General features: G+C 42.4%; 57 protein-coding genes, 3 long non-coding RNA genes and 1 pseudogene across 83 annotated transcripts; 42 read left to right on the top strand and 19 right to left on the bottom strand.

Moving 5' to 3' along the window:
• The first annotated feature begins 5,721 nt into the window (after positions 1 to 5,721).
• LOC129592337 (uncharacterized) lies at positions 5,722 to 6,942 on the top strand. Its single transcript, XM_055488347.1, has 2 exons — positions 5,722 to 5,928; positions 6,502 to 6,942. Exons 1-2 carry the CDS (start codon positions 5,762 to 5,764, stop codon positions 6,821 to 6,823), a joined length of 489 nt encoding a protein of 162 aa, XP_055344322.1. The 5' UTR covers positions 5,722 to 5,761; the 3' UTR covers positions 6,824 to 6,942.
• A 26,017-nt stretch (positions 6,943 to 32,959) lies between these two features.
• LOC129592267 (uncharacterized) lies at positions 32,960 to 36,345 on the top strand. The gene is made up of 7 exons (XM_055488258.1): positions 32,960 to 33,160; positions 33,390 to 33,575; positions 34,019 to 34,137; positions 34,198 to 34,459; positions 34,955 to 35,068; positions 35,134 to 35,489; positions 35,961 to 36,345. The coding sequence occupies exons 1-7, from the start codon at positions 32,960 to 32,962 to the stop codon at positions 36,343 to 36,345; spliced, it is 1,623 nt and encodes a 540-aa protein (XP_055344233.1).
• Positions 36,346 to 37,166: 821 nt separating this feature from the next.
• Positions 37,167 to 40,558, top strand: LOC129592306 (N-lysine methyltransferase SMYD2-B-like). 3 transcript variants are annotated; one of them, XM_055488317.1, is made up of 8 exons: positions 37,167 to 37,276; positions 37,410 to 37,658; positions 38,078 to 38,266; positions 38,522 to 38,634; positions 38,694 to 38,937; positions 39,182 to 39,295; positions 39,361 to 39,716; positions 40,002 to 40,558. In XM_055488317.1, exons 2-8 carry the CDS (start codon positions 37,458 to 37,460, stop codon positions 40,324 to 40,326), a joined length of 1,542 nt encoding a protein of 513 aa, XP_055344292.1. In that variant the 5' UTR covers positions 37,167 to 37,276; positions 37,410 to 37,457; the 3' UTR covers positions 40,327 to 40,558. The 3 variants fall into 3 exon arrangements, with proteins under 3 accessions (XP_055344292.1, XP_055344291.1, XP_055344290.1); XM_055488316.1 differs by having other exon boundaries at positions 37,190 to 37,276; positions 37,415 to 37,658; XM_055488315.1 differs by lacking the exon at positions 37,167 to 37,276 and having other exon boundaries at positions 37,289 to 37,658.
• Positions 40,559 to 41,057: 499 nt separating this feature from the next.
• Positions 41,058 to 44,164, top strand: LOC129592314 (uncharacterized). The gene is made up of 8 exons (XM_055488328.1): positions 41,058 to 41,160; positions 41,511 to 41,735; positions 41,931 to 42,095; positions 42,351 to 42,463; positions 42,566 to 42,809; positions 42,904 to 43,017; positions 43,101 to 43,450; positions 43,547 to 44,164. The coding sequence occupies exons 2-8, from the start codon at positions 41,547 to 41,549 to the stop codon at positions 43,899 to 43,901; spliced, it is 1,530 nt and encodes a 509-aa protein (XP_055344303.1). The 5' UTR covers positions 41,058 to 41,160; positions 41,511 to 41,546; the 3' UTR covers positions 43,902 to 44,164.
• Positions 44,165 to 44,894: 730 nt separating this feature from the next.
• On the top strand, positions 44,895 to 48,512 carry LOC129592316 (uncharacterized). The gene is made up of 7 exons (XM_055488330.1): positions 44,895 to 45,255; positions 45,576 to 45,737; positions 45,987 to 46,096; positions 46,268 to 46,532; positions 46,630 to 46,743; positions 47,220 to 47,569; positions 48,004 to 48,512. Exons 1-7 carry the CDS (start codon positions 45,061 to 45,063, stop codon positions 48,311 to 48,313), a joined length of 1,506 nt encoding a protein of 501 aa, XP_055344305.1. The 5' UTR covers positions 44,895 to 45,060; the 3' UTR covers positions 48,314 to 48,512.
• Positions 48,513 to 51,457: 2,945 nt separating this feature from the next.
• On the top strand, positions 51,458 to 54,735 carry LOC129592329 (uncharacterized). Its single transcript, XM_055488340.1, has 7 exons — positions 51,458 to 51,795; positions 52,143 to 52,316; positions 52,711 to 52,820; positions 53,060 to 53,323; positions 53,459 to 53,572; positions 53,817 to 54,166; positions 54,380 to 54,735. Exons 4-7 carry the CDS (start codon positions 53,108 to 53,110, stop codon positions 54,687 to 54,689), a joined length of 990 nt encoding a protein of 329 aa, XP_055344315.1. The 5' UTR covers positions 51,458 to 51,795; positions 52,143 to 52,316; positions 52,711 to 52,820; positions 53,060 to 53,107; the 3' UTR covers positions 54,690 to 54,735.
• A 3,251-nt stretch (positions 54,736 to 57,986) lies between these two features.
• Positions 57,987 to 62,647, top strand: LOC129592290 (uncharacterized). 3 transcript variants are annotated; one of them, XM_055488290.1, is made up of 7 exons: positions 57,987 to 58,081; positions 58,240 to 58,454; positions 59,095 to 59,777; positions 60,559 to 60,692; positions 61,270 to 61,324; positions 61,567 to 61,820; positions 61,966 to 62,647. In XM_055488290.1, exons 1-5 carry the CDS (start codon positions 58,000 to 58,002, stop codon positions 61,290 to 61,292), a joined length of 1,137 nt encoding a protein of 378 aa, XP_055344265.1. In that variant the 5' UTR covers positions 57,987 to 57,999; the 3' UTR covers positions 61,293 to 61,324; positions 61,567 to 61,820; positions 61,966 to 62,647. The 3 variants fall into 3 exon arrangements, with proteins under 3 accessions (XP_055344265.1, XP_055344264.1, XP_055344263.1); XM_055488289.1 differs by having other exon boundaries at positions 61,254 to 61,324; XM_055488288.1 differs by having other exon boundaries at positions 60,559 to 60,755; positions 61,205 to 61,324.
• A 2,076-nt stretch (positions 62,648 to 64,723) lies between these two features.
• LOC129592254 (cytochrome P450 3A24-like) lies at positions 64,724 to 67,810 on the bottom strand. The gene is made up of 14 exons (XM_055488246.1): positions 67,473 to 67,810; positions 67,307 to 67,400; positions 67,195 to 67,250; positions 67,079 to 67,122; positions 66,890 to 67,011; positions 66,749 to 66,799; positions 66,601 to 66,689; positions 66,395 to 66,543; positions 66,209 to 66,330; positions 65,945 to 66,139; positions 65,447 to 65,820; positions 65,273 to 65,355; positions 65,125 to 65,204; positions 64,724 to 65,058 (listed from the first exon to the last, which is right to left on the bottom strand). Exons 1-14 carry the CDS (start codon positions 67,523 to 67,525, stop codon positions 64,984 to 64,986), a joined length of 1,587 nt encoding a protein of 528 aa, XP_055344221.1. The 5' UTR covers positions 67,526 to 67,810; the 3' UTR covers positions 64,724 to 64,983.
• Positions 67,811 to 69,629: 1,819 nt separating this feature from the next.
• Positions 69,630 to 73,901, top strand: LOC129592301 (uncharacterized). Its single transcript, XM_055488308.1, has 5 exons — positions 69,630 to 70,026; positions 70,359 to 71,040; positions 71,609 to 71,867; positions 72,272 to 72,528; positions 73,311 to 73,901. The coding sequence occupies exons 2-5, from the start codon at positions 70,907 to 70,909 to the stop codon at positions 73,654 to 73,656; spliced, it is 996 nt and encodes a 331-aa protein (XP_055344283.1). The 5' UTR covers positions 69,630 to 70,026; positions 70,359 to 70,906; the 3' UTR covers positions 73,657 to 73,901.
• A 1,376-nt stretch (positions 73,902 to 75,277) lies between these two features.
• Positions 75,278 to 80,426, bottom strand: LOC129592298 (probable serine/threonine-protein kinase DDB_G0277449). 5 transcript variants are annotated; one of them, XM_055488302.1, is made up of 9 exons: positions 80,104 to 80,426; positions 79,160 to 79,394; positions 78,812 to 78,906; positions 78,477 to 78,738; positions 77,875 to 77,999; positions 77,635 to 77,809; positions 77,299 to 77,533; positions 76,839 to 77,196; positions 75,278 to 76,285 (listed from the first exon to the last, which is right to left on the bottom strand). In XM_055488302.1, the coding sequence occupies exons 4-9, from the start codon at positions 78,608 to 78,610 to the stop codon at positions 75,564 to 75,566; spliced, it is 1,749 nt and encodes a 582-aa protein (XP_055344277.1). In that variant the 5' UTR covers positions 78,611 to 78,738; positions 78,812 to 78,906; positions 79,160 to 79,394; positions 80,104 to 80,426; the 3' UTR covers positions 75,278 to 75,563. The 5 variants fall into 5 exon arrangements, with proteins under 5 accessions (XP_055344277.1, XP_055344276.1, XP_055344273.1 ...); XM_055488301.1 differs by having other exon boundaries at positions 78,477 to 78,906; positions 79,160 to 79,200; positions 79,265 to 79,394; XM_055488298.1 differs by having other exon boundaries at positions 78,477 to 78,906.
• A 9,190-nt stretch (positions 80,427 to 89,616) lies between these two features.
• On the bottom strand, positions 89,617 to 95,531 carry LOC129592250 (uncharacterized). Its single transcript, XM_055488241.1, has 8 exons — positions 95,125 to 95,531; positions 94,453 to 94,882; positions 94,082 to 94,206; positions 93,645 to 93,819; positions 93,305 to 93,419; positions 91,303 to 91,374; positions 90,702 to 91,029; positions 89,617 to 90,627 (listed from the first exon to the last, which is right to left on the bottom strand). The coding sequence occupies exons 1-8, from the start codon at positions 95,222 to 95,224 to the stop codon at positions 89,885 to 89,887; spliced, it is 2,088 nt and encodes a 695-aa protein (XP_055344216.1). The 5' UTR covers positions 95,225 to 95,531; the 3' UTR covers positions 89,617 to 89,884.
• A 2,021-nt stretch (positions 95,532 to 97,552) lies between these two features.
• LOC129592266 (uncharacterized) lies at positions 97,553 to 100,597 on the top strand. The gene has a single exon (XM_055488257.1). The coding sequence runs from the start codon at positions 97,553 to 97,555 to the stop codon at positions 100,595 to 100,597; it is 3,045 nt and encodes a 1,014-aa protein (XP_055344232.1).
• A 15,215-nt stretch (positions 100,598 to 115,812) lies between these two features.
• LOC129592251 (uncharacterized) lies at positions 115,813 to 120,470 on the top strand. The gene is made up of 4 exons (XM_055488242.1): positions 115,813 to 116,126; positions 116,342 to 116,452; positions 117,750 to 117,897; positions 118,667 to 120,470. The coding sequence occupies exons 1-4, from the start codon at positions 116,021 to 116,023 to the stop codon at positions 120,039 to 120,041; spliced, it is 1,740 nt and encodes a 579-aa protein (XP_055344217.1). The 5' UTR covers positions 115,813 to 116,020; the 3' UTR covers positions 120,042 to 120,470.
• A 2,842-nt stretch (positions 120,471 to 123,312) lies between these two features.
• On the bottom strand, positions 123,313 to 132,445 carry LOC129592265 (uncharacterized). Its single transcript, XM_055488256.1, has 15 exons — positions 132,287 to 132,445; positions 131,739 to 132,096; positions 131,274 to 131,398; positions 130,888 to 131,062; positions 130,634 to 130,769; positions 130,019 to 130,117; positions 129,559 to 129,886; positions 128,765 to 129,502; positions 126,158 to 126,503; positions 125,618 to 125,742; positions 125,323 to 125,497; positions 125,071 to 125,206; positions 124,781 to 124,879; positions 123,995 to 124,322; positions 123,313 to 123,930 (listed from the first exon to the last, which is right to left on the bottom strand). The coding sequence occupies exons 1-15, from the start codon at positions 132,354 to 132,356 to the stop codon at positions 123,554 to 123,556; spliced, it is 3,615 nt and encodes a 1,204-aa protein (XP_055344231.1). The 5' UTR covers positions 132,357 to 132,445; the 3' UTR covers positions 123,313 to 123,553.
• Positions 132,446 to 133,872: 1,427 nt separating this feature from the next.
• LOC129592244 (integumentary mucin C.1-like) lies at positions 133,873 to 136,744 on the top strand. The gene is made up of 3 exons (XM_055488225.1): positions 133,873 to 134,249; positions 135,440 to 136,309; positions 136,386 to 136,744. Exons 1-3 carry the CDS (start codon positions 134,180 to 134,182, stop codon positions 136,409 to 136,411), a joined length of 966 nt encoding a protein of 321 aa, XP_055344200.1. The 5' UTR covers positions 133,873 to 134,179; the 3' UTR covers positions 136,412 to 136,744.
• LOC129592243 (uncharacterized) lies at positions 136,461 to 140,130 on the bottom strand. Of its 2 annotated transcripts, none has more exons than XM_055488223.1 (13): positions 139,931 to 140,130; positions 139,693 to 139,836; positions 139,434 to 139,612; positions 139,237 to 139,341; positions 138,993 to 139,119; positions 138,751 to 138,917; positions 138,556 to 138,675; positions 138,269 to 138,434; positions 138,015 to 138,190; positions 137,705 to 137,863; positions 137,305 to 137,404; positions 137,052 to 137,230; positions 136,461 to 136,978 (listed from the first exon to the last, which is right to left on the bottom strand). In XM_055488223.1, the coding sequence occupies exons 1-13, from the start codon at positions 140,010 to 140,012 to the stop codon at positions 136,805 to 136,807; spliced, it is 1,878 nt and encodes a 625-aa protein (XP_055344198.1). In that variant the 5' UTR covers positions 140,013 to 140,130; the 3' UTR covers positions 136,461 to 136,804. The 2 variants fall into 2 exon arrangements, with proteins under 2 accessions (XP_055344198.1, XP_055344199.1); XM_055488224.1 differs by having other exon boundaries at positions 136,503 to 136,978; positions 137,052 to 137,212.
• Positions 140,131 to 141,819: 1,689 nt separating this feature from the next.
• LOC129592245 (uncharacterized) lies at positions 141,820 to 145,108 on the top strand. Of its 2 annotated transcripts, none has more exons than XM_055488227.1 (4): positions 141,820 to 141,965; positions 142,060 to 142,294; positions 144,040 to 144,132; positions 144,567 to 145,108. In XM_055488227.1, exons 2-4 carry the CDS (start codon positions 142,076 to 142,078, stop codon positions 144,618 to 144,620), a joined length of 366 nt encoding a protein of 121 aa, XP_055344202.1. In that variant the 5' UTR covers positions 141,820 to 141,965; positions 142,060 to 142,075; the 3' UTR covers positions 144,621 to 145,108. The 2 variants fall into 2 exon arrangements, with proteins under 2 accessions (XP_055344202.1, XP_055344203.1); XM_055488228.1 differs by having other exon boundaries at positions 141,852 to 141,992.
• A 260-nt stretch (positions 145,109 to 145,368) lies between these two features.
• LOC129592264 (mitochondrial 2-oxoglutarate/malate carrier protein-like) lies at positions 145,369 to 148,104 on the top strand (annotated as a pseudogene).
• A 1,169-nt stretch (positions 148,105 to 149,273) lies between these two features.
• LOC129592242 (sodium/potassium-transporting ATPase subunit alpha-2-like) lies at positions 149,274 to 162,036 on the top strand. The gene is made up of 14 exons (XM_055488222.1): positions 149,274 to 149,651; positions 149,719 to 149,778; positions 151,047 to 151,247; positions 152,167 to 152,415; positions 154,206 to 154,320; positions 154,921 to 155,189; positions 155,739 to 155,940; positions 156,790 to 157,334; positions 157,851 to 158,265; positions 159,162 to 159,418; positions 160,257 to 160,523; positions 160,826 to 160,956; positions 161,207 to 161,308; positions 161,673 to 162,036. Exons 1-14 carry the CDS (start codon positions 149,451 to 149,453, stop codon positions 161,791 to 161,793), a joined length of 3,135 nt encoding a protein of 1,044 aa, XP_055344197.1. The 5' UTR covers positions 149,274 to 149,450; the 3' UTR covers positions 161,794 to 162,036.
• Positions 162,037 to 164,447: 2,411 nt separating this feature from the next.
• Positions 164,448 to 167,363, top strand: LOC129592241 (red-sensitive opsin-like). Its single transcript, XM_055488221.1, has 2 exons — positions 164,448 to 165,421; positions 166,940 to 167,363. Exons 1-2 carry the CDS (start codon positions 164,548 to 164,550, stop codon positions 167,134 to 167,136), a joined length of 1,071 nt encoding a protein of 356 aa, XP_055344196.1. The 5' UTR covers positions 164,448 to 164,547; the 3' UTR covers positions 167,137 to 167,363.
• A 440-nt stretch (positions 167,364 to 167,803) lies between these two features.
• LOC129592240 (acetylcholine receptor subunit alpha-like 1) lies at positions 167,804 to 174,186 on the bottom strand. Its single transcript, XM_055488220.1, has 13 exons — positions 174,098 to 174,186; positions 173,171 to 173,839; positions 173,033 to 173,077; positions 172,260 to 172,369; positions 171,595 to 171,721; positions 171,245 to 171,268; positions 170,918 to 171,018; positions 170,699 to 170,829; positions 170,189 to 170,328; positions 169,700 to 169,723; positions 169,532 to 169,618; positions 169,069 to 169,377; positions 167,804 to 168,324 (listed from the first exon to the last, which is right to left on the bottom strand). Exons 2-13 carry the CDS (start codon positions 173,366 to 173,368, stop codon positions 168,103 to 168,105), a joined length of 1,518 nt encoding a protein of 505 aa, XP_055344195.1. The 5' UTR covers positions 173,369 to 173,839; positions 174,098 to 174,186; the 3' UTR covers positions 167,804 to 168,102.
• Positions 174,187 to 176,216: 2,030 nt separating this feature from the next.
• LOC129592234 (NAD(P)H azoreductase-like) lies at positions 176,217 to 179,073 on the top strand. The gene is made up of 2 exons (XM_055488213.1): positions 176,217 to 176,934; positions 178,425 to 179,073. The coding sequence occupies exons 1-2, from the start codon at positions 176,339 to 176,341 to the stop codon at positions 178,723 to 178,725; spliced, it is 897 nt and encodes a 298-aa protein (XP_055344188.1). The 5' UTR covers positions 176,217 to 176,338; the 3' UTR covers positions 178,726 to 179,073.
• A 3,828-nt stretch (positions 179,074 to 182,901) lies between these two features.
• Positions 182,902 to 187,090, top strand: LOC129592276 (slit homolog 2 protein-like). Its single transcript, XM_055488269.1, has 3 exons — positions 182,902 to 183,585; positions 184,454 to 185,535; positions 186,188 to 187,090. The coding sequence occupies exons 1-3, from the start codon at positions 183,174 to 183,176 to the stop codon at positions 186,959 to 186,961; spliced, it is 2,268 nt and encodes a 755-aa protein (XP_055344244.1). The 5' UTR covers positions 182,902 to 183,173; the 3' UTR covers positions 186,962 to 187,090.
• An 857-nt stretch (positions 187,091 to 187,947) lies between these two features.
• On the top strand, positions 187,948 to 190,966 carry LOC129592253 (protein artichoke-like). The gene is made up of 3 exons (XM_055488245.1): positions 187,948 to 188,446; positions 188,749 to 189,830; positions 190,086 to 190,966. Exons 1-3 carry the CDS (start codon positions 188,041 to 188,043, stop codon positions 190,854 to 190,856), a joined length of 2,259 nt encoding a protein of 752 aa, XP_055344220.1. The 5' UTR covers positions 187,948 to 188,040; the 3' UTR covers positions 190,857 to 190,966.
• A 5,943-nt stretch (positions 190,967 to 196,909) lies between these two features.
• LOC129592289 (uncharacterized) lies at positions 196,910 to 198,439 on the top strand. The gene has a single exon (XM_055488287.1). It carries the CDS (start codon positions 197,101 to 197,103, stop codon positions 197,941 to 197,943), a length of 843 nt encoding a protein of 280 aa, XP_055344262.1. The 5' UTR covers positions 196,910 to 197,100; the 3' UTR covers positions 197,944 to 198,439.
• A 1,128-nt stretch (positions 198,440 to 199,567) lies between these two features.
• LOC129592291 (NAD(P)H azoreductase-like) lies at positions 199,568 to 201,254 on the top strand. Its single transcript, XM_055488292.1, has 2 exons — positions 199,568 to 200,329; positions 200,732 to 201,254. Exons 1-2 carry the CDS (start codon positions 199,728 to 199,730, stop codon positions 201,039 to 201,041), a joined length of 912 nt encoding a protein of 303 aa, XP_055344267.1. The 5' UTR covers positions 199,568 to 199,727; the 3' UTR covers positions 201,042 to 201,254.
• A 19,113-nt stretch (positions 201,255 to 220,367) lies between these two features.
• Positions 220,368 to 224,478, bottom strand: LOC129592277 (uncharacterized). The gene is made up of 5 exons (XM_055488270.1): positions 224,144 to 224,478; positions 222,717 to 223,277; positions 221,834 to 222,131; positions 221,310 to 221,590; positions 220,368 to 221,104 (listed from the first exon to the last, which is right to left on the bottom strand). Exons 2-5 carry the CDS (start codon positions 223,001 to 223,003, stop codon positions 220,795 to 220,797), a joined length of 1,176 nt encoding a protein of 391 aa, XP_055344245.1. The 5' UTR covers positions 223,004 to 223,277; positions 224,144 to 224,478; the 3' UTR covers positions 220,368 to 220,794.
• Positions 224,479 to 226,031: 1,553 nt separating this feature from the next.
• LOC129592322 (uncharacterized) lies at positions 226,032 to 227,169 on the bottom strand. Of its 4 annotated transcripts, none has more exons than XR_008690960.1 (4): positions 226,921 to 227,169; positions 226,683 to 226,855; positions 226,410 to 226,552; positions 226,032 to 226,311 (listed from the first exon to the last, which is right to left on the bottom strand). XR_008690960.1 is itself a non-coding variant. In XM_055488334.1 (4 exons), the coding sequence occupies exons 1-4, from the start codon at positions 227,026 to 227,028 to the stop codon at positions 226,277 to 226,279; spliced, it is 366 nt and encodes a 121-aa protein (XP_055344309.1). In that variant the 5' UTR covers positions 227,029 to 227,169; the 3' UTR covers positions 226,032 to 226,276. The 4 variants fall into 4 exon arrangements, 2 of the variants coding, with proteins under 2 accessions (XP_055344309.1, XP_055344308.1); XR_008690961.1 differs by having other exon boundaries at positions 226,683 to 226,852; XM_055488334.1 differs by having other exon boundaries at positions 226,503 to 226,552.
• Positions 227,170 to 232,759: 5,590 nt separating this feature from the next.
• LOC129592278 (uncharacterized) lies at positions 232,760 to 234,445 on the top strand. The gene is made up of 2 exons (XM_055488271.1): positions 232,760 to 233,174; positions 234,093 to 234,445. The coding sequence occupies exons 1-2, from the start codon at positions 232,985 to 232,987 to the stop codon at positions 234,245 to 234,247; spliced, it is 345 nt and encodes a 114-aa protein (XP_055344246.1). The 5' UTR covers positions 232,760 to 232,984; the 3' UTR covers positions 234,248 to 234,445.
• A 2,009-nt stretch (positions 234,446 to 236,454) lies between these two features.
• On the top strand, positions 236,455 to 238,410 carry LOC129592286 (NADPH dehydrogenase-like). The gene is made up of 2 exons (XM_055488285.1): positions 236,455 to 236,664; positions 237,034 to 238,410. The coding sequence occupies exons 1-2, from the start codon at positions 236,653 to 236,655 to the stop codon at positions 238,153 to 238,155; spliced, it is 1,134 nt and encodes a 377-aa protein (XP_055344260.1). The 5' UTR covers positions 236,455 to 236,652; the 3' UTR covers positions 238,156 to 238,410.
• Positions 238,411 to 239,905: 1,495 nt separating this feature from the next.
• On the top strand, positions 239,906 to 244,418 carry LOC129592246 (NADPH dehydrogenase-like). Its single transcript, XM_055488229.1, has 2 exons — positions 239,906 to 240,144; positions 243,000 to 244,418. Exons 1-2 carry the CDS (start codon positions 240,133 to 240,135, stop codon positions 244,137 to 244,139), a joined length of 1,152 nt encoding a protein of 383 aa, XP_055344204.1. The 5' UTR covers positions 239,906 to 240,132; the 3' UTR covers positions 244,140 to 244,418.
• Positions 244,419 to 248,005: 3,587 nt separating this feature from the next.
• Positions 248,006 to 256,576, top strand: LOC129592341 (uncharacterized). 2 transcript variants are annotated; one of them, XM_055488351.1, is made up of 5 exons: positions 248,006 to 248,881; positions 248,983 to 249,730; positions 250,127 to 251,567; positions 255,578 to 255,916; positions 255,993 to 256,576. In XM_055488351.1, exons 1-3 carry the CDS (start codon positions 248,204 to 248,206, stop codon positions 250,213 to 250,215), a joined length of 1,515 nt encoding a protein of 504 aa, XP_055344326.1. In that variant the 5' UTR covers positions 248,006 to 248,203; the 3' UTR covers positions 250,216 to 251,567; positions 255,578 to 255,916; positions 255,993 to 256,576. The 2 variants fall into 2 exon arrangements, with proteins under 2 accessions (XP_055344326.1, XP_055344325.1); XM_055488350.1 differs by having other exon boundaries at positions 248,983 to 249,789.
• Positions 250,447 to 251,806, bottom strand: LOC129592344 (uncharacterized). The gene is made up of 2 exons (XM_055488355.1): positions 251,649 to 251,806; positions 250,447 to 251,561 (listed from the first exon to the last, which is right to left on the bottom strand). Exons 1-2 carry the CDS (start codon positions 251,713 to 251,715, stop codon positions 250,573 to 250,575), a joined length of 1,056 nt encoding a protein of 351 aa, XP_055344330.1. The 5' UTR covers positions 251,716 to 251,806; the 3' UTR covers positions 250,447 to 250,572.
• On the bottom strand, positions 252,557 to 254,214 carry LOC129592343 (uncharacterized). Its single transcript, XM_055488354.1, has 2 exons — positions 253,926 to 254,214; positions 252,557 to 253,703 (listed from the first exon to the last, which is right to left on the bottom strand). Exons 1-2 carry the CDS (start codon positions 253,996 to 253,998, stop codon positions 252,718 to 252,720), a joined length of 1,059 nt encoding a protein of 352 aa, XP_055344329.1. The 5' UTR covers positions 253,999 to 254,214; the 3' UTR covers positions 252,557 to 252,717.
• Positions 255,189 to 258,633, bottom strand: LOC129592339 (chaoptin-like). The gene is made up of 3 exons (XM_055488348.1): positions 258,056 to 258,633; positions 256,736 to 257,817; positions 255,189 to 256,241 (listed from the first exon to the last, which is right to left on the bottom strand). Exons 1-3 carry the CDS (start codon positions 258,549 to 258,551, stop codon positions 255,474 to 255,476), a joined length of 2,346 nt encoding a protein of 781 aa, XP_055344323.1. The 5' UTR covers positions 258,552 to 258,633; the 3' UTR covers positions 255,189 to 255,473.
• A 4,079-nt stretch (positions 258,634 to 262,712) lies between these two features.
• Positions 262,713 to 266,555, bottom strand: LOC129592340 (protein artichoke-like). The gene is made up of 3 exons (XM_055488349.1): positions 266,083 to 266,555; positions 264,168 to 265,252; positions 262,713 to 263,640 (listed from the first exon to the last, which is right to left on the bottom strand). The coding sequence occupies exons 1-3, from the start codon at positions 266,489 to 266,491 to the stop codon at positions 262,876 to 262,878; spliced, it is 2,259 nt and encodes a 752-aa protein (XP_055344324.1). The 5' UTR covers positions 266,492 to 266,555; the 3' UTR covers positions 262,713 to 262,875.
• A 15-nt stretch (positions 266,556 to 266,570) lies between these two features.
• LOC129592342 (uncharacterized) lies at positions 266,571 to 270,107 on the bottom strand. The gene is made up of 9 exons (XM_055488353.1): positions 269,951 to 270,107; positions 269,657 to 269,867; positions 269,178 to 269,302; positions 268,821 to 269,005; positions 268,582 to 268,734; positions 267,783 to 268,255; positions 267,357 to 267,492; positions 267,077 to 267,285; positions 266,571 to 266,923 (listed from the first exon to the last, which is right to left on the bottom strand). The coding sequence occupies exons 1-9, from the start codon at positions 269,998 to 270,000 to the stop codon at positions 266,879 to 266,881; spliced, it is 1,587 nt and encodes a 528-aa protein (XP_055344328.1). The 5' UTR covers positions 270,001 to 270,107; the 3' UTR covers positions 266,571 to 266,878.
• A 1,907-nt stretch (positions 270,108 to 272,014) lies between these two features.
• Positions 272,015 to 275,041, bottom strand: LOC129592295 (cathepsin B-like). The gene is made up of 9 exons (XM_055488297.1): positions 274,896 to 275,041; positions 274,582 to 274,792; positions 274,220 to 274,344; positions 273,893 to 274,077; positions 273,681 to 273,833; positions 273,105 to 273,574; positions 272,860 to 272,995; positions 272,563 to 272,771; positions 272,015 to 272,348 (listed from the first exon to the last, which is right to left on the bottom strand). Exons 1-9 carry the CDS (start codon positions 274,937 to 274,939, stop codon positions 272,304 to 272,306), a joined length of 1,578 nt encoding a protein of 525 aa, XP_055344272.1. The 5' UTR covers positions 274,940 to 275,041; the 3' UTR covers positions 272,015 to 272,303.
• A 4,877-nt stretch (positions 275,042 to 279,918) lies between these two features.
• On the top strand, positions 279,919 to 280,890 carry LOC129592336 (uncharacterized). The gene is made up of 3 exons (XM_055488346.1): positions 279,919 to 280,036; positions 280,332 to 280,589; positions 280,671 to 280,890. The coding sequence occupies exons 1-3, from the start codon at positions 279,947 to 279,949 to the stop codon at positions 280,683 to 280,685; spliced, it is 363 nt and encodes a 120-aa protein (XP_055344321.1). The 5' UTR covers positions 279,919 to 279,946; the 3' UTR covers positions 280,686 to 280,890.
• Positions 280,891 to 283,953: 3,063 nt separating this feature from the next.
• On the top strand, positions 283,954 to 285,595 carry LOC129592296 (uncharacterized). Its single transcript, XR_008690956.1, has 3 exons — positions 283,954 to 284,714; positions 284,927 to 285,124; positions 285,263 to 285,595. It is a non-coding gene; the product is annotated as an uncharacterized LOC129592296 (long non-coding RNA).
• Positions 285,596 to 285,981: 386 nt separating this feature from the next.
• On the top strand, positions 285,982 to 287,576 carry LOC129592302 (uncharacterized). The gene has a single exon (XM_055488309.1). The coding sequence runs from the start codon at positions 286,471 to 286,473 to the stop codon at positions 287,410 to 287,412; it is 942 nt and encodes a 313-aa protein (XP_055344284.1). The 5' UTR covers positions 285,982 to 286,470; the 3' UTR covers positions 287,413 to 287,576.
• A 459-nt stretch (positions 287,577 to 288,035) lies between these two features.
• On the top strand, positions 288,036 to 298,459 carry LOC129592292 (atrial natriuretic peptide receptor 1-like). Its single transcript, XM_055488293.1, has 23 exons — positions 288,036 to 288,235; positions 288,556 to 288,676; positions 290,246 to 290,724; positions 291,197 to 291,241; positions 291,447 to 291,785; positions 291,859 to 291,902; positions 291,979 to 292,017; positions 292,110 to 292,193; positions 292,310 to 292,447; positions 292,543 to 292,593; positions 292,918 to 293,094; positions 293,166 to 293,304; positions 293,389 to 293,467; positions 293,532 to 293,766; positions 293,820 to 294,002; positions 294,086 to 294,302; positions 294,364 to 294,628; positions 294,690 to 294,909; positions 294,988 to 295,132; positions 297,874 to 297,922; positions 298,001 to 298,050; positions 298,127 to 298,218; positions 298,294 to 298,459. The coding sequence occupies exons 3-23, from the start codon at positions 290,361 to 290,363 to the stop codon at positions 298,351 to 298,353; spliced, it is 3,015 nt and encodes a 1,004-aa protein (XP_055344268.1). The 5' UTR covers positions 288,036 to 288,235; positions 288,556 to 288,676; positions 290,246 to 290,360; the 3' UTR covers positions 298,354 to 298,459.
• A 286-nt stretch (positions 298,460 to 298,745) lies between these two features.
• On the top strand, positions 298,746 to 300,106 carry LOC129592294 (uncharacterized). The gene has a single exon (XM_055488296.1). It carries the CDS (start codon positions 298,899 to 298,901, stop codon positions 299,829 to 299,831), a length of 933 nt encoding a protein of 310 aa, XP_055344271.1. The 5' UTR covers positions 298,746 to 298,898; the 3' UTR covers positions 299,832 to 300,106.
• A 5,961-nt stretch (positions 300,107 to 306,067) lies between these two features.
• Positions 306,068 to 306,562, top strand: LOC129592338 (uncharacterized). Its single transcript, XR_008690965.1, has 3 exons — positions 306,068 to 306,129; positions 306,287 to 306,378; positions 306,500 to 306,562. It is a non-coding gene; the product is annotated as an uncharacterized LOC129592338 (long non-coding RNA).
• A 1,031-nt stretch (positions 306,563 to 307,593) lies between these two features.
• Positions 307,594 to 310,387, top strand: LOC129592313 (uncharacterized). The gene is made up of 3 exons (XM_055488326.1): positions 307,594 to 308,252; positions 308,608 to 309,790; positions 309,849 to 310,387. Exons 1-2 carry the CDS (start codon positions 307,886 to 307,888, stop codon positions 309,009 to 309,011), a joined length of 771 nt encoding a protein of 256 aa, XP_055344301.1. The 5' UTR covers positions 307,594 to 307,885; the 3' UTR covers positions 309,012 to 309,790; positions 309,849 to 310,387.
• Positions 310,388 to 311,246: 859 nt separating this feature from the next.
• LOC129592287 (atrial natriuretic peptide receptor 1-like) lies at positions 311,247 to 317,679 on the top strand. Its single transcript, XM_055488286.1, has 21 exons — positions 311,247 to 311,836; positions 311,982 to 312,026; positions 312,358 to 312,809; positions 312,872 to 312,910; positions 312,998 to 313,078; positions 313,145 to 313,285; positions 313,373 to 313,423; positions 313,497 to 313,670; positions 313,759 to 313,897; positions 313,968 to 314,046; positions 314,215 to 314,434; positions 314,543 to 314,725; positions 314,818 to 315,034; positions 315,120 to 315,393; positions 315,456 to 315,675; positions 315,752 to 315,890; positions 316,032 to 316,080; positions 316,148 to 316,197; positions 316,269 to 316,360; positions 316,554 to 316,654; positions 317,253 to 317,679. Exons 1-20 carry the CDS (start codon positions 311,560 to 311,562, stop codon positions 316,614 to 316,616), a joined length of 2,985 nt encoding a protein of 994 aa, XP_055344261.1. The 5' UTR covers positions 311,247 to 311,559; the 3' UTR covers positions 316,617 to 316,654; positions 317,253 to 317,679.
• A 1,433-nt stretch (positions 317,680 to 319,112) lies between these two features.
• Positions 319,113 to 320,135, bottom strand: LOC129592263 (N-arachidonyl glycine receptor-like). The gene has a single exon (XM_055488255.1). It carries the CDS (start codon positions 320,133 to 320,135, stop codon positions 319,113 to 319,115), a length of 1,023 nt encoding a protein of 340 aa, XP_055344230.1.
• Positions 320,136 to 321,200: 1,065 nt separating this feature from the next.
• On the bottom strand, positions 321,201 to 322,426 carry LOC129592326 (acanthoscurrin-2-like). Its single transcript, XM_055488338.1, has 2 exons — positions 322,289 to 322,426; positions 321,201 to 321,761 (listed from the first exon to the last, which is right to left on the bottom strand). Exons 1-2 carry the CDS (start codon positions 322,298 to 322,300, stop codon positions 321,312 to 321,314), a joined length of 462 nt encoding a protein of 153 aa, XP_055344313.1. The 5' UTR covers positions 322,301 to 322,426; the 3' UTR covers positions 321,201 to 321,311.
• Positions 322,427 to 323,050: 624 nt separating this feature from the next.
• LOC129592262 (uncharacterized) lies at positions 323,051 to 324,050 on the top strand. Its single transcript, XM_055488253.1, has 2 exons — positions 323,051 to 323,183; positions 323,505 to 324,050. The coding sequence occupies exons 1-2, from the start codon at positions 323,169 to 323,171 to the stop codon at positions 324,048 to 324,050; spliced, it is 561 nt and encodes a 186-aa protein (XP_055344228.1). The 5' UTR covers positions 323,051 to 323,168.
• Positions 324,051 to 333,396: 9,346 nt separating this feature from the next.
• LOC129592312 (uncharacterized) lies at positions 333,397 to 336,488 on the top strand. Of its 3 annotated transcripts, XM_055488324.1 has the most exons (4): positions 333,397 to 333,916; positions 333,977 to 334,153; positions 334,582 to 335,589; positions 335,916 to 336,488. In XM_055488324.1, exons 3-4 carry the CDS (start codon positions 334,713 to 334,715, stop codon positions 336,356 to 336,358), a joined length of 1,320 nt encoding a protein of 439 aa, XP_055344299.1. In that variant the 5' UTR covers positions 333,397 to 333,916; positions 333,977 to 334,153; positions 334,582 to 334,712; the 3' UTR covers positions 336,359 to 336,488. The 3 variants fall into 3 exon arrangements, with proteins under 3 accessions (XP_055344299.1, XP_055344300.1, XP_055344298.1); XM_055488325.1 differs by having other exon boundaries at positions 333,397 to 334,153; positions 334,603 to 335,589; XM_055488323.1 differs by having other exon boundaries at positions 333,397 to 334,153.
• A 346-nt stretch (positions 336,489 to 336,834) lies between these two features.
• Positions 336,835 to 340,302, bottom strand: LOC129592320 (uncharacterized). Its single transcript, XR_008690959.1, has 3 exons — positions 339,588 to 340,302; positions 338,918 to 339,127; positions 336,835 to 337,939 (listed from the first exon to the last, which is right to left on the bottom strand). It is a non-coding gene; the product is annotated as an uncharacterized LOC129592320 (long non-coding RNA).
• A 350-nt stretch (positions 340,303 to 340,652) lies between these two features.
• Positions 340,653 to 346,654, top strand: LOC129592303 (uncharacterized). Of its 2 annotated transcripts, XM_055488312.1 has the most exons (5): positions 340,653 to 340,854; positions 341,429 to 342,082; positions 343,858 to 344,725; positions 344,844 to 345,025; positions 345,924 to 346,654. In XM_055488312.1, exons 3-5 carry the CDS (start codon positions 343,861 to 343,863, stop codon positions 346,056 to 346,058), a joined length of 1,182 nt encoding a protein of 393 aa, XP_055344287.1. In that variant the 5' UTR covers positions 340,653 to 340,854; positions 341,429 to 342,082; positions 343,858 to 343,860; the 3' UTR covers positions 346,059 to 346,654. The 2 variants fall into 2 exon arrangements, with proteins under 2 accessions (XP_055344287.1, XP_055344285.1); XM_055488310.1 differs by lacking the exon at positions 341,429 to 342,082.
• Positions 346,655 to 361,969: 15,315 nt separating this feature from the next.
• On the top strand, positions 361,970 to 371,805 carry LOC129592299 (uncharacterized). Of its 2 annotated transcripts, XM_055488305.1 has the most exons (4): positions 361,970 to 362,410; positions 368,921 to 368,950; positions 369,121 to 370,153; positions 371,223 to 371,805. In XM_055488305.1, the coding sequence occupies exons 3-4, from the start codon at positions 369,241 to 369,243 to the stop codon at positions 371,663 to 371,665; spliced, it is 1,356 nt and encodes a 451-aa protein (XP_055344280.1). In that variant the 5' UTR covers positions 361,970 to 362,410; positions 368,921 to 368,950; positions 369,121 to 369,240; the 3' UTR covers positions 371,666 to 371,805. The 2 variants fall into 2 exon arrangements, with proteins under 2 accessions (XP_055344280.1, XP_055344279.1); XM_055488304.1 differs by lacking the exon at positions 368,921 to 368,950.
• Positions 371,806 to 380,210: 8,405 nt separating this feature from the next.
• Positions 380,211 to 381,942, top strand: LOC129592283 (uncharacterized). Of its 2 annotated transcripts, none has more exons than XM_055488279.1 (3): positions 380,211 to 380,254; positions 380,477 to 381,114; positions 381,326 to 381,942. In XM_055488279.1, exons 2-3 carry the CDS (start codon positions 380,601 to 380,603, stop codon positions 381,733 to 381,735), a joined length of 924 nt encoding a protein of 307 aa, XP_055344254.1. In that variant the 5' UTR covers positions 380,211 to 380,254; positions 380,477 to 380,600; the 3' UTR covers positions 381,736 to 381,942. The 2 variants fall into 2 exon arrangements, with proteins under 2 accessions (XP_055344254.1, XP_055344252.1); XM_055488277.1 differs by having other exon boundaries at positions 380,211 to 380,310.
• A 2,360-nt stretch (positions 381,943 to 384,302) lies between these two features.
• LOC129592282 (uncharacterized) lies at positions 384,303 to 389,209 on the top strand. 2 transcript variants are annotated; one of them, XM_055488276.1, is made up of 3 exons: positions 384,303 to 384,603; positions 386,635 to 388,094; positions 388,772 to 389,209. In XM_055488276.1, the coding sequence occupies exons 2-3, from the start codon at positions 387,147 to 387,149 to the stop codon at positions 388,820 to 388,822; spliced, it is 999 nt and encodes a 332-aa protein (XP_055344251.1). In that variant the 5' UTR covers positions 384,303 to 384,603; positions 386,635 to 387,146; the 3' UTR covers positions 388,823 to 389,209. The 2 variants fall into 2 exon arrangements, with proteins under 2 accessions (XP_055344251.1, XP_055344250.1); XM_055488275.1 differs by having other exon boundaries at positions 384,303 to 384,607.
• Positions 389,210 to 394,348: 5,139 nt separating this feature from the next.
• Positions 394,349 to 397,155, top strand: LOC129592323 (uncharacterized). Its single transcript, XM_055488335.1, has 3 exons — positions 394,349 to 394,535; positions 394,873 to 395,849; positions 396,654 to 397,155. The coding sequence occupies exons 2-3, from the start codon at positions 395,216 to 395,218 to the stop codon at positions 397,070 to 397,072; spliced, it is 1,053 nt and encodes a 350-aa protein (XP_055344310.1). The 5' UTR covers positions 394,349 to 394,535; positions 394,873 to 395,215; the 3' UTR covers positions 397,073 to 397,155.
• Positions 397,156 to 397,416: 261 nt separating this feature from the next.
• LOC129592319 (uncharacterized) lies at positions 397,417 to 399,236 on the bottom strand. The gene is made up of 4 exons (XM_055488332.1): positions 399,009 to 399,236; positions 398,137 to 398,394; positions 397,864 to 398,070; positions 397,417 to 397,722 (listed from the first exon to the last, which is right to left on the bottom strand). Exons 1-4 carry the CDS (start codon positions 399,046 to 399,048, stop codon positions 397,697 to 397,699), a joined length of 531 nt encoding a protein of 176 aa, XP_055344307.1. The 5' UTR covers positions 399,049 to 399,236; the 3' UTR covers positions 397,417 to 397,696.
• A 14,189-nt stretch (positions 399,237 to 413,425) lies between these two features.
• On the top strand, positions 413,426 to 416,374 carry LOC129592238 (uncharacterized). Its single transcript, XM_055488216.1, has 3 exons — positions 413,426 to 413,795; positions 414,184 to 415,093; positions 415,859 to 416,374. Exons 2-3 carry the CDS (start codon positions 414,307 to 414,309, stop codon positions 416,287 to 416,289), a joined length of 1,218 nt encoding a protein of 405 aa, XP_055344191.1. The 5' UTR covers positions 413,426 to 413,795; positions 414,184 to 414,306; the 3' UTR covers positions 416,290 to 416,374.
• A 2,078-nt stretch (positions 416,375 to 418,452) lies between these two features.
• On the top strand, positions 418,453 to 453,576 carry LOC129592239 (uncharacterized). Of its 2 annotated transcripts, XM_055488218.1 has the most exons (6): positions 418,456 to 418,525; positions 418,639 to 418,835; positions 422,358 to 422,424; positions 422,634 to 423,326; positions 423,424 to 423,785; positions 452,897 to 453,576. In XM_055488218.1, exons 4-6 carry the CDS (start codon positions 422,971 to 422,973, stop codon positions 453,334 to 453,336), a joined length of 1,158 nt encoding a protein of 385 aa, XP_055344193.1. In that variant the 5' UTR covers positions 418,456 to 418,525; positions 418,639 to 418,835; positions 422,358 to 422,424; positions 422,634 to 422,970; the 3' UTR covers positions 453,337 to 453,576. The 2 variants fall into 2 exon arrangements, with proteins under 2 accessions (XP_055344194.1, XP_055344193.1); XM_055488219.1 differs by lacking the exon at positions 422,358 to 422,424 and having other exon boundaries at positions 418,453 to 418,835.
• LOC129592235 (uncharacterized) lies at positions 437,330 to 442,567 on the bottom strand. 3 transcript variants are annotated; one of them, XR_008690952.1, is made up of 4 exons: positions 442,090 to 442,567; positions 437,997 to 442,029; positions 437,789 to 437,932; positions 437,330 to 437,683 (listed from the first exon to the last, which is right to left on the bottom strand). XR_008690952.1 is itself a non-coding variant. In XM_055488214.1 (3 exons), the coding sequence occupies exons 1-3, from the start codon at positions 439,470 to 439,472 to the stop codon at positions 437,666 to 437,668; spliced, it is 1,638 nt and encodes a 545-aa protein (XP_055344189.1). In that variant the 5' UTR covers positions 439,473 to 439,674; the 3' UTR covers positions 437,330 to 437,665. The 3 variants fall into 3 exon arrangements, 1 of the variants encoding a protein (XP_055344189.1); XR_008690951.1 differs by having other exon boundaries at positions 437,789 to 442,029; XM_055488214.1 differs by lacking the exon at positions 442,090 to 442,567 and having other exon boundaries at positions 437,997 to 439,674.
• A 1,375-nt stretch (positions 453,577 to 454,951) lies between the features above and the next one.
• On the top strand, positions 454,952 to 458,369 carry LOC129592237 (uncharacterized). The gene is made up of 3 exons (XM_055488215.1): positions 454,952 to 455,265; positions 456,305 to 457,626; positions 457,878 to 458,369. Exons 2-3 carry the CDS (start codon positions 456,357 to 456,359, stop codon positions 458,279 to 458,281), a joined length of 1,674 nt encoding a protein of 557 aa, XP_055344190.1. The 5' UTR covers positions 454,952 to 455,265; positions 456,305 to 456,356; the 3' UTR covers positions 458,282 to 458,369.
• Positions 458,370 to 471,643: the final 13,274 nt, after the last annotated feature.

Below are 471,643 nucleotides of genomic sequence, written 5' to 3'. Positions count from 1 at the left end.
TTAATCGGCTTGATTTTTGTTCATACAGATACTGTAAAGTGCATAGAGTATGCTACACGGTGCATAGTATGTAAATAAAAAGGAGTGAACTATGTAAATACGGCATACGCCTTGTGTAACTAACGTGAAAATTAATAACACGATACAGTTGTTGTGAAAAATGATCGTGATTATGACCGTCATCCTTGGGAGGTTGCACCGCCGTAAAAACGAGCTGTTAGGGAGTTTCTTTACCTTTTTTGTCACTCGTATTATTTCCCATGTTTTTCCAGTTGCGCTCCGCCGGCATTGACAACCCATTCTGCATGACCAGAGCGGAACGTCGGGCTCAGTTCGTCAAGCGTCACGGTACTCCATGTACTTGCCGCAAATGCTCGGAAGTCTATGTACGTTATCACCATCCCTGAAAAGATGGTCAATTCATGATGGTCAATTTATGGTCAATTTATAAAGCGCAACTCCATCTGTGTGTGTTTGTAGGATGCCGATATCAACCCATTGAAATGTGTGACGGCCGGATGCAGTAATCGCATCCCCAGCGACAGCCGTGCACTGGAATGTTGCGCTGAATGCGGCGCTCTGAACGGCGCACGTTTGACGCAGTTCCGTCGGTTCATGCAGCAGTACGCGGCCATGAAGAGCAGCGCGCCGCGGGAGTCGCACTCGGCCATGATCCTGCAGCTGTTCCAGCAGATGGAGACTGCCGACATCCTGCAGCCCGATGCGCATTTCCGTTATATCTGCGGCTGGGACTTGGCGAAGATGTATTACATTGATGACCGCTTTGATGATGGCTGGAAGATGATGCAGGAATTTGTCAGCTGTGCGCGGTAAATTAGAAATGTCACACTTCATCCAATTTATCATAAACTACACAGTTATAAAATAATTTAATCGATTAAACTCAGAAAAATATATTTAAGGTGTTGTAATCGTCTTCAGGAAGGCTTGTCCAAAGTACACGATTTTTCGTGCCAACCTGCTGACGTCCGCTGCGTGGTGCACCGCACAAGCGCTGGAAAAGCGCGTCCTGAATGATGGCAGAAAGCTGTCGCGCCTGGCGAAATCGGAGCTGAAAATCCTGGCGGATCACGTGTGCTCTCTCGTGCTGGATTACCGTAACGAAGTGAGAGATATTTTTGCTTTATTGTACGGTAGAATGACAGAATGACAGTCAAATGAAGCCAAGTGTTGCGATATTGAGATGGAGGAGATCACTTCCTCAGTATGCCGCATTAAGCAGGCTTTTCGCGGCAGCAATTGATGAAGCCATGGTACTGTTTTGCTAAAGTCCTGTTGTTGTTTTGCTGCAGACTGCTGAGTCGTCCAGTCTGGCAGCGGCGTTTTTTTTCACTTTTTGCGAAGCTGTTGAATAATTTTTTAATAACCCTTTAATTGTCCTCAATTTTCATTATAAGGAAAGCTCAAATTTCATTATAATGTAGTGCAGTTTGTAAAACTTTCCGCGTGTCTTTGTGAGGATTGGATGGGATTTTGTTGCAGTCGTTATTGTACCCAGTATCTGTTTTTTTACGGGAATAATTATAAATGTTGTTATTGTTATATTGGTTGAAGAAAAACGAGCAATTCCTTATGTTCGTTACAAGTTACTCGAATGTAGCGAGTGCACAGCACTGAACATTCAACGTTAAGTTCGTTAATCAGCGACGATTCATTTTCGTACAGACATTTTGCGGCGTAGTAAACAGATACTTGAAACGAATCAAGAGAAATAACGACGAATCGTCGACGATTATGTCCATACATCGAAAGTGCCGTAAATGATAATCTGCCTGGCCAAAGCGGATGCAATGGTCCGTGACACGCAAACACATATAATCATGTTGCACTTTCAGCAGTTATATGTATGGGAACTGATGTGTTGTCCTCAATTGTATGTTTACTTCATAAGGTCATTTGTTAATATGTTGGATTGTTGTTGCTCGTCAAGCAGTACCGGAGTATCGTCAAACTTTCACCAGAATTCTCAAGTAAGCCGAATGCAGCATTTTTTTAGCAGAAGGTGCTAAACGAATATGGCCGACTTCACAAGTGATTCAGCGACAAAAGGTCAAAGCAGCGGTCACCCGCATCAGGCGTTTCTGTTGCAGTCACGATACAACGAACTGCTACAGCCATCGCACCACACCAAAACGGAAGGTCGCCGGCAGTTCCAGAATAGACGTGGTTATCCGTGTACCTGCCGTAAATGCACGGAAGAATCTGTGTGTACCTTTAATCCTAATACAGTATTTACCGACAAACCGTATTTCCAAATCTGTGGTCTTCTTGGGATGCCGACGTTAATCCGTTGCGATGTGAGAGCAATACGAGAGCATTAAATGGCTTTACTCGGGGCTCTTTCTATTGCGGTGAACATGGTCACGAATCTCGGCCAGCAACTGTAAACTGCCGCCATTCGGCAGTCCGATGCACATTTCCGTTTTATTTGCTGCTGAGTGTTACCGATAAAGTATTTCGATGAGAACCAACTCCGTGCATTCACGGCAAAGTAACAAAGCTGTATTTCAAGCACTGCCTGAAAAATCGTTTCCGTACTATTAATGTGGGAAATAAAAATAATTGTCAATACGTCTGTGATCACATATGTCCGCTATAAATGTTTGCAGGATCGTAGTCGGCATACTCGGTATTAATTGCAATGTAATGTCGCCTTTTGGCACTCTGTTTTCTTCCGCTAGATAACGCATGTTCTTTTCGCAAATTTCCCCTGTGCCTGCTTGTACATGCTGCTGGAGATATTCAGCAGTTTATAGGACTGGAAGAAGTAAACCGCATTCACCAGCATGAAGTGCGCTTCTGCATAATTACTCAGAAGGGAACTTCGTGGAAGAGTTTGCGTCAGTTTACTCTGTATGTACAGATAGTGCGCCCCATGGAAAGGCCCAAATCAACGTAAAGTGCAACTGACGAACGGAATCGAAGACTCGACGTGGCACCTATTTGTAAGCACACCACAAACCAAACGAAAAACTAATACCAGCTGCTAACTGATTCCAGATTGCTTTAGATTTGTCTAACTACTGCACAAAACTGCTTGCTGTCTGATGAAAAATGTACAAAATCAGTTGCGATCTTTCTACTTATTTTCTTTGTGATATCTTACGTTTCACTTGAGTGGCGCTACGCACACAGCGACAAGGAAAAACGACTTCACAGGCCGGCATGCTGAATTTCAGAGGCGTTACCGGCATCCGTGTACTTGTCGCATTTGTTGTTCGTTTGCAGCCAATGCAGCGTATGGCGGAAAAGACGGATTAAGTTCTCATCTCTTTCTTTTTGTAATTTTGCCAGATCATGAAAATTGAAGCTTCTACCGAAAAATTTAGCGGACATCGAAAAATAAACGCAGTAACTTGAAACATTACTGACTAGTGACTACTGAAACTGTTCTGCTCAATGGTGTAATTCCCGTCTTATGGCGTCCGCCCGCTGCTGTCAGCTACTTGGACTGATCCATAATACAGTATTACTAGTACTTGATATTATGTACTGGGATTGATCGTATGACGGGACAGTTTTGAGTTTGGCATTTTGGGAACTATTTGCTTGTGCAGTAATTTGAACGTTGCTTCTCCCCAATAATTGCTTTTGGTGAAACCTTTAGACCTAGGGTAGAATGGAGACCCAAGACGCTGTGCCGAGCGTTAATAGACGTTTCTTCGTTCCCGGTGATATTGTAATGTCGTGTAGTCCTCTGGTGTGGGTCCTTGAGCGCAGTGCCTATAAAACCCACTGTGCCTATTGCTTTCGCGATAGCAAGCATTTACGCAAATGCTCGGGATGTTTGCTGCATTACTACTGTAACACCAGGTGCCAGGTAAGAAAAGATGAGAAAACCTAGTCCTTCACAATACATTTGGTTCACATCACAGACTCAAAGTCATCACTCTTCCACAACAGTCAGTAAAACCGCACTTGTGGGTTGGAAGAGTCTGTACTGGGTGTACTCGTTACCTTTTCCCTTTTTGTCACCTTATTGTGCACCCTAAGCTAGCGTTGGGGACCGGGACTAGCTATCTAGACTAGGACTGAAGACTTCTTTGCCCTCATATAGGTGTGGGCTTAAAACTTCTTTAAAGGGCCTTACTAACTGCATTAATTTGTGTGGCTGGTTTGATGCAGGCCGCTGACTGGAAAATGGAGCACAAGATGGAATGCGCCCTGCTGAAGGAGATTGGCAAAATGGAGAGCACGGGTACGAGCCGCATCATCTCTGCGGTGGCAGAAGGACTTACGGGTGAAACTTCGAACGGTTTTCCCGTGTCTAGTGGTACTCTCACTGATATGATCATCAAATTGGACTTCAAAATTAGGGTAAGACGAAACGGAAGTAAACTTTGCGCAAAAACTAAATCTCGCGCAGATTAACTGGTCCAATATAATCATATGATAGTGCCAGAACGTTAAGCATTTCTTTGGATTTTATCGCTGTGCTTATAATAATTATTCTGTTCTTAATTTTGTCAAATCGAAAATGTTCTGAAAATTTTTCCCAGCTAATTCTGTTTCTCCCTATACTTGGTCTGACACTCTCACTGAGCGGTGTAAAGTTACACTAACATTAAATAAATAAATTTTGTTTCTTTATTATTATTAAACTTTTAGTAAGGTACTAGAGGCAGGTATTGCAAATGCCTGCCTCTAGCACTTTACTAAAACCGTATTTCTACTGTAACTATTATCCCTATTAGGATATTAATTTTCAGCTCCGATCGTGCTGTACTTTGCTCAGTTTGCTGTACTGTTACTGCTTTCTGGAATAGGGTTTCGTAATTTTTCCAGATGAACGCATTGGCGAATAATCCAGAAATGGCTCCGAAATCTCTCCGCGATCTTCTGCTCATGTTGCCGGCAAATCCCGTGTCAGCGGAAGCTGAACGCGCGATCCAACTGAAGTATGCCACTTTTTTCCCGATGCCTGTGTCTGTGTGCAAATTTCCTCCCCGTTGTTTGTGTTCATAGATTCTCCGCCATGGAACCGGGAAGTTCCGTGCCGGTCATCGACTGCCTGAAGTACTATACTATCTTCAGCTGTAATGCATGGCCCCTGTACGCTGCGCTGACCGGTAACGGAAATCCCCCGATCGGTTTCGCGCTGTACCCATTAAGCGCCACGGCGACAAATGACGCCGGTGTGTTGGGATGTCAATGTTGTGGTTAACCGTCGCGGACGACGATTATTCATACATGCGGTGGAAGATATTCCACAGTACACGGAACTTAAGGAGGTAAGTCGCATATTTTCGCTGGACGTAACGCTGCAGAGTAGATACACAGAAGATCTGTCGGACAGAAAGAGCAAGAGGTCACGTGACCAAAAATTAATCGTGAAGCCGATGCAGTTATGTTCACTACTGATGTTTGCAGTTGCGATACAGTGACGTACTGGAGCCATCTCGCCAAACAAAAGGAGAACGACGCGAGCAGTTCCAGATGCGTCACGGTTATCCGTGTACTTGCCGTCGATGCAAAGATGAATATGTATGAGTAGTGTGATTACTGTCAATTGATCCTGATGTCTGCTTCGACATGATCGGTCTATCCTTAGGATGCTAACATTAACTCGTTGCGATGTGTGACCAGTGGATGCACCAATCGGATTCCCAGCGATAGCCGTGCACTGGCGCCCTGCGCGCAATGCGGTGCCACTAACCGTGACCGTTTGGCGCAATTCCGTCATTTTGTGCAGGAGTTTGAAAGCATTAAATGGCGTCACGTGGAGTCCCTTGCCATAGCGATGAGCATGGTCACGAAGCTGGGACAGGATGTGGAGCTGGCCGGCATTTTGCAGCCGGATGCGCATTTCCGTTTTGTCTGCGGCTGGATGTTGCCGACCAAGTACTTCAATGAGGACCGCTTGGGTGATGGCTGGAAGATGATCCAGCAACTGACTGCCTGCATGCGGTAAATTTCCGACTTCACCCCTATATGGACTTTTCATTTATTACTTACAATAGAGTAAATTTAACTTCTAACTGTTTACGTAGTGATTCTAATAACTGAAAGTTATTAGTATTTAGCCATGCTCCAGTTTGTTAATGTTGTTGATAATTAATATCATTAATTGAATATTATTTAGCTATACTCAAGTTTGATAATGTGTTGATAATTATTATGAATGTCATTAATTGTTACTAGTTATTATTATTAACATGTATCATCATTAATTTTCATCAATAATTGTTATCATTGTTTTAATTATTTGGTTAATTACAGATTTCCGTTGTCAGTTAACTATCGGATTATTTGCTAATAAATCAAACTACTTACATACTGTAACTGCTGAATTATTCGGATACTCTCAGTAAACCGAAATAACTGGTGAAGTGCCTTGGGGCTGGAAGTACTGAATTTCTGTGTTGTGTGCTGCCTCTAGAGTTTTTAAAAATTATTTCATTAAAAACAAATGCATATCTCTGTACCAAGTGTACAGTAACAACCGCGATCGTCGAAAGATAAAACTAGAGTTGTCTCTAGAAAGATGTATCCAAAGTATGATGTTTTCCGCGGTCTGCAACTGATGGGATACGCAATGGCTGCCACTACTGCGCTGTACGAGCGAGTGGTGAATGGGACAGGTCGGTTGTCGGGACCGGCGGCAAATGAAATGGTCACATTGGCTCCTGAAATATGTCGTGTTGTAATCGAATACTGCGAGGAGGCCAAAGAAATCTTTACTGTTTTGTTTGGGACGGAGTCCAAGGAGGTGCAGGAGGCCGATTCTACACTGGAGCGTATGACTGTGATTATAGGCCCCATCGAGCGAGGTTTTCGCGGTAGTGAACCCAAAGCAATGTGAAATCTGATTTTTGGCTTCGAGTATTTGTTTAGTCTTTACTGTTATGAGCTTCGGTTTTTATATGCTTACATAACGGTCCTTATTTTACCTAATTGTCTCTTTCGGGATATGAAATTTATTTATTTTTTCATGCATAGTAGTGAATCAGATCGATAAACGATAATTGGTCGTACCTTTTGCAATGGGTTGCTAAACAAAATGTCGGTCTGTTGATCAAGTTGCGGTGTATCCGTTGAACACTTGGTTGACTTCACGTTAGCTTCATTCGAAAGTGTTGTTTATAGACTTTACAGTAAAATTAAGTTGCAGTAACAGTAAACAGAGGTTTGACCTTTCCTGGATTTGTTTTGAAAACCCGGGATATGTTACATCATGTCCTGAAACAAAAACTTGAATTTCTTCCTTTTTAAATAAAAATTTGCAGTTGTTCAACTGAGTGGGTCGCTGCATTTCAGTTCGCTATTTGGAGTAGGGAGATTCTTGTTCGTTCCTTATAAAAAAACTGTGACATTTAACCGAACCATCTAGAACACTGCACATCTGCGCCGTGGAGGACATGCCGCAATTTACTGGACTTGGAGATGTAAGTTGCGCACTCCGGTTTACAGCGCCGTTCTAACAGCTGTAACATTATACTGGGACCAACGTCAGGAATTTCGGCGGGGCAGCTGCTAGTTGCCGGCTGTCTGGCGCATCAAACTAGCCGGTTGGCTATGATACCGTATAATCCGTTTAGAAGGATGTATCATGTATCCAGAATATGATCTTTTCCGCTGTCTTCGACTAATGACCAGGGATCGTCTGCCTCTGTAGCGCTGCACAGACGAGTGCTGATTTGGGATGATCAGCTACCGGAAGCAAAAAATGGGACCGGGAGAATCGCGCGAGTCCATTCGCAGAAGGCGATACACGATACACTTCACTGAAATGCCATTAGCTGTAATACAATGCAAGTCTGCAGCTAACGCTTCAAAACAAACAAATGAGGTCACGATGTCTTTTGTTACTGCATGTATTCGCCGAGAATCCGAAAATGAAGACCTAGCAATTTCATAATCCGTACATGCATTTTATTCACAGCCTTCACATCATGATATGCTAGAGCCTAGCTGCACTTGTCGTCCCGCCGACTCCCGATTGTGGACTGTTCTGACAAGTCACCGGGTTATTAAACCACGGCGACGGCATCAAGTTTCAGTTTCTGTCATTTTGTGAGGCATTTTTTATTCTTTGTTGCATCCAGCTTCATCCAACTGATTTTGGTTAGTCTTTATTCTTTAACACTGTGAGGCTCACCGTGTGAGCGTGTACTACGTACACCTGTATCCGGTTGCATGTACGGATTCCTCTGTCTGTGCTTGTGTCTCGCTGGCCTTTGTTCTTGGCTTTAGAGCCGTTCATGTCTGTTCTCTTCATCTCGCCACATGCGAGCATGCGGATAATAAGTGGGCAGCAGAATGCAGCTCGCCGAACGCATCGTCATTCAATAAAGTTTGCAGTTGCTGGTCGGGCATTAGAATTTTCCTTCTTCGCTCGCAATACTTACAGCATTGCTCACTCAGCAGGATCACTTCCGTTGTAGTCTCTGCATCTGGATCTGCTTTAGATCTAGCGTCATAACACTAAGGCAGAATGGAAACCCATGAGGAGGTGGCGAACCCCGGCAGCCGCTGCTTTGTTCCCAGCGACGTTATAATGTCCTATGATCCTTTGGTGTGGGCCCTGGAGCGCGACGCCTACAAAACCCACTGTGCTTTCTGCTTTCATGACAGCGAGGAATTGCGCAAGTGTTCGGGGTGTCGGTTGCACCGCTACTGTGACACTACTTGCCAGGTGAGAAAAGAAACGGAACGATGTAAAAATTAAACTGGGTTTACAAAATGTAATTCGGGTCGTATGCCTAACAATCACGAAGATGAAAAAATAAGGGTCGGAGCTGTGAACGCGGAAATGGGATTTTTGGCAAGTAGAATTATTCTGAATAACTTTAGTGCCAACTATAGCCAACTAGCCAAGTGAGATCCTCGCCCTCTAAGTCATCCTTGATCGTTTGGGAAATTAAATCTGTTATGAACTGCCACACACGGTGCAGAAACGAGTAACATTCGGATGCAGAAGAATCTCAGCCACCAAAAAAAAGTTTTTTACAGTATTCTTAGCTCTGGTGTTTTCACCTTCCGATCACCGGATGTGTATGGAAGTATAATTATTGTGCTGGGTGATTTAATGCAGGCCGCTGACTGGAAACTGGAGCATAAACAGAATGCGCCGTGCTGAAGCAGATTAGTGGTATAAAAACCGATATGGACCATACGGTTAGCAAGTTGATAGGCGGCCTTCTAACTGACTTATCATCGCTCGGCCTCCCCGCGTCTATCGTGGTCATCAGTGACATGATCGTCAAGCTGGACTGTAAAATTAAGGTGAGTCCAGTACAAATTAGGAATGCGCAATCTGCAAACGTCACACTAGGATTTGTTTACTGTTTTACAAGTATGTTATTGATCACACACGCATTTTGCAGATAAAAGCATATTAGGGTTGTTTTGTACGAAGTACCTAAATTTAATACGCTTAAGATAGAAGTGAGCGCAAGCCCGCCCGAAAACAAGAGCTAAAAAGTTTTAAACGGGGAGAATTTTACGAGACTTCTACAGATACAATACGTACTCTGTACATGCATAGCACTGTATTTAACTGAGACGTGCAGATGTCCCTGCTTATACAGATATTCCACGTACACGCTTTGGCTCTTGTTTCCGGACGGGGTGTACTTAATTGTAGGAATGCAACTGGTAAGTATACCGTACTGAGTTTTCTGCACTCCCATAAATTTGCTCATTTCCCATTACAAGTATACCAAATTTATGGATCAACTTGCAAGTGTCGCTACAGTGCGGTCGCCCTGAATCCGCTCCTGACCTGTGGTGAACTTCAGTACGTACTGTTGCTACCTTTAGCCACAGGTCATGAAGTCATAATGCATATATTTGGGAAATCTGGCAGTCCCTTAAGTTGTTAACGTTCTTATTAAACTTCCTCCTACAGATATAGGAAGGAAATCCATTCGCTATTGTTGTGATGCTTACTCGGTTCCTCGCAGTAATTGCAATTTGTGTTTTTCAGTTGAACACGATGATTGACATGCCCGGAATGGGTTCCCAGTCGGCCAAAGATCTTCTGCTCATGCTGCCGGCAAATCCCGAGCAATCGGAACTCAATCGCATGATGCAGTCGCAGTAAGCCAGTTGCCGTGATTTGTCTGCAAATTCCTGCTGAGTTGTGTGCAAATCTTGTTCAATCTGTCCACAGAAAATCAACCATGCAAGCTGAAAATTCCTCCTACTACGGAATCCTGAGTTATAATGCATGGCCCATTTACGGTGCGCTGGACGGCGCCGCCGAACCTCCGATCGGTTTGGCGTTGTATCCTCAAGTGCCGCGGCATAGCATGAAGAATGTGTGCTGGGATGCCAGTGTGGTGCTTAACCCGCGGCGGACGACCATTGTTCATACATGCCGTGGAATCCATCCCGCAATATACCGGAATAAAGGATGTAAGTTTTAACACCCTACACCCACTACTACTATCTAATTTGTACAAATGTATTCCATTTATTTTACATACTGTAACGTTTCTACAAAGTAGCGCCGAATTACGGTCAGAGTAGAAATTTGTACTGTTTGCAGTTGCGGCACAGTGAACTCCTGGAACCATCCCGCCAAACAAGAGCGGAACGCCGCAGTGCATTTGAGAAGCTTCACGGATATAAGTGTACTTGCCGCAAATGCACGGAAGAATATGTGCGTACGAATTGTTAACCCCTCGAGCAGTAATAATTAACTGCACGGTATTCCGCATCTGTGATCTTTTAGGATGCTGACAGTAATCCACTACGATGTGTCACAGTGGGATGCACCAACCGCATTCCAAGCGACCGCCGTGCACTGGCACCCTGCTCCGAATGCGGCGCACTAAACAGTGGTCGCCTGACGCAGTACCACCGATTTGTGGAGCAGTACGAAAGCTTCAAGTTTCGTCATCCGGAGGATCTTGACAAGATGATGGGCTTGGTCACGAATCTCGGCCTAGAACTGGAGAGTGCCGGCATCCTGCAGCCGGATGCGCATTTCCGATATCTCTGCTGCTGGCGGGTGCCGCAACAGTACTTTGATGAAAACCGCGTAGAAGATGGCTGGAAGATGATGGAAGAGCAGACGGTCTGTGTGCGGTAGGTTTTTCGACTCTAGTTCTCCAGTAATTTATACGACCGTAATTGCAAACAACCTACTAGTTAGTACATGATTTAAATTACCTTTAGAAAGGTGTATCCGGAATATGAGCTTTTCCGCGCTCTTCAGCTGATGGGCCAGGCAGTATCTCTCAGTTTGGTGTTGCATCAGCAAATGTTGAACGGTACTGCACATCTGTCCCAAACAAAAAAGGAATCTGAATCATCGGCTGCTCAGATGATTAACAGTGTGTTTAAATACAGCGAGGAAGCCAAGAATATCTTAATTGTCCTGTTTGGTAAAGCGTCTAAAGAAGCTGAGAAAGCCAATGATGTGCTGGCGCGATTGGATGGGAAATTTGGTTCCAATCGAGCAGGCTGTTCGGGGCACTGAATCAGCAGCCAAGGAATGATTATTTTCGGGAGTTCGAATGGTTTTGATGTTGTAATGGTTTACCTTGTTGAGTTCAACGTAAACCTGATTTTCTGTTTTATATGACAACTGGGAAGAAATTCATTTATTTCCAAACTGGTAATTAACACGAGTGTTTTTCACTTCTCCGTCACGGAGATTTAATCACCAACGTGACTCCGTTAGTCAGTTAATTCAGTTTTTGTTAGGAAATGACCAGAAAGATATGACGTGGCGGTAAGTGCTGAAAGCAAAAAAATGAAATGGCTTCAACCGACACGTTTCGAAAAGCCGAACTAACGTTCTTACTGTATGAAATATTTCATAATCGACCGAAGCGAAGCGAAGGTCCTCTATGTTCAAGAAAACAGGAATTCTGTCGGTCACGTTGGTCATGTCGGTCACGCCTCAATTTTAAATACAGCCCTGCTCAGCCAAGTTGGGGCATTTGCGTTAAATAAATCATAAAATAATTTAACACGTAGCATTGCTTTTCCTTTTGCACTTTTCCAGCATACTCTGTAACTTTTTATTGCGAATCTGGAAATACTGAACCGCAGTCTTTCGAAGCACCAGTAGGGAGCCAAGCACTGGATGAGGTAGTAGTCATTTTTCATATGCTTATGACTGATTCTATAAAATATTCACCAACCGATATTTTTTCGTGAACTTTTCTGGGAACCGTTGAGAGCCAGAAAATGTGTGGCTGTCGGTTAGCAAAAACATCTTGAGCAATCAGGGTTTGAGCTGACGCCCAAAGAAGCTGCATCTCCCGTAGACTTACATGTTAAAAATGACCCGTCGTAGAATATGGTTGCCTAAATGATGGATGTATGTCCCTTGAACTAATATTTTCACAGACAAGACATGAGTCTTGTTAGTCAGTTTTCATGTGCCGACAAATACCCAGCCGTTATTCCAGGGCACCGGTGGGGAACGGAAGTGGCGGAACGATTGCACATAACTCCACCAAAGCAGATCGGAAACAAAGGTTATGGGCGCTGTTTTATAACGTTGCAATGGACCCATTGCAACGATATAAAACAGCCCCCATTAATGGACTGTTTTAAGGAAAGTGGGCCGGTACATGGTACCAAATTCGTATACATGCACGAAAAATTTTCGCTTTCGCGCACTCCAAACACATTTTTGTTTCGGTTTATGACGTTTTGTAGCCAGAAGATTTGTGTACACTGGCGTGAAAACCGTTTGTGCGCGCAACATCCGATTCAAAAGTTATGACTGCTAGAAAATTCCTATAAGTTTATATGCATTCAGGTGTACCGAAAATTTCGTTAAGGACCGATCTTTTTCAGATTTTGCACGTAAACGCACATAATCACGAAGAACGTTTTTCCACCGATCCACTGTTCTGGCATGTTTTTGAAATTTTAATTGAATTTTAAAAGTTTTAAATTTATTTTTGTAAGAGGAGAATCCTCTGTACACACAGCAGTCGCCCATCCGCCGCCTACCTGGTTGGCTCAAGCTCAAGCACAAATATCTTGATCTTCGCCAACAGCGGCGATGGCACAGTGGCTGTGCTACGTGGATCGCACACTCGGTAGCCAGCGGTTCGATTCCGCTCCATCCCCATTTTTCGGAATTTCCTCAACAGACAGGACTTCATCTGACCGCCCTCCCTCGCTGAGATCACCCCGGACAGCCGACTTATGTGCTGCCTCTGTGATATTTCAAAATTTGAAAAAAACGATGGAAGTCTGAATCGGTGTAAAAACGATCTTCATGGTCATGTGCATTTACGTGCAAAATCTGAAGGAGATCGGTCCATAATGAGACTTTTAGTACGCCTGAATGCATTTAAACTTTTTGGAATTTTATTACAGCCATAACATTTGAACCGGATGTTGCGCGCACAAACGGTTTTCACGCCAGTGTATACAAATTATCTGGCTACAGAATGTCATAAAACAAGAGAAAAATGGGTTTAGATTGCGAATAACATTTAATTACGAATAATACGTAATTTGAACAGGGAGTCCGCGACGGAATGTTTTCGCTGACTGCGAAGCAGACATGAAAACGCCACCTTGGCGTATTTTATGAACGAAACATTTAAAATTGACGATTAATACCTAGCAAAAAAGATCTTATTACATATATAGTTGCCTGCGGCATTCCGCGATTTTACAATGAGCCAAGAACTTACTCGTGCTATAGGTAAGTACTTGAATGAGGGAAGAATTGAATGAGGGAAGAACTGCAAGAGGGAAGTAGGAACACTGTGCAGCATTTACAGATATATGAAGTTATGAACACTGTGCACCAGCAGCACTGGGCATTAAACTTGTTTTCCCGCTTCGCTTCGGTCTTTTAGTGCAAGCCAACAGCGGTGCACTTTCCTAGTTATCCATATTGAGAAACGTTGTTTCGGAAATTTGATTTTTATCGTACGCATGTCGCCGGTGCGTGTTTAAACACTCCCGGTTGTGCAAAATTCTCTAGTTTTTTTTATTCTGAAAGATTCTTAATTGGTGGGAGATTGCGCTGTGGTATTTTTAATAACAGCTACGAGAACAGCTGACCTACGGTTAGTCAACCGGAAGACGGGACGCCTTTTCCGGGGCTAGCTATACAACACATAAAAATAAGGCTTTTTCGCATAAATATATAAACAGAGCTTCGCTGCATAGTTGTGTCGTTACATAAAAAGCCGCTGCTGCATAGTTTTGTGTTTATGTGTTGTATACCTAATCCGGAAAAAAATGGAATCGGGATCGATGAAACCTATTAAAACCAGTCCGGTATACGTAGCAGTGATAGTTTTCTACAGCTGCTGTCACTATGGCCGATCTCCACGACTCTATTAAACTGTCTGCGAACGTTGCCGGAAGCCGATAATCAAAATGTTTCCCGGCATCCGGTTGAAATTTTTTGTACTCGTATAGTTAGCGCGTGTTAAAATTGACCTGCAGCAAATGTCCCGAAAGCAACCCGGAAGCATACAGAGTAGAGTTGTACAGTTCCATCACTTCCATGTACGTAATTACTCTTACGTACGAGTACATAGAACTTGTGATTTTGCTAGTCTGCTGTGTGAATGTGAAGCGTCCCTCTCAATTGTTTGAATCGTCTTTATTTACTTCGGCAGGATGCAACTGCAGTACGCGTACGCGCTGCCCACGGTTAAATTCTGCAATCGTCGTTACGGTCAACCTAATCGCCTTCATCCATTAATTTTGTTCAGCGAATGTACTTTATACCATACTTAGGACAATATCTGGTCCTTCCCAACTCATCCAGTAAGCTATTGAAAACTAAAATTTTGAAATTTTGCGAACCACTTTGAATATCATCAGTGTTTTCCCCACTACTTGCATAGAGTATCATATTTGTTTTGACCATTCCGCTGAAAATAGAGACAATGGAGGTTGTGCCGAGCGCTGGTGGGCGTTGTTTATCAGCTGGCGAGCTTGTGATGTCCTGTGATCCGATGGTTTGGGCACTGGAGAGGAGCGCCTACAAAACGTACTGTGCCTACTGTTTCCAGCCGAGCACATGGTTAAATTCTGCAATCGTCGTTACGGTCAACCTAATCGCCTTCGTCCATTAATTTTGTTCAGCGAATGTACTTTATACCATACTTAGGACAATATCTGGTCCTTCCCAACTCATCCACGGGGTTACGCACATGTTCGGGATGCCAGTTGCATCGCTATTGCAGTTTTGTTTGCCAGGTACGGTGGCTACGTGTCTGAACTGTTATCCTGCAAAGCTCAGTGAAAGGCAGCGATACAGATCTGTAGGTGCAAGACCATAAAATTTAGGAGCATCCCCATTGCCGTTTCCAAGCCGCGTTAAACGCGCTGTTTATCGCATGTTTCATTGGTGTCAGGTCGCTGACTGGAAAATGGAACACAAACTAGAATGCGCGACGCTTAAGAAGACGGAAAGCATGGAAACAGTTGCGGCAGCGGCGGGCATAACGGCGGGTTCCGGAACAGCGGACAGCTTCCCCACACGCGTTAAGGCCGCCTTCGTCGTCCATGATCTCACTAAAAAGTTGATCAATAAACTTGAGGTAAGCAACCGGTTTTATCAGAAGACGGATCCGGGTCAGGATGTGAAGTCGCCTCGCACCCTTCACTAACATTCATACCATGAGGCCCTGCGAGATGACCCATTTGGCACCATGCCACCAGCACCCGGTTTAGTTTTCTCTATGATGTTTCGTATCTTTACCCGATTCGATAGACAAGTCGTTTTCCTTGTAACGGAAGTCTTATTGTTTCGAAGGTGATTGTCATGACAGAGAGAAAGACCTAATGAAATGTAGCTTTTCGCGACACTGCGATAATGATTAGCAAAATTAGTTTTGCCGGAAGTAAAACTAACTGCGCAATAGTGTGTTTTTACTTGCCCCTATTAAAAAAATACAGGCTGTCAGACTTGCGGCTTGGTTAATTGCTGTTATTGTTGTGACCTGGCAGCAACCGGACATGTTAAGCCTCGGTTACAACGTTGAATGTATTTCAGTTGACTCTTTGCACTATTACAAAACGGTAATACTTCTAATAAAATACTAGACCTAAGATATTACACTTGTGTTATTTGCTTTGTTTTTCAAAAAGTTTATTTGATGTTTGAGTGTAAGATTTAATGATAGAAATCGTTTTTATGAAAACTAATCATTTCCATGAATTTTGTTTTGCTAGGAAATTTTGTTTTCTCGTGACTGAAATATGCAACTGTATAATGAAAGTGACCGAAATATGAGGAAAACCGAAGTACAATCTTAACAAAATTTCCTTCAGTCGACAGTCGTATTACCAGTGTCATCTCACCGATTGTAATCTTCTCATGGTACTCTAGAAGAAAGCGGTGATGGACATCCCGGAAATGGGTTCGAAATCTGTTAAAGACCTTCTGTTCATGTTGCCGAAAAATCCCAAAATGACGCAAGAAGAGTAAGTTACGGGCATACAGCAAATAACAACAGAGCATGTAGCTCAATCTTCGGCAAGGGCGGTAAATCTGCATGTGGGTTGTGAACCCGACCGGACATTATCAAGTAATGGTTCCGTTTCAACTTCTTATTGGTTGCTGTTTCGCAGACAGTCCTCCATGGAGTCGGGAAATCGCAGGGCAGCCAATATGACTTCTGTGGAATTCATTGCTTACTGTAAATGTCTCTCTTATAACGCTGTGGAAATCTACGATATACGCAAGCCCAGTACACCAATCGGCGTAGCCGTATATCCACAAGCACCGTTGGGAGGGATGACGCCGGTGTGCTGGGATATCAATGTGGTGCTGTTGCGCCGCGGACGGAGGCTGTTTATACGTACCGTGGAGGGTATTCCGCAGTTTACCGGCATTGCAGATGTAAGTTGCCCACGCCTACACGAAGTGCCGAATACGTAATAATATTATGAGTCTAGTAAAACTAATCTTGGCTAAGCGGTTGGGAGTTGATTGCACTTGTGATGTAGGTGAATATGCGCAAAATTAACATTTCAAAGTTTTCTGACTGCCTGGCATTTTCGGCCAAGTTACGCGAGTGATAATGTGTGAATCGCTGTATGCTGGATGGCTATTTATGTAAATCTTCCAACTCCTACAAATATTTATTCAAATCTCAATACGGCAAAAAAGTAAAAGCAGCTGACATCTCCGTTTTTAATTCTATCTCAGTTTTTCTGTTCATAATGCAGATTGTACTGTACAATGGTCGGCATTTTTTTAAAGTAGTAGTTTTTTTACCAGTTTTTTAAAGTAGTAGCCTGCAAGAGCAGCTGTTAATTTGGCCGAGTTATTTTGATCCCCACAGTGCAATTGTACAAAATGATGGCCATATCGAAGTATCTCTTTCAGCTGCGCTACAGCCATATGGTGGAACCGTTCGGTCTGACAAGAGTTGAACGGCGCGCTGAATTCGAGGAGCGTCATTGGCGTCCTTGCACTTGTCGGAAATGCTCGGAAGCATATGTATGTTATCAAAATAATCGTGCTAGAAGCTACCGCTAAACCTTGATTTATATTGCAAGGATGCGGACGTCAATCCACTACAGTGTGTGACGGTAGGATGCTCCAATCGAATTCCGAGCGATAGCCGCGCACTTGCAGCCTGCTCGGAATGCGGTGCCATCAACAGTGCAAGGTTGACGCAGTTGCGCCGATTCATGCAGCAGCACGAGATGATAAAGAAAAGCTGTCCCAGCGAGTTGCACACGGACATGATTATGCAGCTTTGCAAGGAGTTGGACGCTGCCGGTATCCTGCAGCCGGATGCGCATTTCCGATCTGTCTGTGGCTGGAAATTAGCTCAAAAGTATTACAATGAAGGTCGCTTCAAAGACGGCTGGACTATGATGAAGGAGTTTGTCACCTGTGCCCGGTAAATTCGGTAGTTACTCGTATCGGCTTTATAACGTTTATCGTAGTTACTCATGTCTGCTTTATAACGTTTATCTTTTACTTGCAATGGTTATCGTAGTGAGTACGGTATAAATTGTGTAATTACTTATGGCCTTCAGGAACATTTGTCCGATGTTTGCAACGTCTCGTGCTACTGTACTGATGTACGCTGGGAGGTCTACCGCCCAGGCGGTGGAACAGCACGTCCTGAATGCAACTGGTAAGCTGACGAGACCGGCGAAGCAAGAGCTGCAGACACTAGTTGCTCAAGTGTCCAGTCTCATTTTGGGATATGTCCACGAATCCAACAATATTATTGGGGCATTGTACGATCAGCGGTCCAAGGAAGCCCAGATAAATGATACGGCGGTGAAGGCTGTGGTCTCCATGATATTCTGCATTGAACAGGCTTTTCGCGACAACAAGTAATGCAAGCATTTTTTTTTCTTTTACTGTGTTCCGTTTTTTTTTAATTCAGTCAGCCAATGTTTTTTTGGGTTTAAAAAAATACTCGTATATGATGTTGTCTGCGGTGGATTTGCAAAACTATTGATAATTTTTAAACTTTTACTAATTTTCCCCGGAACATTTTAACCCATTTAGCGTTAATCTTGTCACCATAATAAGATGGAGTTTATGAAGTATGTTTAATTCGTGCGTGGATGGAATGGGATTTCAACAAATATTCGTTTTTAAGTGCAATAAACACTACCCAAGGTAGTGTTTATTGCACACCCAGCTACCGCAGTAGTCTTCCTTGTACCGTATTGTGCAGTGTGTATCTGTACACAGTACACCGATTTCAAACAAATGATTTCTTAAGTACAGGTTATAATAAGGGTCCGCAAAGTTCCCCTTTGTCTTTCTGTTTTACCTTTTACCTTTTTAGACTTTACCTTTGCCGCCGCAAAAACGTCACCATCCCAATCTACAATCTTCCCAAATAGCCGTTTGAAAATTTTCTATAAAACCGATCACCAGAACTGAAACGCAGAACTGGTCAGCGAGCTTTTACTCATTAGAATCTTGTACAGTTAGAAAAAATTAGCGGAACGGAAATGCTAGAACAATCACGGAAGTGCATTAGAAAGCACGTGTAGAACAATTCCCTTCACACAATCGCAGGCCGTCATGAGCGCAGTGCGAAGATGAGGAAGGGTCAATCTCCAGAAACTGGTGGGCTGTCTCGTTACGCAAATTTTTCTCTGTGTTTTCATTACGGAAGAGGTCATACAACTGCATATTAATTCAATCCAGGGCGTTTGAGCGGCATGCTACTTATTCTGTTTGTTTAAATTTTTTTATTGGAAAGTAGTGCGTGGCGAGATTTCTTCTTCAAATTCGTATTCAAAGTATACTGTAGCCGCGCGGTGAGATTGCACCACCGATTCTGGTACACGGAAATGTGAGGAATATTTATTGGTTTAGTTAGCAGCTACAGCAGATTTTTTAAACATTAAATCGAGAAATATTACATAACAAAATAAGTTTGGTCGTATTATAATACGATGGTTTTTGTCTTACCTTTATGACTTCAGTAATTAAGTAGAATGTGGGTTTTTATGCAGACGAAATGGGAGTTTGGTGCAGCGGTAAGCTTACACAGTCTCCGTTTTTGCGGTTCGAAATTACTGATGTTACCAGTGATGCTATTGCGTGTTATAGGCTACGAGAAATAATTCGTACGTTAGACGAATTTGTTTAACACAGATTATTTAATGTACCTACTTGCAGATATGCGGCATTCCCTCGTTGAGTTATCAATGCACGTTAAATTTTTCGAGACATTTTTTTGCTAGTGCTTACTGTGCTGGCAGTGTCCCGCCGTATCCCTTGAGTATTCCTCATGCATCCTCACAATTTTTTGACTTCATTTTATTCATTGTCGTATCATTGTTACTTAAATACTTGCTAATACCAAGGCATAAGATTCGGGCATTCTGTAAGAATGTTTGAAGAAAACGAGGTACAGTAAAAGCCTGCAATTTGGGATAATCAAAGTCCTGTTTCAAATAAGTAATCAAATGGAACCTGTTCTGGTAGGCTCACGGATGCTCATTCAGACCGCTCGGTTGCCGGTGGATTAACAAAAGGTAGCAAAGAACACTCAACAATCTTGCAGGTGAGCTATTTTTGCGGTTTCTAAAACTACAAGCGCAACGTCGGATTCAACAGGCAATATCAGCAAACACATAATTAAACAAACCCAAAACTTCCTTATTTTCTGGCGTGAAACTTCTGCTTAATACGGTTTAATTAGGAAGCCACCCGCAGCGGTTTAATTATGATACAGTTTAATACGGTTTAATTATGAAGTGACCCGCTCCATCATAGCATCGTTTATCTAGGCTTCTAGCGTCTCCTTACCAAACAATACAATGAAAGTGCTCTTCGCTTCTTCAGCACAATCCAAAATGAGGCAGCACAATTCTGTTGCCAATGCTTCCAGCTTTTGCTTCGGGTGCTGTCAGCTCACTGACGTCATCGGAATTCGCTTTTCCAGAGCTTCCGCGGTAGACAACGCAGTGGTTACCAGCAGGTGGGCGCGCAGGTGTTGGTCGGTTGGTTGGGTTGGTCAGTTCTCACTTCTCAGATCTCAGGTGCATACGTAGAACCGATGCGGCCACTGCAACCAGGTGAAGAGAAAATGTTCAGATAGTACGGATTCCGGGCGTGTTCTATATCCACCCCAGAGACTAACCGCTACTGGAGGAAATACTGGTTGCCCATGTCCATCCAGTACTCTCTGTCAACGAACTGGGAGAATCCAACAGCTGCGGTACTCGAGAATGGTATTGATTTCCATAAAGGCCAGACAAGATTCGCCACGTCTTTTTTGGAACGCACTGGCGCGTGCAGTAATAGGGAAACAGAGGATAAGGGATGAGCATACATCATAGTCATACAGACTACAGCATTAGTTACAGTGAGGTACTTTCTTACAGTCTGTACAATTTCGTCAAGCGTGATTCATCAAGCAGCGACCTAGCAGCGTCTTTTATTTAGCGACCAATACGCTAAAAATAATAATTATTTTATTACATAATTATTGTGTAATGCGACTGCAGTATGTACGTACTAAATTTTATGTAGTACAGTATGACATTGTAGTACTAGTGTGTACTATGTGCAGTACAGTGTACGTAGTACGTACCAGAGCATGCAGCATGAGCATTTCGCACGCTGCGCAAGTGCGCATTTCTGATCCGGATGCTAACGGCTCAGTGCAATGGATATGATTCAACGCCTGATCGCAGTTCTGTCGATGCTGTTGTAGCCAGTATAATTTCGCAAATCTTCCTTGAAATCATCGCACCTAGATTCTGATTTTCAAACACTGAGTATTTATTTCCTACAGTTTTCGTTCGTGCGGGCGATCCCAGTGAAAATGGAGGCAAAGGGCACTTTGCCCAACGGTGGTCGCCGTTGTGTACTTGCTGGCGAGCTGGTGATGTCCTGTGAACCGATGGTATGGATGCTGGAGAGGACTGCCTACAAAACACATTGCGCTTACTGTCTGCAGGAAAGCCCCGGATTACGCACATGTTCGGGATGCCAGTTGCATCGCTACTGCACTGCTGCTTGTCAGGTACCCTAACTTTATTTATTAAACCAATATGGAACAGTAGTAAAACCCAAGGTAAAACACTTCGAAGCATCGGCATAGTGGCTGGAGATGACTGCAGTTTGCGTATAAAGCGTGCTTTTGATTTAAATTAAATAGGCGGCTGACTGGAAAGTGGAGCATAAACTGGAGTGCGCGCTCCTCAAAGAGATCGGCAGCAAAGACCCGATTGAAGAAATGGCGGCCCGCCCAACGGATTCCCAAACTTCCGGCAGCAGTCCCTCGCCGAAAAATATCATCGCCGCCGCTGTCGATTACGATTTGACCAAAAAGTTGATCAACAAAATGACGGTAAAAACCTGATTTTATTAGAGACCCGAACATCTTAGGGTGTGGTGTACAGCCATGTAGCATTTCTTTTTAAATTTGAAGATGACCTGCTTCGTGTTAGCATACGGAGCAAGCAGCTCTTTTTACGCATAAGGTATCTTTATTACTTTTACGTCGCGACATAACTGTCATGAGTCAAATCACTACGGCCATCATTACCCACTCAAGAATTAAAAGCTTTTTATAAAATTAGCAGCTTTTTATAGAAACGTGCTGTGGTTATTGAACAAAACACCCCCTTCGCAATTTATGATCCCGGATAAGTTATATCTTTCTATTCTGGTCTCCAGCATAAGAGTTTGAAAATATACTGTAAGCTCATCCGAATTGAATCTTCAACCGATTGAAGACGCACGACAAAACAATTCCGTTAATCTATGAATACTTCGATCTTCGTCATAGCCCATGTAGTTTGCTAACTCGTTATCACGAACCAGTCGAAGGGAGCCGCCTTCCTCTCTTTCCTCATAAGGACCCGTCGCCTGTTCCAGTTGCTGCTGATCACATTAAGCTTCTGCACGTTGCAACGGATTTGGAGTTTTAAGTTTCATAATTTTTTAAAACAGAAACATATTAAATGTTCGTGAGCAGAATTTCATTACGATATTGCAGTAGGATCGATAGCGTAAATTACAAAAGGGCGTTTTCTGTACTAACGGGGTACTGTAAACGGTTGGTTTGCAAGCATGTTCTTTGGTTTTCAGAAGAACGCGATGATGGATATCCCGGGAATGGGTCGCAAATCTGTCATAGATCTTCTGTTATCGATGCCCAAGAATCCCCTACAACCGGAAGTGCAGCAGATAAAGCAACCAAGGTAGATAATTCATTTCGCAACACTGATGCTTTAACTCCCTAATGGCTGAGGCTTCGCAGACAATACGTTGCGGAGTCGGAGAATCCCATGCCATCCGAAGATACCTACTGGAAGTTCATGGTCTGCAGTAGAATTCTCAAGTATAATGGCATGCCAATATACGAAGTGTTCTCCCCCGGCGCACCGATTGGCAGAGCGGTGTATCCGGAAGCACCAAGAGGACGTATGACGCCGGTGTGTTGGGATATCAATGTAGTGCTGAACTGCCGCGGACGACGATTGCTAATACATGCCGTGGAAGATATTCAGCAATTTAGTGGACTTAAAGATGTAAGTACCGAAAATGTGTTGGCGACATCATCCCAGCCGCAAACAAACGATTTTGGTTTTGGAGACTTTCCCTTGTCTCTTTCCATTTTCCAGTACATATATATCAGACACTGACACCAGTAGTTCGGTAAAAAGCTTTTCCTTATAGATTATGGATATTTAACATCAGTAATTATATATTGCGTCGTTTTTCAGTTGCGTTACAACGACACGGATGAGCCATTCTGTTTGACAAGACTGGAGCGGCGGATACAATTCGAAAGACGTCACGGTTTCCCGTGTACTTGTCGCAAGTGCACAGAAGCATATGTACGTTATTGAAATCTTTAAGCCGATCACCAAAACTTGTAACTGAAACATAAACGATATAATTTAGGATGCAGACATCAATCCATTGCAATGTGTGACGGTCGGATGCACGAATCGTATTCCGAGCGACAGCCGTGCTCTGCCAGCTTGCTCAGAATGCGGAGCCCTCAATGGCGAACGATTGAGGCTATTGCGCTGTTTCATGCAGCAGCATCAGGCCATTAAAAACAACTACCCACAGGAGTTGCGCTCGCCGATGCTGATACAGCTCTACAAGGAGTTGGACGCTGCCGGCACCCTGCAACCCGATGCGCACTTTCGGTATATCTGCGGCTGGGAATTAGCGAGGATGTATTACAGTGATGGCCGCTTCGAAGATGGCTGGAAAATTACGCAGGAGTTTGTAGCTTGTGCACGGTAAATCAAGTAGTCGCAGACTAAGCGTTACCGATCTCGAGTAATAATTAAAACTTTTAAAATTACTTGATGATTAAATACAGAATATTACTGTTGTGATCCTTAAAACTTAAATTGTTTACAGGAAGATTAGCCCTAAGTATGCGGATTTCCGTGCTGTTGTGCTGATCTCCACTGGGTTGTCTACCGCGAGAGCGCTGGAGAAACGCGTCACGAATGCTATTGGGAAACTGTCCGGACCGGCCAGGCAAGAACTGGCAACATTGGCAGATCAAGTTAGCTGTTGCATTTTGGATTATAGTAACGAAGCGAAGGATATATTTGTTATGTTGTTCGGTGAGCAATCGAAGGAATCCCAGATAAACGATAACGCGATGAAGCAGATTGCTTTGATCGTATGCCGCGTTGGACAGGCTTTGCAGGGCAGCAAATAACTGAGTCATGGATTACTTTTGTCAGGGATTACGTTTGTTTTCTTACTATCCGGCTTACAATTATTACTACTGGTATTCTTTACGACGTGCATAAAAAACAGGACTTGTAAAACTCTTAACCGTTATTTTAAACTGTTCCCCATTGGCCATTGTTAGTTAAGCCTTCATTTGAACAAACGCAACACTTTCTGGTTTCTGCCAAAGAAGATCGGTGCGATCTTAGAAGGCTCGCGTTCTCGTGGCGGTCCGATATGAGCATCTGCATTAAAACGCAGCCTTACCAATCGTGTCAATAATTGTTGTAAAGATTTTTAGTAGACGACAGCCACACAGATAACAAGAGCGTAAGCACGACCAGTGACCACACTACGTAAAAGTAAAAATTTCAAAGTGCCTTTTTTGTTGCAGCATTTATTGCACTATGGCCGGTAATATAGCCTTTGACATTTTTGCCACATACGGCGTTACAATAATGGTTATTTTGACGCAGTATGAAAAACTGCAAAAAAGCCTTACGGTTAGCCCTGAAAACGCTCAGGAAGGCTATTTTGCCACACTGCGACAACAGAAAAGCGGCAGAAGTTTTTATCGAATCCCCGATCAAAGACTGAGTACCCAACGCGACCGTATATTTCCTTTAACAACAAAAAAAAATACTTAAACTGAACGCTGTAATGTGGTACAGTTGTTTCTTGTGCACTATTCTTATGCAATGCAGCTTTTGTGTATTTCTTGATTATCCTACAAACTAATAGCGCATCAGTTTTGGTTACAAACTTACAATGGTTTGCTGTCAAATTATTCGCAAATAACACGGAATGATAACAACAACAACTTTAACGATAACCGTAACAACGGAGACGAGGTAAAATTACCCTGCAGCAAAATCCCATTCCATCTGCACAAAAACCCAACAATCCACGAACTACTGCATTTATTAAAAATTTAAAATTTCTGTAATTTATGATTTCATTGCCATTGAATATCATTGCCATCTCTACTGTTCTATTCATTAACAGAAAAACGGCTTAAGAGGATGCACTAGTACATTACCAATCGGAAGCGATGGCACTGAATGAAGCCAGAATGTGATACCGTGACAATTAAATAAAGTCGGGACCCGGTGTGATACGCAGGTTGGGGTGACTGTGCTTTTATGGCGTTTCTTTCCCACACCCACTCGCGCCACACAATTGCGCACATTGCCACTTACGGTATAATAAAATGCAGCAGGGTAGAAAAATAAAAACAATGAAATATGTCAGTGCCTATAGTTTATGCCTGGGACATCAATATTATATCGCCATAAAGTTTTGCCACCAAAAGACCGAAAACCAAATCTCGACGTTTAGCGTATTTCTGAGTTCCTCCAGGAAATCCTTTTCAACCGATTATTACGTGTTGCTGACTGGCTTGTGCCAATAAAAGGAGAATAACTGACTAGATTATCATTATCATTTAATATACTGCAACAGTGCAACTAACGACGGCTTTTGTTTAGAAAAGGTTTCTTACAGCGCAATACAGGTTGTAGTAAAGATACATCGCAAACCACTCTTTAATAAAATCAAAACACCATTCCAGTAGATGTACTATCGAATCCCTTATGGAAACTAGGCTACCGGCAATTAATCGAGACTGTTTCATGGCCGGTTGATTAACAAAAGGAAGTATACTTGTAAACAAGTACTTACGCAAATGAGCCATTTCTGCAGTTTGTAAAACTACCAACGCGAATTCGCATTTAAGAACAAAATCCGCAAACACTTAATTAAACCAATCCAAAACGTTCTCAACTTTCTCCTATGAAATGACTGCTCAGTGCTCACACGGTTTAATGCTGAAGCCACCCGCTCCATCGCAGCATCGTTTATCCGGACTTCTTGTGATTCCTCACCAAACAGTACAAGAAATGTGTTCTTCGTTTCTTGAGCACATTCCAGAATCAGGCAGCGTACTTCAGTAACCAGGGATTTCAGCTGTTGCTTCGCCGGTTCCGGAAGCTCACTAATATCATTCGGTACACGCTTTTCCAGTGCCTCTGTGGTAGACCACGCAATGGTTACCAACAGATGGGCGCGAAAATGTGCATAGATAGGGCAAACTTTCCTAAAAACGTGTACAATCAATGACTGTCAATCATTTGAACGGCGACTGCAAAATATCCGGTAACTGTTATTAAATTCAATCATTTTCAACTAGCGATAGGTAAAAAACCACATCCTTTGCATCGAGCTTGTGTTCAATACCACTGGGAAAAAGCATTGCATTTGGAAACTGGTACTATGTTACACTACACGTTTAGTGTCTACAGGTGAATATTTGCCCATCAATATCATCGTACAGCAATCTTGCTGTAAATCTCGCAGCGCTCGGTGCAATAAATGAAATCATATTCCTAGATCTGCAGCTGTCTGATTTACCGGACACAGGCTACAAACTCCTTCATCATTTTCCAGCCATCTTTGAAACGGCCCTCCCTGTAGTATCGCACCGATAACTCCCTCCCGCAGATGTATCTAAAATGTGCATCCGGCTGCATAATGCCGGCAGCGTCTAAGCCTCTGGAGAGCTGCAGGATCTCGACTGAGTGATATCCTTCCGGGCAGCTACTCTTAATGGCCTGGTACAGGTGGAGGAAACGATGGAACTGTATCATATCCAGGTTGAAGCTCTATACTAAATTATTCTCCTTGCCGAAGATTTTCTTACTGCTTTGATTTCCAGCTAAGCTAAATTAGAAAACTTACTCTTCTTGTGTCATTTGTTCCAATTCCGGTTGCAAAGGATTTGCCGGCAGCGTGTGCAGTAGATCTTTGACAAATCTCTGCCCCATCCCAGGGATGCCCCTCACTGCATTCTTCTGAAGAGCAATAGCAATAGCAATCAAAGTCCTAATCAAAGACCGGTGTATTACCTCAATTTTATTGGTCAGTTTTGTTATCAGACCAGAGACGACAAAGAGAGAGCTGCCTGATGTCTGCGTCAGCTCCCCCACCACCGTATTCTCCAAATTATTCTCACTTGTGCTATTCACCTTCTTCAGCACCGAGCATTCCATTTTGTGCTCCATCTTCCAGTCAGCCGCCTGTCTCCAGCCAAACGAAACAATCAAGTAATCACCAACACTAACACAGAAGGCCTGAGTACTGCAATCATTTAGAGCTGTTCCCGACAACTATCATCATTCACGTACTATGCCTAGATTCCGCATTTTACAAGATTCATGAAGAAAATCGAAGGGTACCCAAAGGTCACTTGATGACCTAATGACCACGGGTTACCCGGTTACAAAAACTTCAAATGTCTTCAACTACATAAGGCGGTCGAGCGAAGCGAGCCCGCTTGATAAAATGTAAACTCTGAATTCTTGTTTGACCACGCCCAGTTGACCACGGCGGACAAAAATATTTTTATAAACATACTATGACAGTATACAACCTTTCCGGTTTCTATGTATAACACAATTTTTTACGTAATGCTAATTACGATAAGCATCGCGCAGCGACAGTAAGATAAATGGATAACCGGTTCCCGTAAATTCGTAACGCATCCAGCAACTGCTACCAGAATCTTGCCTGAAACCATTAAGCGTCAACTGTATGCTAAGCATACACCTAGAGGGCGCTAGGCATCTGCTGAACCGACACAGGATCCAGTAATTTTCTCGAAAAGGCTTTTTAATCGCTTGCACTTTTATCGGACATTTAATCGGTTTATGGAAGCGCCAAAGCGATTTCAGATGTCAAGCGATCTGAAATTTCACGGTGTTAAATGGAAATAAGGCGATATGGCACCGGAAAAGCCGTTCCGGTCCACCAATTCGGCATCAGCTGTTAGCAAATACCACAAATTAAGCAATCGCTCTCTAATAAAGATACTTTCCGATAAAAAACATTAGCAAATGTTTGTACCGGGCGTGTTTCAAATTTTCCAGGAGCCTTCGGGAGATTCGGCAGCATGAGTTTCGATAAAAAAGCAGTAAGTACGGATATCATCAATAGGGGAAACCTGTTCAAATTACACGGATGCGACCAATTTCCTTGCAATGACATATAGACACGTCGCTAAGCAAACCAAATAAATTCGTATATCTGTACAGACACTTTCTATATTATAACTTTCGCCCTTTCGCGGTTTGCAGGCCCTTTCTTGACATGTCATCACAAACAGAATTGTTAGAATAAATGAGTGTAACCGTTACTAATGTCTGTTACTCATGTTGGCACCCAGCCCCTTTGTCATACACCGGCCTTAAAGGCGAAGTTGTTACTCAGAAGTTTAGTCAATCTGACTGTTTTACTGAGTATATAAGAAGCTACAATTACAATGTTAACGACACTTGGAATTACTCTTCATTAAAGCAAACTACCAAAACCACCTTAATTGTATCAGATTATGAGACCTGCTTGTCTCTAAGCAGTGTTTGTGTGAAGTTTGTTTTATCATTGTGTTGTGGATAATACAATGGCGCAGTTGAAGAGTATTAAGGTCACCGAGTTAAACGACTCCAATTACTCGCGATGGAGGGTACAGGTGGAGGATGTGTTGACTGGTGAGTCCTTGTGGTCTGTTGTGAATGGGACACTGACGATGCCCTTAGATTCGGCAACGGATAAAGCGGCGCATGAGCACCACCTGAAGTGGATAGCTGCCGATGGAAAAGCCAGAAGTATTTTGCGCGCAACAGTGGATGATACCACCTTCAGTCAGTGTCGGGACTGCAAGACGTCCGCTGAGATTCTGAAGAGGATCCAGGAGCTGAAAGAGCCGAAGACTGACAACGACTTGATGTCGGCGATGACCGAATTTTTTCGAAGTCAAGTGGAAGGAGGTAGACGACGCAAATACATTCATGGCATCATTGTATGTTCTAGCGGCGAAGATAGACGCGTGCGGGAAGCCGGAAAAGGTTACCGACACCTGGTTGATCGGTAAGACGCTGGCCAGCTTGCCCAAACAGTACGCGTCATTTGTGTCGTCGTGGAACATGATGGCCGGTCCTAATCCTGAGATGTCCAAGTTCCGGGAGAAGCTGCTCTAGCGGAAAAGATGATGAAGGGACAGGAGAAGGAAGTGGTCCAGTCCAGCCGGTGAGTCGCTGTACGCAAAAGGTAAGCGACTACCAACTGGAGCGAAGAAGAAGTTCACCGGAAGCTGCCACAACTGCGGCAAAGCGGGCCATAAAGAGGCCGATTGCTGGTCAAAGCCAAAAGGGGAAACAGTCACCAACAAGCGACAGGACAAGTCCGGTCACGGTTACAAGAAGGAATCGATGATGGTATCAGCCATGCATGCGACCGGAAGTGAGGATGTGATCATCGCCGATAGTGGGGCAAGTGACCATATCACGAATAAATACAACTGGTTTAAAACTCTAGTTAAGCTAGATGTTCCCAAATCGTTCGTGGTTGGCAACAATCAGAGCATCAAGGCTACCCATATTGGCACGATTGACGTCGAAGTGTCCGTCGATGGAAACAGTGGCGGGAAGTGGATTGGAAGAATGTCTTCTACGCACCCGATGCATGTGACACTACGCTGCTGTCCACGGTGACCTTGGAGCGAGAAGGATTCGCATTTTCCCACGCTAAAGGCAAGATGACAATCAGCAGAGATGGCAAGCCGTTCCTGGGTGGAGTGCGAGGTGACGGTACAACGTACCAACCTTTCATACGCGTGGTGCCGCCAAGCGGAGGTGCGCTGAAGGCGCAGCCTGTGGGAATTTGGCACCAACGACTTGGACACGTCAGCGACGCATTGGTTGACTCCATGGTCCGCAACAAGGTGGTGGACGGCCTGGAGGTGGTGACCTCGAAGCGCGGTGACTGTGAAGCGTGTCATATGGGAAAGCAAACGGCTAACACCCATGACAGCAGTGCTGGAAGGGAATGTCTATCAGGTGAGAGGTTCCATAGTGATGTGTGTCATATGGGCGCAGACTCCTGGGAAGGACATCGATATCTCTTGACGTTCAAAGATGAAAGCAGCGGATACAGAATGGTTCGAACACTACCAAGTAAGCACTCTGTGGGTAATGCATTCAAAGAGTTGATTATCACAGCAGAAAGGGAAACTGGTAGAAAGGTGTTGTCGATTCGCACGGACAACGGGACTGAATACATCAACCAGGAGGTTGAAACGCTGTTTCAGAACAGAGGGATAAAGCACGAAAGAAGTCCGGCGTACGTGAAGCAAGCAAACGGCATGGCAGAACGGGAAAACCGCACGCTCTGTGACAGTGCGCGAACGCTGCTCTACGATGCGGACATCACAAAAAGTGAGAAAAATCTTCTGTGGAATGAAGCCATCTCAACCGCTGCCTACCTACGGAACATTGTGCCAAATCGGGGAAAGCTGGAAATTACCCCGTATGAATTGTGGCACCGCCGAAAGCCAACAGTTGACCACCTGCGGGTGTTCGGATCAACTGCCTACGTGAAAGTTCCGGAGGATCAGAGACGGAAGCTGGATCCCAAGTCGGTAAAAACACTGTTTGTAGGTTACGATTGGGATACCACGAAAGTGTTCCGGGTGTTCAACCGGGAAACGAAAAAGGTGGAACGGGTTGGAGATGTGGTTGTCGCGGATGGTGGCGACGAGATTCCCGAAGTTGCTCTACGGTATCCTGCCTCAAAGGGGATGAGAGCGAGCGGGATGATGACGAAGAGTGGGAAGATGCGGAGGATGAGCTGGGAAGCGAGACTGCTGTAGAAAATGCAGCAGTTGAGAAGCGACGGCCAGGGCGACCACCGGGATCAAAGAATCTGGTGAAGGATCCGCCTCTTCCGCATCCCATGGAAACCAGAGCCAAGGGAGCTGCGTTGAGCGCAATGGCCACGGCCGCAGATCCAGTTGATGTTCAGGATGCGCTGTCGAGAGCAGACGGGCACCTGTGGAAGGAAGCAATGGATGCTGAAATTGAAGCGCTGTATAAAACGGGCACTTGGACTTTGGAACAGCTACCAGCAGACCGGCGCACTGTGAAGTGTAAGTGGGTTTTTAAATCGAAACTACTTCCAGATGGCGAGCTGGATAAGCGGAAAGCGCGGCTTGTGGCATGCGGCTACTCACAAGCGCAAGGCATCGACTATGGCGAAACCTTTGCCCCCGTCGTACGACACGAATCGGTGCGCTGTGTGTTAGCGGTGGCTGCTGCACGCAACCTGGAAATGGTGCAGTTTGACGTGAAGACTGCATTTCTGAATGGTGACTTGGATAAAGTCATATATATGGACCAGCCGGCAACGTACGACGACGGTAGTGGACGTGTATGCCGGTTGAAGCGTTCAATATATGGCTTGAAGCAAAGTCCAAGATTGTGGAACGAGCGAGTGAACGCAGTACTAACTGGACATGGATTTGTTGCATGCAGTGAAGATCCGTGCGTCTACGTGAAGAAAGGTACGAGTAAGGAGTACATGGTACTGTGTCTGTATGTTGATGATGGGCTGGTATGTGGTGCGACGCGAAAAGTGGTGGATGATTTCCTGAAGAAACTTAAAGAAGATTTCGAACTGACGGTTCATGAGCCAGACTGTTATGTGGGCATGGAGATCGGTCGGAACAGGAAGATCGGCACCATCAGCATCAACCAGCAGGGATACATCAATCGCATGCTGCAGCGATTTGGACTACAGGAGAGTAAAACCTATACGTCTCCTCTGGATCCGAATGTCAAGCTGATGAAATCTGAGGATGGAGAAGAGCCATATAGCTGTCCATACATGGAAGCGATTGGCTGCCTCATCTACATCTCTTCCATATCACGACCGGATATCACTTACGCAGTGAACCGCCTGGCGTCGTTTGGGAAGAAACCGGGATTCAACCACTGGACAGCTGTTAAACGGGTAATGCGCTATTTAAAAGGCACATTAACTATGGCTTTGACGTTTGGTACAGCAAGTATGGAGTTGACCGGATATTGTGACTCGGATTGGGGAGGTGATCCGGATGAGCGGAAATCAACCTCCGGATATGTATTCACCCTGGGAGGCGGACCTGTTGCCTGGAGTTCCCAGCTGCAAAAGTGACAGCGTTCTCTGCGACGGAAGCCGAATACATGGCACTGGCCGAGGCAGTTAAGCAGAACGAGTGGAGCAGACCGTTTCTGGATGCGCTCGGAGTGGACATGACAAAGGCCACCCAGATGTATGTGGATAATCAAGGCGCGATTGCCTTGTCGAAGGATCCCGAATTCCATAAGCGGACCAAGCATGTCGGAATTCGCTACCACCGAATCCGCCAGGAAACGAAAGCCGGATCGATCGAGGTGAGCTATATTCCAACGGATCAAAATCCATCGGACATGCTGACGAAGGCGCTCGGAGGGATCAAGGTCAAATCCATCACCGGACTGCTCGGGATGCATGGACTGAATGACCGCGGACTGGGTGAAGGGGGGTGTTAGAATAAATGAGTGTAACCGTTACTAATGTCTGTTACTCATGTTGGCACCCAGCCCCTTTGTCATACACCGGCCTTAAAGGCGAAGTTGTTACTCAGAAGTTTAGTCAATCTGACTGTTTTACTGAGTATATAAGAAGCTACAATTACAATGTTAACGACACTTGGAATTACTCTTCATTAAAGCAAACTACCAAAACCACCTTAATTGTATCAAGAATACTTGTACCGGATTTAGTGGCACTGGCGTACCGGATTTACGTTATGCCAGCGTAATGTAGCTTTGTTAAATAGTTCTTCTTACAAGCTTTCTATCTGTAAGCACTGCGTAAATTTTTTCTAGTCTCATTTTGTAAACAATTCACACATTGCTCTTTTCACAACTACTGTCGACTATCGTTAATGCCTGAATAACCCTTAAATTTTTTGACGACTAAGATTGAATGGAGATCCAGGAGCCCGTTTTAAGCGTCGGCAGCCGTTTGTTTTCTCCTGGCGACATCATAATGTCATGTAGTCCGCTGGTGTGGGTCCTCGAGCGCGCCGCATACAAAACACACTGCGCTTATTGCTTCCATGATAACCAGGCACTGCGCAAATGCTCGGGATGTCAGGTGCATCACTACTGTAACGCCACTTGTCAGGTATGATAAGAAAAACGTTATAAACGATAAGCAATCGTTTATTATTTGGTAATATTTCGGTTCATAATGATTGACTGGTTATGGAGAACCCACCAGAGAGCTTAGCGCCAGTTTTACTACTGTAAGAAGCCGCTATCACCACCTCTTAATATCGATATTTCACGTAGAATCTATGCTTTCACATTAGAACTTCCGTTGAAGCACTTGTTGAGTGACTGGTATGATGCAGGTCGCCGACTGGAAGATGGAGCATAAGCTGGAATGCGCAGCGTTGAGAGAGATTATCGGTAGGGACGAAGACGTCGCCCCCATGACGATGGTTAGCGGACCTTTGGGTAGAATTAAATCGAACACCTTTACCATGACTAAAGGCGCCTTTACCGATATGATGTGCAAGTTGGATTTCAAACTTCAGGTAAGCGTAGTACCAATGAAAAGAAAGCGCAATCAATAATTTAATTACCGCATAATACGGTACAGTCTGTAGATACCAGACTTCCAGTACTAATCGTGATTCCTGAATGCACAACAATGAACCTTTAGCATCGTTCTATGCTTGTCATTCTTCGATCGTATCATTAATTTTGTATTTTACTTTATTGTGTTATTATTAGCAGTTAATGCGGTGTTGAAAGTTTTTTATACGAAAGTAAGGACTTACATCATACTGTACAGTTACTCGTACTCCGCTACAGGATTCACATTAGTGCTGTAACAGCATACTAAAGAGTTCCGTGGCGCAGCAACTATAATAGATATTCCATCTGTAAACGTTTGACGTTATTAAAACTTTGCTAAATTTCTTTATTGCAAAGAAAGATGTTGGACTTTTTCTTATTGAAAATATACTTTTTCCAGAGGAACGTGGTAATAGATATCCCCGGGATAGGTCCGAAATGTGCCAGAGAACTTCTGCTCATGCTGCCCACAAATCCCGCGCAACGGGAAATCGAGAGCATTATGCAGTTAAACTCAGAGTAAGCACAAAAAAGGTATTTTTGTGCGGATTCTTAATAAATTTTTCGCTCTTTTCAAAGTACGTCTATCTGGCCGGAAAATATGATACCCCGCAAAGACACGCTGCTCTACTACGGTATTATCAGTTACAACGCGTGGCCTGTGTACAATGCGATGACCGGCAGCACCAAAGCCCCGATCGGTTTCGCTTTGTATCCACAAGCGTCGCGGCGCAAAATGACGCCAGTATGCTGGGATGTCAATGTTGTGGCCAACTGCCGCAGCCGACAGTTAGTGCTACATGCCGTGCAAGATATTCCGCGTTTTACCGGACTGCAGGATGTAAGTACTGTAAAGTGTAAACCACTGCATCTTGTTGAACTCTCGCACAAATCGCCGCTGATTGTTCGACGTGGTGCTGCTTGCCTAATACTGCACTTAATATGGAAAGCCATCTAGAAACGACCGACCCGAGAAACCTAGAAAGTCAAACGTGTGTGCTGATGGAAAACCACGCGAGACTATTAGTTAACCGTAACTTTGCCGCTAGGAAGAAATTATTTACTGTATTCTGCACTGTGCAGTTTAAGCGACATAGTATTTATCAGTCATAAAAATGTTTTTGCCGCCGCAGATATGGATCGGGTCGCCCGTTTCTAGGTGGGCTTTTTACAAAAAGCACAGTACATGTATCATGAATGTACTTGCCTTTTTCGTTAGTTCGCCATTATTTCTTCATGGTTTCCTGCCGATAACGGTCGCGAATATTCGTTTCCATCGCAAATTTCACGAATTGTGTAAGCGACGATCGTTTCAAAATTGTCACATTGCTTGCAGTTCCGATATTGCGAACTCCTGGAGCCATCTCGCCAAACAAGAACGGAACGTAGCGATGAATTTCAGAAGCGTTACGGTTACCCGTGTCCTTGCCGCAGCTGCACGGAAGAATATGTACTAACCTTTAATCCCTGGTTTGAAAACGTTAAACGATATTTTGCATTTCCGAACGTTTTTAGGATGCTGACATCAATCCGTTACAATGTGTGACCAGCGGATGCACCAATCGGATTCCGAGCGACAGCCGAGCACTGACAGCCTGCTCGGAATGCGGTGCCCTCAACGGTGAACGATTGGCTCAATTCCGGGGTTTGGTGCAGAAGTACGAGGGTTTGAAGTGGTGCTGCAATAGGAATCCCAATACGTGGATAGACTGCGTCACGAATCTCGTCCAGGAACTGGATATGGCGGGCATCCTGCAGACAGATGCGCATTTCCGCTTCGTCTGCGGCTGGATTTTACCGCGCAAGTATTTCAAGGAAAACCGTTTAGAAGATGGCTGGAAGATGATGGAGAAGTTGACTATCTCTGTTCGGTAAACGGTTCAAATCGATTCTGCTGGTTTTCAGTAACAATAGCAAAAACAACATCGTTTATCGGTGATTTACCCATTTACAGCGCAGGTTTTACGCACATATTGTAGCCGTTTCATACACTATAGACGAAGGGGTTTATGTACGGGAAAGAGTCACTTGTAGCGTTTGTAGTAACTTTTTACTGCTTGCAAGCACAAAACGCACTGGATGCACCACACTGCAAGCGGCCTCCCGTTTACAATCTATAGTCTAACATAAGATGACTGCAACATTCATACTAGAAATTATACAAGATTTTGTTAGAGAGTTACATAGTTTATTATCAGTTACTCTAGCGGCGCTTAGAAGGTGGGTTACAGAGTGGAAATTTACGGTGTGGTGGTGTACGGAAATTTGCATACACACTGCGCGATATGCAGGGCAGCGTGTGTATGCTAGTGTCAGTAATAATAACAAGAAAATTCATTTAGGAGGATGTATCCAAAATATGATCTTTTTCGCTATCTTCAACTAACGGACCAGGCAACGTCTTCCTCTATAGCGCTGCACAGACGAGTGATGAATTGGGTTGATCAGCTATTGGAAGCAGAACTGGGATTGGGAGGACCGCGACCGGGGAAAATAGAAACGGAGGGACAGCGACCGACGAAAAAGGAACTGGAAGCATTAACTGCTCACATAAGTTGTCCGGTCCTCCGTTACTGTCAAGGGGCCAAAGAAATCGTTGTTGTTTTGTTTGGTGACAAGTCGAAGGAGGTTCAGAAAGCCGATACTGTACTGGAAGGAGTGGCTGCACTTTTTGGTCAAATCGAGCAGATTTTCGCGAGAGTTGGTCAAAATAAATTTGAATTATGAATGTGTTATTACGTTTGACTACACTTTAAATTTAAGATTTCATTTCTTTTTCCCGAATTCCAATCAGTCGCTGTTAATTGTATCATATCGGGAGGTGATGGATTTCCGAACTGGTATCTAATACTAGTACGTAATAACTCTCTTCACAGTGCATTCACTGACAGTGGCCGGTTATCCATTTACTGTACTACTTACTGTACCTGATTTCCTTAACGGGCGGAGCAAAATTGTGTTTACTGAATTCTACAGCCCTGATTTAACCGAATTACTGTCTTGGTGTCTTTACCGTATAAAATTCTGCTCTATACTTGACGGGAACGAACCGAAAACAGGTCACTAATTCAAAAAAATGTCTGTGTTACGGAAGTGGAAAATAGTAATATGTTCTTATATATTCTATACGCGTTTTGCTTCTTTATTGCGTCACTTCCTTACTGTATCATCACGCTAGTGCATTGGATTTCTCGCAACGTGGATGTGAACATAATGCATCAGTCGTACCTGGAAAGAACAAGGACGATTTTATACCCACAAAAATGGAAACCGATAAAATTGTAATCGGCGGTACTGAAAAACAATCTACTTACTGAAAAATCAAAGCAGTTAGGAACGAAGTGATTTTTATTTCATAAAATACTGAAGGTGCAATACACTGAACATAGAGCAAAGACAGAGTAACAGTTAATCACAGTTACGAACAGCCAACAGCTGAACTCACCGTTAGCCTGATTGGATTCCGGAGTAACGCCTACCGTACGTGACACGCAGATTGGTGCAATCTTCACGGCGTACACTAACAGTACACACACTCACTTCATGCACATTACGTGTTTTTAAATTCATTTTAAAATCCAAGTCTTGCAGCAAGAAGTTGCGTCTTCTATCGTTCTTAATTTTGTCATTGATACGTAGAAAGCGCATTTCGTAGAAGGTAACCGTTTAGTCGAAACAGTACTTGTTGCACTTTTCGTCATGACTGCAGCACCTGCACACTCACAGCAGTCACTAGTACTCTCAGCCTCCTGACTGTATTAAGTTTATGATTTTGATATTTTTTTAACTAGCACAGCTTTTACCCAATCGCTTCGGATTAATTTTTGGACTGTGGTGGAATGGAGACCCAGGAATCTGTACCGATCACTGAGAAGCGTTCCTTCGCTCCTGGCGATGTTGTCATGGCCTGTGATCCTTTGGTGTGGGTCTTGGAGCGCAGTGCGTACAAAACCCACTGTGCGTTTTGCTTGAAGGATGGCCAGGGATTGCGTAAATGTGCGGGATGTCAACTGCATCACTACTGTAATACCACGTGCCAGGTAAGAGGAAACGATAAAGTTTATGAAATAATAAATTTTGGTGCGTCGCGGTATGGTCGTAGAGACCTCACCAGTCCCTAAGCCAGAACCGAACTTTTTTCTTCCACAAGAAACGAATGTTAGTGAGGCCGTTGTAAAGGGATGGGGGAGAGTGGCAGTGAGAGATTTGGCAGCCCCCAGGTTCTCGCAAATTTAGACAGGTTCTCTGTGAGGGTTGGATGGAGTCATCTGAGGAAAATTTTGGCAGCGTACTTTCGATTCGTTTTTTTGCCTCCGGTTGGCGAACGTGGGGTCGCTCGCCTAAATTTGCCACTGGCTATGCTCTCGGCCTTTTTCCTATAGGTGTATGCTCATTATCACTGTCGTTGAAGATGCCAATAAAATATTGTTGACTTGTGCTGTAAGACTTTCTGCGACAGACCGCGGACTGGAAAATGGAGCATAAAGCGGAATGCGCCATGCTGAAGCAGATGGGTTTAGTGAACGGGGAGACGGAGCCCACGGTTATCCTGTTGGCCGGGCTTCGAGGTGGCCGAACATCGCAGCCGTTTCCCATGTCTACTGATATCTTCCGGGATATGACGACCAAGTTGGACTTCAAAGTTAAGGTAAAAAATGCGAGGGGAAGCAACTTTCGAAGCAGATACATATTAAACAGCGTATTACAACGACTCGTTGCTCTTGTTACTGATCTCATATTTGCTCATACCGGAATGCAGTAATGTGAATCTTCACGTTTTATACCGTCTAATACCTTTACTAATACCGTCTTGGCGTCTTCTACAAAGCATTGGTGTGGTAACAGGTTTTCCGTAAATATTGAAAATGCTTGTTCACTGGAAGCGAAATGAATGATTTTTTAGAGAAACGCGATGATGGACGTCTCTGGAATGGGCTCGAAATCTGTTGCAGAGGTTCTGCGCATGATGCCAGCCAATCACGCGGACCCGGAATCCCATCCCGTACTGCCTTTCGAGTAAGCTAATTTACGTTATTTAGATCGAGCGAATTCCTCATTATTTTTCCTTTTCACAGAAAGTCCTCCATGCTCCCGGATAAATCCATCTATTATGAAATTCTAAGCTACAACACATGGCCCCTGTACGATGTACTGACCGGCTATGGCAAGGATCCCATCGGTTTCGCCCTGTATTCACAAACCGTGCGACACCAAATGACGCCGGTGTGCTGGGATATCAATGTGGTGTTGAACCGCCGCGGACGACAATTATTCATCCATGCCGCAGAAGATATTCCGCAGTATACCGGACTGAAAGATGTGAGTTATCGATGTTGAATATTCGAAACATTCGACGAAATGCTACTTTATTAGTAATAAAATTACTTAATTAATAATGTATCCTACCTCTTACGTAACAGATAATAATAAATAATATTTGTGTAAGCGGTATAACTGCGCTTCGTATTCGCGTCACAATACAGTTTTTCGCTGCTTTGGATACTTGATTTTCCGATAGAAAACTGAAGCGATGTTTACGCTTTCTTTCGTTTTTTATTCACAGTTGCGATACAGCGAACTAATGGAACCGTCGCGCCAAACTTGCGAGGAACGTCGCGGTGAATTCCGAAAGCGTCACGGTTATCCGTGTCCTTGCCGCAGATGCACGGACGAATACGTACGTACTGCGCTTTTCAGATCAAATATTTAAATCACATTTAATACTTCTGTTGTCTTCTGTAGGACGCGGACATTAATCGCCTACGATGTGTGACGGTTGGATGCACGAATCGCATTCCAAGCGACCGTCGTGCACAGGCGGCGTGCTCAGAATGCGGTGCCATCAATCGCAGCCGGCTGGTGCAATTCCGTCGTTTTGTGCAAGAGTACGAGGGACTGAAATGGCGTCACAACGGAACTGCTTCCATGGCGATGAACATGATGATGAATCTCGGCCACGAGGTAGAAAATGCCGATATCCTGCAGCCGGACGCGCATTTTCGTCACGTCTGCGCCTGGATGATCCCGAACAAATACTTCAATGAGAACCGCTTGGAGGAGGGCTGGAAGATGACGGTGGGATTAACTCTCTGTGTCCGGTACGTTTCTCGGTAGCTTTCTTTAACTGCATAATACTAACGGTAGCCGAAAGGAATAAAATTCGTTTAATTTCCATTTATGTAGCTTATGTAAAGTTTTTATAAATATTATTGAAAACATCGATTTATAATTACTGAGCCTGTACATATAATTAAATTAATATTTGAATGTTTTTTCACTATTTTTAATGACTTTCTAATGTACGTACTACGGTGAAATGGTAATACCTACAGATAGTAATACGAGTACTCGGTAGCGGTAGTATGACGAACAGGTCTGTGTAGGAAAATCTATCCAAAGTATGATGTTTGTCGCGGCCTCCAGCTAATGGGACAGGGAATTACCGCCTCCACAGCGCTGTACCAACGAGCGGTGAATCGGACAGGTCGGCTGCCGGGACCGGGGAAAAATGAGTTGGGAATCTTAGCCCCTCAAATCAGTCATCTTGCCATCAAGTACTGCGAGGAGGCCAAAGAAATCTTTACGGTTTTGTTTGGTGAAGAGTCCCAGGAGGTCCAGCAAGCCGAAGCTGCGCTGGAGCGAGTGACTACCAATATACGCCCCATCGAGCGCGCTTTTCGCGGCAGCGGATGGAAAGCCAAGAAATAGTGATTTTGTTATTTCAGTGGCTGTTCTGTTCATTTCGGTAACTGCTGTGTTTTCTAATGTCAGTTTTTCTGTTTTTCCATTAGGTCAACCAAACGATGTTTTGTAACTGGAAACTTTATGTTCTGTTAACTGTGGAAAATGGTAATATTTATTTCACCAACAGCGGAAAGAAGTTCTACAGACATTGTCAATTTAATTTCTGGCATGGAAAACTGAAAAGTCAGCCTGTTGATTGGGCATTGAAAGCAGACATGTTTACATTGAATAACTGTTGTTACAGTATTAACATCTTTGCCATGAGTAGTAATCTTATTGATAATTTAGCAGAAGGCATTAACAATACTTTGTACAAGAAACAGCTTTGCTGGCTACAAGGCGAAATATAAAATTAACGTTTTGATTTCTAATATTACGACTGTGGACGGATGTGCGGTATAGAAGTAGTGCTCTTCCAGGGTGCACATCTTTTGTCATAATTATGTGGCAAAATTTCGGCAATCACCACTGTGACCTGTTGCCAATGTGATCTACCGGAGTCCAGTTGATTTGTTCCTGGTTGTTGTGTGGCTGGCAGCTGGCTGCAAATACGGCGATCGCCAACTGCCAAGTATGAACGGACGCTGTGGTGGCCCGTTTAGTCATTGGGTGGAATGGTCTCGGACCGTGGCAAAGGTAGTTTCTGTGTTATTCTCGCGAGTTCTCGGCCTGTTGATGAGCAGCTGATTCTGCGTTCTTTGCAACCTGCAAGGTGGTGGGCTGGATGCCTTGAATACACTTGCAACCTGCAGCGCACCGGATGTTTTTAATCTGAAACCTGCTGCTTTGCTTCATTCGGTTAGTTTTTATCGAAACGGTTCATTTTACAGGATAATCATCGGTTCGTATCTCTGAGCTCAAATTTGGTGAAGCTTTGAGTCTGATTCAGTGACTCTGAAGTCTGAACGCTCAGCATGTCTCTGGAATCGGCATGCAAAATCCAAATATGAGTCACTACTTGATCGCCAGTTACGTATACAGTATGTAGTCGGCGCAAGTTCTACCATAGAGGGAACAAACAAACGCCGCGTCACTTTGCTCCGCTGTCAGCGCTCTGTATGAGAGGAGCAATCAGTTTAAATCACCGTATCGAATTTCCGAATTCGCGAACCATTTTAATACTGTTTCTGAATTGTTTTCCTCTACAGATTAATAGGTTCTCCTGTTTGAAGTTCTCCGTGAAAATGGCATCAAAAGTGGCTGGTAAGCGTTCTTTTTTTGCTGGCGAGCTGGTGATGTCCTGTGATCCGATGGTATGGATGCTGGAGATCAGCGCCTACAAAACGCACTGTGCCTACTGCTGGAATAAAAGCCCGGGATTACGAACATGTTCGGGATGTCGACTGCACCGCTACTGCGATTCGGATTGCCAGGTACGTTGGTTCTTTTTTCTACCAAACTGCGGTAGAAGTGTAGATGAAAGCATCAATAAATGCAAAACAAGACGGAGGACTGCCTAGTCCGTGCACACTGGTATGGGAGTAATGGGACGACTTTGGGCCGTTGCAGTTTTCAGACAGCGTTAAAATTTTAATATGTTGCTGATTATGTCGTTTGGTTGAGAATAGGCCGCTGATTGGAAAGTGGAGCACAAACTGGAATGTGCCATGCTGAAGGAACTCGGCAATGAAGACGCACGGGATGCAGCGGCAAACAACCCTCCGTTACCCATTTATCTCCGTTCTTTGCCTGTGGCCTCTCACTTGACCACAAAATTGATCAACAAAATCAGGGTACAGTAAAACCAATTTTATTGCAAATAAAGTGCCATGATAGGGTGTAAGTGTAACATACGGGAATGCGACGGTAGAGTCGCTCTCCGTATGGCCGTTTTAAGTAATCTGCCTCCGACTATTAATTACCTGCAGTCAAACCTAATGTACAGTACAGTACTTGAATAAAATTATTAGACTCGTGGTGTAAGCTCCATTATGATGGCCATTGTACGTAATACGGCTGCTTATTGTAGTCCTTTTACGGTTCTTTAGATGAACGCGACGATGGACATCCCGGGGATGGGTCTGCAATCAGTCGAAGATCTTCTGCTCATGCTGCCCGCTAATCCCCTGAAATCGGAAGTTGAACGCATGGTGCAAGAGAAGTAAGTTATTGTTTTCTCTGACGCGTCCGTAAAGTGCTCCATAGTTTAGTCTTACGTACGAGTTATGATGCGAATACTGCTCACGGATTTGGGCAATTCCAGGGGAGCCGAACCGCTTCTCCAGGACCTCACAACTTGTATGGGGATTCTCAGTTATAATGGTGTGAACATTTACGATGTACTCAACCCCTTCTCCGCACCGATCGGCAGAGCGGTGTATCCACAAGCACCGCGAGGAGAAATGACGCCGGTGTGCTGGGATATCAATGTAGTGATGAACCGCCACGGACGGCGCTTGTTTATCCATGTTGTGGAGGACATTCCGCAGTTTACTGGTCTTGGAGACGTAAGTGTCGTACTCTTGTGCAAGATCTCGTCTTACGTAGAAATGCTCAGCAACGTCCGTTTTGTTACTCTGTTACCATTTATGTTCTTTTAAGTTGCGCTATAACGACATGGAGGATCTATGGTACATGACCAGAGCGGAACGACGCGCTCATTTTGAGCTGCGTCACGGGCGTCCATGTACTTGCCGCAAATGCACGGAAGCATATGTACGTTTTTAATCAACTTTGAGGCTGAACGTCGGAGTCCGTTGCATGGCAGTCTATCTGAAGCTTTAACCCTTGTATTTTAGGATGCCGACATCAATCCACTGCAATGTGTGACGGTCGGATGCAGCAATCAAATTCCAAGCGACAATCGTGCACTGGAAGCTTGTTCGGAATGTGGTGCCCTGAACGGAGAGCGACTGACGCAGTTTCGTCGCTTTGCACAGCAATACGCGACGATTAAGAGTAACTGCCCGGAGGAGTACCAGATGGCCATGATACTGCAACTTTGTAAGAAACTGGAGACTGCTGGCATCCTGCAGCCGGATGCGCATTTCCGTTATGTCTGCGGCCAGCCATTAGCACAAAACTATTATAATCAGAATCGCTTCGACGAAGGCTGGAAAATGATGAAAGATTTTGGAACTGTTGTGCGGTACTTTCACATCTGGGAATAAAATTGACATTACAGTAAATCAGGCGTAAAATCCAGAAACTGTAGGCGTAACACTATTGCATGTCCACTCTACAGGAAGATTTGTCCAAAGTATACGATTATTCGCGCTGCTTGGCTGCTTGCCATTGGGCGGGATACTACCGAAGCGTTGGAAACACGAATACTGAGTGGCATTGCCCAGCTGCCGGAGCCGGCGAAGCAAAAGCTGCAGACGTTGGCTGGGGATGTGTGCCGTCTCATGTTGGAGTATGCTGATGAGGCGAAGGATATTTTTTCTGTTTTGTTTGGTAATGAGTCACTGGAAGCGCAGATGAACGATGCTTGGGTTGAGAAGATAACGTCGACGGTATGCCGCATTGAGGAGGCTTTCACGACATCTGACAGTGATAACTCCAAGGGTCCTTTTAAGTCGATGTGTTCGTTGATGTGACGTTTTGCTCAATTTACTCTGCGGCGAATCTGCGCTGATGCTTTTATGTATGTTTTGAAAACTGGTAGATGTCCAAAACTGTAATTCAGTTTGACGTGCATTTCAGAGTTCTTGTGCCATGTGGGCGCATTGCCCTTGTTGACGGGCTGCGAAATTCCTTGCGATCTGGATACTGTACAGTCTCACGCCGCGATGTCTACGGCGGCTGGCATTGAGCCATTTCAGTGCAATTCATTTGTGAAGTAACGAAGTTATGTAAAGTCATTCTCCGATCCGATTCTTAAATCAACATTCTCCGATCAGTAAACCAACATTCTCCGATCTTGGCTTTCTGGCTGAAAAGGGTGTGAAAGTTATACAGAGAACTGAGAAGAAGTGCCCCTATCTTATAGTCGGGAGACTCGGGACGGTTAGGTTCTCAGCGTCATGCATGCAGTAAAAGGTTAAAAATTTGAAGCAAATCGATCCATAATCAGACTTTTGGTAGACCTAAAGTATACCTAAAGGCTAAAGGCGCTTAAACTTTTTGGAATTTTCTTGCAGCCATAACTTCTCAACCGGATGTGGAGCGCATAAGCGGTTTTCTCATGCAAACAACACAAATTTCGTCGATTTAAAATGTCACAATGATAAGGCTCTGAAAAAAGTATTTGGGAGGGAAAGGGAAAGTTTTCGTGCATGTGCTGGAATTTGGTACTGTGTATCTTCCCTTAAGAGGAGGCTCACTGTAATGTGTAACAAACAGCAGCGCCTTGCTTCATTCATTCCAATTTCCAGTTACACACATTTCCAGTTGTTTGTCAGTGAAGTTGCCAACTATTTGTAGTCTCGTACTCGTAGCAGTCCGGGCAGTCCGGAAGTAAGCGACATAACGTAGCTGCCTGCCATTAGCGTACGCATGGCGGCAGCCACATAATGCTTCAAGATCCAAAAAGCCAAATTCATAATACTTTGTATTATTTTACAAATAAATTCTTCATTACGAGTTACGAGTTATGACTTTACGAGTCTTCCTTTGTTGTCGATTTAGCAACGTTATTACTTATTACCACCTACTCCGATAAAAATTCGACTTTTGAGTTTTGTTCCATACGACCTATCGCGGTCTGTTGTCTGTACTTTGTCAAAATTTTCGATAGTTATCAGTGCGATAACAGCGATGGAGCCTGTGCAGGCCACAGCTGGCAGTCGTTCTTTTACAGCTGGGGAGCTTGTGGTAAGCTGTGATCCCCTGGTGTGGGTCCTGGAGAGTAATGCGTACAAGACGCGGTGTGCCTATTGTCTGAAGGAAAATCGACAGCTACGAACCTGTTCGGGATGCAAGCTGCACCGCTATTGTAGCGTGTCTTGCCAGGTATGCCATGCTCGAGTTTTCTAATCGGTAGGTTTTTTTCCACTCTCTCGCTCAGTTTGAGACATCTCGTGAATGCAGACACCTCAGTCTTCCACAATTAAAATATTACATTTGCCAAACAAATTTGCAAAAGGTACTGTAGCATAATTTTTTAAGGCTTACCAGAGGCCGAAGTCAATAAATGAAATTACTGAACCCGTTGCTGTTTATTCTGGGGTACTTGAAGTACTGCAGCCACAGTACAGCGCTGCTCACGGCTTTCAGTGACAATTTACGTAAATAGTTAAGAAGATTCAGGAGCTGTGACAGCTGCTTGTTAGACTGCCGACTGGAAAGTGGAGCATAAACTGGAATGCAGCCTGCTGAAGCAGAGCGGGACGGGCAGCTCCATGGAGACGGACCGCGGACCCTCGGGCAGCAGCACCCAGTACAGCCTGGACGTGCCGCGCGAGCTCATCCTCAAGTTGATCAACAAACTCAAGGTGCTCATACTGATCGTTCACTTTATTATTGGTGCTTTATTTGTGACTGCGATCCGGGAGTATGCGATAACGGTTTACTACTGTAGGGGATTCGTCGGCTGTTTAGTATCGCCGGCCCCCATGGTGGTTGCTTGTAGAACGCCCCTCTCGATCAGTTTTGTGGGACGCTGGCTCCCTTAAGGCTTAACTGCATGTTATTAATAACATTAATGACGTAATGTCGATCCGTTTTGTTGTTTTATTTTCCAGTTGAACACCATGATTGAGACTTCTGAACTAGGGCCGAAATCGGCCAAGGAACTGTGGAACATGCTGCCGTCTAACCCGAAGTTATCCAACATTAACCCGACGGAACAACTGTACGTTTGTCCGTCCATTGTAATTTCGTATTATCCTGATTCTCCGATTGTTATTAGCTTGTTGGTGTTGTCAAACTCACTTGATCAGTGAATACCGTTCGCTTTTCCCTCTTCACACCTATTTTAGTGCATTTTGTGTGCCGTAAAATAATTCGGCGTGTCTGTCCCTAGGTGTTTGTCGGTGGTGACGGATCCGCAGCTGGGTTGTTCCGTGGCCGACATGGTGAAGTATTACGCCAATATCGCGCACAACGCCATGCCCATCGTAGACGCGGTGATCGGGACGGCGCCCATTGGGATGGCCGTGTATCCGCTGGCCTCGCCGCGTCTCATGACGCCGGTGTGCTGGGATATGAATGTGGTGATGACCTTCCGGGGACGCCGCTTATTCGTCCGTGCTGCGGAGGATATCAACAACTACACCGGACTGAAAGACGTTAGCGAATTCTCTTACATACGATTTAATTATCATCGTGTGACAGTGAAGTTGCTAACCGTTGGTGTCCCCACAAATGACATGTACTCCCTTGCAGCTGCGCTACAATGAGATGCAGGAACCGTTCTACCTGTCACGGGCCGGGCGTCGTGCGGAATTCGAGAAACTCCACGGATACCCGTGCACGTGCCGCAAATGCACCCCACAATACGTATGTAACGCTCATCTTAATTAATTTAAATATATATTTAAATATCGATTTATTGTGTATAAAATAGGCAAATTTATAACTCGGTTAATAACTTAACAAAAATAAATTAGAAACAAAAATATATATGCACTACCACGTTCAAAAACTTTCTGATATGGTTAATATAAATTAAATTATATACGTAAACTGATATTCTAAATACGTAAGCAATAAGTCAATAAACTGATAAGTATAATTTGATTAATTTTAAGTACTGTAAACTAGTTATTTTTTGTACATATCGTAGATGTACGAGTATATTGATGACTAATACGAGTAGTTTCATAAGAAATTAATTTATAATAAATAAATACCCGGTTCGTGATAAATTCGTACTTTACGCTACTGGCAGTATTTCGTGCTACATTCATAATACATAATAAAGCAAATTACAGTAACTAGCATTAAAGCTTGAAAAATTCGCGGGTTTGTGGCAGGAAGCCGAGATCAATCCCTTTAAATGCGCTACGGTGGGCTGCACGAACCGGATTCCCAGCGATGTCCGCGCTCTGCAGCCCTGTACGGAATGCGGTGCGGTGAACAAGGAGCGGTTGAAGCGCTATCACCACTACATGCAGCAGCACGAAGCGATTAAGACACGCTTTCCCAACCAGATCCACAATCCCTTGGTAGCCGATCTCTGCAAGGAGCTGGACGCCGCCGACATCCTCCACCCGGATGCGCACATCCGCTATGTACTGGGCTGGGAAGTGCCGCGAAAACTGTACGATGCAAATCGTTTTGAGGAGGGCTGGAAGATGATGCAGGAGCTGATCGTTTGCGCGCGGTAAATCCGGATGTACTGTATTGATTTATTTTATCCAGCGAAAGAATATTTACTTTTTTAAGTAAAATGATGTTTACTTTATAAAATAATATTATTCGTATTTTTTTGGAATTCTTGCGCTATTTATAGCGTATCAGCCGTGTCTTACTAATTGTGAGTGTGCAGTCGATTGAAACGGAAGTCGCGATCCACACGTCGGAAATTCGCCAGCCTAATTTTCGTTGTAAAAATTGTTTCGTTGTAAAAATTGGTTAGAAAAAAATTTAAATTTTCAAGTTATCGGAATAAATAGTTTGTTAAATAGTTTGTTTATTTTGTGAATAATTTGCTCAGTTAGAATAAAAACTAAAATACCTGAGAGCTGAGACCTTTTGTCTAAATTTCCGAAATCAACCATTGAAAAAAGATAAAGTTAATTGTTCTAACGTTTGCAGAAATATTTATCCGAAATACGAAACTTTCCGCGCACTTGTCATGTCGATAGCCGGAGCTTCGTCGATTGACGCTCTCAAAAAACGCGTGGTCGGCCGGGTTGGTCAGCTGTCGGCAGCGGAGAAGAAGCAACTGCAGATAATGTCGGAGACAGCGTGCCCCGTTATCCTTGATTACTGCCGCGAATCTGCCAACATTTTTGAGACGCTGTATGGGGAGAACTCCAAGGAGGCCCTGGAAGGCCTTGCCCTGGTAGCGCGCACTACCCGCTACGTGCACGAGATTGAGAGGGCTTTTCGTGGTCGGAAATAGCGTGAAAGCGTGCAATTTAATTTGTTGTCGGTTAGATGGTTTGTTCTTGTCTTTTGACGTCTGCATATTTTGCTGGGTGCTTGCTTGTGCATGAAATAATACAAAAGTTTCTGAGCGGGAATCTTCATTATTTTATTCGATTAGGCTTTAATTGAACTGCTATATTTTATGGGATGAACAATTCGTCATCTACGGCAGAAGTTGGGAAGCGGATTAATCGACTGCTTATCTTCAGCAACGTTTTAGCTTACCGGTTGTTAAGGAAGGTAGTCCTGTTTTTTATATACGCTTAACTGTTACCTAATAAAAATTTTCATGGTCAAACAACAAGCAAAATGCGAATATCGGTTTATTACTGCATTTACTCCGTGAATTCCTCCAGCAAATAAGTACGATACAATTACTCGTACTACCACTTCCTTGATACCATGAAATATTGGTGATTACGTTCTTGGCGACTATAACTGTGGTCGTGGCTGAACAGTGACGATCAGTATTACAATATTCCGTTCTTAGTAGACAACGCTGAATTATTTTGATAAGATTAGCCGTATGCCCCGGAGGTGTACGAATACACACCGCTAACATCAAAATCCGGGCGGCCATTTTTGTACATCACAGCACCTCCGAACGGTGTAGCGTCGAATCCCAACTTTTCCGCTAACACTCCAGCCTGTACGTTAGCAGTTATACGTTCGTATTGTACCAGCTCGATTCCGTCCGGCAGTCCATACAACAGCGCTCTTCCCAACCGTTCCGCCACGTCAAAGCTGTCAGCAAGTAAGGGTCCAACTTTGCAAACCTTATCGCCGACGCATTTCCGGATCGCTCCATAACCCAGGATTTTACCGTCTTCGACATAAGCCAAAGCAGACGTGATTTTCGGATGATTAAGCCAAGCTTTTAAGAAGGCTCGGCGCTCCGCCGGGAAATACTTGCGGTCGAAGTGGCAAAGGTCATCAAAATCAACCTCCGAAACCGCAGCAATATGGGCATCGTCCTGATGACCGAGCACTGCCGGCTTCTTTCCAGGATACAGACGATATGTGTTAGTGGTGGTCGTCTGCTCGAATCCGTAGGCTTTATACCAGTCCACCATGTGTTCTACGGAATACATCCCGATTACTCGATCACCGGCGTGTTCCAGGCATGCTTCGAATATTTTCCGTCCACACCCTTGTCGTTGGTATGCTTTAAGGGTTAAGAAGCTGCCAATAAAAGAAAACCGGTCGTCGTAATTGCATGCCGATATCGTTGTGACAATTTCATCGTTGATCAGTCCGGCAAAGTTAGAATCGGGATCGATTAAACCGGTGAATGTGACATGATCATACGTAGCGGCGATGTTGTTCTCCTCGGCCATCTTCTCCAGCGCTGCATTGAGCCGGCTGCGAAGGTTGTCCGTATTGCAGCACTGCACATTCAGTAGATCAGACTGCGTCGATTTCGTCGTTTCCGACATTGCGTTTCTGTATTCTAACGGCTTCAAATTATAACCAAAATATTCAAAAAATGCACATTAATTTTTATTTAGACATTTCTTGGATTCCCAGCGTACAACACATTATTATGAGCTGCGCTCACTTGCTTATCGTACCGTTAACATAGCCACGCATAAATAATACTAGTATCACACTATCACGTATCATTTCAAATTCCGCTAGATCCGCACAATAGGGGTATCGTTCTACATACTAAAAATCAACCAACTTGTCACAGTTTATCAGTCTAGGTTGGCCGCAGATAAAGATATCTACATACTAATACTTCACGAATTCTTCTTGGCATTATTGGCTTTCATGCAGTCTTTAATACTCTTTATAACCGGCGTTTACGCACCACTGCTACTATTAAGACGGCTTTCTTAGCAATGCAGTGCAATGCAATGCTAACAAAATCGATAAAAGCCGTTTTTGCTAGCACAGGGCATTTGCCAAAATCGAAAAACCAATTATCACCAATTAATAACAAAACACATCGCTACTGTGGGACTACAAAGCAGCACTTAACTGCAATGGCCACACCCACCCCCTTTTGCATCCCGTTAATTACAGGCACCTTTTTCACAATTAGTTAAATAAGAACGAAGTATTTGCGATTATTAGGTACAGACACCCATTTCATTTCCCATTTTCAGGGATCTGAGGTTTATGTAAATTTTATACGTCACCGATGGCAGCGAAATTCATAAGCGTCTGTTATTTATGACCTTCCCAGCGGGGAAAACGTCAACGGTGTCCTGCCATGGCCACTTAAGACTCAAAACGTTCGATAAGATCATAAGAACAAGAAAAGCGTTGTGATGATATCTGATAATTTCGACCAGGTTGACTTAAAAAAGTAGTGGTTGTTCTATCCTTATTGTTGTTACGAAGCGAACAAAACTGTTTGATTTGCTTTGATACTCGTACGTTAGGATAAATTTAGTTTGTAATTTTACCATTTATTTATGCAGCCATAATTAGCGATGCAGTCGTCACAGCGTAATCGGAAATCGTCCGCCATTGTGTTTGCGGGAAGCATTGACTAATGACTACCAGTGTCACGAATTACTTAATTCCATCATTTTTCCATGTAATGCACTCTCCGACGTACCTACGGAATGCAACCGACTGGCCAATATGAAAAAACGGGGGTGAAAAGGGGTGGCTATAGTGATTTCCTAAAAAATTTATCTGTTAAAGGAATAACTTTTCATCGACGTGGCCTTGGGACGAAATGTCTCGCGGCGTGATGTCCTGCCAACTAAGTCTCCCGCGACGAAGCGCGACGCTGCGAAATGACCTTGCGGTGAAATTTCTGCGGCCAAAAGTCCTGCGTCGGGTTGTCCTCGGCGAAATGCCGCTTTGCCCACTGTCGCACACTGTCACTACTGGGCTTTAAAATGGGTCTCGTATTCCAACCGTATACCGTATCGACATGGTTTCGATGCAGAAACTCCTTCGCGAGAGAGTTTTTGGGTTAATTAACCTAAACATACCCAAAATGGCAAAATCACACCTCCTTCGCTTACCGGCCATTGCATACAGCCAGCCATCTCCGTGCGGTTTGGCAACCATAAAGAAGTCGAGATTTGCGGCCTGTGATGCCGACTGATGCGTGACTGATCACCGTGGAAAACATTAATTTTGAATCGGTCGAAATTTGAAATGCCTGCAACTCAAATTTCAAAGTTCATGGCACGACTGTTGCTTTTCGCTGCCTCGTTTAGCTTGTAATCAAATTTTATATTTAAGTTCGAGTTAAGTATACGCAAGTCACCGAAATTGTAAACTGGGATGGCAACTATTGAGACTTCGCAGGCTGCTTCTGGCAGGCGTTCTTTTAAGTCAGGCGATCTTGTGGCATGCTACGATCCTTTGATCTGGGTACTGACGAGTAGTGCCTACAAAACGCGTTGTGCCTCCTGCCTGCGGGAAAGTCAGGAACTGCGAACATGTTCGGGATGCAAGCTGCACCGCTACTGTAACGTGACTTGCCAGGTATGACTCTCTAAAATTTGGAAGGTTTTCTAGTTTACGATCCAGTCACGGGCAAACACCAGTTTTGCGGAATGACATACTCCGTCATTCCGCAAAACTATCGTAAAAGAAAAACACTCTAGTAACTGTCTTAATTCTCAAAGAATAACTGATAGAAAATAGTTTTGACGATTGTACGAATGTTTTGGGACAAGTGCAGACACTGAACTGCATCATTCATCATGCTGTATAGTACTTAGTTGTCTGAAAAGGCAAGTACTGCGCATTGCTGCAGTAAAAGCACTAACAGAAGACCAATTAAATCATAGTAGGTGACATTACGACTTGACAGCCTTTTGACTGACTAGTCTGACGACTGGAAGTGGGAGCATAAGCTGGAATGCAGCCTGCTGAAGCAAACCAATCAGTCGGATGGCTCCTTGGAGACCGATCGCGGACCATCGGCCTCGAGCAGCAGCACAAAGTACAGCAGCCTGGACGTTCCTCGTGATCTCATCGCCAAGTTGATCAATAAATTCAAGGTGCCTTATGATCATATGGTTTCTGTTTTACACGTTGGTTTGAAAACCTCTGTGCGCGCAATATCCGGTTGTTGAGAGATTAAAAGCCTGAACACTTTATGAGAGCAAATTTCAGATTATGGTTCAATCCTCTTGAAACTCGCACTAAAAACTGTATGACAGTAGTGCGTGGCCAGATGTGCACCACAACCGTGGTTATAACGTTTTCCAGAAATCTTAAAATAAATATTTAAAGTTATTTGCCGGTATCAAAACGTTCCTTGATTCTCCTCCATCTTCTCGATTTTCGACTGTAGCTTTGAAAGTACGGGGCCTATTTCCCCAAAGGCAGACTTCGGCTTTGTGGCGCTTAACACATGTTTTTGCCATGCTTGACGAGCTCTGTTTCTTCCAGCTGGGCGTTATGGTGGATATTCCGGGGTTCGGTCTCAAAACCGCCAAGGAACTGTGGAACATGCTGCCGTCCAATCCAAAATTAGCGCGACTTAATAAGAAAGAACAGCTGTAAGTTTGTTATGAATACGTTATTCTAGTTACTGGGATGTTCCTCATTCTTGCTGACCGCGGCGCGCGATTGTATCTGTAGTACTCCAACAACGTGTTGCAAAATTGTTAGAACATCTACTGCACCGGCAGGCAACACCGGACATCTTCGTTTGCTCGAAATACAGTGCCATCTGTTTTGTCCCATGAATTCTAATAAACTGAATAATTAATATTTATACATGTATGTCTGTTCTCAGTTCCTTGTCGAAGATCACGGATCCCAAGCTGGGGTTTTCCTTGCCGACATGGTCACCTTTTCTGCGAATATCGCCTACAACGCTATGCCCATCGAGGATACGCTGAACGGTGTGGCACGCATTGGTACAGCGGTTTATCCACTCGCGTCACCTCGTCTTATGACACCGGTGTGCTGGGATACAAATGTCGTGCTGACTTTTCGAGGACGACGTTTGACCATACACGCTGTGGAGGATATCAGCAACTACACCGGACAGAAAGATGTCGGTGAAATTTCTCGCAACATCAAACCTTCAACTAACTGTCCACCGTCTGTAGCCTTTTCACTGGCTAGGCTTGACGTTAACACAGAAGTGGCTCAGTTCTTTTGCAGTTATGGAAAGTGCATTCTTTTGCAGCTGAGATACAATATCATGCCGGAACCGTTCTATATGACACGAGCCGAGCGTCGTGCGGAGTTCGAAAAACTGCACGGATATCCCTGCACATGCCGCAAATGCTCTCCGCAATACGTACGTGAAGTTCGTCTCAGCGCGTCAGTAATTCAAAAAATTTTTATTAAACTGAAATGAGTAAACGAATGCAAAAATAAATAAATAACCTACATAACATGTACACATTCTAAAATTAGTAATGCACGTTGAAGCAAATAAACTACCAATTTTAGATGACCAGTATAAGCTAAATGATGTAAAAAGGTGTACTGAATTTGTTCTAAGTTGACATCATTGTTTGAAGATTTCGTTTTTGTTGCAGGATGCCGACATCAATCCACTGAAATGCGTGAACATGGGCTGTCCGAATCGAATTCCCAGCGACGACCGTGCTCTGCAGCCCTGTTCGGAGTGCGGTGCGCTGAACAAGGAACGGTTGGTGCGCTTCCGTCGTTTCTTGCAGCAGCATGAGAACGTGAAGATTCGCTTTCGGAAAGAACTCCACGTGCCCATGATGATGGATCTATGCAAGGAGATGGACGCGGTCGACATTCTGCAGCCGGATGCGCATATCCGTTACGTGTGCGGCTGGGGATTACCAAGGACGCTGTACGATGACAATCGCTTTGAAGAGGGCTGGAAAATGATGCAGGAGTTCATCGTTTGTGCACGGTAATTCGGCATGTGTTCATTCTGTTTAATAAAATTTGGCGTGTTGCCGTTAGTACTCCCGAATAATTAGAACGCTGTATTTATCGGAATTTACGAAAATAGGCCATTAAAGCACGTATGAATGTGTTTCGATGTGTGTCAATGTGGTTTCGCAAATCTCTTGTACTTTGAACAAACCTTGTTAAAGGATTTAATCAAAAAGTTTTTTTGCAGAAATATTTACCCGAAATACGAAGTCTCTCGCGCTATTGTTCTGTCGCTGGCCGGAATGTCGGCGGCTATTGCTCTCAAGAAACTTGTGGTCCAGCGGGCTGGTCAGGTGCCGGCAGCGGAAAAGGAGCAACTGCAGGCGATGTTGGACACGGCTTGTCCGGTTATTCTCAATTACTCCCACGAATCCGCCGATATCTTCGTGACTCTGTATGGGGAGTTTTCTAAGCAGGCCATGGAAAGACGGGACATGCTCACACGTACCATTGCCTTGGTGCACGACATCAAGAAAGTTTTTCGTAACAGTAAATAGCGTGGGATATGCGACATTGGGCATTTTGTTTTCTGAAGTAATCATGCAAGGGTAATGATACATTGAGTGAAATCAAAAGCTGTACTGTACACTTTACTGGTTTGACTTGAGGGGTTTACACAGCTTACACTCATAGTTTTCTTCTACTTACCTTTAATAAGTACATAATAAACCTTTTGAAAGACCGGCGACCATTATAATTGCTGTCCATACAACCAATTTTTGTAGGATTCGATGTGGAAACAGTTTCTTATAAGAATCTCACTTTTACTGTGCGGTATATCTGTGGCCAGGCGGGGTACGCCAGTACGGCAGTTTGTGTGAACTCGCATGACAGTTAAAGTTTTTTACAGCTAGGAATATTCAGGTTTACTCATCGATCGCATAATTTGACATAACTTTTATGTTACCAACACACATTTCTGGAAAGAAAGGGAACACGCGATACAATTTACAACAGCAAAACTTCATTCAAACTATCCACTTCATCCATCGTACCAAGGATGGATGCAGCATTTCCGCGCTGAATCTCCAGTGATAGTCGTTGGCGCAGGAGTTACTACATAAGCCGTCAATATCATACCGATTTTAATACCGAAACGATTAAAACATTTCATGAAAACAGAAATAATGTAATTATACACACACAGTGTGCGCGTACATGTTACTGTCCATTTGACTCGGTAACCTTTCTTGCAGTTGACAGAGGGATTGGTTAGATTGTCATTTCCGAACATGATTTCGGGTGCGCTCTTTATAGCATCATTTCTTCCAAGGTGCAAAAGCGGTTATTTACGTGGTGGAATCTAACGATCGACAGCGAATGAGCAAAGCCCAAGAAGAACCACACACTGGTGTTGGTATGTCTTAAACGCAAATATCTGATAATTCTCATCCAAAATTATTGTAATATGACGGAGATAAATCTATTTGATATCGATGAAACGTCTAGCTCAATTACCGTTCTTTACATACACCTGTACTCGTATTAGTCGTATACAATCTCACCACACTTATAGTATTTAGTAAACGGGGCAAATGCCGATGCGGCCATATTTGTTGAACGGTAAAGATCTTGCAACATATTAGGTCACTGCAGACGAACTTTAGAATTCTCCATTTTTAATTCTGTCAAATAAGCAGGATCGTCTTCATGCGTTATCGGCTGGGGAAATCGGTGAGGGTCTCGGGTTGAATGATCTTCCAAGCCACCTGGAATTTTTCGTCTCTTTGATATTTCAATACTTCGGTGGCACATAACTTAAAAATACCGTGAGCAGCGGCATGTACAATCATGCTCTGCACTACTGGAGATGAACTTTATGAAGCTCTCAACTGGCGTGCGCGGCATTTAACAATCATACACCAATAACAAACAACCATTTCCGCCTTTATGGAAAAAATTAATAAACCTATAGGCATTATCTTCTGCGCATGGAAGTCGAATACAATTTCGAATTGCTAACGTTTGTTCTTGATATTTGTACCGTAACTGTGATGTTATGCAGCCGATTTGGCTATGTAATGTAATGCAGCCGATGCAACCATCTAGAGGTGCAATGCTTGAACAAGATTCCAGTCTAGCAGTCCTCTGTTGTTAAGAGGATGTTGTACCGTATGTATTTACCCCGGTTTTTGTTTATATAAATGGACTACCGTAGAGATGCAATCAGTAGCCTTTCTAACCTTGTAAGAATAGTCAGTCTTTCAATGTTACGCTTTGGCAGTTACATCGTGACTAAAAAAAACGGCACGTAAATGCTGTACGAGATCTGCCAGGGTATTGATTTTAGTTTTTTTCAGATTTAAGTTTTACATTTAAGGGAATTGACCGGGTACATGGCTTCATACTCAGGCCTAGCTGTGAACTCCAGATCTAAATTTTTAATGCGTAAACGAACGTTTTTTATTCATCGAACAATACGGGAAAGATGTTGACACTCTACATCCATTATGTAGTTACTCGTTATTTATAACATGCAGTACAATTTTATCGTATTAGATATTTCATAAATTTCGTTTACCGGTATTAGCGAATTTATTATCTGCATTGATATCCTTGCCATACGTAGGGTTGCGCGTATCCGCCTCTTAGGCTGCTGGAATTACCACGGACATAGTGAAATTTATCGAAATGGGCGACTTCAAGCCGTATTAATTTCACCACCCGCCAGAGTTAGTTCTTTCTTCCACAAGAAATTTCGCCGGCCTTCCGGCGAGAATTTTTATGGAAGAAAGAACTTCGTTGTGATCATACGAAATTCCACCGGCGTTTGACTGTGGCCTTTACTGGCTGCTGGCTTTTCCGGCCGTCTTAGGTAAATCTGTTGCTTACTCCATGGCGACTGTAGTCCTTCACAGCATTCTGCGGATTTGTAAACGCTGCGTAAATAAAGTGATGCGGGCTTTGTAGACATCAAATGCATCGATGAACCGTTTCAAGATAATTACCGCATTGGCAAGAACCCTGTATATTGTATACTTCTTTACCAGCGGTAGTTACACACAATAAAATTGCCGATTCCGCCGTGGTTGAACCGTCGCCGACAAACAGGACCAGTTGAGTGAAACATGCCCACATTATCAGTTTCTCTACAACCAGAAAGATAGAAAGAAGGTTAGTCCAGCCCGGTTGTAGGATGACACCAAATCATTGACGCGTGTCATTGGTTGTCAACTAACCACAATAATTGTTTCATAATCATAGTGAAAAGATATACTTACTGCTTTTCAGTGATTCTACTTTTCATAGCAGCCGAATAACTTGAATTCTTATGTAAACAATCACCACGACCAAATCTAGTTTTATGGGGGTAACAAAAATTATACGCATAAACAAATTTCAACCTGTAAGCGACGCGCATACCGCTAGCGCTAATGAGTGCCGGTGCCCACAGTTCGCTTATTCATTGATAGGTAGCTTATTAGACAAACACAGTAGTAAATAAGCATTATAATCATCCGCAATTACGTAACCATGCAAACCTAAACACATGCTTAACTCATCAAAATAAACGAATATACAAAATATTCTCGATTTAAGTATTCAGAAACAATGCAACAATGCACAGCACAACAAACAATGCACACTGTCTGCAATCAGAAGTAAGAGCGCTGTTCTATTGACTGACAGAGAATCAATCCGTACGTCTGACAGGTCCGCTCGTACGGGAGTCAGCCGCTAAAACGCATTTTCAATCGTTCTGCAGATCGATATATAAGTACAAAGTAAAGCTGATAGTTAAAGCAACGTTACACTGCGAACGGCAGCGAGATGAATATCCCACCTCGGTTCCGGTCTTAGGAGCACATGGGAAGAGAGCGGATCTTGAGGCTGCAAGATCGATCGGGCCTGGCGGAACTTTTCCACGTGGACAACATACAGCAGTCGAGTAATTTATTCACTTAACCTAACTCATATTCTTTATATAATATTATATGTACTACATTATGAAAGTGCATTATGAAAGCTGCCATTTTTTGTTCCCACAGTCGGGAGCTATCAGACTGATAAAAGTTTGTCTTAGAATCATTCCTTAAAAATTTGCAGAAATGAGAAAATCCCGTGTGAATTTGATATCTCTACTCCAGAGAGACCTAACCTGGGCATACCAAGAGATCGTTGTCGAGGCTTTTGTGGTACTTTGGGTAGCTTGCCAACTGTCCGTGACTTTTGCTACGCGCATTCTACCTAATTGGAGACCAACCAGAGCCGATCCACGGAAAAGAACGGATTTCGACAGCGTTCTCAATTATCTAGAATACGTGAGTACTGGAATGTTACTGGACATACAAGGCTTGCGTGATATTTAAGTTAACCAAGCACTGCGGTGTATGATAACACAGCTTTTATATGCCATTACATTGTAGTCATTTTACAGTCAGGTAATTTGTAACTATGACCAGAAAAACCGCTTGTGGGCGCAACATAAAGCTGTTGCAATATGGACAATTGAAATGGACAAACATTTGAAATTTTTTGAAATCTAACATGAATAAAAAGAAAATTTTTGAATTTTTTTTGCTGTTTTAGGAAAAGTTTTAGTTGGAACTAAATCAGTCCACCTTTTTATAGCACAGTTTCAGAAAAACTGAAAATAAATCCCTATGCAAGAAAATACATTTAAAAATTTTGTCTACAGTATTTTAATTTGTCATCCTCGTATTTCAGCAAGAGATTGTTGCGGGCAAGAACGTTACCCGTTAAATGTGTACAAATGTGAAACGACTGGATAAAGTGTACGTAAAATGACATAAACAATGCGAAACCGTGTTTCATAGTGAACAAAAAGTGAATGTTTTAGTGGATGTAAACAAAACTGATACCTTGAACCGGGTAAATTACCCTAACGCTGCTTATTCATTGCAGTACTGTTAAATATCATTATTCGATGTCTTACAATAGAATGTGAATGGATGTTTCTGGGACCGCGTGGCCTCTTACTGGCAAGAAGTTTACGAAGATACGCAAAATCCCAGCATCCTGAATATACGCTTCGGTTTCGTCGGTACATGCCTGATCCTCTGCAGCACCGCAACGCTCTGCCTGTGGTTCTGTTGCTACCTTTTTGCCAACCGCCACTGGTGTTTAGCCCTGTATGAATCGTACCACTTACCATTTTGTCCAGCAATCAGCCGGTTCTTCGACTTTGCCTACAACGATTCCCCGTGCGTTATCAATGAAGTATCCGAGTCGGAGGGTCGCTGTGTTGCAGACGCCTGGGTTGCCACCGTGAAAGTTGTCCTTCCAAGTGAAAGTCCTTCGGTACCACAAATCGAACAGCGCCCGGCGTTGTTCACCATCAAAAGTATCCCACACCGATTGCAAGGACCGCTGAAACTTGTATGCATGCTAATTGCTGCGGGACCGTTATTCTATCTGGCCATCATCATTTGGCTGTTTTTTTCGACGATATTGTTATGGTTGGTCGGATTAGTCGCACGAACTATCGCAATGCATTACGGCGAAGTAGCAATTTTCCCCTGCTGTGTGATCTTTATAACCGTGTGCTCCATGTACTGCTGCGGAAGAATATCGGGATTGTGGATGTGTGAAAGTTATCTGTGGGCTCTGTGGAACAAAATCAGGTAAAACGCTCAACTTTTTTAGCGTCGAAATGCACAATCGTTATCGTCTCGTTGTTCACGAATACGATATCGTTATCGTATGGTTATTCACGGTCGGCTTTGTTGATAGTCTACGTAGGATTTCTGCGTGCAAATGACACTTTACTTGTAATAAAGATACCTAGCTGCAAGAAAAATTGGGAGGGGCAACTTCTCTGTCTCTGTGCAGCCTTTATGCGGCGCGCATGAAGCAGTCGCCTAAACCACGTGACGTAACCGAGCGTAAACAAGTAAACGATTTGATGCGTTAACAAGAACCTTCGATAAGTTTTCAGCTTACTTTTATAGCGTTTAACACTGTGCTTCGACGTTGAATCGCTCCAGTTACCCGTTAGACATTTGCAAAAGTCAACAAAAATTTTATGTATTTCGAACGAGAACGCAAACATTCGAAGAATCGCCTAACACTGATTTTTTGACCTTTACCGTACCAAGAATTAAGCATTCATTCATTAAACGTGAATGTCTCAGCTCCTGTTTCAATTGCTTTAGTTTAGTGTTGAATTCAGTTTAATCACTCTGCTTTGGCATTTAAACTACCTTGTCTTGTAATTAATTGTTTAATGTTTTTTTCGTTAACGCATCAAGAGTTTACGTGTTTCGTGCGTTGCCCGGAGCGCACCGGTTCACAGGGCAACTGCACATTTCCATTGACCACTGTAAGCTAAAGCAGTAGAAATTGCTGTAACAATAGCCTACAACCAGTACAAAAAATTATATTAAACTTGAGTTGATTGCACAGGTGGTTATACGGATGCCAACCACATCCAACTGATCCAGAAAAGTCCGATGCAACTTCTTGCGAAAGTGACAGCGATGAATCCGGGACAGATCTTTTACGAACCTTGGAAGTTTGGCTTGGACTACTTTCGTACTGTACGGGTGTCTTCTTCAACGTGGATTCGTTGTACAAGCCCATCCAACAATTCTTTGACCGCTGTAAGCGCAGCGCATATAAATCGCGCACAGTAATGCAATTACGCATCGTAGTGTAGTGGCAGATATATTTATAAATATTCAACCAACAATAATATATCAGATCACAATTAATCACCGATAAAGCATCATCACAGTTAAAATTATCAGGTTAATCAACAAAACCAAACAGATCGCAGTTAGAACTATCATAGTTAAATTACCAGTAGCTACAAAAGAAACAGATCAGTTTATGAACTACCATTCATGAAACGAAATATGGAACAAAATATCAGTACTCAATTCGAGCGCCACCTGCGTGGAAGACCTTCTCATATCGCACTGGAATAGATTTGTAAAGATCCTGGCAGATTTGTTGCTTATTTACGTTGAATACGCAGACTCATGTGGCGTGATGTGTCGAAGCACAGTAAATGGCTCAAGCCCACGTTTCTTTAAATTCCCGCTTACAGCGGTCAAAGAATTGTTGGATGGGCTTGTACATTCAACCCTTTCCACAAGTGTCTGGTTATGTCAGCCATCCTGTTTCTGCTGTTATAAGCTGCGCTGCCAATTCCTCACTTGACATCCAGGTAAGTACGTAATTTACTGAAGTTCTTCCATGCGAGTGCTGCGCATAAATTTTCTCAAGATGGATAAATTTGATTCCAGCTACCTGTACTACGAGTAGCAGTTTTACAACAACATTCTAATACCCAGTAAATTCACATTAGTTGATTCTTTCTATTCATTAATGGTACGTCAAAATATACGTACGCACAACGAGAATAATAATGACTATGATGGCCTCCGGTCATACTGTATACGTACGTAGGTGCTGAAGCCGGCTGTGGCTATGGTTTCGTATTAGGCGGATGTGGGTAGTATCCTGGGAAATACGACTAATGTCACCATTTTATCTGACCTATCGGTTATTATGCCGACAATGGAAATCGCTTTTCTTGTCTGGAGTGGAACGCTTTTCTATCTGGCGGCGTTCCCGTTCTTGCTTTTAGTAGTGGGCGAAGTCGGGTTTTTCGTTGTTCTCTTCTCTGGCGCTCTGGATTGTTTAATGCCGTCACGAGGGAGGTATGATACCAAAAACCGCAAAACCCAACTTTGAATACTATCTATTAATAACTAGGCTATACTAGTCCCCTATGAAAATACCATATTGCAACGCTGAACATACAGAAATCCTTGAACATAACGTAAGCGGTTTGTCAACTTACAGATTACTTTGCATACCATGTGCCTGCGCTAACCCGATGGGAGCTGGTCGTGTTATTATTCTGCTCTTGGCCAGACCGCTGATGTGGTACCTGCTCCCGTGGCCTATCACGCGGTTTTTCCTTCCAGAATACCTGCAGCTGCCCGGCATTTTGCTGATATCGACGGTCATTGTTTCACGGATGTATTACGAATGGATTCTCCATGTGAGGCTACAATGGAAAAATGGAGATTTCAGACCGCTTTTACGCCGATTCTATCAACCGAAAGGAAGAGATGCACAAGTTTGCCAGAGGCCACACCACAGAGAAGCCCTGGTGCCTCGCAGTTGATTGGGTGGAAGCAGGGGGCTGGTCAATATTTCTCCATATTTTGGTCGTGTTAGTGATGTTCATTTCATCATTAATAACACGGAAATGCCACCAAATCAGTATTACCGTAAGTATTAACGGACAATTACAGCTAGTACAGCAATCTTTAACACGCTTGATTTCTATTAGCTTTATGGAATAACATCCGTGCATGCCCAAAAATATATGTATGAGGTTCTCCCATTCCAAACTACAATAATTTCGATGTACTGAGTGATTTTTTGCCGAGGCATGTTTTAATTTGTGGATGCTAACATTCTACTCGCATTATACGAAGGTTTACCACATAATTTATACGAGCCGTATGTAATCGTACCGAGGGCATTAAAAATATTTAGAAAGTTCAACTTCTCGAATATATGTATACTTTCCTTTGAAGCATGACAATACGTTCAACTTTTTTTCCAATTTAATTCGTTTTTATCTCAGCAGCCGGATTACGTGCGCGCTAGCGGCTTTTCAACCAATGTACGTTTCCGTCTATAACATAGTGGCCTACCTCATACAAATTACTGTAGCCGCTAAACGAACTTGCACCACAGAGTACAGATACACGGAAAATGACGCATATTCTTGCGCGATATTCTCGTAACGTGTGCGACGTCCGGCCAGGGGCAGGCACTTGCTACAGTACATAAAGCATGTTGCACAAATCTGGGAATACACGTAACCAAAATGCCGACAAATGCAAATAACCCAGGTCCCACGGCATATCCAAACAGTACCAATTCATTTTTCTTGCGCTTTGGAAGCTAAGTTTGACGCGTCGAACGGTATAGGTATATCGAAAATTAACTACGAACACCGAAAAAAAACATTGTTTCTTGCGATTTGGATTTGAAACTGTCAAGGATAAAAGGAAACACCTCGACCTTAGAAAGGACGCGCTCACTGTGCTGTCCGCGACATATTGCCGATAACTCTGCAATCAGCAAATAATACACGAAGATCCGAAGCTAGGGAATATACTTTTTAAAAATTCACCCTAGGCGCCGTTACACAGTATTAATCGGGTGCCAAGATAATTTTATTCAGCTGTTGCACGACACCACCCGTACCGCCAAGCGCCGATGGGATGAGTTTGCGGGGCACCGTCTTCAGCATGTTACCCAAAACGATGAGGCGCTTCGGTGAGCTGGAAACGTCAGCGCCGGAACGGGCCACCGATATCTGGAATTTTGGCTCTTTTATGCACGATCATAATATTACTAAATACTGAGGTATTTAATCGAGCTTGCACTTTGTACGATGACGTCACGGTGGAGGAGACGCACTGTGTGACGCGTGGGCAGCCCGTGCGGGTTTTGTGTTTATCAAAACTTTCAGATTCCGCTCGTACTATGGCTCAAAAAATGCGGGAGAAAATTTGAAGTATGTAAAGTGAAATTTGGTAAGCAAAATGTTGTCAGGAATATGAAACTTTATCGATTTACGTAATTCTTGATTGCCAAGGTCTACGAGGCAGCTTGCCATAGACCTCTATGCTTAGTATGCTAAGCAAAAATCACTTGTTTTGAGTCGAAATCAAAAGTTCTGATGCCTTTGGTCGATCGATAAAATTTAATCTGTTCTATTTTGATTGACTGATCAGGTTTTGGCCGTTTCGTTTGATCGAAAACCAAAAATCTAAGACTTTCGTAGATTTTTGCTTAGCATGGAGGTCTTTGGCAAAAGATCACTTACGAACTTTTATTTTTCCCACTCAGAATTTTTTGCTGCATTTGTTGAGCCCTACTACAAACGAATTAAATGAATTTGAAAGTTTTGATAAACACAAAACCCGCAGGGGTTACCCATGCGTCGCACAGTGCGTCTCTCCATCGTGACGTCATCGTAGTCGATTAGATACCTTTTAGTTTAGTAATATTACGGCACGATATTCGACTGAAGAGTACTCGTATTTTGACCCTGCGAGTATTCCGCAAAAATGCGAAACCAGTTAAGGCTAATTTCGATTTTCAGGAGCCTCATCATGCAGGAAATGCGCTCTTTTCCAGTAAAATCAGGAATGGTTACGCGCCGGTGGTTAGCGAAAAGGTGTCTCTTCAATACGCAAAATCCATTCAGGCGTGTTCAGCCGTACCCGAGCGCTTCATCATTTCTTGTAACGGCAGAGATTGCGATTAAAATTTGTGACTACCGCCAAAAAATTTGGAAATTTGCTTCAGATGTTCTATCCTCTCCGATAGGAGGGAAGCTGTAACAGGCAGCGACTACAAAACGGATGTGTCGAACAGTTAAATTTATGGTGATGAGCCCACAGCCTGTGACAGGCATGGTTTGAAATAACGTACTTAGGTACTTACATAATTATAATACTACCGCTACCGTAATACCATAACATTCAGTACGCTAAACATGACAGTCTAATAATTTTAGTACTAGTATACGTATTTACTTTAGTATTAATTATGGTACTGCGTTAGTTTTCAATGCACCGTTACCCATCAAACCCTCAACACAGAGAAAAAATTCCTGCAACTTCAGAAAATGCCACCACATACCGAAATATATGTGCACTGATTAGTAATTCCGCGGTTAGCAAATTTACTGCAACTAATTTATCTTGCAAAACATGCAAGTTTTGATAAACACTGTGCAGCAACTTCTTCCGCAAATTCCGAAAACATTTTGAACTCAATACAGTATTTTTAGATTTTCTCCAGTTTGACCCAGATGCCGTTTTTAGCGCGTAAGAAGCTCATAGCTGTGAGTTGCAGAGGAATCTGAAACAATGTAGCCAAATTAGTTTTGATTTGCGAACACGGGAAGGAATTCCGTGTTGTTCGTACCTCGGTTTTCGAGCTGGGAAGAAATCGGTATTTCCTTAGAACCGAAACCATCACCAGTTTAATTTCATAATACGCGAAACCTGTGGAATGCACAAAAAGTGGCTTCTAAACGCTCTTCGGATGTTATAACGACTCTCGCGTTACTCACGCATTCCAACGCAATTCCTAGGTCCTTGACCAAACGCTTGAAATGTGTAAGGAATAACCTTGTGCTTGTTTTCACGGGAAAACCTATGAAACGTTTATGTAAGATACCGCCCGACTCAACAAATCGACTTCTGTAGCGAGCGATCTACAAAAAGCTATCATAGTTTTTAGCTACCGTTCCGGATCAAATTTTTCGGGATCCGGCCAGTAATCCGCATCATGATGGATAGCATAGACCGGAATCACCACCAGCGTGTCCTTGTCGATGGTCATCCCTTCATACGTCCACTGCTCGTTGCACATGCGCTCGGCCCGCACCAAGGGCGGATACATTCGCAGCGTTTCGTTGATGCAACAGTCGAGGTATTCCATTCCGGCCAGCACTTCATACGTAGCCACCTCCCGGTCGCCCATTACTGTGTCGATTTCCTCGCGCAGCCGCTCTTGAATGTCGGGATGGATGGCCAGACAGTAGGTTAAGAAGGCCAGTGTGCCGGCTGTTGTGTCGTAGCCGCCGAGGAAAAAGGTTACCGACTGAGCTACCAGCTCCTAAAGAGCGTGCTTTTTTTGTGTAGACACTACCGCAGTAGTAATGACATAATACTTTAGTAGCGGTTTGAGAAAAAAACCATAAGCAAAACGGCGAAATAAACGTTTAGTAATGGAGAAATACCTCGGTAGTCATTTTGTAATTAGAACTATATGTCGATTCAGCCGCGTTGGAGACCACATCGGACAAGATATCTGTTTGATCGTTTGTTTCATCTCGAACAACGGTTTCGGTGTCATCTTTTGCAGCTTTGACAGAGCCGTTATAACTTTTGAGCGAGTTGAGCATTAACTGCAGGAAATCTTTCCGCGATTGATTCTACATTACACAAAACCTGCTAAATTAAGCGCTGTTTTATGGAATGAGGAGTGTTCTTTGCCTAGGTACCTGGTCTGTACGCAGTTTAATGATTTCCTCCGTGTTACGCACGAAGAAGGCGATGACTTTCCTGTCCACCAGGAAATCGATGCCCATCTTGACCATGTATGGCACGAGTTTGGGAAAAAGCACTGTTAAAATACTGAGGTCAAAATTTATCGCTGTAACCTGCAATTGTCCGCACTCCGTACTCACACACGACCAGGAAGATCGGATTGGCGAAATTGAAGTCGAAGGCATTTTTGGCATGCTGAACGAACTCGTTGTTGACGTCGTTTTGGGAGTCGATCTTTGTGCCAAAAAACGTGGAGGCGATGACATCCATGGAGACACGGCCGAACAACCTAAAAGACTATGAAATGCCGCAATGGTAGTGGTTGTTGGTGTTGAGGCGAACTTACTCCTTAGCTTCGAAATCAGCGCTGGTCTCCGCTAAGGATTCCATGTTTTTTACCAGTGTTTGGCAAGATTCGTTGATTAAAGGATTCATCTGTTTACACAACCATGTGTGCTTTATACCAAGCTGTGTGTTCGAGTAATCTTCTGTACCTGTCGCAATTTGCCGGATGTAAATGTGGGCACCAACACGCTCCTGACGTCCTAAATAACAACAAGGCATAAGTATGGTGTAGTATTTGATGTGTGGAAAATTAATTTGTTATGATACATATATGTAAATGTTGAAATTACCTTCCAGCGTTGATCTTTAAGGCTGGTAACAGACTGATCCAGTAGCGGACCCTGGATGCCTTCGATTTCGCGACGGTTAACAAAGTGGGAGAAGTCCTTCACTTGCACAACTTTCATAATATCTGCAAGGCAACGCAATGAATAATCAGCGCATCATGTCGGAAACAGTAGTCAGCAACAGCGTCGTACCTGGATCGGATACAACGAGTACCGGTTGGGCGCCTTCGAATACGCTGAGAATAATAAGCAGAAACGTAAGACGAATCAGTTCACCAGTGATTCAGTCGCTTTCATTTGACATTTACCCAAAAACTTTGCCCAGCTTTGCAGTCCATTTTTGGTCGAATTTGGCTTGTCCTATCTGTCAAATAAATAACTTCCGTTTCAGCTTTCAAAACAAGAGTTCCCTTGATATACCAGAGCAAACTCCACGAATCGTCCAACCAGGGGATAATACAAGGGACTGGGGATTCCTTTTCGACGCCAAAACTCGTTTTTCCATATAGCGTCACTTCAAACAAGCAGTTTTACTCACAACAGTGGCTTCTTCGTAAGTGTGATTGATAACGCTTGTATGACTTACTATACGAAATACGCCAGAGCTGCGCTCAAAATTCCCAGAATCCACGCAAGCATTTTCGTTAAAACTGTAAGCCGCTTCTACAGTCGCAATCCAAGTAAACTGTTCAGCATTATATACACCGTCATTGCAAAATGGCACAATAATTTGTTTGCAAGATAAAGCAGCCACAGCTGCCTTGAAACCAGTACAAATACGAGCACTTATGCAATGTACAATATTAGCGATATAATGCTGCAAACATTGCATCGACAGCGCTGCTCATGATCAGCTGTTTGAATTTAAAGTTGCTTAAGTGCTGCCGTAGCGATCGATAGCAAGAAAACTGGTTTTGCGATTGTGATAGAGTATGTATGAGCAATTCAATGGAGCCTACTTTGGACTGAATACCAAGCCGTCGTTATGCCGTCTGGCGTCGCAGACTTTCCTTGTTGTAAGAAGTACAGTATCAGGAATGCACTTTGATCGACTACGTTGTCTGCCTATAATACTATTCGTATTTTTGGCTATACTTATTACTGTGCATGTGCATTTAACAAGCTTTCCTGTTCGTGCAAGATTATCGCCGTTCGTAATACAATGCGAGTATAATTGTTTTACATATCTGTACGAGCGTATTTAGCGTATGCACTGCAATCGAGGCGGTGTTTGGTGTATGTTGCAAGGTTCCGCCCAGTAGTCACACGACTCACAGCGCGTGACATTATGAATTTCCTACATCATTTTAAAAAAAATTCGAGTTATAGTGACCGTAATAAGGAACTAAAATACATGATGGTTGTAAGCCAGCTTTTCAAACTCAACTCATATTAGGCTTTAGGACGAAGGAAACCCATTTAATTTTGTAAATTAGTGGAATGAAATTTACAGCAAAAATATCCTGCAAGTTAATAATGGTTAGGCAAGTACAGACTGTAGATTCACTGTCGCCGGTTATCTCGATTTTCGAGCAGGCAACGAACAGGCACTAATACGACCCTACAGAGTAATACGTTAAAAATTACTGTCATCTGCAAAGGTTAGAAGTCTTGATTAAACAAAGATGATATGAGCACGTAGCTTTATATACCATTTAAATGCAGTGCACTGTAGGCTTTTGCTGTAATTTTTTCAGTTTTGCGAGCATTGCGATAGTCATAGCTTTTCATTGCTGGTCCAGCACTAGCGTGGCCAGTGAGCCACGCGTACTGTACCTTGTCCTGAAGCCATCGCAACCCAATTAAGTTTTTACAAACTTGTTAGTGGCGAACCAGTAGCATGTTCGCACATGGAAATCTTTGTGTGTGCACGAATCTAAAAATATTTAGCGAAAATATTAAATTTTAGCGAATTTCTGAAGATGTAAAATTTGGCAGCGCTGACTTGCGTCGGCTTGCTCGGTTTTATGTCGGTTTTGGATAACCTGAAACCTAAGACCTCCAAGCAATTTAAAAAATACCCGGGAAATTTATCCTAAGTCTAAAAGAAAACCATTTAACGTTTCCGTCAAATGTTTCGTAAAATAGTCATAGTCAGTTGTGCACGACCAAATTATTCTGAATATGCGTTGAACAACCGCAGGTCCGCAGGTACAGGTCCATCATTTAGGCGGTGTGTTTATCAATAAAATACAGTTTACTGCACATGAGACTTCAGAAGAAAAGTGCCATTTATTCTGTTCAACAATATCTATGGGAGTATTTACAAATTACAAAAACGCACTCGAGCTTATGCACAAAAATAGCTTTACATGTGTTATTTATTATTATGCATGATTGTTGTATTATAGGCGGCAGGAGTAATCGAGCAGGCTAACACATCTTCCGTACGTTCCGCAATAATCCTAGTCGGCAGTAAGGCGGATCATCTGCAGCAGTACACAGTCAAAATCAATACAGTACTTAATCCTCTCGGTTTGTGTCAAACTGTCAGTCGTCGTACACCCTTGTACGAGTTTTATGGAGAAAACGAACGTACGGGAGTGAGCGGCTAGTTACACAGAATTTCCCATAGAGCGTTATTGAGGTACATGACAAATGGACGAACTTATGGTACATGGTAACGTACATAGCACTGGAAACGAGAGAGATGTACAAACCAGTCCGGTCGGAGGAGCACATAGTGGAGAGCGGATTTCTGAGCTGAAAATCGATCGTATACCGTGCAATTTTTCAACTTGAATCCAACATCAAGAAACTCATGGTGCGTTATCCACTGTGCGGCTAATCTTGTGCCAGACCGCATTTTTTGAACACATTAACCGAGCTTCTGCTCGGTTTGCACTTCCGCAAATTTGAATTAATTTTTTTATAGCAACAAACTCTTTTAATTGCATACATACTGTACGTAGCTTCTAAAAGCGGAAATTAAGAAATTCCGTGCGAATTTAATATCGTTTCTCCAAAGAGATCTGTCCTGGGCTTATCAAGAGATCGTAGTTGAAGCCTTTGTGGTGCTTTGGGTAGCTTGCCAACTGTCGGTGACTTTTGCTTCTCGCATCCTGCCTAACTGGAGAACAACGAGAATCGATCCCAAGAATGCAACGGGTTTCGATAGCGTCCTGAATTATTTGGATTACGTGAGTGATTGGTGTATTACTGGGTATACGATGCTCCTACTCGTATCATTTACTCGGAAACAAAATTTAACCCAGTTTAGAAATGTACCTAGAAGTCGAAAAAATTGTTACCACTTTTTTCCGTTTTCTAGTGCTATTTTTCTAACCTATGTATATAAACACAAGAATTAAAACAGTATACGGAGCTGCTGTATTAGGTACATGGCAACAATAATATGGAATTTACTGTATTAAATTAATTGTGGAGAATTGTATGAGGTTGTGGTATGTTAGTAACGAAATCAAGCTAATTTTATTGCAACCGTTAAATATGACCCTTTTTCATACGATAGGATATCGACGGATGCTTCTGGACCGCGTGATCTCTTATTGACAAGAGTCTTACGATGATGCACCAAATCTTAACATCCAGAAATTAGGCTTTGCTTACGTTGGTACATATTTGATCCTGTGTACAACGGCGACCCTCTTCCTGTGGTTTTGCTGTCACCTTTTTGCCAATCTTCACTGGCGTTTCCCCCATTACGAATCGTACCACCTTCCATTATGCCCAACAATCAGCCGGTTTTTTGGCTTTGCTCACAGTGATTCACCATACGTTATCAATGAAGCACCCGATGCGGAAGATCGCTACGAAGCACAACCCAAAGTTAACACTGAGGAGATCGTCGTCTTCAGTGAAAATTATTCGGCTTCTCAACGTGAACAGCGGCCAGCTTATTATAACATTGACAACATCCCGTACCGATTGCGTGGACCGCTGAAATTTGTATGCGTCCTACTTGTTACGGGGCCGTTAACCTATCTGGTCACATTTATTTGGTGGATTTTCTCGACGATAATATTATGGGTGGCTGGATTTCTCGCACAAACCATCGTCATGTATTGCGGCGAAGTAGCTGTTTTCCCATGCTGCGTGACTTTTGTAACGGCGCTCACTATATACTGCTGCGGAAGAATGTCGGGACTGTGGCTGCGTGAAAGTTATTTGTGGTCATTTTGGAACAGACTCAGGTTACTACAGTCAACTTTTATAACGCTTAAATCCACGATTTACGCTACATACATGCTAATTGATCCTGGTTAATACTTCGATTTTGTTCGTAAATTGCTCAAGCACACTGTACGGGTCAGCTGTGCGGGCTAAAAAACAAAGATCATCATTTATTTCCTGTACGCACTTTCTTCGGTGAACTGTTGCTGATATCGGTTAACGCTAGCTTTTGTGAAGTTCTTTCTTTTGCTCTAACACTTAATCTTGATCAGATTACTACAGCCGAGCTTTCGAAATAAAAATAAAATAACTCGACAGTCACAGCGCAAAATGCAAGTTCAACACACGAAATTGAATACGGTAGCAGTATGTGACGCACCAAATAAAGGGGTTGGTGAGTAGACAGCTGAACCGTACAGTGGGCGTGAGTAATATTATATAAAAACGTTGAGCGAAATCGTAGTCATTGTTACGGTAAAAATGATCTTCGTGAAAATGACAAATTAATACTAATATGATAACTTATAATAGGCAGAAAAATTGTTATTTGAAGCGACTGATTTTACCGTAATATATTTGATTGCGCAGGTTGTTATGCGGTTGCCACCCGCCTCCATTAAAGCTCCATGCAAACCCATGCGGGCTGGTCATTAAGGAATCCTCGGCACATGTTTTCCGAACGGTACAAGTGTGGTTTGGACTACTCTTGTACGGAACCGGCGTTTTCTTCAACGTCGATCCGCTGTACCAACCTTTTCCGCAAGTTTCTGGTTATGTGCGACACCCGATATCTGCTGCTATCAGCTGTCCAGTCAATTCCACAGTCGATATACAGACCTCTGTACAGGTAAAAACCAAGTCACCGGGTTGTATAGGAGCCCAAGAAATGATTGTATTTATTGATGCAATACAGAATTTCCTGATTCAGCAGCATTAAACCGTTGTCACATCCTGGCTAAAAAGTGTTTATCAGTCTATGTCCATAACGCAGAAAACTTGCTGTCTTTGATTTTCTTTTCAGTAAAGATGAAAAGGTCCAATAAAAATTTAGGTCCAATAAAAATTTCCAATATAAATTTTAGGCTCTAGGTCCAATAAAAATTTTACCGTCAGTTGGCTGACAGACATTTAGACCACCGATGTGAGCGCTGTCGTAATATTTTCCGCATTATGACTGTTTTACAAACTCACTAAGTACAACGAGAATTCTAATAACGAATGACGATGATGATGATTTCACTTTGTGTATAGATGCTGAAACCCGGAGTGGCTATGGTTTCGTATTGGGCGGATGTGAGCAATGTCTTGGGAAATACGACCAACGTAACTATTCCGGATATGTCCCCTTTTTTTCCCACATTTGGATTCGCTTTTCTGGTCTGGGGTGGAACGCTTTTCTACCTGGCGCTGTTCCCCTGGATAATCTTGGTGGTATGCGTCGTTGTGGGTTACATCTTTATGTTTTTTGACCTTTTCGTTTGGGAAACCCCACAACCATCGCGGGCGAGGTACGAAATCGGAAATTGCAAGATCTGAATCACATTTTGCCGATAACTTTACATGGCAAAGCTCGTTTACCCATGTAAAGTAGTGTAGCAAAAATACTCTGATATCGAGTGGATTGGCATAGTGTATGTGTGCCTAAAGTCGATCGAACTCAGCCAAATTAATAATGGTGGGTAAAACAAGCTATTCGCTACAGATTTAAAGTTAGCGCACTTATCTGATGTCAGACCCGAATTTTCTTTTGACACTTTGGCGATTTAAAGTTAGAAAAACTAAAATAAGAACAGCTTGAAAAAATAATAACAGTCGACCGGCAGTAGGGAACAGAAAAAAATATAAACGTTAAATTTTGTTCAAGTTCGGTGTGCTCGGCAGCAGGAAATTTAGTTGTCTACTGTATATTGTATATTCTGTTTAAATAATTTTACCAAGATTTAGTTTTTTCGCAACATCAGAACTTCTCTCCGTATTCGAGCCATATGCCATGCCACGCAACTTCCTAGGTTCGGCCAAACTTGCCAACCAATCAAAGGAAAGTTATCTAGCGCAGTTATCAGCGCAGCAACATTATGTTGCAGCGATTTGTTCACTCCCGTTTTTAATAAAGCTTTGACGAGTTCGATCGATCTTCAGCCCAACTTCCAATCCATGCGGACTACACAGACTCACGGATGTAATAAGAAAACGCAGAAATTGTATACGTATACCTAAAAAGATATAAAAGCAATGACTGCTGTATTGACATCCCTCAAGAAAATCGGATTTACAGCTCCTCTATTTACAGCCCAGCAATTACATTCTGTGCCTGTGCACCGTGGATCGCAGCCTTGCGTGTTTTGATCCATTACATGATCGGACCGCTCATGTGGTATCTGCTACCGTGGCCTTTGACGCAGTTTCTCCTCCCGGAACACCTGCAGTTACCCGGCATTTTTTTAATATTGACGATCATTATTGCGAAGATGTATTACCAGTGGATACGACATGTTCGGGTACAGTGGAAGAACGGCGAGTTTACAGCGATTGTACGACTATTTAATCAACTCAGAACAGCAGCTGCGCAAGTTAACAATGAATCAGGTGAAAAAGATTCCCTTGTGGGTATAGCGGCTTCGGTGCCTCGCAGTTGATTGTCGACAGCAGTCAGTATTTCGAATGTAAATTTCATATTAACCGACTAACACGGTATTCTCAGTTTCCCCCGACCCAAGTATCGAACAGCTACGGTTTCGTTCGAGCTTCGTGCGTTTCTCGAATACCTACCGGTACGGGTGTAATGGAATAACGTTATCGTGCGACCCAGGAAGTCTATAATCGATGTCCTTAACTACAAACTGTTTTCGTGTATTTGATGTTTTAACGGTTGGAACAACGTATCTCGTGTATTTTATATTGTACTCGTTTAACGTTTAACTATAAAGGTATCGGTGGCGCTGCATATCACAACACAGTTTTATGAACCTGCCTAATATTGTAAGTGCACCGCGCACGGCAATGAGTTCAAACTTCATGATCTTTGCACAGCAATTCGTACCGCAACAACTTGATGGTAGGCACACCGCACACGCGATTTTCAGGCCAATTAAAACACATACCGTTTTTGTTGAACGACATTGTATATTGTTTGAAAATCTAGCATTGCATGAAACCATTGTTTCTGCAAATGTATTATTTTGGTACCACGAACCCGGTAATTTCACGTGAAACTTCAAAGGCTGAAAACTTAAAGGTTGTCCACGTAGAGAGGTCATATTAAAACCAGGGGAATATAAGACGAAATAACACGGTAAGTTGTAAATACCGTTAATTTTATCAGATAGCATGCATCCAATTTATGTACAAATGTAGCGCGCAATTCACTGTACGTAGTTATAGTGATGCTGCTGACGCTCATTAACAGCTTGGGACGAAGTCCATCTCGGCTAACTGCTGTCCACAAACGCATTGCTGAATAACTTCCGAATACCGAATACGCATTGCCGAATAACTTCCTTCTGGCTGATGAACACAAAATACAGTATACGAGGTGCGTATTGCATCAGACAACCTATCGCATTTCCAAAGTATTGCATCAGGCATTAAAAGCATAATGGTTGCAAAAAACAATTTCGCAATGCATACATACTCCCGCAAGCAAACACTGTGATTGCACATTACCAGTACAGAGCCAAAGAGCACTGCCAGTGCACAGTAATCCTCTGCAGAAGCATGATAGAGCTTTTACGAAAGTTTCTGTTTCAGATCTTTTTTACTCGCCACTAAGCTTTTCCGTCGCCAATGTCATTGCGGAAATCGGGCAAAAACTATGGCCAAACCCTGCCGGCATCCTTTATGACATCAGCTACAACTATAGTGAGTGAGAGTTACTAACCTACTGTAGCCAGTGAAGTGGCCGAAGTGATGCGTTCACTCAGCCCGTGGAACACAATGAACGCAGAGGTAGTTTGTTCGAAGCAAAGCTTTTCCTTGTTCAAATTTACCATGCCCATGGGCCATGGCAACAGACCAGCCCATGTTAGACCTATCGCATCCATGGTAGCAAATGTTACTATGCACGAGTATCATTGGAAGGTACTCTTAACCTGGCATCTGATTTCATCCGGGGACCGTTTATCGAAGTACATTTAAAGAGATTATCATAAGTATGCAAAAATGCTTAACACTAAGGATGCCTAATATACATTGAACAACGCGTGTAATAGAAAAGAATAATCAAACAAAATTTTAAATCAATTCTTTTGCAGTGAAAAAGTCTGGTTTAAAAGCGCTGAAAAACAGAACAGTAAGTTTCCTTCAGAAAATCTATAGTAAACTTTCTTAGTTAAATCCACTTAATTGTTATTTAGTTACATACTCTTGCTTGAACCGACAGTCGGTACAAGGATTTTGTACGAGGTAAATTGAAGCAATGAACATGTACGAGAATGTTTAGCACACTACAGTAATACCTTGTGCTCATTATCTACAGACAAAGATATATGAATCCAGACTGACTAATCCTTTGTAGAAGCACTTTGAAAAATGTTAGAAAACATAACTACATCGGAACTTCTACTGGCAAATGCCTGCCACAAACGCACTGGCGAACAGTGTCCATCTCAGCGACGGTGTCAGTATCGCTCGCAGCTGCCAGCCCAGCGATCACGTCGAGAAGCGTACACTTGAGGCAGTCAGCCGAAGGTCTGCCCTTGCTATCCAAAACCAAGCAGTTTTTAATGACGTCAGCGAATTCTGTTCGAATATTTTCGTCGACGACAGGACTGTAGCCCTCCATGATTTTCATAGCAAATGTCGCGGGGATCGTGGCATCCTGTACGACGAAATCGTTGCAATCAATTTTACGCAAGACTCTCACAAGGATGCCAGCCGAGCAGTCGAACAGATCGTGGATAATGCAGCCCACGCTCCAGATGTCCGTCGCCCGTCCCGGCGCTGGTGTGTCTAGTTCACCAAAACGTTTCAGCATTTCCGGTGACATGTAGCGAACTGTTCCGTGAAGATGGGACATATCGGTGGCACTTGTCGTGTTGTGATGCATCTGCACGAGACTGTCCAGATCGCCAATTAGTAGTGTGTCGTGGCGGCCGTTGTGACCTTTTAACAGAACATTGCCCGGTTTCAGGTCTCCGTGAATCAGCTTATGCCGGTGGAGAAATTCCAAGCCATCGGCGATTTGCAGCGCGTAGCAGAGCGCCCGGGTCCAGTCTAAGCAGACATTGCTCTTTTTAATTTTGTGGAGTTCCGAAGCCAAATCACCTCCTAATAAAAAAAACAGTTCAATACTCTACCTCCAAGACCAACCACTTGGAGTATCAGATTAAACGTTTTATATTAACGGTTGTTGCATATTTAGTTCTGTTTTTGTGTACTTGCCGCACAGTTATGTCAACTACAGGAGCTAATCACAGACTAAAACAAAATCCGTTAAAAAAACTTTGAACCAGGGCCAGTGATCGAAATTTCGATGTGTATATTCAAGGTGATCGGGCTTTTTTACGCGTCCAGTTAGCGGTACGTTACTTCGGCTTTAAGGTATTCTAAATATTGTTTTAATGCTCCATGGTTTTACTGAGATTTTTTACATTTTGAGTAGTAACTAGTACTCTGTAAGTGCACTTAAAACCTCTTTCAACACCGATATAAGAAAATGAACTGCAAGTTTTCACCTCGTAATTATATGGTAACCAACATAGAGCCTCCTGGGAACGACTTGAATATATCCCAATTACTTAATTAGAGATCTAATTCATTGGAGAATAAACATGGATAAAATCTGATTTTCTAGATAATTCGACTTTCATAAAAATCATACCGCGGCAGTAGTCCATCAGAAACTCCACTGAGAGGCCGCCTCGTGGTCGAATAATGGACACCTTATGATACGTTACGAGGTGATCGTAGGTCAAAGTAGTCAGCATCCTCCACCTTGTCAGTAACTTGATCCAGTGTTCAGAATTGACTTCCATTTGTTCTTGGACGTCGAAATGTGTAACTTTGACTGCCATGGTGGCATCACCATTAAAGGGGCGGAGTTTTGTTACGGTCGCAATGTACACTCGTCCAAACGCTCCTTTGGCGATGTAATCGTTGGCTTCATATCTGTATGCACAATCGCTTCCAAACCACTCAGTCACATTGACCTGATTCTCGGAACTAGTGGCTGTTAGTGCCTACGTAAAAAGTTGACTGTCAGCAGTGTCTCGTATGAAGGAATTTTATGGTTACGTATTAGAATTTTCAAAATAGACCCTGGAAAAAGAGTAACTTCGTACCTGTCCATCCTGTTGCATTCCTAATCCCACTACGGGCTTTTGTGATCTTTTAACTCGTCGTCGGCAATATAATATTGCCACAACGATCGAAATCACCAACAGAGCACTACATCCAACGGAAATGGCGATTATCGCTTCCTTCGTCAGTACCGAATATACCGGTTCTTTTATCGGTAAAGATAGTGCGGACGTTGTGGTTACTGCATCGTTTGTTTGCATCGTTGAAGTGGGTGAGCTATAGTAGGAGCAGCTGTTCAGTGCGTTATATGCAAAAGTAAACGAGAAGAGAATCAGATCGCCATGTTATTGACGAACTCAGTAAGTAACACCACTTACGACTGCATTTGTGGGAAGCTTTTGGGGTTTCGAACGTAATTCCCAACCACCGTACTTATTCTCGACGCGACCACAGTGTAGCCGGTGGCCACTAGAAATCCCTTGAAAAGAGCACAGCGTAATAATCGGTTTCCGGATACCAAGGCGGCGTATGTTAAAGGCCCTGTATGGTTTCCTAAAAATCATACCATAGACACAAACAATACTATTTCTTAAGTTAGCATCGAATGAATGCTGTACCGGTGGCCGGGAAAGTGCCAATAAAAGCCACGCCGAAACCTTGTGAATTGTACGGTCGATTGTAGGCGGCTTTAACAAACCATCCACGGCCTTCAAACACTGACCCGTCCATGCCAATCAAAAAGCTGTAATAAAATGGAAAAAAGTCTTAAGAAAATAAAAGAATGATAAACTTTTTGAGTGCTTAGTTTTGGCTGGTCAGTTAAGCATTCCGTTGTATTGAAATGCGTTTGTGGTGGTAAAGTGCTGTACACCGATGTAGTAAACTCGACCACGATTCGTCGACCGGCACTTGGTCGAAAAGACGCGATGTCGAATCGTCACGACTTCGAGCTAGTGTTTAGCTAAACAGTCTTAGTTTTCTATGTTTCATATGTTTTCTTATCTTTTCTGTCGAGATCATGTCGGGCGACGAATTGTTAGTGGACGAAATTTCAGTGAGCCGTAATACTGTACTACGGCGTCTTTTTATGAAATAATGTTTAAGAGCTTCTAGGATAGATTAAACTGCCCTAACTGTGTTCAGCAACCAAAATTAGTAAAGTAAATCATTTGTAAGAAGAGCAGATGTCGAATGTGTCGAGGCAAGTGCAGTTGCTTACTGATAGCCGATGTCGGAGAATTTATTATTAGTTGCTCCAAATCCCATATGGTCGTCTTGTATGACTTTGACGGTGATCTTGCAGTCTTCACGGGTCATACACGGCCATCCCGAATATGTCTGTGTATACACCATGTTCTTCAGTGGTAGTTGCAGCTTCGCTGGCTCTTCCGTTTCAGGTCCATAGATGGGTTCTCTGGCGTTCCATTCAGAACGCTCTACTATCTCGGGACATACGTCAGCAGATGTTGCGGAAACATTAGCTGCTGAACGCGTCGCATCCATATCAAGTGAAACCGACCGGTGTGCTCTATTAGTAATAGCCAATGGACTGACCATAAGCTCGTAGAGTGTCATCGGTGACCGCATTTTTGACGCGATTACAGGCTTATCTCCATAATTTTCAGCGCAGTTTTTCGAGATCTGATGGTCTGTAAAATTTGGACGGACGGTTGTAATTTTTTTGCGATTGAATACTGAGTTTGGGATACAAGAGACTTTCCATTATTAACATGATCACATTAATAAGGAATTACCCTGAGAAAACTGGATAGCGTTTCGCCAAATATGTACAAACATATTGAGTGTGCTCAAACATTGAATGAAACACAAGCACAAAAACAAACACAAACACAGCGAACAATTTGGTTATTGTCAATGAAAGAATTCCAGTGTCACACTAACCAGATGGCAACGGCATGCGGAGAGAGCAGGCTGTATAACAGCTGGCCAATAGGGTAAAGGTCACTATGGAAAAATAGGTAGTATCTCCGTGGTAATTCAACATACTGTATTCTCGTTTTAAATTGAAACCCGTCAAGCTAATCTTCAAGAAGATGCACGGGCGGTGACTAGTCCTCGTCTCGACTCCATCGCTTGCGAATGTCACGAAGGATGTGTCACATCAAAATCTTTAACGCTGCAAAACTGCAGTTATTCGCAATGCTTTGAAAAGCCGTAATCCGTATAAGGGGTTTAAATTAAATTGTTAATACGGGTTATTAATTTTAAATTAATTCCTGAACTAGAAGTATCTAAGACGTTTCCGAAAAACAAAATCCGCGCTTCGACACTTTTTTTAGTTTGACCTTTCGATATGCAGAATATCGTCAAATAAAACTGTACTTATCTGCTTTGCGTATGAGATGGAGGTGTAAGAACGCTTTTGCAGTCAGACCTTTGAATTAATCATACTACTGTACATATAACCATCTTGTTAGTGTTGGTTTTAATGCCGTTTAGTCGTTTACCAACGTCAACAAGTACAAAACGAGGCCGCACAATATCTGATAGCTGCTCCCATTTTGCGACGTTCCGTTTATAACATTTCGCCATTTTGCAGAAAATTATCGGACGTAGCATCATGTTCTCACGGATGTAATTTAATCGTGATTAAATACTGCTTATGGGAAAGAAGGCATTCATTCCAGTCATATTTTAAACGTTACGAAAGCAGAAGTTTAGACGGCAAAACTTCACGAAAGCAGTTCAGTTGTCTAACAAAGGGTAGTTCACTGGTAATCGTAAGTAAAATTGCCCGCTACATAATGCAAGCCAGGTTGCTTATGGATAAATAATAATGAATTTACTTCAGTGGAGTTCAGCCTTCGTTTTCATGTGTTACTAACCGTTCATCCGTATCGCTTCTGTGTCGTTACGAAGCTGAAGAAAATACTGGACCATTAGGCACTGATCGATTACCGACGCCACCAAATTGTTTTTAATAGGCGCCAGCCAGGTGACAACACAGAGTATTTCGTGCTCGTATAACAAATAAATGAAAATATTCAAACGCCGACCGAATCGAATATCACTGTCTGAGCGTCAAAGCGAAAGAAGTTTTTTGGGGCATGAGCGTCAGCGACGGCATGATATACAGAATATTCAGACTGGGACCAGCCTCGTATACTCGTAATGTTCTTATGGGCGATAACAACTGGATCGCGCCGATTTAATAATAAGAAAAGAAAGGGATATTTTATTCGGCTTATTGAGACAAGATTGTTTTGCGCGGTATATGGATTATTTCCGGGGGGCAAACGGTACCGGGTTCAGACTATCATGAGAACTGTCGTCAGTTCCGGTGGATAAAAAAATGTGTGCTGATCAATGCCTGAGGTCATTTACATTTTTACAACATTCTCTACATATTGCATTGTACATTGTACATTCAAAATGTCGCAACTGCAAAGTCGATTTTTCACTGTGTCAAACTTTTCTTACTAAGCGCTAAAAACACGCTGTTCTTTATTTTTATTCCAAAAAACCACATAACGCACTAGCACAGGCGGCTGGTGTTGAATGATTTCTAGCTACATACAGATATTAAAAAATTAATTCTTTTCGTGTTTGCAGCGCTTCAAATGCTCTGCAGCTCTTCGATGAGCATAAATCGATACTTTACCTATTATCTTCTAGCTGCTGCAGTGTGTTTTAGTTCAGTTGCACCATTGCAAACGATAATGGAGACGTTGAAATAACAGATGGGAAGCTCAGTCAACACTGATTTAATAATTACAATTCAGTGAAGTAAAATACACGTACATACATATAATAATATATACTTTACTATAATGCTTATATCAATGTTTAATCAACACTATGCCGTTATACACTACGTAATTTCGATAGATACATAGATACATACACTAATTTAAATAGATAGATTGTTTGTTGATCCCAGGGCTGTTCGCATCACTTCACACGTGCATGTATTATGTACATCAGACACTCAAACCGTGATCGTTGCAAAGATACGTTATGTAGTATACGTAATGTAGTATAGATTATGTATAATGTAATATACGTCTCTTGATCTACTCGTACCTTACTAGGCAACTGTCTCCTACAAAATATGTTTTTATGCCAGCATTCAAACAAACACTGGCAGACATTTTAACGTGCCATGCACAGGTACTGTAGTTGCCGTATTTTGGGATGATTGTTTTCATAGCTTACTTTTCGGATGCAATTGCCGTTGCGAAAACCGGGCCAAGACTGTGGCCAAACCCTGCTGCCATCCCGTACTAGATCAGCGACAGCTTTAGTGAGTACATAAATGCACGTTACTGTACTGCAGCATTTCTACAGAAACAAGATAATTATAAATACTCGTAATTATGTACAAGTATCGGTCGCGCTAGCGCGCGACCAGTTGTGTTCGAGGTATGGAAGAGTGATAGAAACACAAAATATACTTCGTACAGCAATAAAAAAGATTTTGAGGAATATTTCTCAAATATAAAACCCCAGCGAGGCCAGCTACGAAAATATTTTAAACATGTAGAAATGCGGACAGTTATCAACCTTTCCGGTTAAATTGGACCAGTTTTATAAAATCGGTGAAAGCCTCCGTAATTTTTCTTTTTGTTTGCCTTTTTCACGGTTCGTGTTCACGTTTTTTTAATGTAAATTTTTATTGCCGATCTAACGAATTGAAAACTTGAATTTTTTGGTACGACAGATAATATTTAAACGGTGATAAAATGGATGGAGTGGGATCATTTACACGATGCCCATAAAAAATTTTTCAGCCGATATTTCAGCGCACAATTAATGGAAACTTGTGGGAAACAATTAGCGGTTGCCCAAGGTGACCTCGCAGGCTGCATCTTTAGCTACTAATTGTAAGATTTTCAGCCATTCAGTCAAGCTATTCAGTATTTAATAAAATAAAATAAATAGATATTTAATAGATTTTGAGGTTAGTGAATACTCAAGCTACCACCAGAATTTCAGAGCAACGTAGGTTAGTGATGCCCAAACTACCACCAGTATCACAGAGCCGCTACGTGAGTGAATACGGTATACGGGCCGCCGCCCGGCTTTTAGATATTTAGAAATTACATATAAATTAGACAATTTAGACCGTGAGATATTGAGATACTCAGGTTTCTAGATATTTTTAAAATTTCGAAACTCAGGAGGCTAAAAAAATCAGAGGTAACGGCCCCGCGCAGCGGGGCCGAGTCGAAATAGTTTAAAATATTTAGAAATTCTGGAAATGTTAAAGCTTTGGAACCGACTTTGGAAAAATTTGTAGTTATTTTGAGGTATTCGAACAGATTTAAAAACATGTTAAAGGTTTCAAGAATTTAAAACAAAATTATGCTCAAGGCTCGGGGCAACTGTTTTCGTTTTTAATGGAATTTTGTTTAATGGAATTGGATATTTTATAAAAGAAAATATAATTAATTTGCAATTAAAAATACTTATTCCTTTTTTACACACCTGATTCCTTTTTTACCAGAAACTAAAACGTTTTCCGTTATCATCGTCCAAGCCGGCTGACCTTTCTTTGCACTTCTTTTTACAGTCGTTTACGGAGAAAAGTATAAACGTACGAGTAAAGAGTAAGTGTTCAATACGACTTACACGAGTACGGTGGAGTACTGTACACTGCCTGTCATTCTGTCAAGTGAAAATTAATAATTACCGTATTCGTACTACGGTAATCCGCTGTAGACTGTACTCAATTAGCATTAAATATGTCATGCGCGAATGCAAATAATAAAAATTCTGTTTTCACCCACCGATGAAAATAATATAAAAAATTGCTGTAAGAAGTACAGTACAGCATTTAAACTTAAATACAATTATCATTTAAATATTTAGTATTTAGTGTATTTAGTACAATTATTGATTTAGTAATTAATTATTTAGTATTTATTATTAATTTTAGTATATTTATTTATTTAGTATTTAATTATTCAGTATTTAATATATTCGACCGGATCGGAGCGAAGGTCCTCTAATTCAGCAAAACTAGAAAAATGTCTGCCTGTCCCGGAAGTGGAACATAAGTTCCGTATTACGCAGTCACTTCCTTTACTGTAACTTCCTTATTACGTCGTCGTTTTTTTATCCTGTAGCTTCATACTTCGTCAAAACTTATTTAATTGTCTAAGTTTTTTTATTGCACCGGCTTGGGGACAGAAAGCCAGTATATGGACATATTCCCAACAGGAAACAGACGTCGACGAGTGGTTATACAGATAGCTAGAGTAGGAAACCAGGAGACCAGCGCAAGCAGGAAACTGTAAAGGGACAGGCTATGACGCGCACTTTTCGGGCAGCAAAAGCCGGAAAAATGTGTGCTTCTCGCGCAAAATGCGCGGATCAGGTCAGCGACCTAAGATTCAACACAAAATTTTTAAGCTTATACTTATGAAAACGAAGCGTAATGATTGATTTAACTTCACTAAAAAATAGTCGTATCGATTTTATTAACAATTTATGTAAATTTCTGATTTCTACCCAAAATCATGCTCTTTGGCACTTAAACCGTCTGACATTTGGGCAACAAAAGAAAACTAAGAACCTTAAGCAGCCAAAATAACTCAAGCTTCACCGTTGTGTTCCCCTAGCTAGACTTCAGCATGGGCATGGCTTTTTACATAAATGCTGCAATTTGCAACCAATGAATATACTATAAAATTTCCGATTTTTACGCTTATGAAAATTTAAACAACTCACGTCCTCTTTCCTGGAAAAAATATTTCAAGAAAACCGAAAATTAGCCCATTAGAACTCGAAGCTAAAAGGTTGCCTAAATCAGCTGTCAGGCATCCAGCAACGAATGGCCATATCATGCATTTCGCATTAGCCGCTGAAGCCGAAGCGCTGCTGCATTATAACTTGTCAACCACGGAGAGATATTTGAACAATTAGGTTTTGATAGTTGAGCCTTCTCTTAGACTTTGCTATCATTTTCGCCAAAATCTTGTTCTCTGTAGGAAAAAACATTTGTTCTCGCTGAAATATGGCAACCATTAATTACTGTAAATGTTTCTGCCCAGCTTCCCTAGCTTGTATCCTCATGGTCAACGATAAGCGAAAAAAAGTACGGGAAGAAGATCTAAAAAAATTGATTTCTTGACGGCCATAATCTAAGGCACGGGCTCAGCCGAACTCGAATTAAATTCAACAAAATAAATTGTTAAGGCAAGGGCGTGACAGGCGCAGTTTTATCGCTCCGGCAAGGGGTGCAATAAAACTTCGTCTAGTGTTAACGTTTTTCAGGAACTACTCTCATTATTCCGCAACCTTGCTTCTGGGCACATGTCGGTTGCCTTCTATCGGAATAAGCGAAAAACAGCATTTTCTTGAATCAACGTACATAGTATCTCGTAATGGCCGTTAAACGTATATACACTGGTGCGCTGATAAAAATTCATCAACTCGCCAAATATACTTTAAAAAACTAATAATAAACTACTGTATAGTAGTTATTAAACCCTTCACACCCTTCACGCCGCGCTCCGGTCTTTCAGTGCACGCAAAAGTTCGTTTTCCTAGTTTTTCCTTTTCCTAGTTTTTCCTTTTCCTAGTTGGTGGTCTAGAAATTCGATAGTAGCTAAAGAACTGGTCATTAACATCACATTAAAGCGCTGCTCCAAAAAGGCTGACCTTTAGGTTCATTCTTCTGACGGTCCAAGTTTAACGCGAACCTACCATTGTTTGCAATAAAATCAGTGTGCTATCCGAGCGATACTGTCACTGCCCGGCAAGCACCTAACGCATTTGTGCGCGAAATTAGTGATGTTGTAAGCGACCCTAGACCACAAGAAACGCGGAGGCGAAGCCGAAACTATTTCGTGTACCATCCGCTACAGTACTAGATATACTTATTATAAGTACAGTATATTCCTAAATACTGTTACTCACTGCACTTTACTGAGGCGATTCTGCAATATTTTTCACTGTTGTTACTAAATACTGGCACTGATTGCAATTACAACAGTACTGAACCGCCGTACAAGATGCCCTTAATCTAACAAAGTATAAAACTAAAGCCACATGAGCTTAAATTTAAGAATACGAGCCTGTTTCACCATTAATTAACAAGTCGTGAAGGCATCAAAAATGGATCTGGACGTGTTTAGCTAGTTTTTCGTGTCCAAACATTTCTAGAACATTCGACCCCATATCGAAATAATCAGGCTTCATGACAAACTCAGGAACGTGGCGTTCTCTTTACGATAAAGCATTTGAGAAAAACATATGGCTGTTAAATAAAATGGAATTTGTCATATCTCAGACTGTGTTCTGAGTCCCAGATTTGCTTTACTATTAGTAAAAAATTTGCCACGAAGGTCACAGCTGCGCCCAAGCTTAGGCGAAATGCCCGTTTGCAGCAATTTACACTCATGCAAGCATCCGATTTGCATGAAAAAACTGACGCGATTCTAATTGTGATAAAATTTTGTAAATTTAGTAAAGCGGTTATGAAGAAACCCCCGGCCCCCAAGGGGCCATTCATATTTCAGGAAGGGTAAAAAAAAACATTTATTTTTTTAAAATTCTGCGATATTTTGTTTTTATTCGCGTAATTCCATTTCCAGGCAACAATACCACTATAAAGTATTGCAATTCCAACAAAAACCGTTGCCCCGAGACACTTCGCAAAATTATAAGTTTGATGGAATTGACAATTTTAAATAACTGCAGTTTAGGTTGCTAGGTTGCGAAACTTGTATTTGCTCATCCGAGACGTTTCCAAAATTCACGAGAAATTTCTATGAACTTTAAACGTTAAGTGCTGAAAGTTTGAAAGGGTTTTGAAAACGTTCCGGAAACCAAAATTTGTTTTCCAAGCTGCAGGTAGGAGGCTTTGGAAGATGCTGAATTTTATAAAACTATCAAAAGCTAACAAATGGAATCTCGAATTAGGAGATATTTTCCAAAAAATAAGGACGCAGGGATATATGAATCTGTTGATACATCTAATTACTGCAACTTAAGTAAGGTACTACTACACTGCTCCATTTAGTACTACTACCTTCAAGTACCAACAACCTTTAAGTACTAACAACCTTTAAGTACCTTTACTACAACTTCTAAAAATTTTTTTAGACCTTCTCCAAAACTTGAGATTTTCTCAAAGATAAAGGTAGGAACGTTTATGCGATGTTCTGTTTTATAAAATTAACAACTTGATGAAAAAATCAATGTCGATTTAAGAGATAATTTCCAAAACTAACAACCTTTAAGTACTACAGCCTCTAAAAATTATTTTAGACCTTCTCCAAAACTTAACATTTTCTTGAAGATAAAGGTAGGAACGTTTGTGCGATGCTCTATTTTATAAAATTATCAACTTATTGAAAAAATTAATCTTGATTTAGGAGATAATTTCCAAAAAATAAGGACGTAAGGATATATGAATCTATTGATATAACAGCGTAATTCTGTGTGCGTACATAAAGTATTTTCGTGCACTATAATGGCAATCATCCAGTCATCCGACTGGGGTGTTATCACACGGTTGCATAGGCGCTGTATGCACTATGCACCCATGACAAGAATCTCCAGGCGGATGACTGGAGAAAGAGCATGGAGTGTCTCAGTGGACTGTGCTATCTATTCCCCTTGTATGGTTTTCTAAATCGTGTGCGTGCATTGCTATAAGTCGTAGTGTTTCCTTGCGTTTTAGTGATTTGCTTTACTTGCACTGCTGAACAGGTCCATCACAGCGGCAAGCGATTTTCAAAGGTCTTCGCACAATGGAAAAAACCACCAGAGGCTGCATTTTGTTCAAACCCAGAACGGACGAACTTTACTCTCTTTACTTTTCGCTAAGCAGCTACCGCTACAGTCCGTCTGTAATCTTGGAGCAAGTCAGAAAAGTCACAAATACATACGTTTAATAAAGTCATAAATACATACATTTAAGCATCTGTAGACTTACTATTAGATCGTTTTCTGTCTTACTTAAGTGTTTTCTGTTTTAAAAGCTTGAAAGAATTACTCGCTCGACATACAGTTCAGAGGGCTATTCAGCCAAGTGTGTTCACTGTTTAAAAAATTCTGTCTGTATAGTTTATACCGGCAGAAGTAACTACAGTACATTTATACAGTAATAGTAACCTGAACACGGGGTTTTTTCGTTTAGTTGCCATTCAGACCTTGGGCAAACTGGTAACTATCAACGGATTTACCTGGGTGACCCATCAGAATGCTTAAAGCCAGGAATCATTCAGGCCGTGGTTATGCATGCATTGGGCTTTGATTACGAACAAAAACGTCCCGACCGGGACCAGTATGTTGAAGTGCGTAATGCCAGCGTCGACAGCCAAATCTACAGAGAATTCTATTCAATCAATCCGGCAATGTACACATTCGGAACAAAGTACGACTACTCTTCCATCCAACATCATTTTGTGTTTGGGGGATCACTAGATCGCAGTCCTGTGATGATATCCAAAAACGCTGTGACAATGCGCCTGGGACGAATGGAAACCCAAGTGCGACAGACTTGGCTAAAATTCTGATTGCCTACAAGTGTCCACTGAATGTCCCCCGCGGCAGTAAACAACCGTACTCGGACGATAACGATTTCCCGATGTTCTCCCTCGAACTAGTGACGGATGACGAGTGTGGGGCACAGTTTAATCGCTACTGCAAATCTGACGTCGCTACAATCCATAACTGCACCGAACAAACCGATTTCCGGGTTGGCTGCCAGTCCATAGCAATTGTTACCGTGCTGCAGTGGATGGCGGAGGCTATGGCTGGAGAACCGTTGCGACCGCTTTCCATGGACGTCGAAGAAGAACTTATCGCAAAGTACCAATTTGCGCCCATACAAACCCAAGTCGTGAGACTACAACTACGCAACTGTACCACCGAGCGCGCGACTTCGAGGTTGAACGCCTTGAATTTTACTAATCTTCTGGATTTCCAGCTGCACGACTGTCGCAGCTTGATTATTGAGAAGCAGGATTTTACTACCACGAAGCGGCTGCGGGTTGTTATATTTTACAATACCACAATAAAATCAATGCAGGTCGGTTGCTGCGGGAGGAGCAAAACTACTCCAATTTTGATCCGCCTTTCCGCAACTTCCTCCGCAATCTCCATTGCAGTTGCGAGTTTGCTTGGTACCGCACGTGGTGGCGATCCAATAAAAACCTGCGACTCTGCGCACAAGTTGGCGAACTGTATTCGTTCGATATGCGATACTCTGAGGAACATTTCCAAAGCGCTGGATATGGCAAAGAGGATCTTTATCTTCCGATTAACTGTACCGCCAAACCGTTTCCTTTCGGTGCGGAATGGATCAATTACTACACCAATACTCACTTAATGAACCAACTTGCTATATGTCCAAAGTACACTAAAGCAACACATCCAGTTCGACCTAAGCTGGATCATTATTTTACGGATTATCCGATTCGCCATGAGCTGCAAATGCTGGTGTATCAACCGTTCTTACTTCCGGTGAGCTGAATGAAGTACTCGATTTTCCACCGACGAGAGAAGCGGTCCTAATCTAACAAAATCAGAAAAATAACGGTTGATCTGTAAGTTCTGGTTAAAACGAGCTTTCACCGTAATTTTCGAATCTGATTTCTTTCTGTATTTGTTGTATGCTACAATGTCATCTGAAGAGAAAAACGAACTACCGCGAAAAAATACGTCACATCGTATGCTGCAATATCCCTATATTATATTCATTTGCCTATTTTGAATGCATAAGTTACGGTATATGCATAAGTTACCTATTACTATATTAGGATGGAATTCGCATTCCACTGCCTTGATTTTTTGTCAGAGATATTACAGCTTCGATCCACCGTTTCCCAGCTTCCTTCGCCATCTCCATTGCAGCTGCGAATTTGCTTGATATCGCGCGTGATGGCGAGCAAACAAAAACCTGCAAATTCAAGCTGAAGTGAGCGAAGGTATTCGTTCGAGGGACATTACACTGAAGAAATTTTTAACAGCCCTGATTTTGTCAAAGAGGATCTTTATTATCCACTGTCGACTGTAGTGCAGATCCGTTTCCTTTGCGCACCGGCTACCGAGTGGATTAATTAATATTCACAAATTGATTACTACGTTAACGAGCCGACATGGGTGCATCGAAAGTTCACGGGAATTCTGAATAGTGCAAATAGTACAGCCGAAACTGCAGCGAAAAAGCTGCCGACCTGTCATCAACAGCAGAAACTTGTTCACAAGCCATCCTTCTTTCTACTCGTATCTATGTAATCTCAGCGGAATAATAGCGAGTAATGTGAAACTACTAATTAACAAATGATGGCCACTCCTGTTTTCAGTTCTGGATACTTTGCGCCACAAATTGAGATTCGACATTATCACAATCATGTCATAAATTCGAGATTTCGAATTATAAGACATTTTATTCGCAGAGACTGTTTTAAAGCGCACGGTAAGTTTCGTTGGCGGTAGAGCATGAAATTCAGGCAAATGCCTGGTATTCCGCGAAATCCACAATTTTCGGCAAAAACAATAGACGGAAACCGAATCAACGTCATTATTTGCGAGTACCAGTTTTTTATTGTTTAAAAGTTGTCTACACTCGCCCAGCAACTATTGTTCGGAATTCCCTTTCAAAGCTTGCCTACTTATTAAAGATTTGCAACGTCCCAAACGACCATCGAATTAAGAGTTAATATTAAAGCTATTTTCTGCCAAGTGGCTTCCGCAAACGCACTGCCGTGTAACCTCCATCTGGCTGATAAAAGTTCTATCTTGATGTGTTGCTATGTGGACCAACAACGAAACGAGGTTGCAGTGTATTTCCCCCGCGGAAGGCCTCTTGGTGCTGTCCACAATTAAACACTGGCTGATGATGTTAGATAACCGCGGGTCCAACCTGTCGCTAACGAACGGAACATAACCGTTCATGATTCTCATAATGAGGACTTGGGCTTCCATATTCTCTACAAGAATTGTATCGGGCTCTTCAGGCGGAGAGCCGGCTTTTTGAAATTTTCGCGTATAAATTCCAGAGGAGTAATCAAATAAATCCAGCATAATACATCCGACACTCCATATGTCAGCTTTCTTGCTAGGAACCTGAAGCTCTCCATGACAGTTTCGGCGCACGCGCTCAGGTGACATGTATTTTGCGGTACCCAAAATATTGGTCCCTTGGGTGGCGGTAATAGTATTATGCGGCATGTGCACAAGGCAATCCAAATCGCCAAGGACTAGAGTAAAATGCCGAAGCTTACTGTACTTGACAAAAACATTGCCAGGTTTTAAGTCGCCGTGCATCAGCTGTCGTTCATGTAAGAATTCCACCCCATTGACAATCTGCAGTGCGTAACACAAGGCGGTTCCTCGATCCAACAGCGCACGATCGGTTTTGATTCTGGATAGCAGCTGCTCCAAATCACGACCTGTTAATTGTTATTATACAACAAAATTGCGAAAAGACTTTGTTTTAAGTAATTTATGCACCTGACACATTTACCATTGCAATAATCCATCAGGATCTCCACAGAAAATCCGGTTTCCGTTTGATAAATGGAAATTTTATGGCATGCCACCAGATGCGTACAGTTCAGGCTAATCAATTTCTTCCATTTGTCACTGAATTTTCTAAGTTGTTCGGCTTCTGTTTCCCGTTCATCCGTGTTTTTCATGTGTATAACTTTGACTGCCAATTCCCCGTCGCCGGTATATGTCCCACGATCTGTGATCCGTGCCTTGTACACCGTCCCTGCCGATCCGCTTCCTATAACCTCGTTCGGTAAATACTGGTATCGACAGTCGCTGCCCAATATTTTATAAGCGTCAGCCTGTAAAAACAGACGTTCTGCTGATTATCTCATTTGGCCTTTCTAAATTCTGCAACCCAAAGTGTGTGCAGTACAAAAATGCGATCCCTGCTGTAATTTCAAAAAGGGAAAAGCTCCGCGTTCGAACCAGCTTCGAAGTTTCAACCACAAATGTATGTAGTTTGTGCCTTTTGCTAAATACGTAATGGACAATGCTTATGAACGGAAATAATTCAAAACCATATTTAAGCGGTGCAATGTCAGCATATTTTTTCCGGGACTTAAGTCACGCACTTGCGGAAGAAACGCTCCTTGATTTGCCGACTGGTAGTTCGTATAAAGCTGGGCTTCTGGCATCAGCGGTTCCTAAAAACAAAAAAAGCTATCACTGTGTTTTATCGCAGGTGAACTTTACGTGTAGGCTTTATAAACCAGAAACCATAATACAGCTTAACCATCCAATTTTGTTACGAGGGTCACTCGGAAAGTAATGATAACTATCGCACGATTTTTTATTGCATCAGCGCTTTCCTCGTATTTTCTCAAAACAATGTCCCTTAATCTCTATACAACGTAAACAGCTAAACAGCCACTCATCAAACGCTTTCGAAAAGAAATTAGGCGGTATCTTAGAGATCGGTGTACTGATATTTTCTTCCAGTTCTTCATCATTTTCAAACTTTTTGCCACGCAACAATTTTTTCAAGCCAGGAAATATTTCGAACAGATAAAGGACTAAGGTAACCTAAGAAAAATAATGTGGAACGATACTTTTACTCCAGGCCGAGAAAAAAAATAAAGCAATGACGGAGTGCTTATCTGTGGATTTTCGCGATATTGCACCACACGGGTGATACCGTGTCAAAAACCATTTTCTTCTGCTTTATCAGTAAGAAGCTGCAGCACACCCTCGACACCTTTCCTTCCATAATGCTTAGACCCTCTGCTATTGCTTCGGGGTCGGAAATGAATACTTCCCGATCAGGGTTTCGACTATGAGGACTTTTCGAAAGTGAAAACGCAAAAAACATTCCAAAATTTGAGCACCGTTGTCAAAACGGATTTCGGTGCGAGTTCGCTGGAACCAGCTGGCAACATCAGCAAAGAATGGTCCTTATTAAGGCAACAGAACAGGCAATGCAGCATGAAAAATTCTACACTTCTCTCTGCAAATCAATTTTTCAAAATAATATCATGAAAACTGGCCAGTAATTAAGGCAACGTTTTCAGTGATCAGTGAAAAATCAGCGCTACCCAGCCATGTTCAGAGTCTTGCAAACCGCCAACCTTAGGCGGTATGGCCACGGCCATTGCCCTATGATCTAGTTATGAATGCTACAGTTTTTAAAAAATTAGTGCATAATTTTATGATTACTAACTGATACTGATTATCATTACTTTCCGAGTAGCCCTCGTATTTAATTGTTATATTGTTCAATATTATGTTATTATAATTGTGTTATATATTACATATTTAACAACATTAAAATGGCTTAACTGTAACGTACAGTTGAATCCATACAAGCATGCATATGCTTTACCAGTTTTTTTCAAATCCGTTGTATGTGCAATACCTCGCACGTTGCAAGTTGCAACGGTTCTTGTCTGTGCAGTTAAGTTTTTGCGAAGTATGTAAAGTTGTAAAATGAATTCTAAAAATCTGAGAATTATTTTGTTCTTTTTTAAATCTAGAAAAGGGACGCAAAAAAGTGACTTCGATACAGCCCCGTTCTCGTTGAATAAACACTCAACATGCTGATGTGCTTTTTTATGCAAATTCTCGTGGAGGATGATAACGCATGGTTAACGGCTACCAAAAGCTTTAGTATCATCTGATCTTGTTCAAATTTTTATTGCCACCACAAAATGGAAAAGGAAGAAATGCCGTAGTTATTCAGAGGGTTATTCAGTCAACTGTGGACAGCTGCTAAAATACTTCTTATACTAGAAAACTGCACGTTCGCGTGCATTGGTAGACCGGAGCGTGACTTAAAGGAAATGAACCGGTACGTGGTATAAAATTGGCGTACATACACCAAAACTTTCGCTTTCGCGCACTCCCGAACAAGTTCTTGAATGGCACTCTGGAGCCAACTATACACTGGCGTGAAAACCTTTTGCGCTTAGAACATCAACTTCCAGTGGAGGAATTGTGGGTGAAGCGAAGTTTTTAATGTTTAAACGCACGGAGGTATCGGCTTAAATTTTAGGGTCTGAATTCCGGAATTAATCGGTGCCTTTTTAAGGTCACCCCTTTTGCAAATTCTAAAGGTCATTAAATTCTTCCTACCCGTACCTGTTCAATCGATGCCCGCGACTTTCTCCAACTCGAGATGCCGAAAACGATAATAAAAACTAAAGCGACAGTACAGCCAATGGATACCACAACAATCATGGCTGGTGTTAGTAACCTGCAATGCGAATCGACATACAGGGATTGCGTACTAATTGATGGTTATTAACTAACTACAGCTTCTCCATCGCGCATTTTCAGTACCGCTGAATAATGGTGTGTGCGCTATGCAGCTGAAAACGTTAACGGTGCAATCATTAAGGGAGCAAATTAGCTTAAATTTGCCAGACCTCGCTTTGCTTAACGCAATCAGTATAACTACGTATGACAAAATTAGTCTTACGGAGAATCGCGCGGGAACGTGTCGGGATTGTCAATGTATTGACTGACTATCGGGCTTAAATGCAATGCCATCACCGAGTAGTTTACCGAGACGAGGTAATCTTCGGAAAGGGCACACCGTAGCAGCCGGTGTGCTGAGAGAACAGCTTCATAAGTCAGAGGTGCGACACTTGTTCCTGTAAATAAATACTGCCATAATTTGATTGTTGGTTACGTTTTTGAAAAAAAATGTCTCTTCTTTTGAATAACTGCATTTTACAAAAAAATTCGTCACTTCGGTCACATTTGCACGAGGATGTTACACACGCGTATAAGCAAAGTATAGACAAAATGAACAAACAGACAAACATACCTACAGAGTATTTCCCTTTTATCACAGATGGAGCAGTAAAGTACAATATCAGAAAAACACTTATTTCTGTGAGCAAGCGCGCGTACCAGCCTCAGGAAATGTCCCAATAAAGGCGACCCCAAATCCTTGCGTGTTTAACGGTTTGTAATAAGAGCCTTTAACCAGCCATCCCCTGCCTTCAAAAACCGATCCGTCCATTGCAATTAGAAAGCTACAATGTCACAATATTCAAACCTACGGTTCTTTGATTGAGTTATTTTCTGGTACTCGTATAACTATATATCGCATGCGGTTATTGAATTTTTGGCGGGACTAACTATGTACAGATATCTGCACACTAACTTAACTAGAAGTTTCTTTCGGCCATTTTAACACGGTCGCAATAACCGGTCAATCAGTCAACTCGAAAAGGTAACGGGTGATCCGTAACAGATTAATAATGCGGGCTGGCACTTACTGATAGCCGATATCGGCAAATTTCGTAGTGGATGCCGGCGTGAAGCCCATATGATCGTCCTGTATGGCCCTGACGGTCTTTTTGCAGGATTCTCGATCGGTGCACGTTCCGTGCACCGTGGTGCCAGTTACAGTTTGTGTGTACACCATGTAACGCAACGGGAATTGTAAAAATATTTTGACCTCGGTTTGGTTATTATAGATCGGATCACGGGCGTTCCATTCGGCACGGGATACCATAGGTGGGCACGATGCATTGGTGGGCAATGTTCCGTTGCCCGAATCCCCGGAAGTCAGTGCGCCTTGCTGGAGGTTTCTGACATCAGCGGATGCCGGTTCATCGTGCTGCGTATTAGCAGCGATAAAATTATCGGCGGTGGCGAAGGTAACATTCCTTTGTGGTTCGTTAGCTTCGGTGACATTTTGCCACTCTTAAACAACAATTAAGTTGTAATGTTCTTAGATGCAGTAAAACTAAACACGAGTGGTTGAAATGTTGGGACTGTTGAATAACGAGCAAACAAAATTCGTATGTTCTGATTTTGAGAGTGAGATTTTGTATTAATAAGCTGAAGAAGATACCGGTATATCCTAAATATACTTATTTATCTATTAGCAGAAGTTAAATGGCCTTCTAAACACCCCCCCCCCGTTTCCAGCAATAGCGGATTACCTGCAGGAGTTATAAGCGCGAAACTACATATCGCAAAATAGCCGGCAAATGCAATCCCAAAAGCCCCACACATAATTCCATTTCCATAGGTCTGCGGCATCTTTTTCGGAGTAGACGTGAACCGAAACGGCCTCGAATTACAAACGCGTTGGTAAATGGTGCCGCGAGAGAAGACTGACCGATCGCCTAGGCGGGACTTTGTTGTGTTTTCATTATTAGACTTCTTGACAAAGGCTATGCGGTACCCGTAAGAAATGTGCCTACAGAGTATACGAAAGTGCGCAAACCCAATTACCAAGCTGAAATAAGCCTTATAGGCTCGTATTCTAAAAACATTGAACAGTAAAATTTGCTATGAGCATGTTACATTGACTCCCAGCTACAGAGTAAACCTAAAACAACGTCTACGCGGCTGGAGAAATAAAGCTTAACAAATGGCTGGTTAATGGGTAAAATCAGTTTTGTTGTCCGTGAGTAAACAGCGTTCTTGTGTTTCACTATGTACTCCTATCGTCCTCCGTACGAAGCGATAAGACAATCAACCGTGTGGTAGTACAGTTTGTAAACAGGGGTAGGTTTGGTCAATAAAACTTTAAGATTAACCGTAAGGCCGAATTCAGACACGCCGTGCTAGCGTGAGGTTCTGTTTCAACAAGAGGCGAAAGTGTGAACTTGTGGCAGTTTAAAGCATTTATTTCAGTTCTTCGTACGTATAATCTTTCTATATTATGACTCATATCAGCCTGATACACAGATAGCTCAATTTTGTTCGTGGTCAGCGTCTGCGATTTTCACAGCAATAAGGACACTGAACGATCGCTAATCCTACTGATTCGTACCGAATACTACTGAATTAAACTTATTAACCATAGCGGACACCGCCATCAATCGTGTTTACTGGTCACAGTAAAAGTGCCTCAATTTCTGGCCGTGTCGGCAGGGTGGTTTTGGCGTTTTGCTGTGATTTTAAAAGTTTTTGAAAATTGTGCTTTTCGATTCTGCATTCCAAAATTCACACTATCTGATAGCCTTTGTTATGAGAAATTAAGGCAATTACGCCAACTACGACTGAATTAGATAACGTACTATTTGAACCTGGATTTTCTGCAAGTCGACCAACAGTGGTCGACTGTAACTACCAGACCTGTGCAGTTATGGAAAACTGACCCAGAGTTAGAGTTAGGAGTTATAGGGAGCGTGCGAGTTACGCTACGAGTTACGCTATTAATGCAAGTAAACCGAGTTTCGAGTTATTCAGCGAGTTACGCTACCATAGACAATACATACAATTTTTGAGCGAGTTACGCTAGAGTTAAGTTTTCGGGGAGACGAGTTACGCTTCAGAGTTACGTTATAACTCGATAACTCGAAAATAACTCGCGTTACGTTAAATAGTTAAAAATAACTGCACAGGTCTGGTAACTACAGTAATTTATTTCAGTGGAACGTAATCGAACAAGTTGGTTTCTCGGTGTAAAAAAGCACTGTTATGCACAGGCACGTATGCAACGACTACGTATACGTAGCGACACGTATGTATATATAAAGGATAGATAAGTATACTTAAACACTAACACAGTTTCTTGGCAAGCCAGTGGAAGCATAATTAATGGCGCTTCCGGTGGAAAATCACAGGCTAGTTTATCAAAACTAATAAATACATCCTGTTACTGAAGCGCTTGCATGATCTTGGAAGAACGATCTAAGAAACGGCAGCTTCATCGAAACCGCTAAAACTGAAACGTTCAATGTCATCTATCTACTTTACGTACATGCACGTGTTGTGTTAGAACATCCTTCTAGTTCTGAGTGATAAAAGATGGGTCGTGCTGTGCGTGGTTCCGCTAGACGTACTTTCTTAACGCACTGCTTTGTAAGCGGTAGACAGCTTGCTACCGGAAGTTACAAAATCCTTGGTTCAGACGGTTATGAGAACGGTTGTCAGTTCCGGTACACATAAAATTATACGGGGTACCTTGGTGTCTGTGCTTGTTTACTACGTTTCCAACGTACTGTATCAAACATGTAATGCAAGATCGCTGAAAAAACATTTTGCAATGCCCAAGTATTACAACATTACACATTACCAGAGTGTTTTACAGTATTAAAACCAGACAGACGTCGTTACAGCCGAAAAACCATTGGTTTTGTACTAATTCGTGTAAACAATAACCTATGCTTACCCGCCGCTCTGTTTCTGGGAAAATTTCGCCTGACGCATGATTTACAAGTGCCGCAGCATAAAAATAAATGGAACAACTATATACGCTCTGACCGCACAGCCAATCTGGAAGACCAAGCTGTGAAGATAATGGAAGAGTGTCTTCTACCCCCTGGCCGTTACTGTGACCTTGATGACCTGGAAGTGTTGCAGAAGTAAGCCTTCCCAGAGTACCAAACCAAAGTCATTTCAGCCAACCAGGGTGATATGATAATTGCACGGGTACCAGAGCGTAAAACCCATGATATGCAGGAAATCTTTCTGTTGCTGGACAATGAGCATTTTAACCTTGTCACCACGGCTACTGGGTTCTACTGCTCCCCCTACTTCTGCAATGATTGCGATCGACCGTACCATCATAAAGAACGTCACCGCTGCGGAGGCAAGTGTAGATTGTGCTACCGTGCCAAGAGCAATTGTCTGGTGGATAATCCCGTCAACTGCACTGACTGTCACCGCCGCTTTCTCAACCAACAGTGTTTCGACATACATAAAAGAACAAGGAAAAACGGGAAAACCTACTGCCAGACCATGTTCATCTTCCAGAAATGCGGAGTGTTTGTGAATCTTTCCACTCGGGGTAAGGATGCAAAGCATCCGTGTGGTGAAATTTACTGCAACACATGCTACGGCTATTTCCTCCAAGCCAACCATTTTTGCTATATAAAGCCTCTGAAGGCGCCAACAACACCCTGGCTTGGCGATGAAGATATGAAATATATTTTCTTCGACTACGAAACCTACAATGATCCTGTGAACGGACACGTACCCTCGTGTATTGTGGCGCAGTACGCTGACGGTTCCGAAGTCCGCTTTCCAGAAGACGGTCAGCCGATGAATACGGAAGTTGGTGATGCTTTTGGTCGTTGGTTGCTTCAAGAGAAGCATCGTGGGTTTACCGTTATCGCGCATAATTTTCGGGGCTACGATGGGCATTTTGTCCTGAAGTATATGTTGGATAATGGATTGGAAGGGGTGGAGGTCATCAAACGGGGTACGCAACTGCTGGAACTGAAGTACCGCAAACTGGGCATCCAATCCCGAGATACACTCAACTTCCGGGCACTGCGGTTGAGTCAACTACCGAAGGCGGTTGGTTTGCAGCTTGAAGTGCAGAAAGGTGATTTCCCTCATCGGTTTAATAAGCCTGAGAATTGGGATAAAGTCGATTTGCCTTGGCCCGATCCGGATCAGTATATGATTGATGGGATGCGGAAGCAGCAGAAAGCTGGATTCCTCAAGTGGCACGCTGAAGCAAAAGCCGCCGCTAATCGAGTATTCAACTTTCGCGAGCAGATGATGACGTATTGCTCGAACGATGTTACGGTCTTGCGGCTCTGTGCGTTGAAGTTTATCAACGACTACCGTATACTCACTTCGTTGAATCCCATGGAGAGCATAACCATGCCCGCCGCCTGCTATCGCTACTGGAAAACCTTTCACCTTCCTGAAAACAAAGTCGCTGCCTTAGCCAGCCATGGTCCTCACAGAAACCGACGCACCAGTATCCAGGCCGCGCAATTGCTAGAATGGGAGAATATGAGTGCTAATGGGCGCATACGCCATGGTCGAAACGGAAAAGAAGTCAAAATTGGTCGATACTTTGTAGACGGCCTCGACGAGGAAACCGAAACCGTTTACGAGTACAATGGCTGTGTTTTCCATGGGCATCCCGCTTGCACCGACGAAAACGATGTGGTCCCGTACTTCAAGAAGAAAATGCGAGAAGTCTACGAAGAATACCTAGAACGTGAGCGTTTTCTCGAAAGCCAGGGGTACACTGTGGAAGTGAAATCGGGTTGTGAGTGGCTCAGAGAGCGGGAGGATCCATTTATTGCCGGATTTTTGCAGCACACGAACATTCGAGAGCCAATGAATCCACGTGATGCCTTCAAAGGCGGGAGGACAAACGCCAGTCGTCTGTTTTACGAAGTAAAGCAGGGGGAAGAAATTAGACACTTTGACGTTGTCGGCCTCTATCCCTTTGTGAACAAAACGAGGGCGTATCCAGTTGGTCAACCTGAAATAATCATATCCAATTTCAAGGATGTCAAAGATTATTTCGGGCTTGTTTACTGTAAAGTCGCTGCACCGGATGAATGCCTGTATCCAGTCTTACCGTTGACGATCAATGACAAACTGATGTTTGTTCTATGCAAAAAATGCGCAATGGAGAAAGTGACCAGCCGCTGTGTCCATCCCGATGAAGAACGGTCTTTCGGAGGGATCTGGTGCACACCAGAGCTACATCATGCGGTGGATGTGGGGTACCGGGTTGTCGAAATGTACGAAGCCTGGCACTGGGCGCAGACAGACACCAAATTTCTTGCGGCGTATATGAATACTTTTCTGAAAGTGAAAATGGAAGCAAGCGGTTGGCCTGCGTGGTGCGATACGGATGAGAAGAAGGCAAATTTCATTCAGATGGTCAAAGACCGTGAAGGTATCATCCTGGACCCTGACGCCATGGTTTTTGATGCCGGAAGGAAGAGCACCTCCAAAGTCGCGCTGAATAGTCTTTGGGGTAAGACTGCCCAGAGCTGCGATATGAATTCCACGGAATTCGTGTACGATCCCAAACGATATTCTGATCTGTGTCGTTCAAAAGCTATTGAGATTCATGATATGTATGGTGTGAGTCCAACGTGTCTGATGGTAACACATTCGAAAGTGGATGACTTCAACGAAGGTGGCAATGGATCGAATGTTGTTGTTGCCGCTTTCACCACAAGCCACGCACGTCTCATCCTGTTGGACCTCATGGAAAAGTTAGGTGAGCGACTTCTCTACTACGATACGGACTCTGTGATTTTCGTTCACCGCCCTAACGACTGGCTCCCTGAAACTGGTAGTATCCTTGGTGACTGGGATAACCAGCTAGAAGCTGGCGAAAACCATATTGTCAAATTCGTCTCCTGCGGTCCGAAAGTCTACAGCTACGAAACAGATACGGGACGCATTGAAATAAAAGTGAAGGGAATGACGCAGAACGGGTTTACGGAAGATATTCTGGATTGGGACTCGGTTACGAAGGAGCTGACAAGGACCGGCAAGGCGTTGGATTTTAACCAGCTGAAGCGACTGCTGGAGGGTGTGGATGAACATGTGCAGGTCGTGTATCCGGAATACATCAAGCGGAATGGAAAAACGCAAGAAATTAATACTGTTCAATTGGCTAAAAAGTTGAAACTTGTGTACGATAAACGCATCATGTTAGATGATTTCACAACGCTGCCCTTTGGCACGCGATAGAAAAAAGAGGTGGTGGGGAAAAATGAATAAAAGAAAGGGGAAAAATCACTCGGTTTGTGTCGCTTCGTTACTCCCATCACATCCAACACTTCTTTCGTAATTTTTTTAGATTCCTCCAACTGTGTACGGTTGGAGGACTTTACAAAATAGGAAACAATTTCTAAAGTATTGAAAACTAACAGCAGCATGGTCACCAGTACTGCAAAGAATACTGATGCTGCTTTTTAGCTATCGGCTTAACCATTTCTTATAAGGTCGCGTATAAATGTTGCGTCGCGGACTACCGTCCTTAGTCGGAAGAACTTGTTGATGAATTTGCATACAAATTTATCGTTCACCCCTTTATGCTTAGTGAGGGCTGACATGACATCTTTATATGAAAACCCGTAGCAACGAAGTAAAACAAAAAACATGCAATATTGACCGCATACAGTACTGTCAGTGTTTTGGCGTTCAGTGTTTGACATTATGACAAAGTCATCATTTATCCATTTTTTAATGTCATCTGAATAGTCTCCGGGATTTTTCCCGTATGAATCAAAAACTTCTATCGTACCGGGTTTTGTACAATAAAATGCTACCCAGTGTTCACCCGCCGCGCCTGACGGTTGAGTATTTGATATGTATGCACCTGGAAATTCTTTTACTGTTAATGTATCGCTGGCAAATACCCCAACAAAAATATCGCGAACGTTGGGATCTTGCTTCAGCGCTGTTTTTATTTGTAGGCTGTTCATGGTGCGAAGTCAAAAAGTACTTGGCGATTGTTGTTATTTTCGATAATATTATCGAAGACCATCATAGCTACACAGACTATACCTTCTGGTAGTGGTTTTGCAAATTTAACATTGATGTTTAAATTACCCTGCCTTATCAACGACAATGCTCCCCTACCCGTGTGGCCGCGAGTGAAGTCAAACCCGAAGATATTAAAACCACGCTTGTTAAATACCGTCCTATTAAAAGGTAGCTCCCCATGGCCTTCATGCAGCCGCTCCAGAGTATCTAACAATCCTTCGTATCCCTCAATTGACGCGCCGTTCTGGAAATCTAGGTTATAGCCGCGCGTAGGAAAAAGCTGTCCATCAATTTCCGCACTTAAATAAGATATGTTGAAATGATGGAAATTGAATGGTGTCGATTTAAATTCGCCAACGAATGAGCGATTGGGCGACATCGCGAAGAACATAACTTTGGGTAACTGTCCAATAACAATATTTGCCCAGGATAATTGCTGCTGTCCAGACTGCATTGTTGTCTGTCTCAAAGCGACCCGTTCAATATGATATTTTGCATTGGTTGTGACTAGTTGTTTCCTCATGGCTGCTAAAAAGTCTGGAGAAGGCTCATACTTTCGAACATTATCTTGGGGTTTCGAATTGCAAAATTTTTTGGAGCTGATAGATCACTATCAGCAAGAAAACAAAGATTAGCTCTGTTTCGTATCAGTTTAATGCTCAACTCTACACCAGGAATCAGCGGTCGGTCTTGCTGGAACAAATCGCAATGTAGTTTACCAGACAACTGCAACGGCCGAAAAGTCTGCAACCATGTTCTGCGCGTTTCAGCTCCCTCACTATGAAACGTTGCTGACCCATTTACTTCATTTGTGTATAGCGGGTCTTTGTCAAGGTCAGTATCTAACGCAAATCCACACAGGGTCAACTGACTGTTCTGAGCCTGAACAGTGAAACCCAAGAGCGATTCAATGTACGCTCGAATGTGGTACAACGGACTGTTATCGGTTATATTGCGACCACCCAGTGAAACCGTAACTGACTGGAATAAACTATGTAAAATATTGTTAATCGGGGCAAGACATTTTTTTTCTGTTGGAACAGCACCAGAAGAGTTAGCAACGTGTAAATCACATGAAACCTAATGTCAGCTAAACTGATAAGCTCGGTTTGACAAAGTGAAATTGTAAATACAATATCGTTTGAATCGTCGGTCACGGCTTGAGACGGCCCCAAGTCATAGTCATGTGTATTCCACCTTTCCGTAAGAGTCGCTGGAAGATAGAACAAATGACTTTCCAACAGCATGGAGGGTTCTGAGCCAGCTTCAATAAGAGCCATCGTTACAGTTTGTCTTTTATAGCGTCTATCGCGCGTTGACGTTTCGTGGTTTTGATCATTCTCTTTCGACGACGACCCTTAATACCCGACCCCTGTTGTTGAGTTGTGTTGCGTAATTTCTCGCTAACACGCTCAACAGCTTTATCGATTACAGATTCCACAGCCTTGCTGGCCATTGTTTTCATGTGAGGTTGTGCAGTGGCAATTAAATTGTTTATATGCGGTGCAGCTTTGCTGAACAAACCCTTTGCAAAGCCAATTACACGACCCCAGAAACTACCACTTTTCATGGGTGCGCCACGATAATATGGCATACCGTACCCATGCTGCTTGGTAAAGATCTGGGTGTAGCGGTGCTCGTCAAATTTTAACTCTTGTAGAACCATTTTTAATGCTTCTTTGGTCGAAAGTGAAGTTTAATTACTGATGTACCGGGATGAAAGAGTACTTCTTTCCCTAAATCATCGCGCAACGCTATTTCTATGGTTTGAAATGTACGGTAGGCTAACGGCATATAATGCGGATTCTCGAAACGAATTACTGTCTCTCGAAATGAATTCGCTTGAGTTGATAAGGTGCGTAGTAAAGGTACCATTGAATCACCTACCAACCCATGTGTAATCACGTCACATTACACGTGAACGAGACGATTATGTTGTCCCGGATATAACATATTAGTCAGAGCATCTCTGCTGTTATATGTGTACTGGTGCAGTATGCCTAGCGCGCGCGCGTATTCGGAGCCCGTAAAAGTTAAAGCGAGGCCTGGTGCAATGTTTAACTGAGCTGCTTGACCATTGACCATTATCTGACCAAAGGTTTTCGAGTCCCTATCCTCTACGTCTTCCCTCAACAGTTTGTTAACTGTATGAAGTAAATGATTTTTCATCCTCAAAAGCATGTACATCGAGAAATCTATTAAATCTAGTTGGTAGGCCGTCAGGCGAAACAGTAATGGCTAACCCAGTATTAAACTTTATCCGCATAGGGGGAAGAATAACTTCTGAAAGACCAACTTCCTACGCACCGTCTAAATCTATAGGTCTAGCGAGAAGCGTTGTAAATTTACCAGAGCAGTTTTCAGAGTATAAGCCCTCTGACGCCGAAGACGGCAAAGTCATGTAAAAACTCATTTCAAATCTTCTTTGTTTTCCCAAGAGTCATAAGCTGGACCGTATCCATACCAACGTACTAAGTATTGTACTTTTCCTTTATGTCTCCTTTCCCTTAATATCCTGGAGAACCTATAATATGGCTTTTCTTCCATTGTGACTTTAGATAACTCTTCCGGATAAAACGTACCATCCACGGGCTCGCCAGCTAAATCTTCGACAGTGTAAAGGTAATGGCTTCCACTCCGTGTAGTATGAGTTATTTTAAAGATTTCTTCTGTGAAACAAGTCTCGTACCCTTTCTCAAAAGTCTGTTTCTTTTTTGCCAAACGTACATGATCGCCAACAGCAAATGTTGGTTTTGAATTTTTCCTATCTTTCTGTTGATCAATCATCTTCTGGAGAATTTGCTCAGCTTGCTCAGGCCCTACATCTTTAGGGGCTATACCTGTAGCAGAGTGTTTTGTAGAGTTGTAAGCGGATAAAATCTTAGAAAGGACATCCATGAACCGATACGTGTTGTTTTCGGTCATGAACACATATAACCGCTCTTCGATTGTGCGATTTAGACGTTCAACCATCGCACATTTTACGTCATCGTTTTTCGTTGTAAAAAATGTAACGTTACACTCTTCAAAAAACATACGCATGTCTTTACTAACAAATTCCTTACCATTTTCGCTTTGAACACGTAATGGAGGACAGTCACTCTTGTATATTTTTAAAAGCGCTTTGCGAATATCAGCTGGTCGTTTTGATTTAACCGGCTCAGCCCATGCATAACGAGAAAAGCAGTCGATGCGCATAAGAATATACTTAAAGCCATCGTTATAACTTGCAAATTTCTGAAAGTCCACAAGATCAATTTGATGTTGGTCGCCCACATTAACAGAAATAATCTTTCGACGCTTAAACTTAGAGCGAAAGGGTTTGTGTTGTGTATATGCATCTTTGGTTTCTAAGTAAGCATTAACTTGCTTTCGTGTATATCCATGTTTTCTAGCTTCTTTGTACAAGCGATCTATACCACCTAAACTGCCTTGAGAAGCAGGATTCAAATACAAATCATCTAAAGTGGGCTTCATCATGTGTAGGAGAGCCACCCGCCTCTTTGTATACCCCCCTTGTGTCTTTTAGTGGGAGATTCTGAAGTTTTATTACGTTTCCTTAATTGGGTTTTGGCCTGACTTGAACATTCAGGTTTATATGTTAGAGCTTTTAACGCCACTGCATCGGTAATAGCTGTCTGCTCTTTCCCACTGGCTTCGATTGCTAACCTGTAAGACTCAGTGGCAATTGCTGCCCTTTGCTTAGGTTTTGGTGTGACTTTTTGGAGCTTGTTGGACGTTTTCGGCTTGATTGCCACGGTTTTCGAACCTTCAATAGCAAGTTGCTGATCTTTTTCCTTTCGACGGAGCTTGTTTACAGTTGTCGGTTTGACGGCCACCGCTTTGACCTTTCAATAGCTAGCTGGTTATTTTCTAAAGCCGGAACAGCTCCACTGTCAGGTATTTGATATTCTAACACACTATCAACTGGAAATTCAACTATCGGAACACTAGGTGGAGTAGGAGCGTATTCTATAGCAGCTTTTAAAGTGGTATCGGATTTTGGAATGCCTCTTACATAGACTTTTTTAACCAAAGGTAGTTTTTTCGGCTTTCGATAAACGTGTTTAACCACAGCTTTGCTTGGAACAAACTGTATTTGCGGCTCACCGGGCACTTGTACAAATTGTACAGCTGGTTGGGATGGCACCTCAACAACCTTAACTACTGGATCGGACTGGATGTACTCAACTAAAGGTGGAGCTGTTGCTTGATTACCCTATTCATGAAATGTCGGAACACTCTGGACCGATTGATGGGTTATGTTTGGACCTGCTTGAGTATATTGATCTTTAAGAACACCCGGTGGAATGAGCTTGTACACTTTTATCAATCATTGTGGGTAATAGGTTGGGAACCGCTGTTGGTTCAACTTGCACTGCTTCCAATATTGGAGCCGCGACTGGAGCGCTACCCGTATTGTTTAAACGCTGGTACTCAAAAGCGGCCTTGGCCATGAGCTGTTGTGTAATTTCATGACCAATCTCTTGAGCTTTTTTCCAGGCAGTCGGCGCGGGAACACCTTCCCGAGCATGCTTTTGTTTCAAAAATTCGGTTTCGGGGACTAAAACGTACGTCTTCATTTTGCTAGAAAAGTGGAAACTAAAGTACCTAAAACAGGTAGCAAAACGTTGAGAAATCCACCTTTTTGTTGTAATATTTTACGTTTCTTTGATCGGTCTGTACTGCGGTCAGCTAGACGCTTGATTGTTGAAGAATGTTTTCGAGCCCGAGCTAAATCAACTTTGCTAAGGCCGGTGGGTTGCTTAACTAGATTTAAGCAGGCTTCTTCGATTGCGCTTATTTGTTGCTTAGTTGCCAGCTGGAAAAAGCTTCTTCTCTGACGTGGTGTCAGCAGCTTTAACGCTTCAATAAGTCGAAAAATTTCTTCTGGTTTAATTTTTCTACATATATTCGTCTATACTCAAACACGTGCGACTGAAGGCGAACATCGTCTGGAGCTTCGGGTCTAAGATTTATCAGTAAATATCCAAAAGGTTCCTTTATAGCCTTTTGGTAGGCCTCCAGCATATGTGGCATACCTAACTGACGTGCAAGTGTTTTAACTTGCTGAACGTCACGAACTGATTTAAAAATTACCAAGTACTGAGAATTCAAAGCAATGTCACGCATGCTCCTTCCTTGTTTGTATAAATTTTGAGAAATGAAAATTACAGAAACATTTTTGTGATGAACGTCACGAGTAAAAATCGTCGAACACTTTGGCGTTCCAGCAGTTTCTTCCATTAAATCATCTAACACTAGCAGACTCGGAACGTCTTTGTCAAAAAAATTTTCATCTTCTAAGATGGGTCTAAGCCCCTGGATAAGTTTAATATTTTTATCAAAACCCTGGAAGGCATTTCGCCACGTACCGTAAGCATATACTATTCTTACTGGTGGTGGATTAAAGCTTTCCGTAAGACTTTGCAAGAGTTTCATTGTAAAAGTCGATTTTCCCGACATCGTTGGCCCAAAAACGTAAATGCTGCACGGAGTTTTAAAGCGAAAATTAAAACTCAGTTTTTCCATTTTAAATTTCTCCTGACTTAGTCTGCTAACTATCGAACACTTCACAGTATATTCGATCTCAAGAACTCTCAAATGGTGTTTCTGAAATGATTAGATTTCTCGTTTCTTCGACACCGAAGTGGTGTAATTTTCAAGGAGGTTTTTAGTTTGTTCAATTGTGCGTTGAACCTGCAACAGTGATCTCGCTCCCAGAATTACACACTTTCCAGTATGGAAAACGTTAACGGTAGTTTTCAATAAAGGAAACCGTAGTTTGATGGCTACAAAAAGCTCAGGTTCATAGAAGAATGCGATACCCGTTGGCTTTTGTTTTAAAATTTGGCTATACAGCTTGTTCAAATTTATTATTTCACTGTAAGCGTACGTACAGACTATATTTGCCACAAAGCGCTCCTTAATAGTAACGTCGATACAATTTACAATCAACATTCGCAAATACTGTTCTAACAGCCCATTCGATTCTTCAACGGACTTACCACCTATTACGATTGCCTTGCCATTTTCATGGAAAATCTGGCAGAATGTATGTGACTGCCCTATTAGTCTGATGTTGACTGCGTTAAAATTTTTCACCTTCGTAGCATGTTTCCCGAAAACTTCTAGAACTTGTTGGAGATCAACTTCCTCGTTGAACTGCACCGCCAGAATAACGTTGTGGATTTCCATGACTGAACGCATTACTTGCAACGGTGTCAGCAAGAAGGCTTTATATACTTCACTGCTGAGACTGTCGCAAATAACGGCGTTTTCAGCCTTTTCTGCGCATAACAAGGAGTTAACACGTAAATAAAACAAGAATACCAACAACAACAACAATTTTAAAATGTTAAAAACAAAAAGCGCAGTTAAACAATAAGGGCTTGCGCTTTAAAACTATCGTCCAGGATTCGGGCCACATCAATGAATCCCATGTATGGCAGTTGAACAGAGCGCCCTGGTTGAGAAAACCTGATCGTACGCCCGTACTTCTCGTGCACCTTCAGAGTCAACTCCAGGCAGGCGGGGCCATCGATTTTCATTTTCTCCTGTTTGCCTTCGGATGCTGCGTGATCCAGCGTGTCTTTCAGATGTCCATTCTTCAAGACCTTTAGTAGTTCGGTGATTTCATTGTATCCGAATCGGATCCCTTTATTCCATGCTTTACGCAAGCCCTCAGCATCCGCATTCGCTTCGAACACAAGAAATGCCCGTACTTCTTTAGCATTCCAGAACAGACTTACCACACTATTGACTTTGTATACAATGTAGCCGTCATGATCGCCAACAACATCCAAAATACGTGCGAAATCCATTTTTGCTCTCGTGATATTATGATAATAGAACTTGCTCTCAACTTTTTGCAGAATGATTTGGAAAAGCCAAGCCGCGTCGGTTTTATACTCGCGGATTGTTCCCAAAGAAGCCAAAGTCTCACCCCATTGGGTGTAAATTCTCGCATATCCCCGCCTTTTTCACACATACGTCACTGGCAAACTGGAAAAAGTTTACTATGTCGATGATTGGTCGGAAAATCGAAAAAACCTACACCCTCATACACTGCGTAACCATACTGATTGGTCAAACAGCCCGTGACGTACCTCGGAAAATAAAAAAAATATTTGGAAATGAGCGTTGTGATTGGTCCAAAATTAAACTGGGGGCTAACTGTTTTTTTTCTGACCATATTTAAGAGCTGGAGTTGCGTTACACAATTATCATTTGCAAAGAAAATGGAGAAAGATCAATTTCGCGGTTGCTTAGTCGGCGGCCTACTCGGGGAATGCTTGTGCGCTCCTTTGAAGGCATACTATGGTATTGTCCATAAGGTAGCGCAAATGTTTGTTGATACTCGAGATTACCGCTCTCATCGCGAAAAGACTGTATTAACAAACGCGCTTGGTAACGCATTGTTAAATGACGGTGGTTATGATTCAGCGAGTGCCGCTCGTGCATGCGTTGACGCATATTACAATGCACACCCCGTCATACGTTCGGCTTTTGGAGAGCTAAAAGATCTAATACATCACTGGAAGTGGAGCAATTATGAATCCATGGACACATTGCCGAATAAAATCGTACCACGTGTATACCAAAAAGGATATAGTCCTGCTGCGTGGATTTCAGCGTATCCACTGTACGTCAAACATCAGAGCCCCAGAGATAGATTCTATACTGCGCGTTGAATTGATTTTCTGCAAGGCCGCGTACCGTCGAGCCCCTCTTATGTTGACTAGTGGTTACTGGTGGTTTTGCATTTAATGTTACTTAGCAAAGCCGAACTTCTTTGATTCAGCCATCAATCCTGAGTCTACAATCATGACAGATTTTGGTTCGCTTACCACGATATTTAGTGGAAGCAGCAGAACAGAACAGGGTTTTGTGAATAGAGTGTGAGACCAAGAGCCACAGAGCACTCCGAGGAATGTTTATGTTGGTGCGCCTCGCAGCAATCAATATATTTACAAAAGTCTTTTCTGTCGTGAAATAACTATCAACCGTATGCAGTAATCTGCAAATACATTGAAAACTTTCTTTGAGAAAACGCGGTATAATGGAGGCGAGAGTTGGTCGACTGGTGTAATTGGCACCACGACGGACCCAAACCAAAAGCCTCTAAATATTAAAAAAATTGTTTTGCTTAATCCCTAGTTCGGATATTCCTGTAACCTAAATATTCGATAAGCTTGATCCTGCACAGATTCAAAATTTTCCCGAATCGGAAAGACTCGTTGCAGAGAAATGAGATAACAAAAAATAAGAAAATTAAACGAAATTTCCAAGGTGCCATCATTTAAAAATTTTGTAACTTTTTGTATCATATTTACAAATCAGGCAACAGATGAAAACGATGCCTTAGGAGATTAATAATAGTAATATGAAAATAGTATAATAATTGCATGAATCCAAAAATAAATAAAAGTAATACGACAGAACATAACTAACAACCCTCGTATCCTGAATAAATCTGCTATCATGTTCATTCATGTTCATACAAAAAAAAGTGGGTGGGGAAAAATAAACAAAAGAAAGGGGAATTCAGTTCGGCTCCAAACCGGTTCAAATCGGCTCCGAACCGGTTCGACTGAAAACCAAACCGAAACCGAGCCGAACCGGACCGAAACCGAGTTGACGGTAGACTAACGGCATATCTTCTTTTGTAGCTTGAGTCTTGTCCGTCATGTGGCTAGGCAAAGTATGAGTACATTTTTTATTTCTTTTTGCATTGTATAAAGCTGTAACGTGTGTGCATTGCGCGGCATCATATAGGTTTATGGAAGGCAAACGGTAGAGTATCTGGTTCAGCCTAGGTACCATGAAACGTGCTGTCAGTCCTTGTGGATACAAAATCTTCGCTTCTGCCTGAAAATGCAACTGTTCCAACGTATTGCATCAGACACACAATGCGTGATCGTGTAGAAAAACAATAAAATTATTACAGTATGTTAGATGCTTCTTAACATCTCATCGCTAACGACTCACTGGCAGTCGCTCACGCTTTTTTAAACACTCAGAAAGAATCCGTTACGCCATTACACTGCTGAGATCGCATAATCCTAGGAATGTATTAGATTGTCTTCGACATCGTTTTATGTTTGTGCAGAGCTCCTAGAGCTGAACAGCCTTTCCATGTGTAACTGTATCTGTACACCCTTGCGTGCGTATTTCCTATTAGCTGCTGCAGTATTTTTCAGTTCTGCGACAGCAATTGCAGATACCGATGAAGACAAACATGCTGCCTTTGGCAAACAACCTTTGGCAAACATGCTGCCAGTTCGGAACATTCTTTGGGATTTTGGTCTCTAGAGATCGGATGACTCCAGTCTCCACTGAACGAAGGTTTTGTTTTTTTAGACCTTTCTACTTACCACTCAACTTCTACTTAACACTCAACTTTTCGGACGCAAATGCCATTGCGAAAACGGGGCCTAGACTATGGCCAAACCCTGCCGCTATCCCGTATTACATTAGCTACAGCTTTAGTGAGTGCAAATGTAGTAACTTTTTGTGTCGACCAGTGTGCAAATTTCTTATCGATGACTAAAATGGGCCACATGGTAACAGCGATAATCGGGGATAACCGTACTTTACAGACAATGGGTCCCGATACTGTAATTGTACGTCGTTTATATCTGCCAATTGCAGTTGAGCGATCTGAAATACTTCTACAGATCAATCAGAGCGGCAGGAGATTTTAAAAGCTCTTCGCACAATGGAAAGACGGACCAGAGGATGTATATTTTTCAAATCCAGAGCCTACGAACTTGACTACCTTCACTTTCGGCCAAGCAGCGACGACTCGTGAGTCAGCAACATCGTCGACACTACTAATCGCAGCTCAAAAAGGCACACCGACAACTCGCTGACGGTCATCTTGCTGACCGACAACTTGCTGACGACTATTTGCTGACCGACAAAATGTTGACCCGACAGTTTGTTGATACAACAAATCGCTGAACGACAGCTCGCTGACACCGACAATTTGCTGACGACATTTTGTTGACTGACAGAATGTTTACCGACAACTTGCTTACCTACTAAATCGTTGACCGACATTCTACTGACCGACCTTTCATTTAATTACCGACAACTCGCTGACCACAGGTCCACAAATTTAGTCTGTTACTAATCAAATCCTTGAAAAACTCAGTTTGGGCGATTATGATCGGATACCACACCAACTTCTCCTGCTATTAACAGCTGACGGCTTATACAGCAATCTGGCAGTTCCAGTCGTTCATTTCTCCATTTTTCTGCTCGAGCGCGTACGTGTAAATTTCATAAAAACTGAAAATTTTCATTTCATAAATCTATGAAACAGCAAAAAACTATGAAACCTATGAAACCTATGAAACCTAAGAAACCTAACAAACCTAAGAAACCTAAGAAACCAGTGTAATTAGAAATCATTTTAACAGTTATTAATAAATAATTAATATTGGCAGAGACAATAACATACTCGTGAACTTAACACGCCGTAATAAATGGCAAAAAGTTATATTTCAGTTATAACTGTCATAGTAGTCCTTTCTTTTTATGAAACCAACGAAGATTCGCGTTTTCGCGTAAATATCACTGATGTGCGTTGAACTGGTCAGCAAATTGCCGGTCAGCAAGTTTTCATCTTCTACAAGTTGTCGGTCAGCGAGTTGTCGAGTACCGACATTTCGCTGACCGACAAGTAAGCTGTCGTTCAGCAAGTTAGTTTCTGCAAGATGTCGGTCAGCCAGTTTGCAGAAAAGCGAACTGTCGGTCAGCGATTTGTCGGTCAGCAAGTTGTGGTAGTCAGCAACAAGTCGGTCATCAAATTGTCGGTCATCAAAATGAAGGTCATATAGTTGTCGTGCTACCGCTCAAAAAGTCCATTGGACGCATTAGTTATCGCATAAAGTATACAGAGCACATCGTATTGATATCTATAGATTGTGCATATCTTCTGCGAAAATGTCTTGGTTTATTATTAAATTATTAAGGAATTCGGAGACGTTGTGTGTGACAAGACTGAGGCAGCGATCTTAACAACTGAACACTAGAAAGTCCTTAGATGGTAAAGTTTGATGTTGTAATGTATTAAGTGTATTAAGCTACGCTTATAGCCTATACGTACTAGAGAGCAGTTCGCTCGGTACAATACGTGAAATGCCTTTGTATCTTTGAGGCCTCTATTCGGACGTTGGACGAACCGGCGGTTCCCGAGGTATTTACCTGAAAGTCCCATCCGATCCAATTGTCATCCAGTTTGCAGTAATGCGAACCTTGGGCTTCGATTACGAGCAAAAACGTCCCGATCGGGATCAGTATGTTGAAATACGCCAAGTCAGCATCGAAAGCGAAACCTACAGTTACTGCTATGAGATTAATCCGTCCATGGACACGTTCGGAACAAAGTACGACTACTACTCCATCCAACATTTATATACATTTTCCGGCTCTATAGATGGAACTCCTGCCATGATACCCAAAAAGCTACTATCGGCACGTTTAGGAGGATGGAGAAAGCTAAGTCCGGCAGACGTGGCTAAAATTATGATTGCTTACCAATGCCCACTGAACGTCACACGGGGCAGTAAACAGCCCCACGTGATTGATGACGATTTTCCATTATTCTCACGAGAAAATATGACCGAAGAAGAGTGCGGCGCACAGTTCAACCACTATTGCCAGTCCGACGTTACCGCACTCGACAACTGCACCATGCGAACTGATTTCCGAATTGTGTGCCAATCAGTGGCACCCGTTCCGTTCCGTTGTTTCCGTTCTACGGAGGATGGCGTTGGATATGGCGGAGAAACCACTGAGACCGGTGTCCATATATGCCGGAGAAGAACTTATTGCCAAATACCCATTTGTGCCTGTACGAATCCAAGTAGTACAACTGCAAATCCGTAACTGCACCACAGAGCGGATGACCTCAAAGCTGAAGGATCTAAATTTTACCAGTCTGTTGGACTTTCAGATTTACGACTGCCGCAATCTAGCCATCGAAAAGCAGGATTTTTCGGCATCCAAACGACTGCGAGAAATTTTCTTCTTCAACACCACTATAAAAGCCATGCAGTTAGGATCGCTTGCTGACTTGCCAGACCTGCAGATATTATCGCTGGAAACGCTGCTGGGAGATCAGTGGTATTATAATTTTGATCAATCGTTCCGCAACTTCCTGCGCAGACTACACTGCGCCTGTGAGTTTGGTTGGTACCGTGCTTGGTGGCGTGCCAATAAAAATCTGCGATTCAGCGCTGAAGCTGGCGATGTGTACTTGTTCGAGGGACATCCCGGTAGCAGAGTTGTCTTGAGCCCAGAAGTTGCGGAAGGCGAACTTTACCATCCAATTAACTGTAATAGTGATCCATTCCCTTTCAGTACATCATGGATAAATTACCACACGCAAACCGAATACTCAGTTAACGAGCCAAAATGCGATGGGACAAACGAGCATGGAATCAAAACATTCTCTACAATCAAAACTGCAACCAGCAACGGGTAAAGTGGTGCCAGTTACCTTTCCGTCTACGAACAAAGCGATTCCTTGTCCTAAAGCAGCGGAAGAGTTACTGATAATCTCAACTAGCCACTCAGTAATTGTAATGTTTCATCAGCGGTTTTATATTTTTTTCCTTGGGTCACGAGTTTTGAATCGGTCCCAACGCCAAAACTTGATTTGAAAACCGATGGTGCTGACCATCGTTAGACGGTATTCTACCGTATTGCAATAGTAGTTTAACACTGCTTTGTGCGACTGTGGTCCGAAAACAGCAGTAAAACGACTAATGGAAAATTTACGACTGTAGAACGATCGTTAAGCCTTCATCGTTTGTTACCACGGTAGCAAATTACGAGACCGGTAAAGCACCGGACTTCTGAACCGTAGTGCTTCATACCTCATGCTTCATACTTCATACCAATAACGTTTGTGTTACTCATAAGTCACCTGCATTCTGCAATTGTACTGTTTTATGTATGGAACGCTCCGTAGTAATAACAATTCGGATGTCCCTCATTTTTGCTCACTTACAGTATTTTCTCTATTTTTGTCGTATTTAATTAATTCTGAGCTCTGTACGATTTTCTAATGCATTAAAGTAGTCGTATTCTTTGTATGCTTAAAAGGATAGCGTATACCGAACAATCGGAATTCAGTTCTGAGGAATTTTGTTGTGGATACATTCGAAAAGTATACACCTAAAAAAATTAAAAGTTAACAAGAAGTGCACTTAATAAAAGCCTGTACGTTTACTTGCAAGTTACAAACACAGAACGTGAAGTTGCCAAACCAAAAAACAAACTATATATCCTGACGGGATTACCTTTTACTCGTATGCTATAAAATGTGACGGAAGTAGTGTGTGTAACTTATTCCAAATCACATTCACACGGTTCGACAATCACTTCCTTGCGTGCCAAACTTATTTTCCGTTTGGGAAGAATCGCTTATTGGACAGTGAAAAACATGGAGGTATGAACTCCACGAATGAAATGACATTACCCATAGATCTACCGGAGCGTATTATTCGTTACCTATAGTTATGTCGTTACGAAGGTTACGAAGGCCTCTTATATGGAAGTGGATTGTCATAACGCTGTAACGCCACGTCGCACAGGTGATGTATTCGTCTTGATTATGTAAAAAACCTTTGCTACGCAGCCTATGCGCTCCGCGCCGGTCAATTATGCGACTGAATTTTCCCGCGAAGATTCTTTGTCGGTGTCCAGTCTACAGAACACAGGTTTACACAACGCTCTAAGAAATGAATGCGTGTACAATGTAGGACTAAATGGTCGCATGGCCCCATACCCAGCATTCTGTACGCAAGCGGTGCAGTGCACTTGTACGAAACGGATATTTTGAACTCAGTCGTACAGTGCACTGCGCTGCATTCGTACTGAATGTGGAGATGTTTTGGGTATGCGACCATTTTTTCCTAAGCTGTAGGAACTGCTAACTTGCGCGGTCGTTTTCAAATGTTTCAACCAAAATTTTGCATTGCATTATTTTTTCTCTTCTTCTCTTCAACACAAACATTCAATTCCGCACTCTCGTGCAGAAGTTAAATAATGAAACCTTTCAAGCACAATTTTAAATTAAAATTATTCATGCTGTAATACACATTGCAAAGAAACTGCTTCAGTAGATGACGAAAACGGAGGCGCATTTACGTTCAGCGCGCTGTCACAAAGTTTTTCCGGATGGGCATATGTGCCCTTATTCGGACACGTTCAGAAAGTTTAATGTGGCATACAGGTTGTTTCCGGAAGACAAAATTAATGGCACCTGGTTCATTTTCATGAGAAATGTCGTCAGTTCCGGTTATTAAAAATTTGTTCGCATATGCCCGGGGTAATTTGCAACAGTTTTATCGTGTTGCATCAGGCAATAATGGCAATAACAGCGTTATTATTGAAAAAAACGTTTTTATGTGTCAGATAACCAACCCTTTACTTCGCATTCACAACGCTTTACCGGTTTTTACTATCAACGCTTGTTTTTAAGCAGACAGAATCGCTTCAACAGATCGCTGCTGTTTTATTACTGTTAGCTTTAGCATATTGTTTCTGACAATATTTTTAGTTTCTTCCTTAATGCACACAGTTTAAGACCTTTACAACGCTTTTAGGATGCAGAATACAATATTTTATACGTACGGCATTTTAGCTGCTACAGCCTTTTTGAATCCAGCATTCGCAGTTGCTAATGACGATGAAGACATGGAAATAACAGAAGGTATATTCAGTTGTATTTACTCATTAATAAGCAATTTATAGTGAAACTTGAAATTACTGGGCCACTGCTTATGGATAGCACTAATATTTCTGATGTTCGAGCTCCAGTGACCTTTTGCAGATACTTTGAGCTGCTTCTATCCGTTGGCAGCGTTATATTTTTGAGATTACCGGTGACTGGATTTCTTGGCTGTAACAAAAGTATTCTTTTTTCAGATATTTTCTACTCACCGCTAAACTTTTCGGACGCAAATGCTATTGCGAAAAGCAGACCTAAACTATGGCCAAACCCTGCCGCCATCCCTTATGAGATGAGCGGCTCCTTCAGTGAGTACAAGAAAGTGTCGCGACTTGCGGCAAACAAGGTTACTGTCATAGGAGCAACGTACCGGTACGTTTGCGCCTATATTATTAAAGTGATTATTACAATAGGTATTTCGTACTTTTTGTGGGAATATTGTACTTTGTATACGCACGGTACACCATTAAGTAAACAAGGCACCCATGCGCACGATAATGCCGTCGATTAACAGAAAATAGGGTATCGTTATAGTTACGGGCATCCTTCCCCACGACCACCCCCAGTATTATAGGCACCCTGAATAATTTCAAGTGATAATTATTCAGCTGCAGTTGATGGTTTTCTCGTGAATCACATTTTCTCGTAGACGATTTTGCATGTCGGGCAATTTAGAGTGAGTTGTTAATCAAGACAGGGCGAGAAGGTTCAAGCGTATGCGATTTCGTTTGCCGAATACATGTACATACTTTCAACTTTCTTGATCATTTGAGACATCGTGCGATTCTCTTGGCCTACGGAAAGTCTGCCAACCGGCTTCTCTCAGTCGTATCTTTGGTGAATACAGAGTTAGCAGTTCATTGTACATAATTATACTAAGTGCGGCACCGGAACCGAAGAAATGCGTGATGATATACCTAACTTGTCTCGAAGTTGAACTGATTGTGAGTATCGGACTTGCGTTGCCCTTTCTTTTCTGATAAAGTGAAGGTGTTTTACTAGCTTTTTCTCACCAAGTCTTTGTCATCGCTTTTATAAACTTGCGCTACACCTGGTGCCGGCTGGTGGTCTTACTAATGATTTAGATGGAATAGCTTTTACGATCCCAGCTAGCACCTATTAAAATTATTATGGCAAATTATCAGTAATAAAATATCAAAATGATGACAGTACCGAAATACCGAAGTAATGCTGCGCTCACGCGTATTTCATTTCATTGAAATGAGTGCCCATAATAAACCGGATGCGGCAAAGGGTGCCTGAAATAAACATGGAAACAAGACGGGATGGGGGCGTGCCTATGACGGTTTCCACACAAAATAAGCAAGTGATATGGCATAAATTAAAGACAGCAGTTCTCTATTGTTATTGTTATTATTATTACATCAAGAACAGACAACCCGCTAAACGGGGCTTTAACTTCTGGTCGGTTTACCTGTGCGGTTCAGTTATTCTTTTGGCAAACACAGTTTCACTCGAATAGATACTTGGTACGAGAATTTCTGTAATAATGTACTGCACTTGTACATCTGTATTAATGTGACTTATGTAAGGTGTCATAAATTTCTGCCAGATCGATTTCAACGACTTAATTTACTTGTACAGATCAAACAAAGCGGCAAATTGTTCTGAAAGCTCTTCGCACAATGGAAAAAGCGACCAAAAGATGCATTTTGTTCGAACCCAGAACGGACGAACTTGATTATCTTTACTTTTCCTCAAGCAGCTATGCTCATGCAGAAACAATCCAATCGTATGTCAGTAACGGCATCTATCTATAGATTCATATACGTGCACTTGCTCTTAGGTCTTTTTTTGGAATTTATTTTCTATTACGCAAATCATTAGTTATATTTTCAAACCGCTGGCATATTTAAAAAATCCAGCATCCCAGGTTCCTTCCTAAGCTGTGATTTTAAAAACAAAATCTTTTCTCTTCTGTAAAGTTTTCAAAAGTTTCAAAACTTCCAGTAGTTTGCGAAGTGCGGCTGCCAGTACTTCCATTGCGAAGCGTCTTTAAAAACTTCTACGGGTAGAAAATTCTAGAGCCCTTTTAAATAAAAACTTCACAACTTGGCAGCTTTCAGCACATAAAATATTACAGTAATGTTACGCTTTTCTTTGACGTTCTTACCTTAATACGTATGTTAATAGTTAACTTAATATTATACGGTTCTTCTTACCTAACTTAGTAACAGATACTAATATCATGCTTTTCTACATTTCTTTGCATTTCTGCATATTCAAACTTTTTCCGTAATTAATCTCCCCTTCCCAGTCTTAAATTTCTGAAATATGCCTAAAATCTCATTTGTAAATTGTTTTCTCCTTCATTCTTCCATATCCAAAACACAACTGGCTGCGTGCTAGTGGGACCAATAGTAATATAATTATGTTAACAAACAACCGCCTCCATTCGATGCTATCATATTTTTATATTCTGAAAATTGTTGCTGGAACTACGGTAGTTATAAGAAATACAGTGTACCGGCATAAGAATGGCAAACGAGCGCTCATTTTAGATGCTATTCAGACCTTGGACGAATCGGCGGCTATCAAGAAATTTACCTGAGTCAGCCATCATGCTTCGATTTGGGCGTCATCCAGTTCCATGTTATGCATGCACTGGGCTTTGATTACGAACACAAACGCTTTGATCGGGACCAGTATGTCGAAGTGCGCAATATCAGCGAGTCGGAAAGCGAGTATAAGGACTTCTACGACGATTTGTACAGCATAAATCCGTCCATGTACACTTTCGGAGCGAAGTACGACTACCATTCCATCCGAGAGTATTCTACCTTCGCTGGCACCACAGGTCGAAGTCCTGGCATGATATCCAAAAAAGCGCTAACGGTACATATGGGACGGATGAAAAGCCTGAGCCCGACAGACGTGGCTAAAATTATGATTGCCTATAAGTGCCCACTGAACATCATCCGCGACAGTAAGCAACTTTACGCTCACGATGAGGATTTTCCGTTGTTCTCATTCGAACAAATGACGGACGAAGAATGCGGTGCGCAATTCAATCGCCACTGTCAATCCGACATCACCACAGTGCACAACTGCACCACCCGAACCGATTTCCGAATTGTCTGCCGGTCAAACGCACCGGTTTCCGTCCTGCAGCGGATGGCGGTGGATATGGCGGAGAAACCATTGCGGTTAGTTTCCATTGACGTAGAAGAGCAACTTATTGCAAGATACACTTTTGCACCCTTACAAATCCAAGTCGTCAAGCTGCAACTGCGTAACTGCAACACAGAACGCGTGACTTGGAGGTTAAGTGACTTGAACTTTACCAGCCTATTGGATTTTCAGCTCTACGGCTGTCGCAATTTGATCATTGAGAAACGAGATTTTTTGGCTTCCAAGCGGCTGCGGATAATTTTATTTTACAACAGTACAATTGAAACTATGCAGCTGGACTCATTAGCTAGCTTGCCCGATCTTCGAATTGTGTCACTGGAAGCGCTGCTAGACGAACAACGATACTATAATTTCGACCAATCTTTCCGAAACTTCATGCGTGCTCTCCACTGCAGCTGCGAATTTGCTTGGTATCGTGCCTGGTGGCGAACCAATACAAATTTGCGTCTCCGCGCTCAGGTCGGTGAAGTGTATTCGTTTGACGGACGTGAGAGTAGCGGCAGGCTGGAAAGCGCTGAATTTGGCAAAGAGGAACTTTATCACCCAGTCAACTGTCACGCGGACCAGTTTCCACTCGGCCCAGAGTGGATTAATTATTACACGCAAACTGAATACTCTGTCAATGAACCGACCTGCGATGCGCCAAATGTCCAAGGACGCAGAGCGAACACTGCGACCGAAGTTGCACCTGTCACTAAGTCAGCGACTCATCATCCATTGCAGAGGATCCAACAGTCCTCTTAGCATTTGGCGAGCTGATTGGTGATTGCGGCGCCTGTCAATTTTTTCATCGACAGTTTTGGAAAAGCGGCTGTTTAGATAATTGATCGAGTGCTTTGGAGTTGCTGATTATGACGTACATACTTCAACCATAACTTTTCATCTGCTTTCATTCTGTCGCTGGCTGCGATTCAACATTATTATAAAAGGTCTATTATAAACCTGATCTTAACGATATTGTGGCAACCTAATGGTATTCAATATTTTTGCTGTCTTACTTACTATTATCAATAATTGAAACAATACGTATGTTCGTGATACAATAATGTCCGTGACCCTACTTTCCCAATGTTTCATTGCTTTTTGTTCAGTGTTTTTCACGCATTAACATGTACCGACCCGTACGTACGTACCGGAGACGAAAGGCAGTAAATATTTGTTAAATTCCGATTAGCATTCCGACGCTGCTATAAAAGTGTTTAAACATTTGCATAATACCTGACCATGAAACAGTTACATAATTATATGAAAGCGCCCATTCTGTTGGGCAGAATGCTAAACGTGAGCAAACATCCGGTTAATTTTTAAACCACCAAAAACACCTGTATTTGAGGTTGACTTGCATAGGTCATCAAAGCGGCGAGTGATTATGAAAGCTATTCGCACAATGGAAAGAGCGACCAAGGGGTGCATTTTGCTCCAATCCAGAACGGACGAACTTGATTACCTTTTCTTCTCGTCAAGCACACACTTTAGCAGTAAGAAGCAAATACAGCTACGCTAATCCAAGGGTAAGTCAGGAACTCCCTAGGCAGTATCAAGCACTCGTCGTTATCAGACGTTCCCATTGATATTTTAGGAACTACTGAAAGGATAAGTTAGGTAAATGCAGTACACGTGCACGTTTATAGTAACTATCTGCCGAAAGCACTATTTTTCCGTTAGATTCTGTTCCAGATTGGCCGACTCGGCGGCTTTCGAGTAATTAACTTGGGCGCCCCGGCATGCTTCCAGCCGTCTATCAAACAAGGCCTAAAAATGCGTGCCCTGGGCATTGAATACGAACAAAAACGTTTGGCACAAGGTACGTTGAAGTGCGCAAGGGCAGCATTCACGGTGAACAATATTTCGACCTAATCTAATCTCAGCAATTAATAAGAGATAAATTCATCGATGTACACGTTTGTCACGAGGTACGACTATCACTCCGTTCAACACTCCATTCGTTTGGTGGCTCCACTGATCAGACTCCAGTCATGCTACCCAGAAAATCCTTCACTATAAGTATCGGACAAACCACAGGCCTGAGTCCGACCGATGTGGCTAAAATTCTGATTGCCTACCAGTGTCCACTAAACGTTACCCGCGCTGCTGAAGAAACCAAAGATAGCGACAACGATTTACCCATCTTCACCACCGAAAAAATGACGGAAGAAGAGTGCGGCGCTAAGTTCAATCGCTACTGCCGGTCCGGCAACTACAACTGCACCAAGCGAACCAGCTTCCGGATTGCCTGCCAGTCCAACGCATCGGTTCCCGTGCTGCAGCGGATGGCACTGGATATGGCTGAAAAACAATTGCGATTCGTTTCCATGGATTTAGAAGAGCATCTTATCGCTAAATATCCATTTGCGTCTATACAAACCGAAGTCGTAAAACTACTTTTACGTAGCTGCATCACAGAGCGCGTGACCTCGAGGTTGAACAATTTGAATTTTACCAGTATGCTAGATTTTCAGCTGTACAACTGTCCCAGTTTGGTTATTGAGAAGCAGGACTTTGCGACTTCGAAGCGGCTACGGGTTATTGTATTTTACAACAACACTATAAAAACAATGGAGGTGGGCTCGTTAACTGACTAAGTCTGACTTACTCGACCTTCGGATATTGTCACTGAAAGCCCTGCTGGACAATCTAAGATATAATTTCGATCCATCTTTCCGCACTTTTCTGCGCAATATCCACTGCAGCTGCGAGTTTGCTTGGTATCGTTCCAGGTGGCGAAGCAATAAAAATTTGCGTCTCCAAGTGCAAGCTGGCCAGGTGTATCGTTAGATGGATTTCCTTGGAGGATTTATTCAAAAGCGGTGAATTTGGCAAAGCGGATCTTTACCATCCAGTTTAAACAACTGTCATGCGGATCCGTTTCCTTTCAGCACATAACGGATTAATTACTATGCACACAGCGAATACTCTGTTAACGAGCCAACATGTGGGGCATCGGAAATGAAAGCAAACCGCGTATCCAGTTGGACCACATTTACAACGACTACAAAATCGCCGACTCTCCATCAGCTGGAGTAAACCATGCCTCAACAATTTTTACTTCTAAGATATTCGAATGGATTGCGGCGAAACCGCTGCGCTACTTACGTCTTCATCGAGAAGCCAAGTGGTTTCCTGTTCTACTTCTACTACAGCGGAACAATAACGGCTAATTCGAAATTTCTAATTACATACCTAGTGTGCATCCATCATTGTTTTCATATCTGTCTTTGTCTTCACAGGCGTTTACCACTGTCATCATGTTTCATAATTACAGGCTTCCGATACAGCTAACGCAGATCTCTTCCCGTCAACTGCACCAGCAGGCCACTATTCGCACGAAACCTTTGACTCAGAAAAAAGATTGCTTGAGCACGTACAATTTGTGACCTACTTTGTCGGTTTTCAAGATTTCAAGTGCAACAAACTATGTACATACACAAATACAAGCGTGCGAATTATTAACGAAATCCGTTTTTATCAGAAGCACTGTATAGCGTCTGTAGAGACGAATTATTTAAAAAACTGCCACCTCGCGCAATTTGGCCATGGTCTATTTTCTGAGTTTTGCATTGCATGTGTCGAGTTAGAAATCAAAAATTTAATAATAAGCTATGAAATCACAAGCCTCTTTCAAACAACTCCTTTCACATTGACAGAAAAGTTGCTTCGGTGGATTAACCGTTAAAGTAAAGAAGAAGTAAAAGGTAAAAAGTGCTGCAATCTTGAGACAATTACCGTACTCCCCATAGTGGCTATATGCCACGGGTCAGAAAATTTTCACCGGAAGCAAAAATAAAGTAAAAGTTTCCGATGGATAATTAACAGTAAAACGATTGATTTCTGGCTATAGATACCTACATGTATATATATAGATGCTCAATCTGGCAGAATAAAGAAAAATAAACTGCGGAGCTTGACCGCGTGCACGACTTTTTAGGACTGCTACTGTACAACAATGATTGTAGTACGATCAGCCATTAACAATTAAGAATTAAGATCAAAACCGTTTTCCGATAACTGTCTGCCGCATACACAAGGACGCATAACTTCCTTCTGACTAATGAACGCTGGATCTAGGTGCGTCATTATGTGTCCCAACAGCATCAGTAGACTTTCCCTTAACTCGGAAGCCGAAGGCCTTTCGTTACTGGCGACAACCAGACACCGACTGATCACACTACATAATTCCGGTGGCAGCGTTTGACTGACGAACGGAATATAGCCGTTCATAATCCTCATGATGATGACCTGGGTTTCAGTATTCTTCTCTACGACAAATGTCTCCGGTTCTTCGCGCCTCGAGCCGGCTTTATGAAACATTCGCGTATAAATTCCACATGAGTGATCGAATAGATCGTGCATGAAACAACCGACACTCCAAATATCGGCTTTCCGGCTGGGAACCTGCAGCTCGCCATGACAATCCCAGTGCACGCGTTCTGGTGACATGTATTTCGCGGTTCCCAAAATATTGGTCCGATGGGTGGCGCTAATGGTGTTATGCGGCATCGCCGTGCATCAGTTGTCGTTCGTGTAAGAATTCCACACCCGTAACAATCTGCAGTCCGCATCGCAGCACGGTTCCTCGGTTCGATGAGCGTATGATTGATTTTTATTCTGGATAGCAGCTGCTCCAAATCGCGACCTGTTACACAGCCAAATTGTAACAAGACTGTCCTATGAAAATTATACAAACTGCCACAACCTACCACTGCAGTAATCCATTAGAATCTCTACGAAAGACCCGGTTTCCGTTCCGCTAATCGAAATTTTGTGGTACGCTACCAAATGTTCAGAGTTGAAGTCAAGCAACATCTTCCATTTGTCTCTAAATTTCCTGAATTCTTCGGTGGGGATGTTCACGTCATCCGTATTGTGGATATGCAGAACTTTGACGGCTGCTTCCTCGTCGCCAGTATAGGTTCCACGGTGCGTGATGCGTGCCTTGTACACAGTACCAAACGATCCGCCGCCAATCTTTTCGCTCAATGAGTACTGGTACAGACAGTCACTGCCCAGTGATTCATAAACGTTTATCTGTAAGACATTTAATATTTATCTGTAGCTGTTTGCTAAATTTGAATTCTTAACGTCAGTGTACTGAGTTTACCGTAGCCGCTGGATGAAACGGCACCGCTTTTAGATCCGGGCCATCATCCGGCCACTGCCTGTCCCCTGCCCGGCATCGCACACTTTACGTAGAATACCGAGTAGCGTGTGCGTCGTTTTCCGTACACCAGACGCTGAACTTGAAGTGCCATTTCATCCAGCGGCTACAGCACTAAAATCGCGCACCACTTGTTTGTTTGCTGTGGGAGCTTTCAGGTTGCTCTGATAGCAGTTGCCTAGTCGTAGGTAGTACCGCAATTCTCACAATTGTCAGACACACATTTTTAGACACACACCCAGCCTCATTTGATCGTCTTAAGACTTTCGATTAAAAATGAGTTGACAGCTGCAAAAAAAGAATCAATCGTTGTACTTTTATTACGTACGGCATTGCCGGTTAAATTCCCCATGGTACGCGGATGTAACGGTCCATGGTCAAGTGAGTGATAGTTCATGGCGCGTTCGAGGGCGGGTGCCAGTGGTTCCTGCAAATTAAGTTTCACCAATCAGCCGATGCAGAGTGAAAGATACGTGTTTGGACGCTCTTAATGGAGCCGTTGGTGTTCAAAGTGCACAGGTTTTACTGTACTCATAACGCCGCCCGCGTAAAGATACTTCGTAGTGATGAACTTATCAAAATTATATAGCTTTGAATTTTTCAAGAACTCAGTCGCACCTCGTCAGGCTGCAGCCTGAACATGCGAGCTTTCCTCCAACCGCATACCGCCAGGGTAATGCCCAATGCCAGCGCTACACTACAGCCAAAAGATATAATAATTGTCTCTTCCGGTTTAAGAGCTGGAGCGTCGGTCCTGCAAATCAACGATATTTTAGATATTAATATTAGAAAACACTATAAAACTGTGCATAGTAATTTATTATGCAGTACACAAGTAAGTGTACGAGAAAACCGTGGAAAACACCGTACGGTGAATCGTGCGGGAACGTATCCGGATTGTCAATATATCGGCCAACGGTTGGGGTTATACGCAACGACAGTAGCGTATAGTTTGGCGAGATCAGATGTCCCAGGGAAATGGCACAGCGCAACAGCTGATGCGCTGCTAGGATCGCTTCGTAAGTCAAGGGTGCGACGCTGGTACCTGAAATGCAATACCTCAAATTGTTCTTACTGCTCTGTAATTACCAAAAGAATTTTAAATTACTGAAATTTGACATTGGAGCATTTGCTGAAACGTGTACAACTGAAGCAATGAGAGTACCGGCTGGTGGAAAGGTTCCAAGGAAGGCGACGCCAAACCCCTGGTCATTGAACGGTTTGTAGTAAGCGCCTCCGACGAACCATCCTCTGCCCTCGAATATTGAACCGTTTATTCCAATTAGAAAACTAAAAAAAATGATATAAATTTCGATAAACACAGTATCAGGTTTAAGCCAAATATCATACGTGGAAACCAGACCCCGGGCTAGCATCAAGATCAACTGCGACTGGCCTGGGATTCTGATACACTCATTCTGACTCTGAGCGACAAGACTCTGAATCTAATTAAACTGCAAATGTGAGCCTGAGCGCTAAGACTTTGAGTTTAAGTACGGTACGTTGAGCATTCACACTTTTTAGGATTCAGATTTAAACTTAACTACACTTTAAGCACTCAGACTTTTAGGATTCAGACTTAAACTTTAAGCATTCAGAGTCAGACTTAGAGTTTCAGCTTTCGCCGCACCGACTTTACTAATGCCACACGGTTTGCAAAAAACAGTTTGGTAAATAATTTATGCTCCCGTTGCTGTATGCTTACTGGTAGGAGATGTCGGCGAGTTTATTAGTGGATGCCGGCGCGAAGCCCATATGATCGTTCTGTATGGTTTTGACGATAAACTTGCAGGATTCAACATCGGCACAGGTCCCATGCAGCGAGGTGCCGGTGTACGTCTGCGTGTACACCATGTTTGGCAGCGGAAATTTCAGGTATACCTTGGTTTCCGTTTCGTTGCTATATATCGGATCCCTGGCGTTCCACTCAGCACGCGTAACAATCGCTGGGCATGATGCGTTGGACGGCACCGTTCCATTATTCGCTCCTGTCATAGCTAGCGTAGCATATGGAATGACCGAAACATTACCGACAGTTTTGTTGGGCCAACCTAACAATAAAGGAAATTAATAAAAAAGACAAAATAATGACAATGCATTTCAGTACTTTCTTAAATAAATAATTAACGTATAGCAAAATTAAGACTTGATAAATGAAATAATTATAGCGTTAAAACGCTTAATTGGTTGATCATAAAAATGCCGAAATATTTATAATGAACTGCATTACATGGCGGATGGCATCGCTATGGCAGATGTATGCGAGAGATAAAACACCTTTTGCAGAGTAGCCGCTATAAGCAAAAGCGAACGTCAATGAAATAATTCTTATGCAATTAGCCAGCATGGCTGCATGCGGAACCACAAAAGTAGTAAAACCAGAACAAGAGCTTAGAGTACATGTAAACTTATCACAGCATATTAGGTGACTGCTAAATTTACCCTTGACTGTCGTGACAATTCTGCGAAAACGGAAATTAAGTAAACCTTATCATGTTTGCTAATGAAACAAGGAGGAAAAAGACCGGCTGCTAGTACGTTGTATAACCATCAGACATGAGACACCGGATGCTAACTGGGGAGCGGTCATTTATAATTTTGTTGCCATCTGTTAACGGTTTTGAGTGAGTCATACGTAGTGCCTTCGTGTTGGCTGTTTCCAGTTAGGCTGTAAAAAAGCCAGCCTGCGACTTCTGGACCGGCAGCAAAATGTGAATGATTATGCCGGACCAAGACAGAGCAAAGCTTATCTGAAATGTAAACATTCAGCTGACCTCCAATCTTTCTGATGCACGTCTTTTTTATTTGTGCCGGACTGGAAGGGAGAATATGAATAATAAAGTATGGATGTGCCTTGAAATATAGAGTGCGGGCGTGTTTTTATTGTTACGTTTTATCTCATCAATGTAAAATACTCGTACATCCACTACTAAACTGATCTGACATCTGTGTGAGTGTGTGAGCTTTCTGCCGCAGGATGGTGAAACAATTACGTAGCATACATATATGTACCTTCCTCTAGCTTCCTGCTTACATGATTTTACACCGAACTAGAAACTGCTGCATAACTCATTCAAGTATACAGTTAAAATTTATGTGGTTGTGTGACGTTTCACTTCGGGTAGGTTGTGGTCAGTGAGACATTGCCCGCAGCCCAGTCAAGTAACGGTTCCATAATATGACAGCAGCTCTTGACGGTTCACGGTTTTCACCAAAATTAGAGTTCAAATCTCTCTCCAAATCCTGTGATAAAATGTTTTCGTTTTTATCACACATTTTTAAAGTATGTTTGTCTGTACAAGTACTTATATTGTTTTGCAGCTAATTTAACCTACCACGCACTATAAAATTTTTTCCATTCGACAAGCAGAAAGATTCTCGGCTGCAGAAACTGTTTAAATGTTATACAACTGGTCTTTTTAAGCATTCTTCTAATTATAATTTATACATAATATGGTAGTGCAGTCCGAAATATTTTATAATATTTATTTTTTAAATTACCATACCTAAAATTGTTAAATGTTTTATCTTTACCGCACTGGAAAGCACCAAATCTTTAGCGAAATAACCATTGCTTGGTCTTCGTGCTTATAATGACCTTAAAAAAAAATAAAATTATACGATCACGCTTCCAGTGCACCGCAAATCACACATTCCGTGCACCGCAAACCACAACGGTTACCAAGCCGCCGATTTGCCATTAAGTTCGTTGGTGATTGTCGTCGTCTCGCCATTAGGTTTGCTTGCGGTACCATCGAGCTGATTGAGAAAGCAACCGTAAAGTCAAGCGGTTCTTGGTCCTGAATAAGCCTGAGAATAGCGGCTTGTACTGAATTTCCAGTGTTAACATATTTCCGCTTAGTTTTCGAACCTGCTTTATTGGCGTCCGATGCTTCGATTCATCATTCCTTTAAACAATACATGATATCGGGAAATGCGTTCAGATGATGTTGTTTTAAAAGAGGTGTACCTTTTATTTGTACCCTTTTACTTATCGATAAAATACGAACTGCAATCTGTGTTAACGTTTGTCAGTTACTTATTGTCTTGGCTCCAACAGTTTTGCGCCACATGCCACAAATTCTGGAAGAGGGAGCAAGAGCAGCAAAATTTTTAAAAAATTAAAATTGACTTCACAATGCCAAATCCATGCAACGAGAACCCATACAGTTACTTTAATACAGATGCAAATGGAGAATAACAAAAGGACAAAAATTGCATTTTGATAGGACTGTGGCGCCGGGTTGAGTGCTTAAACTTTTTAAGTGCTGCATTAAGCAACCCAGCTTCATTACCTAAACCCGTTAATGACTAGTTCCATATTCGGATTGGTATAACTGCTTTCCACATACGCAGTGCCGTATAACGTCCTTTTGGGTGACAAAAGCTGGATCGCGATGAGTTGTTATATGACCCAGCAGTGCCAGAAGACTGTTCTGCAGTTCCGCGGCAGAAGGCCTCTCGTTACTGGCCACAATCAAGCAGCGACTGATCACACTGGACAATTCCGGTGGCAGCATTTTGCTGACGAACGGAACATACCCGTTCATAATCCTCATAATGATGACCTGGGCTTCCGTGTTCTTCTCCACTAGGAATGTCTCGGATTCTTCCGGCCGTGAGCCGGCTTTGTGAAACATTCGCATGAAAATTCCGCAGGAATAATCAAACAAATCATGCATAATACAACCAACACTCCAGATATCCGCTTTGCGGCTGGGAATCTGCAGCTCGTCATGACAATCCCAGTGCACGCGCTCGGGTGACATGTATTTCGCTGTCCCCAGAATATTAGTCCGATGAGTGGCGCTAATGGTATTATGCGACATATGCACAAGACAGTCCAGATCGCCGATAATTACCGCATAATGCCGGTCTGTATGGTACCTGACGAAGATGTTGCCAGGTTTCAAGTCGCCGTGCATCAGTTGTCGCTGGTGTAAGTAATCCACGCCATTAACAATCTGCAGTGCGTAACACAGTGCGGTTGCTCGATCTAACAGTGTATGACTGGATTTTATTCTGGATAACAACTGCTCCATATCGCGACCTGTAATAGTACAAAATTGCACTACAACATTATCATCTAAGTTTACAAAAATGTACCATTGCAGTAATCCATTAGAATCTCCACGAAAGATCCGGTCTCTGTTTGACTAATGGTAATTTTGTGGTACGCTACCAGATTTTCACAGTTGAATTCGATCAGCATCTTCCATTTGTCCTTGAATTTTCCGAACTGTCCGGTGGGATTTTCCATTTCATCTAAATTCTGAATGTGTAGAACTTTCACTGCCGCTTCCTCTTGGCCACTATAGGTTCCACGGTGCGTAATCCGTGCCTTGTACACGGTACCAAATGATCCGCCTCCAATCTTTTCGCTTAGTGAGTATCGGTACAGACAGTCGCTGCCAAGGGTTTCATAAGCGTCCACCTGCAAGAGCATCTGTTAGTGTTCTGTTAGTGTCTCATTCAATCGTGGTACAATCCTTAGCGTAAAATTGTCCACTACGCACTGCCCAGGATCACGCAAGCGGCACTTAACGACGCTTCTTTAAATACGTACGCTTCCGTCGGTCGAAGTCCCCAAAGATCGGGGATGTATAGGTCCGTGATCAAGCGACTGATATTCTGGAGTGTCGCCTGTAGTGGGCACCAGTGGCTCCTGGAAAGAAGTTGAAAGATTTTTAGGGTACAACTACCGTTGCGCTACATGGTTTACACCCAGACAGTACGGTAAGTGGCACCACGGTTCACGGAACACTGCAGAGCTTGCCCACCGGTCGGTGCAGGCTGCCACAGGCACAGCTTCCAATGCGTCTAATTTGCACCACGTGCGTTACGCGAAACAATAACATTCAACTATTCGAGCCACATTCCCCATACTTAGTATTCGCGACACATTCGCTATATGATATCATACATCACCGGTACATCAAAAGTAGCGGGATCGCCAGAAGAAAACGCGGAAGAACGAAACAGGCGCAACTACGAGGAACTAACTGATCGTTATTTTTCCCATCCTCTGGCCTTGGAGACTATGGGAATTATTGCAAAAGTGGCTTCCGCTACTTTTCCCGGAAAAAGGTAGGCAGCACCGATAAAGTAGCGTGGAATGGTGAATAGTTGTGAACAAACTGGCTACCCTTTCATATGATTTTCTAACTGTACTAAAACGTACTTCATCAGGGAGCAGTGTGGAAATCCGGGCTTTCCTCCAGCTGGAGATCGCTAGAGCGATACCAAAAGCCAAAGCGATACTACAGCCAATGGATATAGCAGCAACTTCGGCTGGCTTAAGTGCTGGAGCGTCCGTCCTGTAAAGCGGCATATGTAACGGTAGTACAACACAACAACCGCAGACGGATACGATATTTGCATTAGTCTAATTCTAAGGCTAGTTGAAAGTGTGGATAGGGAGTGTGCGACTCGTACGGTGAATCATGCGGGAAACTATCTGGGTTGTCAATGTATTGACCAACTGTTGGGCTTAACCGCAACGACACTAGCGTGTAGTTTGGTGAGATCAGATATGCCTGGGAAATGGCGCAGCGCAACAACTGGTGCGCTGATAGGATCGCTTCGTAAGTTAAGGGTGCGACGCTGGTACCTACAAGGTAACACTTTTGTACTTACACAACTAGAAATCAAAAAAATTTCGACGAGGCCAATGAAACAGAGAATCACGTTTTAATTTACAGTAATCAGGAAAATGTTTAAAAAGTGATTGGTTAAGTTGGTTTAGCTCTACAAGCATAATCTACATGTAATGATATCGGACAATTTAATAGCATTCGACGGGTAAAGCAGCGATCACGCACCAGTTAACGGAAAGGTTCCAAGAAAGGCGACGCCGAATCCCTGGTCGTTGTACTGTTTATAGTAGGCGGCTCTGACGAGCCATCCTCGGCCCTCGAATATCGAACCGTCTACTCCAATTAGGAAGCTAAAAGGAAGAAAGATTCTTCAAGATACTAATGCTTACGAAGCTACAATAATGATGTTTACAATGATGTAGTAATACGTACAATTTACATTAAAAAGTTTGAACTGTAAAAGTTAAATTGTAATTAACTGAACTGTTTAAAGTTAAATTATAATACTTTGCAATACGAACACGAAAGCAGTATACTAATACGGCGAACACTTAGCAGTGGCATCGCCTGACATGGAGACAATAAGGACGTTTAACAATTGTTTCTGTTAGACAACAGCGATTCTACCAGTACAACTTGCCGCAGGAAGAGATTTTGAGTAATCGACACTTTCTTTGTTGTGGTACTTACTGGTAGCCAATATCGGCGAATTTATCCGTGGATGTGCCGAAGCCCATATGATCATTCTGTATGGCTTTGACGATTAACTTGCAGGATTCCCGATCGGTACAAGTCCCGTGTGCCGTGGTACCGGTGTAGGTTTGCGTGTACACCATATTGTGCAGTGGGAGTTTGAGAAAGACTTTACTCTCCGTTTCGTTATTATACACCGGATCCCTGGCGTTCCACTCGGCACGCGAAACAATTTCTGGACATGATGCATTAATCGGTGCGGTTCCATTACCGACATCCGCGGTAATTAACGCGGGATGTTGAACAACGGAAACGTTACCAAATATTCGTTCTTCGCCAATTCTGATGGGCCATTCTAAATGGGACAGTGTCTGAGCTAATGTGCAAATGTACTGTATAAGCTGCTACTGGTAGAAATTCAGTATTAATTAAATAATATTATGCCACATTAAACTGACATATCCATATTTATGAAAAATACGCCAAATCTGCTGTAATTAACGACACAAGTCGATTGGTAACTGCAATTGCAAATATACCAGTACCTTTTGCGAAGTAGGCGCTATATGCAAAACTGAACATCAGCAAAATAATCCTTATACGGTTGTACAGCATATCTGCGGAAACTAACACAATCGCTACGATTGCGAGTGCCTAGCAGTGGGTGGAAATGACAACCCATGCAAATCTATACGAACAGTGTGCACTTGATTATCGTGCAATTTCCGAGAAAATTACGAGTAATTGCAAGCTTATCGCACTCGCTAATGAATAAAGCAAGGAAAAACCCGACTACGTTGTACTACCGTCAAACGAGACACGACACCGGATGTCGAATTAGGAGCGGTCCTTTGCTACCATCTGTTAACGGGGTATATAGTGTGAGTCATACGTATTGCCTTCGTGTTCGCTGCCAACTTGCGGCTTCTGGGCCGGTGACGAAATTTGAAGGACTGCGATAAACAGATAAAGTCAAAACGTGTCTAAATGAAAACGTACAATGTTAACTGATAAGACACTTAATTTGAGCCGGGTTCAGGGATCCTGCGCTGCCCCTGTGAATAGCTTGTTGAAAACACTTTACATTCCACAAACAGCTGCTGCACAAACAATGCTCATCTGCAAAGTGTGAGTCATTAAAAAATACGTTGTGGGACGCGTAACGTCGGGATGGTCGTCGTCAGACGGACTTTGGCCAGTCAACTATTGATTACCCAGATTATTACTGCGAATGAGCCCGAAACGAATTCCCGCACACCCGCTACACGGGCATTCGGGGCTGTCATGCTGAGCGGTACAGCGCACCGGATGTGCCTGCTACAGCCCGTTCTCAAACAACCGACATCCTGAAAACGCATAACTTCAATACCGTCCCGCCATTTGAAAGCGGATGCAAATTAATCTAGAATTTACAAGTATGTCTGAGCCGTTGGGAGAATAATACATATGTAAAAAACATGATTATCTGGTGAATTTATTCTTATTTCTGGAAACAGGCAAATTCACAAAACTGTTTCAGTTACTCATGCAGTCGAAACTGTTGATTAATACAAAACAGAAGCAAGAAAAAATTGGCGTAGCTTTTTTAATATTTTTACAAATACCGAGTTACAATATAAAATGTAATAAAAGTGCGTTTGTAAACGTAAACAAAAGCATGCAAACATTTTGATTACACGGGAACAAGGACCACAGAAATCGGAGAAAAAATTTGAATAATTTGTCGATATGTACAGATCGATAAACTTTTGATTTAGTACATGCAGTGTACATGCAGTGTACATTTAGTACATGCATCTTCCGGCATCGGATTAGTTCCTGTATGTCATAACTGTGCACCGGCAAAATTACGACAAAGATTACCGGCAAAATTACGGCTCGTATCAGAACCGTCGAACGCACACGAATCCACCACTTGAGAAATTGAGCGCAATCGGCCTAATTGCCAGCGTTTTCAATAGGCAATTAACGCCGACTGTTCATCGGGGTACATATGTACTCATCGGAATGACACCGTCGATTATGAATATAACCGCTGCAACAGCCGCCCCAACGGACGCACTGGACCGTCCCTCGTACACAATGCCACCGCCGATCGTTGTTACACTTTACAATGTAGCCGGTCCGCGATTGCTTGTCGTCGTAGCGCTGATTGTCTTCAATCAATGTCATCCGTGCATTCTTCAAATTGTAATGAGAAAACATTGCTGATTGAACGGATTTTAGCAGATTAATGAGATTGTTTAACGAGAAGAAGACGGTTGTTTTTTATATGCCTTGTTTATTCAGCCGCGACGGATGCGTTAAAGGTTTTTTATAGATTTTGATGCGGTTGTCGTTAATGTATTCTGGCGTATATATTAGCGAGTTCAAGGTCGTATTATCATAAACCGCTGGTCACTGCCGTCTTCTGGTTGTCTATAATCACATCGGGGAAAATGTATGGATTTGTGGCTTTCATTGTCTTATTTTGTGGATGCCGGTTCAGGGAAATCTCCGCGCTTTCTGGTGAGTGGTACCTGTTCAATTATTTTCTGCTTTCCGTTCCAATCAACAAAAGCGTATTTTCCCATTGTTGCTTTTGGCACACTCCCATAATCTTCTAACGTAGAATCGCGCCCACACACAGTTTATGAAGTAACAATATAAATTAATTTTTTTTTAAATTCTTTAAAGCAGTGCAATATTTCTGCACTCGCTTTTCCGGCTTTTTCATTACTGATGCCTTATTACCTGTTACAGGTTTATCGGAATAACCTCTAGTTTAATTTGCTGTGTTTTTCGGAATTGAACGAAAATCGAGCCTGGTTGCCCCTTACTTGTTTGTATGAATCTTTTGAATTTTTTTTAGAAATTTAAATCAGTTGCCGGTGTGTCTTATCAGTATGATGCGACTGTTTTGAAAAAAAATACGTTTTAGTATGCATTACACAGAAAGAAGGTCAAAAGATATAGGAATGTTTTCTACCAATTGTTGCGGTATTTAGAGAATAAATGGCACCTAATAACATTTTCATGGAAATAATAGAAAAGCGTGAAAATGTGAACGCTTTCGAAATCTTAAGATAAATCAAAGCTGTCTATGACGCGTACGTCTAATTACACGCGATAAGCTGACGGACATAATAGCTATTTTAACAACATTGTTTATGAACCCGGCAATTGTAACGATGTACGCGTGCTTTGACTTGCCTTCATCAACCGTAGGCACTTATTACTGTAATTCTGCCTTCTACGCATGTATCGTTTTTTTCTGAAAGCGAAAGCAGAACCGTAGAAGTTAAATATACGTAGTATTTTCTTCAACGTGTGCTATATACTGCAAAACTGGATGAAAGGAAAAACGCGTTATATCGCTGAAGGCTTTAAATTCGGTTTCGTTTTTCTAACTTAAAAATAAAAATTTAATTATTATAAAAATAAATTAATTTGTTTATAATTAAAACATAAATTTTAATCGTGTACAGTACTTGCGCTTTTTAGTAATATGTTTAATTCTTTGATAATTTTTCAGAAGCTATACCAAAATTTTATTCTTAAAAAAATAAAAATTGACACGCACTGATGAGTTCTTGCATGGTCACTTCAGACAACGCACGATGTTAAGAAGAATCATTCATTTCACTTTTATGAGCCTAAAAGACGGAGGCAGCCAACCGATTCATGTCAAGCTCACACATGCGTCTCATCTGTTGCAGTCGATGACTACTTATTCGCCGGTGACAACTTCTTTGCGCGCTCCGACTTTCCCCGCATGATGCGGCATCCGCGTCCGTTCCGCTTCATCACCACCCTGGAGCAGGCCAATGAAATCCCCAACCCGCGATTCCGTCCCATCGGATCGCCGTTCTCGGCGTTCAAGGATCTACCGCCGGTGATGCTGGAGACGACAACTACGCCCCGACCGACCACCACAACGTCCGCATTCCCGCCGGTGGGATTCCCCATCGGGTTCAACAAGTTGAATAAACCGTTTAAGAAGATCAAGGCGCCGTTCAATTCCATGAAAGGGCTCCCGCCAAGTTTCTTCGACCTGCTGGTTGCGCAGACGACGACAACTACCACGACAACGACGACACCAACGACAACGACTTCCACAACCACGCCCACAACGACAACTACCTCGACGACAACCACGACGTCCACAACCACGCCTACTACGACTACAACAACGACAACCACAACTCCGACGACAACCACTTCCACAACGACGCCAACAACTACAACAACGACCACGCCCACTACTACCACCACGACGACGACACCAACAACTACCACGACAACGACCACCACAACAACGACACCGACAACTACCACAACGACAACTACGACCACACCTACCACTACATCCTCCACCACAACGCCAACCGCCCGGACCGAAGGGAATAAGGTCGCCACAGCGAGGTCGTGTTCACCGGATGTCTTAGCGGCCAACTGGCACGGTATCGTGCCAGTGGGACAATGCGTGACCCTGGAGGAAATCGATGCCGTTTGTCAAACGCTTTTCTCCAGCATGTTCGAAGCCGCCGCGTCCAGCGGCTGTCCGGCAACGAGCTGGTGTTGTTACCGTAAGTAATTCACGACACCCAGTTTCATTCACATGTGAATACTTTAACGGAAGATATAATTTTCGAAATTTTCTAGGCGCTCCTGTGAACGCTGTGCAGTGAAAATCTCTGCTGTGGAAACAGCAGTGAGCTATTAATTATTGTGATACCGGTGCCAAATGACGGATGATACTGGGAAGATCGCAGGAGAAAGAAAATTGTTTGGTGCTTATGCGGGAGTTTGTTGCTTAAAATTTTAATGTCCACATTCGGCTTTTATTGCAAATGCTGGCTAATCCACATATTATTATGAAAAACGTTATGATTTGCTTTATGCACAGTTTTATGTTGTATCAATCACAACCTTCATGTAACTTACTAACTATTACGAAGTTTTGAAAACAGGATTTTCACAGACTAAATTCTCACCATAGCTTAGCCATCTGCTGGCAGTTGTGCAGTGTTAAGTATGTTAAAACGCCACCGAGCGGCGGTCTCGAGGATGCATACATCCATTTATTTAACACGTAAAATTGTCCCACTGGCTTTACAAAAGAAGGTCGCGCACGAATATAATGTTATGCCTTCCGGTGAGAAGATATACGAATCAATGTCCAGCTGTCCACCGGTGTCCACACGGTGTGCTTTGACGACGACGTTCCCGTTCATCTCCATATAGTGCCAAATCACCTGCAAAACGAGCAGGTTTTCGACATGCTGATGCAGGTTATATGGTTTAAACAACAGTTCTTGTCCAACTCACAGTGACATTAGTCGATTTTTGATCGTAGTCACTGATACGAAAGGGTCGGTTAAAGGTGAAGATCTGCGTCTGCACGGTGCTCTGGTTGCGACTGGTCACGCGACGAAAGACATTGTCGCCAATCTGTGAGATCTCTACTTGTGTGTCATTCGACGCGGAATCTGAAAGCAGGATAGAACCTAAGCAAGTAATACAAATCGTAAGGAAATATAGGCAGCCAGGTAGTCGACAGTTGCGGCTATATGTGACTTACCGTTCGAATACCGAAATCTCCCCATAACGAGCGGTGACACAACCCGGCGAAACCGACCAATTGCTCGTGAAATGCTGTACTCGTCGGCGAGATAAAACATCTATAACCATTTCGTAGTTAATAGCCGCACACACACTCTCTTGGTTAAAGTTCAGTTTGATATTTTTGATATTCGATCGGTTTAACTTACGAGCGTTATATTTTGTACTTGGCTGTTTTAAAAAACAACAGTTTACAGTAGCTTACTCAATTAACGCAACACCGAGCAGAAGCAAAAATATATTTCGATGTTTTTCGTAGCAGGAAGGTTTTATACAGAGTGTTTTATATAAAAAATCGGATCTGGTTTTAATGCAAAAACTTCAGGGTATATGATTCGTTCAGAATTTATTCAACCTACCACGCGCAGGCCCAAAAGTGGATCAGTGGATACCGGAACCAGTTGCAGTGACATATGCCGACTGGGTGCCGTCTGATTGGTGCTAGAATTCGAAGTATTGCTTCCATAAAAATTTAGATCAAGGATGCGATCGCCACTTGGCACGCTTCTGGCGGTTACCTAATAAACCAGGAAAGTATCAAAGTTTTCCCCGTGTGGACCTTAAATAGTTCGATAATAGCAATACCTAGGTAATACATGGTACTGCATGCCAATTGTAATATAATAAACTGTTAACATCTTGCAGACATGCACAGATTATTGCACTCACAGTGGCGTTGGCATAGCTGCTATTAGTAACATCCAGTGGTGTCGCCCTCCCAAGTTGAAACTGGATATTGTACATTCCCCCTTTGCACGAACCATCCTGATAAACGTAATTCCGGCTGATGCTATCTTGGAAGATCTTGACTCTTCTATTGACGGGAACGTCGTCGCACGATGTGTCTAGATGAAGGCGTTGGAAGCGTCAGGCAAGCTGCAAGCATCGCATGGTGCAAAACACAACAAAATAAAAAAAAATACCGTTTGTAGTATTTACGAGTACTACTGGTGAGGGTTTCCAGTCGAAGTAGCTTAACGATGGGGATTTGCTTGCGCCGTTATTAGCTTCTTCGTACGTTCCAAAATAAAACCACGGTACCGAGCGCTTGTAGATCAGATGAACCTCGTCGTTTTCCGATCCTATTGTCTGTTAACAATTTTGTGAATAGAATGTCATCATAAATACGAATCAGGTCAGCAGCGCAAAAAGAGAAATTCAACATCAGAAATAAATTCAAATTAAACCCAGCGCCGTCATGCGTATTCACCTGGATTAAATCATCCGGGCTGAAGACGAAGTCAAAGGTCAGACTACGCTTCCCACCATCTACGCGAGGTACGTATAGCAGAGTGGATGATAAGCGCGATGTCGTCATCGTAAAGTAATGCTGTTCAAAGTGCTTGGTCAGATATGTGCTTAAAATGTAGCAGCTTTTCCATTTAACGGAAAATCCGTAATGTACCTGGCCGTTCAAAAATAGTGTGTAGTTGGGATATAACACCAGCTCCATATCCTGATACGGCACCGGTGATGCTATTTGTCGGATGGAAAATTCATTCTCCTTATGAAATGATCCCTGGATCAGAGAAAGAGAAGCGTTCAGTGTCCATTTATCCGTAATATTGATCGCTGCAGAAAGAAGAACAAAAACTGCTAACGCGAATCTGAACGCATTTAATTCCCACTAGGTACTTTAATTGTTACCTTGAAATAACGCGTTAGCTTTTTCCAGGGTCTTCGCATCTGTGCGATCCATATCGAGTTGGAATGTTCCAAACATGTAAGGGTAGATGCTGCGTTTATACAAAATGTCCGCACGTCCGTTAAAACTCTAAATCAAATCGAAGAACACGTGGGCCGTTTTATAAATCAAATTTGCTGTTATGCTAGCATATGCATTTTAACGAAATAACTGTGACGACAAAAGCTTTTGTTATTACCGACGTACCACAAGAACTCCTTGCTCGTGAGATGCGAAGGTCATGATTAACTCTGATTTGGCTTCTTTGCGTATTACAACCGATATCACTCCGTTCATTAGAATAAACATGACCTAGAATATTAGAAAAAACGAGGCATTTATTTTTTATGCAGTTATTCCGGATGCGGGAGAAATGCATAAGAACAGGAACTTGTAGTACCTACGTCCAAAGTATCCTGATTAATTTTGAAAGTCCCTTTAGCATTCAAGCGGAACGGAATGCAAATGTTGAACCGATTGGTTTGAAATTCATTCTGGAACCACACGCAGTACTGGTACATTTCGCCAAGCGGGTCAAAACTGAATGCATTCCCAACAGAGAGACTCATATCCGCTGGAAGCTCTACAATGACCATGAGCACACAGATTAATTTGTGTTGAAGGCGAAGGCGCGTAAGCGGTACGCAAATAAGCATGTACTACCAAAAATGTTCCACAAAGCTCGAATATGGTTGGTTTTGTCCAGCTTGTTTGAAAACAGCCCAATTAGGCTGCTGGGAATTTCGTTACTCAGCTGCATCTCCTGTGCAGATGATACACGAGGACCCATCGGCAACACATTGCTCCCTAAAACGTTACTCAGGATTAACATCAAGGTTTGTTACTCGTAAGTCGTGAGTCGTGATCCAGCCATTCAGGTGTATCGGACGTTCAGACGTACCTGATATCAGGATAAGAAGAAGAGAAAAGAAGACAGCTTTGATGATCATTTCAGCCAGAGCAAATCGGGCTAAATCTATCATAGCTTGTAATCACAAAACAGAAAGACGCTCCTTATTGTAGATCGGAAAATGGCAATACAGCGTCAATGTGTTGCGATCATGGCAATTATGCTGGAAAATACCTGGTGCAGAAAGTTCGAGCAGCCGTATTATGGCTTTTGAGCAGAAAAACGTTGCGTACGACAATATCAGCAGGCATGCAGTGCCCTTAGGAAATTACCGGTTATGTCAACTAATTAGTCTCTTTTGAAATCAGTGCACATACCCAGTTGCATTTCCGCTGCCGCGTTGATAACGACTGCATTATAAACTGCTTTTCCACTAACCGGTCCGTTTTTAAGTTGAATGTTTATCGGTACAGCTAGACTGCGTACTAAGCGAACTCTTGCAAGCTCTTTTTGTCGCCAGGTTTGATACAGCAGCTCTGGAAACCGCCGTTTTCATGATCTACAGTTTTTAATGCTTAACCCAACGTGACATCACATCAGTTATAACCATCTGTCGTTTAGTTCCTGTATCCCGCAGTATCTTTATACTTCTTTTTTTGAGTCTGTCCGAATTTTCTATTCTTAAAGATAATTCAGCGAACCAGAAAGAGGTTCGAAAACCTTAGACGGTCTGAAACTTACGGAAGGCTGCCATGAGAGAAAAGCATCACTAAAACATTTAAGAAATATTAATTTGAATGAAGTAAGCTGAACGAAGTTTTTCTGTTATAGTTTTGTCGCATCCCTAATGGCATACGACAAAACAGTTATTGTCGCAAAAGCACTCTTTCGACATTTCCGAAAAACACTTTATCATAAGATATATTGGGCTTCGGGAACACACTACATCAGTTCATGTGAAAGAAATCGGGTAACAACATTACGGTGGTTAAGATTTTGCGACAAAACGATGCATAGTACATACATATCGATGTTGATGAGCGGAGCATGCATTGTAAACCGATCCTAAAAGAACTATGCCGCATTCATAAATTTCTGTGATTCATTTCTGGCTGCATCCATTCCGCAGCTCAACTTTACTTTTACTGCGTGAGTAAATAGCGAAACGAAAGCGGATCCATATATGGTTAACTACAATTTGGGATCATTTTGCTTCGCGTTTTGATGAAATGCGTTCTGACATCGATCCCCTGCAAAATTTAAGTAATCCTCTTACAGTTTTTCATTTTCCTGATCACGACATGAGGCGTATGTCCATTGTGTTAGCGTCAGATAGAAATTAAATGAAAGTGCCCTTTCAGTTTGTTCTAATGGCACCGCGTTTGATGAGATGCCTTTCTGTTTGATGGTTAAAGTTGGCGGTACCAAAATGTTTAGGGCATCTTCTGCCTGTCGGAAGGCGTACGCGATACCTGCCCTTATTACACCGATAGTTCCCTTATTTGCTAACTTTGCAAACCGGTTAACAGCTTTAGCTACATGTACAGATACTGTACGTTTGTTCCCGGCATATAGCCGGCTTTTTATAACTCCCGCTCTTTTACTTGACGTTTTAGCGTAGGTGGCAAACAGGTCTTTTTCCAGCTGACATTTCAACCGAGTCAAACAAACAAACATTCAAGTGCTCGGCATTTAAGTCCCGTGGAGAGCCGCGATGACTCACGCCGATGCTGCTATCACAGTTATATTTTAACGCCTGACTTTTCCCTTTCCGGTTCTGATCAGCAATTCAATCAGCAGTCAACCACGCGTGCAGATGTTTTCATAATTAAAGAGATTATTATTGACATTGCACTCTAAAATAGCGTTATGGCAATATTCAACACCCGGTGAATCATCGGTATTAAATTTATAGCTGCGAACTGGTTAGCGCTCATTGAAAATGCTATGCATAATAATTATTTTAAGCGGACCAATGCCGATGATTTGTTTGGCTGCGGCAGTCAGCTGCTTGAGCGCAGCTGCAACCGGCACTTGGAGACTGGAGTAAACCGAGCGGAAAGGAAACCTTTACCAGATCAATTGGGTAGTGCACAGTTTTCACAGCACCTTAGTAATCCGATCTGCTTATAGAATAACGTCTGATTTTTCTGGCTTTCCTGATTATTTACCTTTTACAGTTAATTCGGTAGAAAAATGAGCTGGGCTGCTAACCAGAGCTTTACGAGTCAGACGACCATCACGACCAGTTCATCCAGCAGTCAGCAGCGCATGCAGCAGGAGGGATCTCAGGAGAATGCATACTTCCATTACAACATTCCTGTGCAGTATAACCAGGAAATGCCGGCCATTATGCTGTCGTCCAAATCACAGGAATTCCGTGCTGATGCCAAAGTCCAGCGTTTAGCTAATGCGGTAAGCAAAGCATTTGGCTAATTAATTAATGTGCTTGTGTCTTAATTCAGTGCACTCATACAGTTGAACCCTGTTCGTACTGTTACAAAGTTTTACCGACATGCTGTGCTTGGAGTTTCTGTACATCGATGCTAATATTATCCAGATATAACGATATTATTAAATCGTTAAACCGTTTAGTTAATGTTGCTAGACTCTCTGCTTTATCCTTGCACATTATACGAAGATATCAAGGTAAAGATCTATATTACAACGGAAAACCCCGTACGATCTGGTCACAACAAACCAAAAAATTAATCGAAAAACTGCTAACGCCATTCGATTCAGCATGTCTGGAAACTGTGTCACATGCATTTTGTTTTGGTAATATCTGCTCCGGCTCCCGTGCACAGACGCCGGTGCCGGTAGGGAAGAAAGCTCAAGGTGACCTTGAAAACAATTTCAAAGTCCTGTTGCATGGAGCAAAAAATCCGTAAATTTAAACTGGTACCCTTTTTAGATCAACAAACCAAAAAGGTTTGAACTTTTACTTCTACAAAACTAGAAAAGCCAATTAGCAGTAGCACAAACGATACTGCCAGTGGATGGCTTTGTTTACATTTAAAGCGCTTAAAAACAGAACTTAAGAATAAGAACTATCGTTGAAAGCCATTTGAAGGCAGCTATAAAAGATACTGACCATAGTAATCGTTCAAACGGGCTGACCTTTCATTTCAGTCCGAGCAAAACTAAAGACAGTGATTGATAAAATTTAATGATAATCAGCATCTACAGTCCGTAAATTATTCCGTATAATACGGAATAATATTACGGTACGTACTGTACATTCTAGATCTTTATTACCACAAAAAATAAAAAGGGATTCACGAACCCAGCTTTCCCGTATAGAATCAGCAGAAACCATTTCCATATTCTGAATGCCCATATTCCAAAACCCGGCCAGACGGTTTTAGTTTCACAGAGCCAAGCTGTGACCGAACTATCGCTACCATCCAGAGCACACAGCCCGCTAGCTAACCGAGTGACCGAACTACCGCTGCTGTCCAGAGCACACAGCCCACTAGGTGAACGAGTGACCGAACTACCAGTACTATCCAGAGCACACAGCCCGCTAGCTAACCGAGTGACCGAACTACCGCTGCTGTCCAGAGCACACAGCCCGCTAGGTGAAAGAGTGACCGAACTACCACTACTATCCAGAGCACACAGCCCGCTAGCTAACCGAGTGACCGAACTACCGCTGCTGTCCAGAGCACACAGCCCACTAGGTGAACGAGTGACCGAACTACCAGTACTATCCAGAGCACACAGCCCGCTAGCTAACCTAGTGACCGAACTACCGCTGCTGTCCAGAGCACACAGCCCGCTAGGTGAAAGAGTGACCGAACTACCACTACTATCCAGAGCACACAGCCCGCTAGCTAACCGCTAGCTAGTGAAAGTGAATGCGTCTGAGTGCACAAAAGCCATAAATTCACTTTTTATTCTGTCTGCGTTTTAGCGTATTTTCGGATCATTTTATTTCGTTGAAGGAATAAGATGTTAACTAAATAGCTGATTGAAATCATTTGAATAAACCGGCCGTAGACTAGAGACCACAAGAAAAGCGGAGGCGAAGCCGAGGCTGTTTCTTGTACATATAATATTATGAAACTTGTACTCTGTTTGCACTTCTCACCGAGTCGGTGTATGTGGTGTATGTCACCTTATGAACAATAAGTTAACCGAGTTTTTCCGATCCGCAGATGCGAAGAGAAGTGGAAATGTTCCAAGGACCATTTAGGGAATACGTTGCCGAATCGTACCGATTGACACCCGATCAAACGTACCACATTAAGGTAAACGTTATTCTAAACAGGCGCAGTACACAAAGTTTGTGCTATAATTCAACATTCATTACACTCTGGTTAATCAATGAAAATATACTTTAAGTACAGTAGTTGAATACATAGATACTTACCTAAAAAAGCTTGAGGAATTTCCGTTGGTTATGGCTTAATGGGTAACGCTAACACAAAACTTATAACAAAATACTCTGTACATAAAAAAATACAATCGTTGTAATCATTATTATCATTAATTTTGTGATAACTAAAATAGGTGTTTAATATGACAGATGTGTAATTAAATAATAGGCTCTATTGTAAATGTAAGGTAAAGTTAACTATGATATATTAGTTATTGCATGATAACAGCTGTTGCAACGGCTCAGGTGTTTTCTCAATTTTTGACGCTTATGGACTCTGCATTGTAATCTGTGTCACACTTTTAGGTACGAGTTGCTCCCGGGAAAACGATCGAACTAGCCGTTTACTCATCCGAGTGATTGTCCCCCATATCTACAGAACAAGTCTGTCTGGAATACGGGCCCGCATTTTTGTCAGTCTAGCAGCAGCTTTTATACGTGTTTGTCATAAAGCAAATTAGTAGTGCATCAAACCAGCACAAAACAATAACCAACGATGTCCACGTTTTGTGTTCGGTATTGTAGAGAATGAAGATCGGTTGAAGAGCATTGTATAAAATAGAAAATTCATTGATTGATTCTTTGTTGGTCCGGTGCGCAGCTCTTGCCGCAATTTCAGCATGTCATCACTGAACTGTATCATTTCCATGACGAGACCTTTCGACAGGTACATGAGATGATGCTGATACTGTGAACAACTACATACGGAACATGGTCGTTCAGAAATATACTGAAACCTGGGAATATACTGAAAACCTATGTAAAGTGATGATATAAATACATTGAAACTGCAAGTACGCAAGTACTTACATATTGGTCCGTATCGCAATAAAAATACTACCGTACAATGCCAGTGCGCGGTACAAGAAAGAGCGAAATATGTACTGGAACTGCATGTGCAGATATGTACCGGAACATGCATGTACACATATACTTATTTGTTTTGCCATTCCGAGCTGAAAAAACAGTCAGTACCTACCTTGCGGCTTAAATTACACTGTTTCCACCGGAGTTGTGTATGATCCAGCAGTCCTACTAATCCACTGTGCATGAAAATATCAACATAGTCATAGAGTTATGGTTGCTATTAGTCGACACCGAGGATACGATGAGAACGATCCTGACATACACTTCGCATCCTCCTGGAGCACATCAATCGGAGCAGGCTTTCGTGGCATCGTCTCCGCAAATGAATGGCCACTCTAATCCAGTTCCCCCTCCTGTCAAGTTTCTGCTGGGTGGATTGTCCGGGTAAATGCGGAAAGGTTTTGAAACTATAAAGCGTGGATATTTATTTTTTTGGCAATCGCTTTCTTAATTACTGGCAAAACATTTTCGTTTGATTAAAGTTGACTTCTTGTTTTGATGCATTGTTCATAATAGTTAATCGGAGAAATTAGAAGCCATGCTGGGTTTAAATACCAGTTATGTTGTTTCAGGTGTATGGCTACTCTGGTACGTTTATGCGATCGTTGATTTCACGGTTTCGCACTCATTTATGTCGTTTCCGCTGTTCGCTTTAAGGTTGTCCATCCGTGGGACACGGTAAGAACCGAATGCGATTGAGCGGTAACTGGGAATCAGAACTGGTGACCGGAGTTGGCAGAAACTGCTGGCAAACTGGCGTTCCGCACAATTTAGAAAAAACGCGCCGAGACGAGTGGCTTTGACAAAGTCGCTTCTTTATGGTTACTAATATTTTAGTTTACTCTGAAACGGAAACACCTGGCGCGACGCCGTATGTTCTCTGCTTTAGGAGCTAACGTCGGCCTAGGTGGTGCGTTAACTACCCGAAAATCGCTGCTGATTACTGTAAGTAATACTAATAACTATTTGACGGAATTTATCTTGTTATTGCAGGGGGAGTGGTGTAGCACGGGAGCACAGGATCACAAATTTTCAAGGTTTGTGTCAACTCATTTCGCCGTTTGCCGATTACTGTTGGGCTCGGTTTCAATGAGTCTCTTTCAATTAGTAACTGGAAATATTGCTCGCGACGAAGGGGTTTCGGGATTTTATGCCGGGTAACTGCATAGTTAGTTGAAGATTTTCAACGCTTACAGGTTCGGTAATCGGTATTGTATCATGTAGCAAATTGAATGTATTTATCGCAGAACAAATTGATCATGTTGGGTATGCATGACGTTAATTTCCTTTAAAATTCGTTATCTTTTTCACTTTCTAAGTTCGTGGACATCAATGATACGTCCCACAATCCAATGAAATGCAAATAAAGCTGGTACATAATTTTCATTAGAAAGATTCATAACCTTGTGCTGGTTTTGCACAGCTTCCGCAGTCCCAGACTTCCAGTGTATAAGTTGCTGCATACGTTTAACATCAGATGGTCGGTGATATGCGACTGACGTGCCTTGGTCGCATTAATCGTGGCCTGTCTTGTTATATCAAAGCCTTTCGCCCGGTCTACTCCGACAAGCCGTCTACTCCACGATCCGAATGGGCGTATACACATACTTATATGTTGGAAATGTATTCCGTGTAAGTGGTGACGTTGGTGTATACCGCATGCGCGATGCGCCGCGCATGCGTATGAAACAAACATTGATGAAACGAATCTTGGTGGTTCGAAATTTCGTAACTGTTATATTTCGACATGAAGGCCAGAAGGACAGCCCCCTGGTGTTTTCATCAAAACAGGAATCGCTCTCACCGCAGGCATTATAGCTGCCACCATAGGAGCACCCACCGATTCAGCAATGATTCAAATTATGGCTGATCAAAGGTGACGGTCACAGTCACATTTCAGAAAGTGAATGGTCTGCAGAATAATTTGAATGCTGGTTGTAATGAGAGCTAGAATATGGTCATGGAAGAATGTCGCATATTATTCGAAGTAGGCAATGCTTCGGATTTTCAGCTTGCCACTCGCACAGCGATGTGGATACAGAAAGGTCGTTGACGCTTTAATCAGAATCGCGCGTGAAGAAGGTTTCATTAAACTGTGGGGTGTAAGTATGAATTTTTATTTCTCAAGTTTGGCTTGTCAAATATGGGCGAGATAGTGCTTGTGCATACCATTAAGCTAGTTACATATATTTGGTGTTCGTTTTAGGGATATATCCCTGCCCTTGGCAGAGCAATGGTGGCTGACCTGGCACAACTGGTTTCATATTCACAGTCTAAAGAAATCTTTATTGAATCGGGTAAGACTCGAATTAACTGGACCGAGCACATAAAGTCGAAGTCAGAACAGGAGGAATTAACAACTGCGTATTAAAGCGTTGAACTATTTTGATATAGATTCTTGTTTAGGATACTTCCAGGATGGATTCCCTTACCACTTTACAGCTAGCATGATCAGTGGTCTCGTCACTACTGCTGAACTTATGCCGGTAAATTTACCTTTGCCGGTAAATTTTTTTACCTTTTTGTCACATTCTCACGTTCTGACAAGCGCTTTCCCCTCTGTAATTCTCATTTTTATTCCTCATTTTTTCTCACTTTTCCTATGTTTCTGGTTGCATTTTTAGGTGGATGTCGCTCAGGTAAGGTTTTAGAAGCGTTAACGTTTTTGACTGTGTGCTGTGTATACCAGCATCTGTAGGTAATCATGAGTTGCAGGATTCTGAATGCAAAGACAATAAATGGAAAACCGGAATATGCTGGTGTTTTGGAAGCAACGGGACAAGTAGTGAGAAACAAAGGACTTCTAGGGCTCTGGAGAGGATTTGTCCCTTACTATATGCGAATTGGTATGAAGATCTGCTTGCATGTTTTTTAAGATGCTGCCTAATAACAACGTTGCGTTTCAGGGTCACATACCGTGTTAACTTTTATTTTCCTGAAGCAGATGGCGCGATTATTCAAATAACACATGCTGTGAAGTGATCGAGTCATAGTTGTCATACCGTATCACTGAACTGTTCATACGTTTTCCATCAAGGTTGTTGTTTTTCTATTGCGAGCCATTAAACTTGAACCTATTGCTACGACATGGCGCTGCCATTTTTTTATTATTGTTACGTACACTACATATTTATATTAAATCATGTACATCATGTACAGTACATACACTACAGTACAGTACATCATGTACAGTACAGTACAGTACATGGATGTGTCGTAAAGAAAGGTACTTGCTCGTAATAAAGGAACATGAAATGGAAGATGAAATGGAAGATGAAAGATGAAATGGAACATGAAATTGGAACATGAAATGGAAGATATGATGCGTGGTGGCTGGGATACAATCAGGACGCCAACATCAACAGAGGTCTGCCGGTCTGGATCGAAGGCCGTTCGAACATAAAGCAGGCATGCAAATCATAGCAGCAGGACGTTACTCAAATCAGATTCTGTGCTTGTAGGTCAGAAAACCGGTTTCCGTATAAGTACGCTGTGCACTACAGCATGTGGAAAAATCGTGAATTTTGTTTTGTCTGAAATCTTTGCCGACATTTTCTTTGACCGTTTCGATACGATCATACAGACACGGTGCAAAAAGGTATAGAAGAGCAAGTATCATAATTATTGCGGTAGAAGTAGTAGTAAATAGCAATGACCTATTGTTCTCGTATCAGTATTATTATAATATAATAAATTATTATTAGTATTGTACTCGTACAATGTGAATGAACTGCAAAAGTGGCTGAACGTAGGACAGTTGCGCAAGCGGCTTTGGCGGCTATGTATTCTGTACGAGTACAGTACCTATGTACGTGCAATGCTACAGTACGTACAATTTTCAAATTTTGCAGGCTGTCTAGCCACTGTCCACACTCACTGGTCAGGCAAGGCACTGACCATGAGTGCAGCAATGAGCAAGCAGAATCTGCATGCACCCTTTCTCTGCCTTTCTGTCTCTTTAGTGGCTCCAACTGTATAACTGCAACCATTTTGCAGGCGCAGAGAATCACAAACATGCTTTTCACTTTTGAGTTTTGAGAATGCACGTTACCATGAAACCACAAAAATCGGCGCTGCTGGCACCGTGCTTATTATCAGTGCATCGGCGACACTAGCCGAGTGCATGGCTGCATTTTCTCCGAAATATACAATCAGTTTGTTTGGGGCAAATTATGTGTAACCGAAAACTGTACCTATATAATAATAATGTTGTTTTGGTTTGCTGGTTTGCAACAAGCCGGCTAAAATTTCTGTGCTGAGATTGTTTGGTTGAGTATATTATTTTTCTTCTTTAATGCATCGCTGTTGAACGATCAGTGCAATATGTCTGATGCCCAGTTGAACGGTGTTAACGCGGAGCAGCCGCGGAATCACGGGAAATCCTCCCATCCCCCGCAGGCCTCCAAGGAGCGCCACTCCACCATCAAGGGATTGTGGAATAAAGTGGCCAAGCAGCGGCCCAGGGAGGGCGCGCGTGATGCTCGTCAGCGGAGTATCGTGCATCTCACCGCGGAGATGAACATGGTACGAGTGATGAGTTCGTTTGGCCAGTGGTCTGAGTGTATTTTGCTGACTTTTCCCGTGTATACAGGACGAGCATCTTATCCCTGTGGACGATCTGTTCCGCAGGCTGGAAGTCGACCCTGAAAAGGTACGCTTAACGCGAACCATCTTCATTTTGCTGAAATGATTTGCGTGCAATATCCTGCAGTATTGTGGGCAGTGTTATTACTTGTACTTGTTTAACCATGCGGTCCACGCGTAGTATTTTTTTCGTTCGATTTTACATCGCGTTTTTGTATGCCTCGTGGACTTTGCAGCTGTCTGGTTCCAAGGGCGCATTAACGCCTTGAAATGGTTCTTCTTTTTTCTTCGTGTTTTTTTTACAAATTCTACAATATGCTAGTAGAGTAAACATGGTGAGTGTTTGCGACGAAAATCAAAAAGGAAAGGAATGGGCATTTTTAAATCTTCCAAGGCGAAAATCGTATTACGCTGCCACACTGAGCGGTTGCAACTGCTAAAGCGCCGGAAGTCTCCACGCTTCCTGACTTTGAGAATTTTAGTTGAGATGCTTTCGGGAAACATGAATTTTGTTTGACAGAAAATTAATTTCCACAGAAATAGAGGTTTCTCTGAAAGAAAACACTTATGCGGTATACGAAATAATTATGCGTCTTCCAGGCAGTCAAAAGAGTGCGAGCGTTAATGTATTGACTATTGAATGTGTTTTCACTAACGTTAATACAGTACTGTACTCGTTTGATATGTTTTTACTTTGTTCTTAACCGTTCGCTGATGTGAATTTAAAAAAGTGATACCGTCACTAATACGTACGGCGTAAATCCAGATCGTGGAAAACCTACAATTGTTACGGTGGCAAGATTCTTAAAACTTCCTGTTAACTTTTTATTACAGTGCCAGCTAATTCTTCACAACCAAATTTTAATTATAATAATATGTATGAATTGTTGTCAGCTAATTTCATATTATTTAAAGTTGCATTCGCATCAAAAATGAAGTTGTTTAATGACTGTTTTGTTTGTGGTAGACTACAGTATGCTGTTATCTTTGTTTTACTGAATAAAATTTGTCTCTATCGGTAAATTATAAAATAGATTTAATTTTGTAAATTATCACTTATGTGCCGTTGTGTGCGCCTACTCGTATAGTGGTCAATGGTTAGTGTGTTAGTACTTGCAGCACGTACATACATTTTTATTATCGTTTTTATTCTGGATTGTGTATTATGGAAATTTATTATAGAGCACGTATTGTCTGGAAATGTGGTTTATTTGAATGGTGAGAAGGGAACAGAAATCAATGAATGAAATAAAGATACGGCACTTGATATACATCAGATAGGCAGAAAACTCAGTAGATATGAATAACTGAAAAGAATGTATGGGTTTTATTTAGGGTCTCAGCAGCATGGAGGCTGCCAGTCGTCTGACGAAGAACGGCCCGAATGCCCTGTCGCCACCAAAGAAGGATCCGGAAGTGCTCAAGTGGTTCAAGGCCACCTTTTCCGGATTTGGCCCACTAATGCTGGCCGCTGCGCTGGCCTCCCTCATCGCCTACCTGATGCAGTTTCGCGACGGTGTCCCGGCTATGGATAATGTAAGTCCACAGCTGATTGTGCAGTATGTAGTTCTGATTGCAAAGTAAGGAGTACGAGTATGTACTCTGAATAAACCAAAGCGGATTGTGCAAGACACAGTTGTAAACGGCGGCATACACACGGCTGCCGCAAAACAAAGAAAACACCACTCGATATATAATTTTAAATTAAATTTTACAGCTGTGCTTCCCGCTAGCTGGAAAGTGAATGAGAATTTTATTGGTTGAGATTGCATTAAATTTAATTATTACTGGTATTTTGGAACAAACATTATGAGAGCTTTTTTACTGTAGCAAAAATTTATTATTTCACATATTTTACAAAAAGGAGTATCATTATGAAACTTCGAAAAAGAACATTTAAGTTTTTTTCGGTTCTGAGATTTTTTACTTAATTTACGATAATAACCAGGATACGTCAATTTGTTAGCAGTCGCAAAAATTAGCAGCTGAATAATTATTAATGACAGCAGCTTCAGTGTGCAAGAAGTCGACCTTGTTTACAATTGTCAGAATTCACCCATTCAGATTTTCCCGCGTACAGACAATATTTATTTCTGACTGGAAGTTTTCGCAGAAATCTCCAGCAAAAAATGGTCAACAAGCTGTCACGCTTTGTCATAACAATCTAATATGCAAAAACAAGCGAGACGCTGCCAGTGAATAATGACCGCGAAACTTCTGCAAATAATCGGAAAAATGTAATCACATTTGACCATCGTTTAGCGCTGCATAATACAGCCAGCGGGTTTTTACGTCTGAACCGCAGCAGAATTTACGTCAGTTTCCCCGCCAGCCAAAACATTTCCCTCGCTTATTGATGAAGTAATAAGCACACAAAAGATGTGGTAATACTACAGTACTCGTACAGAAAAATGATTCAGCAAGCGTGATAATCATGTGGACCGTGTGCCGGCAGATGTACGTCTTCATCGTGCTGACCTTCATCCTGCTCCTGACCGGGACGTTCTCCTACTGGCAGACGCACCGCTCGGAGAAGATCATGGAGAGCTTCACGAAGATGACGCCGAAAGCGGCCAAGGTACTGCGCGACGGGAAATGGCAGGACATCGCCGCCGACCAGCTGGTCCTGGGGGACATCGTCGAGGTCATGAGCGGACACGCCACGCCGGCCGATCTGCGGATTATCAAGTATTCTGGATTGAAGGTAAGATCTGTTATTGAGTGGTACAGTACCGGGTGGCTAAACAAAATGGCCGTCTCCTGTTTTCGTTTGTTTTTCGCAGACCCTTTGTCGCACCGTAAACTGTTTAGGCTCATTCGATAGAGAAGTTTATTAGCCACAAAACCTACAAAAAAGTTTTTGAACAAATTAAGCCGTCTTCGTTTGCAATGATGCAGAATGAAACTGTCTGCAGATTTTTCGTGTCCCAGCTCGCACAACATAAAATCTTGTGCCATTTCTTCCTCTTACAGACGTTTTGAATATTTTCAACTGTTTCATGTAGCAAAATACGTTTTCTTTTAATAGAAAAAAAAAGTTGTGGTCATGCTGCGTACACTGAACGAGTTATGCAGTCATGACATATTGTAACTTTTTCGAAAAATGCCGGTTTTTTATTTGGTATTTTCGAGTAATTTCGGTTGCAATGGCCAAGCACGGTTGCTAGAATACTGCAGTTCCTTACAGTTGAAAAATGAGAAACAGTCCCTCTACCAGAAGTAGTAAAATAAGCTACATCAATGTCGTTAGTTGAATAGCAAGTATTTTTAATTTAGAAACGGGTAATTTCAGATTTTCGCTTCTAGGACATCATCCAAACCCGGCCAGTTTTACAAAACAATTCATAAAAAATTTCAGCCTTATTGAAATTTTGACTTAACTCAACTTTTTTATGTTAAAAGCATTGCTTTATCGAATGAAACTAGGATAACGTCAATTCAGTGTTGGACGGATCCAGCGCACCATGACAAAACAGACGGCCATTTTGTTCAGCCACCCGGTACTTCAACTTTTCTTAAGATCTAACCACTTTCGCGCTAATCGCACACAAAGCAAATAGCTTGTCAGATAATTATTTGTCATTGTGGTTAACGTAGTGTAGCGGCAGTCGATCACAGTGGCCCACGTAATTAAAAGGGAAGTGACCCGGTACCTGGTACCAAATTCATACGCGTGCACAAACACTTCCGCTTTTGCGCACTCCGAAACATCTTTTTGCTTGTAAAATTTATTTTGAAAGCAAAAGATTTGTGAAAACCGTTGTGCGCGTAAACATCCGGTTGGGAAGTTCTGGCTGTAAGAAAATACCAAGTTTGTATGCATTCAGATGTACCAAAGGTCTGATTATGGACAGATCTTCTTTAGATTGTGCATGTGCACATAAATGGACGTAAATATGAAGATCGCTTTTACACCGAACCAGGGGTGCAATTTTTTTTTTAAACTTCAAAATGAAATTTGAAAAAATGCTGTGCTAGCCGTGGTTCGGTGTGCCTAAAACCGGTCTTCATGCAAATGTGCGTTCACATGAAATTTACAGCAGGTCAGTCCATAATGAGACTCTTCGTACACCGGAGTGCATTTAAACTTTTTGGAATTTTCTTAAAGCCAAAACTCTAGAACTGGATATTTCGGGGACGAACTGCTTTCGCCCCTGTTTATACAAATCATCTGGCTACAAAATGTCATGAACCAAAGCGACCTTCAGATAAGTTCACAAAGACCTGAAAAAGTACTGTATTTTCCCATTTAAGCAAATTAATATTATGCGGTGCATTTATCGTATTAGCGCCAGAAACATCAGTGCACGCTTTGCATCTGCGTTAAACAATTGCAGGTGTTTTCCTTATTGTAAGTAATTTACTGTGCTATATATATATATAATAAAATTCGATTTTTAACAATTATTTTAGACTGTACGACTTTATACCGATACATATGGCTGCATTTTTGACTGACACTCTGACAGTATTAACGACAGTAATCGAATTCAGGTGGATAATTCCGCTCTAACCGGCGAGAATGACCCCTTGTCACGGACAACGCAGTCCGATGAAAATCCACTGGAATCGCACAATCTCATGTTCTACACTACACATGCTGTGGAAGGTAAGCTTAAGTAAAAAAATAATGAGTACTAGCAGTTATTTTTAAAGATAGTAAATGCTTCGCCTTGGTGCATCCCTTCGGGCTGTGTTGACTTCCTTACTGCCACATAAATAAATATAAATGATTAATTGGTGTCTATGTAGTGTGTAACATGCATTTGCCTTAAAACTGCCGGCCTGCCTCGAAACTGCCTGTAGAAAGTTTTGATTAGTAATACTTATTTTGTTTTGTTATTAACGGAGATTTTCGCGGCAGATGTTATGAATCAGCCAGCCAACTTTCGACGAATATATTTTTCATATTTAAATGATCTACGATCGTTTTAGCGCTATAAATTAAATTTTCCCTTTCGTTAGACTTGAAAAATGTTTGACATAGAAATCATTTAATTACTAGGTCCTTCGTTTTAAGTTCTGATTTATTGGTATTTGGTGATTTAGTCACTTCTATGCAACATCTACAATGCCGCAGTCCGTCAGGCTGTCACAGTGAAATTAATTTTCTTTCCCTGCAACCATAACATTATTTTGATATATTTTTTATCAGACGGCAAGAAGTGATTGTTATGGGATAGCAAATAAATTCCCCTTTTTCTCTTAGGTTCCGGCACGGCGATTGTGATTAAAACCGGCGACCAGACCTTTATGGGACGCATTGCCAAGTTAACCGCCAATGTGGGACCGCAGCAGACGCCGATCGCCGTGGAAATTCAGCACTGTGTGAATATTATCTGGTTTATTGCGCTGACGATGGGGGCCCTGTACGTGATTGCGGCATTTTCCATGGGCGTCGACTGGCTGATGGTCATCACGCTGTCCATCGGCCTGATGGCTGGAAATCTGCCCGGCGGCCTGTTGATCATGGTCACGGTAAGCAATATTGACATTATTTATACGATGGCAAATTTCCTGTTTCTTAGAATAAAATACAGCAGAAACTGGGAAGGCGGAAACACAGAACTGGTCAATAATAAACCGGTTTAAGAGTCGGTTTAAATGCTGACGAAAATAGAAATTATACGTAAATGGCGAATATTTTTTGCTGGATGTGGAGTTGGACTTGAAGGATATTTCTGTTGGATTCAAAATAAGTATTTCAGAATTATGGAGCATATGCCTATGAGCGATATATTTTTAATAATTATTATTGGTAGGATTTGGAGTAGTTAGTTTGAAAGCGTTTATTATTATTTTTATATTTTATTCTTATTCAATTTAGTAAAGACATGGTTCTCGTGTGGTGATCTTATTACATTTAAGTTTTTAACTTAGTAAAATTTCTTATTAGTCCTATGAGAAAAACAAGGCAACATTGGTTGGAAAACTGAGACCGGCAAAGTATCTGGTCAAGTTCGAAATTTCATAGAAAAATTATTGATGTAACACTAATTATGTTATCTCATGGCATTTAAATTGTAGGCTATGCTGAGTTTGGCAGCCAAACATTTAGCCAAAAAGAATTGTTTGATTAAGAAGCTAGAAGCCGTAGAAACCCTGGGCTCGTGCTCCATCATCTGCTCGGATAAAACCGGGACGCTGACGCAGAATCGCATGACCATCTCGCACGTGTGGGTGGACGATGCCGTGTTCTTGAATGAAACGGCCACCGAGCCCGATACCGGTTAGTGGGATTTTGTAGAATTTAATTTCTGGTATGTAAAACGTTTTATAAACTAGGCTGGTACAGGAAGTACTCTACCGTGCAGAAAAAAAGCTAATACGAATTAAGAACCATACTGCGCACACAATACTCTTGTAATTACCGAGCAATAAGTACAGTATATAATAGGAATTCGTAGTGTGCTGGCTCAGACATTATGAGCTTCAACCAATTACAGTAAATATGCGCTTTAAGCTTATTCTACACACCGTCAGAAAATTAAAATATGTATGGGAAAAATCAATTACTTTTTAAAAATTATAAAGTATAACAATTGTTATTTTAACAAAAATTAAACTTAACACACTAAACGTCCAGTTTTCGATTAGAGTTAATCGTTTGTAAAACATTTAACAAGTTGTAACGCGGCCAGTCTCCTGAAATCGAGTATTTAAAAAGGAGTAATCGCTGTGGCACTTTAAGAGTAAACGTTCCAACGAATAAAACTTTTTTTCTGCAACTTTATCTCTGAACTTAAACATCTTGCAAATTACAATCTCTGTATTAATCCGAAGAGTCAAACCTTTTCTAAGGTTTCAAACTGTTTTGCTGTACCGGCATTGAACTTTCAAATATTGCGTTTTAATTTTTATTGTACCAGCATTGCACAGTTTTTTTGTACTTTGGTTTGATTGAAATCGTCAATTTATTTCTTGTTTTTTTGGCGTTGATTACTTGCTTATTATTTTATTAAATGATTTTTTGTCATTAATTTATCAAGCAGTATATTTTTAACTGAGTGCATTATTTCTCAGATTTGTATGGTAATTATTTGGTCACTTGTAATTCCAAATGGTCTGAATTTTTTAGTTGACGGGTTTCGCAAGCAAAGCCCCAGCATGCCCATCCTCATCCAGGCCGCCTCGCTCTGTCTCCGCGCCAAATTCAAGGAGTACAAACCGGACGCGGCGATCAACAGCCGGGAGGTGGAGGGTGACGCCTCCGAGACGGCCATCCTCAAATTCCTCTCCATCATCACCGGCGACCGCGTCCCGGAAGCGCGGAAGGACAGCCCCCCGCTGGCGGAGATCCCCTTCAACTCCACCGTCAAGTACCAGGCTTCGGTGCACCGGCGGGATGGGCTCCACCTCGTGGTGATGAAGGGCGCGCCGGAGGTCGTTGTCGGGCGCTGCGAGACGATTCTGGTCAACGGGAAGACGGAGAAGTTGGGGAAAAAGTGGGAGGAGAAATTTCAGGAGATGTACGATGAGCTGGGCGAGTTGGGGGAGCGCGTCATTGGGTTTTGTGACTGCGAGCTGGATGAGACGGAGTTTCCGGAGGGGTACGAGTTTAATGTGGAGGAAAAGAATTTCCCGCTGGATGGGATGCGCTTCCTTGGGCTCATGTCCATGCTGGTCAGTGTCCGTCATTACCGCGTACTGCAATCGTATAGACACTTATTTAAAGCCTAGTTTTATTATTTTATTTACTAAACCTAAATTTATTTACTGTACATACTAGTTTTATTTGCTTGTATTTGTTTACTAATGAATTGACTTGTTTTTTTCTGCTGAAATATCTATTCGTTTTTAACTTTTTGGCTTTTACCTATGCGTTGTTGGCTTTTTACAAATAAAAAACCACATTATAAGGAATTCAGCGCATTTTTAAAATGGACAACAGCTGCTCGTGCGTTTTTATTATTTATTTTAACGTAGTTATTTCTTATAATTTTTTTAATGAAACTGATTGCGTTTTATCTGAAAATTTGTTAGAATTAATTTTGGGAACACTGGCGATATCTTCGTTCAGTTGAAGGGAGAATTTGTCATCTCACAGTTCAGCACAGTTTAGCGGTTTCCTCCGTTATTTTGATGACTGAAAATAATTATTACAAAAATTGTTAATTTTATTTGATTGAATGTTTGTAGGATCCGCCACGCGCCGCAGTCCCGGACGCGGTGTCGAAGTGCCGCAGCGCCGGCGTCCGTGTCATCATGGTGACGGGCGACCACCCGGTGACGGCGGCGGCCATCGCGCGCAGTGTCGGCATCATTTCGGCCGAATCCTACACCGTGGAGGAGCTGGCGCGGCAGCGCGACGTGGACTACGAGGACATCCTGCCCGGGGAGGCCACGGCGGCTGTCATCCACGGCACCGACCTGAAGGAGCTGTCGCAGGCGGAACTGGTGCAGATCCTGACCACCTACCCGGAGATTGTCTTCGCCCGCACCTCCCCGCAGCAGAAACTGCAGATCGTCGAGGCCTGCCAGAGCACCGGCGCTATTGTCGCCGTGACGGGCGACGGGGTCAATGATGCGCCCGCCCTCAAGAAGGCCGACATCGGTAAGCTGACAAACAGGATGTATTCACCCTTTGATGTACATATTTATTCATGCGTAAAAAGGCAACGTTTGGTGCTGCATCCTATGTTCCAACATTTATAAAATAATCATAAAATATTAAAACGATCACCGATTATAAAATATGCATATCTGAAGAATAATAAATATTATCAATCTTTTTCTCGTTAATATTCTATATGAAAAATGTAAAGTATTTCATATATTTTTATTAAAAATGTTTTAAATTTACCTTTAGAATCACGTGAAAGATTTGAAAAACATTTGACCAGTTATCAATTTTGCGCCAAATATTAGCATTTCTTTAGTACTTACATAGTATGCTGCTTTTCCCTAGAATTTAGGCCAGATAAATTTTTCTCCAATTTGTTACAAATTATTAGAAACTATTAAATTGATGGGTTTTTGTTGTGAGAAATCATGTCTCACATAGCCATTTGATAGACTGGAATTGCAACTCGTGTGTTACTTCTGCCTGTGCTGCGTCGAAAGATAAAGTAATTGCGAGAAATATTTCAACAGTCCTTGTGAAGAAATATATATGCCAATTCTCCACACTTTGCAAATTGCCATAAAAAAATCAAAAATGATCGAGAGTGGTGTATTGCGTTAATTTGTACTGCGTACGCAACGACGTAGTAGCCCCTACACTACACCACCCACGGTCTGATGGTATACGTTACCGTAACCCGCCTCTGGTCCAGCTGATTTTCCGTTTGTCTTACCGCTGCCTAAACGCCGCATTTGCGTGATTATCTGTACAAAATTTTTTGAATGAGTTTTTCCATGATTGGGGTGTTTTTCTGCGGTTGAGTCAGCATTCGGGCGGCTAATGTGTAGGGCTGTTCTGAATTAACATACGTTGTCTGTGCGCTGCAGGCGTGTCGATGGGGATCACCGGGAACGACGTCAGTGTGGAGTCGGCGGATCTCGTCCTGATGGACGACAATTTCGCCTCCATCATCAACGGCATCGAGGAGGGCCGCATGATCTTCGACAACATCAAGAAGACCTGCTGCTACGCCATGACGACGGATATTCCCGAGGCGGCGCCGGTCATCCTGTATCTGGTGCTGAACTGCCCGCTGGGACTGTACACCATCTCCATGATCCTCCTCAACTGCGCCACCGATTTGGTAAGCCTTTTTTACTAGTAAGTACTTATAGTTTTTATAAATAAGAGATTACAATTAACCGAACCGGTGTGTTCGAATGCATAATACGGGTAATCGGGCAAAACCGTCAAATAGCCATTACAATAAAATAAACTACCTAATGCATTACTACTCTTTAATCTTGCATAAGCCAGGACACGTAACAATAAGCCTGCGTAAATTTACACTAGTAAGACGATGAAAGCGTGAGCCATCGAGTCGTACAAAACGTAAAACATCGTAGTGAAATGGTCGGGGATAAGGATGTTTGAGTTCCGTTTAACGTATTGAGCGCGTAGAAAATAGTTGGAACGAGTTAATACTTAGATTGGAGCATAATTTTTAAATCTTTTAAATAAATTTAAAAAATTGTAATAAATTAATAAATTTTCGAGAAAACAAAATGGTTGAGAAAATATTCGGCAGTACACGTACTCGGGAATTTCATGGTAAAAAATGGCCGACAAAATGTTCACTGCAGTGTTGCCGATTCGTTATCAAATGATCGTAGTGAAGTGGTTCAAGGAAGGTGATTGTCCGAAATCTAACCTAAGTTAAGCTTGAAACAGTCCAAAGAGAATTTTGCGACATTTGTAACTATTTATACATGTTTCAGTTTTTTCCAGTGGAATAAGTTATGTACGAATAAATACGGGTTTAATTTAATGCTTAATGTGCTTAGATTCCTTTTGAATCTTAAAATGTTAATGTCATTGAATGATTTTGAACGTTAGAATGTTAAAATTTTGAGGGTTAATATTACCAGTAATATTTTTGGTTGATTGAAAGTACGGATGGCTGATGTGTATATTTTCTGCAGTATCCGGCCGTGTCGCTGGCGTACGAACCGGCGGAAAGCGACACCATGAAGTTGCCGCCGCGGAAGCGCTCGGAACGGCTGATCACCAGCAACCTGGTGCAGGCGGTGTACCTGCAGATCGGCATCATCGAGAGCGTCGGGGCCTTCTTCGTGTACTTCGTCATTTATACGACGCAGGGTTTTTATCCGCGCCGTCTCCTCGGCTTGCGCGAGGAGTGGGAAGACAGCACTATTACTGATCTCAAAGATTCCTTTGGACAGGAATGGGTACGCATCAAACTACAGAATTATTTATTACTTACAAAATGCCTAATGTATCGTAAATAAACAAAACGTAATTTTTTAACTAATATGTGGTAATAATATAAATTATTCTTTAGCTGTAGTCGTTAACGTAGTAATCCTTCTAATTTATTATCGAATTTAGTGAAGTATTATTTTGTGTTGAATGTTTGTTGCAGTTACTTTTGTCGGTTATTTAATTAAACTGGACACTGTTTTTTTGCATTGAATTTTGCCGAAAAAATGCAGTTGTCGTGGATTAATTATTTGTTCCCTGTGTTGAACAGAATTTTGCTCAACGGAAACAGTTGGAACACGTGGTACAGTCGGCGTTCTTCATTTCGGTGGTACTGCAGAATATTGTGCATTTATGCCTGCGACGCTGTCGTCGTGTGTCGGTCTTCCAGAAACCTCTCAGGTACATTTTCTGTATAAATGACAGAATAATATTTTTTTAACACAGATCATTTGTTGGGAGTTCTTTATTAATTTTAAGAATAATTACTTAGACAGGATTACAATGTTTAACGTTAGTGTTCTTCGACTGTTTTTATTGTAATGTGGTACCTCTCCGGCAAATGCAAAAAATGTGAAAATTATGGTTGTATATCAAATGTGCGATGTGCAGAACAGCGACAATGTGTTTATTCGCGGTTGGTGTTTTACAGCAATCACCACGTTCCCTGCGCATGGCTGTTTGAACTGGCGCTGGCGTGTTTCTGCGTCTATACGCCGTATTTACAGGATGCCCTGGGATACGGAACAATGTGGTAGGTGTTTGCGCTGACTGCTATAACACGTGTTGCATGCGAAAACGAAAAATAATGGTAGATTCTAATAACTGTTTTTTATACTGCAGTTTCTGCGAAGATGTGTGTCGTCAGAATACGGTCTATTTTGGCAAATTTTATTTTATTTGTTTGAAAAATTAATCTTTTAATTATTTTGCCAATCGGTCAGTGCTTCCTGTCCCGAAAATGCGCATCCTTGAAGTAAACAATTTTGATTATTTATTTGTAAGATGACTGCCTTCAGTAAAAAATTGAAATTATATAAATAAAGATTTTTAAACCATAATTTTTATTATTATCATTTATTTATAAAGTTGCTGACATTTTTATGTTTATTTAACAGGTTCCCCTGGGTGTTTGCTGTGTTGCCGTTCGCCATGTACCTGTTCGTCTACGATGAACTGCGCCGTCTGCTGATCCGCCATTTTCCCGGCTCGTGGGCCGACCGCAATCTCTACGTTTAAATCTATTTATTTTTTTAAATTTGAATTATGCGTATAATATCTATACTACGAGATCAGTCCTTCCATGTTTTCATTCGTGTTGACCGTCCGGTTTTTGTGGAAACTCGGCAAATATTTTTATGAGTTTAGATGATTTTGATCCGAATTTTACAGTTTTTATCAGCATTATGCAATCAGCAATCATAAACAGGGGCGCAACGTCGCAGAAACCTGTACCAAAATTAATGAAAAAATATTTGTAGAACTGGGTTTGCTCAAATAAAAAAACAACAGAATATCTGTTCTGTATATAACGGTAAATTGTTGTTTGGATTTTGACGCTGACAAACTGACGCGTGTGTTCCGTGTCATCATTCGGCCAAGTTTTCTCCGTGCCATGTGTTACGCTGGCACGGCGATTCCGGAACAAGGAAGTTGCCATTCTCCATGCCGTTTCTGTGCAGAGAACGTTAGTTATAGAACGTTCCCAACAGTGATATAAGCAGTCTTTACACATCTGCCAATCGCTCGAACAGGTTTACTTATAAAAGGCAAAACAGCAGCATATTCTCGCATGGTGCAGACTTGCAGTACAGATAAAATATTCATAAAAATATTTACTACACGACACTGTGCAAGAACCGTAGATATTCATGATGCCGCGCTATCTGCCCACATTTTTATTTTTTCCCGAATATCTTCCCTTTAACAACGCCGCGCCGCCAGTTAACTGTCCACCGGGGTGGGAAGATGGGGATATTCATTGCGGCTCGTCGAAATGCCGGTGCTGACGGTGTGGAGTGGGAAATTTCTCAGGAATGACAATGGTGAGAATTTCTTGTTTATATGTAATGTTTGTCGCATTAAAACGCTCTGGGTAAAATGTTCACTTACTGCCTGATCACTGTCAACAGTCCCTTTAGGGCGCGGCTATTTTAAAAACGACAGCTGGTGTGACGGAGTCACCGCCAAAAGCTAGCGCTTGTATTTCCATCATTTTTTGCGAATATTCTTTTACAGCATTATTGTTTCTGCAATCTTGTGCATAGTTGTTGTGATACAAATTTTCGAAGACTTATAATCAGCTGTATATGTACTTGCATGCAGAGAAGAAAATTATTGTTTACCTAGAGTAAACTACCATAGGGAAACGTTTTTAGTCGCTTATTTTGCACAGCCATAATAGCTTTTCCGATCCGAAAAACAAGGAAGTGTTAATTTTTTTTATAGTTTTTGGGTTTCTTATTTATTAAGTATGGATGTTTGTATCTACGTCTCTATAATTTTAAGACTGCATTTATGGGCCCAAGTCAGCCTTCTGTAAAAGGGATGACGAAGTTATCATGGACATGGAGTGCACTGATTACTCCCTTTCCTTTTCATGCCGACATAGGATACCGGATACACCTCATCAAACCCTCACCCCCAAAATCACAAATGCCACAAATCTCAACCAAAGATAGCACGTGCAGTCTGTACAGTTGACACGCCATGTTCATAACCAAAAACTTTTTTATTTGTTGCGCACCTTTTTGTATACTCTGAAGTCTGTGCATGGTCAGCTAAGGGATACGAGCCTCCCCAACTTGAAATTACCAAATTGAAGATCTTTTTATCTACCGGTCTGCATAGAAGCCAATTCTGTAGCACACCCGGCATACGCAAGCATGAAAAAATAAAGCGTTGTTGTTATTAATTCGTGTCGTTTTCCACCTGCATATGAGGGACGTTTAAAGCAATATGTTTCTGTTGTAGTCCGACTGGTCATGGATATTAGGATACTATGCGTGTATATAACTTTATATGATGAGTACCAGGAATAACCTCCTAAATGAGGCCGTAAACAAATTCCCCGCCCAAAAACAATTAAGGGACACGCGACAAACCTCTAATCGGACAACAGCGTGCACTGTTTTAATAACACCACATGTCTCCGATGAGCAGATTATGACGTCGACGCGCTAAACCGGCATGTTGCCGCTGGGCCTCCGTACTGGGATACAGCGTGTACATCCTCCTCATTACGACCGTTATACGCGCCGCTAAACGCACTCTTTCAGGGAGCACGCGACCGTTATTCGATCAGTTAATTCTAGCTTATACCGGCGTCTTGTTTATGCGAACCTATCATCACATGAACCTGTATATAAAGGTTTCTTGCTTCGACTGACAATCTAGTGATTTCCGATTGCCTGATGCTCATTTGCATCCTGACTCTGCAGCAGGAGATTACAATCAAACAAACGCACCACTGCATTATTTACTCGGTTCGACATGTTTTATTGACATCGCCACTCCGTACGTCATTTTTTCTTTTGATCTGTCAACAGGAAGAATTTGTTCGCACCGGCATGGATCACCAGCTCATCAATGTGCGGAACACACATAATACAACGCGTGCCGGGATTAGCTAAGCGTCCCTTTGTTGACACAAGACGACCTGAACTGTGCCACTTCTGTGTAGCAGCGTGTGACGTCGCGTTTCCCTCCTAGACAAACGGTTTTTGTTACGCTGTACAGAATACCGTATAGTAACAACGCCTAAAGAAATTCCCGCACGCATCGGCGCCGGGATTTTTCTGTATTATCTTATTGGTTTCGATTTATTCGTCCTAATGTCACCGCTTATATTTCTGGCTAACTAATCCCGCCCCGATGCGTGGATATCCCGGATGTTGACTGGATATAAACCGCCTTTAAAACGCAAAACGGGAAACTGCGTTCGCGTTTATTTTGTTTGTTTTTCCTAGCGCGAATAGTTTTAACCGCTTTAACATGAATTCATCAAATGTACTTAACGCATCAATTAAATCCATTAATTCGCTGGCTGGATTTGGATATGCCATGATCCCAGTTGCAATTACAGGGACGCTCGGGAGTGTTTTCAGCACGGTGTACATTCTTCACAAGCTGCTCTTCACGCGGAAAAAATTATTACTGAATTTACGATCGTATGACCTCATGTTCTGCAACATGTCCCTGGCTTCGTTATTCTTCTCCGCGTTTTATCTACCCGTTGCGGCGTTCTCCACCATCGTCGGACCGCAGAGTATCATAGCTAGTAGAGAGTACCACAGTTTCTGCGTCTTCACCGCATTCTCCTATTTTTCCTTAACCACCACCTGCGCGTTTACCCACAGCGCCATCGCCGCCAACCGTCTCTTCGTCGTGGTGTTTCCCCATCAACGGAACCTCCAATCTCCCGTGTGCGCTGCAATGCTGATCCTGATCTCCTGGATAATCCCGGCCGTGACCTTTATCTTCCCGTTTTTTAAGGTCTTCGGCGAGTACGGCTTTGCGCCGTCCAGCCGTTGCGGCTTTGTCAACGTTAATTATACGTACCAGGCAATCTATAAAGCGATTAGCGGCTTTGTGCCGTTGGCCATTATGGTTATATGCTACGGATTGGTGGCGTATTTTGAGATCTCCTCACGGAAGCGTCTGGCTCCCGGCAACAACAAGCGGAAATCGGTGGGATCGGGACGGGATGTCCGGTTGCGGCGGGAAGCGCGTGCTACCCGTACGGCGCTGCTCACGTGCGCGGCCTTTGCGCTGGGTTACCTACCGAATGCCATTGTCGGGGTGGCGGCCAGTATTAAGATGATCCAGTCGTCCAACGGACAGCTGGCGTCGCTGTGGATGTGGATTGGTGAGTGTTTTTTCCCAATTCATAAATAATGCACTGCAATGATTTTTGCGATGGTTTTGTTTAAAAAATGGGTATCAGCCACTCTAGCCGTCGGCTACCTAAACAGTGACAGCTGACGGAAGTTAACATTTTCCTTTTCAAAAAACATTTGGAATTTGTCGTTATTGTTTTTATTGTATTTCGATGTACTCTGTAGCCTATACTTCGTTACGGAGTCCACCTTCTTAACAGTAATATGGTTTAGATTATGCAATTACTGTACCGCTATAAAGAATCATTTTGTGTGCACTGAAGCGAAGTACAGTAGTTTGAGTAGCACCTATTTCTTTGAAAAATTGTAAGCAAATGCTTTCCAATTAATATTAATGTGAAAAACGCCGAAGTGTATATCTACTACTCAAGCATTGGTTAATTTTGGCTTATTTTCTTACAATAAGTAAGTAAAGTATCTCTCACAGTTATCCATTTTAGTCAATTTTCTCGAAAATTAACAACGATCAAGATCACGATTGAGGCGTATCTGTAGCTGTAACCGCATGCCGGCCTGTAAGAACATTTTTTATCAATACGCTTTACAATCTTGGTCTGAATTTTTTTTTGCATTTTTTTTGCTGCGGCTGCTGCAAAGTAATAATTTTAAGTCAGTTAGCAAAATATCTCAACCGCGGTAAAAGCGTAGTTACTCTCGAAATTAATGCATGTTTTGCGGGGAAGATTCCTCATGATACAGCTTATTACGGCTAATAATGCTGACGTTTCTAGCTTTTCATAATGTTGCACGCAATTTCTCGTGTTTACATAACAATGCGTCACGACTCATCGATAGTGTTGATGTAATAATCTGTTTAATTTTTCACTTGTTTCTTGATTGTATGCTAAATTACGTTAGAGATGTATCTGCTGTAGAACAAGTGTCGACGCGTTTAATTAAGTGAAAATGCCAGGTAAACAAATATATTGCGCATGTGGCTGTTTACTTTCCCCGCATTAAGGATCGGTGACCCGAGCGTAATGTAATACCGTACCGCCCATTCAACGGATGTACAAGTACTCACCTTAATAATGCTCCTGTCGATTATGAAACGGCGCATGCTTTGACGAGTTGACGTTGATTAAAATTTTTAGAAAACGCAGATGTGCTCTGCGAATTAGAGCATGCACACTACCCTGGTGACAGATTGCAAACTGGCCCATTTTTTGGCCAAAATGAAAGATTAAACCAAGATTATAATTATCAATCTTTGCCTACGCTTTGAGGAGCGTTTCTCGTGGTATAATCTGCTATGCAGCGCGAATTAGCACTGGTAGTAAATTTCACTGGATGTCAACAGGATAAAATGATATAAGGAAAACGCTAGTTGACCTTTTCACCAGTTAAGCATGCATGGTTATCATGCGCGCGTAGATGTAGATTTAGTGGAGTGTACATAAAATTTACGAGATTGAAGGTTGCCTGTATTGTGGAGATATTGTAGCAGCTGCAAGTGTTCAAAACTTCAAATGCTTGAAATTTTGCAGGATGCAGCATCAATCCGGGCATTTATATTTTTCTGAATTCGGAGTTACGGCGGAAAATTTTGAGCGTTTTCGGATGGAAGAGCCAGACCGTATCCAGTTCGCAAGAGCAAGACGGATCCATCTTAGCGCGCTCTTCTATGCGGCGGGTGACCTTTCCTCATGTATCCGCAGTCAGCAGCAAAGAAGTAGAACGATAAAAGCTGTTCTTGAATGCGACGGATGAATCATGTTGCATTTTACGCCGAAATACGGTGCAATACAGGAAAACTTTCTTTTGACAGTATTAAGTACAGAATTGTCTATATTGCGGGTATTATCTTTTTCCTGTATTTAATTCTCGTCGCTAAAATTAACATGTTTCATCATTCACATAATTTTCTGCCTAAGAGCGAAAACCGCCATCGGCTTGTGGTTACTCACGTGAGCACGCATGCAAACTGGCACGTGGGTTTAAGATTTTATCGCGTGACCTTTTGCTTCCGTCACCTGTTGCGGTTGTAGAAATTGATAATATCTACTTAAACTGCGACCGCGAACTCCTGGAAGCATAATACATTCTGCTCGTTAGTTAAAGCACACAGTATTCGGAAAATACGATACATACTTCATAAAATTAATGCTGTACTAAATAAATGAAACATTAAGTGTTAGATAGAATACTATGGTATAGGTCACTAAAAATAATAACTAGTATACTAAAATACGACGTGGTCTGTTATCTGTAAGGGAATCCAGTGCAGTTCGGATTTCGTAATGATCTAAGCACGTGCCAAAAGCCGGCCGAGGGATGTAAATCGCCCATACACATCTCTCTAATTTTACGGCAGTGTTACTTCGAATGCGGTTGTTTAATTACATTTTTAATCCAAAATATTTCGCGCAAAATCCTAACCAAACATCTACAGTACACGTTTCATCAGCCGTGCCATGAAAACAAATTATATCACAACATTATTGTTGACTGCTACTGTAGTTATTTTCCATGAGCCTTATCACACATCATATTTCTTTAATGAAATTCCAAGGGAGGAAATTCGCTTCTACGGTTTAGTACTTTGGTCAGGATCCAGCACGACCTTTGCACAGCAATTTGTAGTTAATGATAAATCCCCTGGTCACTGTCAAATCTTGAGAAAACAAGACGAGCACCAGCCACAATGTCATCAGTACGTAATGTCATCTTCCTCGGGAACAAAACAGATCCACTTATCGTATTTAATGGGACCGGGTATATCACACCGCTTCGGTATGGGCTCGCTGGAATAATCGTAGAGTTCGGGGGAATCTAGTATTAACGTTCCTGTACCGATTAAGCATGCCGCGGCGAACATCCAGAGAAACAGCCGATCCAATACCATGGCAATGTATTTCCAGTCTTTGACAATCTACATGAAAGGTCGTCAGTATATAATGCGCAATGACTAGCGCGCCGCAGACGAATGCTGTACTGTATGAACTATGAAGTAATCTAGAAAAGTTTAAGCGTGATGATCTAAACGAAAGGTCATCAGCATTTCTTGAGTATTACTAAACCGCGAGCTTTTTATAAAATAAGAGGGGATGTCAGTAGCACACCTAGATAATCCCCTGTATTGCTGCCGTCAGCCACCTGGAGTGTGACGTTACGGCAATACATATGGCTAAATCTGGCGCGGTACAAAAGCACCATGTATAGCCACAACGTCATCCTCCAGCCGGCTGACGGCAGCAAGTACAGGGGTTATCTAGGTGCGCTACTGATATCCCCTCGTATATAAAAGTTAACGGCCTAAGGGAAAAGTCACCAGTAGGCTGCACGAATTACTCAGCTGCCAAATTTGTTTCGAGATTTATTAAAGAATGAATAAGCATAATCATCTTATCGACACGTCGTTTGAATTTATCGCGTATTGCAAACTTCTACATCATTCATTTCCTGACCTAATAAAAAAACTATATAAAAGGAAGGCATTAAACAAAACGTTATCAGTTCTACGAAGCATCATAAATATTTTGCAAATTAATCTAAAGTTTTTTGCACATATGTAGCTGAAACGAAAGTGTTTTCTAGTCGAAATTGTGTGTGATTCAGTTTTTAGAAGACATCACACGTATTCACCGTACATATCTGTACATGTACATATACTTACGTTGGCAAAATTATGCGTTTCGCGGACATGTTCCACGAGGAAATTAATTCCGTCGATGGCTTTCCGTGCATCCCGATTCAGTTCGATATTATCTTTGCGCCGGGGACTGGCGAATCCCAGCAGACCCGGCTGTTGCAGGAGAAACCGGCGCTGTCGTTCCCGCTCGTAATCGCGTTCCGCCGCCGTCTCGTGCTCGGTGTCCTCTCCGTCTTTCATCGTCGGCCGTTCAATTAATAAGAGTTTCGGAAGGTAGTCAATGAAGATGGCCCTTATCACCGGGTTGATATTGTGCGTGGCCGGATTGCGAAACTGGAAAGTGCCGAAGATGATTGTAGTAGCTTAACAATCTGGCTACTACGAGTACATTCCACATACATTAAGCGCTTTATTTCGTTACAATCGCAACAGCTTAATCTGCTTCGTTAGATGCGCAGTATAATTTGGTAGCACCATGTGCACCTACGTGTATATTGATGACAATGATGGTGAAAACAATACTGCATGTCACCATAACCATGGTAAACAGGAGATACCGTCCCATTAATGGCACCTGTATCAACAAATTTTTATATAAAAATCCTGCCCTTAATTTTACTGGAAATGAGAAGAGCCAGTTAGACATTACACATACCGCTAGAGATGTCGGCGGAATGATCTGCAAAGCACAAATAAAAACAATTACTATGGTTTAAACCAAGACCAGCACAGGCCAAATAAGTTATTTTATCTGCGCAAATAAATTAAATATATCAAGAAGCGGAAATACTATTAACAAATGCTACTGTTAAGCACAGCGTAAACTTTTTAATGAACAGCGCCCTTTTCTGAAATGCCGCCTGCATGTACTATGTACCTATGTACATTTATACGCAGTTAGCAATATTTATTTATCAAATTTCATGTATCGTTTTTATCACAAGAATTTTAAGGCCGCCTTGAGTCGATACTCGATAGGCACGTAATCAAAATATAGTCGTACAGTTTGATCTAAAATATTACACTAAAATTCAAAAAAGTATAGATTAAAAGTGAAAAGTTTTATACGGATGTCGTTTCCTAGCGTATGAATCGAATGTTATGTGATAATATTATTTGAAACGCATAACAAAAGTTTTTTTACCTCGGCTAGTAGGAGCACGAACACCGTCAGCGACAGAAGAATGGAAATGCACAGCGTCACTTTTTCGCCGCTATCACACGGCAGATAAAAGACGAACACCGTCAGAAAAGAAATCAACACGCACGGAATCATCAGGTTCACTGCAATAATATAGGAGTGATAACTTTATTTTATATCGAATTTTTATCTCATCTACATTTACCGATATCTTAAATTTTTTATTTGAACGTATTTTGTGAGCAATGCTCGCCTTTAAATTATTGCGAATAAAGTAAGTCTTAAATTATGCTGTATCATAGCATTATTGTATTACTTATATTTAATTACAGTAATACAGGATGCGGATACGTACACTTTTTACGTACACTTGTCACTTATTAATTCCGTAATTTGCTCCGCTTTTGCATTTCGTGTTCATTATTTATATCTTTTTTGTGCGTATCATGGCAAAAACAATTACATATCGTACAAACTTCGTATAAATTTATTAATTTTTAATTCACTACATACCGGTGTAAAATAAAGGCTTTCGTCGGATGATAAACTCAAACTTGATGTCGACGTAAGGTCCATAGGAATAAACGACCCGGTCGCGCCATGCCTGGGTCTGCATAACATCCCATTCGATACTCCGCTTAAATCTGCTCACAAAAAGAGTGGACATCACTCAGGATCCTTCAGCTTTATGCAGTATCAACATTAATAGAAAATAAATGCATAGAAATATACTCGGATAAATCCATGCCGTATTGAATTCTTAGCGCATCACCAACATAATCCCGTTCCGGTTCCAAATCCACCAGCGTCTGATCGTACGTCCACGAACCAAACTGCCGAAAGATGCAGGAGAAAGGTCATCATGTATGCACGCGTATAACTACTTCAGTTTACTTATTTATTATTTTTATTGTTTTAAATATTTATTCAAATGTCAGTATTATGGCATCTAGCGATTATCTACATATTTATTTAATATTAATTTATATTACTTGTGTATATTATTTATAGAAGTATGTATAAAGTACTTTTATAAATGGTTTACAGTTATAAGCGTACCTTTAAAGTACAGTTCTGTTTATCCTGCAAAAGATAAACACACCAATCAGCTTTGATTTTTAAAGAGCTGCGCAAGTCGGGTAAACCGCCGTACACTCGTTCAGCGCTTTACGTAGTATCAAGAAGTGGCTGCACATTTACCACTACAGCACGAGGGAAGAGCGCCTTTTAAGACAATTCCCCGAGTGGCTCCCATGGGACTCTTTAAGTTCACGATTGATTAGGTTTACTGATGACATTAAGGGGGAGAAATCAATGGTAATCTGGTCAAAGTAATAGCTCCCGTTTGTACACACCACACAGTTATGTACGGGGATGTGGACTCGTTTACCAAACATAACATAACTCACATAAGGAAAATAGCGGACGTCAATCTGACAGTAGCTCTTGTAGATGACAGGCGGTTCCCATTCGATATGCCCGGTATAGTTCACCTTCACTTTGCTGACCAGAGTGATTTGGTAATTTCCATCCGCACTATAACATTAATGTCGATATCATTATTTCAAAATACACAGGTAAATAAAATAAATAACAAGTCTATATGTATTGTACTCTGTACTTTTCAGCAAAAGCTACATAATATACAGATAGAACTAAATAAAACTAAATAAATAAAAGTTTAAATACACTGGCGAGAAGCACTTAGCAGCATGTTTTTAATAACAACAAAATCATTTTACATCATTTATTGCGTAAAAGAATATTTCCACTTAATAAGAAGTTTACTGCCGAAAATATTTGCAGTATTCGCACATTTGTGATTGTGAATTTGTGGCTACATCACATGTACAGGCATTTATAGGCATCGTTGCACCGCAGGCCAATATATGAAATTTTAATGATAGTAGTTTTAATCATTAATAATTATATTGTAAATGCCAAAATTGTACGGAGTTTACGGTATGAAACTGACCGCGGTTCACGTAATATAATTAACCCTGTACTATCCTGTTGTGCCACGGCTTGCATAATAGTATATCCCTCCGGATATAAGCTGCTTACAACAACGTACTTGTTATACAACACCAGATCCGGTAACCAAATCTGATCCCCCGGGATGTCCAGTCGGGTGATGCCGCCGAATTCCTCCGGATTCCACATCAGCTTGTAGTCTTGCCATGTCTGCGGCACATGTTAATGACTTAATACACTGCATACTCGTATACGAAGTATGTCATGACACTGACACATCCCGCCAACTGCGCCCTGTATAATAATTATAGAAGATTCTAATTTTGGAAACTGGAGCTATCAAATTATTGTCAGTTTGTACGGCGCCGGTGTCACATTTTTTTGCGAAACGCTTTGTAATATGAATGATAAAACTGTACTGTATGACAAATCTCATAATAGATCACGTACTCAAATGCGGCGTTGCTATTGAAAAAAAGATAAACTGTTCATACAACTTCGAGCTTGTTGCAAAGGGAAAAGCATTTGGCAGAAACAAACAAGCAAGTACATTACTTCTGCAGAACACTTAAGCTTGTACGTACTTCCTGGTTTCCAGAAACACCATGAAAGTGAATATTTAGAAGAATACGTTATAAGTTACAGATAAGGAAATTCAAACAATTTACGTTATTTATGTTAAGTGACAAACAGTGCTGCTTATAAATTAACATCAACTGTTTTTGTTTTCACTCTAGGGTAGAGCTCAAAAACAAGTTGTCATGCACTGTCCACATACAATACACTGCGTGTTACCTTAAGTGTTCGCAAAAAGCGATAAACAAAATTTAAGTACAATAAGTCATGTATAGATATTAACTGCAGTGCCAGTACCTGTCTTGCGATGACGCTCGTGGTAATAACTTGGTTAACCTCATCCTGATAAAAAGCACAACATCCATTTTATACGCGCGTAACACAATTACCTCGCCAACCCGCTTTACAAGAGTACAGATACAACAGAATCCCTACCACGCCGATCAACTGCATCAGTTTCAAACTCAATCGCAGCTTCAATGGGTTCCTCGTCTCGTTGACCGGGCGGACAAACTTATTATAATCCCGCATTAAAAACGTAAATAACCGCTCCGCATCGGGACTGGCCTCCACCGTATAACCGGCAAAGATCGGCAGCAACCACAAGATAACGGCCACCACACCCAACTCCATAATTACTGCACGCTGATCAACGTAATAAAATTCCCAACCATAAATCAGTAATAGTATTATATAAATAACATCTGCGAAATAGAAATACGCGTACAGTCGTACTATTGTAATTATGTACTAATATATCCAGCACATTAATAATGATCAATATACCAGGATTTCTAGATACATAAAGTATTCTGTTGGGAATTAAAGGGGGCAATAGCACAGCACGCGCTACACGACCGTATTAACGCAAATTAAGCCACATCAGCGACCGGCTCGCAATATATGGGTCGCAGTTTCGAGGGCTTCCCATTCTCCTGGGCGCGCGCGGCCACCGGAAGCTAAACAGCGCCCGTCGTTATAATAGCCGGCAGCGCCAGCTGCGCAGTTCAAGAGAGAGGCCGGAGAGTGATGCGGCTGCGGTGGGCGGTTGCGCCAGATCAATCATTTCCCATCGCGCAATTACTGTGCACGGCAAACACACGCCTATACAATGTAGGACTAAATGGTCGCATAGCCCCATACCCAGCATTCTGTACGCAAGCGGTGCAGTGCACTTGTACGAAACGGATATTTTGAACTCAGTCGTACAGTGCACTGCGCTGCGTTCGTACTGAATGTGGAGATGTTGGGTATGCGACCATTTTGTCCTAAGCTGTACACACAAATGTATACATGTACTGCATAAAATGTTTTTGGACACGGGATGTCCGCGCGGGTACAATACACGCTGAAATCTCGTACAAACGGTGGTGGAGTTAATCGTGCTGGAATGGCGGATGTCTTCCGGGGGTGGATGAACGATTGCTAAGTGGGAGATTATGTTGCCGGGGAATTACGGGCTGCACTACATCTCTACATTGGGCTAATATATTAAAGTTTCATATATGCAGTGTGCGTGCTTTCTGCGGTTGACGGATGCCAAATCTCCGGCAAGTCTCCGGCCGCGCCACTTTGACCTATTTTTATCCGTAATGGCCGTGTTTCATCCGCTGCATTCTTTTAACCGATTGCCCGGGTATTTTTAACTGACCCATAATGAATATCTTGCGGATGGCAGCGTACTGATTGTGATCGTAACGAAAATTAATACTTATCCGCATCGCTGTACTGTGGTCACCTTTATATCTATATACCGGCAAATTGCACGATGTACGGCATCGTAGAGGATGTTAATTAAAAGATTTTATTACGATTTTATTTATTTGAAAACGCTATTTAATTTTGATTTTTATTACAGTATTTGTTATTGTGCAGAGTATCGTGTAAAATTTCATGTACAGTACGTGCTATACATGAACTTGTACACGATATGAAAAGAAGCCTAAAAAATCTAACTGTAAGAATAACCGAAAAAGTACGCAAGCACAATTACGATAAGATTTAATATTCATCTACAATACAATAACACACAGCATGCACAATGAAGTACAGTAAATATTTAACTGTTCATTCAGCAGACATCGTTTGCCCGGAGCAGTTTAGAGCAAGGAAAAACAGTAAATACCACGTCTGAATCGATACAAAGTACAAACCATAACTAGCTGCGAAATACATAATATCTATATTAATTTTTATTGAATCTTACGTCGTACTGTACATACAATATGTAACTTACATTATTAATATTGCTATAAATGCGATACGTATACCAGCCCAAAATATTTGACGCAATATACTGCTGAAGCCTACTGAGTTGTGATTAAATATAAGTATAAGTAGACGTTTGTCGTCTTGTTTCCATTTTTGTATCAAATAATGGATGGTGTTTTCCAAGAGAAGGAATACGTTGTGACCAGAAGTGCGCAGATTTGTTGTGTGGTACTGACTGCGCTTTGTTGCGCAGCTTGATTAATGTACACTTTACGGTACCGCCGAAATGCCAGAATTATGTACATAATTGTTTTTACGTTACTAATTATCGTTCGAAATTTTTAGACATAGTTATACGGAAATTATTTGACACGTTTACATACACGAAATGGTTGTCGAGATGATACTGTAATATTACAGTATATTATTTCCACGAGTAATTTTAAAACTAGGATATTCCACATATTTGGTAACGTATTTGTATAACGCTTCGAACCGCATGCGAAATTACCATGTAACGGCGGATTACGGGAATACAGTAAGTAGATCAGTTACGTGTAGGGATTACATGGTATTAATGGAATGAAAAGCATCCCTTTCAAAAAGGATCTTGTCATGGGAAATCAACTAATAACGGTGGATTACATTGATTTCTTTTATACCGACCCCATACATATCGTGCTGGAAATGTTGTTTAAGTAGGCAGGATGACTGGCGCGGCAACAAAACACAGTTCGTAAAACTTGAATGAAAAACGCGGAGGCCGGAGGAGTGCCGGAGCGATCGCGACGGCCGGGTAAATTGTTTGCGCTGTTTTTGCTGTTAGTGCTTTATGAATGGGAAGTGCATTTCTGCGCTGCGCAAACCGCCACAGTGTATTCGACTGACATAATCAGGCCCTGGATCGAACACAACGGAAACAGCTGGAAAGATTTCAGCGCTGTGCAACACTGCAGTCCGGACAAACAAAGCAAAAACCGGTCGTGAATCGGCACTTTTCGCGGTAGCACGTACGTACACGACCGCGCATGTGCATCGACCGATTTTAAACATGTACGTCTGCGCTTCTGCTGATGGTGAGTTCTTCACCGGTGCAATAAACTTGTACGTACACGCCGGCTCTGCTGCACCGGCGCGAACCGGTTTACCCTCCTTCCCAGCCAATCGCGCCAACCAGCCCCGCCTTTTCAGCGCACAGCCGGCTGTTATCGATCGCGTGCCTAGGCAACTGCGCCGCACAGCACACACACACATACCGAACTGGTTTCAATAAAGCATGCAGACAGCAGCCATCATTCAGCGCATTTCTTCGTTCTCCTTCCTTCTCTCTTTCTCCTCCATTTGCCCTTGAACTTTTTCTCCGCTCTACTCTCCGTGGAACCCTACCCAACCATGCCGTGCGGACACAACAAGAAACCCGTCATCCTGGTGCTGGGCTGCACCGGCACCAACGGCAGCCAGATCGTGGCGAATCTCGAGAAATTCGCCGACGACGTGACGGTGCGTTACTCCTCCCGCCGTCAGGATCAAGTGGACAAATGGAAGAAGGAGAAGAAGGACGCCGTCCTCCTGGATCTGGATGAGCCCCGCACGTTCGGGCTGGCGTTGAACGGGGTGGATCGCGTCATGCTGATCACCGGCTACACCGTGGCGATGTTGCAGCAGTCAAAGACACTGATCGACGCAGCGTACAAGGCCGGTGTGCAGCATGTCGTGCATCTGGGCATCTTCGCCGACTGGGACACCACGGATCCGCATTACTGCTGGCATCAGCTGATCGAGGCCTACCTCAAGGCCAGCGGCATGAAGTGGACCAACCTGCACAACAACGTCTTCATGGAGAACATGTTCACCTTCATCCACAAGGGCACCGTCAACGACTTCTTCGACGGGGAACGCGTGGGATGGATCTCCGCCGAGGACATCGCCAAGACGGCCGCCACCGTCCTGCGTGAGGGACCGTGCAAGCACCATGGAAAGGACTACTGGTAGGAATATTTTCACATTTATTTTTAATTTTTTTTCCCGGAATTTTATTGCGAGTTTTAGTTATTTTGTAGTATTTTTGAAATTTTCCATGAATTTTCGCTAATTGTTTTTATTTCTTCCTTGAACTTTTTCGCGAGATATTTTCTTGCCGATTATAAATTATTTTGAACTTGTCCCTTGTATTTTTTGAAGTTATTATTTTTTCCTTAAATTTTCGTAGTTAATTTATTGCATTTTTTTCGAGTTCGCCTGAAGCGTTTTAGTATATTTTTTAATTTTTGTGGAAATATTAAATCCATTTATCATATTTATGAATGATACTTATCAGGAATTACAGCGAGTATGGCGCGATTTATTCAATGTTTTTCTGTGATTTAAATTTGAATTATGCACATGCAAGTCAGGAAGTGAAAATTTATTCGTATTATCCAAAGATAAATTTTACCACGTAATGTGATGGCGATGACCGCGTGCGATAAGCGTTTCCCGGTAGACCGAGCTGAGAGCGTCGTCCTTCTGTTTTCAAGGGCAACCACATACAGTAAAAGCCGGTAGAGAGAAAATTTGTTTTGACTGTGGCATTCGGGGAATTCTTTGCAGTATTAAATTATCAATGTTATTCTTAATAAAACCGGCTTTCCGTTTGCCGGAAGCACGCAACATAGCGTGACCAGATCATCGGGGAATTTAATAGAGCTTCGACGAGATCATAAAATCCGCTATCGTGAGCGCCGAGTCGCAGACTACCTTTTGATATTGATTAATTTGATAGCATTGAAAGCTAATTCAAATAATATGGAGAATATCAATTGTTCAAATCGGTAAAATGATGATGAAATAAATTATCAGAATAATGAATGTAAGGAAAGAGTTTTTAATGAAATTATTTCACTGCGAAGATGAATGCATTTGGGTTTTCTGTACGAACAAATGATTTCAAAAATTTGTTGGTACATTGTAAACAATTGCTGGAAGTCACGTGAATGTGATCTTATTTCGTATTTATTTTTTTTTAATTTGGCTTTTAGCGTGCCAGAGTTCAGATTTCAGCTTGTTAATTTCTAATCTTTAATCCCCGAGTTTTTTTTTGTAGTTTTAATTCATTGACAGCTTTTCTGATTCATTAATTCATTCCTCGATTTTCATTCGTTTCCGCATGACTATTTATTGCCAGTCTAAATCAGTGATTGCTTTTTAACTTGTTGGTTTTCATCGCTTTGATTGGCCATTTTTTGATAATTTTCAGTCATTAATTTAATCTTGTGATTTTCAGTCTTTTTTCGGCTTCTTATTTACATGCAGTCTAATTTAATTATGGTTCCTAGTTCGTTGATCCCCAGTATTTTTCCTGATTTTTTATTTCCATATTTTAATTCAGTTCTATTTAATTTTTATTTTGTACAATTTTATTTCTGGTAAATTTAGTTTTAATTTTATTTAAATTTTTTACAGTGACTATTTATTGATTAATTGTATTTTTCCTGAACAGGCTGAGCGAGGAGACGATGAACCTGAAGCAGGTGACGGAGATCATCTCGCAGGTGACCGGCAAGCAGGTGCAGTACGCGCAGAAGACCGCGGCCGATTTCAACGAGATGATGAAGTACTCGCAGATGGAGCAGTGGTACGCCAAGGGATTGTACGAGTTCTTCATCCAGGTGAAGGACGGCCGTATGGGCTTGTGCTCGGCGGTGCGCAACGACGTGCCCGTCGTCACCGGGGAGAACGCGCTGACCATCAAGGAGTGGGCCACCAAGAACAAGGAGGCCCTGCTGAAGACCCTCCAGTAAACGGAATAAAGCGCACGGTCAGGCGGCAATTTGGGCGGAATATTTCTCGCGTTAATGATTTCATGGTGTTGCTAATATAACGCTGCTATGTATCGTGATGGGTAGTTTTTATTTTGATAATCCGATGGTTGTGGCTTGGGGCTTGTTCGCTGCGGGAGAGAAATCACTGTGAATTGTGTAGTGGGCTTTGCGTTTATACGGTTAATCCGTGCCATGGATTTTTGCGGATGTTTATCACAGCTTAATTTTGTTTGCTGATGTTTTTTCTTTCGTCTTCTTTAACCGGCGTCACGGATTCTCGGTGTGCAAGAGGAACGGTTAATTAATAAAATGTTATAGGCTAATAAATTTGTTACGTTTTACGAAATTTGCTGGAGAAGAAAATAATTATTGCCATTTAATTAAGCCTAATCCAAGGAAATAAATATTGCGAAAAATATTATAGGGTAGTAAAATTGCTTAGTCATTTTTTACGAAATTTGTTGGTGAAGAAAATAATTAAGTCTGTTTCCAGTTGAATTTAACTTAGTGAGTTTTAAGGTTGTCGCATCGGATCGTTAAAAGAATGCAAAAATTGCCGGTAATTTACCCATAAAATAAATAGGAAAATAAACAATATCGCTCACAACAGTCTGCACATTTATACCGGGGATTTTTCAAGCAAATCTCCGTTGTAATGTTTTCAACTAATTTCTGCTTTTTCTATGCAAGGTATTAGTAAGAAAAATTAACACAATGTACGGGAAGTATTGCAAGGCAGTTCTCTACCGTTGTTCTGCAAAACTTCCTTTTGCGCCGTACGCACAAGAAATATCCCGTTCATTTTATTAATTTACCACACAGAGATTCTGTATAATTTATTACGATTTCCGGTCCATTTTCTCGTCCGCGTTAAGTATTCTCATGTCGTTTCTGTAGTACAGTCTAGTACGTCTGACTGCTTCTTGGCACCATATATGATTGTTGAAGTCCAGTATATTTATTTAAATTAATTTTTAAAATTCAAGTGTGTTCTTTATTTATGCATATTAATCTTAACAAACGATTTCAAAGTTTTGAATCCTGTACACTGTATTATAGAAGTATGTTTTTATCTCAAGTTTTTAAGCGGCACTGCACTCGCGGCTTGCAGTTGGAAAACGCGCTGCAGTAATAAGACAGACGCGACAGCTGCAGTATTAACGAAATTTAAAACGAAGGAAACTAGAACTACGGAAAAAAAGAAAGATTTTAGCGTGTTTTATTCACGTTGAATTTAACTGAAATTCATTTTATTTACCTGACTAGAAAATTAAATGAAATTCCATAATAATTACATTCATTGCGTTCCGAAAATGTAGACTGAATGGCGCACAGGTACAGACACAGAAATACCCTTTGGATTACGCATAATGTGGCGATACTGCATAGTTTCCTGCAAAGCGATGCGACCGGTACAGATATCGCAACAGATTTGACTGCCTTTATCAAGCCGACGAAGAATTTTTAGTTGACTTTATCCAGTGTCGCGCAGAATAATGCCGTATCAGCAGACGAAAGGGAAGCCGCTTATCGGCTGGAAGAGTAGAAAATTGCTGATTATGTCCGCCTGTGTGTTTATTGGAATAACTTGGCAAATTAAACAAATTCACCTGATTGCCTATCCGATTTTGCATAGTAAACTGCCCCGTCATTTCCGCTTAATTAAGTAATCCATCATAGGATTTTAAGCGCAAATGCAGAGTCTATACATACGTAAACTTACGTAAATACGTACATATGTGTGGTACACATTGAGCATTGCTGGTGTCTCCGTAATAATACATAATAATTGCACAGTCGTCAATTTTAAACTGACCATCGAACTGGGCAGTCTGACGAAGAATATTCCCGGAGATTCATGGGAAGTATATTCCCGGAGAGCGTTATTTCAAAGCGTTAAATTATGACATCAGAATCCTGACTCGCTACGGGCGACATAAGCAGTACATGTGTATTTAAGTCTGTTACGTTAATAACAATTAAAAATGCAATACATAATTATGTGAAATGATTATGTAATAGTACTATTACAATTTACATATTCATTTTTTCTGCATAAATTACCGACTTTATCCCTGATGCTACAGTTCTCCTTGTTTGATCAATATCTTCCTAAATAAAAGTAGAAGTATCGGAAAAAAAACCTGTACCCTAGAAATAGTTTTAGCTTACCTACAAAGCATTAACTTTTAAGTAGTACGAGTACATATAAAAATTAATTACTTTTAATTACCGACAAATTTTCATGTATGCTATACACATTGCACAATACGTATTATATAATTGTATGTACGTTCACCATTAACTACAAGCCAATGCAGCAAATGTGAAGCTACGTAGACTGTCCAGAAATACACAAAATAGCAACAATACATTATACAAAATTAACTGAAGTACTACGTAGTGCATTGTAAAACATAATCAGTACGAGTACTAGTGCTTGCTCTACAAACTGGCATTATTTGTTTCTACATTAGGTTCCTAAGAACATTATACGTGAAGGTTGTTAGACGAAATATACTATATACAGCGCATGCCAGCATTGCCATGTACAATAGTGCAATGTACATTGTACAGGTAAAATACAGCTTTATACAAGTCTAAAACACGACGTTAATAATTGTTGTATATAATAAGCACGAAAATGTACCGACAGAATTCCGAGCGGGAAAAATTTGATCACGTTAACTTCAAACAAAGCGCATAAATGTGTGACAAAATACCGCATACAGTAGGAATAAGCAAGCCGCATTTCTTAAATAAACTGTAAACTATATTATAGTTTACCTAAAGAGTCCACCACAAATTTGAACTAACTATGACGAGGACTTTGCCACGGTCGCTTTTCGAGTATATAAGATCGCGTATGTAATTTAAGAAAAGGTTCTACCATGTCGTGGTTACCAAAATATTGATTTTAGAAACTTTGTAACTGTAATCAACATAGTCTGGTCCACCTTCAGACCAAAGTTCGGTTAAATCAAATTGCAACTTAAAAAGTTATAAATTTTTTTGTGATAGTTGCTGCTATTGTTTTGGCGGACTGACGATCTTTCTGCTCTGCTGCCGCCTGTGGTCAAAGCGCACAGCCCACAGGCGAATGAATGACCATAACTGGCAATAGAAGAAAAAGGGAAAAGGCGTCTAGAATAACAATTGAATGGCAGCTGTAATAGGAAGCAGACCAAAAGCATGTATACACAGTGAGGACTGAGGACACCAAGCGATAACAAGTGCCGCGAGACAAAGTGATAGTGGCATAACACTGTTATGTGAGCGCCAGTGGTCATTCTCCGCTCATATAACTGTGGCGGCACTGCAGGCGCAAAAGTGAAGCATTCCGCAAAAGTGTAGAACAAAGAAAGTTCTTCGCTGAATACTGAGCAATTTGACAAATTTAATCCGCAAAATCTATAACTAATTTAGAAAACCTAAGAAAATTATCAACTTTGATCAGTATGTAAAAAAAACATTTGTTAAAAACTTTGTGGAGGGTTTTTCTAGATTATTGTTTCCCAGATCCGTAAATAAAAGCAAAGGTGTCATCGGGTGTCAAAAAATGTAAATTTTAAACGCATTTTAAACTTTATTAGAAAAAACTCTTCACAAAGTTTTTCATATTCCAGCGTATACTAGTATACGCTGCATCTGCGTTAAAAATAATTTTTTTGAAATCAATGAAATTTTTTATAACGGTTCAAAAAATTATTTCACTGGAATGTGTAGTATAATCATTTTGCTTGTTATTAATTGCATCGGGTTTGCTACTAGCGCTTCGCGCATTGCGCGCAAGCGATTCCGCGGCTCCGATAGCGAACACGATTGAACAGCTCGTTAAATATGGTTTTTGATATGAAAATACCGTACAGGTAACTACAGAATATTAAGGTAACTTTATAACGTACGTGATTACTTAATAAAATCAATAACCACTTTATGCACATTTTTAATAAAGGCTTTGATAGTAACATTTGAAATCTTTTTATATTGGTTAGTCCGTAATAATTCCACCAGGGAAAGTGGCAATACTGTTTAACGGCGCGCCTACAGCAAATTACAATTATATTATGCCCCAAGGTCAACAAACATTTTTTGCTGGTCTCGCAACACAGCGGCATCAGAATGCAGCACTTACTTGACTATTTTGATGGGCTGATAAAAAGTGGAGAACCGCGTAGTCTGAAAGAGAAAATCTCGGGTGTGGCATGCAAAAGCTAAGTTTATAAACCAAGTACATGTTTTACTAAATTATACCGTTGCTACCAGCATCATTCATTACTCATGCAGTCAACATCTGTACACCGCGCTACGGCCTGATGAGTTTAATGGAAGCACGAGTTTCACAACAACCACATGTTCTTATGGAGCATTTGTTTATCATCATTAACCGGGCGCTGATTATCCTGTATAATTTTTTATGATTTAATATGACCGTTTTTACCCTCCTCCTGTTATTACTGCGGCTGGATTATTGGGTGGACGCCGGGTGTAGTCATCTGCCGTCGGGAGCGTGTTTCGTGGATTGTACACGCACCGACACCAATGTGTATATTGTCGTTTGTGAGGCGGTGGACGGGAACCAGTTGCAGACGGATTTGGATCTCTTTGCCGGGCTGAATGTCTCCTTTCATCTGCATCTGTGGAATGCGCCGGGGATCGAAAGGCTGGGTGGAACGAGTTTCCTGACCGTGGAACGGCTGATGATTGAAATGCAGATGCAGAATGTGGAGAATCTGCAAATGTTCCCGGAAGTGAAGGCGCTCAAGGCATTGAAGCAAATCACCATACAAAATGCACCGAAACTGCTGCATTTCGCGCTGGAGCTCGTCCCACCGAGTGGTAATAAAAAACATGGTGTCTGTGCTGTCAACATTAGCCGACCGCTTAGCTCCCTTTTTAAGTTAACATTCATTACTTTATTATAGTAGTAAACGCTTTTAGAAATTTATCAAAGGTTTTTAGGTTTAACGAAAGCAAAAGGTTTAGAAATTATAATAAGCAAAATGTTTCACGCATAAAAATCTACCCGCAACGAATTTCTAAAACCTAAGAACCGCAAGATAAATAATTTCGTTCCAGAAATAAACAAATCGACAGAGAAATCCTGAAGTCTGAAATTGACAAGATTTTTCCCGGCATTCAAAATAAGACAAGCCAGAATAAGAACAAAAGTTGAGCCTTTAAAGGCGAAAGTTCATCGAGTCCTAGCGATTTTTTTGAAAGAAATTATCCATTATTGTTATTAGGATATAAAAAACACCAACAGCCTGTAATAAGGATCGTCATTGAAAGTACAAACTGAGTACTAAAAAAGACGAGAATTATAACAAAAACACTTCTTCAATAATGCTATCCTGCTCAGGGATTGTACTCATAACACATATCGCGTTTCCCCGTTGCATTTGGATAGATAACCGCTGTCTAAGAAACTCTTTCGCTCGTTTCTGGCCTGTGGCTGTGGCGATACCGTTCCCGACCTTGTATAAAAAACAAACTACGTGAAATTTAGAAAATTTTTTCTTGAGCCCAAAACAAGGCGCAGGACTTTAAACGCCCCAAAATCTTAAGATTTGTTGAAATGAAAGGAGCGCGAGGACAGTACCAGTACCTCTCCGTACGGCTGTAAGAGGACGGTTAAGCACCCAGTGCTAAAACTTTAACTCGTAGTGCATTAATTTTGTTACAAAAACATATTTCTTGTTTGTAGTGGAACGCATCGATCTGCATCAGACCGGTATCGCAGAGTTCTACGCCGATTACTGTCTGGCGAACCAGTTCCCCAACATGAAGCGTTTCCGTCTTTCTGGCCAGACATTTCGGCTGTTAGACCGCTACTTTACCGCCTTCCCCAATCTTGAGATCATCGAAGTGCTCGACTGTCACATTGACGTCGGGCACCTGACCACTAATCCAATGCCGTTTCTTACGATCAAACCGCTAAAACGGCTGCTCATCTCCAACAACACCTTCCACTCACCCGACCTCAATTTCTATAATGCCATCTTCCACCACATTGTCAGCGGTCTGATAGTGGACGAAAACAGCGACATTGAGATCTCGGGCAACGCGTTTCCTATTGGGAAACAGGGCCTGAAGAACTTTGACCGGCTGGCCAAGGTCCGCCGTCTGTCGTTGCGCGGCAGCCATTTTGAGAACTACAATACTCTGGAGAACCTGTTTGTTAACTTCCGGAATTTGGTGGACCTGGATCTCGGCTTTACGAATCTGCCGGTGTTTAAATCCGGGATCTTCCGCGGACTACCGAAATTGGAGACCCTGAAGATCGACGGGAATAACATCCGAGACACCGAGGACCGGGAGCTGTTCGAGGGTTTAGCCGCCAACAATTTCTCCAACCTGGATGTCTCCGACAATCAGTTGGATGGGCAGATTAAAGGGTATGAGAACTGGGCGAAGAACCTACTGTCGTTTGATTTAGCCGGGAACGGAATCTCCAAGTCCTTGTTTGTGAATCGCGGCAAGTACTTTGCGAAACTGCGCCGCGTTAGCCAGGCGCGGAATCGACGGACCCAGGTTGCTTCAGCGGATTATCAAGTTATGAAAGAGCTGGAGGTTCTGGATTTCGGCTGTAATGAGTTTCGGAACATTACCAAGGGCTTCTTCAATAAGTTACCGGCGTCGCTCAAGACATACAACTTGTCCTTTTGCCAGCGGCAGGAATCCAATCGCGTGATTGTAGCGGAGGATGCGTTTACAGAGTTCCCACCAATTCAGGAGCTGTACATTGATGGAGCGTTCCTCCGGGCCAATATCTTCAAAAAGCTTCAGGTTGGCTAATAAACTAGCACCTGGAATTCTCATTGCGAGTGCCCTGTGGCCCTTAAAGTTCGAAGGCAGTATTTACATGTTTGAGACAAAAGCAGGACATTTATATTAGAGGCATAATAATTAGACAAATATTTGTTACAAATGTAAAAGAAACGATCCTGCTAGAGCATTTCATCTGGGATCTGTTATTATTCAATATTCAGCGCTTCGAGGGAACTTGTAACTGTGTATATCGCAAAAGGTTATAAGGTCACCAGTGCCGCTGTTACTGCGCTCATCAGAGTCGAGATAACTCCGATCACCGTTTTTTACACATTCGAATCGCATCGTGCGTGGGAACGAAGAAATAGTAGCCTGGGCCCTGGTGCACCGTCAGCGGTCCAACCCGAAAGCATCGAATTTATGGGCGATGCTGTCACAAAACCACAAAACACCCAACTGAAATCGACCGATTCTGCGGTTGTGCCATGCAGGCCCATGCTCATAGCAACGCTGAAAATAATCATAACAGATAGTCGCCAAAAAACTTCGGCAATTATGTATACGTCTGTTGAAGAGAACCCAATTAAAGTGTTTGCATAGGCTGGGCGGTTGCACTACCCGCAACAGGAATTTAATTAGCAGCAACTTTTGATGTTAACTTCAATTACAGAAAATGTCAGCCAAGAGCGCGCAGGCTCTGAAGACCCTCCACTTAGCGCGCAACAAAATCGCCTACCTTCACGGCCGCGGCAAGTACTTCACCCCTTTCACCGAACTGGAGTATCTGGATCTCCACGACAACCGTCTCCAGTCCACCGGCGCAGAGGCCTTCTCTCCTTTGAAACGCCTGCGACAGTTGAATCTGGCCAATAACGGCTTGTTCTCCATTGGTACCAAGGACTTCATCGGACTGGACAGCCTGGAAGACCTGAACCTCTCCGGCAACCGTCTGCTCTTAATTTCGCCGGGTTCCTTCGATATGCTACCCCACCTGCACGCTCTCTTCCTGCACGACAACAATCTCCCGGAGACGGTTGTGCCCAGCGATGTCTTTGGCGATGGAAAAGGTCGTAATCTGACGCACTTAAGCATTGGTAATCTGGCACTGCGCTGTCTTGATCCGTCGTTGTTCACCTTTTTCCGCAATCTGAAATGGATCTACCTGAACGATTCGATTCCGCTCTTCGTCGACATGGATCCGCAACTGAATGTCGCTCAGCAACTGCAAAACATCCGCCTGCATCCCTGGGCGGGACTGCAGATGTGTGATGACGCTGATGATTACGATGAACCGACGGATTTGGAGGAATCGTTTGTGCGGGTGTCGGTTAGTGATCCCAAGCAGGCGGTCTATCAGGATTTATACCTCCATTTTAACGATTGCTTCTATCCGCAATCGCGGAATATAAAAGAGAAAGTACGAGACACACTTTGTGTCAACTGAGCTCAAGAATTTGAGTACTACGTAACCAGTTATATTTAAAACATTTCTGGAATACAGCAGTGTATGTATAAGTGAATTCTTGGCAGTTGTGATATGGCAATCTCGGAAAAGAAATTATTTATTAAACGCCGGCGCATAAAGTGTGCGTATGTATTTTGTAGTGAGCGAAAGAAGGTCCAATTCACATTTTCTTCAAACATCTTTGCAAACCTCCCTTTGCCCGCATTTCGAATCGATTGAGTTTATAATTTATTATTCTCCATTTTAAATACTTGCCATTTTATGAAACTGCCATGTCTAGAGATTGAGTGAAATATAATGTATTACATAATATATACTCGTATCTTCGGCCTCCATAATTTGTACTGTCATATTGGTTGGTTCAAGATCTTGGGCAGTTCCCAGTTGCACGCAGATGACCAAAGCAATTAATAATTGTTAATGAGGCAACATTTTGGCGTCGGAAAAAGTTTTGCAGCCTGTCTGCACATCACAAATTTAGCATGGCAAAGTAGCAGTTTATGAACAGCATATTACACAGCAGTCGAGCTAATGACATGAATTAGCAATTATCTGTTACTTGATTGCATGTAGGTACAGACACGGAGTGCATGATATTCGTACAACACAGTTCACAGCTTTCTCGGCACAACAAAAGTTAGTCACATGTCGACAAAATGCTTGAAAGTGAAATATGCCCCAAGATCAGGTGTTGTCCCTGGAATACATGTACTCGTACTGAGAAACCAGATACACTGGCGATAATTTTCCTGTCAGTTAAATTTTCTGTTTCGACGTTCAAATTTATGCGCTGTGGAGAGGAGAACAAAGCATAACACACTGTGCATTTAGTAACTTAATTAAAAATTGCCTTAACGGCCCGGCTGCCGATTCAGTCGCAACATTGCTCCAAGGCACACCATATGGCATTGTGCAATACTCGAGCGACCACGCTTTCCACGCTACCATTAACCATATTAAAAAAAAGCAATGCAATTCTGTCTGTAAAACGGTAATTTATAGCGCTTGTACTCACTTTGTATTCCTTATAAACGCTTAAGTGAACGATTAACGGTTTCATGATTCATTTACTACCCATTCTGTGCGTTTTTTCATTTATCATTCAGTGCGTTTACGGTGTCTGTACACATCTGCCGTCAGGACTATGCTTCGTCGACTGTACACAGGATACCTACATCGTCGTCTGCGAAGGCGTCGACGGCAACCAACTGCAGGCGGATCTGCAGATCTTCGCCGGCCTGAACCGTACCTTCACCCTGCACATCTGGAATGCTCCGGCCATCCAGCGTCTGGGTGGGATCACCTTCCTGGATGTACGGACACTACTGGTCGAACTGCAGATGCAGAATCTGGAGAATTTGGAAATGTTCCCGGAAGTGTTGATGGTGACGGTACTAAAGAGGATCACCATCCAGAATACACCGAAGATGAAGAATTTCCCGTTGGAACTTCTACCTGTCAGCGGTATGTCAAGCGCAATTAATGTTAATGTCAAGAGCAAAGTACACTGTGCTCCAGACGCTTCGTTTCTAAACGCATATTACGCAGACAAGCGGTTCTTTGTTCATACCTATTGCTGGCGATTTGTGTGCATTGGATATTTTCCTGTTGCACACTGTTTGCTGAATTTATTTTTAAATTTTTAACAGCGGACCGACTGGTTTGCACCTTTTCTCGGTCCTACGTTGTACAGTACATGTATACTGTATAGCAGTCCACTGTAGAAAAAACTGCAGCGAGCCCAGTTTTTGTTGGTCCTTTTGCAGTTGAAAGAATCGATTTGCACCGAACCGGCATTGAAGATTTTCAATCGGATTACAATTTGCAAGGAACCTTCCCGAACATGAAGCATTTCCGTGTCCGGGACCAAAACGTCGGTCTCCTGGATCAGTATTTCCTAGCCTTTCCCAACATCGAATCAATTGAAATCTTCAATAATGAGGTGCACATTGGACGGTTGGACCATCGACCATTGCCGTTTGTGACAGTCAAACCGCTGAAACGCCTTCTGGTCCGTAACAACACCTTCATCACAGCCAATCCCAACTTCTACTATACCGTCTTTCATGACATCATCACCAGTCTGACCGTAGACGAGGGAAGCGATGTCGAAATCTCACATAACGGATTCCCGATTGGAAAACAAGCATTGACGAATTTCAACCGGTTGTCACCGGTGAAACGATTATCACTGCGCGGCAGCCACTTTGAGAGCTACAGTGCACTGGAGAACTTGTTTATTAACTTCACCAATCTTCAGTACTTGGATTTTGGGTTGACGAATCTACCCATATTTCGCTTGGGAATTTTCCGCGGTTTACCAAACCTGGAGATCTTGAAGCTGGACGGGAATAACATCCGGGATATTGAGTATAAGGATTTCTTTCAGAATTTAACCGCTAAAAATTTATCTTGGCTGGATTTGTCGGATAATCAATTAACGACCAACCCGTTTGGCTACCAAAGCTGGGCCCGAAATTTGGTACGTTATGAACTGTCTGGTAACGAGATCTCCAAACCACTTTTTGCCGGACGCACGCAGTACTTTTCTAAGCTGCGCATCGAAGTTCAGTCGCACAACCGGCGTACCACCCTGAATTCGACCGTCTACAAGGAGATGCCAAACCTGCAGGTCATCGATTTAAGCTGCAATAACTACATGAATATTACCAAGATTTTCTTCAGTGGAATATCGCCAAACTTGAAGATGTTAAATATGTCGTTCTGCCCGCGTAAGGAAAGCCAACGCGTACAAATTGCCAAGGATGCTTTCAGCGAGTGGCCTACCATCCGCGAGCTGTATCTGAACCGAGCGTTTCTGCGGTCGAATTTCTTCCAAAAACTCCAGGTAAAGCAGTAGGCAATGTAAAGCATGTTTGTTGCGAAACCAGTCTCGGAAAGTGGGCGAGGTTTGATACGAGGGTTAAAAAAAAACCCTCGTATCAAACTTTGTCGTATAAAACTTTGGCCATTTCGGATTTTTTATTGTTGTACAGAAACCGAATAGATTTACTTAATTTTTAACAGCGCTTGACCTCTTCCAGTGACATTTTAGATATTTCTACAGTGCTCATGAAATAAAAGAAGGTTCCACGCGTTGCAGAAAATGCCGGCTGCAAGTGCAAAGGCCTTGCGAGTTCTGCATCTGGCCCACAACAAAATCGCCTACCTTCATGGAACCAACCATTTCATTCCGTTTACAGAGCTGGAATACCTGGACCTCGAATACAACCGCCTACAATCCACCGGCCCAAAAGCTTTCTCTCCTTTAAAAGGCCTTCGCAGGTTGAACCTCGCTAACAACGGTCTGTTTTCCATTGGCTCGCTAGACTTTGCCGGCCTGGAGAACCTAGAAGATCTCGACCTTTCCGCGAATAAGCTCCTTTTACTGCAGACCGGTGCATTCGATATGCTGCCGAAACTGCGAGCGCTATTTCTCCATGACAATAGCCTCCCGGAAGTCCACATTCCCATGACTATCTTCGGGCCGGGAAAAGGCGGCAATCTGACTCATGTCAGTGTCCGGGAGCTGTCGTTGCGATGCCTGAATCCGATGATTTTCACCAAATTCTCCCAGCTGAAATGGGTGTACTTGAACGATTCGATTCCACTGTTTGCCAGTATGGACCCGGTGCTGGATGTGCAGGAGCAGTTGCAGCGAATGGCACTGCACCCCTGGGCGGATCTGCGATTATGTGAAGAAAGCCCCAATCCGGAAGAACTCAGTGATTTACAGACTTCCTTTATCCGGGTGCAAGTGGCGGATAATGATCAAGCGGTGTATCAAGATTTGTTTCTTCATTTTAGTAATTGCTACCAAAGGTCACCGAGGAATATCAAACAGAAAGTCGAAGATACGTTGTGCCATAAATAATCACATGCTGATGTTTTCGTGTACAGATAAGGGTTACAAATTCGAGCAAGTCCAGTAAAATAAGTAATTAAAGGTTTAATCTAAGAATCAGGTTGACACACAAACTGCAAAATAAAGAGAAGGATCAGATTGCGCTGGCGTTATCAGCAAAGGTTCATCCGGTTTAATTGCGCGTTCGGTCTCCAGCAGAATATTAAAGTTTCAAGCATTTGCTAGGCATACAAGCGCGAAAACGTATCGAAAAGTACTTTAAATCTGCTTGCAATAATGATTGTTGGTGCCGTGTATATACTGATTTATATGTATTCCACACTGAATTAGTTGATAATATTCTGAGCAGAGTAAGGATAAACTGAAACTCCGCCTTTTTCTATGTATAATATTGCTGGTTGTGGCACCGTGTGGCAGCGATGTTCTCCAGTGTTCGAGAACAATCCATTACGCATTTTTGACACATCGAAATCGGAAACTTCGATAAGGCAAAGATGCGAAATCGATACAGGTTCCAGGTCAGAATAACACTTTCGAAGGATCAGGCAATCCGGATTTGGTTCAATCCGAAACTACTGTGTTACCGTTTCGTGAGAAGGACACTTATACCAATTTTGATTACTGCAGTAAGCTGACACTTAAAGTGTCGACGTAGTCATTACTGCCGGCATTCGGGATGCTCTGGATGTTGGTGCCATAGTGCAGGACCGTTGAGAAAGGTCAACCTGTTTTTCATCGGACCATACTGAAGTGCTCCGTTTGCTATCGAAAAAGTGGAAAAACAAAGAGTGATATTTAAAATTGCCTAAATTTTGTAGCGATATATGCTGCTAGATAAATTATTGTAATATGCACTAGACTTACCTTGCTGACCACTCCTTACTTCTTCCCGATAGATCATACATGGCAAAGGTTATCTATGGGCATAATCATGAACAGCATTAAATAAAAGAACTGCCCATATCATACGACGGTGTTTGTTAACATTTTAGGTCGATCGGGCAAAATTTCTGGAACATCGGCTGGTGCTTAGAGTTTTCTAAACTTGTTGTACTTAATGCAGATTTTAGGAGAGTCTTTGACGTAAATTATAAATTATAAAAGGAAGATGTAACCGGAAATTGATGGACAGTTTCCTTTATCGATCCGCGCAGTGTTTCCGCCCTTATAAATCACCGATTAACTGTGCAATAATCACCATGTCAACAGAACATTATACTATTGGCTGTAGTACTTATGCATTTCGCCACTTAACAACTGCCACCAAAAATGAAATAATAAGCTTCCGTGAATGCAAAATTGCTTATTGCGCAGTCACTGCGTGGTGGCTCTGCCGGGAAGCTTGACTGCCTGATCATAACATGATCAACATTCTGTGAACACCACGTGTTTCAAGTGTTTTCCTGCTTACACTACCGCTTATTCATGTTAGCTTGGCTTCCGGTTTGGGAATTACACACACTGCAATCTGCAAGTTCAGCTTCTGGAAACTCTGCATTCGTCTAAAAAATCGTGTAGTGCTTTCCTGTTTTCCCTGTATTGAAGAGAAGTGATTCCTCGTATTGCCGTTAGTGGCAGCAACAACATTTGCGCCGCAGTAAGCGACTTATTTGAATATTTTAGGTTTTACAGGTGCAACCACGAAGTACCTCATACCGGAAACCGAGCCAGTTTGTGCTTTTCTACCGTTCTCAATCTACATTAACTCGATCGGAATTATCGTATCAAGTTTCTTCCTCGATATATTCTGAATGTTCTGAAATCAAATGCCGCGCCATGTCTCATGCGGAAGGTAGGTGGTTCGCATGCTGGTTGTCGTTGCTGGATCGCTGTCCACCTATTTCACTGTTGACCACATTCGGAAAGTATCCAAGTCTCTCACTGCACGGCTTTGCCCCGTGCAGTGAACAGTTGGATTATTTCACGAATTTCACCAATATCAGTCCTCATCAACACGGTTCCTTACGATAGAAGTACGCGTAATCACTGAACCCTTTGTTGATTTGTTTGCAGGCCGTATTTCTTCTTCGTCATGAGCACGTCAGATCGGACTGCGAGTCTCTCTCGGGTCTGAGATGTTCGTGGCGGAGATTAAATACGGTTGAGTTCGGGACTAGCAAACTAGAACGATAGTGGAAACCGAGATGCATCGTATCCGTTATGTTTCAGCTGTAAGCATTAAGAAGAGGCCCACGCTCAAGCTCTGACTCTGACCGCTCAAACTCTGACTCTGACCGCTCAAACTCTGACTCTGACCACTTAAGGTCTGACTCTGACAGTCCAAACCTAAGAAAACCTAAGAAACCTAAGAGACATAAGGAAAACCTAAGAAACCTAAGAAAAACCTAAGAAACCCATGAAACTTCAGAAAAACCTAAGAAAAACCAAAGAAAACCTAAGAAAAACCTAAGAAACCTAAGAAAACCTAAGAAACCTAAGAGACATAACAAAAACCTAAGAAACCTAAGAAAAACCTAAGAAACCTAAAAAACCTAAGAAGCCTAAAAAAACCTAAGAAACCTAAGAAAAACCCTAAGAAACCTAAGAAAACCTAAGAAACCTTCAGAATCAGGGTCAGACTTTTAGTAGTCAGAGTCAGACTTTGAGCGGTCAGAGTCAGACTTTGAGTAGTCAGAATCAGAGTCAGAGTTTGAGTCTGGGCTTTAAGAAGACGTATGTACTCTAGAGACCGTTAATGTACTGCGATGGATCATACGAGGTAACCAGTGTCAAGATAAAGCCTGAGTCAAGCTAAGGGCTATATTAATAATGGACAGAAACATCTCCTACCGGTACCGGTATGATGACACCGGCGATTCCGCCGGAGTCAGCAACATTTCGGTTTCGAAATTCCTTTAATAGGCTTTATAAGTGCAAAAGTAGCACCAAGCGGCACATACCGGAACCTTCTAGAGTAAGGAAAAATAATTAACTGGACCGAAATTATCGCACCAACGGTTTTCTTCGATTTCGACCTTTTCGGCTGCCCTCCACGACCTTTACGTACATCAAGTGACTTGACAAACGTCATCGTTGCCGAGGGCAGCCGATGCGACAGACTTACCCCAAGTCATCACGGACTCGCGGCAAGATTGTCAACACAACGTGCGACTGGAGTCTTTTACCTATACTGCTGAAGGACAGACCAACGAAGCATATACAGTATCTGCCTGCGTTTGGCGTGGGGCGGTTTGTGGATGACATTGATCCTTGTGCCGCAACGCGTTCGCGAGGGCGGCAAATTGAGATGTCCGTCCTGCCACTGGTTAAGATGCGAAGGACACAAGCCAGGCCAGGCCAGTTGCAGCACTGAGCGCCTACCGATCTGTTGTGATGATCAACGAAACCATAACATGATGTTTGTTGATGGAAGAGGGGTTCGTGAACAGGTCCCCGGTACTTACGGTTAACACTTTTTCGCCAAGGAGGCATTTGTCGTAAAAATGTTTACGGTAAATGCCCGCAAATTCTTGCAGCTGGAGGGTCAGTGTCTTTCAGGTTGATTAGGGATTCTGAAATGACACCCCTTTAAAACCACTAGTGGACGCGAACTCTCTGCTGATGGTCGTTTTATTCAGATACGGTTTGTGCAAAGCTAGTATTTGTACACGTACTGTAAAGGATTATGAGCAGATTCGATGTGCGATATCATCTGATTTAATATGCTCATGGCGCAGGTCTGAATATTCGACCTTCGCCATGAGCACATATCAAATCGGATTGTGACTCCCAAAGTGGATATGACGTTTTATTGTCAAACCTAAGGCACCGTTTACTACAACCGGCACCGGAAAACGAAATACTGTCCCAGCTGCGGTATTAGAACCAACGGCCCAATGCATAGTGCACACCATGGCAACTCGCAGTAATTAGGCAAAAAAGTCAATCTAATACGATTTTATTTTGGCGAATAAATTCTTGCGAAATGAGCTTTCCGGTCGACATAATTGCATTTTCGGTACCGTAAAGTTGTACATAAGATGTGGTAGCTAATTTCAGGAAATTCTGTTACAGTATAACGTCCGAAAATGGATTGTGTGTTCTCGAAACATACCCGTAGGAAAAGTTTTATTGGGCAACAAGGTACCTGCTGCGCGATATTTTTCCAACCGGCTTTACGTGCACACTGTACAATATCTACATACAGTACGCTACTGGTTGTATTAAATAGCAGAAATTTTCTGTTACGTACAATAATCATTTCGCAACTAGTTAGCTTGCGCTTTGCTAGACGACGCAATGTTCCACGAGAAGGTCAACAGACCTGGACGCCGAGATACCATACGATAATCATTGCCTTTACATATCAGATCAGATTCAAAGTACCAATCTGATCGAAAGTGTTCCTGTCGGAGGCATGAGAACGTCGTACTAAGCTGGTACCGGAAACGAAATATGCAATAACTGTTTTAAAGTAACATTTTATTTCTCAATATGTACAAGGCGAGCTTCGCTCAACAAATATAATCAAATGAAGAATTTGTCCCAATTAACGTGGGAAGGGACTGTGTAATAATGGCATGTACACTCCATGCTGACTTGGAATACGCAATAAGTAAGACAATTTCCTGAAATTAAGTAATAACTAGGACATACGCACCACTTACAACTACCGGCGTTGTGATTAAGCCGACTTAAGTGATCATTACCAGATACGCAAAGTTTTGTTCGCTCAAATGAATTCTTTGAACTTTCGAAATGGACCGTGCCTCAAAAATGGGGATTGTTAATTTTCTAGCCCAACACGTACTACGAGCTATTTAAACAGTCTTACGTATACGTACACATATACAATAATATTATTCTTGTTTATTGAATGTACTCGTATGATGTATGTTTTACAAACACTAAAAATTTTATATTACTGCACATACAGATATATAGGTGTAGTATAGGTACTTTGTGAAATACCAAAATAATAAGAGTAGTATACAGGTACATTTGGCGTCTCATAGATAATCACAATACCTTCGCCGGTATCCTTTTAGTAGAGCTTGTGATTTGATATAAAGACATGACTACATTTAACCACATGATAATTCTTTTGGAACAAATTTCGATTGCATGTTAAAGCCAAATGCGTATACTACTGTATGACATATCTGGCTTTAACACCGCCAGGTCCGCTTTATACTGGATGAGCACTGCAGTTGTTACAATTAATTACAAATATCGATGTTATTAATTTTAACATAGAGACTTCTACTGCACATTGCTTGTACAGTACTTACTTTTTACTCGGCGTATTGTACACACGGCATGGCACACAAGCGCGATCTGCACATGCTGGACTCGTGGGAACGCGTACAAATGGTCCCTGGACATAGTAAGAATGGCTGGGCTTGCTATCTGTGCCTATTCCGATTATGTCAATACTACAGTCATGCAGAATTAACACACTGTGTCAATACCGGCATGTTATCCACAAGATTAAAGTTATTTTAGTCTGTCTCGTTATCGTACATACTCGAATCACAATATGTATTGAAGTAACTTAATACAGGTTTTCCATCAAACCGTATGTACGGGGTTCTAGCGTATAATTATGGTGAAATCTGTTTGTTGTGATTAAAGCCAATGGTACATAAGTACTTAGGCACTAATCGTAACATGTAATGATCCGCCAAATGATGTATTAAAGTATCTGTAAGACATGTGCACGTATAATAAATATTATATTATATCTATATTCTACGGTATCACGCATAATAAAAATTTTATTTAATTATTACGGTTTACGCATGTACGAGCGCACTACATACAATCATAAGCATTTATTGTATTCATTGTATATTATTACAGTACTTATTTTCGTAAGACAGGCCCAAACAACCGCATGCTTTGTGCTTGTGATTGTAGTTACTTTGTACTGTCACTATTGCATAATAATGCTGCTTTAAAATTATTTTTAATACTTAATATTATTTTGCACATCCAGTACGTACGAGAAGTATTGTACGTACGTACAATTTTACTGGATGCGAGTGCTACTGGCTCGTACGGTACGAGCCAGTTAAGCACTGACAGCCCACACACAGAGCCAAGTGCTACGTATGTGCTGATCGATTGATTAATAACAAGCCAGCATTTCCTTTGCGCTTCAGTTTTTCGCTTTTGCTGATTTTTCCTTCACAGTCAGATAATTATTCTACTGCACCCGTGCATCGTCAAGCCATTTTCCTTTTCAAAGACACATTATCCAGCGGCAAGTTTCAAGGAAAGAGTTCTTCCAATCACATTTCCATCATCCACCATGTCGACCAGCCCAACGCCATCTACTTCTATCGTTTTCTACGACATTGCCATGCGTCCTCCCGTGGAGACCAGCTGCCTCGCACCCAACCCCTGGAAATCCCGACTGGCACTCAACTTCAAAGCTGTCCCCTACACCACCTCCTGGGTGCCTATGCCCGACATTCCCAACGTCCGTAAGAGCCTCAACGTGCCAGCCTGTCGCAAATTCGCCAATGGCGCCGATTACTATACCCTGCCGATCATCCATGATCGCGCCACTAATACTTTGGTCGGGGACTCCTTCGACATCGCGGTCTACCTGCAGAAGACGTATCCCAACGCGGGCGCCGGGGATCTGTTCCCCCCGCAGACGCTGGACTACGCCTACTCGCCGGCTCATGCACCTCTGGTCCCGTTAACCGAGTGTCGCGACGGATTCCCGGAATACGCTAAATTCAATGTGAACGTGGACGCGGCCTTCACCGCGCACATCCAATTGGCGATGCATGGTATGAGTGAACTATTCGATCCAGCGACGGCTGAGATCAGTAAGGCGGAATTCGTCCGCCGTGCGGGTTTGTCGAAGTTTGAGGATTTTGCCTTGGTGGGGGAGAAGCGCGAAAAGACGAAGGAGTCGCTGAAGAATATGTTGGGTGGTCTGGGCAAGCTGTTCGAGAAGGACACTAGTGGGCCGTTTCTACTCGGGACCAAGGCTAACTACGCGGATTTGATCGTCGGTGGGTGGCTGCGGACATTTTCTGTAACGCTGCCGAAGAGTGAATGGGAGGAGCTGCGAAGTTGGAATGGAGGTGTTTTTGGACGACTGCATGATGCACTGGAGGTGTATGCGCAGGTGAAATAGGAAGTTGCGGCTGGGTTGCAAGATACTGAACAACGAACTGTTCGTGCTCGCTCAAATGGTTCCTACATAAATATTGTCTGTTAAACCGATTGGTGGCGGGACAAAATTAATATAAGGCTAAAAATATTATGTAATGTTTCTGACTGTTTTGTATGTTCCTTATCGTTCATGTTTCCGTACGTACATCCCGATCAGATTTGTGATTGCTATGGTTGTCTGGTCAGCCTCAGACTGGCCCTCAGTAAACGTGACTAGAGAACTTTATCGAATTATGGGTGAAATAAGATCGCTAAATGGAGGTAATCGTCGCTCCGTACTTGCAAAAACGACTGTCTTTATTTTGTGGTCTACACGTAGCCATTTCGAAGACTTTCTATTGCTTGCATCATCAGTTGTATAACTTGAATGTAATTCGGAAATCGTACAGTAATATGTGCTATCATAAATTTATGAACTGCAGCTCTCTCCGAGATAAAAATTTAGATTATGATAAGAGCTCGCATACTCCATTGGATTCTGGATGAACCCCTTCAGTACATTACCTGTAATGTTTTTATGTACTTGCTGTGTGCATGATTTGATGTACGAAGCTGGCAATTAATTTCAAGCATTAAAAATCATTGACGGGCGCAAAGCAAAATTAAATGCGCCCGAAAATCGGGGCGTTGCCATTTCAGATAAGTACGTCGAAGATTTTAAATTGATTATTTATGCAATCTTTGTTTGATTGGGCAACTCTTGGTAAAGTTAAAATTTATAAAAATTCCAGAACACGATTGTACACTCGTAACGTCCGTGTTTCATGAAAGTACAACAGAGTACGTAGCATTAATTTTACAAGCATCGTCCCGTTGGAAATTCGCATTTTCGTAATTTTTGTGAACGTTTTTTTCCCGGCAAACTCACTCACTCCTGCAGTGCAATGCTAACCCGGTGTTACAGGTGTTGTGTTTCTAGTTGTTTTTTCATAATGGCATTCATGTGCGTAGTACGTACAGTACTTCTGCTTCGTAATGCTCGTAATAATGTTATCGTGTTTTCACTACAAGAAGTCAGTGATATACATAATATGTACGCCACCAAAATTGCTAACTTTCACGCAGCTTATCGCTAGTGCTCTCCTTCGTTTAAGTTAATTGCATGTGGATGCTATTATTATCATATTTGTTCTTTAATAATAACTTATGATTATGCTATTTATGATTAGATTATGATTTGATTAGATTATGATTTGATTTCTAGAAATAGTAAAGTTTTATTTGCTATTATTACCATACTCCAGTATTTATCATCATAATAACATCAAAATTCGACACTTATTTATCAACAGTTTTACATGTCAGGTGCAAACGTATGGTACACTCACTATACTGCAACCTGACGCACAATGTACGAGTATACGCCGGTGCAGAAATGCGGTTTGCACGAGCTTGACGCGTGGCCCTGGCGGCGAGATGAACATCTGGTCCCTGGATTTATAAAATATATTGTACAGACCTGTTATCACTACACTTGTGGATTTTGTTAAGTGAATCGAACAAACGAAGCTTTGTCAATACCGGCGTGCTATCATTCTGCTGAGCAGCCTTAAGCAGCTATAGTTAGTTAGTTAGTTAGTCAACAGCGTCTTTGACTATCCAACTCGTACAGAGAGTGATAAGCGTACGGAAATGCACTACATTAGTCGTATTTAATCGCGTGCCACTGCAACAGCGTAAATGCAAGTTCCGCTGCTCCCTTAACATTTTCTTCCAGTTGAAGACTTCTTGATCCTACGCAAAAAAATGTCGCACCACCCGTGCAAAAAGCCCGTCATCCTGGTCATTGGCTCAACCGGAACCAACGGCCGACTGATCGTGGAGAAACTGGAAAAACATTCCGCAGACGTCACCGTGCGCTATTCATCACGTCGACAAGAACAAGTCGATCAATGGAAGAAGGAGAAGAAAGATGCTGTGATCTTGGACTTAGACAATCCATTGACCTTTGGATTGGCGCTGCACGGCGTGGATAGATTGATCTTAATTACGGGTTATACGGTAGCCATGTTGACGCAGAGCAAGACACTGATCGATGCGGCATATAAAGCCGGCGTCCAGCATGTGGTGCACCTGGGCATCTTCGCCGATTGGGACACCACGGACCCGCATTTTGTTTGGCATTTCATGATCGAGACCTACCTGAAGGCCAGCGGGTTGAAGTGGACCAATTTGCATCCGAATATGTTTATGGAGAACGTCTTTGCACCGAATTTCCTCGATAAAGGCGCGATGAACGACTTTTTCGACGGGAGAAAGGTGGGATGGGTGGCAGCGGAGGATATCGCTAAGGTGGCGGCGACCGTTTTGCGGGAGGGACCGTGCAAACACCACGGAAAGGATTACTGGTAAATGCTTAACTCGATATTAAATAAACTTTTATTAAACAAATTTATAAATGAATTAAAAACAAATTCATCAATAGAAGTACAACTATGCTGCTCGTGAATTTGTAAACATAAGACTTATTATCAGTGAAATAAAAAACTGTATGAGTTAGAGAACGTAGTATGTTATAAAACAAAATATTTCGTCAATAAGATCAATAAATAGGTATTTCAAAATCAAATACAAATTATACAATTATAAATAAATAATCCACGAACGTATTGTTTACGTGGATTGTATATTGCTTAAATACTGCAAGTAAATATGTATTACAAATTAAACAGCTAAATATGTTTAATTTTGAAAATGTTTATTTTAACAAAACTTTTATATGCGGAATTTACTTACGAACATTTTTGTAGGATGAGCACGGATTCGTTGACCATGGCGGAAGCCGGTAAAATCATTTCGGAAGTCACCGGGAAGCCGATCGGCGTGGCCAAGAAAACGGAGCAGGACTTTGTGAACTATGTAGCCACGTCGCCGGTGTGGAATGAAAAGTGGTACGCTGAAGGCGTCCGTCATTTTATCATCCAGATTAAGGACGGCCGTCTGGGAGTAACCTCGGCTGTCCGGGATGACGTCCCGTTTGTGACCGGCGAACCGTCCTTGCACTTCCGTGAATGGGCCACTGGATACAAAGACGCGCTTACCAAGGCTGTCAGTCAGTGATTCAGTTTGGGTGCAAAAAGTGCTACTGTGGGAGTAAAATGATGAACAAAAAAGAAAATGCTTATTAATTTTTCTTGCGAAGAAACGTATCGCGCAATGGTATCAAAACATTGATATCTGCTGCGGCAGCTAATTTGTAACAAACTATTGCTGTGTAAACTGCTGTCGTTTGTTTCTGTCGGGCACACAGTCATTAAACAGTTTGTTGTCGAATACTACCGTATTACGAGCGAGTTATTTGACAACGTACAAATAATTGTAAAAAAGGTTTTGCTAATTAAACCGTAGCCATCGCTTCTTGTAGCTTGCTGTACTTATGTACATTATAAAGCTGCAAAAATCAGAAACTAAATTAGTCGCATACTTAACCGGTATGCAGAAGTTCAAGCTGAAAGCAATATCAGCATTTTATCCCAAAAAAGAAAATAATAATGATTTTTTTAGCACAAGCCAGTCAAAACAGAGTAATTAATGTAGTGAAAAAAATCACATTACAAGAAATAATTACTTTCTCGAGTTGTAACATGATGACGATTTCTCTAATGACCAGAATCTCCATGCACTTAATTCCGGTTGAACTCGATAACGTACTGCGTCGCTGCCTGATCATCTTTACAGGAAATGATTGAAGCGCGTTAGACCTGCTTGTTTTAATCGCTTTCTCGCTTTCTGAAGAAGTTGCACCTGAGTTCTGTTTACTAAAGTACAGACTCTGTCGTTCGCTTGCGTATGAACGAGAATAAGTTCATCAACGCCAGGAAATAAGCCGAATCAATGAGTCCCAAAAGGCGATGTGTATTATCCAGGTCGGAGAGGTCGTGTACCGTATATATCTGTATAGCTATTATAGGGGGAAAAAGTAAACGGGTTCCACCGTTCGCCTGTACTGCTGCCGTCACCCGCCTGGAATGTGACGTTACGGCAATACATATGGCTAAATCTGGCGCGGTACATAAGCGCCATGTTCAGCCACAACGTCGCACTCCAATCGGGTGACGGCCGCAATACAGGGGAACGGTGGAACACGTTTACTTTTTCCCCCTATATTATCTCCAGCTTCCTGCTACTGATAGGCAGCAGAATGATGAATGGTACGAATATCGCCCCATCTGATCTTCTAAGTATACTGTGCAGATTCTTTGGAAACCATCTGTAACTGCTGTAACTCGTTACCACCAGAAAAGACTCTCGAGTGGTGAGCCGCAAGACTTCCGGTAGCGACTGATACATGATGGGAAGTAAAAAAAGGAGACTAATTTGATTTACCTTTACAAGATGGCGTTTCTATGACAAGCTAACTTCGAAGTTGGGCTGCGTTTCTAAACAGCAGAATGTGCTGCTTTGGTGTTATTACGGACAACAACAAAAAAACATACCATACAGCAGTGCTTTCTTTGTAGCGCTAAAATAAACATGTCTAGTTATACTTGTTTATGTTACGGAGCGTGCGTAAGCAGGACATCCAGGATTTATGAAAAATCCGTCAAAAAATCAGTTTCAGCCTCCGATCAATGATCTCTGGAGTGCGTGTCGATGAAAAAATGCTTGCCCAGTCTAGTTCAGTCAAAGATCATGCCTTTGACTAAATATTAACGCCATCAGAGCCTGCATTTTCTTGCGGTACCATACAACACATTGGTAGAGGATATGGAAACTCAGACAGAAATACACCGGGTCAAGGACGGCTTGCAGCGCAAACAACACCGCCACTGCATTCCGGAATTGCTGTAATTTCGACAATGGAATATAAAAAATCAACTGGTTATAAATCAGACTAGGAACCCAGCAGACAGTAATACTAATGCTAAACAACGTCAGCACCACGAATGAGCGCGATCTCATGGGGATTCGGCGTCGCTCAGCGGTATCCGTGACTTTTGCTGTTGGCTGCATAGGAATAATTTCATTGGAACTTCTCTCCGTCTGTGTAGAAAGCTTTCTACTGTAAATTCTTTTCCACAGTATAAACGGATAGCAGAGAGGAATAAACGCCTTCGGTACATCCGCCACCAGGATGCGAGTTACAGTTAACATCACGGCACTCCCGTGGTTTGGCTGATTCAGCCAGCATCCTTCGCGCATTTTAGATGAGTAATGCACGGCGTTGATGATTACTCCGGGGAGGATTAGGGCGTTAGACATAAGCCACCATTCCCATACACAACATCCAGGCAGTTTTGTTAGTATGCCGTTCCTTGTATGATACCGGGAAGAACAGCGCCCACGCCCGGGTCAGCGTAATCAGCAGGTGTGTGTTGATAACGATACTGGCAATGATGAAGAGACAGTAGATGTGCAAAACACAGCTGCGGACCCACCAGGATGGGTGCGAGGTGGAGATCAGGAGAGTTGCCCAGTCCAGTGCGGCGAACAAGACATTTGCTACAAATAGCACGAGAATGTATACGTTGAACGCGGTGTGTAGGCTTTTCTCTTTGAGGAGGATTATAAGAACAGCCGTATTAGTAAGAATCGTGACAATGGTTGGTGCGATTACAGAAGTGGACAGGGAGCTGTAAGTATTTGCTTGGCTGGATGAATTATGGTGATGCAGAAACGATGAATTGTGCAAAAGAACGTGGTGATGGGATTCGTTGTGGACGGCCATTAAAGGCAGATAATTTGCAGAAAGCGTATGAATCGTGATGTACCCTGTGCGAATAAAGAGTAGGCCGATATACCAAATCCTTTTGCGCAAACTAGAGCGTTTGTGACTTAGGAATTAGGATATATGGGAATGAAATATTCACTGCTTTGTGACGCGTTCAGCTTATTAAACTTATCACGCATGCTCTCATACGGGTTAATGTGGTTCTCTACGAAGGCGGATTGTGTAATTCATGGATAAATCGATCAGGGGAAGCAAATCCGCCAATTACCGAAGGTGACAGATAGGCAACTTTCCAAAGTATGATCGACCGAGTCCTGGTTATTCAACTTGAGTACATCAGGTGGTTAGTGACCGTTATGCTACCGACTGGCACGGGGTCCTACTGAGTAGGATCCACGTCACCCACCTATAAATCACCTCTGCGGGGAAACCAACGACGCCAGTTTATTTAAGTACCTCTTTTCTGCTTCATGGTGCATGAAACGATTTGCCGCAAATTCGCTGCCAACGAGATAGTAGCCTGTCGTCGTCGTATTTGCTGCTCGGGCATCACATGTCTGAATAACTGCAGTAGTTTCACATTTGCAATCGCCTTATAGAGGAGAAAAAAGGATTCATAACTGCCGAAAAATTTCGAATGAATACAAACATGAAGTACTCTAACAGGAAGTAAACGATTCAGTTGTGGCCAACGTGTCTTTAAAAATGTTAGAAAATATGGCTACGATTCGAATGTTTTTTCAAATCAATCTTAACGGCATTACTGTAATGCTGGCTGCAACAAATTAGTTTTATGTATTTTACGACCGCCACAGCGAAGCGATGTACGGGTTCCTGTTTGTGACTTTGGGATAAGCAAAAAATCTATTTTGCGTGCTGCGGCTTGCGAAAGTCGAAGACAAACCGTTAGTAGACAGGAACGGATCGGTCTGCGATTTTTTGTTGCTTATTATTGTTTGTACTTTGTAGTGTTCATCTGAAGTCTGAACTATAACCAAAGATAATGGCTAAGTGGCTATTAAAAATTTGAAAGTCCAGTTGCATTTTGTCGACTGTTGACTTGAACTACCGAATGGTACTACAACCCGGAATCGACGCGATTCTGGCTACCGCTGCTACCTGTCCCGGCTGGAGCAAAGAGTACTTCGAAGTTTCGTTCGCTATTCCCAACTGTGACATCGTGCATTTTTTCGCTTATTAGAGAACGTAAAGCCGTATGGAAACGTTAAAAACGCGAAAACAGTCGGCTTCTGTTGAACCACATCAAATGCCCTGCATTTGGCAGGCTAGCCTCTTCCGGCGTCAGATCCGGCTCTTCCGGCGTGAGGTTAATTACAACTGTATATAACAAGGACAAGAATGTAAGCCGAGGGGCCATGGCGGTGTTAGCGGTCTTTTCGCAATATTTTGTAATGGTACTTTTGGTGTGATAATCAATGTGTAGCGGAAAAGGTTTCTCTAATGTTGGTTTCTATATGCTGACAGTGCAGCTGACTTGCGTGATGCAGAGATATAAATAAAAGGAAGGAAAAATGTGCCATGGTGTGATGAACCCCTTCGCACTAGCTGGACAACACCAGCATCGCAGACTGGATGCAATAGCAATAAAGGCTCACGATTATGGTTTCCAGCTTCTGTTGTACACGGAACATCCACCTGGTTTCGTGATTGGCTCGAAATGGGGACTGCATGACGCAAGTTAAACAGCCCGCCTGTTTATGTATTATTGTGCTCGCTTAAATTAGAAGGTGTGCCGTTGTGGAAGTGACAAGCAGTGTGCCAGTGACTAAAATGTTTTTATTTACATGGTACAGTATATCGTGGCAGAAATTTTGTATACGAGATAGGCCTCGTGAATGTGCTTTGAGAGAAGAAACTAACCAATTTTCATCAGTTATTTATGTGCTTGATACGAGTATACTTGGTAGGATTTTTAATGCCACTACATCTTTCTTCATGAGTGGTGCATTTTCCAAATTAAATGTAGTTTAAAATATTTGTAGCGAGCTTGTAGTTTAACAAAAAAATCATGCCCTTGCCAGTTTGCGAAATCTGCCTTCCCCTTTACAGATACAAAGGAAGGAAACGCAGCGCCGGAAATTGTAAGCTGCCACCAGCTGGTGCTGGTATCGGCATGTGGTCTAGAGGTAAGTACCGATCAAGACCGGAGGCACGTGATTCGTATTCTTAAAATAATCTTTGTGTGTGTCGGTTTAGGCGTAGTGCACGCAGTGTACAGTAGTACTCGTAATTTGTACATCACTACATCATCGTTACATGTAAGAATATTAACAGTTATTTATAGAAGCACGTATTAATTTTACTGTAGAAACAATTTTCCATGCAAAAATTTTTCGCTGCGTTATTCGGTATAGTCAGTGCCACTGTATGCATGAATGCTTACTGCATGTTTTATTGGTTGCCAGCAGGCCCAGCACTAAATTACAGCAAAACGAGGGAAAGATCCGAATATATACTACATACAGACAGATGGCGGTTTAGTGAGTAATTCCAAGAGCAGTAAAATAAAATTACACTGAATGATTAATGCTAAAGGGTATCTGGTCCAGTTATTATTATTTTTCGGATTGTCTTAACCAGGGCGAGTAACTTGAAAACATTTTCTTTGCAGCTTTGTAACGATTCGAGATGGGCTTGCATAATACAGAATTAATGAATATGTGGCTTGCACTTGACAAGGTCTGCGAAATTACACGGCTTTAAGTTAACACTTATTTTTCAATATGCACATGAACGAGCACCACTCAGTATTCACAATTAGATAAAGAATCTGCGAAACTACACGGCTGAGTTAGATGCAGTATCTCGATAAAGCGAAGAACTCTTCAGGCATCACAGAAAAATTTGAAAACCTGAAGAAAAGCTTAATCACAATTGTTTGCGTTGGACTAGTTGGATAGTCACAGCAGGAGCGCTTGGGCTATGTACATAGTCCTTTAGCATTAAAGGTCACGCAGGCAGTTATGCAGCTGGTGCGGCGGAAGGTCTACAGTTGTCAACCATCATCCCGTCAAGCCTTGCATCGTTCGGCGGATGGTCGCTGACAGACACGGTGGACCTGAAAAAGGCCGTGCTTGTTGAAATCTCCTTGAAAATATACTTGCACTTTTAAAGTAAAGTTAGCGAAAGCGGGGTTCGCCTCAGGGAATTCGATTTTTGATTGTAAATTCGGCTCTTTTCTTACCGATTAGGTTTCCTTTGTTGCTTTTCGGGTTCGAACGCAAACCTTTCTTTAACAGAGAAATCCTTGGTCGATCCGGGATAGTTCTCACTACACGCCAGGTTGTCCGACACACTGGTTTCCGTGAAGTGGGCACGTGATCGCTCCTGATTAGCGCTTGAGTATGCCGAGATATATTGCGAAAGCCAAAGCTTACAGGTTTAAACAAACTGCTGTTGGAGAAGTTTGGCGGACAAGTGACACACTACCTGAGGATTGTTTTTCGGTAGCTGTTCATGCCATAACGACAAATCCTCACGCAAATGTTTGGAAAAATTATATTGATACGTTTCGGTGCTCAAATGAGAGAAAGCCATGATGTGCAGTTGTCGGTAGGGAAAGGATACTGAAAAGTATTGTAGGTTAGTTACTCAATGCTTTCTCGTTTGAACTATTATTATTCAACAAGTCGTAAAAAATTCCAGTGACCGCGCTATTCAAAGAATAGATCCATTTGCAGAAACAGTAGAAGTGTTTCTCTTCTTATAAAGCTTTCTGTGAATAATCCGGCGGAAGGGTTGCATATAATCGCCGGGAGAAACGTCTGGCAGCACCCTACAATTGCTGTTGTTGAGACAAATTTGGAAGGGTATCTTTAAAACCATGCGCCGTCAGAAGTGTGGTGGCTAAACGGCCATGGACAAGATTTATGCGCTTTATCTCACGAAAAAAAGTGCTTACCTCGTTTAAGAAGTGCAATTAGGAACTGCAGTAGCCGGATTTGTTGGATTAAAGATTGGTAGATTAATGGTAAATGGCGGACTGGCTCGGGTATGCTGTTAATCGCCGTGGCTCTCTACGAAAGTAGTTAATCTGGTAAGGGGAGCACAAGTCGTCAATATTCATGGCCGAACATTCACCTCGATTCCTATCATTTGGCTTTCACCATAAATTATTTGCACTACCAAATTCTGTAATATAAATTCAGCGGATTTACCATTTCGTGTGCGATTATATATCAAGCACGTTTCATGCGCATGTTAATAATCTTCTAAACTGACTAAACACAAAATTTCTTGCTTGGCTATTTGCTAATAAACGACCACTTGCGTTTTGTTGATTTTTGTTTTAGCATTTCAAGATTTTAAATGTGAAGCTAACCGATGTTTATTCAGTTCTGAATTACGTACGTACAGAGTACATGACTTTTGCCGCTACCGACAGTAATTTTAGGAAATCCTTCCAACTAGTTGTTAGAAACCCTTGCTACTTGCTACTACTGCCGATTAATTAGTAGTTATTAGCGCAATTATTAGAAGCACTCGCAATAACAAAAATTCCCCTCGTTTATAGTACAATAGTTCTCAACCGCTATGTAGTCAAAACTTCACGTATGCTTTACTCTGTTCCTTATTTAAGAAACAGTTGCGCCTCAGCAGATGCGGTGTGTGACTGTGAGTGTCAAGATGTGTTTTTGGTTGCAAAGACCAGTTAAAATATTATACGAGTACTAGTAGGCGTTCCAAGTCCAACTGATTTATAATCAAAAAGACTAAAAAAGTTATGAAAAGCGTACTGTAACAGCTGTTAAGTGTTAACTGAAAATTACAAATTGCAGGCAGCACAGGATTATAAAAACAGCCGGTCAGATTTTAAAAGATATTTGCCGGTCCGGTTTTCAGTATTTCAAAAAATTGTTGAACACCAAAACATAGTACTTTGTAATTATTCTAAGCGAGTAGTTCAAAAGGCATTTGAAAGTTCAGGCCGATGACTCTGCTCTCTGACGGAAACCGTTCCCTGGAAATACGCATGTTTATAGGCGATTGTTTTGTTTGCCAGTCCGCCCTTTATATACAATATTCTGTAGCAGAAAAGTAGCGTTTTCTGGCGCCAAAGAAATACAACAGCTTCTGTGCCAAAGAGTTCACATAATTCACACCCAAGCGGCGCGTTAACTGAAACCTTGACGTTAACTGAAGTCGCATTCCAATGTTAGTTTGCTATCTTTCTTTATTATTTTACGGTAGTGCATAATTTATGAATGTTTCCGTGACTTTCATTCATTTTACAAAGAAGTCCACTGTCCACCGCTAATCAGGGTTTCATGATGCTTTTGACTGCAGTACATATTCCAGTAGTATTCAGATAGAAGATGCGAAAAGTCAGTCCCGTATTGACACTGATCCATCGCTACACGTTACATGAAAACATCCAACACTGAATGAAAGAAGAATTGACAACAACGGTTGTAAATGTCATCGTAGCCTTTGACAACAGAATAACAACGGACCGCACAGCATCTGTAGCTGGCGCCCACGATGTAAATTTAATCACGGAAAAGGCTGCAATGGACGCCGATCTGTTATAGCTGATTAAACTGTAGCTAGAAAATCGCTGTAGCTAGCTTACCTTTTGTAGCGTAAGCGCATGTTAGCAACCGCAACCACTGCTAACCTTTGGTTTTCCTAATCTCACGGACTGAGCGACAAACTAAAAATAATCAAGATCGCGTCGGCGGATTGGTAGGTCGACATTCTTTTACAGGTAATGTGCACTGAATTTTTCATTTTTCCAGTTTACCGCTTTTCGTATTGGCACGCTTACGCATTATCTAGAGTGCAGCTGCCTAAATGCTTAATTTCCAATGGGAAAATATCGAAAGACCATTGGATGTTTGTTAGACCGTAATCGGGTATGGGCTTATCACGAGATCCTGACGGAAGCCCTGCTGGTGCTGTGGGTTGGACTGCAAATTGCACTGAAATTTGGAACGCGTTTCTTCCCCGAATGGGAGAACACGCGCGTGGATCCTGACGCATGGACCCCTTTGGACAAATACCTGGGATGGTTTGGATATGTGAGTGTGCCGGCCGAATTAATCGTGATTTATATGGCTAAGGTTTGGCCAAAAGGAAATAATTTGGTTGCACACCGCACACGTAAAGCCCCTTACGAAGCAGCCGGTATTTGAGGCCAAAGCGGTTAATCAAGTTCAGATCATGGTGTAGGTGTTACAGCCAGCGAAATATAATAACAGCCATATTTTAATACATCTTTTCCACTTTTCCCCATGCAAATTACTATGTTTCTAAAAAAAGGTTGGTATGTGTTTTTATGAAGATTTCAGCGTGAAATTAGTATAGGAAAATTCCAGCATACGACCACGGAGAAATCACACAAATTGTTAATGTACTGGGTTTCCCGTTTGCAGGGAAGGTCGTAATGAAAAAGGAAAATACACAGGGTGTCAGGAGATTATGACCAGTAATGCGAACTAGCGCTCAGCTAATATTAGTTTGTTGAGAGCTATTACTAACTGTGATTACTCGTATTTCCTAATGGTCAAACTAAGACATATATACAAATCTGTATATATCATCCGCTTTAAAAGCGGATGACATTAAATTTTATACCTTTAGATCGTCAGAATAAGAATATTAACCATCGCTAATCGTAATTAGATAGACTGACTACTTCCGGTCCTTCCATTTTTTTTTTTGTTACCACCAAATGGCAACCAAGTTGAACCAACATAACTTTAAGAACTTTTTAGTCACCTTAAAAACCGGCTAGAGAATCACAAAAGAGACCGTCTTGAAAAGCAATACACCGTACACCACAAGCCTTATGGTTAGATCGGGAAGGTTATCGATTATTTCAAAGCATTCGACTAAGAAATCATTAATGCTGGGATCCGTTAGCGCTGTCAATAGATGCCGTTGGTAAACCGTAAATTAAATGTTATCTTCTGACAGCGTACGGACGAATGCCTATGGGACGATATCGTATCGGGATGGATGCCACCCAGCGTCGACGCCATAACAAGCGGCGATTCGACGCCGGTGTCGGCGGTTAGCGGCAGCCGTGGCCACTTCGGCTATGTGGCAACTTTCCTCACTGTGTGCACCACCGTCGTTCTCTGCGTATCAGTGGGATGCTCGCTGTTCGTTAACCGGAACTGGACATTTCCGCTCTGGACACAACATTTTCGCTGCTGCCAACACTTGCCGGCCGTTCTCGATCGCGACCCGTGGAAACTGACGGACCGAAGCCCCGTCCTACTGGCCCTGGCCGGCGTGATGTTCGCAGTTTTTCTTGTTGTCTGCTTTCAGATCTGGTTGTTTTATGGGTACTGCCGGTGCTGATTATGAGCGGAGGTGTTTGGATAGCGACACAGAGATTCGGTCCCGAGGCAGCGTTCCCGTGTTGCATACTCTGGGTGTGCGTGCTGAATGTCTACTGCACGGGTAGAATCTGGGGATGGTGGATGGAGGAAACCTATTTCACCTATATAAACAATATGTTCAGATTGGGAGAAAACACAAACAAAATTATACGTAGCACGGTAGCAGTACAATACGTTGATTATGCCATTATGGCGTAGGTGCCATGCATGACATCACAACTAATACGAGTATAATGGTTTTAGAGAAGAAAAAATTTGCCGGGAGTTATTCGTGTTTTTAATTTTTTTTAGACGAGTATTTGGTGCGGCTTTAGTTGTGGAATCTTCAGAGGTCAAATTAGTTCCACTTCCAGCACACTTCCTCAAAACCTACCCTAAAACTCCGAAGGAGGAAAGGCTCACGGCGCGAAAAACGCTTGGTTACGGTGTACCCGTACTGAAGTGGGGTCTGTTGGGCATCTGTTGTTTCACTGTGGCGATGAATGTGAGAGACATGAGAAGTGAGATTAGGACGGTCACCGAAGGGACGGTACACTTGGATTCACAATACCACGGATACCGGCTGTTCCCAAGATAGAACGGTAAGATAACCTCATTTTTAATTTGTCACGATGTGAGCTCTTTATTCGGCTGCAACTAAATCAGAATGCAACACCGCAACACCTCCAAATACGTACAACACGCAAAAGATACAATAAACAGTATAACAGTGTAACACAATTTTGCATGCATCACATCCTTCTTCGTTAAAGACAAGGTTCACACCAAATTTTTACCTTCGAATTTTTAATTAAGATTATAAGGTAGATACTGTATATGTATGTCTATACTGTATATGTATGTCTATGTAGATACTGTATGATTAAGACTATACTGTATATGTATGTCTTTACCATAGACAAAAGTTTGCATATGTGTAATATTTTCCCTGACCAATATGTTTGTACTCAAAAGCTCACAAGCACTCTGGCAAATTATTAGACAGCTATTGAAATGCGTACAAACCGTAAGAGCACTGTTTTGGGCGGTTGAAAATCACTTCACGTGCCTGACACAAACGCAAGGTCACAAACAAATGCTGCTTTGCAATTGTTTCGTCCAATCAAACATATTCGTAAATCGTACGGTGTACCGATCACTCCGTAGTTAACAGGTACTTTTATAAAAATTCCATGACCTTTTTCATTGCTACACAACAGGGTATGCGATATCTGGACGCCATACTGTCGTATTGGATAGATGTGGGACATCCGCAATGGAACACGACCCAACCCGCCCTATTATCTCAGATCGCCACCTTGTTTTCTCCGACAGTGTACAAGTTCATCCTCATGTGGACCGAGACACTAGCCTACATGCCTTTGTTGCCCAATGTTTTTCTCCTAATCTGGTACATCCTTCGGAAGTATCGCCGCTCCTGTGCTGCAGAAAATCGTGGCAGGTTTGTAGCATCGGTGTCTCGTAAGAAATTTCAGGAAAGGTTCGCGGTAAAATTGTTGCAAACCTACCACAGCGTGCTATAGCGCGATGGTGATGATGTAACTTGTTGTTTTACTTCAGGATTACATTTATGGGTTTCTTCGATGAGGATGATTCTGCCGACGAGAAAGATCCTGTGGAAAAACTGGAGGAAGCGGCGGCAGACGGTACCACCGACAGCACTCATCCAGACTCACAGACTGAATCCGATACGGTTATTCAAACGGGGAACGCACTGGACGGTCCTCTGCGGTATTTTGCCTGTATCTGTCCATGGTTGGCCAGCTTCGTCGCGTTCATCACGATTTTAATCCGGCGAGTCGTGTGCTGGTCCAATCTTCCGTACCCGGCTGTACAGCTCCTTGTTCCCGAAGCGCTGCAGCTGTGGGCGTTGTTACTGCTGCTGAGCGGATTCGTAGCATGGACTGCGTGGAAGTTCGTTCGAGACGTTCGTCAGTTTTGAATGGAACAGCAGGCTCCGCTTCTACAGGTGGAGAACGACTATCCCTGGGAAGCGGATCTGCGGATTTGTTGCCGCGGAGCGTTGAATAATTTTATTATTCCCAGAAGGAAATGTGATCCCTTTTACAAATAAATATATGAAGGCAGCTCGTGGAATTTAATGGTATGCCAAAAACGTCTAAAGCGCTTTACCTGAACTGCTTTACTGGTTTGTAGCATGATTTGACCCTGTTTAAAAATCTCTCACTCCTTCGTGTCTGTACAGTATACAAGAAATTCATTTGAACCTTTGCTCGTGATTAATGTGTATGTTCCATGGTTCGAATTCGTACCCTGATTATTCATTGACTTGAACACATATAGTTATTGTGCATATAGTACGTTTAATAAATCCCCTAAGTTTAAAGTTTTCCACACTTTATTTAACACGGATTTATTAGTTTGCCAGATAAAACATCCGTATATAATGAGAAAATCGCTGGAATTTGTCGCAGTAGGTACAGAGTATGTACATACATTTCAGATATGCATGACAATAGTTAATCCTTTGGTAGCTGCCGTGATCGCTTACTGCACATATTAAATACAATTGCCACTGTAATCAGTGTAGCAGATGCACAATTAACAATGCTTAGCATGTTGCTGCAGGATAATCTTTTTTAATCGAACGGTTATTCGCGGACCGAATACAATGACCAATCTCAAAGTGCATCTGACGAAATTTAAATTGTTTGATGGAATAAAACCAACTCATCGAATCACTGCTTTCGTTCATTAAAATCTGCCAAATGTTTCCGGGAACGCGAACAGTGTCTATCCGCGATCGTTTAACTCTTGCCGGACGTAAAACTCAAACGACCATCATCGTAATGCTCAATACACTGCCGAAGCCACAGCAACCAAAACGGACATATTGCCTTTTTGGCGTCGTACATATTTTCCGTATCAGAAGCAAATTTCAGCTGCTGATTAGCAGATTCAGTCCCACTAAAGAGCACAAAGAAGTTGGAATCCGTGAAGTTGAAAAAATAAGACTATTCAAATATTCTGCGGCAGTTTTCGCTTCCTCTACCAGCGCTTGCGTCAGAGTAAGTTCCGCCCCACTAAGAATTGTCGACACTGACTGTGGCTGATGTCTCTCCTAGAATACTAGCTACAAAATTTCAAAGTTTCAGCAGAAAAGTACGTGCTTACTTACCATTACTGCTTATTGAAATCACTTTGCGCGGTACATATACTTTTTACCGTGCGTGTGATTACGGTTTACAAGTACCATCGCGCAGCGAATATACACCAAAGTTAACTTAATTATAACGTTGTGAATTTCAAAAAGTCCGTTGGCTGCTGTTCCTTGCCGAGCAGAAGAATGGCTGAGAAAGTGTTACCAATCTCTCCAGCCTGTCTCCATCCCACAACATGGCTCTTTGAGATCCCAGTTGAACAATTCGCGAAAACGCGCGAGCACCCTACGACAACGTACACCGGCACCGTGAAGCTGGATTCGCCGCATATCCACAAGTACTGTGGTATTTTGCCAACATTCTGGAAAGTGTTCGTGCACACCTATCAGTCCACGTCCACCACCGGATACAAGGTGGAGCCAACTTGTGAGAAACAACTTCTTGCCAGCGAGAAAACTTTGCGTGTTGAATGTGCCATTAGTGCGTCCGGGTTCGTAATTAATTTCTTTTGCATGTATATAGTTTGTCGTTTTCGTGCTCCACTATAAGTACACCGATACAACTTAGTGCGAAAAGTACATGTAGAATATGATGTGAACTATGTTACTTTGCCTGCTGTTCTGTAATTCAATTTGTGTTATGTCAGACAGCTCACTTACTGTAGTGTTTATAATTTCTGTAAACAGCGAACCCGACTGTATTTTCGCCGTTTTACGGTGGAAATTCTAGATGCACTACTATTCTCAAACAAATACCTCACAATATAAGGCCAATCATAGCGTTACTCAAGGAGTTACTCTCGGACTGATCACGGGGTACTCATAGGGTTATTCAAGGGGTCAACCCTTTAAGTAACGCTAAGGGCCAATACTGTATACGTGGACCTTGTACATATTGCAATAATACATGTACCTAATTGATAGTACTGGTCGTGCCTGTGCTTGCCGATTTATGTTCGATAATTTAAAATGTGATGTTTCTGACTACGCAGTTTGCACTTCGGGGATTCCCACGATGTTATCATCAGCCCGGAAGGATGGGCCAGTCAGTCGGCAACGGGAATGGCAACTTCGGGGATTCCTTTGGACCAGTTGTACGATATACACTACCGCTCCAACTACTGCGTAATACGTCACGGCACCGTTATTTATGTGAGACTGGCATTCTACACTCACGATCCTCACCGAGCATACGAGGGCTCTTGCTGGAAGGATCTGGAACAAAAATTCGGCATTCTACTGGAGAGTGGACGACTATCGGACTGTCAACTGGTCGCGCGCGATGGAAAAGGATTTGCCGTGCATCGGGCTGTTCTAGCTGCTAACTCGTCGGTGTTTGCTGCCATGTTCGAGCACGACATGAAGGAGAAATCATCAGGACAGTGTTCCATTAAAGATGTCGATGGCGGCGTTCTGGATGCACTTGTCAAGTTTGCCTACACGGGCACTCTGCCGCAGCTGCCTGCAACGAGTCTTCCGGAATTGTATGACGCAGCGGACAAATATGATATGGATGTTCTCCGGGCTCATTGTGAGATGGTAATGATCGGGGCAATCGATGTGAATACTGCGCTGCGCTACCTCCTTTTTGCGAAAGAACGTGGATTGCAGCAGCTGAAGAAAAAAGCCGCAAAGTTTGTCTACGAGCACAGTGACGATATTTAAGCGCTTTGAGTTGGTAATGGGAAACGGTTCAGTGTGTCTTAGCATCCTTTTTGACCTCTAAGTTTAGCCTGAGCGGGTTACTGCTTTTACATTTCCGTTTTTATCACAATTAATGAAATTATTGTGTAAAATCTCGCTAAGTTCTTATTGATTTATTGATGGAAGTGGTTACAGTGTTTCTTTATAGTTGCGGCATATTATTCAAACATAAAGCCTTTTTTCTATTTTCGAGGACAAGACGATGGTAACGCTATTATCACAGGCGTTAATTCTGCATAGCATTAGAAATTAGCGATTGCATCGCTAACTTAGGTTAATGCAGTCAAGAGAAACGCTGGCCTTCTAGAAAGTTCCTGATTATCTGCCTAGCTATCACCCCCGCCAGTGATTGGCTGACCTCTTGCCGGACGCCATCTTGCCTTCGTTCTTCGCGCTGTTTGTGCATTAAAATATCGCTGGTTATAGCAGAGTTGCATTCTGAGCTCGGTTTTGTCAAGTTGGCGTTTCATTTCATGTTGCTAAATGCTTTGTTTTGTATTTCTGCTCTGTTGTCCACTGCGGTATTTGTGAGTGACCTTTGGTGTGTTTTTCTTTGCCCACCATCCCACCCTTTAGCAACTGAATTTTGATTAAAGGCACAACCCATCTCACTGCTCTCTCCCGCCACGGAACCGCACCGGAAGGAAACGCAGCAAGCATTCGCATCCTCATATACACCCTGGCCACGAATCAGGGTTCCTGGAGCGAGCACGCACCAAGTGCATTATGCATCCCAAAACTTTGCATTCTCTTACCAACAAGCATTCCTTCCGGTGGTCGAGCATGTTCCGCAGCTACCTTTTAGTCGAGCATTGGGTTGGCCAATGTCCCAACACTTTGTTAGCGTTTCTCGAGACATTAGCATTAATGACAATGTTAAACTTCTGCCCGTGATAAAACCCTAACATACGCTGCGCAGACGCACGCTAACGAAAACGAATAATCGTTTATTAAACTGGGTGACAGCTGTAACTTTCTTACAGCTCCGCGACTCTCTATGTACTAAAACGCAGCATAGTCTACATAGAACAAGAGAACAACTGGAATATTCCGAATGGACATTGGCTACAATAACAAGATGCGATCGGTTAAAGACAGGCAGAAGTGCAACAAAATAGAGTAATCAATCATTCTCAGTGATACTATCATGAACAACACAGAGAAACGTCTTTAACATAAACAAGCCACAATACACAGGCAATACTCCACTAGTCGCACACGCCGTAAATGGTCCATTCACACAGGCACCGCACATGTCCGATCCACACGCTGGTCCAAAGTACAGTCCAGGATGCTGGAATCGTAACACCCGGGTGGCCATAAAATCAGGCTAGTCACCAGCTAGTATGTCAAAGTGATTTCGATCACGTTTTCAAGGCAGCGAACAGTATTAAGAATCATTATTACTTTCACTGGAAACGGTCGGTTCTAAAAGACGTAACAAATCACGAGTTCTATAATAATAAATCTCGTCCAATTCGGTGGTTAGTGGCTGGGATATATTGCGAGTGTACATGCCTGATCGACAAAATTATTTCTTGTTGTTTTATTAGACTACGAGGATGCACGCAGTCAAACCGACAGTAAATTTTTTCAGCGAGACCAACCGACAACCGTGCACATGAGTGCAAGCGACTGCCAACCATCCACGGATGGCTGTCACCTGTACCACGCATACAGTGCAAACGACACCTCCCTTCCACGGGTGGCCGTTATGTGAAAAAATAATCCACTTGTGAGCGTGGTTGTCGGTTGGTCTCGCTGAAAAAATTTACTGTCGGTTCGACTGCGCGCATCCTCGTACCAAAGCCAAGATGGCCTCATTGGTTCTTCTTCCGGTGGTTGCTGTAGCTAAAGAGATCGGTAAAACCATAGCACTGGAAAATTCGGAGTGAAAAAACTGAATGAATCGCTGGATAAAACCGACCCAGAAACGAAAGACGCCAGAGAAGCTGCCGCTTGGTATATCTGCTGACGTTCGATCAGAAAGTAGAGCTGCGAGACATCGAACGACGCCTGGAAGATGCAGTCAGCGAAGCCAAAAACCTAATCCAAAGCGACATCAGCAGAATCCATGCTCTGATAAACTACGGAGATATTGAGGTCACTCTGCATTTCCTGTGGGAAGCGATGGAAGAGATGTCATCGGCCAAGGAAACCACCCGCTCACAGCGACGTGAAGAGTTTTTTGAAGTGTACCATCAAAACAATCCGAAAAAGCTGCTGAGCATTTTGTTGTATCATGTCACCGGAAGCGAAGTGACCGGACAGTTTCTGACCGCCGTCATAGACAGTTGTGACTATCAGATATTTTTAAAATGGTGTGACGGCATTGCGCTGGATGTTATGAAAATGTTGGTCTGCATGGTAATCTATCATAATGCCAAAACGGAAGTAAACGAGAATTATTCAAAAGAGAAAATTCTTGTTAATGTTGCCGAAGAAGACATCGAAATCGCAGGCGAGAAGGCTCATAAAATTTTGGTTGCTTTGGAGAAAGCCAAACTTTTCTCTAATTTGAAGTTCGTTTACGGAGCGGAGTCAGATTTGACCAAAATCGTCGATCAGCTTTTCCTTGACGTCTGTGAGAAACAATCGAAGCAACAACAACAACTTCTTTCGCGATGATGAAATTAACCGGGCCCGCCTCCTCGCACAGTCGACACCGGAAGCCGGCATATGGTTAAATGCCTTGCCCTCGGCACACATCGGCAACCTCATGGACGATGACACCGTGAAGATATCAGTCGGCCTGAGACTGGGGGTGAATATCTATGAAGCACGTTCATGTTCTTAGTGCCACAAGCCCGTTGATGTGTATGGCCACCACGGGTTGTCCTGCGCATTCTCAGCCGGAAGACATCCACGCCACGGCGGCCTGAACAGTATTTTGTGCAGATCGTTAGTATCAGCCGGCATCCCTGCAAAATTGGAGCCGCGAGGTACATCCCACACATCGGACCGTCGCCCAGATGGCTGCACCACGTTTGCGTGGCAGCGAGGTATGTGTTTGGCGTGGGACGTGACCTGCGTGGATACAGTAGAAGCACAGCAATAATACTATGTTGCCGTTTGAACCAGCAAAAGCTACTCTAAGTGGACACAGCGACGGTCAAAGGTTTGTAATTCGAAGGATTTCCATGTTGTGAGCTTAAACACCTTGATACTGTTCGGAATCACTAGAAAAACAATGTACAGATACAGCCAATGTACAGAGTACAGAGTGCATCATTGATCCACTACCAATGAATTATCCATGCGAAAAGGATGGGACAGTCAAAAATATGCAAAGAGGCATTTTAATTATGCAAGCGCTTAGCCGTGCTGTGCACAACATGTTGGCGTGTGGGCCAGTTGCGAACTCAGTTCAACAAGATTAAAATCCCGTTACGTTCAGATTTACATTCACCCACGCAGCGCGACCAGCAGGGATTTAAACTTTGCAACAATTAACAAGGTACCATGGTATACCATGGTCGAAGTTTTATCGCCACAAAGGTCATCACAGCACTTCACAGTGCATTTCGTTATGATTTTTGATAAATTTGATTTCTAAATAAAGCAGCACCAGTTCTAGCGTTGCAGTTACGCTTGCCGACACCAGACCACCGACTCGGTGGCCTGGTGCCGATGAGTACACAGTGCCTAGTTATTTAAGCACGGTGTCCGTTCGTGCGCGATATGGGTTCATTAAGATTCAAAAGCAAACTTTCTGAGGTTTGCTTAGTCGACTTGTGGATCTGTCAAGCTTTTCAAATGGTTGCAACCTGCCACAAAGACCGAAACTGTCTCAATTAAAGGGCTCGAGATTTCGTTAAGTACTTCAAAACTTAAACGCAATACCTCTTCTCTTCCTACCGGTTACTCTTTGATGAGCACCTGTTCTCGATATGTTGCGGAAGGTTACAATTCGCAAGCACACAAAATGTCATCCTGCAGCTTGATTGATTTAGGACCGCTTTGCAGCAGCTTTTTCTGCATCATCGTCCAGTCCTCATAGAAAATATTGAGAAAATTACTTTCCAGCATATTATTTCTCCGCTGAGAGAGAGAGTGCCGACGTCAACGCGGGAAGAGTAATTGAAAATAAGTTTAGCCAAGCGTGGGTTTCTTGAGCCGAACTACTCAACGAGCCGCAGAGACCTCTGCACCTACAGCAAAATACGTATCTGTTGTCCAAAGAATGACTAGACTCGCAGAATACTGTTTTGATAATCAATTTCTTCTATAATAAAGCATCTTACTACCTGTAAAAAGCCTTCTGGAAAGAGTGCATGCCACGGGGCTTGCTGGCAAATTGGCAATATCTTTCAATCGCTGTTATTATGACAAATTTGTAAACGACTTTGGGTAGTACGTTTTCGTACGCACGAGAACTGGTTGGGGTCTTTTAAACTGTTTAGCTTTTATTTTGTTTTTCAAGAATCCGTTGACGTATCAAAGCAAAATTAAATTTTAATCGCCCGCTGCAGCGGGTTTATGCCATTCTGCTCGGCACGTCAGAACGCCTGAAATGAGAAATCCGCACCACCATTATTTTGAATATAGCGAATTCTGCTAGCAGTGTAATAGTAAGCAATTAAATTAATGTACGAAACCGCTTTCGAAACTGTGTACGAAACCCTGTTAGCCGGTGGCAGTTGGCCAGGGCAAGAAAGGCTGATACAATACATACTGAAAAAGTCCAAGCACTATACTTCGCTAAGCAAAAATAATGGTATGCATACTGTCCAGTGACATTATCGAAATGAACAACAGCGTAGAATATTGCGTGGAAGAATACACATGTACAGTGACCGACTTTAGAAATTGTAAAAAAGTATTTCGCAGTGGAAAATTTTAGATGAAACTACATAATTAGGAATTCCAGAGCAGCAGCATATGAAATCGACAACCGGATACGGATTTTCCTGGTACTTTTTTTAATGCAGATTGTGCGCTCCTTCGTCAAGTGCGTGAGCATTTCAACCAGGAGCGATGCGACCGGTAAAGGAAGTGGATAAGCCCTCCGTACAGCCAGACCGTGTAGCAGCTAAGCAGCAACAGGACGACCACCAGTTGATATCGTTCCGGACAAAAACATTCCACCAGCGGCAAAACGGTAAACAACCAGAAGCACATCCGGCTCAAAGCGCTCAGCAGAAGGCGCTGGATTTCGGCCCACAATGCACACACGCAAAAGTCCCCGGGGGTTTTCCGCTGATCCTTGCACAGTTGCATATCCTTAGATACCTTCCACTGACCCATCGGTGGTTCACTGCAGTGGACAACAGAAGTTTGTCATCATTGGCAGGCATCTTCTACCTATGCTCAGTTTAAAATGTACAAGCCATGGAAAAAAAACAATTATTGACCAGTCCTTGGAAAAATTAATAATGAAACCTGCGGACAGGCAAGCGGACAAGCGCATGAATCGCTAGCACTGGGTTATAGCTCTTGATTCGGCGATTCATTAAACTGACCTTTTGCTAACGTTCGTGGCGGTTGTTGACCACCCAGTAAACATGCTGGTGCAGCCTCCAACCAGCATATTGTACAAGGCACACAAGACGAAAATGCCGATGAGGATGTATGGCAAAGCCACCGTGACCAGTATCGAGCCTGTCCACGCCAAGAACAGCCGATTCACGGCTGGGGAGAAGGTCGAGTTGAACAGATCCAGAAGGGTGGCACTGTCGGTGTTCCAGCGCGGATATCCCAAATCGATCCAATATGACAGCATCGCCGTGATGTCACCCATACCCTGCAAAATTCGAATAATTTCTGAACAACTGCGCAAGAACATCCGGAAATAACCGCATATTAATGTGTGTTTGGAAAAAATCGGAAACACGGATTTGAGTCACCGGATAAGCTGCAACTTAATACGCACTGATGGTAACGACTGTGTCCGCCTTTTGTACATGTTGCGGTCCTGACTAAAGGTAAGCACTATAAATCGCTCCTACGGTTTTCGTAGAGTACGTGAATCTGGAGAACGGCATACCGTGGCGTAATTATAGCAGCATTTGGTGCAGTTTTTATATGTCCAGTAACTCCAGTTGCCGGCTTCCGGTGCTGTGAGAGCATGCAGTGCGCGCGCTGTTTGGGGGAAGCGGCTTGACAGAATGTAGGTAAAGCCGGTTAAGACAGTACATTCGAAGAGAAACATCCAGGCTTTTCTGACAAATCGGATCATATACGGCAACGGTTCCATGCCGTTGGAAACGCGTAGTGTGGGTTTCTGCGATTCCGACAATTTGGGCAGTTTATCCATCACAGAGGAAGTTGAACCGCATAACTTTCTGAAAAACCGTGTGCTGCGAAAGTCACAGCGTACAAATAATAATATGTAAGCTCTTACAGCTAATAAATAGATCGCTGATACTTTCCCATCTCACATAATCTTAACAAAGTTAACTATAATGTGATATAATAAAAGCCAAATGTGACACAGGAAGCAGTTACTGGTCGTTGTTAATATTAAAGTGACGTAATAAGTTAGTACTGGCCCGTGTTGGACAGTTTATAAACTATTTCTATGTTGTCCGCCTATTTTGCGTTGCTGCATAAGCTTGCATTTTACGGTGCTGCATTTGCAGGCGCCTCTTGGTTCTCAAACTTTCTACCGGTCTTATGAACAATATTGTTAGTTAATTTTTCCGCATAATTAGTTAATTTCTCCCGCACAATTATACACGAAAACTGAACGTTGTTAAGAAATTAACTGAGTAAGAAAAAGCTGTCTTCGGCTAACATTAATCTTTTTTAAACAGTAAACACTATTTTTCACAACCAATATTATGTAGAAGCATAACCGCAAATTGCATTTTGAAAAAGTAGTACACTGACTTTATCGGCAGGGCTCGGACAGCCGGGATGAAACCCACCTTCTAAAACGGCTCATCCTTGTCCAGTACGTTTCAGTCGTCCACACTCCCCAAATTCTTCCGACACAATGGATACCGATGGCAAAAACCCCGACCACAACGCACGGAAAGATGGCCTGAACACCTACCACACTACTGATCACCGCCAGCATCATTCCCGCCACAGCTACCAGCGGCAGCACACAACCAACGAGCCACACCCAAGGGACACCGAGATACATGATCAGAAACGCGATGTAAGGTCGCCATGGCATGTCTGGATTGACACAGTGCTCGAGACTGTCCATGGTGCGATAGTTCGGATTGAAACCGACGGCCGTCGTAACGCGCCGGCAGTATGACAGGTGACCCGTCCACGGGGCCGAAGTCCAGAACACGTTGACCAGCAGGGACAAAAGAAAGGGAGACCGCCAATACCGCCGTTATGCCCAGCACCGCCACTGTTCCGATGAAGCCCAACGCTGAGTGGCTGGTCGAGGAAACTGTGGCGTTGAAGACCGGGGTGGTGGACAGCGGTAGCCACGGTGATACAATGTCATCCCACTTGCAGCCGTTCATTTTCTGCATACCAAGAAAAACTCTAACCTGAGTTATAAAGCAACCATTTAGTAAGCAGAGAAAAACGTGTTGCGGAAATGTTATTTTGTCATTCCCGGAAGGTAAAAGAAAAGCACTGCGCGTACGAAGAAATGAACATAATAAAGCGCCTGTTCTGCTGATTCCGTAAAGTACAGAGTTTTTACAAAATTATACACACGGCCGTCTTCTGTTATTTTCCCTTTAGCAAACTCTCCGAAGTCTCTCCGAAAACTCTCCAGTTATGTGGTTTGTAGACAGCGGTCTGGATGCCGTTTGTTCACGGATCATCCGGTTAGCAAAACATGGAAAATCAACGGGAACAAAAAGTTTAAGCGTATTACTATCGTGCAAAAAAAACAAAGGTTTTAATTCGAATATGTAGGAAATTTTGCTGTTAGAAGCACAACATTCAAGGCGAAATTATAAAAACTTATTTCAAAAGTTGGAAAAAAGTCAGAAATATTGATTTCGTTATGAGTATTAACAGGCAATTTCAAGACAACTGAATGTGCACGATGATGCGCTTAAACTTTTTTTCCTTTCTTAATTAAACTTTTATGTACTTTTTGCCATATCTTACCAGCCGGCTGATGTGCGTACAAGCAGTTTTCATACCAAAATGTGCAGAACTCATTAGGCTGTAAAATTACACAGAAAGATATAAAAAGTTTTAAGTTCGCGACAGCGAGGGTCAATGTATTTATACGAAATCGCCACCAGGTGTTGGGGCATTCATCCGATTAATTAGAAGTTAACATTCCGATTGAGCGATAGGTACAAAATTATTAATGTTTAACGCTAACTAGCACCAGCACACGCTAATTATGTATGTAAACAGAATTACTTACGTAACCGGAGAACACTTGTAGGATTTCATCCAAACCGGATGGGTGGTCGGGATCTACTCGCGTGTCTTGCCACTCAGGGAAAATGCGTGTGCCAAACTTCAGCGATAGATGACATCCCAAAAAGAGCACAAACATGGCTTCTGTCATGATTTCCTGGTAGGCCCACGCCCGGTCGCGATGCAAGGAACTGAAGATGGTTTTCTGAATTCTGTACATGACGGTGAATTTTTAAGCAAAATCAGACAGAAAGCGGGAGAAAATGAATTCGCTTGATCAGGATTTCTGTTCCTGCACCATCTACAATTTAACCGAAGAAACCCGCAACTGTACCTTGGACTTGGAGAAGCAATTTTGAACTACATAAACCGACTCAAAGGCAGAGTTTTCGGTAAATGTGGCACCCGGCCGTCTTTGTAGCCACAGAATCGCAGTAAAAAACTGTGCGATACGCACACCGTGTGCATGCATGAATATTCATCAGTACTTTATTACTAGTATTAGCATTATTGGGCCGTTATGGACAGTTTTAATCATTTGAAATGATTGAAATCACTGTTTTATTTTTAGCCTTTTTGCGGGGGTATGTAGATTTGTTTTCAGCGGGAGCAGTCGACTGGAATCGGTATGGCAATTACTGCTTTGCAAAACAAACAATTCTGCCCCACAGCTGTATTCCTGGGAACAAGGATCCGATAAGAGTAATGGCGTATTTACCAGCGAATAACAAACCCGCAGCATGCCTTCCCTTTTTGTAGATTATGACTCTCAGTTAATATCACGCCGGTATTTGTGTGTATGAGAATTTCAGCTAATTTTTAACTGCTGCACAAAAACACGCTGGCAAATAAAAATGCAAAAATAAACCCATTTACAAAATTCTCTTCTATCTATTTGGCCAACGTTCGCTTTGTTTTACAACAAAACGAGGTAACGAAACGTTCTGTCGTGTGGAACTGGCAAAAACTTGGAAATTTTGTAAAATTAAAAAGATGGGGTTGGAAATTTTACTTGTTGCTCTGGTACCGTAGTAACGCGTAGAAAGAGCAGACCGGCGATGTTTGCACCGAGTTTAACTTCCGGATACCGTCACCACAAACAATAAAGGCTGATTGTGGCGCGTCTAAGTAATCCCGTTACTAAGTGGTCCGCAGGAGTATAATTTTGGTTTCTGTATTATCGAGTTTGGTACATGTTTCTGCCGGGGCGCCAAACTCACGATAATATAGCTTTCGTCCCAGAAAAATTTATTTCGTTCGCCTACTATTGCTAATGTTACCGCTTCCGAAGTCCACTGTGGACGCTGGAACACCGGCTGCTGGTACTCTCGTGATTGGCTGTGTGCGATGACTGTGGGTCAGCGGGAAGCCGACCGACCGGGGACCGGCTAAAGAGAGCGACCAGATCCCTGAGCAAACCGAATACCCCTTTATTGAGTTAACGCGAAATAACAACAGAAGAAAACAGTAGGGTGTGGCGGGTGGTAAAAGAACAAGATCACTCGCGCGCACACAACTGCCTGTTTTCTTTGTGACGTTTTTGTGGCAGATAATTAGTAAATCATTCTCAGTTTACCAGCTATTCAGAATGTGGAATTTACGTTGTCAAGCGACTTAGCCAGCGTTAGTCCAGTATACCATAAAGACCATCTGATAGCGGCGTACAAACAAAATGTATATACGGTTATCAAGACATATGTACAGTCCTTCGTCTTCTTATACATGCTTTTGCCTGCTTATTATTTACTGCTTTGTCTGTTGTGGTGCGCCGTTGTCAGCTGCTTTAGCGGAATGGTAGCGTACAGGGGATCCGCTGTCGGCGGACAGTTACTGGTATTTCTCGTGAGAATCTTAAAAAGGACGGTTTATTACGGCACATAATTCTTTAAACGGCTCATTTAACGGCGCACGCCGTCACAGATACCGCATCGTTTTACATAAAAGTGATAAAACAGTAAAATAACAGGGTGCGACTAATTGATAAAATATCGGAGGTGCATATTACGTGCTCTGGAAAACTGTGCGGTTGAAGTATGTGACACCATGTGAAAAGGATGAACGAATCATAGAACGACTTCGAGCCAAAATTAATCAGAAGTATTTGCGAAGTGTTTCAGAGGAGCAACGTTCCAAAAGGTCATCGGCATGTGCGTCGTGCAATATTCGTTGGCCCTGAAACCCGTAATCCGTAAATGCCCAAATGAAGTTATGTATTGTACAGCAAATCAGGTTTCCCCGGTTACTCAAAACATCAAGTTTTGTTAGGCTACCCAGTCACTAAGCAGTGGACTTGAGCTAAGGTAACGCGGACAATTACGCAGCAGGCGCAGCGCGAGGTCGTCCGAAGCTATCCGTCGTCATACCGTGAAACTTCACTTCGTTCGGTGGATAATCGCTAAAAGTCGAGGAAAACCTGAGAAAGGATCACGTTAACCACTCTTCAAAAGAAACGGTAATGCTGAGTGAACGCCACTAAAAAGACACTAGTATCGTGTGCATCAACAGATTGAGATTTCTTTATACATAATACAATTTCTTCTTACCGTCCGTCCTCAATTCGTAACTTTTTCGGAACGGATTCAACCTGAGCTTCGAAGAAGAAAGCGTTGTCCTCCTCGCAACAGCCTCCAAATAACATCAGGGTATCGAGTGCACAGTTTTTCGCTGTGTAGGCGCGCGTGCGATACTGATTACTGCTCGTGCAGCTCGATATCTGCTGCGAAAGGTCACAACTCCATGCAAACATATTGCCAAGAAAATTTCGCCTTAAAGCTCGCTTACCTGGGGATTGTTTCGCAGTAGCTGTGCATGCATCATCGTCATATCTTCATGGAAGCCACAAGGAAAATGGTAATTGTGCATGCTAGTCGTCAGTTGAGAGAACGCCATGATGTCGATGCGGAAAGAAATCGAAGGTAAGTTCACAGTTTACACCAAGTTTTCAACTTTCTGAACCGAGTGGCGAACACACTGCAGTCTATACAGTTTCGGTTTATTCCTCTGAACATGCACTGTGTGTTCAAAGGGTAAATCGATTCGCAGAATAATGTGTTGGTGATTTCTTCTTTATTATAGCTTTCTGTGAATACAAGGTTGCCAATAACTGCTGCGAGGAACATGTGACAGTACCCTACAGTCGCTATTAATAGGTCAAACTTGGAAGGTTATCGTCATTAACAGAGTAGTTCTTAATCGACTACAAAATAATCGACTAGATAGAAGATTTATGCACTGTAATTATCGCAAAATGAGCTCGACATGGCTTGATTTCGTCATTCAAAGAAATGTAATTAAAACTCACCACATGAGCCAATTAATGCACGATACAGTGCCGTATACGGGATATACGAGGACTGAGGAATGCACGGATGGGTAATACATATTTTGATGCGTGAAAATATTTTTTTAGTTAAAAGCGCATTATAAATGTCCTTTGAGAGTAATTCGTTTTAAAAACTATTTTCCCTTAAAAGAAGTGCTGTTCTTAACTTTGGTCATTATACGGCTGCGTCGGATTATTGCCCTATAAATCAAAGAACAGGAAGGGTAATTTTTTTTGCATAGAAATGGTTTTCGCGTTAAAAAAGCGCAGTTTTGAACTATGACGGATTAAAGCTCGACTGATTAATAGTGAACGAGTAATAAGTGCTGGTACGGTACTACTTGTTCTGGGTCTGGACGAGATTGTTTTACTACCTGACAGGCGAACTGAATCGTAAATTTCCATGGCCAGGCCACCCAAAAGATATTACGAGTTTTCGATGGACATTTTTTTGCTTATAATTCCTGCACCCCAAATTATGGCTGTCTATCTACATGTGCATCCATAGGTGGTGTTGGGCAGTCATGCGAGACTATAGATCCCAACGGCTACGCTTCATATTAACTTTAAAATCAGCAACAAATCATTTTATAAATCAGTAAATTCTGCTGTATGATTCCAGTCATGCAGTTTTATTATTATCTGTACGCGTGCGCGAAGAATCTTACCAGGGCTCGGTCACCACCTCCCCCCTCAGAAAAATCTCGTTTTTTGTTTGAAGACACAATAGGTATGGGGAACACTTAAAAAAATACTTTCATCGGCAATGGTCCAGTGGGCGTGGCCAAACACGAATTTAATGGTTGACATTGCTGCATGTATTGCCATTGCAGTATTGTTGTATTGCACATACGGTATTGCAGATTACACTGATAAATTTATTTTGCGAATTCTGTGGTGTTAACACTGTAGTTTTACTCCTTGATTTGATTTACTTCCTAACTCACTGTTTTGAAAAATTAAAATTGTCAGAGAACGCGCCAGTGGCGGCTGTACAGCCTGTACTGAAACCCGAACAGACCGTGTGCTGCAAATCCATGCATTTTAGAGCTTGATACGTGGCGAGACTCTTTAAAAATGTTTCTTTTTCAAAACAGTGAATGAGGAAGCAAAATCAGATCAAGGAGTAAAACTATTGTGGTAATGGATACCATAGAACTCGCAAAATAAATTTATCAATGTAATCTGTAGCACCATGATTATGTACAGCAATACGGCAGTGGCAATACGTGCAATAATGTCAACCATGGCAATACATGCAATAATGTCAACCATTAAATTCGTGTTTGGCCACGCCCACTGGACCATTGCCGATGAAAGTATTTTTTTAAGTGTTCCCCATACCTATCGTGTCTTCAAACAAAAGATGAGATTTTTCTGAGGGGGGAGGTGGTGACCGGGCCCTGGTTAGTGCTAACGTATACAAAGCGTATAATTAAAAGTACTTATAAAAACACCGAATTACTTAATCATCAGCAGCCATGCCGGCACATGATAAGGTTTGTCGCAGATGCTGATGCTCAAAACTTGCGTTTCTCATGTGCTTTAAAGCCGCTCTTTTTCACGTGCAGCATATGTATTAGAAAGCTGCAGTTTATACAGCTCTGTGGAATAAATTTCTTTCTGTTTTTATGCTAGGTCTGCATTTCCCACCGGTCCCCTTGTCCGATCCTGATTGGCCTTTCTTGTCACCGGCGGTCACTCGGCTTGGTTGACAAATGACAATCTAGCATATAAGCGAGTGTTGTACAGAACATCTATGAACATCTTGTGGACATCACTGAATGAACAACTGCAGATGTGTCTGAGTTGGTTCGTTAGTACAGTTAGTACGGTAGCCAGTTATCACTTTCCTACAGACCACTATTTAAAATCTTAAGAAATAGACATATGCCAATAAATTGGACATTGTCTGGGAAAGTTAATAAACTTAAAAACTGACGGTAACTGGACAGGACAAGCTTTGCTAAAAAACCTACAGATAAAAAAGTTGTCCTGGCTAAAGTTAGACGTGTATGTCCGAAACGCTCATCGCACTACGACAATACTACGTCGAAAAACCGTATCTGTAGCTATAAAAAACGCTGCCGAGATGGCAGAAACTGGATACGATATAAATCCTTTTAAAAAACAGAAATTAAGTCCAGCTTTGTCCTGTGCCATCATCAAGCGTGCAAGATTTACAGTACTCGTGTTTATCTCACCTTTTGCGATTATTACTGCTAAAATTTTGTAATGCATCCAATTTTAATAATTTTCTGTTAACACCGATCGGTATTCGTACAGTAACATTCACATTCATGCAGGTTGAATTAGGAGAGATCAGCAAGGCGGCGGTTTGTGGTAGCAAACGCATGCAGTAATATGCTAGTCTTCTGTCATGTACCGTGTAGCATAAGTATTAAATTTTACCAATACAGTGTACAATACAGTATTTGTTATGTACAATACAGTACACATTATACAGTACAGTATGTGTACATTACAGTACACATTATACAATACAGTCTGTCAGTAATTACAATTCAGTATACAATGGATACTAAAACATGCGCGCCGAAATTATACTGTACAACGTTACGTTACGACATTAAAGCGTTGGTCAAGTGAACAAAGGAAACTGAGTTTGCCGTTCTAATTCCGCATGCCTTGTTTCCGGTTTATATTAATTAAATGGATTAGTATTTTGTATGATAACGATTTCATTGATCAGGCAGCCTTGAAGCAGTACTCGAAGTAGCTATGATAAAGAAGTTCCTGCCTGTCTATTCTTTTCTGACTGTCGTTAATGCTAGAAAGATAACAATGTACAAGCTGAAGCCGCATGTGTCTCATTCGTATTACGTAAGAACCAGACACGAAGGCATTCTTGTTACACAAAAAATTTAATATGGATGAGAAAAAAATATTTATTTTGTGCAGACGGCATGTTGTAATATCGCAATGGAATCCAATATTTTCTGTTATACTATAATAGCACAATGTAAACAAAATGTGCTTATACCTGTAGTTTCCGCCAAAGAACCGGTAGCCGGCAAAACAAATCAGGAAGCGAAGCAACACAACCGGTTTTTTCTTACACTACAAAGCAATCGATGCTGCAAATTTAAGCAGTCGACCATATTTTTTTCTGAAAAATATTTGGAATTAGGCTTTTACAGACACACGCAGTATCTTTATACAAAATTTCAAACTAGTCACGAAACGGTCTCAACCATGTCACTGATCACCAATTTTCTGCTTATTTCGCTCCTCTGCTGTCTGATCGTATTTGCTGGTGGACCATCAAAATCTGGCGCTGATAAAGGAAGTAAACCGGAAATAGGTGTTAAAAATGCTTCGACATCGTTCCTATCACGCTCAAATCGGGCAAACAACTTAAGGCAGGATACAAAAATGTCGGCAAATGTTCCTGTGCAGATGCCAAAAAGGAGGCGGATGAGATTGCTAAACATAGTAAGACCGGAGAAATACGAAAATTGGACCTGTATTAAATAATAAATACCATAAAATAAATATTTGTGTTTCTGGACTTTGCTTATCAGTTTCTAGAAAGAAAGCATTTTTCAACATCATGTGACATTTATGCTGACTGATATTTACAATAAAATTTTATTTATTTGATGGCGCTGTTTTTTCCACATTTTTTTCTCGTATATACTGTAGTATATACCAGCAGCTTTTACTTACACGGTTTCGTGTTTATGCGGTGCTTTTCCCTCGATCCAATTTAAGTTAACATTCTTATTCTACAAATTCTGAAACAATTATCAACTTGAAGTATGTATACAAATTTAAAACCCTTTCGATAAGAGATGCAAGGTAGCCGCACGGTGCGGCAGTGTGGTATGGTTTTGTTTCCAAAATTTTTCATGCTTTCCGTTTTTTAGTTTTGTATTTATGATATAATTTTTCAGTTTACACCACGCCGCAACATCTGTGTTTTTTAGTTTCAGACCAGTTTAACCCTGCTTGCGACAAGTCGGGCGCCTTCAAAGCCCAACAGCTCATGATGGTCGGTGGTTTCTGTGTGGACACCAAGACAGGCGACCAAATTAGTGAACCGCAACGCGATCGCAACTTCAAGTGCTAAGAGTCCTGGCAATGCCCGGATTTTCGGTTACCAGGTTATTTCGTCAAGAGGGACCCGTAAATTTTTTCAAATGGAAGAACGCTGTCCCTAAAACACGTTTCAAATGAACAAACGATACACGATCTGAACGGAATATAATTTTTAATTTGAATCTCGACGTTTCCGGTTTTCCGTTTTCGACGTGCACGTTCCCTAAAAACTGCCAAAAAATATGTTTTTGTGCGCCACATTCATCGCACAGTCGTTGCAAGTTACTGAAATAACTCGAATTCCTATTGCTGGAAGTTGCAAATGACACTTATAATTACCTGCTTGGTCCTGGCGTCTATGACGAGTGCGAGTACCTTCGAAATTTCTCAATAGTACTTGTACATGTTGTAATATCGCCGTCGAATCCAGTATTTTCTGTTAATAACACAATGTAAAAAAACGTACTCATTCCTGTACTTTCCGTCAAACCACCGGTAGGCCGCAAAACAAATCGGAAACAATACAACCGGTTTTTTTCTTACACTACAAAGCAATCGCAATCGATGCTGCAAATTTAAGCCATTAAGCGATTAATTTAAACAATTTTAGTCTTAATTCCGGTTTCGTAGATCGTAAATGAACCTGCCGCTAAATTATAGTAGGGCCGGCTAAATCATGCAGTAATTCACCGCTGTATATAGTAATCAGGCTTACTGTTAATTTCTCGTAATTATGCCGTACTGTTGATTTGCTTACTATACCGGCATTCACCACTTCTTTGTGCTCTTTACAATTAAGCTGGCTACCATTTTGGATTTTTTTTTATTTTTTGTTCTTATGTTTTCTGTACTTTTTTTTATTCATCCATCTTCTTTTCTTTTCTCTCGGTTTTAATACTTTATTTTCGTTGTTCTCATTTTACTTATTTTCACGTACCCCGAGACGAATTCGGATTCGTATACAGAGTATATATACTGTACATGGATTTTATCTTTTTAGCGCCATTACGGTCTTCGCCGCGGGATCCCGCGGCAAATTGAGACCGTATTGTCGCTCGAAAAATGAGACGTGCCATTGCCACGTAGACAATAATCGTATTTCATACCCAAAATTCGGTGTAAGAGTTTAAAAAATGTAACTACTTAAGGAATCAATTAGCTACAGACCGGTCGCTTTTGGCAGATGCGGGTAATTAACCATCGAGTTCTTGGCACGAATGGGAGTTGGAAGATTCGACAAATAAAAAAAAAACACGGCCGAAAACGACGGCCATTAGCAGCTATAACAGGCGAATCGATCCGGTTGAGTAATTTTTTGGTGATTGTATATACAGATATGCGGTTTGCTTGGAGCGTTTTCGGTGATCATAAAAACAATCGCCGGTGGTCCAAGCGCAGCAGTATTCCTCTTTAATTTTTCCAATTTTTGTGGTGAAATCAGCGTTACTGGAGGTATCAGAAATGTCGCTCGCCGTTCAACTTATACTGCTGTCCGTCGTTTGCGCTGCTGTGGTTAGTGCCAAGCCTCCCAAGTCGGACTGCTTTTCGTTCGAGACGATTCGAGGAAAAGACGGCAAGTCCTTCCAAGGGGAAAAGAACGTTGGGAAGTGCACGTGCAAGCAGGCTCGTGATCAGGCCTTATCCCAGCACAGTAAGCGCGCTTCTTTCTTTTATAATTTTCCTGCAATGTATTAGTACCGTATATTCCATTCCCGCTATCTGGAAACTTACATAGAAGTAAATGTTTATGCAAAATCAGTAGATGTGAAGTACAATCCTATGCACATACATGATACATGTACAATGTACGACAAAAAGAAGTTGATGGCTGGTTTTTAAAATATATTGCGCAGACAAGCGCTTCTCTGTTCAGGCCCAGTGCAGGCGATGTGATGCGCGTTGTACAGTTTGTTCTGCCACCCATTTCTCGTGAATTGCGAAATAGAATCGCCCAACCAATATCTCAAAAGATCCAGAAAAAAATTACAAAATTTCTGATTCCAAACAAGTGGCAATTTATGGGAAACTGAACAAATTATCATTGCTTGTTTCTCTCATTTACTTAAGCATAGGCTGAAGGCCAAACAATTTTGCGCACAGTTTCTTTGCTGTGTCTACGAGAAGGCAGAATGGCTAGAATTTGTGTTATTTGCCATAAACAGCAACATGTTTAGTATCAAAAAGTTTTGAATTTTTTTCTACGCCTTTTGATATGCAATTTGTATAGTTGCATTCCAAAATTCACGGAGCGCGAGCGTTTGAAAGTAGCGTGCAACGAAAGAAGTAAGCGTCCAAGTGTTACTGGTGGCGTGTCGTTGCGAGGTTATTTTTGAACCGCGGACCGACCGATCGGTTCAACTTCTTTTTGTCGTCCATTGTACGTGCGCAATATCTGTACTTTTACATACAATAATTACGTACATTATTATTATAACTTGTTAGAAAAGTGAATATTTAAGATGTTATTTTGTTATCACGATGTGCTAACTGGTAAGTACAAGGTAATTATAAAGTTACATACAGATATACGGCTAAATGCAATTTATACCAAATGCGACGCTTATTTTAGTCGCCGATAAATGGGTGCCGGCTTGTGACGACACCGGGAAATTCCAGGCTAAACAGCAGGACATGGTGGGAGCTTTCTGTCTGGATGTCAATACCGGAAACCAGGTCGCTGAGAAAATTATCACCCGTCAGCAGTGGAAGGTCAAATGTCCATAGACGCATGTTGCTGCTATGACTGCATCATCAGTCTGCATGTAACATAAATCAGTGTACCGTACAACTTTTGCAAGAAATTGACATCCCAAAATATTATGTTGTTGCCATTCAATGCTAATGATGCATTAACACAGTGCACGTTTAAAAAAATGCCAACCTTTACGAACGATCCGGTAAATAAAAGCAATGCAACATCTGCGAGCTCGATTTGCCTTTACTTCACGATATTCGTGTTTATTAGTTTTAAGTCAAATTAATTCAGTAATTGATCTAGTAATATATTTTGCAAGGCAATAACAACAGAAGTAGCATGTATGTACTTGTACAATAGAAATATGAATGCAGTACAGTGTATGTATACATTATTGTACAGTACCTACGCAGTATAAACCAACTTGTACGCAGCAAACTTCGTATAAGCTGGATTTCCGGTCATGGTATCTAAAAAACGTACGCATGAGAACGGTTGTACGAAGTACAATCTTATGAAACAAGAATTTTGAAACTCCACTTGCCAGATAGCACTTTTGAAAAAAATCGATGTTCACCGTTTAGCCATTATAAAATTATAAACAAATTATATTAAATTTCCCAATAACTTGATACTATCATAATAATTATGAATTGTGCTTTTAGGGCTCTGACGTGGCCAAATAAATAAACAGCGGCAGATTACCGATTATTATTATTATTATCATCGTTATTATCGCAATACAGTAACCATAAACTACGCAGCGAACCAGGAGGAGGGTCCAAAACGACAAGCTGTACGGCCTATACGAACTAGATTATCACCAGGTATTGATTACAACCAAGCCAAACGTGACATCTACGAAAGGCCGCAAAATCGTGGTTTTCTGCGTACGTAATGCAGGATGCCGGTATAGCAAATAAAATGGAGACATAGGTACATTATACGACTTATTTCATACACAAATTGATTACAACAGCCGACAACATCCTGGAAAGCCGCAAAGTCGCCCGGTTTTCGTCCTGTTATTACAAGTGTTGCCGGTATAGCAAATAAGAAATACAGATACGAGCATAACACAGCACATGGTATTGTAATACAGTACACTGAGTGCAGTACGTACAAGTGTTGCCGGTATAGCAAATAAGAAATACGAGCATAACACAGCACATGCATTGTACAGTTGCTGGTACAGTGCAGTACGCAAATAAGTTGCCGGTATAGCAAATAAGAAATACGAGCATAACACGTTACATGCATATTGTAATACAGTACACTGAGTGCAGTACGTGCAAGTGTTGCCGGTATAGCAAATAAGAAAACATATTATAACACTTACGGCATTGTAATACAGCACTGAGTGCAGTACGTACAAGTGTTGCCGGTATAGCAAATAAGAAATACGAGCATAACACAGCACATGGTGTTGTAATACAAATAACAGAGTGCAGTACGCACGTGTTGTGCATGGTAAAATAAGAAAATAAATAACACTGGTATCAGTATACAGTACACAGTACAAGTGCACAAGTGTTGCCCATAGCAAGTAAGAAATACGAGCATAACACAGCACATGGTATTGTAATACAGTACACTGAGTGCAGTACTGTATCCGCTCGCACATCTTGAACCACAGAGTCCGTGTACGGGAAAAACACGCATTCAATATACACACTCTAACCGGGCAAAATGCACGACTACGAAATATTCCTCATTTGGTTTCAAGATGAACAGTTCTTCTTGTGAATTTGTTTATTAAATCAAGTCTTTTCATTTAAATGGCAACCTCTGGAAAAAAAAAGGTTCTGTAGCTGGAAGCTCGCATTGTTCGGTGGTTCATCGCCATCAAGAATGTTGACGCGGAACGTACCCTCCAGGGGCACCCAAAAACCACAACAAAATCTGTTTGTAACTCGTGCTTACGCCAAAGCTGTATGTTAATGGCTGCTTTCGAGCCTAAACATGATAAAAATTGTTAGAGCTCTAATTTTTTTCATTATTCAAGAAGTTCTCAGTCCAGATGTTGTAAGACATCAGAAATTTATCAAATCGCGAATCGCGCGTTTGGCCCGGTTAGAGTGTATATTGAATGCGCGTTTTTCCCACACACACTCTGTGGTCCAAGATGTGCGAGCGAATACAGTACGTAACTCAATCAGTCTCAATGCAAGCATAGAGTGACACGTTCGCGTGACATGATGCTGTCTTGTACAGTGTGGCTTACCACCGTGAAGAGCCTGGAGTCGACTGTACTAATAAGTACTGCACTGCGCAGCAATCAAATTTAATATTCAAAGCAGCTGCTGCGAGTATTTTGTAGGATTCTAATAGTAATATCTATATAAATAGCTTCTATTAGCATTCAGCTCGTTAAATGTTGTGTTTTGCCTTTTAGGACGTTCTCCCAGGCAACTGGTTATTCGCAAAATTTGCCATGGCTGAATCGGTAAGCCCGAATAGTATGCAATGGCAGTTGCATAGTGCATCCACTTCAATGACTTCATTGTATATTTTATATTAATTTTCTGAAGATACTTGTTGAATTTCTCTTTTGTTCGAAGCATCTTGTTTGATTTTAGAAACAAAACAGACTATAAAGGTCTCTATATATTATTATACACGTATGTAATTGCTCTACCCCAGCCTACCCCAGGTGTCATTTTTAGTTTTACTTCGGGATCTTGCAGTTGCTGCTCATGTAATCTACGGAAAACTTGTACTGTACATACTATTCTGACTTTGGCACGTATGTCGACTCGCTCGGGTGTACCTTATTCTGGAGACTTAAGCAAAATCGTCTAATCGAATTTTGCAGAGCGAAGGCCGTGTCCCTTGCGGACAGCACACCTGCATCCCGAAGTGCATGGAACCTTTAAAAATCCGTGATATAACACTGAAGAACCGCATTGTGGTGTCGCCCATGTGTCAATACTCGTCCGTCGACGGCTTCCCCAACGACTGGCATCTCGTGCATCTGGGCAGTCGGGCTATCGGCGGTGCCGGACTCCTGTTCTTCGAGGCCACGGCGGTGTGCCCGGAGGGACGCAACTCCCCGGGGGACCTCGGAATCTGGATGGACGAACATATTGAACCGCTGGCACGCATCGTCAAATTCGTTCAGGAGCAAAACTGCGTCGCCGGGATTCAGATCGGGCATGCCGGACGGAAAGCCTGCCATACGGCACCGTGGAAAGGGAACACCGTGATTCCGGTGGACCGAGGCGGGTGGGTTCCCGTCGCGCCCAGTGCGGTGCCGTTCAAACCCACCGAGGCACCGCCCCGCGAGATGAACCGCGAGGACATCCAGCAGACCGTGGAGTACTTCCGGGCGGCCGCGGAACGTGCCCTGAAAGCTGGGTTCCAGGTGTTGGAGATCCACGGAGCCCACGGGTACTTGATCAACGAGTTCCTGTCTCCTTTGAGCAACAAGCGGACGGATGAATACGGTGGGTGCTTCGAGAACCGGACCCGGTTCCTGCTGGAGATCACCGAAGCAATCCGCTCAGTCTGGCCGGACACGCTCCCGCTGTTCGTCCGGCTCTCGGCGACCGATTGGGCGGACGGTGGGTGGACGAAGGAAGACACCGTGGAGTTGGCGAAAGTGTTGAAAACCAAGGAGGTCGATCTGATTGATTTGACCACGAGCGGTATCGACCCCACTCCCAAGATCCCGCTGGGTCCGTTGTACCAGGTGCCCTTTGCAGAGGCGGTGAAGAAAAAAGCCGGGATGTTGAGCGGCGCTGTGGGGCTGATCAACACGCCCGAGGAAGTGGAGAGTGTGATCAAGGAGGGCCGGGCGGATCTCGTGTTCATGGCGCGCGGGTTCCTCCGGGATCCGTATTTTGCGCGGCGGGCCGCGGAGGCGCTGGGTTCCCCGATGGAATGGATGGGACAGTATCAGCGAGCGGGAACATTTAAGCCTCGACAGTATCACTAACAGTTTGGTCAAATAATTGCATTTCGCACAAAAATTTTAAATTTCCCCTGTTGCTTTTTTACTTTATTGCATAGTCAGTGGTTCTCAGTGGTCATGCAATATTTAGTGGTCAGGTTAATCGATTCACTGTGTGTGGAATGAATGAAGATTGTACTTTTTGTATGCATCCTGACCTCGCAACATTTCTTGTGATACGAGTATTTCTAGATTTTTCCTTATGTACACATTTTATTCTGTTGTTAATAAAAATGCGAGGAGAAATGTTTGTCAATGATAATGTTATCGTAGTTATTTTGAGTAAAATATGATTTATTATAATGTTTGTTCCTGTGTAAGGCGTCGCCAGTGGAGGCCGCTGAGGGTTTAACGATACTAACTGATTCAGATTTATTTTAATTTAGTTCGTGAATATTATTTTATCGGGCGTAAGGAGTGTAATATATTTTAGCGAGCGATTTAGATTCAGCCTTCAGGTAGTCTTGGTCCGTTTTTCAGGAAATGGTTTTTGTAACATCCTTCCGGATTCTCAGTTAATTTTTTTAAAACTGTATTCTCGTTAAATAACGAGCATGGTAAAGTACTGTAAGTACTGTATGTAGGTACTTTACTAAAGTATGTGCGTTTCTAATGGTTTTCTTACCGTATGTTCTGACGGCTACAGAAAACAATAAGACGACAACGAACACGGTATAGATGACAATAATAATGGTAAAATGTTACCGTATTTTCTTGCGGTAACCTGGTACCAAGTATAGGTGACAATAATAACGGTAAAATGGTGTTTCATCAATTTACCTGACCGGTCAGATAAAATTGATGAAATACCATTTTGCCATTATTATTGTCATCTATACTATTATTATATCTTATTGTATCTATTGTAGCCGTAAGAAAATACGGTAATAAAATCATTATATCTATAGGTGTACATACAGTCGATACATTACAGTACGGTCGGATACAGTACGGCCGGCCGGTACAGTACTGTATCGAATACAAGAATATATTTTTATTAATACATAATTACTAACGATAAATATAGTTGTATAGAATGGATTACACAAGGCAGGTAAAATGATTTATACGCAGTAATATACAAGTATGTACATGTAAGTACCGTTCTGGCTGCATGCACTGACGATGAGAAATACCCAGCATGTGGAATATAGATATGCGGCTATTGTTTCGATACTTTAACAGATTAATCCAACGTAAAATTATTACATTAGAATGTCCCGTTCTAACAAATTCCAATGCATAAAAGTACAGTAAAAATTTCACTTATTAAATTTACCCTAGTCGTCAGCTGGTATTTAACCATTCTCGGCTTGTATTATTCTAATATTTCACTGTCAGTGTCTAGTGTCTTCCCCCGTATTTCCGGTTGCAGTTTCAGTACAAGTGCATTTTTTATAACGAATAAGACAGTCATTTAATTAAATGCTGCACTATAGTACAGGCGGTACAGGTCTTCCTTCATACCTGTAGGCAGTTTACCGACAGGGCTGCTGTAGAAAACTCTCCGTAGACTCACTCGTACACGATGGTGCAGATTCAGTTGCGTAAACAGCTTAAAACACAGATGCCGGGTGCTAGAAACCGAAACACAACAGCCGGCGAATTACCTGGAAAATCGCAAAACCATCCGGTCTGTCTGTATTGTGCGTGTTTTGTACTGCCGGTATCATGCTCCATGCACATGGCCATGAAGAAAACAGTAGTTTACCGATCGATCGAACTATAGAATCTGCACCACACGGGCACAGTCAACATACAGTTCACTTAAAGACTGCACAGTCATAAAGATATTCCTTAGCCGCTGCCACTATTTTGCAAAATCTGACTGCCACAGTAAATCACTTCGGTTTTACGCCAGCCAAGACTTGATGCTTGTTTTAGTTTGGAGGTTTTGCATTCTTTCTCCTGTAATAAAGTATTCGCTCCTATTGTGAAATCTGAATAATCCAGAATCTTGCCATGGCGGAAACGGTAAGGCAAAATAAATAGAATCAGCTTATTTTCGCACAATTTTTTCCCTCTGTATATTGTTGGGTAAGTGACCGTAAGACTTCTGTATCTTCTTCCCGTTCGATGACTTTCCTCTTTCTGTATGAGCATAAACAGCATCGTGAAGCAGATCGTTCCGTTTTCAGTGATTTCGATCGTTCTGTTCTTGTTTCAAACGGTGCATTTAAGACAACTTAAATGGCTTCATAAAATTTTAGACCTGGAAGTCCTTGTTTTTCTTGTGTGTGAAGTTTTCATCTTGGAGGTTTTCGTGTAAGATAATTAGAAATAGCGTTTGTTAGGTTATGTTATCAAGATTCAGATCTATATTGCCACGAATGGGATACACCAGAGCCGGCAAACCAGAAAAGACTGACCAAAACCAATATTATATTCTGAAAGCCCGTAATCGAAAACCCGGCCAGATAGTATTCGTTTCTTTTAAAACCTCTCCCGCTTCGAGCGCCACAGCGGAAGAGTTTTGATTACCTTCACCAAATGTAACCAAATTATTATAATAATAATTATCATCGTGGTATTTTTAACCAGGCAATGTTGCCACGTAAACCAAATAAAATATAGTTAAAAAATGAAAGTATTTTCCACTAATTAAAATATCAGAATCAATTTAATTAGCAGACCGTTGGCGTTATTGCGACAAGAACGACTACATATCCAACGCTGTCATCGAGGACAATTTCTAAACAAGTGCCGGCCAAGCAGCGATAGACAGAACTATCGCCACTGTTCAGTGCACAAGCCCGTTAGTTGACCAAATTACAACTACATTCTAGTTAAAATAGCCCGCTAAGCCAGTGAGTGGCCGAACTGCCACTATGGATAGCTATGTGAGCGGTTGACCGAGCTGTCATTACTGTCCGATGACGAGTGACCGAGTGACCGAGCTGTCACTACTTTTCAGTGTAAAAAGCCCGTTAGGGAACGAGTAACGGAGTTACCACTACTATCCGGTCGGTAGGAGAGCGGGTGACCGCGCTGTCACTAATGTCCGGCGCAGAAAGTCCGTTAGCGCAGCGGGTGACCGAGCTACCAATGCTGTCCGGCGCAAAAAGCCCGTTCGGTAAAGGAGTGCTGAGCTGCCACTAGTGTCCGTGCACAGATCCCGGAAGTTGAGCGGGTGACCGAGCTGTTACTACTGTCCAGTGTACGAAACCCGTTAGGTGAGCGGGTGACCGAGCTACCACTGCTGTCCGGCGCAGAAAGCCCGGTAGGTGAGCAGGTGACCGAGCTGTCACTACTGTCCAGTGTACAAAGCCCGATAGGTGAGCGGGTGATCGAGCTAACACTGCTGTCCGGCGCAGAAAGCCCGGGAGGTGAGCAGGTGACCGAGCTGTTACTACTGTCCAGTGTACAAAACCCGTTAGGTGAGCGGGTGACCGAGCTACCACTGCTGTCCGGCGCAGAAAGCCCGGTAGGTGAGCAGGTGACCGAGCTGTCACTACTGTCCAGTGTACAAAGCCCGATAGGTGAGCGGGTGATCGAGCTAACACTGCTGTCCGGCGCAGAAAGCCCGGGAGGTGAGCAGGTGACCAAGTCCGCTAGGTCAGCGGGTGACCGGGCTACCACTGCTGTCCGGCGCACAAAAAGCCCGTTCTGTGATCGAGTGCTGAGCTGCCACTATTGTCCGTGCAGATCCCGGAAGGTAAGCGGGTGGCCGAGTTGTTACTACTTTCCAGTGTACAAAGTCCGTTAGGTGAGCGAGTGACCGAGCAACCACTACTGTCCGGCACAGAAAGCCCCACCAGTCCACCACTACAGTCCAGTTCACAGAGCCAAAAGATATGAATAAAAACGATTAAAATAACAATTCGAACAGACCAGTCGTAGACCTCAAGAAACGCGGAAGCGAAGCCGAGAGGAAACGAGTGACCGAGCTACCACTACTGTCAGTGTACAAAGTCCGTTAGTTGAGCGTGTGATCGAGCTAACACTGCTGTCCAGTGTGCAAAGCCCGTTAGGTGAGCGGGTGACCGAGCTACCACTGCTGTCAGTGTACAAAGTCCGTTAGTTGGGCGTGTGATCGAGCTAACACTGCTGTCCAGTGTGCAAAGCCCGTTAGGTGAGCGGGTGACCGAGCTACCACTGCTGTCCGGCGCAGAAAGCCCGGGTGGTGAGCGGGTGACCGAGCTGTCCTTATTGTACAGTGTACATGAGTGACCGAGCTACCACTACTGTCCGGAAAACGGAACCGGTTAGCTAAGCAAGTAATCGAGCCACCACTACTGACCGGACATACACCACTGGGCACACACCAACTTCCAGTGAAAAGAGCCAGTGAAGTGATGACTTACCGAACTAGTGATCCAGTGCACTATCACTGTTTCAAATTTCACACCTTATAGACTGATATCTCGGCTTTCTTTTCGGGTAGGGGATATCGTAAAATTATCTGTATGTACAGCGAAAGGGAATGCTTTCAAGGTTGAGAGAATCATGAACTGATTTTCATAGAAAATTCGTGTTTGCCCTATTGCATGTACCGATCATGTTTCGACGAATAGACTGATGTTAATCTAATAAATAATATTCATTCAAATTCAAATAAAATTGCCATGGACCACAAGAAACGCGGAGGCGAAGCCGAGGCTGTTTCTTGTATTACATAAACTGGTGGAGCTGCTTTACGCTGCAGGCAAATGAATTACATAGTTATTAGTATGTTTATTTTAATGTTATAGTTATGTTTATTATTATAATCTGTTCTGTACGTATCGCATACTGCAGATCGAGTAGGTTAACGGATCTACAGATAGCAAAAATTAAGGAGAGCGGTCTTTTATAAATTCGGTTATTTGTACTGTATCGAAATTTTGCAGGGCGAAGGTCGCGTCCCCTGCGGACAGCACACCTGCATCCCGAAATGCATGGAACCCCTGAAAATCCGCGACATCACCCTGAAGAACCGTATCGTCGTCTCGCCCATGTGCCAGTATTCAGCCAACGACGGGTTTCCCAACGACTGGCACCTGGTGCATCTGGGCAGCCGGGCCATCGGCGGCGCCGGACTTCTGTTCTTCGAGGCCACAGCGGTGTGTCCGGAAGGCCGCATCTCTCCGGAGGACCTCGGGATCTGGAAGGACGAACACATTGAGCCGCTGGTGCGCATCGTTAAATTCATCCGGGAACAGAACTGCGTTGCCGGGATCCAGATCGCCCATGCCGGACGGAAAGCCAGTCATTCCGCGCCGTGGAAAGGGGACACACTGATCCCGGTGGATCGTGGTGGATGGGTGCGTGTCGCGCCCAGTGCGGTGCCGTTCAAGCCCAGCGAACCAGCGCCCCGGGCGATGACCCGGGAGGACATTCAAAAGGCTGTGGAAATGTTCCGTGCCGCCGCGGAACGTGCGCTGAAAGCCGGGTTCCAGGTGCTGGAGATCCATGGCGCCCACGGATACTTGATCAACGAGTTTCTTTCTCCGTTGAGCAACAAGCGGACGGATGAATACGGTGGGTCTTTTGAGAACCGGATTCGACTTCTGCTGGAGGTCACCGAGGCGGTGCGGACTGTTTGGCCGGACACTTTGCCGTTGTTTGTCCGGCTCTCGGCCACCGACTGGGCGGACGACGGATGGACAAAGGAGGACACCGTGGAGTTGGCGAAAGTGTTGAAAACGAAGGAGGTGGATCTGATCGATGTGACCACTGGCGGCATTGACCCCAATCCCAAGATTCCGGTGGGTCCGTTGTATCAGGTGCCGTTCGCGGAGGCGGTAAAGAAGGAAGCTGAAATGATGACGGGCGCGGTGGGACTGATTAACACCCCCGAGGAGGTGGAGAGTGTGATCAAGGAGGGCCGAGCGGATCTAGTGTTCATGGCCCGCGGGTTTATTCGGGATCCGTATTTTGCGCGACGGGCCGCGGAGGTCCTGGGTTCGCCGATGGAATGGATGGGGCAATATCAGCGAACGGGGACATACATGCCTCGAAAGGACCGTCAGCATATCCTGTCCAAATAACTGAGAAACATGACATTTGCTGAGTTTATTAATCATTCACTGTTTAAGTTTAGAGCGGCACTGTATTTGCATTTGGAGTTAATTTATTTGGCTGAGCGCTTTGCTCTGGTGATGGGACGATTGAGGACAACACTACTCATATGCAGACTGTGGATAAACATATTTACCATTGTGCGCTATATTACAAGAAAACATGTCATTTCCCGCATCAACGAACTGCCTAACCAGTATGTACATAGCAATCAATCGCGACATTTGTCTGGATGTACGAAATAACCGAGATTAACAACCAACTGTGTATCATCAGACTGTATCCATACATATTAGCAGCATGCAACAGGCAATCTGTAAGTATAGTATGCATTTCAAAACCTATATTAATAATTTTATTGGTACATATATCGATCAGTGACTCGCTCGTGCAATTGATCAATGACTACGTACATGCTGAAATACGGACTTTTGGAACCGTAACGACAATGTGGCAAACTCCTAGAGTACTAGTTACAATAAAATGCCACAATTATTAATAAAAATTAATATCGTCGAGAAACAGATGTCACAATTATGATAATAAAATACCGTAGAAAATCGCAAGGCGGTTAGACGTAAACACACCCGCATGGTTATCTAGTACTAAATTAGGATGGCGACTGAAACTGAATGCATGTCGACGCGTCATTCCGTTGAAAAATCTTGAATGGATCTCTTGAAATGAAAGATAGTACGCGTACTACGCGGTAAAATTTAAACGGGACAGAGATTACCTTATTTATAACGGAACTAGCAAAATCCCAAGGCGAACCTTGTGACAAATAAAACCCTCTGCGAGTGCCACAAATATACAAGGAAATTTAATCACAGAAAGCTGATTTAAAGGTACCTACGTACTGCACAATCATACTGGATGGTATTCAGCCATTTAGGAATTTCGTATAATGGCCAAACCGTGAATATATACGATACATTTATAACACATATACATAAATTCTCTCATATTTTCTTTAATAACGCTATCTAGCAAATACTATTTTTAAATTTTTGTTTATAGCAGACTAAAATATTGTTCGTGCATATTTTGTATTGGATACCATGAACGTATCGCTTAATTATACCGTATCGAATTTGTCGGTGAAAGCCAAAACCAGTACGTTGACTGTTTGGTAATTCGTCTTGATAACTTGCACCGCGTTCCTAACGTCCTTATTATTAATTCTCCTAATTATTACCATCTTGTATCGCCAGCGGAAACCATCGGAATCTCGTGTCCAGATCACCACATGCTCATCGTCAGCCTGGCCATCACGGCGATAATCAATCCAGGCTTCATAATGCATTTCTGTTTTTCCTCGGTGACACTGTCCTTAACCAGCTGTCGAAACCTCTACGTCGCATTCATCGTTTTCTCTGGCAATGCACGTTGGGCGTCGTTTATCCTCGCCATCAACCGACTAGTCGCCATAGTTTTTCCCGATCACTGCTCAAAAATAAGCAAACACAGCGTGACCGCTGCGGCGATTCTTACTGGATGGGTTATTATGCTGGCGTGTGCGCTGCCGATGGTTGTCGGCAGCGGTTGGCACACGGAATTAGTTCTGCCGTGGCATATCTGCATGGTGCGTCCGACAACAGATATGAATATAAAGATCTTCGAAGTCCGCGTCATACTGGGCGTGTATGTCCCGACAGCTGGGACAATCTGCTGCTACCTGGGAATTTTATTATCCCAGCTCCGACAGAAGTTAATCGAACCGGGCAACAGTGACGAGGCTTATCGGAGAACACAGTTACGAAGAAAACGCCGAATTCTTCTTGGTAGGATATTGTTCGCCTCATCGTTGTGGCACTTAGCCTGCTATTTACCGCACATGATCGTATTGACGTTTTATTACCCTGTCTACGTGGTGAATACGCATCTGCAGCTGTGGTTAATGGGCAGTGTATGCCGCCGGCTATCTAGGAACCCAGGTAGGCAATCTTTTCCCCAACACAACGTGGGCTGGTTTTGCAAGGAACATCGTGTAATATTATTTTATATTTAGATTATGTTCTTCTAGATCGGAAAAAAATTTCGGATTGGATTGAAAAGATTTTTTCAAACTTTTCTCCGTCGGCGCAGCGCCGCAGTGACACCCGGCTAATTCAAATTACCACATTCGCATTATTCTACATATTTGATGGGTCGATAAAGACGATTAAAATGAACTTCAGCCGCGTGGCCTAGGCGCATACTGTATTTGATCGGGTACAGTTATCGAGTATTGTGCGCAAATTCTTTGACATAGACAAAATTTGCATGGATTCGAATCGAATCAACTTTGGCTCGGCTCTACAAACCAGCGCATGGTGTCCTCCCTTGCATTACCGAGCTTTCTTTGTCTACCGGACTTCCTTCAGGGTAGAACCCATAGCACGAATTATATTCTTGACTACTTTCATGGCGGCAAAGAGAACAATTTTCCGAACGAACGCAAGCCAAAATCACAAAAATTAAGTTAGTAGTAAGTATACAGATCTGGAGCAACTTGATTCTTAACTGATACGTGCCAGTGCTTCAACGATATTTCATGATAACTAAAACATATGCTTCGTAAGAAAGTAGAAACCAATAGAAGCCATTATTGTTATCGTGTTGTTTATGAGATTTCTTATTGCTTCTTCCTGGTTAGTTGCACTGTTTACAAATTCATGCAGGTATCTCCCTTATATCCGCTTGGCCTGCATGACAGCATTAGTATTAAGTAAAGGCAGGTTTCTGAAACGTACTTACTCTTTGATCACGTAGTTTTACTACATTATTGTGTGCGTACTATTGTGAAAGTAACGGAATTACAGGTCGATCGCACCAAGTGTGGGCAGTTGAGTAAAATAATTGGAAAAATAATTCTGTAAACATTTTTGTTGTTTACTTTCATCTTATTTAGTGCAAATTTTTATTGCGGATCCAGTGATGTCAAACCTGAAATCCGTTGATGCGTCCAGAACGAGTAGGGCGGGGCTTAATGGGAGAGGGTAGGGGTCAGTTTTTTAATGATTACAACCGCCCTTCTCAAAAATTCAGCATCTGATGTTTTTCTACAAACCTTTTTGTAAACCATGGAGTGGCTTTAAAGGAATTCGTTAAGGGGTGGCAAAAGATTCTGGAGCGCACAGTGCTCGGTAGCAAGCTCAAACAAAAGTGTCTCCCATAGACTTATATGTTAAAAGCTACCATCCGAAGAATGTGGTTGCGTAGAGCGCGGATCACCTTGGGTCAGATGTTATTGATTCAAAAGACGTGAGAAAAGGACCACTAGAAAACCACAATATTCTTTGATAGTTCTCACGCATCCAAAATTTTTAAAAAATTATTGACTGGACATGAATTTCTCCTATTAAGCAGTGCGAGTTTTGGGGCAAATTTGAAACTAAAAATTCCGCTTCCGTTCCCTGCGTATTAACTTCTGCCGCAGAAATATGACTAAAAAAGTTTCTCTAGAACACGAACTATCATAAAAAAATAAGAAAACGATTATGTGGTTCAACGGTAGCAAATGGGAATATTTTGTTACTGCCCACACTTGGTGCGATCGACCTGTATAAACTGAAGTTCCGGATTGTTCGATAAATTGTTCGATAAATAATCTTCTGAGACATTTTATACATACAGTACTTAGTATGTTGGCTGCATTGGCCTGATAATCTTGCCACGTGAAACACACAAGCCGTTATCGTATCTGTGGAATTTGATTGTATAAAGTGCAATACTTGTAGTGATAACAAGTACGCTTCATTCATTGTATCAATTAGTAATAGTTAACTCGTAAATGCATCGATTAACGATTACGAATACAACGTACTAACGATTACGGTTATAGAACAAATTCTCCCGCAAAATTCAAAATATTTCCACAGGAGACTGCTTGCATTGCAGCGAAGTGATTGCTATATTGCTCATATGTAACTGTGCTGTTTCAAGTCGCGCGTTTTCTCTTTATACTTTGCTGAGAATTCTCAAGAACTGATCGATATATCACCTACAGAATCCGCTTATACATGTTCTATCTTGAACATCCTGGTAATTAATGCACCTGTACATAAGCAGAGACCGCCGTGTGCACGCCTGGAACGCGGTTGACGTACTGGTCGACGGTCGGTTGCGGCATGGCAGCGTCGTTAATACGGCGGAAAACGGCTTGTTGGTGAATTTGTTCTGTCCCTCACAAACAGAACTCTTCGTAGAGTTTGGAAAGATTTTTGACTGCTCAGACAAACTACTACAAAAATCCCAATATCGCCTTTCATGCAAGCCATATACTGGTTACAAAGCGGCAACGGAATGGAAATACCCGCTCCAATTAAACGGGAGGGGAAGTGCCCACGTGGAAGTACTGATGCGAGACGGTTCCAAGGGACCATGGACGTGGTACCCTGCCATTGTGTTAGTCACTGGCTTTTCGACCAATCAGTGTGATTATGCATTCGTGGAAGTACAACTGGAAGGATATACGTTGCAGGAACTGGTGCCACCTGCCCAAATCCGAAGTACATTGACACACGAACAACTTCAAGACAGGCTCATCCAACCAAATGATTTTGTCATCAGTACCTGGTGTCTTCCTGAAGATACACCCATACTGTGTGCTGCTTTTCAACGCGAACTAGAAATGCACCACAAGATAATGCCAATCAGCGTGGTACTAAAGGAAAACGAGTTGATCTTCCTGAAACGGCATAATACAGAGGAGCCGTTTCGGCCAATGGTAAGGCTAAAACTTGTTTTACTATGAGTGATGTTTGGATATTTCCTAAAATTTTCAAACTCGTAGATATGAATAGGTAACTATACGATTGGTTTGCGCAGGAGGAAGCGTTTCATTCGGCCAAATCTAAACTTGCATCCAATCAAGTCAGAATCAGCAAGCTTTCGCATGCAGAACAAATGTATCGCCGTATCTTGGCGAAACGGCCTACCTCAAAATGCCTGCGAACCGCGCTGCCGATCGCGGTTTTGAGAGACGTTTTTCAGTATTTGGATACCATCGATCGACAGCGCTGCCGACGGACTTGCCACTTATGGAATTCCCTTGTAAAATCGGCTGAATTATGCCTGGAAGTGCCCATATCTCTGACTAAACCATGTTTCGCCCGGTACCGACTGCATCCACGTCAATGGACGCACATGTACGCTATGTTAGCATGCTTCTTAAAGTTCGTAGGACCGACGACGAAAAGGATATGCATTGGCGATATTCCGTATTCCCGTCGAGATCTTGCAAGTGCTAGTATCAACTTTCTGGTTTATCACGAGATAGTCAAGGATATTCAGCAGGTCGTTTTCTATAACTGCCACATTCCTGTCGATGATTTCCACGTATACTGTGCTTTCCAACCACTGTGTCAGCAAGTTATATGGAGAAACTGTACAGTGTGTCTTCCGTGCCGCAGGATTGGTCCATTGAAGTCGTTTGTTGCCCATGTGGTAATAGATCTGGAATCGATTAGCCGGTCGCTACTATGGGATATATTTGAGGACCATCTGGATCGCACACAATTTCTGCCGCTTGAACGCATCGCCCAGTGGCTGACCGATATGTCGGCTAGTCGGCGCGGTAAATATGCCGGTCATAACAAGAATTCTATCATACAAGCACGGGAAGACATTAAAACGGTATGCACCTGTTTGTGTTGGTTTCGTAATGCTTCATCCAGTAACTAGCAAAGCCTCTCGCTAACTGCTTGAATATTTCCTGGTCAAGGCTGTTGCACGTTACTCCCTGGTTCGTAGCCGCTTCCGTAGACTTTACACAAACTATTTTTGCAAAATGCAGATATTCAGGTGCGTTCAATAACACTTGCGGTTAGGTGTTTAAGAAAAAATGTTCAAAGAGCGTATCAAAATTAAGTGCTTTAATTATAAATTATATCTGATGGGAGTTAATCTGCCCTTTTTGGCATGTATTTGTCAGCATGGTGTTTCTTTAGTGTACAAAACTGTTTTCTGACAGGTTATGAGAGACATCCTAAACGGCGACCCGCGTTCAGCGTTGCTCTACCAACAGTTACAACGAAGCAATTACAAACTGGGCAACACTGAACTGGGACAACTAAGCCGAATTTGCCTCTACGCTCTCAGTCTGCTGTGGCGGTCGAACAACGAGGGAAAACTCGTCTGGAAAAATCTGTGCTAGGCTATACTTCCGTCATAACTTGGGAAGAGTAAAATCAATTCCTTAATGGATTGCAGTTAAAGGGGCATATGGCCATATTCGTAAAAATCCGCGTAGAAACATAACGAACATAATTAACGTTTCTTAAAAAGAGCGTTTAGCGACTGACGCTGAGCTGGAAAATATATCTTTCGTATTCATTTGACCCAAGAATTAGTAGAACTATCAGAGTGACATTACTAATCATTTGGCATTACTCATATTAATTTTATGCAGACAGTATCCTAACACTGAATATCAAAACAGCCTGTATTGTACGAGAATTTTGGGCCGGCATTAATATTGTGAATGGATACGTTTTTCGCACAGTCCACATTAAGCACAGATCGAAACATCCCAACAGCGAAAACACGGTCTGATATAAAATTGCCAACGACATACACTTCTCCTTCCCGTTTTTCCGCGATCAAGTGTGGTTTCGCCTGCAGGAAATTACGAAACCATGCCAAGGAACAGTTGCAATGAAGTCGTGCAATTCGATTGACATCGCTGTCCGCAATTAAGTTGCCGCGGATCGATTTAGAATTATTGTCGGCTCTCTGCTTCAGCAAATAGCGAAGTTCTTCTTCCAGTCGCAAGCTCTGGAGATTCTTCAGATTCGTGAAGGTGTACGGTTCCATTTCTGCAATCGTCGCAGCAATGAACTGAACCATACGCAGCTGTTGCATATTTTCCAGATCCTTTTTCTTAATTATCAGTCCCCAACAGCTCTTCATTACTAATCGCACCAAATAAGGAAAACTCCCTACTGCATTAATTTTGGACGTAACAGTATGGGTAACACAATGATGGATCGTCAAAGCAATTAACTGCTGGCGGACTGGCTCGATGACGTCAGAGTGAACCGGATCCGTTGTATCGTTCTTTTCGTCCAGCTCTATGATCACCGCTCGATTGGGGCTAACTGTCTTAAGATGGTTGGTCATTGCGGCCAGAAACGTGCGATTATGCCACGAACAGGATAGCTCAATGAAGGTTCTGGACATTGGTTGCAGCAGGGAATCGTCATCGTCGGTTCGATTACATCCCCGGGCGGAGAAAGCAGGATTGCACAGGTAGCTAGTGGGTATTGCACCGTACGCCTGGCATTCGTCCAACGTCAAGGTGTCCGTGCGGAAAGGGAAAACAGGTGCATGCGATGCTGTGGTTGCGGAAGAGTGGGAAATATCCGCGGACTGTTGAGCACTGCAGTCGCTTTCCTGTTTAGCGCTTGCTGCAGGTAAGAATAAAATTTCTACTGAAATTTCGACTTCTAATGGACAACGGTAAATAACGAAGCTTGTTACTGCAGATATCTTACCTGCCGACGTCAAACGGTTCTGTAGGGCTCCAGAAATAGAGAGCAGGAAGATATAGTATAGCGCCATGTAACAACGGTTTTCAATAAACGTGTGCGTGGCAGGAGAGAATTAGAAATTCACCGTGTACTGTAAACGCCAACACGCGAAACAATTTTTCCGTTCTTGCAGTATTACAACAATTATTAAAGCTGTTAGACGACTCAAAAATTTTAAAGGAGTGTTATGCCTGCAGCGGTTCATCCGACTGCAAGCACGATAATAATATCATATCATACAAAATACTCCTATGCATCACTATTCACTGTATCAGTAGCATAGCTGTTTTGCGGCTTTGCAGTTCTCGCTATGCATTCATTTCTTAATAATCGTAGAGAATACATGAATTATCAAAATACCTAATTGAAACCGCGATAGTTATGAATATTGCAATTTATCTCTTCAACAACAGTTTAAACATTTATGTAATAAGACGGAGCGGATAGAAAAGGAATGCGATGCCGCGCAATATACGTATACTGTAGATATGTGAAAAGTTTTACTTGGGCACGGCAAGATTTACAAAGCGTTTTTTCGCGGTTCATATCGCACTGCCGGAAGCTAAAATGGATTTTTGTGTAACCCGCGCAATTTGGAAGTGGACACGATGGTCCGAACGTGGCTGTACCACTTAGTGGCCTTGCCGGTTCACTAGGGTCATATAATACTCGTGCATTTAAATTATTTAATTACCTCTTTATGAGACCATTTATTTCCAATCTTAATTCGGCAAATTGAAGTGCATTCTAGCGTCCGTTCGTGCATTGTCGTTGCAGAAGCGGAATTTCTTTTTGTAGAAGGGGAGCTATGCATTTAAATTGAATTTAAGTAAAAAGAGAATTTTTAATGCGATCGCTGAGCATCAGCCCATACCATTTATTTTGGTTATTTGGATACATACTCGTACATACAGATATATCTGCTCGTACAAGCATGAGTACTGCAGTCGTTCTTGCCTTTTGCGACCAATGCTCGCCCGGCACTTTGTATGCATCCCAACTCGGTTAAAACAGAAAGAAATATTTTTGTGTACTAGCACTTTATATTATAGCACGACGTGTTATATGAGAACTGAGGACCGGCATCTACGTTATGAATAGACACCTTTTTTGCACAGTCCACATTCAGAACAGACCCATAGATCCCATCTACGAAAACCGTGTCCGATATGAAATTCCCAACGATATAGTCCTCTCCTTTTCGTTTTTCCGCGGTTAGAAACGGCTTGGCTCGCAGAAAATTCCGGAACCATGCTAACGAACAGTTGCAGTGAAGGCTTGTGATTCGCTCAACATCTTCGTCTGCAATTAATTTAGAGCGGTCCAAATAAAGTTGATCGATTGGGTTGCCTTTCTGCTTCAACAGATAGCGCAACTGGTCTTCCAGGCGTAAACTCCGCAAATTCCGAAGATTGGTGAAAGTGTACGGTTCCATGGACTCAATTGTCGCCGCAATGAACTGGACCATGCGCAGCTGTTGCATATTCTCCAGATCCTTTTTCCGGATGATCAGTCCCCAACAACCTTGCATGACTAACCGCACTAAATACGGAAAGTTGCCGATTTTATAAATTTTCGATGTAACAGTCTGTGTAACGCAATGGTGGACCGTCAACGAAATTAACTGCTGGCGAACCGGTTCGATGACGTTAGAGTCAACAGGATCCGTTGTGTCGTTCTTTTCGTCCAGCTCCATGATCACCGCTCGATTAGGGCTAATGGTTTTCACTTGGTTTGTCACTGCCGCCATAAACGTACGGTTGTGCCACGAACAAGCTAGCTCGATAAACGTCATGGACATTGGTGGCGGGAGAAAGTCATCTTTGTCAGTTCCGTTACATGAGTGTGCGGGACTGCACAGAAAACTTTTGGGAGCTGTGGTGTATGCTGTGCATTCTTCCCACGTTAAGGTATCCGTACGTAACGGAAAAGTCAGTGAAATCGATACTGTGTTTACGGAAGAGTAAGCAGCGGAGCTGGGTTGTCGGACATTGCAGTCGGTTTCCAGCGCATCGCTAGCTGTAATGTAAAAAAAGATCATTTTACCAAGTGGCTGAGACCTTTGGTAAAATGTGGCAGCATGTTTTTTTAAATATTTTGCGACACTAGGGACGGCAAAATAACCTTTAACTACATATTTATCCACACACTGCGCTGTTGCAAGCTCTTCTGATTTGCCGCACGTGAGAGCTGCGAAGGCTTTTTGATGCATACTGCGGCAAACTAACCTGAAAATCTCACCTGAGGATGCCAGACAGTAGTGCAGAAGTCCGCTAATACTGAGCATCAGAACAAAAGACGTCATTTGGCTCATGATTATGCAACGCTACTGTATCCAATATTGTGCAGGAAAGCCGCACGTGCGTTAGCAGAAACCTATGAATTAACATGTACATACCTTGTACATGTACATACACCGCAAAAGTAGCTCGCTATTTACTTTTTTAAGCTATATTGTGCACGCTACGGTAACAGTGCGGAACCGCGGGTAAGTGGAGAAAGTGTGAAAACGCGTTTAAAAGGCATTATGTGTTTTACTGTTTGCTGGAAGGTGATGGGTGAAGACTGATAGCTCAACTCAAACTCCATGTACTTAACGGACACAACAGAAAGCTGAAACGCCGGCTAGTGTGGTGATCCTTATCTGCTTATATCGGTGGGAAAATTCTCTCAGAGAAAATGATCTGTGACCTCAGAATGTCTTATTTTAGCAAAGGTTTAGGAATTACTAACAAGCAGGGTTATTCGTCAAGAATTATTATTTTTGACATACACTGAATAATTACGCAGCTGCTGAATACATATATTTTCCAAAATTTGAACAGCACTGGTCATCACTGTGATTATTTGATCGATAATTAAAAGTTATTATGGTTTTGTATATTCGAAAAAAGTGCAAGAAGTTCTTCTGCGCCTTTTACTTTAATTACCAGACACTGGTAACCAACCCATCCCATAAAGAAAAACCGCTGCTCGGACTACAAACTGAATCTTTTTCCGTTGCTTTGAGAAGCGGTTGTATCCAAATCTAAGTTATACAACGTCAGAGTTAAAATTGAGTCTTGTCACGGTGGTTTCAAAAGTTCAGCAGTAGTCAGCGAAGTAACTCTCCCCACCCGAAAACGTTGAAACTGCACTAGGAGAAGAATTAACAGGTGAAACAAATCTGAGCAATCTCAAATTTGATAACTCTTAATACATTTTGAGCAAGTATTTCACGTTATTTTCAAGCCAAATAATCGATGCAGTTGCTTGAAGTATTGTTTTCAAAACTGTTCTTTAAATGAAACTTCAAATTTGGGATAACGAAGACTATATAAGGTAGAGATGCAAAATTTAATATTAAGTGAGGTAACTCAGGTAAGTGAGAACAAGTAAGTGCGGCATACTTTAAAATCAGTATTGTTACGATCATATTCCTTCCAGGTAGCTGAACACAAGTGCGGTCCGCATCTGAACACATGTAGAACTGGGAAGGGTATCTGCTAATTTTTTTGTACAGAAGAGCGGATTCAAAATTGGGATTGAGTCCGTGTAGAGGCAGACGTGAGCTCACACAGTGCACAAAATGAATTGTAGTAGTGCTCCGTCAGGAGCACAGCGGATATGTAGTGTAAATGTGTCGCTACTACCTGAAGTTTTAAAGTCAGCTGCAGCTTAGACATGAGCGTGTTGCTACTCACAACATGGTAATTAAGCGATCTGGAATCCCACGAGAGAAGTCTCCATTCAAAGTACAATTTGCCTTTGCGATTTTTTTATGGGCATTGTACAGCGGTATATCACACGTTACTGGCACAAAATATTTTCCACTTTTTCCTTAATCCTTCTCAACCGGCGTTGAAAGCACGGATTGAAAAGCATATAGAGATCTTGATACACCATATGTTTAGGGTCACTAGCCTGGACCTTTAAAAACGTTTCTGCCGCGTATTCATTAGTACTGGAGCGAAAGCTGTCGCACATTCTTAATTCCGCCCAGGGATGCAACGGGAACTTCTTCATCTGCTGCCGCACACCGAGAACGGGATCCATGTGCACGAACAGCGGAGTCGACTCGTTTAGGTAAATCCATCGCAGCCCTGGAAACCGGACAAACACCTCTGCCTCCAGACAGCGGTACGGCAAATTGCCGATGCTGAGGTGTGTTACGTTACGACCCCTGCCGATGCCGAAGACAGCCGACGGTCCGGAATTATGGGAGAAGCTGTTATCGTGCAGAAACAATCCGCGTAAGTTCAACAGCATATCGAACGAGCCGGGTGCGATCATCAGTAACTGGTTACCGGAAATGTCTAAATCTTCCAGACTATCCAAGCCCCTGAAATCGTCCACGGAGATGGAGAATATTCCGTTTTTGGCTAGGTTCAGGCGCCGCAGTCGCTTCAGCGGGGAAAAGGCGGCGCCCCCGGTGGACTGCATGCGGTTGGCTTCCAAATCAAGATACTCCAAATTAATGAAGGGTTTAAAGTGGGTGCCGTTACCGTGAAGATAGGCGATGTGATTGTACGCCATATGGAGAACCAGGAGGGCGGCCGCACTTTCGGGTGGCATTTTCTATAAGTAAAAAGTTTGTTACGACGCAATCATAAAACATATTATTCTCGTTTTGTTTGACCACCAGAGCATTAAACCAGCTGACTAAATCTTCACTGGCAAAGCAGACGCACACTTTGGTGAGTCTGGTGGTCACAAGAAATGGAGCTCTTTTTCGTTTTCATTCAAAAATCGGCTTAAGCGCCATTTGCATTATTGGCAGTAACCCTTAAATTCGTCCAATTTTTATGTGCACAATCGCTTAACGGCGCCTTATTCAACTATAGTTGCGGAAAGATATACTGCCCTAAATTACTAATACAGTTGCTGCAACTTGCAGGAATGTCTAGAGTGCCCAGAACAAGCTAAGAACAAACCGCAGTTGCACCTTTATAATAAAAATTAATACGTATATTGACATTAAATTGCTCGGGTGAGAACGCTGGATTGTGTTGGAACAGAATTACGCTAACCTCATTTACCACAACTTTCAGAGAGTCTATATTTTAGCGTACCTGAAGTTTCGTAAAGAAATTCGTCCGCAGGAATGCACGGTCAAAGTATAGCTCTTTGATGGTCGGAAACCCGACAAACGCATCCTCCGCCACTATTACACGGTCCGTTAACTTTCGCTCGCAGAACGACATATTGTACATCCGCAACGTAGGCGGTAGTCTGTTGAAAAAATCTCTGGTGATATTCATGAAACGGTTGCAGCTAAAGTCCAGAACGTCCAGCTGCTTCATCTCGGTAAAGCTGGATGAATTCGTAAATATTCGTCGGTTACGAGCTTCGCTCATAAATCGCAGTTTGGGAAAAAACTGTGCGCGTTTGGTAAACAGGGATTTTGTAACATCGTTGCCCGACATATCGTAATGCATTAAATTCTTCCCCCACTTTTCAAAACCATATATGTGTCCATGGAGATTATTGTTCGATACATCCAATACCGAAAAATTGTTTGCTTGCAGTCCCTGAAAGAAATCTCGTTCTTCGATATCTTGCAAGTGATTGCCGTCCAACCGCAAAATTTGTAAATTGGGTAAACCATTGAAAATGCCGAGTTTGTATATGGGGATATTGGTCCGTCCGAGATCCAGGTACTCTAGATCGTTGAAGCCTTTAAATAGGTTCTCCAGCGTCTGATAATTCTCGAAGTAACTTCCGCGTAATGATAAGCGCTTAATAGCTGACAGTTGATTAAACTTCTGCAGAGTTTTCTTCCCAATAGGAAACGCATTCTCCGATATTTCGATATCACTGCTCTCATGCACCACCAAACTGCTGACAATATGATCAAAAATATAAAGATGGAAATTTGCAATCGACGATGAGAAGGTGTTATTGGTAACGACTAATTTTCGGAGCGGTTTTGCCGTAAAGAAGGGTAATGCCGCATCCTCCAGATTGCCAAGGTTGATATGGCACTCGATGATTTCTATGCTTTCCAAATTGGGAAAAGTTAGAAAGAACTGGTCCGAACAAGTCAAGGCTTGTTGGTGAATCCGGAAGTATCTGACTTTTGGAAGGAGTTTGCCGCTAGTATAGTCTGCGTAGAAGAGTTCGATGCCGGTTGCATGGAAGTTCAAGGACTCCACTAAAATATAATAGCTTAAAGATTTCACAATGTTGTAAGTATAAACTATAGTCGCGCTTTATGAACCTAGATTCAAAATAACTTCTGTGTTGTTATTTTAAAAGGCAGTACTGAACATACCCTAATTTCTGAAAAACTTACATTACATTACAGGGAATGTACCCTCGCGTTTAACGAACTTGTTCCGGAAAGTTGGCAGTTAATCTAGTACGAGTTCCATACGATATGCTTTTTTTACCGCTAAGAGGAATTAATTCGATGGGAAATTGTCTGACTTTCGGTGAGTTCCCTATCGTCAGATCCTTGAGCGATATCAGAGCAGCCACTTCCGGAAACAACTCCAAATTCTCTAGATTCTGCAGTTCTAGTACAGCAATTTGATCGTGTACATCGGCGAAGCTGGTGGCGCCTAAACGTCCAATACCCGGTGAATTCCAGATATGCAGCTCGAAGGACGTATTTAAACCAGCAAACGTCTGCAGATCATACTGCAGCTGATTGCCGTCGATGCTCTCACAGACGACTTTATACACATCGTCTGTACAGTCGACAAAACATCGTCCCGATGGAAGATGTGTGCACGTGGCGTGCGTTATCCGCACAAGTATCAGCTGTGTTAAGAAAATCGGCAGAAATGTTGTTATTTGCGGCATCGCATTGTGCTCACTATCACGTATGATGTATACAGCAATAAATGTCAGCTGGAAATTATCCGTTTTGAAAAAGATACACATTTCTCTAACTTTTCCGCTTCGACTTTGATATCAACAACACCTTGAGAACACTGACACTTCGCCAAAGGCGAAATAGCACGTTACTGTAATAATTTTGCAGAAGTTTCTGTAGCCATCTCACGCACATCATGGTGCGTCATATCGTCGTTTATAGTAATAATTTCATGCAGAACTCAAGTCCCATTCTTGTACAATTGTACTCAAAATTTTTTCAGTTTTTCGGCCACGCCCTTTGTATCGTTTACCAGTTACCACAGCGACTGTTGAATGTGTGTATCTCTCGTTATAATGATGAGGACAAATATATTTTAGATAACAAATGTAAATGTCTTTAAATTAAAATTCTTGTCGTTTTTCAGTTGGTGTATATGGCAACGAGTACACATATGTGTTTGCGAATACAAGAAAAAACACGATTATTGCTGGATTTTAAAATTCCCCATAACGAAATCACTTCTTTTGTGGTAATGATTTGCTTACGATATGTTATCACATATGGAAAGGTGCGAAATAATTAAAGTTGTGAAGCGCTGAAACAGCCTTTTTCTTCGTTGACGCAAAAGCCGAACGTCACACCTTTAACAATATTAGAACCGTCGGATGTCCCAGTAAAATAAAAACAACGCTTAGAACAATAACTTGCACATCTGCAGCCATCAGGCAACCCGCAATATTGCCGCAGGGTGTTTAGAAACAGAAATACTGGCAAACGCCCACCGTTGGTTTGTTGTGTTATATTGCTTCATTAAAAATAAACCGACAGCTTACACGGTATTTATTTTTGTTCGGCTTATAAGGAGTCGCGGACATAAAAATCAAATAATGAAATAAATCTGTGGTACGTAATGCTTGAATCGCACCTTGCTGTTTTTTCGGCGTGTGCGTGTCAAACGTCAAAACTCGCATACTCGTACATTTATTCAGTAGTAATCTCACTAATCTGGACGCAAAACAAATCTCCGGCAACGGAAATTATCATTCCAAAGCTATACGAGTATGCTTCTGAGGAACATGCGCCTATTCTTGAAGTATTATTATTGATGCTTGTCGAGGAATCGAGGGCGTAAAGATGAGGGCAGTGCACATTAAGCGCTTTATTGCTTTATTGCTTTATTGGAGTGGTGCCCACTACACTACAGTTTTCGCAATAATAATTGTTAAATGCAATACTTCCAATATTATTTCAACTTCTGAAGTAAGTATATTGCGAGTAGAAAACCAAAAAAGGTATGATAATTATGGATATATAGACCTTTGACGTCACCAGCCATGTAGACGATTGCTTCTTACACGTCATTAGAATTATTTCCACAATAAAAGCATACAATTTAAGGAAATTCACAAATATTATGAAGTATGAAGTACAAAATTAGCAAGCACAACTTGCTTTTATGGCGTGCTTACGCAGCTGCAGAAGCGCGAGAAGGTCAGCTAATGGAACCGTCGTTTCCTAACTGAGCGCCGAGTATCTGCAGTTCCTTGAGCGCACAGTCCGGCGGATCCGGTATACTACAATCCGGCCTATCGTCTTGGATCTGCAACGGGATATCGTCGGCGGAGAGACAGTACGGTGCGAAAACAGCATCGACGACCCGGTCGATTTCGTTTTTTTCTCGTTGCGACAACTGGTGGTGGCGTACCCTGGTGCTGACAAACACTACCGGGGATTCGCATATACCAGTCAACAAATTGGGTTCCGCGCATCCGTAGTCGATGGAGAATCGCCGATAATCGTACACAATTGCCATAAGGCTAGATGGATCTGTAATTCAAAAGATTATTATTACGAACATCTACAAAAATAGTGGCGCCAAGGAGCTGCCTTTTGTTTAGAGTAAAGTAGTATTGCGAGAAGATGCATAAAAGGCAAAAAGGTTCCTTCTGTTCACCGCTGCGCGCCACCTGACATCGTTGTTATACCATAACTCATATCGTGATGTCATAATTATTTGCCAGTGTGAATAATAAACATTTATTTGATTAGCTAAATGATTAGCCTAAATCATAACGTTTATTTAAGGGAAGTGGCCCGGTACATGGTACCAAATTCGTGTACATGCACGAAATCTTTCACTTTCGCGCACTCCCAAACCCTTTTTTCTCTTGTTTTATGACAATCTGTAGTCAAATGATTTGTATACACAGGCCTGAAAACCGTTTGCGCGCGCAACATCCGGTTTGGGAGTTATGGCTGTAAGAAAATTCCCAAAAGTTTAAATGCTTTCAGGTGTACCAAAAGTCTCATTATGGACCGATCTTTTTCAGATTTTGCACGTAAATGCACATAACCACGAAGAACGTTTTGCATTTACGTGCAAAATCTGAAAAAGATCGGTCCATAATGAGACTTTTGGTACACCTGAATGCATTTAAACTTTTTGGAATTTTCTAACAGCCATAACTCGCGAACCGGATGTTGCGCGCGCAAACGGTTTTCAGGCCTGTGTATACAAATCATTTGACTACAGAATGTCATAAAACAAGAGAAAAAAGGGTTTGGGAGTGCGCGAAAGTGAAAGATTTCGTGCATGTACACGAATTTGGTACCATGTACCGGGCCACTTCCCTTAATTAAACGCACGCGGGGCATAGGCCGGGCTCGTATCGGATATATAATCGGCTCCAATCTGACTACCATCCCGACCCACAATGCCAATAAAAAACTCGTAATGACATGTCGTGCCTCCATCCTCTGTGGAATATTGGTAGTTTGGTAACCACTGATATTCGGCAAAAGTGTTGGTCAAAGGTACAGCCGTGGCTTTAATGCCGTGCACAATGTATGCACTATTGATGCTAGTGCCCCCGCCCGGCGATATTTGCCGGTAAAGATACCAGGCTCCATGTACCTAGTATACAAAACGAGTAACACATTTACAGTCGATAAAAAAATTTATACTACCAGATTGGATTTGTAATTATTCCAGTAAATTAAGTATACGTATCCAGTTTGTACGTATCCAATTTGCAAATGGTATGGATGTATATACTTATATCTGACGATATCTTATCGTAAATTTGTGGAGTTATATTAGAATACAAAGGATCAGTTATTCACTTCTTCTGGTTTATGTTCTTCCAAGGGGGGAATCGAATTGGGAAAGCCACACTTCCGGTGGGGAGTTTTGTGGTAGTTAACCTGCTGAGAATATGAATGGTTGTACGGAGCGAAGCTGCCGTACGGAACTGCAACGAAAATTCAGAATGTCAGGAAATCGGAAACAAGAAATAGATAATTATGTGAAATAGGCAGATTACGCAGCATAAGGCAACTTTCGTTTACGATATTGTGATAAAAATAAAGAGTTGTAAAAAAACTAAATAAAAATTGATAAAAACAAAACTAAAACTTTGTCCACTTACGGAAGATCGATATTGCGAATATTGCTACTTGTGCACGTGTATAGACGCGATCCACCATCATAGCGATCATCGGGCAGTATCGTAATAATACTGTGATGAAATAATATATAAATACAATAATATAGTTACGTGATGAATCAAATTATGGAGAATCACGAACTGCGTATGTCAAATAAAGCACTTTCCTGTTGAGCATAAAAGGCAAACTACGTACAGATACGTTTGCCGCAGCACTTAAGAAAAAATTAAAGTACGATAAGTAAGCAGATAAACACGGTGAAACGCATTGGCGCCGTTTTTTACAGTGATTGTATAACGAGTTTCAAGTTCTCAGCCACAGAGATACTGCGGGAAAATTTCGGAACGTACAGACTCTGTACAGTGCTATTGACCGCGAAAGTTATGAAACGGTAGGAAATCCTACGCGTAACATAACGACTTTGACCAGTTTACATAATGCGCATATCGGCATTTTCCGTACTTCTACCCCTGACATGATCCTTGTTAAATTATTGAGTAAGGGTTTTGAAATTGCCCAAATAATGATAATAATTATAATGAAGTACGTGACGGAGTCACGGAAGGAGCATGGAGGGTCATAAAAAGGAATTTTTCCATAATTATTGTAGTATGGAGCAGGATTAGTTATACTGAAAGCTATTGCGCACAATGCGACTTATAATGTTCTGTAATCAAGGAAAGTGAAAACGGATACCTCTGCTTTTTCCACAGAAAAGAGCTTACGTTCTTACTAGTAGTTTAATCTTCTCCAAACTTCTTCTCCAAGATTTGCTAGCTAATGGATGGTCTGCCTTATTATCCATGCATATAAAGGCTTACTTACTGTATTGTACACAGTTAATGCACATATTTTCAGCACTTTAAAAAGACTATTGCAACGCGGTGAATTAACGTTGATTAACTGTGGGGGACAATTAAATTTTATTATATTCTTACCACATTAACACAACAACTTTTCCACGATATTCCGTATTTGCCGACTGTGTCGTTGAAAGCACGTATTAAATAGCAAATACAAATCTTGATACACCGAATGCCTGACATCATTGACCACCACTTTCACAAAGGCCGTCTCCATATTCCAACGTGGATTGAATGTGCCGCTGTCGCACATTCGCAGTCTTGCCCAGGGATGTAACGGTGTCCGCTGCATCTGCTGCAGCATACTCAGCCGCGGATCCATATCGGCAAACAGCGGAACCGAATTATTTAAGTACACCCACTTTAGCCCGGGGAAGCGGACAAACACCTCCGTGTCCAGGCAATCATAGGGGATGTTGGCCATGCTGAAATGCGTCAGTTTACGACATTCACCGGGTGTAATGACGGCTACCGGGCCGGAGCTTTTTGTCAGGGCGTTGTCGTGTAAAAAGAGCCCGCGTAGGTTTCCCAACATGTCGAAGGATTTGGGCGCGATCAGGGTGAGGCTGTTACCGGATAGGTCAAGATCTTCTAAACTGTCTAATCCTTTAAAATCTTCCTGACCAATGGAAAATAAACCGTTCTTAGATAAATTCAACCGACGAAGGCGTTTGAGAGGGGAGAATGCTGCGGCTCCCGTTGACTGCATTAGGTTGCCTTCGAGGTCTAGATATTCCAGTCCAGTGAACGGGATGAAATGGGAGCCCTCTCCGTGGAGAAAGGCTATTCGATTATACGCTAAATGTAGAACTCGGAGTGCTTGCGCACTGGTTTTCGGCATTCTCTGAAAAGAAAAAACTGGGTTGTTTTGAAATGTGCGGTGATGGAAAATGTCTCGGTACGTGGTACCAGTTTCGCTTGCGTCTGCTATACATTTACCATGCGCTAATTTTTGAACCATTTTTTACACCTTTTTATGCCACTCACCAGTCTCCATCCAAATTATTTATAGATGTAACACACACTGGTACCGGTACTGAGAACCGTTTGACTTTGCGCTCCCAATATTTGTTACATAATTAGGAACGACGAATTAGGCAAAATTAAAAAAATTTTAAATGCATGCCCAGCATTTTAAAAGTCAGGCAATTACGCATCTGATCTTCTTAAAAGTTTTCTATAGCAAACTAAAATTATGAAGACGAGTCGAAGCACAAACCAGTTTATGACATTTTAAAATAATGGGAAATAAAATATAAGAACTGAAAAAATTCGTTTTATGAATAAAATTTGAGGATGCGCAAAAGCAATAGCTCTAATAGATCTAGCTCGGCATTTCTCTGAAATTTGATATGATCACAGGCCGCATACCTGCAGTTTCGCGAAAAAATTGGGCTTCAAAAAAGCCCTGTCCAGGTATAGTTCACTGATGGCTGGAAATCCCGTAAAAGCATCTTTCGCCACCATGACCCGGTCACTCTGCTTTCGTTCGCAGAACGACAAATTATACACCTTCAGCGAGGCCGGCAGATCGTTAAAGTACTCCTTTGTAATATTGCGAAAATCATTACACCCGAAATCAATCGTGTTCAGCTGTGTCATGCTCTTATAATTGGCTGACTTCGTATAGGTTCGTCGATTGCGAGCCTGACTCATAAAGCGCAATTTCGGAAAATATTGCGAACGATTGGTGAACAAGGATTGTGTGATGGTATTCCCAGCGAGATTATACCACTCAAGGTTGGCCGCCCACTGCTCAAATCCCCAAATATGTCCGATCAGACCGTTGTCAGATACATCCAGCACGGAGAGATTTCGCGGTATAAAGCCGTTAAAGAAATCCCGCGATTCAATATCATGCAGACCGTTCCCGTCTAAAAGCAGCACTTCCACGCTGGGCAGCCCGCGAAACGTTCCCAGTTTGTAGATGGGAAGATTCGTGTGTCCTAAATCAAGATATACCAGATTGTTGAACTTGAGAAACAGATTCTCCAGGGTGTTAAAATTCTCAAAGTAACTGCCGCGCAACGATAATCTCCGGATGGGCGAAAGACGCCCAAAGTTCTCCAGGGTCTTTTTGCCTATGGGAAATGCATTCTGGGAGATCTCCACACTACTGCTCTCGTCCACCGTCAGACTGTTGACGATATGCAGGAAGATGATGGAGTAAAAGTTTAAGTTGGTCGATTCGAAGGTGTTATTAAATATCACGAACTCCTTCAGCGGTTTAATGGTGACAAATGGCAAATCCGTGCTGTCCATTTCCCCTAGCTTCACGTGGCAGTTGGACATTTCGATGATGGTTACATTGGGGAAGGCCGTGAAGTACTGGTTGAGGAAGGACACGTTCTGCTCGCGAACACGGAATTCTTGCAGGTTTGGAAGGATGCTGCCCGTCCCGGAGTCGGTGGTGTAGAATTCCGCTATTCCCGTGGCACGAAAAAGGATTTTCTCAACTACAAAGAAAGCAGAATTTTTTCACTAAATTCTTGTACTTAAAAGTATCCGAAAAATAGCTACAACACCGCTGCATTTAGGGTATTGCTAAAGTCTGTGACTGTGACTGGGTGGGAGTGGGAGTTTATGCGACTGGGACCTTCTGTGACTGTGACCGTCTGTGGCTGTGCCGGACTGGGCCTGGGAGCGATTGGGACTGTGACCATTTGGGACTGGGACTAGTGTGCGCTACTTTACGCCAAATCGACCGAAAGCGTACTTCCGGCCAGTTTTTTAACCGAAGTTAAAAATGCGTGCGTTAAACTACAAATATTTAATCGAAATTTTGGCCAATCAGAATGCTAAGGCGGACCAGGACAATTTAGATCGCCTACAGAATTTAAACAGTAAAACCGTTCATCTATTTTACCTGAAATTGGGTGATTTCAACGTTTTTTTTACGAAAGCAAATTCTTTAATTTTTTATGAACGAATATGCTCACAACTTTTTTCCAAAAAAAAATTTTTGAAATTTGCAATTCGTCAGCAGTGGTGCGGCCCGTGCGGGCCGCACACCTTACCATGAGATTGAGATTCATCGGTGTTCGGTCGCTGAGACGGCTACTGCATTGTGAACACTTAGGAAGTGGGCCGGTACATGCCCATCACTACATGGTACAAAATTCGTGTACATGCACGAAAATTTACTCTTTCGCGCACTCCCAAACACATTTTTGTTTCGGTTTATAATATTCTGTAGCCAGAAGATTTGTATACGCTGGCGTGAGAACCGTTTGTGCGCGCAACATCCGGTTCGGGAGTTATTCAAAAAATTCGAAAAATTAGTTACCAGATGGCGAGACCAGTTCCACAGGGAAGTAATCCATTTTGGGCGCGTTGCTGATAATCAGGCTCTTCAGCACCGATAACGCGGTGATTTCTGGGAACATGCTTAAATTCCTAAGGTTCTGCAGTTCGATCTCTGTGACGAGGCTCTGTACATCCGAGAAACTGGCCCCACCCAGGCGTTGGATGGCCGGCGAGTTCCATATATGCAGCGCGAAGGAAGTGTTCAGACCGGCAAAAGCCTGGAGATCGGCTTGCAGCTGATTATCGCTAACGTCTTCGCACACCACCGCATAGATGTTCTGCGTACAGTCGACGAAACATGATCCAGACGGCAGATGCGTACAAGCTGCATCGATGAAAGGGAAGGGTATGAGAGAAAAAACGATGAAAATTCGCAGCATGCCGATCATATAGACGACATCTTGTTATAATTGTGAAAGACAGTAAACCGTTTTCTGGTAACTTGTTTTCTTGAATGCAGAAACGAGCGACGATGTCGTTAATTTTCATTATTGCGAGCAATGCGGGTGTGTGCTCAACAGCCGTGGGCAAAATTTAGTACAACGCGGACAAATAGTGATAAAAATTGCCCACGGTGACAGTATATCATAACCTTACACAGCAAATTTGAAAACACTCACACAGCTAACGCACTTAGTATTTTAATTATACGCTTTATAACAGTATCCTTTAATATTTACGTATTTCACGGAAGGACAACAATTCATTTATTAACAGAAATAATCGATTTTTACTATATTCAGTAAGGATAATCGGAGTGCATTGACGGTGCTCGATCAGCATTTGGCGATCGATTTCTTCAGTGGTGTTGGTCCAGTGAGCTACAAAACAAATGAACAATATAATTGTCAACTTAAATTCAGCGCTGTTGTTGATTGCATCAATACCGCCATCCCAGGTACGACTCCGGCAAAATTAAATGACATTTTTTGGAGAAGAGACACAGATAGACAAAAGTCAATGTAATCAGCTACCTGCCAGCTATCCACCGTTAAAGTCCCACAAGCCGGTTTATCGGCATTGTCTTTCCCGCATACTAAAATCTTTGTCCCATCAATGTCTAGTAGAGAAGTGACCAGTTTGAATTTACTACTCAGTGTCGGCCCAATGTTAATGGGATAGCCACGATCACGGTCACTGGCTGGGAATTTGTAGATCTGCTGGTTCCGAGCGGCATCCGTATCTGTTCAAAAACCAAAATCATTCAATCACTTTACAACAGCTCGATAAGAGAAATTTGTAGTTTTTTATTACAGTAAATATATTTGTCGCCATTGGCCACCTGAGTCTTTGCTGCAGAAGCAGCATCCGGTGGAGTATCTTGTCCGAATTGGCAGTCGTACTTCTTTGACCCGGCAACCAGCTTGCATAGTCCCCCGGCTCCACTTGGCTGAAAAGAGTGTTCTTGATAAAATAATTATTTTTTGATTTAAACTTTTTAATTTTACCATACGTAATATTCGGCTTTAGCAGAACACAGCAAATTTTGGAATGGGTATCATAAAAACTGAATCGTAATAAGCTTATCTGTACTGTAGTGTTAAAAAGTACAAAAACATTCTCTGTACAAACTATACCACACCACTCAAATACAGAAAAGGAAAACAAAACTGTGATGTTAATTATAGTTCGAAAGGGTCTTAAGTTTCTCCAGATTTCAATAATCATAAAGTTTCTTACATTGCCCAGCGACAACGCATCTGGAACTTGGGGATAGTAAATCCAGTGACGGATAGGCGGTGGCACCATTCCCATGAAGGTCTTGGCAATGGGACCGGGTTTGCCGACAGGTGTGATCTTCCCGTCCGCTGCCACGGTGACTTCCGTAGTGCAACCGCCTTGGAAGACGTACACCTTTGATTTGCTGTCGTCGGGCTTGAAGCGCACGATCTGATCAAACGCAGTGTCGCACAGGGAGCCGCACGTGTTGGGCAGCTTGACGATGGGAGCAGAAACTCGTTCCTCAATGCCAATGACATTCTTGCCCATCTCCACCCACCATACGCCATCCACGGCGCCTTTCGTTCCCCAGGAGTTGGCCATTAACCAGTGAGGTACGTTGTTCTGGTCTTTGCACCAACCAATCAAACGCACCGCGTGACCCATGGGCAGTAATGTGTCCAGTGCGTCGGCGCGCGGGCCGCGATACGCTCCTAACATTTTATTTTATTATTTTAAATTGATATTGTTATTTTATATTATTTTATTTATTTATAGTATTTTTATATATTTATATATTATTTTATATATATTATTTCTTTTCTCGTAATAATTTAGCGTTTTAATTTTTAAAAAAAATTTGAAAATTAATATTTTAAAATATTTGTAGGATAGTGAGAAAGATCACTTTGAAAAATTAAAATTAAAAAGCAATATGGAACATAATCGAAAAGTTAACAATTTAAAATTAAGTTTGAGTATTATCCGCTAGTGCGTTTAACCAATTCTGAACAAAGACACGCGAGGCGCTCATCCTTACCGGAAAAGTTATGCCAGAAAGCGAAATCCCCGTACATTTTAATAACGGCCACCACTGGTCCGTTAGCTATGATATCTCGCTGAATGTTGGCCACATTTTTCTTGATCTGCTCGGGACTAGGTTTTTCGTCATACATGGTCCAGAACCCTTCAACTACAATCAACCAGGATTTTGAATATTCATACATCCGCTGTCTGCCCAATCTACCAATATGTAGTTGTTGGTATAATCGTGTTTACTGGTGTATTTATCCGGCTTGGCGCTGGGGTTCATGCAGGTTTTAGAGCAGGTCAACGGCTGTTCGTCATAGCCTTTCACCGGATACGGTTGGCAGCCTGGATTGCTCTCCAGACTGCCACCGCCCAGTACCCCTTGCGTGATGGCCAGTTTGTAGGCGTTGGTCGGTTCGCTGCCTTCTTTGCAACTACAGATGTATGTAATATATTATAGTGACCCGTACACCGGGTTAGAAAGAAACGATGTTTCACGTTGATAATTCTGCACAGTATTGTCAATAAGGCAACAATATAAATATCGTTTGATCAACCGTGATATTTATGTTCGTTAATGCACTGATCGAGCTGAATATGGCCTACTTGGACTGCGGCGATCGACCGGGAACGGAACACGCTGCTACGTTTACCGCCGAGAGAAAGGTGTTATTCTTTTGACCGGAAGCGATGCACAGTCGATCGGACATGACACTGCTAGTCGACACAGCCTAGGAAATTTAAATAATTTATGATGCAAAATCAACTTAAAACTACCTTCTACGCTTAACACTTTAGAAGCTATTCCTGAAGTAAAATAATTAATTATACGAAATTTCATTAGAATGCTGTCTAACACTCCGGCTGGCAGGGAATTTTAAAGGGAACGTCGACGACTATTTCTGTCTCTTGCCAAAACCCGATTTCTTAGTATGAGATTTTAGGCTACAATTTACGGTGCCATACAAAGTAAATGCAGCCTTTGACACGCGTGCGCTTTTATAAACCGAAGCAATTTTATGTAGCGGAAACGGGGGTTTGCATTAAATTTGTAACTGGCAAATGTGAGCTTTTATGAAACTAACCCAGCACGTGCCGCATCCGCCTTGATCGCGTATCTCGGAGATACTCTTGCAGTTGGGCCATTTCAGTCTCGCATCAAAGCATTCCGGAATGGCGGCGCGTCGCACACTGGTGTCGTCGAAGCGAGGCAACTTTTTGGCGGCTGCTGCGGATATGGGTTTCACTCCAGGCGGCGGCACTCTTATTCCGTCTTTTCGCAAATCGAATGCCGAACTGCATAATCAAAAAAAGCATTACCGTCACATGGATCACCATACGAATTTGGCACCATATAATTATATATAAGGTTTTCTCACGTTATCGATACGCCAACAATGCCCAGAAGCAGAAGAAAAAACTTTGCCATGGTGTCTTCCGGTGGTAACGTACACTGAATGTATCTGCCCTAAATTAATAATTTTGTGGCCACAATTATGTGGTTTCAGAAATATACCGCCCAACCCCTGCAGTTCATTAATTATCATTGATGTTAAGTCACGTTTCCTGTGCGCAGCCACTTGACAGGAAATCCAGACCGGCACGTTACCCTCGGTGTATTAGTGGAGAAAAGTCAGTGATCAGCTGTTTTCATAGCACAACAACATGGGCTCAGTGCAGAGTTAAAGCTTGTCCATTGCAGTGCATCATGGGAAATATAGAAGTACACATAAATCACTGATGCTTACGGTTTTTTATCAGTTTAATCTGAAACAGCAGTATTCATGCTGCAGCTGTTGCAGCTTATCAGAACAAAAACAAAACAAATTCTGATAAATTTACGACAATATGACGACCGCTGACAGCTTCGTCCCAAATTGTGTAATTTAAAACGGGCGCAAAAAATGTTTATTACGCCGAACCATTGTCAAGTTAAATGCTCATCTCTCATTTCAAATGCTTAAATCTCATTTCAAATGCATTTACCGGGACACTATGGACAAAAAAAGCAGCTATCGACAATTTAAGTTGTAGCAAGATGTATTGTACGCGAAATGCATGCCAACGCGAGCGCTGTTGTACGTTAACTCCTGCGCACAATCCACACTGAGCATCTCGGCGTCAAGGTTCTTTTTCCAGGAGGGCGCAACCGGCGACACATAGTTGCCTACGACGAACACTTCACCCTCAGATCTCATTGCAGTGAGGCGTGGCGTCCGCTTCAGGAAATTTCGGAACCAGGCATACGAACAGTCACAGTGCAGAGTGCAGACGTCGTAGTTTCTGAACATCACCGCTGCTAATGTGTCTCGATTCGTCGATGAGACCAGGATTAGATGCCTCTCACGTGCTTCTTCGATACAACTCTATATTCATTCTCACCTCCAGCATCAGGGTCTCCAAATGCGGTAAATCCATAAACGTGTACCGCTCTATCGTGTCAATGAAAGACTTAATAAAGCGGATCATCCGTACTTCCGGCATGCGGGAAAAATCCCCCCTTTTAACAACTATACCGGAACCATACTGCACTTGAAAACGCAGTAACGCGGGGAAGATTCCGGCTTCGTAGACCTTGGATGTTGTGGCGGATGTGTTCGAGCTAATGGTTAGCTCGACGATGTGTAGTCGCACTGGTTCAATAACGTCAGGATGTACCGGGTCGCTGGGGTCGCTTTTCTCTGCCAATACAATAGTCATAGCCCGGTTCGGGCTGATTCGACTGATGCTTCGCGTAAATCTCATCATGTCTGAACGGTTTGCCCGGTGGCATTCGAGTTGCACATAGGTTTTAGGCAAGGTGTAACGTTTGCCGCAGTTAATCATGCTTAGAACACCTGTGCAGTAATCTTCCCCGATGGCGGCGAAAGCAGTGCATTCTTCCTTTGTCATCAAATCGGTTCGGAAAGAAAATGAGCTGGTGGTGCTTGGTAATCTGGTAATATTTCCATAATCGTGCGTTGGATTATTGCAGTCCTGTTCAAGACCGGTGCCGGAACCTGTTTTACATCCACGTTATCAAAATATTTTCTTGAAATAATAATTTTTTAAAACGCTTAGTTGAAAAAATTTGCGATAACTCACCAGATGCGATTGCTAATACCGACAATAATGTAATTACGAGTATTTTGGCGTTCACATTGGCAGGTGATTGTACAGATGTAGGGCACCGCGCGTCTTATCTCCTAAACTACCAGCCAACATGAAGCTAAAATTTTAGGCACTTAATAACCTGCCTTGGGCAAACATTTTGGAAGGTATCGTCTAGATGCAAAAAACAAGATAGTAATTGATACAGCATGCGCAGCCTTCGAAAGCAGGTGCTCCACTATATGCTATGGAACAAGCGGCTTGCACCGTACTTTGTCCTGCCATAAGATTTTCTTGTCATCTCGCATTTGGCTGTACTACTCATACATTTGGGTGTATATGGATATAATGTGCACACGATGTTCTTTAATATGCAGTACTCTTAGTAGCTGTTTTCCTTGAACGTTTAAGGTTATGCTTCTCATGAGTGAAAGCCACGGAGAACGTGACAAGCAAATAAAGCGTTTCGCACCAAAAAATTATGATTGACACTCATAGATTAGGCACAAATAACGCTCAGGAAGATAGTGAAATGTAAATAAAAGTATTATTTTTGGTGGCTTGAGGAGTTTGTCGGGCGAGTCGTATCATCAACGTTTGGTTTGACGTAGCGCGGTTATTTTCTGCTCCGGGAAACAGTTCTCAGCATTTCGTCACACTTTTCTTTAGTGGCGTTGGTCCCGTGAGCTGTACAAATACAAATAAGAACCAAGAAAACTTAAGAAATAGGAAATATAAGGAGTAAGGAGTAAGAAAAAGGAATAAGAAATAGGAAATATAAGGAGTAAGGAGTAAGAAAAAGGAATAAGAAATAGGAAACAGGAAGTAAGAAATAAGAAACAAGAAATAAGCGATAAGAAATAAAGAATAAGAATATAAAAAGAAATAAGTTTGCCGATACCTGCCAACTGTCGATCGCCAGTGTTCCACATGCCGGTTTGTCAGCACTATCTTTCCCACAGACTAACATCTTTGTTCCATCAATATCCAACAGCGAAGTAACCTGCTTAAATTTGCTGCTGAGGGTCGTCCCAATGCTAACTGGATAACCACGATCGGGATCATTGGCGGGGAATTTATAGATCTGCTGACTGCGAGCAACATCCGTATCTGCGAAGAACGGGATTTGCTCAATGATACACTAACATACGCACTGTCATGCAAGTGTAATTAACGTATTTTAAATGAATCACGTTACAGTAAATGTATTTGTCGCCGTTGGCTAGCTGTGTTTTTGCGGCCGATGATGCATCCGGTGGGGTATCCTGTCCGAATGGACAGCTGTATTTCTTCGTTCCAGCAACCAGTTCGCACAATCCACCGGCGCCGTTGGGCTGCAACACGAAGTCCATTAAATGATTATTAAAGAAAGCATAGATCACACAAGCCATTGCGAAGATGTTTCCGTCACAGTTTTTTAGCATAGTGCTCAACAAAGCTTACATTGCCTAACGACAAAGCATTGGGGATCTGTGGATAATACTTCCAGTGCCGAATGGGCGGTGCCGGCAGCCCCATGAAGGTCTTGGCAATGGGACCCGGTTTGCCGACCGGTGTGATCTTCCCATCCGCTGCCACAGTGACCTCCGTAGTGCAGCCGCCTTGAAAGACGTACACCTTGGATTTGTTGTCGCCGGGTTTGAAGCGCACAATCTGATCGAATGCCGTGTCGCACAGGGAGCCACACGTGTTGGGCAGCTTGACGATGGGAGCGGAAACGTGGTCTTCGATGCCGATGACATTCTTGCCCATCTCAATCCACCACACACCTCCATCGGCACGCGCGGTTCCCCAGGAATTTGCCATCAACCAATAGGGAACCCCTTTCTGGTCTTTACACCAGCCAATCAGACGCACAGCGTGGCCCATGGGCAGAGGGGTGTCCTGCGCGTCAGTGGGGCCGCGATAGGCACCTAATAAGGAAAGTTGTCTTTGACTAAAGCTCAACGAAGCGATGTTAGTAATATGGTGTCGTCCTGCAAGACTTTAAAAACGTTATGTAATAGGCATTTAACGTGCCTGAGTAATTTCTCCAGTAAGAAAAGTCCCCATAGACCGTGATAACAGCCACAACCGGTCCATTGGCAAAAATATCCCGTTGTATGTTTGCAACGTTTTTCTTGATCTGCTCCGGACTCGGTTTCTCATCGTACATGGTCCAAAATCCTTCGACTATCAAAATTTAATCAAGAATTGGTTGCTGCTAAACTGAGGGACGTTGCCGCACGTACTAGTGTACTTGTCTGGTCTGGCACCGGTATTCGTGCATGTTTTCGAACAGGTCAGCGGTTTTTCTTCATTGGGCTTGACGGGATAGGGTTGGCAGCCGGCATTGCTTTCTAGACTGCCGCCGCTCAGTACACCCTGTGTGATGGCTAATTTGTAGGCGTTCGTCGGTTCACTGCCTTCCTTGCAGCTTCGTTTCAAACACAGACCAAAATCAATTATCTGAATACCGTAACTGCCCAACAATATTTTTTTCCTGATAATGACTGATTTCTTCTATATTTCTAACAAATATGCTTCTGTGTGTCAACAGTGCTCGGAGCGTTGCTCACTTGGACTGCGGTGAACGGCCGGGGACACTGCATGCTGCTACGTTCATGGCTGACACGAAAGTGTTGTTCTTCTGACCGGAAGCGATGCAAAGCCGGTCAGACATGACGCTGCTGCTTGAAACGGCCTTCAAAAAGAAAATATTCTTATCACGATTAACCATAACTACGGCTACAAAGACTGTAAATTACTGGCCATATGTACACATTAATTTTATTATATTATTTGGCGGTCTCGGCTTAATTCCTTTCTGCACAACCAGTTTTATCAAACATCGTTAATACCTAATTAACTTCTCAAACTAGAGTAGTTAATACTAGTTATTATTTTTTGCTACAATAGCGGCTTTAATGGTCTAGCTTACCCAGCACGTGCCACATCCACCTTGATCGCGAATTTCCGAGATACTCTTGCAGTTAGGCCATTTTTGCCTCGCATCAAAGCACTCCGGGATAGCAGCGCGTCGCACACTGGTGTCATCAAAACGTGGTAGCTTTTTGGCGGCTGCTCCGGTTATCCGCTTTACACCCGGTGGCGGTATATTACCGGCATCTTTCCTCACATCCACTGCCGCGCTAAAAAGTGATTTACCAGTCCATATTGATAATGACAACAGCAATCATTATATAATTATTATAATGCATGGAGTTACATAACACTATCACGGAGGTTTCTTACGTAAAAGCGATAAGGCCAAAAAGTAAAACAAGGAATCTGCCCATGGTCGTCTTCCGTGCAGGCCTTGATGCCGTACAGTTATGAAATAACGGTGTCAGTGGTCGAATGGTTTACGAGTGAGAGTTTTGACAAATACTTGGCGCCAGGTTTATGTAAACGCCAACAATAATTGCTCAAAAAGTCACGTTTTATCGATGAGGCTACTATACAGATAAGTGTTTTTCCTTCAGTAACTCCCACAGTCAGCAATTTCCGCTATGATATAGGTACAGTATTTATTTGTGTGTTTAGCTTAGGTACATGCAAACTGATGGTGAGTCGGGGGTATGTGCACGATATGTAAAAGATATCTTCACGATCAGTATTTCCATGATTTTGCGGTGATGCCTGTGGGCGGCTGCGGCTTTTCTTTTCTGTAATCCTGATGGCATTACAGCGCTCAAAAAATTAATATCATCGAAAGAATTTTAAGAAACCCTTATGCAGTTCTCTCATTAGAATTCAGCTGCAGATGATCAAGATGCATTTGATCGTCTCCAGTCGAGAACGTTTAATGGAAACTCGTCAATCTCGTTGAAAGCACCTAAATCAGGATTGGTGACCGTTTCTACTTTTTAGTAATTTTTGACATTGAGTCAGGTTAGTAATATCTATGTATCATAGCTCACCTGACCTGTGACGTTGTCAAAACGTGTGCTAATGCAGTGTTCAAAAACAAACGTTGCTTTCAACTCGCAAGGGATGACAAAGAGATGGTTAACAGCATCCCAATAGACTCTTTTCTGATCCAAGCAGAGTTGCTGCTCTGCATTTACTATACAATGTAGGACTAAATGGTCGCATAGCCCCATACCCAGCATTCTGTACGCAAGCGGTGCAGTGCACTTGTATGAAACGGATATTTTGAACTCAGTCGTACAGTGCACTGCGCTGCATTCGTACTGAATGTGGAGGTATTGGGTATGCGACCATTTTGTCCTAAGCTGTATAAGATTAAACAACACAAAGCATCATACATGTATGTACGCACCGTATACTGTTGCTTAAGCACGCTAGCGCTTGTACTAAATTTCAGCGAAAAGAACGGGGTTTTAGATCTCCCATTGACTGTCTGGAATCTAAGTTATGGAAATACGTTTTGTCATTTACTTGCGCTCCATCATTTCGAACTACAGTCTACACTGTTCATGATGCCCTATTTAGCCGCCTTAGCTGTTCCCGATTTGTTCACAACAGTGCTGCCGATCTTGCAGTTATAAGGGTGGTGGGATCGCCACCCATCACAACCGCACCACATCTTGAAGAACTTGATTAGCGGTGTCTGGTGCTGCACAATTTTCACTGCATTATGCCTAATGTCGGGAGTGTCTTATAAAATATTCGTCAAAATACCTACTTTGACTGCGTCACCTGGCGAAGTCGTCGATGCTGCCACACAATTAACGTTATGTCCGATCCTACCAACACAGTATTTGTTTGCCGTGTGGGGATTCCGCAATCTGCGCCAACATTTGAAAGATTCCCGCGGCCTGCACATAAAATATTTACAGACCCGAGATAAAGTGGCAATCACCACTGGAGCGAGCGCAATTGCTGTTTTCTTTGGGCTTTCGTCGATAAGTCCGGTCGAGAAATGTGTCACGGTCACTTACCGGTTATTGGTCCAGTCTACCAGCTCTCAGCTTTCTCATAACAACGCCACACTCTCTTTTTGGGATGCAGCGGCGGGAGTGATGCCGGCAATTGGTCTAATACCAGTCTTGAACGCTAGAATCATGGAACTGTATTTTGCGGCCTGGTCGTTTTCTATGGGAGTGCTTTTCCACCGGTTGGGTAGATTGGCAAATACTCATCTGACCAAAGAACTTGTTATGGATCCCACGCAAATGAGAACCTTGCTGATAACTACAGCCAATGAAACGCAACTAAGCACTCTATGTCATGTAACGCTATCCTTCTTGACAACATTGACTTTAGTGAGCACCGCCCGGTCCTTTACGGTGTTCCATGAAGGTCGAACATTGCTGCGTGAGCTGTTAGATTCCATGGTGTTCATTTCGATGACGTGTATTATGATAACGTCGATGGTCTTCACATATGATAAGGTCAGGAAAAGCAATTCTCCGCATGATGTCAAAGATTTTGATATAAATCGGTTTTGATATAAATCGGTTACCTTGACTGTTTTCGTACAGGTGCAAGATTATCGTGCTGCACTGCAGCCCGACGTAATTTTGCAGCAGCCAGAAGACATGGGCAAACTGCTACGCGCTACGGTCTACGAGTTGGACACTCGACCAGCGGGATTTAACCTACCAACGCCGGGTACTAGAAGGGATAGGAATACCGACTGAAAATTGGTATTCCTCGACGAAAAAATTCAATTAAGAAAAATTATTTTTTGTGAAATTTTCCTGACCATAGGTCAAGCCGGACGTCACGATGCCAAAATGGCACGCATGGGAACTGAGCCAATTGGCATCGTACATTTTTACTCAAATAACAATTCATAAAAAAATCGTACAAGAACTTAGATTAGTTTAAGCAGAAGGTCTTGACGAGCGCTATTTAGTTCAACAATTCAAATGGTCAGCAAGATGACCAGCGGTCAGCAAAAAAAGAAAAATGCGTAGAGCCACCTATCAGAGCTGACACGGCGCAAACATGATATAATGTGCTTAGTATATTGCAGAAAAACTGAGAGAAGTCAATCAACGACAAATCGCTTAGCGCTGTGCAAGCCAAAAAATTTTGTTCCTGAGGAAACAAGCGAAGTAAGAAACAGCATCCTGCGTTGACCAGCTTGATTGATACGGAAATGAGTACAAGTCTCAGTGTGCTGTGTTGGATTGTGACGGGCATGGACTCAGCAGTCATTTTGTCACTTGCAGTAACAGCACGGGTGTCCAGTCCAGAGACGACACTAGACGCTGGGCACTAGTGTAAAGGCAGTACTGTACCTTTCCTTATACAACTTGGAGACTGGATTTACGATAATATACAAATGGTTTTATTATGACGATAATGTTAACCTATCGTTATGATTGCAGCTTTTGTCATTACTAAGACGCAACCTCAATCGGCAGACCTGTCTACCCTAACCTAGAGGGCAGATTAGTCCAACCGGAAGTGTTACTGACCGGAAGTTTAAGCATATGCAGTAATAAATGCTAATGGATTAATAAAGAGATAGTACATTATTTAAATTTTAAAGTGTATACTCGTGAAGTGCATGTATACTCAAAGTACTGAGGTGACACTGCAATATTCAAAACATTACAGAAGTGTAGAAACACCGGGGGCTCGGGGCTATAAGGCGCAGGCGGTTGTAAGCCTAATTGTTGCACTCCGGCCATGCACCGAACGACATCGACAACGTCACTCAATCTGCAGGCCTTTTTTATTTTTTCTTGTTGCACATTTCTCCTTAAGACTAGGTACACAACAAAGTACAAGTAGTGTTTGGGGAATGCCGAAACAAAGTTTAGTACGAAATGTCTGTGCCTAGTATCTTTAATTTTCGCGCTATCGGCCAATAAGTGATTTTTTGTGATTTTTTGACCTTAAGTGGCCACTGGTCAGTTCGATGACCACTGAACCACGATCAGTGATAAGGGATAATTTATTGGGATTTTTTTATTGTAAGTGCAATTTTTTATCTTGATTCAATATTTTTATATAGAATTTTTAACTTCTGACATAGAATGGCACCAAACCCATGCGTGCCAAAACTGGCACAGATTTTTAGAATGGCCGTGGGCGGACGGTGTCCACCTGTGCATGTACAACCTGATCATTTTCACATGAAGTCCTATGGATACTAGAAGTGTGATTTTTGGGTAATTATCGGATGCGGGAGGTTTTGGGCAGGTGGCCGAGACCTTCGCGAACTTAGTCTGGTCATTTTTGTCCACCTTTGGTCATTCCCAGAGCTCTGTGGTAACGCTGGACTGTGGAATTTCCCGTTTTTAACTATAATTTCACTCTTCTCGTTTGAAATAAAACCAACAAACACACTGTAGGAGCGTTAGAACTAGCTGCAAAAATTCGGTCCTTCACTGTGCCAATTGGCATGCATGGTGTCGACCGGGTTAATTTTGTCGGAGTTTGTATAATTAATCGCCAGTTTATGGCATCGGTAAGTCAGAGGTCCCTGTGAACCTAAAGCCTGGAAATGCTCCCTTGATTGGCACGTATTGCATTTCAGATGATTGGCTTGTTTGTGACGTACGTACTGTTAACCTGGGAGAAAAATTAGGCCACGATGGCTGATTTGTTGCCATCTTTGCAACCATGCAACGTGCGCTCCTACGTTTCGCATAAAACGTATTTTTCAATATACATGTCACGATCATAATGAATGCCGGCAGACTATACATACGTATTTTCTTGTCCAAAGGAAGATTCACTATGCATCCGAAAGCATATCTGTGCAAAAAGTTCCGACAAACACGCTATATGAAACATACGATCATACGTACAGTTTATCTTCTTTCCGGTATTTGCTGCTTCGATGAATAAAATATAGCTCAACAAGAATATTCCTATCATGGTTTAAATAACTACTCAACTTTTATATGTGTTTTATTGGTTAGGATATCGTTTTGTTTTGCACTGCGTTTGCTTTTGGCAAGATTATAGCCAATTAGCTTTTCGAATTGTTTTTCAATATAGGCAAAAGTGCTAGGAGATACACCGCTGCGACATTATATTGTACAAAGTTATTTTAATGGGTGTTTCGTTTGTCTTAGCTTTGGCTTGTAGATTTAGCACTCTGCAGAGCAGCATATTAAACGCGCTTTCACGGTACTGTTCAAGAGGGTGTAATTCAAAAGTTAGGTGAATCACTTTATCAGTTCAGTGTTCACCAAAATTAAAACAAAATTGCTATTCTCATTGCCGAAATGAATCGGCAAAAATATGTGGCGGAACCCATATTGGTAAATAATTACTTGAGTAAGCATGGTGGGATAATATTCCCGTGGTATATAACCGGAAGTTTTCAGCACAAATGATGGCTGTCATAACATTTTTATTTTCGTCTTTCGTAGATGGTGGCCTATATTATTATCGTAGCATACAGTATTTATATTGGTGCATCACTTTTCGTATACGTCTGCATTTGTGGAGGTGCGCACACGGTAATAGCGGTAAAAATGAAACGCTTTAGTTGTTTTGCATGGAGAATTTCGTTACGTATTTTGCTGCTTTACTGAAATAATTACATAATTTTCCTTTTTCAATTTTTTGCGGTTGAATTATCGAAAATTTTAAAGCCTCTCTTTAGTTATACAGACTTTGCGTGCCGTTTATGGAGTTCTTGCATCATGGATAATTTTTTACTTCCGTGCTAGCATGATATATATATAACTTTCCAAAAACACGAGATTTTGATACTGCAGTACCTGAAGCATCATTTTGCTTGTGTTGTTTTAGGTTGTTACCACCATGCAGTATCAAAATCTCGTGTTTTGGAGTGCATTACTGCTGGGGAATTTCCCACGACCGGTGGATACGGAGCTGCAAACCTTCAGCGGTGCTAAAGGGGCATTCCATCCCAGATGTGATGCTGGCATGTATGTGGCAAGCGCTGCTGCGGTTATGGAAGAGCGATCAGGAATTATCGTGCACCATCTTGTCTCCCACACATGGCAGGCAAAGGAACAAGGCTTACAAGGCCGTTCATCGGAAAAGGTAAAAATATATTAATTGTCTTGGACGGATGATCTTGTGCAGTAAAATATGATGTGGTTTACCGGTTATTTTGTTTTATAGTGTTTCCGACGGTGAGAATCTTCAGTTCTGCATGGAACAAAAAGCGTTCATGTTAATTTTCTTACTGTATACGTACATAATTGTGCAAACGGCACTCAGTTTCTAGACTTTTCAGATTAATTATTCGCTATTGGCTGCGAGAGCGACCATGCTAAACAGTTATGATAACAATTTTAACGATAAAATTAATAAGATACAGGTCGTATTAAGTCTGAAATAAAATACAGCCTACACAGCCCAGTCTGTAAAAATATTTTCAAATAATGTCACGGATAAGTAGCTGACAGCTGATGCATAGCATACGTACAGCAATAAAACACAGAAACAGCAACGCTTTAAAAAATGATTTCGTGGGTCTCACTTCTCAATAACCTGGTGGCGTTTTGCTGATCACATCAGTTAATACAGCATGTTTTACAAAAAGTGCAGACATATTACGGCATGATTATGACATCGAACTACATAATTATGACATCTGATCGAATACATGGAGTACTACTGTAAAACAGGATAGAAAACCGGTTTAATTTCCAAAATCAACCTATGTACACAAGAATGCTTGGTACACACGCAGTTAAGCACTGCTGCACTTGACCTTAAGCAGGACCCACGTGTATACGTACGGTCATTGCCACTCTGCAACACTACAAACTGAATTGTGAAGCATGTGTAAGTCACTATTAAACGATACGAACGGCAACGGTACCGTACAATTATAATTTTGTACTTGCAACCTGTAAACCGGCATTTTTAATTTAAAGTATTTTATTGATACGAAAATTTATGTGATCTACTGCGTTGCATACAAGAACGGGAACGGCAAATGGATCACGTGATGTGCAGCAGCACACACTCAGTTACACTATATGTGCCTGTCTGAAACTGGAAAGTGGAAGCTCTACGTATAATGTAGAGCAGAATCGAGCGCAAAAATAATGCGTTATTGCATCACTCCAAAAACGAATTCTGCATAATATCAACACGTTGGGTTGCTGGAATGTCTTGTTCTGCGGGGCGATAAGCCCCATTACTGGTACAATGCAAAATAAATGTGCCACCGTTCAGGTGGCCCCAGCGTGCGATCCTCTCCCTCACCACGCCGCAGTGCGCCATTAACCAGTTCCTGATTCATGTTTTTGTCCTGAGAGCGTGATTCAGAGCGGGGTAGATTCCTTATGCTTGCAAAGCAACCGAACAAACTGAAAATTCAACGTTTTTTATTGCAGTGGGATTGCCGGTGAGGCGTGGCAGAGCCACGTTGGACAGATAATCATGCGTAACATGGCAATGCTGTATATAAAGAGACCTTCGGGCTCGTTTGACACTTATAGTGTTACCTATCTGGAGCCACACAGTGAATTTATATGCAGTTCCTTTTTATTTTGCTGCTGAACAACATTCTTTTGTTCCGACGCTACCAAGTAATCTCGGCGTATTAGTACACCCTTCAAGAGGTGAGCTTGTGCTGCTGTAGAATTAAAATTTACTATTTACTCTTCTCGTCGGATATCAATTATTTTGATAAGAAGCTCTTGAATCATCTGTAATTCAGGCTCGTCCATGGTAATAACAAAGGTACCGATTAAATGCTCCAAGAAAATTAGCTCCTGATGATGCAGCATGGCGGAAGCATCATCGTGTTATGATGTTTCAGGTTACCAACTGCAGCCATGCTGCATCATCAGGAGCTGATGTTCTGGACCGCCGTTATTCTGACCCTCCCGCAACCGGTTGGGAGTACGGCTCTGGCATGCGGCAACCGTCCTTCAGCTATTTCCGGTGCGCTTTTGTTAGCCGTCAATGCCACGCAAGGTACAGATACTGTATACGCTACAGCACAGCCGCGCAATCGTCCCGTTCCGTTCGACCAGGTATGGAACTGCGATTCCAGTTATTGTTAAATTGTTACCACCACCACCAAGATTTATGAAAACACTCTGGATTTTGTGTGAAATCAAAACGCAAAACTTAAGCAAAACGCAACATTTAGGCTTAGCGCTTAATCAAAACGCAACATTTAAGCTTTTCATGTTAGAAAGAAAATAATAATATTAATCATAACGATCTTTGTTATATATATTTTAAGTACCGCTCGGGAGCCACCGCGTTTGCTGTAAAGCTTATTGTACCGTCAGCTGATTTTTGTGGCATCTTGTAGTGTTAGCTACTAAATTTTTATGTCAATGCGCTTATGTGACTGTGTGTGAACCACAATAAATTGCCAGATCGGACTTATATTAAAGTGCGCTAATTACTACTAGGGTAGTATTGCAACCAGAATTTCAGAAATGCTAAGACGTGATTAGAGTCTATTTCTAACCAATAGAAAGTGTCGTGGTCACTGAGAAATGCAGCTTTTTTGCCCATTCTATGTTTTGACAGTCGTTGATCCTCAATAAGAAACCTCACCTTCAATAAAAACATCCTCAATAAAAAAATATGATTCTAACGATAAGTCACTTGAGTAAAAAAAAACAAAAAACTAGCAGATTTTACCATGTACTCGTCATTCGTCATACAAACTGCGTAAAATGATTAAAGGAACAAAAAGATTCTTCGAGGTTTTGTTTTTTGAGAAGTGCGATTAATGCACAACAAACTTCGTTATAGCGTTATGATTACAAGTTACAACGGTAACAGTATATCTGCAGTTTATGCCAGGTTTATACGAAACGAAATAAAGTCCAGTTGTTAATAAAAAGTTCCAGTAAATATTGAATCTAACAGAGAAGCAGCGTGAGGTTGTAGCAGCAAGCATACACCAACCAGACGCAAATACCACAGCGTTTTAAATAAGTAAGGAAAAATGAGAATGCGGCACTCAGTAAGCTGCTGCCATTCTGCTGATCCCAGCAATTAGTACAACATGCTTTAGAAAAAATTGAACACGCAATGCTACATAATTATGACATGATATCATTCAATTCTGATATCATTCTGCTGAAACAGCGGATTAGAAAACCGGTTCGTCCTCAAAATCCAACGACCTACTCCACATAGATAAGCACGTGTTGTACACGTTGAAGCCTTAGCACTTTGTCATATGCACGAACTACAACATGTGAACCCTGTACTCATGTTCGTAAATCGTACTTATCGCAAGATGGCCGCTTGTGCTGGCAGCAACAATTCTAAAATTTTTATGATTTTATCATATAAAAAAGGTAATGCAGCCCTACGACGTCGAGTACTCAAACAGCTACGGCAAAAGGGATTGCAATTTGTGTTAAAATGCCGCGCCAAAATATTATACGGCACAGAGTCACTGAAGTAGTCGGTTAGTGACTAGTGACCACTGACTAGCCGATATCATGCTGCACGTCGCATTCGGTTCTTTATTTATCGTTCACTGTTTTATTTTTCACTACCTTGATACGGTTTAACACCTGCACAGCCGAAAGAATACATACGTATACGGTTCTAATTGCTAAGAGGTACATGCTGCAGAATGAGCAGCAGAATCAATCGCAAAATAACACCTAAATTGCATCAGCCCCGAAAGCGATTTCTACGGGTTGCATCTCGTAAACAACCTAGTTTGATATCTCGTGAACAACAGGTTGTGTTGATAGCGTATTGTGCTCCACATGGCGATGTGACTCATCATGGGCACAGCACAACACCATTTTGACCCACGCGTGTGACAATTCACGTCATAACGGTCTAGTGCAACATTAACCAGTTCCTAATTAATTTTCTTATTCAGATACCATGATTCAGAGCGAGGGAGATTCGATTATTTGTAAGACAGCCGAGTAAGGTTGCAAAATGTAATGTGTAGGTTTCGCGATTGGAGGACCTATAACAGGCGTGGCAGAGCCACGTTGGACAGACGGTACACACATCTGTTAATGGTGCGTTTTAAACGACTACAGTCGCGACGTAGCTATATAAAGGGAAGATCTCAGTTTCATTCGACACGTCAACTGTTACCTGTTTTTCGTGGCAATATTTTGCATTCTTATTGAGTTTCCGGTTTTCCTTGAAAACAGCATTATTTGGGTAACTTTCTACCAGGTATACTGGTCGTATACCCGTTTAAAGGTGAGCTAGCATTGCCCTAGAATTAAAACCGAATCTTATAATATTATATCTTTGGGATCATTTATTTTCATGCAAAGCTTTTGAATTGTGTTTAATTCTCCTCCTCCTTGACTCCTCGACGTTTATTATGTTGATACGAATTAAGCGCTCCAGGAAAATTAGCTCCTGATGATGCAGCATGGCGGGAGCATCATCGTGTTATGATGTTTCAGGTTAACAACTGCAGCCATGCTGCATCATCAGGAGCTAGTGTTCGGGATCGTCTTCTTCCTGATTCTTTTGCAACCGACTGGGGATACGGGACTGGAGATCGGTCGTCCTCCAGGAAACTCCGTTGCGCACCTGACAACCATCAATGCCACACACGGGTCTGCAAACGCTACTGCTGAGCGTGAGATCCCCCTTCCCAGGTATGAAAATACGATTCCAGTGATCAAATTCTTCCTGCCACCGTGATATATGGAACCGTTCCAGATTTTCTTGTGAACTCTAAAAGCATAGCAAAAATTTTTTACATTGCACACGAAAATTAACGATCTTTATTGCAGATGCAGCGCTCGGGAGGCACATTTCGCTGTAAAACCTTATTGTACCGTCAGTGACTTTCACGGTGCTCTGTAGCGATAGATGCTAAAGATTTATGAAATGCGCTTAACCGATTCAAGTCCGATTGTGATTCACAATAATGTTGCCGGCACGGACTTATAATATTAGTACCGGGCACAATACGGTGCGGTATACACGTATACGCTATATGCGATATTTATGGTGGTATCTGTACAGTCGTCATAAAATTAATATAATACTGGACTCAAATAAACAAATTGTGCCTAACCGAGAAAAGAAATGTCATGATCACTGGGGAAATTAAAATAAATTATTATTTAACACTTCAGCAGCTGTTAATTAAAGTAGGATTAATTAAAAGTAGGTAAAACGTTCTAAAAAAATAAATATTAATAGAAATAATCTCTGAGATTTTAATTATAAGGAACTGCAACTAAAAACGTTGTAATAAAAGACAGAGGCACCCTTTTTTATTATTGTTATTTTCCATTCATTCATTTTAAATGATCTTCGTCAGTTGAAAATGAAAACGGCAGTGGAATTAAACTATAACGACAATAATAATTGTACAGATAAAGCGGCGATAAACATCTTGATGAAAGAGTATTACACAGCCCACATGGCATAAGCTTCCGTCGTATTATCGAGTGCCTGCAAACCGGTTCTGATATCACAAATTACATAGTGCCACACACGAGTCCCAGTAATTAATTGCAACACGTTGTGCCATTGATACTTGTAGAATATTTTATCGTGCTGTCACTGCTATGTGCTTGAACTTGAAGTCGTCCTACACTCGCAAACGATACCCAATCAGCTGTTTATTACAGCGCAGCGCCCTAGCTACGTTGATAACAACAGCTCAACTGCACCATAACCGTTTCGTATCCAGTTCCGTATTCAAAATCTTAAATGTCTCGAATTCAGTCTGCGCTCCTTGATTTGATCAAGCGATAGAATTGCTTCGTCGGCCAGTCAGCGATCTGCCTTCTCAGTTTGTTGGTCCAACAAAGTAATTTTCTTGAAAGTGAATTTGCGCAGCAGCTGGGATGGAATGCGGATAGGATGCTTGCTGTTTAACATAATACTGACACATGAAGAAGCTTTTAATTTGGAACATCCGTAGCTAAATCTACGTTCGCTTCACGGTGAAACCGAAAGCGACCAACTGAATTATTTTTATTCCACGATGACTGAGTCCGAGGAAATACGAAACAACAACGGCAGTGTTGTCACTACCGACATCGAGGTACGCTGCTGTAATACAGATGCTCTGCGTGACCAACTCGAATCAACCATAAAAGAATGGGCTATCAGGGACAACTGGCCCGCCGGATACGACTCGATCAAATTCTCTACCTTGATCGATCCGGAAGCCAATTTCGTCGGCCTACTAAACAAAGAAATCGTCAGCATGGTGTCCGCCGTGAATTACGGCGACCAGTTATCCTTCATCGGGACGTTCCTAACGGCCGACGGACACAAAGGCAAAGGCTACGGGACCCAACTCTTCCGGGAATGCCTCCAGCATGCCGGCGATCGAGTGACTGGTTTATACTCTAACCAGCGCATGACCGAATGGTACAAACGCCACGGATTTGTTCAGACCGGGACATGCTCCATCTTTCGGAAGCCATACACCGGAAAAGTGGATCTTCCTGCAGATTTCCCGGTGGCCTGCATCATTCCCGCGAAAGATCTGGATTTCGCTGATCTTTGTCGTTTCGACCGGTCGTACTTTCCAGCGGACCGACCGGAGTTTCTCCGCGCCTGGTTATCTCACCCTAAGGTTATACTGGCACCGGCGTTTGTTAAGGACGGAGTGATTCACGGTTATGGAGTGCTTCGGCAGTGCATTGGGGATACAATCTGTAAATTCGGACCGTTGTTCGCCGATAGCTTCGTCGTGGCTGAACAGCTGGCGTTAGCGATGTTGAATGCGGTTCCGGAAGGCACCGAGATTGTACAGTTTGACTGCCTCGATGACAATCCCCAGACGGACAGGTTGGCGGAGAAAGTGGGCTTCTCGCCCACAGGAGAGTTGCACGGGGGAAGGGTGTTGTGGAAGAACGGTCGTCCGGAGTTTGACGTGAGCGGAGTGTACGCCTACACGTCCGGAGCGTTTGGATAATTTATCTGCATAGGTACTTGCGGCGTTTCATAATTGTTTACGGGCGCACTCTCTTTTTGCTTATGCGTGCAGAATTGTTCAGATTCCAAAGGAGACCGTTGCTTCAACCATTTTTTCTTTGTATTTGCATTTTATACCGTTATTTATTAAACTGCGTAAAGCGGCTCACATTGCAAGCTACGATAGTTACCGCGCATTACCATAACCAAAAAAGGCTTACTCAGCATTTTGGTGAACTGACTGTCGTAATGTATTCATCCACAAGAGTCTGCCTGGTTACCTACTGTCTGCGCCATGCGTGGTCTGACAAATACTTATACGAGTGATATTTACTAATAAAACAAATGGCTCACTTTTTTCTTGAAGCATTATTCCGTGCGCGCCGCAACAATAGTAACTATTATGCGATTATGCCGACAACTGGCTTAGTGTTATAGCCCGAATTCGGTCATTATTTTTCAATAAGTGCAGCAGTACAGCAGTATTATTTGTTATTCAGGCCGGCGCATGCGTCGTCAGCGGATGTGTCGTTACGACCGGCAAGCGGAAGTATGATTTGTATTGGGATAGTTCTGCTGTTGTGCTAATGCAGTGCTTGGTTTGGTTAGTGCAGGCTGGGCAGGCGAATTAGTTAAATTAGATGAAGATGAGGTCGATCCTAACCTTTGGTTTATTAAAACAGCACGTTGCAGGTTGCTTGTAAATTTATTGGATTTATATGTGCATGTGGAATTTCGAACAGTTTACTGCCACAAGTGTCCATATTGCGAAGACATTATGTATGCACATTTCCATTGGATGAACTTTGGTGTGGCTTGCATTGGTAAGAGATGAAGAATACATTGCTATTGCAACCCACAAATCATGGACGCTATTTTCTGTGGAGTAATTCCACTGCACTGCAGCAGCGCTTATCACAATACACTGGTTATTTACTGCATACTCGTATTATTCGTGTAGAGTAATCCAATATGTTTCGGTTATCCTGAACCTACGTTTTATGCGCCGGGTTCGCTTTTGTTTAATGGCAGTTTGTGTTCGGAAAAAATGAGGCCAATCAGAGACGATTTCGGTGTCAGACAGTGTCTGTCATGTGCAGAAGGCGCCCAGAAGCGATGATTTTCTTGGGCATGACTTTTTCAGGTCGTCTGCACGCGTGCGGAAGTTAAAGGCAGCCTTCCATGGGACCAGTAAACAATGTACCCTTTGCTGTCCATATCAAGTGGCTTCACGGTCTCGTGAGGTCTCATACCTCACCATCCAGGTAACGCATTGCCTACACTAAAGGAAGTTACTTTTACTGGACGTGCAAGAATTTTTACCCCTAACCGTTTATGCTTGCAGCAATCGCTTCAAGAAATCCGATACTCGTATTGTTTGCATTAATATTAAGACCGCTTTTGTTGTAATATGATCGTACAAGACGTTGCAATGCCGCTTTTATTATCCACCGCGTGCTGATGATAATAAAAATAGTATCCCTTGCCGTACAAACGATCATCGAGCAGTGACGTTCAACATGTAAATTAGATTGCAGTTAAACGCGGCGGTGTGCAACCTACGATTTGGCTGTTCTTTGTTTTAAAACTTTCTCAATCTCCTAAAACAGTTTGCATTTCTGGGACACTTTTATTTGAGTGGACCAATACAAACAAAATTTGCGTGGCCGAGCGTTTCCGGTGCGAACGTAAACGCACTTTTAACTTATGACGTCGACACTGCTTACTGACGTAGTGATTATGATACACTTCATATGAAAGGTAACCGTTTCTTGAATTCAGTCGACAGAAATATTGGAAATCAAATACTCATAAATATTTGTAGTCTTAGATTATGCTGGCATTTTTTAGCTTGGTCGTCACTGTACTAGTCGAAAGAATTAGAAAGGTAATGACGACCGTCAGAGATACCGATCGAATTACAATCGGAAGTTTCAGGAACATTGCAATATAACCGACAGAAGATAATTTCCGGTATACGGCAGATAGGTATATTTTGTGTGTAGGCGGTGTAGCCGATAGATGCCGTCAGTGCCTGGGGCCGGCATTCCGCTAATATTAAGAGGCGTAGGCGTGGTACTCCTGCTTGAAGTATCCGAGAACATTTCCGGTTCCTTCCTTTTGTTTTACAGTGCATGGGAGGGGTCGAAGTTATTATTCATGAAAGCGGTGCGCGTCGCCTTCCAGTTTATTACGAGCAGTGCCATCATGCTTTGGTAATTTCGATAACTTATAGAACAGCAGCCAGCTAAGCCAGCTCATGGCGAGTTAGCTGTGCGAGTTTCCATAATCATAAATTCTTATCATAGTGGCAGCAAAAGAAAACCAGAAAATTTTTTCTCGTAAAACGTTGGATAATATGTTTAGAAATTGCAAATGGCCACGTTTTTTTCCGCAGAGTTGCAGCACAGCAGTCCTATTTACTTAGCATAAAAAGGAAGTTACACATCAGCGGCAAATGACGGTAATTATGCCGGATCAAATATCAACGGTTAATAAACTATCTATCGAACACAGTGTACTAGACTGCAAAGGAACGCATGCATGTGTTCATTCAAACGGTTGATAAAAATCGTGTATTATGATGCTTAAAAGTCAATAATAATTTTATTGACTCATGTTGTGTTATACCGCACGTAATATTGACATGCCTTCGGATTCATAGATAATTACTGTATGTACGCTTATCCAGATGTTATAACGCTTTCCGGTGTTTCACCGTTTGAATATCACTGGATCGGGTGTATCAAGAATGGCGGACTCTCAGTGTTGATCCCGCGGAATTATTTCCGTTGATTATCAATAAATTGACGCTTTCTTTTTTGGTTGCTCAGCCAGGATGCGCTCTCGTGCCGGAGCAGTGATCCACAATAACGGCGCACCACCACACAATCATCCGACAAATATACCGGCGATAAAGTGTTTTCCTTTTAATTCATCCGGTATTCGATGGAGACACTTCCGCGCACTTTTCCGGCGCTGCTGACCCTGTTCACTTTACCGTGCGTGGCGGGTATGAATATCACGATCGTTACGGTGGCCATGACGAATATTGCCCTATATGGTTATCAGTGCCTGATGCCGACATATGATGCCATCTTTCCCATTATCCAGAAAAAATATCCAACGGTGTATTCACATATTAAACGCCTGCCGGTGATAAATATGGCCAAGGATGTACCGCCGGGATACTCGTATGAATGTGATTTTGCTTATGAGTATATTATCCAGTATGTTGGAGCGTATTATCAACAGCATCCGGAAATATTTGAAGCCGATCCGCGGGAAAATTTCCCAGTTATCCTAGCTGCCGGTAAATATCTGCTAGCCGCGTATTATCAATGATTAATGGCGCTGGCTACTTAACAACAAATTTTTATTGTTCGGTAATTTTTAATTGCAAAGCGTTGAAGATATGTAAGTAACTATGTACTTTGATGCAGAGATTAGTTTCTAAAATGCAACAGAATAGTTTCGTGGCTTTAAATATGTTTGCAAAAAAGTTAATTTAATATTTCCGATCTTTATTGGTCAAATCGTACGTAAGGCAAAATAAGGGAAGAAGCAGGAAAACTACAACAAGAAAATTTCATTTAATATTGGTTTGTATAAATTACAGCATAAAAAAGATTATTGTGATTGTTGCAGTTGTAGACCGGAATATTCCCTCGAAGAGCTTAAAAAATTAAACTAGCACTTTAGCTGCTAAAATAATAGAAAGAAAACTGGTAGCGTTAACTCAGGTTTTGTTCGTAATACATACCTATGCCGTTTTTTGTCATTAGATTGGTGCGATGCTGCCCAGATTGAACTGGCGCGGTTTGTTACCGGTAAGTAAACAGTTGTAAAGCAATTTCGTAGAATAAGGGCTTTAACAAAGTATTGACGTCTCAGCTAGTTACCTACTGTATAACGGCTGCCTATTACCGTACGATCGATGCTCTCTCGCAACTTTAAACTATTATTAACCTGTTATTTTTAAACAAATACTTAAATACATTGCATGATGCTTTTTTTATTCTAACATAACCATAGCGGCCAATGTATTTTACCTGGATCTAACTCCGGCCAACGGGCTGCTCGACCAGTTCCAGCTGTATCCCACCACCGCGGAATGGGGTGTGCTGCCCGGCGCGGAATTGGTAGCCGGCGTGGCAGCGTTGCTACTGAAATTTGGTTGGACCAAAAGCCTCGGCATGTGGTGTCCCACCGCCGGCATGCTGGTTCCACCGATCTTCTGTGATATCTTCCTGCAAACGAAACTCTATAACAAAGTTGGCGCCGAGCAGTTCTATGTGGCTGACGGAGAAATTAAAGATTTTTCACGGGCGAATTATAAGAAAGTACTGAGTGAGATGCGATACCGGACGCGCGGTAATCAAATAGTTGACTGATAAATATTTCAAAAATCTGCTGGCAATATTATGATAATTCTGAATTATTTTAGTGATTTTGGTTTTCCTTTTCCCAAAGTTACTACGCGAATTTATGGTACGTTAACACCGAAAGTTCTTTGTTTATAGATTGGCTCGTTTAAAGGTGTTGAGTTGTTTGCTTTATGTTCCAGGTTGTGGCGAATGAGATGAATATGACTAATGGAGATTACGTAAGCAAGCTTTTTATGTGCCACTACAGTACTTCAATACAATCCATGTAAAACTTTTATAATTTTTGTACTAATGGGAGCTGTTTGTTTAGGTGTTTTTAACCTTGGCTTTCGAGTTATATGGCGCGGTTCTGCCTGATCCGTTTACATGGCGTGGCAATGATCAAGACGATCCGGTCAGTGCAGTACTCCAATCAGCTACAACCTGATAACCATGTTACTGCGGCAGCATTATACTGTTCTAAATAACAAATAAAGTGCAAATAAAAAATAGCGGCGTCGATAATTACAGAAAGCTTTCCAAGCCTATCAGTCGGTCATCGCGGTATCCGAAGCGCAAATCGATTGGAACGCCCTGTCCAACCTCGTTGACGACTTTGCCCGGATTTCCAATACGGTGTACAATTTTCCCATTTCCCCGGGAACAAAGGTAACAAACTACTTGAAAAAATAATTTTAACGTCATTTCGCTCTGGCTTAAGTACCGGAAGTTGTATTACAACCATTGATCATTGACTGCTGTAGCGCACTCAAGCGTTGGCGCTGATGTACCATCTCCTAATGAATTTCGCCGATGTGAGTATACGCAGTACACTCGCACGTTTATTGCATTTTTATAATGATCGCAATAATTAAAGTCATTGAAAGTACTGCCCCTCCTACAAAGCGCGTTACGGGACTTACCGTGCATTTATCTTATAGAATAAATTGCATATACTAGATTTAATATTTTATTTGACGTGCGCTTATTATTTAGAATTCGATAGTTAATCCTGCATAAATTGGTGTAAAAGTTTTTTTCCTGAACCGAGACCGTACCCATGACGCAATGAAATAACAAATACGCATTTTACCACGTCGCTACAATAAATTTTGACATTTTTCGTTTTTACTCTTAAGGTGGTGAATAAATCTTGGGGCGACGCGGAGAATTTCCGTCCACGTGTTCTAGCAGATCACCTAAAGCACCAGATGTACGATCCGCCCGACAGTCCAATTAAAATGAGCTCCGAGACCGGAAGCGCGTCGTTGCGCATACCGATTCTGCGGCTGAATACCGAAAGCCGGGAAATTGAGGTACCGTGTCGCGACTTACAACCGAATGTTAGCGCAAACACTTTATTTTCCGGGATGTTTATATACAACAGCAAGTGGGAGCGTTCGATAACGAGCACCAGATCATCATCATGCAGAATCCGAGAATGTGGCTGTGGCATAACCAAACGACATTTCCGTCCAATGATCCGTTGTGTGGATTTGATGGACTGCACTGTCCAGACGAGTCCGGTTGGTCACCTTATCTTTGCACACAAAAAGGTTTATCAGGAAGAAGGCAATTTCAAAGATGAGTATGTATTGTGATTGTTACAGCAAATTGGGGACTGATATTCGCAATCGTCGCGTTATTTCTGATTATTATCATTGTATTGGGAGTTGTCTGGTTTTACCGGTACGTCTCAATGGCGTTTTAAAAAACCGCTTCCAAATTTGCCATGACGTAGTACTTATTTCAGACGGAAAGCCAATCAGCTCGCCATTGCGCACATGTTCATTAACGCATCCGTACTGACTTTCGAGACAGTCGACAATGTTCCTAATAAAAGCCCGAACAGTGGACGGCAGTTTGTCTCGTGCCAGCAGGGAACCCTCCAACTGGAGAATCAGCCGGTGTTTCTCGAGCTCCTTGTGGGCAACACTTCCGCGAAAGCGTGGTTTCAGAACGCAGCTGTGACTAGTCAACTTTTAGCGGTATGTAAACTTCTGCGTTACATGTGCGAAGATTACAAAATCCAATTTTTCAGATGTATCGATTAACGAACGAAAATGTTGGCCGCTTTTATGGGATGATTGCCAACGACAGCGGTGTCCTGTCGTACTTGATGTGCGAGTTTGCCCAGCGTGGAAGTTTATGGGATGTGGTGCAGCAGAAAAACATTTTAAGCGATACACCGATTCGTCTGTCGTTTCTACACGACGCGATCAAAGTAGGCTGTTAATAGCAGAAATTATAGAATTATGCTCAGTATATCGATTGACTGATTTCTCGTTTTATAATTTGTTTAATCAGGGGTTAAATTACATCCACACATCGCACTTGCAATATCACGGAAACCTTTCGGCACACGTCTGTTTTATTAACAGCCGGTTTACGTTGAAAATTTCTCAAGCTGGGTACCAAAAAATTTTCAGTCTCACTTCCACGGAGACGAAGCTCAGCACCGGCTCTCGTACTGAAGATATTTACCAATTTGGTAAAATGTGTAACGAGGTTTTGGCGGATGCAGGTGATGGAAAGGCTCACTGTTTTGTAAATTCTTGATGGAGAAATTATGTTTGTTTGAACAGATGCCAAAATAATGCAGAATCAAACAAAGCTGACGACAACAATGGCGGACTGTGTCAACCAACAGCCGGCGCAGCGTCCCACCAGCCAGCAGCTTCTCAAGATCTTCCAAACACTGTCGCATGTGCCGCGCAATGTCGTATCACATATGCTGTCGCTACTGGATCGACAGACGCACGAGCTTGAGGAAATCGTTCGCGTCAAAACAGCCGATTTAATTGATGAGATGCACAAGTCCGATCTACTTCTGGCGGAGATGCTGCCCAAGTAGCCGGTTACCTTGACCTTTCGATCAAGTATAACATACATTAATGCGGCATCATTGCAGATCAATAATACAACGGCTGCGTAATAAGGAGCAGATCCCGGCGGAATCCTTCGATAGTGTATCGATATTGTTCAGTGATATTCCGGCGTTTGCCGAGGTGCTGAAATCCTGCCCGCCCATCGAGATTATCAATATTTTGAATAATACACACTCGGCGTTCGATGATGTGATGCACAGGTTCGATGCGTACAAAGTGGAAACGATTGGGGATTGTTATATGGTAAGATCGTTACGAAGAAAGGTTCAATAAGGTTTTCGTCGTGTCATCATTGTTATGACTTTTGTACCGGTAATATAGATTTCCAGTGGTGTCCCGTTGCGGAATGACAAACATGCCGTGGAACTGTGCGTTCTTGCTCATGCCTTGCTCAAAACCTCGCATTCTTTCCGTGCCGGTGCGGCTCAAGATATTCTGCTAACCGTGAGGATTGGTATTCATACAGGTAAAACCTTGGACTATGTAATAGGCATTCATAGTACCGCTGGGCCCGTTTCGTGTACTCTTGCATACAAGCCCGTTCCAAAATAGAATAAATAATGACAGACAGTGTCTGAGACTAAGCCGACAGTGATAATAATTTTACCGAGATTATACAATGGAAGGAGCGTGGCATCGTAGTGTAGTGCTTGCAATGAGAGAATAGTGAGGCGATATCGAAATGCGCGACACTATGTTACAATACGAAAGCGAAATTATTTTTTTTCCGAACCGATTTCTTTTACTTTCACTTGTTCACCTACCTGTAGGAGTAGGAGCAGTGAGGCAGAAAGGAGTAGTAGTTGTCCAGAAAAGAGGTATTCCTATATTTACTGCATATTGCTACTGAAAATGACCGGTATCTCTCCATAACTTTATACGAATAATGTACGAGTAATTTCGCCATAACGTTATACGCGTACAGTCTGTAACTAATTCTTAGTTAGTTTACAAAATAATTGCGAACATGGTGATTGCCCGTTTTGTACGAGCCGGCCAAGTTGATCCCGAATTCTCGCTAGTGTTTTAGGTGATCACGAATGTTAGAAATAACCAAAGCCGAAACGAAGCATGTATATAGATATTACGTTATTCGTTGATGTCAGTTAACATCATTTACCTACAAGGTAGCCTCGCGCATCCGCGCTCGGCACTTAAGTACTGGATAGTATTGGCTTTGCTTTGGAAAGGTCATTGTAAATATATAAAGGCTGACGTTCGGAATTTCTGACGTTCTGACAATTTTAATTTTTCGCGTTCTGAAGTTCTGATGTTGTGACGTTCTAACGTTATGACGTTCTGGCGTTCTGACGTTCTAACGTTCTGATGTTCGTACTTCGGCAGGGTGTAAAAGGTGGCAGTGGCACCTGCCACTGGCAGTTGCCACCGGCAGTGGCATGTGGCATTTCGCGAGTGGCAAGCGGTAAAATATGGCAATTTTTCAAAGTGCAAAAATAACTAAAAATTGGCCTGCCACCAAGAAAAGTGAAAGATAAAACGGAATCGATTTCTATGCGTAGTTTTTTTATTTCATAAAACACCATTACACCAAAGATATATGTGAAAGAAACAGTTTATCTATTTCTAGTAAATACAGTTTTCTTTTTTCTACTCTGCGGCCAGCCAACGCTCTGTACCCGCCTACCAATGCAGTGAACTCTAAATATTTTATGTAGCACAAAAGTTTCTTAAAATTTTAAAATTTCTTAGGTTTCTTACGTTATTCTTAGGTTCTCAGGATTTTTAGGTTATTCTTAGGTTTCTTAGGTTATTCTTAGGTTATTTAGTTTTCTTAGGTTATTCTTAGGCTTCTTAGGTTTTTTGGTTATCCTTAAGTTTCTTAGGTTAGTCTTAAGTTTCTTAGTTTTCTTAGGCTTCTTAGGCTTCTTAGGTTATTCTTAAGTTTCCTAAGCTATTCTTAGGTTTCTTCGGGTTTTAGGTCTCTTAGGTTACTTGCGGCATTCGTGGGTTATTTTTCTGATTGTCAGGATGTTTTTTGAAATACTAAAGAAACTTAAATAGCGTAAGGGTCCTTAGTCACGGTAGTATAACCTAAGAATTACATTACAACCGAAGAACCCAAGAAATTTACTGTAAACCTAAGAATGAGGATAACCTAACAACTTAAGAAACTTGAGAACATAAGAAACACAATGTAAAATGAAGAAACCTGAAAACATATTGTATTGGTGGTCAGTTTAGTGGTTAGAGTGTTGCGGTCAGAGCCAGACTTCGAGGGCCAGAGTTTGAGTTGTCAGAATCAGACTTTGGAAAGTCAGAGTTAGAATCAGACTTTGAGTGGTCAGAGTAAGAGCTTGAGCGCGGGCCGTTTGTTTCTGTTTCGCCTCCCGACTTTTCGTATGACGAGATATCAATGAATAACCAAACCCGCAGACCGGCAATTCGCGTTTCCACAGTTTTGTTGCCCGATGTCTTCGAAAAATTGTTTTGTCGCCACAGTTTGCTTTTCCGTCTGAGAAAACCAAATAAAAACTAAGAAACCAAGAAGCAGACCGTTTAAAGTTAAAAAGTACAGAAAACCGACCGACCATGTTACCGAGTACGGAAAATCAAAAACACGACAAAACATAAAACCTAATAAAACATAAAAAAAACTCCTAACAAAACCTAAGACAGCATAGAAAATGTAAGAAATTCAAAAATTTTAAGACATGTGTGTGCTGCCCACAAATTTATTTTGCGGCATTGTAGCGCTCGTTGCGTTGGTAGGCGTGTTCTCACTTTATGACGCTCTGACGTTCTTACGTTTTGAATTTCTGACGTTTTGACGCTCTGAAATACGTATGGACTTTTGCATGACGTAATAATATACAAATTTTACCTAAAGAGCAAGTATTTATTTATGCATCCGCTATACAGACTCTGTAGTCTCCGTGGTTACAGTTATTATTTTGTAAAGCACTTTTTTGTTGCTGTGCAGTGAATACTTCTTCGAGTGCTGTTCACGTTTCCTATACTTAAGACCCAGAAACCATCTTCTGACCACTGGTAATTAAAACAAAACAAAATCCATTGGCACACCTATGGAAAATATGGAATTTTTTAAGACCAAGCTAGGCTTAAACTGACCACGAGTTATCGAGGAGTTAAAAACGGCGCATAAATACGCTTTGGTCGGTAAGCTTGTATGAATATAAAGATATATGTATCATTGCTGAATAATCGCAAACTTGTGGATCATTGCAGGACAGGTAGTGGCCTGTGTTATTGGAACCAAATCTCCTCGATACTGTTTGTGAGTAATCATTGAACAGTCGAGTTGTGAACTACATACGAGAAGGGAAGATTTCATAAATATGTTATTGTCTGACAGATTTGGTGATACTGTTAACACGGCCAGTCGAATGGAATCTACTGGATCCGGTGAGCCTTAAAATTCACGTCGAGCGGGTTAACAGCGATACACCCAGGTTTGTATTTCAATTATGTGATTTTGCAGTGGGAAAAATTCATGTTAGCCCGACAACGTACGAAGCTGCCGTGAAAAGCTCGATGTTGAATTTTGTCTCACGCGGCGAAATCACCGTAAAGGTCAGACTCAGTCATTTAAAGTTGTTTAGTGAAAGTACGTACCCGAATCTGAATAAATGCGATTTTCGTTAACAGGGAAAAGGATTAGTGCACACTTACTGGATGGACAGTATCAATGAGAAGAAGCACCAATAAATATGTCGACCAGCGCGATGCCAACGTGTTTTGTACATATTATTTCGCTGCTGTTTAAAAAGCGATACTTCTATGAGCTATCTCAGTCTATCTGTAATCTTTGACAGCCAAAGCCAAATAAAAAGTCAATAAACATTAGCTTTATCTCTACAGTATAAGCTTTTCGGGATCATTTTTAATGCATGGCAAATTACGCAACTTTTCGTTTCCGCGATTCCCTATCAGTAAATTAATTACGGTTCATGCAGAACGAATCTATCAGTGCGATTCATAAGTAACTATTGTTAGGTTGTATCAGATAACGTGTACAATCGGCAAAATGCTGATAAGGCATACAAAATAATCTTCTTAACTGCTGTAGCAGCATTTTCATCTCGCATAGACAATATACTGCTCGTGCACGGAGCGCGTATGTACGCCCATTGCCAAGCTGAAAACTTTTGCTAGGTCTACAAGCGCACACATACGCTGACGATCCATAACTTTACTGAGTGGCTGTAATCATTGCTAGCTCCCCATTTATTTGGTTTTTCTAACATTTCGAAATGGCTCAGTCAACAGAAAAACCGATCAAACAAGAGTACACAGGTACCGACTTTGAGGTACGCTGCTGCGATACCAATGAACTCCGTAACAAGCTGGAGACCACGCTGTACGACATGGCGGCCAAGAACGGTTGGCCAGCCGGTTATGGGCACGTCACGTTTTCTTCCTTGATTGATCCAGAAGGAAATTACGTCGGTCTCCTGAACGGCGAAATCGTCAGCATGATTTCTGCCGTCAACCACAACGACAAATTCGCGTTCATTGGGACTTTCATGACCTTTGATGAACATCAGGGCAAGGGCTTCGGCACCAAAGTCTTCAACGCCAGCATCGCGCACTGCGGAGATCGGGTCATCGGTCTATACGCCGCCCCGCATATGACGGAATGGTACAAACGACAAGGTTTCGCGCAAACCGGGACGGCATCCATCTACCGGAAGCAAAATCCCGAAAAACTGCCGCTGCCCGAAGGTTACAATCCGGCGTACATTATTCCGCTGAAAGATGTGGATTTCAAGGAGGTATTGAATTTTGATCGGCGATATTTCCCGGCAGACCGCGAGAAATTCCTCCACGCTTGGTTGACACATCCAAAGGTTACGTCCGCGTTGGTGTACGTGAAGGATGGGGTGATTCACGGGTATGGAGCGCTGCGCAAATGCATCGGGGATAAATGGTGTAAGTTTGGACCGCTGTTTGCCGATAGCCTGAATGTGGCCGAACAATTGGCGGTGGCTATGATCAATGCATTACCGGAAGGGATTGAGTACGTGCAGTTCGACTGCTTGGATGATAATCCGTCCGTTAAGGCTTTGGCTGAGAAACTAAACTTCCCGGTGACACCGTACGGCGGAGCGGTTCTGTATAAGAACGGCGTTCCGGAATTTGATGTTAGCGGTGTCTACGCATATACTTCCGGCGCCTTTGGCTAAATAGCTTAATTCCACAGACAATATGAATTTAAATCGGTTTTATGTTAACTGTTCAAACGCCTCCATTCGTTTCACTACGAGTCTTCGCGTCGTAAATAAACTGTCGTACAAAGACGTGTTAACAGTCTTCTCCAGAAAAAAGATTCTGGGCATAGACTTGCTTGGTCAAGTTGTGAGTTGAAATTGTGAGCAGTTATTTCAGTAGTGTCCATCTACCGAACGACACCGTCTAACTTTGTCACTTTACTTCGTAACTGCAACAAAATAACACTTGCAGATTTAGCGGCAACAGCCCTCTGTACAACAACAATACGCAATCTAAACAGCCTTATTTAAGATATGGCCAGATGGTTTTCTACTACTAAATTTTTCCTTCCGATTCGAAATTCAGAACTTATTAGGGTGTTAACATCATCACTATCGTAACATTATGAAATAACTTTGATGAAATAAACATGTGTTTGAATTGCAAAAGCGTTTTATTGCCGTGCAGTTAAAGTTGCAAAGGCCGAATAAGAATTCGTAATTTTGATTGTGAATTAATATTTGTTGGCTGTACGGAGCATTAACGCATTACCGCTTTCGTTAGTACTACTTTGCATTATTGTGCGCATGACAACTACATACATACGGCATGATGAACGCCGTATTCTGGAAAACTTGTAAGACCAGCTGAAAAACGATTTTTTTCCAACTCTTTGCGTTTGTTGTGCGGTGTACTGCGTTAGATGTGGCAGGCAAATCTGCCGCCAAATTGATCCTAAATCAATCTTTATTTAAAATTTTGTTTTACGCTGTAGCTCACAAATATTGACAAACTACCGTACGTACTTTACTGTTGTAAAGACAGTGAAGTAGCTGCAAAACTGAAATTACAATAATGACGTACTTCCATGGCGTAAGCAAATTAGAGCACTTCACTGTTCGCAGCACGGGCACTTGCGCAGTGTACATTGTAAGGAAATTGACAGTGAGCACAATCCGCACAGAGCATTCGACGTATCTCGGTCCCGCAAACGCTGACAAGCCATTACAGCAAAATTGCTGTAATGCTGGAATTTTCTGAGCAAATTCCACTTGATTTGGCCTTTTAGCTGCCACAACAAACATCAGGTAAAACCATAGGTGTGGTCGCGTAGGTGGAAAGAAAACATTTGCTCGTAGAACGCTTGATATTGTGGAACCGGTAGCCATTTATTAACATTTAACCATGCGTCGATCAAACTAGAACTCTGTCTATTTTCCTGAACAAACAGATTTGCTAACAAACATGGTATCGTATTACGAGTCATTCCAGTAGCCATTTTGCTCAGTATTTCCCCAGTCTGCTACGTCTTTCAGAACGATGGACTACTACGTCGTCAAAAGATAATTTTCGTCCGGTTTATGTTTTCAATCGTTACTGGTTGCCGGGAATCTTAACACTGTCTGCGATGCGTCTGCAACGTCGTCTAACCATCATTGCGTTCTTCTTGGTCCACTACACGGGATGTACGTGTTGTATAAATATTACGCTTGTGCCCGTAATGATGACAAACAACGAGGGTTTTGGTTATGAGACGCTGATGCCAGCGTACGACGCTACGTTATCTTTATTAAGGAACAACTACCCCGACGTTTCTGTGCATCTGAACGATTTGCCAATCTTGAACTTTGCACAGTACATGCCCATTAAAGGTTACTCGTATCCGTGCGATTATGCGTACGAGGTTATTATACAATATTTTGGAGCACACTATTACCAGCATTTGTCTCTCTTCAAACAGAATTCCAGCGAAAATTTCCCGGTAATTTTGACTATGGGTAAGTGGAATCAGTTCAAAATAAATTCATACTCTACGGATAGGTCTGATAATTGTGCCGATCGTTATAAGTACTGACTTTTTGCAGACTGGTGCGACGATGCCCAACTGGAGTTAGCAAAGTTTGCTACCGGTGAATCTCAAATTCGACTTGCGATTATAAACGAAAGAACGGCACAAAATACTTATATAAATTACTAATTTCTCAAAGTTTCTTAAAAAAGATCACGGATAAAGTGCTAAAGCAGTTTAAAATACAATAGTGGCAGAATAAATAAATAGAATATTGTTTGCTTTTTCCGTACACCGAGGATTATCACTCTTGGTGCAAGCATGGGCATGTTTTGTATTACAGCAGCCAATGTGTTTTTTCTGGCTTCCACCCCAGCCAATGGCGGATTAGCACAGTTTCAACGTTATCCGACAATGGTGGAGTTTGGACCGATGCCCGCTGCAAAGTTAATTGCCGGTGTGGCAGCTATATTGCTGCATTTTCGGTGGACGAAAGATATTGGGTTCTGGTGTCCAAAGCATGGAATTCTCTTACCGGCTGTCTTTTGTGAAACTTACGTCAAAAGTGAGCTGTACAGTAAAATCGGCGCCAACCAATTCCATGTTTATGATCCGGAGACGACAGGTTTTTCGGATACACAGTACCGGGAAGCGCTAACCTTTATGCGTACCCGAACTCGCGGTAATTTTGAACCGACAGCTACGCTTTTTTTGTTAGCTTAAGACTTATACTCTTTTCTAGTGATTCTGGTCTTCCTGTTCCCGCAACTGTTACGTCAGTTTATGGTAATATTATTTTAAAATTCACTACAATTGTACAAATAATACTCAAATTCATACATAATACTATTTTAGATCACTGCCAACAAAATGAACATGACGAATGGAGATTACGTAAATGATTAACAGAATTTTTCTGCCATTTACAAATGTTGCAGCTGAAGAAATTTACCCTTAGCAGGTGTTTATAGCAATTGCGTTAGACCTCCAACCGGGCATTCCCTCTCCAGTTACTTGGCGGGCGGACAATACGGATGACGAGGTAAACAAGGCCCGAATGCGAAGTGCAGTTAGTTTCAAAAAAGATTTTTTTTGTCGGGAAATTTCAGGTAGCTTACCAAGCATTTCGTTCGCTCATCGTCGTAACCGGATTCCGTGTGAAATGGGATAATTTAACCGAACTCCTCGTCGATACTGACCGAATTTCAAGGGATGTCTACAATCGAACGTTGCCCTACGAACGCATCGTAAGCATTGTGTAACACCCACGCTATGACACGCCATTTTGCTATGAAACCCTTAGAAATATGGTTTGAAGTTGTCACATTGACACAATTTTATCCGAATGTTTCAGCGCAATGCCGCAACAGGAATAATGTACACACTCCTCATGAATTTTGCTGAGGTAGGCTTGTGTAACGAACTGCTCTTCAGTTGAGGATAATGACACGATTTCCAACAGGTTGTCAACACTTCACTGGACAATGTGGCGTACTTCAACCCGGAAGCGTTCGCTCAACGCCTGAAAATGTACTTGTACAGCCGGCCGTCCAGTGTGACCAAGGTTGCACTGGACGGTAGTGCAGCGTTCCGCGTCCAGATTCTGCGATTAAATCCAGCCAATGGGCAAATGGAAGTAAGCGTAATGTACAAGTTACAATCAGCAACGAGCTTACGAAACTATGGAAACTGCCAACATCCAGCACATTACAACAATGGACTAAATTGTGCATAGGCAGCCGCGGTTTTCGATACGGAAAAGAATGCCGTAATTACTGTCAACACGGCATTGTGGATATGGCACAACCGGACCAGCTTTCCATCGAATCATCCAACTTGTGGATTTGATGGATACAGCTGTCCGATTGATCTAGGTTTATATAAATTATTTATTTATGTTTTAAGGTTGCTGGTTGGTAGGCTCCACCAGCGTGGTTATAATGGTTACATCCTTTTAGTAAATCTGGGACCTATCCTAGCAAGTGCCGCACTGGTGACCATCGTTGTGATAGCTCTCAGCGTAGGATGGCTCTATCGGTACGAGTATGTAAATTTCATTCATTTTAGTGTGGTGAATTCCTTGTTTAGTTTTACTGACTCAGGAGGATCGTACAGATATATTCGTATGTACGTACATCCCGGTATACGGAGTTATATCAAGCCCTACCCAAAGCAGAAGTAGTGTTTCGTTCTGATCGTAACTGGTGGAATCATACAGTTTTAATTCAACGAATCGGTATTTTGATACTTCATCGTAATTATATTTTCTTGTAGGAGAAGAGCCAATCGTTCGATTGTGTCCCATATGTTCCTACATTTTTCATCGCTAACTTTCGAAACATCAAGCGAAAAACTCGATGGCAGGCAGATGATATCGTATGCGGAAGCAACACCGAGGTTAGAAGAGCAATCGGCGTATTTTATCCGTTTGTCCGACGACAGTCCAACTGAAGCGTGGCTTCACAATCGCTCTCTTACAAATCACTTGCTCAAGGTTAGTCTTTCCGGAACTTATCCACTTGCTTCCTAATCCACTGTTTCGTCACACATAATATGGCATGCTGTCTTACAGATGCATCGATTATCGCATGAAAATGTCGGCGATTTCTATGGAGTGGTTGCAAATAATGCAAATCTCCCTGCATATTTACTGTGTGAATATTCACAACGTGGCAGTTTATGGGATATCATCATGCAGAAGGACATTATAAATGATTTATTAATTAGGCTTTCCTTTTTGTATGACGTAATAAAGGTATGTATCGCTTACCAGTGTAGTTCGTAATAAACTGTATACATTGTGATCTGTAATCGCGGTTCTTGAGTGTGAACGAATTGAGCTTTCCAGGGCTTATGTTACATTCACACATCGCCGCTGCATTATCACGGCAGTCTCTCCATGAACGCTTGTTTCATCAACAGTCGTTTCACCTTGAAAATTTCCCAAACCGGGTATCACGAGATATTCCGTATATTATCAACAAACAAGGCAACAGATGCCGGAACGCGAAATGCCGATATACTTAGCTACGGGAAGATATGTAGTGATGTTTTACATCAAACAGGTAATGCGAACTGCAGTGCACTTTACTACGAGTAGTGTTTGCACACTGCCTCGGCAAATTGCGTTCCTGTTTGTATCAGTATCACGTACATTTTATGCTAAATTGATAGCACTAATCCGATTATACGAATATTGTCACAGGAGAGAAGACTACGATAAACACGACTCCCTTGAATGAAGTTATCGCCAGGTGCTCTTCTTTGGAGTTATCTCACCGCCCAACTTGCCAAGATATCATGAAAGTCTTTCGTACACTGCCAAAACTCCCAAAAAACGTCGTATCTCACATGCTCTTACTTCTGAGTCGGCATTCTCACGATTTAGAGGAGAAAGTTAGACTCAAGACGGCCGATTTGATTGATGAAAAACGCAAATCAGATCAACTGCTTGCTGAAATACTTCCGCGGTACTTTTTCGGAACGCTATGTATTTCACGTAAACTTGCTGCAAAGGTTTTTCGGTTGCAGATCGATAATTCAGCGACTTCAAAATAAAGAGTCAATCACCGCGGAGTCTTTTAGCAGTGTTTCGGTCCTATTCAGTGATATCCCGGCTTTTGCCATATTGCTGCAGTTATGCACACCTATAGAGCTGATAACTATTCTGAACAACACCCATTCAAAGTTCGATGGTGTGGTTCATGAGTTCGACGCTTATAAAGTGGAAACCATTAGCGATTCTTATTTGGTAAGTGGTCATCACAATATGTATTACAGCATGATACAAATGTTACTATGGTTCAACGTAAATGTGATACTCGAATTTATTTACCATAGATCACGGTTGCCACTAATTTCCGCATTTAAAACTGAAAATTTTGATATCGTATTTGGTTAAGCCATTTATTCTTTACGACTTTACCAATAGCTCAGCTGAAACTCCGAAAATAACTTTGACCGAAACTTTTATCCTACACTCTTGACAGATTTCCAGCGGCGTTCCGCAACCAAATGTTGACCACGCCGTGGAATTGTGCATGTTAGCTCATACTCTGATTGGTGTATCGCGTTCTTTTCATGCCGCATCCGTACCGAACATTGCCTTAACTGCTCGGATTGGGATCAACACGGGTATGTTTTTGCTTAAACTAGCATCGCTTCGTCTTTGCTATCGTTCATGTATTGAAGCTGTACCCTTACAAAGCCAATATTTGCTCGCTCTTATCAGGCTAAAACTTTTTCCATATATTCGTCAGGTCCGCTAGTAGCTGGGGTGATCGGAACGAAATCTCCGAGATACTGTCTGTAAGTCGAGAACAATCTGTGCTCGGTTACTCGAAGTGTTAAGTACTGCTTAGAATTTCCTGATCTTCTTGACATGTACAAGTAGATTCATGGTACAAGTTCCAGTTTCCTGGTGCGTTTTATTAGATTTGGAGACACTGTGAATACTGCCAGTAGAATGGAATCCACCGGAACCGGTAGGAAGACTTGACCACTCAAAAAGTGCTGTATCACAGCACTTTGTAACAGGGCGCGGTCTAGAGTATTGAAATACCGGTATTTTCATTACGAAAACTTTCATCATATTTCGCCAAGGTTAAAAGATTGGTAGCATAATTCGAATGACCGTTTCAGCTGGCAAAATTCACGTGAGTGCGACTACGTATGCCGATGCGTTAAAAAACCCTGCACTGAAATTTGAGGACCGTGGGGAAATCGCTGTTAAGGTAAGTGACTAAATCGTACTCCGTAGGTTTTGGCGAGGGCGTTTAGTTGCGTGTCGAAATTGCACCGTTAATATAGTATTGTTTCGTGTATTTTTTTACATGTCCGTGCATTCATTCATAGGGAAAGGGAACCATTAATACATACTGGTTGGAAACAGTCGTCGGAAAGCGCGACAGCGTACGGCCAAATTAAATGGTTTATCATGAACTTGCATCGTATCCGAATGCAGAAATGCACTTTCCGGCAGGTAAACAACGTAACCGCTTGTAAGTTTTTATCATCTAAGCACAGATACTAGCATTTTTAAGCGTTTTTTGGGATTTTGATTTCATCACTTTACACAGCTCGTGGGTCCGGGTTGTCTACGCGAATTTTCATATGGTGGGAAATGTGGTTCTCCGTCGTTCTTTTACTGGATTTCGCATGGGAACTGACTGTTTGTATAGTCAATTTTTGCAAAAATACTATGCCATGGCAAATCATAAGCCAAATACTCCATGCCAAATTTTTACAAAATACGAGTATACTTTTCCTTGTTATTTTAATTGTGCTATATGTACATACTGCTAAACAAAATTTCGACGTTGAATGTACAGTATGATCATAAAATTTTTGTATCACTGGGCAAAATTACAATTTGTTCGTCAAACTGGAAAAAGATTTTATTAAAAAGAATTCGTCAGCCAACGGAGAAAACTTCATGGTTCATACAAAGGGTTCATAATCTACATATGATAACAGGATAAGACCTTACCGCTTGCACTTTCCGGTTATCTAAATTTATATACCTGAGCAAAAACTTGAGTTGCTTCAGTGGCCAGTATATATGCAAACATTGCCACACTATTATGAAAATATGTGCATCGTCTGGTTAAATATCCCCGAAATGATGATTCAATAGGTACACTAACCTACAATATATACAATGTACAATTAGAGTGTGCATTCATCGCTGGGAAATGTTTATCAGCATACGGCACTGTTCGTTGCCGTTACCGCAGAAGGTACGTTACCGCAGTTTTAGACAGCATTGACTTCACTTCCGTTCAGATAAATCATAATGGCCATGGAAGTGCAGTGTTATCATTGCAGGATATCTGCAGTCGTACTATGCAGTTTATTAGTTTATTTACCAAACCGTCAAACCCCGAGGCAATCATAAGTTTGATCAGAATAAACACAGCAAATCTGTCTGATAGCAGTCTCAAGCCGGACGGTACGCTGCCGGTGATAATGCGTTTCAATTAATTCATTCATAGCATACTGATGCTATAAGTTTGTAAAAAAGAACTCGTTATTCGCCGCATTATTAAAATATCTTGATAAGGATAACTGTGCTGGATTTCTGTGTGTGTTAACCACACTGAAGCGCAAAACAGCCGTATAGACCAGTAACAGTTTTAAAGCTTCTTTTAACTTTGCACTGAAATGGGATAAAGAAATACAGTAATCCATTATGCACTGATAATGGGTATGCGCTATCGCTCGTGATCATGCAGTATAGTTATGGACCGGGGTCCGCACAGTAGCGAAACTGAATCAACCGGGAACCAACCTGAAATAACGATATTTGGTAGCAGCTGCAAGTACAACTACGGCAACTCAGACTTTATTGGTCGAGGAACCTTTGGGATTGTCTATCAAGCCAGCATTATTTACCGCGGGGATTTTGCTGGACCGGAAATTGTGGCCATTAAAGTGGTGCATTTGGATAAAGACACCGTGGATAGCGAGGATTATCTGGTGAAAATGCACAGGCGATTTGATACACTGGTTGCGCTTAATCACAGCAATATCGTGCTGTACCACAAAGTTACTCTAACGCGAGCGCCTGGAGGAGCATGCATAGAGCTAATGATGGATTACTGCACAGGTAAAAGTCCTATCTGTGCCATGCACAACGGTAACTGCAGTAGGAGGAATTTCATGGTTTATCCTCGATACTTTCGCCCGGCACACTGATAAACGAAATGGTACGATACACAGCACACAGCGCCAACGTTTTATTCTCCACACATTCTTCGCACCTTTCGCTTTCGCGCATCCCGAAACACTATTTGTTTGCTTGATTTTGTTTTCCATAGCCAAATGATTTATATAGGTACATTGGCTGGAAAGCCGCTTGCAACAAAATAAAGCATTCGATTGCTTAGACGGGTCCATTAAATTCAGCCATTAAACGCGCTCGCCAACCACTGACTGACGCTTATTTAATTTGTTCATTTTAGGGGGTGACTTGGCAACTTTCCTGAACAAAATGAGGCAGAGCAAAATTCTACTTGGCAAAGCCAACACCATTCAGTACGGGCTGGAGATGGCGGACGGACTCGCATTTCTCCACGACCGCAGGATAATTCATGGAGATCTTAAACCGGAAAACATCTTGTTAATGTCACTGCCGAACAGCGTACACAGAGTCCTTATTGGCGACCTCGATGATCTTGTGCAAATTCAGCGCACATCCACATGGTCAGCCGACATTCAGCGCCTGCGGGGTACGCCCCGTTACATGTCGCCAGAAATGTTAAGAAAGTTTGCAGGACTGCCAGCAGAAATTCCTGGACGCAAGACCGACATATGGAGCTTAGGTTGCATTCTGCTAGATCTGGTGGAAGTGGTTACAGGGAATTAAGAGAAACGGCTGCTTCACAACGGCATTTACGTAGCTGCAGGAAACCAGATTCCCGACTGCCGATTTATGACGTTGCTAATTGACGGCTGTGTCCCGTGCCTTCCGGACGGCGCATGCGCCGAATTTGCATCATGTATTCAGTGTTGTTTATGTACTACGCCGCGACATCGCCAACCAGCTGGCGAAGTGCATTCTCTGTTGCTTAGTTTACTGCAAGAAATCGGTTTAGAAAACCCAGCGAAAAATAACAATACACTGGTGTATTATCGACACTCACCGACTGCGCCAGAAAATGGAGCCGAAGTGAAGGTCTCGACTTCGCCGCAAATATCTGCGAGAGCCTCAACAGACTCCAGTGCTAATGTGATAATATTTTTTGCGAAATCTTTTACCACGGAGCATTCGACAATATCGACAATATCTGTTCAGATATTTGATTGGCATACGAATCATATGGAACGAATAGATCTGCCTACTTCCTTACAGCGCAAAAGCTTCGATCTTCAGTTCATAATTGTGGACAAAGAAATACTGTGCCAAATTAGAGATGATGATTACAGCCCGTTTTATCCAATCATGTGGAATCTGGAAACCAACACCGATCGTCACGTTGAGCTACGCTTTGCATATGCAACTATGACTTGCCCAATAGCCGTGCACCAGAAAATATTTTACTGGGACATTGGGGGCAAATCAACGGGACCGGTATTTAAGGTCGCGGACTTGGTGGGCGGCACGAATGTATGTTTGCCGCAACCTCCAATATCAGAACCCAAAAGGTATAAATAGATATGTAACTCATGCTCAGTTCGCTTGATATTACCAGCTGTTTTGTAGGCTGTTGCACATATAGAAAACGCAGTGTATGCTGGAGATGCAATTATTTTTCTTGGGTTCGTTAAGAACGCTGAAGAAATGACGGTCGGATGTTACGACACAGCAACCAGCACGTGGTGTTCTTTGCCTGACTTTCCCGAAACCCGAGCGCGCTTTGCTCTTGTTGCCCTGGACAGTAGCATTTACGTCCTGGGTGGAATAAATAAAGACACGGACGACATACCACTGCAGTCATGTCTTCGTCTGGACATGGATACGCGAAGCTGGCAGGTCATCGGTTCGCTGTTAGAGCCTCGATCGCATTTATGCGCATTTTTTTCGAACAACCGAATCTACGCGTATGGTGGTTGGTCGTGGGACGACAAGAAGCACTGCCGCTCGCATACAATGGAGATCTACGATGCCGTTACCGATGTCTGGTCGTACGTCAACATGTCCAACTCACCTTCCGATATGGCTATTGAGCGACGACCGTTCTTTGCTTGCGGCCCATTTGAATAAGCGGCTAGTGCGTTTATTAAATGGAGCGAAAAGCAGTTACATCTTCGCTGTACAGTACATGTAACGCAAACTTCCCCGGGAAGAACGGGCGAACGTTTGGAAACATGATGCCTGTAACCTCCTTGCTGTAGTGATAATGGAACATACGGCCGGTACGGGACCATTGGAAACATGGGCTAAGCGGAAGTTTGAGACACCTTACATTTCGTATAATGCCTATAACCCCGAAGGAATTTCGACTGGAATGATATAATTGGGCGCACCAGACAGCACGGATGATTATTTTCCGAAGCAGTCGAACATACCGTATCCTATGACCAAGCGATGCAGGAAATAAGTTGGGAAGTTGATGCTACCATTGATAGTGCCACTGAGAAACAAACGCTTCCAAAATCAGCCTGCAGCTATCCCGGCGTTGACGACACTAGTTTTTTCAATGTTTCCAGCCGGGATCGCTTATATGCATGCGGAGGTGCGAATGTTTACCCGACTGTACGCGCTCACAGGCAGTGAAATTTGTGGTTAAGTGTTATTTCATTTGATCGTCGTCGTTCATGAAACAAAATATTGACTCTTGTACTGCAGATTTTGAAAAAGGCGGTCTTTTTAAGTGTCGTATTTTAGAAATTTTATGGTTTGTGACTGGAAACGCCACTGAATTTCACTGTTTGAGTGTCATTGATCTTACTGTTGGCTGGAGCAGGTCGGTTTCTGCTTGGTGGGTAGTTGTACGGGATAAATGGGAACAGCCGATTTATGTATTAAAATCTAATCGGTGATCGGAGGTTTCATCTCCCACGCATACGGAAATGGCATCCGGTTCATTTTTGATACCCGTTACACACATATGTACACCATGCTTATTGATATCCCATTGCAAAAGGCGATGTACAAACAATATTACGCTGATCGTGTGTTTCCACCTGCTTCGGATATTTCTTATAACCGTATCTGCTCTGCGTTAGAGCTGATTTCCATGAGCTACATTGCTGTTACAGAGGTACAGTATTTTTACTAGTTGAGCCTTTACAGTAGCAATTCAAGTCTTATTACTGGGCGGCCTAGCTGAACAAATTCGTCCACCAGTTTGTGCATTAAAGTTTATCGTCTGTTATTATGCGCCCAGCATCGCAGCTATCTGCGATTTGGTTTTTTTATATTGTTTTCCTTACACTATGTGCGATGCTTAAATATTACCATTGCAACTGTGATGATGTCCAACAGCGATGTCTATGGGTACGAGGTTATGATGCCCGCGTACGATGCCACATTATCTGCAATACGGAAAAAATATCCGCTGGTTTCGAATCATTTGACAGTCCTTCCGATTTTGAACCTGGCACAGTACATGCCGAAACAAGGATACTCATATCCTTGTGATTATGCGTACGAGGCTATTATGCCCTTTGTCTCAGCATACTATTACCAGCATCTGAGAGCGCTACAAAGGGATTTGAACGAAAGTCTCCTGCTGATCCTTGCTGTTGGTAAACAGAAACAATAGATCCTAATTTAAACTTTATACTAGTCACCAACTTAGACAGCCAGAACCCTTTGGCATTTGCAATTTTGGCAAGTCCTTTATTGTTTGTCCATGTTAACAAAATAAATAGTGAAAACTCGTTGTTGCAGACTGGTGTGATAGCGCGCAGTTGGAGCTAGCCAAATTCACTACCGGTAGGTTATGCATGCTCTTTATAAGTATAAATGCTCATAATAAAATACTTTAAAATGTAGCTCAAGCTTAGCATCGTTTACAGCGACCTACAATTTAAATTAAACAAACGTCGATGTGATACTTAGTAGACTTGCGCTCTTTAATAGGAAAAGACATATCTAAAAGTTAACACGAGCGCCAATCAGGCGCGCAATTTTACTAAGTCCACCAAAGTCATTCAGCCACGTTTGTTTGTTGTTGACGATTTACGTAATATGCTCTTACTGTTTTTGTAGCGTTGATCTCCGACTAGTGACATCTAACCTTAATCTAATCACTATATTATTGCAGCGGCTGATTTGCTGTTTTTGAGCTTAAGTCCCGCGAATGGAGACTTGGATCAGTTTCAGAATTTCCCTACCATGGCAGAATTAGGAACAATGCCCGCGGCGACCCTGGAAGCCGGTGTAGCCGCTCTTTTGCTGCATTTCGGATGGACCAGGAATATTGGTTTATGGTGTCCGACGCATGGTATTTTTGTACCGGCTATTTTTTGTGATGCTTTCGTCCAAAGTGAACTGTACAGCAAAGTCGGTGCCAATCAGTTCCATGTGTTTGACCCGGAAGTAACAGAATTTTCCCCGGTACAATATCGCCAGGTCCTGACCTTTATGCGCACTCGGACGCGTGGTAAATATGCCCAGACCAAAGCCTCATCGGTGCCGTTAGCTATGATCATTAATATTTGTTTGATTGCAGTGATAATTGTTTTCATGTACCCGCAGCTTGTTCGCCAGTTCATGGTATAACTCGAAGGAGTTGTCATCAGTCCTTCTGTTTGTAGACTAAATTGGTATATTTGCAGATTGTCGCCCACGAAATGAATATGACAAACGGAGAATACGTAAGTAATTAAGGGCTTTTATTCCGTTGTGTAACAAGTGTTGGTATCAGAATTTCAATTAATGCATAACACATTTGTACGTCGCAGGTGTTCTTAACACTGGCATTTGATCTCGAACCCGGCGTCCCCTATCGAATTACATGGAGAGAAAATGAGGAAGACGACGGGGTAACGGAATATATTTTGTCAACGAACGAATTATTTAGTTTATTAATTCAATAAAATTTATTGCAGCTGGCATTTCAAGCTTTTCGGTCGCTTATCGCTGTCGCATCATTTGGAGTACAGTGGGATGATTTAGGTGATGATTTATTTGACGACATTGCCCGCATATCTGTGGATGTGTACAACGTAACTCTGCCTTCAGAAAAGATCGTAAGCGCTTATAAACGTTGACAGCATTGTGCTCTAAAGTACTATCGGACGTAATCGTTATATTGCTTGTTTGCTGATCGGTTGTAGCGAAACGAAGCACCGGCTATCATGTACGACCTGTTGATGAATTTCGCTGAGGTGAGATATCAGAGTAAACAGATACCACACTTTGTTAATACATTCACATGATGCGTAATGAACTGTGAATTAGGCAGTGAATCGATCTTGGGACAATGCGGAGTACTTCCGGCCTCGAACGTTTGCTCAGCGCCTCAAAGACCAAATGTACAATCGCCCCTCGAGTGTGACCAAATTAGCACGGGACGGTAGTGCCGCCTTCCGGGTACCCATCCTGCGGCTCAATACAGCGAATGGGCAGATGGAGGTATGTACATACATACAATGAATATCATACTGATTCGTCGCTTCACGCTTGCATAATATAACAGAAAAACTTCCTGGCTTTCATGCAGACGGCTGCGGTGTTTGATGCCGAAAACCGAACCATCGACGTTGTCCAGCGTGACCTTTGGACATGGCACAACCAAACCCAGTTTCCGTCCAACTATCCAGTGTGCGGCTTTGACGGTCAACACTGCCCGGATCATTCAAGTGCTTAAATTACTGGGGCATGTTGATATCGCATCGTGGTTATAGCGTTTCTGAAATATCTATATTGCAGTAAATTTGGGACCAATATTTGCCGGCGTAGCACTGCTGATTATTATTGCAATATCACTGTTCGCAGGATGGCTGTATCGGTACGTGTTTCCGTTCCGAATTGTGCTATTTAGTAGACGAGTTAATTAGTATGAAAATAACCATTCCGGCGTTCTGCAGAAATTTATGTTGCGCATTTTTCAAGGAACTGTTTTATTGATATATCATAAACTGTGGACGAATAAACTAAATCTGGAACTCTGCTGCAGGCGTAAAGCGAACCGCCTAATTATATCGCATATGTTCCTGAAAGAGTCTCTGTTGACGTTCGAATCGACAAACGAATCCTTCGACGGAAAGCAGATAGTGTCATACAGCGATAATAGTCTTCAGATGGAGCACCAGCCTGTTCATTTTCTCCGTATTTCCAGCAACACCTCCCTGAAAACCTGGTTTCGGAACAATTCACTTACCAGTCACCTGCTGATTGTTAGTTCGCGTTTGTATTTTTGAGTCAGCAGATTTCTGTAATCGAGTACAACAGAACGTTGAACTTGTAAATGTGAGCTGCTATTAAGTTGATCATCCTGCTGATAGATGCACCGATTAACCAATGAAAACGTCGGTATTTTCTATGGAGCGCTTGTGAATGCAAGCGGAATTCCGGATTACCTAATGGGCGAATATTCATATCGAGGAAGTTTATGGGAGATAATGACGCAGAAGAACATTTTGAATGATATGTCCATCCGGCTATCATTTGTGTACGATTTTTTAAAGGTCCGTAAAACTTAAAATTTTCCGCCATATAAAGGATAACAAAATAATGAATAAATGAAATAATAAATACTGCAATGCATTGACCTTTGTAGGGCATCTGTTATATACATACGTCGCCGCTCCATTATCACGGCCATCTGTCCATGCGTGCCTGTTTTATCAACAGTCGCTTTACGCTAAAAGTTGGCCAAGCTGGTTATCAGCGACTCTTTAATCTGTTGTCGAGTGATACCAAAACAACAAGCGGATCTCGAAGCGATGATGTTTTTCAGTTTGGGAAAATATGCAGCGATGTTATTACTTCACAAGGTAGCGTCCGACTTTCCGCAGTCGTCGCATCATACGAGATTTACGAACACATAAATGTCGATAAATATTTATTAATTTTGTTTAGCCACAGCAGATACCAGAACCAAGGACAATTTAATTCAACTGAATACGATCATCGAAAGCTGCTTATCCACCGATCCCTCGTTGCGTCCCACATGCCATAATATCCTACAAGTCTTTCGGAAACTGCCGAAATTGCCGAAAAACGTCGTCGCACACATGCTATCGCAGCTGGACCGACAGGCGCACGATCTGGAGGAAAAGGTCAAGATCAAGACAGCTGATTTGGTGGACGAGATGCGCAAATCCGATTCGCTCCTTGCCGAGATACTTCCACGGTAAGTATTACGTTTGTATAAAATGTACCATGAACTTGTAGACAAATTCGGGATTTTTGCAGATCGATTATTCAGCGTCTGCGAAATAAAGAACCCATAACCGCGGAGTCCTTCAGCAGCGTTTCCATTCTGTTTAGCGATATTCCAGCTTTTGCCGTCCTTCTACGGTGTTGCACTCCCATTGAGTTGATCAGCATCCTGAACGACACTCATTCAAATTTCGACGGCATCGTCCACGATTTTAATGCATATAAAGTGGAAACGATTGGCGATTGTTATATGGTGCGATGTTGCTTCTTAACCATATTCTCGGCGTACTGTAAAATTCTTCAGTTGGTGTTTTATTTCCCTTATATAGATCTCCAGTGGTGTACCCTTGCCGAACGTAGACCACGCTGTCGAGCTTTGCAGACTGGGTTCAGCGCTGCTGGCAGTCCCGCTCACTTTCCGGTCAGCTCATGATGTTGTTTTAACTGCGCGGATCGGGATCAATTCAGGTGCTCTCCTCTTGCCAAAAACTGAAGTTTAACCGACAGCTACTTCGGTTTACTTTAACGCCTGCGAAGCCCTACACGATCATTATAGTAAAAGCATTAACTAATAATTACAGTTTTCTTACATTTTTTTGGAATTGCCAGGTCCGGTGGTTGCCGGGGTTATCGGAACAAAGTCTCCTCGCTATTGCCTGTAAGCGGCGCAGTAAGGATTTTCCATAAATCGTACTCCCATTTTTCCGATTTTGTACTTCTACCAGGTTTGGAGACACCGTTAACACGGCCAGTCGGATGGAATCAACCGGAAGCGGTACAGTAGGCTTGATGTAGATATGCAGTTTTAAGAAGGATGAAAATGTTCTTTCTCGTCCACTTTTATAGCTGGAAAGGTCCATCTGAGTCCGACAACGTACGGCTTGGCTGTCCAGAATTCCGCGCTGAAATTTGTCAGTCGTGGGGAAATAAGCGTAAAAGTAAGAATCTGAATTATTTTAATGCTTACAAATATTGCTATTATTACGAGGACAACGTATAGTGATTACTCGGCAAAGTCGGCATCATTCCGCAAACAAACTACGTACCGTACTGTAAAAGCTGCCTTTGATATTTGACGCCACCGGCATTTCTTCTGTTGTGCTTGCGGTATTTCTTTTTTCGGTTTTTCAGGGCAAAGGCTCCATCAACACGTACTGGTTGGATACGGTCCCACGGCCCAACAGCGTAATATAATGAACATAAAGCCGTCTTCCGGTGCTATTATCGAAACGGTGCGCCAATTGAACTTTGCAACAAAGTATACTTTGGTCCATCTCAGAACTGATGTGCACTTTTATTAATTCATATTAACTTGTGGCAGTGATCGGGTAAACTGTTTTCGTTGTCTGGCGAACCGAACACTTTTGGAATTTTTGCATTAAAATTGTTTTTGGTAAGAGTCACATCTCGATTTTCCATAAAACCCTTCAGCAGTATACATTACCAGCTCTTCTGGTGTGTGAATAAATAAAACAAATGTTTCGAATAAAAATTCTCAGAAGTTCTACTAATAATTTTAGTACTTATCTAGGCAGTCGTGGAATGTTTTGCGATGATGCCGTGTAAGCCCTTGCGGACCTTTTGAGAAGTGTTGTTTCGTTAGATCAGTATAATAATATACACGTACGCAGCAGAAGCGCTGCTAAAGGCGGCCCCATAGTCAACCGTTTTCTGAGACGGAGAAAAAGTTTCTCGACGGGACGGCACTGACGGAGTTTCCGTGGTCACGGATTTCCCACGACACGGTCACTCCGACTTACCGTCCCGTCGTTGTGTCCGAAAGTTGTGTTCCTCATAGTTGTCGGTGCTTCGGCTATATTCTTTTGACAGGTCGACCTTATTCTTCATGTCGACCCTACAGCTTAAGCGTGTCTCTAAAACCGACAAGGAAAGAGAGAAAAAGGATTTCTGTCTACACGGCATCCCCCCGCTGGAGCAGACTGAGCACCAGACCCCTGACGACTACAGTAGGGATTTGAAGGCAACCATCGAATCCATCGGGATCTCTGTCAGATTTGTCTCAATTTATTCTGCTAAAAAGGGTCGTAAGAATAGTTTGTTCGCACGTGTTGGTTCTTACGCCAGTGAGTCTGAAAAAATGTTCACGGCAGACAACTGGCCCCCTAACATCGGGGTGCGTGAATGGCAGTTCACCCCTAAGGAGCAGTAGTTGCCGCTGTCTCGTTTGCATACTTAATCAAACTTCTCTTTTCTAGTACTTAGTTCGTACTTTCACGTGATACTTATTAAAGGTCCAGTAAACAAAAATTTTGACAGGAAGTAGGCAACCGCCCGTTGCAACGGTTGGAAGTCACCGCCCAGGGCGGTTGAAGGCTGCATTATGGCAAGCCGGCATTAGGCTTATGGAAAGCCGAGTATTATAGTATGGTTTGGTAATAAGTACTGTACACTACAGTACATGTCGATTACGAGTAGGATGAGTGAGTAAAGGCTTTGCAATAGGTCAAACAACATTTCAACAAGTAAGTAACTATGCACTTTATACTGCATAATTTGCCAAATCTGAGAAACTAAAATTTTCATAAACTTTCAATTTGGCAATCTACCCAGTCACGGTACTTTTTGACACAAAATACCTCATTAGTAGCTTTCTATATTTACTGTTATCTCCAAATGCCTTGCAATGCTTCACACAGCTGCTCTAAATTCCGAGTTATTCGGTATTAATTTTTTTATGCTGCTAATGTTTTACGAGGCATTTTGCTACAATTTAATAAGCAGATGTAAAACTTATGTAAACTTTCCAAACGGCTTACAGATGGAAAACATGTATAATATGTACTAACTTTCAGATATGGAAAAATGTACGTACAGATGTAACTATTTAAGTAATTAAAATGTCTGTTTAACAAAAAGGGCCTGTGTTAGATGTGGATTCATGTAACAATTAGTACATATGTATAGGTACAATACAGGATATAAGTGTATTAATAATCTGGGCGTCCAGGTGGGCAGTGGCCGCTTGGGGCAAACGTATGTATGATTGGGCGAAAAAAAACGGAGACTGTATTAGGGAGGAGCCATCCTCTCCTACACCGAAGTCGTCGAAACCACGAATTTCGACGACTCGGTTTCAACACGATCATGTTCCCTCATAGTCATCCGTAAAAATGGGACGGAGAGTCGGGGAATGGTGTCCTCATAGTTATTCGAAGTTCGGACACCTTTTAGTCGAAACTGCCGTTTTCGGTGAACTATGAGGCGGCCTTAACACAAGAAACACTCAGGAACGCATGCCATACCTCCGTTCAATGCAGATGAAGAACAACAAGTTACAGAACACAAATGAGAGCCGGCAAAAAGTATGAAGCGGACATAATGTTGTCCGATAGTGCTAGATTAAGCTGTATACTGTTCACTAAGCTATTTGCATGAGCGCGCAGCTTATACGGAGAGCTGGGCCATCTGCCTTCAGTCTGCCGCTCGCTCGTATTAATTTCGCAAGGACATAACATCCGATACGGGACAATTTATTCGTCTCAGAAATTCTGCTTTCAACCCGAAGAATCCTTGATTAGTTAGTTGACTGTAAATCCTAGGTGCACTGGTGATCTTCCGGCCATCATATATTTCTCCGTCGTAGCGTGGTGAATGAGAGATTCGAGTTCAGAAGCCGTATCCATAGAATTACGTATAGTATCCACTATACGTCCAGTAATATTGTTTCTTTCACTTTCGTCGTCGTACAAACATCTGGGTCAGACTAACCCGCAAATTATCCAATCCAATGATGAAAAATACCGGATCGAGCAGCGGCTGAATTATGTAAAGCATGGAAGCCACATTAAACCATAGAAACGACGGCTGGATAGCTGTCCATGCCAGTGCAAAGAAAAACGCATGAAACGGTGTGTAACACACCGACGTACTGACGGTCAACATGGACAACATGGAGATGGATTTGGATGTCTCTTTCCGCCGACTCATGCGGCGCTGCGCGTACACGCCATCACCAAAATTATTCGGGTCACTCCCGTCCGTCCGCACGGTGACATTGACCATCCGCGTACTGGGTATGGCGATCTTAGCTTTCTTCCGCAATCGCTGCCACAGCTTCCAAAACAGCAGCGGATACGCTGCCCAAATGATCACCACGGTTAAATCGATCATGACCAGCTCGAACGCCCGAGCGGTCACCGGCTGGGCGGCCTCGTTCAGCGCGCAGTGATACGGCGCCGGTGTGCGATGCCAGACGACATCCAGAACAACATACGGGAGACCAACTATATGGGTAATCAGCCACACTGTCGCGCACGTCGTCAGAGCGATACGGAAACTGTGGACGGAACGGTAGGAGAAGGGGTGGAACGCCGCCCAGATGCGGTTAATGGTCACTAAGGTTTGCGACCATAATTGACAAGCCGCTAACGGATACAGCATGTACTGGTACACCGCACATACCCGCCATCCGGGGAACCAGCTGGGCAGGGCGGTGAAAATGGTGGCGAAGGGCATGTCCAGGCCGGCGAAGAGGATGTTGATGGTCAACAAGTTCATCACGTAGACGGTGAACGGGGTGCGCAGTTCGCGGTTGACCACGTAGGCGAAAAGTACGATTCCGTTGAGAAGAATGGTAAGCATAAAGATGCAGAGTTTGACGATGGTCGACCAGTTCCAAATCATCTTGGACAGATCGCTGTCGCCCCAGGGGACAGCGCTGACGTGGATAGGGAAAGTGGAATTATTCAGCATTTTTTCTGGCGTATGATACTGACATCTTGCAAGTAACTGCCTGACTGTTTTAAAAAGATGCGATTACAGCCTTAATTTTTCTTATAAAGATATTACAATCATCGGCTGTTGAAAATTCTTTCCGCCCAGTTCGCCGGTATAGGAGGGGTATTTATTATTTAATTAATAATCATGGCGCTGGTTCCGAATGGCACGCTGCCCTCCTGCCGGGACGTTGTTCCGTCTAATTAAATGAAACCGGTGCCGGCGGATGGGCTCTCCTTATTGTGGTTTCACGATTATTAGCATGAATCGGTCATAACTTGATTACAGGCTTGATTTCAGGGTTGATTTACATCACGTCATACGGTTAAAACACCGTTAATGTTTAGGCGAAAGCCACATGGAACGTGATGCGCAGAAGGCACTGGTTGCTAGTATTAATAAGCCGATTAATATATTATTACAGTCTGCATATGTCGAATCAATAAACCAGCCGAATTACGTCGACAAGAACTGGCAGCATCACAGCGCTCAGGATTAGAAAAAGTAATACATGGGATGTTGGATTTCAAGAGTCTTTTGATCACACCAAAGCACAGGATATTAATTCAGCCAAACCAAACATGTGCCAAAACCGACGAGCGTTCATTATTTTGTGATACGGCAGCATTGTGCGTTAATTAATAAAAAAAGCTCCGTGGTCTACAGGGTAGTGCTCTGTTACATGTTTTCTGTACACTCTGCATGGTACTCGTGTGATGCAGGTTCTGGGTTCAATGAATGCGCAACAGTTATTAATAAAGGTTGCATCTCGCCTACGTTTTTCATAAATAAATCAATAACTTTCAAAACATTACCGGGATTGTCATGTTAATTTAATTAATATCGTACTCTGTTGTCTCTGTGCATATACTGTATGAAAATATTCGCAGCATATCTGCATATTTAGTGCATGGAGCAGTATGATCGCTTAATTATTGCAGTATCTACTGACGAACTGAACGACAGCGCTATTTTGGATTTTACATTTCATTATTTTTTCTTTGGTCAGTGGAACAAACGTCAACAGGACAACAAACTCGCAACAAAACTGAGCCAACACACAACTCCGCAACATTCAAAACACTAAACAGTCGTTAGCAACAAAATTCGCCAATTTAGCAACATTCAAATTACAAAAGGCGTGGTAAAAGTTCACTTCCTACCCCAACCTGATCCGGTGGCAGCCATAGGAGCGATAGCCGCGGTGGGCTGTGCAGCCACCACGGGGATCATGGGAGTGGAGTAACCGCCGGCGCCGCCCCAACCACCGCCCATTCCTCCGGCTAATCCCGCGCCCATACCGCCGTATCCCATGCCGCCGAACGGGAAGCCCATGCCGCCCATTCCCATGCCGCCCATTCCCATACCGCCCAGTCCACCCATACCCATTCCGCCATAACCCAGGCCGCCCATGCCCATACCGCCAAACGGGAAGCCCATACCGCCGAGGCCCATACCGCCCAAGCCCATGCCGCCGAATCCACCCAGGCCGCCCCACAGTCCGCCCATTCCCAGTCCGCCGAGGCCCATGCCGCCTAAACCGAAACCGAACTGGGCGTTGACGACGCTGACAAAGGTCACCGCGACGAGGAGGATTAATATCTAAATTTAAAAATATTTTCCTCGAAGTGTGGACTAGCAAATCGGCTGTCTTCATACAGGTAACACATTACTACCGAAATACTTTGATAAAACACTGGAAATATGACATAAGACCGTTTAAAAAATTAAATGAGAAATTCAGAAGGTGATGCACGATACATCATTTCCATTATGTCTTTATGTCGCACGAATAGATTTTGAATCCATTATATGAGTCAATCTAGGATATTAGCAAATGCCAACGCATTCATACAGCGCTGCTGGCTAAATAAAGGTCACAAAAAATTAACTCTAATTATTCGTTTTTATATCATTCTTAAAAAAATTTATCACTGGAAATTGTAAGCACTCGTAAATAATACCGAAGTATTTTAAAATTTATGAGTGGAGTAGCTCGGATTTGTGAAAGAATGTATTCGTGTTTCGGATATTAATGGTCGAATAAAGTTTACGAAGCGAAAGACGATTATTATTAATAAATTATCCGGTTAATAATAATTATTATATAGAAAAACATTGCAACTTACCGATTTCTGCATTGTGGAATACGACAAAAATACTAAAACACTATAATACAAAATTTAGCAAAAACTATGCAAAATCACGCGGTAAAACGACAACTATTTGGCACGGGCTGTATGCAACGTCGAAAGCGAAAGTTGCAAGACTGATCGTTGTGTGTCACTGTCCGGAGATTTTTATAGGCTTCAATGGATCGCCAGGGAGAAGTTGTGCAAAACCCCGACAATGCCACAGAACTAGGTAAATAGGGCATTTCCATCATTCCATTCTCCCCATTCGGGTCTCAAGCGCGATTGCGTCTGGACTGCGTCGACGACAGCTCAAGGGCTGTGCTTGCGCTGCGTCCAGACCGATGAATACCGGCGCCGCCACTTTTGCGCCGTGTAGAAGCGACGCTGCTTCTCACTGCCGATGATGCTCATTAGACTGAAATTAATTAAATATTTTATTTCTGCATGGCGCTCGCGTAATAAGCTGACCTAGAAACAGTCGTCTGATGAAAGGCAACTTTTAGAGAGAAAGTGAAAGTCAGAGGCGACGATGACCACGACCGGTCCAAGGAGAAACTGCAGAATTATCATTGAGTTTTGGGCTTTATAATACATCGCGTTAGTATCCCGTAGGAATGTATTGTCTGGTCCGCTGGCGCTCGCTTCTTCGTTCGTCGTGGATTCTGTTGATTGTCTGGTCTAATCCAGCCGTATCGAGAAGCGCATTTTGTTATATAAATCAATGGATTGGGAAATTACTGGTTTTATTAGCGGTCAGTTTAAAACAGCAGCGACGTTGATTTTGTTTGTCGCCGGAGTAGATTAGTTGTCCCATTTAGTATTAGATTGGCATAACACATTTTACAGTGGTTAATACGTCAACATTTTCTCCGTCATGCACTGCATACTGGTAAGAGAAATAGTAATTCATAACCTTTCGGTGAAATTAAAAAAATTGCGTTTAATTTTCTTTGATAAAATACAGCCTGTTGCGTGGTACATATAACAACGAATGAAATAATGCTGTAACAATGAATAACCTTTCAGGTATAGATCGCACCATTATTAAATAAGAAACTATGGTTTATACCTTATAGTGCCGTTACAATACTGCAATACTAGCATGAAAACCGACAAATTTTATGTCTTCTGTTACGAAATCCTTTTGCATCCAGTGAATTAATGGTCTGCCGCGTGCATCCACATTTATTTATTAATTTTGTCTTGACAGAGAACACTTCTCCTTTCTGTTGTGGCCGCCTCCCTCGCCTACGCCCTGACGGACTTGAGCGGTTTGGCCTTCGGTGGTTACGGAAATACCGCTACCGGCTACGGTAACACCGGTGCCGGTTGGGGCGCCGCGTCCCCGCTGACCAGCTACCAGCAGAACTCCGGTTGGAGCCAGCCGCAAGTGCAGCTACAACCCGTCCAGCTGTACACTCCCAAGATCCAGTACAACCTCCATCCCGTCACCATGTACCAGCCGGAGTACAACGTCCGCTACAAACCCGTCCAGATGTACACCCCGTACCAGGCGCAGTACAGCGGCTGGGGCGGTAGCCAGACGCCCATCACCCAGACGCAGGCCGCCATCCACGTGCCGGTAGCCCACACCGCCGCCCAAACGGCGGACCTGTCCGTTCCGCACGCCGCGGTGCCGGTGGTGCACACCACGCCTGACCTTTCTGTTCCCAATGTTAACGCTCACACTGTGAATATTCCTAACACACAGACATTTGCTAATGCGGCTGGGGTACCTAACGTTGCTTATAACTGATGTTTTCGTTGAAAGGTCACTTTTTATACGTGTTTTGCGTGTTTCTGTTTGTTAACCGGATTGAAAGTTTTTAATTGCCAGCAGTAATCGTGTATTTTTGGTGTTCGCTCTGAAATTATTACTAGGAAGCCTAAATGAAAAGTCAAATATTCAGTTTATTGGTTTTCGTTATTAGTAGTACAGCAACAAGCAGTATCAGAATGTTATGATCGGTCAACAGTTCGTGCCATGTAACTACTGATAAGAACACAAATCTCAAGAAGATCGATTTACAATAGTACAGGAAATAACATAATGCACTCTGAAAATTGTTAATATACGTAATCTGATAAAGGCCCGCTGATTTCTGCCTGTGGTCTCACTTCAGTCTGTCACAGCGCGAAGCACGCATGGTCTTGATGGAACCGAACAAGAGCAGAGAAGATCTTGGTCTTGGTGGTCCCTACCCTGCATTGGTCAAAGGGCAGATATCAAGACTAAACAGGCACACATGCTTTTCTTTGTGTGCCTCTCATATGGACAGGTACTGCAGGATAAAATTGTTCGTGTCTGTCAGCTGTCTTTCTGAGGGAAGAAAACATCGTTATTTCTGTCAGTTCTCTGTTACCACACAGGCTACTTCAACGATTCCGAATTATGATGTTATTGGTCGCTTAAGAATGACTATTAGCTGCTTCACATCACTTATTACGCAAATGTTTTGTGCGGATAGAAGGGTCCTGGTGCATGTCGACGATTAATACGAGTAGTTTTTTGTTTTTGTTTCCTTGTGGAGATCCTGTTGCAGCCTTGTGGCACCGTGTATTACAAATTCGATTTTTTTCCGGAGCGTGTTACTGACCATACAATATTTTTCTGGATTTGGCTTTAATAGTTTCCATACAGCATCAATATTGTGAGTGACAATCCGCAGTAAATATTCAGTAATTGTTAACTCCAGAGATTTTAATATTTTGTATGTGTTTAATTCATATTACATGTATATAGGTGGTGTTGCTGTCATAAAACGTCATAATTATTATAACTGTCTCATAAAAATATTTAATATTAATTGGTGCTAATTTCGTAGGCCATGGAAGTGATGGAGAGGGAAAAACAGCGACGACGTACAACTGCAGCGCAAAAACATTAAATCCTCACCTTGTCGAGCCAAACCACGTACACTAATAAGCAGATTGCGCAGAAGTGCGATGTAGGATGTCATACCGTATACAAAATTCTGAAAGCCGCCCCTTCCCATTCAGGCCAGCAGAAACTCGATCAAAAACCGAGCGGTTCCCGTGACGAGCGGCGGCAACTGATTGTCGACTTGTTCGAGCAGGACTGCACGCTAAGCGACATAATGAAGAAAGCGCAGGTGGACAAAAAAATTATCTATACCGTTCTGAAACAAGCCGGGCGGAGCTTCAAGAAACGGGATAACCTATGCAAAAAGAAAAAAGCGAAAATCCTGAAGCTCTTCGCGGCCGGCCACTCGGGACCGGCCATCCAGCGAAAGGTCAACGTATCCAGGTATATCATGCAACGTCTGTTGCGCCAAACAGGGAAATCTTTTAAGGAACGCGATAGGACTGCCGAGAGCGGCGTGGTTGAGCCGGTCAGCGATGAGATGGTGGCGCAGATATTGCAGCTGCAGGATGAAGGTGTCCCTCTCGGGGAGATAGCCAAACGGTTGGGATTGAGTCGGCAAACTGTCACCCGCGTGGCAGCGCAGTTGCAGAGTTCACCGCCACCCAGCCGGATGCTCCGCAGTGCGGAGTCGAAGGGGGATGCCGATGTAGTTGAACGTTGTGCGACTGACGTATGTGAGCGATCTATTGCGGATTCTTGCCAAGAAGTTGGTTCCTCCGACGGCCAACCGGATCAAACCAAAGGCGGTAATAGAAACTCTGTGGAAGAGAATGGGAATATCGACGGAAGCGAGAACGGTATGGATAATATCCGCTAATCACTAATGTGCTTCACACTGCTGTTTGTACATTTTATCCAGGTTGACATTAACCATGGTAAATAAAGGAATTTATAGCAAATACGATCTATAAATACAATTACAATTACTGTACATTAAAGCAGTACCATGGAATTACCGTTGTTGTCTGTTTCTCGGGACTTGTTATGCAAAAATCATAATCGTACTAAGAGTCACAATCTCCGGAGATCTTGAAAAACTGAATATTTGAAAAACGGGATATGGAATTCAAAGGCAAGCGCAAATGTTTCACATAATTATTCTGTGAAATGCTTTCCTTGCAGTTGCCAGTAAAAATTACTAAACATGGATCAATCTGGTAGTAAATATTTTTATCCGATCTGATTTGATTTCTTAAGTTATTTATTCGGTAACCGGTAATTTTTGATAACATCCTTTTACTGCAATGATAATTTTGTAAAACTATTATTATATAATACGAGGAATACGGTACGAAATTGCAGTATCATGCATACGGAGAAAATAAGGAAAATTGACGTATAAAAAGTCTCAGAAAGATATATTAGCTGGGAAACTTGTATGCTTTAGCAATCATATGCAAATACAAGTTTACAACCATATCATATATGGATTACCGAAAACTGTCTCGACAATTAAAAGTTTTGTTTTAACAGGCATTGACGCACATGCTGAAACACAGTTTTTCTCCTTTGATGACTTTTTTGGTGGAGAGTACCACGTGAAAAATATTGCCAAGAAAGTCGGTGTGGACACGGACCGTGTTCGACGCGCTCTCGTTTCCGGTCAGCAAAAACTACCGGAAGTGACGACAGAGCCGCATGGGGATGCACACGACGACTCCGTGGACACTGCCGCTGAGGAAACGCCGCCGACATCCGGTGCAGGTGGCACTGCCAGCGCCGCACCGTACGAGTGCCGCATCTGCCGCCTATCATGGAAGGACGCGGACTTGTTTTTATCGCATTTAATTTCAAAAAAGCACTGTAAACTACCCGTAGCGACAAAAGAGAGTTTTCTGTACTGTACGGCGTGTCAGTTTAAAAGTCGACAACCCCTGAAACTGGGACAACATATCGTGAAGTATCAGTCGCAGAATGCCAACCGGAAGTCAAGGGTCCATGCGGTGAAGGCCGACAATTTACTTGACTGAATTACCAAAATATAATATTGTATATCGTGGATCTGGTTTTTCCCTTTAAAGCATAATGTTTGTAGCTGTTTTAGCTGTGCTGGATCCTATTCCTGACTCAATAAAAACTGCCGTCTTAGACTATGATTTGTGATAAATGTAGTTACCACTTGTAAAGCCTCTGGATGTTGCAGCTGGCATAATATTGTGCACGTTCATGCTTACAAACTCGTATACGAGTGTAGGAAATAAGAACACCATGTAGTGCTCATAAATTCTTTATCAGTTGGCATATAATAATAAATGCCATCGCAATAGACAAAACAACGGATTAGAATGCACAACAATCGGTTCGTTAATTTATTGCAGTTTGCAGAACGGAAGCAACTGTTGGTATATCTTTATTATGTTCCAGTAGGATTAACAGCAGAAGTTATATAATACTGAACTCACAGAGAAGAAATACAAATTACGATATACAAATTACATAAGAATCTAGCTGTTTCCGCCTTTTACACAAAGCGAATAATGATGGTCTGCCGGGAGTGAAATATTCCTGAGAGACGCATAAGAAAACCACATCTCAAGATGCATGCTAATCGGTACCCCCTTATCTGGCAGATACTAATTAGCATTTTGATAGTATGTACCTCGGCTTTAGGGTAGTTCCTCTAGAACTAGAAGAGCTATCCCAAAGCCGTGGCACAATCAAGTACAGAATATGTACATGCAAGTGCAGGAACTACAACTACTGCTTGACGAGCGGCACAGTTTGGAGCTACCAGCAAACCGGAAACGATAGAACACCGGTAACACATGGCCTCGGTTGTTCCCATTGCCTTCAAGGCATGTACAGTGCCAGTTACGGGAAAGCCGGTGTTTGATTGGGGCGCCCCTTCCCAATTGATCGACCAGCTCTTCCTATAAACCAAAAGCAGGTTCAGTTGCTGTGCGTCCAACTGCAACACGTTCGAGATCCAGTGCACACCTGCATCCGGCCACCAGGCACTAGCCTGAGTATAACGTCCGCAAGAAACCCGCCCAGATGTACATGATCAAGCGCATATGCAGCAAATCGGCTGGGGTGGCAGCCAGACGTTCATCACCCAAGATCGACGCAGACGGCCATCCATGTGCCGGTGACCCATACCATCGCCCAGACGACGGACCATATCCGTCTGGCACGCCACGGTGCCAGTGGTGCATACCCGCTTGACCTTTCCGTTCCGAACGCCGACGCCCACACCGCAAACATTGCTAATACACAAGCGTTTGCCAATGCGACGACGGTACCCAGTAGCGTGCCACTAAATCTTTTCTTGAAAGGTTGAATTTTTTTTGTATTTTGACTATATGATTATTAGCACATGATCTCGGCAATGCTCGAAAGCATCAAGATTAATAGGAAATCTTGACACGAGTTCAGGACGTGAGTTCATACCGCGTGTTTTTTGACTGTTAATAAAAACACATGTTTTTTTAATAATATTCAAAAAACAAGCGTTACTGGAATATTGCAACCAGACTGGTCTAGTTGTCTTTAGTCTAGTTGTGTGACGCTAATTGTTGACTGGTTGAACCAGTCAACAATTAGCGCCACACAACTAGACTAAAAATTAAACAGCCTACTTATTTCCAGAAGTAAAATAACATAATATTCGTATGCGAGCTCTGATAAAGGCCGTTTGTTACAGGCTCTCTTAATTGTAAGTCTCCTCCAAACTGCGCGTTGTGGCATTACTTGTCCATCTAAAGTAGGTCATTCGTTCCAGAAGGAACCGAGCAGAGAGAGTTTGGTCAGCACACGCAGATGCTTCACCTTTGTGCGTCTGTAAGCTGTACAGGCAGGACTAGTTTTGATGTCTTAATATTATAGGCTGGCTATCCGATGGCAGAAAGCATCGATTCTTATATTTTGCATGACTGCATCTGCCAGTTGAACGTTGCTTCGCGTAAAAGAGGGTCCTTCAGGAATCAGAACTGCGAGTATCATTTTTATTGATATTTCATTTTTAGAAAGAATCTGCTTTAGATCGTTTATCATGAAAAGTTGCAAACTCTTCACGCCGATAAACGTGCTGTTGCACGTCGATATGCTTTTGAATCCTTGAAATATTATGATATCATGCGGACCTCTATTTCGATTTTCTGGAATATTTACTGAAATTCAACAGTTGTTTTCAGTTTTACGGGAAGCACGGTATATATGTATTTTAGAACGGATAGAGAGACCAGCTACCAAACTGTCCAGAACATGTAAGAGACAATAACACGTTCTTAATAATTATGCGAATTGCTATACGAGTTGTTAAAGAACTATTTAATAAGTTACGTAAAATGATTATGAAAAGACAGCTTTCTATACAAACTTTCGAAGTGAAGAGAAGGTCCTCTGTATTCAAGAAAACAGAAATTTTATTGGTAATGTCACTCATGTTGTTCGCATCGATCGCGCACAAATTTTTTAGCAAAATAAGGACATAATTTAAAAAACGTTTAAATATACAAAGTGCTTTTTAATTATACACTAATTTTACATAAATAATAATTTTGAATAACGATACATTGAATAGGTTATGGAAAGCCAACCGCAGCTAAAGCGCCAGCTAATCACCGCCGCTCAGAAAGAACAAGTCCTCCGCTTGTCGCGCCACTCCCGCTGCAGCACCACAGAGATTGCCCGACAGTTCCGAGTGGGTCTGAGCACCGTCTACAAAATTCTGCGCGCCGTACCGTCCACTTCCGGCCGGCAAAAACTTCTTCATTATCTGGGGGAATCCCGTGGCGATCGACGAAAGCAAATCGTTAACTTGTTCGAGCAGGGCTGCACAATGAGCGACATCATGCAGAAAGTGCAGGTGGGCAAGAAGATCATCCGCGCGGCACTGAAACGAGCCGGACGGAGTTTCAAGGAACGGGATAGTCCGGGCCTTAGCAAAGACAAGAAGGCGGCCATTCTGAAGCTTTTCGCGGCAGGCCACTCGGGGCCGGCCATCCGGAGAAAGGTCAAGGTATCCAGGTGGAGTATGCAGAATTTGTTGCACCAAACAGGGAAGTCTTTTAGGGAACGGGATCATCCGGATATTGGGGAAGAGAAGAAGGCACAAATCTTAAAACTGTTTGCGGCTGGCCACACAGGAACGGAGATCCAGCAAAGAGTTAGCGTATCTGAGTGGACTATGCGGAATTTGTTACGCCAAGCAGGGAAGTCTTTTAAGGAGCGCGACAAGCAGGGCATTGGTGAAGAGGAGAAGGCGGAAATCCTAAAGCTCTTTACGGCAGGCCACACACGACAGGAGATCCAGCGCATAGCCAACGTGACGGAGTGGACAGTGAGGAATGTAGTGAGAAAAGCCGGCAGGTCCTTTAAGGAACGCGATAATACAGCGCAGAAGGAAGTTGATGAGACCGTCAGCGACGAAACGATGGCGCAGATTGCACAGTTGCAAGCCGACGGTATCAGCGACGCCGCAATTGCCAAGAGGGTGGGCGTGAGCCGGCAAAGTGTCCTCCGCGTGACAGCGAAGTTTCACGGCTCGCCGCGACCCAGCCGGATGCTTCGCAGCCCGCGCACGACAGGTGATGCGGGTGTTGAAAAGGAGCGTTCCGGAGATGCCTGCAAAAGAAACCGCCCTGTTGCTGATGGTAGCCATTGCGATCTTGCGCCGGACGACCATCCAGATGACACTGAGAGTGAAAGTATAAACAAGGCGGTAAAAAAGCGGAATATCGGAGAAATCCGAAACGGTAAGGATAATTCGCTAATCTGTTCGTACTGATACAAAATTGCATTGTAATATTACATTGGTGACAACTTGGCGTGTGTACCCTGTATATTAAATTTTTGAAAAGAGAAGCTATACTAATTTATTTTCACATATTATTTATTTTCATGTATTTTATATTTATTTTCATATATTTCATATTTTTATTTCCACTTAATGGCATCATCGATTTCATTACATACGAATAAGATACGATCAATAACTTTTAGAGCCTGTAAAACGCATATAAAAAAGTGACAAAATACTTCGTTTAGAGCCAATTAAAGGGTACGGAAAGCTATAGGATGCCTTGTACGTTCTGCATAAATATCTATTAATGCACTTTTTGTTTGCACAATTAAGACCGGGACTATTCCAATCGACGATGACTTTAAGAGTAATGAGAACTTCTCCTAAGCTACGCGTATTTGTGATAATCAATAATAAATGTAAAATCTGGAATTGTTCAATTTTTGCATGTGCTGTATATAACAAACTACACTCGTAGTTACCTATTCGTGCATGTGAAAAGCTGCAAGAAAGCGCGTATACTGTCATCGTAAAAACATTTATGCATTTAATGTGGCAACATTGGCGTAAAATTCCAAAAGTGTTTAGATGCCAAAAATAAGAATTATTTCGCAGATACCGATGCATATGTAGAACCACAGTCTTCCTCTTATGATGACTTCTTTGGTGGAGAGTACCACGTGAGAAATATTGCCAAGAAAGTCGGTGTGGACCCGGACCGCGTTCGGCGCGCTCTGGTGTCCGGTCGACAGCAGCAACCGGAAGTGACGGCGAAGGCTTGTCTTGATTTACCTAATAGTTTTGTGGACAGTACCGCTAAAGAAATGTCACCGGCAACTGGTGAGGATGGCAATACCAGCGACGCCCCGTACCAATGCCACATTTGCCGCTTGTCGTGGAACGACGCGGACTTGTTTTTATCCCATTTAATTTCCAAACAGCACCGAGTACCCGCTAAACCGGAGAGCTTTCTGCATTGTACGGCGTGCCACTTTAAAAGCCGACAACCACTGAAACTGGGGCAACATATTGTCATGTATCAGTCGCAGAATGGCAAGCGGAAGTCGATGGTGCATGCAGTGCAGGCCCATAAGTTTTTTGATTAAATGTCCGAAATACATTTGTATGTTGTGTACCGGGTTCCGTTTTTTCATGATGACAGTGTGTTTGTTTGTACTGCATTTCATGCACAATTCTGTAACATTCCTTACTGAAACCTGGTAAAACCGTAGCGCATATGAAGCCGCGTATTTACTATACGTGTCTACTTTTTTATTGTAAAAGAAACTGTAAGCTGTAATAAACGTAATTTTTTTGGCCATGTTTAGAATACATACTTGTGGTACGTACCATAATTTCTGCAGCTTCACGTAAACAGATTACGGGCAGTGCAGCCTTTTCATGCACGTTAACACTGCACAGATGTCTGTGACTGACATTTCAAAGACGTCATGATCATTAAGTTCTCATTATGAATTATGATTCTAAATATATTGTTAATGGCTGCGAACACCGGACATTGGCCATATAATAATAATGTGGCCAGGCAGGCTTTACAGGCTCACAGCCATAAACCTTCTGAGCTGATCCGGAGACGAAGAAAGGGAACAGAGAGACCTATTTTAAGCTTCCTTAGAGAAAACTTCCTTGCTCGATTAGATGCTTACGGTATGACAAACTTATGAATCTTTTTACAACACCACCACCTGTAGAATTTTGTTTTCTTTCTACTGATGCCAAAAGCGGCCGAATTTTAACATTACAACATTCACTGTTATGGTTTTATTGACATCCTGTCGAAAGCCCATGGCATGTGCGTGCTTTCTTTCTTGCCCGTATAACTGGTCTCGTTGTGTGCATGGTTGTTTTCTTGCCGCTAAAATTTCTGTTTGCCCAATGCCCACATCGAACGTCCGTTTCCGGTGGGCTTGCTTCAACGACGTACTGGCCACATCGCTTTTGTTGCTTGTCTTCGGCGGCTACTTTGGTGCTCCAAGCATTTCCAATTCTTTCCCATTTTAATACAAATGCAAATTTGTTTAGGTGATCAATAACTGCCGACGAATAAAAACTTCAATAATGTTGAACTGTTACTGATATTTATATTTTTAATTATCGCTAGATGACCCAAGCCAAAAAAAGGCGGTTCAAAAAGGAATATTAATTTTGTCTTAGTTATTTTACAGCACTTTAGCATCTGTATCTGTACAATGCCAGGTTATTCATTAATTCTAGGCAAAAAACAAACGGAATAGTTCAGTTTGTCTTCCTGTTCTAAACGTATTCTAAACTAGGTATTCTAATATTCGTATTCTAAATCCTATATACGTGCAAAATATTATTAATAAAATCGACAACTATGAACAAGCGCTTCGCTTCGGTCTTTTATTGCCAGCCTATAGCGGTGCACTTCCCTTGTGCTACTTTGTATAATTCTTCACAACAACATTATAACTGTTAGCAACAGCAGAATCCAAGTTAATCACAAGAATGCGTGCCGGCACGGCCACTTTCGCAAGGATAAAATGCCGCGTTAGCCTTTGGAACCGAATCTAGTAAGAACATTTAAACTACTCGCACAAAGAGGACTGCCGATTCAAATCTGATGTCCAAATATAGAACAAACTAATGTTCTCTCGGTGCTCTTTGTGGCTAATGATCTTGTTTACGTCTGTGTCAGCTGGTAGCAGTATACGAAGACCGCGGGGATATATTTGCAAATAAGTGTGGGGTATGGCAAGTATGTGGTACATAGTCAAATTTCATTCGTCGAATTGGCGCTGGACAAGGCCAGGCTACCTATCTGATGCAGAGCAAAGCCGCCACAAACCGACTAGCAAACCCGTTAACAAAAGCTTCCGCCGATAACACCAAAGTGTGATTCGGTTAACAACTTTCTTGGCCCAGTGAGTCTCCCTGAGATCAAAAGAAATTAGAACATTTCTACAGCACAACCAAACACCCACCTGCGCTTGCAATGCTGTGGGGTGATGTACGTGTGTTATAATATTAAATCAAATTTTGCTGTCATCGACGAAATCTTCTGTTTCAGATTTCCTTTACCGGCTTTCCCAAAGCTAGCAGATTGTTGGGCTAGCCGTAATATTGTGACAAAATTAACAAACTGTCTGGAATTATGCAAATGTTCCCGTTGTGATCCTTTTCTTAACTTTTATTGCGTTTTGCTTATGCCGCTTCGCAACTCCATGCTTATGGGTTGACACTAGAGGTACGTGAATTAATACAGCCTTTTTGCAGTTTTGAAAAATCTTCAGTCAAAGTAAAACCTGTTCATACAGGTATAAAAATGGTTTTGTAAAACGTGAATGACGTGCGTGCAGTATTTGTAATTTCTGCCTCCCCGATAAGGAAGTATTGATGGACCGACAGCGGTTGCGGGCTACGTATTACGATTACTGTACTGTACTTATAAATAAAAATGCGTGACACAGATTTCTAGCTCCTGCGATGATTATACAGTTACACGGCCCCTATTCTGATTTATAATTTATTTTGGCAGCAATAGTACTGTACCAAAACATAATAAAATTAATACAGTATTACTACACTTTAGTGTACTTATTGCTAACGATAAATAAATATACGGTAGTGTGTTCAGTGTTCTTAAGCGCACAGTGCTATTATTTGTCCGTTTAGGTCAGAATTAAGTCGTTCCAGAGTGGCGCCGTTTTCGATAATCATCGCTGAGTGAACGAAAGAGAAAATCGCAGCGAATACTTGGGAGTGCAAACGTTTAAACAACCAGCGGGTTTAACAACAGCACTTGCATGGATCGTGCTGAAAGCGACGAATATTTTTCGGTACTAAAGTCTCTCCTGAACAGTAACAGCGAAATTCCAGCGACGTCAATTCGAAAGCAAACACCGCTGGAGATGGAATGTTCGTTCAGGTCCAACCCGCAAAAAAACGCGATTCAATGCGAACCAGCGCCGTTCCAGCTAGCTGAGCCTCGACCACATATGCAGCCAAAATGGATCAATCAACGGAGCGGCGAGGACCCTCCCGGAGCCATTCTGCAATCCTCTGTCCAAACTTCCTCGGCGCCTCGCATTCCCAGATCCCAATGCGGGGAAAAGAAGAAATCTGGAAATATTAACACACGCTACATGTACGAACTCACCCCGAAAGAAAAGCACGAAGTTGTGGATTTATTCGACAACGGCCACTCTTGTTCCCACATTATGCAAAAGACCAATCTGTCGGTGTACTCCGTAAAACAAATACTGGGCGCAGCTGGCCGAGCGGTTATCTTTAGAAAATGGGATCAGGACCGGTACAATGCGCTGCGGCCGGTTATTCTGGAGCTGTCTAAACAGGGCTGGTCCCCTCGAGCAATAACAAAGCGCGTTAAAACTTCCAGGTTATGGGTGGACAAAATATTAAAGGATGCCGGTCCTTCGGAAACGCCGCCTGTACGAACTTCCCGTAGCCCAAAAAGAATGAATCCATGGATGGGGCGTCCGCGTGATCCTGCCTTCCAAGATGTACACATGTCTGATTCCGCTGGCGAATCAAGCTCTACCAACAGAATTTTGCTGGATGATCGTGACCGTCAGTGCCAATATATGCGCGACACTCTAGAGGACACCGAAATTTCCAAGGAAGTGACCAGTATCGCCGAAGAAGCCACCATAGACAGAAATGGTACGTTGGAATAAATTACAAGAAAAATTAAATTCTCCCAAATTCAAGGAGTGGCATTCTGCACTCGTACTGTTTGTATCTGTCTGTAGCTTACAGATATGTCAAAGAAGGACAATGTGATTATTTATCCAACCACAAGAAAATAATTCTTAAACTTTCATTTGCCAAAAACTGTTTGGAGATTGTTTCATGACCTTTTTCAGACAAAATTTATTGATTTTACTTTCAGGCTGAAACCATTCATCAGCCTCTTTATATGAAATGAAAAACCTGTAAACTTCGTTAAGTGTCCACGCGTTATCCGGCAGACTTCTTTTGAATTTCAGCGCTCGGTGATCACAAGACCACGGATATTCCGGAAATATGCTTGAAAACAGACGTTCCAACGGAACAACATTTCTCCGCCCAGAGAAAACCACAGAGAAAAACCATGGAATACTGCAGTATTTCGGCGGATGAGTGCGCGGAAATTCATTCCAAAATACCGTTGCTTCCGCCAGAGAATGCGTATGTGGACGGTCCAAGTGGAAGATATCAGTGTCAGATTTGCCGCTTATCCTGGGAAAAAGAGGAACCATTCCTTTTACATCTGGCAAACAGAGAGCATGAAGAGATTTGTGCAACCGGGATTTTTTTATATTGTACCGGATGTAAATTCCGAACCCGAAAGCCGGCGACGATGGGCAAGCACATTATCAAGTACCAATCGCAAACCACTCCTCCAAACTGTAGCATGCATTCCGTTAAAATGTCGACGGACAATTGCTAGTTTTATTGTTCTACGATCACCGTTTTTGGCATATTTTTACGCTGCCAAGATTAAAGTACTGTTTATCTGTGTAGTTTTATTATTTGCAGTAACAGTGATCTTTAGTGACTTTCTTAGGCTGTCATGATTTTATACTGTACATTTGTTGTCATAATCTTACTGTTTATTAACCTTTGGAATAACGTCGTATACATGAACATCAATAAAGAACAAGACGATTTTTTATAACATTAAAAGTTCATTAAACTTTATTATTACTTTTTTGTCATAATTAAGCAAAACTGTTTCCTGGATTCTTTAAAATTGACAGCACTTCGATATTTCTTACTGGCCAAATACTTTCATGTTGATTTCACTAATCTTCGATTCAACATGTGGTACGTTACAGAAGAATTATTTGTGGTAAACCAATAAAATTGAAAAAAGTAGCGGTGGTGTTGATACGTCGGAATGCGCCAGGCGGAACAGGGCAAATAAGACGTAACAAACCATTAGCTGGTACTTCCAAATAGTCAAATAAGGGCTCAAACAGCAATACTGTCGAAGCCGACGCCAGAAAATTAGCGGCATACAATGATACAAAAAGAACAGATTCTCTACTCGTCGCGCTTTGCGGTTACATCACAGACATATTTATATTACCCTGCATTAACGAGTTGCACTGCAGCTTGTACAAAAGGGATTTCGTGCATTAAGCTGTGAGCGCAGCACAGCTCCCGCGGGAACTCGATTATCTAGAGTAGCTACTCGATGGGTCCCTGGACGAGTGGCGGAAACAAATCGCCTACTTGTTCGAGCAGGGTCATACGGACAACAAGCCTCGACATTATTCCGATTTAGAAAGCGCACAGATAGTGATGAAGAAAACGTCAACGTCATCGTAAAACAATCCGCGGAGGGTGTTTCAGGAAACGGGATGATCTGGGCCTCAGCGCGCCAAGCTAGAGAAAAGAGCGGTAATCATAAAGCCTGTTGCGAAAGGATAACACGTGACCACTGCGGCCGTCCAGTAAAAGGTCAACGTGTCCAAGCACACTATGCAGCTGTTGCGCCAAATGGAGAAATTCTTTGTAGAACGTCATGGTGCGGCGTGCGTAAACGGCATGATGTTGTTGGACGTCCAGTGACACTGCATCACCGTCCTTTCGAAGTCCGGCAGAAAGGTAGACGGCTCATCCACCAATCCGCCTTCCTGCCGGGTGCATGCGCACACCGATAACTCCGCAACGAGATGGCGTCTTGTGCAGCTGCAGGCGGAAGATGGCGGCGGCCGAGGTGCCCATGTGGCTACGCGGATGTCGATATAAGACGGTCAGCGACGAGATGATGGCGCAGACTGCACATCTGCAGGCTGATAGTGTCCGGGAAGCGATTGTCAAGAGGTTGGACGTGTGTCCGCAAAGTGTTGCCCATGTAGCAGCGCAATTTCGCGGTCCAGCCGGATGCTCCGCAGTCCGCATTCGAAGGGTGATCCCGGTGTGGAAGAAAAATATACCGTGGATACTCGCGAAAAACAGCGAGTTATTAATTAAGCGGATTCTGGCCAAAGCGATCGCGCTCCCCACGACCATTCTGATGACACTGCAGAAGAAAGTTTAAAAGATGAAGATACGAGTAATTCGAATACCGAAGAAAGCCAAAACGGTAACAATTACTGAAACCAACGAATCTGCATAAAATTGTGATAAAATTTAAAAACATTGTTGTTTCAAGATAGTAGTTATCAAAAAGCAAAGTATACGAGCGAGTAATATGTACAAGGATACATGTAAATTTGTTTTCGCACCTTGACATATTTGATCGGATTAATTACGTTGTAATCACGAACTTTCGGAGCTTTTACAAAGTTTGCAAAAAAGCCCCGAATTTCTTACCTTGTTTGTAGAGCAAATATGGAATAAATGAAGCCTTACATGACATGACGCGTTTTGCACTACCTTTCATTCCGTGCACAACCTTTTCGGGCACTACCTGCAATAAGTCTTTTTAAACTCTTTGATAACTGTTATGTATACTTATGGTCATCTGGAGTTTTTCCTCTAAAACTTTTTTCACTATGTCAAGCTCAGCAAGCGAAGATTGCACTAAGTCAAGCTAGGAAAGCACTGTCCAAACTCCAAACCCTGCGAAGAAAAACCGGCACAAGGGCGCCTAGAATTTTCTCACGGGAATTCGATTTTGTAACTGCCGATGGTACTGTACTTTGAAATATGCAGCAATAACTGCTGCTAACGAAAAAGTGGCAGTTCCAGAATTAACTGTGCTGTGAAAAAATTAAAAAAATAGAAGGTAGCGCACACAGATAAAGGTGGTGCCGAAAGGTTGTGTACGGAGTAAAAGGTAGTTCTCAAAAAGGTTGTGCACGGAATGAAAGGGTGTGTACGGAGTGGTCACCAAAACGTTAAGGTCTAAAGTGATAGATGTAATTATATGCCCCCATTAGTATATGAATTCCCGTTACAGAATGTTTAGATAAACGATATGTTGGTAATTATTTCACAGACATCGCTACACATGTGGAACATGCTACGGGTGACTTCTTTGGTGGAAAGTACTGACCATGTGAGAAATATTGCCAAGGAAGTCGACGTGGGGGCCGCACTGTGTTCGACGGGCTTCGATGTGCGGTCAGAAAAACCCACGGGAAATGGCTGTCACACAACGATTCCGTGAATAGTGCCGCTAAGGAAGCGTCGTCACCGGCATCCGGCAACACCAACGACACAGTGTCGCATCTGCCAGTTATCGTGGAACGATGTGGATTTGTTTCTGTCAACGGAAGTCCAAGGTGAAAGGGCCTGCTACAGTTTGCAGTAAAGACATCATGCATGGTACAGACAGTTCTCAGAGAAAAAAAATGAAAACTAATAACATCTCCTCGTTAATTCTTCCAAAGTCGGTATTAAAATTCCGCCTGCTTGGTGATTTAGAGGGCAGGGTGTAAAACCTGGCACTGGCAAGTGCCTCTGGCGTTGCCAGTGGCATGGCAAGGGATAAAACCTGGTATGTTATCCTTTTGGCACGCAATAAAATATGGCAAATGCCAGAAAACACGTGGCACAGCGGTTAATAAATAAGTAGAAAATATTGACGCTGCCTCCCTTGTACAAGTTACAAAAATTAATAAAACTGCGATGGTATCAGTTGCATTAATAGCTGCTAATGCTTAAACCTGTACATGGACAAGAGTTACAAGACCTTACTTATTTTCTCAACGAATTACACCCACCGGCATGAATAGCTCGATCAGCAATTAATGCGTAATGGTGCTGCAAAAAGAATGAATTTGAAAACTGTGCCAAGCTCCAAACCACGCCGATTCACGAAGAATCCGCGTTTCGATTTGCAATCATTTGGCATCCGCGTTTCGATTTGCAATCATTTGGCATGGACGGTGTACGCTTAATACTGTAATGCAAAAATCCTCACCGCTTAATGGGCACCGGTTGGTGCCCAGACAAAGTTCGCTGCAATAATGACGAGTAGTAAAAAGTAAAAACTTCTATTTTACCATCGGGCTTATTCCGCACCGTCTGTTCCTTACGCAATGGTACAGGTCACGATAAAAAGTACAACCACACAAACATTTCCACACAGAGCAGATCAAAATGACGCCGCTCTTAACACAGCTGCATAATTAAAAAAATGCAGGTAAATATCCCGGCAATATGCGCTCACGATAAGACTGTGATTTGATCACTGAAAACCCGAAAAACACCCGTTATTCGGTTATTCTACACCAAACAGACCTGTAAAAAATAAAGTTAACTTTTAGTTGTCATCATCATCATTTAAATTTCGTAATTAGCGGCATAATTTGCATACCAGTATATGCGAATTGCCTTTAAGCTTTAACTATACATGTTCAAATGAGCACTTAAATTTCAATAAATCTTGTATGAATCTTTACATGTGCAAGCTTACTACAACCGACACAAAGTGAAATGGCACTCACTGAAAACAGAAAAAATCGACTTAAATCCAACGCTTATTGACTGTCTTTGACTCATATGTTAAACTTGACATGACTGATGATTAAAGGTCTGGGTTATCTGTTGTTTGGAAAACAGAATATCATGCAATGATAAGAACAGTTGCTTGCAAAAAGGCAATTGGCACATGTACTTGTATTATGAGTGTGTGCGTATGTCTATGAAATTCGTATAAGGCGCTCTTGTTTCGTGCAACGGTGCAGATTCGCAACTGCATCGACCTTCTCTTCCGCCGGACCAAAGTTCAGTGCACATAGAGACACAACATTACATATTATTACCATTCAGACATCAAACGCTAATCATTTTGAACTTAAAATTACTGTTCTGCCTTCAGCCATCGTTTTTACGTAGACGACACGCTGACACTTACAATTGCCAACATACTACGAACAATTTTATGAATTGTCGTTCCGAAACATTACTGATTGTGTCTGCGTTAATCTGTCGAAAAGAGTAGCACTTGGAAATGTACCGATGCTGGACATTTTGGATGAACACTGGGTAAGCGTTCGGAGCTGTGTGGTATACAACACGGATTATAATTACAAATATTGATAAGTACCGATATTTTGAAGTGTTGAAATTATGTAAAGTTGCATTTTAATTAGACGTACGGTGATTGGTGAATAAGCTAAATGATGAATATTACTGCTGTTATTTTTATCTCGTTCTGGAATCCCAGTTCTCAATAGCGGGCTTCATACATACATGTAGTTGGTGCAACGACGATCGTGAAGTGCTGAACAGGTTGCAACACCACTAGAGAAAAAAGAGTGACAGCGGTAAATATTCAGGCTGATCTACGTAGTAAGATATTAAGCTAATAAGACCTAATTAACTCGTTTGTTGCATGAGATCAATTTCCATGAAATTACAGTAATTCAATAGCTCTTCAGTGTCCGTTAGAATAACAAACTGCCAATTAATCGAAGAAACTGCCCCTATTTTTGCATCGGTTATTCCATTAAGCAATTTTGTAATGCAATAATTGTACTAAAACTGCTGCAGTACCCGGCCGTATAACTCACCGTACTGTATGTGTATGACCTTAATACGAATATGACTTCGTATACAGGTGCAGTGTGTGTACAAAGGGAGAGCTCGTGCCATCATGCAGCGTTCCACCCACCGGAAATCGTCAACATGGAGATCAGCCGTACTCAAACATCACTATTTTGCCGGTCGTTAGAGATCGACTTGAACAAGTGCAATATCACCACATGAGAAATGTCTTGAAAATTTAGTTTTAGTAATACTTCTACTTCTATTACGTATTTGCCGGGACGAATAACCGTACGATGTATGGTACTAGATCATTTTTATATTTAGTTTTGAAAGTTGCAGTTTAATCGCTATTTTTTATTTTAGCATTTTAACAGTGAGTTCCAACATCGTAGTGAAAGTTATGGTTTTAATAATTCTAGTTTTCCGGCATATGCCATATTTTATTGCGTGCCAGAGGATAACATACCAGGTTTTATCCCTAGCCATGCCAGTGGCAACGCCAGAGGCACTTGCCAGTGCCAGGTATTACACCCTGCCGATTTAGAGTGATTTAAACTGCGAAAATACGCGTTGTTTCTGTGCAAGCCGGACTACAAACATACGCACAGTCGAATCAGAGCTCACAAGAGAACCAAAAACTTTTGCAACGGGTTTGCTTTTGAGCGCAATATATGGCATTTATCAGTTATCACAACACATTAAGGTGTGCTCCGCTTTCTAACAGGTAAGCAAAGCGAATATCTTGCTACCAGTTAGGCATTTATTACACAATACACATACTGATACATATAGTCTGCCGGAAGTTTAATAGTCTAAAAAGCAGGTCATTCGTTCTTTATCAAATGCGAAAGCCTGCACGAACAGAGAAGATCCTGGTCCTGCTTGTTCCTTCTCTGCATCGGTTAAACGCCAAAGTGGAGGCAGACATAATTGCTTTCCTGTGCTTGCCTTATAGACAGGCAAAGCTAGTTAATTGTTCGTGTGTCTGTCAAATTTCAACTGTCTTATTAGCAGAGTTTTCGAGGGCCGAAAACATCAGTTGTTGAGTACTTATTTCTGCCACTTCTCCGTAACTGTGCCGGAGTTTAGACTTCAGAGAACCATAAAAATAATAATTCTTTTAATATTATAGTATTTGCCTTCTAAGAGTGGTATCTGTAAACTGCTGATCCGGCTACAAACGTGGTGTTCCATGTTGGCGCGTTTTTATTTTCTGCGATCCCCACGATACTCTCCACGGTTCTATGGTTTGGCTATAAAAATTTCCAAATTTTTCCTCCCGCATATTATCTTATTAGCCGTGCTGGCCCGTGCAGTATTTTTCTGGATGGATCCTTAACTCGAACCCATGCTGGATAAACATTATTGAGAGTGGTAATGAACGATAACTTTTTGTACTACGCAGTTGATTTATTATATAAATATTAAATATATTACTTACACTTTATATCGACATGTAGGCTCGCATCAGATGTGATCAGTCATAATAATTAATTTATTGTATATGTACAAATATTACACTTCATATAGATCTGTCTGTGATGTGATCAGTTATAATAACTATGTAGAATGGAATTTCTGTTAAATCCAACATACAAACATAGGTGAAAGTTGACAGTTTGAAACTCACCGTAAAAGTGTCGTATCTCGCAGTTTTATTAGAATGCAGCAGTAAATGATTACGTAAAGAAAGTATAATATTAAAATTGGATTGTATTATTCTTGTTTTATTGGCCTGCGCACAGTGAACAGGAAACGAAAATGCGCACACTGAGTTACTCAAAAGCGGTTACTCAAAAGCCGAGATTATGCTCGAAGTTAGCGTAGAACGTGATGCTATGATGGCGGTCCGCGGTCGTTCTACAAGCCGGGTACAGTTTTTCGGCACGAGATAATTGTTTCGTTGATCAAGCGCAGAAAGGAGAAATTCGTAAGTGCTTTGAAAAAGGCCACAATGAAATAGCAGCACCTAGTCGCAGTAACTTCCGCCGGGCCCGGTCCGAAGAAAGTGACTGAGTCTAGTCCGTCCACGCAGCAGCCCTGAGCGTCTCGCGAACCGGATCTTGCGCGCACAAACGGTTTTCAAGCCAGTGTATTCAAATCATCTGGCAACAGAATGTCATAAAACAAACGAAAAAAGATTTTTGGAATGCGCGAAAGTGAAAGATTTCGTGCATGTACACGACTTTGGTACCATGTACCGGGCCACTTCCTTTAAAACAAAATGCACGTGACCACGTTTTTTTGTTCGGTCACATGCACGCACCACGCCGAGTTTAGTGGCGGTTTTATAATTTGTTTGTGGTATGGCTTTTTCTGCACAATTTCCACGGGGAGGCTGAAGATATGATCATGAGATAGTCGTTTCCTTGATAAATCATGTACAGTACTCGTATACGAGTACAGAGTAATAATCATACAAAGTAACTGTATGTGGATGTTTGATCTTTGATGCAATTTTTGCAAAAGTATTAAATAACAATGGGGTTAAATTCGCAGACCATGGAAGTGATGGAAGGGGAACCACAGCGGCAACGCCAGCCCGTCACCGCAAAGCAAAAAGAGCAGATCGTCCGCTTATGGCGCAACTCCGCGTACACTAACGCGCAGATTGCCCAGCAGTGCCGTGTCAAAATTACCACCATGTATAAGATCCTTCGCACCGCACCCTCGATTTCCGCCCGGCGGAAATCCAACCCATGGCGCAAAAGCTGCCGTGCCGAGCGGAGAAAGAAGATCGTTGACTTATTCGAAAAGGGCAGCACAGTGAGCGATATTATGCAGGAAGCGCAGGTTAACGAGAAAAGCATAAATGCTGCACTGAGACGCGCGGGAATGAGTTTCAAGGAACGGGACAATCCTGGCCTCAGCCAACAGCAGAAAGCTGCAATCCTCAAGCTTTTTGAGGAAGGCCACATGGGAACGGACATTCAGGAAAAGGTCAGCGTATCGAAAAATGCTCTGCAAAAGTTTCTGCGCGAAACGGGCAAGTCCTTTAAGAAACGCGATAGTGCTGCGCGGACCGGTATCTATGAGACGGTCAGCAACGAGATGATGGCGCAGATTGCTGAGCTGCAGGCCGACGGCGTACGACCCGCGGAAATAGCCAAGCGGTTAGGCGTGAGCCGGCAGAGTGTCATCCGTGTGACGGCGCAATCTTGCGGTGCGCCCTTATGCGATCGGATGCTGCGCAGTGCGCAGTCGCAGGATGGAGAAGATGGGCGTTCCGTTAAACCGCGCGACACCCAACTGCCCATTTCGGATCCCCACCATAGCGAACGTGGGCCCTATGGCCATCCAGGTCTTGCTGAAAGGAAAAGTATAAGCAGTGCGCAAGATAGTCGGAATACTGACGAACGCCAAAACGGTAAGTTAATGTACCTCTCGAACCGGCTTCCGATTACGTACACCGGGACAGCACAAAGCCATGACTCCTGGGTCGAGACCACTCGCTAGTGAAAGGCTTCAGCTTTTTCTATGTGCAGCCCGCCGTCCAAGGGGTCGACCAAGGGGAACAACGAGCGCAGTTGGGTACAAAGTGAGCGGTGGACGGCACAAAAATAAATCTGCAAATAATGGCCCGTCGAATGCCGCTGTTGCCGTTAATGTGACTTCCGATGTGGTGGAATTGGCAGCGGCCAAACAGCCCCAAGGTCTCCTAAAGCAGGTAAGTTGGAGTTGATTTGGTTGCTAAATTTGCAATAAAAGTACTCGCAAATTTGATTTAATTGCGTATTTCTGATTTCAACGAACACATATGTTCAGCCCGATTTCCTGTAGGAAGCAAACCTCCATCGTCTCCATAACTTACTATTTACTTGACGGTCTGTGGAATACAGGCATCTGATATTCATGTATGCACATAATATATTTACTGTGCCATGCAGTTCTACACCTTCTTTCAAAATGATGTTACATTATGTAGTGCGTATCTACTGTGTATGTAATTGATACAGTCAATATGTGGGGCATTTACTTGAATATCTAAATTATAAAGCTTACAATGGTTTTATTTTAAAGCTTGCACTAAAATTGCTAGGAAGATTCTTGCAACAAATAGTCTATCTCGAATACATGTCAAAGTACGAAAGGCGTAAATGAAGCGGTGATCATAGACTGCTTCTATATCTATACTTTTATACTTGTATCTGTACGTAGTACTCTGTACGTTTCATGTGTTATGTGTTGAATGCTACACCGCCTACACGCATTTTAGTTAAAGCAAGCAGACAGCTACTGAGTAGCGGTAATTAAAAACTAATCTGATATCTGCCTATAATAATCAAATAACACTACGTGACAAATTAATTACAAATTAAGTTGTATATTAAAGCAGTTATTGTATTATCTTTACATGTACCTGTATACGGCCAAGGTATTATTCCTAAAATTTATTGGCAACTGAATCACATGCATTTGTAAATTATAAAGAACCTGCACGAAAAACGTGCCTAATTTTGCTAAAACTGGGTGCTTAATGAGCGTATAGTACCGTGAATTACGAGAACCCTATCGTGAACTATGTACGAGAAATAGACAAACAAAAAGCTGTATTTATTGTTCAGATACCGATGTACATGCGGAGGATCCATTCTCTCCCCTCGAATTATTCTGTGGAGAGCGCAACATTTCCAAGAAAGAAGTCCTGCATCGCACCCAAGCATCCGCTCGAGAGCAGCCGCAGCAGCAACCGGAAGTAACGGCGGAAACGTCTGCTAATTTACCTAACTGTTCCGTAGAGAGTACTCGTGAGGCAGCGTCACCGTCATGCGATGCAGTTGGCGCACCGTACCAGTGCCGCATCTGCCGCTTATCGTGGAAGGACGCGGACTTGTTTCTATCCCATTTAATCTCCAAACAGCACGAAAGTTTCGTTAAACCGGAGAGTTTACTGTTCTGCACGGCGTGTAACTTTCAAAGTCGACAACCACTGAAAATGGGACAGCATATTGTTAAATATCAATCGCGGAATTCCAACCGGAAGTCACGAATGCATGCGGTAAAGGCCCAGCTTAACTCAATGTGAAATATTGTGTCGGTTTGGCTTTGTTTTTCCTCGAGGCAGTCTGTAGCAATTTTGTAATGTATTTGCTGTGCAGTTTTTAGTTTCACTGAACGAAAACTTTATAAACATATACTGGCAATGAAAACTTCTCGTATTTATATAGGTAATCTGCGAAACGTAATTTTTTCTCGTGAAGTCCTTGGAAGTTGATTAAGCTTAATGGCTTCCTAAATTTGAATGGAAGGACAATATGCGTTGAGTTTTAACGAATATTTTTACAATGTATTGATAACGGACACGTGCTCGGACATTCTCCATCGTCTTCGGTTCGCTTATTGCGATCTGCATGTATGGCGGAAATAAACTATGCATTGGTCCTTATCAATCTATTTTGTGTTGTTTACATGTTTACATGCAGCATGCAGCATGCTAGAAAACATGCAGCATGGGTATGCAGCATGGGTATGGGTATGTTTACATGCAGCATGCTAGAAAACATAAAAGAATACATTAATCGTTAATTATGGTATGCTCCGTATTCTACACGAAACCTATGGGCTATGGCTGTGCCACACCTATAAACCACACCGCTGAATCTGCGATCACAACTGAAACCGGAAATGCATGATCACCATCGCACTGAATCCACTGATCAACCCTTAAAAATATTACAGTAACGGTAATTTTTGCTGTACAAGGATATTTAAAATTTTTTTGAAAAATTCTGATTTTCAAAAACATTCAGCGTCTGAGAATTCCGAAGCTTCCACCTTATACCTGCAATGGCAAAAAACAATTCTTTATCTTGTGATTCTGCTCACGGCATACCGTAAATGTTTGAAACACAGAACCAATCTTCAAATCTTACGGGTGCTAGCACAGTTTTTAAGGTTTTCTTATTTTAATACAAATGTATAAATCTGTTTAGACACTAATGTACCGACGAGTATTTCTGGTGGTAAATGCTGAGACATTTTTTTACAAAAGCAATTCAACTACGTGTATTGTACATAGTTGACTTCTAGTGGACTAATATAGTCTGTATATACAGACTAGATAGGGAATTTACTCGCATTTCGTCGCTGCAAGCTTGGCGCTTGTAAAGCCATGTTGTGATACAAAACCGTATAAAATATTATTACCTTCTAGAAACTGCCGAAGCATCAGATCTCCCGATAAGAACAGCAAAACTGGTTATCACAAGAAACACGGAGAAGACTGACAATCTTTCGATTCAGATCCTATCAACTTCTACCAAAATATGAAACTACCAAAATATGAAATATGAAAATAGTAATTGAACTTCTGTCTTCTGATCTTTCGTGGCTAATGGGCTTGTTTACGTCAGGTCAGTACTCAAGAAAAGAGTGTTTTTCGGTATTGGTCAGGCTACTGTACTAAAGCTGGGCTATGTGGGCGGTAACAACTTAAAGCTGAATATAAATACTGTGAGAATTTCTGGTTATTATTGTATTATGCATATTGTTATACGGTCCAATCTCATTCACCGGACAATGCCAGATTATTTATCTTCTGATGGTGATCAAGTAAAGGTGTGCGAAGTCGCCACAAGCCGGCCAGTAAAGGCTTAATAGCAAAAGCTCCCGCCGATAGCATCACAGTGTGATTTGGTTTGGTACCTTTCTTTGCACATTGAGCCTACCTGAGAACAAGACAAACTTATAGCAAGCCGGCACAACCGACTGCACCTATGCTTGCACTGATATGCATTTTGCAGCTAAAATTTCCTTGTTATCGCCACAGTCTTTAGTTTCGAAATTGCCTTGCCAACTTCTCAAGGTTTGCTAGCAGGATACCAGGCTAGCCGCGCTTTGCCGATGGAATTCTGAAATATATAATTACGATAGAATTAAGTATGTGGTGGCGAATATACTTCCAGCCATTCATGCAGTAACCGAACATTAAGAGGTATGTACAATAATCCATCTTTTGCATTTGCTTTTGCGTTATCAAATCAAAAGTCTACAGGTAAATGAGATAATGTTAAATCCTTCTTGTGAACGATGGTTTTTTAAAATATTGAAGACCTAGTCAAAATTACAGTGGACGCCAATTAATGTGGTTACGCTAGACAATCGGTCCGAGGACCGATATTTTAACGGCAAGACCAAAATAAATCGGTCATGTCCATTGCGCGCAGACTCGTGTGCTAAACTCAGGCACTTGGAACTTGCACATTTCTCAACGAAAACCATCAAGCGATATTTCAAAAGAACAAGAAAGAAATTCTAAAAATTTTGATACCAAACAAATTGGTTTTTATTACATCTAAGAGAAAATCGAGGCTCCTAAAGTTTCCCGTAGACATAGCATAGGATTTGAATCCACGGTTTGGTTTGTTTTCAAGCATATGCTTTGTCTACGGGAAACTTCAGGAACCTCGATTTTCTCTTAGATGAAATAAAAACGAATTTCTCTGGTATAAAAATTCTTAGAATTGTTTTCTCATTCTTTTGAAATATCATGATTATCGTTGGGAAATGTAAGGTAAGTGTAACATCAGCAGGCCGATGGCCAGCACGGAATTGGTTGTCTGAGTACAGATAAGTATCTGGTTGCGCGCGGTTTGCGTGTAACCACATTTATGGCGTACACTGTAGGAGTTATTAATGCATCGGCAATCACGGGCAGTGATCATGGGTTCACTGGGATTGACTAATTTTGAAAATTGTAAGCGGTTGCGTGAAAGCCATCAATCTTTTGCTCTTTGGACGTCGTACTCCATATGTATCTCGTATAGATATGCAAATCGTTCTTTGAGCATCAGAAACGTAGCCACACAGTCTTAATAATTTTAGTAAAGCGTAAGCGGAAAGATACTGATGGTTTTTCTTTGCATAAGTTATACCACATTCGTGTACATGCACGGAAACGTTCGCTTTCACACACTTTGCAACACTTTTTTGCAGTGTTGTGTGACATAATTAATGGTTTGTAACTTTGTATACATGGACTTGAAAACCGTTTGTGTGCGCAACATCCGGTTGCGAAGTTATGAGTAAAATGATACATATTCCATAAAGTTTAAATGCATTCGGGTGTACCAAAACATTTTTTATGGACCGATCTTCTTTTAATTTTGCTGAAAAAGACACTTGCATGATATATAAAGATTGTTGTGATACGGAACCAGATTTAAAATGAACTGCGCAAACTGAAACAAAACCAAAATTGTGCTTCCGTGTCAAACCACGGATGCGTATATGTCTTTTTCTGCAGATTTTGAAGGACATCGGCCTATAATGATACTTTGGTACACCGGATCGCATTTGAACTTTTTGAATTTTAGTTTACAATAAATCCGCAATCGGATGTTGCGCACTCATACAGTTTTCGTTCATGTATACAATTCATGTGGCTACACAATGTCATCAAACAATGCAGAAAAGTCTTGGGGAGTGTGGGAAATTGAACGTATCTGTACTTTTACATAAACACGAATTTGGCACCAGGTATCCGGATTTCCTATTTATTATTTGTATTTGGCAGCAATTCTAATTTTATGGCGAATACGAAGGTGCACCTTGGTATACGGCGTTCCCGAGGCAGATTGTTTCGTGGAAACATTAAATGCACAGGAAGAGTTTCGTTCAGGAAGAACAATTTTGATTGCTTTTTGTTTATTGTTTAGATTTTCACCATGTTGATTACACTGACATCGTACCTGCGCAGTTACGTATACCTTAACGCAAACTGTGGAGAACTGAATGCACAGTATTATTTTTTGACAGGTTAGAGTTACGAATTGCCGGACTGGTGTCATTTTCAATAATTACCGCTGGCGCTGGGTAACGGAAGAAAACCGAAGCGAATCCTTGGGAGCTTTATTACAGACAACTAGCATGTACTCGTATTATAACAGTACGAGCGTACATTTGGCTGAGAGTGGCCAATATTTCCCGGTACAGCAGCCTCTCCTAACCAACAGTAGCGAAATTCCAGGCACATCAATTGGTAATAAAATCCCGCTCGAGAGCTAGGAATCATTGGTTCACGTCCATTTCGCAAACAAACGCAATTCAGTGCGAAACACCGCAGTTCCCTACTGAGCCGCAGATACATACGCAACAAGGATGGACCAATGGTCGGAGCACCGATGGAGCCGTTCAGCATTCCTTTGGTCAAACTGGCCCGATACCCGGCATTCCCTTGCCCCAGTGTGGAAAAGGTAATCAAGGAAAAAAAAATCAAGAAATCAAACAAGAAATTGGAAAAGTGGAATCAAGAAATTGGAAAAGTTTCTGCGCGGGACATGTACGACATCACCCCGAAGGAGAAACAACAAATTGTGGACCTATTCGACAACGGCCACTCTGGTTCCGACATTTTGCGGAGGACCAATCTATCCGTCTATTTCATAAAACGGGTGCTGGCCGCAGCTGGGAGATCGGCAATCTTTAGGGCACAGGATCGGCAGCGGTACGAAGGGCTGCGGCCGGTTGTTGTGGAGCTGTTCAAACAGGGTTGTTCACCTGAGGCCTTAACGAAACGCACTCAGATGCCACGGTTTGTGGGTTGACAACATATTAAGGGATGCCGGTTTCACTGTAGATGCAATACCGGCGCGAGTTTCCGGCTATCCAAGAAGAAGGGATCCATGGATGGGACGTCAGTGTGATTCTCTCTTCCTAAGTGTTCCGTCTAACTCCGCCAGCGAGTCAAGTGCTACAAGCAGTATTTTGCTGAAGGACCGGCAGTGCCAGTATATATGAAACACCAATAAGCAGAGCGAGTTTAGCCAGGAACAGACAGAAGACACCACCATAGAGAGAAATGGTATGTCCGAATAAATTGTTATAAAATGAAATTTTACCAAATACAGAAAACAACCTACTGTACACAGATGCGAGTACTAAATTACAGTCAGAAAGAACGAATGCACTATTTCAATGCCTGAAGCCACCTGATACAACGTATTAATTTTGGCGCCAGACTCGTACGAACACGCAAAAACTGCCGCTATTCGAAAACTCGCGAACACTGTTTTTGCGAACAATGTTTTCGAACGAAAGCTGTCGCTGTTCGAAAACAGTGCGCGGACTCCCAAACATTGTTTTTTGTTGTGTAGCGAAGTGATTTGTGTCTTTGCTGTGAAAACCGTGTGTGCGTGCAACATCCGGCTGAGAAGTTATGTTGGTAAATTATTTTGAAATTCATTTTAAAACGGAATTTTCTTACAGCCATAACTTTTAAACCGGATGATGTGCGCACAAACGGTATTACAGCACAAAGTACATAAATCACTACCCTACACAATGACATGAGGCCCTGCAAATTTGTTCAGGAGTGCACGAATGCGGAAGTTTCGTTGACTGTACCCGAATTTGTTAGCATGTACGCATCGGGTCGCTTCCCTTAAAATTCTTACAGGAGGAACTCCAGAATTAAAGACGGGACCGCGACGCTCCAGTTAGGGTGGTTTCAAAAGGGAGTAAACCGGTAAACGGTACTACATTCGTATAGTTAACAAAAACCGCACGTAAGAACAGCTTCAGGAACTTCCGCTTTCCCAAAACTTCTTGCACTGTTTGATGACCTTCTTTGGGCAAAATCATGATCTACATACAGAAATCTGTACATCGGTGTGCAAATCGTTTTGCGCGCAACATTTATTCTGGGATTGATTGGTGAAACAAAATTTCAAGAAGCGCAAAAGGGTGTACCAAAAGTCAAATGTTGTATTCAAAATTATAAAACCCGCAAAATAAAGATCGCTCTAACTCCGAACCATAGTGCTAGCTTAGCATATAGCATTCTTCCTAATTGACCGAAGGGCAGGGAATGCTTGCCTTTCCCGAACAGTTTTTTGCGCCGGGAGATGGTTCTCGCGCCAGTGTAAGCAATTTCTTCGTCTACAAAATGGTAGAACCGTGGTAAGAAGTTTGCAAAGGCGATAGTTCGTGCAAGGTGAATAAGGTATAAGACATGGCACCAAATATACACCTAGGGTTTTGTATTTGGCACCATGTGTACTGTGTACCGGCGAACCTGGTCACTTCCATTAATCAAAATTTTTTAACATTATTTAGTGCCTGTGAAATTTTTCCTTTACGCGGTCAAAAGTAATCGCACTTCATACGATCATTGTTCATCTTTAGAGATGCACAATTAGATCTAAACGTCATTCAGCAAATAGCTTTTTTTTAACTTTAGCGCCCGGATACAACAAGGAAACGAACATTCCAGAACTCAGCTTCGAAGGAGACGTTCCAACGGAACACTATACTTTCGGACACAGAACCCAGCAGAGCCCTCTCCTGGAATATTCCAGTATTTTGGCGGATAACTGCGTGGGAATCCCTTCAGATATACCTCTTCCGCCAGAGAGGGCGAGTGTGGATGGTTCAAGTACAAGATATGAGTGCCAGATCTGCCGTTTATCCTGGAACGAAGAGGAAGATTTCCTCTTGCATTTGGCTAACGAAGAGCATGAACAGCTTTTTACGACCGAGATTTTCTTATATTGTACAGGATGTAAATTCAAAACTCGAAAACCGGGGACGATGGGCAGACACATTATTAAGTACCAATCGCAAAGTACGCTTCAGAACTGTAGCGTGCATGCTGTTAAATTAGCAAGTGACCCATGCTAATAATGTTGCTCTTTCCATTTTTCGTTATTGTTTGTGAGCACGTGGTCTCTTTGTGGCGCATTATACGCTGCTGAGAAATGATGCTTTTACTGTGCAGATTTGTTGTGCGCATTGACAATGATCTTGTAATAAAATTGGACAGCTGCCATCGTTCGCTACTTTGATTTTACACTGCTCGTAACTCCTGCCATTACCAATCAAAACTGCTTTTAAAAGTTAAAAACGCTTCGGTATTTTTCACCAAACCGGGCACTTTCATAATGCAGTTGGATTCATCAGTATGTCGCAGTGCACCAGGTTTACTAGTCGAAAAAAAATATATGAATGCCATCGTAGTTAACGTTAGCTGGTATTTTCAGTTTTCAAACCATGCAGTGCTGTCAAAGCTGACACCAGTAGAATCTAAGAACGGGGTTATCCACTCATCGTGCGGTTCCGCTACATCAGAACTAAAGGCAGACCAGCACTGCTGAGTTGGTCTACACAGCCGGTACCTAATCCTGCCAGCATTGCCCTCGCCTTCCGGCCAGCGGAAACTCGATCATCTACTCTATGGTTCCCGTGACGTGCGACGGAAACAGATTGTCCACTTGTTTGAGCAGGGCAGCACGATAGGTGGCATTACCAAAAAAGCGGAGGTTGGAAAAGCCATAAATGTTGATCTGCAACAAACCGGAAGGAGTTCCAGGAAACGGGGTCATCCGGCCTTAACCAATAGAATATCGCGGTAGCTGTGAAGCTAATTTTTGCAGAAGGCTAAACGAGAGCGGGCATCCAGAAAAAGGCCATCGTGCCTTAGTATTCTCTGCAGAAGGTGTTGCGTCCGGTAAAATCCTTTGAAGAATGCGATAGTGCTGTTCGTGCCGCTACAGGCGGAAGTTGTGCGGCCCGCTAAGATGGCCAAGCGGTTAGAAGTGAGTCGGTAAAGCGTCGCTCGCGTTAACACGATCCTGAAATAATGGCGCTATCGCGTTAGTGCAGAAATATGTAAAGGTACCCTTTTACACTACTGGGCATGAGTGGGCAAGCATTATCGCGCACATGCAAATTATAGAATCGCTTCCAAAACGCATCTTTATTGGTTAAAATTATCCCCGTAATAATGTGAATACTAAATACGTCTAAAGAACCGGAAGTCCCCTCGGAGCTGTCTGTAAAGGGTGCATGGCAACCGTCCGCGCCCCGTACAGATAGCAGCTAGACCGGCGCTTCGTACAGCACCATGGTGCTCCGCTCTCTCCGCTTCGCATCGCTGGCCTCGCTGCTATCCAGTATCCAGTGCGGCATTGCCGTGCCGCATCTGCGTCGACCGTCCGGAGGGGAGGGACGAGAAAATTAAGAAAAACTATGAAACATAATGATTATGAAATTAAGAATCTAAGCATTCTAAGAAACCTAAGAAAACATAGGAAACTTAAGAAACAAAAAGACACTTAAAAAAGCTAAGACGAACTGGCAAAACTATAGCTCAACAGCAAGTTGTAATTATCTCAAGACACATGCTCACGTGGAACCGCGGTAAGCTTCCTTTGATGACTTCTTTGGTGGAGAAAACCATGTAAGAAACTTTGTTAATTTTAGGAAGTCGGCATGGATGCTATTGTACACGCTTACTCTGTTCGGCAGCATATGATGCTCAACAGCAAAACGTTGGCTTAGCGCGCTGCAACATTTTTATCACAACACTGAACCAAAGCCATTAGAACATACCTGGTCTATTCTAGTGGCTTTGACCCAAAACGAATATCTCACTCCGAAATACAAAGTATTAATGCAGTACAACCGGAAGTTAAACAATGCAAAGCAGGTCACTCGTTCTTGAACGAAGCGAAGACGAGCACACAAGATCTTGGTCTTGCATGCCCCTTCTCTTTTGCATAGGTTAAAGGACACACCATGGTCCTTTTAAAGCTTATTGATATACGCTTCATTCTATCTGAAATGTTAGGTGCTGATTAGTTCTATCCACTAATTGTAATATGCTGTTGCATGTTGACGTGTTTCAGTTTTCTTCGTCACGATTTCTTCCATGCAAGACTTACGTTTTGTGGCACAGTCATTAAACAATCTTATTTTTCCACAGCCTATCAATCTGGGAGCGCAGAATTTTTCTCAGTGGATGGCTTGACAAGATTCTATACTGTGGAAATAACGTGAGTACTTGTACACTGTACATAAGTGCTCCGTACGTGATGTTGTCTATCACTGGAATCGTTTAGTATTTATCCCTGCCGTATAAGTGGTGTGCTGCTCGAAACTGTACGAATACTTAATTCTTAAGCAGTCTTTATATCGGCTGTTTTATTACCAATGGAAGTCACGAATGGCAGCCATAAAAAGCTATTACTTTCTACGCAAGCCTGGATGGATTTGTTTTAAAAATTTGAATAACAGATGTCGCAGACCATAGAAGGGAAGCACAGCGAAGACATGGTCAGCCTCTCAGCGGCACGCTAAAGAAACAGATCCTCTACTTACTACGCCACTCCAGTTACACTAACGGACAGATTGCCCAGCAGTGCCATGTTGGGCTGAGAACCGTATACACTGTTCTGGAATCCGCCCGCCTTTACTTCCGATCAGCGGGAATCCGACCCACTACGCGGAGGCTGCCTTACCGATCGAAGGAAGAAAGTCGTTCGCTTATTCGAGCAGGACTGTACAGTGAGGAGCATTATGCAGAAGGTGCAGGTTAGCGAGAACCTCATCAACAAGGTACTGAAGCGAGAGAGACTGAGTTTCAAAGAACGAGATAATCCAGGCCTCAGCCAACAGCAGAAGGCTGCAATTCTGACACTTTTTGAAGAAGGCCACATGGGAGCGGCCATTCGGCGGAAAGTCAACGTATCAAGGTACACTCTGCAGAAACTGCTGCGCGAAACCGGGAAGTCCTTTAAGAAACGCGATAATCCGGACATAAGTGAAGAGACGAAGGCGGAGATCTTATATCTCTCCGCCGATGGCCACACGGCCGGAAATCATGAGAAAGGTCAACGTCTCTGAGGGACTGTGCGGAAGGCCTTAGGCAAAACGGGCAAAAACTTTAAGGAACGCGATAGTGCGGCGGCAACGGATGTCTATAGGACGGTCGGCGACGAGAAAATTGCAAAAATTGAACAGCAGCCGGCCTACGGTGTCCGGCGCACCGAGACTGCCAAGAGGCGGGGCGTGACTCGGGGAAGTGTCGCTCACGTATCTGTAGCAGAACAGTTTTGCGGCTCGCCGCGATCCAACCGGACTCTGCGCAGTAGGCGTTCGAAGGGGGATGCCGTTGTGGAAGAAAATCGTGTCGTAGATACCTGCGAGAGACCTAGCGACATTCTGCGGGCCCCGGCCACCGGGATCGCGCAGCCAACCACCATTCAGGTGAATCTGAGAACGAAAGTATAATATTGCGCGAAAAAAATAGAATTTCGGAGAAACCCAAAGGGTAAGTGTAATCGGTCAATCTGCATGTACCCAAGAGAAAAATTATTCAAATTATAATTTTAGATAACCTAGGGTAATGATTAACAGCCGAAGCCAACCATATTTACATAGTAAAAAAAAAATATACTATTTATTTTCACAATATGACATTTCTGATTTACCGTAATTACCTCGTGTCTTGCTTATGTAGTGTTTGGGAAAACGCAAAGTTACGCAATTCACTTTTCAACAGGAAAACACGAATGTAACAAAAAAAGCTCTTACTATAACTTTTGTTCTGTTGTTGCTTAACAGCTTTGTTGCTTTACCGTAATTACCGTTTACCGTTTTGCCTTGCAATCCGTAATTTTTAGAGCCTATAATTAAAGAACTTCTGAAAAAGATTATACTCAGTTTACAGCAAAATAAGGACTATACATATATAGAAAACGATATAAAGCCCTAGAAGTTGTATTAGTACTGTAATCATTTACTTTAAGTGGATTTTATGCAATAGTCCGGGACTATACTGATCGAAGATCATTGTCTTGCTTAGAATAATGTCTGGGATATCGCAAAGTTTTGCAGTTCAATTTTCAACGGAGCAGCTTTACGCATGTATTCTGAAAAATCACTAGACCCTTGTAACAGGAAAACATGAATGTAACAACTGCTCTTACTATAACTGCGTTTTTGCAAGCGAACGGTTTTGCTGGTCTGTACAATCTGTTATACCAAACACATGTCATATTGTTATGCACACGAAATGTTGTCATCCTTGGCGGACAAACAAAATAATAGTCTGAAATTCATAGTTACAATTATTTCGCAGACACGGATGGGCATACGGAACCGCAGTATTCCTCCTTTGATGACTTTTTTGGCGGAGAGTACCTTGTGAGAAATATTGCCGAAAGAGTCGGCGTAGACGCGGACCGTGTTCGGCGCGCTCTGATGTCCGGTCGACAACAGGAACCGGAAGTGAAGGTTGAGGCTCCTGATGATGTAGGTAAAAGTTCCGTGGATAGTACCGCTAAGGAATCATCGCCGGAATTCGGTGCGGTTAGCAGCCCAGCGATGCATTGTATCAGTGCCGCGTTTAATGCCGCTTATCGTGGAAGGACGCGGATTTGTTTCTGTCTCATTTATTATCCAAACAGCACGAAATTTTCGTTAGACCAGAAGGTTTACTGTACTGCACGGCATGCCACTTTAAAAGTCGACAACCACTGAAAATGGGGCAGCATATTGTAAAGCATCAGTCCCAGAATGCCAACCGGAAATCCAGGGTGCATGCCGTGAAGGCGCAGAATTCACTTGACTGAATGTCCGAAATCTGTTGTGTACCGGGTTCTGTTTTCACTGAGGGCAGTCTGTTTGATTCTGTACGAGCAGCCGTAGCGCCGACCGGAAGTGACTGCGGAGGAGTCTGTTGACTTACGTAACGGTTCCGCGGATACCTTTTCTGAGGCAACGTCATCGGCGCGCGGCACGGATAGTCCCCGTACCAGTGCCACAGAATTGTCGCCTATCGTGGAAGAACGCGGATTTGTTTGTAAATTATTATTTTGGTTTCGACACCGCTCCAAATACTTGCTAAACCGAAGAGTTCCCCGTGCTACACGCGGCATGCCACTTTCAAAGTGAGCAACCACTGTGAAGGGGACAGCATATGTTTATAAGCCGCAGAATGCTAACCGGAAGTGAAGTGTGCATGCGATAAAAGCGCAGAAGTTGCTTGGTATTGGTATTGTTCCTAAAAGCTTCTCATGAATCGTTTTTCCCAATCGTTTTAAATTCAAGTAAATGATGCTCAGACCTTACCGATTCTGTACAACAGTAAATCTAAAGCCATGCGGGTACAACGTAGTCGTAACACATTTTCTCGTGACTTATTGTCGTGACAGAGCAGTGTTTTTCTGATCAGGGCACGGTCAGAGGCTCCCCCCTCCGAAAAATTTCGGAGGGGAGAGTTTCTTTTTTTGCCCGAAGACAGAGTAGGTACTGGGAATATTTAAAAAAGTATTTTCTTTGGCAATGGTTCAGTGGGCGTGGCCAAAACAAATTTAATTGAGTGCCGTATGTGTTGGCAATGTTCTGTATTGGCAACATATACGGCACTTGTGTATGGTAGTTCCATGGTATGGTTGGGTATGGTATGGTTGGGTATGGTATGGTTGGGTATGGTAGTTATTGCTGTTATTAATCGTACTGGTGAAAACTCTTATTTTAAATTTTTCCATTAAAGTTCACTATTAAATAATTGGCTCACAATGAAAAAGTTTTGTGAAATCTTTGTACTTGCCAGCTGGCGCGCGTGGTGCAGCACTCGTACAGAACCCAGGACAGGTAAGAAGGACAATTGAATCAAATCCAATACCGGCGGGATTTTCTGACAAAACCAATTACCGACAATTAAAAATTAGTCAAGAAACAAGACTGCCAGTGTAGACTGCAAGCAGCTGCAAGTGTAGTGATAAGAGGCAACACACTGGTCAGGCCTTGGAACATACTTTATCACCGGACCGGTATACCTGCTGGTAAGTACAACAATATCACAAAACTTTTACGCTGTTAGCCAATTATTTATTAGTGAACTTTAATGAAAAAAAGTTAAAATAAGAGTTTTCCCCAGTAAGATTGATAACAGCAAAACCTGGAACTGAACTACGTGACCATACTGTCCAGTGTCCATACACATATGCCATATGTATTGTCAATACATTGGCAATACATACGACCAGGCCCGTCCTTAAGGAGGGGGGGGGGGAAGGCGAGCGACTCCACCCACTCCCGGAGGGAGAAAACGGGAAAAAGGTGTGCCGGGAGCTGGCATATGCACTGGCGCAAGAAAGTGCGACTGGCGCTGGCGCAACGAAAATTACAATTGAAAAGCGTAGAAAAGTGGCTTTATTGAGCCACTTTTCTACGTTTTTCCTGAAATTTTCGGCCATTTCCCAACTGGCGCAGCTGGCGCGAGGTTTTGCGCATCCCCCTTCCAAAAACCTAAAGACGGGCCTGCTTACGACATTTAAATTTGTTCTGACCACGCCCACTGAACCATTGCCGATGAAAATATTTTTTTAGGTATTCCCAGTACCTACTCTGTCTTCGGGCAAAAAATAAAATTTTTTGGAGGGGAGAGCCTCTGACCGTGCCCTAGTGAGTGGATAACTCGACAAGATTTCATGCGGAATAAATAGTAATGTGAGTAGCAGTTAATAATAATTATTTAGCACTGGTTTCAACGGTTTGTTTGAGAATATTTTACATTTGGTGTCACAACTCTCCCCCTCGATCTAACTGGCAAAAATCCCTATCCTTCTGTCTGATCCGCGAAAATCACCCCTCGTCTCTCTGAAAGGCGGAAATCCTTGCCCCTGTGTCTGACTGCAAAAATTTCTCCTCTATTTGACCGACGAAAACACTTTCCTTTTTGTCTAACCGGCGAAAGCCCCGACACCTTGGTCTATCCGGCGAAAACACAAAAACGTTTTAAAATTTTTAAAACAGCTTGTCTTAGGTTTAGAAAAAAATAAGAGGCTTCTGAATAAATGTTTTCAATTTCTCAATTTCTTTTTTTTATTTGGCGATGACGCGTGTGAACTAAGCAATCGGTTTTCAAGCCAGTTATTGCAAATACTTATTATTATTGTTATCAGTATTATAATTATTATTTATTAGTATTATAAATTGTTTATTTCTGATAGTAATGTTTATTATTTTTTAGTACTGAGTGTCCATTTTGTTTTCGAAAATAAATGGAAACCATATTTTCTATTATAATAATAATATTTCTGTTAAGAGTACTGGCTACTAAAATTATCACTAATTACCAGGGCTGTCGTAACCGTATAAGCAACCTTGGAATGCCGAAAGTCCAGGGCCTGATCTACAGAGTAATGAGTAAATTTTACAGTGTCCGCATGATGAAATTTATTAATTGACCTTATGGGGGAATGAATGAACTTATTTTACTGACCAATGGTGTGCTTCTGGCGACTTCCACCAGGAAAGTTGGCCTCGTTGCTGAAAAATCGTAGCCAAAGAAGTGTTAAATTTTGCCTGCTATAATAAATATTAAATTTCCAAATCTGAACCCTAAACGCTTCAGGTGTTTTATACAAGCAGCATATAAAAAACAGCAGAAGAAAGTTTTATTTACGGTTAAGGATTTTTACTAAAAAGTTAGAAACAGATCCCATAACTTCCGTTCAACGGTAACAAACAGCCTTAATCATCATCCATAAAATAGTGGTGTTCTTATAGGGTGGCTCTTGTTAAAATTCAGCCGTTTCAGAACGAATGTTACCGAAAACGTGCATCCGACTCGAATTCGAAACATATTAAATCTGATCACATATGACGTTTTTTCATCATGGAAAATGGCGTCTGCTCTTATTTGGTCTAATAACAGTAAGCCACTAATGCACGCAACTTCCGTTCACTTGACAGGTCTTACCGGTGTATGCGTAACAATCCTCATTATGAACCGACTCTTCTCCAAAATTTGCAAATAAACGAATACGATGATCAAGGTCGTTTTTCCACAGAACCTTAAAGTTTCACAATGTTTTTTAAACCTAAAATGAATTTCAAAATACTTCTTGCAATTTTTGTGTTTTAAAGTGTATGGCGAAATCTTCCGTGCATGTAAATATATTAACGCAACAATAATTTGGACCCATGTACCGGTACACTTTACTTTTTGAAGAATTCCGGGTGATCAATTTTAAAAAATTTGGTTTAAATTCAGTGCTAAAGATAACATTTTTTAGTCCGTTATTTTAAACACTTTAATTTTTCAAAGTTAAGCAGAAAAAATTCAGTTTTTTAATACACTATCTGGATTCATATTAACTGCTCCATGCAACAGTGTTTTAAGAAGTCCTTTAGGGTCACGTTGAACTCTTGTCTGTACCGGTACCGGCATCCGAGCGATGGTTCCAGCTCCCAGAGCAGATATCATTTTTTGAAGACAATGCAGGTGCGATCGTTTTGGAACATGCTAAGTATATTGGGAATGTCGCTTTTTTAATTTGCTTCGTGGTTTTATCTAACCATATTCACCGGGACGGCTGATCATAAGATAGATCTATGTCCTGATATATGTATATTTTCGTACAACAAATTTAAGCGCGTTTTTTCATCGGTACATAGCCCTTATCCACCTTGACAACAGTATCAAACTAATACAAAGTACCTTCTAAAAGCTTCCGAAGTAATAGATCATAGCGATAAGAACAGTAATACTGCATAACAAAGAGATACAGAGAAGACTGAAACTCTTCAGATTCAGATCTTTTCGACCTATCCAAATATAGAAGTAAGTAATCTTCGCGGCTAATGGTCTTGTTTACGCCAAGCCTTTACCGTGCTCAAGGCCAGGACAAGATTGTTTTTCGGCATCGGCCAGGCCAATGCCGCTGCTGAACACGAGACGCTGTGTGCAGTGTGCCTGTGGGCGGTAACAACTTAAAGCGGAATGTAAAGACTGTGGAAATTTGAGCCGTTCGCCAAACCCGCGCTGGACAATGCCGAATTATTTACTTATCTGTCTGACGGTCAGTAAGAAGTACTAAGAACAGGCATGCGAAGCCGCCAAAGGCCGGCTGGCAAAGCCTTGACTACAACGCTCACGCACGATAACATCAAAGTGTGATTTGTTTGATAACATTCTTTGAACCTAGTCTACCTGAGAACACAAGAAACCAGTATTCTGAGGGTCGATGATATTTCTTATGTATATTGTACCACATTGCATTTCGCTGTTATCGCCGCAGTCTTTTCCTTCAGATTTTCGTTCGGTTTTTCAAGGTTTTGCTTGCAGATTGCGGAAAAAGCTGTGCTTTTGCGCTAGTTCAATGGATGAAATCTTGACTCTGTTATTACAAAAGGATTATGTAGCAGAAAACAAACTGTCTGCAGCTCTTGCACCATTTTGCGAGCTTCTCCTTCTTCACAAGTTTTTTTTCAGTTGCCTTCTACTTGCTTCAAAACCCATGCTTACGCATTGACTAAAAAGGTAAGTGAATTACAATCCACTTTTTTTCCAGTTTCGAATGTGCTGGCAAACTGAAAGTCTACAGATATTGCTAAAACTTTTCATGGGAACGACGGTTTTTCAAAGAAAATACTGAAGGTAGCATCTCCAAAGATGTAGGATTTATTGATGTACACGGCAATGGTTGTAGATAAAAATAAAAACAATAAAATAAATTATTATTTTGAAAATTGTAAGCTGTTGCGTGATGTCCTCTTTGCACCTTTTAGTTTTAGTGTATGAAGAACACCTATCTCATATCTGTAATTCGAACGGCCTGAAACGCGGACATCCAGCCTTATTAACTGCAATAAAGCCTATGAAATACTGCGCATATGTTTACCGATGCATTTGCGTCGTGTACGTAAGCTAAACTAATGCCATATTTTATGAGGTTTTTCTGTATGCAGAAAGTCGAGAAAGCTGATTATCTATTTCAGCCAATGTAATGGTGGCTGGAAAACGTAGTTGCATCTTGCAATGCGACTATTCAGTGATGCTTCCTTTTTTTTAAAATTAACAGATGTAACATGTGCACTTAGTCTTGATCTACGTACACAGTAAAGGCTACAGAAGTACAGATACATGCGGTTTGAGTACTACTTAGTATTTTTTTTTAGTTACTGAGTTTTCATTTCAATGAAGTTAGTAAAGCAAGTTAAGACTTTTTCATAAGGGTACCCTTATAGGCACCCGGTCCTACCCTCTTATATTATAGGCACCCCTTCCGGCTTCTTGACATTACAGGCACTCTTTATTAACCCGGCAGTGCTCTGAATATCAAGGATTTTTTTGCCGAAGTTGAAATTCATACCATAGAATAACAATAATATGATGCACTTAAACTAGTTTTTTGAAAGTTTTTGTTGCAGTAGTTTAAATTTTAAGAGCAGGTAGAAATTTTACCGCAAGGGCATTAATGATAAGCTGCGGAAAAAGCTGTGCTGTGCTGTGCGCTTATACATAATACATATTTACATACGAGTAATATGTACATGTTTATCGTTTATACGTAATACATTTATCTATAATACATGTTTATAAATAATACATATTAATGAAAATATATACTATGTATAAACTGCCGATTAACGCGTTAATTGAGGTTAATGCTACGTCGGCGATGCCCGCTATCCTTCGCCGCCGGCCCACCATTCAGACCGGATGCCGTTTGGACGCTTTCACGGCTCAGCGGCGGCCGCGTGCTTTGTTGTTGCGTTTTGCACACGCTCTTTTCGAGCTATCTTGTGGCATTTTTCGCATGCTCGCCTCACGAGTGTTCATTTTACGTTAGCTCAGCTCTTGTTCAGAACGTCGCTGATTTTGTTCGATCATTTTTTCACATGCTCGCCTCACGAGTGTTCATTTTACGTTAGCTCAGCTCTTGTTCAGAACGTCGCTGATTTTGTTCTGGCTTCGGGTTCTAAATTTTTGGCCTTGCTCTCACAGAAATTCGACAGCTTTTACAAGTCTACTGAAACAGTCTCCTTCAGTACTTATCAACTTACTGTGTAATCGTTCATACGAGTACATCTGCGGACAATGTCTGGAAGAGGTCGAAGAGGCATTCGCTCACGCGGCGCCACAAGCTCCCGCGGCATCCGCGGGGGGCCACGGACACGCGCAGCAGCCGGTCTCAAAACCGGTGGGAAACGACCAGCGGACAATCCTGACGGCACTTCCGCCACAAAAAGGATAGCGTCTACGGTCGTAGTTCCCCCGGAGTCCTCCATCAATTCTGCATCGCAGATCATGACTTTGTCGTCCCAAATTGCGGCCATGCAGCAACGAATAAACCACCTGGAGTCGCAGCAGGACAGCTCCAGCCGCAACGCGTTGCATGTCGACGGGTCCAGGCCTCAGCGCTCTCTATCCCCGTCCTCTAACCGGGTCACCACGGCGCAAGGTAAGGACACCGATAGTGTGCTAGAGGTTCCTTTACCAGCTCGCCGACCGGTGGCCGAGAGGCTCGGAGACCCAGTCAACAATATTCCGTCCAAGTACAGGGACCTAACCGCTGTTCCAAAGAAAATCAGGGAGCAGCTATTGGACCGCGAGCAGTTCGTCGACCTGGCGGACCTGCTGCCACAAAACCGAGCGCCATCCAAGCGGCCAGCTCCCGGTACGCGCATGGTGCTTGACGAAAGCACCGGGGAATACACCTTCACGGCCGCGGCAAAGAAAGAGCAAATCACGACCTTTGCCGCCTGGGCGCACGCCTTTGGAGTGTTTATGCAATACAGAACACTAGACGCACCGGAATTCACGGTGCCAATGCTGAAGTACCTAGGCATGATGAGTCTCTTTGCCGATCCAAGTCGCGGTTACAAGCTGGAGAACGTCTTAGAATACGACGCTCAATTTCGGAATTACGCAACGAATAACCCCGACGACACCGAAATTTGGACCAAGAAACATGACGAATCCTTCCAGAATGCCATCGTGAGTCCTGTTGTCACCGTTGGCAGCACAGTCCCAACGAGCAGCAATAAGTACAAGTCCGCCAAATGTAATCGGTGTCATGAGATTGGCCATATAGCGGTAAACTGTCCCGATCGTGAGTTTTTTCGGACCAGCTCCGCCGCAGACGGAGAAATCTGCCGGAAGTTCAACCGCGGCATATGCTCAACGCCATGCGCTGGAAACCGCAAACATGTCTGCAGCTCCTGTGGCTCCGCCTCCCACGGCGACTACGTCCACCGGCAAGCAGGCACTTCCAGCAACGGCGGCCGCTTCAAACAGGAGAACCCCGTTTAAGGCAGATGCATTTGCGCGGCGGCTGGCTGATCATCCCGATCAGCAATTCGTTACATATCTAGTTTCATGTATTACCAACGGCGCCGACTTGAAATACAGCGGTTTATTGCGTTCTCGTTTTACCCCAAATAGTTTATCTATAACTCTCCACAAGAGCATTGCACAGAGCACCATCGATCAGGAGGTGGAACTCGGACACACGAAAGGCCCATTTGCTACGCCTCCGTTCAAGCATTTTACAATCAACGCCCTGAACATGCGCGCAAAGAAGAGCGGCGGGCATCGCATGATAATGGACCTTTCCCGTCCGGCGGCCGATTCCGTGAACTTGCACATTCCCAAAGACGATCCCCCGTTAAGATTCTGCAGCGTTGACGATGCTGTACGGATGCTGTTGGACTTCCCAGTTGGAGCTGTGATGGCTAAACTGGATGTCCAGTCTGCGTTCCGTTTAGTGCCGGTCATGGAAAGTCAGCACCATTTGCTCGGTTACAAGCTGTCCGGTAAATACTACTACGACGTAGTGCTGCCTTTTGGATGCAGATCTTCTCCTGGCATTTTCTGCAAATTTTCTGACGCGATACTGTGGATTTTCAAGCGCGAAACCGGCCATGCTGCCATCCTTGTTTACGTGGATGACTTTTTCATAATTGCTCACAACGCGAGAGAATGTGCGGATTTAATTCGTAAATTCAGGGATCTATGCGCTGACCTCGGTGTACCGCTAGCCATGAACAAGCTAGAAGGACCGGCGACCGTTATTACTTTTCTCGGGATCCGTATCGACTCTGCTACTCAGACCCTTTCCTTACCAGCTGACAAGTTGAACGACATGACGTCACTCATAACCACTTGGGAGCCGAAGACTGTATGCACGTTACACGATCTCCAAAGCCTAATTGGAACGTTGCAGTTTGCATGCCGATGCGTGCCGGCGGGAAGACTGTTCCTGCGAAGAATGATTCGGCTCATTAGTGGTTGCGATAAACGGCCGCTTACTCAGATACAGCTAAGCGCCGGATTCCACCTTGACCTTCAGTGGTGGATAAAGTTTTTGCCTCTATGGAACGGCACGAGCAAGTTCCTCCATCCAACGTGGTCCGGACCGAACGTAACTGACCTATTTACGGACGCATCAGCCGTCTGCGGCATCGGAGGTTACCGTGACGGTGAGTGGTTTCAGTCTCGTTGGCCTGCGTGGGTCATCGAAAGGAAACCCTGTATCGAATACCTGGAAATGACCGCCATCCTTTTTGCACTGCACATCTGGGCTCCGAAGCTACACCGCATGCGAGTACTGCTCCATTGTGACAACCTAGGGGCCTCCCAAGCGTGGGAGAAGCTGGGTTCACAGCATAGCGGAGTGCTAGACTTAATGCGGCGCATGTTAGCGCTATCAGCCCTGCACAATTTCACTGTGAAAATAGTGCATATTAACGGATGCGATAATGGAATCGCTGACGCATTGTCACGCTTTCAGGTAGCGCGCTTCCGGAAGTTGGCACCGCTCGCAAAAGAGCTCCCGGAAGTCACCCCGGACATCTGGACCGAATTGCGGACCGCTTTCGATCTCCCGACAGACTAGACGTGACAGTAGCACACCTCCAGTACCACCATCTTGCAATTGCAACAAGAACGACCTACAGTGCCGGCTGGTCACGGTTCCTGCAATTCTGTATCAACGACGGCGCCCTGTCTCTACCAGCGACAGAAGTAACCGTGCTACGGTTTGTGGCTCAACTTTATCTCCAAAAGATATCGCCTGCTACAATCAGAGTCTACATGGCCGGAATCGCCAATGCGCATGTTGAAGCGAATTTGCCGAATCCCACTGTGTCGTCGGCGGTGAACAGAGCCATCGACGGCTGCAAGCGCATTTGCCCCACAGTGTCGGACCGCCGCCTTCCCATTACTCTGGACATCATGCGGCACCTGAAAGATAGTATCAGATTGACCGCCGTATCCCACTATGAGCAGCGGCTTATCTGGTGCATTTTTACGACGGCGTTCTTTGCTGCGCTTCGAGTAAGCGAGTTTGTGTCACCATCGCCCAGCAAGTATGACGAGCGAAGCACGCTGCTCATCAGCGACATACTGGAGAACGATCCTCGATGACCCTAACGATCCGACAATCCAAGACGGACCAGTTTGGACACGGGTACAGGATCGCGCTGCACGCAACCGGCCGATCAGTCTGCCCTGTCACCGCGCTACGAAACTACATCGCGGCAAGGAAATCTTCCAATCCACACGCACTGCCGCTGTTTGTTCAAGAGAACGGTCAATTTGTCACCAGAACGCATGTCGACCGATGGCTTCTAACTCATCTGCGCGGGATTCCCGAAAAGCATCGGTATGGAACGCACAGTTTCCGCATCGGTGCGGCTTCAACAGCAGCCTCACACGGAGCTTCGGAAGCCACGATTCAGAGGATTGGGAGATGGAAGTCCTCCTGCTATGCAAGATACGTCCGCACAGCTGTTCCGACACACGCCCTCGACGCTTACGGACAGAGCAGTGGTTTGGGGTAGTTTGGGGTTGCCTGTGCGGCTGGAGCGATCAGAGGTGGCCAACGCACTCGCGTTCACGCACCTTGCTCGCGCTTCCGGTCAGCAGCTTCACCACTATCCCCCCACGCGCTGCCACGATTTGCATAGGAGACGTAGAGCATTAACTGCCGATTAACGCGTTAATTGAGGTTAATGCTACGTCGGCGATGCCCGCTATCCTTCGCCGCCGGCCCACCATTCAGACCGGATGCCGTTTGGACGCTTTCACGGCTCAGCGGCGGCCGCGTGCTTTGTTGTTGCGTTTTGCACACGCTCTTTTCGAGCTATCTTGTGGCATTTTTCGCATGCTCGCCTCACGAGTGTTCATTTTACGTTAGCTCAGCTCTTGTTCAGAACGTCGCTGATTTTGTTCTCCCGCCCGCCACGCACCTGTTGTTTTTCTGTCCGTTTATTTTGCTTGTATACAACCAAAATAAAGGGGTTGCCTGTGCGGCTGGAGCGATCAGAGGTGGCCAACGCACTCGCGTTCACGCACCTTGCTCGCGCTTCCGGTCAGCAGCTTCTCCACTATCCCCCCACGCGCTGCCACGATTTGCATAGGAGACGTAGAGCATTAACTCGTATTATGCAACCAAGGCTTTTGCCGGTGCAACTCGCAATCAGCACAAAATTATATGCACTGAGCGCAATATCATATCAGTTTGATCTACTTGAATCGCCCTGCCTCTGGTGGCTGTTGGGTCCAATTTAGTTTATGGGTATAACTGATCATGAATCAATTCATTGTTAAATTTACAATCAAAAACATTAATTTTGTGATTACCGGTCAGTATGTGTAAGTTATGATGGGTTGCCCCGGCTTATTTGTACACGAAACTGATTACGGCTAGTCGACGTACATTATGTACATACTCATGACTGGCTGCTGCGACCACACTGCCGTTTTTATTGTTCTTGTTCATTTCAATGTCGAAGAAAACATTGTGACATTATCAAAAAAATGTTTTTGGTACTGTTTTTGCTTTTACAGAAGCACTCACTTTTAATCAGTCAGCTGTTACTGATTTGGCTTGGTACACAGGTGTGTAACGGCGGTTACCTGGTGTGTAACGGCGAAGAGTGAGGCTTGTATTGTAAATTAACGATCGTGATGCTAATTATGGTAACAATAGTAATCGTAGATGCCACCGTCCTGAAATTATGTACTCGTACTATGTGTGCGTAGCACTGGCAGGTACCATGGCGATACATGAAGGTACTTCACCGTATCCGTAAACTGCGTTACCGCAAGTAGCGCGTACATGTGTCCGTAAATACAGTGGTAAAAATTTACCAAATAACTATGATAGCATATTATGCCATGGCAATGCAAAATTACTTGCTGACGCCTACTTACTGATTACACAATGTTTTTGCTTCTTCTAGGTTAGAATCACGGAGTGCCGGATCCGCCACGCCGGAGTGCGCTATTTTCATCAATCAACGCTGGATGACGGGAAAGGGAATCGCAGCGGAACCGTGGGAGTTATAGTTTAGGCAGCCAGCATGTATTCGTATAACATCGGTGCCACTAGGTATTGGGTTGATGTCGCGAGCGGCCAACATTTCCCGGTACAACAGCCTCATCTACCCAGCAATGGTCACATTTCGGGGACTTCAGCTGAGAACGAAATCCCGCTGCAGATGAATTATTCGTTTGCCTCCATTCCGCAAACAAAAACAGTTCACAGGGAAACACCGCAATTCCCTCTTGCTAATACTGAAGTGCATACTCAACAAGGATGGCTCAGTCGCTGGAACACCGAAGACCATACAGCAGCCACTCCGCATTCCTTTGGTCGCACGTGTTCCACGTCCAGTATTCCCAGACCCCAAAGCGTGCCAAAACAGAAACCTGGAAAAGTTAATCCTCGGGACATGTACGACATGACGTGGAAGGAGAAACAGGAAATTGTGCATTTATTCGACAATGGTCGCTCTTGTTCCCACATTATGCGGAAGACGAAGCTGTCCGCCCACCACATTAAAAATGTCCTGGACGCAGCTGGCAGAACGGTCGTCTTTAGAGATTATGATCGGGAGCGGTACAATACGTTGCGGCCGGTTGTTCTGGAGTTGTTCGCTCAGGGCTGGTCGCCTCGGGCGATAGGGAAGCACGCTCAAACTTCCAGTTTATGGGTGGATAAAATAATACGGGATGCCGGATTTACTCCCGAGACGCCACCCGCGCGAATGTACCGTCGCACAGAAAGAACGAATCCATGGATCGGGGGCCAGCCTGATTCTGCCACCCGAGGTGTGTGCTCGTTTGACTCCGCCAGCGGATCGCGTGTTAGCTGCAGTAGTCTGATGGAAACCAGTCAGTGGCAATACAAACGTACGAGCGACACCAAAGTGTATACCGGGTACTGCCAGGAAGAGACCAGCATCGCCAAAGACGACGCCTTGGATAGAAAGGGTAAGTATGCCCTTATAAAGTCAATAAGCTACTAACAAATGAAGGAAATCATTATAGCCACCCCTATACCCTATTCACCCTGGTTTTATATAGCCACCCTTTTGCGTTATTTTTTGGGGGCATTTAATTTTTGGGTGTCATTATAACCACCCCTTACACCCTGTTTTTACAGCCATCACTTCTTCCGCAACCTACTTACATGTATTATAGGCACCCTTTTCCGATCAAACGGATGTGTTTTTAGACACCGTGATTTCTATAGGCATTCATTTTGATTAAAAACATTCTTCTCATCGTATTACATACATTACTGCGTTAAATTTTTAGGAGAATTGCTCAAGCACGTGCTTAACCATATTCGAGTTTTTGATCCGAATGTATTTGTTGATATAATGACTGCCGCCGCTGGAAAAATCACAACTATCTTTTTAATTACGACAGAAATGCAACAAACCTTCATCGAGAGCACTTGATTAACTATTCTGGGGGGCACTGAGCACGGATAAAATAAACGCCGGAAATTATTGCCATTCTGCAGCTATTGTATAAAACGATCAACCAGTTGGACGAAAAGTCTTCAGGAAGAGCAGAAAATATGGATGCATTACATCGTTTATAAAGCGTGTTGCACAAACTGGGGGAGGTTCTTAGCGTGGGCGGTACTCTCTTTGCAAAACCCGCGATGCTCATGGTCAGCGCACGTGGCTTGCGGAAGTTTCAAATATGGAGAGATGACCTAATTAAGCAAACTGAAACTTTAGCCGGCTGAAAGCACGAGTAGAATTTTATCCAATGATTTCTAACCAAGAGTGACATTTTTAGCATTAGAACAATGATAAAACAGCAATTTATAAAAATTAAAAGGATGCCCGTAAAAACCAACAACAGCGTTTATTTAATTATCAGTAAATATATTGTTAAATTACGTACAGGGTGTGATCCGTATAAGTACTAACAAAGCCGTCCATTGGCCTCTTTAAACACATACGAGTACATATGAACGTAAAAATGTATGTTTCATTCATGTGCCCAAGTTCAACGTTCATACAGCAAAGTCTTTTAAATTTAGCGTTCGGATGTCACGAGGAAACGAGTATTTCGGAAGTCAACTTCAAAACACCCGTTCCGATGGAACAATATTCCTCCGGTCACATAAACCCACAGAGCACAATTATCGAATATTCCAGTTTGTCGGCGGATAATTACGTGGAAATTCCATCCGAAATGCCGTTGCTTCCGGCAGAAAATGCGAATTTGGACGATTTTACTGCCAGATATCTGTGCCGGGTTTGCCGTTTATCTTGGCACGAAGAGGAAGCATTTCTCTTACATCTGGCAAACAAAGAGCATGAACAGATTTGTACGACCGGAATTTTCTTATACTGTACTGGATGTAAATTCAGAACCCGAAAACCGGCGACCATGGGCAGACACATTGTCAAGTACCAATCGCAAACCACGCCTCCAAACTGTAGCATGCATGCTATTAAATTAGAGACTGACACTTGCTAGTATTGTTGTCGTTTCCATTTCTGTTTTTTAATTGAGAGCAATATTTGTATTGCTGGCACATTTTACGCTGTGGAAATCAAATTGGGGCAATATTTTTTACTTCGTTTTGTTATTTGGAGTGACATTGATCTTTAACAGTAAAGGACAGCTGCCACCGTTGGCTTCCTTCACTTTATAGTATGTACATCTTGTCTCATACCTGTAATTAAACAAAATCGCTTCCTCTCACTAACTAATGATCACATTTACAATACGGATAAGGATTCACCCCTTTCCGTTTCACCATTTAGTACATACAGAGTACATCATGAGCTGCTACTGCCATGGTCTAGATACTGATAGACCATTTTAGTCGAAAAGATTTGCAGATGCCTTTATATGTCGAAGTGCGCCACGTGCAGATGTCAAAATAAAAAGGAAGAAACCATCGCAGTTGACATTAGCTGTTATTTTCAAATTAGAAACCGAATAGCACAATAGTCAAAGGTTCAAACTGAGAGCTGGGGCGGAAACAGATTCTCCACTTATTCAAGCAGGGTTATTTGTACGCCGTGTGGTTAGCCGCTATTCAGAAAGCGCAGGCTGACAAAAAGCATCGACGTCGTCCTGAGGGAAGTCGGACATAGTTTCAGCAGACGTGGTGATCCGGTGGCCCAGAGAAGAGGACGGTTACTATGACGCTCTCCGCATGCCGCACGGGATCAGCCATCCCGAACAAGGTCAATGTGTCCTGGTACACTCTGACGAAGCCGTTAATCGAGAGGTGGAAATCTTTTGCAGAACGCGATCGTGCTCTCCGCACCGAGGAGAGGTCACCGGCAAGGTCATGGCGCCGGTTGTTTATTTGTGGGAGCTAGAAGTATGACCCGCCGAGATGGCCAAGCGCGGCTTGACATGAATCGGAAAAGCGTGGTCCGCGGGATAGAGCGATTCCGCGGTTCGCCGCATTTATTCCGGGTATGATTCACAGCGGTGCGTCCCACGAAAGCACAACAATCTGTTGCAGATTCTAGCCTCAACAGTCATACAGCCGAATAGCCGGTGACCGTAAATCCAGATCGCACCGGAAGTGGAACCAAGCACACTGCGGAATAAACTCGGGGGATTACCAAAACCGAAACCGTATGGATACCCATACCGAAAAAGGAATAATCGATAATTCGCTTAACTGATTCGTACATCGAATCTATTGTTTTCTTCGTATGCACTCTACTCTGTACAGGCAATGCGAAACATTTAGTTTTAAAGCATTTTGAGATAGTATAATAACCGAAATGGGAATACTTTCATTTACAGTACTAGTAATACTTTGACATCGTGTAACGTTTACCGGTTTTAAAAGCTGCAACATTTTAATATACACAAAACACGCCAATTAATTGTTTTACTGTAGAGTAGATCAATTAAGGGATTTGGCCCGGTACATAGCACCAAATTCGTGTACATACACGGGAACTTTTGCTGTCTCGCACTCCCAAACACTTTTTTGGGTTGCTTTTTGACATTGTGCATGTAACCAAATGATTTGTATACATAGGCGTGAAATCCGTTTTTGCGCGCAACATCCGGTTCGGGAGTTATGGCTGTTAGAAAATTCCAACAAGTTTAAATGCATTCAGGTGTACCAAAAGTCTCATTATGGCCCGATCCCTTTCAAATTTTGCACGTAAATGCACATACCCATGAAGATCGTTCTTACACGGATCCAGACTTCCACGATTTTTTTCGAATTTTAAAATTTTTGAAATTCACTTTAAAATTTGAAAAGCATGCTAGAACATCGGATCGGTGTAAGAACGATCTTCATGGTCATGCGCATTTACCTGCAAAATTTGAAAGGGATCGGTCCATAATGAGACTTTTGGTACACCTGAATGCATTTAAACTTTTTGGAATTTTCTAACAGCCATAACTCCCGAACCGGATGTTGCGCGCAAAAACGGATTTCACGCCTATGTATACAAATCATTTGGCTACACAATGTCAAAAAGCAACCCAAAAAAGCGTTTGGAAGTGCGCGAAAGCGAATATTCCCGTGTATGTACACGAATTTGGTGCTATGTACCGGCCAAATCCCTTAATAAGATAGCGTTGGAGATAAAGAATACGAAAACTAAATCAGTAATCAAATATATATATGTAAATTAGGTAATTATAATGTAAATAGTCAATTTTGTCTTACAATAATATTTGTTTACCGGTGTTTTTGTGTTAGGGACAATGGAGACTGACGGACGATCCCTTTCCAGAGATCACATGTACACCCACGAATTTTAGGATTTAAAGCCCGTAATCTTGAATCAATGATGTATGATTAATCTTGAATCAATGATGTATGATATACAGAGTATCTATATATGTACAGATACTGAAGGTGTCTTCTTACCATATTGGGCAAGCGTTGACTATAATTGATATTTGAAGTTTATACACGGAAAACGCACCCTAAAAAACCTTTATCTTTTTTCACGTGAAAATATCACATACTCAAAACAGTCGTAGCATTTAAGAGCTAGACTAAAACGTTACTGAAAAAAGCAGTACAACTCGCTTCTCCATGGTTAAATGCCGAATTGTGCAGCCCCTAAAAATTCTGAACAGTGTTGCACTTTGCTTGAAATGTAGGCAAAAACTTGCGACGTCACTGAAAATACAAAATGTGTCAACTTTCCGACAACGAATGCTTCTAGCGTTTGACCTTTCTGCCAGGTGGCTCATACTTCCAGGTTCCTCTTCCTTTCAGCTTCCGATGACGTGAGTGTCTGCAACCGTACACTAATCTGTTTATTAATCTTAAACTATCGATTTTTCTTGGCGAATAGGTACCAGCGTCATCCCGTTAGACCTTTTCCCGTGGCTCCGTGTTTAGCCGACCAAACTGGATGCAACAAAAATTAGCGCTTTGCACAGCAACCTTTGCGATGCTGTTTGTTTCTTTAAGCTGCACCAACCATCTCTTTCCGCTGATTTATTGCAGTATAACCCCATCCGTGATGACCTGATTGATTTCGCTGTACTCGCTTACCGTATGTTATGCTGTACCATGTTATATGATTGAATGAACAGCATCGATGTCATACTATTGGGTGCTGTTGTACAGAACTCGGCATACTCAAAGATATCGCGATCGACCGAATGAAAGGTAAAGTAAAACAATAACTGTTATTCGTTTCATGCAGTTATCATAAAATGCGGAAATGCTGAATGCTGGTTTTTGCTGTTTCCGTTTAAACGTATAATAACAGTAGCTAATCTTATTTGCTTGGTTATCTTATAAAAAAATTATGTAGGTATTTAGCAAAGTTAAAAAAACAGCTATGATGACGAAGCGGCGTTATTTGGAGGTCTATGTACCTAAGTTGTCCTCTTTGAACTGTTGTGTATTAACGCGCCAACGTAATACAGTACGCCTGAAATTTGGACCTTCTGGACATAGCACCAGATTTGTGTACTGTACATCCACAGCAACTTTCACTCCCAGGTTTGAAATTCATTTTAAAATTTGAAAAAAAATGATGCAACTTTGGTTCGGTGTAAACACGATCTTTATACTAATGTGCATTTACGGGCGAAATTTGAAGACGATCATTGATCGGTTTATAATGAGACTTTTGGTAGATGTACACATGAATGCATTTAAACTTTTGAAATTTTGGTCCACTCATAACTTTCCAACCAGATGTTGCACGTGCAAACGAGTTCCACGTCTAGGTATACAAATCTTTTGGCTACAAGATATCATAGAGCCATGCAAAAAAGCGTTTGGGGGGGGGGGCGGGGCGTGACAGCGAAAGTTCCAGTGGATGTACATGAATTTGGTCCTATGTACCGAACCAAATCCCTTAAATACTACGCATATGCGCATGTGGGTAGGCATGCATTGGCTCTAAATTGCATTCCACTGACCAGGGACCAATTCGCCTCTCAGAAAAATTTGGTTTTTTGCGTAAAGGGAGAGTAATATTAGCATAACCTTTAGAAAGTGCTTTATTCGGCAATGGTTTGGTGGGCGTACCCAAACACAAATCTTTTCGTTAAAAGAGTCGTATGTGTTGTATTATTCGGTTTTATCATGCTATTGCTTTTACTGCTCGCTGTTTGTTCTCACCACTGTAACCTTGCTCCCTTACTTGATTTTATGTTAAAGTAAGTGGTTTGACAAAATAGAAGTTTTAGAAAATTTGTTGCTCATCGATCCCTAGAGTAGTTGCAGCGGAAGTACGGTTCACTACAAAACATTTTAGCAGAAATAAATTAAGGCTCTGCAATCATACCGGTAAGAAGCGAGACTATATTCTAAAAATTTTGTTTTGCCAAGAACAAATGTGGAAAGATGAAATTAAGTAAAAGACAATAACTACAATGATATCGGGTCGGGTAGCCAGACACTCGGTACTTGTACAAACAGCATAAATAAATTAGAAAATTAATGTGTAGCATTTCCTTCTTATATCAGTGGAAATTACGCGATGGTTGTAGCTCGCGCAGCACGAGTCCACGACCCTTGCGTTAATTACTAATTACTATTATAGCCATAATATTTCTATTTTGTAGGTCTGACTTACAACGATCCTGAGTGGCGCCTTCTGTCTAACGAAAAATAAAATCACAACGAATTATTTTGAGTCCTCTGCTATCATAGCCAACGGGCACGACATGTATAATTGTAATATACAGTGTGCTGAGTGGGGCGGATATTTCCCGGCACGGCAACATCTCATTATCAGCAATACCGAAATTCCCGCGACGCCAATTCTGAATAGCATCCCGCGGCACGCAAAATATCTATTTACGGTTCCGTACACCGACGCAGTCGCATACAGTTTAGTGCAATTCCCATTTCCTGAGGCTCAACCAAATCTGCAACCAGGAGGGATCACTGGTCTGAACACCCAGGACCGCTCCGAAACCATTCCCCAAGTTTTGCACAACCCTTGCTCAACATGCAGCACCCCCCAAAGTCAATCGCTGCAACGGGGAAGAATGGCAAAGATTAGTGAGGCACCGTATAGGTACGACCCCACCCGGGACGAAAAAGAATTAATTCTTGAATTATTCGACAACGGCCGCACTTGCTCCGACATAATGCGGCAGACCAAGCTGTCCTTTTACCACATTAAAAAGGTACTGACCGCAGCTGGGAGAACGGCAATCTTTCTGGAAAGGAATCGAGAGGTTTACGATAGGTTGCGACCAATTGTGTTGGGGTTGTTCGAGCAAGGATGGTCTACTTGTACGATTGCAGAGCACGCTAAAACTTCCAAGACGTGGGTGGAACAGATAATAAGGCAGGCTGGTCTAACACCAAGAAGCCGGTCGATTATTCCTAGCAGTGGTCCTGCAGCGACAACAAGCTTTACAATTAGCTCTTTACCGAAATGCACAAGCCAGAATAACAATGACAGCGTGACGACTATGAAAGAGGAAGCTGAGGGACTATTTTTGCGGCGCCCCGAAGCAAAGGACGTAAGGAACATTGGTCAGCGTGATCCAGCCAGCCAAGACATGCGCCCGTCGAAATTCGCAAGCGAATCGGGTGGAAATAGCAGTGTTTTGCTGGAGAGCCAGCGGGGCGAATGTGTCTGTAGTGGCGTCACTACTGAGGATGTGGGCTTCAACCACATAAAAACCGCCTTCGCCAAAGACGCCATCAAAGACCGGATTGGTATGTACGATGAGATGGATTACTATGAAATTACAACTACAAGAAACGTGATTTAGATCAACACAATCTTTAAAGAAAAGACTGCAAATTATTAAGTAAATCTGTAAGTAAGTAAAATTATTAAGTAAACAAAGTCGTACACCGTGAAAAAGCTGAAGACTGCATCAAAATGAAAGTAATCACATTTTGTACTTTACGTATAGAATACGTACGATAAAGTCATCCCGTGCGCGCTGGTGTTGTAATAATACAGAACGCCGCTTTAGCATTTTCAGGGATTAAAGATAGAATCTGATCATATTTTATGCACCTAGCTAATACAGTAATTTCATAAGTGCCCAATGCTGTTATGGTAATGGACCAAAGGTACAAATTTAAACTACTGACCAGCGAGTACACAAAACGAGTTGCAGGATGGTAATATAATTTCATACTTATACGGTACATATATTTTTCTGGCTCAGCCATACCAGAAAGCTGTTTATAAATTTTAGAGCTCGGAAATCACAAGGAAATGTTCATTCCGGGAGTCGGCTTCACAGCACCCGTTGCCCCTGAGCAGCCTGCCTCCGACCACAGAAAACAACGGGAGAAAACAATGGAACATTCCAATATGTTGGCGGACAAATGCGCGAGAGTTCCTTCCGGAATATTTTCGATTCCTCCCGAAAATTTCAACTGTCGTAACGCAAGATTTGAGTGCCAGATTTGCCGCATATCTTACGACGAGGAGCAAGCGTTCCTATTTCATTTGGCAAACAAAGAACATGAAAAAATTATTTCTACCGGGACTTTCTTATATTGTACCGGATGCAAATACAAAACCCGAAAGCCGGTGAAAATGGGCTCGCACATTATTAAGTACCAGTCAAAAAGTACACCACAAAATCATAAAATGCATTGTATAAAAACTGTCCACTGAGTTATTTTACAGATAGATGTCCACATTCGCGGCACATTTTGCGCTGCCGCAGTTTTCCGTGATTTTGTTTAAGCGTCTAAGATCCAGATGTACATAGTTGCTGCAGTGAATAATGTGCGCGTATTGCGCGATAATGTGATGTGGTATTTTTTATTGTTAATGTGTTGCGCTGTGTGTGCTGTAATGTGCCGTTTTGTATTGTACGTTTATTTGTACTTTATCCTTTACTATGTAAAAGAATATTCAACTCGCATCGCATGACGTATCTCGTGCTGTGCGAAATTACTATACAAAACGTCGCCCTCAGTTCCTGAAGGCGAGCATATCAATGCTCGCTTAATACTTCAACACTTCTCACCAAACAATCTTTTACAATTGTCGCATTTCGAACACTTTTACAAAACAGATTTGGATGCCGAAGACCACAGACAAGACACCTGGAATTTTTATTTTACGCGCGGGCTACCCTTAGAAAACTTGATAACTTTCCATTAACATGTACAACTTGTACAACGGCGTATACCATCTACTAATAAAGTTCGCTAAGTTGTACGTTACTTGAGGAACTGCTGCCTGCACAACGTTAAACTCCGCAGATGATAAACCTGATTGACTGACTTCTTCGCTAGAGAAAACGGATGTAATCTGAAGAATATGTTGCCAAGAAATTATGAGCGCGGTTTATATGCGTCAAGAAATAACGTGCGGATTAGGACTATGCAGGATGAGCGGTTAACAGACGAAGTTTTCTATATATCCCTGTTTCGGATTGATACTGCAAAGTAGAGTGCAGACTCAGTATGTGGAATGCAATTTTTGTAAGGGTAATGGTAGGTCAGTGGTGTTTGGTGCTTTTCGTGATTAGATTGATTGCTTTATTGATTCCAACTTATTGCTTTATTTCACAATTTTTCCTGACTCAACCAGACACTAGGTTGCTCATCGCCACCGCGGCCCACGCATTAAGAGGATGATAGTACAGTATACGATTATACGTACAATGTACACGCTCCCGCATCCCGTTTTCTCCCAACCGATTTACTTACTGTAATGCATCTGGCTTTTTTGGTGCTCCAAACTGTCCATAGTGTATTTAAACTGGGTCTGGTTCTGATCATGGATTCTTCTGCATTTGTCTATAAGCAGTCATTTGTTTAGTGTATATTTTGAACAACGCATGTATTCAGATTTAGGCGACAATACGATGTAAAAATTATGGCCAGGTCCGCCACGGTACATAAGCACCATGAATACCGTAAAGTTGCACTTCAGCCGTCTAACGGCAGCAGGTACACAACTGCTTACCTACCCTAGGGTAGACTGTATCAGGTCTTTACATATATTAAAACTAATCAGTTGTGCTGCATAATGACCATTATTAGAAGGTTTGTTAAAAAAGAGAAATGCTGTTTTTATCTTTTTGGAAGCAAAAAGTTCGGGCGTGGTTTCCACTTTCCAGTGATAAAAGCTATGAGTAACAAAAGCTAGCGTCGAGTTCTGGCGAAGCCAACAAGCGATGGTACTGCGTAAATCGTTGAAAACACAAATAAAACAATTTGTATTGCTGGCTTTCTTTGATAACGAGCAAAAGGGTTAAACGGCACTGGTATCTACAGCAGCTTCATATTTTGAACATAAATAATGAATGCACGCTTTTGCATAATACGTAATAACCAAATAATAAGCGAAAATATCACTTTTAATGCGAGAATTATTACGAACTTCTTTGAAAGTAGTTGAATTATTACGGTTCCACTTTTGAGCGTCAGCTTCTTTAATTTTGCTAGAAATACAGTAGTATTACTCACTGCGAATCTGATCAAAGATCTGATGGTCCGAACCTAGTACAACACCTAACCTTAACAGGGCGAGGACATGAGTCACTGTGTATGTATGTCCTTAAGTGATCATTGCTGCTGTAAAGAAAGCAACAAGCTGAATTTTTTATTCAGTTGTTATTGAATCTTAAGGACTGATTCGTTTATTCCGTCCATAAGACTGAGTAAGCAATTCACTCTGTACTATTGCACAGCGGAAATTGTTACTGTGTTCAGTGAGGTATTATAGCCAATGTCGGTTTAATAGTTTATAAATTTTGATTGATATTTTTCATCACCGTATTCCATATAAACCTGCTGTACATGATAGCATGGGCATTTAAATCAAAATGCAGTCGTAGTGCATATGAAAAGAAGCGTTTCCATAACATGGCTCTGAGTTGCAGGCTATCAGAACGTACCAGAGAATGAAACAGAAATCGCACAGGCTGGGACATACACAACCCTATTCCCGAAGACAACCAAGAAATCCTGGAATTATTCGACCAAGGTCACACTTGCTGCAGCATTATGTCGAAAACCAGTGTGTCTAGTTACTGCATTAGGCAGCAGTTGTGCGCAGCGGGAAGGACTGCTCCCGAACGAAATCAAAAAAAGTACGGCGCACTGCGACCGGTTGTTCTGGGGCTGTTTAAGCAAGGCTGGTCCAATCATGCGATAAAGAAGCACGTTAAAGCTAGAACGTCCTGGGTGGAAGAGATAATCAGGGATGCTGGCTTAACTCATCAAACACGCACGACGAAAAGTTCCCCTTTCAAATGTACAGATCATGGTAAGCATGCAATCGTGACGATTAAGAAGCGGCATGGCGTATGGCGGATATCTCGTCGCGAAAAACGAAAAGCTCCTTGGGCCGGACTGGACTGGACAATTGCCGAAGATGCGCATACGTCCGCCACCGGAAATGAATCACGTTCTATCATGAGCATTGCAATGGATAATCTGTATTGGGAAGAAATACGCACCGCCAAAGAAGATGCGAAGCTTAGAAAGGCAAAACACGGTATCGCTGGAGGCGGAAGCGGTATGTCGGATAACATTTCCAATTTTATTCTCGTAAACTATTTAATAATCGAATTAAAGTCTAACTATTAAAACCACGGATAAAACAACAAACTACAGCATTAAATTATCAGTGATATCAGAATTTTGATGTCATCCATGTATCGGTCGAACATCTGTCAGCAAAGTGTTTATTGTTTTTTAAATACCGTAGCGTTTATTTTTATAATTAGCCGTGGATGGGCACAAGCAAACGAGTGGCAGCGCCAGAGAACTTGTACCTGAACAACTTTCCGCTGGCCAAGTAAAACAGGAGGACAAAGTCAGCGAACCATCCTTTATGTCGCCGGGCAGATTCGCGGAAACTCCACCTGTAACAGTGCCGTTTCCCGAAGAAAATTCGACCATGAGCGGCCGATACCAGTGCCAGGTTTGCCGTTTATCCTGGGACAATGACGAAGCATTCCTGTTACATTTGGCCGACAAAGTGCATGAACTTCGTACAGCCGGGAACTTTCTATATTGTACTGGTTGTAAATTTAGAAGCCGAAAGCCGGTGAAGGCTGGCAGACACGTTATTAAGTACCAATCGCGATCTGCGTGGCAGAACTATAGCTTACACTCTGTTAAAGCTTTAACTTAATCCATTAAAGCATTAACTAAGTACTACATTTAATTAACTACATTTAATGCTAATTTTCAGTCTTGACAAATACGGTGTCCTTAATTTTTGCGCTTGTTTTTGTATTTTTGTTGTTTTGTGTTAATAGATTTGTGAGCACCGCGGTGCGGCAGCGTACGAGCGATGCCATAACTATCTGGAAAACAGATCTACACAACTGATGAAATGATTGCCTTTATTTGTGTCGCCCTTGAGATAGGTTCTAAAGCGGCTGAATGATAAAAATTATTCACTTGTAATAGCTGGAAATGATCGAAAAATATACCACTTGTTTTGGCTAACCGGGGCAGGCGGACTGTGGCAATCTGGAATACAGATACATCTATTGAGTATTAAAATGCTTGATATTTTTGTCGCATACAAGAAGCAGTGTCGATGGATCACTTACACCGCTTCTACATACAATTTGTACAAATATCTCCCTCATAATAATTCAAGAAAATAATTCGCTTATATCCATCGCTTATATCCATGTATGACTTTTACGGCGGAGAGCTACATCTAAGGACTTACTAATGCCGCTTGTCGCGGAAAACATCGCTTTGTATTACCAGCGCTCAGTTTTGAAAGGGCAAAGAATGTTGGTAGACCGTGAGGTTTTCCATAATGTACGCTAGTACCGTAAACTTTGTAATGTACCTGGAAGAGGTACGACTACGCTGCAGCAGCTTCTCCACGGTTTTAGGGGGAGCCGCGGAGAATCGCAAGCTGGCAGAGTATGCGGCGTTGAAAACCAGATGCTTGCCCAGCTTGTGGTGAACACGCCCTTTCCAAAGCCTTAACTGCTTTTTATTTACTTTTTATGGCTTGTGCTCGCAGTTTATGGGCACGCGTTGTAACCTGGATGCTTATCGCAAATCAGGTGCGTTCGTTATAATACGAGTTTAACTGAAATCACTAAGAATTTGTATAAAATTTTTTTGCTTATTCTAAAGTTTGTCAGTTGCACGCTTTTTGGCTGTGTACGACCTTGCAACGTAGAGGCAACTATGGGTTGTGGTAGAATGACATCCATCTGCTCGTGTTCGGTGTAGATAATCATTCCGTTTTTGGTTTTCTGTGTGCTAATGTATTGTACTTCCGGCTCCAATTTTCATATTAATTGCTGTTTTATTTGATCTTTCATCACGATGTCCATTAATGTTGTTTGATTTTTCTCACGTTCGCGTGGGTAAATTGTCAGTGTGTCCGGTACATGGTATACTCTGTACATATAATATGTTGGTTTACTGGTGGTTCGGTTGGTATAATTCAAAACAACAGAGTTGCGAGACCCGGAAGAGATTGCAGAAAAGTGTCGGGCATTATCTTTATGGTGGTTTACTTTGTGAGGAGCTGGTAGTAGACGAATGAAGAGACTTCGGTTCCGAGATTGTGGCGTGCGAGACCTGCTCTCTTTGCTGGGATAACTTGGTTTGATTTGGAACCAAGCGAGCCAGGCGTGTCCTAAAGTATTGGGGTAACCCCATATATTGAACCCAGTTCTTGTCCTAACAGCTGCAGGCATTCTATCTTACACAGTGGAGTGGTAATTACATTCTTGGGAGTAATTAATGCGACAAATTGGTTCTTAAATAGTAAAATTCTGTTTTTTTTGTGTTTATTAACCTACAAAGGCATAAAACAATTTCCCATAATGGACCCGTAGAACCCATCTGCAAATAACGCAACACGACTTACAATGCGCAGCGCATTCCGACACACTCTCTCACTGAATTCTTTGCCGAACACTGATTCTTGAACCTTCCCGATTTTTAAAAAAAATTTCTGGAGCGCAGAGTATATACCGGTACGTACCGTACAGCTTTTGCTTGAGTATATGTTCTTTTCTACAGACTCAGCCCACATTTGGTCTACATATCAGTCATGTCATCGACTCAATCTAGCAAAACAATCTAGCGTCAGACAGCACTGACCACTACATCACATTAAAGTCACATCCACAACACACATCACATCTGTACATCACTAAAGACATCCACAAGTGACATCATTTACGTCTGACTACAACCGGTTTAAAGTGGCGTGCAAATCGACGCGATTCCGGTTACAATAACCGGCAGGTTACCGAACCGTGACGAGCTGCACTGAATGCTCTGTAAAACAATCTATCTCCCTCACACTGGGTTTCCGCCCAGCTGGAACTCGATCAACGCGACCATCCCATACGTCGTGCCGGATCCTCGATTGGTTCGAACAGAGCTTTCTATTTTAAACTTTTAATGAGATTGAAAAATGAGTTTAATAACGGGTGAATTTCTCCAGATTTCTCTTTTTAAGTTGATCATAGGAAGATTTTACATGAGAGAAAACACTAACAACGTTGATCACGTTTCCTGTTGGTGCCAACGTGTTTAGTAAAACACTACAGAACAGAGAAAGTACTGCATGCGCATTTCATACAGCTACGTGGAGAAATAGGACAGCGACCGATTATTCATGACTGCAGAAACTGAAGTACAGAGTACGGCATACATGCTCGAGTGTAGACCGCAGTCTCCGCTTGGACATTGTGAGTAATGATAATTAATACAGCTCGCATCGATTTTCAATCGTGTCGTTCATGTATATTGTATTGGTCGTTTTTGGGCCCTGATGCCTTCAACCTTACGCCGACTGAAGACATTATCATTCATTTTTTGTTTAAGAATGATGCTGAAAAATTATAAAACTGGACGATATTGTGTGAAATAATGTTTGGATTATTATTATCCCATACAAGCGGTTTACTGACGAAAGTCTTTCATGTATCCCTGCGTCGGATTAATATACTGTACATGTATTGATGTCTATATGTATATGTGGAGTGTATCTTTTTCAACGGTTATAGTAAGTAAGTGATAATGGTTCCTTGTGATTAGCTGTTTGTAATCATGCTACCTGCGGTGCGCAGTAGAAATGCACTCTTTCGCAACCCATTTATTATATTATATTTAATCCAAGTCGATTCATGACTGTAATGTAACCGCCAGTTTTTGGTAACACATTGTGTCGGACCCTTATAAATGTAGCAAATGTAATCGGTTGCGTTACCTACTGCTGCTAGGACTGCTATAAATTTTGTCAAAAAATGAAGATGCCGTTTTCACTTTTTGACAACAAAAATGTCAAACCAAACGCAACGCGGATAAAAAAGACTCTACCTGATAATTGAGAAACCCATAATAAACGCTAGCGTTCAAGCAAAACCAACGGACGATGCTGCTCATAAATCGGTGGAAATACAACGAGTTTAAAAATACAGAGTACTTACCGTATGTACGTCTAATAAGCTTTTTCAAACGAGCAACAGGGTTAAATGCAGTACATGTACCCGGTGGCCCAACAAAATGGCGGTCTAGTTAACCATTGTGCACTGGCCCTGCCCAACGTCCGATTGCCACATTAGTTTTTTTCGAAAGAGCAATGTTTAAGACATAGAATTGCTTAATGTACTTAACATAAACAAAAATTTAACCTTTTCGTAATTTATTTTAATAAAATAGGTGAATTTTGCCGGTGTCCCAGAACCGAAATTTTGGATTTCCCCATTAGCGCATTAAAGTTGCTGTTATTTAGCTTAGTAGGTTAAAGTTTGTCACTTTAGTATTTCAAAAAGAGGGATTGTTTCTTGTTTTTTTTTTAACGTAAAAAGATACGGTATGTTGGTAACCGCATTCGGTCCAGAAACTGGGAAGCTGGAGCGCCGCACATTTAACTTTCGTGAAATCCTACATCAGCATTTTCAAAAATAGATTTCTCATCAACCTGCAAGAGCGAATCTCAATCAAACTTGCTTCTATAAGAGCAATACCTTAACTATACATAACAGCTAAATTGACCCGTTTTGTTGCAGCCTGTCATGCATAAAAAACTACAATAAAATGGATCAAAAATTAATCAAAAAATCGGCATTCTTTCAAAAAGTGAGTTGAGTGCATTGCATGATTGCTCCCCCATTGCGTGCACTATGGAAACCGCTTTTATTATGCTGATAAAAAACGACCTTCTCTAGATGAAACAATTGAAAAAAATGAAATGTTTAGCATGCATAACAAATGACACCAAATTTTAGAGTTCAATAGCTGGATCAGGATATGCTTCCGCACGATTTCAGTTGGCTTGGTTTTTCGCGATCGTGTCACAACTTTTCAAAATAAGTTCTTTCACGTTCAGTAGCTAATAAAATTTGTAATTTATTAAATCCAAAAACTTTCTCGTACGACAAGTGGTTCGTTCGCGCACAGCAAAACAAAAACTGAGACCGCCATTTTTTTGGGCCACCCGGGATCTAGCTTAATACAGCTACTCGTAGCTTAATATTTCAGGCATGGTTAACAGGCGAATTTTTGCACAATGCATGTAGTTAACAATGAACTCCAACTTCGCTTTATTATTGCAAGAATTTTTAGAAATTTTTTATAATGTTATCAAATTATTAAAGATCCATTTCTGAGTTTTATATTAATATTACTAATTGTGAATGTAACGTAATATCGGATCGCGTTCACATTGCACCGGTACGCTTATCCCAAAAAGGTGAAGTCGTGAGTCACTGTGTGTATTTGCTGTGTCAAGTCTGGTATTTAAGGGAATTAACCGGGTACAAGTACATGGCGCCATATCCTTGTACATGCACGAGAACTTTCACTTTATAATCTAACCTATACCGCCGGCTGGTGTGGATTAGATAACTGCGTTGTGAAAGCCTTGAAGATACATTAACGTGAACACTGCGCTCTGGGATTGTATCTGCCTCGTTTCAGCGGCGCTAAATTATTTTAAGAATACACAGTACAGTAACATACTTACGCCGCTTTCTGTACAGCTAATTTGCTTTAAACATACATACCGTTAATAAATCGCATCTCCTCCGCTTAGGACTGCATCACGAAGTTTTTGCGCAAAATAAAGGAAGGAAAGAATGCTGAGCAGCAGCGGAGATAAGTACTGCTAGCACTTTGGAACTACTCGCGATTGTATATTATAGACAACAGTTGCCGCATGCCCAGCCATGGGTAGTTGGGCACAGCATCGCATGTTTATATGACATTGTGTACCTTATAAGAATGTTCCCAGATATCAGACATAGTGATACGCACCGGCTGAGTAACTCACGAAACACTGATGTGGCATAGGCTTTTCCATATCGGTTCACAAAAGCCTGCATCCCGGTCAATATCCATTGTGTTGATCGGCGAATAAAACGGTCCCGCTGGTGAATTTTCATTTTCTCTTCCGGGTGAACCGACGCAACTGGCAGCGATCGATTGAAGGAATAATATTACACCCATTCAGTTGCCGAGAATCTCCCCGCAACAATGCGGCGCTCATTTGGTCAATGACAATCGACGATTAGGATTCAAAAATTTCAGGGCGAGCCAGCGGAAGAAATGGTGAGCGTCAAAGAACGGGAAATATGGGAGCTGGCGGCGAAAGAAAAGCAAGAAATCGTGGATTTATTCGATAAAGGTTATCCTGGCTCTTACATTATGCGCAAGGCCAACTTGTCCCGCTACAGCATTAAGCAAGTGTTGTGCGCAGCTGGGAGAACGGGAATGTTCAGGGAGCGGGACAACAGTGTAGACTACTGCACCCACCCACAGGTGAATGCAAAGTGCCGTTCGGATGCCAATCAGCACTTGCTTAATCCTTTATCTAGCATTGAAACATCCCAAGGCGCACCAGGGAAAGAATCAGAAACTGTCAAGACACGGGACATGTACAACATTACTCCCGACGTTATTCAAGAAATCCTTGATCTATTCGACCAAGGTCACTCTTGCTCTCACATTATACGGAGAACCAATGTGTCCCGCTACTACATTAAGCAGTTATTGTGCGCAGCGGGGAGAAACTTTCGCGAACGGAATCAAATGAGGTACGACGCATTGCGCCCGGTTGTTCTGGATCTGTTTAAGCAAGGCTGGTCCCACCACGCGATAAAGAAACACGTTAAAGCCAAAATGTTCTGGGTGGGAAAAATAATCAAGGACGCGGGTCTAATGCTAAAAACGCGCTCTCCCCGGGAAAAACCTCCCCGTGTGCAACCGTCTCCGTTAAAATCCGCAGGCGTTGATAAAAATGTGATCGTCATGATTAAGAAGCAGGATGGTGTATGGCGCGTGTCACGTGGTCAAAAACGAAAAGAACCATGGATCGGAAGCCAGCTTGATTGGACGGCGGCCGAAGATGTCCGTAATGATACCTCCAGCTCTGGAAGTGAAGCGCGTTCTATTATGAGTATTGCATTGGATGATCTGCAGGGGAAGACGTATTCGACCCCACCAAAGATGTACGGCTTAGCCAGGAAGACAACAGTATCGCTGCAGCCGGAAGCGGTATGTCGGTTTTAAGCCGCTATTTTATTCTACTAGACAGTTTAAGAACTAAATGTCAATATTTAAAGCCTATGAAAATCAATGAAATGGCACTATCAATGAAATTTTCAGTGAAATTGAAATATTATTATTTCGGTCGAGTAGGTATTTGTCAAAAAAGTTCAAATTTTCGATAGGAAAAACAGTAACAACTGCCATGGTATATCTGCAAACCGACAATTTATTTCATGACGCTTCTTCACTTCCCGTTAGGTTCTTAAGATGTTGTTACGACCTTTCAGTTTAAGCCATCTGCTGTTTCTAGAGAAGTGATCTACGTTCGTCACAATTAGTTATCGAATTAATTCTTACTTGCAAATTATACTTAATCCTCAAACTACTCATTTCCGTACCGAGTTAAGCCGGAAGGGAACAAAATTGAATCTGTGCGGGAAACGTACAGCAGCTGGTTGCACTGTAAGATTTTCCTCTACAAAATCTAAAATATTGGGCTAGTTTCTGTTTGAAATGATTTAAAGTTTTTTAAACGAAGTTTTTTACTAAACATTTTCCCTAATAATATGGGGAAAAACTATCATGCAAGCCTCGTACAGAAATTCCATAGGAAGACTGGATCGCCTTCGACTAGAAATTGTAAGTTGTACAATCAAAGCATAATAATTGTTTTGGAAATTTAGAGTCCGATGGTCGTAAACAGAGGGAAAATCAAGCAGCTGGTGTCGCCATAGCAGTTGAACCCCCACAAATTCCTCCTGGTCAAGTAAACCAGGTGGAAAAAATTATAGAATCTTCCATTGTTTTACCGGACATCTGCGCGGAAACTCCTTCCGGAATACTTCCGTCTCCTGAAGAAAATGCGACCACGAGCGGCCGATACCAATGCCAGGTTTGCCGTTTGTCCTGGGACGATGACGAAGCATTCCTGTTACATTTGGCCGACACAATGCACGAACAGCTCCATGCCACCGGGAGTTTTCTATATTGTACTGGATGTAAATTTAAAAGCCGAAAGCCGGCGAAGGTTGGCAGACATGTTATTAAATACCAAACGCAAGCTGCGTCGCAGAACTGTGAATTGCACTCTATTAAAGGTCTCGATTAGCGGAATCAGAATATTTACTGCTGTTTTTTTTTGTTTTGGAAAATATGGGATTGTTCATTTTTCCGTTTGTTTTTCTATATATTACGAGGGTCACTCAGAAAGTAATGATAACTATCGCACGATTTTTTATTGCATCAGCGCTTTCCTCGTATTTTCTCAAAATACTGCCCCTTCATCTCTATGCAACGCAAACATCTAGTCTGCCACTCATCAAACATTTTCGAAAAGAAATTAGGTGGTAAATTAGAGATCGCTGTATTGATATTTTCTTCCAGTTCTTCATCATTTTCAAACTTTTACCACGTAACAATTTCTTCAACGTTGGGAAAATCTTGAAGTCGTGAGGTGCCAGGTCAGGCGAGTATGGTGGATGTGGGAGGATTTTCATTCGCGATGCCGAGATAAAATTCATTGTGGCATTCGATGTATGGGGACGTGCATTATCATGGTGATAAATGATCTTCCTTACGCGGCTTTGGGGTCTCTTTTTTCTGAACTTATCAAAGAAAGGCTGAAGAACATTTGCGCAGTACCACTGTGAATTCAATGTTGTGCCACGCCGTAGAGCCGATTTCAGAAAAACGCCACGCCTGCTGGAAATAAAAGCGTACATCAGCTTACGGGTACTCCTGGAACGCTTGACACTAGTGGGGGTGGGGTCGTCGTTTCCGATCCAAACTTGATTCTGCTGCTTCGTTAGGGGATCATAGTATGAAAACCAGGATTCATCCTCTGTGTACACGTCATATTTGCGTTCGGTCGAAATAACGTCAAAGATGTTCTGGGCCAATTCGACGCGGACTTCCATCTGGGCAGGAGTTAATAAATGAGGACCCATCGCTGACAAACCTTGCGCAGACCAAGCTCACTGCGGACTATCCCACAAACCGTTCCCTCCGATATCTGCAGTTCTTCTGCTATCTGTCTGACGGTAATATGGGGATCGTGTTCGATCAGCTCTCTCACTGCGTCCGAGTTCTTCGCCGTGGTCGCTGTAGGAGGTCTTCCAGTTCTGGCACCATCGTCGAGGTCAAAATGCTCAGTGCGAAATCGCTGGAACCAACGCGCAACAGTAGGATAAGAAGGAGAAGAATCAGGGTGCAAACTTTTCAACTCAGCATGACAACTGCGCGCGCTTTTCTTTTCTAAAAATTTTTCTAAGATGATAGCACGAAAGTCGCGCTTCGTTAAATTAGCCATGTTTAATGACTAGTGCAGTGAACAGCTCGACTCGACTGCGCATAGATGCATGCCAGTCGCCAGCCGTAGGCGGTATGGCCACGGCCATTGCCCTATGATCTAGTTATGAATGCTACAGTTTTTAAAAAATTAGTTCATAATTATATGATTATTTGCTGATACCGATTATCATTACTTTCTGAGTGACCCTCGTATGTCATATGTGTAATGAAATTTGTGAACATCCGGATGCAGTACAAGTAGTGTAAGATCAAAAGCTATTCGAAAACTGATCTACAGATACAGATACGAGTACACGATTGAAGACGTGATTGCTTTTGTTTGTATCGCTGTCGAATACCGGTGGGATTAGTTTTGAAAACTCGAACAACAAAATTTATTGATGAAAACATTCGGTTATAAAATCTGGCAAGGAAAACATTCTCTGATATTTTTGCATGAGCATTCTATTGAATTTCCCAAATAGTTCACATAAACTTGCTCATAAAATTAATACGAGTACTAAAATAATCCCAAATGCTTCTTTGTATATTTATTTGTTATACGTTTTAAATATACAAATCTTAACGTACATGTACAGTACATCGATAATTGTCGATGTACTGTACGTGTACGTTAAGTTCTGTAATGTCTCTTGTAATCTTTTCTAATGTGCCATATTAATTTTATAAATGTTTCATATTACAAAAGATTATTATTATTGTTGTAGTATATAATTGTACTTACTCGTACATATGCGAAATTTACGGTGTTTCTGTTTATTGACTTGTTATATAATTGAAGTAAAGAAACTTAAATATATGCACCGGTATATGTGATGATCAAAAATACATGCAAAAAGAACTCTAAGCGTTCACCAAAATTTACTGGTTCATTCACTTCACTGTAACAGCGTGGTGCAACGCGGACGTGCTGTATCTTGGTTTGCGTACAAAGAAATTCTCGCTATACATGTAATGCGAAACTCCATCTGCAGGGAACTCAATAGTGAAACTGCGTAAAATTTCGCATTATTTTGCATGTGTACGTACAATATATTTAACAATAAGAATAATTTATAATGTGTCACATTTATCGATGTACTGTACGTTTGTATGTGTAAGTAAAGTTTTGTTTACTTAAAACGTGTAACAAGTAAATATACAGAAGAACGGTAAAATTTCAACGTTAATTCATTTCCTAACGGCCTTAATCAACGGCAAAGGCTTTCGGAACGGTATTTTTCGACGATAAATTATAAAAGGTAAATGTTTTGACGGCGGCAAAGTCAAAGGCATAGGTAAAGTTGAAAAAGGCAAACTGAAACGGCAGAGGGGCGGCACAGGTGTTAAAGTAGGCCTACCCTTTCATTTCCACCGTCTTTAGCATAGCGCGTTTGTACAGCTTTTCATCCCACGGTTATGACCCGTATCAGTGCACGTTAAAGGTATCACATGTTTGTTTATGATGGCTATAATGGCCACAGGCCACGAGGGAATGAATTTCTGTACGAATTTACTAGTAAGCGGCCGACTTCGAAAATTTAATTTTTTCGGCCGGCGGTTTCATTGGGTCGGCCAACTTCGCCTTTGCCGTCCATTTGCCTTTGCCGTTTCAGTTTGCCGTTTTCAACTTTACCTTTGCCTTTGCCGTTGGAAAAGCCGTTAGCATTCCAGTTTGCCGTTTCAGAACGCCGTCTGTAAAAGCCTTTGCCGTTTAAAAACCGAATTACCGTTAGCACACTGCCATTTCAGAACTTTTTTTGCCGGTTTCCGGGTTCACGGTTTTTCACTATATTCTGCATACGGTATATGCACATTCCGCAAAAGTTTTAAAAATAATGATAATAATAATGGAACCTTATTATCCTTTGCACAGAGCAGTTGCTCCCTCTAGGCTTCAGACGCAGAAGTCAAACAACATAATGAGATAAAACATATCAGGAAACTTAAGCGCAAAAACAACAATGGTAATTTGAAGTGTAAAATGGTCGGCAGAAAGCCGTAACATTAGATTAAAGACATGCATAAAGCGCACGCTGGGGTCGAAGCATAGAACCAAAATATATTGTTCTACCATCTAACATTGGAAACTCAAAGTGTGCCGGTAACTTTAACGTAATCATTTTCTGTACTCAGGTAATGATTATGCTGTTCCAGGTAATGATTATGCTGTTATGTGTATACTGTTGCAGTATCACGTTATATCCATTGTTGCACATTCTGAAACTTAATTATGGCGGTGTACACAGAAACAAAAATATCAGGAGTTTAAACTTTAGCGAAGTGTACATAACGTATGCAGAATAATGTGAAAAACCGGAAACCGGAAACCCGCAAAAAAAATTTAGAAATGGCAGTGTGCTAACGGTAATTCGTTTTTCAAACGGCAAAGGCATTTACAGACGGCGTTCTGAAACGGCAAACTGGAATGCTAACGGCTTTTCCGACGGCAAAGGCAAAGGTAAAGTTGAAAACGGCAAACTGAAACGGCAAAGGCAAATGGACGGCAAAGGCGAAGTTGGCCGACCCGTTTCATTCTGGCTATGACAGAATTTATTACAGGCAAAAAGAAACATGACAGTCAGAAACACTGATAACTATCTGGTCAGGCCGCCGCCCGTACCGAGTGCACAGATACATAGATGACTTTTGCGGCGGAAAATGACATCTAAGGAATGTTAGTCGGTCTGGCTGAGGACACTGTGCGACGCGCACAAGTTTTCGGTCCAGCAGTACCAACAAAAATTGACGGCGGAGGATTTTATTCATTCACCTGACTTTTCCATGGAAAGTTACACCGAGGGAGCGAGCACCTTCGGCATCATCAAACTGGAAAAACCCTGACCTTACCGGCGTTACCGCAGACCTTACCAATGCCGCTCCTCGCAGGAGGATACCATATGTCTTTTTCTGCGTTTACTTTTAAAACGGCAACGAATACATGCTGACCCGGGAATTTCGATAACATACGCTTGTAGTCTTGTACCGTACATTCCGTAATGTACCCGGAAGTGACTCTAGCAATGCTCACCTTGCATAGCGAGAGCCGCGGAGAATCAAAAGTTGGCAGGGTATGTGGCGTTGGATGACAGATACTTGCTCAGCCTGTGGTGAACCTGCCTTTCCTAGATAGGGTAGTACAGTTTTAATTGCATTTTAATTACTTTCTGTGGTTTGTGCTAGCAGTTTGTGCATATATGCTATAGTCCGGCTGCTTCTCGCAAATCAGATAGTAACGAAGTTGCAGCCCGAACATGCAAGGTGCATTCGCCGTAGTACGGGACAGTAACAGAATCGGGATAAACCAGATAACAGTAAAGGTAACAAAAGGTAACAGAATCGGGATCAGAAGGTAACAGAATCGGGTCGGGTTTGAAGGTAACAGAATCTGGATAAACCAGTTGCTTTTTTAGTGGCTGTGTTGACCTTGCAACGTAGAGGCAAATAAATAAGTTTTATAAAATGGACATCCATCCGTCCGTGTGCGCTGAAGATCAGCCTTTTGCCTCTGGTTTTTTGTGCGTTAATGTACGCACTTGCGACTTCAGTTTTCGAATAAATTTCTTTATAGTCGAACTTCCATCTTGATTTTCATTAATTCCGGTATCTGTTTTCTAGTAGCTCTCATGTTGGTGTTATCAAATTGCAAAAACTGTCTTTGTATCCCATCATGCCCATCACCGTCCAATTTTTGATTGCTGTCAACTGCTGTAAAACAAGCGTTTCTCCGTTGCACGAAGACAATAAATTCACCATTGCACTACATCACTTCTCGGTAATCTTTTCATGACTTTTTATTTATGGCCTCTCATGACTCCACAAGCTGACGGTACCTGAAAACGGATACGGATACGTACGGATACTTATTCTGTTTTTACTTCCGTATGGTGTCAAAAATTCAGAAGTCTTCAAGTGGTGCTGAATCTGTTCATGTGAGTGATCGTTATTCTGATTTGGAAGATAAATTTATTACCTATAGCTGCCGGAATTACCGATGGACCTTACAGCGATAATGGAGTCGATCGTGATTATTATATGGAGCCGGGTGACAAAGAATTTTCATTTTTTATATTCTAAATCGGACTAACTTCAACGTCCAACACGGTAACACCTACCCTGGTAACGGAGAGTGTTATTATTGAGTAGCAGAAGTAGTTAGTAAGTTGGAACTCTATGGTTACCGTTGTTTTGGGTGTACCTACCCCTCAAAGATATGATAATTCAACCGGCGTTTTTAGTTTTTTTATGGTACTATAGGCACCTAACCGCACCTTCAATGCTTCTGTATTATTGGGAATCTTTTCTGCACCCGGTCAAATTACAAGTTTTCTGTTAACGCCAATTTACTGAGTGCAGCTCGCTTTCTATTTGTGTTTTTTTGGGCACATTTCTAGCTCATTAGAAGCTGGCTGTAAGCTATGTAGTGCCTTCGCAATGGTCATTGTCAGTAGAAAAAAAATCTCCGGTGTTTTCTCATCGCAGCAATTTGTTTTAGTGAACAAGATAACCGGCACCGGATAACAGATAACCGGATAAAAGCAGTCTGTTCCAATCAAGCTTCCCATCGCCAATTATGAATATAATCCGGCCGCAGGCGGAATATCCATATATCGCTCCCCAAACAAGCGCAGACCAATGCACAATTGCACAACACCATCAGACACAGGGCACGCCCAGTGCACAGCCGGGATGGAACGCAGGAGGTTTCTCCGGAGGATTTATGCATTTATTTAACCACCCATGCTTTACATTTAGCAGTCAGCAGATATCTCAAGGCATGCCAGAAGAAAACACTGGAACAGCTAGTGAGAGGGACGTGGACCCGTACTATCCGACAAATGGCAACAGCAAATAATTTTGCATTTATTCGACCGGGCTACAATTGGACCTACATTGTACGGAAGGCCAATGTTTCACCCTACTACATCAAGCGGGTTTTGTGTGCAGCTGGAAAAACCGTAATCTTTCGCGAATCAGATCAGAAGCGTTATGGCGCTCTGCGGCCGGTTGTTCTGGAGTTGTTCAAACAAAACTGGTCTTTACGAGCAATACAGCAGCAGGCCAAAACTTCCATGGTATGGGTGGAAAAAATAATCAAGGATGCCGGTTTCACGCCTCCTCCTAAAACACTTCCTGGCCACCGGCCGCTTTTTATGAATTATGTTGCTGCGGCAACCAGCTCCCCGCAGGAATGTGCTGACCAGAATAATCATGTCAGCATCACGACTATGGAGCAGGATACTGCAGTGTCCATATGGGCCATATCGGAATACCCAAAACAAAAAGATTTATCTCTCCAAAGTCAGCATGATCCAGTCGCGACAGTGTCTCACTCCGCAAGCGAATTATTTGCTAGCAACAGTGTCTTTCCGGATGACCGGCAGCGCGGATATCTGTCCGACACCCCAGAGAATGCGGAGTCTGGTCAAGAAAACAACGGCATCGCCGAAAGCACCACCGAAGACCGGAATGGTATGTATGTACGATGTACCGTAATTGCAATGAAATGAGGAAAAACAGTGCAGTATATTTTGAGTTTCTACTGCGAAATGCAGTACAATACCAGAGCATTGCTACTGTAATTCTATTCTGCTACAGTTTTATGCATGGAGTGGACTTCCGGGCCGCAGTAGATGACCTATAACAATTGTTACTCAGAACTTAATAAACCAGCGTTGTTAGCTTGCTGTAAAGGTCAAGGCTTTGCTGAAAATCAAGGTCCGACAGACTGATCCGTGATGTGTTGAACAACCTTATCAGTAAACCAGGCGATAAAAAGGGGATAAACAAAACAAAAATTTAGCTATCAAGGGTTCTCAGATTTTGCAGTTCTCTGTTAACTGAGGATTACCAGACTAAAGCAATTAAGTAAAAACAATCAACCGCCGGAAAAACATAAAAATTTTGACATTTCTGCGCCCGAACATTCGGGGCGCAGAGCTAAATTCTGTACGCAGGTTTTGTAATACATGCATGCCATTCTGTGCGCCTGGTTTGTCGAGGCGCACTGCCATTTTGTTATTTTAAAGTAAATCTTGGTGCTTAAACTGCATTTTAAAAATCTAAGGAATATTTTTCAAGGCTGGCCGTTCGTTTTGAATATCTTACGATGAACCTACCAAAACAAATTAATAAAATTATTAATAATAGCGTCCTGCTAACCACGTACAGCGGTACAGGCGCTACCCAGACGAAAATAGGATATTACAGTAATTCATGTTCTTGTGCCAAGTTGTTTGCGCATCCGAATAACCAAAATTTTTCAAAACATTTTAGCGCCCAGTAATCACATGGAACTGGATATTCCTGAAGTCAGTGTTGAATTAATCGAGTCGGCTGAACAATTCTTACCCGGCTGCAAAATACGACAGGAAGAATACAATACTTTACCGGACGCTTACCTGGAAAATGTCTCCGAAATGCCGTTGCTACATCCCCAAAATAGCACAAGCGGTCGTAGAGGACGATATCAGTGCCAGATTTGCTGTTTATCATGGGGCGAAGACGAAGCATTCCTGTCACATCTGGCAGACAGAGAGCACGAACAACTTTCTGCAAACGGGATTTTCTTGCATTGTACAGGGTGCAGATTCAGATCTCGAAAGCCGGAGACGATGGGCAAACATATTATTAAGTACCAGTCGCAAAGTTTACTAGAAAACTGCATCATGCATTCGGTTATTGCTATCCGCTAAAGAAAAAAGCACTAAAGTTTGGTGTAAAACAGTAAAAACGATCTTCTGGCTTGAGTGCGTTTACATGCGAAATTTAAAGGAGATTGGTTTATAATGATGCTCTTGGTACACCTGAATACATTTAGCCTTCTTGAAATTTTCTTATAGCCATAAATACCAAACCGGAAGCAGCGCGCACAAATGATTTTCACGCCTAAGCATACAACTCATCGGGCTACCGATTGCCTTAATACAAAGCAAAAAAGCCTTTTGCAGTGCGCAAAAGTGAAAGTTTTCGTGCTTGTATACGAATTTGGTACCATGTACCGGGTCACTTCCCTTAACTCTTAGTTGACCGATATGCTGTATTTTTCACCGTAAATGCCTGACTGTCTAAAATTGACGCAAGTGCAGACCGTTGGTCACCAAGAGCGAGTACATTATATGCAAAGTTTACTGCAAGTACTTGATAGAGTATTACATTAAATGATATACCATTATGGTATCCGCGCGCACACTACGGGAACTTGATAAAATAAAACAAGTAGATTTTAATTCCACTGATGGAGCAAAACCGAAGCATAATTCTCGGCATTGTTCACTTCTCACAACCGGAAAACGGCGTCGTGTTGGCGCAAAACTCTTTCAGTCTTCGTCGAGGAACTGAATGCCTGTAATTCAACAAAAACAAAAATTCGAGGTTCGGCAATAAAAAATTTTCTTGGAAGTTGATCAACAGCATTACAAGAGGTAGGTTTCTTGATAATACTTTGTATTTGAATAATCTAATACTGATCGGACGGTAAACTCACCATTTCCGACCTTAGACCAATAAGGATTCTTTTTGTTGGAAGTCTCAGTCCACCGACCCGAACCAAATGCGTTAATCACTCCGGCTTTATTATCGAAGGAAACGGCACCACACGTGTAAGTTCTTCTGATATTGTTGTAAAAGAGGCAGGTTCCCAGGTATGAGATTTTATTGGGTGGAGCGAGTTTGGCCACAAAAGCAAAATGGGCTACAATAGGGAGCTCCAGCTATTATTACGCAAAACGGCAAAAGTAAGATGTGAAACATTACGTACGATTTTTCCACTGGCTGCTAGTTGGTATGCCAGAACAGTTGACAAAATATAGTGGGTCAACCGTTGAATTAACCAGTTCCCAGTCAGGAATGATGTCCTTTGATACGCGACGGCGGCGAATCTTGTTCACTACTGTCTCGTCGTTAATCTTGGAGCAGTGGTTGCGGCATTCAGCGTGTATGTCACTGTAGTACATGCACACATATTCTATTCCAAAAATCTCCTCGGTAACTACTGTTGCAATTTGTGTCACCCAGCCTGCAAAGGCAAATTTTATTACCATCTCACGGAGTTCTGTTGGATGCGTATAGGCCTTTCCGCCTATTCGACCAGCCATAGATACTCGTATGTAACCACCGAAGGCTTCTAGCAACTGGCTGGACTAATTGTGGCGTCTCAGTCACTGATGTCGAAAGGTAACAGTAGGATTCAAAAGCCTACTGGTATTTTAATTTTCCACAAAGCACACTAAGGTGGTGTTCCAGTTCAACTTTGGCCGGCACCATGTATTTTTGCCCGTAATTACGAATATAATAAGTCATTAAAAATAATATTCAAATAGTTGTTTTTTAAATTTTATTGGGCCTACAATAAAAGTCTAAAACTGCAACATATTGGGTGGTTATATTTTTGTGGCTTGACAAAAAATGATCCGTTCTTAGCGTTTAGGTCAAATTTATCTAAATTTTCAGTTTAAAAAAATTTTATTGGGCTTACAATTTAAAAGTCTAAAACTGGAATGCATTAGGTGGTTATATTTTTGTGACTTTCGATAAAAAAAAGCAATTTCAGACGCCATTATCTTTTCCGGCCATACATTTACTGGCTTGAAGAAAAGAATGTGTAGGCCTGCAAACATAAAGAACACTCACCCATTCCAAATATCACTAGAAATAGCGGCAAAGCTGCCATTTTCTCTTGTGCAAGGAAAATTAAAATAGACTTTTTTCAGATTGTTACTGCATCCACGTCGGGCGGAATTCTTTGACAGTATCCAACAACAAGCCAATGCTGGCTGGAAAAAAAACAGCTTTATCATAAGTGCTGGATTGTCCTTGGGGAAAATTGAGCACTTTTAACTGCTCGCAGCCTTTCATAAGCGCCTTCCTAGCTGACAGGTGTAGAATAATGATTGCGGATACCGTGTGCCTTTTGCTGTAAGCAGAACCCACTTACCGATTCAACAGGTTTAATCAGAGTTGTTTAACAGTCGTCTGGAAAAATGTCCTTAGCGCTCAGTTAGCGCTTACTATCGTTACCGACACCATTATTGTGCATAACTATACACCTACCGTAGTCAGCCTCCATTGCACTAGAGGCGTTTTACCAGGCACCTGGAATACTCGTTGATAAATCACTTCAAGAAATTTAGATTCTTTTGCCGTGGTTGCGGCAAAAAAAATTTGCGTGGTTGCGGCAAATAAAACGCGATCGTTCCCGGCAGTTGTGCAATACACGGTCAACAGTCTTTTTTAACGTTAACACTCGCACTCGTCTATGGTTTAATTACACGGAGTTTTGTTGTGTGCCGCGCAGGCGCAGCCCATGGATTTGTCCTAATATGGTGTAGAACGGTCTGATATTCATCCAAAATGTTTTCTACACTTTGTTCTTCGTTTTTATTAAGCACGCAAGTAGAAAGAGTTACTTTTAATTCGGTAAACTGAATTTGAAAGAAGGGAGGACTTCGCAAGAAAAATTGGCAGCAAAGCCAAATCACGGGAGGCTACCATTTGTTCACCAACAGGAAGCGGTTGGAATTCGTAGTTTTAAAGTTTTCAGGTCATTTATTTTTACTAAATGTTTGAATAAGTAAAATGCAAACCAGTTTTCTGAGGAATTCAAGCTAGGTAGGAAGAAGTCAACTGCCAGTGTAACGTTCCCTGAATTTCTGAATGATTAAATGTGCCTCTCAGGCACATGGACGAGGGCGAGTGTTAACCAAATAACTTGCAAACGTCCAACACAAAGCCATTGCTACCATCAAGGAAATAGGAAAACGGGCGAAAACCCATGCGGAAACACTTCGGAGATACTCGCTCACACGAATTTTTGCAGCAGCGGTTGCCTTTAGAGATACACCGTGGAATGCGGCATCACTAATGGAAACATGGAGGGAGTCGAAAAGTTAAATGAGCTCTTTGTGTTGTGAAATAAAAAAGGTCACTTCTATGCGCCCCAAAATTTTAGGGCGTATAGTTATTTTGCTATGCGCCTAAAAAATTTAAGGCGCGTAGATAATTTGCTATGCGCCCCAAAATTTCCGGTCTAAAAAAATATCAATACGCCTTTATAGTTATCTACATCCGTAACATCTTATACACGAGTATGCGTTGTTCCGAATGATTGGCCGAACGGCTGGGCCGATTTTCACGCAGAAAAGTGCGTTAGAATCGTCGCAACGACGCCGGTAATGTTACGCTATTGCTTAATCGATGCGCCCCAACGGGTAAACAGAGGCCCCCAAAAGGAAATTGTTGCCATGGGCCCCCATAGACGGACGTGGGATATTCATTTATACAGTCGCAGCGACAGAGGCAGCCCGCGGCCTTCGGCATCGCTTTGGCAAACAAAGTAAAAAATCGCAAACCCAGGCCAAAATAATAATAGTAATCAAGCTAGTGATTAGCGCAATCTGTATTTTTTGCTTTGTTTCTTAGGTTTCATTAGATTTCGTAGGTGTCTTAGGTTTCGTAAATTTCTTAGCTTTTCTTGGGTTGCTTTCTTCGCTTTTCTTGGGTTTTCTTGGGTTACGTACGGATGTAGATCCCGTAAACTGGTTATATGAATACTAACTAAGTAACAAGGGTCCTCGACACTTTGTCGTTGTCTCGAATGTTCTACCGTTCCACCCATCCAATCTGGACGCTCTAAAGTGCAACAGAATCCTCTCAGTGTCGAGAGTGTTCCTGCATCATTAATTTTCTGGAATGCCCATTACCCACAATCCAGTGGTCACTCAAAAGCTTGTTACCATGGTGGCCATTAGCTTAACATGGGCTGTTTGTAAATCCCCAGATTGTTACTCTGTGTTATTACATCGAATTGTCATTGAAATTAGCGAACTGTGCATTAGCAAAAATAACAGGTTCTGCTCACGCCTGTTTATTTTGTTCGTGCCTCCTTAATGTAATAAACATCGTGCCATTATTTAATACATATGCACTTAACCCTTTTACATGCTCGAAATCCTAAGACATTATTCATCCGTGCTGGGCTTGTGTTATATTACGTGGAAGCATCGTAGCAACAAATCCAAATATAGTTGTAAACATGATGCAGACCGAACCCCTACTACAAAACCAAAACAAATGTTTTGTTACACGTTGTACTGTATTAACATTATCGTATATTAAGTAGTGTTAATGAACTGGGCAGCATCAGTTTTTAATCCAAAGAAAATTGCTGTAGTAGTGCTTGATTAATCTGAAATAATGTGAGAAACTTGTATTTTCCGGGATTACTGAGACAAATTCAAATCTTTATTTGTGGTACTTATACGCGGAACCATGGTCGACCTTGTAGAAGAACCGGAAGACTATTTCGTTGATTGGAGAAGATCAACTAAAAGCAGCTAAGCGAGTAGGTGGAAAGTGGGCGATATGTTAAATCGACACCCATTATCTCAGCAAGGTCGGATACCTATTGGACGCTCGAGTACTGGATGTCGTTTGCTTCCTCCGCCGCAATCTGTTAAGAAGTAACAGCCTTACAGGAATGCCGGCCCTGGGTAGGTGATGAAATGTCACCGCCCGTATACAGTAGCTCAACAAGTCCGCGATGATTTGAAAAAAGGGCACGTTGATCCAGCCACTATACGACCCAATGGGTAGACACTTCGTCACTCTAAGAGCAACATGGGCACCCGAACTAAAGGTCAGCGTGCTGTGTGCTCTTAGATGGGAGCCGACGGACTGAGTGAAGCTTCAAGTGTGGACTTTATGCAGTCAAGGCGAGGAACTACGCATTGATCTGCCCTTAGTCCCGCGCCAGGCATCCGGCTCCAACAACTGCGGAGTTCATGCAGCCGCCTTCTGCACTGATCACGTCCTGTCCAAGAAACCGAACGTAGAGACTGCCAACTATACTGATGAAGACCAGTTGAGGCAGTGGCTCAGGGAGATTATTAACGCGGAAGACTTACGGAAGCCACCTCGAAAGCGCGGCCCTAATAACCATGAAAAGACTGATCCCCAAAAGCCATCAATAACAGTTACCGCAGTAGAAATAGATAAGATACGCGGCCATACGCCGGAAACGAAATGTACCGTGAAAATGCGGTTGGACGAGGTGGACGGCGTGCCGTTAATTGCATGAAGCGAAAGGTATCGGTTTCTAATCCAATTTTGGTTTCTGATGTAATTCTGAATCTGTAATAATTCTACCAACTGAAAAAATGAAGATGATAGAATAGAATTTCTGTAATAATTCTGTATAGAATTTCTGTAATAATTCTGTTTCTGTAATAATTCTGTGTGATGATAGAATTTCTGTAATAATTCTACTGACGTGTACTGGCGTGCCTTAGTACACATCGGTACTACTTCTACTACTTCTACCCTTGACGATACGGCTTAGGCTTTACTACAGCTTTTTCTTGAGTCATGACCCCGAGTCTCAGTTTCGACTTCTGAGAAACCTCCAGCAGAGAACTTTGACCGCGACTTGCCATTTCGACGTGACCGCGAGTCACTGACGTAGCTAAACCTTTTGTTCTTCTGTACGAGCTGACCTCTTGTTCTTATTGGTCCACGTGTCATCAGATGTCTTTTATTGGCTAGTTTCTAAATCCCTATTGTTCTCAGATCCGTACCTGCGCGTACGAAGAGCCAGCACCTGCGAGTGCCCAGGGCTATATAAGGCGCTCGTCGCCCACAGAAATGTCAAGAGTTGTAATCCCAACAAAAGTAGAGTCTTGTTACTCGATCTGATTAACTTCAGGCTTTTGCTCTGGTCTTCTCTTTCCAAGTGAGGCTGTTCAAACTGACCTCTGAGTGACCTTTCACTTATCGTCAGGGGTCATTCCTCTATCTCGTCGACGTGCATTATCATCTTCGGATAGTCTCGTGACGTAATAGGTCACCCACTTGATCCCACTTGTTTGCCTTGACCTTTCGGTCCCTTCGATCTTCATGCCCTGTAGCGCCAGGTTGATGGACATTGCTTTTACCGCTTCTGCTAACATCTAGCGTGAGGTCAGGTAAGTATTACTCGTATCATTGTGTTACTGGTGTTTTCAGCAGGGATTCCTGAGTTCCAGCAGTTCCTGACTTGTTCCAGATCTTCTTCTTCTTCTACCATCTTCTACTTTCCTACCAGTTTGAGATAAGAGTAGCTCTATTCCGATTGTGTCGTGGTCGGACAAGTGGAGATTGTACCCCAATTCTACTGGTAGGACTTTCTTTCACGACATGGCGCCCACCTCAGGTTCGAACTTTCCCGATGGTACGGAAAGTCTGTAGATGGTAGATTTATTAATTTGATGGTGCAGGATGGTTGGTGGTCAACTCGAGAGAGCCCACATTAATTGAGTCCGTTAGGAGCCACTAGTGTGGTGCAGGAGGTCTGCGTTCCTGTACTGACCTAGGGTAACCGAGTCCCCCGGTTTATTTTATGTATAGATTGATTCGCACTTAGCGATATATATTTTGGGTGACAATACGGACTGAGAACAGTATAGGCACTTGAAAACTGTTCGTGTATGCGGCACTTTACGTGTCTATGATTGAAAAAGCACCGTAAGACCATTCGAGGTCAAAATTTCCTTTCATTTTATTTTCTTTTCTGAACCGGGCAAGCCAGAAAGACGAAGTGAACGGCAGCGGCAGCAAGGAATCGGTGAGTGAAAATTCGCGAGAAAATTCGCAGAATTTATAGCCGTTCATTTTATTTGAAATAACGCAGTGTCACTGTGAGCTCTTAATCGGCTACAGTGTACTGTAGTATTCAGCAACATAGTTGAAACCTTAAAGGTCAGCTATTGTTTGTGTAAAATTACAGTATCTCATATAAACGGGATAGCTGTACGGTAATTGCGGTGAAGCGGTTGAAACCTTAAAGGTCAGCTGCATGTGTATCAAACAGTGGTGTGTATCCATAATGCTTGGATAATCGTAGTGTAGTGGCAGTCAATCTTTCAAAAGTTTCGCTCTCTAATGCTGAGAGTCAAAAATTCATAAAAATTGTGGTAGTTTTCTAATACTGAAAACTTTTTCCATTCAATCAAATCGTTGTGTTCTCTAATACTGAGAACGTTCGGTAATTTCAGCAAAGGAATTCTATTTGAATTCAGCAGTTTGGTACAGTATCTGTATCAACGGGCAAGGCACCTGTGATCAGATATTTTGTACTTGTATACAAGTGGTGACGTCCGCATACCGGATTAACCATTTTGTAGTACTGTATTCGAAGTAAAAGCAGTATCCGCAATTGTCGGACCTGTCTTTTGTATCCGTCGGTAGGGAAATCTTTCAGTCAGGAGAGGCAAGCACTGCGTCTTGCACACGTGTAATTTTTCAGTCAGGAGCGGCAAGCATTGCGTCTTGCACGTGTGTCAGTCAGTAATTTTAGGGAAATACGAGCTGGTTGTTTACAACCAGTGGGTACAGTACAACTTTCGCTTAACTTAATCCACCTGAGTGGTACGGTTTTGCCGCGGTTGCACTGAAATTCAGCAAAATGTCGGATTTAACCGATCGTACAGTAAAACGTGATGGCTTTTGGCCAGTCAGGAAAATTGAGGCAGATAGGTTGCAGTATTCAGCAAGTGAAGGTCAATACGACACGCAGTATAAATTCTCGCGTCGTATTCCTTTGGGTTTAATGTACAGGGCGGTTGGTATCGAACCCCCGGATGTTAGAAGTGCTTACTGTAGTCAACAATGGGTTGACTGGGAAGACAGGAACACCTCGTTAGTACGAGCACCCAGTTATTATGGGGCATGGCTCGATAACGAGCGGTCCATTCCGTCCCAATACATTGATATGTCTGAAGAAGAATTTCAGTTCGCAAAAGATTGGGCTGATCAGAACATTGATGCGTACAAAGAGGAAGTCAGGGTCAGAAAAGAAATGAATCAGAATAAGAACGTGCGTACCCGAAATACAGCAGTTGCGTCAGATAGGCAGTTAAATGCTTCGGTAATTGTTGAAAGTTCTGGAAAAAATAATTCGCCATTGGTTGACCTGGTGAACAGTGCTTCTGAAGGTGTAGAAAAAACGACCCCGTCCCCTCCGAGTATTCAGGCAGTGTCAGATTCAGTCGCGGTAACGGTAAATGCAGGTAGTGATAATAATGCGGTGTTAGCGGAAAAATCGCTCGATCGTAGTGCAGTGGCACATGATACGAGTACAGGTGTAAGTGGCAATGCGCCCACTAATTCTGGTATTCTTTTTGATTTCAATAATGTAACCCGGCGTAATGAATCGCCATCATCAGAATCGAGTTTAAATGATAATGCTTTTAATCATGGTAATCGGTCTTTATTGGATGATGATCTACCTGAAGGTGGTAATGATATTTTGGGTTTGTGGCACCCGCTGCAGCCTGAATTGAGACAGTTCGTTCAGGAAAAAGATTTTGAGCCAATGCGGCTTGAGTTTGTAGAAGAGGTGAAAATCGTCGATGAAAGGCTCCGAGCTTCGCAGTCAGAACAGGAAGTCAGAACAGTTACGAGAGAATCGATTGGTACGTTGATTCGGTGCACAAAAGGCTATATCGCCTTGTGCTTACAGCAGGTTAAATCAAGGGATGAAATTGTCAGGTTAAATCAGATTATCGAAAGAGAGCAAGTGAGTAAAGAAAACATGCAGAATGAAGTCGATAATGTAAAAAATGATTTAAATAATGTCAGGCAGTATAGGGACAATTATCAGGCCGAGTTGAGGCAGTTGCAGTATGAGTGAAACAAGTTGAGAAAACAGGTTAAGGAACTTGAAGCCGATAATGTTGATTACGCAAAAACGATGCAGAAAAATCAGGAACTGGAAATCGCTTTAAATCAGGCGAATTCACAGTTTGAAAATTTGAAGCAAGTTCATGGTAATTTGGTACAGTCCAAACAGGTAGCTTCGTATGCAGCGCACAAAGAAGCGGAGAAAAAGTTGTCTTTGGAAATTGAGCAGTTAAAAGTTAATTGTCAGGCAGAGAAAAGTGCGAAAATTGTCGCGGAGATAGATTTAAAAGCAGCTTTAGCCAGGGAGCGTCAGCTAAATGCGACGTGTCAAGAAAAAGATAAGCTGGTCAAATCAACCGGACTTAGGATTGACGGTAAGGATTCAGAAATTCGAGATTTAATGCAGCGTAATGAACAGTTGAAACAGGAGCTTAAAGAAGCCAAAGCCTGTTACAGAGAACAAAATTTCGAAAAAGATTTATGTTTTGATTCGGAAATACCAGTAGGTTCAGGTAATGCGGTTTTCAGTCGGCCGCCGGCCCAAGATAGTTTTTCGCATATGTCGAGTCAGTCGCAAGGCTTTGTGCCAGTAAATTCAGGTGACCATTCGGCATCTATTTTGAGTCGTGTTAATGAAAATAGTGGAAGTACTCAAGTTTGCGGGGGTGTAGCAGGATCAGTCAGTCGTGTTTGTGAAACTGTGGTGCGTGAGCCTCGCTCAGCGCAGCCGCCCGCGCATAATGCAGTGCATGCAGAGCCATCGCACTACGATATTAGGCAAGGCAGCAGTATGCCAAATAACAGTGGCACTGCAGCTGGCACACTTTCTGGACATGTTCAGATTAACGTGAATACTGTGCCACATCAAGTTTGCGGGGGTGTTTTGAATCCCGGTCCATTTGTTGAAAATGTAGTCCCTCAGGAAGTTAGGCAGCCGGTGTACAATCAAAATATGTACCTACCAGTGCCGCCGCAAAACGTAGTACAGTACCACCAACCAGGTGTGTACGCACAGCAACAGCAGTATGTTAACGGTAACATAAACGATGACTTTTTACCTCCCCCGCCAGACGATATGTTTCTGCATGATGGCAATGTTGGCAGTCCCGCGCCATCGGTGCATGGTGATGCACCGGCAACACCGGCAATTGACCCTAACATTCGTTTTATAATGGAATCTCAAAACAAAGCGTTGGTTGAGATGGCCAAAGCGTTTGCAGTAAAAAATGATAGAAGTGATAGGACTAGTAGAAGCGATACTTTTATGCGTTTGCAGCCGTATGAAGGCACGAAAAAGTCTGGTTCCATCGATAATTGGCTTACCAGTGTTGACATGTGCATATTGTCTAACAATTGGGATGACGAGAGAACTTGTAGAGCAGTGGCAGCATCACTTCGTAGTAATGCTGCATCCTGGTTTAAAAAACTTTTCGATGAAAATCCGAATGAAAGTTGGGAAGATTTTTTCCGCCCAAAATTATTGAAACATTTTAATGTGGCCGTAACCACAGCAGAAATGCGTCGTGAAATGAATTCTCGTATCTTTCGTGATGATGATACAGTAGATACTTATACTGATAGTTTTTGTCGCTGGTTTGAAGAACTGAGATTACCCGAAGATGAGCGCGTAGGTATCCTTTTGGATGGTTTGAGATCGAATCGAGAAAGCTGGTACACTCAGTTGTACCCGCAAAACATTAAGACAGTCGATGATATGGTTGAGCGGTTGCAGAAACTGGAAAAAATGCAGGCGTCTCTCGGAAGTAACAGTGTTAATTCTCTTCCACAAAAAAGTTTTGAATTTCGAAATTCGAATACTCGCGGAAATTTTAACAATAACAATCGGTCAAACTTTCAAAAGTCTTTTAATAATAACTCAGGAAATTGGAGTAATGGGCAGTCAGTGCAAATGCCGCACGGTGTGCCCATGTACTACGATCAGCAGTCCCAGATTTTAGCAGGCGTACCGCCAGCGCCGGTTCCTGTTAATGTGAATGTTGGCATGCCACAAAATGGTAACGGTCAACCGAACAGTAATTTTGGTAACAATGGTCAAAATTTTAATCGTGGTAATAACTTTAATCGTAATGGAAATTTTGGTAATAACAGTGGATTTAATAACCAACAGCGATTTAATGGTAATTTCGGTAATAATCAGATTGGTCAGCAAAATGCTCAGCAGTTTGATGAGAATCAGATTCAGAGAGAGAAATGGCGATTACCTAACGGTAGAGAAATCTGTTACAAGTGTCACAGTTTACATCCGTCTTTAGGATGTCAACAACCGTTAGCGTATCCCCGGTTGGTCGAACCTACGCATGATATGTTAAGACGGTTTAGTGCGCAGGTTAACTTTCTTGAATTTAAGCCATATTTTGAACATTACGAAATGAGTAAGAGCTCAGAAGTCGACATCAGTGAATATCCTGTAACAAATGAGGTTTGTCTGTTGCCCACTCTGGACGCACAAGCACTTTATACGACGTTAACATTTTTTGGTAAAAAAGTTAAAGTAATGATTGATACTGGTTCCAGTATCTCTGTCATTCCTTACAAACTTGCAAAGGAAATGGATTTATACATTTTCCAATGCCCTGATCACATGAAAGGTTTACTGGTGGAAGGCGCGTACGGCTCGCAAGTGGTCGATCCACTTTGCGCGCTTCTTAACATTTCACTTTTCGGTAATGGTTATGAACACGCTTGCTTAGTCAGTCCCGCCCTTAATCGAGACCACATTGTTCTCGGTATGGACTTTTTGACTACTAAATCGCTAATTTTTGATTTTAACACTATGTCGTTGCGTCCTTCACGCAGAGATCCTACGGTAAGAACGAACATGTTTTATCGTACTACGCATAAAATGTCTGACATCATTCGTGCACATAAGTTTGATCCTTTCCTTCATCCACGTGCAAGAATCGGTCCTTCTTTGCCAGCGCTGATGCGCACTGAACGTATTGGAATTTGTGAAGAAGCGGAATTGGTGCCGTACAAAATGGTACACTGTGCATTGGCACAAGACGCGCCTGAAGTTTTCGCTATGCAACTTCGCTCTGCAGTCAAACAGTGGCCAGCCAAGCAGATGAAGAACGTTATGCCAGCAGAAGTATGTACTCATACGGTAAGTCATTCAGTAAGGGAACCCGGTTCTGAGTCAAGTTTGCGGGGGTATTCCCAATCGGCGACGATGATGCACATGGAGGTACAAACGGAAAGTGTACGTGAGAGTGTCGGTAGTAGTCAAGTTTGCGGGGGTGTAAATAACGCATTTGCACCGCAAAATGTGATGTCGGTCAATTCCAGTACGTTAGATCAGGTATTAGTTGAAATTCGTGAAAAGTTGAAAAGACTGGAAAGTATAGAAGAACAGTTTTTAAATGATATACGGTATGTTGCAAGTTTACGGCAGCAAGATGAATGCCTGGGTGAAAATGATGTGTCAAGTTCTGAAGAGGAAGAAGAACCGGTAAGCAATGTTTCGGATACGGAAGAACAGCAAGTTTGCGGGGGTGAGCCAGTCCACTACGATATTGTGGAAGGTACAGTAAGTGCTCAGGTACAGTGCATCGAGGGTGTCAGTGAAGATAGCAGTAACGATGAGAGCGACAGTGACTCTGGTGACAATGGAGCCAAGACTAACATTTGTATCGGTGCAGAAGAGTACCAGACGATTTTAGATGAAATTGCTCGTAATAGAGAAACTCGTTTGTTAGAAGCAGCCAGAAATTTTGATAAGCCTAGTTGGACGAGACCGACTTCGAATGTCGAAGATGACCCAACTTTCAGTCCGTCGTATGATGAAATGGAAAGTCCTGAGTTCTGGGGAGTTCAGCAGTCTCAGTGTTCCGATACGCAGAAATGGCTAAGATTTTGCAAGAATCCGCAATATGCGAGTACTTCTACAAAGTTTGTGCGTGCTGAAGTCAATTGCTTGACCACCTCCAGTTCTGATGTGTTGTACCATAAACCGCCCGATGGAAATGAGAAGCGAATATTCGTTCCATACCAGTGGCGTCCAGTACTGTTGAAATTAGCGCATGACCGCCTTGTGCATCACAGAAACGATTTGTGTATTTCAATGATCGAATACCTTAATGATGAGCAAAAGTTCTATTGGCCGGACATGGAAAATGACATTAAGGGCGCTGAAGATGATTGTGTAATGTGTCGAATGCGTCATTGGCACAGGAATCAGGAGACATGTTCCGAAGTTGAAGAAGGTTAACTTGCGGTATGTTCAAAGTTATGAAAAGTTGAGTTTTCGTTTTAATTTCGTTGTTTAGTGTTTCAGGTTTATGCACCGTGTAAATCCAAAATCGTAGTGTAGTGGCTCATTCCAGTCATTTTAACAGTAATTTGATAATACGAGTATCTTTTCGTAATGTAATGTTTGGTGAAAAAATCTGTAGTTTAAGTAATTCGTAATTAAATAGGGAAAACTGAATGAGTCAGTGTAAGTTACTTGTGAAAAGTGTAGAAGTATCGATTTTGATAAAGTGTGTTTTTAATTTGGGCGTATGCATTGCGCATCGTATGTTTTTCTTTTCAACTTGGGACGTTCTCGCTTTCCGCCATCCATTCCCGTGGACTCCGGATTGCCAGTTAACGCTCAAGGATCTCACACAGTGACTTATGGATCAGCGTTTCACTTTTTCTACGGCACCGGAGGACACGCGGAAGTTGCACTCATAGTGCTGGATGGAGCGTCGCACTTTGATTGTGGATGGAGCTGATACTTTTTCCTATGTCCCTATGTTCCTTCCTCTTCGTTCCACGTCGTTCCACGATGTTCCACTTTTGTTCCACTACGATGCAGTGAAATCTCGTTTGCGGGGGTGACGTGTACTGGCGTGCCTTAGTACACATCGGTACTACTTCTACTACTTCTACCCTTGACGATACGGCTTAGGCTTTACTACAGCTTTTTCTTGAGTCATGACCCCGAGTCTCAGTTTCGACTTCTGAGAAACCTCCAGCAGAGAACTTTGACCGCGACTTGCCATTTCGACGTGACCGCGAGTCACTGACGTAGCTAAACCTTTTGTTCTTCTGTACGAGCTGACCTCTTGTTCTTATTGGTCCACGTGTCATCAGATGTCTTTTATTGGCTAGTTTCTAAATCCCTATTGTTCTCAGATCCGTACCTGCGCGTACGAAGAGCCAGCACCTGCGAGTGCCCAGGGCTATATAAGGCGCTCGTCGCCCACAGAAATGTCAAGAGTTGTAATCCCAACAAAAGTAGAGTCTTGTTACTCGATCTGATTAACTTCAGGCTTTTGCTCTGGTCTTCTCTTTCCAAGTGAGGCTGTTCAAACTGACCTCTGAGTGACCTTTCACTTATCGTCAGGGGTCATTCCTCTATCTCGTCGACGTGCATTATCATCTTCGGATAGTCTCGTGACGTAATAGGTCACCCACTTGATCCCACTTGTTTGCCTTGACCTTTCGGTCCCTTCGATCTTCATGCCCTGTAGCGCCAGGTTGATGGACATTGCTTTTACCGCTTCTGCTAACATCTAGCGTGAGGTCAGGTAAGTATTACTCGTATCATTGTGTTACTGGTGTTTTGCAGGATTCCTGAGTTCCAGCAGTTCCTGACTTGTTCCAGATCTTCTTCTTCTTCTACCATCTTCTACTTTCCTACCAGTTTGAGATAAGAGTAGCTCTATTCCGATTGTGTCGTGGTCGGACAAGTGGAGATTGTACCCCAATTCTACTGGTAGGACTTTCTTTCACGACACTACCAACTGAAAAAATGAAGATGATTCCAAAAATATAGTGCGATGGCAGAATTAATTTTCTACTCGTAAGAAATCTACAGAAAACGCAACTATCGAAATAAAATAATTATTTACCGGAAATTTTTGGGCGGATAGCACTTTCGAATAAAAAATTCCTAACTGCTTTAGTAGCTCTTCTTGATTTGTATTCTACGGTCGCTTAATAATAAAAATTAGGCACACGAAGCACCACGGTACCGGCACTAGAATACAAGTATAAAATACAGAAACGTAGCTCCAGCAGCATGTACATAGGTGCAGATACTGCACCGTGGCCGTTCACTTAATTGCGCCCAAAAGGATAGGCATTTCCGAACTAACGATTCCAACGAAATTCGTCGCAAAAAAATAGCAAAGCTTGGCCTTTCAATGATAAAATACAGTATTATTAGCCTAATCTTGTTACCGGGTGTTTACATAAGTTAGTTGAATGTTGGAACTGCATAAATCGTACGGATCGAATGCATGTTGCGCGAGTGCGTTTGAGATGACAACATGGGCTTTCAGTTTCTACTGTAAACATTGTGCTGCTGTTAACGAAGACTGATGCGGCGCTGTCATGGCTGATTGCTAAATAAAATTTTAGTGTTAGCAGCTTTCGTTAGATCACACTTACCTAAGTTTGACGTGTTACATGGAGAACTGCAGTTCACAGTCATAACTGGGCATGCAGAAAATTCTGATTTTTTCACCCAAGCCGGCTCTTCGGTTATACTTAAGTGTGCAGCTACTTAGGAAAACAGAAGCAGCAGGAGACCAGTTATTTAAAATATAAAGTAACGGTGACTGGCTGTTAAGAAAAACCTATGAACATGCTTGCATGGCTGTCCTGGGTTTTGCTGTCTGTTCTCGCATTCTTGCTCGTCTTCCCAGCGAAAGCAGAAGTCGCAGAAGGTTCGTGCGCTTATGGTGCATACTCGTATGGCGTTTCCACCTTGGCTCCGGCAATTTGAAACCCAACCGCTCGTCGTGCTGCCCGTGGTGGGGACCGTTGGATCGGCTATTCAAAAAACCACGATTACATTCGCCAAAACCATTACGTTAATACAAGATATCGCCACATTGATTTTTTCTGATGACATTACCGTGACCGGAGTTTCGTCCCGTTCAGTGTTCGTATGGTCAAAACGCCGGCAGTATTTCTTGTGGAAGAAAGACCTAACTCGGCGGCTAGTGGAATTGATGCGGCTTAAAGTCCCCTATTCTGATAAATTTAACTTGTTTTTGGAATTCACTCTTCGATGCCAAGAAGGGTAGGCACTCCATTGATATTGACGTGCAAGAATGCATAGTGCACACGTATGCACACTGTGCAGTTCCTTTGTCAGCGCTACAATCCTGTCTTGTGATTGTATGGTTAAATTTCATCCGTGAAAAATCACACAAGCTTGTAAGCGAAGCCGTGGGAAGCCGGCACGCCATACCTCTATACAAAAGCTTTAGGCGAAAAAAACATCTAAATGTGATCTGATTCGTAACTTTAGGTATTTGCATACAGTGAACCGAAGAAGTAGACACACCCAGATGGGTATCTTGTCCGTCAACAGACAGTCAACTCTGCTGAAATGTTTCTGCACTTTCTCCTGTTTTCTCGAGTTGTCAGACAAAGTTCTTAAACCAAACCACGCATTAATGTAGCCGCCCACAGCTTTTATTTAAGAATAAATTTGTTTGTCAGCTTTGGGACGATATGCTCACTGCTATGGGTTTCTGGTATAGTACAGTCTGCGTGAGGTGTTCAAATGAAATTTGGAATTTGACGATATTCAAGTGCAGTATATTGATAATGTTTTAGCTTGTACAGCATTACATTGTAAAAGCAACGGCCATCAGTCGACTTGTAGCAGTTTTCAATCGTCCCGCATCACCAGCTTTTTATGGCTTTGTCTTAGTGTTAATTATTTTTACTTACTTCATGCTTGTGCTGGTTTTCGTAAAGTAACGTGTTCCACGTTATCTTGAGTGTGCAAAGTCTATTCAGGTAGGGCGCCTTCTGTTCATGTAAATGCTCGATTATCTAAAATTTAACAAATTATAATTTATTGTCGCCCCACGATGGAAGGTTATTGATGGACTATATAGGATAAATGTACCAAACAGTCGCGTGAAAAGCATTTTTTCCTATTTAAACGTATGGGTAGTGTAGTTTAGGTTATTTTCGAAACATCAGTACCACCGGTTTATTAACAATCCTGTTTTAGTCTGGGCACAATTGCCGGGTCAAAATTCAGAACAGCTTCAGAATTTTTGCAGGAAAGGCAGAACAGTATCTATGTATGCAACACTATCCTAGCTTTGTATGCTTATAAAATGCATTCATCTGCCATGGTCAACTGGTATTGCGGCCACAATACTATTCTTTTTTGTAGTCCCTTAATCCCGAAGTTCCTGAGCGGCGCCTGCTTTAATCAGTAATGCTGAGTGACGGAAAAAAAAATTCGAGCGAAAACTGGATTTCCTCGTAACAACGGTTGCGCATTTATAATATCAGTATGCACTGTGCAGAGAATGGTGGATATTACCTGGCACAGCAGGCTTTCCTAGACAACAAAAACACATGTAGGCTGATTCCCAGGATGTTTCTGAATGACGTTCCACTGCAGATAAGATGTTCATTCACCGTGCCGGATCCGCCACCAAGAGTAATTCATTGCAAAACGGTACAACTTCCCTTTGCGGAACCCCAATCAAATGTGCAAACCGGAAAGGAAGAGACTGCGCAGGAGATGTACGATCTTACCCCAACGGAGAAACAAGAAATCCTGAATTTATTCGACAACGGCCGTCCTTGCTTCGAAATTATGCGGAAGGCCAATCTGTCGCGCCACTGCATTAAGCGGGTACTGGCCGCAGCTGGAAGAACCGTAACCTTTCGAAAACAAGATCGAAAGAGGTATGAAACGTTGCGACCGATGGTTCTGGAGCTCTTCAAGCGGGGCTGGTCTTATCTAGCGATAACGCGTCAAGCTGAAACTTCGATGTTATGGGTAAAACAGATAATACGGGAAGCCAATTTAGCTCCAAGAGCACCATCCGAGTCGTTACGATTTAGAAAGAATCCCGTTGTGCGCATTTTGCGTCACCCAGAAAGAAGAGATTCATGGATAGGATACGACCACGCTCCAGCATCCGCAGGTTTGCCTGTCTCCAGCTCCACAAGCGGATTCGATGCTTGCTGCAGTATCTTGCTGGATGACCGACACCGCAGATATACATGCGCCACAACAGAGAATGCAGAATTCCCTCATCAAGAAAATGGCATCGCCAAAAAGGATAGTGGTATGTACCTGTACGATGACAAAATGACATACAGCACTAGGTCAATTAATTAATGAAATTACACAAAATAAATTAAATATATTACAATGCACCTAAACGCGTGCAAATACCATGAACGAAAACACTGTAATATAATTTAATGAAAAACTTGCACGTAACAAACTGCATTTTCCATTTTTATTAAAGGGCTGCCGAACGCATTTAACCTGATTATAAAATTATTTTGATGATAGTCTTGGAGTCGAGTATTAATCAGTGTATATTAAGTTTAAGGTCACAGAACTATGTATTGTACAGTACTTACAGAGGTAACGCTATACCGTGCGCTGGTTTGTCAAACAGGCAAAACACCTACGGTAAAGTCCGAACTGCAGTACGTATGTACTTCTTAATTATTGCGAGTAACTTAAATCCGATAGTGAAAAATTTCTTTAATAGGAAGGAAAAGTGCAACCATTACGGTATATCAGCTTAATACTACTTTTTTCCCAAAAATCTAAGAATTTCTGATAAATGACCGTTAGGTTATTACATATATTGGCTAAAAGAAGCACCGTGTACGAGAAAACTATGTTTTATGTCCTAATTTTAGTAACGTTTACGGGTGCCATAAATTACCGTTTTTTGCCTTGCTCCAGGTAATGCCCCAGGGTCACTACTTTTGTAGCAGGGGTGTTGGAAGATTTCCTATTTCGGGTTATGATACTAAGTCAAGTTTTAATGCCACTTTTTTCATCCGTACCACAAATTTGATTTCAAATTCAGCGACGAGATATCATGCAAAGATGGACATTGCGGAAGACGGCATCGAAACAGATGTTGCCGGAGAAAAATTGTCTTCCTGTCGCAGGAGTGGACGGGACGAAATCACTGAGTATTCCAGTACATCGCCGGACAGATGCATGGAAGTAGCTTCTGAAATACCGTCGCTTTGGTCAGAACATGAGAGCATGAGCGGCCGTACTAGACGATATGAGTGCCAGATGTGCCGTTCCTGGGACGAAGGGGAAGCATTTCTCACACATTTTTCCAGCGCAGAGCATGAGCTGTTGTATGCAAACGGGACTTTTCTATATTGTACTGGATGTAAATTCAAAACCCGAAAACCAGCAAAGATGGGTAGACATATTATTAAGTACCAATCGCAAAACACACAGCTAAAGTGTAACATTCACTCTGTCAAAACTGTTCACTGAGTTATGGTGTTATAATTATTACTGCTGAATTCGGCCTAATTGTTTCCGTAGTAGCTCTCATGAGAAACTTGCATGCCATTATTTTCCGCTTAATTGCTGTAAGACCAGGATTAGCCTGCTGGACTACAGTGCTCTTTGTGAAGAATATCTTAAGCAATGAGAAAGTCTGCTACTGCGTGCTGCGGAAACATTTATGTATCTCTTGTCCTAGTTAAATGGAATGGTTTTTCGGTTTTTTAAGTTTGACAAGAGGAGCAGATGTACAGATGTAGTAGTCGAAATAATGTACTTGTAGGTTACAAAGGGACTTTCGTTTCAAGGGACACATCGTTTTAGTTACGCCTTTTAACACTTCAAGTTTGATTAGCCAAGCTCTTAAGATAAATATTTAATCATTTAGTGTTATACTAACGCAGTACAGCTAGTTGCTTCTATGATGGATCGAAGTCCGTCAAAGACCCATTCTATTCCGTCAAATACCCAAAATAAAATAGCAGCATATCTAACTGAAAGAATCTTGGCTTGCTTCTCTCGGTTGTATACGCACAGAAACCAACCAATTTCTCTCCCGCATATCTGTATTATTTTGGCGGTGACACTCCCCGACATCCGGACAGCGAAAACGCGATATACGGTGCCACAGTTCTCGTGACGATCGAGCTGCGGAAATAGATGGTCAGCCTGTTGCAACAGGCTGACCACGCTGGGCGGGAAATGCAATGAGAAGAAAGGCAGGGGGACAGAATTTAGAGCTCCACCACATCTCTGAATCAAGCCGGACGGAATTTTAAGAAACGGGTCAGTCTGAGTCTCAGAGAAGTCAAAAACAAACACCTTGGAGCTTTCTAAGATGGGCCATCCGGCAGCGGTCAGTGTCACCTAGCGAAAGGTCAACGTACCCAAGGGTTCCCTGTAGAAATTGTTACATGAAACGTGTGCATTTAAAAATGTTTTACAAAATAGGCAAACATTATTACGCACGCGCTCACACCAGGGCGAGGCTTCTTCTAATTAAGGCGTTTTCAGTTGTTTAAAATTATGTATTTATTATTATTATTATTATTACGTATACTATATGTAGGAGTAAATTTCAGCGGAGTAAATTTTAGCTATTGAGTAAGTACGCAAAACCGTAGTATCCTTCCTCTGGCGACTTGCTCAGTGGAGAGTACCAGGTAAAAAACTTTGGCGTTAATGTACATATCACATATCATGTACATATGTACTGTTTCCAATTCTACTGTTTCTGATGAATTTCGGGACTCGGGAGCGTTAAAACTTGTGTTCTTTGGCGTTAAATTTGCCACAAAACTTAATAAAATCTATATTTTCTTGAATTATTAAAAACCCGGAAGATTATACACAGATATAAAAACTTGATTACGTACAAGCCTACAATAAAACAAAAGAATAGCTCTGCACTTTTTCTCGACAGCGTGTTGAGTTGATAATAGTAAAAGGGAGTTGCGTTCGTCCAACTTTCAGCAGGTTTTACCAGAATTGAACACACCTTGACGAAAACACAACTTCTGCAGTATTTACAACATTATGAATTTAAACGGTGGAATATTCTTTGCCGCTATGTCAACTAATGGCCCTGTCCAGTTTAGAATTCCTCCTCAAAATGGAGACCTCCTTGAAAGGTCGCTTTTGCAGTTTCCTCCCTTTTGGAAAAATCATTTTCTTCGAAAAAATACCTCCTCCAAAACCCTTACGGAAGTGTAGAGTGGTCATTGACTGGCGATATATGCGGTAATGGTCTGACACAATAAACACAACGCGTGTACCACCAAAATGCGCTAAAAGCGTGCTCGATCGCTGCTGACTGTCCCTTTCCAACATATCGCATACATTCTACGGTATTTCCAGAGTTAAGCACTATGTATATGTGCACTTCCGGTGGGACTTTTTTCCATAAGCTGAATTATTCTAGGGTTAAGTTAGCCGAACGGGTACAGAGTACAGCTAGATGCATATCAAACCGCGAAACATTTTCATGCGGCTGCGAAGATCGTTTTGCCGGCTGCGAACGTGGGACACGTGTAAATTACCAAAGCGTACACGCCGTACAGTATGTGTAGCGCAGACCGCTATCAACAGTCAACATGCTCAACTTTAAACATAGCGGTATTAGTCGCCGGTAACCACAATTGCTTCAGCTTTCAACGGTCGTATGCAGAATATATATCTGTATGACATAATGTTATGCCGCCAACTCCAGGCCGACACGCTGAATGTAGGCGTCCGTGATAACTTGCTCTGCATAATTTTGATATGTTAAGTGTACTACCACATAACCCCAAGTCTATGAGCACTACTTGACAGTGCATGTGAATTATCTTTTTCCAGGAGAAGAAGAGATAAACAAATATTACTCTATGCCAGAGCGATAGAAATGGATTTATGGACTTCCGAGCGATTACGAGCTAAACGATTGCACGAAAAATATAAGGACTCGGATAGTACGAAAATTTTTTTTATACTTCTAGAATTAATTTAATTATCCTCCGGATTGAGAGCCACACCCAAACACTTGGAATATTGTAGTAAGTGAATGGAACACGATGCTTTCTGTTTCTTTCTGCCTATTATGTACAAAATAATGCAGACTAGAAGGCGCGTATTAGGCAATCGGTAGTACGATTGTTATTTCTGCATTTTTAATTTGTACCGTATCACTGCAACTGCAAGCAACGAACAAATCATCTTTCCCGCGCCCGTCGATTACAGGCAGTGCTGATTTGTTTAGTACAAATACTATACATACTTTCTGTATTTTTGGCAGCTGTCTGTCTAGAAGATTACGAAAGGAGTAATTGGCTGGAAGGTTCAGTTTATCAGAAAAGCGGAAATTAATCTCTTTGTTAACTGGAGTCTGGAGTGCTACTGATAATTCTACAGTAGCTTTTATAAGCCAGAAAATAAAATTTAAACTTATTTAAACTGTACACGGCCGGGAAGAAAATCACGAGGAGCATCTTCTAACTGATTAATAAAAATTCTGTATAAACAGTAACGATCATTAATCATTAAACTCAACGATTACAGGCTTTTGCATTCAATACTACAGTGTACCATACTCCGTATTGATCTTTCTAATTTCTTGGTAGATACTCTGAGTATGTACCAAGAAATTAGAAAAATCAATACATTCACAAGGAAGAGACGACGAATCCACTGTTACGAACTTTATCGAAATATGCGGTTCAATATCGCTCGCCTTTATACATGTTAGTAGCATCGCTAAGGGAAAGCATCACTGAAAAGTGAAAAGTGCATCAGTTAATGCAGTCATATAAAATAATTATATTTATGACGAAATCAAAACGTGTGACTTTTTCCGTACACATAGACTGGAGCACCGTCCGTTCCTTTCTTTTGATTCACTAAAATTTTGCCATCAGGCTAAAATTTTTCCCTTTTCCAGTGCCAGTCAAAAAATAAAATATGTAACTTATAACTTATTCATTTATGTAGCTTTCCTAGGAAAATTAGTACCGTATGTTACATAACTAAGTGGTAACTAGCTGCTCAAAACCACATCCCTGCAACATCTACAAACCGTAAGTGAAAAATTACAATTTTCACGAAAAAAGTTATTTTTGCCGGCAACACAAAGTTCATTGGTATGCTTAGCGCGCTGGTTTGATAATAAAATATTTTTTCAGTCGATGAAAAAATCTGGATTTGTAATTGCGAGAATTCTAAAAAAAAGATTTGGTGGCCTGTGATTTGAAAATATCTTATTTAAATTCCTGAGCTTTCTAAAATGTTCTGCCATGATAATACAGTAACACACAGTATTGCGCACAAGGTTTGAAGTTGACACTTTAATTTCAATAGTTAAAACAGTAAAAAATGTAACTGTCAAAAATGACAATGAAAAGGTGCAGAAGCTATATTTTGCTTTTCATTTATTCTCACTTCATCGAATCAGTTGACTCGTGTGTTTCCCTGGACATATGTATTTCTTAATAGGTCGTGCAATAAAAAATGTAGCACTTTTATTTCTCCAAATGGCAAAGCGGCAAAATAGGGAAACTTGTTCCCGGAATGTCCTCTGTAACACTACCTATACCGGTACTTCGCTACAATGATTTACGAAGAGCGATTATTGTGAGCTGACTGCAGTCAATAAATACTGTGCTGGTCTTCCAAGGCTTTGAGACTGATTGAAATTAATCGGACTGTAACCGTTTATATCTCTCCCTTTGCTCAGCTGTTCATGATTTTCTGTTTATGGCGTTTTTATGAGTCTAAGCTAGCGCTGGTAAATGCATGCGTAAAACGACACGTTTTGATTTGGATGTGCCGCCAAAATATTGGAAGACAACAGGCTCAGTTCCGGCTCTGTATATCTGAGGATTCTCTTCCTCAAATGAATGATTTAATTACTGCCCGATGTTGTTTGAGTTTTTGATGGAGCAGATATCGATTATTGGCTTCTGATTAAAAAAAAGGCGCTTTGCATAAACAATTGAGAATAGTATTTCCCTAGATCTGAAAACGGAACTGATGAACATTTTGTGAATGATGGGTTTTGTAATGGCAAGTAGAAGTAAAATTAATGAAACCTGATGCTCTTCATTGTGTAATCGAACGGATACTGCACAGTCGACTGCCCAGAATCGATCCCTTCTGTCTTCCCAGATATCTGAGAATACAAACGAGTAAGGGGATAATATCAGCGGGCTGGCGTTTATTGAGTATTCACTCCCTGGAAGTCTGAAACTGCTGCGGTAGAAGAATGACGACAAAGCTTAGAGTGCATGGTGCCTATGCACTGTGCCGGATGTAGCCATATGGGCTGCCGCTATGCCATACTCCAACCGGCTGACTGTAGCAAATGCAGGGATTCCTTTGTCAATCTCGCATACTTATGTAACGGATGTGACCGGGTTCGTGTTTATTCGTGGCAATTTTGGATTTCCTCACACCTAAAAACGTTTTTGCATTGTTTTATGACGTCAGTCTGCAGACGCTTGATTTGTTATACGAGTACGACCACATTGGTATGAATATAGTTTGCGTGGCCAATTTCCGGTCGGGGAGATATGGTTGAAATATAATTCTAAAAATTTTGTACGCAAAAACAGGTATACATACCGAGTCTTTCGTTATGAACCGATCTTGCCTTGTTCAAAGTTCAAACTAGAGCCCTGCACGAGCAGCAAAAGTGCTGCTCAACTCGCTCGTTTTAAATTTCTGAAACTTCCTGCTCGCTCAGCTCGCTCGCGCCCCAACCGCCGCTCGCTCGACTCGCTCGTTTTCCAATTTTTCTTTGCTTGCGCTCGCTCAACTCGCTCGTAATTTTATTTTGGCAAATCGGCTCCCTCGTGAGATCGGCAAAAATTTACGTATCAGTTTATTGCACGATTTAATTATACCAAACTTTTCACCAACACAAAAACTCAGTAAGTGTAATCGGATGATTCGGATGTTCAGAGACAATCACTTGTATGTATCTCCATACTGGTGGTCCGTTTCATTACAATTTTTCATTTTTTCGCTAATACATTTCTCTAATTTCCAACTTGATGTAATTTTCTTAATTTGGTCTGAAATAAATACATACAGTAGAATGCTCAAAAATTAAGATGCACCTTTCTTAGGAAGCATTCAACTGATTCACAAACCGTCAAATAATGTTTTTGTTCGCTACGAGTACAAAATATCAAAAGTTAGTCCTGAGTCCCAACCGGTCTAGTAAAGTTAGTAAATCACTTCGCGCGAAGGTGACGGTGGTTTAAGACCGTTTTCAGGTCGGTCAATGTAATTTTGTACCAGAAACTTCTCCAGTTCGCACAATGTTGGCCAGTAGGCTCGCGATCGCTCGCACCCGACCATCCCGTTCGCTCGGCTTGCTCGCAATTTTTTTCTGTTGCTCGGCTCGTTCGCAAATTCGCAAAACGACGCCTGCTCGCTCGAAGTGCTCGTGAGCCGAGCCGCTCGGCTCGGCTCGTGCAGGGCTCTAAGTCAAACCTTGCTGAAAAACACAGAGAAATATAACGATCGTTTTATTACTGTATACAGCGACCCAGAACATCCGTATGTTTTAAAATTTGCAGAATGGATTGCTCAAATTCTCTACGCCACGCTTCCCAGTTCCTTTAATTCTACGAGACCCAGAGAGAGGTAAAGTCAGCCGTCAGATACGCGTACAGTATTAAGAAAACAAAAGGAAAGCCATTTACATTAAGGAGCATGGCTGTTTCTGGTTCGTAATAATTATTAGAAAGATATTGGATGACTTGCAAAATACCGTATTTTCGGTCAAGTATTGTAACTATCCGTTATACCTTCCGTTAATTTGCTCATTATTATGCAGCATTTCTTCCTTGCAGGCTTGAGTGGTGACGTAACTGAGTGCAATTAAGTGAATTTGTTTTTGATCCGCGGCCGCCTCCTACCTTCCTCTCTTTGATATTAACCCTGCAGAATGGAACAGAAAAAGCACTTTTCATTACTTGGACACCCTCTTACGGTGTTAAATTGCGCATGACGCGTGTTCAGCACGCGTTGTGCTGAGAAGGGCGGGATTTACTGCAACCATAGCATCTCCTAAACAGCCACAACGAACTGAAAAGCTTCGAGGGGCGCCATATCTGAATAAGGTCCTGCTGCCTATGTTATATCCATTTTCCGCTTCGTAAATAAATCCGTGCAACCCTGTACACAATCATGCCGCCCGTTCTTGATACTATTCCAAAAAAGGCGGAGCCAGAACGGGACGATCAATTGAACGCCGACAGCCGCTCTGCAGCAGTCCAGCGGCCGTCCGGTAAAGCGCACTCCTCGGCCGGTCACAAGAGATACGAGAGCGTATCAGCGAAGAAAACTGTTGGGCCTCAACCGCCTCATGCATGGAATATGTACAATCTCACCCCGGCAGAACGACAAGAAATATTGGACTTATACGACAACGGTCACACTTGCTCTCACATTTTGCGGAGGACCAATTTATCCATTTACCATGTTAAACAGTTGCTGTGCGCAGCCGGGAGAACAGCATCTTTTAGGAACCGGGATCAAAAGAGGTACGACGCGTTGCGACCTGCTGTTCTCAAGTTACTCGAGCCGACTGGTCCTGTCGAGAGAAACACGGTTTGTTAAGCTTGAAACTACGACTTTTAGGGTGGAAAACACAATCCAGGAGGTCAGTTTAACTTCAAAAACACGACCTGCAATCCTTGATGCCGGTTTACCTTCAAAAACACCACCTGTGAGAATATGCTTGTCACATTGTGCAATCCAGAACAAATATAATGAAAAGCAGAAGACTGCAGCGAAAAGGTCGCGCCGAAAAGGACGGGATCCATGGATTGGACGCCAGCCGGCTCAAGCCGCAGAAGGTGTGCGTCGGTCCGATTCCGGAGATGAATTACCTGATGCTGGCGTTGGTATCAGCATTTTGTCGGATGACGAGCAGTGTGAGTTCACTACAGAGGATATGGAGCGTTTCGCGGAAAAAACCGGAGCTGCTAAACACCGGAGTGGTACGTCCAGAAAGTCAAAAATTTTCTTTATTTATTTATGTACGTCAAAAGTCGAAAATACTTTCCCGAAAATGCTAGTCTGAGGAATCAGTACCTTCCAGTAATCATTGTTAAGTTTTTCGTGTACAGTATTTCTGGTAATGTTTTGTCGAACCGCGACAGCGTTCACTGCGGTTACCGGTAAATGAGCCACCCGCTTTTACGTATAATGCATTTTTTATTTATTGAGGCAGTGTTAGAAGTCGTTTCAATTGTACCTGGTCAACGTTTACACAATATTAGGAATTCAGATAACTTTTTTCAAAGTTTTCAACGAACTTTTTGGCGAGGAGACCCATGAGATCATGCGTTATGCATGCTGATTTCAGCGAAAAGCTGCAGTGTGGATTACACATATCGGATAAAACTTTATTATAAGAAAGAGACATTTATTTAACCCTCCAGCGGGAGGTACCCGAAGGAGTGCGAGTTTCCTTATGAAAATCGGGATTTCCCGATGAAAAAATTCAATTAAGAAAGGGAATTTTTTGTGAGTTTGTGCTGACCATAGGTCAATCGTGGTGACTATGTTGTCGCCTGACGCCAATGCCCATGGACAGTCTACAGCATATAAACGTTTAATTCTGTAATAACTAGTCGAAAAATAATTACACAAAAGCAACAAGTTCATTAAATAGCCCAAAAGAAGTGCTTTAAAACAGAAGTATAGAATTGGTCAACAAATTGACCACTGGTCAACAATAAATTAAAAATGACCCAAAAATCATTTTCATGCATTTTGACCATTACTACTGTACTGATAAAATATAGATTATTACAGTCATATGGTGCTGCACGAAGCGCTCTTTACAAAGTTTAACATAACACCTGCGTCATTTCGGGCACGCCAACCCGCCTTTCTGTTTGCTTGTATTACCTGTGAGAAGAGAAGTAGTAAATATAGCGGTTGATGGTAGTACAAATAGCGGGCTCTCCTATTGGTCGGTTTGGCCTCAGTACCGCCCCATATATTCTAGGGTATACGGATAGCGGATTATGGTCTGTACACTGTACTGTATATACAAATCAGTCTGGTCTGATGGTGTGTACGAATAGCGTACAGATCAGTTTGGTCTGATAGTGTGTACGAATGGCGTACAGATCGGTTTAACCTGTATGCCGCCTATAATATACTGTGTACGAATAGCGTACAGGCCATGTACACCGTCTAAGATTAGCCCCTTTCTTTTGTTTGATTTTCCCCACCCTCTTTTTTTGTTTTATTCAATCAGAGATCAGCAAAACAGCATCCACTGATCTGGATAGTCAATATAGTAAATCGAAATAGCAGAAGTCAGTACTAAACATCAGTGCTACACAGACAACAAGACACAACAGATTTTTCGTATTTCTTTTGAGTTTCTTCAATGAATGCCGCTCCTTTCGTCTCCGTAAGGTACGGGCATTTTGGATACCAACGAGCATGTTCTTCCCAAGGTACATCAGTTGCTTCCCAGTTGTGAATTCGGCCGCCGCAGTGAAAACAACGAACGCAATCACCATTTCCTTTGTAATAGAATCCAGCGTGTGCCATGTCTTGTGGATGTTGCTGCTTGCTTACAGGCCATTCGGCATAACTGGCAAAACGCGTCTTGTAATCTTGCATTTCTGGCGCAGCGAAAAGCAAATCATGCTGCGAACCGAAGTCATCCTCACCAGCAGCCATTGCCTGTGAATTAGGACAATCCGGACGCTCAAACAGATGCCGATAGAAAGGCTTATACCGAGAATTGGGCCAATCGCCCATAACATGGCCGCAATACACACAGTGAATTTCGTCGTACACGCCCTTGTAAAAGAATCCATCAAACGCCAGTCGTGCTATGGAATACTCAGTACATGGCCAGTTGACAAAGCTGTTGCAGCGGTTATCTACGTCTGACATATCCATTTTCAAGAAGTGTTTTACCGGTTATCTGCCATAGCCGTTCCTAGATGGATAGAGGAAGCAAATGCAGGCAGACATCTGTCATCTTGTTTAACTGGCCGCTTCCACGATCTGTATGATTGTGAATACAGACAACTTGATTTGGCGATCTTGTTGTCTGAACTCAACTGACGGAGTATACATGGAAGCTACAGGATTCAACTTGATCTCCAAATTTTTATTCAGTCTGTAGGTGTAATCAGATTCTTCTAGATCCGGAGTATACCATTCTGTTCGCACCATCCACTCTAAGAATTCCAAGTCACGCTTGGTCAAAGTTATTCCGGTTCGTTTAGCTTCCGAGTAACCGTGCTCATCCACCGATGGCACATCTTTTGCCAAAACCATTTTGCCTGCGGTATAATGCCAAAAAACAAATGTTTTGCCATTTCCAAAGCGATAAGTCCTGATCCCCTCATAACCGGGGTAGCTAATTTCTACCAAATTCGACTCCATATTAGCAGTAGTAGTTTTGCAATGTGTGTGTCTCCTTAATGCAAAGAAGGTTCCCAAAATAGCAATGATGTCAGCTTGTCCGTCAATTATTCTGACAAGCTAAGACCGTCACTAATTTGGGCAGCGCCCTTTTTTTTTTTTGTTTTTTTTTTTTTTTTTTTACAAAGTAACAATATCGGCTAATGTGGCACATAGTCCACGAAACTGAACAAGAGTTAGATCCAAAGGCACATTCCCAGCGCTACTGATGCGCACGCAGTCTGTCTGCGAACAGCGTGGTCTAAAGCGGATCCGAACAGATTTTTCTGTGGCATCCCTGATCCGATAACACTGAGTTTTTCGTGTGGTGATGGCACGATTCCACAGTCGAAGAAATGAGTCGTCTTCATGCATTTCTATCATGCGTGTAACAACGGTATCATCATACTCGCCGATGGTTCGTACAAGACTCTAACTGGATATGTGTGTAACCAGTGAAGCGATAATAAGATGCTGATCTAATGGTCTGAAACCGACACGTATACTGTCGCTTAACCAAAACCATAATACATCGTCAGCGCTGCAGCAAAACGGCAAAGAAGAATCGTCATTCCCATCAGACTCCATGATTACTGCTGAAGACAGAAAATGTTGTAAATGACTATTTTTTGCTAGTCTTCCTTGATATCGACGCGTACGCAAAAACAGCTATACATCTGACATTGAAAACTTATATGCTTTCTCCCATTAAGTTCTGACAGGCGTGCTTACCATTACTGATCAACCAGAGTCATTAGAGTTGCGCAAAGGATTCGAAACTCCAACACAGAAAGTTCCAAAGGTCCACCATCGGTTGGGCGTATAACGCAGATCTGTGCTTGCTCTTTCACCGCACGTCCATTCACTTTGATGAAAATTTCTTTGCGCACGCCATCCACGATCACGCGAACCACAGGCTGCCATTTAAGAATGACTTTCTCAACGCCTGGATCATTTCACCGCTTAACTCCATTCTGATGAATTTACGAGCCACACGAACGTCATATTCCTCCATGCTCTCTATACACTGCTCACACCCAGCACTAGTCTCATCATCTGCAGGACCGCCAGGACTGACACGCACAAGTATAAACGACTTGCTAGCTACACGCCATTCCATACGAAGAGTGTCGCTGAAGCGAAAATACTTTACGCCGTTCTCCTCTTTGCGAACAGACATGGCGTCTACAGGCATTCTCAGTGTTCTAGAATGGAAAAGGAACAGGCTGTTCAAAAAAAAAGACAGAATGCAGCCGTTGTAATGTACAAGGCAGTTTACAGTTTGACTTCTGACCTTCTTACCTTCGTGGATTTGCACAGTCTCATCAGCTTTACTTCTGCCACTTGTCTAAACAGTCAGTGGTCCGTAACCAGTTATTCTGTATATTTGTTTTCCACCCAGCATGCTAGTCACGTTATGGAAGATTTTGTTGAACATGGCCTCGGGAATCATGATGGGATCGCTGGGCAGCTGTGATGTCATCTTAATTTGAACGTACACTTCCAGTGTCCACAAAATGAGACACAATGTGGAAATAATACAGTAGAAGATGAAATCCTTTTTATCCATTATAGCTTGTTGATTTATTGGTATCCGTTAGCATCATAGTGTTCAGGAACGCTTCTGTCACGTCTTTTGACGCTTTAATATCAATTTCCGTAATGTTTCTGTTTCCCTTAATGGATTGATAGATTTGCAGGGAATAGAAACTGATGAGAAGGCCAAACATGACCACCCAGAACAAGGTGGCCACGACCTGCTTTTTGTTAATTTGCGATAAGTCCATTTATAAAGTTGCGGTCTTTTACTCGTGTTCGCATACTGAAAAACTTGTTGATGAACTTGCATACGAACACATCGTTCACTCCTTTATGCTTGGTTAGTGCTGACATGACATCCTTGTATGAGTATCCGTAGCAACGTAGCGTAACAAAGAACATGCAGTACTGACCGCAGACTGTGCTGTCTACACTTTGCCGCTCCGTGTTAGATACAATGAGAAAGTCGTCACCCATCCAATTCTTGATGTGCTGTGAGTATACGGCCGGATTTTTACCATAAGAATCGAAGGCTTCTAGTATGCCTGGTGATACACAGTAAAATGCCACCCAGTGCTCGCCGCGATTGCCGTCTACCTCTGTGTTGACAATGTAACCACCAGGAAATTCTTTGTCCGGTAGTGTGTTTGCAGAATACACTCCCACAAAAATATCTCGGATTTTTGGGTCCTTCTGTAATGCGGCTTGGATTCGCAGGTTGTTCATGGTGCAAAATCAAAGATAACCTGACGGTTGTTGTTAATTTCGATCACGTTATCGAACACCAACATGGCTACACACACCGCATTTTCTTCTAAACCTTTGGCGAATTTCATATGTATATTCAAATTCCCATGGCGGGACAGGGACATTGCCCCTCGTCCTGTGTGTCCACGCGTAAAATCAAATCCGTACAGGCAGAATCCACCCTTGTTGTACTGTTCACGGTCTATTGGCAATTCACCCGCTCCCTCGTTGAGACGTTCAAGTGTATCCAACAGACCTTCATAGCCTTGTATCGAACTGCCCTTCTCGTAATTTAGATTGTAGCCTTGTGTGGGAAACAGCTGACCGTCAATCTCGGCCACGATGTTGGTCAAGTTGAAATGTGTAAAGTTAAATGGGGATGATCCGTATTCACCAGCAAACGATCGGCTTGGTACAATGCCAAAAATCATTATTTTCGGCAGCTGACCCATAACAATATTGGACCAAACAGCTTGTTGCTGACCAAGAATCAATGTATGTTCACGCATTACCACACGCTCAATGTGATATTTTGAAGTGGTGCTGAGTAGTTCTTTGCTCAAGGCTGTAAAATAATCCGGAGAAGGTTCATATTTTCTTACTTGCAAGCGCGGATTTCTGATAGCCACCAGTTTCGGGGCGTTGCTATCACTGTCAGCAACAAAAACCACTTCGTTCTTGTTCCGCACCATTTTAATTGTGAGCTCGACTCCGGGCAAGAGTGGCTTATCTTGTTGAAACAGGTCACAGTGAAGTTTGCCTGACAACTGCAACGGTTTCATATTCTGTAGCCAATCCCGTTGTTTGACCCATCGCTACAGAAACGATTCACTTTTGTTGTTGCATCTGTAACATGACCAGGCTTTTTCTCCCAGTTATTATCCAATACAAATCCCGATAGGGTAAGTTGTGATTTTTGAGCTTGATCCGTAAAACCGAGCAATGATTCTAGGTATGCACGATAGTGATACAGCGTGCTTGTATCCGTGACATTCCGACCACCGATGGTAACAGTAACCGACTGAAACAGGCTGTGCAGAATGTTGTTAATTGGTGCCAAGCAGTCCGAATCTTTCAATTCTGCGCCGTCTTTATTCGTAACGTGCAAGTCGCATTTAAATCTAATATCCGCCAAACTCACTAATTCGCTCAGAGAGGGAGCAATAGTAAAAACAATATCGTTTGCTGAGTCAAATGTCGCTTGAGCGGGTCCAATATCGTAATCCTTTGTGTTCCATCTCTCTGTCAGTGTTGCCGGTAAGTAAAAGAGATGGTTTTCCAGAAGCATCGAAGGCTCCGAATTTGCTTCAATCATCGCCATTATTGTCGTCAAAATCTGTTGGCGATTGCGTCGATGGCTAACTGTCGCTTGGTTCGTTTTCTTGTCCCTTTACGTTTAGTCACGCGTTTTGCTTGTCTGCGAGTTTTGACCTTGTGTCCTTGCACTCGTTGTCGTCGTCGTCGTTTGCGTCCTCCCTTAATGCCCATTTCTTCGCCTGCGGACTCTTTAAGCTTTTTGTTAACTTTCTCCACGGCTGTGTCTATGACTGACTCCACTGCTTTAGAAGCAACTGTCTTCATATGAGGTTGTGCTTTGGTTACAAGGCTTGAAATGTAAGGTGCAGCTTTGCTAAATAGACCTTTAGCAAATCCAATCACCCGTCCCCAAAAGCTGCCACCAATAACTGGGGCGCCTCGGTATTTTGGCATACCAAAGCCATGCTGTTTGGCAAATAAATCTGTGTAGCGAGATTCGCTGAAATGGTGCTCTTTCAGTACCATGGTTAATATCTTTTGGTCTGAAATGTAATTTAATCACCACTCCGCTATGAAATCGTATTTCTTCTCCTCTGTCGTCAGTCACTTCAATCTCCACTGTGCTAAATGTCTGTTTTTGAACAGGCAAGTAATGCGGATTCTCGAAACGCAGAACGGTACCATCGTACGAACTGGCTTCGGTACACAATGTGCGCAGAACAGGGACCATTGCATTCCCTACGAGTTGATATTCCACTAAATCACAGTAGATGTTCACAATGCGGCAATGTTTGGGTGGACGTAGCACGAAAGGTTCTTTCTCAATCCCCATATAAGGATAATTATTGTGTAATCCTAGGGCACGTGTATACTCCGCTCCTTCAAATATAACTTGACTGTCACCGCGCACGAAAAGCTGTCCATGATCTCCTTGAATTTTGATGGCTGCAAAAGGGAGTTTTTCATACTGCTTTTTTTCGTCTTCCGTTGTTTGGGGTAAGTCTTTAGGCTCTCTGTTAATCAAGTCGTGGTGGCTGTAGCGAAAGTCCAAATTGCGAGCGAAACGCGGATTGTATGTGAGCATTTCGTTTACGCTACTGATTAAATCATATTCATCTCTATAGAATAATTTCTTTGGGAGCGTACGCACTTCAAAAGTCGGCATATATGGTTTGCTTATTCCAACCTCTAGATCTGACTGAAAACGCATTTCCATCGGCGGGAGAATTAGTTCAGAAAGTCCAACCTCCCATTCTCCGTCCAAGTCAATTGAACGGATAAGTTGTGTCGTATAGCAGCCAGGACGATTATCCGGGAATATTGTCTTGGATGCAGAACTTGGTAATGACATGTAAAAACTCATTTTAGATTATCTTTGTCCTCCCAGGAATCATAAGCTGGTCCGTAACCATACCATCGCACGAGATATTGTTCCTTTCCCTTATGCTTTCTCGTCCTTAATATGCGTGATATTTTATGACCTGTTCGTTCAGTCAGAATAAATTTCGACAGCTCTTGACCATAGAACAAGCCGTCAACCTCTTCACCTGACAAATCTTCAACTGCATACAACCACTGCTTCCCTTTCTTAATAACTTTTATCACTTTGAAAAGCTCCTCCGTGTAGTTTGTTTCATATCCTTTCTCAAACGTAAGCTTCTTTTTGGCAAGTCGCACATAATCTCCAACAGCAAAACCAGGAGGTTTAATTGTATCCATTTCATCTTCCTCAAGCATTTTACCCCGTATCACGCGAGCTTCTTGCACGTCCACTTCACTTGGCGCAAAACCGGTAGCAGAGTGCACGCTATTATTATATGCTGTGACCACATCGTCCAGCACGTCCAGGTATCGGTATGTCTGTTTCTCTGTCATGTAAACGTAAAGTCTGTCCTTGAGTGTTCTGTTGAAGCGCTCCACCATTGCACACTTTATGTCATCGTTCTTTGTGGTAAAGAAAGTAACTCCACAGTCGCGAAGAAAATCTCTCACTACCTTGGCTGTAAATTCCTTTCCATTATCGCTCTGACACCGCAGCGGTGGTGTACGTAAGTCTCTGTAGATTTCTTCCAACGCTCGAACAATCTCACTTGGTTTCTTTGATTTCACAGGAATGGCCCATGCATATCGCGAAAAACAGTCAATGCATGTTAACAGATACTTTACTCCGTCGTTCTCTTTGTGAAATTTCTGCATATCGGCAAGATCAATTTGATGTTGATCGTTTACACCGACACAGATAATTTTTCTCCGTTTGAATTTTGAGCGGTACGGTCGATGCTCGGTATAGGTGTCTTTTGACTGCAAGTATCGTTCAACTTGATCTTTGTAAAGCCGTGTTTACTGGCTTCCGTGTAAAGACGTTCCACTCCTCCCAAACTGCCCGGATTGGAGGGATCCAAATATAGATCATCCAGTGAAACCATTATGCATAAGAGATCCAACCACTACCTGTCTGATGCTGTGTTTTATGTTTCTTTGTTGGAGGCTGATTATCGTTTCTTGCTTTCTTGCTGCGTGCTGTAAACATTTCATCGGGCTTGTATAAGATTGCCGGGACCGAAATTTTATTTGGCGCCCTATATGTCAATGCTGGCTTGGTAGCTGGTGCTGGCAAACTGGCTTGCTCATATGTAAGTGCTTTTCTGGCCGCAGGTGCTGGCAAACGGGCTTGCTCATATGTAAGTGCTTTTCTGGCAGCAGGTGCTGCAATTCTAGGCTGCACATAAGTCAAAGCCTCCAGTTGGTGAGACGCCGGCAATTGTGGCTGCGCATATGTGATTGCTTTTCGACTTGCACTGCTGGGCAACTGCGGCTGCTCGTGCGTTAAAGACGGTACTGCGGCTGCGGGAGCTAATGCATACGAAGATGATAAATCATCATCGCTGTCCGGCCATTCTACATTTGGTACAGACGTGTTGTCAGCCAAAGCCAATGTAGGCGAAGGACTGCGTATTTCCCAGTACGGATTGCCAGCTGGAAGCAATGGAGGATTCTGATACACCAGCTGCGGATTTTGATTGCCGTATGTGATGGCAGGCAATGCAGGTCCTTTGGTAATCGTAGACACATTTGGATGACGCATTGTACTGGCTGCATTTCTCGCACGGTTCTGCTTAGATATCCGCTTATTTTTAGGTTGAGGTTTATAAACATGCCGCACAACAGACTTGCCCGGTGCACTGATATACTGCGGGACTGGAACAGGATAATAAACAGGATCCTTTTCGATGTAATGAACTGTTGGCTGTATAGGGTCCGATTGTGTTTGACTGTCTGCCATGAAAGGTTTGGGCGCAGCAACATATTCAAATAGCGGTGCGGTATCCACTTGTGCTGCGTGATCATAAGTAACACGTGAACTAGCTGGCACAGGCGGAATATCTGCATGGTTTGGGGTTTGTACAAATGTCTGCGGCATTGGATTTGATGAATCAACAAGTTTGTGTTCGGCACTGGTCTTTGGACCTTGTGTTAAATGCCTCTCAATCTCACTGCTAATTTGATAGGCCTTTGTCCATGGTGTTGGACACGGTTTCATCACCGTATTGTATTCGCTCTCCGGTAACGAGCACGAATGTCTTCATTTTGCTATGAATGTAGATAATAGCGTTCCTAAAATTGGCAATAAAGCACCGAGAAATCCACCTCTTTGCTGTAAAATCTCCTGTTTTCGTTTTCGCGGCGTATCACGGCTGGCCAGTCGCTTAATGCTTGCTGCATACTTTCTCGCTTGCTGGAGTTGTGATTTGCTTAGACCACTTGGATTCTTCAACAGATTCAAACATGCCTCTTCCATGGCATTGACTTGTTTCTTTGTGCAATGTGCAAAAAGGCCTCTACGCTGAATGGGTGACATAGCTTGCAGCGCTCGCACTATGTCAAAGATTTCACTCGGATTCATTCTGTATAAATGCGTCGATGAGCAAAAATATGTGATTGAAGTCGCAAGTTGTCCGGAGTTTCAAGTCGTAAATTTACAATCAAATAGCCGTACTGTTTCTTAATGGCCTTTTTGTACGCATTTTCCAAATGTTTCATTCCTAGTTGTCGACTCAGCACACGAATTTGCTGGATGTCTCTCACACTTTTGAACAAAATCAAGTACTGGGCATTCAAAGCAATGTCGCGCATGCTTTTCCCTTGTTTGAACAAGTTCTGCGATATAAATACAGCAGTGACATTCTTATGGTGCACATCTCGCGTGAAAAGTGTTGAGGCTTTTACATTGTTGGCTAATTCTTCCATTAGATCGTCAAGTATTAGTAACGTTGGGACATTTGGGTTGAAAAATCCATCATCGAACAGTTTGTTATAGTCAGAGACTAATTCAATTGACGAAGGAAATTCTTTGAACGAATTCTGCCAAGTTCCGTACGCGTATACTATACGTTTCGGACACGGGTAAAAGTGTGCATGCGGTGCTTTAAGTAACTCCATTATCAAAGTGGATTTACCAGACATTGTTGGGCCGCACACATACACCGAGCATGGTGTTTTGAAGCGAAAATCAAAATTTACACGTTCCATTTCCCAAAAACAGTATTTTGATGGTTGCATGTGATTCAGATTTGTAGAATGGCTTAATGAGCAAATTCCCAAAACAGCAGTAGATTCAACCTGGCCGCAGACAAGTTAAAACTACCACCGATTTGGAGCATTCAGCTCTCTTTTTTTTAACATTTTTTCAGAATAAAAACGGTAGTTTTTCGTATTAGAAAATTGTGTTCAATAAACTACCAAAATTGCAATCGGAAAAGTGCAAGGAAAGTCACATTATTACATGCAAAGTCTATGGAAAAAACAAATCGAAAAACTACAAGTTTGCGACATAAAAAGTACGCAAAAATATGAACAGTGCACATCGAATCCGTACATTTAGAAGATGTCTTCTGGCCAAGTAAAGGCATCACTTGATCTGTTTGGACAATGTGCAACTAATTTCTCGCACTGTGTTAGAGTGAATACGGGTTCTTCCAACTTCTCCTCGTGCTCCATGGCGACTTTGCCAGTTTCTTTGGAATCCTTTCCCCACTGCGCAACCAATTTATCGCACTGTGTCAGCGTAAGGGCTGGCTCCTCTTTTCCGCACTTCTCAATTGCATGCAGCCATTCTTCCATGTCGTTGCACTTCTCCTGCTGTACTGTTTGGCTTACATCAATCTTTTGGGGAATGGTTCGTTTTCGCTTTCGGGGTGTGGTCTGTGTGCCTTGACTAACTGTTGTGCGGCCCTCTGATTCACGCATCATCTCTGCTTCCAAGACTCGCACGAATTCATCAATGTCAGAATTGATGGATTTGCGCTTCTTGCGCACGGCACTTACATCGAAGTCAGGAGACGGCGGTGGATTGGATGGCAGTGTGGCTCGAAGACGGTCAATGCAAATATCCACTGCTTTCACACTCTTGGCGCCTAGGATCGTACATTTTCCGGAACCAAAACTTTCACGGTTATACCCAAATCGGCGTATCGCATTTTGCCGCGTCAAACAACTCCGGTTCATAATACAACTTCTGTGCTTTCGCGAACTTATACAAGTTGATCGGATGCTGATGGTCGTACGTAGCCATAATATTCGCAGTGCGCTTGCTAACGACATTGGCAGTATAGCCAAGATGTGTTAAACGGAACCGGTATCGCTTCAACAATGTGCGTACTTCTTTCTCTGAAGTGCCGCCATTGATGATTGCTTTGCCTGAACTGAAAACTTGACAATAGCTACCATCATAGGATGTCAGATTAAGCGCCTTAAAATCCTTCACAGATGTACACTTGGTGGACGATGCAATTTTCTGCAGATCAAACTTGCAGTCAAAGACAACAACGGTTATGAAGTGGTGAATCATTTTTATGCAAAGCAGGAAAACCGACAATGGACTAAAACTGATGTCTGATGCCCTGCTTCATGGTCATTTTATACGTTTTACCCGATCGTTCCTACCACTGAACGATAGTTGGAATTTCCGTTCGCAGTTAACCAATCCAAAAGCAGACTACGCCTATTTGAGAATTCCGGAATTTTCCCGTTTTCAGAGTGCTACCCAAAACCACGTTACTTTCAGCCTGGCCGTAGACAAGCTAAAAATAACGCAGATTTGGGGCAACGCCCTTTTTTTTTTTTCTAATTTAATTCAGCAGCACATGAACTATTTAAGCTTTAGGAACGAGTTGAGTGAGTAACTTGCACACACTTCGGAAATTCCGGTAGCCCAGCATGATTGAGGCCCCTTCAAGGGAGATGGAAATCGTGCGTCCAAAAGCGGTATGGTAAGCCAACTTGATGTCGATGACAGCATCGTCAGCATCCTTAACATGTGTATACTTCGGGGGATTGTCCAATGCATGCTGCATCCAAACCATGTCGGATTTTTCCTTCTTTCAGCAATAGGAGAAGATTGTTGATAGCGGGTAAGTCCAGTATGATGCCCTTCTGTCTGGCAGTCATGAGTCCATCAGAGGCAGGGCTGCGGGCCAGAAGGACAGTGTTGCCGATAGTATCGTACCACAGTGAAGATTTGCTGGTGATCTCGTAACACTTGACGTTTCCGTCCTGAAACTGATACTTGAGCTCGGGGAAATCCATTGTAAACGGAGAATTCAGTATTGTTAACTGCTAGCAGTGCAAAAATGAAGCAAGTGTGAACTTTCATCGACTAAAATACCGTGCAAGATAATGCTTAACATGCATCCGTCATATTTACTTCTGCTTATAGGAATAGCATAATTAAGGATATGGAGGACAGATATCTACTCCACCAACAGCCACAACTACTGCATCATCCGGCAGATTGTCCAGTTCCATATCGGAATTAGTGTGCGATCCATCAGAATGATCTTCTGCATCGGTATCACACCCACAACGGAATATCAACGCTTTTCGATTCCATTGAGTTTTAGCCCATACACTCAACTGTTCATCGACGTCCAACACATTTCTGATAAACTTTTTACTGGCAAGATAGTTCAAGTGCTCGCATGACCAGCTGTATCTAGCGTGGTGTACGTTAATATCTTCGAACAAGCCTTCAAGTCCTACGCCACATGTGAAACAATGCAGGCGGCCTTCACCAATATGGTAGAAGCCGGCGTCAGCCATGTAATAGATGTCCAAACCAGGAAAATGGTTAAGATTCCCGAAGAAAGTTTCAATGCGCTTATTCACATCGGCCATGTTCGAGTTATAAATCACCACGTCGTCCTGATAGTCACGACGAACGTGAGTAAACGTAGGCTTAAGATCCTCAGGGACAACCATTTTAGCAGAATGTGTGGAGAAAAAAAACATTAGAGTAAGTAAGGATGCCTTTTTACCCGATAGGTCAGTACCCGCATACTGTAAGTCATAGCATTCATCATATGCTTCTGACAGTTCAGAACAGTGAACACTGGCATGTAGATATCTGTCATCGGTCTGTGATACCTCAACTACAACCGTGTCAGATTGTCTGTGCCAGATCAACCTAACACAGAAACAGATGAGGTTTTTTTTCAGTAGAGCGAACGGATGGTTGAAAAGATAGTGCAGAACTTATCATGCGCAAACTTAACCACATGCTTGTTCTTGGTTTGGGAGAAGTAAATACAGAAGAATCTCCCAGTTTTGAATGTTATGTTCAAGTTATCAGTCCCGTCACCATGCAAGAAAAGATCCATCGGCTTACGTTTCAAAACAGAAGAGTCCAGTAACTCTTGAACAGTGTCGTCAGAAATGCATTCCAGTATACGCGAGACGATCGGTGCAGATAATTCCATGGCAGTATACACAAAGCGCTGGTCTCCTTCGGTCGAAAACGTCTTGCAGAAGGTAATGGCTTTGGACTTCTTATGGAATCCCATGTACGAGTCACGCTTGTTCTCGTACCACATGGTTGTGGCATCCTCCAGATACAAATCCATCACGCCGGCTGCGGGTCCTGTGTACATATAATGAATTACAAGTGTGATATCCTGAGTGTCGCACAGCATTTAACTTCCATAGACATCTGAACTATAGTCTGCTCAAGCAGTGTCTTCCTTACCGGCTTCTTGAAACCGTACGGAACTGTGGTGAAATCTTCCAACAAAACCCGTTTGTCGTACACCATGCGCAGATGCTTCTTCAAGCGGACAGTGGAAATCTCTTGAGCTTTAAAGTTCCGCTTAATGTACTCAGGGTACACAACCTGTGTTAAACCACTGGAATCAATAAGAAACTAAAAGAAATTTAATAACATAACTGATACGTACCGGCATTGTAGCGCCTTTCAGGATTTCGGTCAACTTGTCAAAGTCAAGGTTCTCTCCAGTGCGCTGCAGATCATCGTTCAAGACATCTTCCGTGTACCCGTTCTGAGTCATGCCTTTAACTTTCAGCTGAATCCGGCCGGTGTTTGTTTCATAACTGTAGACTTTGGGACCACAGGAGACAAAGCGTACAATATATTCATCTGGTTTCAACTCGCTGCTCCATTGACCAAGTCCATTACCGACTTCTGGAAGCCATTTGCCTTCTTTGTGAACAAAGATGACAGAGTCTGTGTCAAAATACAAAAGGCGCGGTCCAAGCTTGGCCATGGTTCTGAAAAGCTGAATGCGGGCATGGCTGGCAGTGAAAGCGGCAATGGCAAGATTCGCACAGTTACTGCCTTCGTTGTAGTCATCTTTCTGCGAGTAAGTAACCATCATGCACTCTGGAGTCACGGCGTGAGCGCTCTGTATATCAACAGATTTGGATCTGACTAAATCCAGATACTGCTTCACGGAGTAGATGAACACCGTCTGCTGTAAGTTGTCTCTTTGGCCAAACTTGCCCCAAAATGAATTTAACATCAACTTGGCAACTGCACGTCTTGCGGGATTATCTTCAATGCGATCAATGTCTAGCAGAATTCCATCGCGCAAGGCAACTTCTTGAACATACAACTCTTTTTGACGTTGCGTTGTACAGCCGGCGGGGAATCCACTTGCTTCCAACTTCTCCTTCAAGAATTTGTCCACATATTCTTGAAATAGACCCGCACGCTTTTCGTTCCAATGCCAAACTTCGTAAATTTCCTGCACTTGATAACCCTGTCGCAGCGCCATGTGCAATTCCGAAGTGCAAAATACTCCTTCAAAACTTCTTTCCTCATCGGAATGCGAACAGTAGTCGTTTATTCCGTTTTCAGCACAAGTCCGGCACAAAGTGAACACAAGCTTACCGTTGAAGGTGGCAGGCAACACAGGATATCGAATTCTTGCAGGTGGAAGAACTTTGCATTTGACCAAGCCAAAATATTCCGTCACAGGTTTGAAGTTGGACACGATGATCTTCGGATGTCCAATTGGATACTCAGCTTTCTTGTTGACGAACGGGTACAAGGACACGATGTCGTAATGCAAAATCTGCTCATCATCTTGGACTTCTCTGAACAAACACGAAGCGTTGGTACGGCCACCTTTGAATGCATCGCGCGGTTGCAATGGATCACGTAGATTCTGGTTTAGGAGGAATTGCTGTATATCCGGATCCTTTCTTTCACGTAACCACTCGCAAGACCACTTCTCTTCCACATTATAACCCATTCCTTCCAAAAAGAGTTTCTTACGTATCCACTGCTCGTACACTTCTGACATTTTCTTCAAAGAGAACGGTGCCCGGTCATCTTCATTGGTGCATTCCGGGTGCCCATGATGTACGCAGCCGTTATACTCGTACACTGTCTGTGTCCGGATCGAATCCATCTACGAAGTAGCGATTGATTTTCCGCTCTTTACCATTCCTACCGTGCTCGATGTTTGGATGACTCATGCTGGTCCATTCAAGCCACTGCGTTGCTTCGGCGCTTGTCTTTCGATTCGGCTGATAACCGTTTGCAGATATCACGGCAATTTCTTTAGCCTTCCGCAGTTTGGTCTTGTAATACGTTTGACAGGCGGAAGCTATGGTAACGTTTTGAAACGGGTCGACGTTGGTCATCTTGATGAAATTTTCACGGAACTGGAGAGCACATTTCCGCAGTAAAGTAACGTCCCTTGCACAGTAGTCGGACATTTCCAGTCGAAAATCGAAAACCCCTTTAAAACATGAGATATTAAAAAAAAAAACCTACCTTTCTTTTCCTTCTCTTCTGCATGCCACTGTTCAAACTTTCTGCGATCCGCTCGCTTCAAGCCGCCTACCATGTAATCATCGACAGCGGGAAACGGAAGCACTTTGTCCCAGTTTCCCGGCTTGTTAAAGCGATGAGGAAAATCGCCTTTGGATTCGCAATCGGTCAGACCAACAGCCTTCGGAAAATTGGATAATTTCGTCATGACAAAGTTAAGAGTGTCGCGCGCCCTGATTTTCAAAGCCGGGTAACGGAGATCAAGAAGCTGACTCCCGCGTCGTATGACTTCAACTCCTTTGAGGTTGTTTTCCAAAAGGTAAAAAAGTAAAAAGTGTCCGTCGTAACCGCGAAAGTTGTGCGCAATCAAGGTGTATCCACGATGTTGCTCTGAATAAACCCATTGGTCAAACTCTTTCTGAACGTCGTAACCTTCCATTGGCACATTATCTGGAGGGAAGCGAAACTCTTCTCCACTTGTGTATTGTGCCACGACGTAACAAGGCCGATGGACCCCCTCCGCGTCCAAGTGAGTTTCATAATCGAAAAAGATGTAATTTGAACTCGATCCATGGGTACGAGGCTCCAACGGTTTAAGATAGCACTTGTGCGTGGCTTGATCTACCCACTCCTGGCATGGATGGCAAAACATCTCACCACATTCGTGCTTCTTGAATTTCCGATTGAGTAGACTTACAAAAACTCCACAATCTGGGCAAATGAACAATTCCGTACAGTATGGCCGACCGTTTTTGCGTGCTTTCTTATGTAGATCATAGCACTTGTTGTTATTGAATTCACGATTGCAATCCGTGCACAAGATTCTGCTAGTTTCTTCAGGCTCGACGCATACCTCTCTTGGGCGATAACATTTGGTGCATTTACCTTGGCATCGATGCTTTTCTTTCTGAACATATGCCTTGTCACACAACTCACAATAATACCCACGTCGATGAAACCTGGATGGACTGGTTATCAGATCGAAATGGCCATTTTCGTACAGAAGATAGATGGTTTTCAGCTTCCCTTGCCTTTCGGGACACCTGGCAATTATGATGTTCCCCTGCTCGGCTCCAACAACTTTGATCTGGAACCCCTTAAGGACAGTTGTTTGGAAACGTTCAATGTCGTTTAAGGAAAACTTTGTTCCGACAGTAAGTCCCGCTTCTTCCACTAGTTCCGCTGCGAGTTCTTGCAGTTTCTTATCTCTTTTATCAGTCAGTTGCTTCCAGTTTCGTATATTTTTTGAAGGATCGTGAAAAAACCGTCCGAGCACAAGGCATGCAGGCAAACACAAATTATAGCCGACATCAACCTGCACAATGGAGCGCGCAAACCGTTTCCTATCGTGTGTCGAGTGAATATGCTTACGCACAGCAGCACCTCCGGCGGGGATGACCGTACGTTGAATAACAAGCCTCAGAGAATCATCAATGCAGAAAAGTCCACCCGAGTTGATCTTCATTACCATCTCTGTCAGGTCGCGCGGGTTAAAGTTGCTGAAGAATTGCATTTTCAGGTGCATTGGATTCTCCATAGTCCGGGTAAACAATGTTAAGCAAACAGCATCGTCCGGCAGCAAATCTTTTGAGCAAGCTTTCCAGACTGCCTTAAACACTTCAGGCAGCGCTTCTGGGGAAGTTACTGTATCAAATTCTTGCGGCAGTGACTTGATCTTCAAACTGTAGAAATACTGATGGTGATTGAACTTCTTGTTGTGGTTGTGACTTATCTTCTGGAGGGTAAAAACTTTAGACCAGTCCGATTCCGAAGGTATGGATTGACCTGATTCAGTAACGTCAACAGAAGGATCTTCCTGAACGGGTCGACTGAGTGATTCCTGGGACGGAACATGATTTGCCACGATAGCTTCTTCCATATCGTCGTCGTTATCCTGCGTATCGACGTCCATCGATTCCGCACCACCTGACTGAATATTTTCGCCTGCATCCAAAACGTCTTCCACACAAACCTCCATACGTTCAAGCGCTTCATCGGATTGTGTGGCTGGCGATTGAGGTGGTGTGTAGACTTGCGACCAGTTGAATGGACTACCAGGCGGTGAATAAGGATTGTAGAATTCATCGAAATTATATCCGTAGTCGTCAAAGTCGTTGTCGTTATCCATGAGATCATGATCCATGGCAGCAATGTAGTTAGTATCCACTTGATTCAATGTTGAAGGCTCAGAACTACAAAAGAAGCCCTTGATTAGCTAGAGTACTGCTTACACGTAGAATTCTGTGCCATACCTAATATCTGTGACCAAATTTAGAATGTAGTGGCAGCCAATTTGCTTCTGGATCTTGTTACGCAGGGCATTGCTCTTTTCCAACGTTGTATGACGGGAGTAAATCATTTGCCAACCAAACAGCTGGATTTCGACAGCTGTGTCACGCATGGCAAATCGTATATCTTGGCCAGAAACAACCTGTACAGAAATCATAATACAAAAATGAATAAAGAAAGAAAATATCAATGCTTATCTTTTCCAAAGTGGTGTTGATAAAATAACGAGACAAGTGCGTGCATGCTTCACTGAACAATGTTGCACCATGTTGTACGCTGTCCGGCAGCAGGTGCTGAAAGTCTTTAGGTATCTCCGGCCATTGTTGATGGAAAAAGTTGTACAAATCAGGGTACGGCTTAGACTCATCCAGAACAGCTTCGATGAAGGCGCGGCCAATGAATTTGGACGAGCACTTCTTGCCACTTGGATTGAAGAACATGATTTTTATTTCTGAGCCTACGAAAGACATGACATGACATGACATCGTTACAACCGTAACACGAATCCCTACCGTTATTGATTAGCACCATCACGGACACATGAAAAATGAGATCTTTGTGCATTTGCTTGTTTGTTGTTGACACAGGAATCAAGAAGCTGCCTCTCGTTGCAAGCATCTGAAGAAGACTCTTCAAGTTGACACAATTCAGCGATGCAGCAAGATTGCTGAGCGACCAAGAGTCGGTAAAATCCCGGTCCGTTACATAACGATTGTATTGGTCAGCATGGAATGTTCTCGCCACGCGAACACCTGAACCATGAGCCAAAGCACTGGTAACTTTATCCAACTGCTTAACAAACCGCTTTCCAGGATAGTGCAGCGTTTCTAGCGCATCCACAGCCCGTTTAGCCGCAGAACATTCTTTCTTTGCGAATTCTTTAAAACTCTTGGAAAGATACGAGCAGTGTTGCAAGATATGTGCGCTTAAAGGCTTGACAACCATCGTTCCGCATCTTGGACATTGTCCGCTAAATGAAGCAGACGATCTTGGTGTTGAAAGGACAGGTGACTTTTCTTTATCCATTAAGATTGTTCTGCGACTCCGGTTTCGTACCGGAACTTCCTTGCATCGTCCCATAGCGGCCTTCAGTCAAAGAACACAATGTAAAAAAAAGAAAAAAAAAGGCGCGCCCGATGAAGTTGAACCATGTCTTATCATCTAAAAAGTTGTGCTCAATGAAGCTGTACCATCTGTTATCACTTTCCGAAAAAAAAAAGTTGCGCCCGATGAAGTTGAACCATGTGTTATCATCTAAAAAGTTGTGCTCAATGAAGTTGTACCATCTGATATCACTTTCCGCAAAAAAAAAAAAGTTGCGCCCGATGAAGTTGAACCATGTGTTATCATCTAAAAAGTTGCGATTGCACAATCAGCAGCGACTCGGTTTTCACGTCAAACATGTAGGAAAGTTGAGAATCTCGTGTCGAACATGAAAAAAGCTTGAAAATATCGTGTCACGTGTTTAGAAAATCTCGGAATATCAAGCAACAGTTAAGAGACAGACAGGTGGAATGTTATGCAGCATGTGGTAAGGATTATAGAAATGCACCTGGCGTGGCGCCAAGCAAGACGGTAAGACAATAACAATCTTGAAAATGTCGCGTCAAGCATAAAAGCAACATGAGAATGTCGAGTCATACTTGCAAGAAAGACAGTAATTAGGCAGCTGGAATCTTGAGAATGCACCTGGCGTGGCGCCAAGCAAGACGGTAAGACAATAAGATTCTTGAAAATGTTGACTCAAGCATGAAGGAAACTTGAGAATGTCGCGTCAGAATTGCAAGAAAGACAGTAATTAGGCAGCTGGAATGTTGAAATTGTCATACAGAGCACGTGGGAAAGTAAAGAAGCGAAAGTCAGAATGCACCTGGTGCGGCGCCATGCACTTTGTAGGACAATAAGAATCTTGAGATTGTCGCGTCAAAGTTGAAGGATAGAAAGAAATTAGACAGGGGGGATCTTATGAAACAACTTGTGCACGGTGCCAAGAAGGTATAACTTTGTGTAACTAAATGTATGCAGGGATGAAAACTATGAGAAAGTGCGGAAAAGAGTAATTAACACATACACATTTACTTACCTTTTGGAATTCCTCCGAAATGCGGACACTTCTCCACTCCGCTTGCGCTAACACGTGCTGTTCCGTGCCAGTCAATCAGTACAAGATGAGAAAAATTCCACAATCAGTACAGATCCGAGTGCAAAAATAACAAAACGTGGACATCAACGTGGCAGGATGCAATGGCAACTCGACTGGCTGGTGTGGCACTAGCACGATGTTGCATTGTTCTGGGCTTCTTTCCGGGACGGGGGAGAGCTGCTTCGCCAGTAACAAGATTGCATTCAAAATTTGCGCTCCCCGGATTTCGGCTTGGCTGCTTACGAACGGCGGCTGTGCAGGGGAATCTCCGCCCTTACCAGTACAATGCATATTGTCACTATAGGACTCCAAGTAATCGCTGCGATTTCCGTTTCTCGATGTTGCTTTAACGAAGAAGGCTCCACACGGGAATTTTGTGATTCGGGCCTACAACAAGTACAATATACTTCATAGTGTTAAGTATAGTATAGAAGTAAAGGATAGCCGTTGCATTGCTGACGCCATCAAAACAATAAGAGAATCATGTACTGCTACCCTCTGGTATAACTTGAAACTATTCATTTGGGAAAATTAGCCCACCGTAGAGTCAGGAGTTACAGGCAGTGTACAAGTACTCTGTAGTTTAATACGTTATCCATAAAAAAAAACACCCCACTACCAGTTAAACTACGTATCACGTACAATTGCACATTCACAGATACCTATACGGTACTGCATTTACATATGTGCGCATCACCGCGGTAAATTTGCTTAACAAATTAAGATTAGGTTTATTGGAAAGGAAAAAAATTTTATTATGCGGATTAAATTGCATGATATCTATGCTATTATTATAAGGAAGACAGTTTGAAGAATATGTATGTACTTACGCATCTCTTTCGTGCGTAGTGTTATGTTATGACTTGCTGCGGTTACCGGTATACCACAAGTTATTTTATCACAGACATTATGAAAGATATTATAGAGATTTTATTTGAGTTGCGTTTGAGTTACTTATGTTTTCTGATAGAAAGTAACCGGTTAATTACGCTTCAGGCTTGCGTTCTAACTCGTTATCTCGACAATATTAATAACTCGTGTCAAGTTGAACAGTTGAAAATAACAGCGTAGGTCTTGTTCGTATTATCACACTGCAGCGCGCATGTTTTAAAATCGCGTTTTACTGGACAGGGGACACCATAAAATCCTCTTATTCGCTGCATCTTACGAGAAGCGCCTCGGTTTAATCACCGTAAAAGGTACTAATTACAGGTACAATGTACTGTACGTGCACCAAAACTTGAAAAGCATTGTTTTATGACATTCTGCAGTTGCCAAATGTTTGGTAGACGATGGCGTGACAATAGTTTGTACGCGCAACATCCGGTTGGGGAGTTATTGCTGTAAAAATATTCGAAAAAGTTTAGAAGCATTAATTTGTGCGCTGTAATAAAGGTCTCACCGCGTAACGCTCTTTTTTCAGATATTACACATAAACGTAGATTAGTACGAAGATTTTTATGCACCGAACCAGAGTTGTAGCATTTTTTTTAACTTAACAAAGATCTTACAAAGTATACAATTAACAAAGCCATCGGATTCCGTTTATGCGTTCATTTATTATTACCATTACAAAGACAAGAGATACTTTCACGATGCTTAGATTTACAGAAATAATCCAAATCAAGGATACTGAAAACAATTTTATCACATAGTAATAAATAGCAAACATAATAATAAACATAGATATATTAATATGATGTATTGATCAATTGCAGGTGATAATAAACGATGTACTACATAATGTTCGTAAACACGAAGCCTATGCAAACCGATATTTTAGAGTTTCAGTTATCCTTAAATTATTTAGTAACTGCTTATGCAGAGAAACCATGATTTGCATGCACAGATCTTTACTACCTGTTGACTTCGTCCGTTTTTTTGCAGCGCGTTCAAAATTAAACGAGCATGAAGAGCAAGCGGTTACACGGAATCACATAATTCCATAAACAAAATCCCATGAAAAGTAAACTGAGACACAATAAACGAATGAACATTAACGCAGTCCGTTTAATACGCTACGTATGTTAAACGTAACATTAGTACTGCTGTCTCTACTCTTCTGGCAGTCTGCACCGTTACTGTGTGAAGAACTTCGTACTTACGGAAGTTACAGCACAAAAAGTGGGAATTCGACCGCGGTTCAAAAATACAGTACTGGTACTAAACAAACAGTCTGCAACGGTTGCACCTGCATGGCACATCATTGATGATCTTTGTAGGTTTGAATACAGCAGTGTCTGCTTGCAAAGACCTGCATAGGTAATTCCATCGTACTGTTATCACACATTCAATCGTAAATTCGCACTTGATAAAGCGATACCATTATTACGGATCAATATTCTACAATATTACTAGACGCACCCGGTCGATCAAGGTGCACCACGTAACAAGTTGAAAGGGCGGCGCTTCCGAAAATAACCGGCACCGTACTGCACGAGACATTTCAAAACATGCCGAACCCGTGTAAGCGGGAAAAATCAACTGTCTGTATATACTATGGCAGCTGTTTTGAAGATACAGATACACCAACAGATACACCAACACCGGACGAGACACAGATACACCCGACGATAGAAACTGTGCGCTTTTTACCTGGTTACTTTAAAAACGAAATTGAGTCGAAAACTGTGTTAACAGAATCCTTTCAAATTTTAAGGTCCATTTCAAATCCATTGGCTGCAGCGCAAGAGGCAGCTCCTATTCTGAAACTGTACGGAGTATAAAGGTGACTATTGGGAATTCCGTGCATTGCCAAAGTTAACACGCGAGCAAAAGCAGATCTCGTAACAGGTGAACCGTTGGAGGTGACAAACAGGGCTTTGTGCAAAATTCTTAGGCTTCTCCGCAGTCTTAAGTAATTTTGCATCGCCCGTACAGGACAGACTGACCGATTAGTAGCCGACAAATAAATCCGACATCCGTCACGAAACTGATCAGATTTAGATGACCGAAGATTAATAATGAGCTTCGATTTCTGATATGATATGTCCGCTAAACGTAGTGAATGACCACCAAGTGACGGTACAACCTCACCAATGCGTAAAAACCCGAAAAAACACAAGGTATACATACACCAGTATAATTGTTTTTCAAATGATGATAAAATAGCTGACCGATCAATATTGAGCTTGATGATGCGCATGTGATCGATGGTGATTGGCAATCTGCTATCAACATTAGTGCCTCGTAAGCGCTTAAAACCGGTGAGGCATTGTGAAATATTCGGTGTACTGAAGTCAATAGGTGTACCATTTTCTTTCAGTGAGTTGTGAAGAGCGGATAAATAAACTTTAACAGACGAATAAAAAATACCACAGTTAAAAAGGAATGCAATATACCGTACTACTACGTCCTCTGTGATGCTCAGCGGAGATAACCGAAACAACTGGCAAAACTCAGTAAATTTATTTATGCCACTTCGATAAGTTTTTCTAGAGGAAGGTGCAATATGATGATACCGTAAACTTTCAACCGTTTTGTTAAGACAAGCTAACGACGAAGCAGATGATAATTGTAAAGATCGATTAACACATTTTCCGGCACAGACAGCGGATTTAGATCTGCATTCGGCGCTAGGCTGGTAAATCGCTTCATCTGAAACCGGGATAGAGAATCAGCAATGTTATTGTTGATACCGGAAATGTGCTTAATTGTGATTGTGAAATTAAGCCGAGCTGCAATGGCCACCATACGCCGCATTATTTCAAGGACAACTTTGCAGCGAGATTTATAGTGTTCCCAAGCTTGCGAAGCGCCGAGATTATCACAGTGGAAAATTACTTTCCGACCGCTTAACTGTTGTCCCCATAATGTCAGAGCGACAAGTATGGGAATCATCTCAAGGCACTCGATTGATAGCTGTGCATTAAGTATAAAGGCTGGCCAACGTATCTGAAACCGTGCTCCACTGAAGTATCCGGCGCAACCGATGGTAGCAGACGCATCAGTGTATAACTGAATCGTATCACAGCGAGTCCAGTCCGGTTCAAGAAATTTAGCTGTTCCGTTCCATTTCGGGAGAAATTCAAGCCACCAGTCAACATCTCTCTGGAAATCTTCACCGAGCTTTACTTCGTTTTTAGTTGCACTCTTGACCAGTGACAATTGCGAAATAAGCCGTCTTGTGAACAGCCGACCAACAGGCACGCATTTAGAGGCGAACATAAGAGAGCCTATTAAGCTTTGCAGTTCAGTACGGTTGCATGCGGTTTTAGACTTCCACGTGTTAAGAAGAGCAATGATTTCATTCAGTTTTCCATGCGGTAAACTAAACGTTTGTGCAACGGAATCAAGTACAATTCCAAGAAATTTCAAAGAGGTAGACGGGCCTTCAGTTTTCTTAGTAGCCAGAGGGACACCAAGCGCTGTGCACAATTCGGTAAATTTAATCATAAGCGTGGAGCAGAGTTGCTTATTAGGTGCTGTTGCAAAAAAGAAATCATCTACATAGCGCAGCATAAAGATATGGCCACTGACATTCACAAAAATCCAATGTACTGCATCTGAAATTAGACAGAATAGAAACGGTGAAGAGCGAGAACCAAAAGGAAGGACAATATCGAAATAGTAATAACCGTTGCACATACGAGGGTTGTTAGTTTTGTTCTGTCGTGCGTATATTAGTTATGAAATTAAAAATATGAAATTATTATTAAAAAGTAGAGCATATCATAACTGTAATAGTAGGCTAATGGTCGAGTCAATGGCCGCTCTCGGTGGCAGTCAGCGTGAGTCAGAGAACGACTCACTCGCACCAAATTTAATTCGCAGTTAAAAAATGGCGCATTAACACCTGAACGTTGGCTTGCGCTATTTCGCATTAAAATTTTAAAAAAAATTGGGATGCAACCCATTGACTATCTGAAGTGCTTGTTATGTTGGGGATTAAATGTTCTTCTGCGTGAACTACTGACCGCTTGTCTTGTCGTTTTTATTCTGGAATTTTAACAAGGGATGGCGAGAGCAGATCGGAACGGTCTGTTTGTTGAGGAACCTAAAATAGCAAGCCATCCTGTTGCGCTTGGCAGACACCGATCCCCAAATGTGTTTGTCCGATGGATGGACAGGGAATCATAGAGCAGATCCCCAGTAACAGAATCTGTATTGAGCGTGGATCTGATTTTCAGCAAGGCGGAGTACCGTCGGGCACCACTTGCGCTGACTAGTGGTTACGGGTGCTTTTACAATTAATGCTCCTTAACAAAGCCAAACTTCTTTCATTTAGCCATCAATTCTAAGACTACACTCACGACAGATCCTGATTTGCTTGGCGCCATACTTGGTGGAAGCAGCAGAACAGAACAGGGTTCTGTCAATGGAGTGCGAGACCAAGAGCCAAAACGCATTCGAAGAAACGTTTATGTTGGTGCGCCTCGCAGCAATGAATATATTTGCAGAAGCCTTTTCTGTCGGAACTAACTATCAACCGCTTACAGTAATCTGCAAATACCTTGACAACTTTCTTTGAAAAAACGCGAAAAAATGGAGGCGGGAGTTGGTCGACCGGTGTAATTGGCACCACAACGGACCCAAACCAAAAGCCACTAAATATTAAAAAAAATTGTTTTGCTTAATCCTTAGTTCGGATATTCATGTAACCTATATATTTGATAAGCTTGATCCTGCACAGGTTCAAAATTTTTCCGAATGGGAAAGATTCGTTGCAGAGAAATGAAATATCAAAAAATAAGAAAATTAAACGAAATTTCCAAGGTGTCTTCGTTACAAAAATTTATAACTTTTTTGTATCATATTTACAAATCTGGCAACAGATGAAAACGATGCATTAGAAGTTTAGTAATAGTTATATGAAAATAATATAGTAATTGCAAGAATCCAAAAATAGATAAAACTAATACGACAGAACATAACTAACAACCCTCGTATAACCCAATAAGTGCCAATCAGCAGGTCTAAGAGGGACAAGGCGAAAAGCATGCTGAAGGTCAAATTTAGCCATAAAGGCGCCTATTCTCAACTTTATAAGCATGCGTACTGCGTCGTCCACTGTGCAGAACGCAAGTGAATAATCGTCCTTGCTGATGTAATCATTAACACTTTCACCTGGAGGCCGGGACATATCCATCAATATGCGGAATTTGCCGTCCGGCTTTGGTTGTACACCTAGCGAATTAACAATGAACACTGGAAATGGCGGACTGGTAAATGGACCCACTGAATGCATTAAGGATATTTCCGTATTAATCTGCGCTTGTAAATGCTCCGAATACATGCGGGCAGATGCGGCATTGGGTGTGGACAAGCTTCGATTAGGGCCGCGATAGCCAATATCTGCGCCGTGCCGTAATATGTGCAATATATAAGAAACATATTCCTGATCTGGATGTTCGATAAGATGGCTTGCAAAGGCTTCAGCTTTCAACGGGGTAATGATGTCACTGGGCACTGTTGCTTGCTTTTAATTTGCACTGGAAATCGCGGTCTTCACGTTGACCACAGTTGGCGCATCGGTGTTGACGACCGTATCGGCAGAACAGCCCGGCAGTGCAGTGACCTTTATTCCAGAGGTGGCACACTTCGTCCACTTTTGCTCCCCCGCTACCAGCGGGGAGGCTAAGAAACTACTGCCCAACCCATGAAGGACGACGGTTGCTGGTGCTGTTGTGCAATGTCGGACATTCAGGTCTGATGTGTCCGAATTCTAAACAATTATAGCACTGAACTACAGTATTTTTCACTACACCGCCTGTGGGTTGACCAGCGTCATGCCCAAGTGGTTGCATTAAATACTCGGTATAAGCATCATCATTTCTGCGTAACCACTGCATTGCATCATTCGGGTTACGGCACACAGCTAACCGGAACTGCCGGTCGTAGGCAAGCCACTGGTCAGTAGTGATTCCTTTCAGTGCCGCTATCTGCGCGATATGGTCTACGTACTTCATCATGGGTAGGTCCAGCTCAGGGTATATGGCACACCGATACATTTTCAGCACTGAAAACGCTCTCATCCACTGAATAAAGTCTCGAATCTGCACGGTTTTACCAGCTGGATTTTTTGACGTAGACGGCATTTGAGGAGCACAGCTGAGCAGTAGTAGATCGGGAAGATGGACGAATTCCTTTTTACTGAACAGCTTCGGCAGCAGAGTATTTTCGACTGGTAGCAAGAGACTCTTAACGTTCTGCGGTAGAGCCTCAAGTACTGCTGCAGCTTTCCGGGTTACAGCTATAGCACTACTAGTACCAATGAATTCGATCTCAGTAGCGCCATCTGTATTGAAATCTTTACCTGGATCGGAAACAGGAGACATGTCCCGTAGGTGGAGCTGCGGTGCATTTACTTTGCCGGCGTCCTGGATTCGAATCTTGCGAGTTCTTGGTGAGAAGGATCGAACGCTATCGTCAGTAGCAGGGACGACTTTCGCTACCGACGCCGATAGGTCCGAAATTTGCTTTTTTAGCTGAGCAAGTTCTTGTTCCACCGTTGGTTTCTTTTTTGTGACACCTTGACTAACGCCCACACGTCTTCCTGCAAGCCGCTTGCTTCGCGTAATCCCGCGACCGGTGCCACGTGGTCGCCCGCGTCCGCGGTTTGGAATGTCAGGTTCAGGTGCCATCAGAAAAAATAGTATAATTGCAAAACGAGAGAATAATAAGGGAGCGGAAAGATAATATCCACCGGGTAAATGTGTAATATATAGGTATAAGCAGGAATATACAGCTGGAACTTATTCACAGATCGTCAATCACAATGACGTGAATAGGAACGTCCGTAAATTTGTCCGTAAATTAAAAAAACAATGCAAACCGAAACTATAAATTCAGGATGCAGCCGCAACTGATCTGAGACTTCGAACTTAACAATCTGTATGCACGTATCCGGAGTAGCATCAATGCTAACCCACAACAGGACTGTTGCTAAGCAATGAGTGCCAGTTCAATACAAAAGAATCACTTCCGCTCGAGAAAATTAACCATAATTAAATGCCACATTTAATTTTACATTAACTTGAGACAAAGGCTTCAATTACGTTTTTGCTGCTGCTTCGAAGTCCCTTTTTGCTTTTTGTGCTATGAGATACCGATTAACTGTTTCCGATCGCTGGGAAAAAAATCCCAAACACCTTGTCGTCGCCTGACGCCAATGCCCGTCAACGGGTTAAGAGATTTGTTGACTTTATCCTTACTTTCACTGGCGGTTTCATGATGTCTTTAATTTTTGTAATCTTAGAAGTTTAGTTTACTGCCGATTAGACGATAATTTCAAAATTGGATAAGCCTCAGTTTTAATGTATAAATAATAGTGATTGTTGTAATAATTTAAGTACGAAACAAGTATGTGTTTCTTAACTGAAAATCCGAATAAGCGCGAAGCATCTAAGTATTATGAATATTTACGCATGCTGCACTATACGGTGATGCTGCAAAAAAACACCACGTACCGCATCGAACCAATGAATTAGGTATGTGAATTAAATTTTGACAGAAGGAGTGGTTACTAGAGAACTTTTGCGTATCCTGGGACACTAGCTGCGCAGCGTTCTACAGGCACGTAGCGTAAGACAGGCACATGGGTTTTACAGGCGCAAACGTGATAAAGATTTGTTTCTTGACGCAAATGGACTTGCGCAATTAAAATATAGCTGAATATTTTGATTTAGGACCGGAAAATATAACGAAAACGGATATTCTGGAAGTCGACATCGAAAAAGACACTGCATTCCGAACTTCTTCCGTCCGAAGAAAAATCAAGGAAGAAATTATTGAATATAGCAGTACAGGCTGTATTTCGCCTGACAAATCCGTGGAAACCGCTTCGGAAATTTTTGGGCGTCCATCCGAAATTCTGTCCAGAAGCGGCCGCAGTGCAAGATATCATTGCCAGATTTGCCGGTTATCCTGGGACAAAGAGGAAGCGTTCTTGTTGCATTTTACCCAAAAAGAGCACGAACAGTTGTTCGCCTCCGGGGTTTTCTTATACTGTACAGGATGTAAATTTAAAACCAGAAAACCAGTAAAAATGGGTAGACACATTATTGATTACCAATCACAATGGGAGCTGCGCGACGGTAGCATGCATTCCGTTAAAATTACCCATTAAGATTCTCGTGTTAAATTAAGTATCGTTTCCTTGATATTATGTGTGAGCGTTTGCTAACCTATACGGTGGATTTATCGTGATTCGCGGGCATTTTGCCGGGGCTTGCGAAGTTCGATGATTTGAAAAACGGTGTCAAATTTTGCTTTTTTTTTGCTGTTTGAAATTGTTCTGCAGTAGTAGTATTTTGCTCGTCAATTTCTGTTGATAACAGAGGCTAATAATTTTAACTACTGTCGAGAATGCCCGAGAAAAGAGAAATTCCATTCAACCTGCAGTAAATTATAGCGAGCAGAATAAGTATGCAGCATACCTACTCTAACATGCAAGTGATGCAACGTCTTGTATGTGCAAAAATATTTATAAATATATATGTACCACATTGCGAAGATGAATTGGTGACGATTTGTGGCTGCAAATTTGAATCAGCTGCTGCATTTTCAGCTGCTTAGTTCGCAGGAGACGGTCATCACTTCAACCTTTTCCTGTAGTAACGTGCAAAGAACCTTGGGGCACTGAACAAAGGCGAAAGCGCGCCATTGATGACGTAAAGGCAAGGCAGAGGCAGAACAAGTTTTTAAAGCAATAATGTGTTGATTTCCAACCTGCACACAGTTCAAGCAAATGCCATTTACGCTAAAATTTGGTTATATCCAATAAGTAGATGATGTGGAATAACTCTTCTAGCTCTATAGATCTCCAAACGTTCCCAAACCAGAAGCCGCGTTTCCGCGCTGAAATTCCACACTTATGCGTTGCCACAAAAATTTAGTGGCACGCGCTTCTCCGGTTTTCTCTTTGGTATGCCGGCCAACTTCATTGATTAGCCGGGTACCGCCGTCGCAACCTCAGATTGTCTCGAAAGCCAATGGTTGGAAAATATATCGCTCGGTTGGTGCCAAATCTGGGTTTCCTCTTGGGGCTTCCGCGCTATCTGCTGCGGATCCCATTGCTTCTGATGAGTAAGTACTAAGCTCCATAGGCTGCGGTAAATGTATTTCGGCTGATCATCCTTGAAAATCGGTGTACTATACTAGCTCGAACGAAAGAAAAAAGTTATAATTTGTAATCATAAGAGTCATCAACCATAACTTGTCTAGCCGTGACACGGAAGCGGAAGTAGCGCGATGGGTTCACGCCATATACTCCGTACCGCCATGGTACAAGCAGTGAAAGGAGTACATGCTGCATGTACAAGCCGATGCGGATAATTAGCACGAAAGAACACGTGAAAAGTCTTAATTCTTTGGTTAAGCTAAGCTACATATTACGGCGCGCCACGCCCAAAGATGTTACCGATAAATGGAATTGGCATGGAGGGGCATACCAAATATTCAGGAACACTCGTATTAACGAATCACAATAACCGTAACAGCCTGGTCGATGATGGTTAGACGAATATGAGGAATATCGGTGCAAGTGCAACAGAGGCGATCTGACTACGGAGCACAGGTTTCTACTGCAACACTTATAGTGTAAGGGCCACCGTTCAAAGCCCTAACAGTGCGCTCAGTATACAGTGCGCTCAAGTTTGTAGTACAGACTCTGTACACTACAGTACCTGCATCTTTACTTGTTGAATTTCCGGACCGGCTTGTTCAACTTGCAGTCTCTCGCAGCTCGACCAGCTTACGGTGATGTCATTTTCTGACTCCAACTTTCCGCTGACCATAGACGCACCTGAATTTGTTCGTTACTTCAATGTGTTGTCAACAAATCCGAAATCTACACGTAATGCCATATGCGCCATGCATATAATATCAGTGATCATTTTTACGGCACGTTTGTTACCCGACAATGAGCGGAAACGATGCATCGGCTAAACTGTGATATGACTGCTTACGAAAATTATGCGGATGAGGCCTATTTTTCATAATATTTGTAACTCAAAGCGATTTGTGAGCAGCTGGACTGCCGATTTGGCAATAAGTGGTACGTAAAAGTAACCTGATGCTTTTCCTTGTACAAAAGTACAATAATGTTTAATTTTATTTAAAACAATCGGGTTTTTATTGACGGTCGACTTCCTGTAAAAGCTGTTACAACTCGGTATCAGTTGAAAGAAAATGGGATTCATGTTATAAAAACATCACTATAGTTGCGAGTTGGTCATTCTTATAAAATCTGCAAGGCTGCAGGCTGCAAGTAATAACATAACGTTGTAAATTTTTATTCTGTAGAGTAGTTCTTGTTTGAAGGGTGCACAATGGAATTATAAACCCAAAAATTTCATTGTTTGTTACATAGTGCAATAATCGTATTGTGCAGTTACTGCACCATGTACATACCAAAATACATATTATGTACTCACGAATCAGTACTAGGTGTACCATTATCAATATGTATTAACTGAAGTGATATACGACTACTACATTTTAATATGAATGTGTTATAATAATAACATGTTCTTTTGTATGCTGTACATGATGCGCTGTGTAGTACCGCATTACATCGGATGTACAATACTGTAGTACAATGTACTCTATCTTATACCGGTAGTATACAGAGCACTTGGTCAATTCGATAAGAATGCTTTTAAAGATAAAGAACAGGGCTGATGTATGTTTTTTTGTACCTATGAGTGTTTTGCCCATTATATGAAAACTAGCAAATTACGATATGATTTTACTCACTCTTTCATATGCTGTTTCTTGACTAAGCCTCGTTGTGTTATCATCCGCTAGACCACTAGTGTAACTTAAAATAGTGATTTTTAAAGCGCACTGGTCGGCTTTGGCGGTGCGTTGGCATAATTTCCAGTAATGCGATGGTAATGGTGGATCGAAATAGCTTCACCGCAGTGCTAAAATTACAGAGTTCGTTGCTGTGCTGTATCGAAGTAGGCTTTCCGCATTATGATACATAACCTTAATTCGATGAAAAGCCCTTAAGTCAGTCGCTCTGTTATTTCGTTGGTACACTGTGTTTAATTTTTGCAGGACTGATTCATAAACCAAGTTCTTGATTTTAGAAATTTACGGATGTCCTGATTAATCAACGTTAAGTAACGGAAGACCGAAATAATGTCCAATGTGCAATCTACCGAGTGGGACGTTTATTTCCCTGTACGCGAGCCTCCCTTAAATATCCAAAGCAGATTTCCGGAAATGCCACTTCTGAGGGCGATGCTGCTCCAGAACAAACCTCCATGCTCCATTCCGAATGCCAACACAGTTCAAGGCAACATGGTGCAACACCACCGAGCAGTAAGCCAACCAAATGCGATGCCACAACGAGACATTGGAATAAACAACAAATATACCCGCTCATCAATGGTTGCTGAGCATCACTCCGAAGCCACTCCTCGTTCGTTCGGTCAGTCGTGCTCGACATCGAGCATCCTAAAAACGCAGGGTGTTTTCGAAAAAATACCAAGAAACAGTAGTGTGCGCGACGTGTACGATATTGCCCCGGAAATAAGAAAGGAAATCGTTGATTTATTTGACAAAGGTCTTAACCGCTCTGACATAATGAAGAGGTTCTGTCTGTTCCCCTACCAATTCAAGCAGGTGTTGTACGCAGCTGGAAGAACGGGATTCATTAGAGAAGGGGATCAAAAACGGTATCAACTACTGCGACCTCTTGTCCTGAAGCGGTTCAAGCGGGGCTGGCCTTATCAAAAAATCAGCGAGCACGCCAAAACTAACATCGCGTTAGTGGACAGGATTTTAAGTAGTGCTGGCTTAATTCCAAAAACACAACCCGGACAGTCAGTTACGGCTGACGTTCCTGTGATAACCTCTTCGTTGCCATCCATAAAGCAGAAAAAGAATGAAGCCGTCTCCATTACGAAGCTGCAGGAGATGCTAGGAATTTCGGGTTGCCCAGAAGAAATAACTTCATTTACTAGACGACCGCCGAATCCAGCCGCAGAAGAAGCGCACCCGCCCAACTCGGCAAACAACGCAACAACGAACATGTTTTGGCTGGAAAAGCTTTTAAAGGAAGACGGTCTGACTCCAGAACTCCGACCCCGGTCGTTCGCTGCCGGCGACACTGTGGCAACCTTCCCCTTACAGTTCGCAGACCATAATGAAGCCGCTGCGATTACGGAGCGTGATGCTCGACTGCGGGATTTACTTAGCCCAGAAAAGCTGATTGATCCATGTACAATGACTGGCAACGGACACCATGATCCAGCCGCAGAAAACTGGTGTACACCAAGCCCCGGAAGCGAAGTTTGCGGTAGTACCGGCATTTTGCTAAATGACCGGCAGTGCAGCGAGTTATTCCCCATCGAAGAGGATGCAATGTTTTGCCCGAAAGAGGGCGATAACGCTTACGACCCGAATGGTATGTCCAAAGACATTTGCGTTTTTTTGGTAATTTCGTGTGCAGTGTACCAGGGTTTGCCAATGGCGAATATATAACCGGATAGCCTTTGAGTCAAGTATTTACTGTTATGTTACGCTGTACTAACCTTTATCAAACCGTTTCGTATTGTTCCGGTGTCACAACTCGTGATAAAGAATTTGCGTTAAATAAGTAGTATGCACAAATCGTCCACGTTCAGCAACAAACTCCCCAGAATTTGGTCATTTTAGTGCTGAAAGATCGTGCAAGAGCGGATATTGTGGACGTTGGCGTCGATATGAACATTGCTCCGGTGCAACCTCTGGGATGGCCCAGCATTACAGCAAACAGATGCATGGAAACTGCTCCAGAATTATCGCTGCTGCAGCCGGACAGCGCGAGCACGAGCGATCTTAGCCAAAGATTCCAGTGCCAGATCTGCCACTTGTCCTGGGACGAAGAGGAAGCATTTTTGTTACATTTGACAAACAAAGAACATGAACAGCTTTTTGCCATTAGAACATTCCTGTATTGTACAGGATGCCTTTTAGGACCCGCAAACCAGCTACGATGGGCAAACATATTGTTAAATACCAATCGGAAAGTACGCTGCAGAACTGTAAAATGCATTGTATTTCAAGTGTCCACTGATTGAATAGTTCCTAATATCCACTGAATAATTCGTTTATTGATTGTATTAGTTTTGATTGTATTGTTGTTTTCCTATCACCAAGTTCACTGCCACTTGCTGTTGTTCTGTTACTGCAGAGTAGTGCAAATACGAATGATGCGCGGTACATTTTCTATTTGTATTACTACTTGCATATAATATTATAAACAGAATTCTGATTGTAAAAAAAACTGTTTAGGTCTACGATGCATATTTGTCATCCATAGTACAGTATCTATGATAAGCTAATGGCAAATGGCTAGAACTGGGGAATATGTTTAAGGTACCTATGCTGCAACAGGTAGCATCCGCATAACATGGCGTGGACGTAAATTCAAGGTTATTGCGCTAGTGCATAGTCATACGATGCACTGGCATAGTACAATCCGATAAATTTCTGTTGCTGACGGAAATATATACAGCCCTGCTCAGCCAAGTTGGGGCAGTTATGTTAAATAAATTATAAAATAATTCAACGCGTAGCATTGCTTCTGTTTTTTTACTTTTCTAGCGTAACTTTTTATTGCGAATTTAGAAATAACAGAACCGCAGTTTTTTGAAGCAGCATTAGCGAGCCGAGCACTGATTCAGGGGACCAGGTAGTGGTTATTTTTTGTGTGCTTATAGTTGACTCTATAAAATATTCCCCAACCGATATTTTTTCGTGAACTTTTCTTGGGAACCGTTGAGGGCCAGAAAAGGTGTTTGCTGTCGGTTACCAAAAAAATCTTGAGCGAGCAGGGTTTGAGCTGACGCCCAAAGAAGTTGCATCTCCCATAGACCTGTATGTTAAAAATGACCCGTCGTAGAATATGGTTGCCTAGCTGAGGGATGTAGGTGGCCTTGGACTGATATTTTTTACAGACAAGACATGAGTCCTGTTAGTCAGTTTTGATGTACTGACAAATATCCAGCGCACCGGTGGGGAAACGCAAGGGCCGGGGCGATTGTAAATAACTCCGCCAAAGCAGATCGCAAAAAAAGACTACGCATGCCGTTTTATTTCGTTGCATTGAACTGTTTTAGGTTTTTTTATGAACGAAAGATTTAAAATTGACGATCAGTACGTTGTAAAAAAGATCATATCAAGAACGGTTGCCTGCGGCATTCCGCGACTGTACAGTGAGCTCGAAAAGAAGGTCACCCTCCACTTTGACAGTGCTCGCAGTCTAACTGAAAAGGTCACGCGGGCTTGATTGCAATTCATGCATGTTAGGCATGATTCACAAGAGGTTAGGATGACAAACAATCCAGACTCATCACCATTAGACTACAGCCTCAAATAAAAGGTTAAAAAAATTTCGCATGGGAGGAAGGCTAGCACTGTCCCCGGGTTGAGCAGCATTTTTATGCATGCCAGCTCTAGTTTTGACCTTATTGGAATTCGAAACACGCCCTCATTGTAGAAAAATTTAGTGTAAAAGATGCTGGAGACATCGGGCAACTATGTAAAAAATAAATAATTATTTATTTGTTTACGGCTGGCTTGTGGTAATTTTCTGAGAAAACTGCCCCAACTTGGCTGAGCAGGGCTGTATTACCAGTAAACGATTTTCCGGTGGAAAATTATTCATGTGCAAAGGAAATATTCTGCTGTCCGATATTAACGATCGTTGCCATTATTCGATCAAGGCCTTAAACCAGCTGAAGATAAGGAAAATGTCAATCTATCCGGCTGCTACGTTAGGCAGGTATTGTGCGCAGTTGAAAGAAAGCAAAATATTTAGAGAACGGGCCAAAACGGTGTGAAGCTTTGCGACCGGTTGTCGTAAAGCTGTTCGAGCAAGGCTTGTCTTACCTAACGATAAAGAAGCAAACAAGTACAAACATTTTTCTGGTGGGAAAGATTTCAATGGTGCTGTTTTAACTGAACCCGGACAACCGGTAGTTGCTAACGCCCCTGCAGCAATCTCCTCGTTGGCATCCACTTGGCAGAACAATAACGAAGTCATTCCCATTCCGTAGCAGGAACATGTGCTGGGAATATCGCGTCGTCCAAATATAAAAGCTTCGTTTACTGGACTTTTGCTTAATCCAGTTGCGGAAGGTGCGCCAGCGCCCGGCTCCGCAAGCGAATCGTCTGTCTGTACCAGTATTTCGCTCGCAGACCGGCAGTGTAAATCTAAATATACCACCACAGAGAATACGGAGCTTTGCCAGGATGAAGCCAACATTGCTAAAGGTCACTGTGGTAAGTTCAGTGAAATGTATTTCCCCTTACTTCAGGGGTAAAGTACCGTGATATTCACAATCACTAACAAAAGTAGTCAATGCAAATTTTGCAGTTTCGTATAGTCGGAAAACTTTTGGTTGTGAGAACGAGAGATTATTGTACAAAAAATGACCAATTAAAATTATTTTTTATGGAAAATTACCGACCATCACGATATTCAAATATTACTGTTTACAAATAATAATGAGCATGTTGTGTTTACGTCAGATAGCGTATAACTTGAATAATTTAAGCAGAAAAACAGTCACAGCGAAGTTTATTGCTATGACACAGCGGTTATAACTATTCCAGTAGACTTACAGTGGTTTACACTTATGTAACCACGAAACGCGCGCATTAGCTAAAATCAAAAATGTTAAAACACGAATGACAACATACGGCCGACAAAAATTGAAATTTATCAGTCGGCGGCCGATTGCCAGCCGGAAGTGGCAGTTTCAGATCAGAAAATTGTCTGCTTGCGCGCGCTTTGTGGTAACATAAGTGTAACACGTATGTGAAGTTCACTGTATGCTGACAACTTACGAGCTTGTATGGACAAGCTACCCAGAAAAATAACAGGATAGTAATTTTCACTTTTTTTTTAAAATTACGTAACGCTTTTTACCAAAAGTGGTCAACGAAATTCCTTGTCACTTTAGTGCCAGGAAATCTTAATGGAAACACTATGCTGGAAGTCGATGTCGATCAGACAGAACTATGCTCCGGCCAAAGAAATCATCCGGAAAAGGTGCACGGCTAAAGACTGGACTGGTAGGTAATTTCGTTAGATATTTACACTGAATGTTGAAAAAAACGGCCTATCGGAATACGCATACTGGATGTCAGTCTGGAACTAACTGACCTATTTTCGTAAAGCTATGAACACATTGTAATTGATATATTCGCCAGTTTTCCTACAGAGAACTGACAGAAGTACTTAAAACTTAAGTTTTTAGTGGACTGGTAACTTTTTTGCAGACCAGCGGAAACATTGATTACTATTCATGTATCCCCTGCTATAACCTTTTATTCTTTAATACAATATTACTCGTAGAAATCAGATCGGCATTTTTTAAAATTGCCGGGAAGTTGATGCTGGGTGTATGCTGCTTCGGTAAAGAGCTGCATGCCGGAGTTTATAACGACTATAGGAACGCAAGATATTTTTACGGGGAGGAAATACGTACTAATGTTAATCTAACCTTTACTAACGGCTCCATGATGCGTTCATTTAGTAAAATCATATTTTGGTTTAATGCCGGCTAGGTGATTATTATCAATGATTTTGGATATGCTTACGTGCTGTGAGCCTATGACTAAAGTTTATTTAAGTAATAACGTATGAACAAACTTAGGCTTCTTGACCGAAAACTTGAACAAGCGAGAAGCAGGTCACATTAATTTTTTTATTTTAAGAAGGGCACACGAAAAGCTGTTGCACTAGATACAAAACGGTGCTATTCCAAATAAAAAATTACCAAGCATCGCGCCCGATTATTGAATTGTATATACCTTTGCAATTTACAAAAGCAATACAGGAACGAACGGGTAATGATTTGTTTCTTGTTGTACTCTGTACATGTAAATGGATTTGGGCATATAAAACATGCTAAGATTGTTTTGAATTTAGCACCAAAAAATCATAAAAAAAGGACATTCCGGAATTCGACGTCGAAATAGACTTTGTATCCAAAGCTACCTCTGTCCAAAGAAAGCAGCATGGATACAACATCGAATATGCCAATTCAGGCTGTAATTAGCCTGGTAAATCCGTGGCCAACCGTTTCGGAAATATTTTTCCCTTCCGATGGGCTTCCGTTAACAAATCCATCCATAAGTGGCCGTAGCGCAGGATATCAGTGCCAGATTTGCCGGAAACCCTGGTGCTGAGGGGACTCGCTATTGTTATATTTGGCTGAAAAAAGCACAAACAGTTGTTTGCCTCTAAAATTCTTTTTTTTTGTACAGAAAGTAAATTTAAAACCGAAAGTAGACAAAAATGGTTTATTATTAGTTATTGTTAGTTACCACATTAGGAATTACCAATCGCAATAGATGCTGGGAGATCCTAAAATGCATTATGTTAAAATTATCCATTGAGATATTTGTGGGAATTGAAACTGCTTTTATGTTGTACAGAGAACAAGTGTCAGTGGTTGCTAACATACACGTTGGATTTTTATTGGCGCACGAGTACTTTGCCGGGCTCGCATTGCCCTCAATGGCTCCAATTTACTGTGCTGATTTTTTCCATGTTTGTAATTCATCGGAAGCGGTAGTACTGCACTCTGTACTTGCTTAATTACTTTTACCATGGCGATTCTAGCCTGTAAATACAGAGCGCCACGCGCCACGATCACTTCCGGTTCGCTGTTCCGCGTGATGACTAGCGAAGCCAGTGAATTATGTATGGCTCGTGGTTTCAGTGTGCACTCGTATTATACTCCGTAGGAAATCAGAACAAACAATCTATATCTCAAATGAAAACGTCAAAAATTCTAAGATTTGTATGGTTTGGTTTAACCAGCCGTTAGTCGAAAGAAATGTCGGCTCTTGACATGGTTTGGGCCGTCTTTAGTGAATTACTCTTAGACAAACTTGTCGAATAAAGCAATCGCAATGTACGGCTGTGGCAGCTGCTGTAAGCCGTTCGGTCTGCCCCTTGATTCATCTTACGGGACCAAAATCTCATAATGCACTTGTTTGATTGTCAGATATAGGTTTTGTAGCTGTCCTTAAACAGAATAGATGCTCTTACTTCGAGCAGCAGACAGGGTGCAGTTATACGTGGGCAGTGTATTCTGAGTGGACATCACAAGAGTCGACACTACTGATATCAGTACGATAGTACTGTATAACCAGTGCTAAGTGCAGAGCCCTGCACCAATATCCCTATTTATTAATTTTGATATGGGCCACAAAAGCCCATTTTCCAGACCTGGTTTATTTACCTAAGATCGAAGAAGTCTACCTACTTAAATCAAGAAGACAGCGACGACGCTATGGCTGCAGTCTGTAGAGCGCAGGGAACAGGCATGCTTGCTATAGTAACAACTACAAGAAACGTATTCTTCGTAACACCTGTTGCGCTGAAAGGCAGATCCTCATATCTGGGTGTACATACGAGTAGTTACTGATTACGTACTGTATCAAGTAAGAAGCCTATATCTTTATGGCTATGCTATCACTGCACCTTTTTAGACGTGAATGCACATACTTTGCCTGAGCTGAATTTTCGAATTTTCCGATATCTCCAACCTTTTGTATTATTTTGCAATACAAGTCAATAATTATCTCATTTCCATTTTTTTTAAAAACAGTATTCATCAACTGCTGTTGCTGCCGGAACTCTTTATAACTGAAAAGTAGGTTTGGATAATTAAAGAACTTATTTGCAACTGTTACATATCAGCCGTCTGCTACATCAGGAATTACGATACGCGGAAAACTGGAAATTGACGCTGAAGTACTCCAACACCTTTTGATTCCGCGGGTACGTAAACACGCTCAGCACCAAAAAGTTTTCGTCAGGGGCGGATTGAATTTTTTTAGACTTGAAAATAATCTTGAAAAAGGTAAAAAAAAATTTTACAAGAATAATTACTATGAAAACCTGAAAAAGGCGAAACTCGTTTGTAAAAAGAATTCAGAAAATTAGAACGAAGTTAACAAAATGCAAAAGAAATTACAGAATTATTTTGCATTATCCTGCTGTGAAGATCTTTGGAGGCAGTGCCCAGCGTTTAAAATCAAAACGTTGGGTCGGGCTTCCCTTTAGGGGGACTCTGCCGCAATAAACAAGTGGCTCTGCCGCTAACGTTATGCTATCGTAGGTCGTTTTATTTTTTGGTTCGTTGATCTGACGCAATTATGTATTAACTTGCTGCACGGTTCGCGTACCGAGTATATTGCAGTATTGAACGGCAATAATGTGGTTTCAGCAATCGCCAATCGGTATAATACGGTATTATGATATTTTCCATCTGATTTATGGGCCTATATAGCAAATACCTTCGAAGACTTTTTTACCAAAGATTTGTATGTTAAACACTGTAAGTATGTTCCTTTGTTAAGTTTAAAAGCACGGTTAATCAAAACATCAAAACAGCTCGGGATCGGGTAACCCATTTAATTTCATTAAAAGCCATCCCGAGGCTCCGAGCGGACGCCGGTCCGTTACAGTACTTACTGTACTGCCGCCCAGTCGCTACACTTCTTCTTACAGTGAGTTATTAATTTTGCTAATCGTACAATCAATCACTGTACGAAAAAGTCCTAACGGCAACAGTCACGTCGAAATGATCGAATGCCAAGATTCCCTTTGCATCCTGATCCATCTTTACACGCTTCGTGTGCAAAGGGAAGTGTCCTGGTAGCAAATCTGACTAGCACACACTTAACAGAACCTCCAAGCAACGTCAAAATTGTGCTCACAATGAAAATTTAACATTAAAAAGAAAACGGAACTCCAAAAATATCAGCACTAATTAATTAAAATTTATTAATCAAAAATAAATATAATTATTTAGAACAATTATAAATAAATACAATTAACAGCAGTAGACATTTAGCATCTCGGATTGTCTTCTGTGAAATCGATAGCAAAATGTTACATTTTGACATTTTCTAATATTGACTTTATTGAGGTCTAACGTTTTTAATAGGAAATGGCTATTCTCACCACCCTGGCACCTCCTTTGGCTATTCGCACCTCCTTTTTGAAAAATATTTTTTACACCACCGTTGGCTGTTGTCACCACCTTATTTTACGGGCAACAGCGAACACATGGTCAGCACTCAGCAGTAAAAAATGGCTACCTGCGACTGTGGCGTTTTCGCCTTTGCTTTCGTGATCGAAATATGTAATCAACAATCGGAACCGGAAAAAGCAAAATTCAGTAATAAGAAGGTGCGAGAACATTTTGCTAACAGATGCCGGAGAAATGCGGCCGAATACTTTTTCCGGCCGGTAGTGATCCCAATCGCAAAGAAAAAACTCCGCTAAAGGCTATGACACCCTGTAGCCAAGTCTTTAAGACGCAAACCACACAATGGTAAAAAAATGCAGTTAAGAGGTGAGAATAGCCAAAAGAGGTGTACCAAGTTTACTAACTTCCAAGGTGGTGTTGAAATAGTCAGAAGGTGGTGTTGAAATTCATTCTTAAAAGGTCGTGCGAATAACCTAAAGGTGGTGAAAGGTAGTGAGAATAGCCAACTGGTGGTGCGAATTGGTGGGAACAGCCACGCCCATTTTATTAATTTTGGCGTTCCGGTTCGTAGCATCTTTTGTAACGATCTTTCTACAGATGTGTGTAAAGTTGATATAGAGATACAGTACAACCCTGCCCGGCCTGTTTCGGGCAGTGTGACGACAAAAATTCGAAGTACAGATTCTTTGTATTTCGACATATCTCAATAATTTCTCGCTTGCAGTACACATTTTGCTCACGCACGACATCTTAGCTGCAGCGAGCAGACTTCTCCACTTAACTTACTCTTTTCAGAGTACTCTGTAGTTCGCGCATTTCCAATGCCGATACCAAAGAAAAATTAATTACATTTTCCATAAAAAATTGTAAATCGAAAATCAAAAATTATGATGACACCTAATGCCTAAGTACGAGCAACAACTAGTCCAAACGGCCGTAGGCTCACCTTAAATCACTATTGGTCGGCTAGGGCTCTTAACCGGCCATTAACCGGAGGTCCGAAGCTAATCGTTCCAGCGAAAAACACAACAACACAACAGATATTTTAAGTTTAGTACACCAGATAAATGCTGAATCAATTTGGCTGTTCGGGCAAGGTTATACGGCTGATTTCTCCCGCTGCTGAAATCACGCAGACTTTCGCTAGAAATTAGGTCTAGGCGCCCACAATCGCCTGGGTGTGTATATATAAATCGTGCACGAAATTCCTAATCATGCACAATCCATGCCGCAGCGACGGTTTCAGTGTAATATTGTCGATTAACTGTTTGTTGCAATATTAGGTTAACTGTTTCCAGAGGAACTAATGGATACAAAAATTTCCAAGGGGCGAAAGGATGGATGAAAAAATAGACGTCTGATCGGTGACATACGCAAACTCTGGCTATACGCGTGAGGAAATCCCGGAACGCGTGGGTATCTTTTTTATACGCTGGAGAACTGTCTCACAAAGGAAAAGGTACTTAGGCGAAAAATGGTGCTGAAAAAAGAAGTGAAAACAAAGATAATAGAGCTGGCATGTAACGGAAAGCATAGCAAAGCACAAATTGCGGAGCAACTCAAGATTAGCCATGCCACCGTTTTTCAAACGCTGCGAATGGCCGGCGTTACTGAAGTGCAAAAGAAAACGATCATCCAAATGTTCAGAAGCGGCTATTCGAAAGCGGAGATTATGCGCGGAGTTAGCGTAGAAGGTGACGCTGTGATCGCTGTCCTTCAATATGCTGGAGAAAGTTTTTCAGCACGAGATAATTGTTTCGGTAGTCAAGAACAGAAAGAAGAAATACTTCAGTGCTTTGAAGCGGGCCACAATAAATCGTACATCAAGCAGAAGTTTGGCCTGTCGGCAACCGCCCTCGAATTGTTGTTGCGACAGAATGGGAAATCCTTTTCGAAACGCTCTCCACAGAATTACCAGCAGAATCGAACTAATATTCGGAAACTTCGTGCAGAAGGACTAACATGGAAGGCCATAGGGAAACGGCTCAATATCAGCACAGACACGCTAATCCAAATGTTGAAAAATAACGGACAAGAGTCGATCACGCCGGATGATGATGGAAAATCGTCTTCCAGGCGCCATCGACAAAATTACGAGGAGAATCGAGCTAAAGTTGTGAAACTTCGGGCAGAGGGATTGGCATATAGGGCAATACGGAAACGGCTCAAAATAAGCTTAGCCACGATAAGCCGCATGTTGAAAAATAACGGTGAAGAATTGATCACGCCGGATGATCATTTGCTGGCCAGCGCGTCCTCCGGGCTGGAGCCGGATAATACGGAAAGAGATCAGGTCCTTCAGCCTCCGCAGGCCGACGAAGATGGAAGCGGCACAGTATATGGCTGCCCCAGAGGGTCTCAAATAAAAACTACGCAGCCCGATGATCCAGCCTGTAAACGCCGATGCTTGGATGGTTCCGACCTTAACGAAAAAGCCGCAGCGAATGTTGATGTATGTGCCTGTATTATCGAAAATTGGGCTTTGACGGGGACGAAAGTGAATTTTCTCAAGTCTCATGTTGAGGGATATTCAGCCAATATCACCACAAAGCCGCCGAAAATTGTCACTGCATTCGTCAATGTTCTGCAAAATGGTGCTGACCAAGAACCAATCCCCCTGGCTGTGCTTGACCCGAACAATGCTGAAACTGTCAAAGTCTGTGGAGTTAAGCCCAATGGCCTAAAAAAAAGTCCGACTATTCAAGGATTACAAGCAAAGGAAGGCGACGGTCATGGCCGACAGTTAGATTTGTTAATGGCACCCGAACACGGCTCGTCCGGATGCGAATCGAGACATTCGGGTGCTTCTGGTTCCCCAAAAAGGTTTTCGGATTTCAACACCGGCGACGGCACAGCTAATATTCCGTTTTCCGCACGTGAGGACCTTGAGATCGACAGAGGAATCTTGAACGCGAATTCCCTTAAAGGTCAGGCTGGTACGTGAACTGAGAGTTGCTTTGTTTTGTTATTCACTAAACTTGTTTGTTATTCACTAAATGGTATCCACTAAATTCCGAGAGAGAGAGAGAGTTTTGTTATTCGCTAAATGGTAGAGAACGTGAGTATTTCGGCATACAGGAAGGTTTTTAAAATGGAGTAATTTACAAACTGTTCTAATTTATTTACCGAACTGCTCTAAGTAATTTCCAGGTTGCGTATGATTTACTTATTTAATGGCTACTTCGAATTTTTCGAACTTCCAGTACTGTACTTCATTAAGTACTGTATTGTCCAGGCAACTTGGCACTTTTTCGTACAGTCAGTTATAGTATTTACAAGCACAGCGCGCGGCGCTTACGCGCCGCGCTGCAGTGCAAATGCGGTTCTTGTCGGCTGGGCTCTTTTTGCTAAACGAATGGAAGTGAAACGGTTTTATATGCTAAATAAGTCTTATTGAAAAGGGAATACAGTTCTGTATAAAAAAAAACGGGTTAAACCGAAATTCTTCTGTTACAAAACGCTTAAAAGCGTGGACAAATAATGCGTAACCTTCGGTTACCTAAGGTTTAAAAGAGCGGATACCGCACGCGTGGCCTTCGGTTACCTAAGGTTTAAAAGAGCGGGTAGCGCGCGCGTGGCCTTCGGTGACCAAAGGCTCAAAAAGGCGGGTACCGCACGCGTGGCCTTCGGTGACCAAAGGTTTAAAAAGGCGGGTACCGCACACGTGGCCTTCGGTCACCAACGGCTCAAAAAGGCGGGTACCGCACGCGTGACCTTCGGTCACCAACGGCTTAAAAAGGCAGGTAAAGCACGGGGGGCTTTCGGTTACTAAACGCTTAAAAGGTGGGACCGCAAGGTTTGTTAAAGTAATTAAAGTTATCAGGTTTGTTAAGAACTATGGTTTTGAAGCTTAGTAAGGAGTAAAGATAGATAAGGGTGGGATCCGGTTTATCAGGCGAAGGTTTTCACAGGTAATAGAAATAAGTTTCGGATACTCAGTAAGGACAAAGGCGTAAAAGCACAGGGTTAAGGGGCTGCAAAAGCCTAAAAGTTGCTAGGCGGGTTCCGGCCAATCAGAAACGTAAGGTTTTTTTGGCCAATCAGAAGGTTTTGGAGGCAGCAGCGTCACAGAATCACGGTTCTGCTTTAATATATAGGATTCTTATGTTAATTGGATGCGACTCAGCTGCACGAAAAAGTGCCATTCACAATACTTGGGAAATAAGCCAGTTGAACATTGCAATTCCGAAAATAAAGAAAGTTTCTACAAAACAGAACAAAATACAAATATTTTAGTTTGCTAACACATAGTGTATCTTTGCAAAAAGTTTGCGAACTATCGAATGGTTTGAAAATATGGATTTCTAGCTTCTCAAGCGGTCTGTAATTTGGAATAGTTCCTTGTATTTATTGATATTGTACATGTAGCCGGTAGAGCAGCAAGACATCTGTTGAAAATCGGCTGCAATGACACGAATTTAATTATCAACATTCAACGGAGAAGCAGTACAACAAGCACTATTCCCGCAAAATGATGTCAAAAGTAGGGCTGAAATTCATGACGTTCGAAACCGGTTTTGAAAGGAAATGGAATGTGAAATGAAAAGAAATGAAACGAATCGTGAAATAAGAAATTATTTTAAAAAATCAATTATTTTAATAATATTAATATTATACTCAATAACTTTTCCTGTTGTCTTAAATACTCGTTCAAAAATATCTTCAAAAATCAGAACGTGGTTACCAAGCACTCGCAAAAAAACCGTCCGAGAATATAAAAATACGGTCAACCGTTAGCCGCAAAAACCGGCAATTAAAAGTAAAAACCTGATCCTTTTTGGGTTTTTTTGTATCTGTAGAGATTGTGCCTTGATTGGGTTAGAGATGCAGTTCCAAAAATTACTACTATTCCGGCCTTTGTTCAAGCCTGTATCTACTTCCAGTGGCGCTTCTTGTGTTGCCATCTGCGGATGTCCTGTGGTTAGAATGATCAGAAAAAGTTAAACCTGCTTACTATAATAACCTGCTTACTCGTAGTAACAGCGATGGATGCAATCACTTACAAACCAAAAGCACTGAAGTCTGCGTCACGTTTTGTAGTTTTTTACACTGAATCTTTTGAATCACGTTATTTCCAATCATGTTCTTGTATTTCATGTGATTTCACAATTTCTTTCATTTCATGGTTCATTTCACTTCCTTTTCACGTTTCACGACAGGGTGCGCATGATTGTGAAATGAAACGAAATACGAAATGCATGCAATCATGATTTCAACCCGATAGGAAGCTTTAATAAGTATCATGGTACGAGTACAAACTATGCACCAGAACAAAACAGCGTTTACAAAAGAAACACTTCCTCTATGCTATCCTGATCGGGGATCGTACCCGTTACACAACTGCGTTTCCTTAGTCAATAGTAGCAGATGATGATGTTTGATTTGTCCACCAGTTAGCAGAACACATTGTGAACTTGTATGTTCAATAACGCCTTCAAAGTGAGAATCAAGTTTATATACTGTAATAAGCTAGTTGAGTCTTTTATGAATTTTTTGTCTCCATATCATAGTTGCCGATCAGGAGACTGCTGTACAGCGGGATGATGAAAAATCGCTGAAAACCGACGTTGTTTTCTTGGTCCCTCTTCGTGCGTGTGACCCGGATACAGTAGTACTTCTCTTTGGACCTCGTCTTGGCACGGCTTCCACGGGGGGCAGCTCAATCGATCCCGCAAGCGAGCAACGTACCGGTTCTGTACATGACCGCAGCTCCGTAAGTTTAGGCGATAGTCAACGGCCGCGGTCGCCCACTACTGAAACGCGCACTATCAACATCACAGAAGAGCAGGAACATTACGAACCTGACCGCGGTACGCATAGTGCACCAACCATTAATACACCGGCTCTACTGCCCAATCCGATCATGGGGAGCCCAACGGTAAGTCAAATCGAGCAACTTGCCTGTCAAGAAGCGACCACTCCGGATGAGGATCCGGTGAGCACCGGTGAGATTGCCGAGGAACCCACGTTGGAACCGGACGATGTGGAAGATAAGGCAACAATGGTTGAGAACAAAAGATGGCCGACGCTAGCTGTTGTAGTAAAACTTCATGCAGAGGGATGGTCCTGGGATGATATAACAGAACAGTTTAATATAAACCAGAACGCTTTCCAACAAATACTGCTAAATGCCGGTCAGGAAGAGATCACATCGGATAACGGTTCTCTAAGCAGCGCGGACACCGATGATAGTTCTCTAAGCAGCGCGGACGCGGACTACCAATCGTGGCTGGATTCGGATAGGTTCGAGGATAAACAGGCGTCGCGGGCTGATAAGGATGGCGCTAGCGTTACTGAACGTCGTAGGTCGTCTCGGTTGAAGGCCCTGCAACGCACTGATTCAGGTCGTAAACGCTGACAATTCTGCTGTTCCGCTTTTGATTGTTCCTAACGCCAGCCCACAACGAGTTAACCACAGTGAAT

The sequence above is a fragment of the Paramacrobiotus metropolitanus genome, unplaced genomic scaffold (genome assembly GCF_019649055.1).
Source record: "Paramacrobiotus metropolitanus isolate TYO unplaced genomic scaffold, Prichtersi_v1.0 Parri_scaffold0000051, whole genome shotgun sequence".
Lineage (NCBI taxonomy): Eukaryota > Metazoa > Tardigrada > Eutardigrada > Parachela > Macrobiotidae > Paramacrobiotus > Paramacrobiotus metropolitanus.
This window is presented reverse-complemented; position numbering and strand designations above follow the sequence as displayed.

Bases quoted from the DNA above. Each gene is read 5' to 3' on its own strand.
- LOC129592344 (XM_055488355.1), bottom strand. From the start codon at position 251,715: ATGGCGCTATACTATATCTTCCTGCTCTCTATTTCTGGAGCCCTACAG. The intron at 251,562-251,648 runs GTAAGATATCTG...TCTTACCTGCAG, and splicing joins GAACCGTTTGACGTCGGCAG to CAAGCGCTAAACAGGAAAGC.
- LOC129592298 (XM_055488298.1), bottom strand. From the start codon at position 79,262: ATGTTGAATTACCACGGAGATACTACCTATTTTTCCATAGTGACCTTT. The intron at 78,000-78,476 runs GTAAGCAACTGC...ATTTTATTACAG, and splicing joins TTCTCCGACATCGGCTATCA to CTTTTTGATTGGCATGGACG. The intron at 77,197-77,298 runs GTACGAAGTTAC...CTTTTTACGTAG, and splicing joins GAATGCAACAGGATGGACAG to GCACTAACAGCCACTAGTTC.
- LOC129592319 (XM_055488332.1), bottom strand. From the start codon at position 399,048: ATGGCAGCTTTGCCGCTATTTCTAGTGATATTTGGAATGG. The intron at 398,395-399,008 runs GTGAGTGTTCTT...TTGCCTTTGCAG, and splicing joins TCTAGTGATATTTGGAATGG to GCTGGGTGACACAAATTGCA. The intron at 398,071-398,136 runs GTACGTAATGTT...TCCCTATTGTAG, and splicing joins TAGCAGCCAGTGGAAAAATC to CCCATTTTGCTTTTGTGGCC.
- LOC129592302 (XM_055488309.1), top strand. From the start codon at position 286,471: ATGACTGAGTCCGAGGAAATACGAAACAACAACGGCAGTGTTGTCACT.
- LOC129592292 (XM_055488293.1), top strand. From the start codon at position 290,361: ATGGAGACACTTCCGCGCACTTTTCCGGCGCTGCTGACCCTGTTCACT. The intron at 292,448-292,542 runs GTAACAAACTAC...TGACTGCTGTAG, and splicing joins CCATTTCCCCGGGAACAAAG to CGCACTCAAGCGTTGGCGCT. The intron at 294,003-294,085 runs GTAGGCTGTTAA...TTGTTTAATCAG, and splicing joins TTCTACACGACGCGATCAAA to GGGTTAAATTACATCCACAC.
- LOC129592253 (XM_055488245.1), top strand. From the start codon at position 188,041: ATGATTCATTTACTACCCATTCTGTGCGTTTTTTCATTTATCATTCAG. The intron at 188,447-188,748 runs GTATGTCAAGCG...GTCCTTTTGCAG, and splicing joins GGAACTTCTACCTGTCAGCG to TTGAAAGAATCGATTTGCAC. The intron at 189,831-190,085 runs GTAAAGCAGTAG...CACGCGTTGCAG, and splicing joins ATTTCTTCCAAAAACTCCAG to AAAATGCCGGCTGCAAGTGC.
- LOC129592235 (XM_055488214.1), bottom strand. From the start codon at position 439,472: ATGGATTCGATCCGGACACAGACAGTGTACGAGTATAACGGCTGCGTA. The intron at 437,933-437,996 runs GTACGTATCAGT...GGTTTAACACAG, and splicing joins TGAAAGGCGCTACAATGCCG to GTTGTGTACCCTGAGTACAT.
- LOC129592254 (XM_055488246.1), bottom strand. From the start codon at position 67,525: ATGCTTGCGTGGATTCTGGGAATTTTGAGCGCAGCTCTGGCGTATTTC. The intron at 67,123-67,194 runs GTAAATGTCAAA...TATTATTCTCAG, and splicing joins AAGCTGGGCAAAGTTTTTGG to CGTATTCGAAGGCGCCCAAC. The intron at 66,800-66,889 runs GTAATTTCAACA...GTTGTTATTTAG, and splicing joins TTAAAGATCAACGCTGGAAG to GACGTCAGGAGCGTGTTGGT.
- LOC129592343 (XM_055488354.1), bottom strand. From the start codon at position 253,998: ATGAGCCAAATGACGTCTTTTGTTCTGATGCTCAGTATTAGCGGACTT. The intron at 253,704-253,925 runs GTGAGATTTTCA...TTTACATTACAG, and splicing joins CTACTGTCTGGCATCCTCAG to CTAGCGATGCGCTGGAAACC.
- LOC129592313 (XM_055488326.1), top strand. From the start codon at position 307,886: ATGGACCGGGGTCCGCACAGTAGCGAAACTGAATCAACCGGGAACCAA. The intron at 308,253-308,607 runs GTAAAAGTCCTA...TGTTCATTTTAG, and splicing joins AATGATGGATTACTGCACAG to GGGGTGACTTGGCAACTTTC.
- LOC129592294 (XM_055488296.1), top strand. From the start codon at position 298,899: ATGGCTCAGTCAACAGAAAAACCGATCAAACAAGAGTACACAGGTACC.
- LOC129592323 (XM_055488335.1), top strand. From the start codon at position 395,216: ATGGCAACAGCAAATAATTTTGCATTTATTCGACCGGGCTACAATTGG. The intron at 395,850-396,653 runs GTATGTATGTAC...AAAACATTTTAG, and splicing joins CACCACCGAAGACCGGAATG to CGCCCAGTAATCACATGGAA.
- LOC129592251 (XM_055488242.1), top strand. From the start codon at position 116,021: ATGCAGAATACAATATTTTATACGTACGGCATTTTAGCTGCTACAGCC. The intron at 116,453-117,749 runs GTGAGTACAAGA...TTACTTGTACAG, and splicing joins TGAGATGAGCGGCTCCTTCA to ATCAAACAAAGCGGCAAATT. The intron at 117,898-118,666 runs GTATGTCAGTAA...CGCTCATTTTAG, and splicing joins CATGCAGAAACAATCCAATC to ATGCTATTCAGACCTTGGAC.
- LOC129592241 (XM_055488221.1), top strand. From the start codon at position 164,548: ATGAATTCATCAAATGTACTTAACGCATCAATTAAATCCATTAATTCG. The intron at 165,422-166,939 runs GTGAGTGTTTTT...GAAATTTTGCAG, and splicing joins GTCGCTGTGGATGTGGATTG to GATGCAGCATCAATCCGGGC.
- LOC129592329 (XM_055488340.1), top strand. From the start codon at position 53,108: ATGGTCACCTTTTCTGCGAATATCGCCTACAACGCTATGCCCATCGAG. The intron at 53,324-53,458 runs GTCGGTGAAATT...ATTCTTTTGCAG, and splicing joins ACTACACCGGACAGAAAGAT to CTGAGATACAATATCATGCC. The intron at 54,167-54,379 runs GTAATTCGGCAT...GTTTTTTTGCAG, and splicing joins GAGTTCATCGTTTGTGCACG to AAATATTTACCCGAAATACG.
- LOC129592237 (XM_055488215.1), top strand. From the start codon at position 456,357: ATGTCCAATGTGCAATCTACCGAGTGGGACGTTTATTTCCCTGTACGC. The intron at 457,627-457,877 runs GTATGTCCAAAG...TGGTCATTTTAG, and splicing joins TAACGCTTACGACCCGAATG to TGCTGAAAGATCGTGCAAGA.
- LOC129592314 (XM_055488328.1), top strand. From the start codon at position 41,547: ATGGCATCAAAAGTGGCTGGTAAGCGTTCTTTTTTTGCTGGCGAGCTG. The intron at 42,464-42,565 runs GTAAGTTATTGT...GGGCAATTCCAG, and splicing joins GAACGCATGGTGCAAGAGAA to GGGAGCCGAACCGCTTCTCC. The intron at 43,451-43,546 runs GTACTTTCACAT...TCCACTCTACAG, and splicing joins GATTTTGGAACTGTTGTGCG to GAAGATTTGTCCAAAGTATA.
- LOC129592239 (XM_055488219.1), top strand. From the start codon at position 422,971: ATGCCGCCCGTTCTTGATACTATTCCAAAAAAGGCGGAGCCAGAACGG. The intron at 423,327-423,423 runs GTACGACGCGTT...TACGACTTTTAG, and splicing joins AGGAACCGGGATCAAAAGAG to GGTGGAAAACACAATCCAGG. The intron at 423,786-452,896 runs GTACGTCCAGAA...ATTTTGATTTAG, and splicing joins AGCTGCTAAACACCGGAGTG to GACCGGAAAATATAACGAAA.
- LOC129592276 (XM_055488269.1), top strand. From the start codon at position 183,174: ATGACCGTTTTTACCCTCCTCCTGTTATTACTGCGGCTGGATTATTGG. The intron at 183,586-184,453 runs GTAATAAAAAAC...TCTTGTTTGTAG, and splicing joins GGAGCTCGTCCCACCGAGTG to TGGAACGCATCGATCTGCAT. The intron at 185,536-186,187 runs GTTGGCTAATAA...CTTCAATTACAG, and splicing joins ATATCTTCAAAAAGCTTCAG to AAAATGTCAGCCAAGAGCGC.
- LOC129592316 (XM_055488330.1), top strand. From the start codon at position 45,061: ATGGAGCCTGTGCAGGCCACAGCTGGCAGTCGTTCTTTTACAGCTGGG. The intron at 45,738-45,986 runs GTGCTCATACTG...TTTATTTTCCAG, and splicing joins AGTTGATCAACAAACTCAAG to TTGAACACCATGATTGAGAC. The intron at 46,097-46,267 runs GTACGTTTGTCC...GTCTGTCCCTAG, and splicing joins ATTAACCCGACGGAACAACT to GTGTTTGTCGGTGGTGACGG.
- LOC129592238 (XM_055488216.1), top strand. From the start codon at position 414,307: ATGCACTGTGCAGAGAATGGTGGATATTACCTGGCACAGCAGGCTTTC. The intron at 415,094-415,858 runs GTATGTACCTGT...TTTCAAATTCAG, and splicing joins CATCGCCAAAAAGGATAGTG to CGACGAGATATCATGCAAAG.
- LOC129592242 (XM_055488222.1), top strand. From the start codon at position 149,451: ATGTCTGATGCCCAGTTGAACGGTGTTAACGCGGAGCAGCCGCGGAAT. The intron at 154,321-154,920 runs GTAAGCTTAAGT...TTTTTCTCTTAG, and splicing joins CACTACACATGCTGTGGAAG to GTTCCGGCACGGCGATTGTG. The intron at 160,957-161,206 runs GTACATTTTCTG...GGTGTTTTACAG, and splicing joins GTCTTCCAGAAACCTCTCAG to CAATCACCACGTTCCCTGCG.
- LOC129592283 (XM_055488279.1), top strand. From the start codon at position 380,601: ATGTCGAAAACCAGTGTGTCTAGTTACTGCATTAGGCAGCAGTTGTGC. The intron at 381,115-381,325 runs GTATGTCGGATA...TTTTATAATTAG, and splicing joins TATCGCTGGAGGCGGAAGCG to CCGTGGATGGGCACAAGCAA.
- LOC129592265 (XM_055488256.1), bottom strand. From the start codon at position 132,356: ATGCTGTACAACCGTATAAGGATTATTTTGCTGATGTTCAGTTTTGCA. The intron at 131,399-131,738 runs GTAAGTACCACA...TCTTCCTTTTAG, and splicing joins TTCGCCGATATTGGCTACCA to CTTCCTAATTGGAGTAGACG. The intron at 125,207-125,322 runs GTACGGTGTTTT...GTTGATTTGCAG, and splicing joins ACGTTCCCGCACGATTCACC to GACCGACGCTCCAGCTCTTA.
- LOC129592322 (XM_055488333.1), bottom strand. From the start codon at position 227,028: ATGGCGTTCTCTCAACTGACGACTAGCATGCACAATTACCATTTTCCT. The intron at 226,856-226,920 runs GTAAGCGAGCTT...GACCTTTCGCAG, and splicing joins TACTGCGAAACAATCCCCAG to CAGATATCGAGCTGCACGAG. The intron at 226,553-226,682 runs GTAAGAAGAAAT...ATCCTTTCTCAG, and splicing joins TTACGAATTGAGGACGGACG to GTTTTCCTCGACTTTTAGCG.
- LOC129592340 (XM_055488349.1), bottom strand. From the start codon at position 266,491: ATGATCGGCATGCTGCGAATTTTCATCGTTTTTTCTCTCATACCCTTC. The intron at 265,253-266,082 runs GTAACTAATTTT...CTTTCTTTGTAG, and splicing joins GGAACTGGTCTCGCCATCTG to TTGAGAAAATCCTTTTTCGT. The intron at 263,641-264,167 runs GTATGCGGCCTG...TTTTCTTTTCAG, and splicing joins ATTTTTTCGCGAAACTGCAG to AGAATGCCGAAAACCAGTGC.
- LOC129592250 (XM_055488241.1), bottom strand. From the start codon at position 95,224: ATGCCGCAGACCTATGGAAATGGAATTATGTGTGGGGCTTTTGGGATT. The intron at 91,030-91,302 runs GTGCGTGACTTA...CTGTTTTTACAG, and splicing joins AAGGAGCGTTTCTTCCGCAA to GCTGACGCTTATAAAATATT. The intron at 90,628-90,701 runs GTAAATGTGTCA...AACAATTAACAG, and splicing joins CCTGATGGATTATTGCAATG to GTCGTGATTTGGAGCAGCTG.
- LOC129592341 (XM_055488350.1), top strand. From the start codon at position 248,204: ATGCACCTGTACATAAGCAGAGACCGCCGTGTGCACGCCTGGAACGCG. The intron at 248,882-248,982 runs GTAAGGCTAAAA...TGGTTTGCGCAG, and splicing joins AGGAGCCGTTTCGGCCAATG to GAGGAAGCGTTTCATTCGGC. The intron at 249,790-250,126 runs GTATGCACCTGT...GTTTTCTGACAG, and splicing joins CACGGGAAGACATTAAAACG to GTTATGAGAGACATCCTAAA.
- LOC129592303 (XM_055488310.1), top strand. From the start codon at position 340,828: ATGCTGGACATTTTGGATGAACACTGG. The intron at 340,855-343,857 runs GTAAGCGTTCGG...TTAAATTCGCAG, and splicing joins ACATTTTGGATGAACACTGG to ACCATGGAAGTGATGGAAGG. The intron at 345,026-345,923 runs GTAAGTTGGAGT...TTTATTGTTCAG, and splicing joins CCCAAGGTCTCCTAAAGCAG to ATACCGATGTACATGCGGAG.
- LOC129592290 (XM_055488288.1), top strand. From the start codon at position 58,000: ATGGGAAGAGAGCGGATCTTGAGGCTGCAAGATCGATCGGGCCTGGCG. The intron at 58,455-59,094 runs GTGAGTACTGGA...GTCTTACAATAG, and splicing joins TTCTCAATTATCTAGAATAC to AATGTGAATGGATGTTTCTG. The intron at 60,756-61,204 runs GTAAGCGCAGCG...TCCCGCTTACAG, and splicing joins CCAACAATTCTTTGACCGCT to CGGTCAAAGAATTGTTGGAT.
- LOC129592289 (XM_055488287.1), top strand. From the start codon at position 197,101: ATGTCGACCAGCCCAACGCCATCTACTTCTATCGTTTTCTACGACATT.
- LOC129592243 (XM_055488223.1), bottom strand. From the start codon at position 140,012: ATGATAGATTTAGCCCGATTTGCTCTGGCTGAAATGATCATCAAAGCT. The intron at 139,613-139,692 runs GTAGTACATGCT...TGGTCATTGTAG, and splicing joins AGCTTTGTGGAACATTTTTG to AGCTTCCAGCGGATATGAGT. The intron at 137,231-137,304 runs GTAAGTCACATA...TTACTTGCTTAG, and splicing joins GAGATTTCGGTATTCGAACG to GTTCTATCCTGCTTTCAGAT.
- LOC129592263 (XM_055488255.1), bottom strand. From the start codon at position 320,135: ATGCTGAATAATTCCACTTTCCCTATCCACGTCAGCGCTGTCCCCTGG.
- LOC129592278 (XM_055488271.1), top strand. From the start codon at position 232,985: ATGTCGCTCGCCGTTCAACTTATACTGCTGTCCGTCGTTTGCGCTGCT. The intron at 233,175-234,092 runs GTAAGCGCGCTT...CGCTTATTTTAG, and splicing joins TCAGGCCTTATCCCAGCACA to TCGCCGATAAATGGGTGCCG.
- LOC129592234 (XM_055488213.1), top strand. From the start codon at position 176,339: ATGCCGTGCGGACACAACAAGAAACCCGTCATCCTGGTGCTGGGCTGC. The intron at 176,935-178,424 runs GTAGGAATATTT...TTTCCTGAACAG, and splicing joins CACCATGGAAAGGACTACTG to GCTGAGCGAGGAGACGATGA.
- LOC129592267 (XM_055488258.1), top strand. From the start codon at position 32,960: ATGGAGATCCAGGAGCCCGTTTTAAGCGTCGGCAGCCGTTTGTTTTCT. The intron at 33,576-34,018 runs GTAAGCGTAGTA...TACTTTTTCCAG, and splicing joins AGTTGGATTTCAAACTTCAG to AGGAACGTGGTAATAGATAT. The intron at 34,138-34,197 runs GTAAGCACAAAA...CTCTTTTCAAAG, and splicing joins ATTATGCAGTTAAACTCAGA to TACGTCTATCTGGCCGGAAA.
- LOC129592312 (XM_055488324.1), top strand. From the start codon at position 334,713: ATGGATCGTGCTGAAAGCGACGAATATTTTTCGGTACTAAAGTCTCTC. The intron at 335,590-335,915 runs GTACGTTGGAAT...TTTGAATTTCAG, and splicing joins AGCCACCATAGACAGAAATG to CGCTCGGTGATCACAAGACC.
- LOC129592282 (XM_055488276.1), top strand. From the start codon at position 387,147: ATGGTGAGCGTCAAAGAACGGGAAATATGGGAGCTGGCGGCGAAAGAA. The intron at 388,095-388,771 runs GTATGTCGGTTT...TTGGAAATTTAG, and splicing joins TATCGCTGCAGCCGGAAGCG to AGTCCGATGGTCGTAAACAG.
- LOC129592266 (XM_055488257.1), top strand. From the start codon at position 97,553: ATGATAATTGCACGGGTACCAGAGCGTAAAACCCATGATATGCAGGAA.
- LOC129592342 (XM_055488353.1), bottom strand. From the start codon at position 270,000: ATGGCAAAGTTTTTTCTTCTGCTTCTGGGCATTGTTGGCGTATCGATA. The intron at 269,868-269,950 runs GTGAGAAAACCT...TTGATTATGCAG, and splicing joins ATTGTTGGCGTATCGATAAC to TTCGGCATTCGATTTGCGAA. The intron at 267,286-267,356 runs GTAATAAAAAAC...GTTTTTGAACAG, and splicing joins TGGCGACAAATATATTTACT to ATACGGATGCCGCTCGGAAC.
- LOC129592291 (XM_055488292.1), top strand. From the start codon at position 199,728: ATGTCGCACCACCCGTGCAAAAAGCCCGTCATCCTGGTCATTGGCTCA. The intron at 200,330-200,731 runs GTAAATGCTTAA...ACATTTTTGTAG, and splicing joins CACCACGGAAAGGATTACTG to GATGAGCACGGATTCGTTGA.
- LOC129592337 (XM_055488347.1), top strand. From the start codon at position 5,762: ATGAGCATGGTCACGAAGCTGGGACAGGATGTGGAGCTGGCCGGCATT. The intron at 5,929-6,501 runs GTAAATTTCCGA...AGTTGTCTCTAG, and splicing joins CAACTGACTGCCTGCATGCG to AAAGATGTATCCAAAGTATG.
- LOC129592295 (XM_055488297.1), bottom strand. From the start codon at position 274,939: ATGGGCAGATTCCTTGTTTTACTTTTTGGCCTTATCGCTTTTAC. The intron at 274,345-274,581 runs GTAAGCTAGACC...TTCTTTTTGAAG, and splicing joins GTGGATGTGGCACGTGCTGG to GCCGTTTCAAGCAGCAGCGT. The intron at 273,575-273,680 runs GCACGTTAAATG...TTTCCTTATTAG, and splicing joins TTACTGGAGAAATTACTCAG to GTGCCTATCGCGGCCCCACT.
- LOC129592244 (XM_055488225.1), top strand. From the start codon at position 134,180: ATGTATGGATTTGTGGCTTTCATTGTCTTATTTTGTGGATGCCGGTTC. The intron at 134,250-135,439 runs GTGAGTGGTACC...CATCTGTTGCAG, and splicing joins GGAAATCTCCGCGCTTTCTG to TCGATGACTACTTATTCGCC. The intron at 136,310-136,385 runs GTAAGTAATTCA...GAAATTTTCTAG, and splicing joins AACGAGCTGGTGTTGTTACC to GCGCTCCTGTGAACGCTGTG.
- LOC129592277 (XM_055488270.1), bottom strand. From the start codon at position 223,003: ATGGACAGTCTCGAGCACTGTGTCAATCCAGACATGCCATGGCGACCT. The intron at 222,132-222,716 runs GTGGGTTTCATC...ACGGTTTTTCAG, and splicing joins AGGATGAGCCGTTTTAGAAG to AAAGTTATGCGGTTCAACTT. The intron at 221,591-221,833 runs GTATGCCGTTCT...CGAATTTTGCAG, and splicing joins GCTGCTATAATTACGCCACG to GGTATGGGTGACATCACGGC.
- LOC129592336 (XM_055488346.1), top strand. From the start codon at position 279,947: ATGGTGGCCTATATTATTATCGTAGCATACAGTATTTATATTGGTGCA. The intron at 280,037-280,331 runs GTAATAGCGGTA...GTGTTGTTTTAG, and splicing joins TTTGTGGAGGTGCGCACACG to GTTGTTACCACCATGCAGTA.
- LOC129592245 (XM_055488227.1), top strand. From the start codon at position 142,076: ATGAGCTGGGCTGCTAACCAGAGCTTTACGAGTCAGACGACCATCACG. The intron at 142,295-144,039 runs GTAAGCAAAGCA...TCCGATCCGCAG, and splicing joins TCCAGCGTTTAGCTAATGCG to ATGCGAAGAGAAGTGGAAAT. The intron at 144,133-144,566 runs GTAAACGTTATT...TCACACTTTTAG, and splicing joins ATCAAACGTACCACATTAAG to GTACGAGTTGCTCCCGGGAA.
- LOC129592299 (XM_055488304.1), top strand. From the start codon at position 369,241: ATGTATTCGTATAACATCGGTGCCACTAGGTATTGGGTTGATGTCGCG. The intron at 370,154-371,222 runs GTAAGTATGCCC...TTTTAAATTTAG, and splicing joins CGACGCCTTGGATAGAAAGG to CGTTCGGATGTCACGAGGAA.
- LOC129592339 (XM_055488348.1), bottom strand. From the start codon at position 258,551: ATGTGTATCTTTTTCAAAACGGATAATTTCCAGCTGACATTTATTGCT. The intron at 257,818-258,055 runs GTAAAAAAAGCA...ATTATATTTTAG, and splicing joins CGAATTAATTCCTCTTAGCG to TGGAGTCCTTGAACTTCCAT. The intron at 256,242-256,735 runs GTACGCTAAAAT...TTTTACTTATAG, and splicing joins ATTTCTTTACGAAACTTCAG to AAAATGCCACCCGAAAGTGC.
- LOC129592240 (XM_055488220.1), bottom strand. From the start codon at position 173,368: ATGGAGTTGGGTGTGGTGGCCGTTATCTTGTGGTTGCTGCCGATCTTT. The intron at 172,370-173,032 runs GTACTGGCACTG...CATGTGCCGCAG, and splicing joins CGAGCGTCATCGCAAGACAG to ACATGGCAAGACTACAAGCT. The intron at 171,269-171,594 runs GTGAGTTATGTT...TATCTTTTGCAG, and splicing joins ACGTCCGCTATTTTCCTTAT to GATAAACAGAACTGTACTTT.
- LOC129592287 (XM_055488286.1), top strand. From the start codon at position 311,560: ATGATGTCCAACAGCGATGTCTATGGGTACGAGGTTATGATGCCCGCG. The intron at 313,671-313,758 runs GTATGTACATAC...GCTTTCATGCAG, and splicing joins CAGCGAATGGGCAGATGGAG to ACGGCTGCGGTGTTTGATGC. The intron at 314,726-314,817 runs GTCCGTAAAACT...TGACCTTTGTAG, and splicing joins TTGTGTACGATTTTTTAAAG to GGCATCTGTTATATACATAC.
- LOC129592306 (XM_055488317.1), top strand. From the start codon at position 37,458: ATGGAGACCCAGGAATCTGTACCGATCACTGAGAAGCGTTCCTTCGCT. The intron at 37,659-38,077 runs GTAAGAGGAAAC...TTTCTGCGACAG, and splicing joins ACTGTAATACCACGTGCCAG to ACCGCGGACTGGAAAATGGA. The intron at 39,296-39,360 runs GTACGTACTGCG...TGTCTTCTGTAG, and splicing joins GCAGATGCACGGACGAATAC to GACGCGGACATTAATCGCCT.
- LOC129592301 (XM_055488308.1), top strand. From the start codon at position 70,907: ATGTATTGCGGCGAAGTAGCTGTTTTCCCATGCTGCGTGACTTTTGTA. The intron at 71,041-71,608 runs GTTACTACAGTC...TTGATTGCGCAG, and splicing joins TCATTTTGGAACAGACTCAG to GTTGTTATGCGGTTGCCACC. The intron at 72,529-73,310 runs GTACGAAATCGG...CTCTATTTACAG, and splicing joins CCACAACCATCGCGGGCGAG to CCCAGCAATTACATTCTGTG.